This window comes from Aquarana catesbeiana, linkage group LG01 (assembly GCF_042186555.1).
Source record: "Aquarana catesbeiana isolate 2022-GZ linkage group LG01, ASM4218655v1, whole genome shotgun sequence".
NCBI lineage: Eukaryota > Metazoa > Chordata > Amphibia > Anura > Ranidae > Aquarana > Aquarana catesbeiana.
This window is the reverse complement of record NC_133324.1, coordinates 568,435,430-569,012,145: the sequence shown is the minus strand read 5'-3', so window position 1 is coordinate 569,012,145 and position 576,716 is coordinate 568,435,430. Positions and strand designations below refer to the sequence as shown.

General features: G+C 43.5%; 5 protein-coding genes and 1 pseudogene across 7 annotated transcripts; 3 read left to right on the top strand and 3 right to left on the bottom strand.

The window, feature by feature from the left end:
- Positions 1–11,256: 11,256 nt before the first annotated feature.
- On the bottom strand, positions 11,257–22,977 carry LOC141127195 (uncharacterized; annotated as a pseudogene).
- Positions 22,978–27,778: 4,801 nt separating this feature from the next.
- On the top strand, positions 27,779–82,313 carry LOC141106374 (uncharacterized). Its single transcript, XM_073597146.1, has 5 exons — positions 27,779–27,881; positions 58,088–58,134; positions 61,254–61,715; positions 76,456–76,589; positions 81,817–82,313. Exons 1-5 carry the CDS (start codon positions 27,860–27,862, stop codon positions 81,947–81,949), a joined length of 798 nt encoding a protein of 265 aa, XP_073453247.1. The 5' UTR covers positions 27,779–27,859; the 3' UTR covers positions 81,950–82,313.
- A 41,558-nt stretch (positions 82,314–123,871) lies between these two features.
- On the bottom strand, positions 123,872–152,434 carry CNN2 (calponin 2). Its single transcript, XM_073597228.1, has 7 exons — positions 152,140–152,434; positions 140,190–140,311; positions 137,856–137,922; positions 132,732–132,869; positions 128,779–128,895; positions 127,074–127,220; positions 123,872–125,932 (listed from the first exon to the last, which is right to left on the bottom strand). The coding sequence occupies exons 1-7, from the start codon at positions 152,356–152,358 to the stop codon at positions 125,681–125,683; spliced, it is 1,062 nt and encodes a 353-aa protein (XP_073453329.1). The 5' UTR covers positions 152,359–152,434; the 3' UTR covers positions 123,872–125,680.
- Positions 152,435–292,356: 139,922 nt separating this feature from the next.
- ARHGAP45 (Rho GTPase activating protein 45) lies at positions 292,357–460,208 on the top strand. The gene is given in 24 exon segments (XM_073597180.1): positions 292,357–292,792; positions 312,025–312,328; positions 402,221–402,364; positions 402,489–402,573; positions 402,687–402,759; positions 402,888–402,960; positions 403,054–403,191; positions 404,902–404,966; positions 407,962–408,072; positions 408,206–408,286; positions 414,735–414,902; positions 416,518–416,655; positions 416,856–417,046; positions 419,181–419,284; positions 421,518–421,598; positions 437,029–437,106; positions 440,623–440,792; positions 441,871–442,059; positions 442,162–442,299; positions 442,391–442,614; positions 443,592–443,814; positions 444,025–444,121; positions 459,334–459,600; positions 459,603–460,208. Coding segments are annotated over 24 exon segments (3,303 nt in total). The 5' UTR covers positions 292,357–292,708; the 3' UTR covers positions 459,680–460,208.
- Positions 460,204–492,920, bottom strand: POLR2E (RNA polymerase II, I and III subunit E). Its single transcript, XM_073597220.1, has 7 exons — positions 492,767–492,920; positions 483,406–483,580; positions 475,680–475,795; positions 473,760–473,840; positions 467,928–467,986; positions 463,805–463,883; positions 460,204–460,635 (listed from the first exon to the last, which is right to left on the bottom strand). The coding sequence occupies exons 1-7, from the start codon at positions 492,821–492,823 to the stop codon at positions 460,570–460,572; spliced, it is 633 nt and encodes a 210-aa protein (XP_073453321.1). The 5' UTR covers positions 492,824–492,920; the 3' UTR covers positions 460,204–460,569.
- LOC141106419 (THAP domain-containing protein 5-like) lies at positions 492,874–554,842 on the top strand. 3 transcript variants are annotated; one of them, XM_073597200.1, is made up of 8 exons: positions 492,878–493,070; positions 496,994–497,084; positions 509,371–509,659; positions 525,195–525,347; positions 529,649–529,728; positions 531,292–531,532; positions 542,564–542,661; positions 553,096–554,842. In XM_073597200.1, the coding sequence occupies exons 2-8, from the start codon at positions 497,014–497,016 to the stop codon at positions 553,550–553,552; spliced, it is 1,389 nt and encodes a 462-aa protein (XP_073453301.1). In that variant the 5' UTR covers positions 492,878–493,070; positions 496,994–497,013; the 3' UTR covers positions 553,553–554,842. The 3 variants fall into 3 exon arrangements, with proteins under 3 accessions (XP_073453310.1, XP_073453301.1, XP_073453293.1); XM_073597192.1 differs by having other exon boundaries at positions 525,195–525,359; XM_073597209.1 differs by lacking the exon at positions 531,292–531,532 and having other exon boundaries at positions 492,874–493,070; positions 525,195–525,359; positions 553,096–553,234.
- The last annotated feature ends 21,874 nt before the right edge of the window (positions 554,843–576,716 follow it).

Sequence of the window (576,716 nt, the reverse complement as noted above, 5' to 3'; positions counted from 1 at the left end):
TGAAGAGTTGAAGCTGTTATAGCTGCAAAGAGTGGGCCAACTCAATATTAAACCCTATGGACTAAGACTGGGATGCCATTAAAGTTCATGTACGTGTAAAGGCAGGCGTCCTAATACTTTTGGCAATATAGTGTGTGTGTGTATGTATCAGTATCTCACAAAAGTGAGTAGACCCCATACATTTTTGTAAATATTTTATTATATCTTTTCATGTGACAACACTGAAGAAATTACACTTTGCTACAATGTAAAGTAGTGAGTGTACAGCTTGTATAATGCCCTGTACACACGATAGGATTTTCCGACAACAAAATCCATGTTTTTTTTCCGATGGATGTTGGCTCAAACTTGTCTTGCATACACACGGTCACACAAAGTTGGTTGTACTCCTCACCTGGTTGCTGCCACACACGCTTGACACCATCTGAACCAAATAAGCTTATCTTGGTCTCATCAGACCACAGGATATGGTTCCAGTAATCTATGTCCTTAGTCTGCTTGTCTTCAGTAAACTGTTTGCGGGCTTTCTTGTGCATCATCTTTAGAAGAGGCTTCCTTCTGGGACGACAGCCATGCAGACCAATTTGATGCAGTGTGCGGAGTATGGTCTGATGAACTTGTGTCTTTTTTCAACCTCACCTACTATGTATATATATATATATATATATATATATATATATATATATATATATATATATATTAGGGATGCACCCATACCGATACCGGTATCGGTATTGGCACGGTATCGGTATTGGCATTTTCGGGGGTATCGGTACTCGTGAAAATTCGCCGATACCAGAAACCGATGCCGGAAGTGACGTCAGCTTGGGCGGAGCTCGGGAACCGGATAAGATTGCGGCCTCTCCACACGGCCGTGAGTCCTGTTTCCCTCATGACAGACATGTGTTTTGCTGCTGCTGCGCCTGCTACATGGCTGCCCCACATGGCGAGCGTCCTCCTTACACCATGTCCCCTCATGATGGCCGGTGAGTGCTCTTCTCTATTTCTAACTGTTGCTTGCTTTCTTCATATGTGTCCCGCGGCCGGTGATTGCTGTACACTGCTTACATCATCATTTGCCAAACATGGCGGATGGCCTGTGTTATAGTTAAGTTAGTTTTGTCCCACATTGTCTCTCTCTCTTGCCTAACATGGCAGCCGGCCTGTGTTACACTTAAGTTAGTTTGTCCCACATTGTCTCTCTCTTGCCTAACATGGCGGCCGGCCTGTGTTATACTTAAGTTAGTTTGTGCCACATTGTCTCTCTCTTGCCTAATATGGCGGCCGGCCTGTGTTATACTTAATTTGTCCCACATTGTCTCTCTCTCTCTTGCCTAACATAATGTCCACTGTCCAGCATGTGTTTGTGTGTGTTACATAACTTAGTGTCTCACATTGTCTCTGTTGCCTAACATGTCCATCATGGCGGCAAATGACTGCTGCTGTTACATAAATCATCATTGTCTCTTGCCTAACATTTTCCTGCATGTGCCTTTCTGAGACCATCCTCTGCTTTTTGTATTGTAGAGATACCGATCGTTGTACCCGACAGATGGATGTCATCATCCCCGCTGGTTTACTTGGCCATGCCAAGATGCTGGATGCAGCAGGAACAAACAACAAGCACCAGTGAGAGCAGCTTAATTGTTCTAAAAAGTAGTAGGTGTCGTCATGTGTGAAAAAATCAGAAAACAAAACATTTGGGCTCAAAATTTTTTCCCCATTTTCCTCATTTTTTCCCCCTTAAGGTGGAGAGACTTACTTATTTCTGGCTTTAAGTGCAATGCAAACGGATACCACTGCCAGCAAAATGTCAGCTGTCTGGAAGTTTTTTAAAATCGATGAAACCAACAAACGCATTGCAGACTGCAAACTTTGTTCTGCCAAAATATCCAGAGGAGGTTCAAAAGTTAGTTCTTATAATACCAGTAATCTCATAAAACACCTCAAAATGAAACACAAGACTGAGCATGGTGAATTTACAGCTGTCACTAGCTCTTGCACTCAGTAGCTGACACTGCAGCAAACCCTTGCCAGACGTGAAAAATTTTCCATGGATAACCCAAGGGCTAAAAAAATTTCTGAAGTAGTTACCCCATTTATGGTTCTTGATGATCAGCCACTAACAATAGTTGACAATGTGGGTTTTCGGTGACTTATGAATCTTTTGGAGCCAAAGTACGAAATTCCCAGCCACCGTCATGTCACAGATGTCATGTTGCCACAATTACACAACACAGTTAAAAAACACATTACCAACATGCTACAGGAGGACATAAAGGCTATCAGTTTCACCATGGACATTTGGAGCAGTAGTGTGAGTCCATGTCTGTAATTAGCAAACTGCACAGTGGATTGATGCCAATTTCACTCTGCACCAAGTCATGCTGCACGCAAAGAAATTTCAAGGCTGTCACACAGGCCAAGCTATAAGAAGTATGCTAGAAGAAATGCTTGACACTTGGGCTATTCCCAAAAGTTTTGTCCATGTGGTAGTCCGTGATAATGGCAGAAATATGATAAAAGGTGTACAAGATGCTGGTCTTCAGAGTCTTTCATGTGTGGCACATACACTGCAGCTGGCTGTCTCAGAGGGGCTTTTATCACAGCGCAGCTTTACGGAGGCTGTGGGAGTTGGGCGCAAAATAGTTGGGCACTTTAAACATTCAAACCTGGCATATTCTCGGCTGCAAGATATTCAGATCCAGCTTGGTCAACCCATTAAAAGACTTCAACAAGATGTTCAGACTCGCTGGAACAGCACTTTTTACATGCTGCAGTCTCTGATAGAGCAAAAACGGGCCATTGGAGTATATATGTCAGACAGGGCCGTCTTTAATATTGATTGGACCCTGGGCAAACATTTTCTTGGGCCCCCTCTTCCATGCAATTTCGCTCTCCACAAGCTTTGAGACATACAATAAATAGCAGCTAGACTCAAAATCAGTTTACTGAATCAGATCAGGCAGCGACTGCGATTGGTTGCCAGAGGTTACAGTGTATCGTTACCGCTCACTGACTGGCTGCTAGAATTTACAGCACACATTATGGCTTACTGTTATTTTCTAGAGGTTACAGCATATGACTTCTGCTTGTTGATTGGTTGCTAGAGATTACTGTACATCAGGGGTCTTCAAACTACGGCCCTCCAGTTGTTCAGGAACTACAATTCCCATCATGCCTAGTCATGTCTGTGAATGTCAGAGTTTTACAATGCCTCATGGGATGTGTAGTTCCGCAACAGCTGGAGAGCCGTAGTTTGAAGATTCCTGCTGTACATCAATACTGCTCACTGACTGATTGCTAGAGGTTACTGAACATCTATGCCACTCACTAATTGGTTGTTAGAGGTTACTGCACATTATTACTGCTCACTGATTGGTTGCAGGAGGTTAGTGCACAGCATTACTGCTCACTGATTAGTTGCTAAAGGTTACAGCACATCATCTCCTCACTGCCTGCCTGCGTATTCACATGCACCAAAATTCAGGGTGCTGTGGCACCATCTTATTTTAAAAAAGGGTTCCACCTCCAATTTGCTTACTTTTGCAGAACAGGCTGATGTTAGGCTTAATGACCACAGCTGTAGGCAGGACTTTCAAGCATGCTCCTTTACCTCCCCAGTGGGCAGCATTCAGCAGAAGTGATGATGGATGTGACCTCAGGGGGACATGATATACATATGAATGCCACCTCTATTTACATATCAATGCTGCAGTTCATGACTATTTACATAAAGCTGGGCAGCAGCAGAAGTTTACACTGAGATATCGGGACACAGCACGGGACTAAAATTTTAAGGGATAAGGGAATTTAAACTGGGATAGTTGGCAAGTATGAGGCAGCTGCTTTGGGCCCCACAACAATGATGGGGCCCAGGGCAGCTGCCCCTTTTGCCCTGCCTTAAAAACGGTCCTGATGTCAGAACATGAGCTGCCTGCAACGATCACTGCAAATCAGTGGAATCTCATAGAGAAGATGATCAACATCTTGGCTCCCTTTGAAGAGTTGACTCGGCATGTGAGTTGTTCAGATTCTTTTGCCTTGGATGTAATTCCTGCAGTGACTGTGCTACAGCGATTATTATCTAAAGAAGTGGATGAGGACCATGGTAGCTAGCACTTTTTTTTTACTATTTAAAAAATGTTTAAAAAATAGTGTTAGTTTTGAGGTACTGTTCAGTTGCTCCTCCTCAGCCCTAACATTATTTAACTGTATTGCACTTGGATTGGTTGATGTGATGACGTGAATGTGATGTTTGTTTTATAAGTGGCGTCATCAACAATGATGATATTTCATGTTCTGTGTGACATTTGAGCTTTTCATTTTCAAGGCATAATGCCTGTACAATGCAGCTAAAAGCATTTGCTCCTCAAGGAGTTTGAGCTTTTTTCCTGCCTGTTAACACCTCCCCTCCATGTCAGCCCATTGCACACTAGTTTTAGGAGTTTAGTGGCAGGAAAGTTTACAGACAGAAAAAAAATCCAAAGGTTTCCATTCCCAATTTCTTTGGATTTTTTTTTCTGCCTGCTGCCTGTAAGCTGCCCTGCCACTAAACTTCTGAAACCGCATAGTGTTCCTTGGCCATTCTCCTCATGCTTAAACATTGTGAACTTGCAATGTACATGTCATTGATGACATTGACATTATTTTTTATATAACATGTTCTGTACAATTTGCACTTTAACAGCTTTGTGACCAGCAAATAAACATGTTTTCTTTCATAATCTTTTGACTGTGTTTCAATTCCTCATATTATGGTGAAAATGTGTAATTTTTCATTATTTTTTTTTTTAAAATGGTCACATGACCAAAATCAGGTATCGGCGAGTATATGATATCAAGTATCGGTACTCGTACTCGGTGTCAAAAAAGTGGCATTGGCGCATCCCTAATATATATATATATATATATATATATATATATGTATATGTCTGAGCACTGACAGGCTGACCCCCCACCCCTTCAACCTCTGCAGCAATGCTGGCAGTACTCATATGTCTATTTCCCAAAGACAACCTCTGGATATGATGTTGAGCACGTACTTTGGTCGACCATGGCGAGGTCTGTTCTGAGTGGAACCTGTCCTGTTAAACCGCTGTATGGTCTTGGCCACTGTGCTGCAACTCAGTTTCAGGGTCTTGCCAATCTTCTTATAGCCTAGGCCTTCTTTATATAGAGCAAAATCCTCAGAGAGTTCTTTGCCATGAGGTGCCATGTTGAACTTCAGTATGGCCAGTATGAGAGAGTGAGAGCGATAAAACCAAATTGAACACACCTGCTCCCCATTCACACCTGAGATCTTGTAACACTAATGAGTCACATGGCACCGGGGAGGAAAAATGGCTAATTGGGCCCAATTTGGACATTTTCACTTAGGGGTGTACTCACTTTTGATGCCAGCGGTTTAAACATTAATGGCTGTGTGTTGAGTTATTTTGAGGGGACAGCAAATTTACACTGTTATACAAGCTGTACACTCACTACTTTACATTGTAGCAAAGTGTCATTTCTTCAGTGTTGTCACATGAAAAGATATAATAAAATATTTACAAAAATGTGAGGGGTGTACTCACTTTTGTGAGATACTGTATATATTAGTATATATACTTATTTTTTTAAATATTGGGCTGACCCTATCTTTGACATCTTAACAGTTTAATTTATGTTGTATGTTGTCACGATCCATACTGTCTAAATATTTACAAAAATGGGAGGGTGTACTCAATTCTGTGAGATACTGTATATATACACACACACACTTTGCAGGGTTATCAGTATAGAGTACATTGTGAAATATTGCCCTCACTGATGTTCACAGCGCTAGCTCACATGTGTGGTACAATTGCTGTTTACATATGCGTGCAGAACCCATGCTCATAATGCTTGTATTTTTTAAAGTTATTTTGATTTTTTTTTTTACTTTTTATTAAACTCTGGTTTCTTTACACTTTTTTTTTTCATTTAACTTTTTTTTATCTCAAAGAAGTTTATTTGAAAACAAATCAAAGAAAAACTTTACAGCTCACAATTAAACAACAGTGCCTGTCATACATTCCAATTACAATCACAGACGTATATTAACACGGTGAACTTAACAACAAATACCACCTCACATTGTGTAATTCAGGCAGTTCCTCCCCAGGTACCAATTATATGCATATCATCTCAGTAACCTGGTCTCTACTAAGCAGAGGTGTTCGCCCCCCTCCAAGGGTACCCCCGTTCCTCCCTACAATACTTTTTACTTCAACAGTCTATCCAGTATGAGATCTACAGGGAAGAGGCCTAGGATATCCAGCCAGGGTGCCCATAGTTTGTTGAACTTTCCCGGGCGCCCCCTATGTTGGAAGATGTATTTCTCTAACCGTATAGTGTCTCCCATCTGAGCAATCCATTCCTTAGACGTTGGAAGGTGGTTGAACCTCCAACATTGAAGGATCAGCTTGCGAGCTTGAAACAGGGCCCTGGCTGTGGCCTGTTTGGAGTTGTCATCCATAGGGATGTCATCCATATCCCCAATATACATGGTTTCGGGTCTATTGGTATAGTAGCCTGAAAGACTCTGCTAATGGTGGACAAAACTCCTGTCCAGAACAAATAAAGCTTGGGGCACCGCCATAGCAGATGTATTAGATCCCCGTGGTCTCTCAGGCACCTGGGGCAATTAGAGTCTGGTCTCACTCCCATCCTGAATAATCTATCGGGTGTATAATGTACTCTTATGCCGCGTACAGATGATCGGAATTTCCGACAACCAAACCATGGATTTATTTCCGACAGATGTGGGCTCAAACTTGTCTTGCACACACACGGTTGCAGAAATGTTGTCAAAAATTCCGAACGTCGAGAACGCGGTGATGTACAACACGAGAAAAATGAAGTTCAATATCCAGCTCTTCTGCTTGATTCCCAGCATGCGTGGACTTTTGTGCGTCAGAATTGTGTACACACGTTCGTAATTTATGACAACGGATTTTGTTGTCGGAAAATTTGAGATCCAGCTCTCAAACATCTGTTGTCGGAAATTCCGACAGCAAATGTCCGATGGAGCCTACACATGGTCGGAACTTCCGACAACAAGCTCACATTGAACATTTGTTGTCGGAAATTCTGATCGTGTGTACGCGGCATGAGTCTTATGTATAGCTGGGACAGGCGTTGAGCCATATTCAGGGAGCAAATTTGTACCGCCTGGAGTGCCTCCTCCCATTGTTCCTCCTCAAATGTTCCTACATCTCTTTCCCATTTGCCCGACGCTCCTAGGGAGAACCCTTCCAGGTAGATATGGAGAATCATGGAGTAGCATCTGGAAATAAAGCCCTTAAACTGGGACACCTCAGCCATATAACGGAATATCGGGGTCGGAGAGAAAACCCACGGGACCCCACCGGTTGCAGCTGCATATAATAGAAAAACATTGATTGCAGGTGGCAAAATTGCTCCCTCAACGCAGGGAAATGAATCAGTCTTCCTGCGGTAAAAATATGTCGCGAGTGCGTGACCCCGTGTCTTCTCCATCGAGCCCTGCAATCCAATGATTGCAGCTCCTCATAATGTCCATTGGCCCATATCGGGCTGTACCCGGTAAAACCCTCCACCTCTTGTAGCTGCCTAAGCATGTTCCATATTTTTTGCATAAGGACGTATGTCGGGAATCGTTTATTAGATTTAGCATATGCCAAGGCTTCCATACCCGTGGGAATGTCGTCAGATCTGGTGGCATAGCACATAAGGGCTCTTATGGGTTCAGAATGTAAGTACCCGTCCCCTGTTCCCCAGTCCTCAGGCATGGCCCGGGCAATATGCTGCGCATGAGCCGCTAAGTAATAGATCCAAGGGATAGGGAGTGCAAGACCCCCCGCCTCCTTGGACTTCTGTAATTGTTCTAGTTTTATCTGTGGGGGTTTGTCTAGCCATATAAAGACCCTAAAGATGGAGTTAATGATTCAGAACATTTTAAGAGGGATCACCACCGGTGTGTTATGTAGAATATAGAGGAGCTAGGGCATAAAAATAATTTTTATTAGATTAACCCTCCCTACTAGGGACATCTTAAGGCGGGACCAAATTTTGGCTCTATCACGGATCCTATTTAATAGCGGGGACAGATTGAGGGAGATAAACTCACGCAGTTCTGAAGTGATCTGGACTCCTAAGTACTTGAAGCAGGTAGTTACCGGCACCCTGTGAATCGCTTGCACCCTGCTATCCAGATTTACATCCAGCAGCAAGAGTGAGGATTTGGTCCAGTTAATTACAAGTCCTGAATAGATCCCAAACCATTTAATCACTGCCATGGCTTCTTTCAGGGACTCAGCTGTGTCTCCCAGAAGTAGCATGGTGTCGTCCGCGTACAGCATTAGCTTCTCATGGATCTCTCCATATTGGAATCCTCAGATTCCCTGGTTGGCTCTAATCAAGGCTGCCACGGGCTCGATGGTGAAGAGGAGCGGGGACAGTGGGCATCCCAGGCGAGTGCCCCTATGTAAGTGGAATGGCAAAGAGATGTGTCCCGCCTCTCTAAAGACCACCCATGGTGAGCAGTACAGCAGTTTTACCCAGGGTAAAAACCCCTCGCCAAAGCCAAATTTGCCTATGACAGCCTAGAGGCACCTCCATTCTATCCTGTGAAAGGCCTTATGGGCATCCAATGACCGCAGGGCCCTATCCCCCACGTTATATGACTGTGTCTGGAGATTTAGGAAAAGTCTGCGGAGGTTTATGGCCGTGGATTTTTTGGGCATAAATCCTGACTGGTCCAAGTGGATGATGGAGAAAATAACCTTATTAAGCCGTAGGGCCAAAACCTTGGCCAGGATTTTAACATCGCTTTGCAAGAGCAATATTGGTCTGTACGAGCCCAGATCTAATGGGTCTTTACCCATTTTAGGTCTTTACACATTTTAGAATAAGGACAATGTTGGCTCTAGTCATGGAGTCAGGCAGGCATTGACATTCCCTAGCTGAGTTAAGGACCTTTAGTAAACAAGGTAGGATAAGTCCTCCGTATTGTTTGAATACTTCCATTGGGAGGCCGTCGTCCCCGGGGGCTATCAAATTGGGGAAGAGGCTAAGCGCCTCCTGTAGTTCCTCCAGTTTAATAGGGGAATCTAGGAGCGCCCTCTGAGTGACCAGGTAGCTCAAGTCCCCCCGTAGATAATCCTGCAGGTCATCGGTCGAATAGTGTAACTCGCCCGGGACCTGTACAGATTGGAATAGAACTTCACCAGTTCCTGCATAATGTGAGCAGGGGTGCTCACTAGCCCCCCCCCCGGTGTGTAAGGCTCCAATAGATGGGGAGGTCTGGGAAGCCTTCACTATTATATTACAGGGGGCTCGTTTGCTCTCCCTCCTCATAAAAAGCCAGTTTATTAAAAAATCTCTTCCTGTCTGCCGCTGCCCCAGTGATCCGGTCGACCGCCTCCTGAGCAGCCATCCACGCCTCCCTGGCTACATCAGAGGGGTTGGCAATAAATTCTGCCTCCAACCGGCTCACCATCTGTTCTGCCTGGTCCTTTAGAGCATTTGTTTTAGATTTAATACCTGTAACCTCAGTAATCAAAATACCTCTGAGAAATGCTTTAAACGTCTCCCAGGTTAACCTCAAATCAGGATGATCCTCGTGGCGCAGCCAGAACCCAGAGATTTCAGCCGTTATCCGTTCATGGGAGGGGAATAAGTTTAGCGAAAATGCGTTAAATTTCCACGTCGCTCTAGGCAGGGCCGTGGCAGGTTTGGTGATTAGGGAGACCAGCAGGGGGGAATGATCTGACACTCCTATCACCAGATACCTAATATCCTCCAGTAAGTGTGTCGTTTTGGGGTGTGCACAAACAAAGGTCAATTCTCGATAGCGAGAGATGTGTTTTGGAAAAACAGGAGAATTGCTTCTGCTGTGGGTTACGGCTTCGCCACAGGTCAGTCCATCCTACCTCCTCCGTGAATTTCCGTAGTGCTGTTCGGGCTTTTGTGCGGGAAGTCACTTGCTTATCCAAAACTGGATCCTTATAGAAGTTCAAATCCCCCACGATTATAAAGGGTATATCAGGGTTGCGCAGCTGATACATCAGCAGTGTCCTCAATACCTCTGAGTTAAAAGGGGGTGGTACATATAAGGCAGCAAGTATACACTTCAGTTGATAGATTTTACACAGCAATATCACATACCTCCCCTCATCATCTATCAATTTATCCAACATTTGAAAATCCACAGCGCGATGTACCATTACACTCACTCCCCTGGAATAAGAGGTATGAGTGGAATGGTATGCCCATCCCACCCATGAGAAGTTTAAACATGACACCGTCTCCGGCACAAGATGGGTCTCTTGAAGAGCATACATAGCGGGGGAATATTTTTTCATGGTACATTTGAGGGGGCTCTGAACTCCCCTAATATTCCATGAAAGCAGAGGGACAGCAGAGGGACAGTAGTCATTTATCTGCATATATATGGGTAATGAAGGGTAAGGCATCTCATGCACCCAAGGCGCCTTAGGATGTGCATAGTCTTGGTGCGCTAAATGTAACAAATGCAAAGTACCCGAGTTGTACCTGAGATAACACATGCTGGTATGGTGGTGGGATTCAACCACGTCACAGTCCTTTGTGCGTGTGTGCATGTTCTTTCTTGAGCTGGAATCATGACAGTAACATTTTAAAATAAGAAGCGAGACTGTTAAACAAATGGCAAAGGCACCCCCTTTTCTGTGTGGGGAATGGTGAAGCCTCCGTCCTGCAAGAGGTGACCCTACAAACCAGTAGGGAAAAGGGTGGGGGTTGCAGATGTAAAAAGAAAAAAATTGGCTAAGAATAAGGGGAAAAATATGCTCATTGGCATCTAGCCACGAGGATGCTTCGACCGCCGTCTCAAAAAAGTATGACTGACCTCCCGCTGTGATCCAGAGTTTCACCAGGAACAGCATAGTGTAGGTGACTCTAAGCAGAGTAGTCAGGATTAAATTGAATATTACGTAGTTCCCTTGCATGGCGAAGCACAATTTCTTTATTTTTATAATTGAGCAGCCTGGCTATCATGGTGCACGGCGGGTGTCCCGGTGGAAGGGGCCTGGGTGGTACTCTGTGTACAGCGGGGTGAACCCCTCCTTCCCAAACACCTGGAGGAGCCAATGCTCAACAAATTCTGTGGGGTCTCTATCTTTCGTCTTCTCCGGGAGCCCCACTATGCGAATGTTGTTGCATCTCGAACGATTTTCAATATCGTCGGATTTAAGTTCGTTTGCCCTGGCAATTCTAGCTGTTTGTGTGTCTTCTTAGGAGTGCCATCTGTTTGTCTTCCAGCTCATTGATGCGGCCTTCTGCCGCTGTAGTGCACTCTCTTGTTTTCTGCAGGTCATGTCGAAAGAACCCCAGGGTGTGCACCGATGCTGTGCATTTGTGCACCGCTCTCAGTATCTCGGCCAGGGTGGGTTGATCAGCATCTTCCCCCTCTTCCTCATCCTCCATGTCAGGGAAGGGCTGACTAGTGGGAGCTGAAGGGCCCTGTACAGGTGGCTTATCCTCCAGCTGGGAATGAAATACAGCTGGGGTATTTAGCATGTCCTCCCTGCTCCCCTGTGCCGCCAAGCCCGTCAGTTTTTGGGCATAATACAGCATATCCCTTGGGGGATCTTTTCCTGTCCCTCTGGGGGTCTTTGGGGGCTTACCCGTGTCCTTCAGCTTCTCCATGCCTCCTGCGCACTGGGAGAGAGGAGCCGCGGCGCCATGTTGGAATTCCGGCAGCCCCGTCTCCGTCTGTTTTTGGGTCATCATGGCCCCATCATGTATATATACATACGGCGGTCAGCAAGTGGTCAATAACAACTCCCCCCCCCCCGTGCATCAACTTTGAGTTGGTCTTAGTTACCACCAATTTGCTTATCTGTGAACTGGTGGTAATTCTTTCACAATCTGTTGCAGCCAGGGCTGGTCCTACCACTAGGCAAACTAGGCGGCCACCTAGGGCGCTCTGCTGCCTAGGGCGCCCTGCCGCTGGTTTCCCTACTCTCTGTCTCCGTGCTATGTAAGTTTTCAGTGCTGTATTATAAATACCTCTGTAATAAATGTTATAACCTCTAGTGGCTGCTGCTGGGATAAAGCGTGCACATCTAGGGGGATGCAGGGGATCATGCAGCCGCTCTATAGTGTCATTATAGAGGCGCAGCACTGGAGGACATGTCCTGATGGAACGGAAGCAAACATCCCCTGCGCGCCTCTATGATCAGTGCTCTCTACTGCAGCCGCATGCTTCCTCTAGCACCGGCTTCTGTCACACTGATGCTCGGGCAAAGGGGGTGATTCAGGGGTGGAGCCGGGGGGGGGGGGGCATCAAAATTAGGTTTTGCCTGGGGTGCCAAAAATCCTTGCACCAGACCTGGTTGCAGCCACAGTGACAGATCCTAAAAATGGTGGTAGTAAGAACTACCTGAATCTCCTGAAAGTGCTGGGAATTGTACCCAAAGTGATGCAAAGCTTTCATGAATTAGTTGCAGGCCATGTTAAAGGGTTCATACCACCAAAAAAGTAATGTTACTGCTTTATTTAATTCCCCCAAATATGTTTTTGGTGAAAAGTATTATTTGGATACACTATGTAACCTCAGAGGATAATTTAGGGTCTGCCTTGTGAGTGAAAGATTTGAATGCCTGTTATCATCAACAATGTTCTTGACTGTGAAGAAATTTCCTATTGTGCCATCATCAAACTTTGTATAATAGGTGGTTATAGCAATACCACGTTTACAGTATAGAAAGATACATGTTCCTTCATTTGAGGCAGAATATAAATATTGGTGCTTTGGAATTGGAGTTTAGCTAAGGATTCAGTTTCATGTTTTTCACTGGCAACTACATATTTTATTTTATGATTTCATACAGCTAAGCTAAAGGTTGCAGCAGTACTATCAGAGATGAGAAGTGACGGAGTATCTTGACCTTATAATTTAGGAAGTTGTAGAGCTATTCATCCCGTGAAACTGCATGTACATTTGTTCTGTGAGAATAAGGGGAAAATCTAATATTATTAGGCTGTTTTCTCTCTAAGTCAAATGTCATTCAACCAAACAGAATCGAGTAAACCAAGAAAATACACCATTATGGCCACTAGATGAAGTCAACAATCCTAGTAAATAAGTATTTATTTCCCTTTCATCAATCTAGTGTCCATAATTCAATATTTTCCCGGTTAACTCTATTCTGTATGAATGAATAACATTCAACTTGAAGAGAAAATACAGATTTTGCCAGCATTTGCACAGAACCAATGTACATGCAGTTTTGCAGGGCTAATAGCTCTGCAAATTTTAATTTTTGTGTTTTTAATGTATATTTTTAATCCATTTTGTAGAGATTTTTTTTATGGATTAGGTATTTATGTATATATTTAATGTTTATACTTATTGTCTGTCTATACATTATTGTGTGTAATAATAGGGGTCTTATTGGAGGGCCTCTATTCATTTTAGGGTTCTGACTACACTCAGCTGAGCCAAGATAAAAGTGATTCTTTTGACAGATTTAAGTCACACATTCAGTAAACTCGGGTTACCGCTTGCAACCTGTTTTTCCTGCAATTAATTCCGGGTAAAACAAAAATGCAGTGGTGCCCCACACTGCAAGGGTTACATGTTCTTTAATGTTGGATTTCTAGTAGGCGATTATTGCCAGCAGCTATATCTGCAAGCAATAATAATTGGGGTTGATTTACTAAAACTGGAGCATGCAAAATCTGGTGCAGCTCTGCATAGAAACCAGTTTTTTTTGTCAAAGCTCAATTGAACAAGCTGAAGATAGAAGCTGATTGGCAACCATGCAGACCTTCACCAGGTTTTCCACTCTGCAGTTTTAGTAAATGCACCTTGTGTTCTCCCAGCAGGGACGGCTCCTCGCCAGGAGAAGACCATAGCTCAGCGGAAGAAATTCCTCCATCAAACACTTGCAGAAAATTGAGCAATTTTCTTTTCTGTAACCCATGATTGGAGGGGATTTTCCCCCAGAGCCCGCTGTCACTATTTGAAAATACTGCAGCCATGTGGGCCTCTGTTTCCTGTAAATTACTTGAACTACAAGTACTGTCAGGCTTTGTGGCTGATGGCTTGTAGTTCTGAATGGACTGCGAGGTTGTTGATGAGCGGCCTCATAGTTCATTCACAGGCCCTGAAAAGCTGCAGGGCTTCTCTGCAGGAGTCTGCCATTGCACCCGATCCACTGATGACAAGTGCAATGCTTTCCAGGCTCCTTAGTTAAAAAAAAAATAAATGCACATTTCTTTCCTTCAAAAATATGTGTATTTATTATTTTTTTTCCCAAAAGGGGAACTTATCCTTTAAAGTGAATGTCAAGTCAAAGCCTTTTTTCCTAGTTTTGGATGAAGTGGGGAAGAATTAGTACTCCTATCAGGGGCTCTGTTAGAGAGATATCCTCTCATTTCCAGTTCTTCTGACAAAGATTTCACCAGATGCATGCTGCAAATTATATTTCTAATTCGATCTCATTTGGGTAGAAAGGAATCATTACACATACCGCATAGACCAGATCTCCATAGGCGATGACACCGACACCACTGCGTCGGCTCCGCATCTGGGTTGTAGACTTCTGCTGTAAACAAGGATTCCTCACCAGTGAATCCGCCACATATATAGATCTGTACAAACATAATAAAAGTTATATTAAATGGCATTGGGGTGGGGGAAACGCATAGGTGTGAAAAGACCATAACAGTACAGCAATACACCAGAAGCCTGATATAGCTCAAAGGCAGGTGAGAAACCCCAGTGTGTTACTTACTTCCAGTGCTGCTTACCTAAAGTGGTTTGAAGGCAGAGGTTTTTTTTTTACCTTACTACTTTCTATGCGGTAAGGTAAAAAACCTTCTGCATGCAGCTCCCCCCCCCCCCCAAATACATACCTGAGCCTAAACCCGATCTAGCGATGTGCACGAGAGCCGAGGCTCTCTGAGCTCTCTCCTTCCTCATTGGCTCAGATACAGCGGAGGGAGTGGGAGGCGGGGCCGAGCCCTGCTCTGTGTGTTCATATACTCAGGAGCGAGCACACATGACTGCCCCCATAGCCAGTGGCTTGCTATGGGGGCACTCAATGGGGGGGAGCCAGGAGTGCCAGTAGGGGACCGGAAAACAGGGGGATTGGGGCTGATCTGTGCAAAACCATTGCTCAGAGCAGGTAAGTATAACAGGTTTGTTATTTTTTTTTTTTTTTTAAACTGTACCTTTACAATCACTTTAAAAGAAGCCTGGACAATACCCAGTACTCTGCTTATGCTTGTCTGTTTTGTGCATAATAATTGTATAAACAAAGGAATTACAAAAAAATACCCATTCTTTCTTCACTGCTTAGCAGGTCCCTGACCTAGAAGAAGAAACACCCTCTGACCCCCATGTCATTGCTGAGTCTTGTAGTGGCCCAGTGGTAAGGGGATGGAAACACTTCATACTACAGCGCACAAAGGAATCCGACGCTCACAGAAGTGTTGAATGCTGAAGAAAGCAACAGAGGCTGCAGCTCTAGAATGTAGGTGTGTGTAAGACCATTTGGTTTTTAAGTGGGTGTCTATATCTTACCTTGCCATTGGGGGTGGTGGCTTTTGCATCACTTCTTATTTCATTCATTGGAGCTATAAGATCCCATTGATTGGTTTCTGGGTCGTAACATTCTGCAGATTTCAGGCAAATGTGGCCATCAAACCCGTCCATGGCGTAGAGCCGGTTTTCCAGGACTGCCGTGCTGACATAGCATGGCTTATGATTCATTGGAGCCACTTGTTGCCAGATCTTCTTGACTGGGTCAAACCGTCTTACGCTATTAAAGAAATCCATGCCATTAAACCCTCCAACCAGGTACACATAGTCATTTAGGTATGCCGTTCCATGATAGGCCCTGGGGCTTTCCATATCATAGGTAATGTCAACCCAGCGGTCGACCCTGCAGTCGTAGGACTCCATGGCGTTGGTAGGGCCATTAGAGCTCCAGCCACCAACGGCGAGTAGAATTGCACTTGGCAGGCGTGGCCTTGTCAATGGGTTCATGAAATCTGACCTGGAGGATCCATTTGCGTTTAAGTCATACTTTGTTTTCAGCACACTGGTGACAATATTCATACATTCTTTGTTGTCCTTTACATGGATGTTGGTTATCACGTTGTTCATCAAATACTTGGTGTTTATCAAGGCCAATCGAACCTGGGGAAGAAGAGAAAAAGGGGTTTTATTTTGTAGAGGTCAACAAAACTCAATAGACAAAACTCATCAAGGTATAACAATCCAATACAATTTTGGCACTACATAAGCTGTGAAGTATACAATTTCCTTATCTAAAGAATATTGATAAGGAAGCAGACTTTACTCAGTGGTGTTAAAAATCCCATTTATAATTCAACAGTACCAGAGGAGTGCTTCATTGGAGGGGTGGTGGTAAGTAGACATGTGCACTGCTGAAAAATGTGTTCGTTTTCGTCTTCATTTCTTTTGTTTATTTTTTTTTTCGTTTTTCGGGTCATTTGTTATGATCGCAATTCGTAAATTCGTACATTCGCTCATTCATACATTCGTAAATTCATACATTTGTACATTCGTAAATTCATACATTTGTAAATTTGTACATTCGTACATTAGTAAATTCGTACATTCGTACATTAGTAAATTCGTACATTCGTACATTAGAAAATTTGTATATTCATAAATTCATACATTTGTAAATTAGAACATTTGTAAATTTGAAATTTGAAAATCCAAAAACCCGAAAATTTGAAAATCTGAAATAGTAACTAACTATTAATTTGTAGGTATTGTAATTTCCTTTCAAATTTGGCTGTTAGTGAACGTAACAAATACGAATTTATCCGAAGTTACGAATTATCCGAAATAACTAATGCTGCATCTAAACAAATGGAACGGAACAAATTAATAATAATAATAAAAAGTTTTTATTATCATTATTGTTATTTATTATTATTAATTCATTATGTTCCATTCGTTTGGATACGGCATTCGTTATTTCGGATCATTTGTAACTTCAAATAAATTTGTATGTGTTACGTTCACTAACAGCCAAATTTTAAAGGAAATTACAATACCTATAATTTAATAGTTACTAGTAATAGTAAAATAGTAATTATTATTTCAGATTTCCGAATTTCCGATTTTACAAATTTACAAATTCACTAATTTACTAATGTACTTATTTACGAATGTACTCATTTACGAATATACGAATGTACGAATTTACGAATTTACAAATTTTATAATTTACGAATATTCAGAAACATTTGTTAAACGGGTTTTCGTTAATTTGGATATTTCCGAATTAACGAATTTGTCAAAATTTGTTAAAAAACAAATTCGGAGAAAAACGAATTGCACATGTCTAGTGGTAAGATTCAGTGACACGAGGTTCCACTAGGCCGCTGCAGTATATGATGATCAAAGGTAGTCTGTTCGAGACTGGAGCAATGGAGACACCCTGAAAAGGAGGCCTATTCGTCCATGCTCCTCCAGGACCTCTACCTACATCTGCACCTTTGCTTTTCCTAACCAGTGGAGCTCTCTCACTACTTTACTGCCTCATTGCGAGTGGGGAAAATGATCACCGTCCTCCCCAAGATGGCCACCCGGAGACCAATATAGAAGCATTTCCTCCCCACTGGACCCCCGCTAACAAGAACTACCTCAGTTACACTATCAGGTTGGAGGATGTGCTGCAGCCTGCCCCTGCCTACATACTGGTTGGAGTTAGCATAAATCCAGGGAATGTTGGCTATGGTCAGGGAGCCTATAGGGAAACAAACATGATCTAGCCATAAATGGGTTGGGATAGCAAACACTCTCAGATATTGAAAGGTACCTTAAGACTGTTCAGTTTAAAGAGGAGGTTCACTCTGGAAAAAAATAAATAAAAGTCAGCAGCTATAAATCCTGTAGCTGCTGACTTTTAATAAAAGTACACTAACCTGTCCAGGGATCCAGCGCCGGCATACTAACTGTGGGCAGCTGGCTTTGCTGATTTCAGCTTCACAGCTGGCTGCCCTCTGTGCATGCGTGAACCTCGCTACACTTTGTGAATGGTCCTGCAGTCTTCTGGGACCTGTGACGTGTCCCAGAAGACTGCATGGATGGAGGGAGAGGAGAACTTCAACTCAGATCGCCTAGAAGATTTGAGCGGGTACCTGTCAAAACTAGGTACCCACTCCCCTCCCCCCCACCAAAATTAGGTGCCAAATGTGGCAACGCGTGTCGATCCCCCTGAAGTAGATACGTCATCCCTGCATCGACACGCGTTGGGGAGGGGTCAGGACGGCACAACAGGCAGCTTGTAAGCTGAGGAGGACGCTCGTATCATCCCGATACCATTTTGGTATATAGCTGTACATGCTTATCATAGAATGGTGCATTGACGCACCTGATCTGTGTGAGTACCCCTGAAGGGGATTTTGCTTTATTTAATAAATTGTTTAAAACTTTATTGCACTATCGAGTTTTCCTATTTTATATATCCCGGATGGATATGCTGAGGAGCCCAGGAGCCTGACACTATTAAAGAGCCCAGAGGTGGTTCACATGCGTGCTTTGACTTAGCTTAATTGCAAAGTCGCACGCTCTAAGGTGAGCGTTCACTACCTAAGGGGGGCACCTGAGTAATGACACCCTAGCACGTTTTGGATCACATACCAATTTGTTTTTGAAAATAACACGGACTATATTATCACGTTATCTGTGACGCAGCTGGATGCTCTTCATATGCACATGAGCGCCTTGTCATATGACCTGAACCAAACATTTTGCTTGTATTGCTTTTCTCAGCACGGTCATCAATGACGTTTTTGGACACTTTATAACTGCACAGGAGCACTTTGCTGTATTATCTGTATATGCCTTCGGTATTTTAAACACAGTTATGCACCAAGCACTTTTAAATTGAGTTTACCATTATATGTTATATGCATTTATTTTAATTATTTACTCATATAAGTATTTAATCTATTTATTACTCATTTGATTGAATGATTATTTTGGAAGTAATATACACATTTTTTAGTGTATACTACAACTAATATCACTTTTTAGCGCAGCGTATGTAATTTATTCTTTTGTCTTTGCACGATATATGTGACGTGTTTAACTCTAGCAGCTTTTATCTAGCATCTAGGCAGTGGTGGCTTGCAGGATTTCTCCCATTTTTGTTTACAAGAATTCACGTTACACTGCTGTTTTTCAAATAAAGTTTTTAATCATTCAATATGTGTTTTTTTTTTTGTTTTGGATTTGCAGTAACACAAATGCTACACGTAGGTCTGTAGTTGAAGGTAGCCCAGGTAAAGTGAATGTTGTATGCGCAAACTGCTGGCGCTATATAAATCCTGCATAATAATATTAATAATAATAATGTCAAGCAACAACTTTTTGCTGCACAGTAAAGCCTTCTTAGATCAGAAGATTTTCACAAGTCTCATTCAATCACATCTCCCAAAAATAAGAGGATAACTCCTCATTTCAGGACAGCAAGCAGAACCATGCAAATAATTGCCTTTCAGAAAACTGGCCAGATGCACATCCAGAACCAGTGTGCAAATATGGGTCAATATTATAGAGCCATTTATTCCAAACTGCATACAGCTTTTTTTCTGAGTCCACTGTTCACAAAGACAAAACAACAAAGTGAACCAAAAAACTGCATATGAGCACAACACACAGAAAGTGCACTGGGGTGGATCAAATGGTCCCCACCCGAAGAGGAAAGATCCCACCCTTAACCCCCCCTCCCCCCTTCGTGGAGTGCATGACTCCTGATAAGGGTGAGGCACACTCAGGTCCACCTAACCAAAAGATCCGGCAGACCCCTCTCCCTGTGATCAGCCGAAGCCAACCAATGAGTTGTGGGTGGGGGCTCTCCTGAAGAACCCCCAAGGCTAGGGAGGAATGAACCTAAATGCAACTAGGGAAACATTCCGAACCCCCACATTACCCAGTGGGCAGTTGATTTGGCTTGTTTACCATGGAGAAGATCCCATCAGGGCCCACATCATACCAGCAGGGATACTATATAGCCAGCCAATCTGCTTGATGGCAGGATACCCCTACTGGACATAAGATAAGAACACATTTTTTTTTAAACACCCAAGTGTACACAAAAGTGCACTGAAGGGTGTGTCTCTTGTCCACCCACCCACCTGAAAGGAGTAAGACCGTTCCTGCCCCCCCACCGAGGAGCAAGCTCCTGACAGGGGCAGGGCCTGCAAATCTTTTAAAGCCCCTATATGTCATCTGTTTAGAGTTACACAGAAGCACTGGGGCTAAAATAATTCCTCTAATTTTTTTTATAAAATTCTCCTTAAAGTGGGCGTGGCAGGGGTGTGTGTCCTATGCCTACATACTTTTGCCACTAGGTCTCCCTTGTTCCCATCTCAAAAAGTTGGAAGGTATACTAAAGTACACACACTCCAGAGCGCTATAGCAGCTGGGAGTGTGTAAAAAACCATGACTGCAGCTCTAAAAATCCGAATCCCCATCAAGTGGCTGGGGACTCTGATTTTACCGCCCCCCTCCCCCCACATTTTGGCGCCCTAAGGTGGTTGCATAAGCCGCCTTATGGTAGCGCCAGCCCTGCTTGGAAACCAACAAGACTGTATACAGTAGCCATACAATTTGGGTTGAGAAGGAACTAAAGCAATCAAAAAACCCTCCAACTGAATCATTGCACGGCACAGTAGCTATTCACATGTCTCATTCTATCACATATCCCAAAAATAAAATAATGATTTCTCATTTCAGGACAAGGAGGCGGAGCCATGCAAATCATTGCTTTGCACCCCATTGGCCAGATGCGCCATACACCAGCTGTTCTGGACATGCAGCTGGCCAATGGGCCATAAAGCAGCGATTTTCATGGCTCTTTGCAGAATTGTATGTTTTCGGCTCTATAAGCTATAATGGGAGCGCTTAACACGTGTTTTTGTTTGTTTATCAGGCGCTATCAGTTAAAAATCTATGGGGCCAAAAATGTGTGATTTTGCTCCTATACGGCAAATTGTAAAAAAGTGTACAAACATGCAAAATTTTTGTGCTCTATAAATCCTGTATAATACTTTATATTTTTTTTATTTTTTAAGAAGTAAAAGTTTTACAGTCTCCAGTTTAAAACTACCCGCTCAGGGGAACGTAAATCCTGTATAATATTAATAATAAATGACATGGCTATGCTCACACTCAGGTTTGAATAGGGGCAAGACTGAGCCCATATTGCATAAATATTTGAACGTGGTGCTTTTGCAATCATTTGGCCAGCCTCTGTAGTACCTCTTGTAAGCCACAAGATGTCAGTCTTCTGGGTTCAATAATCCCCAGTGTCACTCAGCCCGGTCTCTGTGCTTGGAGAGCGATGAAAACATAAACACATCGCCACATATATATGACCAGACGGATCAAGGCACACTTCTATGAGGCTGCATATTTGCATACGGCCATCGGGAAGGGGTAATAAAATGTATCAAAAAAAGTTCATTTATTCATTTTTTGCATTTAAGCCCGCAGGGTGTTGCATTCACAATCAGTGCATTATGGGTGCAATGAATAGACTCCTGCATTGCTTATCCCCATGTCCAGAAAAAAAGTGTAGCCGGCAACTCCAGATTCCCACAGAATATCTTTATTGCTACATGAATGTCAAGATTAAAAACAGCTAAAGCGTTTCGGCATACAACCTTGTTTAGCCCCAGCCCCAGGACCGTACAGAAGTGTGGTCCTTCTGATAGAGTTGGAAGATGGCACTTGTGTATGTGATACTTTTTTTTTGCTTTTTTTAAATTTGAAATCAATTTTTTATTAATATTTTCATATTAATAGGGCAGAGAAAGGAAGAAGTCAAGAAAAAAGGAAGTATATAATATTATTAATAATAAATCACATGGCTATGATAACACTCAGGTTTGGGGGCAAGATTGATGCATGACCCATTTGAACATAGTGCAATCATTCGGCCAGCCTCTGCAGTACCTCTTGTAAGCCACAAGATGTCAGTCTTCTGGGCTGAATAATCCCCAGTGTCACTCGACCTAGAAGACTGAGGAAAGACATTGAGGAAAGAGACTTTTGTAGCATAATATAACCACTAATGCAAACAGCAATCCTAAACACAGATCGAAGTGCAGCCCCAAAATGTTATACCATTGCATGGCATTGATAAAAACTGTCATTGGAAAGTTGTACTAATCTATTCGGTTATTTTTGGATGAAAGGCTGATTAAAAAGCTGGGATAAGACTTAGGAACGCAATCCTGAGGAGCATCGTAGAGGAGGAACATACAAAGCAATGCATAATATTTCACCAAGCCTTCAGCTCCAGTCTGGGAGTGTTGAATGCAGATCCTACATTGCTATTCACCTTTATTGGCCAGAAAAGTCTCTAATTTTCCCTCTGATTTAGCTTCACTTAGTTGCTGGGGCCTAATCCTCCCTGACCTAATGACTAGGCCATGCCCAACAGGCATTGAAGTAAACTGTCTCTGTGACCAGTGGAGGCCAACTGTCACCAGACAGGGGAAGGCGATGGGAGGCCATTACAATATGGAGGTCAATTCTCATTGAGTGCTAATGTTGGCTGCAGTTCTTGGACAAGGTTATAGCAGATTGATTAGAACTAAATGGGTCTAAGTTTTGTACCAGTAATGATTTATCTACACTTACCTAAAATAAAGGCTGCCTACAGAGAGAATGATCTTATGGGCTTTGAACTCGACATCATCCACCTTTATGGTAACATCACAAAATTCGTCCTCCAGCCGCAGCTCATCGAATGTGGCCCAGGCCATTCTTCTAATTGTCTGTTCCAGGATGTCAGTATTGAGACAGGCTGATAGAGCCCCAAAATCCCAATCCATGGCCAGCCCTGGAGGTCCTGCTGTGCCCGTCCGTGACATGTCTCTGTCTCTACCGAACTGACAGTTGGCTGTACTGCTGAGGTTACCTGACATTTCAAAACTGACCAATCAGAAGCCACTTTACTACTCTAAGTTATATTATAAAGTTTTGATATCTGGCCATTACAGACAATGCTATTGGTTGTCCTTTGTATTGATATCAAGTCATTACCCATATACAGTACATCTGTCGCTATAAAGCAGTATTAAACCCAAAAGCAAACATTTATTATATTGCCGCTTTCCAATTCTTAGGTTTTCGTTCCTTTGTTTTCATCAGGTGATCCAGCCAGTAAGTCTGTTGTTTTACCAAAAGGTCAATCTGTCCTGCAGATGTAGCAGTTAGAGGGATGAGACATACCATTTAACACTGACAGAGATGTTTACAATAATCCGCTTTTATTTATTCATGTAAAACCTTTATCCCAAAAGGAACAAACCTGTTTGTTGTAACTGATTATAAAGTATTAGCTGGCGTTCAGCTTCGATTTGTTAGAGTATTTAAATCTGCTAGTCCATCTAACACTCCCCTCCCACCAGATTGACAATGCTGCTGCCAAAAGGTGCTCCCTGTGCTCCTTCATCCAGAGTGGGGGGCACTATAATACAGGAGGTGTGTTACTGGCCAGATCACCAGGTGAAAACAGGTCACCTTAAGGAGTAACTTAACTTTCTTAGTCTGGGTGATCTTTGTACATATATATATATATATATATATATATATATTAGGCATGTGCAATTCGTTTCGTTACAAATTCGTTTTTTAACGAATTTCGACAAATTCGTTAATTCGGGAATATCCGAATTAACAAAAACCCGTTTAACAAATTTTTTCTGAATATTCGTAAATTTGATAAAATTGGACATTCATAAATTCGGGCATTCGTACATTTGTACATTCGCAATTTACGAATGTACATTCGTACATACATACATTAGTAAATTAGTGAATTCGTAAATTTGTAAATTCGAAAATTCGGAAATGTGAAATAATAGTTAACTAATAATAATTTAACTATTAGTAATTACTAGTAACTTTTAAATTATAGGTATTGTAATTTCCTTTAAAATTTGGCTGTTAGTGAACGTAACACATACAAATTTATCCGAAGTTATGAATGATCCGAAAAAACGGAATGGAACGCAATGAATTAATAACAATAAATAACAATAATAATAATAACGTTTTATTATTATTATTTATTATTAATTTGTTCCGTTCCATTTGTTTAGATGCGGCATTAGTTTCGGATAATTCGTAACTTCGGATAAAGGCGGCTGGCATTCCGCAACTGTGGGGGGAGGCGCCACTTCTAATTTTGACTGTCCTATCATCCTGGACCACAAACCTTCCTCACTGTGCTATATGTTTTCTGCTGCACCATTGGCATGGTTATATCTTCTTAGTCCTCTTCATCAAATTATCAGAAATTTATCAGAAATCAGAAATTATCAGAAATCAGAAAGTAGAACTATAGGCAACACTTTTTTTTTTTCTATTTTGGATAGAGTAAGGGAGGATTATAACCCCTGTCAGTTTATTTTTTACTATCCCGGTGTCCCATTGCAGTGATTTCCCCTCACTTCCTGCCCCCTAGCCAAACAGGAAGTGAGAGGAAATCTATGCAAATTAAGGGAATCCATTGCCCCCCCCCCCCCAGGCCCTCAGAACTAGTGTCCCCACTCGAAAAATTTCAGGGTGGGCTTAAACAGCAAGGGGTGTGGCCTTGCCAGGAAGGAGTGGGTCATATTTAAATTAGGTGGATGCATGAGTTTAGTCAGGCCTAGGGCAGCACAAAACCTAAATACACTACTGCATAAGACTACAGTGATGGGCACGGTGAGGCTGCAGTGATGGGCACAGTGAGGCTACAATGATGGGCACTGTAAGGCTGCAATGATGGGCAGTGAGGCTGCATTGATGGGCAGTGATGCCGGCAGCCTCTGTGTTGTCCGTGCCGCACTGCATCCTGAAAATTTACCAGTAGCTGCTGCATTTCCTACCCTAGGCTTATACTTGAGTCAATGAGTTTTCCCAGTTTTTTTGTGGTAAAATTAGGTGCCTCGGCTTACAGTGGGGACGGAAAGTATTCACACCCCCTTAAATTTTTCACTCTTTGTTATATTGCAGCCATTTGCTAAAATCATTTAAGTTCATTTTTTTCCTCATTAATGTACACACAGCACCCCATATTGACAGAAAAACACAGAATTGTTGACATTTTTGCAGATTTATTAAAAAAAGAAAAACTGAAATATCACATGGTCCTAAGTATTCAGACCCTTTGCTGTGACACTCATAAATTTAACCACTTCAATACCTGTGTATAGACATATGACGTCCACAGATGGGATCTCCCATCCTGGGTGGACGTCATATGATGGCCTCGGGTTCCCGGCCGTCTAAGGGGCACGAGCGCGCACCCGCCGCGTTGCTCGGGACCGGGCCGGACCGTGGATCTGTGTGTGTAAACACACAGATCCACGTCCTGTCAGGTGAGAGGAGAGTGATCTGTATTCCCAGTACAGCGGAACACTGATCGGTCTCCTCCCCTTGTACGTCCCCACCCCCTACAGTTAGAAGCATTCCCTAGGAAACACATTTAACCCCTTGTGTCCCCCAGTGGTTAACCCCTTCACTGCCTGTCACATTTACACAGCAATCCATGCAATTTTATAGGATTGATCGCTGTATAAATGTGAATGGTCCCAAAAATGTGTCAAAAGTGTCCGATGTGTCCGCCATAATGTCGAAGTCATGAAAAAAAAACGCTATCGCCGCTATTACTAGTAAAAAAAATTAATAAATAATTTTTTTTTAAAAATGCCATAAATCTATCCCGTATTTTGTAGACGCTATAACTTTTGCGCAAACCAATCAATATACGCTTATTGCGATTTTGTTTACCAAAAATATGTAGAAGAATATGTATCGGCCGAAACTGAGGAAAAAATTTGTTTTTTTTTTTTAAAAATTGGGATATTTATTATAGCAAAAAGTAAAAAATATTGTGTTTTTTTCAAAATTGTCGCTCTTCTTTTGTTTATAACGCAAAAAATAAAAACCGCAGAGGTGATCAAATACCACCAAAAGAAAGCTCTATTTGTGGGAAAAAAAGGACGTCAATTTTGTTTGGGTACAATGTCGCACGACCGCGCAATTGTCGTTTAAAGTGCGACAGCGCTGAAAACTAAAAATTGGTCTGGGAAGGAAGGGGGTGAAAATGCCCTGTATTGAACCGGTTAACTCAGGTGCTGTCCATTTCTTCTGATCATACTTGAGATGGTTCTACACCTTCATTTGAGTCCAGCTGTGTTTAATTTTACTGATTGGACTTGATTTGGAAAGCCACACACCTGTCTACATAAGACCTTACAACTCACAGTGCTTGTCAGAGCAAATGAGAATCATGAGGTCAAAGGAACTGCCTGAAGAGCTCAGAGACAGAATTGTGGCAAGGCACAGGTCTGGCCAAGGTTACAAAAAAATTTCTGCTGCACTTAAGGTTCCTAAGAGAACAGTGGCCTCCATAATCCTTAAATGGAAGACGTTTGGGATGACCAGAACCCTTCCTAGAGCTGACCGTCTGGCCAAATGAGCTATCGGGGGGAGAAGAGCCTTGGTGAGAGAGGTAAAGAAGAACCCAAAGATCACTGTGGCTGAGCTCCAGAGATGCAGTCGGGAGATGGGAGAAAGTTGTAGAAAGTCAACCATCACTGCAGCCCTCCACCAGTCGGGACTTTATGGCAGAGTGGCCCGACGGAAGCCTCTCCTCAGTGCAAGACACATGAAAGCCCGCATGGAGTTTGCTAAAAAAACACCTGAAGGACTCCAAGATGGTGAGAAATAAGATTCTCTGGTCTGATGAGACCAAGATAGAACTTTTTGGCATTAATTCTAAGCGGTATGTGTGGAGAAAACCAGGCATTGCTCATCACCTGTCCAATACAGTCCCAACAGTGAAGCATGGTGGTGGCAGCATCATGCTGTGGGGGTGTTTTTCAGCTGCAGGGACAGGATGACTGGTTGTAATCGAGGGAAAGATGAATGCGGCCAAGTTCAGGGATATCCTGGATGAAAACCTTCTCCAGAGTGCTCAGGACCTCAGACTGGGAAGAAGGTTTCCAACAAGACAATGACCCTAAGCACACAGCTAAAATAACGAAGGAGTGGCTTCACAACAACTCCATGACTGTTCTTGAATGGCCCAGCGAGAGCCCTGACTTAAACCCAATTGAGCATCTCTGGAGAGACCTAAAAATGGCTGTCCACCAACGTTTACCATCCAACCTGACAGAACTGGAGATGATCTGCAAGGAGGAATGGCAGAGGATCCCCAAATCCAGGTGTGAAAAACTTGTTGCATCTTTTCCAAAAAGACTCATGGCTGTATTAGATCAAAAGGGTGCTTCTACTAAATACTGAGCAAAGGGTCTGAATACTTAGGACCATGTGATATTTCAGTTTTTCTTTTTTAATAAATCTGCAAAAATGTCAACAATTCTGTGTTTTTCTGTCAATATGGGGTGCTGTGTGTACATTAATGAGGGAAAAAAATTAACTTAAATGATTTTAGCAAATGGCTGCAATATAACAGAGTGAAAAATTTAAGGGGGTCTGAATACTTTCCATCCCCACTGTATATTCGGGTCGGCTTATACTCGAGTATATATGGTAAGTATTTCATAATGAGCTAGTATGCGATGTATACTAGCTCATTATGCCTTTGTCTTACAGAGTGTTATTTTTTTATGGGTTTACAACCACTTTAAGGAGGTAAATAAAAGGAGCTATATCATGTCTCCGTCATTTATTTGTTCTGCTCTGTTTGAGTTGCTTGGTGCTTGCTCACCTACTGTAACAGAAGGACGCTGACAGCCAAGAGATCACCTGCTAAAGGTGAGGAGTGCTGAGCATGTTCAGCTAGAGGACTACATGAAAGCTTCTGGAAAAATCAGTAAGTAATTTGGGTAAAAATGTACTAATTATTGAAGCAGACTATACAAACATGTATTACTCTGGGAATGTAAGCAATGATATCTAACATTGTGATCTATATACTGGACATACAGGTATATCAGTTTCAATAGCCTGGCAGAAAGGTATTTAGCACTATGATGAAAAATTGAGCACATTTTACTGGGAAATAAGCAATCAACAAAATGTTGTATAAGACGTTACTTCTTCAGTTAAGAAAAAAATCACCCAGTAGCTTTTGACTCTTCACTAGTATGATAAACAGTACTCTCCCTCTACGTCTGTCTCATCTTCTTCATTAATATGTGCATAGGCGTGCGCAGGGGGTGTGATAGATGCACTACGTACAGTGCTGATTCTCCCTACGCCCGAGCTTCCCCCGTGTTGGCCCCCATGCCCTGCAGTGCTGCTGGCTTCCCTCCTCCCCCCCCCGCTGCTGCAGGGGATGTATCAGGATGGAGAGTGAGGAGAGGAGCAAGTAAATGTCATTTACCAGCGCCCTCCTTTTCCAAATGAGCATAGTGAATACACTCACTCACTGTGTTCATATATAACTGAAGCATAGTAAACTGTGTTTACTGTGCTTCCGTTTGTGACTGAACAGGAAGCTGCTCAGCAAAGAGCACTTCCCATTCATTCACTGTCCAGTGCAGCTGAGGCTGAAGAGAAAGGTGTGTGTGAGTTTTGGGGTGCACACCCCTAGTGTTAACCCCTTCCCCGCCAGTCTCATTTATACGGGGATCAGTGCATTTTATTAGCACTGATCACTGAATTGGTGTCACTGGTCCCCAAAAAATGTCACTTAGGGTCAGATTTGTCCGCGGCAATGTCGTAGTCCCACAAAAAAATTGCAGATTGCCGCCATTACCAGTAAAAAAAAAAATAAAAATAAAAGCCCCTAAATCTATCCCATAGTTTGTAGACGCTAGAACTTTTGCGCAAATCAATCAATATACGCTTAATGGGATCTTCTTTTACCAAAAATATGTAACAGAATACATATTAGCCTAAATTTATAAAGAAATGCGTTTTTTCACATTTTTTAGGATGTGTTTTATAGCAGGAAGTAAAAAATAATGTTTTTTTTTTTTTTTTTTTTTTCAAAATTGTCGTGTTTTTTATTTTTTTGTTTATAGCGCAAAAAATAAAAACCACTGAGGTGATCAAATACCACCAAAAGAAAGCTCTATTTGTGGTAAAAAAAAAGGACATCAATTTTATTTGGGTACAGCGTTGCACGACTCCGCGATTGTCAGTTAAAGCGACTCAGTGCCATATCGCAAAAAAATGGCCTGGCCAGGAAGTGGGTAAAACCTTCCGGGGCTGCAGTGGTTAAGCATCACATGCAGCCTTTGTTTAGTATAATTATTACCGTACCTTTTTATATTATTATGAATATTATTTTTGATATTTGGATTTGTGGTTTGAGAATTCTGAAATAACGTTTGTCTTTCCCAGGTAATCAGAAGTACAAAGCGTCTTACCATTAACAGATATGTATTCATAGGAGTGTTACATTTACATAATATTATAGAGGATTGGTTAGCTTTCAGCTACGGAAATTGTTACATATCGAATTTATCGGAGTATAACACGCACCCCAAGTTTAGGAGGGAATTTTAAGGAAAAAAACTTTTTAAGGAAAAAAACTTACATTTAAATGCCCATCAATGCAGCCTTGTCAGTGTCCATCTGCATGCTTGTCCAGTGTCATTTGCAGCCTTGCCAGTGTCCACCTGCAGCCTTGTCAGTGTCATTTGCAGCCTTATCAGTGTCCACCTGCAGCCTTGTCAGTGTCCATCTGCAGCCTTGTCAGTGTCCATCTGCAGCCTTGTCAGTGACATTTGCAGCCTTGCCCAGGCTGCAGTTAAACTGCAGTGACTTGTCAGTGTCACTGCAGTTTGAAAATGGCACCACCGGCACCGAGATACATAGAGCCGGCTCTTCTTGGCTCCTCTCATAGTCCTGCCCAGGCTGGGCGTGACTGTGAGCGGAGCCGAGCGCCGCCCATATACATACATAGCCAAGTGTACTCAGCTAGGCTCGGCTAGCTCCGCTCACAGTCACGCCCAGTCCCTGTGTTATGTCCATCATAGGGAGTGACTGTGAGCGGAGCTAGCCGAACTTAGCCGAGTACACTCGGCTAGCTATGTATATCGGCGGCTGGCTCGCTCCGCTCACAAACAGCGGGGGGGGATTGGCGGGGATCGGCGTATAACACCCACTCACGATTTTCCCCTGATTTTAAGGGGAAAAAAGTGCGTGTTATACGCCGATAAATACGGTAATTACATTGGTCTTGCTTAGAGTAATGTAACTATGCATATAACTAAGGATGAGCTCAGGCGTGTTCGCACACCCCACGTGCAGAGCCCACAAGAAAGTCAGCACGGTACTGCGCTAATCACAGGCAGTGAGACATTGTCCCAATGTGCGGCTGCAGAGATTGGGAAATGTCTCACTGCTTGTGATTAGCGCAGCGTCGTGCCGACTTCCTGGCGGCTCTGCACGTGGAGTGTGCGAACACGCCTGAGCTCATCCTTACATATAACATACCTGTGGGATTCCTCTAGAAGCTGGAGTAGACAGTTACATAGTTACATAGTTACATAGTAGGCGAGGTTGAAAAAAGACACAAGTCCATCAAGTCCAACCTATGTGTGATTATGTGTCAGTATTACATTGTATATCCCCGTATGTTACGGTCATTCAGGTGCTTATCTAATAGTTTCTTGAAGCTATCGATGCTCCCCGCTGAGACCACCGCCTTGCCGCTCTTACAGTAAAGAACCTTCTACTTAGTTTAAGGTTAAACCTCTTTTCTTCTAATTTTAATGAGTGGCCACGAGTCTTGTTAAACTCTCTTCTGCGAAAACGATTTATTTTTATTGTGGGGTCACCAGTATGGTATTTGTATATTGAAATCATATCCCCTCTCAAGCATCTCTTCTCCAGAGAGAATAAGTTCAGTGCTCACAACCTTTCCTCACAACTAAGATCCTCCAGACCCTTTATTAGCTTTGTTGCCCTTCTTTGTACTCACTCCATTTCCAGTACATCCTTCCTGAGGACTGGTGCCCAAAACTGGACAGCATACTCTAGGTGCAGCTGGACCAGAGTCTTGTAGAGTGGGAGAATTATCGTTTTATCTCTGGAGTTGATCCCTTTTTTAATGCATGCCAATATTCTGTATGCTTTGTTAGCAGCAGCTTGGCATTGCATGTCATTGCTGAGCCTATCATCTACTAGGACCCCCATGTCCTTTTCCATCCTAGATTCCCCCAGAGGTTCTCCCCCCAGGGTATAGATTGCATTCATATTTTTGCCACCCAAATGCATTATTTTACGTTTTTCAACATTGAACCTTATCTGCCATGTAGTCGCCCACCCCATTAATTTGTTCAGATCTTTTTGCAAGGTTTCCACATTCTGCTGAGAAGTTATTGCCTTGCTTAGCTTAGTATCGTCTGCAAATACAGAGATTGAACTGTTTATCACATCCTCCAGGTCGTTTATGAACAAATTAAATAGGATTGGTCCCAGCACAGAACCCTGGGGAACCCCACTACCCACCCCTGACCATTCCGAGTACTCCCCATTTATCACCACCCTCTGGACTCGCCCTTGTAGCCAGTTTTCAATCCATGTACTCACCCTATGGTCCATGCCAACAGGCCTTATTTTGTACAGTAAACGTTTATGGGGAACTGTGTCAAATGCTTTTTCAAAATCCAGATACACCACGTCTACGGGCCTTCCTTTATCTAGATGGCAACTCACCTCCTCATAGAAGGTTAGTAGATTGGTTTGGCAAGAACGATTCTTCATGAATCCATGCTGATTACTGCTAATGATACCGTTCTCATTACTAAAATCTTGTATATAGTCCCTTATCATCCCCTCCAAGAGTTTACATACTATTGATGTTAGGCTAACTGGTCTGTAATTCCCAGGGATGTATTTTGGGCCCTTTTTAAATATTGGTGCTACATTGGCTTTTTTCCAATCAGCTGGTACCATTCCAGTCAGTAGACTGTCTGTAAAAATTAGGAACAACAGTCTGGCAATCACTTGACTGAATTCCCTAAGTACCCTCGGATGCAAGCCATCTGGTCCCGGTGATTTATTAATGTTAAGTTTGGAGGTGCTTCCTGTGTTGTGTCATAAGGATAAACACTGCAGTTTTGGTTACTGAAGCCCCCCGATTCACTCGTGAACACTGAGGAGAAGAATAAATTCAATACCTTCGCCATCTCCACATCCTTTGTAACCAGATGTCCTTCCTCATTCTTTATGGGGCCAATATGGTCTGTCCTCCTTTTTTACTGTTTACATACTTAAAGAATTTCTTGGGATTTTTTTTGCTCTCCTCCGCTATGTGTCTTTCATGTTCTATCTTAGCCATCCTAATTGCACCCTTACATTTCTTGTTGCATTCTCTATAAAGTCTGAATGCTGAGGATGATCCCTCAACCTTGTATTTTTTGAAGGCCTTCTCCTTTGCTTTTATATGCATTTTTACATTGGAGTTAAGCCATCCAGGACTTTTGTTCGCTCTTTTAAATTTATTACCCAATGGGATACATTGGCTAATGCCCTTATTTAATATACTCTTAAAGCAAACCCATCTCTCCTCCGTATTCTTTGTTCCTAATATTTTATCCCAATCTATGCCTTTTAGCAACGTTTGTAGTTTAGGGAAGTTGGCTCTTTTTCTAATTCAGTGTCTTTGTATTTCCTTTATGTTTCCTATTTGTGTGATTTATACTGAAACTAATTGACCTGTGATCACTGTTACCTAAATTGCCCCGTATTTCCACATCCGTGATCAGGTCTGTATTGTTGGTAATCAGTAGATCCAGTAATGTTTTATTTCTAGTTGGTGCGCGGTTCCCTCCGCCCAGTTTATGTCTGGATAATTAAAATCCCCCATTATGATAAAACTTCCCATCCTTGCTGCTAATCCAAATTGTGATAGGAGATCTGTCTCCACTTCCTCCCTCAGGTTAGGGGGCCTATAGCATACTCCCAGTATTATTTTCCCATTAGCTTCATCCCTTTGGAGCTCTACCCATAAGGATTCCACCTCCTCCCTAGCTCCCTCAGTGATGTCATCTCTCACATTCACTTGTACATTATTCTTGATATATAGACATACCCCTCCCCCTTTTTTACCCTCTCTATCCTTACGGTAAAGGGTATACCCTTGAATGTTTGCCAGCCAATAATGAGAGCTGTTGAACCAGGTCTCTGAAATTCCCACAAAATCCAAATCCTCCTCATACAACAGTATCTCTAGTTCACCCATCTTGTCCGCCATGCTCCTGGCATTGGTGAACATGCCACATAGTTTAGACAAATCGCATATTGTCCTCGTATTGGGTGTTTCGAGATTGCAACTAGGACTTGCTACTATACTTACCTTGTGTTTTTGTGCTTTGGTCAACCTACCACTAATGCCCCCAATACTACCCTCTGGAATATCTTCCACGCTGACTATCTCTACCTCTGGACCCTCCCCCCCATCGCCTAGTTTAAAAACCCCTCTAACTTTTTGGCCATCTTCATTCCCAGCAGATCTGCACCCTCCTCATTTAGGTGCAGTCCATCCCTTCTATAGTACTGGTTATCGACTGAGAAGTCGGCCCAGTCCTCCAGGAACCCAAACCCCTCCTTACTACACCAGCTCTTCAGCCACTTGTTTACTTCCCTAATTTCCCTCTGCCTTTCTGGTGTGGCTCAATGTACTGGTAGTATTCCTGAGAATACTACCTTGGAGGTCCTTTTCCTCAATTTAGCTCCTAAGTCCCTAAAATCGTTCTTTAGGACACTCCATCTGCCTCTGACTTTGTCATTGGTGCCAACGTGCACCATGACAGCCGGGTCTTCCCCAGCCCCTCCCAGTAATCTGTCCACAAGATCCGTGATGTGCCGAACCCGAGCGCCCGGTAGACAACATCTACAACTGTTCGGCGCTTCAGGTCTTGGTTACAGATTGCCCTCTCTGTCCTTCTAAGAATTGAGTCCCCTACCACCAGAATCTGTCTTTCCTTTCCCTTCGCTGCCCCCCCCCCCACTCTCACTGGAGGAGTTCTTCCCCCGGCAGCTAGGGTAGTCCCTCAGCTCCAGCAGTGCTGGTCCCTGACTGGTTTCACCAATGTCACTCCATGGAGCGTACTTATTGGGATGCTCCAGTCCTGGATCGGCCTCCCTGGCACTTCCCCCTCTACCCATCCTGACTGTCACCCATCTACTCTTTGCTAGTGCCTGCACCTCTTTGTCTCCACCCGCCTCTGTGCTGGCCCCTGCCGGGAACCTGCCATGTACGTTCCTGGCTCTCCTTTAGTATGGAGGGACTTCTCAGTGCTCACAGTTGCTTCCCCAGATTCAGAACCTGGGCTTCCAGAGAAAGAATGTGCTTACATTTTGCTCAGCAGTATTCGCCCTCGATCGGATGATCAAGGAACGCATACATGCAGCAAGATGTACAAAGAGTCGCCTCTCCACACCCGCATCGTACCTATTAAATTTAGTGAGGATCAGGGATTATACCCTGTCCAAATTACCTAACAGCTAGCTTCCTGGCACTGATACTCAAGACAATACACAGGTACACAACAAGACAATACACAGGTATTCACAGACCTACGTGCACTCGCAGAACAGTTGCAGACCTACGTGTACTTACAGTACTACTGCAGTGGTCTCTACTAGATTTCAGGTCCTGAGCAGCTAGCCTGATGCATTCTGAACATAAGAGGCGCAGTGATTGGGCAAGGTGGAGCAGTGGGGGCAGTGATTTCACCCTTCTACCTCATCTGAACAGAGAATGCTTTGCAATTTTTAAGAAAAAGCAAAGCATTCCCCGAATAGAGTCCACCCAGCAACCAACCGCCCATGTTCACAATGCAGCAGGCCAGCTGTTTGGCACAGGACCCTGATACTAGTGGAGATCACTGCAGTAGCATTGTATACTACAGTCATTTCCAGCTTCTAGGAAGATCCCACAGGTATGGTATATCCATAGATGCATTAATTAAAGCTGGACCAATATAATTATTTAATAATATCCATGTCAGGAATTTTTCTTTAACTATGCAATACATACTGCCTGGTACAGTGTGTTCTTGAATACAGCACAATCACCCTTCATACCCTGCCCTGCCCTAGGTGGGAGGCTGAGGAGCAAGAGTTGTCCTCATCACCTCTTCTCAACCTTTTTTCAGTTGTGGCACCCTTTATGCATAACCTAGCGGCACTCCAATATAAAATGTAAAAAAAATGTTAGTTATTAACCACTTCAATATAGAGCACTGTTACCCCCTTCCTGCCCAGACCAATTTTCAACTTTCAGCAGTGTGGCACTTTGAATGACAATTGCGCGGTCATGCAACACTATACCCAAACTGAATTTCTATAATTTTGCTCACACAAATAGAGCTTTCTTTTGGTGGTATTTAATCACCACTGTTTTTTTGTTATTTTGCTAAATAAATGAAAAAAGACCAACATTTTTGAAAAAAAATGGTTTTCTTAGTTTCTGTTATAAAATTTAGCAAAAAAATAATCTTTCTTCATAAATTTAGGCCAAAATGTATTCTGCTACATTTCTTTTGTGAAAATAACCCAAATCATTGTTTATTATTTAGTCTGTAGGAAAGTTAGAGTCCACAAACTATGGTAAATATCTGAAAATTGATCGATCCTGATGTACTGATGGCTTATCTCATTTCTTGAGCCCAAAAATGTCAGGACAGTACAGATATCCCCCCAAATGACCCCTATTTAGAAAGTAAACAGTCCAAGGTATTTGGACAGGTGGGAACCAGTTAATGGGAAACCTAAGGCTGGGATGACACACAGCAGGAACGTGCCATGAACATAAAAAAAAAACACAATCGGGCTTCGAGGGTCGTAGCTTGGTGACCTGGGGTCACAGAGACCTCAAATTTGGGGGATAGGTAGCTGAAGTCCTACCCCACCACTGGTCAAAGGGGCTCCTGCCACCTATAGTTCTGGAGATACGGGGCTTCTTGTGCAGCCTGTCAGAAGCTACATACAGAGCGGCCAGTTTAAATACAAGCTGGTACATTCTGTTTGCAGCAGACTTAGAGGATGAGCTCACAGTGCCTCTCACTTCTTGTCAGAAACACTGAGCTTAATGAACAGCTTGGAGCCTTGGACCAATGGTACAGCACCATTGGAACAAGCTGTCCAATAAAAATGCTGCAGTGGAGGCTGTCCTCTCACTGCAGTGTCATAGAAGGGGGCATGTGTCTAAAAGACACATGCCCCCTTCCAGCCCAGCCCTCTTAACTAGAAGGAAAAAGCATGGGTTTATGGGTATAAGATTTACCCATAATCCCATGTTTCTCTCACACAGTTAACAGGGAGAATGAGAATCTGCTACCTGTTGAAAAGGTACTGTTTTAAACAAGCTAAATCATATATTATTATGCTATATGTTTTGACATAATCATTTATTATTTATCTATTTACTGTGAAATTACTGGTTTGAAGTTATAACGTCAAACATCAGTAATTTGTCCGTTAAGCCACCTGCTTGAGTACAGTTTTTGAAAATATAGTAAATTACCTTAAACCCAGGCCAATTCTGACACTTCTCTCCTACATGTAAAAATCATAATCTTTTTGCTAGAAAATTACTTAGAACCCCCAAATATTATATATATTTTTTAGCAGACATCCTAGGGAATAAAATGGTGGTTGTTGCAACTTTTTATGCTACGTGGTATTTGCGCAGCAATTTTTCAAACACTTTTATTTGGAAAAATCTTTCATGAATATAAAAAAAAATACTAATGTTAGCCCAATTTTTTTATATAATGTGAAGGATGAAGTTACAGCAAGTAAATAGATACCTAACATGTCACGCTTTAAAATGGCACACATTCGTGGAATGGCGCCAAACTACAGTACTTAAAAATCTCCATAGGCGACGCTTTAAATTTTTTTACAGGTTACATGTTTAACCTCCCGCTGAACAGCAGGGTGCCGATGCTCGTGGCTGACGGTCGCGATGACCGTCGGCCACGAGCAATCATGAACAGGACATTCAGAACAAGGACGAGTGTGTGTAAACAAGGGATCTCAAACTGGCGGCCCTCCAGCTGTTGCAGAACTGCAAGTCCCATGAGGCATTGCAAGACTGACAGTTACAAGCATAACTCCCACAGACAGAGGAATGATGAGACTTGTAGTTCTGCAACAGCTGGAGGGCCGCCAGTTTGAGACCCCTGGTGTAAACACACACTTCCCAGTTCTGACAAGAGTGACAGATCGTGTGTTCCTATTAGCTAGGAACCATGATCCGTCACTTCTTCTTTCTCCTCCTTCAGTCAGTCCCCTCCCCCTTCAGTTAGAATCACCTCCCAGGGAACACAGTTAACCCCTAGATCGCCCCCTAGTGTTAACCCTTTCACTACCAGTGACATTTTTACAGTAATCAATGTATTTTTATATCACTGATCGCTGTATTTTTTTTTTTTTTCAAATATGAATTTTATTCAACTCCAAACAGGGGCGAGCACCCCACATAACAATCATGAGTGTGTACATTACCATGGCAACACAGATTATGCAAAGGGTAAATACATTTGGAGTAGTTAACATTTCATATGCTAATCTGTAAAACGGTGCCCAGTGATTAACTCCGACTGGGGTCACACTCACGTAGATCAAAGCCCGCTTGGGTATCTTAATGTCGGGGCTTTCCCCCCCTACCCTTCCCACCTTACAAAAGAAGGGGGAAACAAGAGCTTTATTGAGGTGGGGACAGGTAGGGATGTAAGGAGTATGTTAGGGGGGAGGGAGGTGTGGGGGGGTTAGAAAGGAGAAGACGAGAAGAAGAGAAGACAAGGCGGCAACCGATTTCTGTGGATTTTCTGACCGCTGTATTAATGCCAATGGTCCCAAAAATGTGTCAAAATTGCCGGATGTGTCTGCCATAATGTCGCAGTCATGATAAAAATCGCAGATCGCCGCCATTACTAGTAAAAAAAAAATAATAATAAAAATGCTATAAATCTATCCCCTATTTTGTAGATGCTATAACTTTTGCGCAAACCAATCAATATATGCTTATTGCGATTTTTTTTACCAAAAATATGTAAAAGAATACATATCGGCCTAAATTGAGAAAAAAATTAGCTTTTTAAAAAAAAAAAATGGGGATATTTATTATAGCAAAAACTACAAAATAATGCTTTTTTTTCAAAATTGTCGCTCTTTTTTTTGTTTATAGTGTAAAAAATAAAAACTGCAGAGGCGATCAAATACCACCAAAAGACAGCTCTATTTGTGTGAAAAAAAGGACGTCAATTTTGTTTGGGTGCAACGTTGCACGACCGTGCAATTGTCAGTTAAAGCGTCGCAGTGCCAAATCACAAAAAGTGCTCTGGTCAGGAAGGTGGTAAATTCTTCCGGGGCTGAGGTGGTTAAAATTACGGAGGAGGTCTAGTGCTAGAATTATTGCTCTCGCTCTAACATTCACAGCTTATGTAACCTGTGTGGATCTGGCTCTGATACTAGCCAGTGCCTCACCAGCCACTGACCTCATCGCACATCCCTGACACACACAACCGCCTTAATGAAATGAACTTCACATCAGAGATTCCCCTTAAAATCAGAGCCTCCTTTAAACATCAGAGCTCTACCTTTTGGCTCCAGCAGTGAGCTGGGGGTGGAGGAGGTCTGGAGGAGGCAGATTTCCATTCTCTCCTGCCCTGGGTGGCCCTGCATGCTGCTGGGGGTGGCCCTGCATGCTACCTGCCCTGGATCAGCTTAATGCGTTGCCATGGAAGGCCAGCCACTAACACCATGGCAATGAACAATGCCGTGTTTACAGCCCTAAAACCGCGTTGTTATCTTCCTGCAGGCTGGCCTGCCCAGACCATGGCAACTCATGGAGCTAATTCAGGGTAAACAGGGTCCTGTGCTGGGTCAGAAATATTCAGAAGGCTGAAAGTTGAACTCATTTTAGCTTTGACTATGTACATCTGAGTATCTCCACAGGAGGTCAACCCAGGTTCAGAGATGCCATAAGGCAGAGCTAGATAATTGGAGCCCATAGGCAATTTTATGTGCCCTAAGCAACATCTCTCAAATAAAATCACATCCTTTAGGCTGGCTTTACATCTGTGCTTTTGTATTGCACCCTAATGCACCTTGCAAACAGACTCTATCACATATAGGAAACATCTTTGTGTTGTGAAATGATGTACTGGAAAAAGAGGCACGTGTCATTTTGTTGTGTGTGATGTGGTGCAATGGCAGCCCATTCAATGTTCGTGCATGAAGTAACAATCATTAACATGCATGTGAAAATGAAACACAACACACTGAGGAGGTATGAACGTGTGATTAAAAAATTATTGTTTTGTTTATTTATTATTTATTACAGGTGTTTATATAGCAACAACAATTTTATGCAGCGCTTTGCATATATATTGTACATTCACATCAGTCCCTACCCTCAAGGAGATACAATCTAAAGTCCCTAACTCACATTCATGCATACTGTACACATACTAGGGCCAATTTAGGCTGGAGCCAATCAACCTACAAACATGTCTTTGGAGTGTAGAAGGAAACAAGACTACCCGGAGAAAACCTACGCAGGCACAGGTAGAACATGTCAACTCCAGGCAGGCAGTACCATGGTTAGGATTCAAACCGACAACCTTCTTATATTATTGGCATTAATGGTCTTGAATATTGTGGCAATATGTGATATTACTATATTTCTACTGATGGTGTAAAACGTGTGGCTATGAACTATACAGGTAAAAGATGCCTTCCATGTTACCATCTAAAAACACAGGCCTACTGTGCCATCAAAGGACCATGCTTACAGTGAGATCTGGAGTTCTTGGAAAATCAGTGCTTTTAAGCAAGTGGATGGGAATTCTGGAAAGTGCTCTACACAAAGTACAGATGCCATGGTTGTGCGGAAGAGCAATTTTATAAAAGTATAGCTGAGGAATAACATACTTCTTCTAGAACTAGAGGGTGTGGGTTAGGAGGAGCTGCCTTGAATATTTATGAGTAATCAGTCAATCCCCCTTAGTGGGCTGGCAGGGGACTAAGTTCACCTCATAAATAGACATGGGCCATGCCAGCGGGGCAGCCAGATAGAGGAAGGAGATGCAGTGTTAAGGAGGCTGTCGGTGGCCCTGAGGGGTGCCCCCTAGTCTGGGGGGGGGTGTCCTTTCCTTGGGCCTAGGCTCAGGTGCTGGAAGGATCCTGCCAAGAAAAACAAAGGGGAGGAGGTCCTCCTGTAGGCATATGAGCAAGAGAGGACAGAGTGAGTAGTCAACACTGTGGGGACTAACAAAGGGGGGTGACTGCCACATGTAGCCAGTTTCCCTTGAAGACAGCGGTATACTTAAGTCAAGTGGGCATCCCATAACCCTCCCATCCCTATCCAAGTTGTTAACCCCCTAATAAAGAACAAAAACAAAACTCTAGACTGTTTTCTGACTCTGAGTGCCTGTGAAGATGGCTGTGTAGAAGTGAGGGATCCCTGTTCATCTGCAGCACCTACGTGGGGTGTGCTCCATATCCAAAAAACGTTTTGCCTTTAGTTAAAGTTTAAGGTTTGGTATTGCCGCTTTAACCTGTTGCTCCAGACCAGGGGTCTCTAAATCATTTAGTACAAGGGCCATGTTGTATATTTTACAAATATATGGGGGCCAAGAAAAATCAGGTATACAAACTAATGAGTCCTCCTAAAATCAGAGTGGCCCCTTTCATCAGGGTCCCCAATAGTCACCCATTTACATCAGATCTCCATCAGAGTCCTCCTTACCTCAGAGTCCCCATCAGAGTGCCCCCTTACATCAAGGTCCCCGATAGAGTCTCCGCTACACTAGGGTCCTGATTAGAGTCCTCCTTGCCAACTTAATGCTTTGTGACTGTAGCAGCAGGGTGGGAGCTGGGAGGTGGAGCAAGTCTGGGTGAAGTTTCTAGCAGTCCTAGCAACCAACTATGGGGATAATGACAATACAGTAGGGGGAATCTGTGCTAGAGAATGAATTCTCTGCTGACCTGAATTCTCAATCTGTGCACATTGAGGATACAGCACTGACCATAGCTGCAGGCCAGCTAAATTCTTGTAGCAGGTCAAATGTGGCCCCCAAGCTATAGTTTGGAGACCCATATTCTCCATACTGGCTCATAAGTGCCATTATGGTATGCCAGTACCTACAGTATGTTAGCAGAGAGCATAATTTAATTGGATAACTGCATATACTGTATCTATATCGCAGTCATAACTGTATTTTTAACAAGATCTGTAAAATCTTGATTAATAAACTGATAGCAAAACCAGTTTAATAGCATGTACACTTGGACCTCAATTCTTGAATGAGGTCATCTGGACTGCTCATGTGGCTGCTGAGTCATATTTTATTATAGATATCTCTTTTTTATGCGTGCTTCTACTGTAAGTTGAGAATGTGTCCAGACTAAGAAAAATTGTTTGGTTTGTATTACTGTAAGATTAATTGTGTGAGCAAATGACAGTTGTGGCTTCAATACATATACATGCTACTTCTTAGAAACCATCCATACAAAGGTATCAGATAGCAGTAATAATTGGCATTCATGTAATGTCATTCATGTAAGACAGCAAGCAGACGGGGCTCAGCTTTTTCATGCCTAATCCAACCTTTAGAAGCTGAAGGATGAAAACTGTACTATGGGGACCCCACAACCACCAGCCAACCACTTCTAAAAGTAAACTGTAATGTCTCTCAAAAACAAGCAAAAACCCCAGCTTTCTTCAGCAAAGTAAAAGGAAAACAGTGCAGAATCCTGGTATAAATAAGACAACACAATGATTCACTGCAAGTATACCAGTCACACACCAGGGTTTAGAGTTTCCATCGGCTTTGGGGTACTGCAAAGGCCACGGGAGCGCAGCAAGCAAACTATCCACACTATCTCACAGCTGTGAACTACTCCACTCCACCTCACCAACAGGTGCTGACTCCTTCCTGCTCTTTTTCAGACCTTCTTTGCAAGCGGGTTAACCCTTTTGGGACCTAAGTCCCTGTAATCAGGGTTCAAGGCTTTCCCACCAAAAGTCTTTCTGAGCTTTCTAATTCAGGGTTCCAAATGAGGACTTACCAATCCTGAAAGCACTGTAAATCAGTCCTCTCCAAACAGAATACCCCTCACCTTGCATGGGTGAGAACCCCTGAGTACTCAAAAATGTGTTAACATCGTCCCTCTTAAAAGGGTCACAACCCAAATAGTAGGGACATGTATCTTCCATTCAGGACCAATTCCTGGTGTCCTGTACAATACCCATATGGTTATTCAGTAAGGAGTCAGAAAGATTAACGATGATATGCACCTTGTGGTGCCTGCTCTTAGGCAGAACTTTTACTTCTAACCATTTCTCGTCTAGCCTATAGTAATATCGGGAGTGTTACTATCCTGGGTGGACATCATAATTTAAAAAAAGTCACAAAATAAAACAAATTGGTAAAAAACAATAAAACAATGAAAATAAAAAAACTACTGACACCAGTTTCGGAACTACCAGGGTCACAAGGGTTGCATTTGCGACTGGGCTCTGGAATTCTGCCACCGTGGAGGGGCACCAAGATGTCAGGAAGGTGGCCTGCTGTGGGACCGTAATAAAGGGTCCCATGATGGGAATATAGGGCCCCGGGATCAGGGGGGCCCTTCATGGTTTCTTGCGCCGGGGCCCTGAAGGTTCTAGTTACGCCTTTGGCACAGGTTATTTTAAAGGGCCAAAGTGCCAAAAAACATTCCTTGTTTTTTTGTTGAATTCTCCCCAATATCTGCAATCTGAAAGTCCCTGCGGCTGAACAGGTGAAACCTGGTATAGCACGTAGTCTATCAGTAGCGTAGCCTTGGTATAGTCATGTACCTAATTTACTGTGACATCACAGCTGCTATTATAATGGGACTGTGTTTTTTAGGGATGTGAATGACTGGTAACTGAATTTTACTTTTTTTGGGAACAGACTATGAGTGTTGCTACAACTGACTACATTTTAATTCTTCTTTGCAAAAGAAACTTTTCAAGATGAACGTTTCTAGTTTTGCAACATTTGTGCCATGTCATTACGTTCATCAATTAGCTACATAACATGATTAAAAAATAACACACAATTGTTTGTGCACCTTTTCCTTTCGTGCTATGAAAACAAGGCATTCTGTTTAATTAAAACACTTCTTCCTCCCACACACCAAATACACTTGGCTAGAGTCCATGGTCAGCACTCTAGAGAAAATCAGACTACCTAAGTGATGTATTACTTAACCTAAATGACCAAGAGAGACTATTGTTTCCCTAAGGTGTTATGTATTCATGTCCATTCAATAGTAGTTGGCAGTAAACAACTTTTAGCCATGAATAGAAAATCTAAATAGTTACACATTAGTTGTATTTGCCTTCAGTGTAGCAAACAAAGCCATGTAGGCCAATAGAATCTTTTTTAAATAGCTTCCATATATTGAACTAGTCGTTTAAACATAGGTGTATACCGACCGGTAGAGCAGTGTTTCTGACATTCAGTGGGCCTTATGCAAAGGATAACTTTAGGTTGGGTTCACACTTTTGCGAATTGGATGTGGGTTTAGCTTCTCCAAAAAATCGTCCCTTCTGCCTACCCCTGCATAGCAAATAATATACTGGGCTAAAGCAAGATGCATCTGATGCCCCATGTATAAACTGTAAGCCCTTAGCAATATTTTCCTTTTTTTCTCAGTGTTAAATGCTTTATGTTGACCAGCTTTAGGTTACCCAGCAAACTGGATGCGGGGAAACCCACATCCAGGTCGCATGTGTCCAGCTTTCAATGGAGTCGGTTCACACAGCTCCGGGGCGGCCGCAGTCCACACTGGAAAGGGGTCCTGTGCGTTTTTGGCTCCATTTTAAGTCCTAATTTAGGCAAAAGTTTGCCCCTGAAATGGAGAACAGGGATGCACCGGACCCCCTGCTGTGAACACGGCCTTAGAGTTTATAAATAAGGACTGCTGGATAACCTAAAGCTGGTCAACATAAAGCATTTAACACTGATAAAAAAAGGAAAATATTGCTAAGGGCTTACAGTTTATACATGGGGCATCAGATGCATCTTGCTTTAGCCCAGTATATTATTTGCTATGCAGGGCTGGGACAAAGGGTGGGCAGAAGGGACGGCTGCCCTGGGCACTGGGGTATCATGTGAGGTGCGGGGTGCCACAAGGAGATAGGGGAGGAGGGATTTTGTTGTAAGGGTGAATTTGGGGGGCTGCAAGGGGTATTGTTCTAGGAGGGGAAATATTGGGGGGGTGCTAAGAGTGGTGGTTTAGGGGGATTTGTGCTGGGAGGGGGGTGTGGGAAGAATATTTGTGCTATTTGGGGGGAATTGAGGGGAATTTGTGCTGGGAGGGGGAGATTTGAAGTGGGGGAGATTATGTGTACTAGGAGGAGGGGGAGAGGATTTGTATTAAGAAGGGTGACTTTTTTGGGGGGGCGGGGGGCATAGGTTTGTGCTGAGATGGGGGATTTCAACAGGGGGGAAGATTTGTACTGGGAGGAGGTGGAATTTATGCTTAGGGGGTAAGTATGCAGATTAGTGCTCAATGTTTTTTGTGGGGAGTCACATAATGCTTATACATCTGGGGGGGGCACAATTTGGCATGTTCGCCCTGGACTCTAGATGACCTTGTCCCGGCACTGATGCTATGTAATGATATTTGCAAAAGTACATCTCTTTATATTTATGACCAATGGGGCTTTTAATGTGAAGGTGGCACTGGTTACTAGTCCTCTTCACTTTGGTCGACATAATGAGACAACTGTGTGTAGTTTGGGGGACCTGTGCATCCACTTAAAGACTCAGCCTTTTCTGACAGTTGTTTACATTTAACCACTTCCCGCCCATAGGACATCATATGACGTCCTGGACTTTGAGTAGAGATGTCTGTATGATGCCTGCAGCTACAGGCATCATCCAGATATCTTTTTTTTCAGCTTGTGATTCACCCACATGTAAAAGCCATCTTAGCGGCTATTTAGCCATTTAGCCTGCTCTTACAGATGGCGGAAGAGGATGTCTCTCCCTCCACTGTCCTCCGTTGCTTCTCCAGGCTCATCTGTGTGATCAGGGAGCCAGAGAATGAATTCACTTCCTTTACCATGAAGCTGGCCATGGACCAGACGGTCCCCGGCCATCTCTATGTCCCTCAGGGCCCCGGAAGCAAAGTTGTGACATCACTTCCTGCATATTACACAGCCCTGCCCACAGCTCTGGACACCCTGCACATTACATAGCCCCACTCCCCACAGCTCTGGACCCCCTGCATATTACACAGCCCCCCTACAGTTATGGACACCCATTACATTACATAGCCCCCCCCCACAGCTCTGGACCCCCTGCACATTACACAGCCCCCCTACGGCTCTGGACCCCCTGCACATTACACAGCCCCCCCGCCGAAAGCTCTGGACCCCCTGCACATTACACAGCCCCCCACATCTCTGGATCCCCTGCACATTACACGGCCCCCACAGCTCTGGACCCCCTGCACATTACACAGCCCCCCCACAGCTCTGGACCCCCTGCACATTACACAGCCCCCCCACAGCTCTGGACCCCCTGCACATTACACAGCCCCCCATAGATCTGGACCCCCTGCACATTACACAGCCCCCCCACCCAAAGCTCTGGACCCCCTGCACCTTACACAGCCCCCCACAGCTCTGTCCCTGCATGTTGCATAGCTCTGCCTGTTTCTACCTTACTGTGCACTTTCGTATTCACAAGATAATGACTGCTTGCTAGGACCACCTAGCAAACAAGCACCTGCTAGCTGACTTAGAAAGTTAACTCCTCCAACATTTCCCGTCCTCTATTCAGCGCTGCCCCACTGTCCTTCTCCCTTTTCCTCCCCTGCTGTACAAGAAAGAGAGACAGTGTTTTCTTTCTACTGTTCCGGCAGACGGTCCTGCATGTCAGCTGGGTAGTGGTACAGTCCGCACCCGGCCTGGGCACCCCCGCACCCTGTCACAGCTGGGCTCTCCCTGCGCTGTCAGCCTATCACATCGCCGCTGAGCTGCCATGCCCACCCCGCTGTCACTGTCTCATACGGGGGAGGACGGGGGCACCGCCACCGCCTGACACCCCCCCCCAGTGTGTAGCGGACCACCCCCCGTTAGTACGCCACTGTGTGTATGTAAACACACAAATCCCGGTTCTATCAGGGGAGGAGACAGATCGTCTGCTCCTAAAGATTAAGAACAGCGATCTGTCTCCTCCTCCAGTGAGTCCCACCCCCCCCCCCCACAGTTAGAAACACCTAGCAGGGAACACATTTAACCCCTTGATCGCCCCTAGTGTTAACCCCTTTCCTGCCAGTGACATTTACACAGTAATCGGTGCATTTTTATAGCACTGATCACTGTATGAATGTCAATGGTCCCAAAAAAGTATCAAAAGTGTCCGATCTGTTCTGTTCAATGTCGCAGTCCCGATAAAAATCGCTGATCGGCCCCATTACTAGTAAAAAATAAATAAATAATAAAAATGCTATAAATCTATCCCCTATTTTGTAGATGCTATAACTTTTGCCCAAACCAATCACCATATGCTTTTTGTGATTTTTTTTTTTTTTTTTTAACAAAAATATGTAGAAGAATATATATCGGCCTAAACTGATGAATGAATTTGTTTACAAAAAAAATTGGGATATTTATTATAGCAAAAAGTAAAAAAAATATATTTGTTTATAGCACAAATAATAAAAACCGCAGAGGTGATCAAATACCACCAAAAGAAAGCTCTTTTGGTACAGCGCGGCACGGCCTCGCAATTGTCAGTTAAAGCGCCGCAGTGCGCAAAAAATGGCCTGGTCATTAAGGGGGCAAATCCTTCCTGGGCTGAAGTGGTTAAACTCTAACCATGCAGTGGCACACTTTTAAATATACCATATGTCTTATTGTGTGTGTTTGTGTATAATAATAATTAAATGACTAATTGTATGCCAGCCTGTAATTGTTTCACATATGTTCAGCTTAAAGTATAAAGCCAAACCTTTTTTTTTTTTTGATAATCGGATCATTTTGGATAGAGTAGAGAATGGATAACACCTTTGTCACATTCTAATGCTTCACCCTTCACTCGATCAAAAACAAAAATGTAAAAGTTACTTGGTTGCTAATTAAGGCAAACATGTTTGCTAGCCTAACATAAAATTACTCTTTTAATGAAACAACTTAACATTTATTGTATTGCTTCTATCCTGTAGACGGGCATATAACTCTTTTCCAAGAAATGAAGAAAGAGAATGATAATAAAAGGAAGCCGGAGCCTCAGAAATTAGACCATCTATTACTTTCTGGCATCAGTGCCCATACAGGCCAGTCCCTTTTTCTAGCATTACTAGTCTACAATTTACTAGTATATGTACAGTAAAAATGTTTATTTACTCTTTGTTTAAGATATTGTGGGCCAGTTGCAGAATTGTAGGGTTGTCATTAAAAAAACACACTGAATTAAAAACTGAATTAAAAAAAAATATTTCTAAACCCAAAACAAAGATGTCATATATTGCAGCTTACCAGTCCTTAGATGTGGTGGCTTCATTAGTTTTGTTTTTTTCAGGCATTTTTTCTTCTACCTTCGTCTGGTGTCCCTCCTAGTAACACAAGGAAAAACAAGTGTACAAGTGCTACAACCTCCCCACATAACAGCTCCACCCGATGCTCAGACCTCAGGGCTGCCAACACCTCCAAAGTACCAGAATAAGAACTAACGTCCAAAACGCGAAGACTGTTTTTACAGGGTTGTACTTGTTTTTTCAATAAAGGAATACTATTTTTTGGATGTCATCCTGAGTGCTGACCATCTCTTTCCTTCTACTAGTATAACACTTCCTGTTCTAGGGTGACAACGTTCACTTACACCACTATATCTTTGGGGAAGCAGCATTGTCACCCTAGGCTTTTATCCTGATTTGGACTAAAAAAACCTTTTATCTTCATCTTCATTTCAAGGGGGGTGCCAAGGATTTTAAGTTTACAGAAGATAGCATGGAAGACTTGTAACATTGTTTCAGTTTTCAGTTCAGTTTCCATGAAGTCACAAGAACACTGCATTTCTGGCAAGATCAGCAGGTATTTTCTATAATAACCAAGGTATTTTCTATACTTGCAGAAAATGTACTTAGCCCAAAAAATGTATGCAGCCACCAAATCTAAGGAATGGTAAGCTACAAAATATGACATTTTTGTTCTTTGGCTAAGATATGTAACTAGTTCATAAACGAGTAACTAGATTCATTTTTTCAGGTTAAGCACTATTTCTTAAGAGGACTGTAAAGTGGGTTTGTACATATTGTCTTTATATTAAATATGAAAAAATATTGTTTATGCAGTAGGTGGCCTTATCAACTCCTTTTTACATGCTTTCTCTTATAAGTAAATATGAATTATTGCATATTAATACTGTGTATTTGTTTAGCCATTAGGAGGAGTTGTTAACTCAGATCCTTTTCACACGTCTTCTTTGCAGTCCGTTGAAAACAGCAAAAAGCTAACACTTCAGGACAAGGAGCCTTTTTTTTTAAACAAGTGACTTTTTTAGTTCTGAAAAAAATGTGAAATACAAAAAAGAAAGTGAAATACAGTCACATGGCTAAAAATAAACATCCTTATACTTGTATAAAGTTTTATTAAATTTGCATATTATGGCCAGAACTGAATAGCTCAGGCTGAAATTTACAGGCAAAGGAATGATCATCATAATGACTCATCCCTTATTGAATGGCTTAGTCTGAAGCCTCAGTGGGCCAAACCAAGCTTCAAAGCAGGCTGTTTTTGCAGCGGGGTCCCTTTAGCCTAATTCATTGGGAATAATTTTTCTTATCCATTTGTAAAATGAGATACAGTATATGCAGTGAGGTGCTGGCTGGCAGGATTGTGGATGGTTTGTCACCTAGGTTTCTCACCTACACATAATGAGAGGCTCCCAAATTTGTTTGTTATGGATAAAGCAAACCTTTATGCTTTTTTTGTTAAATTCTGGTATAGGTCCCAGAGTCTGGAGACTTTGTAGAGCTTTGAAAGGTATAAAGCCTTTATCCCTAGGCCCCCTTGTTACCTGTTAGCCAGACCTCATTAATTATTTCAGGTGACCTTTTTATAGCTGACCTCAGCCCTTCAACTTACTGATGCTGGAGGTTCTCTCTCTCATACTCTCTGTTGTGAGAGCCTGATGCTAGATGAAAAGCTGATTGCTGACAGAATGCTAAAAGGGTACATACAGTATGCTGCCTGTATGTTTGGGGAGCCTATTAGGGGATAACCTGTTAGTCAAGAACTGACAACGGCTCAGACTTGCAGTTGTTTTGTTTGTTTTATGCTATGGACTTGCTGTACAAGTGTTTGTTTAGTCTTGCTAAATAAAAGTGCAGAGAAAACCTGCTTGGATTGTTTCAGGTGTTCCTGTCTCTCTTGCAACTATTTGTTGAACCTGTACCCCTTACAAAGAGACAGGCACCTATTATTAAATAAGATGTAAGAGTTTAAAAAATATCTTATGTTGGCAAGTGGTTTACCAGAATGGGTAATCAGGTGAATGATCAGACAGACATCAGTTTACTAAACAGGTGCAAAATTAGAAGCAAAAATGCAAAACAGGTTCAAGATGGCACAAAACATGCATATAGTGCATTAAGAATAGGAACAGCCAAACATAAATATGAAAGCTGCACAAACATGGACTCTTCTGTGGTCTTTGTGACTCAATCAGGGCAACATGGCTGCATAGCATAGTCTCTATATCTATAGGACTCTTGTCACAGTGTAGGGCCCTGCCACTGTGCAAAAGTAGGCACAAATGATACAGTGTTCTCACAAATGCAGAGTGAGGAGCTCTAGAGTATCTGAACTGAGTGGATAGAGTTGATCTTACAACTTTCTCCAGATTTTGGTATCCCCAGACTGGATTCTGGAGTTCAGACTCATCAGAGAATATGGAGAGGGACAATGCCCCCAGCCTGGTGTCCAGGTCTTATAGGAGACTGACAAGATGTGTGTGTGTGTGCGTGCAGATGTGCAAACCCTTTATATTCAAAGACTTGGCCATAGCTCATTGCTCCATTAAGGGGACAGGTGTGCTCCACCCAAAAGGCCAGGGTGTGGGCCAATGCAGCTGGTGGTTGCAACTAAAGAGAGTGAGGCCTGCATCTGAGCATAATGAGCAAATGGATGCTCAGCTATAATGCTAACAAGCAAGAGACTAGCTAGTCCAGCAGCTGACTGTTACCCATCAGGTCGCATAGGAGGGACAGCAGCAAGTGAACCCTTCTCTATGGCAGTAGACACAGGGGCTGTTAGATAGGCAGATCATGGCACAGGAGTCAACTACCTCAACAGTCTGTGCAGAGCATATTACAGACGTTGCTCTTGGAGGATGATGTTGAAGCCTACATCAGCATCTCACTGAATGTGAGCTACCAAGGATATCATAAGCTCAAAGGAGAAATCCTTTGAGAACCCAAGAGCATGTTCTCCTGGAAATATGACCCTGTAAAACCTGCGGGGACCCAGAAGTAGGATTTGTTCCACCTTTCAAGCGAGTGTTTGCAACCTGAGGTGCTGAAGCCTGCTCAGTTGATGGATTTAGTGGTCTGTGATGTTACATCAAAGATTTGCGATCTCAAAGAGTCGAGATATAGTACCACATTTGGCCTACAGACCCTCAGTGTGTGGATGCGTTGATATCCCTTGTGGAGCAGCATACTGCTACTGAGGATTCTCTCCAAGATCTGCCTTCCAAGCTTGTAATCCTTGGAAACAGGAAAGCATCAACTTGAGTAAGACTATTCATTTTTAGTAAAGGGTTAAATTGTCCCTTAAGGGGGAAATGGGAGGGGGGCTAAGACACCCAAGGGTGTCATATATGAATGGACTCCCATTCATGTCATATTAGGTGTTGGCACTGCCAAGGACTGGGACATGTGGCTGCCAATTGCCCCATATTAAATGAGTCTATGGAATGCGACTTGGGGAGGCGTTCATCGCTATTTGCAAGCCTGTTCTTGCAACACACTTAGGAATTGAGACTGAAAGGCAAATATGTCTTATTATCATAGAAGAACCATGCTTGTCTGGTGGATCCTGCCAAGCTTGGCTCAAACTAAATGAGAGTATGCATGGTAATGCTAAAGACTGCCTTACTGTGGAGGTCACAGCGTAGATGCCAAATTGAAATGTAAGCATGTCATGAGTATGTTTAGGAGCTTGCTACAATGTAATAGTGAGCTATGATTTTTTCAGAACTGTGGGGGAAAAACAGGATGACAGTTCTGAAAGTGTGTCTGCTCAGGCCTTGCTCTGCTTCCATTCCATCCACACTATGAATGGTGGGAAACCGGAAGCGACATCGCGTCTCCAAGGAAAGCACCACCCATGTCCTACGGCGGTGCCAATAGAAATCCAACAAGAAAAATGACCAAAAAGGGAGTGTTGCGATGCATTGCTTTCCGCCACAAGCACTCACAAAAGCAGCCAAATGAAGCGTCTCACCTGAAATCATGTGATTGCATAGACATCATGCTTCCCATAGTGTACTGTGTCCGGCGCCCATACACAGTGCACTTAAAGGACCCTTTTTTTTTTTTTTAAAGAAACTTTTTTTTTGGTGACTAGCTTTGGGGCCCCCTATGGATGGGCCGCCACTGTTGGGGAGTCAGAAGACTCAATGCCAGTTAGAAAGGTCTGTGGCCACTGGTCAGGTAAAATTTTGTAACCACACATTTGGCGTGATCTCAAATTGGCTGCCTGAGCACAATAGCCAACAGCAGAGATTCCTCTATCCACACTGTTAACCACTTCAATACAGGGCACTTATACACCTTCCTGACCAGACCAATTTTCAGCTTTCAGCGCTGTCGCACTTTGAATGACAATTGCGCGGTCATGCTACACTGTACCCAAACTAAACTTTTGTCATTTTGTTCCCACAAATAGAGCTTTCTTTTGGTGGTATTTGATCACCCTGGGATTTTTATTTTCTGCTAAATAAATAAAAAAGACTGAAAATTTTGAAAAAAAACAGTTTTTTTGTTTCTGTTACAAAACTTTGTAAATAAGTAAGTTTTCTCCTTTACTGATGGGCACTGATGGGGCTGCACTGACGGGCACTGATAAGGTGGCACTGATGGGCATCGATGAGGTGGCACTGATGATGGGCACTAATAAGCAGCACTGATGGGGTACTGATAGGTGGCACTGATATGCAGCACTGATGGCTACACATAGGCGGCACAGATGGGCACTGATAAGAGGAACGGATGGGCATGGATGGGCACTGATAGGTGGCACTGATGTACACTAATGGATGGTACTGATGGGCATCACTGATTGGCAGGCATCCATTGAGGGCACTGATTGGCAGGCATTGTGGGCACTGATTGGCATCATTGTGGGCACTGATTGTTATCCCTGGTGGCCATGGGTGGCATACCTGGTGGTCACAAGTGGTGGGCATCCCTGGTGGCGTCCCTGGTGGTCCAGTGTGGGCATCCTTGGGGGGCTGCGTTGATAATCAATCAACACAGACCCCCCCCTGTCAGAGGAGCAGCCGATCAGCTCTCCTCTACTCGCGTCTGTCAGACGCGAGCGAGGAAAAGCCGATCAACGGCTCTTCCTGTTTACACTGTGATCAGCCGTGATTGGACACAGCTGATCACGTGGTAAAGAGTCTCTGTCAGAAACTCTTTACCTAGATCAGTGTTGTGGTGTGTCAGACTGATTACCGTGATGCGCGCCCCCGGCGGCTTGATATCATGGCGACATCATATGACGTCCGATCTAAGGCAGTGAAACTGATCAAATCACCAGTGCAAAATAATGGAAAGCCTGAAAACATGACCTGTTGGGGTGCCTTGAGAACTGGATTTGAGAAACACTGCAGTAAGCTATGCTTATGACAAGAACAATTTGCAGAATAGGCAGTTTGCACGTCTGGCCTTTACCTCTATCCTTTCTTATTAACAATGTGGTCATTTTTACCCACAGACTTGTCTGCTCGCTGTATTTTTTTGTTGCATTTCACATCATTTCTGTAAACACAAGAGACTATAGTAAAAATCCCAGAAAGTGAACATGTGAGATGTTTTTATTGCCATAATTGGCAGCAACAACCACTCTGCGGTCTGTCAGTGAAATCACTTCCCCTTTATAGGGTTTTGTTTAACAACAAATGAACCTCCTGTCCATGTCTATATTATTATCATTATTATTATTAATAATAATATTCAGGATTTATATAGTGCCAACAGTTTGCACAGCACTTTACAAAATAAAGGCAGTACAGTTACAATACAATTCAGTACAGGAGCAATCAGTGGGCCCTGCTTGTTAGTGCTTACAATTTAAGATATGTATACGTATATATGTATGTTGCAGTCATTGGGTGGCCAAGGAGTTCACTTTTAATCATCCATGTACATGGGATTTTCCATGTGATTATTACATGGACAGGCTCAACATCCTGCTTTGTAGTACTACACAGTGATTGTTCTGTAATGGTAAGCTTTAATGGCAAGTATAGCTATGTCATGTATTAAAAATAGGTGCCTATACTGTTAAGAATACAGTAATACATTGTCTCACCCTGCTCTGCACTTGCCCAGTTGCTTTCTATTTTTAAGCACTACTGAATCTGTAGAGGCCGATCTGCTGACATGGTGCTGCACACATGATCAGTTATGACACCAGCCATTTGATGGTTTGACAGTTTGGTTGAGGAAACAAGCAGATGTGACAGTTAGCAATTCCAACATTACAGGAATATAACTGTATTTTGAAACTGTTAAATCAATGGGTTTAGTTCCGCTTTATGATTTACTTCTACTCAGGGGCTCTGGGTTTCAGCAAAATGGCAACCTCCAGCAAGAAGGAAGCAAGAGCAATGCTGGAGGCAATTTACAGCACACACTAATTTTGGTAGTATAATTTTTATGTGGAATGTATGTTCCTTGCTGAGAACATTATTTTTTATCAAGTTGTTATGGGTAAAGTTCTGCTTTAACCCGCTTTAAATGAAGTCTTAAGACTGCTATACATGGCTTAAATTCAGGTCAGTCCATGCTGAATAGGCTGAGACTCAAGCTATGAGTGCTCCTGTCGATGTCAGTTATGGCGAGGTGCATTGGGTGGAGCGACGTGCTAATGTCGCTGCTCTTCGTGGATTCCAAAGGGACAGGCGTTTTTGGTGGAGATGGCCAGCTTGAGATTTTCCCATGCGTGTTTATGCAAACTTGATGCAAGTGCATTACATTTGAGATATATTGAAAGTTTATGGTTTTACACTGTGGCAAGCCTTTATCTTTTTTGGGGGAACGTCTATGAGCATGAATATTTGGAGGACATCCGTAAAGGCTTCCTGCTATGATTGAGCTGCAATAGTCGCTGTGCCTGTGATCCTTGAAGTTGATAGATGGTGGGACTACCACATATATATCTCCTTACAAAAACAAGGACTGGGTGTTGGCCACATGCGAGATAGACCTCCCGTGACAGGGGGTCCACACTAGCTGGTGAGCAGGCATTTCATACGGTGGAGCTGTAACTTCATTTGGGGTGTGGGACAGTGTCATTATCACTAAAAGGACTCTTTGGACTTCTGTATACTTTTTATCAGGATTTGCACTGTTGGAGTAATACTCAACTTCGATCATCTAATATTTCATACTGGGACTTTTATTTTAACTAAATTGTTTATTTTTCACGAATTGGTTTGTTTTATTTTTGTATTATGTTATTTTCACAATTGTTCATTTGTGGTTTAGCCCAACGTTATCTATAACTGCATATTGAGACTGTATATATCTTACAGCATAGTTGCTGTTTTTTTTTTATGTTTTAGGAATATATAGTGCAGTTATCCTTCCTGGTTTATGATTCATAAAAACGATGCATTCTCTGTAACTTTTATATATATATATATATATATATATATATATATATATATATATATATATATATATATATATATATATATATATATATTATATTATCTTAACAGCTTATTTCAGTTGTCATAGCAATAAACATGTTCGCACATTGATTTGGAAAGGAGTTCACCTCCGATTTGCAAAAACTCTGAAAATCAAGTGATCACCAAGTCTCAGGCCTCTAGTGTTGCTCCTGCAGTGGGTTTGGAGGACAAAGATTGAGGGATGTTTACTTAGGCTCGATTCACATCTATGCATGTTGCTTTTGAGCGTTTTTGGAGTTTTTTTGTGATGCTTGCCACGTTCTTACAGCGTTTTTGCAGTGTTTTTGTTTTTTTTACAGTTTTTTTTAGACTGTATACAGTCTGAAAAAAAAAAAAAAGCCAAAAACGCTTTAAAAACGCTGCACTTGCGTTTTTGATGCTGGTCCATTGAATTCTATTACATGCAAAATGCTGCATTTTGCATGAAAAAAAGTCCCTGACCCTTTCCAAAAAGGCATTGATGTGAACATGTTCCATAGGATCCCATGTTAAAAAATTCCCATGCATTTCTGCAAAATGCAAAATGCATCAAAAAAACGCTAGTGTGAATGGAGCTTAAGGCTCCATTCACACTAGCGCGTTTTTTGATGCATTTTGCAGAAATGCATGGGAATTTTTTAACATGGGATCCTATGGAACATGTTCACATCAATGCCTTTTTGTTTCTCTGCATTTTTGGAAAGGGTCAGGGACTTTTTTTCATGCAAAATGCAGCGTTTTGCATGTAATAGAATTCAATGGACAAGCATCAAAAACGCAAGTGCACCGTTATTGCAGCGTTTTTGCAGCGTTTTTTATGCGTTTTTGCCGTTTTTTTTTTTGAAATTTTTTTTTTAGACTGTAAAAAAAAACTGTAAAAAAAAAAAAAAAACGCAAAACGCAAATCGCGGCAAAATCGCGGCAAAAACGCGGCAAAAACGCTGCTCAAAAACGTGGCAAGCATGAAAAAAAAACCTCCAAAAACGCCCAAAAGCAACATGCATAGGTGTGAATCCAGCCTAAGGCTCCATTCACACTAGCGCGTTTTTTGATGCATTTTGCATTTTGCAGAAATGCACGGGAATTTTTTAACATGGGTTCCTATGGAACATGTTCACATCAATGCTTTTTTGTATCTCTGCGTTTTTGGAAAGGGTCGGGGACTTTTTTTCATGCAAAAAGCAGCGTTTTGCATGTAATGGATTTCAATGGTCAAGCATCAAAAACGCAAGTGCACCGTTTTTGCAGCGTTTTTGCAGCGTTTTTGGTGCGTTTTTGGTGCGTTTTTGCCGGTTTTTTTTTTAAATTTTTTTAAAAAATTTTTTTAGACTGTAAAAAAAAACTGTACGCACCAAAAACGCTGCAAAAACGCTGCAAAAACGGTGCACTTGCGTTTTTGAGCGTTTTTGGAGGTTTTTTTTCATGCTTGCCACGTTTTTGAGCAGCGTTTTTGCGGCGTTTTTGCCGCGATTTGCGTTTTGCGGTTTTTTTTTTTTTTTTTTTTTTACAGTCTAAAAAAATTTTTTAAAAAAATTTAAAAAAAAACCCGGCAAAAACGCATCAATAACGCATCAAAAACGCTGTAAAAACGCTGCAAAAACGGTGCACATGCGTTTTTGATGCTTGTGCATTGAATTGTATTACATGCAAAACGCTGCATTTTGCATGAAAAAAAGTCCCTGACCCTTTCCAAAAATGCAGAGAAACAAAAAGGCATTGATGTGAACATGTTCCATAGGAACCCATTGTAAAAAAGTCCCGTGCATTTCTGCAAAATGCATCAAAAAACGCGCTAGTGTGAATGGAGCCTGAGGCTAGGTTTCCACTAGTGCGTCCCCAAAGTCGCGCGATTTTGCCGCAATTTTTTACCGCGATTTTACCGCGACTTTTTACCGCGATTTGAAGCAATGCCTGTATCTATAGACCTCAAGTCGCATCAAAGTGGGACCAAAGTAGTGCAGGGACTACTTTGAAGTCGCTGCGACTTGAAGTCGCACAGATATGAACGGTACTCATTGGAAATCATGGGAAACAATTTGTCATGCGACTTTTCAGTCCCAAGTCGCATGAAAAGTCGCACTAGTGGAAACAGAGCCTGAGGCTCGATTCACACCTATGCATGTTGCTTTTGAGCGTTTTTGGAGGTTTTTTTTTCATGCTTGGCACGTTTTTGAGCAGCGTTTTTGTAGCGTTTTTGCCGCGTTTTTGCCGCGATTTGCGTTTTGCGTTTTTTTTTTTTTTTTTACAGTCTTAAAAAAAAAAAAAAACGGCAAAAACGCTGCAAAAACGCTGCAAAAATGGTGCACTTGCGTTTTTGATGCTTGTCCATTGAAATCCATTACATGCAAAACGCTGCTTTTTGCATGAAAAAAAGTCCCCGACCCTTTCCAAAAACGCAGAGATACAAAAAAGCATTGATGTGAACATGTTCCATAGGAACCCATGTTAAAAAAAATTCCCATGCATTTCTGCAAAATGCAAAATGCATCAAAAAACGCGCTAGTGTGAATGGAGCCTAAGGCTCAGATAACCCGCCTAAGGCTCCATTCACACCTATGCATGTTGCTTTTGAGCGTTTTTGGAGGTTTTTTTTCATGCTTGCCACGTTTTTGAGCAGCGTTTTTGCGGCGTTTTTGCGGCGTTTTTGCCGCGATTTGCGTTTTGCGTTTTTTTTTTTTTTTTTTACAGTTTTTTTTTACAGTCTAAAAAAAATTTTTAAAAAAATTTAAAAAAAAAACGGCAAAAACGCATCAATAACGCATCAAAAACGCTGTAAAAACGCTGCAAAAACGGTGCACATGCGTTTTTGATGCTTGTCCATTGAATTGTATTACATGCAAAACGCTGCATTTTGCATGAAAAAAAGTTCCTGACCCTTTCCAAAAATGCAGAGAAACAAAAAGGCATTGATGTGAACATGTTCCATAGGAACCCATGTTAAAAAATTCCCATGCATTTCTGCAAAATGCATCAAAAAACGCGCTAGTGTGAATGGAGCCTCAGGGAGTGAATTAGGTTTGGAATAGAAGCAATGAGTATGTAAGGTACATCCTAAGTTGGAAAATAAATATGTGGATATTTATTTTGCTATTCTTGGATCCTAAAAGTTACTGAGAAAAACAACATTGTAATCTTTGACCCTTTGTTTTATATTTAGATGTCATCCAGTCAAAAACCAACATAGACTCGGACAGGCAACCTAAGGTAAGCATTAATAAGGCTGACACATGCCAAGAGATTTAATTAACCAAGCAAAGGTTAATTAACGTGGTCAGAGACTTCAGAGAACAGTTGAACTATGCCTGCATTTGAAGATTGTTTTACAGCTTCCTGCAAATATGTATTTTTATGCCTATGGAGCAGAGAGAAGGAAACACAATCAGACAATCAGAATTTGGTTTTAAACTGGGGAAAACAGCAAATGGCTGAACAAAGTACCCAAACAAAGCTTTTTTCCTGAGAAGCCTATTTTCTGTCTTCTTAACAGATGGCATGAATCAGATGTATTATCTTTTTGCCACAGCACTATTACGGGTTAATTAAAGTAGTTGTATTGGTTGAACTCTGTAAACATGGTTACAGGCCAACCTAACAGAATAATTCTTTTGGTAACAGGCCAGCCTAACAGAAAAATGCCCATTACATGTAGTACCTTAAAGTGATTGTAAGAGTTTTTTTTTTTTTTTTTTTTTAAATAACATATCCTACTTATCTCCACTGTACAGCTTGTTTTGCACAGAGTGGCTCCGAACTTGCTCTTCTGGGGTCCCCCGGCAGCTCTCTCGGCTCCTCCCCGCATCAGATAACCCCCTAGGAGAAGCGTTCTCCCCTGAGGGGGTTACCTTGTGTGCGCACTCCCGAGTCCAGCATTCGGTGTCCATAGCTGCCGAATGTATGACTTGGGCCCGCCCCCCGGCGTCCGCGTCATTGGATTTGATTGACAGCAGCAGGAGCCAATAGCTGCTCTGCTATAAATCTATTCAATCAAGAGCCGAGAACCCCGGCCAGAGAGACAGCGTGTCCCCGCCGGGTGAAGTTCCAGGGCTCAGGTTAAGTAAAACGGGGGGCTGGGGGTCGGTCACTGTCAGGTTTTTTTTCACCTTAATGCACAGGATGCATTAAGGAGAAAAAACACAAAGGTTTATAGCCCCTTTAAGTGCACAAAGCAGTTATGTGTTAAGTGTAGTCTAAAATACACCATAGTTAGTTATGTTGCCTGTTTCATAGTCATTAACGGCTCATACACACTATAAGAAAATCGGGCGAACATTTTCGTCCGAGGAACAATCGGTCCGAGGAACAATCGTACGATTTGTGTGGACACAAATTTCAACAGCCGGTTCCAACCTTTGGAACAAAGATTGTCGAAGGTACAAACTCTAAAATTTTTCTCGTACAGGAACAGAGCGAAGGATTTTAGTTTAATGTGTACAGTTTACGAACGATTTTCGTACAAGAAAAATCTGAAAAGAAAGATTGCGCATGATGAGAAACAAAAAACAAAAAAAAAAGCCTTTGTCGTATGAAAATTTTCATACATTATTTTCTTCCTCTCTTGTGACTTGCTGTGAAACAATGAGGAAAATACATTCTCCTGATTTTCTTATAGTGTGCACCCCACTTTAGGCTGGATTGTCACCATTCAATGCATGTTTTTAAGCATTTTATTGTGGATTTTTAAAATACACTAATGTGCATTTTCAGTGTGTTTTTATGTACTGCCATTGTCATCAATACGCCCTTTAAAAATGCACAGATGGGAATGAACCCCTAATAAAAATATCTGTAAAATGAGGACTTGGACTTTTGAATACACTACCATGTTATTTATTTTCTATTGCAACTGACACATTTTCTCAGTTAGGGTTGCACTTGTTATCCACAAGATCCACATGAGTAGAAGCAATAGCACTTATTAGAGAATCTGATCTGTTTTCATAAATAAAGTGAATGCTTTGCTGGTGGTGCCACATCCCAGAAGTAGCCTTCAGAGGTTGTAAAAAATATGGCTAGTAGAATGCATTCATCTTATCAGAGGTTGTAAAAATAGGGCTAGTTATCTTATGTAAGCTGAATTAAACATTGTCAAAATAGTCTATGCCAGTGTAGGACCAGAAAAGTTATTGAACATTTTGACTTTAAAGAGGTTGTAAACCTCTGAAAAAATTTCCACAATTAAAACGAACCTGCAAGACAAAGGCATAATGAGCTAGTATGCATCGCATACTAGCTCATTATGAAATACTTTAAAACAAAGCTGTTGCAGTCCCCGCACACCACTGTCACGGCCAACATCTTTCTCGGAGCTTCTTCTGGGTCTGCGGGCTCTGGCGCTGCAATTGGCTGGAGCTGTGATGACGTCACTCCCGCGCATGTATGCAGGAGCCCCTGTTCACAGCAGGGGCTCGGAAGGAACGGCACACGTGGGCCATTCATTCAGAGCGCATGCGCCAGTAATGTCACTGGCTGCATGCACTGGAAATATCTCCTAAACTGTACAGGTTTAGGAGAGATTTTCAATACCTATACAGTAGGTAAGGCTTATTATAGGCTTACATATAGGTAAAAGTTTGTAGAGGAAGTTTACTACCTCTTTAAGAAACTTTGTGTGCAGACTAATATTATTATGCCAGGACTGCTTTTCATACCAGTTCTTGCAATGGATTTCTTAATATTGGCATTAGTGTGATCTATTATTTTTGTAGCCCTATATTGATAACTATGGGATCTATTTATAAATGTTTTCGCACATGATTCACACAACCTTCATCCAGGATTCATGTGTTTTCAAGTAAAAATATATTTGTCACTTTTGACCCTTATCTCTCTTTCCCCTTCCACAAAATCAATGCATTTACATTTTTTTAAATGCCTACTTTTTGTGTAATATATCCTTTTGTTACACATGACATCATCAGCTGTTTCTCGAACATGTATATTTCCTGAGCTCCAGGGGGAGGATCTGTGCAGGCACTGCATCATGGAAGTGCTCCAATGTGGTCATCCTCCCACATGACGGTATCCTTCCACACATTGCAATAAGAGGATGTGGGCAGGTCCCAAACAGAAACCATGCAGTTGTACCTGTCCATAGTAACACATCATCACCCACCACAGTACACAGGTTATGTGATGGGGAACGCTTTTTCATTATAGAGAAAATGGTGGCACCTGGTTGAAAAAACAGTAACAAAAAATAACAAATCAGCCATAAGGGGCATATTTCGGAGAGGGGGAGGCTGAAGTTTTGCTGTAAATTCAATCAGAAGAATGTGTGAATCTTTGAACATTTATAAATGAACTCCTATGTGTTTTCTCTACAGAAAAAGAATTTCAGATACCCACACAAGACACACCTCGAACCAGCCCTTGATCAGCCTATACAGGAGCGACCCATTATTCGGCAAATAACAATAGATCTTCGACCTATCCTGGGGCAGGTTATTGATGATTGTGAAGTGGATAATGAAGACACACCAGAAGTTTTAAAACAAGTGAACAAAAGAAGTGAGGCACATACAGATATCCCATCTCCCTTGCAGAGGAATTCAGGAGCAATCTGCATTTCTCTCCCTTCAGTGTCAATCTGTAAAAGCTGTGAAACGTCCAGACCTTCACAAACTGTTCAGCGCGCAGTAAGTTTGGTGGCAGTAACGGACGAAGGCACACTTACTTGTGACCCAGTACAAAAATCTAGGAACTCTTCCCCTGCTTTCTTCCCCAAAGTAATATTAAACCAAATTCCTCCTCAGAAGACCTCTAAGGAGCAAAGGCCATTAAGTAAAGTAAGTACTGATGTTTGCAAGTAGTTTACTGAATGCAGAGCTACACAGTTCAGTCTTTCTTCAAATATAATAAACAGTACCAACTCACAAAACTAACTTACAGTCAATTAAAGTGATCCTGTGCCCAGACTATGCAAATAGAAATACAGTGCCTTGAAAATGTATTCATACCCCTTGAAATTTTCCACATTTTGTCATGTTACAACCAAAAACCTAAATGTATTTTATTGGGATTTTATGTCATAGACCAACACAAAGTGGCTCATAATTGTGAAGTGGAAGGAAAATGATAAATGGTTTTCAATTTTTTTTACAAATAAATATCTGAAAAGTGTGGCGTGTACCACCTTTCATTTGTGGAGTGCACAACTAATGGCCCTGAGCTGTGGATCTCTGCAGCTCCTCCAGAGTTACCATGGGCCTCTTGGCTGCTTCTCTGATTTATGCTGCTTCTTGGCTGCTTCTATGATTAACCAGTTGCCGACCGCCGCACGACTATATACGTCGGCAGAATGGCACGGGCAGGCAAAAGGACTTACAGGTACGTCCTTGCCTGCCCGCGGGTGGGGGGTCCGGACCCCCCCCCGGTGCCAGCGGCGGTCGGATCGAGGTCAGGGTCGATCGAAGGTGAGGGGGAGGCCACTCATTCGTGGCTCCCCCCTCGCGATCGCTCCTGGCCAATGACAAGCTTCCTCGGCTTCTGTGAATGTAAACAGAAGCGGAGGAAGTGATGTCATCTCTCCTCAAGCCGGTCTTTTTGATCCGGCGCCGAGGAGAGAAGACATCCAAGTAAGTGCACCAACACTACACTAACAGTAGAACACGCAGGCACACTTGTCACCCCCCTGTCACCCCCCAGTCACCCCCTGATCACCCCCCTGTACCCCCACACATACTGACACCAATAGCAGGTTTTTTTTTTTTTCTGATTATTGCATTGGTGTCAGTTTGTGTCAGTTACAAGTGTTAGGGCAGTTAGGTTAGCCCCCTTTAGGTCTAGGGTACCCCCCCTTAGGTCCAGGGTACCCCCCTAACCCCCCCTAATAAAGTTTTAACCCCGTGATCACCCCCCGTCGCCAGTGTCACTAAGCGATCGTTTTTCTGATCGCTGTATTAGTGACACAGGTGACGCTAGTTAGGGAGGTAAGTATATAGGTTCGCCGTCAGTGTTTTTTATAGCGACAGGGACCCCCATATACTACCTTCTAAAGGTTTTAACCCCTTGATTGCCCCCTAGTTAACCCTTTCACCAGTGATCACCATATAATTGTTACGGGTGACGCTGGTTAGTTGGTTTGTTTTTTGTAGTTTTTTATAGTTTATTATAGTTTATTATAGTTTTAGGGCACCCACCGTTTATTACCTTATAAAGGTTTAACCCCCTAATTGCCCGGCGGTGATATAAGTTAAGTTTTTAGGGTCAGATAAGGTCTGCGTCGCCCCAGGCAGCGTCAGGTTAGCGCCAGTACCGCTAACACCCACGCACGCAGCATACACCTCCCTTAGTGCTATAGTATCTGAACGGATCGATATCTGATCCGATCAGATCTATACTCCCCAGCAGTTTAGGGTCCCCCAAAAAAACGCAGTGTTAGCGGGATCAGCCCAGATACCTGCTAGCACCTGCGTTTTGCTCCTCGGCCCAGCCCAGCCCAGCCCACCCAAGTGCAGTATCGATCGATAACTGTCACAAAACACTAAGCACACATAACTGCAGCGTTCGCAGAGTCAGGCCTGATCCCTGCGATCGCTAACAGTTTTTTGGTAGCGTTTTGAATCAGTCGCTGACAGTCAGGAGCTTTTTTGCCTGTGAGTCTCACTAGTGTACCCCTAAATTTAGAGCCCAAAATGGCAAATCGAAGGTACACTAGTGAAGAGGCCTACACGTTTATGAGCATGACAGATAGTGAAGAGGAAGTCACTCATCTGTCAAGTTCAGGCTCAGAATACGATCCTGTAGAGGACAGCGGCTCCATGACAGATAGCTCTGACGACGGAGTTGTGGTCCCTGCTAGGGTCAGGCGTACCAGACCCCGAACTTCTTCTTCTGTCCTTGAAGTGCAAGAACCGCAGGTCCCTCGTATGGAGCAGAGCAGTACTAGTGCCGCTATTCCTTCTGGTGAACTGGCAAGCACCAGCGGCCTAGTACACCCTGGTTGTACATCCAGCACTGCAGTATCACGTGGTGACGTGGCGAGTCCCATAAGTGCAGTTCAAGCTGGTGAGGTGGCAAGCACTAGTAGGGTCCCGCTGCCACCAAGAAGACGAACACAGGCCCGTCGTGCCCATAGTGCCCTTCCTGCTGCATTCGCCAATCCGAATTGGGTACCCACCACTTCTGCAGCACCCGTATTGCCCCCATTCACTGGCCAACCCGGAATTCAGGTGGAAACAGTTGATTTTACGCCACTGGATTTTTATTCACTGTTTTTCACCGAAGATCTCTATAGATCTATTGTGGACCAAAGCAATTTATACGCTGGTCAACACATCGCCACTATTCCCCAGTCCTCCCTTGCCAGAGATTGGAGACCAATTACGGTCTCCGAATTTAAGATCTTTCTGGGCCTTTCCCTCAACATGGGCATAACCAAAAAGAGTGAGTTGCGGTCATATTGGTCCACTGACCCAATTCACCATATGCCCGTGTTCTCTGCCTCCATGACCAGGGCACGATACGAGCAGATTTTGCGGTTCATGCACTTCAACGACAATGAACTCTGTCGTCCTCGTGGAGACCCTGAATACGATCGGCTCTACAAAATTCGGCCCCTCGTAAACCACTTCAACCAACGTTTTGCAGACTTGTTTACTCCCCATCAAGTTGTCTGCGTTGATGAGTCCCTGATTAAATTTTCTGGCCGCTTGTCATTCAAACAGTACCTTCCCAGCAAGCGTGCCAGATACGGGGTCAAGATGTATAAGCTCTGTGACAGGGCCACAGGCTATACATGTAGATTTATGGTTTACGAGGGCAAAGATAGTCACGTAGAGCCGACAAACTGCCCTGACTACATAGGAAGCGCTGGCAAGATAGTGTGGGACTTGGTGTCACCCTTATTCGGAAAGGGGTACCACTTGTACGTGGACAATTATTACACGAGCGTGCCACTTTTTAGTCACTTGTTTGATCATCAGATTGGAGCATGTGGCACCGTGCGACCTAATCGCCGGGGCTTTCCTCAGCGGCTTGTAGATTCCCATCTTAGGCTGGGGGAGAGAGCCTGCTTGCAGTGTAATAACTTGCTCGCTATGAAGTGGAGGGACAATAAGAATGTTTTCGTTCTTACCTCCCTTCATGCAGACACGACGACCCAAATTACTACGGCGACTGGTGTTGTGGAGAAACCCCTCTGTGTCCACGAATATAACCAAAATATGGGAGGGGTGGACCTCAACGACCAGTTGTTGGCGCTGTACCTAATTGCCCGTAAGGCCAGACGCTGGTACAAAAAAGTGTCTGTATACTTATTTCAATTGGCTTTGCTGAACGCTCATGTGCTATACAGAGCTTCAGGACGGACTGGATCCTTCCTTAAATTCCAGGAAGAGATCGTCAGAGCCCTTCTGTTTCCAGACGGTGCTCCACCTCACCTTCCCCAACCAAATGCAGTAGGCCGGCTGCATGAGAGGCATTTTCCTTATGCCATCCCGAGTACCTCTACCCAACGAGCCCCCCAAAGAAAATGTCGTGTCTGCAGCAAGCGCGGATTTAGGCGTGACACCCGGTATTATTGTCCCTCCTGTCCTGGCAATCCTGGTCTTTGCATTGGTGAATGTTTTGAACGCTACCATACACTAGTTGAGTTTTAGCGTAGGGTACAGCACTGCACAGACTAGGACACACTTTCACAGGGTCTCCCAAGATGCCATCGCATTTTGAGAGACCCAAACCTGGAACCGTTACAATTTTAAAAGTTACAGTTATAAAAAAAAAATGTAAAAAAAAAAAAAAATACACAAAAAAAATATAAAATAAAAAAAACAAAAATAGTTGTCGTTTTATTGTTCTCTCTCTCTCTATTTTCTCTCTATTGTTCTGCTCTTTTTACTGTATTCTATTCTGCAATGTTTTATTGTTATGTTTTATCATGTTTGCTTTTCAGGTATGTAATTTTTTTATAGTTTAATGTGTTTTAACCATTTTTTTGTTTTCAGGTACGCCATTCAGCTGCAGTGCGGATTTATTTATCTTGACAGCAACAGCGTTTGCTCCCACGATACATAAAGCCGTGACTCCAGCGCTGTCGGAGGTGATTTCACCACCACAGTTACATACTTCAGCATATATGCCGAAGCGTGGGGGCAGCAGTGGGTGGAGGAGCGATTTGCTCCTGCCTTTTGTGGGAGGATGCCCCCATGCTTCGGCATCGGCATATATATATTTTAGGTAGGCACAGGTTGCGTTAAATGTTTTATTTTTTACTATGTTTTTTTTTTTGTATTTGCTTTGCAGGTATGGTATTACTGTTATACTGTAATGTTACTTTGTTTTTTGTTAACCATCATTTGCTTAGCAGGTACGCCATTCAGTTGCAGCGCGGATTTATTTATCTTGACAGCAACAGCGTTTGCTCCCACGATACATAAAGCCGTGACTCCAGCGCTGTCGGAGGTGATTTCACCACCACAGTTACATACTTCAGCATATATGCCGAAGCGTGGGGGCAGCAGTGGGTGGAGGAGCGATTTGCTCCTGCCTTTTGTGGGAGGATGCCCCCATGCTTCGGCATATATATATTTTAGGTAGGCACAGGTTGCGTTAAATGTTTTATTTTTTACTATGTTTTTTTTTTTGTATTTGCTTTTCAGGTATGGTAAGTATTACTGTTATACTGTAATGTTACTTTGTTTACCATCATTTGCTTAGCAGGTACGCCATTCAGTTGCAGCGCGGATTTATTTATCTTGACAGCAACAGCGTTTGCTCCCATGATACATAAAGCCGTGACTCCAGCGCTGTCGGAGGTGATTTCACCACCACAGTTACATACTTCAGCATATATGCCGAAGCGTGGGGGCAGCAGTGGGTGGAGGAGCGATTTGCTCCTGCCTTTTGTGGGAGGATGCCTCCATGCTTCGGCATATATAAAACGGTGCATGTATGCCCATCATTAGAAGTGGGTGGATGAAGGGAGGTATTCTAATGGTGGGCATACCCTCCGATCAAGATCTTTTTTTCGTTCAGCCCACAGGCTGCATGAAAAAAAAGTTTACAATGTATGCCCAACAAGGACCAGCAATGTACTGGTATGTTGCTGGACTTTGAGTGGTTATACCAGAATGATGCCTGCAGGTTTAGGTATCATCTTGGTATCATTCTTTTCAGCCAGCGGTTGGCTTTCATGTAAAAGCAATCCTAGTGGCTAATTAGCCTCTAGACTGCTTTTACAAGCAGTGGGAGGGAATGCCCCCCCCCCCACCGTCTTCCATGTTTTTCTCTGGCTCTCCTGTCCCAACAGGGAACCTGAGAATGCAGCCGGTGATTCAGCCAGCTGACCATAGAGCTGATCAGAGACCAGAATGGCTCCAAACATCTCTATGGCCTAAGAAACTGGAAGCTACGAGCATTTCATGACTTAGATTTCGCCGGATGTAAACAGCGCCATTGGGAAATTGGGAAAGCATTTTATCACACCGCTCTTGGTGTGGTCAGATGCTTTGAGGGCAGAGGAGAGATCTAGGGTCTAATAGACCCCAATTTTTTCAAAAAAGAGTACCTGTCACTACCTATTGCTATCATAGGGGATAATTACATTCCCTGAGATAACAATAAAAATGATTAAAAAAAAAAAAAATGAAAGGAACAGTTTAAAAATAAGATAAAAAAGCAAAAAAATAATAAGGGAAAAAAAAAAAAAAAAAAAAAAAAAAAGCACCCCTGCCCCCCCCTGCTCTCGCACAAAGGCGAACGCAAGCGTCGGTCTGGCGTCAAATGTAAACAGCAATTGCACCATGCATGTGAGGTATCACCGCGAAGGTCAGATCGAGGGCAGTAATTTTAGCAGTAGACCTCCTCTGTAAATCTAAAGTGGTAACCTGTAAAGGCTTTTAAAGACTTTTAAAAATGTATTTAGTTTGTCGCCACTGCACGTTTGTGCGCAATTTTAAAGCATGTCATGTTTGGTATCCATGTACTCGGCCTAAGATCATCTTTTTTATTTCATCAAACATTTGGGCAATATAGTGTGTTTTAGTGCATTAAAATGTTAAAAAGTGTGTTTTTTCCCCAAAAAATGCGTTTGAAAAATCGCTGCGCAAATACTGTGTGAAAAAAAAAATGAAACACCCACTATTTTAATCTGTAGGGCATTTGCTTTAAAAAAAATATATAATGTTTGGGGGTTCAAAGTAATTTTCTTGCAAAAAAAAATAATTTTTTCATGTAAACAAAAAGTGTCAGAAAGGGCTTTGTCTTCAAGTGGTTAGAAGAGTGGGTGATGTGTGACATAAGCTTCTAAATGTTGTGCATAAAATGCCAGGACAGTTCAAAACCCCCCCAAATGACCCCATTTTGGAAAGTAGACACCCCAAGCTATTTGCTGAGAGGCATGTTGAGTCCATGGAATATTTTATATTGTGACACAAGTTGCGGGAAAAAGACAAATTTTTTTTTTTTTTTTTTTTCACAAAGTTGTCACTAAATGATATATTGCTCAAACATGCCATGGGAATATGTGAAATTACACCCCAAAATACATTCTATTGCTTCTCCTGAATACGGGGATACCCCATGTGTGAGACTTTTTGGGAGCCTAGCCGCGTACGGGACCCCGAAAACCAAGCACCGCCTTCAGGCTTTCTAAGGGCGTAAATTTTTGATTTCACTCTTCACTGCCTATCACAGTTTCGGAGGCCATGGAATGCCCAGATGGCACAAACCCCCCCCAAATGACCCCATTTTGGAAAATAGACACCCAAAGCTATTTGCTGAGAGGTATAGTGAGTATTTTGCAGACCTCACTTTTTGTCACAAACTTTTGAAAATTGAAAAAAGAAAAAAAAATATGTTTTTCTTGTCTTTCTTCATTTTCAAAAACAAATGAGAGCTGCAAAATACTCACCATGGCTCTCAGCAAATAGCTTGGGGTGTCTACTTTCCAAAATGGGGTCATTTTGGGGGGTTTTGTGCTATCTTGGCATTTTATGGCCTTCGAAACTGTGATGGGTAGTGAGAAGTGAAATCAAAAATTAACGCCCTTAGAAATCCTGAAGGCGGTGATTGGATTTCGGGGCCCCGTATGAAGCTAGGCTCCCAAAAAGTGCCACTCATGTGGTATCCCCATACTCAGGAGAAGCAGCAGAATGTATTTTGGGGTGTAATTCCACATATGCCCATGGCCTGTGTGGGCAATATATCATTTAGTGACAACTTTGTGCAAAAAAAAAAAAAAAATTGTCACTTTCCCGCAACTTGTGTCAAAATATAAAATATTCCATGGACTCAACATGCCTCTCAGCAAATAGCTTGGGGTGTCTACTTTCCAAAATGGGGTCATTTGGGGGGGTTTTGTGCCATCTTGGCATTTTATGGCCTTCAAAACTGTGATAGGTAGTGAGGAGTGAAATCAAAAATTTATGCCCTTAGAAATCCTGAAGGCGGTGCTTGGTTTTCGGGGCCCCGTACACGGCTAGGCTCCCAAAAAGTCCCACACATGTGGTATCCCCGTACTCAGGAGAAGCAGCAGAATGTATTTTGGGGTGTAATTCCACATATGCCCATGGCATGTTTGAGCAATATATCATTTAGTGACAACTTTGTGCAAAAAAAAAAAAAAATTGTCACTTTCCCGCAACTTGTGTCAAAAAATAAAATATTCCATGGACTCAACATGCCTCTCAGCAAATAGCTTGGGGTGTCTACTTTCCAAAATGGGGTCATTTGGGGGGGTTTTGTGCCATCTTGGCATTTTATGGCCTTCAAAACTGTGATAGGTAGTGAGGAGTGAAATCAAAAATTTATGCCCTTTGAAATCCTGAAGGCGGTGCTTGGTTTTCGGGGCCCTGTACGCGGCTAGGCTCCCAAAAAGTCCCACACATGTGGTATCCCCATACTCAAGAGAAGCAGCTGAATGTATTTTGGGGTGCAATTCCACATATGCCCATGGCATGTTTGAGCAATATATCATTTAGTGACAACTTTGTGCAAAAAAAAAAAAAAATTGTCACTTTCCCGCAACTTGTGTCAAAAAATAAAATATTCCATGGACTCAACATGCCTCTCAGCAAATAGCTTGGGGTGTCTACTTTCCAAAATGGGGTCATTTGGGGGGGTTTTGTGCCATCTTGGCATTTTATGGCCTTCAAAACTGTGATAGGTAGTGAGGAGTGAAATCAAAAATTTATGCCCTTTGAAATCCTGAAGGCGGTGCTTGGTTTTCGGGGGCCCCGTACGCGGCTAGGCTCCCAAAAAGTCCCACACATGTGGTATCCCCATACTCAAGAGAAGCAGCTGAATGTATTTTGGGGTGCAATTCCACATATGCCCATGGCATGTTTGAGCAATATATCATTTAGTGACAACTTTGTGCAAAAAAAAAAAAAAATTGTCACTTTCCCGCAACTTGTGTCAAAAAATAAAATATTCCATGGACTCAACATGCCTCTCAGCAAATAGCTTGGGGTGTCTACTTTCCAAAATGGGGTCATTTGGGGGGGTTTTGTGCCATCTTGGCATTTTATGGCCTTCAAAACTGTGATAGGTAGTGAGGAGTGAAATCAAAAATTTATGCCCTTTGAAATCCTGAAGGCGGTGCTTGGTTTTCGGGGCCCCGTACGCGGCTAGGCTCCCAAAAAGTCCCACACATGTGGTATCCCCATACTCAGGAGAAGCAGCTGAATGTATTTTGGGGTGCAATTCCACATATGCCCATGGCTTGTGTGAGCAATATATCATTTAGTGACAACTTTTTGTAATTTTTTTTTTATTTATTTATTTATTTTTTTTTTGTCATTATTCAATCACTTGGGACAAAAAAAATAAATATTCAATGAGTTCAACATGCCTCTCAGCAATTTCCTTGGGGTGTCTACTTTCCAAAATGGGGTCATTTGGGGGGTTTTGTACTGCCCTGCCATTTTAGCACCTCATGAAATGACATAGGCAGTCATAAACTAAAAGCTGTGTAAATTCCAGAAAATGTACCCTAGTTTGTAGACGCTATAACTTTTGCGCAAACCAATAAATATACGCTTATTGACATTTTTTTTACCAAAGACATGTGGCCGAATACATTTTGGCCTAAATGTATGACTAAAATTGAGTTTATTGGATTTTTTTTATAACAAAAAGTAGAAAATATCATTTTTTTTCAAAATTTTCGGTCTTTTTCCGTTTATAGCGCAAAAAATAAAAACAGCAGAGGTGATCAAATACCATCAAAAGAAAGCTCTATTTGTGGGAAGAAAAGGACGCAAATTTCGTTTGGTTACAGCATTGCATGACCGCGCAATTAGCAGTTAAAGCGACGCAGTGCCAAATTGTAAAAAGTGCTCTGGTCAAGAAGGGGGTAAATCCTTCCGGGGCTGAAGTGGTTAATCTTTCCATTTTCAGATGATGGATTGAACAGTGCTCTGTGGGATGTTCAAAGCTTGGAATATTTTTTTATAACCTAATCCTGCTTTAAACTTCTCCACAACTTTATCCCTGACCTGTCTGGAGTGTTCCTTCATGATGCTGTTTGTTCACTAAGCTTCACAGAACAGCTGTATTTATACTGAGATTAAATTACATACCGGTGGACTCTATTTACTAATTAAGTGACTTCTGAAAGCAAATGGTTCAACTAATTTTAGTTAGAGGTATCAGAGTAAAGGGGGCTGAATACAAATGCACGCCACACTTTTCAGATATTTATTTGGAAAAAAATTTGGAAAACCATTTATTATTTTCATTCCACTTCACAATAATGTGCCACTTTGTGTTGGGCTATCACATAAAATCCCAATAAAATACATTTACATTTTTGGTTGTAATATGACAAAATGTGGAAAATTTCAAGAGGTATGAATACTTTTTCAATGCACTGTATGTATATATTCTGAACAAGCATTAAAGCCACTTTAAACAAGGTTTTATTCACCCATGTAGCTATAGGAATTGTGGAGAAATGTATGTTCACCTAGTGAAACAGAGGCGCAGAAATCACAACTTCTTTCATCTTTAATTTTAGGGGACAACACCATCTTTGCAGCTACTAGCCCCCTAATTAAAACACACGGCTGCTACAGCAGAGGTAAACTTGCCTTTCCTTCAAAGATCCCTGTCCCTCGTCGGCATCTTCTTTTAGGTGCCGGTCTTTGGCTGTCTTCATTGGCTGGTGCATCATAACATGTGCATGCACAAGAGTTAGTCTTCCTAACAGGGACTGTGTCAGCGATGTAAGCTGAGTTGCACATGCACAGCTCATTTTACATTATTTTCATTATTATTATACAGGATTTATATAGCGCCAACCTTTATTTACCCATGGCAACTACCTCCTCTTCCTTGTCTTGCTGAAGTGTAACTTCATACCCCTTGGTGCTTTTACAGACCCTGGTTGTTTTGATAAGCCACAACCCAGCATGCACCTTTTCGAACAACTTCATACCAGGCTTGATGCGGTTAATATAACTTTACTGTTGAACCTCAACATAACAGCTTAACAGGCAAGAGTCTTTTTACTAACTAACCCTAACTGTGGCTGCCCCAGCATACCTGCATAAGAAAAGTCCATAAATGGTAAGTCCAGAATGACAGTAGTGTATAACAAAGGTGTCCTGACAAGTCAGTGTTCCTTGTGTCAGACCGCAAGTCCCAGCAGCCCTCTTCTTCTCTCCTGCTCTCTCCCTCTCTTGCCTCATGGGAATCTGGACCGCTTTCCCTTTTAGAAACACACAGGATGGGAGGCTGGACCCCTCAAAAAGTCTGCAAACTTAGCTCGGGGAAAGCAGTAAAAGCATTAACCCCTTCCCCCTGGCTAGGCCAGCCAAAACTTACTAACTTACAGTAGGCAACTTGCCTACACATCGGTGAAAGTGGAAGTTTTCTGCCCTAAGCAAATTGCAAAGCAGGATGGAGGCAACAAACTAAGGCTAGATTTTTGATTATGGGCAAAGCACCATGAAAGTAAATTTAACTCAATATAGACAAGTATGAACAGCAGTTATAATAAGGGTCGGTTCACACTGGGGCAACACGACTTCAGCGCGACTTTGTACCGCGACTTCAATGCGGCTTCAGCGCGACTTCAGCGCGACTTCAGCAAATTACAAGGCGACTTGAAGTCGCCTCCATGACAGGTGACTTCGGCTGTGGCCAATCACAGGGCAATCAGCTCTCTGGGAGGGAGGGGGGGAGGGAGGGGTTTTCCCTGCAAAGTCGCTTGACTTTACAGAGAGATCCGACTTGGAGGCGACTTCCATTGATTTCTATGGTACAGGTCGCCTACCAAGTTGGATCAAAGTAGTACAGGGAGTACGCTCTGAAGTCGGAGCGACTTCAGTAGTGTCTATTAAGACGCTAGCGTTCACTCCCATTGAATCTATTTCTGGGGCGACTTGGGGCGACTTGAGGGCGTACAAGTCGGATCCCAAGTCGCCCCAGTGTGAACCGACCCTAATGCCGCGTACACACGGTCGGACTTTTCGTCTACAAAAGTCCGACAGCCTGTCCGACAGACTTCCGGCGGACTTTCGGCGGACTTGCAGCAGACTTTCTAACGAACGGACTTGCCTACACACGACCACACAAAAGTCCGACGGATTCGTACGTGATGACGTACACCGGACTAAAATAAGGAAGTTCATAGCCAGTAGCCAATAGCTGCCCTAGCATGGGTTTTTGTCCGTCGGACTAGCACACAGACGAGCGGACTTCGGGGTCCGTCGTACTTACGACGTAAAGATTTGAAGCATGCTTCAAATCTAAAGTCCGTCGGATTTTAGGCTAAAAAAGTCCGTTGAAAGTCCGGAGAAGCCCACACACGATCGGATTACCAGCCAGCTTTAGTCCGTCAGCGTCCGTTGGACTTTTGTAGACGAAAAGTCCGACCGTGTGTACGCGGCATAAGGCTTAGCAAGGCAGATGTCACTAATAGTCATGCACAGTAGATTGGAGTTTGAAAAATGAATGGAGTCAGTGGTTACCAAAGGTAATAGAAAGGCAGAGGTCACTTTCAGTCATGTAAAGTAGCTTAGTGTTTCATAAATGCCAGAGAACTCTGCAAGCAGGCACATATGTATATTTTATTATAGAAGTGACATTGCAGTGAAATTCACATTGCAAGCAGCTAGAGAGGCCAGTAATAAATTGTTTGAAAGTGAAAGTAAACTGCCTCAGAAAATGCTAAATTTTGGCCCCCCAGGAGCTTTTTAATAGTATGTACAAGTATGGACAGCACATTTGCACATTAGGGTGCACTTTCCTTACGATATGAGACCCATGTTTAAAGTTGCCATCAATATATCTTAATGTGAGTGAGTGTTTTTTAATACATTTTTAATAAAGAATACTGCACAGTGGTCGTCTTTTAAAAAAAAAATGCTTATATTCTGGGATGAATAATACGGAGTGCCGTATTATAAGGATATAATATTGGTTTATAATTTTAAAGTAGCTCTAAAGCCGCAAGGCTTTTTTACCATAATGCATTCTGTGCGTTATAGTAAAAAACCTTCTCTGCTGCAGGATCCCCCAAGCCCTCCTTATTCTTACCTAAGCCCGATCTGATCCAGCGACCTGCATGAGAGAAGCGGGCAGATTGTGTCTCCCTCTTCATTAGGCAGATTTATAGCAATTCTATAAATTGGAGCGGGGGGAGGGGTGGGTTTGAGTCTGTTTGTGTCACAGCAGCGGGGCTCGGGAGTGAGCATGCCAGGTGCACGGGCAGGGAACCCGGAGAGAGGAGGTTCGGAGCCGCTCTGTACAGGTAAGTATAGAGATGTTTGTTATTTTAAAAAAAATCCTTTACAATCGCTCTAAATGTTTAGCGCAGCACCCTTTTTTTATTTAAGTTTTATTACACTGATGACCCTATAGATAAGAGAAGGGTACATGCGTAAGCAGATTGCCTACTGTATGTGTATTTAGCAATCGGCTGCCCAGGTCAGGGGAAAGGGGTTAATATTTTTGCCACTTGGAGAAATGCATGGGAACTTGCGCTAAAGACTTGCTGGGACCTATGGTCCACTATGGTTTCCTGATTCATCAGAAGAAACCTGGAACATGGACATTTCTGTTAGAGCACCGCCAAGCTTGTACTTTCCTCTAAGAGTCTCCTCTTGTACTGGTAACCTGGGGCAGCCACAGTTAGGTTCAGTTAGGAAAAAGAGGATACTGCATGTTATACATGTCCTGTCAAAAGTTGTTTCAACTGCTCAAAGCCTGGTCTGAAGTTACTAGAGTGCATGTGGGGTCCTGGCGTCTCTCTAAGGAACCAGGGTCTGAAATAGTACATTGGCGTCTGTGGATATCACTGCAATGCAAAGTTAGCCTATGAGTCTAAGAGGAGAAGAAGTTGCTGTGGGTAACCACATAGGACAAAGAAAACAGGTGTTGGTGTGGTATCTGGTTAGGTGACGGGTCCTCTGGTAGCAAGGGGGCTTGGTGTACTGACACCCTCCCTAGATGTCTGTCCTCGTCGGTCCTTATTGGCAGAACAGCGTTATGGAGATCTTTGGCCTGGTCACTAAGTACACTAAGTACATAAGGCAAGAGTTAAGTGAGAGCACGTATGAGAATCCACGCTATGTGCTAGGCGGGACACTATTCTGTTACTGGGAGTGAGGTAACAGAAGTACTGGTGGAATGGGTATAGCCTCCATGCCCCTCCTAATACAACACATACGCCTGAACAAGTGTGTAGAACAAGGAACAACATCTTCTGGAGGGACTCTGCATACAACTCTACACACAAGTAGCTCATCTCTGAGTTGGGGGACTGCCTTAAAGCTTGATTCTTCACATGACTGTGGGCCCTGTCTGGTCCCCGGCATTGATGAACACACCTTTGGGCAAGGTGTTACCCCTGTGCTAGCATGACTGGCCTCCGGATCCTTAACAGAAGTTTGAGCTTTCCCTTGGCCCTCTAATTACAATGTTTCTTTTGCCATGGTTATCCCTTCTACAGAGGTTTTCTCTCACTTCCTGTCCTGGTAACAATATCATGATAAAGTAAGGGAAAATCTTCTGAATAGGTTCACAGACAACAAAAAAAGAGCCGACAAGTTTTTTTTTCCCATTCCCTTCTCTATCGAAAACATTAAAATAATGGACTCGAGATTAAAGTTTACAAAAAATGAAAAGGTGAACTAACACACTACACCCTCCTCACAGTGGATGCTTGGTTTCACTGCCCATGCAGCCTGTGAAGCGGTCCAGGATTTGAATATTGCGGTCTTCCTCCCCTTTTTTGCTTAGGGTCTCTGGTTGAATCAGAACGTTTCTAATTGGTGAAAACAGTTACATGCCAGTGCTGACCAATCAGAATCCCTCTGAACTGTACCGGCATCCCTAAGGAAGAAAGAAAAAAAGACCAGGGCTTTCAGGGGTTTTCAGATTCCATGACCGCTGACGTAAACGCAGAGGGACCTGGGGTGTAAAATGGTAAACGTACAATCTAGCTATAAGATTTGATCTGTCACATCACAAAATCAGGGTGGATGTACTACTCAGTTGTTGATCAGACAGAACAAATATGAGACAAAATCCGTGTGGCCATCTTAAGTGACGTGTGTGTTCTTTTTTTCAACCCTTTAGATTAATGCATCTTGGCAAGGTGTGGAGAAACTGCAACTTCCAATGTCTGAACTGGTGAGGTTGGTGAAGGAGAGGACAGACAGTGGGCATCACACACTAATTGCCCGAGTGCTCTGTTCACTGAGAGAAAAAGAGTGAGTTTTCAGCATATGCTACTTACATGCTTACATTAAACATGCTTTATTATTTGGGTATGAATATTTGAGAAAATAATTTACTTTTGTTAGCTCTTTAAACATTAGTGTTACCATATGTGAAAACAGCATTACCATTAGCAGAAAATCAGCAGATTCAGAGATATTGGTAGCTGAATGTACAATGACTTTTTATGTGACAGACAACCATCATTGCTTTGCCCCTCCCATCTTGCAATACCAAGGTCAACTCTTACAGGAAAAGCCAAGGTATACTATATAGCCATAGGTTTGTGGATATCTGACCATAACACCTGCACTAATTTGCCAAAAGTTTGTAGACACTCTTAAAAAACAGGGGTCTCCAAACTTTCTAAACAAAGGGCCCGTTTACTGTCCTTCAGACTTTAGGGGGTTGGGCTGTGGCCATTGGGAGTAGAAAAGCCCCAGAATCAGTGGGAATAGACTCTGTCTCAGACTTAAGTAAGAGGAGGAACAGTACCCTTCATTGGTATTAGTGATAAGAATAGTGCCACAACGTTGATGTCAGTGTGAGGAATAATGCCCCATTGCTGGTGTTAGTGGGAGGAATAATGCAACATTACTGTTGTCAGTGGGAAGAATAGTGCCCTGCTGTTTGTGTCAGTAAAATGAATGATGCCTCTGAGTGGGAGGAATAGTGCCTCATATCAGTGGGAAGAACAGTGCCCCAAGGGACAGATAAAGGCAAACAAAGGACTGCATCAAGCCTGTGGGTTGCAGTTTGGAGATTATGGTTCTAAAATAAGGATATGCAATTAGCGGACCTCCAGCTGTTGCAGAACTACAAGTCCCATGAGGCACAGCAAGACTCTGACAGCCACAAGCATGACACCCAGAGGCAGAGCATGATTAGACTAGTAGTTTTGCAACCGCTGGAGGTCCGCTTATTGCATATCCCTGTTCTAAAAGATTGAGTTCAGGTGCCTGCAGTGAAGGTTACTGTTGCACACCAGTTCTTTTCATCCAATATACTGTAAGTACCTGACCTCACAAATCCTCTTTGGCTGAATGGACACGAATTACCACAGACAATCCAATGTGGAAAGCTTCCCCAGAGGAAAGGAGACAGCTAGAGCTGCCATGGAGGGGGGAGGGGGCACATCCATATTAACACCCATTGCTTTAGAATGAGATATCCAACAAGCATAGGTGTCCACAGAACTTTTTTCCGGGGGGGGGGCATCATTTTAAAGTCACCCATGCTCCTCCCCTTTTCGACAATGTCATGAAGGGAGGGGCTTATTCATCATATAAAGCGCAAGCATGTAAAGCTTTGAGAAACCTGATGCAAAAGCTTAATAGAAGGATCAAGCTGCCATTGTCTGATTAGCAAGTCCGCCGCTAAACATGCCTTCGTAAATTATCTCATGAAATGACACTGTTAAATATTTTATGCAGAATTAAGTTCCAAAAATAAATATTAACAACAACTTTAACAATATTAACATAAAGCATATCAGTGCCCATCAGTGCGGCCTATTAGTGCCCATCAGTGCAGCCTCATCAGTGCCCATCAATGTAGCCGTACAGTGCCCATTAGTATAGCCTATCAGTGCCCATCAGTGCAGCCTCATCAGCGGCCCTTGGTGCAGCCCCATCAGTGCAGCTTATCAGTTCCGCCTCATCAGTGCCCATCAGTGTAGCCTAACATTGCCCGTCAGTGCAGCCTATCATTGCCCATCAGTGCAGCATATCAGCACCCATCAATGGCCATCAGTGCAGCATATCATTGCCCATCAGTGCAGCATATCATTGCCCATCAGTGCAGCATATCATTGCCCATCAGTGCAGTGTATCATTGCCCATACGTGCAGCATATCAGTATCCATCAATGCAGCCTATCATTGCCCATATGTGTAGCCTCATCAGTGCCCAGCAATGCATCAGGGAGGAATCAGGAGGATCTGCTGGCCGGATGACACAGAGCGGGGATCTCCCAATGAGACGCAGCTTGTATATCAATAGCCGCCGCTGTCAAATGAAGTCCCACCACCCAGACCGGCTACTCCAATAGACAGCACACTGCTCCAATGCTGGTCCAGGAGGTGGGACTTTGACAACAGCCGGCTATTCATATACAAGCTGCGTCACAGCGGGAGATCCCCACTCTGTGTCATTCGGCTGCCCGATCCTTCTGACAGTTTTCTGGCTGATCGCTTCTGGCAGAAGTGGTGCAGCCTTTTGTACAGGACATCAGAGTGACCGCACCACTTCTGCCAGAAGGGATCAGCAAGGAAACTGTCAGCCCAGTCCGCCCCTGCTCCACACTCGCCCTCTGCTAATTTCCACTCGCTGAATGTGAGCAGAAGTTTTGAGGGCTGTGTGTGTGGACAAATTCCTCCAGGGGGGGCACTTGCCCCCCCCCCCATGCGGACGCCCATGCCAACAAGTCCATATAAGTATAATGGTTATCAATCTTTTAGCCATATATTAAAACGCTGTCAATTTCAGGAGGTGTTCACTGAATGTAACCTCTGCCTGAGTATTTTTCACCAAATGCCCAGTTTGCATTGTCCAAGTTTATGATAGGTTTGCCCTAGTAGCCCCATCCAGAGACAACCTATACTTTATAGGCAGCTTCAATAATGGCTAGGGGGCATGTTCAAATATACATTATACATATTAGCACAGCAATTCAAAGATAAGCTATTAGTAACTGTACTAGTTACTGGCTAGAATAGAAAAAAAAATTCAGGTTAAGTTTCAAAAGTCTGATACCAGGTCAGATTAAAGTGCTTATCCTGTTTGCGTTAAAAATGCATTTAATAATATATTAAAGAGCAAGTAAAGCCTCTGAAAAAAAAATACACCCTGCAAGACAAAGGCTTAATGAGCTAGTATGCATGGCATACTAGCTCATTATAAATTACTTACCTGGGATCGAAGCCCCGGCATCGGCCCTCATTCGCCTCCTCTGACACTACCATTTATCCCGGAGTGACTTCCGGGTATCGCAGCTCCGGCGCTGTGACTGGCCGGAGCCTCGATGATGTCACTCCCGCGCATGCGCGCTGGTGCCACCACTAATGGCATGATCGCCTTTAGAAACGGCATGCTCAGCGCGCCCGCGCCCGATGTCTGTGGTGCATGCGCCGTAGACATCGGTGCCGCTATTTCTGCAAATATCTCCTAAACCTTTTAGGTTTGGGAGATATTTCTTGCACTTACTGGTAAGCCTTAATCTAGGTTTACCTGTAGGTTAAAGTGATTGCAATAGGTCTACAATCACTTTAATGATTACAGAGCTGCAATAATTTGTGTCTTTTATGTCTGCCTAGAGTTTCGGTTTTATAAGCAACATAACTGAATCAAGACTTTACTTAACCTAAAGCTAGCCATAAATAAATCCAAATTTTGATTCATGTGTGTCCATGCCTGTTAGATAAACTTTTGTCGAATGGGCTTATTTTTCTCAATCAGCCTACTGAAGTTGATGACCAGTAAATTCTGACAGCAGAGGGTCCCGCTGTCATAATGCAATGGGGGTTATTTACGAAAGGCAAATCCGCTTTGCACTACAAGTGCAAAGTGCACTTGAAATTGCACTGAAAGTGCACTTGGAAGTGCAGTTGCTGTAAATCTGAGGGGTAAATCTGAAATGAGGGGAAGCTCTGCTGATTTTATTATCCAATCATGTGCAAGCTAAAATGCTGTTTTTTTATTTTCCTTGCATGTCCCCCTCAGATCTACAGCGACTGCACTTCCAAGTGCACTTTAAGTGCAATTTTAAGTGCACTTTGCACTTGTAGTTTGCACTTGTAGTGCAAAGTGGATTTGCCTTTAGTAAATAACCCCCAATGTCCCAAAAGAGATCCATCTTGCTTGTGTAGATGGAGGTATCCTTTTGTTTTTGTTTTCCTTCAGCCCTTCGGAGGAACAAAATAACAAATTATCTATGGCTAGCTTTACACACAACCTAACTCTTAAAATGAAACTATAACACATTATATGAGGCCTTATTGTTTACAAATTCTTTTTATTTTAGGAAAGTTACCTTAGAAAAAAGTTAGAGTATGAAGGCTTTTTTTTTATTGCAGAAGAAACATATTATGGGGTTGAATTACTAAAGGCAAATAGAGGGTGCACTTTGGAAGTGCATTTGCACTAATTTTCCCCAGAGCTTAGTGAATGAGGTTCTTTACAAAGTGAAGCTTCACCACATTCACTAAGTTCTGGGAAATATGACTGCAACTGCACAGTCTATTTGCCTTTAGTAAATCAACAACTATTTTTTTCTGCAGTAGAAGCTTATTACTTTCAAGTTACAAAATTTCTTTAGAATATACTTTACACTGAGCTGTGCATACACAGCTTTGTGTACATTCTCGGCATGGCTTTGTGTGGGAATAAATTAACATCTGTTAGCAAGTGCTAGATCTCCCCTGTCCTGCTATACAAGATGGCCAAAGATGACGAATCAGGTGGAAGACCAGGCAAAGATGCCAGGGAGAGGGCTTGCGTAGTTGCATTGCTAGAGGGGAAGAAAATATAGGTGCATTTAGTTCCACTTTAACTATCACCTGAGCTGCCTGTCCAACTCTCACCTCTGCCCATGCCAAATTTTTTTAGTTCAAGACAAAATTTCAGCAACTAATACTCTTGCTGTGATAAATTGTACCTTGCAGAAATTTACTTTGAAACATGGAACAATTTGCCTATTCTATAGCCCAATGTTTCTTAACTCCTAGTCCTCAAGTACCCCAACAGGTCATGTTTTCAGGATTTCCCTCAGATAAATCAGCTGTGGTAATTACTAAGGCAGAGAAACTGATCAAATCACCTGTGCAAAATAATGGAAGGCCTGAAAACATGACCTGTTGGGGGTACTTGAGGACTGGAGTTGAGAAACATTGCTATAGGCCAGTGGTTCTCAACTCCAGTCCTCAGGACCCACCAACAGGCCAGATTTTAAGTATTACCTTGGGGAGATGCAGACTAGAATACTGCAATCACTGAGCAGCAAATGATATCATCTGTGATGTATTTCAGTTATCTTGCAAACCTGGCCTGTTAGTGGGTCCTGAGGACAGGAGTTGAGAACCACTGCTATAGGCAATCTAGGTAAACAAATTTATAGTTATAGTTTATACATCTTGTCTGAGATGTACCTCTGAAAAAATATTTGGGATTAACTTTGTAATATTTTTTTTTTTTTGTATTTTTTTTTATTGAAATCATGTTACAGGGAGAAACCCATTCATCAAGGTGCACAGGATGTCAGACTGCTAGGAAGCATGCAAGAAGAGACGTCACATAAAACACCCTATATAACATGTGCTGTTGGGGGTACCAGACTAACATGGATGAAAAGAAGATGATGGATCACTGTAAAAGATACAAAACCTGAGACTTTTAGTCCATTTCAGACAGTAACTATTCCCACATAATCTCTGCTTCCCTTCTTTGCATGATTGTAAGTCAAAACCTGCCCTATATGATTTTCTTCTCAATGAGGATACATTACCAGGAGGATAATGTCCCTTGATCTGTGTTCCCTGTGTTCCCTTTATAAACACAGTAACGTTAAGAGGAAATGATTCCCTGAGACTTGATTGGGCGTTTGAGTTCAGGTCAGGATGTGACATCTTCTCATAGAGCAGGAATCTCTGCTGGGATTATGAGTGAGTCCATAAACATTTGCTTAACCATAAATACGTAGAAAATTAAAGGGATTTTGACGGTGCAAGCAAACTATACATAGAGAAAGACATTTTTTTTCTAAAAAAGACAATTTATTATTTCAGCCATTAAAAAAAGAACATATAAATTGTACATAGTATCAAAAGGTTTTTTACAATACTAAAAACATGGTGGTCAGATGGGATAGGAGGAGGGTGTATTATGGTTTAACAGATGATATTTATTGCATACTAGCCCGACATGTTTCGCATTGTCGCTTTTTCAAGGGATATGCAAACTGGTGGTGCCAGCGTCGGTAGGATGGAACCCATGTCCCAGCAGTGTGAGTGACTGCTTCATTTACCAGCAATTGAAGTATTCCCTGTAACTACAATTTCAATCGAAATTGATGACTACCTCCACCCTTTGGGTATAGTTCTGATCAATCAACTGACTCCATCCTTCTGTTCCCTGTGGTTGCAATTCTTGGCCTCATTGCTGCCCCCGGTTTGGGTCTGTACGCGCTGGGTTTGACGAGGTTTTGTTGGGTCAATTTAGGGAATCATTAAGAGTGTCGGATGATATCACCACCAGTTTGCATATCCCTTGAAAAAGCGACAATGCGAAACATGTCGGGCTAGTATGCAATAAATATCATCTGTTAAACCATAATACACACTCCTATCCCATCTGACCACCATGTTTTTAGTATTGTAAAAAACCTTTTGATACTATGTACAATTTATATGTTCTTTTTTTAATGGCTGAAATAATAAATTGTCTTTTTTAGAAAAAAATTTTCTTTCTCTATGTATAGTTTGCTTGCACCGTCAAAATCCCTTTAATTTTCTACGTATTTATAATTTTGCTCAGGGATGTGGTGCCTACCATTGAGGGTGTTTTTCCCATATTCGGAACCAAAACCATAAATACATTTGCTTAACCACTTCAGCCTCGGAAGATTTGGCTGCTCAATGACCAGGCCATTTTTTGTGATTCAGCACTGCGTCGCTTTAACTGACAATTGCGCGGTCGTGCGACACTGTACCCAAACAAAATGTATGTCCTTTTTTCCCCACAAATAGATCTTTCTTTTGGTGGTATTTGATCACCTCTGTGTTTTTTATTTTTTGCATAATAAACAAAAGAAGAGCGACAATTTAAAAAAAACACAATATCTTTTACTTTTTGCTATAATAAATATCGCATTTTTTTTTAAACTATTTTTTTCCTCAGTTTAGGCCGATATGTATTCTTCTACAAATTTTTGGTAAAAAAAAAAAAAAAAAAAAATCGCAACAAGCGAATATTGATTGGTTTGCGCAAAATTTATAGCGCCTACAAAATAGGGGATAGATTTATGGCATTTTTATTATTATTTTTTTAACTAGTAATGGCGGCGATCAGCGATTTTTATCGGGACTGCGATATTGCGGCGGACACATCGGACACTTTTGACACATTTTAGGGACCATTGACAATTATACAGTGATCAGTGTTATAAAAATGCACTGATTACTGTGTAAATGTCATTGGTAGTGAAGGGGTTAACACTAGGGGGCGCTCAAAAAATTTGTTCGAACACCCAAACACCGTTAAAGTCTATGGGACACAAACATGAATAATCAAAAGTGCTAATTTTAAAGGCTTATATGCAAGTTATTGTCAGAAAAAGTGTTTGGGGACCTATTAATGAACTGCCGGTCCGACAATACACATAAAAGTTCATTGATAAAAACGGCATGGGAATTCCCCACAGGGGAACCCCGGCCAAAATAAAAAAAAAAAAAAAATGCGTGGGGTCCCCCTCAAAATTTATACCAGACCCTTCAGGTCTGGTATGGATTTTAAGGGGAACCCAAAATTTTTTTAAAAAATGGCGTGGGGTACCCCCAAAAATCCATACCAGACCCTTATCCGAGCACGCAACCTGGCAGGCTGCAGGAAAAGAGGGGGGGGGACGAGAGAGCGCCCCCCCTCCTGAACCGTACCAGGCCACATGCCCTCAACATTGGGAGGGTGCTTTGGGGGTAGCCCTCCAAAACACCTTGTCCCCATGTTGATGGGGACAAGGGCCTCATCCCCACAACCCTTGCCCAGTGGTTGTGGGGGTCTGCAGGCGGGGGGGCTTATCGGAATCTGGAAGCCCCCTTTAACAAGGGGACCTCCAGATCCCAGCCCTCCCCCCTGTGTGAAATGGTAAGGGGGTACAAAAGTACCCCTACCATTTCACAAAAAAAATTTCAAAAATGTTAAAAATGACAAGAGACAGTTTTTGACAATTCCTTTATTTAAATGCTTCTTCTTTCTTCTATCTTCTTTCTTCTGTCTTCTATCTTCCTTCGGTTTCTTCCTTCATCTTCTTCTTCTTCTGGTTCTTCTTGTTCTTCTGGTTCTTCATCCGATCTTCTCACCCGGCATCTTCCTCAGCAGCGCCTTCTTCACTTCTTTCCTCGGGCTGCTCCGCATCCACGATTGGATGGGAGGCTCCCGCTGTGTGACGCTTCTCCTCTTCTGACGGTTCTTAAATAAAGGAGGGCGGGTGACCCCGCCCCCCTCTGACGCACGGGGACTTCCCTGTGGCATTCCCCGTGACACCACCGGGCAAGGGTTGTGGGGATGAGGCCCTTGTCCCCATCAACATGGGGATAAGGTGTTTTGGGGGGCTACCCCCAAAGCACCCTGCCAATGTTGAGGGCATGTGGCCTGGTACGGTTCAGGAGGGGGGCGCTCTCTCATCCCCCCCTCTTTTCCTGCGGCTTGCCAGGTTGCATGCTCAGATAAGGGTCTGGTATGGATTTTTGGGGGTACCCCACGCATTTTTTTTTTAAATTTTGGCCGGGGTTCCCCTTAATATCCATACCAGACCTGAAGGGCCTGGTGTGGAATTTAGGGGGACCCCCACGTCATTTTTTTTTTTTAATTTTGGTTCGGGGTTCCCCTGTGGGGAATTCCCATGCCGTTTTTATCAATGAACTTTTATGTGTATTGTCGGACCGGCAATTCATTAACAGCCGCGAGTAGTTTTAAATGACTTTTTTCCTTTGAAATGTCATTTTGCTGTCAGACTGTTCTAAACAAGGGAAACATGCACCCCTTTACAGGCATACTATAGACACCCCCCAGGTACGAAATTTAACGGGATATTACACTTTTATTGTTTGACTTTAAGCATTATTAAAGTCACTGCTCCCGAAAAAAACGACCGTTTTTTAAAACTTTTTTTTGCATTGATCCATGTCCCCTGGGGCAGGACCCAGGTCCCCAAACACTTTTTAAACCAATACCATGCATATAAGCCTTTAAAATGAGCACTTTTGATTTCTCCCATAGACTTTTAAAGGGTGTTCGGTGGCTTTCGAATTTGCCGCGAACACCCCAAATTGTTCGCTGTTCGGCGAACTGGCGAACAGCCGATGTTCGAGTCGAACATGAGTTCGACTCGAACTCGAAGCTCATCCCTACTCAAGGGGTTAACTGTGTTCCCTCACTGTGTTTTAACTGTGGGGGGGATGGGACTGACTAAGAGAGATGACAGATCGGTGTTCATAATCAGTATGAACACACGATCAGTCTCTTCTCCCCTGAGAGAACCAGGATCTGTGTGTTTACATACACAGATCCCGGTTCTCGCTCTGTCACGAGCAATCGCGGGTGCCTGGCGGTCATCGCGCCCACCGACACTCGCATTGACTCCGGCAGCGAGCCGATGACGTAACGTTGTTTTGCCCAGGGGAGCCAACCTGCCGCAGTAAAACTGCGGCGGCTGGTCCGAAAGCGGTTAAAAGCACATTGAGTAATGTAAATTCTTTATTAAAAAAAAAACTATTAATTTCTAAACAAATGTACATATGTAATATTTTTGCAGTTTAAAGATTTGGTCCATTTAGCACTGATATTTTAATTTTAGGGATACCAAATTTACAAGTGAGTGCTGCAGGGGCAAACCCCAGCCCTTATCAAAAACATTTACCAGCCACTTTATTAGGTACACCTTGCTAGTACCAGATTGGACCCCCTTTTGCCTTCAAGACTGCCTTAATTCTTCATGGCATAGATTTGACAAGGTGTTGGAAACATCTCACTGAGATTTTGGTCCACATTGACATAATAGCATCACACAATTGCTGCAGATTTGTTGGCTGCACATCCATGATGCAAATCTCCCATTCCACCACATCCCTAAAGTTCTCTATTGGATTGAGATCAGGTGACCTAGGAGGCCATGGGCGTAAAGTGAACTCATTGTCATGTTCAAGAAACCAGTTTGAGATGATTTGAGCTTTGTGACATGGTGCATTATCCTGCTGGAAGTAGCCATCAGAAGATGGGTACACTGTATTCCTAAAGGGATGGACATGGTCAGCCATAATACTCAGGTAGACCGTGGTGTTTAAACGATGCTCAGTTGGTACTAAGGGGCCCAAAGTGTGCCAAGAAAATATCCCCCACACCATTACACCACCAGCCTGAACCATTGATACAAGGCAGGATGGATCCATGCTTTCATGTTGTTTATGCCAAATTCTGACCCTACCATCTGAATGTCGCAGCTGAATTCGAGATTCGAGACCAGGCAACGTTCTTTCAGTCTATTGTCCAATTTTGATGAGCCTGTGTAAATTGCAGCCTGTTTCCTGTTGTTAGCTGACAGGAGGGGCACCTGGTGTGGTCTTCTGCTGCTGTAGCTCATCTGCTTCAAGGTTTGATGTGTTGTGCGTTCAGAGATGGTATTCTGCATACCTTGGTTGTAACGAGTGGTTATTTGAGTTACTGTTGCCTTTCTATTATCTCAAAGCAGTCTGCCTATTCTCCTCTGACCTCAACAAGGCATTTTCGTCCACACACCTGCCGCTCACTATATATTTTCTCTTTTTCAGCCCATTCTCTGTCAACCCATGAGATGGTTGTGGGTGAAAATCCCAGTAGATCAGCAGTTTTTGAAATACTCAGACCAGCCTGTCTGGCATCAACAACCATGCCACGTTCAAAGTCACTTAAATCCTCTTTCTTCCCCATTTCGATGCTCGGTTTGAACTTCAGCAAGTCTTCTTTACCACATTTAGATGCCTAAATGCATTGAGTTGCTGCCATGTGATTGGCTGATTAGCAATTTGTGTTACCAAGCAATTGAACAGTTGTACCTAATAAAGTGGACGATGAGTGTATGTGTCACAATGGGAAACAGATCTTGGTGCACCTATAGAGAAAGAAGACAGAACAACTCTGGAATATTACCATGCTCTGCACCTTTGTCTTTGCAGTAAGAGCAAACTACAGACTGGATATGTGGTGGCGCATGGAACCCTCTAGACCAGTGATGGCGACCCTTGGCACCCCAGATGTTTTGGAACTACATTTCCCATGATGCTCAACTACACTGCAGAGTGCAAGAGCATCATGGGAAATGTAGTTCCAAAACATCTGGGGTGCCAAGGTTCGCCATCACTGCTCTAGACTTTTAGAATGCATCCCCAATGCCCCGGAATCATGCTTCGAAGGATGTATCTCAAGATGCACTCTACTACATATTTGGTGGGGTTTCCCCAAAATAAAGTAGTACTGGGCCACTGTGTATCATCTACAGTAGTATATACAGTTTTGGGAGGGCCATCCAAAAAGACCCTAAAGAGGCCCTTTTCAATCTGAAACCTACTAACTGCACTAACAGACAATTCTGGCTACTGACTTATATGTTTACATCAGCTAAACAGGTTCTAAGCATGGGGGTCAGTTACTTCCACTATAGTGCAGGCCAAGCAAAAGATTGTATGGTATCTGCTAAATTAAAAATAAGCAGCCATCTTAAATTACTCTGTACAAAAATTCAAAAGAAAATATGAGAATCATGAATTCCAAACGACCTCCCTGACAACTTTGACCTTTCTTTACTAACAATCTGATTGACAATAACGTCAACATATAGAGCCATGTGCTTTTCTTTTCTTTCTCAGAATGTACAATTCTCCCTGCTCTTTCACTTCTCTTTTCTCTCTGGAATTAGGGTTAACTCTTTCTTTAAGGCTCGGTTCACATTTGAGCCACATGCGGCTCACAGCCGGGGTCCGGTGCGTCCTGGTTCACCGTTTCAGGTCCAATTTCAGCCCGAATTTTGGGCTGAATTCGGACCTGAAACTGACCAAAAGAAGCACACTGACCCGCTGCGGAGATTTGTGAAGAGACTCCATAGAGAGCTGGTTAAAATCTCCTGCGTTTGCAAATTGGATGTAAGGATCCCGCAGCCAATTTGCAATGTTGTGAACCCAGCCTTAAAGTCATAACATACCACACTTAATAGCTTTTGGTTTAATGAAAATTCATGAGGTCCAGTTATGCTTCAAGCCCACCCTTAGGTATGTAGTAATGATAAACGTACTCATGAGAGACTGGCACATCTGCCAACTCAATCTGGGTATTACCCTGAGCTGTACCTGCACTAGCTCTAATTCTCCTTGGCCATAGAAGGTGATGTTTTATAATTACTTCAATAGCCTCCCTATTCAGCACAAGTGGTGTCCCTTGAACCAATGCAATTGTTAAATGATTTTGTAATCTACAGCTGTTTAAAATGTTTTGTAAATTTTCAATAAAAATTTGTTGAAAAAAAAAAATCAGTAATGTCACTGGGGTCCCTGTTCCTCTTCACAGAAATAAGTAGATCGAATTAAAATTTCTAACCCACCTGCTAGCAATTCTGTTGCCCTTTAGCCTACTGACATGTTTAGTCTTTCTTCACAGGGAAAGTATAAATGTAAGGGGAAGTATGACAGGGTCATTTCTTTTCTTGTGTATATCCTACATGTAAGAAACCTGTTGGTGATTCCAGCTACCAGAGTCTACCCATAATTACAATAATATGATTTTTGTACTCGCCTTAAAATCCTCTTCTCTGAGTTTATATAGGGAGACAAGATTTGAAAATAATTTGGAGACTAGCAATGCCTTATTTTGTAACTGCTGATGACAAGATCATACACTAAGAGAGGTGAGGACTGTGTCCTTCAATAATCTCTGGGAAAAGCATTTCATGGTGATTAAAAAAAGATTCTATTTTCTTTTTCATTTATTGAGGGACACATGATTCAGAGACATTACAGATGTCCAAAGGCAGTCCACTTGAGAGCAACACAGCAAAAAAGAACTGAAAAACTGGAGCCTGCCCTGAAGGATCTTATGCCCAAAGCTGGCATCAGATGGGGCTGAACATTCACCTGGCAAAACTTAGGGAACGTGTAAACAGAGGACCAGGTGACAGCCATGCAAATCTGGGAAACAGTTGCCTGGTGCTGAAAAATCCCAGGATATCACAGATCTAGTAGAATGGGCTTTGACAGTAGGCGGAACCCAATCCTTAAAACCATAGGCTAACAATAATCTATCTGAACCACCCAGAAATGGTGGAGGAAGTCAGTTTCCTTTATTGGGGAACATCTGGCACTAGGGTTGCCACCTTTTCTTTAAGTCAAACCCCAACACTTTAGCGGCACACAGCTAAAAAAAATGTATAGTAACTATACATATATCTTGCTATTAAATAACATTTCAGAGTAAGGGGGGACTCTGCAGACTCTGATGTAAAGGAGAACACTGGGGACTAACATGAGGGATGCTCTGGGAACCCTGATTTAAGGGGGAACACTGAGAACTCTGATGTACAGAGAGGCCTCTGATGTAAAGCGGAATTCTGATGTAAGGGGTGCTCTGAGAACCCTGATTTACCTTAGTGTACTCACTCAGAGGCAGGAGAGAGAAGGGGGGAGAGACTTCAATCACAGACAGGGATGGATGGTGAGCTCACTCACCCTTTGGCAGTCAGCACCTCTCATCCAGATGTATCTGAGGCTGCTGGACTTCAAATTTCTGGCCCCCACATTCCTTTTCTGAGGCACAGCACTGGGGATTGGAGTGTGGGCAGACAAAGAGGGGTAGGGATAGGAGGAAGAGGTGCAGGTCAAGCCCTCTCTCCTCTCCCATCTGTGTGTGTGTTTGGGGGGGATGGGGGGAGTTAGTGCTGGCTTTGGGTAGTGTGAAAGAGAGTGTAAAAGACACTCTCAGCTTAGACAACTGCAGCCAGCAACCCTGCTGGGAAGCCATAGTTCAATCTGAGTCATGTGTCCGAGTTTCAGGCAGTCTGAAACCCGGACGCATGATTCCAAACCTGAACTGTCCGGGTGAATCCCTGACAGGTGGCAACCCTATCTGGCACACCAAAGAAAAAAAGTCTATGTTTCTAATGAAAGCATTGGCTGCAAGGCACAAACTTTATCTAGATATGAAGGGAAAGCTCCTTCTGATGTACTGGAGTTGGACAGAGCGATGGCAGGTCAGTCTCCTGCATGGGGTGAATGGTTGAAACCACCTTAAAGCGGTATTATACCCAAAACCAGAAATGTAAAATTGCAGCTTACCAATCATTAGATGTAGTGGCTCTATTAGTTTTTTTTAGCCTTTCTACCTCTGTATTCACCTGGAGATCTGACATTAACACACCTCCTGTGTTGGAGTGCCCCCACTCTCGATGAATGAGCACAGAAGACAGCAGCATGGTCTGTCTCGAGAGGAGGGTAGTGTTGCATGTACTAGCAGATTTAGATACACTAACAAATTGAAGCCAAAATGTATCTAATACCAGCCAAACATGGTTTAAAATTAGCCGGTTCAGCAGCGACAGGCCGAATTTCGATCCATGTATGGGCAGGCTGGTTGTACACAAGTCGATCTATCCATTGATTTGTTTACAACTAGCCTGTTGGAAAATTCTCTCTCTTAGACATGTGCCTCACAGAGGTGATGGCAACGGAAAAGGCAACCTTTTGAGTAGGTGTAGAAAGCTGAATATCTCTAATAGGTTCAAAGGGCTTTTTTTAAGCACTGAAAGAACCAAATTCTAATTCCATGGAGTGACTGGTGAACGTACAAGGGAAGTTATATGTAGACGCACCCTGTACAAAAGTCTTATGCCGCGTACACACAAGTGGAATTTCCTTCAGAAAAAACTTGGATGGTTTTTCCGACGGAATTCCGCTCAAGCTTGCCTTGCATACACACGGTCACACAAAAGTTCTCTGAACATTCGACCGTCAAGAACGCGGTGACGCACAACACTACGACGAGCCGAGAAAATGAAGTTCAATGCTTCCGAGCATGTGTCGATTGTTTCTGAGCCTGTTTGATTTTTTTGCGCGTCTGAATTGCATACAGATGAACGCATTTTCGGATAGGAACTTTTTCCGACCGAAAAATAGAGAACCTGCTCACAATCTTTTGCTGGCTGGAATTCCCCCAGCAAAAGTCCGATGGAGCATACACACGGTCGCATTTTCCGACCAAAACCTCTCATCGGACTTTTGATTTCCGATCGTGTGTACAGGCATTAATCAAAGAATGGGAGGCTAGCCGTCTCTGCAACTGGAATTGCAGAGACTAGCCCCTTAATGGTACCCAGGGCCAAATGCTAGGACAGACCTAATTGTAAAAATGTCAGGATACACCCTCAGAATAATATCTGGGATTAAAGTTTCTTCTTCTTTTCAAGCAAAGTATGTGTTTCATGTGCGATGGTTGACTTTATGAAATGTAGATTTTCTAGCTTTATCATTGCAGGAATCACTAATTCAGGGAGGCCTCTATCCCTCTAAACCTGGGCTTAGACAGCAATGCTGGTAAAGGCAGCAACTGTGAAGCATGGCAAACCTGTCCTTGGGATAGAAAATCTTAAAAAGGGCCCATAGAGCATCTGTCAGGAGTCTGATCATGTTGTACCAAATACAAAATCCACCTGGGCCACCCTGAAGCTTTGATGATCACTGGCGTGTTTTAATCCCGCAGAACAGACAAGAAAGTAGTTTCAGAGGAGGATAAGCATAGATTAAGATGTACTGATCCCATGGAGCCACCTAAACATCCATTTCTTCCAACAGAGGATCTCTGCACCTGAAGACAAACCTGTCCAGTTTGTTGTGAATCCTGAAAGTCCACGTCTTGCACCCCCCACCTGTGACACAGGCTCTGAAATATCTCTGGCTGTAGAACCCATTCCCCCACATCCTGGCACTGGCAGCTGAGGTAGTCTGCCTGCCATTTGTCTATGCTTGGAATATATGCAGCAGACAAGGCTCAAACATGAAGTGCTGCCCTGAAGAGAATCCTTTCTATCTCTTTTGTCATGCAAGAATTCTGGTTCCTGCCTGATGGTTGATGTACGCCACTGTTGTGTTTTCCCATAACAGAAACGTGTTTACAATGTGACTAATGCAACAAGCATAAAAAAGATGTGCGTGCTAACCCATTTTTAATTTGCTCTGGTCCGGTCATGTCGTCCTGAAGCTCCGGGTCAGGATGCACCCAATAACAGCTGAGAATTCGAGAAGCCGCAATGTCACCAATAGACCCCCTTGGCCCAGCCAATGTTGCCATTCCCTACCCTGCAGAAGCTGTTTTTTCACCCGGTAATCCACAACACCCTTCCCGTCAATTCTTGGATACACTCATTTGGATCTTGGATATAAGGAGCCATGGTTGTCACACCAGGCTGAATTTCAAACATATCTTCGGTTCATTTCCATTACATGGTTGTTGATGGAAATAGTACAGTAGCTTACACAAAATAAAAGTGACTGCACTGCATCTCTGGCAAGATCAGCAAGTATTTTCTGTGTATGCTGAAATTGTTCCTAGCCCAAATTAAAAATAAAGCAGTCACCACATCCAAGGACTGGTAATCTACAGCATATACATTTTTTTTTGGATCTAGATACATTTTAAGCAATGTGTAAATGAAAACCATATGCAGGACATTATGCATATGAATGTTATATACTAGCTACGAATAGCTTAAAACTGAACACCAGGAAAAACAAAAATCCTCCTTTGCAGTGTGGCTGCCCCTGCTCTGCAAAGGTTAAATGCTCATTTAGTTCTAGAGTACCAGAAAAAGCAATTTTAGTTACCTGATCCCCTGCCGCTAAGCACACAGAGATTTCCCCTTTCCCAGGAGATAGATTATTCATTGTCACTGTAAAGGCCTAACGCATGATTAGAAGGGATTTGCTGGGGCATCAGAACAATGGCACAGTATAGCCCCAGGGGCATTTGGGAGGTCAGTACAGTTTATTGCTGCCATCCTGCTGGGATCAAAGGGTTATAATATATCTCACCATGATTGTCCAAAAGACTCAAGGTACCTGAGCAGAACCAAGAACAATCTTAAATCTTTAGGACCTTTTAAACAAGCTTTTCCCTCAAAGCCATTATTTACTGGGAGTGGTTAAAGAGGAAGTAAACCCTGGTGGGTTTTTCTTCCATGCAAAGTAAAAGGCAAAATGTGCTAGTATGCATCGCACGTTATGTGACACTTACCTGCAAACAAAGCCCGCGTCGTCCCGCTACAGGCCGCATCCATCTTTGCCCGTCTTCCCATCGGGGCCACGGACTCCAGCTCTGTCACTGGCCACATGACGTCACTCCTGCGCATGTGCACAGGAGCCACCGGTCAAGGCACATTCGCCTGAGGAAATGGCACGGGCGGCCGTTCCTTCAGAGCGCATGCACTGATGACATCATCGGCGCAGTAAACAGTAAGTATCTCCTGAACAGCGCACGTTTAGGAGATATTTACAGTACTTATAGGTAAGTCTTACCTATAGGTACAACTTCCCCATGGAGGTTTGCAACCTCTTTAGCCTCTGTTCACACTATAGCAATGTGGGAACCAGCGCAAATCCAGTGCGGGTTCCCGCATTGCATCTCTCTCGCAGGCAGTTCACACTGCTCTCTGCGAACCGCTGCGAGTGTCAATACAATGTTAATGACACCCCCAGATCGGTTCACAGATTGCAGTGCAAACTGTGGATTCAGAAAGGAATCAGATCGCATGGGTGAGAACACCCATGCGATCCGATTCCAGTGCAGGGAAAAAAAGTCCCTGCACCTTTTTTGTGCGAATCCAATTCAAGTTCAGCCTGTATGGCTGAACTCGCATTGCACAGACATTGCATGTGATCGGCACAGCAATGCGGGTGCGAATCACATGCGAGGTCTGTGTTCGCATATGTGTGAACCCGAGCTTAAAAAGTATTTCCACTTTTATAGTCAAATTTCAGAAAACCCCATTATACTGTACAGTATGTTTCTGCACTACCATTTACATAGGATACCTCAAAATGAATTTCTCAAAAGAAAGTCTATCATGGCTGACTGCAGTCTATTCCAAAGAAAAGGTATAAGACATATTGGGGTTGATTTACTAAAACAAGTGCAAAATCTGGTGCAGCTCTTAATAGAAACTAATTATCTTATAGGTTTTTTTTTTTTGCCAAAGCTTAATTGAACAAACTGAAGCTAGAAGTTGATTGGCTACCATGCACAGCTGCACCAGAGTTTGCACTCTCCAGTTTTAGTGAATCAACGCCATTTAGCCTCATTAATATACAAGCCCAAGTATTAAAGTAGGAGCTTTTTAATAGTAAAAATGCATGTAAGGGGCCGTACACATGGGCCGAATATCAGGCAGCATCAGCCGGTATAACAGAAACCGACCAACATTCAGCCCATGTGTACGCCATTCGGTTTGGCCGGCTTCTGTCGAAGGGGCATGACTGAATAAGATCTGCCAATGGGCACCCGATCAGTGCTCTCAGGCAATAGCTGAGAGAGATGACCGGTGTGTTCTTAAGCTGGGGGGGGGTAGTCCCCCCTATTAGTGCACAATAGCTCAGCGGGGGAGATCACTGTACTAACATTGGATAATTAGTACAGCGTCTCCTTCTGAGCGCTTCAGGTTTTTTTTTGTTCAGCTCACTGGGTTGAACGTGAAAAGAAAAAACAATAGTGTGTACTAGGCTTTAGATTCCCGTTCAGACATTAGCAAAGGAAGGCAAATCTGAGTCCCATATAATGAGACACACCCCATTCCACAGTGTGTGTTGACGCTTTGTACATATCCAAAATGAATAGATCAAAACCGACCTCAATAAGTATGAGTCTTGTGGAAGCTACTCCCTTCTTTTTTATGTCTTATGTTGACTAATGGCAAATCACTGTGCCCAGAAAACTGTTAAAAACAAATTGCTGCCGCCAGGTATTGTATTTAAGCAACTGTAAAACCCGTGGCTGGTTGAAAACCCAAACAGCCCATCATTTTCCAATCAGCAGGAATCATCGCTAATTCAAGCCATGTATGGCTAGCCTAAAGTTGATCCAAAGCCAAAAATGCTTACCTCTCCACAAGGGTTTGTGGGGTCTCTTGTCAGCATCTTCGGTTTTATTCGGCCTGAGCAGGACAACGCATACACAGGAGTTCATTGATCTCGGCATGCAGACACCCTGCCAAGGCTGTACCCCGAGCTGTGCATCTTGTTCATACTGCAGCAGCATTGTCAACTTGCAGAACAGGGTAGTCTAATGCCGCGTACACACGAGATCAGTTCGACGGACCTAGAAATGAAACATGTTTCAAATCTTTCCGACAGACTCGAGTCCGGTCGAAAAGTCCGGTCGTACGTCATTACGTACGAATCCGTCGGACTTTGGTTGATCGTGTGTAGGCAAGTCCGTTCATTCGGAAAGTCCATCGTAAAGTCCGTAGAAAAGTCCGCCGGACCAAGTCTGCCGTAACATCCGCTCGTGTGTACGCTGCATAAGGCTACTTTCACACTGGGGCGCGGGTGCGTTGATGGTAAAGCACCGCTAGTTGTAATGCCGATTTAGCTAGCAGGGCGCTTTTAACCCCCGTTAGCGGCCAAAGGGTTAAAAGCGCCCGTGTTGCGGCGCTTCAGCAGCGCTGCCCATTTATTTCAATGGGCAGGGGTAGTTTAGGAGCTGCTCCCGCACCGCCCCAAAGATGCTGCTTGCAGGACTTTTTTTCCCCATCCTGCAAGCACACTGTCCCAGTGTGAAAGCACTCGGGCTTTCACACTGGTGAGGCACGAGTGGCGCTTTTCAGGCTTATTTTTAGTGTGAAAGGGGTCTAAAGCAGCCCAAAAATGATGCAGTTTTTTTTTTTGTTCAACCAACGTGTTGAATGAAAAAGCTGAACCGATTCTCCCACCTGCACACTTGAGGAGGGTGGGGGTAATCACTTCCACTTAGAGATTATGTTCTGACAGCGGCAAACTTCCTTGTCGTCAGAATACACTGATCAGTGCTGCCAGCTATAGCCAGTGATCAAATGCCATTTCTCAGACAGGCTTATTGTAAAGAAGTCGATTAGTAGATCGACTTCTGTACAACCACTGTCCCCATACTTGGATCAAAATTTGGCCGGGGCCTGTTGAACCAGATGAATTGAAATCCATGAATGGCCAGCTTTAAATGGACATTTACTTAATGATTGCCTTTAAAGCGGGGGTCCACCTATCTATCGTTTTTTTTTTTTTGGAGCTCATTCACAAACTTTTCTTCTCATGATTATCTACTCACATGTTCTGTGTAATAAGTCCGCCTGTGTCCGATTTCGTTGTAAAGAATAACTTATAAAATTCACTGAAGGCGGTTTCCATCTTCATTGTGGGCATTTGAAGCCCACAAGCATGTATTTCCTGGATGCAGTGAATGCTGTGCTCCCAGAATTCACCAAGATGTTGTGATGACGCTGTTGCACAATGCATGCTGGGAAGCCTGAGACTAGCTCCCAGGGGACTGTGGGAGGTCTGGGAGAGGCTAGAAACACGCCTACTCCCATGGGAGGAAAACCAGGAAGTGCTAAGAAGATTAGAAAAAAAAAAGGTAATTACGGCGATTTAAATTTTTTTACACAGCATGTCAGCATCTAGGCAAGGAAGAGAATGCATAGAGATAATGTTCAAAATTTGGGTGGAACCCGCTTTAAAGACAAATAAATTTAAACTCAACTATAGCTAAAACTCTGTAAGCACAAAACACAAATAACCATTGGTCATACTCTTAAACAATGTGCGTCTGCCATGTAGAAATATAAATGTTCTCCAGCTCCTTCTCCTCTCTATCCAGTCTTGGGAAATGCTGCCTTTGTACATTTGTACATTGTACGATCTTATCGATATCTTCTCGATAGAAATACACTATATCGTCAAAAGTATTGGGACGCCTGCCATTACACGCATGAACTTTAATGGCATCAGAGTCTTAGTCCGTAGAGTTAAATATTGAGTTGGCCCACCCTTTGCAGCTATAACAGCTTCAACTCTTCTGGGAAGGCTGTCCACAAGGTTTAGGAGTGTGTCTATGGGAATGTTTGACCATTCTTCCAGAAGCGCATTGTGAGGTCAGGGACAGGTGTTGGATGAGAAGGCCTGGCTCTCAGTCTCCACTCTAATTCATACCAAAGGTGTTCTAGCGGGTTGAGATCAGGACTCTGTGCAGGCCAGTCAAGTTTCTCCACCCCAAACTCGCTCATCCATGTCTTTATGAATCTTGCTTTGTGCACTGGTCCAAAACATTTGGTGGAGGGGGGATTATAGTGTAGGGTTGTTTTCTAGGGGTTGGGCTTGGCTCCTTAGTTCCAGTGAAGGGAACTCCTAAGGTGTCAGCATAACAAGACATTTTGGACTATTTCATGCCCCCAACTTTTTGGGAACAGTTTGGGGATGGCACCTTCCTGTTCCAACATAACTGTACAAAGCAAGGTCCATAAAGACATGGATGAGCGAGTTTGGGGTAGAGGAACTTGACTGACCTGCACATAGTCCTAACCTCAACCTGATAGAACACCTTTGGGATGAATTAGAGTGGAGACTGCGAGCCAGGCCTTCTCATCCAACATCCGTGCCTGACCTCACAAATGCACTTTTGGAAGAATGGTCAAACGTTGCCATAAACACACTCCTAAACCACAAAAAAGTATTGTGGAAAAGAAAATGTCTAACAAATTAAATTGTAAAAAAATATTATAAAAAAAGTGCAAGGCCTCATTTAGATTTGGGGGAGGGGCGGCAGCAAAAAATTTACAGTTAAGACACATATCTAAGAGCTCGTTCACACCATCTGCAGAGCCTGTAGATCTCTGCAAGAAACACAGAAAACAATTGTTTCCTATGTGTCTTGTTCACACCAAAATGCAGGTGTGATGTCCCGTGCGGAGCGGTACATATAGCTCCTAACTGTCCCTGATTTCGAGGGACTGACCCTGATTTGGAGCAATGTCCCTCTGCCCTCCTCATTTTGTCTGATCTATATAGTTGTATATAAAATGCACAATGATTGCCCAGCCGAGAGAGAAAAAGGCGAATGGTAATGTTATGCTAATATAGTGCCACATCTAGTATTGTAGAAAAGAAAGAAAAGAGTTTCCCCTAAGTGGACTTTAAAAGCACGTTATAGTATCTAATGGAGGAGTATACTAAGTATTAATAGTAGAAAAGGTTTATTACTGATTAAACAACATTATTAAAAATACATAGAAATGCAACAATGTTTGTCCAAACAATGTCAACTATTGTCACCGTGCTAAAAAGCATATAGAATATCCTCCTTACACCCTGCCCAGCCCCCCACTTTCCTACCCAGAGCCCCTTGGAAACTTAATGCCTTTTGGCTCAAACTATTTACCTCACAGGAGTGGATGCATCCATCATCAGGTTGGCAGCTAGGTGGTGCAGTGCAGAGCTTTTTTGGAGTGTCAGATGCTGTAACAGCATGGTGTGAGAGGGAGTGAGAACAGTGGACTGGAGACCCCCCCCCTGTGACCGAGAGCAGCAGCGGGTGACCCGGGGACTGAGAGCAGCGACAGGAGCGGGACATTGTGGTGGTGGAGTGGGAGTAACTGGAGACAGCATCACCCCACAGATGCTGACAGAGGAGGCGGGAGTAAATCTAGCGGGACCAGGAGGTAGAAGGCGGCAGGTATGTGAAACTGCAGAGCGGACAGAGAGTGCGTCAGACAGACCAGGGAAGCGATGGGACTGAAATTCACTGACTGTGTGGGGGCGTGGCCAAGAGCGGCATGTGAGTAGACGTGTTTCACAGAGCTCCCTGACAATATCCTGCACAGATACGCAATTCCGTCCAGAACCGACACCGGACCGGACAGCAGAAGCACCGGAACCAGTGTGCACCCAAATGGACCCCTGCACAACAGTATGCTGATGAGCAAACCGTTTTTAGGAGGACAGCATGCACCCTGAAGCCCAAAATGGCGCCGCGGCCTCCCAGAAAGGACGAGGGGACAAGCCAAGAGCAGATGGTAAGACTCAACCTAAAACCCCCCTAAGCACCAGGGTAAAGAGGCTCCCAGGGACATGGTATATTAAACCCAGAAGCTGAATGGGGTGCTCTTGCAGTCTCCTGAGGAGGATCTGGAAGCTACCCCAGCTATATTCAATGCTGCAGGGGAAGGGACAGCCTCTATGCTGAGCCTTGCACACAGCACAGACCAGCCATCCCCAGAGCAGGAGGAGGATGAGGAAACTGAACAACCCACACTGGCTGATATACTTAGAGCTGTGCATAAATGCACAGCATCTGTGAATACACTGCAAGAACAATTTGGGGGATTGAAAGAGGAGTTGGGACTGATCCGCCATGACTTTCAAAAGCTCAGAGAGCGCACCACAGCAGTGGAGGGCCGCGTCAGTGACGTAGAGGATAAATTGGCGCCATTGATCAGAGAAGTCCAAATAACTACACGCATAGCCAGAGCCAGTGAACTTAAAGGGGAGGACATCAAAACCCGTCAGGAGGAGCAATGTCCGCATAGTGGGACTCCCAGAGAAGACAGAAGGTAGAAAGACCCCACTGACTTTTTTGAAAAATGGATGATTGAGGTATTTGGCAAGGAGGCATTTACCCCCTTCTATTCTGTGGAGCGGACTCACAGGGTCCCACTCAGACCACTACCACCCGGACACCCCCCCTCACCCTCCGAGCCAAACTCTTTAATCATAATAAGGAGATAATTCTACGACTGGCTAGAGAACGCCGCAACACACAGCACAATGGGCGTAGAGTCTCCTTCTATCCCAACTTCTCAGCAGAAGTCCAGTGTAGCACGGCTAAGTTCGTGGAAGTCAAGAGAAGACTTCAGTGCCTACAGGCCAATTACGCCATGCTATACCCTGCCAGGCCAGGCCAAAATTTTTGGATCGGCTGTGGAAGCCTCAAACTGGCTGGATACTAATGAACATTTGCTTTGCCAGGGTGGACGCCATGCAGAGGAAGCAGACTGATACTGAAATAGGGGGCAATTACTATAAAAGAAACCCTGTTGGTTGAAGCAACTAGAAATAAGTGCACTGTTCTGCCACAAGTTTGAACTGCGTCCGGGAGATGTATATCCTGAAGGAGTCGAGAGCAAGTAATCTTCATGCGAATAAGGGACAATTGGATTACAATGTTTTTCATAAGTTGCCAGCCCCTAGCTGCCTGTTTGCGCAGAGGTCAGGCGGAGTGCCCCATTGGGCCCACAAGTTTGAGTTATCTCAGTTCATATTCATACTGTTTCTATTTTCATCTACTATATTATGTCACACCCTCTCAGGATTGGGGAGTCACCGAGTATACAGAATTGAAGAAACCACAGCGGGTGGTGTCCCGCCCCCCTATGGCTATAGGAGCTACCCCTTGTTTTTTGAAAATGCTGTCATGACGGTGCTGATTGATAAGTTGCCCTCACATGCTTATGGATGCAACAAGGACACTGACATTGCCTATCCTAAAAGGTCATATTTCTGGCCACCCTATGTGTCTCACCGAATGCCTTTTGTACCCGGGCACTCAGTGCCCCTTGCACATCTCATCATGTTTGGCATGGAATTGCCAGCCCCATGCGACGCTGCCCTCAAGCCAGTGCCCTGGGGTACCAGTTTTCATACAAAGACCCATGATGAGCACAGTACATGTTGTGTCCTGGAATATTAGAGGCATAAATGACCCTGTGAAACGCACAATGGTGTCCACAGCGCTTCAAAAGCATCTCCCAGCGCTGTGTGCCCTGCAGGAGACACACTTGGCACCAGAAACTCTGGCATGTTTAAATTTTGCATGGGTGGGGTGGGCCTATCACTCAACGCACACCTCCTACTCAAGGGGGGTAAGTGTGCTAATACACCGCTCACTGGACTTCCAGTTGTTAGATAAAAAAATTGAGGGGTGGTATGTTTTCCTATTGTGTAGAATTTTCCAGCTGACCTGTGTACTAGCAATAGTGTATATTCCTCCTCCGTTTAATTCTGAGGTATTACGTGATTTAGTAATGTACCAGTTGCGCAGCTCTGATATCCCCTTCCTGTTGTTGGGCCTCAAGGGTGTACTGGATCCTATGATAGACAAACATCCCCCCCTTGTGGGGACCAGGGTCACCCGAGGTCCACATTAAAAACCTTCATAGAGAAGGGGGGTTGGCTGGATCCCTGGCGCCTCCGCAACCCAACACAGAAGCAGTTTTCATGTTTCTCAAAGACCCACTTATCCCTCTCCCAAGTTGACCTATGCCTATGTACACCGTTGACCTCCCCAATCATTGAAGATATTCAATATCTGATTAGGAGTATCTCAGACCACTCCCCCATTCTGGTGCACTTAAATTCCAAGACGGCCAATACAAAACAATAATTTCCAGGGCCCCATGGAAATTAAATGCTTTTTGGTTGAACCTGTTCAGCTCACATGACAGAATTTCTACTGAAATCTCTGATTATTGGAAGAGACATGCTGAATACCCAAATGCCAGTAGTGTCTGGGATACTTTCAAGGCCTTTTTGAGGGGTGTTTTTGTGACAGAGGTTAATACAATTAAAAAAAACACGAATACCCAGAGGGACCAGGCTGCTCGGCTGGTTAGAAGGCTGGAGGCGGAATACATAGCTGACTCATCAGAAGGAGCTAGGGAGGCTTGGACAGCGGCCCAAGACGCAGTGAACCGCATAGATATGTCCTCTGCAGGTAGGAAGTGTTTTTTTTATCAAATTGGCCTTTTACGAGGAAGGGGAGCAGACAGGGAGGCTGTTAGCAAAAATAGTCAAATCAAACCAGACTGCCCCGTCTATAGGGGCTCTACACAATAAAGAGGGCAAGTTGGTGAACACCCCGACTGACATAATGAAGGAGCTAGTGAGATTCTATTCTGATCTCTACAGTTCCAAACAAACCTACTCCCAGGGGGAATTACAGGATTACTTACAGGAGACTGAATTACCCTGCTTAACCGACACACAGAGACAGAGACTAGAGGAACCAATCACCATGGAAGAGAATTAGACAGCGGTTAACTCCTTTCCCAACTTAAAGGCCTCAGGGGATGACGGTATCCCGGTCGAGGCATATAAACAATATAGTGACACCATACTACCACACCAGCTGAAAACACTGAATGCACCTAGAGACGGACAGACCCTTCCAGACTCAATGACGCAAGCAAGTATAGTACTACTGCTTAAACCAGACAAGGACCCTCTAGACCCGGGCTCTTACAGACCGATTTTGTTGGCAAATGGACATAAAAATCTTAGCTAAGGTGCTGGCATTGCGGTTAAACAAGGAGATAGCATCCATTATCCATCCTGACTAATCAGGCTTCATACCAGAGCGATCCACAGCTATTAATCTACGCCGTCTATTTGTGAATATACAGTCCTGGTGGATAATGCAGGGATAGAGCACTGTTGTCTTTAGATGCCCATAAGGCATTTGATAGTGTCGAATGACAGCTTCTATGGGCCACAATGCAAAAATTTGGATTCGGCCCTGTGTTTCTGTCATGGGTGCAGTTACTCTACTCCTCACCTAAAGCAGCGATTAGGGAGGCGGGACACGTATCATCTGCCTTTCCCCTACATAGGGGTACCCGACAGGGATGCCCTCTGTCTCCTCTCTTGTCATAGCCATAGAGCTCCTGGCGGCTCTGATCCGCTCTAATTCTTTAAATACAGGATTTAAATATGGTCAGAAAAATTATGCTTTATGCGGATGACACTATGCTGTTAGTGGGAGATATGGAGGGCTCCCTGAAGGAAGCCATGATGATTATAAAAAAAATTGGAGAGTTTTCAGGCCTAGTAATCAATTGGTCAAAATTGTCAATCATGCCACTAGACTCTGCCTCTGACACTCTGGGTCCCACAATACAGAACATTCCCATTACCCTTAAAATGTAAATACTTAGGCGTGTACATTACCCCGCAGCCAAGAAACTACGTCTCGCTTAATATATGTCTATTATTGAGCCGCATCAAGGAAAAAAATTAAAGTATGATCCAAACTAAAAATGTCAATGGTAGGCAGAGTAAATTTAACAAAAATGTTTTTTTATGCCACAGCTCCTATATATGCTTCATAGTACACCCATGGTGGTGACCCTTAGAATACTCCATATCATTAACTCCATGTTCAGATCATTTCTTTGGCTCGATAGACCCCCGAGGATTAAATTGGAACAACTCCAAAAGCCCAAAGGTGAATGGTGGGCTAGCTTTACCCAACCCTTGGCTATACTGTATAGCAGACCAGCTCCAACACATCACCAGGGTGATCCCCAGGGAGAATAATGGGGAGGGGAATAGAGGAGACCCAACGATGGCCTTGCTCACACAGGTCATGAGTACACAGAACTTCGCTGCAGGACTGGAGGCACTGGCATTTACCAAATCTAATAAACTGTTCCCCACGTATGTATTAATGCAGAAAATAAATCTGGAACAAAAGTTAGACAGCTTCAGGGGGTCAGTGGCTTCACTGGCTACAGCCCAATTTGGGACAACCGATACTATGAGGAGTTATGCCCCGTACACACGGTCGGACTTTGTTCGGACATTCCGACAACAAAATCCTAGGATTTTTTCCGACGGATGTTGGCTCAAACTTGTTTTGCCTACACACGGTCGCACAAAGTTGTCGGAATTTCCGATCGACAACCACGCGGTCACGTACACCACGTACGATGAGACTAGAAAAGGCCGGTTCAGAACCAAGCGCGGCACCCTTTGGGCTCCTTTTGCTAATCTCGTGTTAGTAAAAGTTTGGTGAGAGACGATTCGCGCTTTTTCAGACTCGTGGCTTTCAGATTGTTTTCTGCCGTTCAGTTTGTGCTTGTGGGTTTGTATTTGCTCTTCAGTGCGTGCAGTCAGTTCGTATCGGAGTTTTCTGTGCGATCTTGTCCGCTCGTTGCTGTTTTTCAGGTTGCTCTTCACAGGCCTTGCTGTTCTTCAGTGCGTTCTGTTACTTCGTTATGAGCAGCCGACCGTTTTCTAGCCATGTTTCGTATGCGTACTCCTCGTACAGTTCGTGCTGTGCGGGGGCTTGGTGTTGGGGTCCTGACCTTGACACAAGTCCAGTCCATGAACAGGGTGGGGAGGAGTTCATGGACCAAGAATTGGTTGCTTCAGCGTGACCAGTTCTGTCATATGCCTTTGCTCCGTGAGAATAATCCTGATGATTTCAGGAACTTTCTCAGGATGACGGACCCCGTGTTTCACCGTTTGTTGGCTTCGCTGACCCCCTATATCAGCAGGCAGGATACCTGCATGAGGCAAGACATCACTCCGGAGCAGAGGTTGGTCGCTACCCTGCGGTATTTGGCCACAGGGAGAAGCCTGCAGGACCTCAAGTTCTCGACAGGCATCTCCCCCCAGGCTCTTCTTTGTGGACATTTACTGCTTGTGTTTGTTTGAGCTGACCCTGACAGAAATGTGTGGAGTCCAGAAAATGTCGTGATTGTGTAACCTTATACAAAGCACTGTTGGCTGTTATTTACTAAATGCAAAGACACTTTTCACTACAAGTGCACTTGCAACTGCACTGAAACTGCACTTGTAGTGCAAAGTGGATTTCCCCTTAGGAAATTACCCGCATTTTCTCATAAAACAACAATTACATCACCCCAAAAGTGTTGTAGTGTTGAGACAATAATCCACACATTCTTGATGAGCAATCTTTTTAATACCTGCACAATCACATGTGCATTTACCAAAGGTTTTTCTGACAAACCAACATGTTTGTTGTATAACAATTTTTGTGGTGTCATTATCCAAAATCAAAATGTGCATTTTATAGAAAACAGGCCTGTGTAAAACCAACAAGAAAGACACAAATCTTGATCTTACAAAGTTCACATTTGGTAGAACTTGAAGGCAATATCAGACATGAGTATTTAGGAACTGTGTTTGATATTGCGTTCAGATGGGGGGAAATCACCCCTGGAAAAGCCAAATTTGGAAGATGCACACAAATTTCCCAATGTCAACATGTGCTAGCTGCCATCACGGGGGATCAAGGGACGTGTTTTGGGGGAGAAAGCCCTTCCTCACCGCTACTTTATAATTGAGGAAGGGGTTGCACCCCCAAAACGCTGTGTGCATCCTCCAAATTTGGCTTTGTGCAAAATCACAAAAACATTTCGCACATTGTAGCAGACAAAAGAAGAAAGTGATTTGGAGGGGCTTTAAACTCGCCCCAAAACATCAATGATGTTTTTATATTTGGGAATAACATCATTGATGTTTTGCTTGATGATTTCCAATTGTAAATTACACCCCATGATCTCCCCGATCACGATCTGGGCACTTTCTGATGTGAAAGGATCTTCATCCACAACCTCACGATCACCTAAAAAGAGAAGAAACCCAAAATAAATTAGGTCTAAAAAAAATGCCGCCATCCATCTCTTATCTGAGCCTGTGGTCGCAGACACTCACCTGTTGTGGTGACTAGTTCCACCACGTCTTCTTCCTCCTGCTCATCTTGTGTTGGGGGGATTTCCCCTTCTTCCAGAGGGGGGGGTCTCTGTTCTCCTGGGATGAGGGGTGTCCTCCGAGTCTTTTCTCCCCTATGTAAAACAAAAATGGTATAATTAGCACACAGATATTTGATGGCAGAACTATAAAGATGAAACATTGCTTGAAAGTGGGGTACAATTGTCTATTTTAGCAGAGTTCCAAGATGTAGCTTTTTTTGTGTCCCTTGTCAAGCTGCAATACTTTACCTGTTTGGTACAAGCTTCACAGATGGAGACCCCCCTATAGCATACACTGGAGCACCTGTGTGGCCCCCTAATAAAAATGGTGTTCTTGTGTCCCACACTAGTGCTCCAGTGTCCAGATGTGAAAACAGCTGCTCAGTGTCCTCTCCTTACACACAATCTAGTTTGCATTTCATTCTAGTAACAAAGCCATCTACACAACCCAATTCTTTGAAGACAAGTATAGGGCCTCAAAATGGTGGCCAAATGCATATGGGCTAAACAATGGTATTTTATAGTCCGAAAAAAAAATGTGTGATCCGAACGAATAATGTGCCCATGAACATGAAAGTTGCCATTTTAAACTGTACAACAGTTCCTAAAAGCACATGGAGCAGCACGAACGTAATAAACACAAGAACAATAGGAACACAGCACAACTACTTACTTTTTTGCAGCACTCTCCGGATCTTTCTGTACTGCTCATGTTCTCGTAATTTCAGGTCCGACCACCGCTTCCTGAGCTGATCTTTCGATCGTCGTACCCCGAATTTCCGGTGCAGACTCCTGACCACTTTCGCCATGATCTTGGCCTTTCGGACATTGTGGTTGGGGTAAGGCCCATACTTTCCATCATAGTCGGCCTTCTTCAGGATGTCCACCATCTCCAACATCTCCCCAAAGGACATATTTGAGTCCTTCAATCTCCTTCTGCATCGGGACGTTTCAGGCTCCGGCCTTTCCTCCCCCTCCTCCTCGTTGCTGTACTTAGCACGATCCTGCTGTCTATCCGCCATGTGCTCTTCCTCCACTGCGCCGAACGAAAAGGGGCGGGGAATAGAATAGAAAGAACGTCAGGGGCGGGCGGAGTTATACGCATGCGCAGTGTGTATAAATCGTAACGCGCGCGTCTTACGTAGATCTGTGAGCGGAGGAAGGAGCATCGGAGACGCCGATCGTGCTAACGAAGGTAGGATCTAAACTTGGGCCTATACTGCTTCGAAATTGAAGCCTATATTGTAACAAGATTAGGGGAGTTTGGCCTGACATTAGGGTTTGTCTTGTGTTGTGTCTTGCAGAGAAAATGGATGGGTTCAACGACCACAATTTCCTGCCCCTGTTTATTGACAAGTACAGAGAGCTGCCCTGTCTGTGGCAGGTGAGACACCCCCACTATAACCACAAACAGAAGAGGCAGACAGCGCTGGAGAAACTGCTGGAGTTGGTGAAGCCGGTGGTCCCCACAGCAACCATCCCCTATTTGAAAGCTAAAATTGGTGGCCTGAGGAGCACTTATCTTAGGGAGCGCAAGAAGGTCACAGATTCCCAGAGATCCGGAGCTGCAGCAGATGACGTTTATGTCCCCAGGCTGTGGTACTATGAGAGACTGCGATTTCTGTCAGACCACACTGAAGTCAGGGAATCCCTCTCCACTCTTCCTTCCACTCTTCCTTCCATACCAGCTGAGGCTTCTGATGTCCAACCTGGGCCTTCCAGCCAGGAAGAAGTGGAGGAGCCCAGCTTGAGTCAGGTATAGCATTCTTCTACAGATTTCTGGTCAATAAATAAATGATGTTTACTAGATGTTATTATTGATCACTAATTGCTGATTGAAAAAAGTGTTTTACATATCAATAGACAGTAGTGGGCACCCAAAATTGGGGCAAGAATGCAAAATGCTGGGCTCAGAAGGATAGTCTGTTATATTTGTTAACATTGAATTTGCAGCAGTCAGGAGGTGAAAATTGTGTGTGATTGATGAAAACAATACTAAAACTATGTCCCTTTTTCATACACAGGAAGACCTCAGCCAGGAGGAGGCTGTGGAATGTGGCAGTCAGGAGGAGGCGGGGATTATTAGTGTCAGCCAGGAGGAGGCGGGGATTAGTGGCAGCCAGGAGGAGGCGGGGCTAAGTGTCAGCCAAGAGAAGCCAGGGACCAGTCGCAGCCTGACTGAGTCTCAGGTCCCTCCCCTCCGCCTGCCATATAAAAGGGCCAGGAAGGCCACTCCCAGTCCTGTGCAGGATTCAGCGTACAGGCTGATCCAGGAGGCTTCGGCGTCCCTCAGAGCCTTCCCCAGTCCTGAAGAGGCCTTTGCCTGCATGGCTGCCACCAAATTGCAGGGCATGCAGGAGGGCCAACGCAAGATTTCTGAGGACCTGATTTATAAAGTCCTACGTAAGGGGGAGAGTGGGGAACTGACACACAAGACGGATGTCATGGAGAGGGACGATCCTCCTCCTCCTCCTCCTCCTCCTCCTCCTCCTGCTGCCACAACTCCACCACCACAGCCAAAGCCTGTAAGGAAGCGTGGAAGGAAGACCAAAGAGTGATGACCCTGGGTTCAGTCTGGTCTGACAGAAGATGCAGTCTCTTGTATGACCACAGCCTGGGGACACAGATGTCATCTGCTGCTTTCCGGATCTCTGGGACTTCTGGACCAGACTGCCCTCCCTTAGATAAGGACTCCTCAGGCCACCAATTTTGCTTTTAAATAATTGATGTCTGCCCTTGGAGTCCAAGGCTTCGCCCACTTCTGCAGTTTCTCCAGCGTTGCCTCCCTCTTTGTTTATAGTTGTGACCCCTTAATAAAATATTTTTCTGTAAATTCTACTCTCCTGTGTGTGTTTTCATCCAAAAAGGACAGTTTGTTGGTGACGATTCAGGTACATTTCTAAAGTACAATGTGAAATTAACAAGGGACAACAACACCAAACAATCTCCTACAGATTAAATAGAACATATCAATGGTGTTGTGGGAACTTGTCACAAAAAACACACAAACATTTTCGGGAGTACAAATCAAAATCACCAAAAAAAAAAAAAAATAAAAAGAGAAACACAAAAAAAGATTCTACATTAAAGTAAAAAAAAAAAAAAAAAAAAATATGTTGTCAGATGTGAGAAATCAAAATATATTGAGGGAATCCCGATAAATAGTAACGAAAAAACTTTGTGAGAAGTGTGTGTGAATATGAGCATCAAAACGACTTAATTCTTGTCACATTATAAAGAGGAAGAGAGTGCGCTGTATTAAACCATTTTGAACATTGCAGCGTGACGAAAGTGCTTTATCCATTACGAACGCTAAGTTTACCAGAACGAGCTGTCCCGTGTCGGAATTTCTTCTGAGCATGCGTGGCACTTTGTGCGTCGGAACAGGCCACACACGGTCGGAATTGACGCGATCGGATTTTGTTGTCGGAAAATTTTATCTCCTGCTGTCCAACTTTGTGTGTCGGAAAATCCGATGGAAAATGTCCGATGGCGCCCACACACGGTCGGAATTTCCGACAACACGCTCCGATCGGACATTGTCCATCGGAAAATCCGACCGTGTGTACGGGGCATTACAGTCCTTTGGTGTCACACACTTGGTACATATCATCGCAAACGGGAAAATTAGTTCCTTTCCAGAACTACAGGCTAAATTTGGGCTGCCCCAAGCCATGTGTTTCTCCTATTTACAGCTGCATCACGCGGTGAGAACACAGGCAGGCGGTGAACTGTGGATACGGTCTCCTGCCCCTGTCTTCCACTGCATGGTGGAAGTGTCCCATATCAAGGGCTTCATTTCTAGATATTACTCCATGCTTATATCCATACATCAAGGCAATTTCCCAACTAAAGTAGTGACCCAGTGGGAGGGAGATGTGGGTACATTTGGAGAGGACCAATTGGAGGAGGTGCTACACACAATACAGCAGTGCTCTCTCAACACGGCGCAACGCCTGTCCCAGCTCTTTATAGTCATGCGAGTACATTTTACATCTGCTAGACTATATAGGATGGGACAGAGAGAGGATGCAGATTGCCCCCGCTGCAACAGAAACCATGGGGACCTGATTCACCTATTATGGCGATGCCCAAAACGGCACCTCTACTGGAGGGGTGTTGTAGCGACCATTAACCGAGCATTTCAGGTTAACGTTCCCTTAGGCCCCAAACAGTGCATCTTAGGCATATTGGACAACCACATTACAGAGGACAATCCCAAGCAGGCTATCACGAGGGCTCTCTTCCAAACTAATTCTCAGATACTGGAAGGCAACTGAGCCTCCCATACTAAACAAATGGGTAACCCAAATGGGGGTAACACTACGGTTAGAAAAATACATTTTCCAACACAGAGGCCGTCCGGGAAAATTCGATCTGGTATGGTCCCCTTGGCTGAATACACCTGGCTTGGCTCCAGTAGACCTTATACTATACAAAATCCTCAGTTAAAGGCAAAAAGGCAACAGTGGTGCAATGTGGAGTGGGAGGAGAGGGACCCATGGAGAGGGGAAAATATTATAAGTACAATGTTTGTAGGGAACAGAATGAAGAGGGTTGATGAGGGGCTCCATGTGATATAATAATAAGCAGGGCTTTTTTTCAGCGGGAACGTGGGGGAACGCAGTTCCGGCACCTTCACCACTGAATGTATGTAATGGCAAGGAGTGCTGGATTGTGCTACAGTGTCTATTGATGCTGGCTGCTGATGGATCTATTGTTGCTGGAGGGGATCTATTTCTGCAGAAGGGTCGATTGCTGCTGGGGAGGTCTATTGTTGCTGGTGAGGGATCTATTGTTGCTGGGGTGGGTCTTATGTTGCTGGGGGATCATTTGTCGCTGGGAGGGATCTACTGTTGAGGGAGCAGTCTATTATAGGTGGCTGCTAGAGGGTCTATTGTTGCTAGGTGGTATTTTGTTGTAGGTGGTCCATTGTTGCGGGGGGGGGGGGAATCTATTGTTGCTGGTGGGTCTATTGTTGTTGGCTGTGGGGGGTCTAATTTACTGCTCTTCTTGTTATAACAAATTCCATACAAATTACTTAGTACCACAAATGGTTCTGTATTCTCTAAAAGGGGCAGTGCTGGGCGGTAGGTAGGGGGTGGAACCAAGGACTGGCGCTCAGAGGTAGGTAGGGGCAAAGACAATGGGTAACTCCCAAAAGGGGGAGTTCCTGCACCTATTTTCTGAGAAAAAAAAGCCCTGATGATAAGTAATGTTGAACTAGTACGAATGTAAATACAACTTCACAAGACTGCAAGTGTCAGATTACAAGGGGCGGCTGTGCAGAGCGACACAAATAATAAAAAAACGGTGGATAGTGTATGTGAGTACCTGTGTGAGTAGCTGCGAGTACCTGTGTATGCGAGTACCTGTGTAAGTGAGTACCTGCGAGTACCTGTGTATGTGAGTACCTGTGTCTGAGTAGTAGTGTCAGGAAGCTAGTTAGTTAATTGGACAGAGCATAAATTCCCAATCCCCATTAGTGGGTACGATGACCGGGGGGTATGGAGATGCGACTCGGTGTACATCTTGGGGCATGTATGTGCTCCTTGATCATCCGATCGAGGGCGGATACTGCTGTGCAAAATGTAAGCACGTTGTTTCCCTGGAACCCCAGGTCCTGAATCTAGGGAAGCAACTGTCAACACTAAGACTCTCCATGCTTGGGAGAGTTGGGATTGTACCCGCACAGAAGCAGGTGGAGACAAAGAGGTGCAAGCACCAGAGTAGATGGGTGATAGCCAGGCAGGGTTGAGGGGAAAGAGTAAGGGAGGCCGATCCTGGGCTGGAACATCCCAATAAGTACGCCCCGTTGTGCGATACTGAGGAAACCAGTCAGGGACCAGCATTTCTGGAGCAGAGTGAGCTGCCAGGGGAATAACTCCTCCAGTGGGGGTGGGGGTCAAGCCAAGGGAAAGGAAAGACAGATTCTGGAGGTAGGGGACTCAATTCTCAGAAGGACAGAGAGGGCAATCTGTCACAAAGACTTGAAGCGCCAAACTGTATGTTGTCTACTGGGCACTCGGCTTCACATCACGGATCTGGTGGACAGATTACTGGGAGGGGCTAGGGAAGGCCTGGCTGTCATGGTGCACTTTGGCACCAATGAAAAAGTTGAAAAAGATTTTTGTGACATAGGAGCTAAATTAAGGATTAGGACCTCCAAGTTAGTATTCTCAGAAATACTACTGGTACCACCACACCACCACACCAGAGAGGCAACGGGAGATTAGGTTAGTAAACAAGTGGCTGAGGAGCTGGTGTATAAAGGAAGGGTTCGGGTTCCTGGAGAACTGGGCCAATTTCTCAGTCAGTTACCAGCTCTTTATCAGGGACGGACTGCACATCGGCTGGGAGAGAAGATGGCTGACAAGTTAGAGGGGCTTTTAAACTAGACTACCAGGGGGGGGGGGGGGTTTGTATGTAAAGATAGCCACCGTGGAACAAATTTCAAAGGATAGTATTGGGGGCATTAGTGGTAGGTTGACTAAAGCACCTAAACCTGAGGTAAGTATAGTAACAAGTTCTATTTGCAACCCCATAACAACCAATAAGGAGATAGTATGCCTCCGGACAAAACTAAGTGGCTTGTTCACTAATGCCAGGAATCTGGCAGATAAGATGGGAGAACTAGAGCTGCTATTGTAAGAGGAGGATTTAGATTTTGTGGGAATTTCAGACTTGGTTCAACAGCTCTCATGGATTGGCTGGCAACCATTCAAGGGTATTCCCCATATCGCAGAGATAGGGAGGGTAAAAATGGGGAGGGGTATGCCTGTATATCAAAAATGATGTACAAGTGAATGAGAGGGACATCATCACTAATGGAGCAAGGGAGGAGGTGGAATCATTATGGGTAGAGCTACAAAATGGAGGAAACCAAGGGGAAAGTAATACTGGGAGTATTCTATAAACAGCAATCACAGGTCAATTAGTTTCAGTATAAATCGAACAAATAGTAAACAAGGGGAATACAAAGACACTGAATTTCAAAAGAGCCAACTTCCATAAACTACACTCCTTGCTAGAAGATATTAAATGGGATAAAATCCTAGGAACAAAAGAACATGGAGAAAAAAATGGGAATACTTGAAGAGCATATTAAAATAAGGGTATTAGCCTGTGCATCCCAATGGGAAATACATTTAAAAGAACTAATAAAAGTCCTGGGTGGCTTAACTCCAACGTAAAAATGCATATAAAAGCAAAGGAGAAGGCCATCAAAAAAATATAAGGCAGAGGGGTCATCATCAGCATTCCAACTTTACAAAGTATGCAATAAGAAATGTAAGGGTGCAGGGCGTGGCTTGAACATGGCAGAGTAAGACGCTCATCACTAGAGCTCCCGACCCACATAGCACGGCTCATATGCCCCTCTCTTTGCCTGTTTTCTCCCTGCTATGAGGTATCGCAAACGCAGGAAGACAAGGGGATTGTCCAGGGCGCTACCGGCTGCTCCGATTAGCCGCTTCTTCCAGACCTCAGCCAGGCCGGTCCAGTCCGCACTTCCAGGGGAGACACGTGGTGATCGAGGGCCCGCGGCCTCACCTACCCTTCACATGGCGGCCTCTCAATCTCATCCCCCGGAGCCTAGCTCACTGGCAGGAATGCCGGCTCTTCTGGATCCCTCATTCGACCTGACAAGCAGCCCGAGGTTCTCCACATGGCCATCCCAAGATGATGCAGACATCAGTGTCCTGCTCCGAGCCCTTCCCACAAAAGGCAGACATGGAGGTGTTGGTGCGGCGTGTTGAGGAGCAGCACCGCCGAGACTTCCAGCAGCTCAGTGGCCTCGATGACGGAATGTCCCAGGGAGAATTGGCGGCGAGTGCCCTAGAACTCCGTGTCACTCAGCTTGAGCACGACCACTCGACTTATCAAGATCAGCTGGTGGAGGTGCAGCTACATGCCAAGGACCCAGAGAGCCGGAGCCGCCGCAACAATTTGCGGCTCCGGGGCTGCCGGAGGCGACGGGGCCGGAAAACCTGTTAGCTACAGTCGTGGCAATCTTCCACTCCCTGCTTGACTCTAACGGGGTACACTCGGTCCCAAACCCTCAGATCAAGATCATCCCCAGGACATTATATGCCATCTCCACAGCAACGGCTAGAGGGAGCAGATTCTTCGTGTGGCAAAAGGGCCCGACTGATTTTAACGGAGCAGCTATCTCCACCTTTCTGGATATGTCCAGGGCCACCCTACAGCGGAGAGCGATGCTGCAGCCCCTGCTGGAGAAGTTGCGCCACACAGAGTTACCTTACCGCTGGGGATTTCCACACCATCTTACTGTTCGGAAAGGCAGCTCTTCCTACACGCTGTGACGCAGTGCAGACCTACCGGACCCGTTTGCTTTTTTGGGGATGGAATCTTTCCCATTATCTGACTGGTTGCGCCCACTAACTGGTAGGGATCCTTGTGCAATGAATCGGGTCCCCAGGCCCGGGCTGCCTCGCTGTTCATCCAGACGCTGACAGGGAGATCACACGCTGGTCCCGGCACAAGATTCAGAAATGTGACTCTTGGGGCACGCTGCATTGCTCGTAAGTTTAACGCTTACTGCGCAGACTACAAATTGACCTGGCTGCAGGGGTTGGCTTGGTGACTATGCTCGGACTTGAATGTCCTCGGGGTTGGGAGGGGGTGACTCTTGATCCGGAAGCCTGTTGCCCCCCTTCCCCCTGGTTATGTGGCCATTTGACACTTTGGCTCAGGGGAGTCTCACTTAATCTTATCCCCTGGACGGAAGGTGATGATCCTACACCCTGAGTGCCGGTTGGGTCTGGGCCGATAGCACACGCTAACCACTATCCACCCTGCTATGCTCTGAACTGCCTATGAGCCACTTCTAGACTGGAACTCTATGGTACCAGGTCCTCAGGGGGTTTTTCCCACTCATGTTGGGGGCCCCTTGTGTTTGGGGGGGGTGTCTCAGCTGGGGGGGGGCTGAGCCATGTTTATGTTGTTGGATGTGCTCCCCTCACCCTCCTGGTCTCTCGGGTTGGCTCCTCTACCGGCCCTTGGATCCCCCCCCCCAATACCCCCTACCCCTCTCCATACCCCGCCTCCCCCCACTCTGTCCCCCCTTCCCAGTTACTCAGGGGTTGGTCCATCCGGCCCTCCCACCGTGATGTTTTATATAGTTGGGGTGTTTTTTTTTTGTTTTTCTCTCTCACTCATTAATGTTAAGTTCTGTAGCTATGGTCTCGTCATTTGGTGGGGCTGCATCTCCTGCAGTGGTCGGACTCCTCTACTGGGTCCACCTGCGGTCCAGCGGGGAACTGTAGCATTGGAGGCCTCCCCGCTGCTGTGCTCTGAGCGCTTAGACTACGCTTGCAGGCCATGCCACATCATGCACCTGGACGGCTGTTTGGGGGCACCGGTGTCTGCGTCGCTTGGCATATTAGCCACTAATTTAGATTTTGTCACTAGAGAATCTATTATAGGCTGGGTCGGGATAGGGAGCCTCTGACTCCTGCTGTGAATGACTGCTTCTCTCACATAGGGTCAGCACTCTGCTGGTGACTCCTTTGTTGTTTGAGTTACCTGGGTGCTCTGAGACTGTCTTTCCTACGCCTTTTGTCGTAGTAGTTTTTCCTGACTTCTGTTTGGTTCCTTCTTTGCATTTTCATTCTCTTTTTCATCCGCTGTTCTTCCTTCTCCAACCTGTGTGTGCTTCCTCCAGTCCCTGACATGACCGCAGGTAAACCAGAGCCCATCTGTCTAGTTACTATCGATGTGAAGGGGTTGAATGCCCCAGCGAAGCGCTCTGTAGGGCTTACCAACCTGAAACATATGAAAGTGCATGTCTGCGTCCTCCAGGAGACACACTTTCGTGCTGATAAAATACCGAAATAGTTTTTTCCCCAGCGGTGTACCACAGGTGCTCGCCAGACTCTAAATCAAAAGGTGTGGCATTTCGGCTCAAAATACTCACGCCATGGTCGGTTAGACCAGAGAAGTGACACAGAGGGGCAAGCTCTCTTTGTGAAGGGGACCCTGGGTAGCTCTATGGTCACTCTGCTGAACCTTTATCTCCCAAACACAAACCAGATTGACTTTTTGGAACCGATTTTAACTAAATTGGGTGACTTTGCGGAGGGCATGGTGATCCTGGGGGGCGACGTGAACTTTACCATGGACCCAATCCTGGATGTCTCTCGCTGTTCCTCTCGGCTCTCCTATGCAGTGCTGAAACGCATAAAGGAAAAAAAAAACTTTTATGCTTTCCACCTCATGGATGTTTTGAGGATACTCCATCCGAACCAGAGGAACTATACCTTCTACTCGTACCCTCACGATTTCTACACCAGAATCGGCCTTTTCCTGTTACCCCAGTCCCTGTTGTCTAGTGTTACATCCGCATTCATTGGCACTATCACATTTTCGGACCATGCTCCAGCGTGTGTTGACATAGATTTGTTGCCTCCCGACCCTAGACAGTGGATGTGGAGGGCTCAATGACCCCCTGCTCCAAATTCCTGAGGCGGTGGAAGGGGTATCCAGGGAGCTGCGACAGTTCTTCTTTTCTAATGTGCGTCAGGACTGTGCCCCAATGATGGTTTGGGAGGCACACAAAGCTTATGCCAAGGAAATTCTGATTAAGATACGGTCCTGAATTAAAAAGATGCCTTGAAAACATTGGTACTGTGCGTTTTTTTCTGCACAGAAATATGCAACATGTATGCATTTTTCTGCAGAGAAAGATACACAAATGACACCAACATTGTGGTGTGAACAGCACAGAGAAATCAATTGTTCTTTTTATGTATTTGCAGAGACCTGTGTTAGGAAAATACATGTCTCCTGATGTGGACAAGACCAAAGTATTCTATGCAGGTCAAATCTGCACAATTTTCCATCAATCTCATCAATTATGCATGTATGTTGTGAACAAAGCCCAACTGTTCACGTTCGTGAAAGTCTGCTGTCTTATTTATGGAACACAATATTTGGGAGTTTTGTTCAAGTTCAGCAAGACCTCAATCACAGCATATGTGCAAAAAATTTGACTTGCATAGACATTCTCAAGAATGTCGCCAAGGGTATGTCGCCAGTAAAAAGGTTGAGAAACACTGCATTAGACTCTGCAAGGGAGCCATGGATGTCGGCTTAGGATTCACTGGATTGCCCGAGATCCTCCACTGCAGAACATAACATTTTTTTTTTTTTTTTTACAAAACTAGCATTTTATGAGGAAGGGTGGAAGACGGGTCACCTACTGGCCAAAATTGCTCAATCCCAACAACAATCACCCGCTATCGGGGCCATTCGCTCATCCAGTGGACAGATAGTCAACAGCCCAGAACAAATTATTTCTGAACTAGCATTTTTTATGGATCTCTATTGGTCCCGAGATGGCTATTCGGATGATGACAGACAAATATCTTTCAGATATCTCCTTGCCTTCTTTATAGTTAAGCAACAGCTAGATGCCCCCTTTAACACTGGATGAATCGCAGAAGGTGGTCTGTTCTTTTCCCACATGCAAAGCTGCAGGGGAGGATGGCCTCCCTATGGAAGTTTACACCCAATATAGTGAGCAGATGTTGTTTAGGTTGCTTGAGGTTTTCAATGCCTCGTATAAAGAGGGTTGCCTTTCTGCTTTAATGACAAGAGCGAATGTGATATTACTACTTAAGCTTGGAAAGGATCCGGTTGACCCAGGTTCCTATAGACCACTCTCTCTCCTTCAGAGCGATTTTAAGATCCTGACCAAGGTCTTGGTGCTTCAGGTCAAAGGGATCATCTCCTCCATCATACATCCAGACCAGGCCAGCTTTATGCTGCAAAAATCTATAGCCACGAATCTTAGACGGCTTTTTCTTAACATGCAGATGCTGGCAGACAACGGGGGTCACAGGGCTCTTTTGTGCCTCAACGCTAATAAAGTGTTCAACAGCATTAGTTGGCGATATCTGTGGGCATTACTATTCAAATTTGGCTTTGGGGCTCGATTTATAGCTTGGGTCAAATTGTTGTTTGAATCCCCGCAAGCAACCACTAGAATTTCTGATAGGATGTTGCAGGGGAACTAGGCAGGGATGTCCCCCGTCCTTTGCAATTGCAATAGAGCCATTGGTGGCTCTGGCATGTGCCTGCCCACAGATCAACGGGTTCAAGTTTGGTGTATTGCATGAGAAGATCATGCTATACGCTGATGACATGATGCTTTTCTTGGGACACACCAATGCCTCGTTGACTGGAGTCATGTCCATAATTTCTGACTTTGGGCACTTTTCGGGCCTGACAATAAACTGGTCCAAGTCATCTTTGAGGGTGCTAGATGAGGACAAGGAGTGAGTATGCCCAATTCATGTCCCATTTCAATAGTCTCCTCTTTTAGATACTTAGGTGTCCAGATATCACCCAGGATTACAGATTATTGGCAACTCAATGTTTATTCCTTATTTTTCTGATTTAGGGATAAGATTAATAATCTTAAATTGTCACTGACAGGAAAAAAATCAATCTAATAAAAATGATTCTAATGCCACAGCTATTATATTTCCTTCACCTTTAGTGATTCATTTGAAGATGTTTAGAGTTGTCAATACCCTTTTTAGATTTTTACTGTGGAATACCCCCCCAAGGCTTAAACTGGAACAACTGCAATACCCTAAAGATGGCACAGGATTGGCAGTACTATCTTGCAGCACCCAGTTGGCTCCATGTCCCACAATCTGGTAAGCTCATCGGCACGCCTAATGCTTATTGGCACCAGAAAAAAAAAATGTTCCAATGGGACTGGAGGCGCAGAGGTTTCATAAGTCAGACACCTACTCTTATGCTAATTCAAAAAATATGAAACAAGGGCAAACAGTTGCAGGGGGTGATAGGATTCACTGAGTATAGTCCACTTTGGGGCAACCACTCCTATTTATGACTGGCTAAGTTACAGCAGGGGCCTAGGTGGAACGCCTTTGGTGCAACTCTTCTGTCCTTCCTTGAACTACAAAACAGGTTTAACCTACCCACCACTATGCTCTATTCCCATCTTCAGTTACGCCATGCTGTTTGCATGCAGGGTGATGTAGGAGAATGGGTTATGTCTTCTACTTCTATGTCTTTTAGGAGTAGCTCAAAAAGTAGTATCTCAGTTATATATTGTACTTAAGAGTACATTTACACCCAAAAAAAGCTTCATAGGATGGGTAGACTGGCAAACCCCTGGGGCCCTTATCCCTCTCCTCAGCGATTCCCAAAGCTCCAATGTTACTAGAGCACGGTACATGCAATGCTCAATCAGGTGTTTCAGACGAGTGCACCTTTAGATCCAATCTGCTGTGTATTGGGTGTTCTAGAGGAGGAGATCCCAGAGATAGTTAGGATTGCATTCTCCCAGGCTAGAAAGCTCATCTTAAATGGGATGGAAATCATCATCACTGCCCACAGTTACGTCATGGATAACACAGATGGGAAATACTCTTGGGGGAGCCTGGGTAGGTTTGAAAGGATATGGTCCCCATGGCTTGACATGCCAGGACTGTGCCCTAAGGATTTGGTAATGCCTAGAATTCTACAATGCCCTACAAGGTGATTTTTGCTCTGTTGGGTATACTTCATGCCAAGTGAGTTGTGCAGCCGAGTAGGGGTCAGTGTAGCTTCATGGAATATGCTTATGTTCCAGTGATAAATGCAGTATATAAATGTATTCATCCAAAACTGAAATGTTTTTACATTGGAAGTTGCATATATAGCAAAATACATAAAAACTGCAAAGCTTTTATCGTTGTACGGCATTAAAAAGGAGGACCAATAGGTCCAAGCATCATGATATACATGTACTTACAAACCAGTTTAAAACATCATTTTGAACTAGCGCTTAAAGTGCCAACAATAGTTGTACAGAAAGTGACATAAGATAGGGTGAGTGCATTCAGCCAAAAAAAAAAAAAAAACATTAAGATGTCAACAGCACAAGTGATACCCATACAGCCACCAAACTACAACAGCCCAAAAAGCTGGAAAACTCATGGTGAAATAGAGAGCACAAGGGGCAGTGGGGGACACACAATTAAATCCTTGTAAGCAGACAGGGAAAAGGCTTGTCAAAATAGCATTGAGGAAGTAGTGTGCTGTGTTTAGTCTAGACAATGGATGCTGTGGAACATCCAAGCTAAATGGTAAACCTGGGATTGGGATATTACATTTGTGGGCAATTTAAGGTTTTAGATGTGCAACAGTAGTGCAAACCTAGTTAATTTGTAATGACAGTCCGGCAAAAGGCTCCCATAAACGTATTTACTGTGCTCCCACCCAGGGACATTTTCAGACTGCTGTGGCACCATTTATTGAAACTATCCTTTGTTAGATTTTACACTATACCACCATTTTCTTATGGTGGCTCTTCCCAACTTACGCTAAAACAAATAGCTTGTGTATATCCCAGATCTGAATTATGAAGCGTGGACGGACATCTGGGACACCCCTTTAACTGGTTCCCAACCATCTTTTTCTGAGGCAGAATGGCACCCCTGCACAAAACCTTGTACGGGGTTGCCTTTAAAAGCCGCCAGAGGACGGGCAGGCACGCACCCAATGTGCACAGGTGGCACTCGCCAAGCGAGACCCAGCACAGTGATTTGTGTATAAACATACAAATCCCTGTTCTGTCAGGGGAGAGGAGACATCATTGTTCCTACTCGGTAGGAACAAATGATATGTCTCCTCCCCAGTCAGTCCTATTCCCCACCCCCCCAGTTAGAACACACTGAGAGAACACATTTAACCCCTTAATTGCCCCCTAGTGTTAACCCCTTCCCTGTCATGTCAATGGTCCCAAAAACCAAAAGAAAGCACTATTTGTGTGTGTGTGTGGGGGGGGGGGGGGGGTGAGTGAGTGTTTGGGTACAGCGTCGCATGATCGCGCAATTGTCAGTTAAATCGACACAGTGCCAAATTATAAAAAGTGCTCTGGTCAGGAAGGGGGTAAAATCTTCCAGGACTGAAGTGGTTAAACAACCAGTATCCATTAGAGATAAACCTATTCAATTCAAAATTGTACACCCCACGTAGGCTTCACAGGCTGAATCCTGACATCTCCCCAACCTGCTGGAGATGTAATCTGACAAAAAAAAAAAAAAAAAGGGGTGGGGGGGTGTTTTCTTCCATATCTTCTGGACTTTCCCTGTTCTAGCACCTTATTGTGTGACAATTGTCAGCATCTCAACTTCCACTCACCCCCCTCTCCGAAAATGAGTTTTTCCACCACCTAGTATTTGGGGCAGTTATTTTGATTGAATATATCACACCCCTATACTGCTTCCCACTGGGATAGTATACAACTGCATCTGATATTTCAACTTACAGTGGCTTGCGAAAGTATTCGGCCCCCTTGAACTTTTCAACCTTTTGCCACATTTCAGGCTTCAAACATAAAGATATAAAATTTTAATTTTTTGTGAAGAATCACCAACAAGTGGGACACAATTGTGAAGTGGAACAAAATCTATTGGATATTTTAAACTTTTTTAGCAATTAAAAAACTGAAAAGTGGTGCGTGCAAAATTATTCGGCCCCTTTACTTTCAGTGCAGCAAACTCACTCCAGAAATTCAGCGAGGATCTCTGAATGATCCAATGTTGTCCTAAATGACTGATGGTGATAAATCGAATCCACCTTTGTGTATTCAAATCTCTGTATAAATGCACCTGCTCTGTGATAGTCTCAGGGTTCTGTTGAAAGCGCAGAGAGCATCATGAAGACCAAGGAACACACCAGGCAGGTCCGTAATACTGTTATTGGAGAAGTTTAAAGCCGGATTTGGACACAAAAAGATTTCCCAAGCTTTAAACATCCCAAGGAGCACTGTGCAAGCGATCTTTTTGAAATTGAAGGAGTATCAGACCACTGCAAATCTACCAAGACCTGGCTGTCCCTCTAAACTTTCAGCTCAGACAAGGAGAAGACTGATCAGAGATGCAGCCAAGAGGCCCATGATCACTCTGGATGAACTGCAGAGAACTACAGCTGAGGTGGGAGAGTCTGTCCATAGGACAACAATCAGTCGTACACTGCACAAATCTGGCCTTTATGGAAGAGTGGCAAGAAGAAAGCCATTTCTCAAAGATATCCATAAAAAGTCTTGTCTAAAGTTTGCCACAAGCCACCTGGGAGACACACCAAACATGTGGAAGAAGGTGCTCTGGTCCAGTGAAACCAAAATCGAACTTTTTGGCCACAATGCAAAACGATATGTTTGGCGTAAAAGCAACACAGCTCATCACACTCAACACACCATCCCCACTGTCAAACATGGTGGTGGCAGCATCATGGTTTGGGCCTGCTTTTCTTCAGCAGGGACAGGGAAGATGGTTAAAATTGAGGGGAAGATGGATGCCGCCACATACAGGACCATTCTGGATGAAAACCTGTTGGAGTCTGCAAAAGACCTGAAACTGGGACGGAGATTTATCTTCCAACAAGACAATGATCCCAAACATACAGCAAAATCTACAAAGGAATGGTTCACAAATAATCGTATCCAGGTGTTAGAATGGCCAAGTCAAAGTCCAGACCTGAATCCAATCGAGAATCTGTGGAAAGAGCTGAAAACTGCTGTTGACAAACGCTCTCCATCCAACCTCACTGAGCTCGAGCTGTTTTGCAAGGAAGAATGGGCAAGAATTTCAGTCTCTCGATGTGCAAAACTGATAGACACATACCCCAAGCAACTTGCAGCTGTAATCGCAGCAAAAGGTGGCTCTACAAAGTATTAACGCAAGGGGGCCGAATAATTTTGCACGCCCCACTTTTCATTTTTTTATTAGTTAAAAAAGTTTCAAAAATCAAAAAGATTTCGTCCCACTTCACAATTGTGTCCCACTTGTTGGTGATTCTTCACAAAAAATAAAAATTTTATATCTTTATGTTTGAAGCCTGAAATGTGGCAAAAGGTTGAAAAGTTTAAGGGGGCCGAATACTTTCGCAAGCCACTGTACTTTGATTAAATTTACTGATAGATTAAACCATACCAATAGGACAATGTGGACAGAGGTTCCAATGGATAATAATCATAATGGCCTTTTGTATCAACATAAACCGGTCTATGAATTGGCCTTGACCAAATTAAACAGCCTCATTATTCCTCCTCCTCCCCCTTATGGCACAACTACTGCATGAACTCATAGCCCATAGATTTGAGCCTCTAAAAGATATTTGTGCCACCTCTATACTTCAAACGGTCTTAAACCCTTTCAGTTATTGAAAGAGGAATTTTCAATCCCAAATTTAATGTTCTTCAGATACCTATAATTGAGACATGCCCTGCGAACTCAGTTTTCTAATACTCTCCCAGTGCCCAGATAGAAATCAATTGTGCTACAAATTTGAAAAATGACTTGCTAAGCTTTTGCTAGACTTGCCAGGCTTCACAAGTTTGTTGCACAATTGCACCAAGTCTGCATTGCATGACTCAAGGTCAACTTTCTTTGCAACAGTTTGCTGCAAGTTCTGGTTCAGTTATGTTGTGCAATAAGTCATCCCACCACAAGGGTCACTGTGGCTGAATTTTCATGCTGTAGACTCACCACGCAAATTTGTTACAAACATGAACTTGACACCCCCCACCATTAACACTTTAAACATTCAGGGAAAGCTATAAATCACCACCATGCTCATTTATAGTATGTGTAATGTAATGATACCCTTTCTCAAAGGCCTAGTGTCTTGTAAGTTTAACCTCTTATGCTCATACGCAATGCGCTGACATATGTACATACTTATTGCTATGGATAGATGTCGATTTCTCTCACCTCTTTATGAACAAGCCAGATTGTTCAGGTTTTGTATTTTTTTTCTCCCCACACTGTAAACCTTGTATTCATTTTTTCAATAAAGAATCATTTTAATGAATAAATAAAAACATTTAAACAAAAGGGAGCTCTCAAATTGATGATTGTTCTACTCACTTGATGTTGCAATCATATGACCCACTTACATACAAGACTTCCATCAGACTCAAAAAATGACAAACATGCCATCCAGTCACATCCTTTATTAGATAAATAATCATAAAAAAACAAAAACAAAATTCACATATCGTCTCAGGGTTAAGATCCTGAGTTGCCATATTAGAACATTCTATTGCAGCATGATCTAGGTAATGCATGCAGTTTAAAGAACTGTGGGGGCCAATTCATAAAATACAGAATGAAAAAATAATGGTTTTGCCCCTATTTAGCAATGTTTGTCTTCAAGTTGTATCATGTACATGGCACAGCTCCAACCCTACACTGAGTAATATATATATGGGCCGATTAGAAAATAAACTTAAAACAGTACATTAGCTAAAAAAGTAACACAAATATATATGAGACAGACAGTAAAAACCCTTGTTAGTATATGCAGGATCATCACCCTGGAAACAGTCACATTAATCATATCTGGTGGTAGTTTTTAGCATCTACATTATGTTAACATTTAAGTTACTATCAAAAACTACAGTATATAGTCTTCAATAAAATGGAATGCAATAGTTCTACCTTATATATTGCTATGCACAATGGTCCCTCCTACCTGTAGGATAAGCTTTATCCTACAAAAATAAAATCTCCTTGTAACAGATAAAAATGTCTGAAGCAGTCTTACTTTCATTCATAAGAAAATAGGTGGTGTTCTTTGGTCCTTGACAAAATATATTTAAAAAAAATATAATAAAAAAGTCACTACTACAGTCTTTCCCTGTTATACATGCTCAATATACAACTCAAAAGTTTGATGGACCCATGACAATGCTAGAAGGCAGTATGTAAATGGACCTCAGCGTTCAATTACATCAGGCTACCTTTAATCCGTCTTGTTTAGGCTTGAAAAAATATAAAGTCCAATTCAGTCTCTTTCCAGACCTGGAAAGACCGGAGATAGGCAGGTGTAAACGGACACAAGTTCATTTACATCCACCTCTCCATAGAGCTTCTGATCAGATCTGCCTGAAAACTGACAGGCGGACATGATCAGAAAGCCTGTGTGAAAGGGGCCCTAGGCTGCATTCACATGTGAAAGGGGCCTTAGGCTGCATTCACACCTGAGCGTTTTTCAGTTTGTAAAAACACACACAAAAAAAACCCCGAAAAAAATGCCCAACAAGCAAAATTTCATTCATTTTAATGGCCCGTTCACATCTGAGCTTTTTGATAGCACCCGAAGCTCAAAAAAGTACATGAGCCTCTTTTTGGGCAGGTTACAGGAATTTTTCTGCTTTTTACATTGGTGACCTTTTGACCTGTGCAAAATTGCAGCAAAAAAAGTGCAACTTTTTGCCTGAAAAAAGAAAACGCTCAGGTGTGAATGCAGCCTTAGGGATCAACCAATCCAGCAGAAAAAAAAAACTTTTCTTAGATCGTCAGGTGTGCACACATACCTCTTGATAGCCACAAATCTCCATTTTCTGAAATCATCAAGATAGGGCACAAGTCTCATCACTGTGGGTGCCCTGAGTGGACATCAACAGATTAGCTACACTGGAAAGGAGCATAGTTTTAGCTCCCATAGGACACCTTTGAGGTTAGAGAATTCACTATTTTGTGATCTTTTCAAAAGGAGGTATGGCAAATACTATCTCCCCTGAGAACTTTAAGGCACTTACTAGGTCATAAGCATACCTCTGTACATATGGCAGTATTATATACTTTCATCTTCAGAACCTTTTGTTAATACTTAAAAATATCATTTTTAAAAGCAAAAAAAATATTTAAATACAGAAAATATGAAAGTCTACATTTTTGGGGAGGGATGAAGGCAGCTTGGACTGATATGGAATGAAAATTGTATTGTGCAGCATGCGCACCATCTAAAAGTCCTGTTCATGAATGTAATTGTACCGTTGCTGTTCATCACCCTCATTATGCGGTAGGTCATCAGGATTGCCCTTAGGGCAATATTTAGGATCATAGATCTGCCGGCCCAAACCAAAACTTTGGCCACTTTGATTGGCCCCTTGGTTATATCCCATCTGTAGCGACATGGTAGAGTTATCACACTTCTCAGTACCCGTTTTGGTATCATAGATGTGTCGTCGTGTTCCTGGAGCAGTCATACCCACCTGGAACAGTGCAAAATAATGTGAACAGTGGTTAGCACAAACACACACACCTTTAAGTGTTTTATTCTGGAAAAGAGACGCATACCTTTTCCAATGCTAGAAAACAGTTTAAAAGGGAATTCATAGCACAGGTATATAAGGATCAAAACCTATATTCTTTTTATTTTTACAGCGCAAGCATTTTACAAGGCACTGCAGACTGTCATCATATATACCAACTGCTGTAAGTAGTGTAGACCTATGAAACAATACAAATACATTCCACATGTACAAACTACAATATAAAAGTGAATTGGTTAGCTTTGTTATGAGTAATTTTAGGACAATGCTTTTTTCTTATGTTGCAACAAATGTTAATTGTTGGCAGCAACCACACTGAAGCAGATTCAAAACATGGGTTCCTCATGGAAAACTGCTACCTTCCATCAGCTCCAAATATCCAAATCAATATTCACATCAAAAATTTGATGTGCAGCAAATAAGTATGGTATGAATAAATCCTCCTACACCAGAGAACATTCATTCTTGGACCTAGAGCCGCCACCTGTTTAACTCTGTAGATGTGTGACCAAATTTGGACTTTCAGCCAGCATTTATCCCTGCTTTGTCTTAAAGTCCACTAATATATGATCCCCTAGCAAATATGAAAAACAGCCAAATCTTTGCTTCATTTTTCCAACAAACTTCACACTACTGTGACCTGAAAGTCATGTGACTTACAGTACGACTTTGTTAGGCGACTTCAGTATGACTTTGAAGCAGGGGGGTTACACCGCAGGGAATGCCTGGTTATCTTCCTGTAATGTTGGATCCAAATCACATCAATATTAGATGAGGATCCGACTTGGAGGAGACTTCCATTAAAGTCTATGGGAACAAGTCGGACAGAAGTCGCCGTGTAGCACAGGACCCTTTTCTAAAGTCAGAGCGACTTCAGTATTGCTAATTTAAGACAGATCTTATTGACTAACATGGGATTTCACATGTCGTGTGACTTGGGGTCTCACAAGTCGGAACCCAAATTGCGGCAGTGTGAACTGAGACTTAGATTACATTACTTGTGAACAAATGTTTAACTGATCTACTCAGTGGGACAGTTTCAAATAAAGATCTGAAGCTGATTTTTTGTACTTCTGCTCACCTGACTGGCTCCTTTGTTGGTTCCCATCTGAAGACTAATAGTGGAATGATCCATAGGTGGCAAGATATTATGCTTTGGGTCATAGAGGTGCCTTCTTGTCCCATATGCAGTCATGCCAGACTGGCTGGCACATTTATTTGTCCCCATCTACACAAGGACAAAAAACAAGTTACAAAGAAGTTTGATTATAATATAATCCAGCCTTAACATCTGTGATGTATATTTCTAATAAGCTTCCCCTGAAAGAGCACAGATCCAAATGTAAAAAGACAGGACTGGTTCTATAAAAGCCAGTTGATTTATGCTGCTCTGGGTCTGTTAACTTCAGATATAGAACAGAAGAGATTCAAGCAGTAAAGACATAGCTCCTCATAGCAAGTAAAGTTATCACCCCAATACACAGGACCCAACTTGAATTTGGCCATAGAATTGACAGACATGCAGGTTTAGGGCAAATGCATTCGGAGTGCCTTGTACACTTCACACTGCCAAGAGTACCAATTTATTTCAATGGAGAAGCAAAGAGGTAAATTGTAAAGAGAAACACGCTGTCAGTACTGTTTTTTAAAGGATAGTAGAAACTGGACAAGGTTAGCAATAGAAAATTTATATACTTGCTTGTCTAGCATTAACTCCTATAAAATGTCACTGGCACTCAGTTTAATGCCCTTTAATGTGAAATAATTTAGCCAAAATGGAGTATGAGATGCCCAAGCTTAGCTTGCAATGACTGGGTTTGGCATAGGGAGAACCATGCTTCAACAGCAGTTAAAAAAAAATAATGCTATCTCTATATATCCACTGTGCAGCTCGTTTTGCAGTGTTGCCCCCGGTGGGTCCTTCCTGCATCAGATAACCCCCTAGGAGAAGCGCTCTCCCGGGAACTGATAGCTGCGCTGCCATCAATCTATCCAATCAAGAGCCGGGACCCCGTGGAGAGAGAGGGACAGCGCAGTCTCACCAAGGGAAATAAGGGACCCAGGTAAGTAAAATGGGGGGGGGGGGGGGGGGGGGGTGCTGGTCACTGCCAGGTGTTGTTGCATCTTAATGCATCCTATGCATTAAAGGTGTAAAAAAAAAAAAAAAAAAAAAGAAAGAAAGGGGGGGGGTTTACAACCCCTTTAAAGTAGAATTTCAGGATAACCCTAATTACTCCTAAAACTGTCCATTCCCTCATATGTTTACTAACCCGCATTAGGAAAGATATGTATACGTATACTATTTTGAAGACAATCTGGTCTGGCTATGTGATCTCCCGTGGCAGCCGCAAGAAAAGGAGATAGCGCACTGACAACAGCTAGTCTGGATCAGTGATGTCACCTATAGTACTTCAATGGCCCATCTGTTGTCAACGCTTCCTCCTCTCCCCTGCAGCGGTGCTGGCTGACAGGGGTAAGAGATCACATGACTGAACTGGAGCAGCCTGAAAATAGGTCATCTTTCTTAGACATATTAGTAAACATTGGTGTTAGGAGGGAGGGGACAGTTTTAAATGTACTTCGGGTTACACCGGAATTCAAATTTAAGGCCTGAAGTATTCTGCCTGGCCCACCCACTTCCTGCAAAGAAAAAAAAAAAACAAACAAAACAAAAAAAATTCTAAGGCATCATTTGTGTAGTAACCTGTTTTGTTTTTTTTAAATGACTTTTCACCAGTATTAGCTTAAATTTCCACCCCAACCTCAACACCTCCAAACATCCTTACCTGAAGTCCTATAACACACTGCCCTGCCTTCTTTGTATTGTCATCAAAGTTTCTTTGCTGCTTCTCAGCATATTTCACCCCAATATCCACATCACTCTGAAGACCTCTCGTCTTTGCCTGAAAACAGAACAAATATAGAAAACAGTTTAAACGAGATGAAGGATTCAGAAATGCTCAAAGGCAAGCAATACTATACCCGTGTTTCTCCACTTTTTTTCAATCAAGGAACCCCATTCTAATATGTAAAAAAAAACTAAAAACAAATTTTATATAATGCAGCAACACCCACACATGTGGGATACTCAACATTAGAGAGGATTCCCCCCCCCCCCCCCCAACACACCCCTTTGCACACTATTGACTAGTATTCCAAGGTTTCAATTCTCCCTCATTCAGCTAATGTGACCCCAGCGCTGACGGAAAGGTGCAGGGGAGAGGCAAATAAGGATACTGTGCAGGCACTGGAAGCCCTCCATATCAACTGACACCACTGGTTGTTAGCATAATGGCGGCTAGAACGTTGCAATGGTACACAATGAAAACCTGTGGATTTTTGTAACTAAAAAGGCAGGCTTGATCCACCCGCTGGCTTTTATTCATTTAGATGACACCCCTGAAGGTTGAAAATGGCCGCTTTATCCTTTCACCCTAGTTTTTAAAGAAGCAAAAATGTTACTGTGTGCTGTTGGGATGATCCTGTTGCTTCCATAGGTCAGCTCACACAGAGGGAGCATTATTGTAAGGGCTAGTTTTAAAGGGTCAAAAAGAAAAAAAACAGACAGAATCTAGTAATTTAGGACAAACTGATATTCCCAGGTTTCTCTAAGGGGGTTTGATAGGTGTTACCTTGCATTCACTGTACATTTTGAGTTTAATTTTTGATGAATAAAAGTAAAAATGCTTTAACCGTAAACTGGCGTTTAAATTTATCAAGCTGTGGGCAGTTCCCAGAGAATACACCAAACAGTAGCATTATTTAAAAGTGAATACACATCTTAGAACCGCAGACTAAATGAACAAGTTAAAAAAAAAAACACTAGCCACAGAAAAAAAAAAAAACAAAACCCACCACACTTCATTACTGACTTATTACTCTTCATTCAGTGTTAATGTAGTCGACTAAATGAATACTATTTTAGTAGGCTAAAATATGACGAAAACAATTGAGATGACTAAAATACGACTAAAACTAAAAGCCATTTTAGTCAAAAGACTAAAATGAGACAAACTACAATGCCATTTTACTCCTAAGACTAAAATTAACATTGTCTCCATTACACGATATAATGCATAAGGATTGACAATTAATAAAAGAAAAAAAAAAAATCCATCTGTTAAAGCTGAACTCCAACAAAATTGTGTTTGTTTAAAAGAGCAGCTGATCAGGATTCTGATGCTTTTCCCCAGGTAAAAAAAAAAAAAAAAAAAAAAAAAAAAAAAACCACACGAAAAACAGTTGACAAATACTGTGTGAATTTCATAAATTCTCAAATATTGAGCTCATCTCCAACCTCCTAAAGTATATGTGAACCCTTACCTTATAAAACCCATTAACAGTTTAAACTAGAAATGCAAAAATTTCGGAAAAAAAAAAAAAAAAAAAAAAAAAAAAAAAAAAAACACACAAAAACAAAAAACCACACACATTATTTTACAGTCTGCAGCTTCCAGTTTTTCCTTACCTCCCAACATGTATTCCCCTGCCCCTTGCACACTTAGGCCTCATGCACAGGAGACGCTGTTAAACGCGTGTTTAGAGGCAGTTTGAAAAAAGTGTCCAATGCCCCTGAACCCATTCAATGTTATCCTATGTGTCCATGTACACAGTCTAGTTTTTTGGCGTTTAGGCAGTGGTGTTTAACCTCGTTTTTCCAGAAGAAAAAAAAGGGTTAAGACGCAAAAAAATTTTCACGTTTCAGACGCCCATCCGGCGTTTAGCCTCGTTTTTAAAGGAACGTTTTACGACCCAACTTTGGGGCCCCATATCTCAGGGCCACTTGGCGCTAGGAACCCCAAATTTGGTGTGCTAACACAGCGGAACACTAACATATGCAAATTTGGGCTTCCTAGCACAAAGTGGCCTTGAGATATGGGGCCCCAAAGTTGGGTCACAAAATGTCACTCTGCTGCAGAAGTGCTTGACATTTTGCGACTCGACTTTGGGGCCCCGTATCTCGGGGCCACTTGGTGCTAGGAACCCCAAATTGGGATATGTTGTAGTGCTAGTTCCACTTGGGGTTCCTAGCACCAAGTGGCCCAAAGTTGGGTCGCAAAATGTCATTCTCTACTCTGCAGACGCTTCTAGATGCAAACGTGGTAAAACGCAGCTAAACGCGGCATGCAAACGCGGCAAAACAGGCGTTTCTAAATGCCGGTTTCAGCTTTTAAAAACATGTGTTCGGCAGAGTTTGCACCGGCGTCTCGTGTGCATGAGGCCTAAAGGTGTACACTGCTGCTGGTAAACGGACTATCAGAGGCAGTTGGCTGCTTTTTCAGCTGCCCATGAACTCATCCAATGTTATCTTATGTGTACATGTACACAGGTTCGTTTAATGTCGTTTTTTAGGCAGTTGCATTTAGAGGCTTTTTTTTTTTTTTGCCTTCAAAGAAAAGAGAAACTTGTAATTGCTTGCAATGCTTCACAGACCACTTATATACCCCTAATGAGCCCATGATCCAAGCCGCCACTAGCATTGCTGTACATACATTTTGAAAAAATATCCTACAGACATGCGCCGTGCAATCAATGGATGAGTCCAGTAGCGACAAACTCTGATCCTCGAATGCAATTTCCCGACGTCTTTCCAGCCTCATCAACAGCAACGTTAGGAGCATTTCCTCACATATGCTCAAGTACACTGCTGCTCTCAGCTGCTGCTACTCACAGAATAGCTGAAATAGGTAAATACTTTGTGCTTTGGGAGGGTCTTATGATGTTATCTTAACTAAACGCTCCTAGATGCAAACGCGCTTAAACGCGGCATGCAAACACGGCTAAACGAGCGTAATTAAACGCCTGTTTCAAGATGTCAAAAAAATAGTTTAGAAGAGGTTGCCTCAGCGTCCTGTGTACATTAGGCCCAAGGCTGCATTCACACTTCATATTCCTGCTGCAGCTGTGAGTGTCTAGATGCAGCCACTGGCCCTGTTCACTATAAACGACAGGTCGCCATCTGCAGATCCAGCTGTGAATAGCTGCGTCTGCCGGTGACCTAGCCACATACAGACAGCAAGAATCTGAAGATTCCCATCACCACAATTCATACCGGCCTTAATCACCGGTGTGAATGTAGCCCACTGGCAACACCCCAACAATATTCTGAAATGCTTTGAATATGATTTGACTAACAGGGTACTTTACCCTTACTCATTTTAAAACTGGATTAAAACACACACCACACTACATGACAAAGAGAAGGTTTCACCTTCTATGAATCAGTGCCATTATTACCTTTTATATTAAAGCAGTAGTAAACCCTAAACCAAAAAATGTAATATTGCAGCTTACCAATTAGACTTGGTGGCTGCATTAGTTTTTTTTTTTTAATAAACACCCACACACCTGTTCTGTGCAGTGGTTTTGGCTCTCTGCATCCATAAAGACAGAGCATGACTCAGCCGCCCACCTCACTGCTTGCGATTGACAGCAGCAGTATCCAATGGCTCCTGCATCTCAATCAGGAGGGAGAGACCCGGGTCTCGTGCACGTCGCTGGATCGAGCTTAGGCAAAGTATTGGGAGGGGAGTTGGTAAGCAGCACACTGAAGGTTTTTTTTTTTTTTTTTTTTTTTTGCAGGTTTGGATATATGTACATTGGCATGTATATTTCCCCTGTATACCATTTCTATTTTATCTGAAACATTACAGCACTAGATAATATGAAAAAGAAAAAAAAAAAAAAAACACCACACAACAACAAACATTCATTTTATGCAATCACAATAGGAATATACCATTCCAGCTAGGGCCAGCAAAGAAACTTGTACTTGGGTCATATTGCCATTCTCAAACAGGTCATTTGCTTCAAACAGATCTACAGACTTCATCCCATAACTAGACATGGCTCTGATAAAGTTTGAGAGATTTTCCAGCTGTGGGACAGAAAATGAATCAGTATTTGGTGCAAGAATCACATACAGCATATTACTTCTAAACATATTCCACACATTTTTTCAGCATTGGGATAAAGATCTTGTCATGCATTCCCAGTTCACATAAATGGTAACCCGCCCTTTTGAATTGTTGTAAAATGTAAAATAGTTTCAGAAAATTTGCAAAAAAAAAAAAAAAAAAAAAAAAAAAAAAAAAAAAAAAAGGGAAGAAGTACATACAGAGCAGCCCACAATGCATCTGCAAAGGACTACAAATTTTGCAGGAACAGTACTCCCTTTTCAAGCAATATACCTCATTACCACCAAACTAGTGGGGAAGGTTGAGATCACAGCTGTAAAAATATCTTTAGTACTTGCTCAGAGTACTTATGACAGAATGTCACAGGGGCATCAGTTCAGTCACATTTTTTGTAAAGAAAAAAAAAATCCTAAAAATCCTAATACAGATTCAGGTGTCAGTTTACACCACTACCTGCAGATGTAAAAGGGCCCTAAGGATTCCATGTTTTACAATCTATTGTCTGCATTTAGTACATAATGTATTCAATTGTGAATCACGTGCATGCTGACCTGCAGAAAACCAAGTTAAAAGGTGTCTAGCTTTCTGGAAGTTTTGTTCTGACCACTTACTGCTGACATTCATTGACATCACAGGTTTGCATCATTCAGCTTGAATTTATTGCACCTCTTGTTGCTACATGCCTACAGTATATATTCTAAAGGCATATTTGTATGAAAAGCAGAACACCATCTGCAAATAAACATTTTTCAATTGAAAAAAATTTCCATTAAATCATAGTTTACTCTTAAAAGAAATGTGGGTTTTTGCCTGTGAATTGCTAACTGCCAGTAAGGTTAAAGTGTTACTAAACCCACAACCGTAAAATCAGTCTGTATATGCAGTAAAGCATGCTTTTACTCACTGTGGAACCAAAGGGGTTAAACCTCTGCATTGTGTAAAAAGGCAGGTTGATCCTGGCTACCCTGATCCTCCCACTGTCCCCTGATAAAACAGTCTATGAAGTCAGGCTGCAAATGCTCAGCTTGGTGTGTATTGCTAGAGAGGTTTTTCTCTTCTTGAGAGTGCATGTGTGATCACACAGGGCCAATTAGCACTGCCCAGACAGAGGGTCAGGGGTCTTGTAGTCTCATAGGACAGTCAGAAAACTCCTACAAGCTTTAACCAGTGCTTGGCTGGACACTGATAGAAAAATCACAAGACTGCTCTAACTGCTGATGAGAAAAAAGAATTTTTTTTTTTCCATGCTCAACTGTAAAATCCTTTGAATACATCACGGGAGACACAGTTAGGCAAATATTCATTACCTACTGGGTTATACTTAATCTCCAGGTGAATGGACAGTGGTAGATCAAAAGGTCTTTAGACAGGAAGTGATCCCCTATATAAACCCTCCCATACAGGAAGTACTTCAGTTATGTAGCAGGCATTGAATCAAAGAGGGGAGGGACCTCAGTGTCCCATGATGTATTCAAAGAAAATCATTTTACAGGTATGACGAAAAAAAAAAATCCTAATTTTCTTTATTATACATCACGGGACAGTTAGGCTAATATTCATTACCTGCTGGGGCGTCCCAGAGCAATAGCCTTGAGGGGGGAGACACCCTGCCAAACAATAGCCATCAGACCTTATACAGCAGCCGCTGCGGCCAAAAGCCAAATCCTCGGCTGCGCGAACATCCACTTGATAAATCTGTGAATGTATGCACTGAAGGCCAGGTAGCAGCCTTACAAATCTGAGCCACAGATACCTGATGGCGAAAACCCTAGGATGTTCCTGCATTCCTGGTAGAAAAGGCTCCTCCCTTCAGGGTGAGAGCTCAAAGTTTCAGACCATAGGCCTAAACGACCACCTAGTGGACCCAATGGGTAATGGAAGCTGCCTGCCCCTTCTTGGGTCTTTTTTTTTTTCTCTTTTCTTCTTTACCAGGAGTCTGATCTAGACAGATAAACTGACTGCTTGCACTACATCTAAGGAGTGCAGCAGATTTTCCTTCCGCCGAACAAGGCTGAGAGAAAAAAAAAAACAAAAAAAAAAAAAAACACATAGGCAAAAACCAATGTCCTGATTCAAATGAAAGGCTGACACCAGCTCAGGTAAAAAGGATAGAATAGGTCGTAACACAACCCTGTCGTGGTGAAGGATCAAATTTAGTTCCCTGCACAAAAAGGGCCGCCAACTCCGACACCCTTCTAGTTGAGGTGATAGCCATCAGAAAGGAGTCTTTGCGAGGCCCGGGTACCATTTATCTTAGCATATAAGCTAGTTTCAAATGGATCCAATCCCTTGAGTCAAGAGAGCTCAAACAAAACATGCCTTTCCACTTTGCAGACACCGGTAAAAAAACTGAAGTACTTCCTATATTGGAGGGGTTGTATAGGGGGATCACTTCCTGTCTAAAGACCTTTGGTCTACCAATGTCCATTCACCGGGAGACCAAGTATAACCCAGAAGGTAATGATTAGCCTAACTGTGTCCTGTGATGTAGGATAAAGAAAAAAGGCTGTTAGCAGTTTAGATTTATTAAAACTATTGCATTTCCATGTTCTGTGTACTTTAGTGTTAAACCCAGGAAACCTGCATTTGCTAGATCTGGTCTCCCACAGTACACAACATGGAAATGCAATTTTTTAGTAAATAGAAACTGATAAATAGCTTTTCTCATCAGCAGTTAGAGCAGTCTATCTTCTATCAGTATCTGGTTAAAATTTGTAGGAGGAGTTTTCATTCTTCCATGATTGTCCTATGAGGCTGCAGGACCCCTGACCCTCTGTCTGAACAGTGCTGACAGACCCTGTGCTAATCACATGCACTCTCCAAAACAAAAACAAAAAAAAAAAAATATACCACACACTAAAATGAGCAAGTTTAGGCTCTGTTCCATCAGCAGATAGATTGGGGACAGTGGAAGAAGGGGAGGTTAAGAGGACAGAATCAAACAGCCTTTACACAATGCAGAGTATAAACCCCTTAGGTTCCAGAGTATAATAAGCATGCTTTACTGCATATATAAACTGATTTTACTGTTGTGGGTTGAGTAACCCATTAAAGTGGAACTTTAGTCAGAAAATGAAGTACCGATAGATCACTTCGGGCTGGCCCCTTTTGCAGGTATAGGTTTTATTACTACATGGGATTTATATAGCGCCAACAGTTTATGCAGAGCTTTACAGCATTAGGGTAGATAGTACAATTACAACTTTAATACAGTAGGAGTAAGAGGGCCCAATCTAAGAGGGAGCATGAAGAGATACAAAAAAGGTAATACCCGTTGAAATGGGCTAATATGTAAAACTTTTTTTTTTTTTTTTTTTTTAAAAGTGCCTATAAAGTTTAAAATCCAGTAATACTGTCTCATCCTGCTCTATTTTTATGCACTGCCTAATTTGTGGAGGCCGCTGACAGTCTAAAGGATTTAATACTGTACTGCTCAGGGGGTCCATGCTGCACAGGGATCCTGGGAGCCTCCAGCAGGAAGAAACAGCAAATGCTGAAGGCAATTTACAGCACACATCAATTTTGGTAGCATATAGTTACATAGTAGGTGAGGTGGGGGGGCAGGGGAAACAAACAAGTCCAACCTATGTGTGATTATATGTCAGTATTACATTGTATATCCCTGTATGTTGTGGTCATTCAGGTGCTTATCTAATTTTTTTTAATTTTTTTTTTAAACTATCGATTCTCCCCGCTGAGACCACTGCCTGTGGAAGGTAATTCCACATCCTTGCCACTCTTACAGTAAAGAACCCTCTACGTAGTTTAAGGTTAAACCTCTTAGCTTCTAATTTTAATAAGTGGCCACATGTTTTGTTAAACTCCCTTCCGCGAAAAAGTTTAATCCCAATTGTGGGGTCACCAGTATGGTATTTATAAATAGAAATCATATCCCCTCTCAAGCATCTTCTCCAGAGAGAATAAGTTCAGTGCTCGTAACCTTTCCTCATAACTATTATCCTCCAGACCCTTTATTAGCTTTGTTGCCCTTCTTTGTACTCGCTCCATTTCCAGTACATCCTTCCTGAGGACTGGTGCCCAGAACTGGACAGCATACTCTAGGTGCGGCCGGACCAAAGTCTTGTAGAGCGGGAGAATTATCGTTTTATCTCTGGAGTTGATCCCTTTTTAATCCATGCCAATATTCTGTTAGCAGCAGCTTGGCATCGCTGAGCCTATCTACTAGGACCCCCAGGTCCTTTTCCATCCTAGATTCCCCCAGGAGGTTCTCCCCCTAATGTATAGATTGCATTCATATTTTTGCCACGCAAATGCATTATTTTACATTTTTTCTACATTAAACCTCATTTGCATTGTAGTTGCCCACCCCATTAATTGGTCCAAATCTTTTTGCAAGGTTTCCACATCCTGCGGAGAAGTTATTGCCCTACTTAACATTGTCCACAAATACAGAGATTTAACAGTTTACCCCATCCTCCAGGTCGTTCATGAACAAAATAAATAGGATTAGTCCCAGCACAGAACCCTGGGAGACCCCACTACCACCCCTGACCATTCCAAGTATTCCCCATTTATCACCGCCCTCTGAACTCGCTCTTGTAGCCAGTTTTCAATCCATGTGCCAACGGACCTTATTTTGTACAGTAAACGTTTAAGGGGAACTGTGTCAAATGCTTTTGCAAAATCCAGATACACCACATCTACGGTCTTCCTTTATCTAGATGGCAGCTCACCTCCTCATAGAAGGTTAATAGATTGGTTTGGCAAGAACGATTCTTCCTGAAACCATGCCGATTACTGCTAATGATACTACATACATACTATATATCTATACACTTGCATATTTATCAATGTATGTTCCTTGCTAAAGAACATTATTTCCATCAAGTGGTCATTGGTAAAGTTCCACTTTAAGGACACTGATTTCTAAGTACAGTCATGGCTATTAACTTTTTTTTTCTTGACACTTCAGATTACTTCCTTACCTGATGCCAGTTTTGTTTGGAAACATTGATTTTTGGAATGGAGTTTGGACTTAACTTGTTCATGAGTCTAAGATGGAAAAGTGAAAAACGAATTAGTATGGAAAGCTAGCTCCAGGACAATAGTTTAACTCCAAAATTTGGACACACACCTCAATGCTTTTAATTGCACACTTACATGTATTTTCATGATTTAAATGGAAATGCATATGTACCACTAAGTAACCGAGTTTCACCTTTCAATAAGCTGAAATGACACCTGGAATCTGGTTGGCTGTTGCAGGCAACAGCTCAACTGGTTTGAGCTTATATTCACAACCCCCAGTGCCGATTTCCTAACACTGCTGCTACCTACATGGTTGTATAAAGTGTGCAAAGCTCTTCACATCTCAGTTTACAGTAAGAGGGTAAAGTGCATATCAACCAAGCTTTTTTTTCCCCATAAAGGAACAAAGGGGGAAGCAGGCGATTCTGTTTCAAGAGGTTCTAATATACATCACGATGAGAGAACAGATTTCTAGAACCATTTCAAATTTGCTTTAGATGAGAGGCATTCATTTGATCCCCTACAAAAAAGGAACTACTACTTAACCAGCCTTCAGAAGCAGACATTTAAAGCTGCCATGGACTGTCGACAGGGAGCCACCAATAAAAAAATGGCAGCGTGTTCACCTCCCGTATACTGGCGTAAAGCGGCCTCTATACAGAGGGACTGTTTGATTGGGACAGCAAGAGGAACGATATGAAAAACTTTAAACAGGAGAATAACTCAATCTCCTAGGACAGAATTCATAGATTTTGCCCTGGTGGGGTTTTTTTTTTTTAATTAATATAAGATAGTTGATATGTGGCAGCAGTTTCTGTAAACAACTGGCAAAAAAGTGTTAAAGACTACAATCTTTTGAAAAACTAGCATGTAACACTGCAACCCATGGCATCTTGTATTTTTAATTGTATTAAAATATCTTTCCATTTCAATCTGGAGGAGCCACGTTCATTTCTTAAAAATGGTCCTAAAAATGAATGTAACATAGCAATCTGGAGGCGGTCTAAACACTGCTCATATATGAATGCCAACACATGTATCCTTGCTTGTGTGATTGGCAAGCAGCGATCGGGAGCTTTCCGCTGGCTGTTGGCAACTGTGCTGGGAGCGTGCTCTCGGCACAGCTGTTCTTTTGCAATATTACACGCAAATACGCGGCCTCGACACCAAGGCCCACTCGCGAAGAGGCCACATATTTACGTGTTGTTGGCGCCAAGAGATTAAAAAATACATTTTATGGAAAATTAGCATTACACTTTAAATGCTGCCCACAGAAATTCAGCCACCCAATCTGAATTTTTTGATGATTGACACAGCTTTATGGGTCAGGCATGAATGCTCAGGCAAACTAAGTATAATGATCCTATATGCATCAGCAAACAAGGGTGCCTGACAGTGGACGTTCATCCTTGCACATCAGATCGCCCCATTTAATCTAAAGGCATCCTACCTATAGATGCTGAACAGTATAGATAATTTGCACTGCAAAAAGGGTGCTAAGCTACTTACAGGACCAAGGGAGCCCATGAACAACCCAATGTTTGCAAGTAGCGTGCCCCTTTCCAATACAGTTTCAAAACAATGTAGGGTTCCCCAAGTCCTAACAAACACTTCTGATTATCAACAGAACTCACTCATCTCATACAACAATGTCCAACTTGCTGAAAAAGCTCTGCAAATAGAAGAGTTCATTGCCTTTCCTTTGGAGGAAGGGGGAACACGCATTTTTTTTCAGTGCAAGTCTAGTCATAGAAAAGATAGTGGGGAGACCTGCCTGCGCAAGGACAACAGATGTTTTAGTGCCCATCACTTTTAGTGCCAGTTCACACTTGTGCGATGTCAGACATCGCATGAGATTTGCACCGCACTGCAGATCACATGCGATGCGAATATATGTATGGCTGAATTTGCATTCGGGCCAAAATCGTGCAGGACTTGTTCACACCCATACGATTCCTGTCCAAATTCACAGTTCTCACTGCGATATGCGAACAGATCTGGGGGTGTCATTAACTTTGCATTGACACCCGCATAGGGCAGTGTGAACTGCCTGCCAGTTCTATGCAATGCTGGAACCGGCACTGTAATCAAGCTGGTTCCCGCATTACGCTGGTGTGTACCGGCACATCTGTTTTATAAAACCAACCACACACCCCCCCTCCAAAGCCATCTTCCAATTTTCATGCAACATTTTGTAAAAGTAACATGGAAAGTCCTAGAGTAAAATAGTGCATTACTGAGATTTAAAAAAAAAAAAAAATTTCTATTAATGTAAAACTTAAAATACTTACTCACACAAGATGACACCATCCTTTAATCCCTTCTGGAAGTCTGGACCAATGGACATTCCAGTGACCTCTTCCATCCATATTTTAAGCTCAGCCTCCTTTTGAGGATCATATTTCTGAGCCAACTAGGAAATAAGAGAAAATTGTAACTTTAGTTTGCATAGACTAGGTAAAGTAAGACACCAAAAACTGCCTGTACCTGCCTTCCCCATGTTACCCCACTGACCAGGTCTGCTGCTAGAGCCTTCAAAATTTCCAGTGTAAAATATTTAACTTTTACAAAGGAGCCAGCCATGAGAGAAAGTGCTTTAAGTTGGCAACTAGCAACTTGGACACCCATAGCAGTAATTTGGAATAAGGTCAAATGTACCCCATTATACAGAAGTATCGTTTTATGGCAGCAGTGGGGAAGAATGCAGAAGATAGGCACAGGCAGCTACTTGTGAACAGAGAACCTGATACTTTCCCTAGAATGAGCCAAATGCAGGTTTAACCATTTCAATACTGGACACTTTCAACCCCTTCCTGTCCAGGCCAATTTTTCAGCTTTCAGTGCCGTCGCACTTTGAATGACAACTTCAGCTGTCAACAGGGGAGACCCACTGACAACTCAAAAGAACAGAGCCTGAAAGTATCAGTTTCAGGTATCTGTGCATTTGCACGAGTACCGATACTTGTGCAAATACCGAGGTATTGGCACCGATACTAGTATCGGTGCAACCATACTGATAACCAAGTTTGTTTACATGTGACCAGTTGTGATTGGACACAGCTGATCACATGTAAAGAGCTGCTGTGATTGGCCCTTTACCGTAATCAGAGCAGACCATGGACGTCTTCCCAGAAATGGATGACCACACTGTAGCAGTCTTGGCTATAGCACAGTCGGGAAGCGGTTAAAGGTTAGGTTCATTTTTTAAACATGTTACCCCCATAATTGGGGGTAACATGTTTACGCAGATCATCCCCTCCCCTCTGATAGTGGGCTGGGGTTCCTTTTTTTTTTTTTTAGAAAAGGTGAAATAATCCTTTAAAGAAGCTTTGCTACAAAGTTTTGAAGTGACCCATAAAGTGTAGAAGATTGCAACATCGTACCCCACCTATACAGGTGGCATGGATAATAGAACTGTGTGTTCAGCAAACAATCTGATAAAGGAAAAAAAAAAAAAAAAAAAACCACACACACACCACACACTGTATAGTTCTCAATACACATGATCCTCCCCGTTTTCTTCACAGATATGAGCACAGAGAAAGACAAAACCAACCAATATAGAAACAAAGCCCCCACCCTGACATACAGTGCATTTGCATACCTGAGTTATTTTGGATTGTAATACTCCTCTCTGGGGTGGTGAAAGTGAGTAATTAGCTCTTGGCGATGTTGTGTTATTCATACAGGGTGTGGAACCTACTGCAGTGTCATTGCACTAAATCACAAAACAGCCTTACTTCAACCCAGTTTTATATTATGAAATCAACGACTTGATCTTAGCAGTATAGACATGCCAAGAATAATAAAAAGAAAGAGGTCATATGAGCTTTTACATAGAGAAAGGGATGGTAAAAGAATGCCAATGAACGATGTGCAACAAGCAAAGTTTTAAAGCCCAGATCAAGTACACAGGTAAAAGAAAAGTATCTAATGACAACATTTACATTCTTGTGTAAAAAAAGCTGGAAGGTAATTGCAACTCCTGACCATCCAACCTAGGTAGAAACCAAGCTCAAGCAAATCTAGCAAAGGTGTGATAACGCACAGAACGGCGTGTTTATAAAAACAAAGCGGACCTTCAGTCATTTTTTCATCTTTTTATCTAGTAAATCTTCTGCCCTTGTAGTTTTAACTTTAGAGTAAAACATTTTTTTTTCTGCCAGTATATACCTTATACAGCCCACTTCCTGTTTCTTGTCTGGTAAAAAGCCTAGGCTTATGATCTGCTGACATCCCAAAGATTAACGCTGCATTCACACTTCAGCGTTTTGAATCGCAGGCAGAATCTGCACGCGATTTTAAAGCGACGGTGTGAATGACAAATCGCAGGACTCCATTGGAGATACCAATCATTTGAATGGCACCTGCACCTTAACTGCGATAAGTCAGGCTGCAATCACAGCAACCCACATCGCCCAAAAGTAGCTCCTGAACTTTTTTGCCCGACATGCTTTACGCGATGCGTGTTGCCACAATTGCAGCGCGATTTGTCACACAACAATTGCACCAGACCTGCACTGCAATTTCAGGTGTCATTTAAATGAATGGCATCTCAAATGGGAGTCCCGCGATTTGTCATTCACACATCAGCGCTTTGAAACCGTGGGCAGAATCGCTGCAAATCTGCCCGCGATTCAAAACGCTGAAGTGTGAATGCAGCCTTACTGCTGCTCAGGGGCTTCAGAAAAATTGCAGCCTCCAGAAAGAAGAAACAGGAACAATGCTTGAAGCAGTTTACAGCACACACTAAATTTGATAGCATAATTTATTAAATGTGGAGTGCAGGTTTCATGCTAAAGACTTTTTTTTTTTTTAATCATCAAGTTATGGGTAATGTTCCACTTTAAATAAGGGTGTGCTCACACTAGGAGTTTCTATACTGTGCCTGAGCAGGTTTCCAGTTCACTTGTGTGATTGCTCCATGCTCAGGCATGATTCAGTCTGCTCTACACAGTCCAGTTGGACTCAGGCATGGTATACATCTGTGTGAGGCAGAGAGGATGACATAAGCAAGTTCAGGCCCAGAACAATGCAAGTGCAAGCCAGCGAGGGAGTGGGGACAAGGTTAAAGTACCCGTAAAATTACAATTGCACACTTAGACACAACCAAACTGAGTAGGACTTTAAATCTACCACTGATGACCTCATTAATAAACCAGGCCCTGTGTGTTAGTTTCTGTGTGCCAATATAGTTTCATAGGCATCCTGGCAGATTTATTCTGTAGGTCAATATTAAATCCTGTGAAGAACATATATGTATCCCTGTGCCCAAGGTGAAGCTTTACCCAACAACAAAGAGTGAAAACAAGAAGCTTAATGCAACATTTCTTATCTGTCAAAGCATTTAGCTGGTTCAGAAAGGTGTTCTCCTTCAGAGAATTCCATACATCCCAACCTTGATACCACCCTGTACTTGACAAGTACATTTCACAAGGTATAACAGGAACAAAGGAGAGAAAAAAAAAACCCACACCTAGCGGTATGATCCTTTAAGCCACCCATACACATTTGACCACCATCTATATTAACTATTCGAGCCAAACATTTATTTATCTAAGCAAGAAAGATTGTTCTAGTCTCTAATGTAAATACAATGTAGGTGCACAGAAAAGGAGAGCGCAGCAACATTTTATTGCGAACACTAAGGACGAATTGCTCCACAGTGGCTCCAAAGGGTAAAGGCAAAATTTGGTTTGGTTTTGGAAAGAGTGGAGAGGAATAAGAACATTGTCAGTTTTCACTGCTGTCTGTACCCCCATTAGAGAGATTCACTCCATCTATTTTTCCCTGTTTACCATCTCTGAATGTGAAAAAAAAAAAAAAAAAAAAAAAAAAAAAAATAATAATCCCAAATTTTGGGTTGACACAAAAACAGTATTAGATGGAAAATCTTCCAACGGGTAGAAATTAGTTCTGGTGACACCCTGGGATTCCTTCTCACCTCTGTTTTGACTATGGGACAGGAAATGAAAGGAAATCTCCCCAATGAGGTGCAGATAAAAAAGAAAAATATAAAACCCTTCCTCACTCTATCAAAAATGAAATAAAGTTCTACCTACAATTAGAGGTCATTGGGGACTACTTTAAAAACATGTAAATAGTCAAATATCCATAGCCTGGCCACAGTTCTAGAGGTTCTAGACTACTACTGCTTCTAAACATGCTAGTTGCCTGGCTGTCTGATATCAATTCTTTGAGTTAGAATTCTTGATCTGCATACAGAAGTATGGAATAATCCATTTTTCAGAAGACAGACATCAGAAAGTTTGTGGCAGAATGACCAATATTTTAAGCTCGTTCAAGCACTGCATGAAACAAGAACAGTTGTAAACGTTTGGTCTCTTGCTATGGATGCTTCTCTTTCCTACACTTTTATAAGTAGGACAGTCCAATAGTATTAGTTCGAGACTTTACATGATAACAAGTTATGCTCAAAAATTGGGGGCATAAAAGTGATAGAAATAATTTTAAAAAATGATCAGTCTGTATGAGGATATTCTTAAACAAGGGTCAAGTATCCTGAGGAAGGTTTGTGTGGTCCTAATGATTTAAAAATTATAGGAAATACAGGGTAGAGCACTTTTACACAAGTAACATGTGGATTGAAAAACCTGATCAGGTTAAGCTGGCCATACACTGATTATGTGGTTCAGCTGGAACTGGCCAAATTTTGATCAGTATGTGTCCGTTTCTGCTCGACAGAAGTCTGATAGACTTCTGGCAGACATGCTGGAAAACTTGTCGATCCGCAGCTGTAGCCAATGATCAGTGTATACGGACAGGTCCCACCGCATTTGTGAACGCTGAAAAAAAAAAACAGTATATGGCCAACTTAACCCTTACTTTCCTGCAGACTGAGCATGAAACACATTTGCCATACATTGCTTGCACTGGCAAATTAAAGTTTACCTTTTGGAACATGTTACACATTCAACTCCAATCTCGATACCTTCCTCCATATGATAGCGGGCACAGATCATCTCCCTGCACCACTGTCACAATTCAAAAATTGTGGCTGTGTATGGCTCCGCCCACACAGCCACATAATTCATTCACAGTTTCCTGTGAATGAACTACAGGTACCATCAGTCACTGCAACAGGAAGCTTGCAGTTTTACATGAATTGCAAGGTTGCCAAGCTTCAACCTTGTAGTTCATTTACAAGGCTTGCAGCTTTAAAACTGACGGCATGTATAGAGGTACAGGCTGAAAACGGCAGTGCTTGTCTGAAGGATCCTGACATTGCACCCCTGATCACGGGTGCAATACTTTCCAAGCTCCTGCAGGAAAAAAATAAAAAAAATGAATGCACTTTTTTTTCCCCTACAAAAATATTTATTATTTTTTCTAAAAAGAATGAACTTATCCTTTAAAATGAGCTCCTCAAACATGTAACCCAACTGCAATGCACAAAATTAGGTCAAAAGAGTTCTCCTTGGGCTATGATCTTCAGAAAATGAACAGTCATTTTGCCTTCTGAGTAGCTAGCTTCAGACCACAGCCTTTCATTCAGGAAGCAATCCAACCGCTAAAAAAAGAACAAAATCTCTCATTCAAATAGCATAAAAGCTGTAAATGGAGCATTGACTTTTTGTTCCTGTAGGAACAAGGTGGAAAAAAAAAAAAAAAAAATCTATTTTTTGTTTCCACAAGTTTTGTATTGCAACCATCTGTGCAGGAAACGCTGTTCAGTTTTAAATACAGCATAGATCACAGAAGTTCTGGACCCTGCATAAAAGGGGGGGAAAAAAAAAAAAAAAAAAAAAAAAAAAAGACTCATTTATCGCCTCTAGTCAAGGCAAAAATAACCACCGTCTAGTTGCCGATACATCTCTGCTATTTAGTTCCCTCAACTACTGCTCCACTGAGTCAGAATATAGACATGTTTACCATGGCTTAAAACTGCTGATCCCTATGGTCCCAGGATCCAGAATAAAAAAAAAAAAAAAAGCAAACGACCAATGTATGTGTACATAAAGGACTAAATGTAAAGAAACATACAAGAAGGAAGGAAACTGTCTCTGCTAGAGTTTTATGTACCTTCTGAGAAGGGGACCTCCTGTCATTGTAAAATAAACGGAAGCGTACTATGCCGCAACCAGAATGCATGTGGAAATTACTTTTGCAGAAAGCAAGATGTATTGTTTGGTTTTACTAAGAAGTTTAACAGTATACACGAATACAATTTAAACCCCAACTCATTCATATGTTAAATTTTACTGTCCAACCCAATATTAAAATATATTAACGTAGAAAGATATACTTGGTTGGTTGCATTTTCTAGAAGTTGAGTTGTGTGTTGTAAAAGACTACTCCACTTGAAAAAAGTAAAGATGTTCAAGACTTCATGGAGGATGCATCATCATAGTAATGTTTATGACATCTTGTTACCTACCCAGTGGCAGACATTGCCTTTTGGCCCCTTATTCAACTACATAAGGGGGGGGGGGAGAGTGTTTTCACCCAAAATGCGAGAAGCTAGCAGGTGTTTTGCCATGCACAAACATGTGACAAATGCAGCAAAATGCTTCTAGGTTGATTTACTAAAATTGGGGAATACAAACTCTGATGCAGCTGTACATGGTTTAGCCACGTTTTTCATTTTTACAGCTTGTTTTTACTGCTCCTGAAAGCACAGGCTGTGTTTTTCTACTGTCCCTAAACACTTATGCCTCCAAACACCGACAGTTTACGTGTGCATGGACACAGACCAACATGGTGGGGCTTTTAGGTAAGCTTTGGCAAAAGACCCGGAAGCTGGTTTCTATGCAGACTTGCACCAGATTTTGCAATCTCCAGTCTTAGTAAATCAACACCTTCATGAGCTACTATTCTGAGTTTGTCAAGCGTTGGTCAGCCCATTGAAATTGGGCGTCACGCAAAACGATGCGTGTTCCTGCTATACTAGGTATGAATGGGGCTTTAAAGGGTTTTTATTGCTATCTGGCTGAGAGGATCACCCTCCTAAGCTGTACAGGTGACAGAAAGTTATTGGAAATCTGAAAGTTCAGTTGTCACAGGAAAAGGAGGCGAAGGTCAAGCTTCTACTGGGGTCACCCGTGCTGGTGACAACTAAAGCTGGTTTCTAATAGGATAGGCCAAGATTTGCTTATTGGGTGGCTGTCGGCGGGATCACCTGTTTTGGCCCACGGGCTAAGGCTGGCTATAGATGGAGTGAATTTCTTTCTTGCAACCACAGTGGAACCATTCCTGCTGGGAGAACACAGTAATTATGGTCAGTGGCAATAACAGCCGCTGGAAATAACCGCATGTAAAATCCGGCAGCCTGGTTGTACCCAAGTTGATCGTACATTCAGCCTGCCCATACACTGTGTGAATCTAGGCCTGCCGAGATTCAAACTGCCTATGACAGCAAATGGGGGGGGGGGGGGGGGAGGAAAAAAAAAAAAAACAGACACCACATGCAACATACTTGGTACACTCCCAATAAAGTCTATGGGGCTAAAAATACCCAATTCTGCCAATTTAAAAAAAAAAAAAAAAAAAATGTGAACAGGAGTCATTTAAAACCGGATTCTTGATGTTGAGGGCTACTGGTTGACAAACCGTTTAGGTATGATTACATGATCTATGTATGCCTTTAGGGCTTGTTCACACTGCAGTCCCCACATTCAGTTCCACACACATTTACATGCATTTGTGGTATGAGGCATCATCTTTTTTAGGCTAGGTTTAGATGTGCGCCAGACCTGGTCACCCCTCTGAAAAGCAATCCACAGTGGATCTTTTTCAGAGGCATTTGACAGCCAGCGAGAAAGATATGCTGCTTCCTCCCTGCCTGTTTTAAACCTGTAAATACTGCACCACTGCTTGCATTACACATGGTTACAGCATGGTAGTGGCACCATTCACTTGTATTGGTTGCGTTTGGTGGCAACATTACCCAATGAACGCGAATGGTGTATAATTTTTGCTGGGGCTGCAAACCATTGCATTATACAACCCTGTATGGCTTAAAGGGGGGTATCCCCAATTGAAGGTGTAAAAAAGAGCCCTTGAGGCTTGTTCAAACCATCATAGGTGACCTGCATAATGCAAGTTTTCTATGTGCCCTATTCATACCACAACGCTGATGTGATGCGCAATGTGGAAAATTGCAGCTTGTCTATTTTACTGCACTGGATGGGCCATGTGTCACCAGACTGCTGTGCAGTAACATGAATGAACATACATGAAATAAGTTAGAAAAATATAAAGAGAACAGTGTGATGCACTGAAACATGCATCACAGCTCTCTGCCAGAGCTGCCACTTCATTAGTCTGCACAGTAAAATGCTGCGTTTTCCTGGGCAGGCTAGAATGAATGATGTCTCACTTGCATTTATGGTACGTTTAGGTGTGAAAAACACAGCATGCTGTAAGGCACATGAAACACCACATTGGTGTAAACTAAGCTTATTGTATTACATAAATTTTTGCATATGCGTTCGCAATGCGTTTACAAAACATTCATACTGTATCTAAATACCACACATTACAAATCAAAAATCGTACAAGCTCCTTTAGATCTACCATGTAGTACAAGAGCCTTGCATACTGGAATTAAAGACCTGGGCATAAAACTTTACTCATCTAATTACACGGTGGGGTTGATTTACTAAAACTGGAGAGTGCAAAATCTGGCGCAGCTCTTCACAGAAACCAATCAGCTTTCAGGGTTTTTTGGCAAAGTTTAATTGAACAAGATGAAGTTAGAAGCTGACAGGCTACCATGCACAGCTGCACCAGATTCTGAGTGCAGCAGTTTTAATAAATCAACCGCTTCTTTTAGTGCAAAACTTCCTGTGTAAAGCCTAGTACACAGGCTGAATGTCAGGTGACATTGGCCATTTCAATAAAAACGGGCCGACATTCAGCTGGTGTGTATGGCAGCCGGTCCGAACGAGCATTCTGAAAAATCAGCAGCTGTCCAGCTCCCGATCAGCGATCTCAGCCAATGGATTGCTAGTACAGTGGCTCCGACTGGAGCAGTCACTTTTTTTCCGTTCAACCTGGAGGGTTGAATGAAAAAACTCTGATGGTGTGTACTAGGCTTTGTAACCAAATACTTGCATAAAATTGTCCTTTCCCCACCCTCCAAAACCTGCATCTGGCATACATGTAGCCATACTTCAGTGTGAATGTCGCAAATGCAGATCTGTAAATAAGTGCTTGGAAAGCATTTTTTTTTTTTTTTTTACAGCTGTGTAAATGAAGCCTAATTGGATAATGCAGCTAGGCCTTTGCATTAGGAGTTTACACAGATCTAAAGTTGATTGTACAGAGATTGCAGCATGTATAGGGAGCCTAAAACCTGATACACTATCAGTAACCCAGTGGGCTAAACGGAAAAAGACTGAGCAGTTCACTGTACTAACTGTGCGATGTTAGTACAGTAATTTCCCAGCTGAGCTATAGGGGATTGACCCCACCACCGGCAGCCAACGTTGTTTTTTCTAGCATACCCCTTCGATAGAAGTCAGACATTCGGTCGTCCTCTGTCAGACAGGCTGCCATACACACGGGCCAAATGTTGCCCAGCTCAACAGACCTGTGTGTACCAGGCTTTAGCTCCAGTCATGCTAAAGCTTTTTTGTTTGGTGTGACAGCATAGGGCAGGCTGCTGTACACGTGTCAAGAGGCGCTCCCGCACCCTTTGGGGCTGCAAGCGGTTTCCAGACACATTTCAGGGTGCCGCTACCAATTAGGCCTCATACCCACTTAAACTCAGAACGCTGCTTTTACAGGCGTCTGAGCTTGCTAACCTATGTGTCCATGCACACATAGGAGTTTAGAGGCAGAAAATAAAAAAAAAAAAAAAAAAAAAAAAAACACCACACTGGAGCTGCATGATTAATCGTTAATCGAGATTGCGATCTCTCCCCCCCCCCCCCCCCCCCCGGCAATCTAAAAGCATTTTCCCAATTCTATGTAGAGTTCATAGACAGTCGACAGCTGTCAAAAAAAAATTAAAAAACCACCACACACACAGGCAGTCTGCCAAGTTTCACAACATTTCTCAGCTGCTGGGCTAACTATAAACATTGTAAGGTTTTGCTCTTTAAATCAAAAGGAATGAACTTCGATCTGTAAATGAGGGAAGTTTAACTACTTAAAGAGCCCTTGCACACTGGGGCGGCGGTAAAACGCAGCTATTATTAGCGGCGTTTTACCGTCGGTATGCGGCCGCTAGCGGGGCGGTTTTACCCCCCGCTAGCGGCCGAGAAAGGGTTAAATATCACCGCAAAGCGCCTCTGCAGAGGCGCTTTGCCGGCGGTATAGCCGCACTGTCCCATTGATTTCAATGGGCAGGAGCGGTAAAGGAGCGGTATGCACACCGCTCCTTCACTGCTCCGAAGATGCTGCTAGCAGGACTTTTTTTACCATCCTGCCAGTGCATCGCTCCAGTGTGCAAGCCCTCGGGGCTTGCACACTGGAATGAAAGTAGCGGCACTTTCGGGGCGGTTTGCAGGCGCTATTATTAGCGCAATAGCGCCTGCAAACCGCCCCAGTGTGTAAGGGCTGAAAGACTAAACCTTCTTCGGACACTTGCTGGTTTCAAGTTAGGCCCCTTTCACATGTGTGGATCCGTTTTCAGACATCCACCTGCTCAGCGGGGGATCGCTCTGTTGATCCCCGCTGAGCTGGCGGATGACCAGTCTGTGTCCGGTCACTGTGCAGGCATGGACCTGTCAGATCTCCGCTCTCCTCTATGGGGGGGGGGGAATATAAAAAAAAAAAAAAAAAAAACCCACACGGATGAAAAAAAAAAACAGACCGCCTATCTGTTTTCATCCGAGACAGACGGATGTAAAATAGGGTTTCCATCCGTCTGGATTTAGCGGAGCGGATGTCAGCGGACATGTCACTGCTGACATCCGTCGCTCCATAGAGATGTATGGAGCGTCCGTTCAAGTCCGCCTGAAAAAAAGCTGACAGGCGGATCGGAACAGTCTACACGTGTGAAAGGGCCTTAGTCATTTTTTGCTAGAAAATTACTTAGAACCCTCAAACATTATATTCTTTTTAGCAGAGACCCTAGAGAATAAAATGGCGGTGGTTGCAATATTTTATGTCACACTGTATTTGCGCAGCGGTCTTTCAAATGCAATTTTTTGGGGAAACCCCCCCCCTAAAAAAAAAGACACTTTAATGAATTAAAAAAAACTAAAACCATAAAGTTAGCCCAATTTTTTTGTATAATGTGAAAGATAATGTTACGCCGCAAGAATTGTGATCTTTATGCTAAGCAAAAAAAAAAAAAAAAATCCATAATTCTCATTTTTCTCAGAATCGTGCAGCACTACACCACACTTGTGTGGTGTAAGATTTTTTGAAGAAAAAAAAAAAAAAAAAAAAAAACTACCACACACACACAGTTAGGCTGCATTTACACCCGGGCATTTTGAAACACGGGAAGATTTGCCGCGATTTCAAAACAGCCAGGTGTGAATCACAAATATATTAGATGCCATTCGTTTGAATGGCACCTGAAAACTCGGTGTGGTACTGCCGCGATAAATCGCGCTGCAATCTCCTGAAGCTTGTCAACCAAAATAAAAGTTCAGGAGCTTCTTTTGAGTCAACACGTCTCACGCAATTGCAGCACGATTTATCGCACTGCAGAACCAAACCACATTTTTTTTTTTGTTTTTTTTTTTTGGTGCCATTCAAATAAACGGTATCTGAAATGTTCGTTGTGAGATTTGTCATTCGCACCTTAGCAAACCGTGGCAAGTCTGCCTGTGATTCAAAATACCCAGGTGTGAACATGGCCTTGGGCACGTTCCCATGTCAACGCATTTTAAATGCAGAATTCCGGTCAATAGAACGTATTAACACCATAATATGCGCACGCGGAAAAAAAAAAAAAAAAAAAAAAAAAAAAATTAAAGCAGCTTTTTACCGCATTTTTTTGCTTCTAAACTCCTATAGAAGGAAAATAGATAATAATAATAATAATAATAATAATAATTTTACTAGAATAGTGTGTGGGACGCCTTAACAGCAGCACAAGTCTCACACTTTTGTGTACCCCCAGAACACACAGGGCCTAAAGGAGCCACCAATGGAAGTCAATAGAGAAGTGATGAGTAGGTGTTGTCACACGTATACACAGCACCCTGTATAGTCCCCTCCTCACATGCACCCTGTATCTCCATATTCCTATGAGAAGAATTAGTAACATGAGGAAAGAACGTTAGAGGCCCCTCAGCACCCTACACACCATCACCTTACCCTGTTCCTAACTTCTGCAGACAGTCCATAGGACGGCCCCTTGTTAAACTGACTGCTCATGCTGCCCCGTTCTAGAAGAAGGCCTTCGGATGGATAACAAGCACGCCGCTCCTCTCTCCAAATCTCTCCGTCTGCCCGTCTCCCCTTCTGTTTGTCTGAGTCAGTTTCCTCTGATTGAGTCAGTGTCTGCGTCCCGGGCCCCACCCACTCCTCCGCCATTGGCTGACAATAAAAATCCCCATATATGGGCAAAGAGCGCCGAATTCCTCAGGATGGGTCTGACCCGCCAGTCCCAAAATGTGAGTGAATTCCGTGTAAGCATCCGGGGTACGGCCAGGTAGGGCACGGTGTGCAGGGGGACGCGCCCACTGCGCAGGTACCGGCCACACCCAGTACAGGGCGCGGTTCTCTCACATGAGGGTGGGCTGCTCGTCCCGCTGTTTAACGTTATTCTTTATTAATGGCCCTGATTTCTTTTTTTTAATAAGATTTTTTTTTACACCCAACTTTATTTAGTGAAATGAAGTTCACAGACACAACTTTCACCAAATACCTCAGCCCGTCATTCCTCTTCGAATTTCCCTTTCTAGACCTCCTTTCACACTGAAGCAGTTTTCAGGCGTTTTAGCACTAGAACTAGCACCTGAAAACCGCCTCATTCTTTGTGCTTGCGGGACGTTAGAAAAAGACCTGCAAGCAGCATGTTTGTGGCGGTTTGGGAGCACTGTATTTAGCGCTCCCAAAATGCCCCTGCCCATTGCAATGAATGGGCAGTGCTTCGGAATCACCGCAACACTGGAATTTTTAACCCCTTCTTTGGGGTTAAAAGCGCCCCGCTTATGGTTGCCACCTCATCCCTTTAAACCTGAACACATATTAATTACACAGGTGCTGTGGCTGATTAAGGTGGTAATTAAACTCACTTGGTGCCTTATCTGCATTTAATTAGCCTCAGAACCTGTGTAATTCAAAGGTGTTCGGGTTTAACCACTTGACATCCGCGCTATGGCCGAATGACGGCCACAGCGCGGACCTACATTCCCGGGAGGCCGTCATATGACGGCCTCCCCTGTGCACGCTCCCTGCGCGCGCCCTGCAGGGCGCGCGCCGGGCGCGGTGTGATCACCGAGTCACTGAGACTCGGCTGATCACCGATCTGAGTAAGGGGCCGGTCCCGGCCCCTTACCATGTGATCAGCTGTCAGCCAATGACAGCTGATCACATGATGTAAACAGGAAGATCGGTAATCGGTTTTTTTTTTACTCGCGCTGACAGCGCGAGTAAAGAAAAAAGCCGATCACCGGCTCAGATGCCAGGGACATCAGTCCCAAAGTAAGAGCACAAAACATTCTCATCAGTGCCACCCAAAAGTGCCACCTAACAGTGCCACCTAACAGTGCCCACAGTGCCACCTAACAGTGCCCACAGTGCCACCTATCAATGCCAACAAGTGCCACCTATCAATGCTCACAAGTGCCACCTACCAATGCCCACCTGTAGTGCCAATCAGTGCCACCTGTCAGTGCTGCCCATCACTGCCACCCATCAGTGCCCATCACTGCCACCCATCAGTGCCCATCACTGCCACCTATCAGTGCCCATCACTGCCGCCTCATCAACGTACATCAATGAAGGAGAAAAATTACCCGTTAAAATTTTTTTATAACAAAATATAAAAAAAAAAAATTTTTTTTTTAAAAAAAATTCAGGTTTTTAAATTTTTTTAACAAAAAGTAAAAACCGCAGAGGTGATCAAATACCACTAAAAGAAAGCTCTATTTGTGGGAAAAAAATGATAAAAATTTCATTTGGGTACAGCGTTGTATGACCGCGCAATTGTCATTCAAAATGCGTTAGCGCTGAAAGCTAAAAATTGGTCTGGATAGGAGGGGGGTTTAAGTGCTCGGTAAGCAAGTGGTTAAAGGGATGAGGTGGCAACTCTAGCCCCGCTAGTGACTGAAAAGCGCCGCCTAAAGCGGAGTTCCACCCAAAAACTTCCGCTTTTCGGAATCCCCCCCCCCCTCACATTTGACACCTTTCAGGGGGGAGCAGATACCTGTCTAATCGAGGTATTTGCTTCCACTTCCAGGCATAAATAGCCGCAGTATCCGTGGATATCTATGCTTTATCCGGCGCCTCCTCCATCCCCCCGCTGTCTCTCGGGAGAGACACAGGTCCCAGAAGACAGCAGGGACCAGTGGAATCGCGCGGTGCGAGTCGCGCATGCCCAGTAGGGAACCAGGCTGTGAAGCCGCAAGGCTTCACTTCCTGATTCCCTTACCTAAGATGGCGGCGCCTCCACCCGAGAGCCGAGGGACAGATCGGCTTCGGGTGCCGACATCGCGGGCACCCTGGACAGGTAAGTGTCCATATTTTAAAAGTCAGCAGCTGCAGTATTTGTAGCTGCTGACTTTAAAAAAAAAAAAAAAAAAAGAAAGAAAATTGTCGGAACTCCGCTTTAAACAGCGGTAAAGCGCAGCTAAAACGAACAGCGCTTTACCGCTAACAGCCAGCACTTTCAGTGTGAAAGCAGCCTTAGTGTAGAACACTTTGTAAAGCCCATGTTGATAGCTGCGTGTTCTGGGAATGCACTTGTGATGCCATTAATTGGTAATGGCACCCCAAACATGGCGTTTTTGTTGCACTCAGGGCTGCCAACTGTCAGTAAATTCACTTCTTGTGGTGGAAATTTGTGATTTTTATATCTGTCCGTGAATGTCCAGGCTGCATGTCATTCGCAGACACATGTAAAAATCACAAATTTCCACAAATTGAAAATTTACTTAGAGTTGACAACCCTGGTTGCGCTACAAAAAAGCACACAAAGCTTGCCTCCTGAAAAGCCGCAGGAGCTTCTCTGGAGCATTTGTCATGTATAGGGCAGCCCATTCAAGTGAAAGTTGCCGCCTCATCCCTTTAACCACTTCAGCCCCAGAAGAATTTACCCCCTTTCTGACCAGGCCATTTTTTGCGATACGGCACTGTGTCGCTTTAACTGACAATTGCACGGTCGTGGGACGTTGTACGCAAATAAAATTGATGTCCTTTTTTCCCACAAATAGAACTTTTGGTGGTATTTGATCACCTCTGCGGTTTTTATTTTTTACGCTATAAACAAAAAAAAACTAACAATTTTGAAAAAAAAAAAAATATATATATTTTTTACTAACTGCTATAATAAATATCCCCCCAAAAATGTAAAAGAATGTATTCATCAATTTAGGCCAATATGTATTCTGCTACATATTTTTGGTAAAAAAAAAATCCTAATAAGCGTATTATGATTGGTTTGCGCAAAAGTTATAGCGTTTACAAAATAGGGGATATATTTATGGCATTTTTATTATTATTTTTTTTTTACTAGTAATGGCGGTGATCAGCGATTTTTAGCTGGACTGCGACATGGCGGACACATAGGACACTTTTGACACTTTTTTGGGACCAGTGACATTTATACAGCAGTCAGTGATGATGTCACTCCTGTGCATGCGCGCGGGAGCTGCCGGTCACGGCACAGGCCGTGAAGAAACAGCACAGGCAGCCGTTCCTTCAGAGCGCATGCACCGATGACGTCATCTGTGGCGTATACAGTAAATATCTCGTAAACAGCGCACATTTAGGAGATATTTACAGTACCTATAGGTAGAGCTGCACAATTAGACGTTAAGAATCGAGAACGCAATTTTTCCCCCCTCTCGGTGTTAACAAAGCATTTTCCCGATTCTATGCAGAGTTCTCTGCTCAAGCCGACAGCTGTCAAACCCCCCCCCCAAAAAACAGGCAGTCTGCCAAGTTTCACACCATTCAGCTTAACTATAAATATTGTAACGTTTTGTTCTTTAGATCAAAGGAATGAACTTCGGTCTGTAAATTAGGTCAGTTTAACCATTTAGACCCCTTTCACACTGGGGCCACCGAGCGTTAGTGCTAAAGCCCCACCTCGTTTTAGCGGCGCTTTTCGGCTGCTAGCGGGGCGTTTCTAACCTCCCCGATAGCGGCTGAAGAAGGTGTTAAAAGCGCCCGTGTTGCAGCGCTTCTAAAGCGCTGCACATTCATTTCAATGGGCAGGGCGTTTTGGTATCGCTAAATACAGCGCTCCCAAACCCCCCCCAAAGATGCTGCTTGCAGGACTTTTCTTAACGTCCCGCAAGCGCACCGCCCCAGTGTGAAAAGTCACACCAAAATGAATGGGAGGCAGCTTTCAGGCATTATTTAGAGGCTAAAACACCTGAAAATCGCCTCAGTGTGAAAGGGTTCTTAAAGACTAAACCTTTTTCGGACACTTGTTGGTTTTAAGTTAAAATCATTATTTTTTGCTAGAAATTTATTAGAACCCCCAAACATTTGAGATAGATAGATAGAGAGATATATATATATATATATATATATATATATATATATATATATATATATATATATATATATATATATATATAATATTATATATTTTTTAGCAGAGACACAGTTTAAAGGATGCCTGAGCTCATCACTTCTCAGAAGCCATGACTGAGCGCTCCCAGATCCAGCCCGCAGCGCCAGATCAGAGGTCGACTAGAGATAAATTCAGGCGATTCCCAAGCTCTTCTATACTTCTAAAGAGTATAAATAATATAGTTAGCGGGGCAGACTTCCGATCATTTGACCACTGTCAGAGCCAATCACAGTGGACACATGATCAGTAAGCCACTTCAACTCCCTTCATTAAAGCAAAATTAAACCCATGAATGTGCTGGGAATGTAACTGTCACATTTGCTGCTGCTCTCAGGCTAACCACTTCCCCGACTTCATATGAAGTGGCTATACTGGGATGATGCCTGCAGGTACAGGCATCATCCCAGTATGTTTCTTTACAGCGGGTGATTCCCTGTCCTGTAAAAGCCATCCTATCAGCTTATTATCCACTGGATGGCTTTTACAGGCAGTGGGAGAGGACAACCCCCCCCCCCCCTGCCGCTCCCCACCGGCTCCTCTGGAGTCTCCCATGTAATTGGAGAGCTCAGGATCCAATCCGGCGGCAGGTTACCACAGAGCCAGCTGTGTTTTTTTCTCCCTCTTATTCTCTTCTTTCTTCAGGTCAGCTACTCATTGCTCTTAGTCGTATTCGTCCATTGGATTGCATTTGTTGTATTTTTATATCATTTATCCAACAGGTCTGTGACACATCCCGAGCTCCAGTTTTCCCTTTTTTATTTTTATTTTTTTTCACTTTTTCCGTCCCCCCTTCTATTTCTTATACATTTTTTCTATGTTTTATTCATTTCTATTGCCTTTTCCTTTCAGTTTTATTTGTATTGTTTATTTTTATTATTTTCATTACTTTATTATTAAATATTTCTACATATTTCTTCACATTTTTCATTTTTCACGGCATATTTTTATTTATTTATTAATTTTATTATTATTTTATTTTTTTATTTCATTTTATTTATTCCTTTATTTATATTATATTTTTTCATATATATATATATATATATATATATATATATATATATATATATATATATATATTATTTTCTTTCATTTTATTTTTTTATTTATGTTTATTTCATTTTACATCCTGGTTTGTTCTTCTTCACCATTCCCCTTCCCTTATTTCTCCTCCCCATTCCTTCACCCTTCTTACTTTCCACTTTCACTATTGTTTTTTATTTGCATATGTAATTTATTCCATTTCCATTCAAGATTTTTTTCATATACATTTTATATATTTTTCTATTTTTTTGCAGTTTTTTGAAAATTTTTTGTGTAATGTACTCTCAGTACAACCCGATACATGTGATAACGTGTCTTGGTAGGGCTTTATTTCGCTTTTATCTCGTTTTTATCTCGCTTGAGATCATGTTCTAGCCGATCCGGTTCATGGCTAAGAATATTCCTCTCAACCTGACCTGTTATAGTCACCTTGACAACAGGTAACGGCACTGTGTGCTACTCTCCCTATAGATGGGCCTTGGGAAAATGGCCGCTGGGCACCCACTAACACAGCAGCGGGCTTCGGGACGCTGCCACAGACAAACAACAGGAGACGAGCTTGGCGCTCGTGGTTACTATGCACTTCAGCGTTGTTTAAATGTAAGTCGACTGGACGTTTTTTATCTAATAAATATATCTTTTATATGGGATCACGCTATGTGCGTTTCTTTTCCCCTTATACGTTTTACCGTCACTCTACCCGATGAGCACTGAGGAGTGAGGCACGGGGACAGATTCCAGATTGGTGATACTCCTGGAGGCATACGAGCTCGGCGCTCGTGGATTGATGCCCACACTCACTTTATTAAAGTGAGTGCAACCTCCCCTCTTGTGTGTCTTGCCCCTCTCCACTGTGGTCGTCGCAGAGTCATATTACATGCTGTTTATTTTTTATTTCTATATTCCGCTTGGCATTGTCACCACTGTTATTACCTGCTTACATGGAACTTCTACATCTGCTGGCCACTTGCAACACAAGCTGTATGCCTTACAGCTGTAAGGTAAGCGTCTTGCAAACACGGAGGTGCCCTCACTGAAGATCCCCCTCCCTTCACGATTGGAACTGTTTTGTGTGTTATTTTAGTCACGATTTTTTTGATTTGGTGACGGGACTGCCATTTATTTATCCTCAGGGACTTGTCACTTGCAGCCCATCATTATTGTTTTTTTTGCTAGTGCGCTACTAGCCCATACCCATTTTGGACTTATCTCATAGTCATTTTGATTGTTATCCACTCACTTTTGTATTGTGCCATTGTTATTTTCATTTGTATGCTCCTATTTGTGTCAGCATTTTTATCCATTTATAAGGTTTTGTTTTATTTAAGTAGTCATTTCTACTGGATTCACTGTTCCACTATTACCTTTATATATTACGCATTGCCTGCCTATAATTTAATACTCATTTTTGTGTTGACCAGCAATTTTGTACTGTGTTTTCACTATGTTTTTAGCATCTAGAGCGCATTAGTGCATTTGGCTCATTTTTTCAGCCCACTTTGTCACATTGGTCATTTCTGTAGCCCCTCCCCCACCCCTCTTCCCCCACTGTCCCTTTAACACAGCGCAACCACCATCTTTTCTTATTTAGCCTATAAGAGCCACGATGTCGTCACTCCCGTGCATGCGCGCAGGAGACTTCTGTCCAGCAACCTGCAGAGTTTTCCAGGCTGTCAGCCGAGAATCCCCTGTGCGCATGCTCCGCTGCAGTCAGCGGCTCATTGCGAGGGGAATATCTCCTAAACCGTACAGGTTTAGATGATATTTTTTTTTACCTGCAGGTAAGCCTTATTATAGGCTTACCTGTAGGTAAAAGTTTAAAAAAAAAGGTATACAACCGCTTTAAGTATGGGGGTGACTAGGGCTGGGAAAAAAATCGATTGAAATCTTGAATCGAGTTGAGAGGTCAAATCGATTCAAAATTTAAGCAAATCGATTTTTTTAGATTTTTTTTTTCCACCGCGCCGGTCCCGAGGCGCTGCGGGCATGAGTTTTTAGGCGAGGCCGCGGCTTCGGCCTAGTCCGCGGCTACGGCCGGACGCCACGGACTAGGCCGAAGCCGCGGCCTCGCCTAAAAACTCATGCCCGCAGCGCCTCCGGACCGGCGCTGACACCGCGCCAGGCCTGAAGAGCTTCGGGCACGGAGTTTTTAGGCGAGGCTGCGGCTTCGGCCTAGTCCGCGGCATCCGGCCGTAGCCGCGGACTAGGCCGAAGCCGCGGCCTCGCCTAAAAGCTCATGCCCGCAGCGCCTCAGGACCAGCGCGGTTTCCAAAAAAAAAAAAAAACTCGATTCAAATCGTGAATCGAGTTTTTTTAAGAGAATCGAAGATTTTTTTTTTAAAGAAAATCTCCCAGCCCTAGGGGTGACTAATGCATATTTTAGAGAGTTGGGGAAGATGCCAGTAAAGAGGGAGAGATTGAAGATGTGATGTTGTGTTAGAGAGTGTTATGATGATTTTTACATGTAGGAGACAAATGCCAGAATTGGCCTGGGCTGGAAGTGGTTAAAGTAACTAAAGGTAAAACTTTTTATCTTGTATTTTTCATATTGGACAGAGAGGAGAGGGATTAGAACACCTGTCGGGTTTTTATTGCTGTCTGTGACTTCATTAGGGAGATGTAACCTCTCTATCAGTCCTGTTTACAATTATCACTGAGAGTAAGGCCTGGTTCACACTGGTGCGGTGCACGAACCGCAAGTGATTCAGACAGGAATTGCACCGCATTCCTGTTCAAATCACATGCGATTTTGCAACAGTGTAATTTGAGCCATTCATTTTGTATGGCTCAAATTTCACTGCATCCGCACCAAAATCGCGCAGGACCCTTTTTTGCCGCACCAGAATCGGATCACATGGGTGTTCACACCCATGTGATCTGATTCTGCAAGTTGCACTGCATTTTGCGAACCGATTTTGGGGTGTTGTTAACATACACACCCGCAGCAGTTTGCATGGATGGGTGCGATTTGGATTCGGTGCAGGAAACGCACAGAAATCACTGAGAATTCCGCACTGCACCAGTGTGAACTGTGAAATGGGCCTTAAAGTGAGAGGAAATCAAATTTTGGGTTGCCATCAACAGAGTAGGAATAGAGGGGAAATCTTCCAACTAGGAAACTAAACAGGGATTCCCTCACATTGGAGGAACTTCCTCTCACTTCCAGTTTTGGCTATTGGACCAGAAGTAAAGGAAAATCTCTCCAATAGGACAGATATTGCAAAAGACCTGTCAGGGGTCACAAACCTCCCTTGCTCTTTCTGAAATGGGAAAAAAACATTTTGCTTTTAGTTCTGCTGTGCTGACATCTTCAAATATCCCATGCATGAATGGATAGACTAGAGGTCTCTGCCAGGTATTTTGGACCTGGCAGAGATCTCCAGCATGTCTACATGTGCACATGATATTCCCACGCATGTGCACATATGCAATTGATATCTGGGACCTTGTAGAGACCAACAACATGTGTGTGCATGTGTGGGAATCCCCATGCATGTTAAGTAATGTTGAAGGTCACAATAATCGATAGCAGCATTATGTTTGCACATGAGCAGAAACTTTCAGCAAACATGCACTCCTCAGTAAACCACTGCTTCTGTGTACCACTGTTAAAATTTACCTTTACTTCCCCAGCAAAGTGAAGGGAATTTCCACATAGCAGTCCTTAGAAGAAGTGCCGTACTATAATATTTCCCCTAACCTCTTGTTCTAAGGATCACGCTAACATTTTGGATAAACAGGCAAAACATTTTTGTATACATTTGTATACATGGGCGTCTGCAGGACTTTTTTCAGGGGGGGGGGGGGGGGGGGGGCATTATTTTAAGGTCACCCATGCTCCGCCCCTTTTCAACAATGTCATTATCATGGTCAGAGACTGCAGACATAGTACAGGAGATGGTCAGAGACTTTAGACATAGTACACATACACCAGATACATTACACCCCCATACACCCAGATACATTACACCCCCATACACCCAGATACAGTACACCCCCATACACCCAGATACAGTACACCCCCATACACCCAGATACAGTACACCCCCATACACCCAGATACATTACACCCCCATACACCCAGATACAGTACACCCCCATACACCCAGATACATTACACCCCCATGCACCCAGATACAGTACACCCCCATACACCCAGATACAGTACACCCCCATACACCCAGATACAGTACACCCCCATACACCAAGATACAGAACACTATACCCCCATACACCCAGATACATTACACCCTCATACAAACAGATACAGTACATTATACCCCCCATACACCCAGATACATTACACCCCCATACACCCAGATACAGTACACCCCCATACACCCAGATACAGTACACCCCCATACACCCAGATACAGTACATTATACCCCCCATACACCCAGATACATTACACCCCAATACACCCAGATACATTACACCCCAATACACCCAGATACAGTACACTATACCCCCATACACCCAGATACATTACACCCTCATACACACAGATAAAGTACATTATACCCCCCATACACCCAGATACATTACACCCCCCATACACCCAGATACAGTACACCCCCATACACCCAGATACAGTACACCCCCATACACATAGATACAGTACACCCCCATACACATAGATACAGTACACCCCCATACACATAGATACAGTACACTCCCATACACTCCATACATACAGATACAGTACATTATACCCCCATACACCTAGATACATTACACCCCCATACACCCAGATACAGTACATTATACCCCATACACACAGATATATTACACCCGCATACACCCAGATACATTACACCCCCATACACCCAGATACAGTACATTATACCCCATACACACAGATACATTACACCCCCATACACACAGATACAGTACATTATACCCCCATACACACAGATACATTACACCCCCATACACATAGATACCCTGGGAGATGCAGCGCGGTGCCCCCGATTGATATGCGTACTTGTCTATAGGTAGCGCCGGCCCTGCCGGGAGGGGGGCACTTGACACCCCTTGCCCCTACCTGCGGACGCCCATGTTTGTATAGATATAAAAAAAAATTATGAATACCTTTTTTTCCCTTTTGTATCAGTGATCACATTCCCTCTGTTCTCAGCTGCATAAGAGCTGGAGGGAGGAGAAAGAGCACTGCACTGATCTTCCCAGCAAATGGTTGTGCAGGAGTGGAGGGTGTCAGGGCAAGTCTTATCATTGGAGGAGAGGACACCAGGCAGAAAAAAAAAAAAAAAAGAGTATTTCATTCATGAAGGACATTATTAGTGGTGAGCCACCTAGGGTACGTGTCAAGACTGCCCAAATCAGCCAGCATTTCTCCCCACCAGTGCCAGATTAATAAATAGGCAGAGTAGGCACCGGCCTATGGGTCGCATGTCATTTAAGTGCCCCGTGACAATGCATTAAAATAATACTGATTGATCTTGAAAGAAAATTACAATGAAGCTTTTTTAAATTTTTTACAGAAGATAGAAAAAATTAATCAACTCAAAGAAACAATACTGTATTAACCGCTTCAGCCCCAGAACACTGTACCCAAACAAAATTGACGTCCTTTTATTCCCACAAATAGGGCTTTCTTTTGGTGGTATTTGATCACCTCTGTGTTTTTTATTTTTTGTGCTATAAACAAAAGAAGAGCGACAATTTTGAAAAAAAACACATTGGGGGTTATTTACGAAAGGCAACTCCACTTTGCACTACAAGTGCACTGCAAGTGCACTTGGAAGTGCAGTGGTTGTAAATCTGAGGGGTAGATCTGAAATGAGGGGAAGCTCTGCTGATTTTATCATCCAATCATGTGCAAGCTAAAATGCTGATTTTTATTCTCCTTGCATGTCCCCCTCGGATTTACAGCGACTGCACTTGTAGTGCAAAGTGGATTTGCCTTTCGTAAATAACCCCCCTTATCTTTTACTTTTTGCTATAATAAATATCCCACATTTTTTATCAAAAAAATCAGTTTAGGCGGATATGTATTCTTCTACATAATTTTGGAGAAAAAAATAAGTGTGTATTGATTGGTTTGCGCAAAAGTTATAGCATCTACAAAATAGGGGATAGATTTATGGCATTTTTATTATTTTTTTTTTTTTTTTTTACTAGTAATGGCGGTGATCTGCGATTTTTATCGGGACTGCGACATGATGGCGGACACATGGGACACTTTTGACACATTTTTGAAACCACTGACAATTATACAGCAATCAGTGCTATAAAAATGCACTAATTACTGTATAAATGTCACTTTCATAGAAGGGGTTAACACTGGGGGGCGATCAAGGGGTTAACTGTGTTCCCTATGTGTATTTCTAACTATGGGGGGATGGGACTGTCTAGGAGGAGAGAGAGATCGGTGTCCATACATAGTATAAACGCACGATCTGTCTCCTCTCCCCTCAAAGAACCTGGATCTGTGTGTTTGCACACATAGATCCCGGTTCTCGCTCTGCCACGAGCGATCGCAGGAGCCCGGCGGTCATCACGCCTGCCGGGCACAAGCTAAGGGCATGTGCACGCCCCTAGTGGCCAAAAGTCGAAGCGACGTAAGGACCGTCGTTTCGCCCAGCTGTGCCATTCTGCTACAGTAAAACTGCGGCGGCAGGTCGGCAATCGGTTAATGTAATGTACCCAATAACAAATTAAAGGAGAAGTTCAGTTTTTGGAAAAAAAAAAATATATAAATGCACATTTTTTGCAGGTTTTTTTTTTTTTGGGAGCCTTAAACCATTGCACCAGCGATCAGCAGATCTTCTGCAGATCTGCCAGTGTATCTGCTTGCCCATACATCCTGAACGGGCAAGCAGATACAATCTGACAGGAGGCATGGATGCTCCACAGCGCCGTGGTACCTCATTGAAAACCACAAGCCGACCCCGCAAAGGGAGAAGAACCCCGCTAGCTGCCATAGTGGGAATCAGGAAGGTACAGGGGCCGGTCTGTGTCTGTTGTACAGTAGTAATGGTCAGCTCCATCTAGCGGGCGATGCACACTTCTTAGTTCAATATTATCCCACTAAAGCATGCGCACGTGAAACCTCCAGAAACCCGTGAGGGGGCCCCAGTGTTTTGACTGCCTAGGGGCCTCCACAGAGGGTAATCTGGCACTGCTCCCCATCGTACTGCCTGTCAGGTCAATAAAATGCAGAGCCAAGGAATCCCCTTGCTTGCAGGGCTGCATCTGAGCTCCAGTGAGTTCAGGGAAGACGGTTGTTATGTTCAGGGGTAGATTTGTGCAGGGAGGGTGGATTTAGGGGGAACATAAAAATTTGTGCTGGTAGGGGAGATTTAGGGGGGACAAGAAGATACTGTATGTGCTGGGGGGGGGGGTAGCAGATGGGGGATATCTCTTTGGGGAGAATCTTGGCTTGCAGGGGGAATTTGGGCTTTAGAGGGACAGAATTCACTCAGAGGGGGAGCATGCAGGAATTTATTGGGAGGGGGGATTTTTGCTAAGAGGGGAAAGTGAAGGAGAGTATAGCTTGCAGGGGTACTTTTGCACTCCCTTGACCCTTGCACTCTCTGTTTATGTACCATTGACCCCTAAATGAGTTATGTATTCCTGACCCCAGAATTCTGTGTGTTACATACCGCTGATCCCTGTACTCTGTGCATTATGCACTCCTGATCCTTGTACTCTGTGTGGTACAAATTCCTGACATATGCACTCTGTATATTACATACTCCTGACCCCTTAACTCTGTGCATTACATACTCCTTACACCTGGACTCTGTGTATTACTCTCTGTGTGTCACACACTCCTGACCACTGGAATCTGTGCATTGCATACTCATGAACCTGCACTTTATGTGTTATGTGCCGTTGACCCTTACACACTGTGCATTATGTACTCCTGAAGTCTGTACATCACACACTTCTAACCCCTGCACAATCTGCATCTCACACCCCTAACTCCTGCACTCTGTGTGATCACTGAACTCTGTGCATTATATATCCCTGCACTGGGTGTGTTGTATACTCATGACCCCTGCACTTTTCACACTTTACACTTCTGATCCCTGCACTCTAAAAAAAATTATGTACTCTTGACCCTTGGACTCTGTGTGTGTTACACATTTCTGGCTTATGCACTCTGTGTATTATGTACTTCTGACTCCTTAACTCTGTGCATTACATACTCAAAAAAATCCCTGAACTTTGTACATTACTTACCCTTGCACTCCTGAACACTGAGTTACATATTTGTGAAACTGCACTTTGTGTGTTATGTCCCTTTGGCCCCTGCCCCAGGGCCGTCTTTAAGGAAGGGCATACGGGTTAGCTGTCCTGGGCCCCATCTATTGTTGTGGGGTCCAAAGCAGATACCTCAACTATCCCAGTTTAAATTCTCTTGTCCCTTGAAGTTTTAGTCCTGTGTTGTGTCCCAATATCTCAGTGTGAAGTTCTGTTACTAATGCTGCCCAGCTCTGCCCTATTGGCATGTACAGATGACTCACCTGCAGAACCCTGTGTTTATTTGTAAATAACCTGCATTTATATGTAAATAGCGTCAGCATTAATATGTAAATAGCCATGGATCGGCGGCATTGATTTGTAAATAGAAGCGGCATTCATATGTATATCATGCCCCCCTGAGGTCATATCAACCATCACTTCTGCTGAATGCTACCCACTGGGGAGGTAAAGGGGCATGCTGGAATGTCCTACCTACAACTGTGGTCATTAAGCCTAACATTACCCTATTCTGCACAGGTAAGCAAATTGGAGGTGGAACCCTTTTTCAAAATAACATAGTGCCACAGCACCGTGAACTTTGGTGCATGTGAATACACACATCTCAGCAGATGCGTGAGGGTGTAATTAACAATTAATGGCACTGCGGTGTATCTACTAAAGGGCAGCACATTCCTGTGGTTTCAGGAAAGAGATTTTGCATGCATTCCCGACACACACAAATGTGAACACAGGTTAAATGTCTCAGTTACATTGGTGGTTAGTGTAAATCTTCTCATTACATTGGGGCTTGCTGTAAAACCTTTCATTTACACTATTGGCCAGTGTGACGGTCTCCCTTACATTGGTGGTTACTGTGAATGCTCCTATTACATTAGTGGTCAGTGTAAATCCCCATTACATGGGGGTCCAGTGTATAAACTCCTCTTTATATTGGTAATCAGTAAAAAAAATAAAAAAATAAATCCAAACTTGTATTTGTGGTCAGTTTTAAATCACCCCTACATTGGTGGTCCACGTAGAAGCCCCCTTTAAATTGGTGGTGAGTGTAAATCCTCCTTACATTTGTGGCCAGTGTAAAAATTTCCCTTTATTGGTTGTTGATGTAAAATCCCCCATTATATTGGTTGTCAGTGTAAATTCTTCATTATATTGGTGATCAGTGTACATTTGCCTTTACATTGGTGATAAGTGCAGAATTGCCCTTACACTGGGGATCAGTGTAAATCCCCTCTAACATTGGTAATCGGTGTAGAAGTGTCACCTTGCATTGGTGGTCAGTACAAATCTCCTCGATAATGGTTGTCAGTGTAAATTACCCCTTACATGGAGGTCATGTATATACTCCCTTCCACTAGTGGTTGGTATAAATGCTCATATTACATTGGTGTCAGTGTAGAAATCCTTCTTTATATTGGTGGGTGATGTAAAATCCCCCGGGTTCATGTGGTCAGTGCCAATTCCCCCTCACATTGGTGGTCAGTGTAAGTCCCCCCCCCACATTGGTGGTCATTGTAAATTCCATTACGTTGGTGGTCAGTGTAGGATCCCCCACTATATCCTCACCAAAGATTTCCTGCTTTGCTCTACATTATTCAGAATTTGCCACAGTATCCTGCCTCCTAACTAATCCCATCCCCCACCAATGCCACTGATCCCATCAACCCCCCAGCATTGTCACTGATCACCCCCCCCCCCCACCCCAGCATTGCCACTGTTCCCAGGAGTCCTAGGATCCCTAGGAGTTTTCTGTCCATTGATAGAACCTCACAACACTCCAGTCCATGGTGTGCAGTCAGTGAGGAGATGATGTGCTGTAACCTTTAGCAACCAATCAGTGAGCAGTAATGATGTGCGCTAACCTCTTGCAACCAATCACTGAGCGATCAGTGAGTGGTAATGATACACTTATCTCTGGCAACCAATCACAATCGCTGCCTGATCTGATTCAGTAAACTTATTTTGAGTCTAGCTATTATTTATTGTATAACTCAGAGCAGGTGGAGAGCGAAAATGCATATGGGGGGGGGGGCCAAGAAAATGTTTGCCCAGGGTCCAATCAATATTAACCAGTTACCAACCGGCCCATAGCCAAATGATGGCTGCAGGGCGGTTGGATAACTCTGGGAGCACGTACTATGACGTGATCCCGGAAAACCGCTCCCGTGCACCCCCCGGGGCGCGCACATGGGTACATCCGTGACCCTCTGGACCCGGCGCATCAAGGATCACGGTAAACGGCCGCTGATCACGGCCATTTACCATGTGATCGCGATCACATGTAAACAAACCGGCGTCATCTCATGAGGCCGGTTCCTCTCTCCCCTCCCAGTACCGATTGCTACAGAGGGGGAGGGATCGGATGGCAGCAGCGCTGTGGGCTGGATGTGTAGTGCCCACAGCGCTGCTCTGTGACATGTGCAGTCACATCCAGCCATCCATGCTCAGCCATCCCTCCATGCTCAGCAATACCCTGCAATGCCCTGCAATAATCTGCAATGCCCCGCAATACTCTGCAATGCCCCGCAATACTCTGCAATGCCCCGCAATACCCAGTCATGCTCAGCCATGCTCAGCCATGCTCGGCTGTACTCGGCTGTACTCGGCCTCTGTATGTGGCCAGACTGTGGAAGTCTCACACATGTGGTATCGCCGTACTCAGGAGGAGTAGGAGAATCTATTTTGGGGTGTCATTTTTGGTATGTACATGCTATGTGTTAGAAATATTGTATAAATGGACAACTTTGTGTTAAAAAAAAAAAATGCGTTTTAACCACTTGCCGCCCGCCAGCCGTCATACGACATCCTTGACTTTGTGCGGGGATAGCTGAATGATGCCTGCAGCTACAGGCATCATTCAGATATCAGCTTTTTCAGCCGGTGATTCCCTACATCATAAGAGTGATCATAGAGGCTGTTCCGCTGCTTGATCGTTCTTACGGGAGGTGAGAGGGGACGCTCCCGCCGCCCTCAGGTGCTTCTACCGACTCACCGCTACGATCGAAGCCAGGATTAATTTTTTGTTTTGTTTTGTTTTGATTTTAGGCTTCCCACCCTAGAGGTGAGATGTGGGGTCTTATTGACCCCATATCTCACTGTAAAGAGGACCTGTCATGCCATATTCCTATTACAAGGATGTTTACATTCCTTGTAATAGGAATAAAAGTGATCAAAAAATTTATTTTTTGGACAAAAGCGTCAAACTAAATTAAATAAAGTAAAATGAACAATTAAAAAAAAAAAATTTTCTTTTTTCCCACGTCCCCGTATGCAGAAGCGAACGCATACGCAAGTCCCGCCCACATATGAAAATGGTGTTTAAACCACACATGTGAGGTATCGCTGCGATCGGTACAGAGAGAGCAATAATTTTGGCCCTAGACCTCCTCTGTAACTCAAAACATGTAACCAGTAAAAATTTCAAAGCGTGGTCTATGGGGATTTTTAAGTAGCGAAGTTTGGTGCCATTCCACGAGCGTGTGCAATTTTGAAGGGTGACATGTTAGGTATCTATTTACTCGGCATAACTTCATCTTTAACATTATGCAAAAACATTGGGCTAACTTTACTGTTTTGTATTTTTTTTTTAAGCACAAAACTGTTTTTTTTCCCCAAAAAAAGCGTTCGAAAAATTGATGCACAAATACCGTGCGAGATAAAAAGTTGCAACGACCGCCATTGTATTCTCTAGGGTCTTTGCTAAAAAAAACATATATAATGTTTTGGGGTTCTATGTAATTTTCTAGCAAATAAATGATGAATATTACATGTAGGAGAGAAATGTCAGAATTGGCCTGGGCACTCCAGAACGCCTGAAGGTGCTCCGTGCATGTTGGGCCTCTGTATGTGGCCACGCTGTGTAAAAGTCTCACACATGTGGTATCACCATACTCAGGAGTAATAGCAGAATGTGTTTTGGGGTGTAATTTGTGGTATGCATATACTGTGTGTGAGAAATAACCTGCTTATATGACAATTTTGTGAAAAAAAAAAAAAATCTTGAATTTGCAAGTGGGAATTGTGGCAATTGTGGGAAAAAACGACAACTTCAAAAAACTCACCATGCATCTTTCTAAATACCTTGGAATGTCTTCTTTCCAAAAAGGGGTCATTTGGGGGGTATTTGTACTTTTCTGGCATGTTAGGGTCTCAAGAACTTAGACAGGCCGTCAGTACTTCAGGTGTGATCAATTTTCAGATATTGGCACCATAGCTTTTGGACTCTAAAACTTTCACAAAGACCAAATAATATACACTGATTTGGGTTATTTTTACCAAAAATATGTAGCGGTATAAATTTTGGCCAAAATATATGAAGAAAAATTACTAATTTGCAAAATTTTATAACAGAAACGAAGAAAAATGCATTTTTTTTTACAGAATTTTCTGTCTTTTTTTCTTTTATAGCGCAAAAAAATAAAGAACCCAGCGGTGATTAAATACCACCAAAAGAAAGCTCTATTTGTGTGAAAAAAAGGACAAAAACTTCATATAGGTATAGTGTTACATGACTGAGTAATTGTCATTCAAAATGTGAGAGCACCGAAAACTGAAAATTGGTCTGGTTATTAAGGGGGTTTAAGTGCCCAGTGGTCAAGTGGTTAAAGATGGCCCTGCCCTCTATGCATTCATTATACACTAGTGATCCCTGTACTCTGTATATTACTTACCCCTGCACCCTGTGTGTTACACACTCATGGCCACAGATCTCTATGCGTTACGTACCTATAACATCTGCATTCTATGCGTTACGTACCTATGACACCTGACACACCCCTGACCCCATGTACTATATGGTACATTACATGCTTCTGACCAAAGTGTTCATTGTCCCAACAGTTCCTGGTTGCTAAGCAGTACCTGACTGTTTTAATTAAGTTCTTCTCTAAGGTAGGTTAAAGTGTTAGCTTCTGTCAATTTGCACAGTGCAGTAAAATATATGTGGATTTGGATTTTTAGAAATGATATTGCTGAGGTTTGTACATGCCTGTGAGGCTGTTACTTGTGGCACAGCAATTTAAACACATTTTATGGGTGCAAGAACTGTTGGCATATGTGTGTGGTGCCTACAGCAAGTAGTTTCAGGTTTTATTTAACCATGTGCCTTTAAGACTCTCCCACTGTTAATGCAATTTGGCCACAGCCACTGTTTGCTTCATCGTGCACTTTGCATTTTTACCTTGCCCCCGGGTGCCCCAGGTCTTTTAGAACACCAGCAACACCCCTGGCATCCATTAAAAAAAACATTAGGCCAGCTACACATCTTTGTGTTGCGTTAACATCCGCACTACCATAACGCACAAAGCACGTGTTTGGGTCTTCTGGTTCCATGCATTTTGATTTGCTTGAAAGCAATTCTTCAACCTAGAAACAAAACAAAAAAAACTCAGCAGCTACAAACACTGTAGCTGCTGACTTTTAATAATAGGAGAACTACCTGTCCAGGGATTCAGCATGTTCCTTACCTGAGCCGGTGTTCTGCCGAGAAAGTTCCGCTCGGCTAATAAGTTCCCCCCCTCTACTACGCAGGCGCTGCGCCTGCGCAGTAGGATCCGGCGGAAATAGCCGAAGCGAAATAGCTGAAAATCAGCTGTACACGGCGCCTGTAAGAGGGCCCCTCGCAGGCTCCCTTCGCTCGCCACGCTTCGGGCACGGCCTCGCTTCGCTCGGCTCTTTTAGATTCCCCCTCTAGGTCCACTTGGATGGTAGGGAAGGAACCTGGACCCAGAGCGCAGGCGCCGTGTACAGCTGATTGTCGATCTTGAGCTTCGGCTATCTCCGGCGGCTATTAGTAGTTCGTACTGCGCAGGCGCTGCGCCTGCGCAGTACAGGGGGGAACTTATCCGCCGAAGGAACTTATTCGGCAAGACACCGGCTCTTCACCCATCTTCTGGGACCTGTGGCTTTGATTCATGCCATTCATTGTCTAAAATTGTGTTGCTAGCTATGATTGGTATCAATGATCACATGGTACAGACAGGGCCAATCACAGCCCATCTGTACCATGTGATTAGCTGTGGCCAATAACAGTTTATCACAACAATACACACTGAATGAATCAATTTAATTCAGTAAAAATGGTTGCTTATGAATAAGAATGAGCTCCGGCGTGTTCACATGCTGAACGTGCCGAGCCCGCCAGGAAGTCGGTACGGCACAGTGCTAATCACAATCAGTGAGACATTTCCCGATGTGCGGCTGCAGCGATCGGGAAATGTCTCCCTACCTGTGATCCTGTGATTAGTGCTGCGCCGTGCCGACTTCCTGGCGGGCTCGGCACATTCAGCATGCGAACACACCGGAGCTCATCCTTACTTATGAACCCTCTACCACTGCCGCCGATTAGGTTACTCCCCTAGTACTTGACGGCCTCCCGTGAGGATCCAAGTGGTCAGCCCTCTACAGCATGCGGATTCATGCGAGTTGGTTCGGGGCAGGTTTAGCCTTGGAGCATGAGCCATACTAGCCAATTTGATGTTGGTCGCCTATGGTTTTTGTAGAATATTTGTCATCCATATGTACCATGATACCTACCTGTGACTCCTGCGTGGGACTTTTCTTTGGTGCTGGAGCCAGGTGTTGGCTGTGCTAATGTACATTATGTTGTTTGTGTGTTGTTGCCAGAAAAATAAAAAAGATTAAGGCCCGGTTCACACTTGTGCGATGCCAGACATTGCATGTAATTCGCAGCGCACTGCTGTTCACATTACATGCAATGTCTGTGCGGTGCGACATCAGCCATACAGATAGTATGGCTGATATCACACTGCATTCGGTCCAAACACGCACAGGACCCTTTTTTCTGTTCGGACCAGAATCGGATCGCATGTGTGTTCACACATACGATCCGATTCATGTCCGAACTGTCAGTTCGCAGTGCGATATGCAAGCTGAACTGGGGGTGTCGTTAACAATGTATTGACACTCCCCAGCGATTCCCATATGGCAGTGTGAACTGATATATATATATATATATATATATATATATATATATATATATATATATTTATGGTCGGAGCCCTCCGTCCTGACAGATATGAAACACATAAACACGTCACAAGACTAACAACATAAATAGACCTGAAGTGTGCCCTGGCCTGCTGTATGGTAAACCCAGATCTGCTGGGCGGTATGCCAGAGAAGGGCGCATACCTTAAGAAAGTAATGGATATTTCTGTAGAGAAATTGTTTGAAGAGAAGTACCTTGAGAAGGGGAATGGGTGGGTGGGTACCGCGCACTGGAACCGACACTGACCACCGTGGATAGTCTGGTTATATATGCTCCAGGCTCCTCCCATAATTTCAGGCCGGTAAACCGGCCTTCCTATTTATGGTCGGAGCCCTCCGTCCTGACAGATATGAAACACATAAACACGTCACAAGACTAACAACATAAATAGACCTGAAGTGTGCCCTGGCCTGCTGTATGGTAAACCCAGATCTGCTGGGCGGTATGCCAGAGAAGGGCGCAAAAAGACTTGGTTTAGGGAGGTAATGTTTTATTTAAGTTTATGGTCATCTTACAGAGCGAGCTTACAAAAGGCTTGTGACGTTTCTACTTGTGGATTGGGAATGTAGCGAGCAAAGCAGGTGGATTTCCACCTTCCCATTTTCCTGATCACGTGGTCCGGGACTCCGTTTCGTGAGGCTGCTGATGCTGCTCCAATGCGGAAAGAATGTCCAGAATAACGGTTGGGGTCAAGGCCTAAGTTGCGCAGAAGGATCCTGACGTGAGTAGTGAACTGGTTGGTACTAAGCGGGCTGATCGGGAACGGCAGCAACGGGCTGTTCTGCGAGGGATCAGGTAAATGGGCTAATAGACGATCTAGGATGGCTACGGGGCACCAGGCGTTGTGCGTTCTGAAGAGCTTGATGTCAACCCCTGGACCGGACTGTTGTGTTTTGGACACCTCGAGGTGTATTGTGAAGTGGCTGTGGTGACGCGTGAGATGGCGTCTGCATAAGGCCCTATGACTGGTGTTGCTGACTGTGAATTCGCTGGGTCGTAGAAAGCCATAAAATGCCAGGTAGATGGCTGCTTGGACGACCAAGCTGGGCAAAAAACCGAAAGGTGAGCGTGAGAGTATAGTGGACATGTCTCGAAACATGGCACTGGTGACTGGTAAGCGTTTACCGCTAACTTGGGGTTTCTGCTTGTGGATGCCTCGGAGGATGGCTTTGACCGCATGAGTAGCGAACAAAGATGGTTTGTTAGGATCTAGTAAAGAGGTGAAATGCTGGATGCCAGCTAGGTAGAGTCTAATAGTGTTGTAGGATAACTTCAGCTGAGTATGGCAGTATGAAATGAAGGCCAGGATATGATGGAGATCTCCTGGTATAGCCCCGGGGTTAGCCGCTAGAAACCTGTGATAGCTTTTCCAGGCAGCATGGTAGCCTTTCAGGGTATTGTGAGATAGTGACTGGTTAATCAGACTAGTGGCGTCATGAAGATGTCGCTTTAATCCAGGGTTAGTTGTGACCAATGTGGGATAGCAGACATGGTCGGGTCGGCTCCAGGTTCCTGCGAAAAGAAGGTTGTGAAGTTAAAACGAGATAGCGCGTCGGCCGAAGTGTTGCATTTACCGGGGATATGAACGCAGAGGACATTAAATTGGTGCTGTAGTGAGAGTTGCACCAGCCGGCGTAGGAAGGACATGATGGCCAAGGACTTGGAGCGACCTTTGTTTATAATAGAGGCTGTGGCTAGATTATCTGTGGAAAATGTCACTGTTTGTCCTACCCAGTTGTTGCCCCAGACGTGGGCTGCTGCAACAATGGGGTAGATCTCGAACATCGAGGAGGATTGACTGAACCCGGGGATTGAGAGTATTTCTGGCGGCCATGGTGCTGCAAACCAGTGGTGGCCAAAAATAGCTGCAAAACCTGTGGAGGCTGCGGCGTCCGTGATTATTTGAGGTGAAGTGGGAGACGCTGATGGGATAAACATCGAAATGCCGTTCCAGTTTGTCAGAAAATCGTCCCACATGGCTAGGTCAGCTACGGCTGCCTTGTCTAGTTTAAATATTAGGTCAGGGTCTTGTACCTGGGAAAGGAACACCAGGAGACGTGAGACGAAGGATCGCCCTTGAGGGATGATCCTTATGGCAAAGTTCAGCATGCCAAGGAGGGATTGTAGTTGCTTTTTTGTGCAGCCTTGCGTATTACTAAATGTGTGGATGACTGTCCTGATGCGGGTCAATTTGTCGGGAGGCAGGCTAGCTTGCATGGTGTGAGTGTTGAGTATGATACCCAAGAAGGTGACGATCTGTGCCGGGCCTTCTACTTTCTTATCCGCTAGAGGTACGTTAAGATTATGAAAGATTGTTCTAAGGCTGTTTAGATCAACTGGGGGCTCGTTGGGTTTCTCTATGAGTAGGAAGTCGTCTAAGTAGTGGATCACTTTCTGACAGGACGCATGTTGTGAGAGAATCCAGGAAAGGGACTGAGCGAAAGTGTCGAATAGCCACGGGCTGCTTTTGGAGCCGAACGTTAACTTGGTGGCGAAATAGTATAGGCCTTTCCATTTGATTCCGTGCCATCGCCATAGGCACGGATCAATTGGCAACAATTTGAATGCGTCCGAGATGTCTGCTTTAGACAACCAGGCGCCTGCTCCTGCGAGAATGATAGATTGAATAGCTGAGTCTACCGTTGAATATCTAAGTGAAAACTCTTCTGAAGGTATTAGGGAATTTAAACTGGGTATGTGGGAACAATGAGGCGCGGACAAATCATAAACTAAACGGAGTTTATTTGAAAACTTGCCCTTCACAAGGCCGATAGGGCTGACTCTCCATACAGAAAAAGGTGATTGTGTAAAGGGGCCGATTATGTATCCCCGGTCTAGTTCTGTTTGCAGCAGGGTGGTGATGGTTTCCTCGTCGGTAGCGGCTGAAAGCAGGTTTTTGCATTCGTGAGTTGTGTTTGGGAGTATGATAAGTCCGGTGTGAAAGCCTGTCGTGAATCCCCGGATGAGAAAGGCTGCCAGTGAAGGTGTTGGGTGTGAGGTGAGGTAAAACGCGAGCCATCCGACGTGCACTCGGCTTAGTCATTCGGGTTTAGGTTGTTTCATAGCGCAAGCGTACCTGGGGTGGGCTTTGTGGCATGTGAGACAGACATGAAGTAGTTTGCAGTGGGGGAAGTTACAACCCCCAAAGTTGAAGTTATTGCATATGGCTGCTCCCCCTAGTGCCTGGACGGGTCGTCCTAATCTGTCTGCCTGAGCCGGCTGAGTAAACGCCGTTGAGTAATGAGTGACGCTGGGAAAGAGGGGAGGGTTGGGGGGGCGTCTGCCACCTGACTCGGAGCACCAGTTGGCCGTATGGGTGGACGACTGGCAGTTAGTACAGAGTGGGGAACGTAGGCCAGCGAAATGGCGACAGAACAACTCTGTATCAATGGTACTCCAGTTGGTTTTTACCTGAAACTGGGAAAGTCTGGCTGCTGCTTTTGCTGAAAATGACCTGTGATAGTCATAAAAGGAGCACCCTCCATATTTATAACCTAGATCTACTATTGCGTGTAGGTATAGGTCCAGCTCCTCTCTCCTGTTGGGGTTGACCGTGCATAGCACGTCTCTGAACATGCCAAATGCTAGTACAAACTCCGCAATATTGAGTTTGCGGGTAAGCCTATGGTCTTTGGCCTTTAGGACGACGGAAACGTCTCCCCACGAATAGGACTTGTTTTCGGCTGGGTCGTGTACTGCGATGAGGAGGGATGCTAAGTTAATGTCCTTCCCATCCATGATGTCCTTCCTGATGCCTGCTGGGACGAGATGTGCGGGGAGGACGTAGGTATAGATGTCGGGCGTACCTGTAAGGAGAGGCATGGGGGTGGCGGTGGTTACTGTAGATGGTGAGGGTGCAGCTTGATGTACCTCCAGGGTTCCCACTCTTGTCTGGACATCGGTGACTGTTGCCGATAGTGTGGTCACCAAGGAGTGCAGCTGAGTGATTGCTGATGAGATTGACTGTAGTGATGCCTGGGTGCCCGATTGGGCTGCCGCTGGCGGAGAAAACAGCAACCTGAAAAGCTCAGCTTTCCTAGCAGTCGCAGGGAAGGGTATTTCCCTGCGTCGTAGTTCCGCTGTAAGCTTGGGGATGGTCCAAGCTCTGAGAGACTGTAAGTCGTCGTTTGCTGAGTCTGCCCCAGGTGACGACGGGGTGGAGGCGAGGTCCTCGCTGCCGGCCTGCGACATGGTGTCCGCTAAGATAGGGGGGAAAATGCGTATGTTCTTTAGACAAGTTTACAAAACAAAAAAAAAAAAAAAAAAAAAAGGTAGGAGGGGATAGATTTTTTTTTTTTTTTTTTTGAATTACGCACCTGCCTTGAAGCCCTAGTAGTGGAGTTTTAGTTTTTTGGGGTCGAGACTTGGGTCGACCGGGAAGCTGAGGAAGATACTGTCCATGCCTGTTGCAGGATGGATCAACTGAAGAACTCTACTGACCTGAAAAAGGGGGAAGGGGTGGAAAAATCGATAAGTAGCCGTATTGCTACGGGAGATGAATGGCTGTATGAAGCCATTTCGTAAATATTTGCGGTGATTATAAAGTGAAAGAGTTTTTTGTTTTTTTTTTTTTCTTTTTGGAGAGATTTGATTATGTAGGAAAACCGTGCGCAGCATTGGTAAAAATAGGTGGTGTGAGTTGTGTGTTTTATGGTATTTGTTGTGAGAGACCCGAATCGTAGAGCCGGTGCTACGACTGGACTCGGATTGGATGGTGGGGTTTGTGGTGCCGAGGATCCTGAATCATTTGAGCCGGTATGCGACTGGACTGGGATCGGTCAGTGAAAGTTGGGTTGGCGAGAATCCGAATCGTTTGTGCCGGTGCTACGAGTGGATTCGGAATGGGCGGTGGGGTTTTGTTGTGCCGGGGGTCTCGGATCATTGAGCCGGTATGCGACTGGGCTGGGATCGGTTGGATGAAAGAAGCACACTGTTGGTGAGTGCTTGTGTATGCTGAAGATCCGAATCACTGGGCCGCTGTAGCGACTGGACTCGGATCGGTCGGATGAAAGAAGCACACTGTTGGTGAGTGCTTGTGTCTGCTAAAGATTTGAAGCATTGAGCCGCTTTTGCGACTGGACTCAGATCGGTCGGGTGAAAGAAGCACACTGTTGGTGAGTGCTTGTATGCTGAAGATCCGAATCGTAGAGCCGCTGTTTGCGACTGGACTTGGATCGATGGGATGAAAGAAGCACACTGTTGGTGAGTGCTTGTGTATGCTAAAGATTTGAAGCATTGAGCCGCTTTTGCGACTGGACTCAGATCGGTCGGATGAAAGAAGCACACTGTTGGTGAGTGCTTGTATGCTGCAGATCCGAATCGTAGAGCCGCTGTTTGCGACTGGACTCGGACCGGTGGGATGAAAGAAACACACTGTTGGTGAGTGCTTGTATGCTGCAGATCCGAATCGTAGAGCCGCTGTTTGCGACTGGACTCGGATCGGTGGGATGAAAGAAGCACACTGTTGGTGAGTGCTTGTGTATGCTAAAGATTTGAAGCATTGAGCCGCTTTTGCGACTGGACTCAGATGGGTCGGATGAAAGAAGCACACTGTTGGTGAGTGCTTGTATGCTGAAGATCCGAATCGTTTGTGCCGCTGTTGCGACTGGACTTGGCCGTTCAGATGAAAGTAGCATACTGTTGGTGAGTGCTTGTGTATGTTAAAGAAGCATATAGTGGGTGAGTACTTGTGTGTGCTAAAGAAGCGTATTGTGGATGAGTACTTGTGTATGCTAAGAAGCAATTTGTGGGTGAGTACTAGTGTAGTCTAAAGATCTGAATCATTAAGCCGCTGTTGCAGGAGGACTCAGATCGGTCAAAATAAAGAAGCATGTTGTAAGCGAATGCCTGTGTGGCTGAAGATCCGAATCATTAAGCCGCTGTTGCAGCTGGACTCAGATCGGTCGAATAAAGAAGCATATTGAAAGTGAATGCCTGTGTGTGCTTGTGCAGGTGTAGTGTCAGTTTTAGATGACAGTGGGGGTTTTGTAAAAGGTGTATGGTTTAGTAGCGGGGGGGGGGGGGGATGACGTGTGGTACAAGGTCTCGGGACTTGTGGACGGCTTGTCCCGTGCGTCAGGTAAGGTAACAATGCGTTCTATAAAGGTAACAACACCTCCTACCTGCGCCGGTGTAACGATCGAAAGTCGGGGACTGCGAACGGGGAACTGCGACGCTGGAACTGGAGCGTAGGAACTTGCTAACATGTGGTGGTTTCCTCAAAAGTCGGCCTGGTGACGTAGGTACCGCGCACTGGAACCGACACTGACCACCGTGGATAGTCTGGTTATATATGCTCCAGGCTCCTCCCATAATTTCAGGCCGGTAAACCGGCCTTCATATATATATATATATATATATATATATATATATATATATATATATATATATATATATATATATAATTTTTTTTTTAACATACTGTCACCAGTCAGTGTCCCTGATCACCGACACACCAGTTATATGATGACGCTGTACTGCACTGGTGACAAAAATAATTTGTGAAAAAAAAGATTTAATTGCTTAATTTCCTAAAAATTTGTGACAAAAAAATTACAACTTCAAAAAACTCGCCATACCTCTTAGTTGGACTGTCTACTTTCCAAAAAGGGGTAATTTAGGGGGTATTAGTACTGTCCTGGCATTTTCGGGTCTCAAGAAATAAGATAGGCCGTCGGTACATCAGGATTAATCAATTTTCAGATATATGAGAAAAGAGGTCAATAAACCACAGTGCAAACAAACTCAAATACTAAAACCTAATACACAGTACTAGTGCACAACAATGAAAATAAGTGAACAATAATAAATACAAATATTAATTAAAAAATTACCAAGCATGTGGCCAGTGAAAGTGCAACGGGGGCAAATAAACAGAAAGTTCTAATTGCAGATATGCTGCTGTTCATAAAAAAAGCCAAAGTACTGAAGTGCTCTAATATCCACACAGGTAATCTGTGCTCCACCCCACCCCCCAAGTGGTTTGACTCACCAGATGAGATGGACCCCTCAGGCAGTACTGCGTGTCGGTCAAACAGGCTTAAACTGGTGAGCAGGGTGTTGAGACGCCAAATCCAAGGTGTAGTTCTTCCTGCGATGTTATACTCTAACAGAAAGGGAGTCCACATAGTGCAGTATGTCTTGATTTATTCAGTAAAACACTTGTTTACAAAGTTCCATAGTAAAACAAAGGATAAAACATCAAGAGGGGTCCATTTGTTACAGGAAGCAGCTGAGTTCTCTCACAACCTCGCCTGCATTCCACCTTCCATCGGACGTGATGTCACTGGGGTGCCAGAGTCAGTACTGATACGTTTCGCCTCTCCCACAGGGCGTTATCAAATACAGAGACTCACGGCATCACAGCTGAATATATAGACCATGACGTCATTCACCCCCCCCCCCCCGGGTGTACTCAGCCTCAAGGTACACCCAAGCAAGGAAACTTTCTCTTTCCCCTCATTAGCATAGTGACATTCTCTTTAGAGCCATGGACATGCGCGGACCCAACCCCCTCACATGAGCGGGGGCTCTAAAGAGGATGTCACTATGTTAATGAGGGGAAAGAGGACATTTCCTTGCTTGGGTGTACCTTGAGGCTGAGTACACCCTGGGGGGGGGGAAATTACATCATGGTCTATATATTCAGCTGTGATGCTGTGAGTCTCTGTCTTTGATAACACCCTGTGGGAGGGGTGAAACGCGTCAGTACTGACTGGCACCCCAGTGATATCACATCCGATGAGCGGTGGAATGCAGATGGTGAATGGACCGCTCTTGATGTTTTATCCTTTGTTTTACTATGGAACTTTGTAAACAAGTGTTTTACTGAATAAATCAAGACATACTGTACTATGTGGACTACCTTTCTGTTAGAGTATAACATCGCAGGAAGAACTACACCTTGGATTTGGCGTTTCATCACCTTGCTCACCAGTTTAACTGCTTCCCGACCAGCCACCGCAGTTATACTGTGGTAGGTTGGCTCCCCTGGGCGGGCCATCGCAGCTGTACTTCGGCCGCTTTAAGACCACTAGGGGCGGGATGACTGAGCCGATGTGATCGCTCCTCACAGAGACAGAACGAAGTTCTGTCAATATAAATAGACAGATCTCCTTTATGTCAGGGGTGAGGAGACTGATCAGTTGTTCTTAATGCTTAGGAACAACAATTGGTCTCCTCCCCCAGGCAGTCCCATCCCCCTACAGTTCGAAACACTCCCTAGGACACACATTTAACCCCTTCATCGCCCTGTAGTGTTAACCCCTTCCCTGCCGATTACATTTATACAGTAATCAGTGGCTATTTTTAGCTCTGATCGCTGTATAAGTGTCAATGGTCCCAAAAAAGTGTCAAAAGTGCCCGATCTGTCCGCCGCAATGTCGCAGTTCCGATAAAAATCGCAGATCACCGCCATTACTAGTAAAAAAAAAAAAGAATAATAAATATGCCATAAATCTATCCCCTTTTTTGTAGACGATATAACTTTTGCGCAAACCAATCAATATACGCTTATTGCGATTTTTTTTTTACCAAAAATATGAAGAAGATAACATATTGGCCTAAACTGAGGAAGAACATCTTCATGGCAGCATACACTTTGGGTTGTGACTCCGCCCCCACAACCTGATAGGACCACATAGCTATAAATTGACGAGAAGGCACCCGCCCCAGTATTCTCTGTATGTATAAATCACCTCAGAAGGGTGGGCAGTTGTATGCTGCCATGAAGATGCGACAGGAAAGGAAAATTACAGAAAGGTGAGTATACAATTTTCCATTTTCCTGTCGCATCATGGCAGCATACACTTTGGGGAATAACTCGCCAAACTGGGTGGGAATGTAAAATAAGTTTATTAACAAGGAATAGAAGAGTTGGCCTGGATAACGGCTTTCCCGAAATCCACTGTTGATAGGCGCGCAGCGTCCACCTTATAATGGGATATAAAGGTGTTTTTGGAAGACCAGGTGGCCGCTCTACAAATGGTTTCCGCCAAGACACTACAGTAGGCTGCCCACGAAGTAGCCACTGCCCTGGTAGAGTGCGCCCTCAAGCCCTCCGGAATCTGTAAGGTGCTCAGCTAGTAGGCCTTCTTGATAGTCTTTACCAGCCATGGGGCGGTACGGGCTGACGCCGACTGGCCTCTTTTAAAGCCGTGTGGGATGATTAGGAGGTTTTCCGATTTCCTAAAAGGCTTGGTTGCCCATAGATATTGCAAAATGTTGCCCTTGACATCCAGTGGATGAGGGTCGCCCTGATCCGTGACAAGGGCCGGAAGATCGATCTCCTGATTAAAGTGGAAGGAAGAGGAAACTTTCGGGATAAAGCGATCCGAAGATTTCAAGACTAGTCTGTCCGGGTAGATGATCAGGTATGGCTCTTTGGCTAGCAGGGCTTGCATCTCTGAGACTGTCTTTGCTGATGTTATGGCAATTAAAAAGGAGACTTTTAGCATCAGGTCCCAGAGGGAGATGCTTTCGAGCAGGAAGAAAGGCTCTTTAGATAAGGCTTCCAAGACAATTGAGAGGTCCCAGACCGGGAATGAAGGCTTCCTGGGGGGCTTAGTTTTAGGCAGGCCTTTTGAAACTGTATAACAAGGGGGTTGTCAGCCCACTTGACTCCTGTCAAGGTGGAAATGGCTGACACTTGCACCTTTAGGGTGCTGGACCCAAGACCTTTCTCCAGGCCTGATTGGAGGAACTCCAGAACTTGTAACACTGATGGAGAAGATGAGTCCCAACCTTGCTCATGTGCGAAGGCAACAAACTTTTCCCAGATCCTCCTGTAGGTGTTGTTGGTAGGCTTTCTAGCCTAGAGTAATGTATCTACTACCTTCTGGGAACAGCCTTGGTCTAGGAATCTAGTAATCTCAGCCTCCAGGCCGTTAGATGTAACTTCTCCGGGTTTGGGTGAAGTAGCTGGTCCTGAGACAGTAAGTCTGCCGATACCGGGAGAGGAAGTGGGTCTGCCGTGTTCTATAGGAGGGTAGTGAACCATGGCCTCCTCGGCCAAAAGGGAATCACAGCCACCACCAGTGCTGCAGAATGTTTGAGCCTCAGAAGGAACCTCGCTATGAGGGGAGTCGGTGGAAAGATGTAGCCGAGGCGAAAGTTCCAGGGGTGTTGGAGACAATCCGTTCCCTCCACTGACAAAAATCTCTGTCACTTTGTGTTGGCTGGTGTCGCTGCAAGGTCTATGTCCGGAGGGCCCCAGGTCTGAGATATGAGGGTGAACGCTTGGGGACTCAGAGACCACTCGTTGTTGGAAATAAAGCTTCTGCTGAGTGAATCGGCTAGGAGATTCTTAACGCCCCGAATGCAAGCCACCCTCAGATCCAGGAGGTTCAGTTGTGCCCATTGCATCACCGGGCGGACCTCCTGCATCATGGAGATGCTACTGGTGCCCCCCTGCCTGTTGATGTAGGCTACTGCCATTCTGTTGCCCATTTTTAGGAGAACTTGTTTCTCCCTCAAATGAGGGCTGAAGGCCAAGAGGGCCTGAAAGGTTGCCTTCATTTCCAGCACGTTTGAGACAGAGTCCTCGGTCCTGAAAGGCCAGCGGCCTTGAGCCGCGTAATGTTGATAATGCGCCCCCCAACCCTCCAGGCTGGCATCTGAAGTGACTACTTCTTGATAGGGGTGACTATTTGTTTGCATCTCCTGAGGTTGCAAGGCCGCATCCACCACTGTAGTGATAGCCTGACCTCCTCCGAGATATAAATCGGTTGGGACATAGACAAACTGTCCCACTGGCGCAAAAAGGAGGTTTGAAGGGGTCTCGAATTCCATTGCGCCCACCGGACCATTGGGATGGTTGCTGACAGAGAGCCTAGAAGACTGAGGCATGCTCTGGCTGGTAAGGATGCTGCTGAGATTGACTTTTTCACTCTCTAGATCAATGGAGGTATCTTCTCCAGTGGCAGTTCTACTGTATTTGCTCGGGTATCCAGTTCGGCCCCTAGGAAGACCATCCTTTGGGTGGGCTGGATGTTGCTCTTTTCCCAATGTATTAGCCAACCCAAGCTCTGTAGCATGGAAACTAGGATTTCCCAGTGTTGTACAAGGGACTCCTGGCTGTTTGAGAGAAGGAGGATGTCGTCCAGGTAGTGGTGGACCCTTAGACCTTTTTCTCTCAAGGAGGCTATCACTGGCAATAAGACCTTCGTAAACATTCTGGGGGCAGTCGAGATCCCGAACGGGAGACTTTGAAATTGGAAGTGGCCATGATTTACTGAGAATCGCAGAAATCTTTGAAAAGCAGTAAGAATCGGGATATGCAGGTAGGCGTCCTGGAGGTCTATGGAAAGCATCCAGTCTCCCAGATTTATGGTTTGGAGGATTGACTGCAGGCTATCCATTTTGAATGACTCTACCCGGATGGATCGGTTGAGATTCTTTAGATCTAGAACCGGGCGCAGATCCCCTGATTTTTTCTTAACCAGGAATAGTGGGGAATAAAACCCATTGCCTCTCTGTGCTGGGGGAACCTCCACTATCGCCCGCTTTTGGAGAAGGTCCTGAATGTAATTGATTAGCGACATCTTTTTTTCCTGAGATGGAGGAAGATGGGTTAGGCAAAACTGATCCTTTGGGGGTCAACTTTTGAATGACCACCTGTGCCCGAATCGAACGGTGGCCACCGTCCAAGGGTCCTTTACAATTTCCGCCCAGACCAGTCTGAATTTTGAGAGTCTGGCTCCCACCACTGCTGGCTGGACAGACGCACCTTCAAAAGGATTTTTGGTCACTGGAAGCGGGAGTCTTGGGCTTCTGAAATTTCATGAAGGACGTCTGAGGATTTTTCCAGCTCCTTCTGTATTCCTTCCCAGGTCTGTAATCTTTTGCGTCTCTGTACCTCTCCGGGAGATTCCGTTTAAAGGGAGGAGGTCTCTCTTGCTTTGGTCTTTTATCCGAAGCGATAAGTCCGGACTTACCGCTAGTCACCTTTGAGATGGCTGAGTCCAACTTTGCCCCAAAGAGGTTCTCCTCATCAAACAGGATTCGGCACCAGTTGGATTTGGAGGCGGGATCCCCTGCCCAGGGCTTTAGCCATAGTGCCCTTCTGGCCATTACAGAGGCCAGCATAGCCTTAGATGCAGACCTGATTGCATCAACAGAGGCCTCTGCCACAAAGTCCCCGCAAGGCTTAGTTCTTGCAGGGCTTTTATTATCCTCTCCTGGTCTGCGCCCTCCGATATGAGTTTTTCGGTGTTTGCGGACCAGCTGGAAATAGCTCTACCCACTGCTGCAAGCGCTACAGCCGGTCTGCAAGCGTCTCCTGCCGATAGGTAGGCCCTTTTAGGGTCTGTGTCAATCTTCCTATCGAGCACGTCCCTGAACGTTAATGCGTCCTCTATAGGGAGTGTAACGTGCCTGGCTAGGCGCATCAAGGATGCGTCCACCACAGGGGGGGGGGAAACCAGGGGGGTTACTTTAGGCTCCTTGAGCGGGTACAGCTTGGCAAGTCTATTATTTAGACTGGATTTTTTCTCAGGTCTTTGCCATTCCTCTTTGATTAGCTCGTCCAGCTCCTCAATGAATGGGAAAGACTCTGGGTCTCTCTTAAGATTCGGGAAATATTTCCTTTGTTTTTGCAGGACCTCTTGGGGTTCCTCCAAGTTTATTGCCTCCTTGACTGACTTGACAAAAGGCTCTATTAGAGAGAATTAGAAAACCACACAAAAATGGGACTTTGAGGGCCCATAGATAGTAATACTATGAAAAAGTAGAAATTGTATTCTAAATTTTATTGACTTAAAATTACAAGGTTATACATTATACTCTAAAAGCAATACATCATACATGTAACAGCAATGTTGCGAACATATCAAGTGGATATTTCCTTGCCTGTACCATCTCTAACCCTATACATAACATGTACAGTCTAACATTTGATTATAGAGAGGAGAGAAACCTTCCCCAATACGTAGACGTTGTGACTGTAGAGGCGTAGATGGGTTTGGATTGCAGGTCTGATAGTTCACTTGTTGATGTTCTTTATGTGTTTATGAACTCGCACTCAACATGTTTTGCGTTATACAACGCTTCCTCAGGAGCTAGAGGTAGTTCTGTTAAATATACATATAAAAAAGGAAGATCTTTAACAGTATGACTATACATATTGTATATCCAACAAAATAAATCTTTACAATATGTATAATCTAAACTGGTGATCCCAGGAGGTCCCCCATAAAGGAAAAACGGTCTCCCGGGTGCCAGTGGTACAACCCAGTGATTGGGGAGGCTATTCAAACTACGCAACCGATACCCACTTCGCTATGTGGAACAGTTTGAGAAAAAAAAAAATAATAAACTAATGTAGTATACGTATATCCTCAGGGGTTGAGGATATTGAGGGGTTGAACTAGGAATCCCCTTCTTGCATATCTATTAGAGAGAAGTTGAAGCCAGCCGATGCTTCCAATCCCTCGTTATCAGACAGGGAGTCCTGCTCTCTTGATGTACTAGCAGGAGCGGGAGAGGCACTATGGGTTGAAAACTCTGTCTCCGGAATCAAAGCCTGTGGAACTGAAACTCGAGCGGATTCTCTGGTATCCGGATCCTTTTCTTTGGTGGCCTCCTCGAGGCACCTGCGACAGGCCAGTTTGTCTGGGAGGGCAACCACACTGCATATCCAGCAGGCGTTTCCAGAGGGACGGGAGTGGCGCGCTGGAGACCGGGGTCTGCGCGAAGGTGATCTTCTATGGTGGGAGCGGCTGTGTCATGAATAAGATCTGGACCGGCTCCTTCTGCGACTCCCCCTGTGGCCCGAGCGACTTCTCCTGCGATTTGAGCGGCTCCGTCTGTGTCCGGAGCGGCTTCTTCTGTGTGAGGTCTCTCTGTGTCTTGAACCAGACGTTCTTGAGGACCTGATAGGGCTGACCAATTTAGGCAGCGTTAGTAGTATCCTGCTCTCTTTTTCAGTCTTCACTACTTACCATGTCTTCCCCCCCTTACCTATTAGGCTGACGGTGATCTGCTGGGGCAGCGGCCTCCATAGTGAAGGAGTGGTGGAACCTGTAGTTACAGAAAGATTGAGACATGCAGGAAATAGCAGGCAGGAAGAGGAGTTAGACAGAGGATAGCCACTTACCTCTGTAGGGAGATTTTAAATAGTAAAATCAATTTCTTGGCAAAAATACAGCAGAGGCAGTGAAAAACTGTCCCTGGGGCTTTTTAAATTTGGCGCCATGACCGCCGAGCGCTCGTGCATGCGCAGTAGCGCCGCGCGACACTCGGGGCCATCTTGGAACCTGGCACAGGCAGAGAATGCCCTGCCACTGCGCACTGCGCATGCGCGAAAGCACCGAGGACACTCGGCGCACATAGGGAACCCTGCTGAGGGACAACAGAGCACAGGAGCACTGGAAGAAAGGTGAAGGAAAGGGGGGAGACCGCTGCACATAACTAAGCCTGTTTAAGGCTTATATTACGGCCAGTAAGGAAAAAAATGCCCCTGAGATCACCAGAGTGGGACTCCTTCCATTTAGCTCATTTAGAGGCTGTACAGGAAAGGACTTCCACCCAGGAGAGGCTAGAACCTGGCTGGGGCGAAGCGGTAAGGGGATGCTGATCCGTGCGGTCCTGACAGGTGAGGAAATATAAGAGAATACTGGGGCGGGTGCCTTCTCGTCAATTTATAGCTATGTGGTCCTTTCAGGGTGTGGGAGCGGAGTCACAACCCAAAGTGTATGCTGCCATGATGCGACAGGAAACACATATTGACTGTTGTCACGAACAGCAGCAACAAGCTTATTATCATTTCAATTTAGCGTGAGTGAATTATTGTTTTACTTTTTAAATTTTCAGATATATATACCATAGTTTGTGGACTCTATAACTTTCCTATAGACTAAATAATAAACACTAATTTTGGTTATTTTCACCAAAGAAATGTAGCAGAATACAGATTGGCCTAAATTTATGAAGAAAGATAATTTATTTGCAAAATTTTATAACAGAAACAAAGAAAAACATATTTTTTTTTTATCAAAATTTTTGGTTTGTTTTAGTTTATTTAGCAAAAAATAGAAAGCCAAGTGGTGAATAAATACAAACAAAAGAAAGCTCTATTTGTGTGAAAAAAAATATTAAAATGTCATATTTTACAGTGTTGCATAACCGCAATCGTCAAAGTGCGAGTGTGCTAAAAGCTGAAAATTGGTCTGGAGTGAAAGTGAGTGAAAATGCCCAGTATTGAAGTGATTAATATATATTATTTACATCAAGGCTCAAAATGTCAAGTCCTGAGCTATTAGCCAGCGTTACTCTCCACCAGTTGCCCCACCCAACCCCTACCCTGCCCCGCCCCTAATTCCGCCCTGAAACTAAATTATCTCATGAAATGACACTTAAATGTTTTATGCAGAATTAAGTTACAAAATAAATATTAACAACAACTTTATCAGTGCCCATCGGTGCAGCCTCACCAGTGCCCATCAGCACAGCATCACCTGTGCTCTTCAATGCAGCCTCACCTGTGCCCATCAATGCCGCTTTACCGGTGGCCATCAATGCAGCCTCACCTGTTCCCATCAGTGCAGCCTCACCTGTTCCTATCAATGGAGCCTCACCAATGCCCATCAGTGCAGACTCACCTGTGCCCATCAATGCAGCCTCACCTGTGCCCATCAATGCAGCCTCACCTGTGCCCATCAGTGCAACCTCACCTGTGCCCATCAATACAGCCTCACCTGTGCCCATCAATGCAGCCTTACCTGTGCTCATCAATGCAGCCTCACCTGTGCCCATCAGTGCAGTCTCACCTGTGCCCATCACTGCAGCTTCACCTGTGTCTATCAATGCAGCCTCACCTGTGCCCATCAATGCCACTTCACCAGTGCCCATCAATGCAGCCGTACCTGTGCCCATCAATGCAGCTTCACCTGTGCCCATCAATGCCACTTCACCAGTACCCATCAATGCCGCTTCACCAGTGCTCATCAATGCCGCTTCACCAGTGTCCATCAATGCAGCCTCACCTGTTCCCATCAATGCAGCCTCACCTGTGCCCATCAATGTCACTTCACCTGTGCCCATCAATGCCGCTTCACCTGTGCCCATCAATGCAGCCTCACCAGTGTCCATCAATGCCACTTCACCAGTACCCATCAGTGCAGCCTCACCTGTGCCCATCAGTGTCGCTTGACAATGCCCATCAGTGCTGCTTCACCAGTGCAGGGGAAGAGAGAGGAAGAGGAGACCTGCCTGGATCATCACAGAGCGAAGAATGTCGCTGTAGCACCTTTCATTTGAATTTTCCAGTGTTCCCGGCGCTCGCAGTCACACACAGTCCTGCCTCCTGGCCCGGGTACTTTGATATACAGAACACCGGTCCAATGACAGGACATGTGACATCTATCAAAGGAGCCAGGCCAGGAGGCAGGACTGTGTGTGACTGTGAGCGCCGGGAAGACTGGGCAATTCAAATGAAAGCTGTTACAGCTACAGTCCCTGCTCTGTGATGATCTGGCCGGCTCTCCTTCTCCTCTCTCTTCCTCTGGGCGATCGCTGTGAGAATGGCTCCCATTCAAGCCCACCTGCCAGCGGCGCTCCCCCCCCTCTCCGAGGCAGCCCATGCTCGCTGTCAGGAATCGCCAGTAATACCTTCATGCCCTGTCTGTCTGCTTACCTCTGGTCTGTGTATCAGCCTCAGGGCCTGCACTCTCACACCTGCATGGTTAAGTAATCTTCCTTCAGTGTGGCTCCACCCTAGCCTCTACAGGATACACTATTAAACACAGTGCTGTCCAAGCCTGCCTTGCCCGAGCAATATTGTGTATTTGGCTTTCTGTGTGCTTCTTACCATTTGTCCTACATCTGTTTCTGTTTACCGATCTTGGCTTGTTCTGTGACTATCTCTGCCTACTTGTTACCCCGACCTTTAGTGTGTTTTGTCTATCCTTGTCTGCTAGTTGCCCCGACCTTTGGCTTATCTCCTGACTATCCCTTGTTGTCCTGGACTGCTGCTTCCTCTCTATCCTCCAGTAGCCTACCGTGATCGTGAGCTGGGAGACCCTGGGGGACGTGACCTTGAGCCAGTTGCAGCGCAGTCCATCCTCACCACTAGAGGCTTTGGTGAACACCTGTTGGCTCATAGACTCCGTGCCCTGGGGAATATTATGCTCTAGCTCCCAGTGGGATCCGTGTTGGTGCTCCAGTGGACCTACTTTCCTGAACCACCCAGAGTTCCATCCGCAGCAGTCAGCCATAGGGTTCACTACCTTAGCGGTGCACTCCTGACCCAATGGTGTGCATCTGTCACCTGGCCTCAGGTGGTCTGACAGTTTGTTCGGGCCATGGACCCGGCTGATGTGCCGCTACCTTTGATCAGCTGCAGGGCGTAGTCTGCAGACTCGAGACACAGGAGTCTAATCAGACCCAAGTCATGCAATTCCTCAGTTGGCACAGATTTCCTCTTGCGCCAACGTGCCATTGGTGCATGCGTAGTAAGCCCTGGACTCTTACAGAGCCCCCACGAAAGAGGTGGCCCCTGAACGCCTGTCCGGGATGAAGCTCGCTGAAAGAACCACCAGAGAAGATCTGAAGCATGGATATGCGACTCGGGTTCCCAGGAATTCTCTTCAGGGCCGTAACCCCTCCACTGTACCAGAAATTGGCGTCCGCGGCCCCTTCTATGGCAGTCCAGGATGGCCTCCACCTTGCACTCTTCAATTCCTTTAATCATAGAGGGAGACGGAGGAGGGGCCCCACGTTTCCCAAAGGGGTTCGGGGCCACGGGCTTCAGGAGGGAGGCATGGAAGACAGGGTGGATCCAGTAAGTTGAGGGCAGTTTGAGTTTGTAAACAACAGGGTTGAATTAGGACAGGACAGGGAAGGGCCCAATGAACTTAGGGCCCAGTTTCTTGGAGGGACAGGCCAACTTCAAATGCCTGGTAGACAGCCAAACCTTGTCTCCCGGTTGAAGATCCAGGTCCCCCCCGCCACCTTCGATCATAGATGGTCTTGTAATCCAGCTGTGCCTTGGCCATGGTATTCTTTAGGAGCTCTAAGTTGTTGTGTAGAAACTCCACTCTGTTCCAGACAGCCGGGACCGAAGCGGAAGCGTGTAGGACAGGAGAAAAAGAAGGGTGGTACCCCAGGTTGGCGTAGAATGGTGATTTATATATATATATATATATATATACAACTAAAGTGCAGCGCTAAAGTCCCCAGTGTGGACTAGGAACATGAATGAAACATGTGTGTATCTGTGCAAAATTCAGAAACAAAAAATATGAAAAGTAAACGTTCTTAAATTAACACAGTGAAAAATAAACCAAAATGTCTCAAGTGAAAATGTGGTATAATATGGGACCAGAGTCCATAAACATGGGATTAATGGTGGTCTTCTCAAAAAGGAAGGCACTGGAACACTGGACGGTGAGTTGATACTCAGATGTAAGGCAACCACAGTTAACACGCAACAAACATTATCAAAGAAAAGATTGGGTACTCTTACCGGATCCTGTAGGACATATCTGCCGTATAGAAGTACGTCTGTTTAGGCATAAGGGGGTGACTTCCCGTAATATCCACCCAGATGGTATCCCGTGGATCGTGATCACCGATGAGAGGTGGTTATTCTGGGTGGAAGTTGGTCCGCTGTCACGCCCACTCTCCAGTTCCGGAACGGAAGGGTCAAGAGGAACTATTTGAAGATGGAACCATGGAGGAAAAGAAGAAAAGGACTCCACATGGGGTAAGTCAAAAATGGGAAGTTTTAATGAAAAAAACCTTACAGGATAAAAAGTGATCACAAGCAAGTAAAATGGCAATGTGGGAAGCTGATACGCCATCCCTACGCGTTTCGACTGCAAAGTCTTCAACAGGATGCAGTTTGCCTTGAGGGTAGGCCACCAAAAGGTTTTCAAAAGCAGATGGGTGGTTTTGGTCACCCCAAAATGCCCTGCTAACTTGTTGTCATGGCAGAGTTTGAGCACAGGAACTCTCAGTTGAAGGGGCACAAACACAGCATGGTCATGGAAGAAAAGTCCATCCTTTTCTTGCAGAGGTTCTCCAGAGGGCAGTTGGTGTAGAGAGGAGGCCAGTTTAATCCTGGACAAGAGGTCATCCGTAAGTAGGAAGAAATTATAGGCAGGGAGTATTGCGTCCAGTTATCTGATGTGGGATACATGCAGGATAGAGCATCAGGTTTACAATTTTGGAGCCCGGACGGTACGTGATATGCATTTGAAATCGGGTGAAGAAGAGAGCCCATCTGGCTTATCTAGGTCTGAGACGTTTAGCTGTATGGAGGTATTCCAAATTGCTATGATCAGTGAAGATAAGTATAGGGTGCGAGGCTCCTTCCAATAGATATCGCCATTCTTCCAGGGCCAGTTTAATAGCAAGGAGTTCCCGGTCCCCTTCATCATAGTTCCTTTCGGCTGAGGACAACTTCTTGGAAAAGAAGGCAACATAATGCAACATGGCTGTGGTTTTGTGACGCTGAGAAAGGACTGCCCCAACCGCAATCTCTGAAGCATCGACCTCCAACATGTAAGGCAGGGCTGGGTCGTGATGACGAAGGACCGGGGCAGAGGTGAATTGCTTCGAAAGCCATTTGTGCTGAGGGGGACCACAGAAAACGGATGTTTTTCTTGGTGAGTTGTTTGATAGGTCAAATTATTGACGAGAAGCCTTTGATGAATCTTCTGTAAAAATTGGCGAATCCCACTGCAGTTACCTTCTGGGGGTCCATGGATATGCCATAAGTCTAAATAATGAGGCCAAGACTCACTAGGAGAGGGGGGAGGAGCTGATGACCAAGATGGCCGCTCCGTAAGATCGTGAGGCTGGCATGCTGCAGACGCAGGAGGTTCGTTTGGACAGTGGACATATCTAACCTCACAATATTGCCTGCTTCTCTTGATATCCCGATTACCTTACCTTCGTCCGGAGTGTGTGGAGGCGGCTGGCGATGATTGGGAGGATCGTGGGGGATCAAGCCTGTGGGGTGCCGTGGATCGTAGCCGAGGACGGAGCCAGGAGACAGCGAGCGTGTCCAGGCGGGAGCTTCTGTGTGTCGGCGAAAGCAGACAGCAGAGGCCGCTCGCTTTAGGATACGCCCTCCGGCGGTGACCTCATGAACGAACAGCAGTGATCAGGAGGATCCCGGAGAACTCTGAGGCCAATATTAAAAGACCGAAGGGAAAGCCACCTAGACAAAATATTATACAGCGTTCAGGACAACTCCGGAGAAACAGGTACGATTATGGAAGGACTTTGAAGATCATAATGTATCAACACATTTGAAAATGATCCTATAAACAGCCCAAGTTAATGAGAGTTAATGCTCAAGCTGTGTTATCTAAAATATATCTAACTTATCGTAGATTTGATAATTATTTGAAGGACTTTGAGGACTTTATAAAAACAGGTTTCTGGTATAGGGTGAAGATTCAGCACATTATAACCTACAGAAGGGCCTTGTAGTGAGTTAAAGAAAGAGACGGGCTTTGATAATAGCCGCAAACCCACCAGCCACTTGGTGAAAGGGAATGAGAGGTGGAAAGGGGAGGAAAGTGAGAAGGAAAGAAAGGGAGAAGAGGGGAGAAGAAGAAAGGAAATAATGAGGCCAAGGAATTGTATGGTATCTTTCTCAAACCCACATTTTTCAAGCTTGGCGTAGAGATTATGGGCTCTGTCACGTACCTGATGGCAAGCCTGACGTGTAGAGGAAGGCCTCCCGTACAACTCCGGCTCAAGGGCCGCTGGTAGTGGAACAGCTGGCGCTGGAGCACGGCGGAGTAAGAGTGCCTATGGAAGTCCCGAAGTCTGAGCAGGAAGTTGCCGGAACACACAGGTGGACGGCTGGACTTGACTGGAAGCAGACAGGAGAGTCTCTGGATCACTGGCAGGTCTCGGCAGCAGAGAGACAGATCAGATGACTCGGCTGGCAGGAACGTGGTCAGGTCACAGACAATTAGGCAACGGCTAGGCAGATCAGGTACAACAGCAGGCAGGAGAGAAGTCAGGTCACAGGCAGGTTCGGCAGCAGGTAGGCAGATCAGGTACAAACAGCAGGCAGGAGAGAGGTCAGGTCACAGGCAGGTTCGGCAGCAGGTAGGCAGATCAGTGTACAAACAGCAGGCAGGAGAGAGGTCAGGTCACAGGCAGATTCGGCAGCAGGTAGGCAGATCAGGTACAAACAGCAGGCAGGAGAGAAGTCAGGTAGCAGGCCGGAACGATGATCGGAAGTCAACACAGGTAGCAAGAATTCAGGTACACGCTGTAGACCAAGCAGCAACCAGCCAGTACTAAGTCTGTGTTTAAATAGGCCGTCTGGCGCCAGTTCTGATGACAGGCGTGCGCGTGCGTGCGCGCACGCGCGAACGCGCATTCGTTGATGCGCCCGTAGTTGTCCTGTGAATCCCTTGCCGGCGCCTGCGCACAAGTGTATGCTTGCGAGCATTAGCTGTATCCTGCGGATGACTTCCCTGACAGGCTCGGAGGCAGAAAACAACTTTTTGCATGTGGATGTGATGTGCCTCGAGGGAAGGTGAAAAAACAAGGATGTCATCTAAGTACACTACCATAAAGAGGTCAAGAAAATCCCGAAAGATGTCGTTCACCAAGTGTTGGAAAGTTGCTGGGGCGTTACACAGCCCAAATGGCATGACCAGATGCTCAAAATGGCCAAACCTAGTACGAAAGGCAGTTTTCCATTCATCGCCCTCTCTTATCCATTTTAAATTGTAGGCCCTCCGTAGGTCCAATTTTGAGAAGACCTTGGCGGTGAAGAACCTCTGAATGAGCTCAGGGACTAGAGGCAATGGGTATCGATTCTTGATTGTGATACTGTTCTCTGTAGTCGATACATGGTCTTAAAGAATGGTCCTTGTTTTCCACAAAGAAGAGTCCAGTGCCAGCAGGAGAGGTAGAGGGTCAGATGAACCCTTTCCTAAGATTGTCATCAATGTATTTTCGGAGGACTTTAAATTCAGGCTCAGAGAGTGGGTAGATACTCCGAAATGGTATTGTAGAACCAGGAAGAAGCTTAATGGGGCAATCATACGGCCGGTGAGGCGGTAGGGATTCAGCCCCCTTCTTGTTGAAGACATCGAGGAAGTCTCTGTACACCTGGGGGAGAAGAGTGTTGTCATCTGTGGAAAGGGGTTGAACCGTCAAACAGGCTCGTTGTGGAAAACGGTGTAAGCAATGGGGTGAGCAGAAAGACACAACTTCAGTGGACCAATCAATCTGTGGCTGGATTATTCTGTCAGGAGAGCCACGTACCTGAGGTGAGACCGAAGTAGTGGGGAGGCCTCCCTTGCACCACGGGTCCTTGAAGCCTCTGGAGATGGAGACAGAGACTTGGTGGACACCGAGTGGCACGGGTGCCAGCAGTGTGGAGCACCGTGTTAGCCTTAGTCCAAGATCTGAGCCGAGGTCCAGTCCAGTTTGGCAACAAAGTATAAAAGAGTTAATCAGAAGAAGAATGGTCGAGATCCAAGCCGGGGTCGGTTCCAATCTGGCAGCTAAGTACAAAAGGGGCAAAGAAGTAGAATGGTCAAGGTACAAATCCAAGGTCAATGGCAAGCAGCAAACAAGAGTAGTCAAATAGGTTTCCAGGTCACAACAAGTTCAGACAGATCACACACTAGCACAGGAACAAGGGGGGACTGAAGATAATCCAGCAATTTGGCAGTTTCTGGGCTGGGCTTATATAGGGAAGTTTGAGGTCATTTCCTGTGCGCCTCCTGGGCATTTTCGTGCCTTTTTCCATCAGGCTGAGGTAATTTCCTGTGCGCCTCTTGGGTATTTTCCCACCTTTTTCCAACAGGTTGACTTCACTTCCTGTACGCCCCCTGGGCATTTTCCTGCCTTTTTCCATCAGTTTTTCTGCGCAGGTGCGGGTTGCCGCAGTGAGGCGTCTTTGGCGCATGCTCAGTTGGCACAGATTTCCTCTTGAGGCAACGCGCCATTGGTGCATGCGTAGTAAGCCCTGGACTCTTACATTGCGCCTTCGTATGGATCCTGGAAAGGTCTCGGTCATTACCAACTGGCCTCTTCCTGCAAGCCTCAAGGCCACACAGCGCTTTCTTGGGTTCACTAATTATTACAGGCCGTTCATTAGGAATTACTCTTCCAATCGCTGCGTCTATTATCACCTTGACCAAGAAGGGTGCAAATGCGAAGGAGTGGCTCCCTGAAGCTGTCTCTGTGTTTCATGACTTGAAACAGGCCTTTGTTTCTGGACCTTTGTTGATGTGACCTAACCCTGGGGATCGATTTTTTTATTGAAGTGGATGCTTCCTCGACTGGGGCGCTTTTTTCTCCCCAAAAAATTCTCAGGCAGAGAAAAAATTATGCTATTGGTGATTGGGAACCTCTTGCGATGAATTTGGCATTGAAGGAGTGGATTCCCCGCACTCCATAACAATTTTCACAGACCATAAAAATCTGCAGTACTTAAAGAATATGTATTGGATGGTGTAGCGCTAATAGGAACTGTATTATAGTCCAGCATGAACTTTCAGTGCATTGAATAGATTATGAATCAACTCCACTTAAAAGTCCATAATAACAACAGTAGTAAATCTTACAAAATCCACTTGTGATGACACCGCCACCATCACCCAAACACTCTGCCTCTTACCTTCAGGTTGATTAAACAAGCCTAGGTATTTCTCAATATCCGCTCCTCAGCAGCATGGGGATAGAACTGCAGCTCCTTCAGATAGATAAAAGCAAGCCTAGATGCCTTTCAATGTCAGCTCCACAACCGCATGGGAATAAATGTAACAGCTCCTCTGCCACATGTAATACCCAATGGAGAGAGAAAACACTTCATAGTGCAGACATCCTAGTCATATTTTATTGATAAGTTTAAAAAATGGTTGCACTCACATTTCAGTAAGGTATAATAGGCAAACAAAGGAAATGTCCAGTGTTTCCAACCAGCAAAATGGCCGCTGCGTCCCAGCACACAAGTCACGTCACGTGTCACGGCTCCTTCCTACGCGTTTCATCATCACTGACGCCCCTGACAATGATGGCGCCTCCTGGCCTATATAAACCTGCTGCTGAGATCCTTGAGTTGCTGGATTATCGTCAGGTCCCCTGTGTTCCTTGTGCTCCTGTATTTTGATCTTGGACTTCCCGTTACCGACCCAGCTTCCACTACCCACTTATCCTGTCTTTCCAGTTTGACCCCTTGCTTGTATCCTGACCTGCCTCTGCCTGCTCCACTACTTGATCCCGGCTTGGCTCACCGACTCTGCTTCTGTCTGTCTTACCAATTACCGACCCCGGCTTCTTCCAGTATTACTGCCTGAATCCCAAACCTGCAATTGACCGATCTTGCTGTGTATGACCACTGACCTGGCTTCTGATACTTCTTCTGGATCACCCAATCATCTGCCGCTGCTGGCTCTCCACAGGCATGCCTGTCATACAGAGAATCTCGCTTGTTCCAGTGGCACCACAGGGATCAAGCCTTCAACCACGGCCACTGGCAAACCGTGCTTCTCTGGGCACTGCATTCCCTGTTTCACCTTCAGGGTTGCACTGCACTCATCCGTAAGGGGAGCCCTCTCAGCACCTGGGCTTTCAACTGGACTCCTGACAGCATAATCCAGCCACAATGTCAGAGGCAAACGGAGGTGCTTCTAGAGCTGCACGATTCTGGCCAAAATAAGAATCACGTTTTTTTTGCTTAGAAAGTGTATTTTTTTTCCCAAAAAAATTGCATTTGAAAGACTGCTGCGCAAATACAGTGTGACATAAAATATTGCAACAACCACCATTTTATTCTCTAGGGTCTCTGCTAAAAAAAAATATATGTATATAATGTTTGGGGTTTCTAAGTGATTTTCTAGCAAAAAAAAATACTTTTACTTGAAACCAACAAATGTCAGAAAAAGTTTTAGTGTTTAAATGGTTAAACTTCCCTCATTTACACAGCAAAGTGTATTTCTTTGATCTAAAGGACAAATAGTTTTTTTTGGGTTTTTTTTTTAGTTTTTTTTTCTTTTGACGGCTGACGGCTTCAGCAGAGAAGGAATCGGGAAAATACTTTGTCAAGATCGCAAGGGGGAAAAAATTGCGTTAACGATTAATCGTGCAGCTCTAGGTGCTTCCCCTATAGAGGCTCCGTGCCAACAGGTCACTGCTCTCACCCAGGCCGTACAGAGACTACAGGAAGGTTACTTCCAGCTGGAATGTCGCCTACAACATTCGTCAGTGACACCAGCATCCACAGATCATGATCCTTCCGCTGGCAGCTCTGCTTCCACAACTTAAACCCCAGAAACGCACCACTTCTACATGTACCGTGTTGGTTCCTCCACCAAAGCCATGGGTGCTGACTCCCGAGCGATTTTCCGGAGATCGGAAAAAATTTAGAGCCTTCAAAAATGCCTGCCTGCTGTATTTGGCTTTGCAGCCAAGAACTTTCTCTATAGAGACGGTTAAAGGCAGAATCATTATTTCCTTGCTCTTTGATGAACCCCAGGCTTGGGCCCACAATTTGTTGGAACAGAAGAGTCCTATCATTAATGCAGTAGACTCATTTTTTTTAAGCCAGGTGGCGACCGTGTAAGCCATTCTCCATACTTTACAGCAGGGTCGGCGCCCAGTGGAGGACTACACTGTTGAGTTCCGCAAATGGTCTGCCAACACAGGGTGGAACGAAGCAGCCCTAAGGTACCAATTTCGGTTGGGACTATCCAAAGCACTCAAAGACGAGTTGGCCAGAGTGCAGACTCCTGCCTCACTAGAGGGTATCATTCAATTGACTGTACAACTTGGCAGACGCCTGTGGGAATGTCGGTCTGTCTGATTCCAAACTTTTAGACCCACCTGGATGATGCCCCAGGTTTCCGCTTCATCAGCATCGGTGCCTTCTACTGCAACTATGCCTGAGACTGAACCCATGCAAACTGGCTTGGTCCGTCCTGCTTTAACCCCTGATGAATGACTTAGTTTCCGACAGGCCAACCTATGCCTCTATTGTGGTGGAACCGGACATTTCATTTGCAACTGCCCCATAAGACCCAGTAAGTCCTCCTCGTGTATCCCTGTATACTTCCAAGTCTCTGGATCTTTCTCATCTCATCTTGTCCTCCCTATCTCGTTGCAAGTGGTGGAATAGGAGGTCTGGCTTCTGGTCATAATTTACTCTGGGGCATGTAGCTGCTTCATGGACCTAACTTTGGCAAAGAAACTCGGCATTCACCTTTACCGTAAAGAGCATACCTTGAAAGTACATCTAGCCAATTGCTCCATGCCCAGTTCAGGGCTCCTCACACATGAGACTGTACCCATCGTTACTTCTACTGACTCTGGCTACCAGGAACATTTACGCTTTGATGTTTTATGTTCACCCATGTTCCCGGTCATCTTGGGAACCCCATGGCTGCAGGCGCATAACCCACAGATCAATTGGGGCAAGAAAGAAGTTCTCTTCACCTCTCCTTACTGTCTGCAGCACTGTTTTGTTCCTGAATCCAGAAATTCCACAAGCTGCCTTACTATCTAACCAATGACTAACAATCATCCGGACATACCATCTGTTTATCAGGAATCCCTGGATGTTTTCAACAAGAAAGGGGCCGATGTCCTCCCACCTCACCGGCCTTATGATTGCCCAATTGAGCTGCTTCCAGGTTCTGAGATTCCCTTTGGCCACATATTTCCACTTTCCGAGATGGAGCTTGAGACATTAAAGCAATAAATTAAGGAAAATCTAGAAAAAGGGTTCAGTTGCCCTTCCTCCTCTCCTGCTGGTGAGGGCATATTCTTTGTTGAAAAAAAAGATAAAACACTAAGACCATGTGTGGACTACAGGGAGCTTAATAAAATTATCTAATAAATGAGAAATAGTCAAGCATAAAAGGTTGATACCTCCCCCCTAGCGCTCATGAAATCACAAAATGATGTTTCAAAACAACATAAGCAGCCACTATAACAATAAATCGATAATCACAAAAATATGCCACAGAAAAACTATAACATTAGCAGCGCTAAACAATCACATGAAAGGATTGAAATGATAATGTCCAATTTAAAAATTTCGCGAATAATGGATTGTCCATCAGAAAAGTTCATAGGGGTTAAATCCAGCTGATAACCGTCACCACACCGCGTGTGCAACAATCCCCTAAGGTAATGAACTTACTAGACAACCATAGGTATTACGCTTGTGTTTTAAACAATTTCTGTCAGCAGGCACTGCGTCTCTCCATCTAGGTATTGGTCACAGCAAGCAAAAGAAAAAAGTGCACATAGCGTAATCCAATAAAATGTATTATTGATAAAATTATCTCCCTTACAATTGCGCATGTCAGAGAAGGACTTTTTCTACCCTTGCTCGCCATGCTCCTGCGCACACACGTGCGCGGCCCGATGGTGCGGCGTGTGCACAACAGCTTGCGTGTGCGCGCAGTAGCTCGTGAGTGTGCACGGTAGCGCATGCGTTGTGCGTAATGGCGCACGCCAGGGCGCACGCTATGGCGGGGCTATTTCAGACGGCTCTGGTGCCCAGGAGGGTTGCTGATTTGTCGTCAGCTTCCTGTTTGTGCCTGTTTCCAGTTTGCTATACCTGACTACGCTGCTGCTCTCCTTGATCTGACCCTCGGCTTGCTTAATGGACTTTGCTTGATCTGCCTACCAGTGTTTGACCCTCAGCCTGCCTAACGAACTTTGCTTGAAATGTATACTAGTGTTTGACCCTCGGCCTGCCTAACGGACTTGCTTACCTGCCTTACCCGGAATTGACCTCTGGCCTGTTTCACAGACTTGTTAACTTCCTCTGGTACCCTATTCCTCTGTCCTGCACCAGACCCTCAGCCAGTTCCTGAACCTCAGCTAATTCTCCATACAGCTCTTCAGTCTTTCCAAGGAACTCACCCCTGCTGGTGGCCTGTGCCTCCGTGTGCCACCTGTTCCCTGTATCACTTACGGGGGACGGGGTGCGCGTGGTAGCAAGGGCGAGCCGCTCTCGGCATCTCGGCCTGAGTAAGTACTACCCGTGACAGTACAAACCAGCCAGATGTCAGACGCCGACAGAGCGCGCTCTCCTCTGGAGATCTTGTGCCAGCAGGTCTCAGCTCTTACTGATACCCTCCAAAAGCTTCAAGAAGGATATACTTAGATTGATTCAGCAACTCACGGGACCACCTTTATCTGCAGCCGCAGCTCCCGCACCTACCAGTGGGGTCTCCTCCTCTCAGGCTACCACTAACCCTACTGTAGTAATGGCGCTCCCGGAGCCTAGGGTCCCCACACCTGAGCGCTTTGCAGGAGATCGCAAGAAGTACAGGGCTTTTAAAAACGCCTGTTCCCTCTATTTAGACCTTCAGCCCAGGACTTTTTCTTCAGAAATTGTAAAAGTGGGTTTTGTGATCTCCCTTCTGGCTAAGGAACCCCAAGCTTGGGCCCACAGCCTGATGGAACAAAGGAGCCCTGTTCTGAACTCAATCGATTCTTCTTTTGAGAGTATGTCTCAACTCTATCATGACCCGCAGCGCACGGCCACAGCTGAAGCAACCTTGCATAGCTGTCACAAGGAAGAAGACCAATAGAGGTCTATACGGTGGAATTCCGTAAGTGGGCAGCTGATACTGGCTGGAATGAGCCTGCCCTAAAATACCACTACCGTCAAGGCCTGTCTGAGGTCCTTAAGGATGAATTAGCCAGGATGGAAACCCCAGCTTCTCTAGAGGAGTTGATCCAATCAGCCACCAAGCTGGGTAGGCGCTTGCGTGAGCGACGTTTAGAGCATTTCCAGGGGTCATGTCCGGCTTGGACATCATCCAGGCCAATTCCGACCCATGTACCATCTCCGGCTGCAGTCACCTCTTCAGCTCCTGAGGTTGAGCATATGCAGCTAGGTTTGGTCCGTGCTCCTCTGATCCCTGAGGAAAGGCAACGCAGACGCCAATCCAACCTGTGCTTATACTGCGGGGGTACCGGACATTTTCTACGCAGCTGTCCAGTAAGGCCTAGTAAGTCCTACCCACAAAACTCTGTGAACTATCAAGCCAGTGATGTGTCTAAGACTTACGTTATTCTGTTTGTCTCCTTACAGCTAATGGGAGGGGAAACTCGCCTGCCCGCTATAATTGACTCTGGAGCTTGAAGCTGTTTCCTAGATGTTACCCTGGCTCACAGTCTACATATCCCTCTTCAAACCAAGGCACGGAGTCTCTAAATACATCTGCCTGACGGGTCTCTTCCCCACTCTGGACCCATCACCCGGGAGACCCAACCCATTTTTGCTACCACGGACTCTGGCCATCAGGAGTTCCTGCGATTAGATCTCATCCATTCTCCAGTCTTTCCTATTATACTAGGTCTGCCCTGGCTCCAGACGCACGACCCTCAGATAAACTGGAGTACAAAGGAAGTATCTTTCTCGTCTCAATACTGCTCCCAGCACTGCCTCTCCCCAGCTCCTAGTGTCTGCTCAACCATCACAACCACGCCTGACAACCTGCAACATGTTCCTTCTGTATACCTTGGGATCCAGGATGTGTTTGATAAACAAAAGGCCGACTGCTTACCACCACATCGGCCGTATGACTGCCCTATCGACCTCCTGCCCGGCTCGGAAGTTCAGTTCGGTCGCATCTTTCCACTATAAGAAACTGAGCTAAAAGCCCTCAAGCAGTACATTGATGAAAACCTTGAAAAAGGCTTCATCTGCCCCTCTTCACTAGCCGGAACTGGTATCTTTTTTGTGGGAAAAAAAGATGGGTCCCTTAGGCCGTGTGTGGACTACAGACAACTTAATAACATAACTATCAAGAACAGATACCCGTTGCCACTCATTCCAGAGTTATTCCAACGGTTCCGATCGGCCCGAATCTTCAAGTTGGATCTCAGGGGTGCTTATAATCTCATCAGGATTCGAGCTGGGGATGAGTGGAAAACTGTCTTTAGGTGCAGGTTCGGACATTTTGAATACCTGGTGATGCAGTTTGGGCTCTGCAATGCCCCGGCCACCTTTCAACATCTGGTGAACGACATTTTTCAGGAATACCTTGACAACTTCTTAGTCGTCTACCTGGACGACATTCTCATTTTCTCCGCCACCATTAAACTGCACCGAGGGCATGTTAAAAAGGTTCTCACCATACTCAGGCAGCATAAGTTATACCTCAAAGCCGAGAAATGTGAGTTCGAGAAGTCTGTTGTGCAATTCCTGGGATTCATTATTTCTACCAACGGGGTCGCAATGGACCCACAAAAGGTCAAAGCAATTCAGGAATGGCCAGCCCCATTGGATAAGAAGGGGGTGCAACGATTTATAGGGTTTGCCAACTTCTATAGGAGATTTATTGTTGGATTTTTTTCTATTGTGGCACCCATTACTCAGTTGACATGCCAACACAGCCATTTTCAATGGTCTCAAGAAGCACAGGAAGCCTTTACCAAGCTAAAAGCTTTATTCACCTCCACACCAATTTTACGACACCCTGATCCAACCCTACCATTTGTATTGAAAGTGGACGCGTCAGAGACCGCTACGGGGGCCATTCTCTGCCAGAGACATGGACACAAGGCCATTCTACATCCTATAGCCTTTGCATCCTGGAAGCTCAGCCCGCCAGAACTAAATTACGATGTAGGTGATAGGGAGCTGCTGGCCATCAAGTTCGCCCTAGAAGAATGGAGGTACTTATTGGAAGGTGCACCCCATCCGGTTATGATCTTTATCAATCATAAAAATTTAGAATACCTCAGGACAGCAAAACACTTGAAGCCCAGACAAGTCCGCTGGGCTCTCTTTTTCTCTAGATTTAATTTTCACATATCCTATAGACCAGGTTCAGAAAATGGAAAGGTAGACGCACTTTCTTGGATGTTCTCTGCAGATCCCCAAATGGCTGAACCCAGTACTATCCTCTCTTCACAAAACTTCCTTGGACTCACCCAAGCGGACTTAATAACTTCCATCAGGTCCTCATCCAGTCACTGCTCCGACTCAGAAATACATACCTTAGAGAAACATGATGATCTGCTCTGGGCCCGGGGAAAAAGTTTTGTACCACATGAAACACGGCCTTTGGCTCTCAAGACTTTTCATGATCATAAATTGGCAGGTCACTTCAGAACAAGAAAGACTGCTGAGCTGATCTCCCGTTCTTTCTGGTGGCCAGGGTGGAGACGAGATTGTAAGGATTATGTCTCTTCCTGCCCCCTTTGCCAGCGTAACAAGGGTCAAAACATCAAATCCTGGGGTCTACTCAAACCCTTGCCCATCCCGGAGCGACCATGGGCAGAAGCGTCCATGGATTTCATTGTGGACTTACCTGCCTCAGAAAGGTTCATCACCAATGGTTCACCGCTCACTTTTTGCCCATGATGGGCACCCCTTCTGACTCTGATACAGCCAATATTTTTCTTAAGGAAATAATCAGACTCCATGGTGTGCCTAAAAGTATCGTGATAGATAGGGGCGTTCAATTTACTTCCAAGTTTTGGAAAGAGCTCTGCCAAACGTTGGACATTAAGATTTGCCTCTCCTCAGCGTATCATCCCCAGAGCAACGGCCAGACGGAGAGGACAGATCAAACCTTGGAGCAGTACCTCCGTTGCTTCTGTTCTGGCTCTCAAGATGAGTGGGCGACTCTCCTCCCGTATGCCGAGTTCACTTACAGTAACTCTATCCATTCAGCCACTAATCAAACACCCTTCTGGGCAAACTTTGGTTTCCACCCCACCTTCCTCTCTAACAACATCCCTGAAATGTCCTTTCCTGCCGTTCAAGACTGGATAACTTCCATACAGTCCAACTTTCAAAAGATTCAGGATACTTTACAGAAAACTCAGGATAGCTATAAGAGACAGTATGACCAAGGGAGAAAGGAGAACCCAATCTTCAATGTTGGCGAGGAGGTCTGGTTGTCAACTACAAATCTTAAGCTACCCCTGCCCTCACCGAAGCTTGGACCAAGGTTAATTGGGCCCTTTCAAATTAAGAGTATGATCAACCCTGTGGCATTTGAGCTGGCATTACCGAACTCTTATAGAATACACCCAGTTTTTCACGCATCCTTGCTTAAACCTGTTGTGTCCGGCTATTTTTTCCCGGGAGAAGGGAACTTCCTCCCCCACCAGTCAAAGTAGACGGGGAGAACGAGTTCAAAGTGGAGTCCATTTTGAATTGCAGAAAGAGGGGCAGGCAACTTCAGTACCTAATCCAATGGAAAGGATACCGTCCTGAGGACAATTCCTGGGAGCCCGCTAGGAATCTGCATGCCCCACGGTTAATTCAAGCCTTAAACCGGGAACATCCAGAACTAATGTCCAGTTTGGGCGTCCAGTGTCCGCCCCTAGGGGGGGCACTGTCAGAGAAGGATTTTTACTACCCTTGCTCGCCATGCTCCTGCGCAGCAGATTGGCGCTCCGGCGCACACACGTGAGCGGCCCGATGGTGCGGCGCGTGCGTGTGCACAACAGCTCGCATGTGCGCGCAGTAGCTCGCGAGTGTGCACGGTTGCGCATGCGTTGTGTGTAATGGCGCACGCCGGGGCGCACGCTATGGCGGGGCTATTTCAGACGGCTCTGGTGCCCAGACGGGTTGCTGGTTTGTCGTCAGCTTCCTGTTTGTGCCTGTTTCTAGTTTTCTATACCTGACTACCTGCTGTGACCCGGACTGTTCCTGACTACGCTGCTGCTCTCCTTGATCTGACCCTCGGCTTGCTTAATGGACTTTGCTTGATCTGCCTACCAGTGTTTGACCCTCAGCCTGCCTAACGGACTTTGCTTGAACTGCCTACTAGTGTTTGACCCTCGGCCTGCCTAACGGACTTGCTTACCTGCCTTACCCGGATTTGACCTCTGGCCTGTTTCATGGACTTGTTTACTTCCTCTGGTGCCCGATTCCTCTGTCCTGCACCAGACCCTCAGCCAGTTCCTGAACCTCAGCTAATCCTCCATACAGCTCTTCAGCCTTTCCAAGGAACTCACTCCTGCTGGTAGCCCATGCCTCCGCGTGCCACCTGTTCCCTGTATCACCTTCAGGAGACGGGGTGCGCGTGGTCACAAGGGCGAGCCGCTCTCGGTATCTCGGCCTCGATAAGTACTACCCGTGACAGCGCACCTACAATGTTTAAAATACAAAAAGGCATTTAACAGGCATAAATACTTTCAAATCTCTCATCTCTAACATATGTCCACCTCTCACCGCTCAGCTGATTTCTCATAAAGCAGTGTTCCCGGGCTGGGTAAACAGATAGTTCGATGGTGTAGGATGCTGCGTGGTCACACACTGACGTGTTTCGCCATCACTTCGTCAGAGAGCATGGCCACACAGCGCAGCTCCCATCCTTTTATACACCTACTGTCACGGTACTACTTACAGTGAGCCCACAGGTGAGCAGGTGACATGGGATCCACCAGGGCGTGGAGTCTAAGGGCCAGCTGGTATTCTGCCAGGGACCCCCTCACGAGGGTTTGGGCTTAGCTGCTTGCTGACCCCAGGTCACGACCCCTGGGTTCACCCTGCTCGCTAGGGAAGTACCAGGAGACACTGTCAGACAAGGATGGATTGATGAAGCAAAGGAGAGCCAGATAGCGAGCCAAGGTCAGGGCAGACTGCAGACAACGTAATCAGAACAAGCCAAATCGGTACACAAAGGATCAGTTCACGAGAGGTCAGGTTAAGGCAAGTTACACGAAGGGAGCTCAGAAACAAATGTTGCTCAAGCAACCAGAACTGGTCTGAGAGGGATTTAAATAGAGAAGCACATGAGGGGCTGGACAGGAAGTAGCAGGAAGGAATCATATATTAAGCAACAGGTGAAGCCGGCGACACCCATAGCTGCAGAGTGCAGTAGAGCTGAACACAAGCTAGTGGAACAGGTGCCAGCCGGCCTACAGCAGTAAAGGTGAGACACAGATCAGCTCCGCAGCTGATATGTGACACCTACGAGCGCCAGGGTATTAACCCTGCATGCGCTCGTTCCTACTGATCTGATGCGTAGGATCCGCTGCATCCCATCCAGAGGGCTTATGCATCCTTATGTGAACCTACGAGCGCCAGGGTATTACCCCTGCATGCGCTCGTTCTTACTGATCTGATGCGCAGCATTCGCCGCATCACATCCAGAAAGCTTATGCAATCTAACAACACTATAATGTCAATCCAGCAGTGCGTGGTAAACCAACAATCCCTGGGTGACGAAATATACACCCATCATAGACTGCGGGTAGGTATGCTAAGCTCCCACCATATGTATTTATATTCGATCGGTGAAATCACACTTGTTTTCAACCCATTGTTCCATGCATGGTGACACTATAAAGAGACACTAATCGATGATGAGACTGAGTATTAAAATTCAAGTCATTCCGTTCATTCCACTGTCAATCTTGTGCTCACTGTAGCCCTAGTATTATTTTTATTCAACACATATATAATATTCATCTTAGATTCCAATATACAGTCTGTTAAAATCATATTAGACATTACTTAATCAGTCTGATACATGAAATTCACATTTTTAAAAGGGACTTTCATCCCATACATATATTGCAACAACATCATTGCATAAGAATATCTAAAATTATGTGATCAATCTCAAAAACCTTTTACAAATATAAAAAAAATATATAAAAATGATAAAATTTGATTAGAAAGTCCCATTATAAAAATCGAAATTCAATAATTACTGATAAAACAATTTAACCACTTGCAGACCAGCCGCCACAGTTGTACTGCGGCAGAATGGCACGGCTGGGCGAAACGATGTTATGTAACGTCGCTTCGCCCTGTGGCCAGTAGAGCACAGGGCGGTACCACTGGGTAGGTACAGAATCAACTTTAATATTATTTATTGAGGAGCTCAATTAGAATAATAATAGTATTAAATTAGAATATCAATGGAGCAGGGTATCAATAAATTATTTAGATGTTACAGTAATGCTAATTAATCGCTAACTGGTCACAAAAGGTTTTTTTAAACCGATGGACCGGAATAGCTATTTACCTATTCATAGTGGCCACCACCCTATATCACTAAAAAACATACCAAAGGGGCGATTCACAAGAATTAGGAGAAACTGCTCAAGTGACGATGATTACCTATTACAAGCACAAATAATAAAAAAGAGATTTGTAGAAAAGGGCTATAAACCAGCAGTTTTGGATAATGCTATTGATTAAATAAATCAAATCCCACTAAGTAGATGCCTTATGGACAAAGTAAAACAAATAGACATGAAGCATGAATTAGTGGGTACCATGCACAAAATAAAGAAGTCATAATGATTTTTAGGAAATATTGGTCAGTATTGAGTACGGATAAAATCCTGATGAAAGTCATTCCGGAGTATCCATTATTCATCTATAGAAAAGGGCAATCGTTTGGTGATAAAGTTGTCAAAAAAATATTGGACTCACCAATTAGACCTTCTATGTTTTGGGACAGGCCCGGATTCTATGCATGTCGCAGATGTATATCATGCTGACAAGTAAATACATGAATAAGGTTTAATGGAGTTCCGATCCACTGCCAATTCTAAAGTGTTTAAAATAAAAGATTTCATTTTGTGCAATTCGACTTATGTTGTATATGCGCTCCAGTGCCCATGCGGCCTGATGTACATCGGTCGCACTAAACGCACTTTGGGTAAGCGTGTATCGGAGCACATAAACAACATTAAGATCGGTTTTAAAGATCACAGTGTATCTATGCACTTTTTGGGGAGTGGAAAAAATGTACCCAGAATGGAGAGGGAGCAATAGGGTAAGAGATCTATCAAAGTGCAAGACCAAATGGATTTATTTAACTGACACTCTATGTCCCAAGGGAATGAATGGTGAGTTGGATTTAAATTGTTTTATCAGTAATTATTGAATTTCGATTGATTTTATAATCAAATTTTATAATTTTTATATATTTTTTTTATATATGTAAAAGTTTTTTTGTGATTGATCACACATTTTAGATATTCTTATGCTATGATGTTGTTGTGATATATGTATGGGATGAAAGTCTCTTTTAAAAATGTGAATTTGATGTATCAGACTCATTAAGTAATGTCTAATATGATTTTAACATATATTGGAATCTAAGTTGAATATTATGTATATGTTGAATCAAAATAATAACAGGGCTATGGTGAGCACAAGATTGATGATGGAATGAACTGTGACTTGAATTTTAATACTCAGTCTCATCATCGATTAGTGTCTCTTTATAGTGTCACCATACATGGAACGATCGGTTGAAAACAAGTGCGATTTCACTGATCGAATATAAATACATATAGTGGGAGCTTAGCATACCTACCCGCAGTCTATGATGGGTGTATATTTCATCACCCAGGTATTGTGGGTTTACCACGCACTGCTGGATTGACAATATAGTGTTGTGTTAGATTGCATAAGCTTTTTGGATGTGATGTGGCGGATGCTGCGCAGCAGATCAGTAGGAATGAGCGCATGCAGGGGTAATACCCTGGTGCTCGTAGATGCATATAAGGATGGAAGCTGCACTGTGTGGCCACGCCCTCTGACGAAGTGATGACGAAACGCGTCAGAGCGTGACCACGCAGTATCCTACACAGTTGGACTATCTGTTTACCCAGCCCGGGAACACCAATTTATGAGAAATCAGCTGAGCAGTGAGAGGTGGACATATGATAGAGACGAGAGATTTGAAAGTTTTTATGCCTGTTACATGCCTTTTTGTATTTTAAATATTGTAAGTGCGCATTTCTAAGGGGGATAATTTTATCATTAATACATTTTACTGGATTATTCTATGTGCAATTTTTTCTTTTGCTTGCTGTGAGCAATACCTAGATGGAGAGACGCAGTGCCTGCTGACAGAGATTGTTTAAAACACAAGCGTAATACCTATGGTTGTCTGGTAAGTACATTACTTTAGGGGATTGTTGCACACGCGGTGTGGTGACGGTATTCAGCTAGATTTAACCCCGTATGAACTTTTCTGATGGACAATCCATTATTCACAAAATTTTTAAATTGGACATTATTATATCAATCCTTTCATGTGATTGTTTAGTGCTGCTAAGCTTAATAAAATTACCATAAAATATTGCTACCCACTTTCACTTGTTCCTGAACTCTTCCAAAGATTTTGTAGGGCTCAGATTTTCACCAAACTAGATCTGCGAGGTGCCTACAACCATGTCCGCATTCGAGAGGAGGACGAATAGAAAACATCGCTCCGGACATGGTTTGGACACTTTGAGTATCTAGTACCAGGAACTGTTGGCTATAAAAACTGCTCTAGAAGAATGGAGATATCTTTTAGAAGGGGCCACCCATCCTATAATGATCTTTACAGCGCTTAAGACCCCGCCAAGCTTGATGGGCCTTGTTCTTTTCCAGGTTTAATTTCCACATCACCTATCGCCCGGGGTCCAAGAATGGGAAGGTCGACGCATTATCTCGAATGTTTCCCGATACTCCTGTGGAAACGATGCCCAGTACAATTCTGTCAGCACAGAACTTCGTATTAATTCAACCTGATCTAAGAGCTTCAATTGAACAGGCGTCAGTTCAGTGTATGGAGCCAGAGGCATCTTCACTAAAAGTCAAGAGGGATTCCTATGGCACCAGGACAAGATCTTTGTTCCTCAGCAAGCCAGACTTCAGGTCCTGAAAATCTTCCATGATCATAAACTTACTGGGCACTTTGGAGTACAGAAAACGTCCAAACTCATCCAATGATCCTTATGGTGGCCCACCTTGAAACTTGACTGTAAAATTTATATTAACTCCTGCACTACCTGCCAGCGAAATAAGGGGTCTAACACTAGATCTTGGGGCTTGTTAAGACCACTACCCATTCTGGAGCTACCTTGGCAGAAGATATCAATGGATTTTATAGTGGACTTGCCCCCCTCAGATAGATTCACGACCATCTTAGTAGTTGTGGATCGATTTTACAAGATGGCACACTTTTTGTCTATGATAGGCACACCCTCCGCCATGGACACTGCAAATATGTCCATAAAGGAAATAGCACGGTCTACCAAACGATATAATCTCGGATAGAGGGGTACAATTTACTTCCATATTTTGGAGAAACCTTTGCAAGATTTTAGACATTGAAGTGTGCCTATCCTCTGCGTATCATCCACAAAGTAAGGGCCAAACAGAAAGAACGAATCAAACTCTAGAACAGTACCTACGATGCTTCTGCTCCTTTTCTCAAGATGGCTGGATTTCCTTCCTCCCGTGTGAGGAGTTTGCATACAATAACTCAATGCATGCTGCAACCAATCAATCACTGTTCTGGGCCAACTATGGGTTCCATCCCTCATTTTTACCCAACACGATTCCCGAAGCCTCAGTCCCGGCTGTCCAGGATAGAATAACCTTCATCCACACAAACTACCAAGTACTCCGCAAAGCCGTGCTAAAAGCCCAGCAAGACTACAAGAAGCAATATAAGAGGAGAAGAGCGGATCCTATCATTAAAGCCAGAGACAAGGTATGGCTTTGGTTCTACTAACCTCAAACTTTCTTGTCCTTCCAGGAAATTTGGGCCAAGATTTATTGGTCCATTTGAAGTCAAGAGGGAGATTAGGATTAACCCGGTGGCATTTGAACTTGCACTACCCGACTCATACAAGATTCACGCAGAGTTCCACGTCTCTGCTCAAACCAGCTGTACCCAGCCTATTTCCTGGTAGAGAAGAATCACCCCCACCTCCAGTGTTGGTCGGGAATGAAATGGAATTTGAAGTTGAAGCCATCGTGGACTGCCGGAGGAGAGGTAGGCAAAATCAATTACTTATTAAATGGAAGGGGTATTCAGCAGAAGAGAATTCATGGGAACCTGCAAGCAATATACATGCTCCTAGGCTTCTACAGCTATTTTGCAATAGGTATCCTGAAAGATGGGCTCGTTTGGGTATCCGGAGGCTGCCCCTTGGGGGGGGGCACTGTCAGGGAAATGGCCAAAGAACTGGCAATCTTGCCAACACCCATCATGGCCGCATCAGGCGTGCTCCTGTGCGTATTGGCTTACGCAGATGCATGGCTGCCCGAACAGGAGTATGTAGATGAGCGATGCGCTAACAGGCGTACGCAAATACGCAACAGAGCTAATGAGCGTACGCAGATATGCGATGGCGCCTCCTGGCCTATCTAAACCTATTCTGATCTTGGACTTCCCATTACTGACCCAGCTTCCTCTACCCACTTATCCTGTCTTCCCGGTTTGACCCCTAGCTTGTATCCTGACCTGCCTCTGCCTGCTCCACTACTTGATCCCGGCTTGGCTCACCGACTCTGCTTCTGCTTGTCTTAACAATTTCCAACCCCGGCTTGTTCCAGTATTACTGCCTAAATCCCTAACCTGCTATTGACCGATCTTGATGTGTATGATACCTGGCCTGGCTTCTGACAATCCTTCTGGATCACCCAACCGCATGCCGCTGCTGGCTCTCCACAGGCACGCCTGCCATACAGAGCATCTCGCTTGTTCCAGTCGCCCCCACAGTGATCAAGCCTTCAACCATGGCCATTGGCAAACTGTGCTTCTCTGGCACTGCATTCCTTGTTTCACCTTCAGGGTTGCACTGCACTCAGCCGCTGCCCTCTCAGCACCTTGGCCTCCAACTGCACTCCTGACCGCCTTTTGCAAATCCCTCCACTTTACCTTGGATTTTACCTCTTCTTACCATCCTCAATCCAATGGTCAGACTGAGAGGGTTAATTAGGAGTTATGCCGTGTACACACGAGCGGACTTTACGGCAGACTTTGTCCGGCGGACTTTTCGACGGACTTTACGACGGACTTTCCGAGTGAACGGACTTGCCTACACACGATCAACCAAAGTCCAACGGATTCGTACATGATGACGTACGACTGGACTAAAACAAGGAAGTTCATAACCAGTAGCCAATAGCTGCCCTAGCGTCGGTTTTTGTCCGTCGGACTAGCATACAGACGAGCGGACTTTTCAACCGGACTCGAGTCCGTCGGAAAGATTTGAAACATGTTTCATTTCTAGGTCCGTCGAACTTTTGGGGAAAAAAAGTCTGCTGGAGCCCACACACGATCGAATTGTCCGACGGACTCCGGTCCGCCGGACCAAGTATGCCGTAAAGTCCGATCCTGTGTACGCGGCATAAGAGGTCTTTCTCTGTACCTTGGTTTTGGCTCATCACGATGATTGGGCATCACTACTCCCGTAGGCAGAGTTCTCTCACAATAATCATCTTAACGTCAGTTCTCAGAAGACACCCTTTGTCACAGTTTATGGAAGACATCCTCAGCTCCCTCTTCCTATATGACCTGTTCTCCCGACATCCCAGCTTTGGCTAGCATTCAGGAATCATTCGATTCCATGTGGGTTGACGTTCATGATTCCCTCCAGACAGCTGCCAACAAATTCAAGGGTTTTGCTGACCACCGCAGGCGTAAGCCGCCTCCTCTACAGCCAGGAGATAAAGTCTGGCTTTCCACCAGAAACATCAGACTCCGGGTTCCTTCTCTGAAATTTGCCCCGAGATTCATTGCTCCTTACAATATAATTTCAAAGCTGAATCCTCTTTGTTTTAAACTCCAGATCCCTAACAGCCTCAGGATCTCAAGCTCCTTTCATGTATCCCTTCTGAAACCTTTAGTCCTCAATAAGTTCTCCTGTCCTCTCCCTACCTTGACTCCAGTCTATGAGGATGATCAGGAGTATGAGGTTAGTCAAATTTTGGATTCTCGCTTCTGCAAAGGTGTTCTTAAATATCTTGTGAATTGGAAAGGTTTTGATCCTGAGGAGAGGTCTTGGATTCCTGCATCTGAAATCTTCGCACCTCGTCTTCTGAGGAAGTTCCATTTGAAGTTCTCCTCCAAGCCTGGTGCCAAGGTGGGGAGGGGGAGGCCTCGTAAGAGGGGGGGTACTGTCATGAATAGCCAGGAATACCTTCATGACCTGTCTGTCTGCTTACCTCTGGTCTGTGTATCAGCCTTAGGGCCTGCACACTCACACCTGCATGGTTAAGTAATCTTTCCTCAGTGTGGCTCCACCCTAGCCCCTACAGGATACACTATTTAACACTGTGCTGTCCAGACCTGCCTTGCACGAGCAATATTGTGTGTTTGGCTTTCTGTGTGCTTCTTGCCGTGTGCTTTAAGTCTGTTTCTGTTTACTGATCTTGGCTTGTTCTGTGACGATCCCTGCCTGCTTGTTACCCCGACCTTTGGTGTGTTCTTTGTCTATCCTTGTCTGCTAGTTGCCCCGATCTTTGGCTTATCTCCTGACTATCCCTTGTTGTCCTGAACTGCTGCTTCCTCTCTATCCTCCAGTAGCCCACCATTAGCATGTGCTGGGAGACCCTGGGGGCCGTGACCTAGAGCCAGTTGCAGCGCAGTCCATCCTCACCACTAGAGGCTCTGGTGAACACCTGCTGGCTCTTAGACTCTGTGCCCTGGGGAATCTTATGCTCTAGCTCCCAGTGGGATCCATGTTGGAGCTCCAGTGGACCGGCTTTCCTGAACCACCCAGACTATAAAAATTTTCTACTTTTTGTTATTAAAAAAATCCAATAAACCCAATTTTAGTTATACATTTAGGCCAAAATGTATTCAGCCACATGTCTTGGGTAAAAAAAAAAATTCAATATGTGTATATTTATTGGTTTGCGCATAAGTTATCCGCGATCCGCCCTTATGTCCACCCCTACCCCTATGCTTCGGCATATATGCTCTTTTTATAACTGTGGTGGTGAAATCACCTCCTACAGCGCTGGAGTCACAGATTTACGCATCGTGAAACCAAACCCTGTTGCTGTCAAAATAATAAATCCATACTGCAGTTGAATGGTGTACCTGCAAAGCAAATAATGGTTAACAATAGAACAAAGTAACATTACAGTATAACAGTAGGACATACCTGCAAAGCAAACACAATAAAACACAGGCACTTTTCAGAAGTCCTCTGTGGAACCTTTACCCAAAGAACACCCCAAAGAAAATGTGGTGTCTACAAAAAATGTGGATATAGGCGTCACGCCCGCTATTATTGTCACACCCGCTATTATTGTCCTTCCTTACCAACCTGGTCTTTACATCGGTGATTGTTTCTGTCGCTACCATACACTAGTTGAGTATTAGCATAGGGTACAGCACGGCACAGTCCTAAGACACACTTACACAGGGTCTCGATAGATGTTAGATGGCTATCGCATTTTGAGAGACCCTAACCTGGAATGTTCAAAGTTATAAAAAAATTGTAAAAAAAAAGAAAAGAAAAAACATAAAAAATAAAAAAATTTAAATAAATAAGCCAAAAATAGTTGTTGTTTTATTGTTTATTGTTCTTCTCTCGCTATTGTTCTCTCTCTATTGTTCTGCTCTGTTTTACTGTATTTTATGCTTCACTGTAATGTTTTATTGTTAGAAAACGGAATTTGGAATTCGGAACATGGAATTTGGAATTTGAAATTTGGAATACGGAACTCGGAACATGGAACTTGGAATTTGACATTAGGAACATGGAATTTGGAATTTGGAGCACGGAACTTGGAATTTGAAATTTGGAACACGGAATTTGGAATAGGGAATTTAGAACACGGAATTTGGAATTTGGAACATGGAATTTGGAATTCAAAACACGGAATTTGGAATTCTGAGCACGGAATTTGGAATACGGAATTTGGAACACAGAATTTGGAATTTGGAACACAGAATTTGGAATACAGAATTTGGTACATGGATTTTGGAAGTTGGAACTTGGAATTTGGAAGTTGGAACTTGGAATATGGAATTCAGAACACGGAATTTGGAAATCGGAACTTGGAATTTGAAATTCGGAAAATGGAACTTGGGATTTGAATTTCGGAAAATTCAGAATACGGAATTTGAAATTCGGAATAAGGAATTCAGAACACGGAACTCAGAATCTGGAATTTGGAACACGGAATTTGGAATTCAGAACAAGATTTTGGAATTCAGAACACGGAATTTGGAACTCGGAACAAGCCATTTGGAGCACGGAATTTGGAATTCGGAACACGGAATTTGGAATTCGGAACCTGGAATTTGGAATTCTGAACACAGAACTCGGAACTTGGAATTTGGAACTCGGAATTTGGAACACGAAATTTGGAATTCGGAATCTGGAATTTGGAATTCTGAACACAGAACTCGGAACATGGAATTTGGACCTCGGAACACAGAATTTGGAATTCGGACCACAGAACTCGGAATTTGAAATTCGGAACTTGGAATATGGAATTTGGAAGTTTGAATTTGGAACTTGGAAATTGGAACTCAGAACTTGGAATTCGGAACACTAAATTTGGAATTCGGAACACGAAATTTGGAATTCGGAACACGGAATTCAGAGCACACAGAACTCGGAATTTGGAACTCGGAATTTAGAACACAGAATTTGGAATTGGGAACACGGAATTCAGAGCACAGAATATGGAACGCAGGACTCGGAATTTGAAAATCGGAATATGGAACTTGGAATTTGGAACACGGAATATGGAATTCGGAATACGGAACTTGGAATTTGGAAGTTTGAATTTGGAACTTGGAAATTGGAACTCAGAACTTGGAATTCGGAACATTAAATTTGGAATTCGGAACACGAAATTTGGAATTCGGAACACGAAATTTGGAATTCGGAACCCGGAATTTGGAACGCAGAACTCGGAATTTGGAACTCGGAATTTAGAACACGGAATTTAGAATTGGGAACACGGAATTCAGAGCACAGAATATGGAACGCAGAACTCGGAATTTGGAATTCGGAACATGTAATCTGGAATTCGGAACACGGAATTTGGAATTCGGAACACGGAACTCGGAATTTGAAATTCGAAACTTGGAATATGGAATTTGGAAGTTCCAATTTGGAACTTGAAAATTGGAACTCAGAACTTGGAATTCGGAACACAAAATTTGGAATTCGGAACACGGAATTTGGAAATAGGAACACGGAATTCAGAACACGGAATATGGAACGCAGAACTCGGTAATTTGGAATTCGGAATACGGAGCTTGGAATTTGGAACACGGAATTTGGAATTCGGAACACGGAATTTGGAATTCGGAACACGGAATTTGGAATTCGGAACACAGAATTTGGAATTCAGAACAAGATTTTGGAATTCGGAACACGGAATTTGGAATTCAGAACAAGATTTTGGAATTCAGAACACGGAATTTGGAACTCAGAACAAGACATTTGGAACATGAAATTTGGAATTCAGAACACGGAATTTGGAATTCGGAAACTGGAGTTTGGAATTCTGAACACAGAACTTGGAACTCGGAATTTGGAACACAGAATTTGGAATTCGGAACCTGGGATTTGGAATTCTGAACACAGAACTCGGAACTTGGAATTTGGTACTCGGAACTTGGAATTAGGAATTCGGAACACAGAATTTGGTATTCGGAACATGGAATTTGGAATTCGGAACACGGAACTCGGAATTTGAAATTCGGAACTTGGAATATGGAATTTGGAAGTTCGAATTTGGAACTTGGAAATTGGAACTCAGAACTTGGAGTTCAGAACACGAAATTTGGAATTCAGAACACGGAATTTGGAACGCAGAACTCGGAATTTGGAACTTGGAATTCGGAACACAGAATTTGGAATTCAGAACAAGATTTTGGAGTTCAGAACACGGAATTTGGAACTCGGAACAAGACATTTGGAACACAGGATTTGGAATTCGGAACACGGAATTTGGAATTCGAAACCTGGAATTTGGAATTCTGGTCACAGAATTCGGAACTCGGAATTTGGAACACGGAATTTGGAATTCGGAACCTGGAATTTGGAATTCTGAACACAGAACTCGGAACATGGAATTTGGAACTCGGAACACAGAATTTGGAATTCGGAACACAGAATTTGGAATTCGGAACACGGAACTCGGAACTCGGAATTTGAAATTCGGAACTTGGAATATGGAATTTGGAAGTTTGAAATTGGAACTTGGAATTCGGAACACTAAATTTGGAATTCGGAACCTGGAATATGGAACGCAGAACTCAGAATTTGGAACTCGGAATTTAGAACACGGAATTTGGAATTGGGAACACGGAATTCAGAGCACAGAGTATGGAACGCAGGACTTGGAATTCAGAATACGGAACTTGGAATTTGGAACACGGAATACGGAACTTGAAATTTGGAACATGGAATTTGGAATTCGGAATACGGAACTTGGAATTCGGAACACAAAATTTGAAATTCGGAACACGGAATTTGGAATTCGGAACACAGCATTTGGAATTCAGAACAAGATTTTGGAATCCAGAACACGGAATTTGGAACTCGGAACAAGACATTTGGAACACAAAATTTGGAATTCAGAACACGGAATTTGGAATTCGGAACCTGGAATTTAGAATTCTAAACTCGGAACTTGGAATTTGGAACTCGGAATTTGGAACACAGAATTTGGAATTCGGAACCTGGGATTTGGAATTCTGAACACAGAACTCGGAACTTGGAATTTGGTACTCGGAACTTGGAATTTGGTACTTGGAACTTGGAATTCAGAACATGAAATTTGGAACTCGGAACTTGGAATTTGGAACACGGAATTTGGAATTCGGAACACGGAACTCAGAATTTGAAATTCGGAATATGGAATTTGGAAGTTCGAATTTGGAACTTGGAAATTGGAACTCAGAACTTGGAATTCAGAACACGAAATTTGGAATTCGGAACACAGAATTTGGAACGCAGAACTCGGAATTTGGAACTCGGAATTTGGAACACAGAATTTGGAATTGGGAACACAGAATTCAGAACACAGAATATAGAACGCAGAACTCAGAATTTGGAATTCGGAACACGGAATTTGGAATTCGGAATACGGAACTTGGAATTTGGAACACGGAATTTGGAATTCGGAACACGGAATTTGGAATTCGGAACACAAAACTCGGAATTTGAAATTCGGAACTTGGACTATGGAATTTGGAAGTTCAAATTTGGAACTTGGAAATTGGAACTCAAAACTTGGAATTCGGAACACTAAATTTGGAATTCGGAACATGAAATTTGGAATTCAGAAACCCGGAATTTGGAACGCAGAACTTGGAATTTGGAACTCGGAATTTGGAACATGGAATTTGGAATTGGGAACACGGAATTCAGAACATGGACTATAGAACGCAGGACTCGGAATTCGGAATATGGAACTTGGAACATGGAATTTGGAATTCGGAACACGGAATTTGGAATTCGGAACACAGAATTTGGAATTCAGAACAAGATTTTGGAATTCAGAACACGGAATTTGGAACTCGGAACAAGACATTTGGAACATGGAATTTGGAATTCGGAACCTGGAATTTGGAATTCGGAACACAGAACTCGGAACTTGGAATTTGGAACTCGGAATTTGGAACTTGGAATTTGGAATTCGGAACTTGGAATTTGGAATTCTGAACACAGAACTTGGAATTTGGTACTCGGAACTTGGAATTTGGAATTCGGAACATGAAATTTGGAACTCGGAACTTGGAATTTGGAACTCGGAACATGGAATTTGGAATTCAGAACTCGGAATTTGAAATTCGGAACTTGGAATATGGACTTTGGAGGTTCGAATTTGGAACTTGAAAATTGGAACCCAGAACTTGGAATTCAGAACATGAAATTTGGAATTCGGAACACGGAATTTGGAACGCAGAACTTGGAATTTGGAACTCGGAATTTGGAATTGGGAACACTGAATTCAGAACACGGAATATGGAACGCAGAACTCGGAATTTGGAATTCGGAACATGGAATTTGGACTACGAAACTTGGAATTCGGAAAACACGGAATTTGGAACACGGAATTTGGAATTCGGAACACGGAACTCGGAATTTGAAATTTGGAACTTGGAATATGTAATTTGGAAGTTCCAATTTGGAACTTGGAAATTGGAACTCAGAACTTGGAATTTGGAACACTAAATTTGGAATTCGGAACACGAAATTTGGAATTTGGAACACAGAATTTGGAATTGGGAACACAGAATTCAGAACACGGAATATGGAACGTAGAACTCGGAATTTGGAATACGGAGCTTGGAATTTGGAACACGGAATTTGGAATTCAGAACACGGAATTTGGAATTCGGAACACAGAATTTGGAATTCAGAACAAGATTTTGGAATTCAGAACACGGAATTTGGAACTCGGAAAAAGACATTTGGAACACGAAATTTGGAATTCAGAACACGGAATTTGGAATTCGGAACCTGGAATTTGGAATTCTGAACACAGAACTCGGAACTCGGAATTTGGAACACGGAATTTGGAATTATGAACACAGAACTCGGAACTTGGAATTTGGTACTCGGAATTTGGAATTTGGAACACAGAATTTGGAATTCGGAACATGAAATTTGGAACTCAGAACTTAGAATTTGGAACACGGAATTTGGAATTCGGAATTTGGAATTCGGAACATGGAATTTGGAATTCGGAACACGGAACTCGGAATTTGAAATTCGGAACTTGGAATATGGAATTTGGAGGTTCGAATTTGGAACTTGGAAATTGGAACCCAGAACTTGGAATTCAGAACACAAAATTTGGAATTTGGAACACAGAATTTTGAACACAGAACTCGGAATTTGGAACTCGGAATTTGGAATTGGGAACACGGAATTCAGAACACGGAATATGGAACGCAGAACTCGGAATTTGGAATTCGGAACATGTAATCTGGAATTCGGAACACGGAATTTGGAATTCGGAACACGGAACTCGGAATTTGAAATTCGAAACTTGGAATATGGAATTTGGAAGTTCCAATTTGGAACTTGAAAATTGGAACTCAGAACTTGGAATTCGGAACACGAAATTTGGAATTCGGAACACAAAATTTGGAATTCGGAACACGGAATTTGGAAATAGGAACACGGAATTCAGAACACGGAATATGGAACGCAGAACTCGGTAATTTGGAATTCGGAATACGGAGCTTGGAATTTGGAACACGGAATTTGGAATTCGGAACACGGAATTTGGAATTCGGAACACGGAATTTGGAATTCGGAACACAGAATTTGGAATTCAGAACAAGATTTTGGAATTCAGAACACGGAATTTGGAATTCAGAACAAGATTTTGGAATTCAGAACACGGAATTTGGGACTCGGAACAAGACATTTGGAACACGGAACTTGGAATTTGGCATCTGGAACACGGAACATGGCATTCAGAGCACGGAATTTGGAATTTGGAACATGGACTACGAAATTCAGAACACGTTATTTGGAATTCGTAGCATGGAATTTGGAATTCGAAACACAGAATTTGGAATTCTGAACATGGAATTTTGGATTCGGAACAGGGAATTTGGAATTTGAAACACAGAACTTGAAATTCGGAACACAGAGTTTGGAAGTTTGAATTTGGAACTTGGAAGTTTGAATTTGGAACTTGGAAATTGGAACTTGAAATTCTGAACACTAAATTTTAAATTTGTTTTTTCAGGGCCTGTCCTAAAGACATAGGACAAAGAAAAATCATTTTTCTTATGGTAGGACCTAACACTGCTGGTGTGAACAAGCCCTAAAATGTATGCAAACCCAAATATTAAAGTTCCCTCTTTGCTTTGTACATATAGTTGCATAACATAAAGTTTTTTATACTGGTGCGAGTAAATGTTTTACAAAAGACTGTTGATCCTGTGAGTTTCTGCTCTCTCTTTGAGCTCTTTTTTTAATAAGGTAACAACAAGCTCCCAATTCTGTGGAATGCTGGTCACCTTGTGCTTTCATCCAATCCATGGCGATCAATGCCCCTTTTAATCTAACCACTTCAGCCCCAGAAGGATTTGCCCCCTTAATGACCAAGCCATTTTTTGCGATTTGGCACTGCGCCACTTTAGCTGACAATTGTGCTGTTGTGCGACGCTGTACCCAAACAAAATTGACGTCCTTTTTTTCCCACAAATAGAGCTTTCTTTTGGTGATATTTGATCACCTCTGCGGTTTTTATTTTTTGCGCTATAAACAAAGAGTGCCAATTTGGAAAAAAAAAAAAATATATATTTTTTTTTACTTTTTGCTATAATACATATCCAAAAAAACCCACAAATGTATTTATCCGTTTAGGCCGATATATATTCTTCTACATATTTTTGGTAAAAAAAAATCCCAATAGGTGTATATTGATTGGTTTGCACAAAAGTTATCACGTCTACAAACTATGGAATAGATTTAGGGACTTTTATTGTTTTTTATTGTTTTTACTTGTAATGGTGGTGATCTGTGATTTTTAGCAGGACTGTGACATTGCGACTGACAAATCTGACCCCAAATGACACTTTTTGGGGACCAGTGAAATTATTACATTGATCAGTGCTATAAAAATGCACTGATCAATGTAAAAATTATACTGGCGGGAAAGGGGTTACTGTGGAGGTGATCAAGGGGTTAACTGTGTTTCCTAGGTGTGCGCTAACTGTAGGGGGGATGGGCTGCCTGGGACATGACAGAGATTACTGTTCCAGATCACTGGGAACAGTAGATCTCTGACATGTCCCCTGTCAGAACGGGGATTCGCCTTGTTTACAAAGGCAGCTCCCTGTTCTGCCTCTGTACTAGGCGATCGCGGGTCATCGGCGGACATCGAGTCCACTCGACCCACGGGCACACTCCAACTGCACCTGCGCGAGCCGACGTACAACTACTGCAATTTGCGCAGGAGAGCCAACCTGTTTGCCATATAATGACGGCGGCTGGTCGGCACGCAGGTAAACAAAAGTCTCAGGTATTTTTTTTTAAAATAACAAACATGTTATACTTACCGCCTCTGTGCAGTTGGTTTTGCACAGAGCAGCCCAGATGCTCCTCTTCTTGGGTCCCTCTTTGGTGCTCCTGGCCAGATCCTCCTTTTCTCATGTCCCTCTTCAGTGCTCCTGGCCAGATCCTCCTCTTCTTGGGTCCCTCTTTGGTGCTCCTGGCCAGATCCTCCTCTTCTGGGGTCCCTCTTTGGTGCTCCTGGCCCCTCCCTCCTGTTGAGTGCCCCCACAGCAAGCAGCTTGCTATGGGGGCACCCAAGCTGAGCCACAGCTCTCTGTCTCCATTCAGACATGGAGCCGTGGCCCGGCCATTGACAGCAGCCAGAGCCAATGGCGCTTCGCTGATGTCGCATCCAATAAGGAGGGAGAGTCCCGTGCGGCATCGTGCAACATCGCTGGGTCTAGATGAGGATCTGGATCTCCCCAGTCTTCCTCCCCCTCTCTGTCCATGTCCAGTTAACACTCAGGGACAACTATTGGGAGTTGGCTGACAAGTTGGATAAACTGATGGGGTTTTTGCTCACAAGTTTGTGATGCTTCTGTTTTAACCCCTTCCTGCCCAGTCCCAGCATCCCTTTTGGGACTTGTTCATATGTGCTTTGGTCTCTGAAAAGTGATTTGCAGTCAGATCACTCTTCAGAGAGCTTTTGGCAGCCAGTGAGGAAGCATTGTATCACCTCCTCACCCCCTGGTTTAACCCCTACAACCCAGCGAACTGCAACCACGTGCATTGCAACCAGTCGTGGGGTGCTTGCAAAGCAACCCCAATCATTTTAATTGGTCACCTTCAGCAGGTGCTGTGCCCACAGAAAGCAACAGAGGGTATAATTCTGGCAACAGCCATGAAACAAAGGCACTTTTCTCTTGTCTGTAAATGTCCATGGATATACATGTATGTTGGGTTTGGGATGCACACCCTAAGGCCCCTTTCACACTGGGGCGGTAGGGGGCGTCGGCGGTAAAACAGCGCTATATTTAGCGCTGTTTTACCGCGGTATTCGGCCGCTAGCGGTGCGGTTTTAACCCCCCACTGGCGGCTGAAAAAGGGTTAAAACCCCTCGTATAGCGCGGCTATAGCCGCAGTATTACCGCGGTATAGCCACGCTGTCCCATTGATTTCAATGGGCAGGAGCGGTTTAGGAGCGGTGAATACACCGCTCCTTCACCGCTTCAAAGAAGCGGCTGCCAGCGCACCGCTTCAGTGTGAAAGCCCTCGGCTTTCACACTGAACAAACAGCGGAGGCTGTTTAGGGGCGGTTTGCAGGCGCTATTTTTAGCGCAATAACGCCTGCAAACCGCCCCAGTTTGAAAGGGGTCTAACTATTTTGGCTATTTTAGGGCTATGTTTGGAATTGTTTTTGTGTGCTTTTAGGGTTAGCTTTTTTTGGGTGCTTTTAGCGTTGTTTTTTTAAACATGTTTTAGCTGGCTCTGACAATTATAATTATTCTTACAACATTGTTATAAGCTTAGATTTAAGAATGAAAACTTTTTTTTCACACTGAAATCAATTCTGAATAGCTCTTCATGCAGCTTGTAGCTAAGGATTCTGCACCTACAGTGTATCCCCTAAGAAGCCACATCATGCTGTAATTGTACCCTCCAGTGGTTGTATGTATGTAGTACAGGGGATGAAATTTTATGAGACAGCATTGCTAAGAATCCTAGAGAGGCAATGCAGATAACTCCCAGAAAGCAGTGAAAGAGATTATGTGACAAACTCTAACCTTCTGCGGCTCCATAATAGTACTGTGACAAAATAAACCCTGCCCTTACAACTTCTTAATTGTTGGTCCATTTAAAGTGAAAATCTGTGTCATTTACAGTGATAAATATCTTGCAGATCTGTGCAAATCTGCCACTGTTAGCTGCCCATTATAACACTCATAGAGGTGCTGGATTGCATGCTAGCAGTACAATAATGTTTAGCATTATATATAATAGTATAAACTGAGCACCAGTAACAAATTAGAAGATGCTCATAGGGTTGATATGGAAATCAGGCTTGCTTAACAGAAAAGCAAGTAAACAGAAACCTCCACAGCTTTCAAATACCCACAGTTCACTAACCGTCAGTACCAATATTTTTAATGTTATTTGGACTTTGTAATGCCGCGTACACACGATTGGAATTTCCGACAACAAAACCGTGGATTTTTTTCCAAAGGATGTTGGCTCAAACTTGTCTTGCATACACACAGTCACACAAGTGTTGCCGGAAATTCCGAACGTAAGAACGCGGTGACGTACAAGACGTACGACGAGCCAAGAAAAAGGAAATTCAATAGCCAGTGCGGCTCCTGCTTGATTCCGAGCATGCGTGAGCTTTTGTGCAACGGACTTGTGTACACACGATCTGACTTTCTGACAACAAGTGAAGTTGGCGGAAAATTTGAGAACCTGCTCTCAAACATTTGTGTGTAGAAATTCTGACAGCAAATGTTCGATGGAGCATACACACAGTCGGATTTTCCGACAAAAAGCTCACATCGAACATTTCCCGTCGAAAATTCCAATCGTGTGTACGTGGCATAAGTGCTTTTGTATACCAAAACACTAAATAAGGAGTGTTCCACATAAATTCCTTCAGTATCCAGGCAATGGTTCCCACTGCTCTCAGCCAAGCCTGTGTGTGCAGGGAGAGGGGAGAAGAGCTGCAGCAAACATGCACAGCACTGGATAGAGATCAGCTTCAGGTAAATATTTAGGGGGGTGGCGGGGGAGCTACTATTAAAAGTTTATTTTCACCTTTATGCAGAGAATGCATTAAGGTAAAAAAAACTTTTACTTTTACAACCACTTTAAAGCTCTAGGATATGTTTACCAAGACTTACAACATTATAAAATTAGCTAGATTATGATCATACTTACCAAATGTGAATCAAAACCAGGGCCGAAACTAAGGGGGGGGGGGGGTGCAGGGGGACACCTGCCCCGGGCGCTGCACTGAGAGGGGCGCCGCCCACTGGCAGAATTAGTGAAAGGGGCATCTGTCATCTCAGCCCTGGGAGGGAGGAGGAGAGAATCGGGAGGAAGTGCGGATTGCATGCCAGTAGTCTTGCGAGTTTGCTGTTTGTCCCCTGGATGTTTTCATGTCAGGCTCCATCCCCGGGAAGAGTTTGCCTCCCTTGCTGAAACTCAGAGGCTGTTAAAGCCAACAGCTCCTTTCCCCTTCCCCCCTCTTCACCTCGCTTGCAGTGAGAGCTCTGCATGGAGGACACAGCTGCTGGGGAGAGGGGCGGGCATCTTTTCCTGCCAGAGAGAGAGGCACTGCATGGAAGGAAGAGCCCAGGTGGCTGCTGTCTGGGGCACACAGTGCAGAAGAATCCGACGTAGTCACAGACATCTAAAGGTCTGATTTTTAATGAAAAGCTTTTTGTTTTCTTGTCAACCTTAAGTGAAGGTTGCAAACATCCATGTCATAGTTGCCAACATTGTAAAAATATTTTTAGGGACACTTTTTTGGTTGTAGGCGGAGTCACATTATAATTGGGGGGCATGCATTTGTGGGCGTGAAATAGTTGAAATAAAAAATGCGCTGTGCCGAAAAATGGGCGTGGTTTATGTGGAAAAGTGGGCATGGCTTAAATGGCCGTGGCTCAAAGGGGGTGTGGGTAGAGTCTGAGATGAATGAGGGATGGAGAGGGAAAGGGGGGGACAGGGAGGGGGGACATGGATGGAGGGACAGCAGCCCCAGATCCTACACCACAATAGCAATATGTGTATTCCAGAGTTTAACAATCAGCAGATAAAGATACTCCAAACACCTGGTGTTAGCGCTTCAATCATCCTGGCGCCATGATTGTTATGGTGTCAGGATGATTGAAGCGCATTATTTCTATTATTACATTGTAATATAAAATGAAATCATTCAACTCACCATAATGCAGAATTGGTGGGAGCCCTGAGCGTGTCACCTGCCACGTTGCCTGCCACCTGATGCCATCAGGTGTCCCCAGCAGAGCCCCTCCTTACATCAGGTGCCCCATCAGCAGGGCCTTCCTCACATCTGTGTCCCCATCAGAAGAGTCCTCCTTACATCTGTGTCCCCATCAGTCATCCTTACATGTCGTGGTGTCCCCATCAGTCCTCCTTACATCTGTGTCCCCATCAGTCCTCCTTACATCTGTGTCCCCATCAGTCCTCCTTACATTTGTGTCCCCATCAGTCCTCCTTACATGTCGTGGTGTCCCCATCAGTCCTCTTTACATCTGTGTCCCCATCAGTCCTCCTTACATGTCGTGGTGTCCCCATCAGTCCTCCTTACATCTGTGTCCCCATCAGTCCTCCTTACATCTGTGTCCCCATCAGTCCTCCTTACATGTCATCTGTGTCCCCATCATTCCTCCTTACATGTCGTGGTGTCCCCATCAGTCCTCCTTACATGTTGTGGTGTCCCCATCAGTCCTCCTTACATCTGTGTCCCCATCAGTCCTCCTTACATGTCATGGTGTCCCCATCAGTCCTCCTTACATCTGTGTCCCCATCAGTCCTCCTTACATGTCGTGGTGTCCCCATCTGTCCTCCTTACATGCCCGTGGTGTCCCCATCAGTCCTCCTTACATCTGTGTCCCCATCAGTCCTCCTTACTTCTGGTGCCCCTCTGTGACATCCAGACTAAACGGCCTCCCCGTGACATCCAGACTGGCCCCCCCCCTGTGACATCCAGACTATATGGCCCCCCGTGACATCCAGACTATACGGCCCTCCCTGTGACATCCAGACTGACCCCCCTGTGACATCCAGACTGACCCCCCATGACATACAGACTATACAGCCCCCCCGTGACATCCAAACTATACGGCCCCCCTGTGACATCCAGACTATACAGCTCCCCCCTGTGACATCCAGACTACACGCCCCCCTTGTGACATCCAGACTGGCCCCCCCGTGACATCCAGACTATACAGCCCTTCCTGTGACAGCCAGACTATACGGCCCCCCCATGACATCCAGACTGGCCCCCCCGTAAAATCCAGACTATACAGCCCCCCCTGTGACATTCAGACTATACAGCCCCCCCGTGACATCCAGACTGCCCCCCTGTGACATCCAGACTGCCCCCCCGTGACATCCAGACTATACAGCCCCCCCGCGACATCCAGACTATACAGCCCCCCCGTGACATCCAGACTATATGGCTCCCCCTGTGACATCCAGACTATACGGCCCTCCCTGTGACATCCAGACTATACAGCCCCCCGTGACATCCAGACTGCCCCCCCCTGTGACATCCAGACTATACAGCCCCCCTCTGTGACATCCAGGCTAGACGGCCCTAAAGTTGGTCAAGCGGAGCCGCTTGGTTACAATAAAGATTGAGCTGCGGCGCGGCCTATCCCCGCCCCTTTCCATAACAGATCACAGAGACTGGCAGCAGGGCAGAGGGGTGGGCGGCGCCACAGCTCAATCTCTATTGTAGCCATCTGGCCAGCCTACTTCTACGGTCTTCTTGAAAATGGCGGCCTCCGCCGGCTGCTACTATCATCATAATATGTATAAAGACATGAAAGGTTGCTAAAGTGACCACATGGACTGTAAATGTGCTTTTATATGTATTTATTGGTAATATGAACTTGTAGATATTTATTTGGATTTATTAATATAGTTTATAATAATGAATCCATATAGCCACATGTTCATATTACCAATAAATAAATATAAAAGCACATTCACAGTGCATATGGTCACTTTAGTAACTTTCCATTTCTTCATACACGTTATGATGATATCTCCAATAGCAACCTAATGTCCTAATGACAATAATAATAGATACATGTAGTAGCATGCACTGAATCCCTGGTGGTTGCCCCAGGTGCCTTGTACTGTGATCACTGACACCACAGCAGCATCTTACCCAGCCGCTTGTCACCTGTCTCCTTCCACATGGGGTGGAATCCGCTTTGCTGAGGAGGAGATTTTTCCGCTGATCCCCTGCTGGACGGAGCAAAGCGGGCAGATAGCAGGTCCGTGTCTGCTCAGTTTATGCAGAGTGGACATGGACACAGCCTGCTCTGCTCTATGGGCAGCTGGGAGTAAACAGACCAACTGTCCAATTACATCCAACTGCCCTCCGATCCCATCTCCCCAAATGGAGGGGGACAAGTCCCCCTTCATTTTTTTTTTTTTTTATGAGGACTGGATTGGAGATGGACACAAGTTTATTTACACCCACCTGTCCATAGGGGTGAATTAAGGCTCCAGTCCAGTCCACCTGAAAAACTGACAGGCAGACCTGATCAGACTCTTTGTGTGAAAGGGTGGTTGTAAACCCTCCCTCCTGACTTTTAACTATAGGTAAGCCTAGAATAAGGCTTACCTATAGGTAGTGGAAATATCTCCTAAGCGTGCGCCGTTTAGGAGATATTTCACTTGTAGTGCGCCGATGATGTAATCGTGTGCCGTTTCTTCCCCAGCGTGTGTCGTTACTGATGACTCCTGCGCCCATGTGTGGGAGTGACGTCACGCGGCTCCAGCCAGTCACAAACCTGAAGTCCGCGACCCCCAGAAGGAAGAGGGGCGAAGATGGATGCAGCCTGCACAGGGGACAGCGATGGATTCGTTTGCAGGTAAGTGTCACATAATGGGCTAGTATGCGATGCATACTAGCCCATTATGCTTTTAATTTGCAGGCTTTGAAGGGAGCAAAAGAGGAAGTAAAACCCATCAGGGTTTACTTCCTCTTTAAGGCCCGTACACACTATTAGATTTTCTGCAGATTTTTGTTTTCTGGTTTACCAAAACCATATAATATGAGGTCAAACCTTAAGAGTTTCAATTTGTATGCAATCAGGCAGGCCCTTGCTCTACATGGTTTTGGTAAATCTGAAGACAAAAATCTGCAGAAAATGTAATAGTGTGTATGGGGCCTAAGGCTCAGCTTACACTGGTGCGATGCGGGAACCAGCGAGGTTCTAGCACGAGTTCCCACATTGCATCTCACTCACAGACAGTTCACTGCTCCCCCAAATCAGTTTGCAGATCGCAGTGCAAACTTTGAAATTGGACAGGAATTAGATCCCATGGGTGTGAACACCCATGCGATCCCATTCCAATGCGGACCTAAAAAGAGTTTTGGTCCATTTTGGTCCGAATGCGATGCAAATTAAGCATACAAACGGTATGGATGAATTTGCATCGCACAGACATCGCATGTAATCTGCACAGCAATGCAGTGCAAATCACATGTGATGTCTGTGTTTGCACCAGTGTGAACCCAGCCTTAAACAGTAAATTTCAGAGCCAAGGAAAGCTATACCCATAGCTGCCAAGTGTCCCAGATCTGCCGGGGGCAGAGGCGTATCTAAGGTATGGCAGCCATGGCAAGTGCCATGGGCGCCATACGGGGGGGCGTCAAAAAAGCCGCCCCCCGCACAAAAAATAAAGTCCCACCCGTCCTCTCGCAGCCGCCTCCCGCTCTAATCTTGTCCCCGGCGGCACGACCGGCCTGCTGGAGCGCGGCGCTGGCACAGCAAATGAGCAAGTGAGGAAGTCAGGAGTGAAGCCAGCGACAGGCGCCCCCCATGACAGCCGATGAGTTGGTCTGGGCACAGAGCGAGCGCCCGGGACGTCTACGTTGAGATACAGTAACTGGGGGAGGTGGAGCCTAATGCTCCGCCTACCCTCCTCTGCGCAGCTGCTTCAGCTTCTCTTCTGGTGGGTCTCTCAGGCTGGGTCTGTGTGACGTGCTGACACACGAACATGGAGGCTGGAGACCAGGAGAAGAGAGAGACGTCGGAGAGAAGAAAAACAATTGGAACCCCCCCCCCCCCCCCCCAGGCAGCAGCAGCAGCAGGTACTAGTACTGTACAGCACTTGTCAACACGATATTGATCATCATGTGCATGTGTACAGTGTACCAGTAACCAGCACCAACTGCAAAGCAAGCAATCTAGTGCTCAAACAATTTGGATTAAATAAATATGCTTAGCCATAGATATCATAAAGTGTAAAAAAGTGATTTGTGTTAGTAGTACCTGCTGTTGCACAAATCACTTTATTACACTTTATTTATGATAGCTATGGCTAAGCATATTTATTTAATCCATATTGAGCACTATATTTGATTGGCTACTTGCTTCTGCTTGGGCCTGGCACACACACACAATCGCACATGATGATGACTTAGACCCCTTTCACACTGAGCCGCCCCGGGTGCTTTACCGTTGTTTTAGCAGCGCTATTCGGCCACAAACGGGGCTGTTTTAACCCCCCGTTGGCAGGCCAAAAAGAGGGTAAATCCACCCGCAAAATGCCGCTGCAGCAGCGCTTTGCCGGCGGTATGGCGGCGCTGCCCCATTGTTTTCAATGGGCAGGAGCAGTGGAGGAGCGGTGATGTTACTGTATTTTTGGGTGCTGGTTAGGCCGCGTTTATGGGTGCTGATGTTACTGTATTTTTGGGTGCTGGTTAGGCTGCATTTATGGGTGCTGATGTTACTGTATTTTTGGGTGCTGGTTAGGCTGCATTTATGGGTGCTGATGTTACTGTATTTTTGGGTGCTGGTTAGGCCGCATTTATGGGTGCTGATGTTACTGTATTTTTGGGTGTTGGTTAGGCAGCATTTATGGGTGCTGATGTTACTGTATTTTTGGGTGCTGGTTAGGCAGCATTTATGGGTGCTGATGTTACTGTATTTTTGGGTGCTGGTAAGGCTGCATTTATGGGTGCTGATGTTACTGTATTTTTGGGTGCTGGTTAGGCCGCATTTATGGGTGCTGATTTTACTGTTTTTATGGGTGCTGATGTTACAGCATTTATGGGTGCTGATGTTACAGCATTTATGGGTGCTGATGTTACTGCATTTATGGGTGCTGGTGAGGCCACATTTATGGGTGGATTTTTGGGTGCTGGTAAGGCCGCATTTATGGGTGCTGATGTTACTATATTTATGGGTACTGATGTTACTGCATTTATGGGTGCTGGTGAGGCTGCATTTATGGGTGCTGATGTTACTGTATTTATGGGTGCTGATGTTACTGCATTTATGGGTGCTGGTAAGGCCGCATTTATGGGTGCTGAGGTTACTGTATTTATGGGTGCTGATGTTACTGCATTTATGGGTGCTGGTAAGGCCGCATTTATGGGTTCATTTTTGGGTGCTGGTTAGGCCGCATTTATGGGTGCTGATGTTACTGCATTTATGGGTGCTAATGTTACTGTATTTATGGGTGCTGATGTTACTGCATTTATGGGTGCTGATGCTACTGCATTTATGGGTACTGATGTTACTGTATTTATGGGTGCTGATGTTACTGCATTTGTGGGTGCTGATGTTACTGTATTTATGGGTGCTGATTTTACTGCATTTATGGGTGCTAATGTTACTGTATTTATGGGTGCTGATGTTACTGCATTTATGGATGCTGATGTTACTGCATTTATGGGTGCTGATGTTACTGCATTTATGGGTGCTGATGTTACTGTATTAATGGGTGCTGATGTTACTATACTAATGGGTGCTGATGTTACTGCATTTATGGGTGCTGATGTTACTGTATTTATGGGTGCTGATTTTACTGTATTTATAGGTGCTGGTGAGGCCACATTTATGGGTGGATTTTTGGGTGCTGGTAAGGCCGCATTTATGGGTGCTGATGTTACTATATTTATGGGTACTGATGTTACTGCATTTATGGGTGCTGGTGAGGCTGCATTTATGGGTGCTGATGTTACTGTATTTATGGGTGCTGATGTTACTGCATTTATGGGTGCTGGTAAGGCCGCATTTATGGGTGCTGAGGTTACTGTATTTATGGGTGCTGATGTTACTGCATTTATGGGTGCTGGTAAGGCCGCATTTATGGGTTCATTTTTGGGTGCTGGTTAGGCCGCATTTATGGGTGCTGATGTTACTGCATTTATGGGTGCTAATGTTACTGTATTTATGGGTGCTGATGTTACTGCATTTATGGGTGCTGATGCTACTGCATTTATGGGTACTGATGTTACTGTATTTATGGGTGCTGATGTTACTGCATTTGTGGGTGCTGATGTTACTGTATTTATGGGTGCTGATTTTACTGCATTTATGGGTGCTAATGTTACTGTATTTATGGGTGCTGATGTTACTGCATTTATGGATGCTGATGTTACTGCATTTATGGGTGCTGATGTTACTGCATTTATGGGTGCTGATGTTACTGTATTAATGGGTGCTGATGTTACTATACTAATGGGTGCTGATGTTACTGCATTTATGGGTGCTGATGTTACTGTATTTATGGGTGCTGATTTTACTGTATTTATAGGTGCTGATGTAACGCACTGCGTCCCTCTCTGTCTGTCTCCAGTGTCCCTCGATTGTGTGTTAGTGTGTGTCATTGTTTTTGTATAAGTTACTGTGTGCACCAATGTATTTTAATGTGTGTGAGTGTGCCAGTGGGTTGTCATCATCAGTGATTTTTGTATCAGTGTGTGCCCGCGGGCCATTTGAGTGTATGGGTCATTGTCAGTGAAAGTGTATGTCTTTGAGTATAATAATTATGTGTGTGTATGTGTGTGTGTGTGTGTGTATATATATATATCTATATATATATATAGATATATATAGATATATATATATCTATATATATATATATATATATATATATATATAGATATATATATATCTATATATATATATATATATATATATATATATAGATATATATATCTATATATATAGATATATATATCTATATATATATATATAGATATATATATCTATATATATATATATATATATATATATAGATCTATATATATATATATATATATATATATATCTATATATATATATATATATATATATATAGATATATATATATATATATCTATATATATATATATATATAGATATATATATATATATATCTATATATATATAGATATATCTATATATATATAGATATATATATATATATATATATATATAATAGATATAGATATAGATATATATAATTTGTGTATGTATGTATGTATGTGTGTTCTTCTTTAAAATGGCTAAAGAAAAAATTGGAGAGCCCAGCGACAAAATTGGAGAGCACCAGGCCTGACAGCCCACTTCTATCAATCTTCAGGTGTATGGCAAAACCATGAAACCTTTCTTGATGAAGAAGAAGGAAAGTGGAGCTGAAGGACGGAAGAGACAAAAGTTGGAGGCAGAGGAAGCCAAGAAGTCAAGTAAGTTCTTCATGTTCTTCTTTGAAAAGCCTGGAACAAGTTGTTTGACACCTTCCATGGAGTCCCCTGCACCTGCTACAAGTTTATTAGAATCTGAAGGTGGATCAAGTACAAATGCATCACAAGCCGAGGAGGAAGTCAAGTCAGATAAATCTGAGTATGAAGAGATTAGAAGTGAGGAGGGCAGAGAGAACTTGAACATGACAGGAGGGGAAGACGATGGTGGCGGCGATGCTGTGTTTATTGATGAGAATGAACCCGGCGATGCTGAACCTGGTGAATTGGATGGTGTTGAAGAGCCTCAAACTGTCTTACCAGAAGTTATTGAACAGCATGACATTGGACTTCTGAAGTTCGACAAGAAATCTGGAAAAGCAATTCTGCCTGACGCATTGAGAACGAAAATAATAAAGCTGGGTTCAAAGTGTTTCCAGAACATTGAGGGGCCTTTCCTACCAACAAATAACCGCTCAATGAACAAAACTTGGTTCAAGAGGAAATTGGGAAATGGTCGTGGTGAGGAAGTGTCTCGCTCTTGGCTGGTCTATTCCCCTTTTAAAAAGTCTGCATTTTGTATCTGTTGTCTTCTCTATTCCCGGTCAGACCATCAATCCTCATTGGAGCAGGAAAGTGGATTCCTCCAATGGAAAGCACCTGAAAGGATTAGTGTTCATGAAAATGCTAAGAACCATCGGGAGTGCTTTACACAGTGGAAAGGAATGGAAAGAAATTTAGCTGAAAACAGAGGAGTTATTGACGTGGAACTTCAGTCACAGATTGAGAAGGAAAAGCAGAAGTGGCGTGATATCTTGAGGAGAATCCTTCATTGCATAAAATTCCTTGCGACTCAGAACCTGGCTTTGCGAGGACATAGGGAGTCACTTCAGCTGGATGATGACTCCAATGTGGGAAATTTCCTTGGCCTACTGAAACTACTGGCCATCTTTGACCCTGTCATGAAAGAACACCTCAGTCATGTGGAAAGTCATCCTGGATCCACGTCTTATCTTTCACCAGGTGTTCAGAATGAATTCATTCACATGATGGCATCTACTGTTCGCCAGAATTTACTGAGAAGCATTCGTAAGGCCAAGTACTATGGTCTCATGTTTGACTCAACTCCTGATAAAGGCACACCGTGAGCAGATGTCAGAAGTAGTGAGGTACATGGAAGTTGATTTTGAGAGGAAAACGGCCCGTGTTAAAGAGTCCTTCCTTGGATTTAAAAAGATAAGCCAGAAGGATGCTGAGAGCTTAGTTGAAGACATCTTGAAACAGCTAGAGAAGGACGGAATGGAGCTACAAGATTGTCGGTCACAGTGCTATGACAATGCTGCCGTGATGGCTGGACACAAAAGTGGTGTTCATCATAGAATAAGTGAAAAAAACAACCTGGCAGTGTTTGTGAATTGCAACAATCACTCTCTCAACTTGGTGGGTGTACATGCAGCCAAGCAGGATACAGTGATGGTCACGTTTTTGGCACCATCGAAGCTCTCTATGTGTTCTTCTCTCGTTCAACACAGCGCTGGGAAAAACTCAAAAATGCTGTGCCTATGGTTCTTAAGTCAGAGTCCGAAACAAGGTGGAGTGCAAAGACAGAAGCAGTGAAGCCCATCAACAACTACTTTGAGCAGATAGTTCAAGTTCTCCAGGACATGACAGACAATGAAAACGAGACCAGTGAGACAAGAAGTGATGCAAGACAGCTGTATAACCGCATGTTGAGTTACGATTTTCTGACTTTGCTAGGATTTTGGAACAAAGTGCTCATTCGCATTGACCGTATTCAAAAGAGGCTGCAGGATCCTAGCATGAACTTCCACGATGCTGCCCTGGATTTGAAAGCCCTCCGAGATCATTTTGATGATGACAGAGAAGTGTTAGTCAGTGAGTCACTCAAAGAAGGATTCAGTCTCTGTCAAGAAGTTGAAAGACGTCAGAGACAAAGGAAACTAATGCCTGGTGAGAACTCAAGAGATGCTGGGTTATCAGCCAAGGAGGAGATGGAAAGAATCATGAAGGGAACACTCGACCGTCTTCACAGAGAAATGGATGAAAGGTTCACCCGTTTGGATGACACTGACGCCAAGTTTGGGTTCCTTCTCGATGTCGAGGGACTGTTACGGCGCCTACAATAATGACCTAAAAAAGAAGTGTGAACATTTGGGCGAATTCTACAGCTCTGATGTTGATGCACAGCAGCTATATGAAGAAATTTTGGATTGCAGAATGTTGCTATTAAGTCGGGCCAACATGAGAATATCAAGACCTAAAGAGCTTCTTGAATTTATTGTTCAATATGGAGATGAGAGTGTCTTCCCCAATCTTCGCATTGCTATTCAGATAATGCTAACTATTGCAGTTTCCATCACCAACTGTGAGAGATCATTTAGCAAGTTAAAACTAATACTTTCGTATTTGAGAGCCTCCATGGGTCAAGACAGACTCTGTGATCTTGCTCTGCTGAGTGTAGAAAGAGAAGAAACAGAAAAAACTGACTTTGAGCACATCATAGACCAGTTTGCATCAGTGAAAGCAAGGGAGGTGCAGTTGTAATTTTTATGTAGTGCCAATCCATAATTTGTTAATTGGAGGATAAAAAAGTTTGACTTGTAGTTTTGATAGCTGTTTTTTTTGTTAAGGTTATCTGAAAGATAGGTTTCAAATGTTTTGACAGGGGCACAGTTTCAGTTCTTGCCATAGGCGCCATTTTCACTAGATACGCTTCTGGCCGGGGGGTCCCATTTTCAAGACATCGGTCATGCAGCTGCTTTGTCCTGATCTACTTGCATGTCCCAGAATCCAAGCCGTGGCAATAGCTGCAGTACCATACATCCCTGGGCAATTTAAAAAATAATTCCAGCCATAGGCTATATTATACGTAGTTACATTGTTCCAGCTTGGACCAATGTAACTATGTGTGTACTATACCTGACTGATGCCCCTTAAGCTGCAGAGAAAGGAACTGGGGAATCTGTCCTCAATCCCTTTCTGCTCTCAAAAGTGAGGAATCAGAGGTCTTTTTAGACCCCTGATATTGCACCAAAGCTACCCAAAAGGGCTTCTAAAAAAATTATAAAAAAGAATATTGTAAAAAAAAGAATAAAATTGTAAAAAGATCATTAAAAATAAATAATTTAAAAACTGACACTGTCCACTGCCCTACTATTTCCAACCTCTGCCCTACTAACACCATCATGTTCGGGAATGGAGGGGGGGGGGTGTAGGCCTCTTACACAAATTGCTTGAACATAGTGGAGCAAAAAATATACAGAAAACAGCATGTAACTTACAAAACAGCTAAAAGTGTGCAGTGGTCTACAGTATGTAATACTCAGCACAATGTGGAGAATACAGTGGTTCAGATTATGTATAATGCAGAATGGTGTACAGAACATAGAGAACATAGTTCATAGCCTTAAACCAAGAGACAAGGCAAAAAAGATAATGGTCAGGAGGAGAAAAAATGCCCTGGCATCAGTGGTCAATGTTTTTTTTGTTAAGGTTATCTGAAAGATAGGTTTCAAATGTTTTGACAGGGGCACAGTTTCAGTTCTTGCCATAGGCGCCATTTGCACTAGATACGCTTCTGGCCGGGGGGTCCCATTTTCAAGACATCGGTCATGCAGCTGCTTTGTCCTGATCTACTTGCATGTCCCAGAATCCAAGCCGTGGCAATAGCTGCAGTACCATACATCCCTGGGCAATTTAAAAAATAATTCCAGCCATAGGCTATATTATACGTAGTTACATTGTTCCAGCTTGGACCAATGTAACTATGTGTGTACTATACCTGACTGATGCCCCTTAAGCTGCAGAGAAAGGAACTGGGGAATCTGTCCTCAATCCCTTTCTGCTCTCAAAAGTGAGGAATCAGAGGTCTTTTTAGACCCCTGATATTGCACCAAAGCTACCCAAAAGGGCTTCTAAAAAAATTATAAAAAAGAATATTGTAAAAAAAAGAATAAAATTGTAAAAAGATCATTAAAAATAAATAATTTAAAAACTGACACTGTCCACTGCCCTACTATTTCCAACCTCTGCCCTACTAACACCATCATGTTCGGGAATGGAGGGGGGGGGGGGTGTAGGCCTCTTACACAAATTGCTTGAACATAGTGGAGCAAAAAATATACAGAAAACAGCATGTAACTTACAAAACAGCTAAAAGTGTGCAGTGGTCTACAGTATGTAATACTCAGCACAATGTGGAGAATACAGTGGTTCAGATTATGTATAATGCAGAATGGTGTACAGAACATAGAGAACATAGTTCATAGCCTTAAACCAAGAGACAAGGCAAAAAAGATAATGGTCAGGAGGAGAAAAAAATGCCCTGGCATCAGTGGTCAATGGAAGGAAAAGTGGCCTGGAGTCTGTGTGAAGAATAAATACCTGAGCATCAGTGATCAGTGGGAGTAAACCATGCCCTGGTGTAAGTAGGAAAAAATGTCTCAAGAACACATTTACATCATTGGTCAGTGGGAAAAAACAATACCACTGCAGCAGGTTTGGTGTTACTATGGGGGTCTGGAAGGGTTGGTGAGGTGTTGGAGGCACCATGCACCACACAAATTGTCATACGTCTTCTCAGAGTGGGCACAAAGCATTCCAACATAGAGCTTCTGGTTCCTGCAGGACAACCACATAGGATCCACAGCACTTGAAATATTCTGTTTGGTGCAGCTTCCAGCTATGGGCTTTGTGTCTTAAAGGTTAATACAATCACACAACCATTGGTGGCTTTCCTAGTGAACCTCAACAGTGTTCAATCTCCAATATAAAGGAACAGTTCTTGTAAGAGTTGCATATTATTCCCCCCTCTTTTTCTTTTAATTCTATATTTAAGGATAAATTCACCTATTTAAAAATAATAATAAATGGACATCTTTTTGCAGGTAACAGAAAGGTGCATTCATTATTTTTTTTATTGTGAGTCTGGAAAGTTTTGCACCCACGATCACCATCATGGGTGCAATGCAGGGCTCTTGCAGACTCTGTGTGTAAGCTGTCTGGGCGTACATCGTACGGCCAAGCAGTTACACGCTAACAGGAAGTATCAATGAACTACCAATGTTCTCAACAGTGCCGTGGTAGTTCATTGAGAACTACAAGCCGACTGCTGCAAAAGATGCCAGACCTTGTAGTTTTCCATTCACAGAACTCTGTGAATGAATGACACGGCCACCAAGCCAAAATGTAACATGTTACAAAAGGTGAACTTATCCTTTAAGGTATGCAACAAGACAATATAGTATGCCATGACAGTCTGTTCTCAATGATGACCATCAACAGAAATATATTAAATATGTACAAACAAGGGGTCAAAAGACAGTATTAAAAGCAATAGACTAAGTTCTTTCACAATAACACATAAACTCCACGGGGAGTATATTCTGCATTGTGGTGGAAGTCATATAACAGAACATGACAGACGTACACACCGAGAAGATGGTGCAGACTGGTAGACACATAACTACTATGAGGTGGGGGGGGGGGGTAAATAGAAACCTTATATGGTGTAGGGCAATGGAAGGTGGGGAGCATCGGTGGGGTCGAGGGCTCAAGAAGTTTGTTTCCCATAGAGGAGAAATTTCAGTTTAAGAGTAGGTCAAATATTCATCTAAGAAATAGAACAAATCCCAATATAGCCAACGTGTGTTGTGTCCCTTCGTCTTGTCCCTGAGGGCAGCGGTCACTCTGAAAACCATTGCAACACAGTAGGTGGGGATTGTTGTTTCCACATGCTGGGGATGCATGCCCTGGCGGCATTCAGAAGATATTTCAACAATGACTTACGGTATGTCTTACTGGACATGGGAGTTAAGCTAAGGAGCACTGCAGCTAGGTTGTCAAAACAAGAAATGTCCGAAAGTTTGTAAATGATCTGCAGGACCTGTTGCCAAAAAGGGTGGAGCTTTGGACAGTCACAGAAGATATGGAGTAATGTGCTAGCCTGGGAGCCACAAGGTTATATGTGGTCTAGGAGTATCCAATTCTTTTGGTCCTCCGAGAACGTAGTGTTGAGGGCTCTTTGCCATTTGTGTAAATATGGAGGATCGTACTGGGATGTAACTTGAAATAAGACACAGTAAGAAGAGGAGAGAAATTTCTGTAAGGGCTCATCTCCCAGACAAAGATCTTCAAATGAAGTAGGCTGTCTGCAGAAACAGGTATGGTCTGGGAGGGACCAGAGGAATTGACAGTTGCAAAATCTTCCACCTGCCTAGAACAGTTAATTGGCCCATACAGGGGTTGAGTGGCCCATACAGGACCGATGGACGGACCCATCCTGAAGGACCAACAAAGGCAGAAGCTCTAATTAGGTTCTGGTCTGGCTGCAGCTGAAAGGCTTTATCAGTGATACACAGAGCAAAGTCTGAGTGCCAAAAATAGGCGTCAGGGCTAGAGGAAGCCAGATGTCTTGGCTATCCTACAGTACCTACGGAGTTCAAGTAAAGTGGGTTTGATCAAGGGATTTGGAGACGAGAGTCAGGAGTATCTAACCCCTTTCCACTGAAGACCGGCTAAGAGGGCTGGTACAGCTTCCGGGGATACTCATAATTTGTGAGAGGAGTGTCTGTATGAGTCGACCACTCTAGTCATGTGAACCGCCGTACAGTATAAGGCGGGGTCAGAAAGACCAACCGTCCTCCTGAGCTTGGGTTGTTATAGGAGTGTGCGTTTAAGACAGAAGCTTTTCCAAAGCGTACAAAAGAATCATCCCTGAGGTATCTTAACTGGCAAAGTCTGCAAAAGATACAGGTGACGCGGCATGATATTCACTTTGAGAGCGTTGCCTCCACCAAACCAAGAGATAGTCAGCGCTTTCCATTTCTCCAAGTCCACAGAGAAGATACTTAATAAAGGTTGGAAGTTGTATTAAAAAATTAAGTGAAGATTAGAAGGTATTTTGGTTCCCAGGTATTGGATGGCTTGAGAGGCCCAACGAAAAGGGAAGTTGCTACTGAGGTGAGCAAGGGAGTGAAGCATTAGAGAAATGTTGAGGGCCTCTGATTTTTATAGATTGACTTTAACCACTTACGGACCGCCCGGTGTTGTTATACGTCAGCTGTTTGAAGAGGTCTACAGTTGTTATGGCAGCAGATGGCTGCCATAAACCCAGTATCCTCTTCTTCAGCGGGCAGTCCACTTTCAGATAAAGGTGGTCTCAGCGGCGGATTTGCAGCGAGATCACTTTTATCGGGGGTGGGAGAGGCCCCCCCTCCCGCCGCGCTCCGGTGGTCTCCACCACTTACCGGTGCTGCTGGTAGCGGCGGAGACTATCAGGTCCTCTCTCCTGTTTGGCTGGCTGCCGAGTGAGGGGAAGATGGCCCCCACTTGGCCCCATAGCATTGACTGGCGGAAGCGACGTCAAACTTCACTTCCGCCCAATGCTCTTAAAGAAGAATTTTTTTTTATTATTGCATTTTAGTGTAAATATGACATCTGAGGTCTTTTTGACCCCAGATCTCAAATTTAAAAGGCCCTGTCATGCTGCTTTTTTTTTCTATTACAAGCTATGTTTACATTCCTTGTAATAGGAGAAAAAGTGAACCAACATTTTTTTTTTTTTTTTTTACAGGACAGTGTCAAAATAAAAAATTGAAAGTAAAATAAAATTTTAAAAAATTGAAAGCGCCCTGTCCCGTCGAGCTCGTGCAGAAGCAAACGCATAAGTGAGCATATGAAAACGGTGGGTAAACCACACATGTGAGGTATCGCCGCAATCGTTAGAGCGAGAGCAATAATTCTAGCCCTTCTCTGTAACTCAACAAACCTTCCAACACCAAGAGAATAAAGGTGTTTTTGGTTACCACACCCCGATTGGTTAAAAGAAGAAGAACCCCCTTGGAAAATGGGACTTTAAAAGTGACCAATACACCAAATATGCTCAAAAATTATATTTATTATAAATGTAAACATTTGTTAAAATTGTTACAGTGGACATAGAAAACATGATAATATATGAAAGATAAACAATTGATGCATATACAGACATTCAGTTACATCTCTGATGAACCCGACATTTCTGGCTACATGCCTTTCTTCAGAGGTTATGTTACAAACAGAGCTCAAATGTCTATTGAAAAAACATATATATATTTAAAAAGACAATAAACATAGGTTGAAAGAAACAACACTTCCGGCAAATATTGATAGAAATACCGATTGAATCAATTGTTTGTGTGAAGAGTAAAAAGGGGAAGAGAGACCTAGAGGGCCCCCCAAAAAACAGAGAGACTGGGCAGACAGATCTTGAAGGCTAGACACCCCACAAGCATGGTATGTATTGCAACAAAGGTCCAAAGCGATGACCCCAAAAACACCAGAACTGACATGATCTAGGTAAGTATAGGGATAACATAATAATAATGACTGATATGTCTCCTGATTATACCACATAGATATACATTGCTGTTTGGGTATAGGAAAAAGGAGGGGCGGATATACACACCTAAAAGATCGAAGTTCATCACATATCCAAAGATATCCCCATGGAAAAGGTCTCACAAAGTATCAGGGAAGGGAATATATAATGAAGTGGTTCAACTCACCATAATGCAGAATCAGTGGGAGCCCTGGGCGTGTCACCAGATGCAGCTTTTTAACTTGCCACTAGATGTGGATTGTCACTTGCCATGTCGCCTGCCACCAGATGTGGATTGTCAATTGCCACATCACCTGCCATCATTTGCAGATTGCCACTTCACCTGCCACCATTTGCAGATTATCACTTGCCACATCACCTGCCACCATTTGCAGATTGTCACTTGCCACGTCAGCTGCCATCATTTGCAGACTGTCACTTGCCACGTCACCTGCCACCATTAGCAGATTGTCACTTGCCACGTCACCTGCCACTAGATGTGGGTTGTCACTTGACAACTGATGTGGATTGTCACTTGCCATGCCAGCCAGTGCCACCAAATGTGCATTGTCGCTGCATTGGTGGCAGGCTGGCAGCACTGGTCCATTTAGTGAGGACAGGAGAGCGGAGATACGGGGCGGGCAGTGAGAGATGATGTAATCTCTCTGCTCCCAGCCGCACCTCCGACATTGAAGAGGCCCACGCTGTGAGGGCGGAAGAGCACAGATGTGTGGCAGGCAGTGAGAGATGATGTCGTCTCTCTGCTCCCCGCCGCACATCGCTCCCACATTGAAGTGGCCAGGCTGTGAGAGCGGAAGAGTGGTGACGTGGAGCGGGCTGAGAGAGATGATGTCATCCCTGCTCGTCCGCCCGCTCGTCTCTCTCCTCCACCTCTAATGCAGCCCGCCTGCCGCAGCCGCGACCCTGCGGCAAGAGATTTGGGGCTATGGGCTCCAGATTCGGGGCTACAGCCTCGATAGCCACCCCCTGGCGACGCCTATGCCTTCAACATCAACATTGTGAAACCTAGTTGCCTAAAATATATAAAATCTCTTAGCTTTAAAGTGTTAGTAAAGCCCCATTATTTACTTGTACTTACAGGTAAGCCTAAAATAAGGTACGTAGGCAACGTGCACCATTTAGGAGATATTTACTATACTAGCAGTCAGTGACGTCATGGCGCATGCGCACTACGCTCTTAATGGACGGGGTGCCGTCCAGTGAGAGAGCCGTGCCGCGGCCGTGACTTCCCCGGAGACCAGGTGAAGATGGAAGTCCTGTCAGCAGTGATAGCGTAAAAAAGAACAGAAGAGGCATCTCCAGGTTAGAGCCAGTTGCATTTAATATATTACAGAAGCATAAATCCACTTACATATAAGAAAAGAGACTTCCAGCACATGTCCTCTTTAGTGTGGTGTCCGTCCAGCGCTGTTTTGCCTGATTACAGCTTGTCCATGTGAAGGGGAGTCCTGTCCAGCATGATTTCCGGATGATCTAGGAGAGCTGGGACTGAGGCTTGGCTCTGGTCAGTGGTGGAACGCAGGCGTCGAGCGCAGTGAAGTCACAGGCAGTTGCGACGACGTTTCGGAGCATGCGCTCTGTATAGACAAACAGGCGCGCTCCTTTTTCAAGCATAGGGTACATAGGCTGTGAACAGCCTTATATGTGCATAGATTTGCTGCCATCTAGTGGATGCAGTAAAGAACGTCCACTGACATACTGTACAATAGCAGCAAATTCTGAAATAATATAACAAAATAGGAGGAAAGATGGAAATATGGAAACTAGGGCAAATGGGAGGGGAGGGGGGCCAGTAAAAATATATGGATAGATATACACAATTTTTATAAATAAAATGCTAACATTAATACAATCATGTATAGACAATACATATTTAAAATATATTATGGATCATTAATTAATTGTGGTGTCACCATTGCATGAGATAAATAAATAGGGTATAATAAAACTCTATGTGTATCTGATTAGAAAATGGTAAATTAATTGACCAAGAAACTTACTACAATTAAGGATTAATAGGTTAAGAATTAATATAAATGTGGCGAAAAAGGGTTGTGAGGTATCAGTAATTAAAAATGTCATGTAAGAAATTATTTCATGCACATATATATAAAACATATACACACATATATATTGGGTAAGAATACTAATAGATCAAATGGGAGGGGAGGGGGGGCCAGTAAAAATATATGGATAGATATACACAAATTTTATTTAAAAAATGCTAACATTAATACAACCATGTATAGACAATACGTATTTAAAATATATTATGGATCATTAATTAATTGTGGTGTCACCATTGCATGAGATAAATAAATAGGGTATAATAAAATTCTATGTGCATCTGATCAGAAAATGGTAAATTAATTGACCAAGAAACTTACTACAATTAAGGATTAATAGGTTAAGAATTAATATAAATGTGGCGAAAAAGGGTTGTGAGGTATCAGTAGTTAAAAATGTCATGTAAGAAATTATTTCATGCATATATATATAAAACATATACACACATATATATTGGGTAAGAATACTAATAGATCTGGGATAAAATGTCCGGGTTGGAAATGTAAAAACAAGAAGAAAGAGGGGAAGGGGCCGATAAAAAGGGAGGGCCATGTCTTTTTTGTGTGGGGACCAAAGACATGTTTGACTATTAGTAAATAAGCATAAACATGTATATATGAATGAACTGGCTATATCAATCTAGAATATACTGATAAAAATACAATTGATTAGTATATATAACTTACTAGGATGTATGGTATCTAACTCAACATGTGAGGGAATGTACAGGTTAAGAAGAAAAAAATATATATAATGAATACAATGAAGCCCTGCTTGGGTGTTCAACACCCCAAGACAAGGGCAAACAAATAGGGGAGGGAAGGGACTAGGGGGGAGGGGGAAAAGGTAATAAGTGAACTATATCACATTTATCCAGAGGATAGACATATACCTCAAGTAGTATGGAGACTAAGTGAAAGGGAAAAGATTAATTGATTAAACATAAGAGAATTATGGCCTAATTACAGTACACAATATGTGGGTTTACTTACTAATAATCAATACGCCCACCACCCCAAGGATTATATTATTATGATAATCATCAAGACAAGAATAATACCTAGGATAAAAGAAAAAAGAACAAAATTCAAATTATTGTTATAAAATCGTAGACATCTCTAATGCCTCGTTCATACCCCCAGGTGACAAGGCATCAAGGGAGTAGATCCAGAATATTTCATGTTCACACAGCCTGAAAAACCTCTCTGCCTCAGACAGATTTTTTGGCATTTGTTCCACTACCCATACCTTTAGGCCATCAGTGGAGCCTTTGTGACATTTGGATAAATGACGAGGAACGTTATGTTTGTCTTTACCTTCCTCAATCTTTCTGCGGTGCTCCCCAAACCTCTGTCGGAGTGTGCGAGTGGTACAACCTACATAGATTTGGTGACAGGGGCAACAAAGGCAATAAACTACAAAATCAGATGAACAATTGTAAAATTCATTGATATTAAGTTTTTCCTTTGGTGGTGAATTGTTTCTGACCATGTTGCACAAAACTGCATGTTTTGCATAGGGATTTTTTGCATTGAAACATACCAAACAGTGGGAGTAGGCATATATATGTGGTATAGACTGAGTAGGGCAGGGTTTTAGCTTGCTGGGGGCAATTTTATTTTTTATATTGGGTGCTCTTCTGTATGTAACTTTGGGGATGTTGGGCAGTAAGGTTTTTAAATGGAGATCTTCTAATAGTATGGGCCAATGTTTCTTTAGAATTGATTCCATTTTTTTGTGATCATAATGGAATCTAGTAGTGAACCGAACTGATTGATCAAAAACTCCTTTGTCTCTCTGGAGTGGTGTATCTTGTGTATAGTATGTGTAGGCCTCTTGAATCAACGATTCCGGATATCCTTTTTCTCTGAGTTTTTTACTGAGTACATTGCTTTGTTCTGTAAAGTCAGTGATATTGGTACAATTACGCCTAAGTTGGCAAAATTGTCCTTTAGGGATATTATTTTTCCACTTATGATAATGGCAGCATGGATTACATCCCCAACGTGGTACAACTCTAAATCAAGAAAAGCCAATTTTTCTGCATCTGAAACATGGGTAAAACTCAGGCCATGTGGATTATCATTACAGTGGTTGATAAAATCTTGGATGGCTTGGGTAGATCCATTCCAGATAATGACAATATCATCTATATATCTGCTGTAATGAATAAGATGTTTGGAATAGGGATTGTTGTGCCATATGTACTTATGCTCCCATAAGCCTATTAACAGATTGGCATACGAGGGAGCAAAGTTGGCTCCCATGACAGTGCCTTAGACTTGCACATAATATTGTTCCTCAAAAACAAAATAATTGTGCAAAAGGCAAAATTCTGTACATTCTAAAATAAATGAGGCTTGTCTATTATTCATGTATTGATCCTGGAACAGAAAATGAACCAAGGCTGCTAGTCCAAATGCATGTGGAATTGATGTATATAGTGAACTTACATCTAGCGACATCCATATATAGTCGCTGTTCCAGGAATAGGGTTTAAGTTGTTCAAGCAAATGAGTGCCATCTCTAATATAGGATTGTATACCTTGGGCCAAAGGCTGAATATAATAATCTATATATTCCAGCTCTCCTAGATCATCCAGAAATCCTGCTGGACAGGACTCCCCTTCACATGGACAAGCTGTAATCAGGCAAAACAGAGCTGGACGGACGCCACACTAAAGAGGACATGTGCTGGAAGTCTCTTTTCTTATATGTAAGTGAATTTATGCACCTGTAATCAGGGCTGTAGATAATTTTTTTTCCTAGGGGGGGTTCAGCCACGAGTACCCAGTTACCTACAGAGTGAAGGGTTCAGGGTGTGCGATGTACAGAATTCAAGGTGTGCTACGTACAGAGTGCAGAGTTCAGGGCGCATTACGTACAGAGTGAAGGGTTCAGGGTGTGCTACGTGCAGAGTTCAGGGTGCACTATGCACAGAGTGCATGGTTCAGGAGTGTGCTACATACAGTGTTCAGGGTGCACTATGCACAGAGTGCATGGTTAAGGAGTGTGCTACATACAGAGTGAAGGGTTCAGAGTGTGCTATGTACAGAGTCCAGGGTTCAGGGTGTGCTATGTACAGAGTTCAGGGTTCAGGAGTGTGCTACATACAGAGTGAAGGGTTGAGGGTGTGCTATGTACAGAGTCCAGGTTTCAGGGTGTGCTATGTACAGAGTCCAGGGTTCAGGGTGTGCTAGGTACAGAGTCCAGGGTTCATGGTGTGCTGTGTACAGAGTCCAGGGTTCAGGGTGTGCTATTTACAGAGTCCATGGTTCAGGCTGTGCTATGTACAGAGTCCAGGGTTAAGGGTGTGCTATGTAAAGAGTCCAGGGTTCAGGGTGTGCTATGTACAGAGTCCAGGGTTAAGGGTGTGCTATGTACAGAGTCCAGGGTTCAGGGTGTGCTATGTACAGAGTCCAGGGTTTAGGGTGTGCTATGTACAGAGTCCAGGGTGTGCTATGTACAGAGTCCAGGGTTCAGGGTGTGCTATATACAGAGTCCAGGGTGTGCTGTGTACAGAGTCCAGGGTTCAGGGTGTGCTATGTACAGAGTCCAGGGTTCAGGGCATGCTATGTACAGAATTCAGGGTGTGCTACGTACAGAGTGCAGAGTATAGAGCGCATTACGTACAGAGTGAAGGGTTCAGGGTGTGCTACGTGCAGAGTTCAGGGTGCACTATGCACAGAATGCATGGTTCAGGAGTGTGCTACATACAGAGTTCCGGGTGCACTATGCACAAAGTGCATGGTTCAGGACTGTGCTACATACAGAGTGAAGGGTTCAGAGTGTGCTATGTACAGAGTCCAGGGTTCAGGGTGTGCTATGTACAGAGTTTAGAGTTCAGGAGTGTGCTACGTACAGAGTTTAGAGTTCAGGAGTGTGCTACATACAGAGTGAAGGGTTCAGGGTGTGCTATGTACAGAGTCCAGGGTTCAGGGTGTGCTATGTACAGAGTCCAGGGTTCGTGGTGTGCTATGTACAGAGTCCAGGGTTCAGGGTGTGCTATTTACAGAGTCCAGGATTCAGGGTGTGCTATGTACAGAGTCCAGGGTTAAGGGTGTGCTATATACAGAGTCCAGGGTTCAGGGTGTGCTATGTACAGAGTCCAGGGTTTAGGGTGTGCTATGTACAGAGTCCAGGGTTTATGGTGTGCTATGTACAGAGTCCAGGGTTTAGGGTATGCTACGTACAGAGTCCAGGGTTTAGGGTGTGCTATGTACAGAGTCCAGGGTGTGCTACTTACAGAGTCCAGGGTTCAGGGTGTGCTATGTACAGAGTCCAGGGTTTAGGGTGTGCTGTGTACAGAGTCCAGGGTTCAGGGTGTGCTATGTACAGAGTTCAGGGTGTGCTATGTACAGAGTCCAGGGTTCAGGGTGTGCTATGTACAGATTCCAGGGTTCAGGGTGTGTTATGTACAGAGTCCAGGGTTCAGGGTGTGCTATGTACAGAGTCCAGGGTTCAGGGTGTGCTATGTACAGAGTCCAGGGTTCAGGGTGTGCTATGTACAGAGTTTAGAGTGTGCTATGTACAGAGTCCAGGTTGTGCTACGTACAGAGCCTAGGGTTTAGGGTGTGCTATGTACAGAGTCCAGGGTTCAGGGTGTGCTATGTACAGAGTCCAGGGTTCAGGGTGTGCTATGTACAGAATTCAGGGTGTGCCTCGTACAGAGTGCAGAGTTCAGGGCGCATTACGTACAGAGTGAAGGGTTCAGGGTGTGCTACGTGCTGAGTTCAGGGTCCACTATGCACAGAATGCATGGCTCAGGAGTGTGCTGCATACAGAGTTCAGGGTGCACTATGCACAGAGTGCATGGTTCAGGACTGTGCTACATACAGAGTGAAGGGTTCAGAGTGTGCTATGTACAGAGTCCAGGGTTCAGGGTGTGCTATGTACAGAGTTCAGAGTTCAGGAGTGTGCTACATACAGAGTAAAGGGTTCAGGGTGTGCTATGTACAGAGTCCAGGGTTCAGGGTGTGCTATGTACAGAGTCCAGGGTTCAGGGTGTGCTATGTACAGAGTCCAGGGTTCAGGGTGTGCTAGGTACAGAGTCCAGGGTTCATGGTGTGCTATGTACAGAGTCCAGGGTTCAGGGTGTGCTATTTACAGAGTCCAGGATTCAGGGTGTGCTATGTACAGAGTCCAGGGCTAAGGGTGTGCTATATACAGAGTCCAGGGTTCAGGGTGTGCTATGTACAGAGTCCAGGGTTTAGGGTGTGTGTTATGTACAGAGTCCAGGGTTTAGGGTGTGCTATGTACAGAGTCCAGGGTTTAGGGTGTGCTATGTACAGAGTCCAGGGTTTAGGGCGTGCTATGTACAGAGTCCAGGGTGTGCTACCTACAGAGTCCAGGGTTCAGGGTGTGCTATGTACAGAGTCCAGGGTTTAGGGTGTGCTGTGTACAGAGTCCAGGGTTCAGGGTGTGCTATGTACAGAGTCCAGGGTTCAGGATGTGCTATGTACAGAGTTCAGGGTGTGCTTATTTACAGAGTCCAGGGTTCAGGGTGTACTATGTACAGATTCCAGGGTTCAGGGTGTGCTATGTACAGAGTCCAGGGTTCAGGGTGTGCTATGTACAGAGTCCAGGGTTCAGGGTGTGCTATGTACAGAGTTCAGAGTGTGCTATGTACAGAGTCCAAGGTGTGCTATGTACAGAGCCTAGGGTTTAGGGTGTGCTATGTACAGAGTCCAGGGTTCAGGGTGTGCTATGTACAGAGTTCAGGGTGTGCTATGTACAGAGTCCAGGGTGTGCTATGTACAGAGTCCAGGGTTTAGGGTGTGCTATGTACAGAGTCCAGGGTTTAGGGTGTGCTATATACAGAGTCCAGGGTGTGCTATGTACAGAGTCCAGGGTTTAGGATGTGCTATGTACAGAGTCCAGGGTGTGCTATGTAAAGAGTCCAGGGTTCAGGGTGTGCTATGTACAGAGTCCAGGGTTCAGGGTGTGCTATGTACAGAGTTTAGAGTGTGCTATGTACAGAGTCCAGGTTGTGCTACGTACAGAGCCTAGGGTTTAGGGTGTGCTATGTACAGAGTCCAGGGTTCAGGGTGTGCTATGTACAGAGTCCAGGGTTCAGGGTGTGCTATGTACAGAATTCAGGGTGTGCTACGTACAGAGTGCAGAGTTCAGGGCGCATTACATACAGAGTGAAGGGTTCAGGGTGTGCTACGTGCTGAGTTCAGGGTCCACTATGCACAGAATGCATGGCTCAGGAGTGTGCTGCATACAGAGTTCAGGGTGCACTATGCACAGAGTGCATGGTTCAGGACTGTGCTACATACAGAGTGAAGGGTTCAGAGTGTGCTATGTACAGAGTCCAGGGTTCAGGGTGTGCTATGTACAGAGTTCAGAGTTCAGGAGTGTGCTACATACAGAGTAAAGGGTTCAGGGTGTGCTATGTACAGAGTCCAGGGTTCAGGGTGTGCTATGTACAGAGTCCAGGGTTCAGGGTGTGCTATGTACAGAGTTCAGGGTTCAGGGTGTGCTAGGTACAGAGTCCAGGGTTCATGGTGTGCTATGTACAGAGTCCAGGGTTCAGGGTGTGCTATTTACAGAGTCCAGGATTCAGGGTGTGCTATGTACAGAGTCCAGGGCTAAGGGTGTGCTATATACAGAGTCCAGGGTTCAGGGTGTGCTATGTACAGAGTCCAGGGTTTAGGGTGTGTGTTATGTACAGAGTGCAGGGTTTAGGGTGTGCTATGTACAGAGTCCAGGGTTTAGGGTGTGCTATGTACAGAGTCCAGGGTTTAGGGCGTGCTATGTACAGAGTCCAGGGTGTGCTACCTACAGAGTCCAGGGTTCAGGGTGTGCTATGTACAGAGTCCAGGGTTTAGGGTGTGCTGTGTACAGAGTCCAGGGTTTAGGGTGTGCTATGTACAGAGTCCAGGATTCAGGGTGTGCTATGTACAGAGTTCAGGGTGTGCTTATTTACAGAGTCCAGGGTTCAGGGTGTACTATGTACAGATTCCAGGGTTCAGGGTGTGCTATGTACAGAGTCCAGGGTTCAGGGTGTGCTATGTACAGAGTCCAGGGTTCAGGGTGTGCTATGTACAGAGTTCAGAGTGTGCTATGTACAGAGTCCAAGGTGTGCTATGTACAGAACCTAGGGTTTAGGGTGTGCTATGTACAGAGTCCAGGGTTCAGGGTGTGCTATGTACAGAGTTCAGGGTGTGCTATGTACAGAGTCCAGGGTGTGCTATGTACAGAGTCCAGGGTTTAGGGTGTGCTATGTACAGAGTCCAGGGTTTAGGGTGTGCTATGTACAGAGTCCAGGGTGTGCTATGTACAGAGTCCAGGGTTTAGGATGTGCTATGTACAGAGTCCAGGGTGTGCTATGTACAGGGTCCAGGGTTCAGGGTGTGCTATGTACACTATGCTGAGAGGAGGAGTTTCCAGAGGCAGAGTCAGAACTGGAATCACCACTTGAAAGGTGCCATGGGATATGTAGTCTTTAGAAATGTAAAATAAACAGCAGAGGAGAAGCTGCATAGCAACATGAAAGGAGATTTTTCAAGTAAGATTATATTGGATTATCAAAAATAAAGATTATTTGAACTGATGTTCTAAAACAAAAGTGTTTGTTGTAATTATAGAAATAATTTAACCACTTCCTTACCATGCTATAACCGTAAGATGGCTACAGTGGGGCTTTCTTATTCTTGGAGGGAGTCCATGGACGTCCTCCCAGAACCACGCCTCTTGCACGCCCCCTGTTGCATGCATCTGGCACACTCTGTGATCACTGTGTCCTACAGATACAGCTGATCACAGATCATGGTAAATGGCCAATCACAGCGGCCCTTTAACATGTGATCAGCTGTGTCCAATCACAGCTGATCACAATGTAAACAGAGTTGCTGGTTATCTGCGCTCCTTTACTCACGCGCTGTCACAATGTGAAGAGAGGAGAGTCGGTAACCGGCAATCCTGGCAGGGGACACTTACACAGATAATCAGGGCATTCATAATCAGTGCAGCCCCATCAGTGCCAATTAGTGCCCATCAGTGCTGCCTATGAGTGCCCATCAGTGCAGCCTCATCAGCGCACATCTGTGAAGGAGAAAAATTACTTATTTGCAAAATTTTATAACAGAAACGAAAACTTTTTTTTTTCAAAATTTTCTGTCTTTTTTTTGTTTGTTTAGCAAAAAATAAAAGATCCAGTGGTGATTAAAACCACCAAAAGAAATTTCATATGAGTACAGTGTTGCATGACCATGACCACGCAATTATCATCCAAAGTGCTGAAAGCTGAAAATTGGTCTGGTCAGGAATCGGGTATACAGTAAGTGCCCAGTAAGCAAGTGGTTAAACAAAGGGTGCTTTACAGTGTAATTCCATTTATTAAAAATCACTCAATAAAGATCATACAGATAAACTCCTCCTTTCCAGGTAGCATTCGTGATTGCTGGAAATATGTGACTCTTCCACTCAACGCTGTTTGTCAAAGCTGACTTTATGAAGAGTTCTTCAGAAGGTGAGTGTTGACAAATCGCATTGCGCAAAAGGGTGTTGTCATCACATTACATTGCAATTTATTTTAATGGGCCTGAACTCTCATGTACTCAAATTGTAGCATGTTAAAACAAATGCACTGCAGGGACTTGGGGTGGATTATTTGACTTTTGTCCATTTTACCAGAATCCTGAGTTACGTTTTGTTCTATTTTAGGATATAAGACAAATATGAACAGGTCTTTTCATATTTTAAGCCCCCAGTTTTCCCCTTGCACGTTTACTCCAGTCATATACCCTAGACTAGGATGAGTGTGTATGTGTGTGTGTTATTTTTGTGGCCAAGTTTTAGTTGCTCCAGACAGAGTAAAGTGCATACATCTCTTCCTGTTCTGCTAGACCGTTGTCATTTATTTCCGGTTTCTGCACTCTAGCTTTTGCAAACAGAGCTAAAATAGTTCACAAAGATCAAAGAATATCGGCCTTCCTGCTGGCTGAATGAGTTAGAGCTGTGTATTTGTGCTGTGCTGCCTGTCATAGGATAGAACAACTAAAAAAAGTCATTTCCGCAACCCACGAAAATGAAATGTGGGTTAATCCACAGCTTAGACTAGACACACTAGTGTGAGCCTAGCCACATATACTGTTTCAGGCTAGGTTTACACTACTGCGTGTAAGGAATATGCACAAAAATGAGCACTTTCCCAACTTGCACAGAATTGTGCTGCCCGTTAGGAGACATGTGGCAGTGCTATTAATTGTTAATGGCACCCTCACGCTTCTCCTAATGCTCGCACCAAACTGCATGGTGCGGCAGCATTTTTGGAAAAAAATCAGGGATGTCTTTTCCATGTTTCTTGCGCGTAGGGCTGACCCAACACATGATGTGTGGAGTGCGCAGAAACGCATGCATGCTCAGTTAGAACCTGTAGGTGGGAACCAAGCCCAAATAATTCTAGTGCTTGTGCTTTGAGAAAAGGACAGAAGTTGTAAACAATCTTTTAGAACTTTGTGGACTATTTATTAAGATGTTGTTAATCATTTGCCATCCGCCCGCGGTACATTTACTCCGTGCGGCTGGGACGGGCAGGCTGGGTCATGTACATGTACGCCATCCAGCCTGTTCTTGGCTAGGGGCACGAAACATGCTGCTCCAGCTCCCGCTGTGTCCACCAGACCACAGAAGGTGGCTGGGGGATCAGGTGGTCGCTATGCAATCACATGATCACAATGTCAACAAAGCTGTTATGAATTGATTTCATTCATAACAGCTATGTTTCCTGCAGAGTGGTGCTGTGATTGGTCCACAGCTATCAAATGATACCAGGGCCAATCACAGCACCCTGTACCATGTAATTAGCTGTAGCCAATCACAGATCACTAGTAATCACAGCTCTCATGAATGCAACACATTCATGACAGTTAAAAACATTGTTTTCAATAATCATCATTGTAACAGCAATCCAACTGTGTAAAAAAAAAAAATCCCTGATCTCCACCCAGAGTAGTACAGTGTTACTATGGTGACACCGAACTACTCTGATGAGAGTATGTAAAAAAAAATCTCTAATACAGGAGGTGTGTTACTTCAAAAAACTTGCTGTGCCTCTTACTCAATGCCTTATGCCCCGTACACACGGTCGGATTTTCCGATGGACAATGTCCGATCGGAGCGTGTTGTCGGAAATTCCGACCGTGTGTGGGCGCCATCGGACATTTTCCATCGGATTTTCCGACACACAAAGTTGGACAGCAGGAGATAAAATTTTCCGACAACAAAATCCGATCGCGTCAATTCCGACCGTGTGTGGCCTGTTCCGACGCACAAAGTGCCACGCATGCTCAGAAGAAATTCCAAGACGGGACAGCTCGTTCTGGTAAACTTAGCGTTCGCAATGGATACAGCACTTTCGTCACGCTGCAATGTAAAAAATGGTTTAATACAGCGCACTCTCTTCTTCTTTATAATGTGACAAGAATTAAGTAGTTTTGCTGCTCATATTCACACACACTTCTCACAAACTTTTATTTGTGTTTTTTTAGTGGGATTCCCTCAATATATTGTTATTAGTTGTCACATCTGACAGTTTTATATTTTTTATGTTTTTTTTATTTTGTTTTTAAGCCTTTTTTTTTCTTTAATGTTTGGATTTTTTCCAAGGCTGATCTTTGTTCAATGTTATTTTTATTTTTACTCCAGAATATTTTTGTGTGTGTTTTGTGTGGCAAGTTACCCCAACACCATTGATATCTTTTATTATTTAATCTCAAGGAGATTGTTTGTTGTTGGTGTCCCTTGTTCATTTCACATTGTATATTAGAAATGTACCTGAATCCTCACAAACAAACTGTCCTTTTTGAAGTAAAACACATAGGAGAGTATAATTCAAAACAAAAATCCTTTATTAAGGGATCAGAACCAAACAAAGAGGAAGGCAACACTGGATCAACAAGAGAAATTAGCGAAGCCTGGGACCCCCACGGCAGACATCAATTCTTAAACATCAAAACTGGTGGCCTGAGGAGTCCATATGTAAGGGAGGGCAGTCTGGTCCGGGATTCACAGAGACTTGGATAGCAGCAGATGACATCTGTGTCCCCAGGCTGTGGTACCACAAGAGGCTGCATTTTTTGGCCGACCAGACTGGATCCAGGGTCCTCACTGTCTGGTCTTCCTTTCACACTTCCTTCCGGGCTGTGGCTGTGCAGTTGGAGATGTGGCAGGAGGAGGAGTAGGACCTGGAGGAGGAGGAGGACTGGGGGGACCTGGAGGAGGACTGGGAGGACCTGGAGGAGGACTGGGAGGACCTGGAGGAGAGGGAGGAGGAGGAGGACCATCCCAAAGCTGTGTGTGAGGTGTAATTTGGCCCCTCATACCTTTCTCCAGAGCCTCTGATATGAGGGCCTCACACATGGCTTTTTGGCCCTCCTCCATCCTCTGCATTTTATATGCTATGAAGGCAGCAATATTCTCCTGCCTGGTGTGGGGTGCTCCCAGGACCTCTGTAGCCCTCCAAAAGAATCTGATAGCCGCCTCCTCTAGGGCACTCGTCCTACTGCCACTTTCTCTTTTCGGGGGGGTGGAGGGACCTGCAGATCAGCCAGCCGGCTCGGCCCGGCCACCTCCTGGCTGAGACTTCCCTGTGTATGAAAAAGAGACATAGTTGTAATGTTTTGCATCATCAATCACAATCCTAAATTAGTACTCCAAACTAACATCTAGTTAACATCATTGATTGGACAAGCAGAAATATTTAGAGGAATGCTATACCTGGCTCAATCTGGGCTCCTCCACATGCGGCCTGGAAGGCCCAGGTTGGGCGTCAGAAGCCTCAGCCAGGGGGGAAGGAAGTGTGGAAGGAAGACTGGAGAGGGATGACCTGGGTTCAGTCTGACCTGCCAGAAAGTGCAGCCTGTCATAGTACAACATCCTGGGGACATAGATGTCATCTGCTGCTCCGGATCTCTGTGAATCCAGGACTTTCTTGCGCTCCCTCAGATATGTGCTCCTCAGGCCACCAATGAAAATCTTTAAATAAGTGATGTCTGCCGTGGGGATCACCTGCTTCACAATTTCACACAATTGCTCCAGTGCTGCCTTCCTCTTTGTTTGGTTCTTGAAATGGGGGTGGGTAATCTCCCACAGACAGGGCAGCTCACTTAGCATATCAATGAATAGTGACATGAAGTCAGTATCTCTCATTAAGATATCCATGTTCACTGCAAGACACAACACAAGACAAAGCCTAATGTCAGACAAAACTCTCCTAATCTTGTTACAATATAGGCCTCAATCTAGAAGCAGTATAGGCACAAGTTTGTCTCTTACCTTCGTTCTTACGATCGGCGCGTCCAATGCTCCTTCCTCCGCTCACAGATCGTACGTAATACGCACGCGTGTTACGCTTTATACACACTGCGCATGCGTGTAACTCTGCCCGCCCCTGACGTTCTTTCTAGTGTATTCCCCGCCCCTTTTCGTTCGGCGCAGTGGGTGAAGAGCATGATGGCAGAGTTACAGCAGGTGCGGGCTAATTATAGCAACGAGGAGGAGGAGGAGGAAAGGCCGGATCCAGGCACGTCCCGATCCAGAAGGAGACGTTTTAAGGCCACAAATATGTCGTTTGGGGAGATGTTGGAGATGGTACACATCATGAGGAAGTCCGACTATGACGGAAAATATGGGCCTTACCCCAACCCCAACATCCGAAAGGCAAAAATCATTGGTAAAGTGGTCAGGAGTCTAGAGCGGAATTTCGGGGTACGAAGGTCTAAAGATCAGCTCAGGAAGCGGTGGTCGGACCTGAAGTTGAGAGAGCCAGAGCAGTACCGAAAGATCCGGAGAGTGCTGCAAAAAAGTAAGTAGTTGTGCTGTGTTCCTATTCTTTCTGTCTTTATTACGTTCGTTCTGCTCCATATGCTTTTATTAATTGTAACGTTTAAAAGGGCAACTTTAATGTTCATGGGCCCATTATTCGTTCGTATCAAACATTTTTATTTCGGCCTCTAGAACACCATTGTTTAGGCCATATGCATTTTCACACATTTTTTGGGGCCTACTTGGATGACAAAGATTTGTTTGTGTAGATGGGTTTGTTACTAGAATGAAATGACAACTAGATTGTGTGTAAAGAGAGGACACTGAGCAGCTGTTTTCACATCTGGACACTGGAGCACTAGTGTGGGACACAAGAACACCATTTTTATTAGGGGGGGCACACAAGTGCTCCAGTGTATACTATAGGGGGGGCTACATCTGTGAAGCTTGTACCAAACAGGTAAAGTATTGCAGCTTGACAAAGGGCAATAAAAAAAAATATACATCTTGGAACTCGGCTAAAATAGACAATTGTACCCCACTTCCAAGCAATGTTTCCTATTTCTAGTTCTGCCCTCAAATATCTGTGTGCTAATTATACCATTTTTGTTTTACATAGGGGAGAAAAGACTCGGAGGACACCCCTCATCCGAGGAGACCACAGACCCCCCACCTATGGAAGAAGGTGAAATACCCCCAAATGAAGAAGAAGAGCAGGAGGAAGAAGAAGACGTGGTGGAGATTGGCACCACAACAGGTGAGTGTCTGCGACCACAGGCTCAGGTAAAAGAGATGGATGTTGGCAGATTTTTGAGACCTTTTTTTTGTTCTTTATCTCTTTTTAGGTGATCGTGATGTGAGGGATCCTGAACGCTTTACTTCAGAAAGTGCCCAGATACTTATCGGGGAGATCATGGGGTGTAATCTCCAATTGCAAAACATCCAGAACCAAATCAGTGATGTTATTAAAAAAAATAATAACATCATTGATGTTTTGGGGCGAATTTAAACCCCACAAAATCACCTGTTTTATTAATGTGGTCCAATCTTCCAAAAATGTTTAAAATGTTTAGAAAAGCGAAATTTGGAGGATGCACACAGTGTGCCAACATGTGCTATCTGCCATCACGGGAGATCAATGGACGCGTTTTGGGGGTGCAACACCTTCCTCAATTATAAAGTCGCATTGAGGAAGGGCTTTCTCCCCCAAAACACGTCCCTTGATCCCCCCTGATGGCAGATAGCACATGTTGCCATTCGTAAATTGGTGTGCATTTTCCAAATTTGGCTTTTCCAGGGGTGATTTCCCCCCATCTGAACGCTAGATCAAACCCAGTTCCTAAATACTGATGTCTGATCTAGCCTTCAGGTTTTACCTAATGTGAACTTTGTAAGTTCAAGTTTTTTGGCTTTCTTGTTGGTTTTACACAGGCCTGTTTTATCTGAAATGGATATTTTGATTTTTCATAATGCTACTGCAAACATTGTTATACAACAAACATGTTGGTTTGTTTTAAAAACCTTTGGTAAATGCACATGTGATTGTGCAGCTATAAAAAAGTGCCTTACTCAAGAATGTGTGGATTATTGTCTCAACACTACCACACTTTTGGGGTGATGTAATTGTTGTTTTATGCACAAATGGGGGTTATTTCCTAAGGGCAAATCCTCTTTGCACTACAAGTGCAGGTTCAGTGCAGTTGCAAGTGCACTTGTAGTGAAATGTGTTTTTGCATTTAGGAAGTACCAGCCAACACTGTTTTTTATAAGGTTACCCAATCACGACATTTTCTGCACTCAACACATTTCTGTCAGGGTCAGCTAAAACAAACACAAGCAGTAAATGTCCACCAAGAATTTCTTTTGGTTGTTTTTTATTTGAAAAAGGTGTCACAGATTGTCTGGCATATTGATAGCCCCCCTACCCGCAAAGAACTCCAGGTATCGTAACCGGACATCACGGGCATTCAGGGAGGGCAAGCCAGGACGGCCGCTTTCAAGTGCCGTCATTGTTGATGTATTTGGGATTCCGGCCTCAGGCCCAACTGAGCCAGCATAGTTGGCTGAATGTTTTTGTAGAAAATTATGGAGAACACAGCAGGCAAGTATTATATGGTTCAGTTTATACTCCGCCATATGGATGGGTGTCATAAATAATCGGAACCGGCTGGCCAGGATTCCAAATGTGTTCTCCACCACTCTTCGGGCTCTGGCCAGCCGGTAATTAAAAACCCTCTGTTCCGGGGTGAGGGTCCTCATCGGGAATGGCCGCATCAGGTGGTCCCCCAGCGCAAATGCTTCATCAGCAGCGAACACAAATGGGAGACCTTCAACATTGTCCTCTGGAGGTGGCAAGTCCAAGCTGCCATTCTGGAGACGCCTGTAGAACTCCGTCTGGGCGATGACTCCACCATCGGACATCCGGCCATTCTTCCCCACGTCCACATACAAGAAGTCGTAATTAGCCGACACCACCGCCAACATCACTATACTATTAAACCCCTTGTAATTATAATAGTACGACCCCGAGTTGGGTGGTGGGACGATGTGGACGTGTTTCCCATCAATTGCCCCTCCGCAGTTAGGAAAGTCCCACCGCTGGGCAAAGTGGGAGGCCACAGTCTGCCATTCCTGTGGCGTGGAAGGAAACTGTTGAGGAAAAAACAATAAACATTACTATTTTTTCACAGAAACATGGCAAGCAGATTAGACACAAACATTATGGGTCAACCTCCAGATAGCATTTATTAAGGGGAATTTAACAACAACAAAGTATAAGGTACACCTATCATATTCCCCCTTCCCCCCTCTCATGGGCCATTTCTAACATTATGGGGGGGGGGGGACTCTTGGACAGGTAACCCTCTTCACTTCATTGAGAGATGAATGCCTAAATACAGGGTATTACTTGGAACAGCCCCTCCTTAGTTACACTATTGGCAGCCCACTGGACAGGTAAGAAGTGTCATAATACAAAGATATAAATACACACTGTACACATTTGAGCACATTTGGACATTCTGCTATTACCTATCAAGATCATAATAGGATACAAGAACTTTAAACAGTACCATTGGAAAGTATACAGGCAGGCCCTTGCACTACATGCTTTGGGGAATTCATCCATAAATCTGAGCACTAAAGAGGTGGGTATAGTGTGTATGGGTTTGGCAAAGTCAGCAGATAGATGATTGAAGATAGAGAATTGGGATCAGCTGACTTAGCAGTTGGGGGAGGGAGGGTTACAAAAAATTTGGGGACACCACAAAAAAAAGCCTCTGCCACTCTGCCTGAATTTAAATCAAAAATAACATTTCCAAACATTTTAGGGGGTGTTTGGGGTAAAGCACTACTATGGAGCTGATAAAATACATTGTTAAGTGACTACATGAGGTGAATATAGGGCAGGAGACACCATGCTGGAGAGGTTATTGAAGGGCAAATATGTATGAAGGACCTAAAATAATAATTACATAAAAATCCAGCATGCATGAGAACAAAGGGGACATTCACAGCATATTACGATCATGGTAATTATGGAATGAGGGAAGAAATACAATATATTATCAAACATTCAATACAATAAAATGTGATATAAAAGGATAAAAATCTTACCTTCATATACTCCTTCTGCAGGACCTGTATGATGGCAGAACAGGTCTCTGGGATAATGATACCCAGAGCCTGGGGGGAGATGCCTGTCGAGAACTTCAAGTCCTGCAGACTTCTCCCTGTGGCCAAATACCGCAAGGTAGCGACCAGCCTCTGCTCCGGAGTGATGGCTTGCCTCATGCAGGTATCCTGCCTGCTGATATAGGGGGTCAGCGAAGCCAACAAACGGTGAAACACGGGGTCCGTCATCCGGAGAAAGTTCCTGAAATCATCAGGATTATTCTCACGGATCTCACGGAGCAAAGGCATATGACAGAACTGGTCACGCTGAAGCAACCAATTCTTGGTCCATGAACTCCTCCCTACCCTGTTCATGGACTGGACTTGTGTCAAGGTCAGGACCCCAACACCAAGCCCCCGCACAGCACGAACTCTACGAGGAGTACGCATACGAAACATGGCTAGAAAACGGTCGGCTGCTCAGAACGAAGTAACAGAACGCACTGAAGAACAGCAGGGCCTGTGAAGAGCGACCTGAAAAACAGCAACGAGCGGACAAGATCGCACAGAAAACTCCAATACGAACTGACTGCACGCACTGAAGAGCAGATACAAACCCACAAGCACAAACTGAACGTCAGAAAACGATCTGAAAGCCACGAGTCTGAAAAAGCGCGAATCGTCTCTCACCAAACTTTTACTAACACGAGATTAGCAAAAGGAGCCCAAAGGGTGCCGCGCTTGGTTCTGAACTGGCCTTTTCTAGTCTCGTCGTACGTGCTTGACGTCACCGCGTTGTTGGCAATCGGAAATTCCGACAACTTTGTGCGACCGTGTGTAGGCAAAACAAGTTTGAGCCAACATCCGTCAGAAAAAATCCGAGGATTTTGTTGTCGGAATGTCCGAACAAAGTCCGACCGTGTGTACGGGGCATTAGACTGTCTACTTTCCAAAGAGAGGTCATTTGGGGGGTATTTGTACTGTCCTGCCATTTTTAGGGCCACATGAAAATGAGTTAGGCCGTCAGTAAATTGGGAATGATCAATTTTCAAACTTTCACACAAACCAATTAATACACATTTGGTTGGATTTTTTTTTTTTACCAAAGACATGTAGCACAATACACTTTGGCCTAAATTTATGAAAAAAAAATATTTTATTTGATATGTTTCATAACAGAAAGTAGAAATTTTTTTTTTTAATTTACGGTCTTTTTTTGTTTACATAACAAAGAAAAAAACCCCCAGTGGTGATCAAATACCACCAAAAGAAAGCTCTACTTGTGTGAAAATGTGTTTATAAAATTGGTCTGATGCTGCATCTGTCCCCCAGTGCCTCTGCACCGAGAACCGAGCGATCAAACACCGTTGATCAGCTCGGTTCTCACAGCTCCCCGAGCAGAGAACTGCTGCCTGTCAGTCACCGCTCTCTGCTCTGCCCCCTCCTCACTCACTGGAGTGCTGGGCTGTGGAGAGGCGGGGAGCGGCCGGTTCAGCCTCTCAGCGGCTTGCTGAGAGGCTAAGCCGGGTGTCAGTCCAGGCTTCCATTGTCGTGATGACGCGGACTGATTTCTGTGATGTCAGCAGAGAGCGGGATGAAGTTCGGGTCACAGGAGTGCAAAACGAATTGCACTCCTGTGATCCATAGGAGAAGTACAGCCAATTGGGCTTTGGCTATACTTCTCCTTTAAGTGAGTGACAACAGGAACTGTGACGTCTGTCTCCTCTTGCTCTTCATTCAACTTCTTTTAATGCCCTACATTACTTCTGTGAATTGTTTGGACTGTGTTTGTGTCCAGATTGTCAGTACTTATCCTGATCACTGGCTTGGTATCTCTGCTAGTCATTACTTTTCTTCCTGTCTGGAACTTAACTCTTTTTAAAGAGTAATTCAACTTTTGTTGAAAAAAAAAAACATTTCTCACTGGGTGATCTATGTACATTGCAGAGATTTTTCCAAACTTTGTTGCAGATTCCTACCTTTTGTTATTCTGAAGGAAAAGCTGTTTGTCTGTGTCCATGTGCAAAGGGAATCTGTATGGGAGTGATTTTATAATTATCAATCAGCTGCTGAACTTGCAGGGCTCTAACAAGGAAAGTGGCAAAGTCTGCATCCCTTTAAGGCTTAATGTACATGGGACGTTTTTCAACCTCCCCTGAACGATTTAACTTGACAGATAGTGACCGACATTTAAAAACGTCAGTTTTTGACGCGTTTACATGCCGCATTTAGCCACGTTTGCGTTTTTTTCCCTCCAAATAGTTAAAAAAGGCCTGTAAACGAAATGCGGCTAAAAGCGAGTTACCACATTTACACGCGTTTACAAGCTGATACAGGCGTTTGGTGTTTCAAATGCCTCTGAACATCCGTTCTGAACGCATTTTTTTGCTTTCCAAAAAATGCTTCTAAACTCAACTGCCTAGAAACGACTATAAACGACCCTATGTACTGATAAGATAACAGAGGAGAGTTCAGGAGCAGCTGAAAAAAATGCCCAACTGCTCCTAAACGTCTGTTTACCAGCAGCAGTGAAAATTAAGCCTCATGCCCCATACACACGATCCGAAATCGAACAACAGATCGTCCGACTTTTTTCACTTACTGGTCGCAAGTAGGAATTGAAAAGGCTACTAAAGTCACAAAAATTCTCATACGACAGAAAAAAAATCGTAAGTGATGTCATGTGTTGTAGCGTATCTGTATTGTATTTTCGGACGAACACTGTACTGACTAAATGAAAATCATACGATCTGGTATCGCACGAGGAACATTTTCGTGCTTGTCCAATCAAATAATATCGGATGAACTGCCGTGATCGGCTCTCAAAAGCTCTGTACTAACGATCCGATTATCATATGATCGTGCTGAAAGCGGTATTTTTCAGATCGTGTGTACGGGCCATTACACTTGCTTTCCCTTTCACAGTATCTCACCAAAAATGACATTTTTGTTGCAAGAGATTCTTAAAATATGACTTGTATTTTTGTGCAGACTTCTGGGAAAACCAGTTAACCAATCACACAAGGAGGAAATGTCATTTCAGAAAAGCAGTGTATAGGGTATAAGAGGGAGCATTTTATGCAGGGGAGCAGTAAGAAGGGAATGAAGGATGTACAGGAGAAAAGTGTGGGTGGTATGACGGCAGATAGTATGTGCAGGAGAGAAGTGAGAAGGGCATGATGGTGGGCAATATGTACAGGAGTGCAAAGGGTTTAATATTGGGCAGCATGTACAGGAAATAAGGACAAAGGGTATGATAGCAAGCAGAATGTGCAGGAGAGAAGTACAGAGGGTATGAGTTTTGCCAGTATGTACAAGGAAGGAAAGCGAAGAGGATGACAGTGGGTATCATGTACAGGAGAGAAGTGTAAAGGGTATGACAGCGAGTACTATATGTAGGGTAAAAGCATGTGTGATGTATCAGGGGTCATTTGGTAGGGGAAAGGATGGGCTATATACCCTGTGTGTTCCCTCAGTGTGGTTCTATTTTCCCCCCTCAGGCTGCAATTTCACAACGCTCTGGTAAAATGACAAATCGCACAAAGTGAATTTCAAATCCTATTCATTTTAATGCCACCTAAAATTGCGGTGCGATTCCACCATGATTGTCACGTGATAACTCGCGCTGCAATCACGGCAAACCGCATCGTGTGAAGCTTGTTGCCCAAAAGTAGCTCCTGAACTTTTTTTTGGCCGACAAGTTTCAGGCGATGCAGTTTGCCATAATTGCATCTCAATTTATCATGCAACAATCATGGCAGAGCCGCACCACGTTTTTAGGTGCCATCAAAATGAATGGCATCTGAAATTCGTGTTGTGCGATTTGTCATTTTACCAGAGCGTTTTGAAATCGCGATACCAAACGCCGAGGTGTGAATGCAGCCTCATTGTGGTCCCCTCATTGTGACACTTGTTTTGCAGTGGCTGTCCAGCAGGTGGTAGCAGTGACTCCGTCAGTGTTGGAAAGTAATTACCTAAAGTTCACCAGTAGGGATGAGCTAAGGTTCAGGCCAAACTCAGTTCACCCTGAACACACAGGAAACTGTCACATGATAGCAGGCTGCTGGCCCAGTCAGCTGCAGCTGTGGCATTTCCTGCCCCGAAGCTGTATGTAAAGAAAACTAATGCAGCCACCACATCTAATGACTAGTAAGCTGCAATATATTACATTTTCTGGTTTTGGGTTAAATACGGCTTTAAAGCAGTAATAAACCCAAAATCAAACATTTATTATACCAATTTATTGCAACTTACCAATTCTTATGCCCTGTATACACGGGTGGACTTTTCGGCAACAAAGGTCCGACAGTCTTTCTGACAGACTTTCGACGGCTATGAGTAAGCACTCAGCTCCGAGTGCGAAACGCATCAGCTGATCCTGTACTTTCTGCATGATGGTCTTGTATTTTTGATGATCCCATCTTTACAATAAAGACAAGTTTTCAACTTTATCCAGTGTGCGGCATCCAGATCTTCTTGTTCAAAGCCTCGTTAGACTTTCGACGGACTTTTGACGGACTGTCGACAGACTTTCTAACGAATGGACTTGCCTACACACGATCACACCAAAGTCCGACGGATTCGTACGTGATGACGTACACCGGACTAAAATAAGGAAGTTGATAGCCAGTAGCCAATAGCTGCCCTAGCACCAGTTTTCGTCCGTCAGACTACCATACAGACGAGCGGATTTTTCGACCGGACTCGAGTCCGTCGGACAAATTTGAAACATGTTCCAAATCTAAAGTCCATCACATTTTCGACTGAAAAAGTCCGCTGCAGGTCCGATGGAGCCCACACGCGGTCGGATTGTCTCTTGGATTCGGTTCGTCGGACCAGTCCGGTCGAAAAGTCTGCTCGTGTGTACGCGGCATAAGATGTAATGCATTTGTTTCCTATTTTAGGCTTTCTTTCTTTTCATCTGGTGATCCAGCCGGCAAGTTGTTTGTTTTTCACACCAGAAAGTTTCCAGCAGAATGTATCGGTTTAAATGGATGAGACAAATGACTTTACACTGACAGGGGTGAATAAAATGATCAGCTTTTATTTATTTATGCAAAACCTGTATCCCAAAAGAAAAAAAAAAACTGCTGTAACTGATTATAAAGTGTGAGCTTTGACATCAATTTGTCAGTGTATCTAAATCTGCTAATATATTTAACTCTCCCCTCCCCCAGAATGACAATGCTGCTGTCTGCTGTGCCTCCTGTGCTCCTTCATCCAGAGTGGGGCCCTCTAATACAGGAGGTGTGTGATACTGGCCAGATCACCAAGTGAAAACAGAAAACTGAAGCAGCCACCACATAGAATGACCGGTAAGCTACAATATACTACATTTTTGGTTTTGGGTTAATACCGCTTTAAAATGTTCCTATATTTGAAAATACTTTCATGTGTGTTAGCCTGCCCTGAGTGTAGTATATCATAGAGTCATCTGTAGCCCAGAGAAAAGCTACTGCTCTGAAACGTTTGCACAATAGTATGCTAATGAACTTCTGTCCGCAATCTGGATTTTCTAGATATGGCTTTAATTAGTGAAACACAGCATAACAAGAAAACACCAGAAGCCCAACCTTCAGGACCCAAGACATATAATAGCTAGCAGTCTGCAACCTGCACAGTCAAAGGACTGTCAGTCATCCTGTGGGGGGAAACCCACAACAGTTTTTTCAGTTTTACAAAAATACAGCTAGCACAATAGCAACAAGACTTCCTAATTTAAAGTGCTACGTAGATTGATGGTGCTATATAAGTACTTGTAATAATAATAATGTGCTTAATGGGAAAAGGTACCCAAGTCTTGGTGAACCTGCAATCGTTGTAATGTTTTTTGATACAGCGTTTGATTTTATTACTGTTGTTAAATTAACATATTACAAGAGGAACACAATTGGGATCTATTTATGAAAGTGTTCTGTGTTAAAGTTCCCTTTAGAAAAGAAAAGTCAGCAGTGGCAAATGCTGCAAAGCTGCACCTCTTCTGTGTCTTCATAAATTAGTCCATAAGTGTCCACGTAATCATCATTGTGCTTTTAGTTGTTCAGTGGGCACATTTGGTTGTCTGTTCTCTGTGCTGTGAAAATTAAAAACATTTAAGTCTGTTTTTCTGCATATAATGTTATGAGTTTGTTACAGTACTGACAAATTAAATGATTAAACATTTCAGTGTGGCACACAGAAGCAAGGCCTAGTTTTTTCATAGCAACCTGCTGGCAGTCCTTTCTTGATCTGATCAAAACAAGATCAGTAGATGATCACAGAAAATAACTCTAAAGCCTCGTACACATGATCCGATTGTTGGACAACAAAGCGTCAGACTTTTGTCCGAAGGGCGTGTGCCAGGAACTTGTCTTGCACGAATGTAGTGATGTACTAGCCGTACTACGAGGAAAGAGGAAGTTCAAATGTCAGGCGCCACCCTTTGGGCTCCTTCTGCTATTTTTGTGTTAGTAGAAGTTTGGTGAGTGTTGATTTGCGCTTTTCAGTTCGTGGGCGTTTCTGAACGGCCGTTCGTCAACCAGCCATGTTGTGGAATCGGAGGAGAGAACGTGCTATTATTGGCCTTGGAGTTATTGCTTTCACCCAAGTCCAGTCCAGGAACAGGAGGAGGAGGAGTTCTTGGACCAAAAATTGGTTGCTTAATCGTGACTAATTATGTCATATGCCTTTGCTGCGGGAGCTCCAGGAGAATAATCTGGATGATTTTCGGAATTATCTCCGGATGACGGACCCCTGCTTTCACCAACTCTTGGCATTGTTGACCCCCTACATTAAGAAGCAGGACACATGCATGAGGCTTGCCATTACTCCTGAGCAAAGGCTCATAGCCACCTTGCGGTGTTTGGCGACTGGGAGAAGTCCCCAGGACCTCAAGTTTACCACTGGGATCTCCCTCCAGGCTCTGGGACTCATTATTCCAGAGGCCTGTTCAGCCATTATTCAAGTCCTGCAGAAGGACTATATTTGGGTAAGTTTTTTTCCTTTAACATCACATTCTATGTATTTAATGTTTGCTAATATATTGTATTAATTTCTTGATTCCATAATTAACATTATTGTAATATGCTGTAAATGTTCTCTTTGTCCTCATGCATGCTGTAAGCTTTTCCTGCACCTTTTTTGGCATATTTTCCTTCACTAACCTCCCCAGTATGCTATCCTGGGCCCATGCACACCTAGCCTAGTAACTTAACAATGTTATTTGACAGCTACATTTTTGTGCTTACCCTAAACACCCCCTAAAAAGTGTCCAAATGTTATTGTTGTGCTCCAATTCAGGCAGATGCTAAGTCAACAGATACAAATACTCTATCTGCTGACTTTGCAAAACCCATACGCACTATCCCTCTTTTGTGGTCATATTTCTGGATCAATTCACCAAAGCATGTAGTAAAAGGGCCTGCCTGATTACCTTCAAATTGTAACGTAGAAAGTTTTTGTCTCCTATTATCTTGATAGGTTATTTCTGAATGTCAAAATGTGCTGCTGCAATTTGGACAGCGTGTATCCATATTTTTTCATTATGACACTTTTTACCTGTCCACTGGGCTGCCAATAGTGTAAGTAGGGAGGGGCTGGCCAAAGTATCACACATTATTTATGCAACCAGCTCTCATGGAAGTGGAGAGGGTTACCTGTCCAAAACATCTACCCATTACCCCCCCCCCCCCCCCACCACCACCACCACCATAACATTTTTAGAATGGGCCACCAGAGGAGGTGAGGAATCAGATAAGTTGACCATACACTTAATTATTTAAGTTTTATACTTATATTGGCCAAGCATGTTTGTGTCAAATCTGCTTGCAATGTTATGTGCAGAAGTAGTAATTTCTTTTTCCTTTTTTTAATCCAGTTTCCTTCCAACCCAAAGTAATGGCAGGATGTTGCAGCCCAGTTCCATCATCAGTGGGATTTTCCCAATTGTAGTGGTGCTATTGATGGAAAACATGTCCAGATTGTCCCACCACCCAACTCTGGCTCATATTATTTCAATTATAAGGGCTTTTGCAGCATAGTCCTGCTAGGTGTAGTGTCTGCCACATATGATTTCTTGTTTCTTGATGTTGGGAAGAACGGCCGCAACTCTGATGGAGGAGTCATTATGCAAACAGAGTTCTACAAGCCACTCCAGAATGGCACCTTAAACTTGCCACCTGCTGAGGAGGATGTTGAAGGCCTCAATTTTGTTTTTGTTGCAGATGAGGCCTTTGCTCTGGGGGAACATCTTATGAAGCCGTTTCCTATGAGGAACCTCACCCCAGAGCAGAAAATATTTAATTACAGGGTCTCTCGTGCCAGGAGGGTGGTTGAAAATACCTTTTCCAGTCAGTTCAGGCTGTTTTTAACAGCAATTAACCTGGCACTATACAAAATCAACCATGTCGTATTGTGCTACTGTATACTCCATATTTTTTTACGGAGGAATGCTAGAAGCTACCTTGCCTCAGTGCCAACTGATGTGGACCCTGCAGTGGCAGGCCCAGCTGAAGAGGCTGCAGCTTGGCCGTCTGTGGGCGTGATGACGGCTCTAGAAACTGGCCATGCTGGATTGCCCTCCCAAAATGCCAGAGACATACGTCAAAAATACCTTGATTATTTTGTGGGTAGAGGGGCAGTGTCTTGGCAGCAAATTGGAGATGATCCTGAATAATATTTTTATTTGATCATAAACTCATATTTCATTTGAACTACTATTGTCTGTGTTTCTTATCTGTATAATATGTTCTCAAATGGACTTTATTTTGGCCACTTGCTACAATAGTGCAAACGTACCTTATTTGCTACATGTGGTGACAATCTCTTCATCAGCTAACTATTATGGTGTGCTGTGGGTCTGCTACACACACACACAATGTTTTTGTTCTTAATGGATCTAATGCATGAATTTCAAAAACATTATGGCTTTCAACTCCTTTAATTTTTTAAAGGCCAAAAATTTGCCGGAGTTGGCCACATTTAAGAGCACGTTGTCACTGTAACAACAACTTAAATACACTGGTATTGAGCATTGAAATAATAAGCCACACATTGTTTAGTAAAAAACATTTTACTCAAAGCACATTCACATGTGCGTTTTAAGGTTTTAAAACAAACCAACATCTTGGTGTTTAACATGTATGTTTGCCATTATTTTGCCTTTTTTGTGGCTAAACAGGCATGTTCGAAAACATAAGATACACATCCCCAACTCAGGAACTTACAAAGTTTGATTTTGGTAAAGTGAAGGCCAAATGAGACATTAGTATCCCAAGACTGTGTGGTTGTTGCTTTCCTCAGATGGGGTGATCTCACCCGTCTCAAACCCAAAATTTGAAGCCATATACACGTAGAGGCCGAACTATTAAATATCCCTTATGATCCCCTGCCAAAAATGTGTGTAGTTCCAAACATGTTATTTTAGAAACCCCCAAAAGTCAGTGTGTCAACATGTTCTATCTCCCATCACGGGGTATCAATGGATGCGTTTTGAGGGTGCAACCCCTTCCTCATAACTAAAGTAGGTCAGAGGAAGGGGTTGCACCCCCGAAACACGTCCATTGATACCCCATGATGGGAGCTAGCATATACTGACACACGGTGTGTTTTGGTGCTTTAGAAAACTAGATGTAGGGAAAGACACACATTTTAGGCATGGGATCATGAGGGAAATAAGAATGTTAAGGCACAATTTGTGGGCAGCTTCAAATTTTGACTTTGCTATTCTTAAAAACACAGAAAGATTACAATTCACATTACTTAGGGCAGTGTTTCCCAACTCTCCTTCTCAAGATGCAAACCCAGGTCAGGTTTTCCATATTTGTTGAATTTGGCACAGGTGATGTTGTCATTTTCAGTGTTAGTAATTCACACATTTGTTTTTAGACAGAGGAAAATACAGAAAACAGGACCTGGTGGTGCACCTAGAGGAGTGGAGTGGAGAAACACTGAGTTCGGACACTAAACTTTCTCATTTAAAAGTCTGAAAAACATGGTAAATATTAAAAGTGCAAACAGCAGCCAACAAATGGAACAAGAAACTTCTGACCAGGCAAGAGGAAATTAGAATTTGGCAAGCATGTCTAAGTTACTAGTCAAATTCAGGAAATACCTGCCCAGTCTATTGTTGCTTGCAACCTGCCTGCCGTTCAGACACCTACACTACTAGGAATGTACACACTGCAACTACTCAGTAATCTTGGCCCTGGTGCCTGGGTCTCCAAAACTCGGGTACCTAGCAAAACTGACAGCTCCTTCCACCTCTTCCTTCTCCATACTAATGTTAAGGCACTACATACTTTGCTAATGTGTGGAGTGGGTGTTTTGCTTGTTCAGCTAAACACTCCAGTTGTACGCACATTTGAAGCCAGATTCCAAGAATACTTACTTGTGCAAACAAGAAGCTCCCAAATACTTTCTTCCTCTTCAGGGTCGCTTTGCGTCAGGGGATTTGACGTCCACAACGGACAGGTCTGTGCTGGGTTCAGGAGTCAGATCCCATGCCTCCAAACCAACATCCTGGATGAGCTGACCACACTCACTTTCCTCAAAAAGGAAACCATACACCATTCATTAAGCCAGCCCTAGTCCCATCTGTTTCTAGCATCCATTTTGCTACATTAGTTGACCAACCTTGCACTTGGTCTGATGACAATGTTTGCTCCTGACTAGTGGACTCCACCATGCTGCACTGTGTTTTTTTTTACAGTGAAAAATGCATAGAAAAGGGAAGGCGATGTCATTTTACAGAGGGCAAACACTGGACAAGTGCCAACATTGAAAAAGTCCCGCAGTTGCCTCCGCACCCCTCTAGTCTCCTATGGGATAGGGGATATATGATGATCATTCTAGCAGGCGTGACTCTGTATAACTATGATCCCCGGGGCCTCTCCTCTACCCATGTCTACACTGGCAAGGCCGCATTAATGGGCACTGATGAGCCAGGCAGCAACCAGAAAGTGTTCTTTACCCCTTAAGTTCTGCCCTAAGCCCATGGCCTTTGGCCCACCTAGAATCTCCCCTGTCGGTGGCTAAATGAGTGTGTTTGAAGTTGTCATTTACGTTTTGGGTGGGAAGATGTAAAAACAGTTTGCTGCGCTTAGGGTTGATCACAATAAAGTAAACATGCAGAACACACAAAAAAATAACAAAGTCCCATTAGGTGATGAAACAAAGTGCTCGTGCTTAAATTGACATATCCTGTGCAATGGTGTTCAGACTGGGTGACCCACATAGATGTACACTCACCGTGAATGTTGACAAACTATCACCAGTATGGTCGTTTAGGCATGTGGGGATACCCCTAGGGGGTCTGTTGAAATGACATCTCATGCATGAATGCACCTCATAAGTATGAATGGAAATGACAAAGGAGAACATTCATTGTGCAAGATGGCCTTGTTGCCTCCCCTGTTGGGGCCCGAGCGAGGGTAGCCTCCCTTCGTTCCTTCTGGTGGCTTGGCTGTTGCCTCATTCTTTGGTGCCTCCCTGTTCAAAGAAGAAAAAAAAATAGGTACAAAAATAAAGAAATGTCAACAAACAGAACAAAATAAGAATGTTCATATCTGCTTTCTATTTTACTTCATCTTTAAAATAACAATTCAGACAAAGATTATAGAAAACATTATATATAATTCTTGCGAGCTACTTGGAAAAAGCACATATACAGACAGCTAATTTACACATATACATATTGTTAGATACAAATATTGCTTACTTTTTTGATAATCTTATGTATGGACTCCATCTGGTCTTGCTTACGGTGTTTGAGATCATACCATTGTTTTCTGATTTGGTTCTTTGTTCGTTGCACCGAAAATTCGCCCTGCAAAACGGCGATGACCTTATCCAAAATGCTGTCCTTTTGGCTGTTGGGCCTTTTGTAAATGCGCAGCTTTCAGTCGTAGTCGACTGTCACAAGCAGAAGAGAGATGGTTGCGCCCCAGCGTCATGACGCACTAAGAGCGGAGTTTGACGCATGCGCAGTGTATATAAAGCCAGAACTCACGGTCGATGGAACGCCCGTAGGAACGATCTTGGAGGGAAGTTGGAGGGAAGGACGTTCACTCGCAAACGCAAGAAAGGAGCCATAAAACGAAAAGACAATTTGAATTTGGGGCATAGGTGGTTAGTGGCCTATACTGCTTAGATTGAGGCCTATATTGGGACCAGCTTATGAGTTAAGCCAGACATTATGGTTTGTCTTGTGATCTGTCTTGCAGGCATTATACCATTTATCATGGTGGAAATTTACAGCGCCTGATTTTTTGCCACAATTAATCGACCTGTACTGGGAGCTGCCCTGTCTCTGGAAGGTCAAGTGTCGAGATTACTCCAATAAAATCTTGAGGAAGGCAGCGTTGGAGAAACTGCTCGAGTTGGTGAAGCCTTTTTACCCCAGGGCAGATATAAACTATGTCAAGAACAAAATTTCCAACCTGAGGAGTACTTTTAAAAGGTCATGGACTCCAAGAGAACTGGAGCAGCAACTGGTGACCGATATGTCCCCAGGCTGTGGTATTACCACAGTCTGCGGTTTTTGATCAACCAGACAAAACCCAAGCCATTGCTGTCTACGCTCCCTTCGACATCTGCTGAGGCCACAGCTCCAGAGGTCCACACAGGTCCTGCTACACAGGATGAAGATGTGGAGGAGCCCAGCTTGACCCAGGTATAGCATTGTTGAACATATTTGTATCCAAAAATACAATGATGATAACAAGACTTTATTGTTCAAATATTTCTGCCTTAACAAAGTGGTTTCCATATCAATAGACAGTAGTGCCCAAAAATGATTTGAACAAGAATGAAAAATGATGGGGTCAGAATGATAGTCTTTGCTATTTGTCCACATTCAATTTGCAACAGTGAGGAGATCAAAATTGTGTGTGATTGATGACCAAACCCTTAAAAAAAATCTAATTATGTCCCATTTTCATACACAAGAAAGTGTCAGTCAGGAGGAGCCTGTGGCCAGCAGCCAGATGGAGTCCCAGATCCCTCCCCTACTCCCTCCTGCTAAAAGGGCCGGTGTCTTGTCGAGAAAGTTCCCTCTGCGGATAAGTTCCCCCCCTACTGCGCAGGCGCAGCGCCCGCGCACTACGGACTACTGTCAGCCGCCGGAGATAGCCGAAGCTCAAACGCTTCAATCAGCTGTACACAGCGCTTGCGCCCTAGGTCCAGGTTCCTTCCCCACCATCCAAGTGGACCTAGAGGGGGAATCTAAAAGAGCCGAGTGAAGCGAGGCCGTGCCCGAAGCGTTGCGAGCGAAGTGAGCCCGCGAGGGGCCCTCTTACAGGCGCCGTGTACAGCTGATTTTCAGCTATTCCGCTTCGGCTGTTTCCGCCGGATCCTACTGCACAGGCGCAGCGCCTGCACAGTAGAGGGGGGAACTTAGCCGCCGAGCGGAACTTTCTCGGCAGAACACCGGGAAAAGCAGGAGACGAGGCCACAGCTTCCTTCCTTAGCCAGGCCACTACTGCCATCCGTACTGACTCAGATGAGTGCTATAGATTTGGCGTGGTGACAGCCAATAGGTTAAGGGGGATGGCCGGTAACTAGGGATGAGCTTCGAGTTCGAGTCGAACTCATGCTCGACTCGAACATTGGCTGTTCACAAGTTCGCCGAGCAGCGAACAATTTGGGGTCTTCGCGATAAATTCGAATGCTGCGGAACACCCTTTAAAAGTCTATGGGAGAAATCAAAAGTGCTAATTTTAAAGGCTTATATGCAAGTTATTGTCATAAAAAGTGTTTGGGGATCTGGGTCCTGCCCCAGGGTACATGGATCAATGCAAAAAAAAGTTTTAAAAACGGCCGTTTTTTCAGGAGCAGTGATTTTAATAATGCTTAAAGTCAAACAATAAAAGTGTAATATCCCTTTAAATTTCGTAGCTGGGGGGTGTCTATAGTATGCCTGTAAAGGGGTGCATGTTTCCCGTGTTTAGAACAGTCTGACAGCAAAATGACATTTCAAAGGAAAAAAGTCATTTAAAACTACTCGCGGCTATTGCATTGCCGGTCCGACAATACACATAGAAGTTCATTGATAAAAACGGCATGGGAATTCCCCACAGGGAAACCCCGAACCAAAATTAAAAAAAAAAAATGACGTGGGGGTCCCCCTAAATTCCATACCAGGCCCTTCAGGTCTGGTATGGATATTAAGGGGAACCCTGGTCAAAATTAAAAAAAAAAAATGACGTGGGGGTCCCCCTAAATTCCATACCAGACCCTTCAGGTCTGGTATGGATTTTAAGGGGAACCCCGCACCAAAATAAAAAAAAAAAACGGCGTGGGTCCCCCCAAAAATCCATACCAGACCCTTATCCGAGCATGCAACCTGGCAGGCCGCAGGAAAAGAGGGGGGATCAGAGAGTGCCCCCCCCTCCTGAACTGTACCAGGCCACATGCCCTCAACATTGGGAGGGTTCTTTGGGGTAGCCCCCCAAAACACCTTGTCCCCATGTTGATGAGGACAAGGGCCTCATCCCCACAAACCTGGCCGGTGGTTGTGGGGGTCTGCGGGCGGGGGGCTTATCGGAATCTGGAAGCCCCCTTTAACGAGGGGACCCCCAGATCCTGCCCCCCCGTGTGAAATGGTAAGGGGGTGCTTGTACCCCTACCATTTCACTAAAAAACTGTCAAAAATGTTAAAAATGACAAGAGACAGTTTTTGACAATTCCTTTATTTAAATGCTTCTTCTTTCTTCTTTCTTCTATCTTCCTTCATCTTCTTCTTCTTCTTCTGGTTCTTCTGGCTCTTCTGGTTCTTCCTCCGGCGTTCTCATCCAGCATCTCCTCCACGGCGTCTTCTATCTTCTTCTCCTCGGGCCGCTCCGCACCCATGGCATGGGGGGAGGCTCCTGCTCTTCTCTTCATCTTCTTCTCTTCTTCTTCATCTTCTCTTCTTCATTTTCTTCTCCGGGCCGCTCCGCATCCATGCTGGCATGGAGGGAGGCTCCCGCTGTGTGACGGCGTCTCCTCTTCTGACGGTTCTTAAATAACGGAGGGCGGGGCCACCCGGTGACTCCGCCCCCCTCTGACACACGGGACATGACGGGACTTCCCTGTGGCATTCCCCGTGACGTCACAGGGAAGTCCCGTCAAGTCACAGTGCGTCAGAGGGGGGGCGGGGTCACCGGGTGGCCCCCCCGTTATTTGAGAACCGTCAGAAGAGGAGACGCCGTCACACTGCGGGAGCTTCCCTCCATGCCAGCATGGATGCGGAGCGGCCCGGAGAAGAAAATGAAGAAGAGAAGAAGAAGAAGAAGAAGATGAAGAAGAGAAGAAGATGAAGAGAAGAGCGGGAGCCTCCCCCCATGCCATGGGTGCGGAGCGGCCCGAGGAGAAGAAGATAGAAGACGCCGCAGAGGAGATGCTGGACGAGAATGCCGGAGGAAGAACCAGAAGAGCCAGAAGAACAAGAAGATGAAGGAAGAAAGAAGAAAGAAGAAGCATTTAACTAAAGGAATTGTCGAAAAATGTCTCTTGTCATTTTTAACATTTTTGACAGTTTTTTAGTGAAATGGTAGGGGTCCCTTACCATTTCACACAGGGGGGTGCGGGATCTGGGGGTCCCCTTGTTAAAGGGGGCTTCCAGATTCCGAAAAGCCCCCGGCCCGCAGACCCCCACAACCACCGGCCAGGGTTGTGGGGATGAGGCCCTTGTCCTCATCAACATGGGGACAAGGTGTTTTGGGGGGCTACCCCAAAGCACCCTCCCAATGTTGAGGGCATGTGGCCTGGTACGGTTCAGGAGGGGGGGCGCTCTCTCGTCCCCCCCTCTTTTCCTGCGGCCTGCCAGGTTGCGTGCTCGGATAAGGGTCTGGTATGGATCTTTGGGGGGACCCCACGCCGTTTTTTTTTGGCGCGGGGTTCCTCTTAAAATCAGGTCTGGTATGGAATTTAGGGGGACCCCCACGTCTTTTTTTTTTTTGGTTCGGGGTTCCCTTGTGGGGAATTCCCATGCCGTTTTTATCAATGAACTTCTATGTGTATTGTCAGACCGGGGTTCCCCTTAATATCCATACTAGACCTGAAGGGCCTGGTATGGAATTTAGGGGGACCCCCACGTCATTTTTTTTTTTTTAATTTTGGTTCGGGGTTTCTCTGTGGGGAATTCCCATGCCGTTTTTATCAATGAACTTCTATGTGTATTGTCGGACCGGCAATGCAATAGCCGCGAGTAGTTTTAAATGACTTTTTTCCTTTGAAATGTCATTTTGCTGTCAGACTGTTCTAAACACGGGAAACATGCACCCCTTTACAGGCATACTATAGACACCCCCCAGCTACGAAATTTAAAGGGATATTACACTTTTATTGTTTGACTTTAAGCATTATTAAAATCACTGCTCCTGAAAAAACGTCCGTTTTTAAAAGTTTTTTTTGCATTGATCCATGTGCCCTGGGGCAGGACCCAGGTCCCCAAACACTTTTTATGACAATAACTTGCATGTAAGCCTTTAAAATTAGCACTTTTGATTATTCATGTTCGTGTCCCATAGACTTTAACGGTGTTCGCACAAACTTTTTTCCTGTTCGCATGTTCTAGTGCGAACCGAACAGGGGGGTGTTCGGCTCATCCCTACCGGTGACCACAGGAGAAGGTGCGAGGAGCTCATCCTGCAGCTTCTCAACAGGGGGGCGACGGGCAAGATCCTTGCCACCACCCACCTATGTGATTTTGTGGGCCCACATACACAACCTCCACAGCCAAGCCACCCACCACAGCCACCCCACCCACCACAGCAAACCCACCCACCACAGCAGCATGGGGGTCAATGGCAATACCAGCCCCAAGACCCCCAACAAGGCCGCATGTTTGGGGATTTTTACCCCTTCCACACTTACTAATTATTATTTTATCCTTTGGTTGAATAATGATTTGATTTGTTATATTTTCTATATTCTTGAATGTATAGAATGCACTTTTTGGTTAAGTTCTATTGGCAGATAGCATGTCTAATTTTATTTGTTTTCTTTTTTAATGCACAATCAAAAAATTGTGTTGAATAATACTTGGGTATGTGTTTTACTTCAAATGACCGTTTGGGAGTAGGCCAGTACATTTTCAAAAATACAATGTAAAATTAACAAGGGACACCAACATAGTTGTATCTTTGAGATTAAAAACTACAGGATAATAGTGCTGTGGTAACTTGGCCAAAAAACAAAAACAAAAAAACAAGCATAATAATATTATTCTTGGTATCACTATAAACAAAAGAATTTTCACATACGTTTGCTATAACTCCATCAGTATCACCAGCAAAGCAGCTTTATTATTAAATATCCCATTAAAGAAGAAGAGAATGTGCGCTGCATTTCGACAATTCATAATTTGCCGCGTCACGAATGTTAAATCTCCATTACGAACGCTAGTTTACAAGACCCGCATGCTTCCGAGGACTTGTGTACACACGATACGGAAATCTGACAACAGATCATTGAAAATTTACTAGCCTGCCATCCAACATTTGTTGGCGGAAAGTTGGACAACAGTTGTCTGAAGGAGCGTACTAACGGTCGGATTTTAGGCAATCGTCTGTCTTCACACAATTCCCTGCCGAAAATCCGATCGTGTGTACGAGGCTTTAGGCTCTGTTCACATTTTGCATAGCGAGATCCCACACTCCCACCAGCAGTTTTATGTTGGCAATTTTCCCACGATTCATTGTGTCATGCCTAGGGTGGCCCATTCACTTGAATTCACACGATAGAGAAGTTCAGGGACCAAATTTTGTCCCCGAGCCAGGCCTGTTTTGACATTTTGCCACGTTTCTTGCATGACAATCAAAGCAAAACTACACTGCATTTGCCATTAAGGATAAATGGCACCCACACATGTGTCACATGTTTTGCCATGATTTTAGTGCGATTTGCAATTGCGGCATTCTGCCTGCATTTCCATATCACCCAGTGTGAACAGGTCCTCGCAATATGATGTCATTAGGTGGGTAAGTGACCTTAATAAATAATGGAAGATTGTTGACATATATAATAATAAATAAATAATAAATATACGTATTGTAATTTTCCATTTCAGGGAACTCACCATGTGAGCACTGATGGGTTGGGTTCCACCCCTTGAAACCCCAAGACAGCCCCTATTTACTATAGCATAAAGTAGAACTATGGGCAAAACTTTTTTTTTTTTTTTTTTTCATTTTGGATAGATGGAGGGTCATAACCCCTGTCAGTTTATTTTTGCCATTGTGTCCTATTGGGGAGATTTCCCTTCACTTCCTGTCACATTGCCAAAACAGAAAGTGAGAGAAAATATCTGCAAATTAAGGGAATTCCTTGGGGACACCCAGGTCACCCGAACTAGTGTCCCCATTGGAAGATTTCCCCTTCTATTACTTTTCTGGGAACAACCCAAAATTTTAGATTTTCTTTTACTTTCACTTGTAATGATAATGATAAACCAGACAAATAGAGAAGGTGAATCTCCCTAACGGGGAAGCAGAGAGCAATCAAAACTGACAGGTGTTCTAATCCATGTCCACCCTATCCAAAAATAAAAAAAGTTTTGCCTTTGGTTGTACTTTAAAGTGGATGTAAACCCGAAAAAAAAATTAATTAAGGCTTGCACCTTGTACAGTATAGGATTTCATGTCATCTGTGCCCAGTCTTGCCACAAAGAGTTAATCCAGCTCTGAGCAGTCCTCTTATCTTTTTTCAGTGAGATAAAAACAGACAGAGAAATAGGAATCACTTTCTCCCCCTTGCTGTGAGTGGCAGGTGATTTACATATATCATACAAAAGCCTAATGCCGCGTACACACGGTCGGACTTTTCGTCTACAAAAGTCCAACGGACGCTGACGGACTAAAGCTGGCTGGTAATCCGATCGTGTGTGGGCTTCTCCGGACTTTCAACTGACTTTTTCAGCCTCAAATCCGACGGACTTTAGATTTGAAACATGCTTCAAATCTTTCAGACGGACTCGAGTCCGGTCGAAAAATCCGCTCGTCTGTATGCTAGTCTGACGGACAAAAACCCACGCTAGGGCAGCTATTGGCTACTGGCTATCAACTTCCTTATTTTAGTCCGGTGTACGTCATCACGTAAGAATTCGATGGACTTTTGTGTGATCGTGTGTAGGCAAGTCTGTTCGTTAGAAAGTCCGCCGCAAGTCCGTCGAAAGTCCGTCGAAAATCTGTCGGACAGGCTGTCGGACTTTTGTAGCTGAAAAGTCCGACCGTGTGTACGCGGCATAAGAGAGACATTCTGTGTACTTCAGATCCCCTCCTCCTTTCTTCACCAGCTCTCACAGGATTGGCTGCTCCACACCTCAGCATGATTGGGCATGTTGAAGTCATGTGGTGACTTTTCTGGGTTTTGACTGGATGTTAGTGATCAAAGCAGAAGTTCAGTGTAAGAAATACACAGGAGAAAATGCATATTGACAAGGGGCGTTGTAGAGGTGGGCGGGGAGTCTACTGACATCACAACTCCACCCACCGAGCTCCAGACAACAGACCCACCCACAGAATATGCAGTTTTTCGGGTCTCATGACAGACAGAGGGGAGACATTTGACAGTTAAGGATACATGCAGGAGGCATGTATATCCTTATAGATACCCAATATGGCAGTAGTTTAGAAAGGATGAGAGTGGGCTTACATCCACTTTAAAGGAAAAAGACAGGTATGAATATTATTACATTGGTCCAGCTTGCACAATATAACTATGCATATATATACCATGTAATTGTTGTACACTATATCCATTTTCTGTCATTTATAATAGTTCTGTCGGCAGATGGTTTCTCAAAGGCTTAACCACTTGACCTCCGGAAAGTTTTATCCCCTTCATGACCAAGCCATTTTTTGCTATTTACTGGCAATTGCGTGGTCATGCAGCACTGTATGCAAATTAAATTTATATAATCTTTTTCACACAAATAGAGCTTTTATTTGGTGGTATTTGATCATCACTGGGTTTTTTTTAATATATAAACGAAAAAAGACCAAAAATTTTGAACAACCCCCCCCCCCCGGTATATCCTGATGGCCTATCTCATTTCTTGAAGCCCTTAAAATGCCAGGACAGTACAAATACTTCCCAAATGATCCCTTTTTGGACAGTAAACAGCCTGAGGTATTTAGTAAGAGGCATGGATAGTTTTTGAAGTTGTATTTTTTTTGTCACAAGTTTTTGGAAAATGAAGAGGTTAAATAAAATGTTTTTTTTTCACAATTTTCTTTACATACTCCTTCATATGGCTGGTGTGGTGGTGATCAGGGATACTGACTGGTGATAGTAGGTAAAAAAGAAAAGTAAAAAATTAAATAATTTTATATTACATTTTTTTAAACATTTTTTTCTTTTTTTACAATTTTTTTTGTACATCCTGTCATCAGAGTAGTTTAGTGTCACCATGAGATGGGGGGCTGATCAGGGATTTTATTTTATTTTTATTTTTTGTTACACTGTTATTGCTTATACAGTGATGATCAATGTATAAGCAATAGTTTTAGCTGTCATGAATGGGTTAACATTCATGAACAGCTTGCTTATGCCAGGTACCATGTGACCACTGTGGGCCAAATCACAAACATAAGCAGGCTATTTGTTTACATTGTTATCATGACCAATCATATCGTTCACATGATACTCGGTACCTGGTTATCAATAAGTGTAATCTGCTGTCCGGTGGACACAGCGCGCCCCTAATCCAAAACAGGCTGGATGACGTACAGGTCATAAGCGGTTAATTAGTGCTCATTTTTGAGTAGGGGTAACATCCAGGATATTTAAGTATTAAATATTGTATTAATACAAATAAAAATAAAGGTTCAAATTAATTATATATATTGTCAGGGGTTCACTCCAAGTGTAGAGCTTTAAGGACACTGCCATTCACTTCTCTTTAGTTTAACCTCTTGCCGACCGCGCTATAGCCGAATGACGGCTGCAGCGCGGTCGGATAACTCTAGGAGGGCGTACTATGACGTCCTCCCAGAATCCCGCTCTCACGCGCCCCCTGGGGTGCGCACCCGGGAACATCCATGACCGCCGGCTCCAGAGAACCAGGCGCATCACGGATCACGGAAAACGGACGCTGGTAGCAGCCGTTTACCACGTGATCGCTCCGTCAAATGACGGAGCGATCATTTATAAACAAACCGGCGTCACGTCCGGTTGCTCTCTCCCCTCTCTGTACAGATCGGTACAGTGAGAGGGGAGAGGGGAGAGATCAGTGGCAGCAGCGCTGTGGGCCCACAGCGCTGATATGTGCCCATTCCAGCCACCCATCCATCCATACCCAGCCATCCATGCTCTGCATACCAATCCATACTCAGCATAGTCATCCATCCATCCATGCTCACCCATCCATACTCAGCATACTAATCCATCCATCCATGCTCAGCCATCCATACTCAGCATACTCAGCCATCCATGCTCAGCATACCAATCCATACTCAGCATACTCATCCGTCCATCCATGCTCACCCATCCATGCTCAGCATACTCATCCATCCATCCATGCTCAGCTATCCATACTCAGTATACTCAGCCATCCATGCTCAGCATACCCATCCACACTCAGCATACTCATCTATCCATCCTCATCCATACTCAGCATACTCATCCATCCATCCATGCTCACCCATCCATACTTATCCATCCATCCCTACTCATCCATACTCAGCATACTCATCCATCCATGCTCAGCCATCCATACTGAGCATACTCATCCATACTAAGCATACTCATCCATCCATCCATGCTCAGCCATCCATACTCAGCATACTCATCCATCCATCCTTGCTAAGCCATCCATACTCAGCATACTCATCCATCCATCCATGCTCAGCCATACATACTCAGCATACTCATCCTTCCATCTTCAGCAATACTCATCCATCCATCCATGCTCAGCCATCCCATCCACCCCCATCCATAATTAGCCATACCCATCCATACTCAGCCATACCCAGCCATACCCAGCCATACTCAGCCGTACCCAGCCATCCCAGCCATACTCAGCTGTACCCAGCCATACTCAGCCGTACCCAGCCATACTCAGCCGTACCCAGCCATACTCAGTCGTACTCAGTCGTACCCAGCCATACTCAGCTGTACCCAGCCATCCCATCTATACCCAGCCATACTCAGCTGTACCCGGCCATACTCAGCCATACTCATTCATGCTCAGCCATCCCCATCCATGACTCATACATCCCCATTCATGCTCATCCATGCCACATCAGTTATCATCCATGCCACATCCATGCCACTACAGTGCCTCACAAAAGTGTAATAGGTAATCAAATTAGATTTGAAACTTATATCCCTAGAACACCTGATGGTGCTCCCTACATTTTGGGCCTCTGTATGTGGCCAGGCTGTAGAAAAATCTCACACATGTGGTATCGCTGTACTCAGGAGTAGGAGAATCTATTTTGGGGTGTAATTTTTGGTATGTACATGCTATGTGTTAGAAACATTGTGCAAATGGACAACATTGTGTAAAAAAAAATGCGTTTTCATTTTCTTTACACATTTTCCAAAAACTTGTAGAAAAAAATGACATGTTCAAAAGACTCATTATGCCTCATAGATTATACATTGGGGTGTTTTCTTTCCAAAATGGGGTCATTTTTGGGGCGTTTCCATTGACCTGGTTCTCCAGGGCCTTCAAAATTGTAAGAGGCAGTCAAGAAATTATATGTGTAATTTATGCTCCAAGAACATCTGATGGCGCTCCATGCATGTTGGGCCTCTGTATGTGGCCACAGTGTGTAAAAGTCTCACACATGTGGTATTGCCATACTCAGGAGGAATATTAGAATGTGTTTTGGGGTGTAATTTGTGCTATGCATATGCTGTGTGTGAGAAATAACCTGCTAATATAACAATTTTGTGGAAAAAAAAAAAAAAGAAAAAAAAATCTTCATTTTGCAAAGAATTGTAGGAAAAAATTACAACTTCAAAAAACTCACCATGCCTCTTACTAAATACCTTGGAATGTCTACTTTCCAAAAGGGGGTCATTTGGGGGGTATTTGTACTTTCCTGGCTTGTTTCTCAAGAATGAGGCTGTCAGTACTTCAGGTGTGATCAATTTTCAAAGATTGGCACCATAGGTTGTACACTCTATAACTTTCATAAAGACCAAATAATATACACCAATTTGGGTTATTTTTACCAAAGATATGTAGCGGTATAAATTTTGGCCAATATATATGAAGAAAAATTACTAATTTGCAAAATTTTATAACAGAAACGAAGAAAAATACATTTTTTTACAGAATTTTCTGCCTTTTTTCTTTTATAGCGCAAAAAAAAAAAAAAAACAGCGGTGATTAAATACCACCAAAAGAAAGCTCTATTTGTGTGAAAAAAAAAGAACACAAATTTCATATAGGTACAGTATTGCATGACTGAGTAATTGTCATTCAAAATGTCAGAGCATCGAAAGCTGAAAATTGGTCTGGTTAGGAAGGGGGTTTAAGTGCCCAGTGGGTAAGTGGGCTGGTTTTGCCCATTTTTATTCAATAGAAAGTTCAACAAATACAGTAGATTCCCTCACAGGGGTATTCAGCATTCCAGTTCTGCTACAGAAATAAACATTCAGCCCGCTTGGCTAGTAACTGCAGCTCTCCTGCTCAGGCCTTATGCTTCAGGCCTTGGTCTGTCTCCCACAGACCGGACACTCCGTGCTTATCGCTAGCAGCTTCGTGCTGCACTGGATGCCACCTCCTGTCTAGGTGGAGCGCTCCTGACTCCTGGGCTAGACTTGTCTGCAGAGTGGAGCTGTCTTTAACTTGGAGCCTAGAGCCTTGGTCTGATCATTACTTAAAGCCCAGAACACAGCTGACTCATTAGTGAACTAGCTGTTTACTAGACCTGGACCCTGGCAGGGTACCACCCTGCTACAATATATATATATATATTTGAAGCCAAGAAAATCTATGGGTTGTGTCCAAGATGGGAGATATATTTGTCCCAGGTTTATGCTGTACACTGATTGCTTTTGGGTTTCTGCTGAGTAGTGAGCTTGTTTGGGCTCAAAGAGGGTTAACGAGCCCAGGTGTAACAGATGAAGCACTCAGGGCTCTATAAAACTCACAGGTTGTTTCAACAAGGGGCTCCACCCTGGAACCAGATTCTAGCGTAGGACTGGGGGAGCAGCGTTGTCTGAGTGGTGAGAGTTAGGCCTCATTCACACGAGGCGGACTCCGCTTCCACTGAGTCCGCTGGCTCAGCGGGAGATCTCTCCGTTGATCTCCGCTGAGACGGCGGATGACAGGTCCCTCTCTGCTCACTGAGTGGGGAGGGGCTTGTCAGGCACCGCTGCTGCCTATGGAGGGATCGGATGAAAAGGGACAGCATGTCCGTTTTCATCAGATCTCAACCGATCCCATCCGCCAGCGACGGATCCGGACGTAGGGCCATCTGTCTGCTTTTTGCGGATCAGACCGGGTCGGATGTCAGCGGACATGTCTCCGCTGACATCCGTCGCTCCATAGGCTAACATGGAGCGCCCGATCAGGTCCGCCGTCAAAACTGACAGGCGGACCTGAGCGGTCCGATCGTGTGAAAGGGGCCTAAGGCCCCATACACACTATTAGATTTTCTGCAGATTTTTGTCTTTAGATTTACCAAAACCATGTAGTGCAAGGGCCTGCCTGATTGCATACAAATTGAAACTCTTAAGGTTTGACCTCATATTATCCCTTTCATGACTAAGCCTATTTTTGAAATTTGGTGTTTACAAGTTAAAATCCGTATTTTTTGCTAGAAAATTACTTAGAACCCCCAAACATTATATATATTTTTTTAGCAGAGAATCTAGAGAATAAAATGGCGATTGTTGCAATATTTTTTATCACACGGTATTTGTGCAGCGGTGTTTTAAACGCAAATTTTTGGAAAAGTGACACTTTCATGAATTTTAAAAAATCCAAACAGTAAAGTTACCCCAATTTTTTTGTATAATGTGAAAGATGATGTTACGCCGAGTAAATAGATACCAAACATGTCACCCTTTATAATTGCACGCACTCGTGGAATGGCGACGAACTACGGTACCTTTGAATTTCCATAGGCGACGATTTAAAAATTTTTTACGGTTACCAGGTTTGAGCTACAGAGGAGGTCTAGGGCTAGAATTATTGCTCTCGCTCTGACGATCGCGGCGATACCTCACATGTGTGGTTTGAACACCGTTTACATATGCGGGCGCGACTTCCGTATGCGTTTTCTTCGCTGCGCGAGCTCGCGGGGACAGGGGCACTTTAAAATTTTTTTTTTTTTTTTTTATTTATTTTATTTATTTCTGTACTTTATAAATTGTGTTTAAAATTTTTTTTTTTTACTTTTATTGCTGTCACAAGCAATGTAAACATCCCTTGTGACAGTAATAGGTGGTGACAGGTACTCTTTATGGAGGGATGGGGGGTCTAAAAGACCCCCCATCCCTCCTTTACACTTCAAAGTATTCAGATCGCCGAAAACGGCGATTCTGAATACTGTGTACTTTTTTAAATTCGGCGCCATTGGCAGCCGAGTAAACGGGAAGTGACGTCATGACGTCGCTTCCGCGTTTACAACAAGAAGGCTGGAACAAAGCCGCTCGCAGCTTCGTTCCAGTCCGCCCCCAGCCGCCGAAGGCAGCCGAACGGACACCGGGCCTCCCGATCGCACGGGAGGCCCGGTAACAGCGGCGGGAGGCGGCGGGAGGGGGGGGATGTCCCCTCCCGCTCCTCCGGTATAACAACCGAGCGGCTTTTAGCCGCATCGGTTGTTATACACGGGTAGCCGATCGCCCGCTGTAAACAACGGTACCGGGATGATGCCTGCAGCTGCGGGCATCATCCCGGTATAACCCCGGAAAGCATATCTGCGTACGGTCGGCGGGAAGGGGTTAAATGGTTTTGGTAAATCTGAAAACAAAAACTTGAAAATCTAATAGTGTGTATGGAGTCTTAAGCCTTATACACACGGTCAGATTATTGGACGAATTTTCGTCAGTTTTTTGTTTGCTGCAAGTCTCAAATCGAAAGTGAAGAGGGTACTCACCATCAGAAAATTTTCTGATGACAGAATTCAACGTCAGAAGTAACGTAATGTGTTGAATTGTTTTGTATGTGTTCTTTCATTTCTGAGCATGCCTAGTCTGGCTCTTCAGATTTTTTTTTTCTCAGAAAACCATACTAATGAAAAGAAAATCGGACGTTGTGGTCACATCAATCAAAAGTTTTCAATCCTGCACATCCAGTTTTTGTCTGCCGAAAATTCGTAATCGGCTGTCAAAAGCAGCATACTAACGATCTGAAAATTGGCAGATCGTTCATCGGACTAAGTTTATCTTCAGATTTTCTGATCGTGTGTACGGGCCTTAAGTCTGTATGACTAAGCCTAGGTTCGATGCGGGAACCAGCGTGATTACAGTGTCGGTTCCCACATTGCATCTCTCCCGCAGGCAGTTCACACTGCCCTCTGCGAACCACTGCAGGTGTCAATACATTGTTAATGACACCCCCAGATCCGTTCACAGATCGCAGTGCGAACTGTGAACTCACACAGGAATTAGATCGCATGGGTGAGAACACTCATGCGATCCGATTCTAGTGCGGGGAAAAAAAAGTCCCTGCACTATTTTCGTGCGAATCCAATGCGAGTTTAGCCATACAACTGTATGGCTGAACTTCCACTGCACAGACATTGCATGTGATTGCTACCTGTGGTGCGGGTGCAAATCACATGCGATGTCTGAGATCGCACATATGTGAACCTAGGCTAAAAGACTGTCTTCCTGTGTGTCTGAGAAAGTGGCGGTGCGTCCATAAAGGGCGCAGGAGCGCCGCCCCCTCTCTCCTGTCACCTCTCTCTTACCATAGATAGATTCATGCATTACATGAATCTATCTATGGTCGCCACTGCCGCCCCCTATTCAGGTGTCTGGCCCCTTGTCGGGCGCCGGGCACCTGAATTACAGCGGCAGGGGTTTTTTTTTTTTTGGAAGCGCCAGATTAGAGCCGTGGGCTCTAATAGGTGTCCTGATTAGAGCCGTGGGCTCTAATAGGCTTACAAAAATGGTAAACAGCGGGTGCAATGCTGTGCATTAGCTGTTTACTCAGTGTTGTGTTAGGAACACTGACCCACCTCTCAGCCAATCAGGTGCTTGGGTCTGGTTACCTGTCACCTGATTAGCTGAAACAGCTGGCGCTGTGATTGGATGCCCAATAGAGAGGAGCGTGGATGTGGAGGACGCTGTGAGACAGGTAAGTCCTGACTCCCGGGCGATGCACACTGGCAGCATTTGATGGGGCACAGTAGCGGCAATTGATGGGCACACTGGGAGCAATTGATGGGCACACTGGCAGCAATTGATGGGGCACAGTAGCGGCAATTGATGGGCACAGTGGCTGCAATTGATGGGCACACTGGCAGCAATTGATGGGCACAGTGGCTGCAATTGATGGGTTTTTTTTTAAGTTTGTTTGTGCCCCCCAAAAATTTTGAGCACCAGCCGCCACTGGTCAGAGAGGTTTTTGGGCAGCGGTAGGCTGTTCCAGACCAGGTAGATAGGTTCCTGTTTTTTGCAGTTAGACGCCCAAAGTGGCAAGGGTTTATTGCACTTGTAACCACAGACTTGAAAAAAAAAAACCACTGTTTTGTTTTCACAAAGATCTGCTGTCTGTCCGTGCCTACTTCCTGCACACCCTGCTACTGAGCTAATCCCTTACATATTGTATGTGTGTGTAAAATCTACATAAAAAAAGAATGCATCAATTTTCAAATCTAATAAACCCATATTTTATTCACAATAAAAAATAGAAAACCTATCAAATGTTTAAAAGTACTTTTTTAAGAAACAAATACGAAAATTTTTAAATTGATGGTAGCAACACATCTCAGAAGTCTGCCATGTTTACCACGGTGTAACATCCCCTCTGCTTTTAACTACACTATTGTCTGGGAACTGAGGAGACTAGTTGCTGGAGTTTTGGGAGAGGAATGTTGTACCATTCTTCTCCCATTCTGAAGTGGTCTTCACTAGCCTCCGAGTCTTGTGTTGAGTGGCTGCCCTGTTTCTTTGTGAACACAGGTGGTCTCCAGATACAGGCACTTTTTAGAGATCGCTTTGCATTTTCTCAATGTATGCAAAGTGTTCTCTGATTGGACGAGGTGAAGAAGCTCTGCACTGCCTGTCAGCTGTGGCTGCCTTGGTTCCCCCTATTTTCTTCTCGGGAGCTCCTTCTTTTTCTTGCACTACATGGGGACAAAGTACTCTGGAAGGCAAGTCTTTTGCTTGCCTATGTCACTTTTTATTGACTGTCATCTGTGACTGTCTGCCATGTCTTCCCTTTGGAACTGACCCCTCTTCTCTTTCCTCACAGGACGATCCCTCTGAGGAAATTCATCCCTACATTTCCTCCTGGCTGGGTGGTTATTTACCTTTTTATTGAGGACTACTGCCCTCAGGGAATGAGTCCCACATTCCTTTCCTGAGCACATTCTCTCAAAGTTGATCTAACTTTGAGAGAATCCTAGAATGTTCACGTGTTGCAGGACCATCGCCTGTTTCTCGGTTCACGGTTTCAAACATTTTTTGACAGGTGGCTGTTTGAGCCTCTGCTGATTTATTCTTCAGCTGCAAGTTGCTTCTGCTGTCAACAACCTGTTTCGTGTTGCTATTTTGTTGCCCACCTCAAGATATTGCTCGAGGATGTCCCATATTGAAAGAATCAATTCCTGTGTCCTGTACTGTACCTTTAAGTTAATAGGAATTTTGAAGTACCTGTAAATTCAATATCTTGGAGTACAGTAAAGGACAATGGTACAATACAGGATCCTTTTTCCCTGTGAGGTCCTTACTGATTGCTAAGAAAAACCAGAGCCTCATAGTGTGGACGGGGTTATATGGGTACACTGGGGGCGGTCCAGCAAAGCTTTTTGCCAGTATTCAATCACCTGAAGGTAGCCACATATAACCCGCAATCTAAGAATTAATTCCCTTGTGCTGTATACAAGACATGGAATTTACAGAGGTACATCAAAATTCCTATTTTTTTCACTGCCTTGTGCTACAAAGCAAAATATCATCTCACTCCAGGATTTCCCTATTTTTCAAGTTCCTGAGTTTGGAGGTGTGATAATTATTCCTTCGAGGGTTGTCATTCATTTGTGTCTGCAGAGGTCGCAGAGTGCCTACAAACAATAATTTTCCAGTTTTAATGGGCTCTCAAGAACTACCCATATGTGCTCAGACACGTAAGAATAATAAGGATTTGGCTTATATTTTGAGAACTCACCATGGTTTGTTTTCATGTCCACTTAATGCACTGCTATCTATCTATCTATCTATCTATCTATCTATCTATCTATCTATCTATCTATCTATCTATCTATCTATCTATCTATCTATCTATCTATCTATATTATACACAGTATCCCACAAAAGTGAGTACACCCCTCACATTTTTAAAAATATTTTATTATATCTTTTCATGTGACGACACTGAAGAAATGACACTTTGCTACAATGTAAAGTAGTGAGTTTACAGCTTGTATAACAGTGTAAATTTACTGTCCGCTCAAAATAACTCAACACACAGCCATTAATGTCTAAACCACTTGCAACAAAAGTGAGTACACCCCTAAGTGAAAATGTCCAAATTGGGCCCAATTAGCCATTTTCCCTCCCTGGTGTCATGTGACTCATTAGTGTTACAAGGTCTCAGGGGTGAATGGGGAGCAGGTGTGTTAAATTTGGTGTTATCGCTCTCACTCTCTCATACTGATGACTGGGAGTTCAACATGGAACCTCATGGCAAAGAACTCTCTGAGGATCTGAAAAAAAGAATTGTTGATCTACATGAAGATGGCCTAGGCTATAAGAAGATTGCCAAGACCCTGAAACTGAGCTGCAGCATGGTGGCCAAGACCATACAGGACAGGTTCCACTCAGAACAGGCCTCGCCATGGTCGACCAAAGAAATTGAGTGCATGTGCTCAGCGTCATATCCAGAGGTTGTCTTTGGGAAATTAATGTATGAGTGCTGCCAGCATTGCTGCAGAGGTTGAAAGGGTGGGGGGCAGACTGTCAGTGCTCAGACCATATGCCGCACACTGCATTAAATTGGTCTGCATGGCTATTGTCCCAGAAGGAAGTCTCTTCTAAAGATGATGCACAAGAAAGCCCACAAACAGTTTGCTGAAGACAAGCAGACTAAGGACATGGATTACTGGAACCATGTCCTGTGGTCTGATGAGATAAACTTATGTGGTTCAGATGGTGTCAAGCGTGTGTGGTGGCAAGCAGGTGAGGAGTACAAAGACAAGTGTCTCTTGCCTACAGTCAAGCATGGTGGTGGGAGTTTCATCGTCTGGGGCTGCATGAGTGCTGCTGGCATTGGGGAGCTACAGTTCATTGAGGGAAACATGAATGCCAACATGTACTGTGACATACTGAACTAGAACATGATCCCCTCCCTTCGGAGACTAGGCCGTGGGGCAGTATTCCAACATTATAATGGCCCCAAACACACCTCCAAGACGAACACTGCCTTGCTAAAGGAGCTAAGCATAAAGATGATGGACTGGCCAAGCATGTCTCCAGACCTAAACCTTATTGAGCATATGTGGGGCATCCTCAAATGGAAGGTGGAGGAGCGCAAGGTTTCTAACATCCACCAGCTACGTGATGTCGCCATGGAGGAGTGGAAGAGGACTTCAGTGGCAACCTGTGAAGCTCTGGTGAACTCCATGCCCAAGAGGGTTAAGGCAGTGCTGGAAAATAATGGTTGCCACACAAAATATTGACACTTTGGGCCCAATTTGGACATTTTCACTTTTGTTGCCAGCGGTTTAGACATTAATGGCTGTGTGTTGAGTTATTTTGAGGGGACAGCAAATTTACACTGTTATACAAGCTGTAAATTCACTACTTTACATTGTAGCAAAGTGTCATTTCTTCAGTGTTGTCAAATGAAAAGATATAATAAAATATTTACAAAAATGTGAGTGGCGTACTCACTTTTGTGAGATACTGTATATATATATATATATATATATATATATATATTTATTTATTTATCTTTGATATGGCTGGATTTTTACTTTCCATCATTACTAAAACTATTACAACTTTATAGAAAACTAAAACTTCTGTAAACATAGAATAGAAAAAACATATATATATATGAGTTGCACGTGCTGCACACCCCGAAACGTTTGTATAATGGAAAGATTCCCTCATGGGGTTTTTTAGCAGCCAAGAAATTCAAGGGTTATTAATTAAACATTCTTTATTTATCAAAAGGCAATTATATAAGAGTTGTAAAAAACCGAGCTCTGGCATTTACATGAAAAAGGCAAAACCATCAATCATAATGGAACTACGTATTGTATGAAATCCTAATAAAATTTGCGTTTTACTGCAAAAGCAGAAGACCACTTTTGCAGTAAAACGCAAATTTTATTAGGATTTCATACAATATGTAGTTCCATTATGATTGATGGTTTTTCCATTTTCATGTAAATGTCAGAGCTCAGTTTTTTACAACTCTTATGTAATTGCTAAATTGCCTTTTGATAAATAATTTTTAATTAATAACCTTTGAATTTCTTGGCTGCTAAAAAAACCCCATGAGGGAATCTTTCCATTATACATACTTCTGTAAACTAAGATTATTTTTCATATGCCTACTTCATTAGCCACCGAAATGCTTCATTTGCTTCCTTTATGTTGTGTGTATTTCATCTGTATAATTTCTTTACCTTATACAGCCTCTCCCTATAACTTCCTCTATTGTTCCCCTCAAACACACATACATAAAGTCTTTACACACTGACATATGACATGCACACAAAGCTTTGGGAGGGGACAGGATGCTGCTGTGGCCTCGGCACTTAAAGGGTTAACGCCCTTTACCTCTTCCTGTCTGTGTCAGTTTTGGGAGAGTAATCGTCCAATGAGGAAACATCTTAACATCACATGGCATCTGACAGTAGTAGTGCTGGGCATACAGCACCAACTTTCTGAGTACCCCTAAGAATCTGCCCCCCCTCCCCCCAGGTGGGGTAGCAGGGGTGAGCGAAACCTCAAATCCTATAAGGTACATAGAGGCGGTGGTACCATAAGTAAAAAAAAAACAAAAAAAAAAAAGGCAGAAAAGATATATACTCAGGATGTTTTCAAGGAAGAAGCGGGAGCTGATGAAAACCCCGTCCTTATCAAAGAAGAGCAGAACAGGAAGCCCAGCACCACAGAGCGTGAGTTTCCCTGTACTGTACATTATAGAACAAAGTTATATTAGCTTAACACTAGAGTAGTTTAAAAAAAAAAAGTGTTTAACTCTGTCCAACATTTTGTATATTATATGCACAGTATATTTATATGATGTATACGTGTGTGTGTGTGTATATATGTGTGTGTATAGAGATAGATATCTATCTATCTATCTATATATATATATATATATATATATATATAGATAGATAGATATATCTATCTATATATATATCTATATTTATATCTATACACACAAGGATTCTTCATAAATTTTCTGCACTTTTTTTTTTTTCCAACTCTATTAAATATGAATGAAAAGTGTGGAAACTTTTTGAAGACCCCCTCGAGTATATATGTATTTATGTATAGTGCTTCATATTGGAAAAACATCCCTTATAATGAGGCTTCTTGTTTCTTTTTAATTATTTTGTGTTTGCTTATTTTTAATGTGAATTTGAGTAATCAGATAACAAAGTGTCTTCTGATACATAATATAACCCATTGCGCCTTGAATTATTTTGTATAAAAGGTAAATATGCACTATGTCACTATCAGTATAATGTGTCATGTACCTCACTGTAAAAAGAAGACAAAATATCAAAGTTTGAGAAAAAAAACTCAAGACTGTAGGAAAAAATAAATAAATGAGAGAATCACTGAAAGATAAATAAAATATGCTCTTTTAAGGGGGTCATAATGCTACTCTGTGTTTGCTAAACACTTGGCATCATAGCTCTACATCTGCTCAGATAGTTTTGTTCTTGCCGAACTTCCTCAAACGGCTACATTTTTTGCATATGAGGAAGCACTTTTAGCTCACTTGTCTAGGTAAAAAACAAAGTACCCTTCAACTGAAGAAAATAACATTATAAAACCTCTGCCTGTCAAATGTTGCAACAGAAAATTGTGCAATCAACAAAAAAAGCTTAACAGATGTATGAAAAGTCAGAATGCTTCACTGAACTAAAAGCAAAGTGAGCTTTACACTTTTAACTGTCATGGAAAGCAAAGGTCTAGGTGCCTGGGGGCACATTCCCTGGTTCTCCTGCTGGTTGTGTGGCCTGGATGTTAGGCCTATGACCATCTTTATTATATTTTCTCACTAATAAGCTATGCTATACCCACCATGCATCTGTACCTCCCAGTGTTCTACATTCCATGGAAAGGTCTCTTCTCAGGACTCTACTGATTGAACTCTGCAGAGTGTAACTTCAGCTCTCCGCCCCCTTATTTTTGAATTTTCAGACTTATTTTTGAATTCTCAGACAAGCTTTAAAAATCAGCACTGGCCATGATCTGACGTTCGCAGTGACACCTCACATGTGTGGGACAATCGCAGTTTGCGTGCTTTCGGGACCGACGCATGCGTTCGTCTTTGCGCGCTAGCACGGGGGGGCGGGGGGTCTTTCATTTTTTTTAATTATTATTATTCATTTACGTTATTTTTTATTTTTACACTGTTGTTTTCATTTTTTTTATCACTTTTATTGCTGTCACAAGGAATGTAAACATTCCTGTGACAGCAATAGGCAAGTGACAGGTACTCTTTATGGAGGGATCTGGGGTCTATAAGACCCCAAATCCCTTCTTTGCACTTGAAAGCTTTCAAAACGCCAAGATAAGCATTTTTGAATACTTTTTTTTTTAAAACTGGCGCCTTTAAGATTTCAATAAACCGGAAGTAATGTCGTGACATCGCTTCAATGCTACTACATCCAAGACCCGATAAAAGCCGATCCCGGCTTTCTTTGGGTCTCCGGCCAGCCGGCGGATGTGCCAGTCGGTCGCTGGGGTCTCCCGGTTTGCCGGGAGAGCCTGGGTGAGTGGTAGGAGGGGGAATGTCCCCTCCCGCTGCATGTAACCACAACTGAGCGACTCCATAGCCGCTCCGGTTGCTGTTACATGATTGCCGACCGTCGGCTAAACAATGATACAACCACTTGAAGCCAAATCATGTACAGGTATGATTTGGTGGGAAGTGGTTAAAGGGATGTAGAGAAGAGATTGCTGCAGATAAACAGATACAACTTATGTAGGGGGATTTGTTTCTCCTCTTTGTATATCACTGGATATTTGTAAGGGTTTACAAACTATAATGGTGTGGGTCAATTTTGTTTTTAATGTACAAGTATCACTCAATATTCTCCTGTTATCAGCATACTGCTTGCACTTCAGCACACCTGATCGGCCCTTTGTGCTGCTTCTCCCTCCCCCTCAATATGTTCTGCTGCACAAGGACTGCAAAAAGGTGATACCAAGTCAGAATCAGGTCCGCAAACTTTTTGCATTAAAAACATGTAATGGTGTATTAAGAAATGCAGAGCAGCATTAAAATAGAGCTAAAGGTGTTTCTTTCATTTTGGATAGCGTAAGAGAGGGTTATAGCCTAGTCAGTTTTTTTGCCACCTGTATCCCATTGAGCCCTTTGAGAAGATTTCCTTTCTTTTCCTGTCCCATAGCCAAAGGAGGAAGTGAGAGGAAATTCCTCGAAAGTGAGGGAATCCCAGTGTGTCACCAGGGTCACCAGAACTATATTGTCCCCATTGGAGGATTCCCGTTTTATCACTGTTCTGGTGTCAACCCAAAAATTAGGATTCTCTTTCACTTTTTTTTTTTTTTTTGGGGGGGGCAGCAAACAACCCCCCCCCCCGGTCATCCAGCCCTGCACTCCACACTTACCCAATCTAGGTCACGGGTGTGCAGCGCTGCTACGGCGGGCGGCAGCTTCCAGTGCATCTCCTCCTCCTCTGCATCACGGTGGCTTCTGCCATGCGTCTCCTTCCTCCTCCTCCTAGGCATCCAATAGGATCACCTGTCCATTCAGCCAATCGGTGACGGGTCTCAAGGCCTGCTTCCGGTTTGGCCAGGAGGAGGATCAGTGTGACATTAGCGAATATTCATTCGCTGTTGTCACATTTTCAAAATATAGGCAGTGCAGCACCTGCACCTGGCAGGGTCTTACAGTGAAGATCCCTGAAAGGGAAGAAAGTAGTTATGTAACCAGGTGGGCCACACTCATGTGTGCTAAAAGTATGGTTGTCCTTGAAGGAAACAAATGTATACTATTTATAACATTTCTTTTATTCACTGTCTGGTTTTAGGTCTTATACACGCAGGTGAGTTAAATTACTGAAACTGGTGCACTTATAATCTGGTTCAGCTGTGCATGGTAACCAATCAGCTTCTAACTTCAACTTGTTTATTAAGCCTTGATAATAAGTCTACTTTCACACTTGGGCAATGGGGGCTTCGGCGGTAAAGCGCCGCTATTTCTAGCAGCGGTTTACCACAGTTTTTGTGACCCTTTTCAGCCGCTAGCAGGGTGCTTTTAACCCCCACTAACAAGCGAAAAAGGGTTAACAGCGGCTGCAAAGTGGTCACTTCAGCGGTGCTGCCTATTGATTTCAATGGGCAGGGGCGCTAAAGGAGCAGTGTATACACCACTCCTACAGTGCCTCAAAGATGCGGCTTGCAGGACTTTTTTTGGCGTCCTGCCAGCGCACCGCTCTTTACAGGCGCTATTTTTAGCACTATATTGCCTGTAAAGTGCCTCAGTGTGAAAGCAGCCTAAAACCTGGAAGTTGATTGGTTTCTGTGCAGAGCTGCACCAGATTTTGCACTCTCCGGTTTTAGTAAATCAACCCAGGGTGTTTGTAGTGTAAAAACCCCTCTAAACGCCAGAACACCTGGCAGGAAAATTATGCTTATGTAGCACTTTGGTGTTTAGGCAAGGTTGCTAGTAAATTTAGTTTGCCAGGCGGTAGTTGCCCTGGTTAATTGTTAGTAGATCCACTGATTCCTCTCCTTTTTTTTTCAATCAAGCAATTTTTGATACATTTTCCATAACACAACAATAATACACACAAAACTTTTCACAAAAATAACACCCCGCCCCCGCTCCCCCCCCCTCCCCCAAATACACCTCCCAAAAAAGAAAAATTCCATATTTGCGCTTACCAGTCTACGCTTCAATCTTTATTCAAGATCCTTCATCTCACTAATGCTCCTTAGTGGAGTTGCGTACTTATTACCTTTATTATATCATTGTTGGTTTTCCTCAGTTTCATTAGTTTGTTCAAACAGATTGGAAACTAGCCATCAATGCCATATTTTTAGAAATTTCTTAAGGCTCCTCCTATGCTCCTCCTATGTTTATGTCAATTCCTTTCGTCTTAGATTAAGGTTAACCACCCAAATCCATTGATTTATTGTTGGCGGATATTTTGATATCCATTTTTGTAATATAGTAATTCTTAGCCACATCACTTGCATCCCAACTGGGAGGGTATCTTCTGGTATAATCCCTAGCAATGCTATTTTTGGATCAGAGTGAACCTGTGTGGAACTTAAGGAGTTTAAAGTATCAAATACACCCTCCCAGTAGCGATGCAGTTTACAATATATGTATAAGTGTACCTGTATCAGCAGCTCACCTTGGACAATTTGGTGTAACTTCTTTACCCCAAGAGTATAGTTTTAAAGGGGTATAGTGGGCTCTATGGAGAATAAATAGCTGAGTTAGACACTGTGAAGAGGATAAGGCTACCTCAAATAGATTCTTCAGAGCTTGTTTCCACTCCTCGTCATTAAGTGTCTCTAATTGACTGATTCCTCTCTAGTTCTGGACTTGCTGCACCTTCTCTCTTCTGTCGCTAGGTGGCGTTATGCTGGTGACATTAGATAGGCAAGGGCTTAGCAAGGTCAGGTTATGAATGGATGGGGTGTCTCAGCCAATTGGCTGGGGTTTCTTTAGTCCCTTGGCCTGCTGGGAGAGCCAATTTATTTGGGTGGAGTCAGGTGATCGTGGTTCTGTGCCACCCGGACGGCTGTTATGCTGCCCCGGGCTGCTAGGCCGGAAGCCTGAGGCCTATCCCGGAAACATCTGGCTGCTAGGCTGTCTGAGGGCCTATCCAGAAGCAGGAGAAGCAGCGCAGGGTTGGGACTGCAGGATTGGAGTCCAATTGAGAGTAATATTTCCGCCGAACAGGGAACCAGTTGTGGTCAGAGGTTGGGGGGACCATCCACCTTGTTACCGGAGACCACTGTGAGTAAGTTGGAGTCAGTACCAGAGCAGTCTTCTCACCAGCCGGGGACAGTGAAAAAGTGGGAAAACTTCAGCAAGTGCCAAGCCAGGGATCCTGCGGGACAGCAGAGGTGACGCTTAAGGAGCATCAGTGAGTGCCAAGCCAGGGACCTAGCGAATCAGCAGGGGTGACACTGGAGAAGTATCTGTGAGTGCCAAGCCAGGGACCCATCGGGGAAGCAGGGGTGAGACTTGAGAAAGATACTGAATTATGGAAGAGCTCATGTGATCCAGTGGCGATTGGGTCTGAGAGTCTAGTGAGAGAGACTGGGAGCTCAGAGAGTGAAGATCTACAGTGAGAGACTGTAGAGTGCGAGGAAAACTATTCGTGTTACCAATAGTTAAATACAACTACCGTTAGTGAATGTTACAAGATTTTTTGCCATAGGAGACAGCGGTCTTACCTCTACAGAAGTGGTGTCCGGCTGGATGCCTTCCACTGTATAGCTGTCTACCTATAGAAGTCTCTGAGTCTCGGAGTCTGCCAATTGTCATTGCATCTACTTAAGGGTGCCCTGGCCCTAACCCTCTCTTCCACAGTTCTTGTTCAAGAGACAATAAATCTCTTTGCATTCAAAAAGTGTCTGGCGCCCATCACTTCAGCTTGCATTACACCCACCATGCCTTGTAACCCACTCTACAGAGAAGGATGTCAGCTCTCCCTGACTCTGGAGGTCACCATGCAACACTTGAAAAAAACCTGCTGAAAGCTGCCTAGTGCACCCGCGTTTAGGCGCATCTAGCATTTGAGGTTTATGCATTCTATTGACCAGAATATTAATTTATTCTGGTCTTTGGCATGCATTAACTCTCAAATGCTAGACGTGTCTAACGTTTATGTTTGTTTAGGCGTGTCCTGCATTTTTTTGCTCTTCAGCTCCTTTCCTGAATGCGCCTTGTGGTGGGTTTTTATTTCAGCCCTCCTCTTCTAATACAGCCTGTAAATGCCTATGTGTGCATGGGCACATAGGCTTACATAGAGGTGCTTTTACAGGCTTCAAAAAAAAAATGCTCAACGCCTGTAAAAGTAGCGCTTTTTAAGCTCCTGTGTGCATGAGCCCTTACAGTAATAAATTGTCACAAAGGTGTGCAGGAAACATGCTAGTTACAATACATCTAAATTTCTACATTTATTCTTCCCTTTAGTCTAATCAAAGTGATTGTAGCAGCTTCTAGCCTTCTATTAAGTATTTGGTTATATGCCAGATTCTGACATAGGTAATTTTGGCTACAGACTGCTCATATGTCTGCCTGCTGTCTAAACAGTACATTCCATCCCTCTATCAAAGCACTCTCTGTCCCAAGTCCTAAAGATACAAAACAGCAGCTCTGTAGGTGTCAATATATGTGGGAACCTGAACCTTCACAAAGAAACAGATCAGACTCTACAACAATCGTCTGTCCACTCAACAAGTATATCCTCTTTAATGCATGCCGAGTGATCCTCCTATTACTGCCTATGGGGCAGTAATCGACAATATGCTAATATAAATTCTTCCTATCCGGTGAAATTGCACTACAGAAAATGCCATGTGAATGGGTGAAAGTGGTGGCACTGTTAAATCAGATGGGTAATGTGAAGTACAATATGGCCGATCACTTGCATCTTTCGTTGCATGAGCAATTACATGTGAGCGGCCATGATTAGCTGCAGTAGCCAGCAGCCTCCCATTGGCTTCAGGGGGGCTGCTTCCTGCAGCTAGTCACAGCTACCCCCGCTGGGGTTCTTAAATCTAGTCAAAGTGCTGGTGCATTCACAAGTGTGAATGTGCCTTAAAACTTCAGTGTGCAGTTCCCCCTCAGCCCTCTCTAAAACTTACCTAAGCCCGATCTCGATCCAGCGATGTGCATGAGAGCTGAGAATCTCCCAGGTCTCTCCATCATTGGCTGAGATGCAGCAGCAGGAGCAATTGGCTCCCACTGCTCTTAATCACAGCCAGTGAGGAGGGAGAGGGGGGCGGGGCTGAGCCACATTATCTGTGACTTACGGACACAGAAAGCGGGGCTCGGGACTGAGCAAGCATGAGTACCCTCATAGCAAAAGGCTTGCTATGGGGGCACTTGGCAGGGAGAGGGGCCCAGAGTGTCAGCGGGGGACCTGAGAAGAGGAGGAACAGGGCTGCTTAGAGCAGGTAAGTATGACATGTTTGTTATTAAAAGAAAATTACCTTTACAAACACTTTAAGCAAAGTAGCAGCTATGCAGTCCCCTTTCTTGCCCACCCATCCCTTCAATTGACATAATAGTCCTGGTTCACACTGATGCAGTGCGGAAAACGCCATTCCTGTGCATTTTCCGCACAGCAGTCGCACTGTGTTCTGTGATCTGCTGTGGGTATCAATGCAAAGTCAGTGACACCCCAAAAGCAGGTCACAAATGCAGTGTGTTTGCCTGAACCGGATTGCATGGGTATAAACACCCATGCGATCCGGTTCCAGTGCGAATAAAAAAAAAAAAAGCTGCCTGCACCTTCTTGATGCAGATGCGGTGAGATTTGAGCCATCAAAATGAACGGGCTCAAATTGCATTGCACAGAATCACATGTCCTTTGCACAGGAATGTGGTGTGACCCCTATGCAATTCACATGCGCTACACAGTGTGGATTATATTAGGCACAGAGAAGCCATCCTAGTTGTGTTGTCTGTACAGCCATGGCCTCTATATCATAAACCTATTGCCTACAAGTGCATCCTCCCTTGAAAAGTGATAGACAGGTACAGCTTAGGTCCCCCTATTCCTTACCTTTGATTGATAGGCCCCATGCACACTGGATGTTATAAAAACACCAGTAACGTTAGCTGTAGAAAGCTGTAGAATGATTTTTGCAGTGGTTTTCAGAGTTTTTACATCTGAAAAATTATCCTTCAAACTCACTAGTTCTGGGTTTTTTTCCAACCAGAAAATGCCCCTGTCAGAAAACGCTGATAAAAGCCTACGTGTGTATGGACACATAGGAGATCATGTTGGGGAGTTTACTGGCTGCAGAAAAAAACGTCTAAAGCCAAAAACAGCAGCTGTAAAAGCGTCCAGAGATTTCCTCCATCATATTTTTTTCTGCTGTTAAATGTCCTCGGGTTCAAAGATGTCATCAGATTACTTTCTCTGAAGTCCGGTAGTCCTGGATTCACCCCAGCCTATTGGACAGTGAAAGTAGGAGCAGCACAGTGATGAGCTCGTCGCTATGTCACTTTCCAGCCCTGCTTCACAGGAACTGCAAGAGGCAGACAACGGGTTCAATTCAGATACTTACACTGCTTGCATTAAAAATATACACAGGGCTGTGTTCATTTATGTATTTTATATCCTACTTTAGTTCCCCTTTAAGGTGCACAGAAATATCCAGGATGGGGAAAATGGTGCATTTGTGATTTTACTTCTATATTGATTTAGTTATTTTACAGATATATGAAAACATCAAAAAAGTGCTCCTCAGTCTGAATAGAAGGATATAGGGTCTTTCAAATATTCTATATAGCTATGAATAGAGGCCCATCGTTCTCAAACACTGCTGGAATTATAATTGTACAAAGGGACTCAATCTGCCACGGACAAGTTTCAACATGGGTTCAATATTCCTATATACAAAGGGAAGAGGGTAGGTAGGTAGGGATCATTCTATACTGCCTCATAAGAGAGGTTAGAACAACAATCTGTTTTTTTTCTTTCCATACATTTTTTATTTAAAGAAGTTTTAGTACAAGCACACCAGTGCACAACATAGTGCAAGTCCTTTTAAAACAGTTGATTCATGTATCCATACATCGATAAAACTTGAATGGATGTTGCAAAAAAGGTTGGTATGTACAAATAAATTTAGTAAAGAGACACTGAACTCTGGTAAAAAAAAAATGTGTTTAAGTATGTGTTCTTAAATTTAAAAAGAACCTTTCTATTGCTCCCAGCCTCCTCCAAATTTCCAAATTCCATTTTTTTGTTGCTGTGATCCAACTTCCTGTAAGAGGGTATCTATCTTCATTCTCCATGGTCCTGCTGTATGCAGGAATGTAGCCACCCTCTCTTGCTCGCTCCTGAGATGGACTATGGACTTTGGCAGGCATCACTAAATGGAAGACTGCGGTCTGGATCTGAACCGAGTTACTGTCCCATCCGAACTGCCGTGGTCCTCCACCGCTGTCCTTCTTACCGCAGAGCAGAGAGCAAGGGGCAGGACAGCTCTGGATGGAGGGCAGAAGCTGGCCGATTTACCCTTTCAAGTTAACCAACAGGTAATATTGATTGGTAGGGCACAGGGCAGTCCTAGCAATTAATCACTAGGTTGTTAAAATAAAAAGCTCCCAACCTCCATCCAGAGCTGTCCTGCCTCTTGCTCTTTACTCTTTGTACCCATATAAGTTAGGAGAGTTAAAGGGGGCAAAGGACATGGCTGGGGAGGGGTGTTGTGTGAAGGGGGCACAGGACGTGGCTGTGGGGGGTGATGTGATTAGGGAGATTGGGGAGAGAAAGACACCACTGTGGAGGGGGGGTGATGTGAAATGGGACCAGTTGACACCGCTGCGGGGGATAATGTGAAGGGGGCAGAGGACACCACTGTGGGGGGTCTGATGTGAAAGGGGGCTAGAGGACACTGCTTTCTGGGGGGGGTGATGTGAAAGGGGGCCAGAGGACACTGCTGTGGGAGGTGACGTGAAGGGAGGCCAGGGAACATCGCTGTGGGGGGTTATGTGAAGGGGGGCAGAAAACACTGCTGTGGGAGGGTCATGTAAAAGGGGCCACATGACACTGCTGTGGGGGGGTAACATGAAAGGGGGCCAGAGGACAGCGCTGTGGGGGGAGGGGTGATGTGAAGGGGGGCAGAGGACACTGCTGTGGGGGCTGATGTGAACAGGGGCAGAGGACACTGCTGTAGGGGGGGTTGATGTGAAAGGGGGCAAGAGGACACCGCATGACACCTGCTTGACCCCTGTCTCAGTGCATGTTGGCATTCATGGTTCCCTCAATGAACTGTAGCTCCCCAGTGCCGGTAGCACTCATGCAGCCCCAGACCATGACAATCCCACCACCATACTTGGCTGTAGGCAAGACACACACTCACCTGGTTTCCGCCACACACGCTTGACACCATCAGAACCAAATAAGTTTATCTTGGTCTCATCAGACCACAGGACATGGTTCCAGTTATCCATGTTCTTAGTCTGTTTGTCTTCAGTAAACTGTTTGCGGGCTTTCTTGTGCATCATCTTTAGAAGGGGCTTCCTTCTGGGAGGACAGCCATGAAGACCAATTTTATGCAGTGTGCGGCGTATGGTCTGAGCACTGACAGGCTCACCCCCCACCCCTTCAACCTCTGCAGCAATGCTGGCAGCACTCATATGTCGATTTCCCAAAGACAATCTCTGAATATGACGCTGAGCATGTGCACTCAACTTCTTTGGTCGACCATGGTAAGACCTGCCCTGAGTGGAATCTGTTCTGTTAAACCGCTGTATGGTCTTGGCCACTGTGCTGCAGCTCAGTTTCAGGGTCTTGGCAATCTTCTTATAGCTTAGGCCATTTTTATGTAGAGCAACAATTGTTTTTTTCAGATCCTCAGAGAGTTCTTTGCCATGAGGTGCCATGTTGAACTTCCAGTGACCAGTATGAGAGAGTGAGAGCGATAACACAAAATTTAACACACCTGCGCCCCATTTACACCTGAGACCTTGTAACACTAATGAGTCACATGACACCGGGGAGGGAAAATAGCTAATTGTGCCCAATTTGGACATTTTCACTTAGGGGTGTACTCACTTTTGTTGCCAGCGGTTTAGACATTAAAGGCTGTGTGTTGAGTTATTTTGAGGGGACAGCAAATTTACACTGTTATACAAGCTGTACACTCACTACTTTACATTGTAGCAAAGTGTCATTTCTTCAGTGTTGTCACATGAAAAGATATAATAAAATATTTACAAAAATGTGAGGGATGTACTCACTTTTGTGAGATACTGTATATATTTACAGTATATTAACCACTTCAATACAGGGTACTTATACAACTTTCTGCCCAGACCAATTTTCAGCATTCAGCGCTGTCGCATTTTGAATGACAATTGCGCGGTCATGCTACACTGTACCCAAACTAAATTTTTATAATTTTGTTCCCATAGAGCTTTCTTTTGGTGGTATTTGATCACCTCCTGGGATTTTAATTTTCTGCTAAACAAATAAAAAAAGACCGAAAATTTAGAAAATAAAACGTTGTTTTTTTGTTTCTTTTATAAAACTTTGTAAATAATCACATTTTCTCCTTCACTGATGGGCACTGATGGGGCTTCATTGACGGTCACTGATAAGGCGGCACTGATGGGCACCAATGAGGTGGCATTGATGAGGTGGCACTGATGAGGTGGCACTGATGGGCACTAATATGCGGCACTGATATGCAGCACTGATGGGCACACATAGGTGACACTGATAGGCGGCACTGATGGGCACTGAAAGGCGGCACTAATGGATGGTACTGATGGGCATCACTGATTGGCAGGCATTATTGTTTGGCACTAGCATCCATTGTGGGCACTGATTGGCATCCCTGGTGGCCATGGGTGGCATAACTGGTGGTGACTAGTGGTGGGCATCTCTGATGGTCCTGGTGGCGTCCCTGGTGGTCCAGTGTGGGCATCCTTTGGGGGCTGCACTGATAATCAATCAGCACAGACCCCCCCCGTCAGAAGAGCAGCCAATCGGCTCTCCTCTACTCGCGTCTGACAGATAAACGGCTTTTCCTGTTTTACACTGTGATCAGTCATGTTTGGACACGGCTGATCACGTGGTAAAGAGTCTCCGTCAGAGACTCTTTACCTAGATCGGAGTTGCGGTGTGTCAGAGTGACACGTCACAACAACGATCGCCGCAATGCTATTATATGACATCCGGTCAGAATAACACAACCACTTTGCCAACGTCATTTTGCTATATGGCGGGTGTCAAGTGGTTAAAGTGTATCAATTTCTAAAAAATTGTGTTTGAAAAACTGCTGCGCAAATACAGCGTGGCATAAAATATTGCAAGGACCACCATTTTATTCTCTAGGGCAGTGTTTCTCAACTCCAGTCCTCAAGGCGCCCCAACAGGTCATGTTTTCAGGGTTTCCCTCAGATGAAACGGCTGTGGTAATTACTAAGGCAATGAAACTGATCAAATCACCTGTGCAAAATAGTGGAAATCCTGAAAACATGACCTGTTGGTGCGCCTTGAGGACTGGAGTTGTGAAACACTGCTCTAGGGTCTCTACTAAGAAAAAATATGTAATGTTTGTTCTGAGTAATTTTCTAGCAAAAAAAATTGCAGAATTTTACTTATAACCAAAAAGTGCCAGAAAAGGCTTGGTCCTTAACAACTTCAGCCCCAGAAGGATTTACCCCCTTCCTGACCAGAGCACTTTTTACAATTTGGCTTTGCGCTGCATTAACTGGTAATTGCGCGGTCATGGAATGCTGTACCCAAACGAAATTTGCGTCCTTTTTTTTCCCACAAATAGAGCTTTCTTTTGGTGGTATTTGATCACCTCTGTGGTTTTTATTTTTTGCAATATAAACGAAAAAAATTAAAATTTTGAAAAAAAATGATATTTTCTACTTTTTGCTATAAAAAAATACAATAAACTCAATTTTCGTCATACATTTAGGCCAAAAAGCATTCAGTCACATGTCTCGGGTAAAAAAAAAATTCAATAAGTGTATATTTATTGGTTTGAGCAAAAGTTATAGCGTTTACAAACTAGGGTACATTTCTGGAATTTACACAGCTTTTAGTTTACGACTGCCTATGTCATTTCTTAAGGTGCTAAAATGGCAGGTCAGTACAATACTCCCCAACTGACCCCATTTTGGAAAGTAGACACCCCAAGGAATTTGCTGAGAGGCTTGTTGAGCACATTGAATATTTTATTTTTTGGCACAAGTGATTAAAAAATGACAAAAAAAAAAAAAAATGATATATTGCTCAAACATGCCAGCGGCATATGTGAAGTTACACCCCAAAAAACATTCTGCTGCTTCTCCTGAGTGCGGAAATACCACATGTGTGAGACTTTTTGGGAGCCTAGCCGTGTACAGGACCCCGAAAACCAAATCTAAGGGCGTAAAATGGTGATTTCACTTCCTCACTACCTATCACAGTTTCGGAGGCTATGAAATGTCCAGATAGCACAAAACCCCATCAAATGACCCCATTTTCGAAAGAAGACACTTCAAGCTATTTGCTGAGAGGCATGTTGAGTCCATGGAATATTTTATATTTTCAAACAAGTTTCGAGAAAATAATTTTTTTTACAAAGTTGTCATTAAATGATATATTATTTAAACAAGGCATGGTTATATGTGGAATTACATCACAAAATACATTCTGCTGCTTCTCCTGAGTACAGGGATACCACATGTGTGGGACTTTTTGGCAGTCTAACCGCGTACAGGACCCCGAAAACCACCTTCAGGCTTTCTAAGGGCATACGTTTTTGATTTCACTCCTCACTGCCTATCACAGTTTTGGAGGCCATGAAATGCCAAGATAGCAAAAAACCCCCCTAAATGACCCCATTTTGGAAAAAAGACACCCAAGCTATTTGCTGAGAGGTATGTTGAGTATTTTGCAGATTTCGCTTTTTGTCACAAAGTTTTGAAAAAATAAAAAATAAAATACATTTTCCTTTTCTTTCTTCATTTTCCAAAACAAATGAGAGCTGCAAAATACTCACCATGCTTCTTGGGAAATACCTTGAGATGTCTACTTTCCAAAATGGGGTAATTTGGGGGGGGGGGGGGGAGGGTTTGTGCTATCTTGACATTTCAGGGTCTCCAAAACTGTGTTGGTAGTGAGAAGTGAAATCACCATTTTACGCCATTAGAAAGCCTGAAGGCTGTGCTTGGTTTTCGGGGTCCTGCACGTGGCTAGGCTCCCAAAAAGTCCTACACATTTGGTATCACCGTATTCAGGAGAAGCAGCTAAATGTATTTTGGGATGTAATTTCACATATGCCCATGGCATGTTTAAGCAAAATATCATTTAGTGACTTTGTAAAAAAAAAAAAAAAAAGTTATTGTCATTTTCCCGAAACGTGTGGCAAAATATAAAATATTCCATGGACTCAACATGCCTATCAGCAAATAGCTTGGGGTGTCTACTTTCCAAAAAGGGGTCATTGGGGGGGGGGTTGACCTGTCCTGGTATTTTATGCACAATATTAGAAGCTTATGCCATACATCACCCACTCTTCTAACCACTTGAAGACAAAGCCCTTTCTGACACTTTTTGTTTACATGGGAAAATATTTTTGCTAGAAAATTACTCTGAACCCTCAAACATTATATATTTTTTAAAGCAAAGGCCCTACAGATTAAAATGGTGGGTGTTGCAAAAAAAAAATTCACACAGTATTTGTGATTTTAAACGCAATTTAAAAAAAAAAAAAAAACACTTTTTTGAATATTAATGCACTAAAATACACTATATTGCCCAAATGTTTGATAACATATAAAAGATGATCTTATGCCGAGTACATAGATACCAAACAGGTGACAAACTACATACATCTTTAACAGCCTTTACAGGTTACCACTTTAGATTTACAAAGGAGGTCTACTTCTAAAATTACTGCCCCCGATCTGATGTTCATGGTGATACCTCACATGCATGGTGCAATTGCTGTTTACATATGAAACAAGACCGACGCTTGCATTCGCCTTTGCGTGCGAGCATGGGGGGGGCGGGGGGTGCTTTTTTTTTAAATTATTTATTTTGCTTGGGTGTTCCGCGGATTTCGAATTTGCCACGAACACCCCAAATTGTTTGCTCATCCCTACTCGTAGGTTCCGGTTTCTTAGGCCATAGAGATGATTGGAGCCGTTCTAAACTTCAATCAGCTCTATGGTCAGCTGGCAGAGCCACCGGCTGCATTATCAGGTTTCCCGGTGGGACAGGAGAGCCCGAGAAAACCAAGTAGGGCGACGGGAGGGGGGGTGACGTTCCCTCCCACTGCTTGTAAAAGCAGTCTAGGGGCAATTAAGCCACTATGATTGCTTTTACATGAAAGCCGACCGCTGGCTGAAAAGAACGATACCAAGATGATACCTAAACCTGCAGGCATCATTCTGATATAACCACTCAAAGTCAAGCAACATACCAGTACGTTACTGGTCCTCGTTGGGCATATATTGTAATGCTCTTTTTTTTTTCATGCAGCCTGTGGGCTGAACGAAAAAAAAGATATTGATCGGTGGGTATGCCCACCATTAGAATACCGTCCTGCATCCACTCACTTCTAATGATGGGCATACATGCACCATTTTTTTTTTAACTGTGGTGGTGAAATCATCTCCTACAGTGTTGGAGTCGCTGATTTACGTATCGTGAGAGCAAATGCTGTTGCTGTCAAGATAAATAAATCAGTGCTGCAGCTGAATGGTGTACCTGAAACGCAAACAATGATAACAATAAAACATCAACTCAATAAAACCACAACAATCTGTGCCAAAAAAAGAGTAAAAAATATATGCCGAAGCATGGGGGCAATCCGCCCCTAATGTTAGGGGCAAATCGCCCCTCCACCCCTGCCCCCATACTTCGGCATATATGCTGTTTTTTTTTTTTTTTTTTTTTTTTAACTGTGATGGTGAAATCACCTCCTACATAGCTGAAGTCGCTGATTTACGTATCGTGAGAGCAAACGCTGTTGCTGTCAAGATAAATAAATCAGTGCTGCAGCTGACTGGCATACCTGAAAAGAAAATAATGGTTAACAATAAAACACAGCAAACAGTAAAGTAAAAAAGAATTACATACCTGAAAACGCAAACATGATAAACCATAGTAAACATAGTAAAAGAGCAGAACGATAGAGAACAATAGAGAGAGAATAGAGAGAGAACAATAAAACAACAACTATTTTTGGCTTTTTTATTTTATTTAATTTTTTTTACACTTTTATTTGTAACTGTAACTGTAACGGTTCCAGGTTCGGGTCTCTCAAAATGCGATGGCATCCTTGGAGACCCTGTGAAAGTGTACCCTAGACTGTGCCGTGCTGTACCCTACGCTAATACTCCACTAGTGTGTGGTAGCGTTCGAAACATTCACCAATGCAAAGACCAGGATGGTCAGGACAGGAGGGACACGCCTATATCCGCGCTTGCTACAGACACAACATCTTCTTTGGGGTGATCGTTGGGTAGGGGTACCAGGGAGGACAGACGGAAAATGCCTCTCATGCAGCCGGCTCACTGCATGTGCATTGGGAAGGTGGGGCACAGCACCGTCTGGAAACAGAAGGGCTGTGACGATCTCTTCCTGGAATTTAAGGAAGGATCCAGTTCGTCCTGATGCTTTTTATAGCATATAAGCGTTCAGCAGAGCCAATTGGAATAAGTATACAGACACTTTTTTATACCAGCGTCTGGCCTTATGGGGAATTAAGTACAGCGCCATCAACTGGTCGTTGAGGTCCACCCCTCCCATATTAAGCTTGTATTCATGGACACAGAGGAGTTACTCCACAACACCAGTTGCCGTAGGAATTTGGACTGTAGTATCTGCGTGAAGGGAGGAAAGAACGAAAACATTCCATGAATCCCTCCACTTCACTGTGAGCAAATTATTACTTCTCAAGCAGGCTCTCTCCCCCAGCCTATGACGGGAATTTACAAGCCGCTGGGGTAAGCCCCGGCGATTAGATCGCACGGTGCCACATGCACCAATTCCATGATCAAACAAGTGACTAAAAAGTGGCACGCTTGTGTAATAATTGTCCATGTACAAGTGGTACCCCTTTCCGAATACAGGGGACACCAAGTCCCACACAATCTTACCAGTGCTCCCTATGTAGTTTGGGCAGTTCTCAGGCTCCACGTGACTATCTTTTCCCTCGTAAACCATAAAACTATATGTATAGCCTGTTGCCGATCATATTCAGGGTCAACCCGAGGACAACAGAGTTCACTGTCATTAAAATGCATGAACCGCAAGAGCTGCTCGTATCTAGCACTGGTCAGTGGACCAATATGACCGCAACTCACTTTTTTTAGTTATGCCCATAAAGAAGGAAAGGCCCAGAAAGGTCTTAAATTCGGAGACCGTGATAGGTCTCCAGTCTCTGGCAAGGGTCAACTGGGGATTAGCGGCAATGAATTGACCAGCATACAAATTGCTTTGGCCACAATAGATCTATAGAGATCTTCCATGAAAAACAGCAAATAAAAATCAAGTAATGTAAAATCAACTGCTTCCACCTGAATTCCGGGTTGGCCAGAGGGAAGTACGGGTGCTACAGAAGTGGTGGGCTCCCAATTAGGATTGGTAAATGCAGCAGGAAGGGCACTATGGGCTCGACGGGCCTGTGTTTGTCTTCTTGGTGGCTGCGGGACACTACTTGTGCTAGCCACCGCACCAGCTTGAACTGCACTTATGGGACTCGCCACGTCACCAAGTGATACTGCAGTGCTGGATGTACGACAAGGGTATACTAGGCCGCTGGTGCTTGCCAGTTCACCAGAAGGATGAGCGGCACTAGTACTGGCTCTCTGCTCCATACGAGAGCCATGCGGTTCTTGCACCTCAACAGAAGAAGAACGGGGTCGGGTACGCCTGACCTTAACAGGGACCACTGCTCCGTCATCAGAGCTATCTGTCAAGGTGCCGCTGCTGTCTACTGGATTGTATTCTGAGCCTGAATCTGACAGAGGGGTGATGTCCTCTTCACTCTCATCTGTTATGCTCAGAAACGTGTAGGCCTCTTCACTAGTGTACCTTCGATTGGACATTGTGGCCTTTAAATTTACTGGTACAACTAGTGAAACTCACAGAAAAAAAGAGCACCTGATTGTCAGCAGGGATCAGGCCTGTCTCTGCGAACGCTGTAGTTATGTGTTTTGTGTTTTGTAAGTGACAGTAATTGATTGATACTGCACTTGGGTGGGCTGGGCAAAGGGGCTAAATGCAGGTGCTAGCAGGTATCTGGGCTGATCCCGCTAACGCTGCATTTTTGGGAGCCCTAAACTACTGGGGATGCTAGTATAGATCTGATCAGGTCGAAGATATAGATCCATTCAGACACTATACTACTAAGGGAGGTGTATGGTGCGTGCATGGGTGTTAGCGCTACAGGCACTAATCTGACACTGCCTGGGGCGACGCAGACATTAAACTGACGCCAAAACCTAACTGATGTCACCCGCCGGGTGATCAGGGGGTTAAACCTTTATTAAGTAATATACAGCGGGTACCCTGACGCTATAAAAATCTAACTAACTAGTGTCACTAGTGACACTAATACGGAGATCACTGGTGACATGGGGTGAAAGGGTTAACTAGAGGGCAATCAGGGGGTTAAAACCTGTATTAGGTAATATATGGGGGTACCTGACACTATAAAAACATGACGGTGAAACTAATCAACTAACTGGCTAACTAGCGTCACCCGTGACACTAATATGGCGATCAGAAAAAAGATCTATTAGTGACACTGAGACAGGGGGTGAAAGGGTTAACTGGGGGGGATCAAGTGGTTAAACCTTTATAAGGGGGGTTTAGGGGGGTACCCTAGACATACCTGGGTCTACTACTAATTGCCCTAACACTGATTACAGTCACAAATGACACCAATGCAGTGATCAGTGAAAAATCTGACAACTACAATTGATGACACAGTGACAGGGAGTGAAGGAGTTACAAGTGTGCCTATGTGTACTGTGTCAGTGTAGTGTTGGTGCAACTCAATGTAAGACATTCCTCTCTCCTCTCTCTGGAATGGAAAAGAATTCCAGAGAGGAAGATGGCATCACTTCCCCTGCCTGTGTTTACACTTACAGGCAGGGGAAGCATTTTCATTGGCCAGAACCGATCAGCAGGTCCAGGCCAGAAATCATTGGCCTGCACCTGAAGACTGATCGGTTCTGCAACGGATCCAATCGCGCAGGCCTGTGGGCGCAAGCGACGTACGGGTATGTGGTTTTGCGCACCCGTGCCACTTTGCCGACGTATATTGGCGTCAGCCGGTCGGCAAGTGGTTAAGTGGTTAAAAGAACCCCTTTCGGTAAAATAGAATTGTGACATACACCAAAGTCGTCCTTAGCACTTTATATGTAATTTTCAGCTCTCAAATATTAATTAAAATTCATCTTGCTTTTCTGTATTTTTAGGAGTCACCTCGTAAAGATCCAAATGAACCATTTGCTGAAGTTACCTCTAACCCACCACCCAACAGTAGTCCTGTTTCTACTGGGACATTGAAGAGGCCTACAAGTTTAAGTCGCCATGCCAGTGCTGCAGGAATCCCTTTAACAGCTTCCAGAGTCAAGGCCGTCAAACCATCTGGTGTACCAAGTCCTCCTGAAAGTGGAGAGGGATTCTTTATTGATGTGGAGGACATTTCACAGCTTCTTGGAGATGTAGCAAGATTTGCAGAGCGTCTGGAAAAACTAAGGGATGTGGTACTAACAGATGGTATGTATATTTTAAAGAGCAGATGAACAAGAAAATAAATATTACATAGATTCATGGGTGTATAAAGCGTGAATTTTAGGAGAATGTGTTACTTTAGAGCCTACTCATGGAGGGTAGGCTAGTTAAGGACTGGGAAGAAAGGCAATGGGATAAATGCTACTATTAAAAGTCAGGTTTTCAAGTCAAGATCTTAAACAGGATAAGCAAATATTACTTATATGCAAGAGACATGCTTACTTGAATATTGGTGTGTTTGGTGTATTTTTTCTAGATCTGTGCAGTTGTCCAGTTTGCCTCTTTTCAGGATCTTCCTGCATTAAGATTGGTCACTGCTTCTCTCTCTTTGTGCAGGGTGACTGGACTTGTTTCTGCCCTCTTTTAGTTTTCTGCAGACAGGCTGTAGTGGGTAAGTCTTTCTGGGTTCCACTCATAGCTACACTCTCTGCACGGGCTATGTACTGCCTGGAGTTCAACTTTGAGTAATTTGGGCCCTACATTTTTTTGTGCCATTCCTATAGAACTTGGAAACATGGTAATGTGAGGTGGTGTTTTTATGATATCTAGCTTAGAGTATAACTATGGCCAAAACAACAAAATAGCATGCAGTATATGATACCGTAACTTTTCTTACCTGGTGACCTGGCCAGTTAATCTGTTGTTTTTCAATTCCCAAGCTATCCAGCAAATAACATTTAACACTGACAGGGATGCTCACCATGATCAGCTTTTTTCATTTTGGTAAAACATAAGCTGGCCATGGATGGTTTGCATCTCAGCCAGTTCAGCAGGAAAAGGCCAAGATTCGATCTATGTATGGGCAGGCTGATTGTACCCAAGTTGATCAATCAATCAACTTGGGTACAACCAGCCTGTCTAATTTTACATGTGATTATTGCTAGCAGCTGTTAAAGCCACTATATAATATAATCAATAATCACAATACAATAATCGCTGTGTTCTCCCGGCGGGTGGGGACAGGGCTTTCTCTACCACTCCCCCTGAGAGAACACAATAACTCCACGGAAGGGATTCCCCCATCAACACTGACTGTATTAATGGGGGAATCAAGCTATTTTCATGGGTTGCAGGAAAGAAAACTACTCCGTCTGTTAAAGCCACTAGCAATAATCACTGTGTTCTCCTGGCAGGTGGGGACGGAGCTTTCTCTGACACCCCCCCTCGGGAGAACACAATGGCTCCACAGAAGGGATTTCAGCATCAACACTGACTGTATTAATGGGGGAATCAATACATTTTCTTGGGTTGCAGGAAAGAAAACTACCTTGTCTATAGCCATCTTTATGTAAAGCCTTTATCCCAAACGGAAAAAAAAAACGATATAAATACCTGTAGTAAATAATAAATGAATAAATCAGGACCATGCGATTTTCCCCCCACCTGAAAACGCTCTGCACTGTCAGATTTGTGGGGGTGCCATTAAGAATCAATAAATCGATCAACTTGGGTATAACCAGACTGTCAGATTTTACATGCGATTATTGCTAGCAACTGATAAAACCACTAGCAATAATCACTGTGTTCTCCCGGCGGGTGGGGACATGGGCTTTCTCTGCCACTCCTCCCCTGGGAAAACACAATGGCTTCACGGAAGGGATTCCCCCATCAACACTGACTGTGTTAATGGGGAATTGAGCAATTTTCTTGGGTTGCAGGTAAGAAAACCACTCCATCTATGGCTGTCTTTAGGTAAAGCCTTTATCCCAAAAGAAAAAAAAAAAAAAAAAGGTATAAATACCTGTAATAAAAAATAAATAAATAAATCCGCAGCATGCGATTTCCCACACTCTGCACTTTCAGTTAAAGGGGAAGTCCACCCTAACACTAAAATCTTTACATCTACAGGCATCCACTATCTAAGACTAACCTCTCTAATACTGTAAAGAAGAAATCACTATACATATCTTTTTTAAAGCTGCTCCGGCCGGTCCCATGTCAGCGGCAGCTTTGCTGTAGAGGCGGGTGCAGAGGAGGCAGCCGAAAACGGAAGCCCCATAGTGACTCTATGGATGACGTTACTTCCAATTCATTTCACAGCTGTTGGCAGCTGTGTCCTCCATAGAGCTTCTGCCGCTGGAGACCGGACTGGAGTGGCTTCAAAAAAGGTATGTATACTGATTTCTTCTTTACAGGGCTAGATAGGTTAGAGTTAGATTGTGGATGCCTGTAGATGTAAAGATTTTAGTGTTAGGGTGGATTTCCCCTTTAAGTTGGAGATTGGAATGGCCAAAACTGTCTGTTTTTTCATCTGTGTTCCACTGGGGAGATTTAGCTTAACTTCCTGTCCTATAGACTCCACAGGAAGTGAGAGGAGGCCTTTGCAATGTGTGAGAAATCAGTAGAACTAGTGGAAGATTTCCCTTCTGCTTCTGTTCTGGTGAAAAGTCGTCACTTTGGATTTTCCCTCATTTTGAGTTCTGATGACAGTGGTCACCAGAGCATATAGAAGAGGGTAAATCTTCCCTGCAGGGACACAGACAGGCTGTCTGAGACAGCAGTAAAAATCTAGCAGAGGTTCTAGGCCTTCCCCATTCTATCAAAGAAAAAGAAAAATTTATTTAGATACACCCAAAATGAAATTATAGGCAAACTAAAAAAATGGCATTTATCAGTATGTCAGTAGCAATACTACAGCAGTTTTTTGTTGAACTGAGTCCCTCTAATAGCTCTTTCATATGGGGAGCAGTGCTTGCCGCCTCGATCTGCGGTGCACCGCTTTTCACAGGGCAGTATAGCAGTAGCTGCCAGGCATTCAGAACGTGATCTTGACACCTCCTGAACGTCTACGTTTTTTTTTTTTTTTAATCCCAAGCTATTGGGATAAAGATGATTTTTTATTAAGCTACTTCACCACAACCACAAGCCAAATGATGCCGACTGTCAAACTCTGCAGAGTCAGTAATGTTGCGGATGCAAAGCAAAGATTCACGCCCCTGTCATGTGTACAGCCCTGTCCAACTGTAATGTAGTGGGCCGTATACATAGCTCCTAACTGTCCCTGGTTTCAAGGGACTGTCCTTGATATGGAACAAAGTCCCCCTGTCCCTCCTTCCTCATGAGTCCCTCACTTTGGTCTGATCTATAGAGTTGTATATAAAATGCACTATTTGTCTTTCAAAAAGTGTTTCCCAGTGCTAAACCTTTCATCCAAATTCTGAATTGCTGCATTTGTAAATTTCAAAAGCCAGTATAAAGGAATAGCAGTGGTAAAAAAGCACTTGTGGGTTTAACTAATCATTTTTTGTTTAATTTTCCTTTAGGCCTGGTTCACACCTATGCCTTTTTTAGTGCGTTTTCAGTTTTGCAGAAACACACTACAGTCCATTTAACATGGTTTCCTATGGATGGATTTAGTTCACATCTGTGCATTTTATGGAAAAGGGCCAATGACTTTTTTCTGGTTTTTAGTTCCATAGACTTCAATGGATCAGAAGCGTGTATTGAAAAATGCAAAATGTACCTGCAATATGCAAACTGCAACCTGTATAGGTGTGAATCAGGACTTAGGGGGAGTGGCAGGGGGCATGTTTAATACATACATACTTTTGCTTATAGGTGTCCCTCATTCCCATCTCAAAAAGTTGGAAGGTATGCATATAACATACTATAGGCAGGGCTTTTTTTCTCAAACAATAGGTGCTGGAACTTAACCACAGCCCCACAAAACCCCTCCCCTACACACACCCTCCAAATCATATCAAATAGTGGGTGTGTTCAGTCAAATTTCACGAAAACAGTAGGAGGGTCTTAAAGGGGCATTAAATACCAGGATTGCATTACATACAGAGTGCAGAGCTGTCACTTGTAAACACAGAAATTAGACTGTTTACAAGTGATTGTAGTGAGCAGGCATCAAAGGGTCTGAGCCAGAGGTGGTGGAACTGAGTTCCACCAAGTTCCCCCTGAAAAAAAGCCCTGACTATAGACCACAGTAGACCGCCTCTTTATAAAGCCATGGGTTGCAGGAAAGAAAATTGCTTAAATCCTTCCCGCGGAGCCATAACAGCCGCTAGTGATAATCACATGTAAAATCCGGCAGGCTGGTTTTACCCACGTTGATCGATCAACTTGTGGTTCGCATCTCAGCTGGTTCAGCAGGAACTGTCTATGGACAGCTTTAACATCTAGCATTGTTCCATGCTATCTCTGTGGACCTCTAAACCAGTGGCGTCACTATGGGGTCCGGGGCAGGGGGGTGCGGACCCCACCCAGATGACACCCACCAGAGGGGTGACAACAGGGCTTTTTTCCGCACCTCTGGCTCTGGCCCTGTGCTTTCTGCTCAGTACTGTCACTTCTAAACACAGAAGCCAGGCATCTGTATTTGGAAGTGACAGCACTCCTGCCCGGGCCGCTGCACTGAACCTTCCCTGGGCGCAGCTGGTGTACTAATGCTGGGCATGTACAGTGTAACAATTCCTGGCACCCGCAGCATCTCTCGCCGCCGCCTGTCACATAAAGCCAGGGAAGCTTCTGCAAGACTCCTCCTCGGCTCTGATGTGTCTTATGACAGGTCATGAGGAGGAGCCTGGGAGGAGGGGCATCTCCCGCACTGCATTGAGCCACGCTGTATCTGAGATCTGTGTTTGGAGGGGAGATTTGGGGGGAGAAATTAAAAGCATTTAGTGTGATAATTGCACAGGAAGGGGGATGGGGGTCTTTGTTGGGAGGGGGAAGACAGCCCTGTCAAGAATGGCAATTTGGGAGTGGAACTCTGCACCCTGTACCTAGCACCCACCTGAACTCTGCACCCTGTACCCAGCACCCACCTGAACGATGCACCTAGCACCCACCTGAACTCTGCACTCTGTACCTAGCACCCACCTGAACGCTGCACCCTGCACCTAGCACCCACCTGAACGCTGCACCCTGTACCTAACACCCACCTGAACTCTGCACCCTGTACCTAGCACCCACCTGAGCTCTGCACCCTGGACCTAGCACCCACCTGAACCATGCACCCTATACCTAGCACCCACCTGAACTCTGCACCCACCCGAACTCCGCACCCTGTACCTAGCACCCACCTGAACCCTGCACTCTCTATGTAGCACCCACCTGAACTCTGCACCCTGCACCTACCACCCACCTGAACTCCGCACCCTGTACCTAGCACCCTCCAGAACCATGCACACTGTATGTAGCACCCTCCAGAACCCTGCACCCTATTCCAGCACCCTCCTGAACACTGCACTCTCCTGAACTCTGCACCCTCTTTAACCCTGCACCCTGTACCTAGCACTCTCCAGAATCTTGCACTCTGCATGTTGCACCCTCCTGGTATTTAATGCCCCATTAGGACCCTCCCACACTGCTGTGGCACGCTCAACCCCCTACCCCCCTACTCCGGGGAAAGATGTGGGGCGTGGTTGAGTTCCTGCACCTATTCTCTGAGAAAAATGCCCCAGGTGACACTATCAAGTAGCAGTGTGGCAGGCTGGGGCGCGATGCACTAGCCTGCTCAGTGCCCTACTGCCTGTCCAGCTGTCACTCCGCAGTCGGGATCACCAGCTGAAGATAAAGGGGAATAAAGCCTAAGTAAATAAAAACTTGTGCAGCCACCACATCAAAAGACTGCTAATTTGCAACAGATTATATTTTTGTTTGTAGCAGAATCTCTAACCTCTTCAAGTCTAATGAGAACCTTTGAGGCCACAGACCGTTGACATCCTTCAATATGTAGTGGGTTGTGAGGCATAGTGGGTGCAAAGACACTTCTTGGATGCAAAAGAGGTTTTATTTCTTTTAACAGTCCTTTTATATTTTGCAAGGGAAAGAGGGTTAGGGCCAGACCAAAGTAGTTGGAATTTCCATAGGCAGACTCCGAGGCTTCAATAGGAGGACAGCCATACAGGGAAAGGCCCAGCAAGGTGCCACTTCTGCACATGCAGGTTTTTGCTGTCTCCTATGGCTACAGTACTTAAATCAGAGTTCCAGGTTTTTTTCATTAATTAAAAGTCAGCAGCTACAAAAAGTATAGCTCCTGAGCTTTAAAAAACAGACACAAACCTGTCCCATGGTCCAACAATGCAGCCGCACAGAGCCTTGAAATCCCTGTGTGTTTTCTTCAGAATAACAAAAGATGACTTAAGATGATCCTTTTTTATCTTTCACGGGCTAATTTTCCTGGATGCATAACCACCCTCATGGAGAAAACTCCTCATTACTAAAGCCTGGATGACTCCAGATCTCCATCACTGAGAATTTCTAAGGCTCTTCTTCCATTGCTGGTGGCAATACAAGCACATCTGACTCATAGCACATCTGACTCATAGAACGTATGTTCTTTTGGGTCCACATTTTCTGGTAAGCCTGCAATTCACTCTGGTGGTGGTATTATCACATATTGCCTTCCATCTACCTTATTGGCTATTCACAAAGGTGAACAGGATCGCCCCATTTGAGTATGGACTGCGAATAACCACTATATATAAGTGTTTTTTGGAGACCATTAGAGACTTTATTATTTCATTATATTTTTCACTGTATTTGTCATATGTATAATTTTCACAGTTTGTTTATTACGCCCATTTGCCTGCCTGTGCCATTCTGCCGACGTATATGTGTGTGCGGTGGTCAGCAAGTGGTTAACCCCTTCCCTGCCAGTGACATTTACACAGTAATCAGTGCATTTTTATATCATTGATCGCTGTATAAATGCCAATGGTCCCAAAATAGTGTCAAAAGTGTCCGATCTGTCTGCCGCAATGTCGCCATCACGATAAAAATACTAATAAAAAAAAATTAATAATAAAAATGCCATAAATCTATCCCCTATTTTGTAGACGCAATAACCTTTGTGCAAACCAATCAATATACGCTTATTGCGATTTATTTTTTTTTTACCAAAAATATGTAGAAGAATACATAATAAACTGAGAAAGTAATTTGTTTTTTTATATATATTTTTTGGGATATTTATTATAGCAAAAAGTAAAAAAGATTGCTTTTTTTGTTTATAGCGCAAAAAATAAAAACCGTGGAGGTGATCAAATACCACCAAAAGAAAGCTCTATTTGTGGGAAAAAAAGGACATTAATTTTGTTAGGGTACAACGTCGCACGACTGCGCAATTGTCAGTTAAAGCGACGCAGTGCCGTTATCGCAAAAAAGGGCCTGGTCAGGAAGGGGGTATATCCTTCCGGGGCTGCAGTGGTTAAAGCACTCTGAATGCTAATCAAAGCCCCTGTCCTGTTCACACGTTGTTTGCTTTGCTTTAAAAATTATGCCCCATGTTGCTTTCTTGATTCTTCAAAGCATCTACAAAGCCTCCATAGAAGTCTATGACAACGCTCGCTTACAGCACCTGAAGTTTTTGAGGGGCTTTTATTCAGCGTTCGCTTTGTTTTGGAGGTATTGCAGGTATGAGATATCCCAGGGTGCACTGGGAAACCAACAAGCGAACTGGAAAGACGTTAGCAGTCACTTCCAGGTTCATGTGTATATATTCTGGAAGTGTCTGGTTACATCACATCCGGTGTGCAACGTGGAGCAGCAGGAATGTGAGCATGGGTCTGGACTGGAGCAGAGCAAATGACAGACAGCACACGTGCTGTGCAGCATGGGAACACTATAGCAGAAGGTGAGCAGGGACCGGATAGAAAGGACTGAGCAGCAGAGGATCAGCAGAGCTGGGGGACTGGAGCAGGAGAAACTGGCAGATGTCACATGTAGTGAGCAGCATGGGAGCTATATAGCAGGAGGTGAGCAGGGATTGAAACAATCACCCATCCAGAGTATCAGCAGAGCTGCGGGTTACTACTGAGTGGTGGATCCACAGAACTGGTGATTACTACTGAGATGGGGATCATCAAAGCTGGGGGTACTACTAAGTGGGGCATCAGCATAGCTGGGGATGCTACTGAATGCACGTTCTAATAAGCTGGGGATCCACTGGACAGGGGTACTAATGAGCTGGAGGTCTGTTAAGTGGGGGTACTACTGAGCCAGGGTTCTTCTGCACCCCTTTTATTTCCAATAATTTTTATTCAGTTTTTTGACAGTACAGATTAAAGACCTCGGCATTATTGCAATACGGTGTACAGTTTTTATAGTCCGTCTAACATATAGTATAGGTATGGACAATTAACCTGTTACTATCTCTAGGCCATTTAACAATGACTCTATTAAAAAACGTTGCCTTATCTGGGTTGTCTACGTTGATTTATAGCAGACTATACGGTGGATCTTCTGCACCCCTTTTAAACAAATAGAAAATCAACACACACACAGGGCATTAAAGCTTTGAAAAAGCATCACAGACGCATTGCTGTAGCATCACAGAAGCATACCTCCCAACCATCCCGGATTCTGCGGGACCATCCCGAGATTTCTGGTAAGTCCCACGGTCCCCGTGGATCTGGGCTGGAGTCCCGGAACACACTGCCGGAACAGGTATCGGTACTGTGCTCCACTCAGTTGTGGCATCCTTAATGGGAGCAATGTATGATCTCACACACTTGCACCCTGTGAGAACTCCTAACAGCACCAGCACCTAACAACCACCAGTGTGCAGCTCTACTATGTCTCCAAACTCCACCCCCCCCCGACTTTGGCTCCCCCTTACCATCCCCAGGCCACTCCCGTGCAGTTTAGTAACACAGGCTCCCACCCAGTGATGTATGGAGACTGCTACCGGCGGGTGATGTCAGAGACACCTCCCGCCCCAGGCTTCTCCCGGGTGGGTGAAGCGGGGACACCGCTCTCGCCCAAACTGCCCCCGGCGGGTGAAGCGGGGACACCGCTCCCACCCCAGGCTGCTCCCTGCTCCCGGCGGGTGAAGCGGAGACACCGCTCCCACCCCAGGCTGCTCCCTGCTCCCGACGGGTGATGACGGGGACATCGATCCCGCCCCAGGCTGGTCCCTGCTCCCGGCGGGTGATGTCGGAGACACCGCTTCCACCCCAGGCTGCTCCCGGCGGGTGAAGTGGAGACACCGCTCCCACCCCAGGCTGCTCCCTGCTCCCGGCGGGTGATGTCGGGGACACCGCTCCCGCCCCAGGCTGCTCCCTGCTCCCGGCGGGTGATGTCGGAGACACCGCTCCCGCCCCAGGCTGCTCCCGGCGGGTGATGTCGGAGACACCGCTCCCGCCCCAGGCTGCTCCCTGCTCCCGGCAGGTGATGTCGGGGACACCGCTCCCGCCCCAGGCTACTCCCTGCTCCTGGCGGGTGATGTCGGGGACACCGCTCCCGCCCCAGGCTGCTCCCGGCGGGTAATGTCGGGGACACCGCTCCCGCCCCAGGCTGCTCCCGGCGGGTAATGTCGGGGACACCGCTCCCACCCCAGGCTGCTCCCTGCTCCCGACAGGTGAAGCGGGGACCCCGCTCCTGCCCCCGGCTGCATCCAGCGGGTGATGTAGGAGGACACTGCCAAGTTGCCTTCCTCCTGTCATAATTCCCAGGTGCCACTTTATCATTACAAAGCACAGGTGTTAGTTAAGTGTCATATTGCCCACGTACCCCAGGTCCCCCTCTCTTATCACACTAGGTCCAGGTCTCCCTCTCCTTTCACACTTCCAGCTCCCCCTGTCTGATCACACTTCCAGGTCCCCTTTTTCTATTACACTTTCAGGTCTCCCTCTCCTATCACACTTCCAGGTCCCCCTCTCCTATCACCCCCTCTCCTATGAATGACAATAAAATTGTTATTATAACTGTCAAATCTACCACTATGGGTCATATTTTTAAAAACTGTAATGTGAAATGAGGGGGACTTCTGATGTGAAAAGGTGTTCTCATGTGAAAGGGACTCATAATTTGAAAAGGGGACTTCTGGTGTGATGGGAGGACTCTGATATAAAGGGGGACTAAGTATACTTAATATTGGAAACAAAGTATTCCTCAGCCACTAACTGTATCTGTGTGTATATAGCAGGATTATTTTTCGTGTAGGTTTATGCAAGCTAGTTTATCAACTATAGACTGTGTACAGCATAGGCGTGTGCACAGGGTGTGCCGGGTGTGCCTGGGCACACCCTAATCACCCTGTGCGGCTTCCCTCCTCTCCCAATGAATGCTGCAGGGTATCATTTCAGATTGGAGAGAGGGGAAGGGGTCAGTAAATATATCAATTACCGACCCCTTCTTTTTCTAAATAAACAGAATGAGTGATCAATCACTCACTGTGCTCATTCATAACTGCAGAATAGTAAACTCTGTTTACTATGCTTCAGTGTGTGAGTGACCAGGAAGTCGCTCAGCACAGAGCACTTTCCATTCATTCACTGTCCGGTGCAGCTAAGCCTACAGAGAAAGGGACTGAGGAATCTCTGTCCTCAGTCTCTTTCTCTGTCTCAAAAGTGAGAGGTTTGAGCTTTGTAGTGCACACCCTAATGCAATAGGCTGCGCACACCTATGGTGTACAGTGTATTCCATATGTGGGCTTAAACTCTGTTTAACCATGCTCTTTTAAGCCATCTCAATATTCTGCGTATTTTAGCCACACCCATTTTCACTGCAGTGCGATCTTCTTCATCCCTAAGTGTCCCTCATTCTCAAGTTCCAAAGTTGGGAGGTATGCAGAAGCATAAACAACACATACAAAAAGCATGTTGAAGCAGTAGGCACTTTAATGTGTGTTTAAAGTGGAGGTCCGCCGACCAATCATTTTTTTTTTAACCATGCAGACACAGACATATTAACAATGTTACACTCACTTGTTCGGTGAACTATGTCCCCCCATGTCCATTTTCGAATGAAAAAGATAGTTTAAAAAATTGTGCAGGGCCGGTTCCATCTTGCTTGTGGGCATGTGAAGCCCACAAGCATTTACTTCCTGGATGCGGTGAATGCTGAGCTACCAGCATTCACCGCTCGTTCCTGCGCATGCTCAGTGTTAACAGTGTTAAACACTGAAGTTGCCATCACAACGGGCGGCGTTCGCACTGACTCCTGGGAATGATGAAACTTAGCTCCTAGGAGACAGTGCGCCACCCTCCCAGAATACAGTGCGCCGCCCTCCCAGAATACAGTGTGCCGCCCTCCCAGAATACAGTGCGCCACCAGGGATACACGCCTACTCCCACGGGGCTCCTAAACAGGAAGTTCAACTATAAAGATTGATTGCAAGGTAAATAAACAGCCAGTTTTTTTTTTTGTTTTTTTTTTTCATTTTGACATCTGTACAATGGCAGGAAGGGATTGATATAAACTTTACTATATGTGTGAACCTCCGCTTTAAGTCGAAGCAAGTGTATATGAGCCCTTAAAGAGGCAATCCTTGCCATGCAGCTCAAAAGAATGCTTGCTTTAAAGAATACCCCTTTAATTTTTTATATATATATATATAAAATAAAAAGTCTACACACCCCTGGTAAAATGTCAGGTTTCTGTGATGTAAAATAAAATGAGACAAAGATAAATAATTTCAGAACCTTTTCCACCTTTAATGTGACCTATAAACTGTACAACTCAACTGAAAAACAAACTGAAATCTTTTTTTAGGGGGGGGGAGTAAAAATAAGAAACTAAACTAATGTGGTTGCATAAGTGTGCACACAATCACATTTAGCTTAGGTTCAGACTAGTGTTATGCGGGAACCAGCGCGATTCCAGCACCGTTTCCCGCATCGCTTCTCTCCTGCAGGCAGTTCACCGCTGCGAGTGTTAATACAATGTTAATGACACTCCCAGAACAGTGCACAGATCGCAGTGTGAACTGTGGATTCGTTCAGGAATCAGTTCGCATTAGTGAGAACACCCACGTGATCCGATTCCAGTGCGGGGAAAAACAAGTCCTTGCACCTTTTTCTGTGCGAATCCAATGCGAGTTCAGCCATACAACGGTATGGCTGAACTCACATTGCTTAGACATCGCATGTGATCGGCACCTGCGGTGCGGGTGCAAATCACATGTGATGTCTGAGATCGCACTAGTCTGAACCTAGGCTCAAACTCCTGTTAAATAGGAGTCAGCACACATCATCATTTAGCTTACCTCAATTCCGGGCCAATTCTGGCATTTCTCATATACATGTAAAAATCTACTTTTTTTTAACTAGAAAATTACTTAGAACCCCCAAACATTATATATTTTTTTAAGCAAAGACTCTAGAGAATAAAATGGCAGTCATTCAAATATTTTTTTGTCACACAGTATTTGGGCAGTGGTCTTTCAAACGCAATCTTTTTGAAAAAAATACACTTTAATGAGTTAAAAAAAAAAACAAAACCATACAGTAAGCCCAATTTTATGGGGATAATGTGAAAGATGATGTTATGCCGAGTAAATAGATACCTAAGATGTCCTGCTTTAAAATTGCTTGCGCTCATGGAATGGCGACAAATTACAGTAATTGAAATTATCCATAGGTGACGCTTTAAAAGCCTTTGCAGGTTACCAGTTTAGTTACAGAGGAGGTCTGGTGCTAGAATTATTGCTCACATGTGTATTGCGATCGCTGTTTACACATGCGTGCAGGACCGATGTGTGCCTTCGACGCTGTGTGTGAGCATAGGGTGACAGGGGCGCTTTAAAAAAAAAAAAAAATTCTTTATAATTTTATTTTATTTATTTTTGCAGTGGTTTTTTTAAAAAAAAAAAGTTTTTGATCACTTTTATTGCATTGTTACATAGTTCGTAGTTGAATAAAGACAACCAGTGCCGGGACAAGGTCATCCAGTGCCCAGGGCAAAGATTCCAAACGGCGCCCCCTCCACCCCCCCCCCCCCCCCCAACTCCTCTGTCTCCCGGTGGAGTAGCAGGTGGGGTGGGGTAAATAGCAATGCGTGCAGCACGTCTTACCAAAACATATGTAACATATGAGTTTAGCAGCAGTACACATTCTATCCTGCAAATAAATATTGGACAGTCATTTAGAAAGAAATTCCCCAGCATCAGTGTAAGGAAAAAATGCCCTTGCATTGGTGGGGTCACTGGAATGAAAAATGTTGTGTGAGCCGCCTCGTACGCACGAAAGGATTTTTGGCAGGGGATTGTGTGATGACAGACTGTTGGCCTAAAATCCGACCGTTAGTACGCTCCATCAGACAATTGTTGTCCAACTTTCCGCCAACAAATGTTGGATGGCAGGCTAGTAAATTTTCAGCGGACAACAGTCTGTTGTCAGATTTTACTATCGTGTGTACACAAGTCCGTCACACAAAAGTCCAAAGTACAAACACGCATGCTCGGAATCAATGCTCACTAAACCTGACATTAGCAGAAGGTGCCCAAAGGGTGGCGTTCAAGAGCTGAAATTCCACTTAGTACATCACTACGTTCGTGTTTGTTGGCCGACAATTGTGTACCGTTTGTATGCAAGACAAGTTCCTGGCACACGCTCTTCGTACAAAAGTCTGACGCTTTGTTGGCCAACAATCTGATCGTGTTTACGAGGCTTTAGAGTTTCAAATTGTATGCAATCGGGCAGGCCCTTGCACTAGATCAGTGGTTCTCAACTTCTGTCCTCAGGACCCACTAACAGGCCAGATTTTAAGTATTAACTTGGGGAGATGCAGACTAGAATACTGCAATTACTGAGCAGCAAATGATCTTACCTGTGATATATTTCAGTTATTTTGCAAACCTGGCCTGTTAGTGGGTCCTGAGGACAGGAGTTGAGAACCACTGCACTACATGGTTTTGGTAAATCTGAAGACATAAATCTGCAGAAAGTGTCTATGGGGCTTTAGGACTGATTTGGTGGTGGTTTGAAGAGGGAGAGGAGCTGGGAAGGTGGGGGCTCTGTGGGTGCATTTATCTAGGGGGTCCTGTGTCGCTCTGAAGGAGTAAGGCTTTGTTATACTCCTGCTCATGGCTATATACAGTAGCTGATAAAAGTGAGTACACCCTTCACATTTTTGGAAATATTTTATTATATCTTTTCATGTGACAATACCAAAGAAATTATACTTTGCTACAATGTAAAGTAGTGAGTGTACAGCTTGTATAACAGTGTAAATTTGCTGTCCCCTCAAAAGAACTTAACACACAGCCATTTATGTCTAAATCACTTAGGGGTGTACTCACTTTTGTTGCCAGCAGTTTAGACAGGGTCCTCAGAGATCCCATTTACAGCAGGGTCCACAAAGATCTTCCTTACAGCTGGGTCCTCAGAGATCCCCCATACAGCAGGGTCCCCAGAGATCAAATTTTCTGTCCCCAGTTATTTTGACACTGTTATACAAGCTGTACACTCACTACTTTACATTGTAGCAAAGTTTCATTTCTTCAGTGTTGTCACATGAAAAGATATAATAAAATATTTACAAAAATGTGAGAGGTGTACTCACTTTTGTGAGATACTGTACATGCCAAGGCAAAACTAAAACAGCATATCACTTTTGATGAGCCTTGCCTGCACTAGACATGATTAATGCAGTTCTATGGACCCGAGCCACTGCTGTGCACATGATTTCATCATGGTAGTACAGCAGTACTGCCCCCTTTCATTCGGGTCCCCAGAGTTCCCCCTTACATCAGAGTCCCCTCCTTTCATTAGGGTCCCCAAAGTCCCCCCCGTACATCGGGGTCCCTAGAGTCCCCACTTCTTACATCAGGGTCCCCAGAGTCATCTCTCACATCAGGTCCCCTACTTTAGAGTTCCCTCCTTTTATTAGGGTCCCCAAAGTCCTCCCTTTACATCATGGTCTCCAGAGTTCCCCCTTACATCAGAGCCCCCCTTTCATTAGGGTCCCCAAAGTTCCCCTTCTTACCTCAGGGACCCCAGAGTCTCCCCCTGACAATAGGGTTACCAGATTCCCCCCTCCTTAAATCAGGAAAGTCCCCAGTGATCCCCCATACAGCAGAGTCCCCAGAGATCCCCCTTACAGCAGGGTCCCCAGAGATCCCCCTTACAGCAGGGTCCCCAGAGATCCCCCTTACAGCAGGGTTTGGTCCCCGGTGATCCCCCTTACAGCAGGGTCCCCAGTGACCTCTCTTACAGCAGGGTCCCCAGAGATCCCCCATACAGCAGGGTCCCCAGAGATTCTCCATACAGTAGGGTCCCCAGAGATCCCCCTTACAGCAGGGTCCCCAGAGATCCCCCTTACAGCAGGGTCCCCAGAGATCCCCCTTACAGCAGGGTCCCCAGAGATCCCCCTTACAGCAGGGTCCCCAGTGATCCCCCTTACAACAGGGTCCCCAGTGATCTCCCTTACAGCGGGGATCCCCCATACAGTAGGGTCCCCAGAGATCCCCCATACAGTAGGGTCCCCAGAGATCCCCCATACAGTAGGGTCCCCAGAGATTTCATTTACAGCAGGGTCCCCAGAGATCTCCCATACTGTAGGGTCCCCAGAGATTTCATTTACAGCAGGGTCCCCAAAGATACCCCATACAGCATGGTCCCCAGAGATCAGCTATACAGCAGGGTCCCCAGAGACCCCCCTTACAGCAGGGTCCCCAGAGATCCTACTTACATTATGGTCCAATTCTTCTTTGTGGAGCTACAGGACATACACAAGGAAACTGGGGCACTGAGACCAGGCAGAAATTTGCATTCTTCTCCCACTCTGAAGGCCAGGGCTTGGGGGCGGGGCAAGCACCAGATTGGTTGATGAGACGCCAGAGGTCCTACCAACCAGCCACAAGCACTGACAGGGTGGGCAGTAGTGGGGGAAGGTGGATGCTGACAGCCAGCAAATTTTCACAGACATGGGCACTGCCGCACTGTTGATCGTGGAGGATCGTGGGCGCAGCAGATACTGAACAGGCATTTGCAAACGGAATCCAATGGTAGCAGAGGCGGTGTCTGAACTGTGACAGTGGAGATTTGGTGAAGCTTGCAATCTGGTGCCCCCTCTCCAGCCTCAAAAGACTTCGCCCAGGGCAATTCCCCCTCCCGCCCCTGCCTTGTACCGGCTCCCTGAAGACAACAGTCCATCCAGTTCAACCTGTGTGTGTGTGTGTGTGTAAAACATGTAAACATCCCTTTTGATGGCAATAACAGAGACAGGTACTCTTTATGGAGAGATGGCGTCTATTAGACCCCCCATCTCTCCTTTAGGCTCCAATGCAGCAGATCAGACACAGATCAGTCTGATCAGCTGCTTCACTGGCCCCATAGCAACAAAGAAATGGAAAAACAAGGCGCCGGACCTGGAAAAGACAACATCGTTGATGCTTGCCGGTTCTGACGTCACACAGTGGGTGGAACAGCTTCAGTTCATCTCACTGTGAGGCCGGAGATGGATGCCGCCGGTCGCATCGCTTCGGGCTTCCCAACTCAGTAATGGCGGCAGGAGGGGGGTGGTACCTCCTTCCGTCCTTTGTAAAAGTATTCCAGCAGCTGCCCAGCTGCACTGGACTAGTTTTACCTGAAAAAGAAACGCCTGGGCTAAAAAATGACACTGGGATCATGGTTGTAACCTCAACCATGATCCAGGTATAACTATCTCCCTCCCAGGTGTATATATACAGAGTGGCTTGGTAGGGAGGTGGTTAAAGTGCCTCTGATTAACCCCAATTAAAAGTTCAACTGTTCTAGTAGGTCTTTCCTGATATTTTCTTAGTTGCATCCTACAGCAAAAGTCATGGTCTGCAGAGAGCTTCCAAAGCATCAGAGGGATCTCATTGTTAAAAGGTATCAGTCAGGAGAAGGGTACAAAAGAATTTCCAAGGCATTAGATATACCATGGAACACAGTGAAGACAGTCATCATCAAGTGGAGAAAATATAGCACATTACCAAGAACTGGACGTCCCTCCAAAATCGATGAAAAGACAAGAAGGAAACTGGTCACGGAGGCTGACAAGAGGCCTACAGCAACATTAAATAAGCTGCAGGAATATCTGGCAAGTACTGGCTGTGTGGTACATGTGACAACAATCTCCCGTATTCTTCATATGTCTGGGCTATGGGGTAGAGCGATAAGATGGAAGCCTTTTCTTACGAAGAAAAACATCCAAGCCCGACTAAATTTTGCAAAAACACATCTGAAGTCTCCCAAAAGCATGTGGGAAAATGTGTTATGGTCTGATGAAACCAAGGTTGAACATTTTGGCCATAAATTCCAAAAGATATGTTTGGCGCAAAAAAAACAACACTGCGCATCACCAAAAGAACACCATACCCACAGTGAAGCATAGTGGTGGCAGCATCATGCTTTGGGGCTGTTTTTCTTCAGCTGGAACAGGGGCCTTAATGAGGTAGAGGGAAATATGAACAGTTACAAAAAACAGTCAATATTGGCACAAAACCTTCAGGCGTCTGCTAGAAAGCCGAACATGAAGAGGAACTTCATCTTTCAGCATGACAACAACCATAGCTCCCAACTGTCCCTGATTTTGAGGGACTGTCCCTGATTTGGAGCAATGTCCCTCATTCCTCCTCATGTGTCCCTCATTTGGTCTTATCTATATAGATGTAGATAAAATGCACTTTTTAAGTATCAAAAAGTGTTTTCCAGCACTAAACCTTTCATCTGAATTCTAAATTGCTGCATTTGTAAATTCCAAAAGCCAATATAAAGGAATAGTAGTGGTAAAAAAAGCACTTGTGGGTTTAACCAATCTTGTTTTTTTGTACAATTCTCCTTTAACTGGGCGTGGCAAGGGGTGTGTCCTATGCCTGCATACTTTTGCTGATAGGTGTCCCTCATTCCCATCTCAAAAATTTGGGAGGTATGCAACAACCCAAAGCATACATCCAAATCAACAAAGGAATGGCTGCACCAGAAGAAAAAAAAGTTTTGCCCAGCCAGAGCCCAGACCTGAATCAGATTGAAAATCTGTGGGGTGATCTGAAGAGGGCTGTGCACAGGAGATGCCCTCCCAATCTGACAGATTTGGAGTGTTTTTGCAAAGAAGAGTGGGCAAATATTGCCAAATCAAGATGTGCCATGCTGGTAGACTCATACCCAAAAAGACTGAGTGCTGTAATAAGATCAAAAGTTGATTCAATAAAGTATTAGTTTAAGGGTGTTCACACTTATGCAAACATATTAATTACATTTTTTATTTTTACTTCCCTCCACCTAAAAGATTTCAGTTTGTTTTTCACCGCACTGGAATCGGATCGCATGGGTGTTCTCACTAATGCGATCCGATTCCTGAACGAATCCACAGTTCGCACTGCGATCTGTGCACTGTTCTGGGAGTGTCATTAACATTGTATTGACACTCGCAGCGATGAACTGCCTGCGGGAGAGAAGCGATGCGGGAGCTGGTGCTGGAATGGCGCTGGTCCCCGCATCGCACTAGTCTGAACCAAGGCTAAATGTGTGCAGACTTATGCAACCACATTAGTTTAGTTTCTTATTTTTACTCCCCCCCACCCTAAAAGATTTCAGTTTGTTTTTGCAGTTGAGTTGTACAGTTTATAGGTCACATTAAAGGTGGAAAAAGTTCTGAAATTATTTATCTTTGTCTCATTTTTTTACGTCACAGAAACCTGACATTTTAACAAAGGTGTGTAGACTTTTTATATCTACTGACTGTGTGTGTGTATGTATGTATGTATTTATGTATGTGTGTGTATATATATATATATATATATATATATATATATATATATGCTCTTTCATAGACATCCCTGGAAACTACAATGTTAGATAACCTATATAATAAAAACAAATGTTATTTCTTTTGAAAGGAAAATGAGTTGTGCATTTTGTAAGTACAAAGTTTTATTGTACCCTCTCCAATATTTTTAAGAGTTAAAACAAAAACACTTTCAGGGGTTTACTAAAGTGAAGTGACTCTGTGTTGCTTTAGGCACTCAGTCATGTGCAAGTGTTCCTATTTTGCTACAGATGATTGCTTTGAAATGAACCTTAGCTTTTCTGGGTTGGAAGCTGTTGCCAGTGACAATATTAGGCAGATCATGCATGCACAGCTATGCACAGCTAATGGTTCACTAATGTTTATGGAACAAACCCCTATGCTTTTCTCAAAAGTTCTATGCAGTTGTCATAATTATTAGTTAAATTATACTTGAAAAACGCTTAACCTGTTTTTGCTAGTATCATATTGAAGCTCAGTAATTCTCCACTCTCTGTAATATTTTAATCAATATTGCATTAACAAGAAGGTTTATTGCATCCTTAAAATCAAAGTATTTATTATTATACAGAATTTATAAAGTGCCAACAGTTTTGGCGTAGCACTTTACAAAATAAAGGGAGGCATTAAAGGGGTTACACACTATAAGAAAATCAGGCGAACAATTCCGTATTCAGACAGATTGTTCGATCTGCACCCAGTTTATACACAACTTCCGACATCCGATTCCAACCCAAACGAAAATTTTTGAAGGGACAAACCACAAAATTTTTCTTGTACGTGAACAGAACTAACAATTTTCGTTTAATGTGTACTGTTTTCCTATGGTTTTCAAACGAGAAAAATCAGATACAAAAGACTGCGCATGATCAGAAACAATAAACAAAAAACAACACAAAAAAAAAAGCATTTGTCGTATGAGAATTTTTGTACAATTAGTACAATCCTCGGTTTCGACCTGCTGTGAAACATTGAGGAAAACCGGGCGATGGGTCGCCTGATTTTCTTATAGTATGTACTGGGTTTTACAGTTACAGGCAGTTCCAGAGTTACAAACAAGATGTTAGTTGTATGTTAGTTGAAACAGGTACATTTTTTAAGTGTAACTCCAGCCAAAAAATAATCATTTTTTTGGATAGCATAGGAAGTGTTAACACCCCTATAAAGTTTGTTTTGCTGTCTGTGCCCCTGTTCACTTTCGGTCCCTGTGACAAATAGAATGTGAAAATGTTGGGTTGTTGTGGAAACAAGGATTGGTGATAAAGATTCAGTGGAGAAACCTTTTTCCCATGGAAACTCTTATGCCGCGTACACACGACCGGACTTTCCGACAGAAAAGGTCAGACTGAATCATTTAATCGGATATTCCGATCGTGTGTGGGCTTCAGCTGACTTTTTTTTTTTTTAATTCTGACGGACCTAGAAATAGAACAGGTTTTAAATCTTTCTGACGGAATCAGTTCCTATCAGGAAAACCGTTCGTCTGTATGCTATTCCGACGGACCAAAAACAATGTAAGGACAGCTGTTGGCTACTGGCTATTGATCTTCCTTTTCTAGTCCTGCCGTACGTCATCACGTTCTAAACAAATGGACTTTGATGTGATCATGTGTAGGCAAGTCCGTTTCAGTGGAACTCCATCGGAAAGACCGTCAGAGTTTATTCTGACGGAAAGTCCGGTCGTGTGTATGCGGCATTACAGGAGTGAATTTCCCTTCCTAAGGGTAGATTTCTTCTCACTTCCTGTTGTCTTCCTCCATTTGCAAGTATGAGTCGTATGTACAGTAAGTCGGATGTTTGTAACACGGGAACTGGCTGTACAATACCATGCAAGACAAGAGGATTAGGAGTGCCCTGCTTGTGGGAGGGTACAGGCTAAAAGGAATTGATAAATGATACAAAAGGTAGTAACTGTTGGGGGAATGTGTTGATTAAAGTTCAGTTTTTAATCAGAGTAGGCTTCCTTGAAGAGATGAGTTTTCTGGCCCTAGTTCCCACTATAAATCACCCTGGAACCCATTCATTTTGAATGAGCTCAAATTGCACCAAACTGGTGCATTCACCAATTTTAGAAATGCACTGCAACTGGATCGCATGATCATTTTGTACCATGGGATCTGGTGCAAGCAAACGCACTGCGTTTGGGGTGTCATTAATACTGCACTGACACCCGCTGCAGATTACAAGGATGGTGCAATTTGAATGTGGTGCGGGAAATGCGCACGGATCATAGGTGTCCAGCACCACGTTCTAGTGTAAACCGGGGCTAAAAGTGGACAGATTGGGAAATAGCTGGAGAGATTGGGGGTAGGGAGTCTCTATACCAAGGGAGAGGCTCTAAAGAAGTTAAGTTGGTAAGATGGGTGAATCTGGTAGCAGCATTCCTGATAGACTTAATGGAGCATAGACTGTGTTAATGTAGGCAAACAAGGACGGAGTTGCAAAAGTCAAGACAAGTGATAACAAGGAAGTCAATAAGTATCTCGGTGGTGTTATTGGTTAAGAAGGGGCATATTTTGGATATGTTATAAGGGTGAGGCAGCATGATTTGGGCAGTGATTGGATATGGAATCTAAAGGAAAGGCCAGAGTCCAGGATAACACCTAGTACTTTGACATGAGAGGAGATACTGATAGTTGTATGGAAAAGTCAGGGGGAGGGGGCATGGGGGAAAAAAAAAATTATGAGTTGAGGTTTGGAAAGATTGAGTTTTAGAGAGTGGTGTGACATCCATAATGATATGTCAGTTAGTAATGTGTGAGGAGATGAAAGATGTAATTGGAGGAGTATAGAGATAGATTTGGGTGTCGTCAGCATAGCGGTGGTTTTGGAAGCCTTGGGAGTCAATCGATTAAGGGGGAAGGGGGGATAGAGAATAGAAGGGATCCGAAGGACAGAGGCGGCCTTTAGACCCCTACGGAAAGAAGAAGAGGCGCAGATGGAGTTGTCGGTGACACTGAAGAAGCACTTAGGTAGGAGAACCAAGTAAGAGCAGAGTCTTGGAGGTGGAGGTGGCGGTGGTCAACTATATCAAAGCCTGAAAATGTAACAGTGATAAGCTCAATGGAGCTGTTGTGAACAGGCCCTTACTATGTTTGGGAATTTGTGCAGTTTCTTCAGGCTCGGTTCACACTATTGCGAATTGGATGCGGCTTTCTCCGCATCCAATTCGAATGTCAGGAGATTGTGACCAGCTCTCAATGGAGCCCATTCACACAGCTTCGGGACAGCTGCGGAGCGAATTGCACAGGAGTCCTGTGTGTCTGCTGGTCCCTTTCAGGTGCGAATTCAGCCAAAAATTCGGACCAAAATCGGACCTGAAACGGTGAACAGGGACGCTCCGCACGGCAGTGTGAACCCAGCCTAAGATTTTTGTTAGAATATTTTAGAATTTTCTTTTTTTTTTTTTTTTCAATAAAGTGGGAGAGTTCTGTAGATCATTTTCTGTTTTCAAAATCACACAGAATTGCAGAAAAGGGCAGGGGATTGCACTCTGCACCCTTTTCCCCCATCTCCAAACACACCACATAAATAATAAACACGATACTTTAATATTGCCATAAATTTATTGGCACCTTTATTGGTTTACACAAAATAATAATTCTCATAATAACATTATAATTCTAACTCAAATCAAATTATCCTTCTCAAAATTGCTTACCCTTGATGATTCAAGCAAATTATATTTAATTAACTTTATAATACCAGTCCCCCTTATATGTAAAGTGACATACCACATCAAGAGCATGCAACGGGAGGGGGCGTGGGAATCTTTCCTTTAACCGGACCTTCAGCCTGTCGGCGACATTTTGGAATAGTGGGCTCTTCCTTTTATAATGAGCCCCACTGCTTCCAGAAAATTCTCTCCACGCTCATTGGCTCCTTCTCACCTGCCCCAGGTGTGCAGGAGGGCCAAAACTCCCCTAATGAATCTGCCATAATTTGCCTCTGTCAATCAGCTAACACCTGGGGGGAAAGCAGAGGCAAACCCATGCAGGTGTGCCCGATAATTGTGCCCTCCTGTTACATTCTTTTGCTAATCACGGTTCCCCATTCAAAAGACAGAAAAAAAAATTAGCTACTGCAATCACTGCAAAAAGGCCAATTTAAACCATTGCGTAGCTGTTACTAATCACAGGATTTTGCCAAATTGTGAAAACATCTGCATGGCTGATCAGCAAACTTTACACTGAAAATGACAGGACTCTGGAAGTTGTGTTATGTGTGTAGAGACTGAAAAGTGCCTATAAAGCTCAGTGCTCAGTTATTTTACTTTTGTGTGCTGCCTGCTACTATGCGATCTGAAATATGTCATCAGACCACATGCATACACAATATATAGACGATCTAGAACAGAGCGGTGTGACTGTGTAAGGTGAAGAGTCAGACTGAGATGGGCAGGTTTGTTGTTTGGAGGTGGAGGGGAGGGGGGCAGCTTCCTGAGGAAGACAGATTCTCATCTGACTTGTTTCCTGTTTACTCAATTTCCAACTGACTGAGGAGTGGAGCAATGCTTGCAGGGTTGTTGCTAGGCTCTGGTATTGGGTAATAGTTTTGTGGTTTTTCTAGGACAGAGAGAGTTAATTTGGGTGCTATGCTCACCAGGATCACATGCAATGGCATGATGATATCAACAATGTAGATATGTCATCTTTGGAATGGGTGTGATTCTCTCTTTTTCAGCAACATACTTGAAAGCCTTTGCAATTACCATTTCCTGGGTTCCTTGCCAGTGTAATGGTGAAATTAGATAAATTGTGCTTAATCGTATTTGTGTTGTGTTGTGTTGGTTTTGTAGAACGGAAACGATTGTCTGCCGAATATTTTTAACAATAAAGAACCGTATACTTTCATGGCATTCAAAGATCAGCTTTGATTTGCCTAACTACCTACATTTTTAAAAATTCAGTGTATGCCCGGGTCCTTATGTGTTTAGAGTGATTTGTCATATCTATATTTATAATAATTGTCTAAAATACCTGTTGATTCTGCCAGAAACGCTGATAACTTCCTGTGCTCTCTGCCCCTGCTGAATTTTTATCAGTTACAGGACTACAGAAGCCCTCCCCCTATTTTATGGAGATGAGGAAAGGAGAAGGTGTTTTAGTCCAGTCCTAGGGCAACAACACTTCTCTATAGAGGCAGTCTAGTGTAGGGGTCTCCAAACTTTTTAAACAGAGGGCCAGTTTACTGTCCTTCTGGCTTTAGGGGGGGCAGACTGTGGCCAGTGGAAGTAGAAACATCCCTGGCATCATTGTCAGTAAATGTTCCATCATTGATTTTAGAAGGAGAACTGTGCCCCATTATGGGTGTCAGTGGAAAGAATAGTGCTTCATTATTGATGTAATTTAAAGGGATAATGCCCCATTGATGGTGTCAGTTGGAGAAATAAGGGGAGATTTACTAAAGCTGGAGCTTGCAAAATCTGGTGCAGTTCTGCATAGAAACCAGCTTTCAGGTTTTATTGCCAAAGCTTAATTGAACGAGCTGAAGTTAGATGCTGATTGACTACAATGCACATCTACACAAGATTCTTTGTGCACCAGTTTTAGTAAATCTCCCTCATTGTGTCTCATCGATAATGTCAGTTGGAGGAATAGAGCCCCATTGATGGTGTCAGTAGGAGGAACAGAGCCCCATTGATGGTGTCAGTGGGAGGAATGGAGCCCCATTGATGGTGTCAGTGGGAGGAACGGAGCCCCATTGATGGTGTCAATGGGAGGAACGGAGCCCCATTGATGGTGTCAGTGGGAGGAACGGAGCCCCATTGATGGTGTCAGTGGGAGGAACGGAGCCCCGTTGATGGTGTCAGTGGGAGGAACGGAGCCCCGTTGATGGTGTCAGTGGGAGGAACGGAGCCCCTTGATGGTGTCAGTGGGAGGAACGGAGCCCCATTGATGATGTCAGTGGGAGGAACGGAGCCCCATTGATGGTGTCAGTGGGAGGAACGGAGCCCCATTGATGGTGTCAGTCAGAGGAATAGAGCCACATTGATGGTGTCAGTGAGAGGAATAGAGCCCCATTGATGGTGTCAGTGGGAGGAATAGAGTCCCATTGATGGTGTCATGGGAGGAATAGAGCCCCATTGATGGTGTCAGTGAGAGGAATAGAGCCCCATTGATGGTGTCAATGGGAGGAATAGAGCCCCATTGATGGTGTCAGTGGGAGGAATAGAGCCCCAATGATGGTGTCAGTGGGAAGAATAGAGCACCATTGATGGTGTCAGTCAGAGGAATAGAGCCCCATTGATGGTGTCAGTGGGAGGAATAGAGCCCCATTGATGGTGTCAGTGGGAGGAATAGAGCCCCATTGATGGTGTCATGGGAGGAATAGAGCCCCATTGATGGTGTCAGTGGGAGGAATGGTGCCCCATCATTGGTGTCAGTGAGAGGAATGGTGCCCCATCATTGGTGTCAGTTGGAGGAATAGAGCCACATTGAGGGTGTCAGTGAGAGGAATGGTGCCCCATCATTGGTGTCTGTTGAAAGAATAGTGTACCAAGGGCCAGATAAAAGGCAAGCAAAGAGCCACATCTGGCCCCCCGGGCCACAGTTTGGAGACCACTGGTGAGTGAGTATTTTCACCCTAGAAGAGGAAAGGGGAAGGTGTTTTAGTCCTGTCCTAGGGCAACAACACTGCTTATCTATAGATACAGTGCAGTGAGTATTGTCACCCTAAGACAGGAATGGTGTTACTGGCAGGATCACCAGATGAAAAAAGATAACTAAAGGAGCCAACACATCTAAGGATTGGTAAGCCACAATAAATGAATTTTTTCCTTTTAGGTACAGTAAATGTTACCTTTTTATTGTAGCGCTCGGATTGTTAGATTCTAATATTTTCTACCTTTCTGATAAGTGCAAGTGCAGCACAGGCAGGAAGTTATCAGCTCACAAAGTTTCTGGCAGGATGTTCTCTTATTGAACAGATATAACAAAAAACTTGGGGATGTATTTAAAAACAGTTTGCATAACATTTCGCTCTGTGTAAGTGCATGCACTTTTGTTCTTTGCAAATAGGCAAACAAAAGAAAACCAATGTTATTGGGCTTATTCCTGTCCTGCGTCAATGTTTTTCATTGATATAGAACAAATAATACAGCATTTGGCTGTATAGTGTTATGTATTATAGAAATTACCTATTATACTTAGCACCTTCTAGTGGTCAATGTGATATTTTCAGTTTTAAATCAATGAAAAACATTGACATAACATGACATAACAAACATTGAACACAGGTAATAGACTAATAGCATTTGGAGGGGTTTTCCCCCATTTGCACAGAACTAATGTACATGCACTTTCACTGGGCAAATTGCTAGGCAAATGGTTTATTAATACACCCCAGGTATATTTAACAGACTAAAATGGAGCAGAAAAGAGAATTTCATTGTTAGGGTTTACAAGTACTTTAAAGTGTATCTAAAGCCAACATTTTTAGAACTCCTCCCAGGTTTTTTTTTTTTTTTTTCTGTCTATGTCACTGTTATGCCCCATACACACGGTCAGACTTTCTGACGGAATATGTGCGATCGGAGCTTGTTGACGGAAATTCCGACCGTGTGTGGGCTCCATCTGACTTTTTCCATCGGAATTTCCGACACACAAAGTTTGAGAGCAGGATATAAAATTTTCCGACAACAAAATCCGATCCTTTAAATTCCGATCGTGTGTGGACAAATCCGACACAAAAAGTGCCACGCATGCTCAGAATAGATTAAGAGATGAAAGCTATTGGCTATTGCCCCATTTATAGTCTTGATGTACTTCTTTTACGTCACTGCGTTCAAAACGATCGGATTTTCCGACAACTTTGTGCGACCGCGTGTATGCAAGACAAGTTTGAGCCAACATCTGTCGGAAAAAATCCGATGGATTTTGTTGTCGCAATGTCCATTCAATGTCCGATCGTGTGTACAGGGCATTAGGGAGATGTCATTTCTTTTTGTCCTGGTGATCACTGACTCCAAGACCGAAAGTGAAGAAAAATTCAAAATTTGGAGTTGCTTCTGGAAAGGATTTAGAAGGGAAATATTCCAATGAGGATGCTTGTTTTGGTGATAACTGTTAAGATAAAAATTCCCTCACTTTGGACATTTCCTCTGACTTTCCTCTGTATACAGGTCATGAAGAAAAAGCTCCCTAACAAGACAATGATAGCTGTTTTAACTTTTGCATGCTCTAAAATTAAAAAAAAGGTTTTGATTTTAGATATTTTAACTCCCTAAAACCCAACCCTAACCTAATTCCTCAACAGTTAAACGGAAGCTACTAACCCTCTTGAAACTCTTCTGTTGCATATACTTCCCTTGTCTTGAGATCCAGTGCTAGGATCATTATCCCCATATCCTCACTGTGCTGATCTTGGCTAAGATCAAGTGTAGTATCTGTTCTTATCAGTGTCCAGTAGGGGTGCTATGCCGTCATTCTGGCCTGACTGGGGGGCTGGAATGGCTGGCTGTATAGTATCCCTGCTGGCAGTGGCGGCTGGTGCTCAAAATATTTGGGGGGGGGGGGCGCAAACAAACTGAAAAATTCAATAAAATAATGAAAAAAAACATCAAATGCAGGCTCACTGTGCCCATCAATTGTAGCCTTGCTGTGCCCATCACTTGTAGCCTCACTTTGCCCATCAATTACAGCCACTGTGCCCATCAATTGTAGCCTCACTATGCCCATCAATTACAGCCACTGTGCCCATCAATTGTAGCCTAACTGTGCCCATCAATTGTAGCCTCACTGTGCCCATCAATTGTAGCCTCACTGTGCCCGTCAATGGCAGTCTCACTGTGCCCGTCAAATGCAGTCTCACTGTGCCCGTCAAATGCAGTCTCACTGTGCCCGTCAAATGCAGCCTCACTGTGCCCGTCAAATGCAGCCTCACTGTGCCCGTCAAATGCAGCCTCACTGTGCCCGTTAATTGCAGTCTCACTGTGCCCGTCAAATGCAGCCTCACTGTGCCCGTCAAATGCAGCCTCACTGTGCCCGTCAAATGCAGCCTCACTGTGCCCGTCAAATGCAGCCTCACCATACCTGTCAAATGCAGCATCACTGTGCCCATTATGAGGGGTTCCCACCATCCCTGTGCTGAGTTCTCGGGTCTGTACACCTGTGCCCATTAATTGCAGCCTCACTGTGCCCGTCAATTGCAGCCTCACTGTGCCCATCAATTGCAGCCTCACGGTACCCATCAATTGCAGCCTCACGGTACCCATCAATTGCAGCCTCACGGTACCCATCAATTGCAGCCTCACTGTGCCCTTCAATTGCAGCCTGACTGTGCCCATCAGAAAGCAGCTGCTGTGCCCCTCATTCTGCATCACTGTGCCCATCAGTCTCACTGTCACTTTGCCCATCAATCAGCTTCACTGTGCCCATCAGTCTATCTGTCATTACTAGATGACACTAAGCAGAAATGGGATTTCCTCAAATACTGAACACTCTCAAAACAATAGAATTGTATTGCAGACTACCATGGATGAAACTTCTGTTTATACATATTGAACTGTGCAAAATTTAAAAGATCATAAAGAAACATAGACCCAATTGTCCCCAAGAAAGATATGAATGCATAAACAATGTGGTGCTTACTCGTTTAGTGTACACAAATGGAATATTCACAGAGAGCTAAAATTACTATTATCTACTCAAATCATAAATATACAACAATATACTGTAAATTCATAAAAAAAGTAAATAAATACATTTCAGTTAATTAGGTTCTCCACTCCTGCCACCGCTCTGTCAGTCTCCACTCCTTTCCCCAATATGCCCCAGTGACAATGAATCATGCAAATAAAGGTCTTCCATAGTGTAAACCAGTAAAATGCTTTTATGTAATTTAAACCTCACAACTGGGAAATGCACATTTAAAACAGTAGCGTTGGGATACAGCGATCATCTCACCACAAACTTCCGGTTTTGGCCACGACCAGAAGTGACGTTACCTGGCTCCATCCGACGCGTTGCGTCACAGCACACGTGACTTTCTCAGGGGTTTTTTCTTGTGGGTTTATGAATGTGAATCTAATTTTAATTAAAATAAAAACAAGCGTATTACTGGATTACACTATAGAAGACCTGATAGAGCAGTGCCAAAAGTGGAGAACTGCATGAGGATTTCTCATATAAGCGCATTGGACCTGTATGAAAATATATGTCTATATTTATTGGTGGAACACGGGATCTGCGAGCACAGTGAGGTAGTGTGAATATTCTAGGATCTTGCATTGTTGCACAGATTTACAGATGCTAGATATTGAATTTGAAATTTTAAACATGTTCTGTCTAAATGGACATTCATGGACAGCACTGTAGTGATTAATATGAAATGCACTGATAGCACTAGGATTGTGGTATCACTTTCCACTGTTTAATAGTGTATTTGTTAGTGTTGCATTATTTATCACTTGTTCTTTATGTAAAGCACTGAAATTGTGTATTTTAATCCCAGTAACACACAGCACTAGGAGTGCACTTTACTACATAGTATTATTTGTAGCACTTTTTATTTGCACTTTAACTAATGAATTGATATTTGTTTACTTTTTATGAACTTACAGTGTATTGTTGTATGTTTATTTATGATTTGGGTAGATAATAGTAATTTTACCTCTATGAGAATAATATTTCGCTTGTGTACACTAAGCTATCAGTTTAGTTATACAAGTTATTATTATTAGCTTAGCGCCACACTGTCTACGCATTTTATATCTGAATTTATGTGGAGACGCATGTGATTAATGTGAGCAGCTAACTGATAACTGATTAATCATACACCCGACTCTAATTCTACAAAATCCCCGACTTTGTGCAAGTGCAAAGCCTCGTACACACAGTTTGATTGTTGGACGACCGAGCGTCTGATTTTTTTCAAAAGCGCGTGTGCAGTGTGTGTGATTTTTGTCTAGCATACTATCTATCCGCAAATTGTCCTTTGACAAACATGTCAGTGACGTACTATGAGAGTATAAAGAGGAAGTTCATTTCTCAAACGCCACCCTTTAGGCCCCTTCTGCTAATTTCATGTTAGTAGAAGTTTGGTGAGCGTTGATTCGCGATTTTCAGATTGTACAAAACAAAAGCCTTTTAAAATACGTTTGGCATAACTACATGCAAGCAGCTTCATTATTATCCCATTAAAGAAGATGAGAATTTCAACATTTCATCAATTAGTAGTAGTTTACAAGACCAAACTCTTCCCAGTCGTTCCTTGATTCTGAGCATGCGTGTTTGTACTTTCGACTTTTGTGTGACGGATTTGTGTATTGACTATCGAAAAATCAGACGTTAAACCGCCGTTTGCCAAAAATTTACTAGCGTGTCATCCAACATTTGTTGTCCGAAAATTGGACATACTAACAGTAAACATTTCTGACAACAGCCTGTCAAAACGTACCGTGTGTACGAGGCTTAAAAGTTAATGCTTGAAAGCAAAGGGTGGTCACACCAAATATTGATTTGATTTCAATTTTCTTCTGTTCTCTCAATTTGCATATTGATAAAAAAAAAAAAAAAATTATATATATGAAAAAGAAAAAGTGAAAAATAACTGCGCATCAAGGGAAATAATAATAATAATAATATGTGCTGCAGAGTCCTATATGTGACACAAACACACAAACGTAAGATTAGAAAATTGATGACTCGCGCTTAAACAAACTACAATGTGTATAATCTGAAAAATATTCCCAACCTCATTGAGAACAAAATAAAAGAAAACATATAAGCATATAGTGATATATGACAAAAACAGGTGCAGGGTTTGAAAAGTGATCCAACCTCCCCTTAAGCAAATATGGAAAAAATATATATAATGATATATCAAAACATTAGTACAAAAAACATGAACGTGAAAAGCTGCAATATATGATGCAAGCAAATGAATAAATTAAAAATAATGAAAAAGAAGTCCATATATAAGAACACCCAAAAGTGATGTAACAATCCAAGATTGGCCGATTTGTATGAAATCCCAGGTGTATGGGTCCACCACCATAGATAAAGTGCCTGGCCGCTTACCAGAACACCATGACCCCCCGTTACAGAGGGTCTAAATGGGCTGTGAAATCCTGCTACTCCGGACCGCCAGGGAGTCAAGATGAAAGCTGGAATGGGACATCAGGAACTGTGGTGCAGATGGATAGATCCACAGGGAAAAAAAGGCTCAGCCCTCAGAGGAGTAATATCATCATAAAGGGAAAACAAAAGAGGGCTCCGATAGTGTAAAATCAGATGATATTTATTTAAAAGTATAGTAAACACTCACATATAAATTAGGAAAAACATCCTCTGAAGAAAGACAGTCTGTGGCACCGGCCGGATGCAGGGCCGGATTTGCCAAAAGGCCACCGAGGCCAGGCCTCGGGGCGGCAGTGGTGTAGGGGCGGCGCCGCTCCTGCAGCGACTTCGCGGCCGCCCCCCCTTTCGTGCTGCCCATTAAAGTCTGTTATGGGCACCAGTGCCCATAGAAAAGATGGCCGCGCCCGCGAGCCGACCACGCAACTGCGCATGCGCCGTTCCGAAGCCGGCCGGGCTCGGGAAAGCTCGTAAGCGCTCGGCCGGGCGGCACATGCGCAGTAGCGTGATTGCGCCGCCCGGCGCCATTTTTTAAAAAATCGAGAGTAGCTAGCAATGTTCCGCCCTCCTCCTTCTGATGGCAGGCAGCATGGCAAGGGACATCCCAATCTGGTGGCAAGTGACATCCCCATCTGGTGGCAGGCATAGTGGCAAGTGACATCCCCATCTGGTGGCAGGCAGCATGGCAAGGGACATCCCCATCTGGTGGCAGGCAGCGTGGCAAGGGACATCCCCATCTGGTGGCAGGCAGTGTGGCAAGGGACATCCCCATCTGATGGCAGGCAGCGTGGCAAGGGACATCCCCATCTGGTGGCAGGCAGCGTGGCAAGTGACATCCCCATCTGGTGGCAGGCATGGTGGCAAGTGACATCTCCATCTGGTGGCAGGCAGCGTGGCAAGTGACATCCCCATCTGGTGGCAGGCAGCATGGCAAGTGACATCCCCATCTGGTGGCAGGCAGCATGGCAAGTGACATCCCCATCTGGTTACAGGCAGCGTGGCAAGTGACATCCCCATCTGGTGGCAGGCAGCGTGGCAAGTGACATCCCCATCTGGTGGCAGGCAGCGTGGCAAGTGACATCCCCATCTGGTGGCAGGCAGCGTGGCAAGTGACATCCCCATCTGGTGGCAGGCAGCGTGGCAAGTGACATCCCCATCTGGTGGCAGGCATAGTGGCAAGTGACATCTCCATCTGGTGGCAGGCATAGTGGCAAGTGACATCCCCATCTGGTGGCAGGCATGGTGGCAAGTGACAAGAGATGGTGGCAAGTGACACGCTCAGGGCTCCCAATGATTCTGCATTATGGTGAGTTGAACTATTTCAGTTTATATTACAATGTAATGATAGAAATAATGTGTTTCAATTAACCTGACACCATAACAACCATGGTGGCGGGGATGATTGAAGCACTAACACCAGCCATTGCCTTGAAAATTTTCCTGCGAAAAATCCTTACCCCTTGCGCACTTACCCTGAAGTATTTTTAGTCTGTACAATTAAAGCCAGTTATTTTCAGTGTTCTCGTGTATGGAGTTATGTTTTTAATTGATCTATTGTAGAAGTCTTCGATAAAGGACATGGTGTGTGTGTGTGTGTGTGGGGGGGGGGGGGCAGCATTGAAGGACCCGGCCTTGGGGCGGCAAAGGGAGTAAATCCGGGCCTGGCCGGATGTTCACAGACAGCCCGTCCTGCTGGAGTTACAAGGACAGTGGGAGGTGACGCGATGACACCGCTCAGCCCTACGCTGCGTTTCACAAGAGAATTGCGTCTTCCAGGGGCCTGTTTTTTATTTTTTGTTGTTATTTTTTGGGCCTGCTTTTTATTTTCCTTGCATGTCCCCCTCAGATCTCCAGCGACTGCACTTCCAAGTGCACTTGTAGTGCAAAGTGGATTTAGCTTTAGTAAATCAACCCCCTATGTGTTATACTTGATGGCTTCACAGACCATCATTTTAGAAGCAGTCAGTGCATTGAAATCATTTATCACCAGCGCTTTTTTTCAGGGGGAACTTGGTGGAACTCAGTTCCACCACCTCTGGCTCAGACCCTTTGGTGCCTGCTCACCACAATAACTTGTAAACACAGATGTCTGGTTTTTGTGTTTACAAGTGACAGCTCTGCACTCTGTATGTAATGCAATCCTGGTATTTAATGCCCCCTTAAGACCTTCCTACTGTTTTCGTGAAATTTGACTGAACACACCCACTATTTGATATGATTTGGAGGGTGTGTGTAGGGGGAGGGGTTTTGTAGGGCCGTGGTTAAAGTGGAGTTCCACCCACTTTTACAAATCTTCAGCATCCCTCACTAAACTGTGCACTGTAAACGAATTGGATATATTTTTATTTTTTTTCTCAGCACCTACTGTATATCTGCTGTATTCATTTTTCACTTCCTCCTCCCTGGCCGCGGCCCATCGCATCATTTCCTGTTTGCAATGCCTTCTGGGAAGGGGCGGCAACTTCCTCTGACACTGACGTTGCTATGGAAACCTGACCTGAAACCTATTACACTGCTTGTGCTGCACTGAGCATGTGCGAGATCTGCAAGGATGAGGTCCAGGAAGAAATACGGTCTGGCTTCACATGCCCACACTTAAGATGGCCATGGCCTGCTGGAAGTTTATAAAATAACAAACTACTGCTATAAACTAACAAAACGGACCTTAGTTTACAGACTAACTTTACTAGAATACATTAAGCTTGTGTATTATAGGGGTATTTTTATTTAAAATGTATAATTTCGGCCGGAACACCACTTTAAGTTCCAGCACCTTGTTTGAGAAAAAAAGTCCTGTTTATCACTATACATATATCTTTGGCATGCAATTGTTCAATTCACATGTGCCTGTGACTAGTGAGGACCTTATTGTTTTGCATTTAAAGTGGAACTTCAAATAAAAATTAAACATTTGCTAAAAAGTGTTTTACTGCAGAAGAGACATATGTTTTCTTTGCAATAAAGGATTCTTACTTTTATCGGCGGCGGGAGAGGGGCACCCCCCCTCCCGCCAGGATCCGGTGCCGTCCGCCGCTTACCGGAGCCGTCGGCAGCAGCAGGGGCGATCGGGTCAGTTCCCTAGCTGTGCATGAAGCCGAGTGAGGGGAAGATGGCCCTCACCCGTCTCCATGACACTGCAGGGCGGAAGCGACGTCAAAACGTCACTTCCGCCCATAGCTCTTAAAGGGCCATTTTTTTTTTTTTTAAATTACATTTTTTTTTTATTGTATTTTAGTGTAAATATGAGATCTGAGGTCTTTTTGACCCCAGATCTCATATTTAAGAGGTCCTGTCATGCTTTTTTTTCTATTACAAGGGATGTTTACATTCCTTGTAATAGGAATAAAAGTGACACAATTTTTTTTTTTAAAACAGTGTAAAAATAAAAGGTAAAATAAATAAGAAAAAAACAAATTTTAAATGTGCCCCGTCCCGCCGAGCTTGCGTGCAGAAGCTAACGCATACTTGAGTAGCGTCCACATATGAAAACAGTGTTCAAAGCACACATGTGAGGTATCGCCGCGATTGGTAGCGCGAGAGCAATAATTCTAGCCCTAGACTTCCTCTGTAACGCAAAACATGCAACCGGTAGAATTTTTTTACATACAACTTTACTGTTGTCTTATTTTTTTATTAAAAAAAGTGCGCTTGTAAGACCGCTGCGCAAATACGGTGTGACAGAAAGTATTGCAATGACCGCCATTTTTTTCTCTAGGGTGTTAGAAAAAAAAGTATAATGTTTGGGGGTTCTAAGTCATTTTCTAGCAAAAAGTGGTTAAAATCATCCTGTGTGCATAAGGCCTTAGGATGAACAAACTCCTGTGCGTGTATGCAGCAGCAAATCAAAATGGCTAAAGATTTTGAATTTGAAAGAAGACCAGACGAAGATGTCGACACAAGAGAGGGAAAGGAGTATAGTTCTACTCTAATGCCCCGTACACACGCTCGGACATTAATCGGACATTCCGACAACAAAATCCATGGATGTTGGCTCAAACTTGTTTTGCATACACGCGGTCGCACAAAGTTTTTGGAATTTCCGATCGTTCTAAACGCGGTGACGTAAAACACGTACGTCAGGACTATAAACGGGGCAGTAGCCAATAGCTTTCGTCTCTTAATTTATTCTGAGCATGTGTGGCACTTTGTGCGTCGGATTTGTGTACACACGATCGGAATTTCCGACAACGGATTTTGTTGTTGGAAAATTTATAGCAAGCTCTCAAACTTTGTGTGTCGCAAATTCCTATGGAAAAAGTCAGATGGAGCCCACACACGGTCGGATTTTCCGACAACACGCACCGATCAAACATTTTCCGTCGGAAAATCCGACCGCGTGTACGGGGCATAATTCCCTGTGGTGCTTTGGTTTCAGAGATCACCAATGCATTAAAACACAAAGCTAGTGTCCTTCTTCAAGGAAACAGTGCTAAGTAGTGAGCACCTAAGCCTAAGAGCACTAGGGTAGTTGGTTCGAATCCCAATCATTGCACTACCTGCACGGAGTTTGCATGTTCTCCCTGTGCTTGTGTGGGTTTCCTCCGGGTACTCCAGTTTCCTCCCACACTCCAAAGTCATGCTAGTAGGTTAATTGGCTCCTGTCTAAATTGGCCCTAGTTTGTAATGTATGAATGTGAATTAGGGACCTTAGATTGTAATCTCCTTGAGGGTAGGGACTGATGTGAATGTACAATATATATGTAAAGTGCTGCGTAAATTGACAGCGCTATATACGTACCTGTAATAAATGAAATAAACACAGTAATATTTCCGGAAGGAACACTGTCAACAATGGCGCCAGACTTGGCTGAGGAAAAATAAGTTCACATTTATTAAAGAATGTAACTTATTCAATGATAATTTCTTCTCAGTGTGACCATATTAAACAGCTGAAGATAAAACAAATTATATAAACATTACGAAAAATGTGCAATTTCTGTTTCTGCAATTCTAGTACATTATGCAAATGCTTAATGCTAGAATTATCATTAGACGGTAAACCTATTAGCGTGTGGCAAAGGAATTTTTAAAGGTAGCAGGTAAATTGCAGTGATTCTAGATGAGAATTGTATTTTGCCTGTCACCTACGGCCAATGAAGACAGATGGTTTGTGGGTTTGAAAGGTATGCAACCAATGTAGTGCCTTTTACCTCCTAGAGAACAGGAAGGTGCCTTACTGTGTTATCCAGCTGCATCGCACAGCTTGTCTTGGCGTGTCACTTATGTTTATTTGTACAAGTGTGCTAAGGTAAAATAATCCTCACAGTGATGTTCTGTCCACATAGACTAAACATTTTGATGTAGGAGTTTTACTCTACAGCCCTGTACATATCACTAAAATTTAAGTGCATGTCGGCACAAATGTGCTGCTTGAGGCTCCATGCACACTAGTGTTTTTTTTTAAGCTAATAAAACGCTGCAAAAACGACAGGATAAAAAAAAACCACTGGTGATAGCTTTTTGTAGTAGCGTTTTAGCAGCGTTTAAGAGCATTAGCATTTTATTGACATTTTTGCAGTAAAAGGAAGAACAAAAGCTAAAAAAAACGCTATTAAGAGCGTTTCTGTTGGAAAACACTCCAAGAAACTCTACAAAAACTATTTTTTTTTTTCTGCTACTAGAAGCTGAAGCTCAAAAAAAAAATGGCTGACTGCCTTTTTGGTTTCATCAATTTGAGTTATTTTTAAAATGATTGCAGTGTTATGTATGTGTCACCAACCTATCCTATTTATAAAATATATTGAACAACATTACCTATGTTAGCCATGGACTTTGCAGTAATCGCCGTGTAATTGTGTATTATTATTATTATACAGGATTTATATATTGCCAACAGTTTGCGCAGCGCTTTACAACATGAGGGCAGACAGTACACTTACAATACTAATCAATACAGGAGGGATCAGAGGGCCCTGCTCGTCAGAGCTTACAATCTAGAAATGTGTATTAATTATTAACTTAAAATGACACTAAGGGTTCCTTTTTTTGTTTTTTTTGTCATGTGAACAAGGTAGGGTTTTTTGGCGGGATTTTTGGGGGTGCCAGAGGAAAAGAAGTAATTTCAATACTCCACAATAAGTATAAAAATAACAACATTTTTTGTTACATACAGGACATAGTTAAAAAGAACTTTTTAGGATATAAGTTATGTGCACACGTACAAGGATACATAGAGTTCTAAACGGTTGATAAAATTTGATCACTCAGCAGTAGCATTGGAGTGATTGTCCCGAAATGTTTCGCCACTTTGGGCTCATCATGGGATGTTTTAGACACAATTATTCCCTGTACACACGGTCGGATTTTCCAATGGAAAATGTGTGATAGGACCTTGTTGTCGGAAATTCCAACCGTGTGTAGGCTCCATCACACATTTTCCATAGGAATTTCCGACACACAAAGTTTGAGAGCTTGCTATAAAATTTTCCGACAACAAAATCCGTTGTCGGAAATTCCGATCGTGTGTACACAAATCCAACGCACAAAGTGCCACGCATGCTCAGAATAAATTAAGAAACTAAAGCTATTGGCTACTGCCCCGTTTATAGTCCCGTTGTACGTGTTTTACGGCACCACGTTCAGAACGATCGGATTTTCCGACAACTTTGTGTGACCGTGTGTATGCAAGACAAGTTTGAGCCAACATCCGTCAGAAAACATCCATGGATTTTGTTGTCGGAATGTCCGACCGTGTGTACAGGGCATTAGATGTAGCACTGCATAGAACGGAACAAGTCAAAATTAAAAACATTACATTAACTTTAGATACAGTACAAAACAGTTATAAAAAATAAGAATAATGATGGTACGGTAGAGTAGGCTGTCAAATACTATGGCCATCGTCAATCGCTCACCCATATGATGATCTCTGTCCTGCGACTCAGTGTCAAATCAGAAAAAACTGTCACCGGGTAGTGCACATAAGAAAGTGCCGAATGGGGCCTAAAAAAGTTGTTCGGCTGAGATCTAGCCGACAAGATAAGGCAAAAATCAGTGAACATGAATGATCCTATGTGAAAAGGTAGCTCAATTATAGAGACAAAAATTAGAGTACGGGGGGTGGGGAAAAGGGGAGAAAGGGCAGGGGGGGAAGGAAAGGGGGGGGGGAGAAGGGAGGGGGGTGAGAAGGTGAAGGTGCTGGGTAAAGGGATGAGACGTTGTGGATAATGGGGAATAAGATGGTTGACATCTGAAAAGCAGAAGGGGACCATGGACAAGTGTGGTTAATGATAGTATGCAAGTAAAGAGTGATAATATGCCGGAGAAGAACGTAACTTACACCGATAAAAGCAATAATTGGGAAGGAGCCAAGGGGGCTTAGACTACAGACTGAGGTCTGTAGAAAGGAATATATGGAGGATAACTGTAAACATATCATACTTACCTCCACTGTGCAGCTCGTTTTGCACAAAGTGGCCCCTGAACACCGTCTTCTGGGGTTCCTCGGTGGCTCTCTCAGCTCCTCCCCACATCAGATAACCCCCTGGGAGAAGCGCTCTCCCGGGGGGTTACCTTGTGGGCACGCTCCCAAGTCCAGCATTCGGCATCCATAGAGGCCAAATGCAGGACTCGGCCCCGCCCCCCCCCGGCCCTCGCATCATTGGATTTGATTGACAGCAGCGGGAGCCAATGACTTCGCTGCTATCAATCTATCCAATCAACAGCCGAGAACCCCGGGCAGAGAGACAGCGCGTCCCCGTGGGACAAGTTCGAGGGGTCAGGTAAGTAAAACGGGAGGGCTGGGGGGCCGGACACTGACAGGTGTTTTTTCACCTTAATGCATAGGATGCATTATGGTGAAAAAACACGAACCTTTACAACCCCTTTAATGTGTATTAACACTTTCACCTAGCAGCACTAGAGTAATTGGTTTGAATCCCAACCATGACACTAATGCCGCGTACACATGAACGGACTTTTCGACAGACTAGGTTCCGACAGTCTTTTCGACGGACTTTGCAGCGTACGTCCGCTGGACTTTCAAACGAATGGACTTGGACACACACGATCACACCAAAGTTTGACGGATTTGAACGTGATGACGTACGACTGGACTAAAATAAGGAAGTTGATAGCCAGTACCCAATAGCTGCCCTAGCGTCGGTTTTAGTCCATCAGACTAGCATACAGACAAGCGGATTTTTTGACCGGACTCGAGTCCGTCGGAAAGATTTGAAACATGTTTTATTTCTAGGTCCGTCGGACTTTTGGGGGAAAAAAAAGTCCGCTGGAGCCCACACGCGATCGAATTGTCCGCCGGAGTCCGGTCCGCCGGAGCAAGTCTGCCAGAAAGCCTAAGGGCATAAGGGCTTGATTTACTAAAAGCAAATCAGCTGTGCACTACAAGTGCAGTCGCTGTAGATCTGAGGAGGACATGCAAGGAAAATAAATTGATTGAATGATAGAATACGGCAGAGCTTCCCCTCATTTCAGATCTTCCCCTCAGATCTACAGCAACTGCACTTCCAAGTGCACAGTATATTTGCCTTTAGTAAATCAACCTCCCAGGCCAGCCATACAATATGGGCAGGCTGAATGTACCAAGTTTGTCGATCGATCAATCAACTTGGGTACAACCAGCCTGCCGGATTCTCTTGCGGTTATCGCTAGTGGCTGCTATAGACGCTAGTAATAATCACTGTCTTCTCCCAGCGGCAACAGCCTTCTCCAACCCGCTCCCACCTCCAGGAGAAGACAATGGCCTGGCAGGAGGGTTTCCTGCATCAACACTGTCTGTGTGGATGGGGGGATCGATCTCAAATCTTTCCTGCAACCAAAGAATTTTGCTATGTGTATGATCAGCCTAACTGGCTGGAGTCTGCGTGGGTTTCCTCCCAAAGACATGTTGGTAGATTAACTGGCTATAGTATGTACTGTATGAATGTTAGGGACCTTAGATTGTAAGCTCCTTGATAACAGGGACTCATGTGAATGTAGAATAGTATGTGTAAAGAGCACCCAGGGTTTCAGGGTCTTGGCAATGTTCTTATAGCCTATGCCATCTTTATGTAGAGCAACAATTCTTGTTTTCAGATCCTCAGAGAGTTCTTTGCCATGAGGTGCCATGTTGAACTTCCAGTGACCAGTATGAGAGAGTGAGAGGGATAACACCAAATATAACACACCTGCTCCCCATTCACACCTGAGACCTTGTAATACTAACAAGTCACATGACACCAGGGAGGGAAAATGGCTAATTGGGCCCAATTTCGACATTTTTACTATTTCACTAGACATTAACCACTTACCCACTGGGCACTTAAACCCCCTTCCTAACCAGACCAATTTTCAGTTTTCGCATTTGAATGACAATTACTCAGTCATGCAACACTGTACCTATATGAAATTTTTGTCCTTTTTTTCACACAAATAGAGCTTTCTTTTGGTGGTATTTAACCGCCTGCCGACCGCCGGCCGTCAATTGACGGCCAGGCGGCGCAGCTCTCGTTGCGGGCGGACGTCATATGACGTCCTCGCTTTCTTAGGCCACCCGGTGTGCGTGCCCGGCGGCCACGATGTCCGCCGGGCACCCGCGATTACCGGTAACACAGCAAGACCGTGGATCTGTGTGTGTAAACACACAGATCCACGGTCCTGTCAGAGGAGAGGAGACCGATGGTGTGTTCCCAGTACAGAGGAACACCGATCGGTCTCCTCCCCTAGTGAGTCCCCGCCCCCTACAGTTAGAATCACTCCCCTAGCAACACAGTTAACCCCTCGATCACCACCCAGTGTTAACCCCTTCACTGCCTGTCACATTTATACAGTAATCAATGCATTTTTATAGCAAGGATCGCTGTATAAATGTGAATGGTCCCAAATATGTGTCAAAAGTGTCCGATGTGTCCGCCGCAATATCGCAGTCACAATAAAAATCGCAGATCGCCGCCATTACTAGTAAAAAAATTTAAAAAAATAAAAAATGTTATAAAACTATCCCCTATTTTGTAGACACTATAACTTTTGCGCAAACCAATCTATATACGCTTATTGCGATTTTTTTTTTACCAAAAATATGTACAAGAATACATATTGGCCTAAACTAAAAAAAAATTTGTTTTAAAGAAAAAAAAATTGGATATTTATTATCGCAAAAGGTAAAAATTATTGTTTTTTTTTTAAACTTGTCACTCTTCTTTTGTTTATAGCGCAAAAAATAAAAACCGCAGAGGTGATCAAATACCACTAAAAGAAAGCTCTATTTGTGGGGAAAAAATGATAACAATTTCATTTGGGTCGAGTGTTGTATGACCGCGAAATTGTCATTCAAAGTGCGACAGCGCTGAAAGCTGAAAAATGGCTTGGGCAGGAAGGGGGCGAAAATGCACTGTATTGAGGTGGTTAATCACCACTGGGTTTTTTATTTTTTGCGCTATGAAAGAAAAATTCTGTAAAAAATGCATTTTTCTTCGTTTCTGTTATAAAATTTTGCAAATTAGTAATTTTTCTTCATATATCTTTGGGCAAAATTTATACCGCTACATATCTTTGGTAAAAATAACCCAAATCGGTGTATATTATTTGGTCTTTGTGAAAGTTATAGAGTCCACAAGCTATGATGCCTCTGAAAATTGATCACACCTGAAGTACTGACGGCCTATCTCATTTCTTGAGACCCTAACAAGCCAGGAAAGTACAAATACCCCCCAAATGACCCCTTTTTGGAAAGTAGACATTCCAAGGTGTTTAGTAAGAGGCATGGTGAGTTTTTTGAAGTTGTAATTTTTTTCCAACAATTCTTTGAAAATCAAGATTTTTTTTCCTTTTTTTTTTTTTTTCCTTCACAAAATTGTTACATTAGCAGGTTATTTCTCACACACAGCATATGCATAGCACAAATTACACCCCAAAACACATTCTACTACTCCACCTGAGTATGGCGATACCACATGTGTGAGACTTTTACACACCGTTGCCACATACAGAGGCCCAACATGCAGGGAGTGCCATCAGGCGTTTTTGGAGCATAAATTACACATATAATTTCTTGACTACCTCTTACAATTTTGAAGGCCCAGGAGAACCACGACAATGGAAATGCCCCAAAAATGACCCCATTTTGAAAAGAAAACAACCCAATGTATAATCTATGAGGCATAATGAGTCCTTTGAATGTGTTATTTTTTTCTACAAGTTTTTGGAAAATGGGTAAAGAAAATGAAAACAAATTTTTTATAAAAAAACAACGTTGTCCATTTACACAATGTTTCTAACACATAGCATGTACATAGCAAAAATTACACCCCAAAATAGATTCTCCTTCTCCTCCCGAGTACGGTGATACCACATATGTGAGACTTTTCCTCAGCGTGGCCACATACAGAGGACCAACATGCTGGGAGCACCATCAGGGGAATGGGGATGGATGAGCCATGGATGGGGATGGCTGGGCATGAATGAGTATGTATAATGTAGAGAGTGCAGCGCTGGACATGTGAAGTGAATAATGAAATTTGATAAACCAATTATTAAAATGGTGAAGAAGGTTATTCAAAGACAATATATCAAAATAGTGACACAATCATACGTGTTAATTATATAAAGTGTTTCTTAGAACGTGAACATATAAACTAAAATGAGTGAGAAAAAATTCTGTATATAAAAACTTATGAAGGCACATAAAAGTCCAAAACAGTGTGTTTGATGCAATGTAGATTTCAGGGATACATCTTCAATATTCAATGTTGCCCACCACCGAATAGATGAATAAAAGGCTTACCAGAAAGCCTGTGACCACCCTTATTCAGGGGGGTCAAAACAGGCTTAGCAGATATGGGGAAACCGCCACAGGGGTACTCCAGGGGACACCGATGGACCGATGCATCAGGACTCCTTGTCAGATAGCTGACCAGCCGACAACCACTGTAGATGTTCTCCCAAATCCTGTCCTGGGGCAAACTTGAAATATTGCTGCTATACTGGAATAGCACTCAGCCACCATCAACCCAACAAGGAGCACATTGTTGGGTTGATGGTGGCTGAGTGCTATTCCAGTATGACAGCAATATTTCAAGTTTGCCCCATGAGAGGACAGGATTTGGGAGAACATCTACAGTGGTTGTCGGCTGGTCGGCTATCTGACAAGGAGTCCTGACGCATCGGTCCATCGGTGTCCCCTGGAGTACCCCTGTGGCGGTTTCCCCATATCTGCTAAGCCTGTTTTGACCCCCCTGAATAAGGGCGGTCACAGGCTTTCTGGTAAGCCTTTTATTCATCTATTCGGTGGTGGGCAACATTGAATATTGAAGATGTATCCCTGAAATCTACATTGCATCAAACACACTGTTTTGGACTTTTATGTGCCTTCATAAGTTTTTATATACGGAATTTTTTCTCACTCATTTTAGTTTATATGTTCACGTTCTAAGAAACACTTTATATAATTAACACGTATGATTGTGTCACTATTTTGATATATTGTCTTTGAATAACCTTCTTCACCATTTTAATATTTGGTTTATCAAATTTCATTATTCACCTAACATGTCCAGCGCTGCACTCTCTACATTATATTTTGGTTTTTTGTGCCCTTATATCGGGGTTATAGTGCATAGCAGCAGGAATTTTTCTCATTTTTTCACAATTTTTTATGCACCTAGCGCAATTTCTTTTCCTTTAACTTATGAATGAGTATGGCCGGGTACGGCTGAGTACATATGGGTATGGCTGAGTATGGCTGGGTATAGATGGGATGACTGAGTACGGCTGGGTACGGCTGAGTATGGCTGGGTATTGCTAGGTATGGCTGAGTATGGATGAGTATGGCTAATTATGGATGGGGGTGGATGGGATGGCTGAGCATGGATGGATGAGTATTGCTGAGGATGGATGGATGGATGGCTGAGCATGGATGGATGAAAATTGCTGAGGATGGATGGATGGCTGAGCATGGATGGATGGATGAGGATGGATGAGTATGCTGAGTATGGAAGAGGATGAATGGATGAGTATGGATGGGTGAGCATGGATGGATGGATGGATGAGTATGTATGACGGTGGATGGATGAGTATGCTGGGTATGTATGAGGATGGGTGGATGAGTATGTATGAGGATGGGTGGATGAGTATGCTGAATATGGATGGGTATGCTGAGCATGGATGGATGGCTGAGTATGCTGAGCATGGATGGATGGATGAGTATGCTGAGTATGGATGGGTATGCTGAATATGGATGAGTATGCTGAGTATGGATGGCTGAGCATGGATGAGTATGCTGAGTATGGATGGGTATGATGAGTATGCTGAGTATGGATGAATGGCTGAGCATGGATGGATGGATGAGTATGCTGAGTATGGATGGGTATGCTGAGCATGGATGGATGGATGGCTGGAATGGACACATATCAGCGCTGTGGGCACTACACAATCCAGCCCACAGCGCTGCTGCCACTGATCTCTCCCCTTGCACTGTACCAATAGGTATGGGGAGGGGAGAGAGGAACCGAATGTGACACCGGTTTGTTTACAAGTGATTGCTCCGTCATTTGACGGAGCGATCACGTGGTAAACAGCTGCTATCAGCGCCCGTTTACCGTAATCCGTGATGCGCTGGGGTCACGGATGTTCCCGGGTGCGCGCAAGAGTGGGATTCTGGGAGGACATCATAGTAAGCCCTCCCAGAGTTATCCGACTGCGCTGCAGCCGTCATTCGGCTATAGCGCGGTCGGCAAGCGGTTAATGGCTGTGTGAGAGGACAGCAAATTTACACTGTTATACAAGCTGTACACTCACTACTTTACATTGTAGTAAAGTGTCATTTCTTCAGTGTTGTCACATGAAAAGATATAATAAAATATTTACAGAAATGTGAGGGGTGTCTCACTTTTGTGAGCTACTGTAAGCACTTGTAATAAATAAATAATTAAGAGCAGTTACTTCTATTTTTGCCATATTGTCTTGAACTAAAAGTTTCAAGAAAGCAAAATATACATCTGGGCATGACATTTGCCAGATATAGTAATACTTAAGTTAATACTGAAATTAGTGATATGTAAATTCAGCTATAACTATTATCTACTACCTGACTGTAAATATTTCTGCCAGTTTTTTTTAGATTAGTCTTATTTCAGGCAGTAGTTCTATATTGTCTGAAACTAACTACAGATCATATCTATTCATCTTCTTGATCTATTTTCTGCTGCTAGATAAATTCATACTCATTTATGTCATTTACAAGAATTTGTTTTCTTCAAGAAAATGAACCAAGCAAACCAAAACAATGCAAATTTTTTAAATGCAAATATGCAACAACAGTTGTCATTTAGGGCTTCTGAGCAGGATATTTATTGGAAAAAAGAGAGAATTTATTGGAGAAAAGAGACACGGCAATAAATGGCCTTAAAATAAAAAAAAAATGACTAAAATAATTCAACGATAATGATATATCCTTCCCATAATCCAAGCTAAAACTTATAAAAAAAAATCCCTGAAAAGTACGTACAGGTTCAGTAAAATAGTTTATTGTTATACACATTGCTGAGTCTTTAGGTACATTTGTAGAAATGGGATGGTGAAGCTGTAAAGGTTTATATGCTGCGCTTTACATGATTTTCGTTTTGAATCTCACCTCATTCAGTTTCGAGCTTTGCCTTTTGGTATGATAGTTGTGGTCCCAACAGACAAGTAATAGTAGATTCGGGTATGCAGCCAACGCCCTGTTTTATTTATAGGCTGAAAGGTGATACCTTGCCCAGGGGAAAATTGAAGCCCTTTGTCAGGCTTGTGTGCCTGTGGAAATCATAGTTTCTGTGTACAAAGGACCACGAGGCATCCTAGCATTTGGGTTGCATGAACATGCATGTTTATGGCTACCAAAGACGAAAGGGAGAGTAAAGCTGGCCATAGATGGGTAGAATTTTGAAAAAATTTTTTAGGTAGACCATAGATGGTGCGATATTCTTCCCTGCCACCAGCGATTGCAGAAAATAAAATCTAGATTCCTCCATCAACACAGTCAGTCTTGATGGGGCAATCCCTCCTGCAGAGCCATTGTGTTCGCCTAGCAGAGGGTGGGGTTAGCCATCTCTGCTGGGAGAACACAGTGATTATTGCTAGCAAAAATCAATAACAAAGGTAGGGTGAAGTGGGACTTTGTATGTACCCCTGTAGGGTTTAAATGAAGGTTAAATTAAATGTTAAAAAATAAATAAATACATTAAACCACAGAGTAAAAATAGTTAAACTTTATTTTCCATATATCAATGGTTAAATAAGGAAATTTTACAATTAATAACAGGTTAAAATCACAGTTACTGTTATTTGGACCAGGACGTGCTGATCCTGACAGAAAGGACTAAAACAGATGGCCTGTGCGTTTTCCGGGGAAGCCCCGCTTCGTCAGGGCCTTAAAGTAGCATGAATTTGATACAAATATTATAATGACCTATGAATTAAATATTGACAAGGTTATAGGTGGGTATCAATAAATGCTTAAATCATTATAAGAGCATAGAATTTAGAAAATGTATGAGGCATTCACAAATGCCCAAATAACATTACAGTGTAATATAGCATAAAACCTGACAAATTAACCACTTCAATACAGGGCACTTTCGCACCTTCCTGCCCAGGCCAATTTTCAGCTTTCAGCGCTGTCACTTTTTAAATGACAATTGCGCGGTCATCCATCACTGTACCCAAACTAAATTTTTATATTTTTCTTCCCACAAACAGAGATTTTCTTTTGGTGGTATTTGATCACCTCTGTGGTTTTTATTTTTTGCTATACGAATAAAAAGAAAATTTTGGGGAAAAAAAAGTTTTTCTTTGTTTATGTTATAAAATTTTGTAAATAAGTAAGTTTTCTCCTTCACTGATGGGCACTGATGAGGCGGCATCGATGAGGCAGCACGGATGGGCACTGATGGGCAGCACTGATATGTGGCACTGATGGGCATTGATAAGCGGCACTGATGGGCACTCATAGGTGGCACTGGTGAGCACTGATGGACGACACTGATGGGCACTGAAAGGCTGCACTGATGGGTACTTATGGGTGGCACTGATAGATGGCACTGCTGGGCACTGATAGGCGGCACTGATGGGCACTGATGGCTGGCACTGATAGATTTAACTGATAGGCATCACTGGTGGCACTGGCAGGTATTTTTCTTTGCCAGCTTTTTTTGATTGGCAGCTGCCTGGGCACTGATTGGCATTTCCCTGGTGGTCTAGGGCGGCAAATGGTTAAAGTTGCATTCTATTTGTTTGATGTCCAACAATAAGTCAAGAAACCAAGAACGAAGCAAAGGAAAAAATAGACCAATTAATGCCTATAGCTCAAAATTATATTAATGTATTGTTTTTTCACCTGTATGATGCCGATGATACAGTCAGTCCAATGGGGAAGGAGCCTGGGGAGCCTGTGGGGATGACCTCCGCATCCTCACTGGGAAAGCAGAGCAGACTCCTATGTAATGGTGATCATAATATTGATGTTTGTAATGATGGTGTAGCACACAGAAAAAGAGAGAAAAGGGAAAAGAAAGAAAGAAAGAAGAAGAGGTAGGCAGAAAAGGAAAAGGAAAGAGAAGGGGAACAGGAAAGAGAAGGGGAACAGGAAAAGGAAAAGAAAAAAAATAATAAATCGATAAAAAAATAAAGAAAAAGGAAGAGAAAAAGAAAAATGTATGTTGTGTATTCCTAGAGATGGATAGATAAAGAGGTGTATGTGGGTGAAAGTAGTATGGAGGGTGGGAGAGGAGAGGGGGAATTTGTAGCTATTATAAGGTCTTACCTTGCGCCAACAGTGGCTAGCAGCTATGGCTAGCCACTGGCAATAATAGCATGCCAAAGATCCAACATGCTGGTTCTACCCAAGTTGATCGACTTGGGTACATTCAGCCTTCTTATAGATGGTTTGAATCTTGGTCCCTGCTGAACAGGCTGAGATTCAAACCATCTATGGTCAGTCTTAGGAAAATTTGTACTAAAATTTTCATAACTTTTTTTAGAACATTGAAATGTCGTTTGAAAGATTTCATTTGTTTTTGACATTTGATTTTGGAATGAATGGACTTCACAAAACAAAAAACACATACACTGTTAGAAATCTGTTAGAAATCTGTTCCCTTCCATCCTGCGCCTTCAAATTTTCTCATCAAAAACATTGATTTGACCCACTAATTAATAGAAAAACAAACTTTCTTAGAACATTCTTTTCCTAAGAATTTTCTTTCGAAATACTACTCATCTATGGTCAGCTTAGGGACCATTCCCAGCATCAGCTTAGGAAACACTATAGCTATCATCAGGGAAAAAAACAACATAGCTAGCCCCAGTTGCTTTTGAGATCAGCCAGGAATATCTGTATAGGTCTGCTGGTTTGGGTAGACATTGTGTTCACCGCCTTGGCAGGGCCATCTTATAGAGCGGGCACCCCTGGGCACTGCCGGGGGCCCCAAGTGCTCATGGGGCCCTATCAGGGCCAGCTCTGTTCTAGAGGGGATGCAGTACGGAGGTTGGGTAGTATGGTAACTGCACTGCACGCAAGTTACTTTACTGTAGCGTCGCTATGGGGTTGCGGCGGGGGGGGGGTCTGGTAAGATGGCCATTATCCATTACTGTTCCTAGGGGCTGAACTATTAGGAAGTGCCTAACCTGCTATCCTCTAGGCCTTATTGACCTCCGGCCCAAAAATAGGGGGGGTGACACCATTTTTACCGCATCAAGTGACACCAACCGTAGTGACGCCACTGCTTTAGTCTTAGTAGCAGGGCTGACTGAACGGGTACTGGCAGCACTTTCTGCTTGCCATCTCCAAGCTGTCACCTCTGTTTATTGCCGAATGCCTGTCTCGGCAGCTCCACCTCCACTTGCCCCCTCCTTCTGAGTCTCTAAATGAAGAAGACTGTCACTCTGAAAAGCAATTCATACATGGATTGCTTTTCAGAGGCATTTGACAGGTGGTGAAGAGGTGTTATGTTGCTTCCTCACCACATTTTAACCATCTAAATCGAGGATCGGCAACCCATTGACCGCAATCTACCCATCAATTACGGCGAGGTGATGGGTAGATCGGCAATTCTGCCTTACCGACCCCCAGACCGCTCCTCCCACATTGCAGAGCAGCTCATGGAAGGAACTACCCTGTATGCTGCACTGATCCAGCCCGGCCCTTCTATCAGGTCCATCCCAGGTGCTTGTGTGTGACATTACATGGGATGGATGAGAGAGGAGGGCTGACCAGGATCAGAGCACCAGGAGAAAGAAGAATCATGTATCGTCGGCAGTTCCCTTCTCTGCACGTGAGGAAAAATTCTGCTATCCTGTGAGCCCCTGTACACACATATCATTGCTCTACTAACTAACCTCATCCTCTGCCCTACTAACTGTCACCATCCACAACCTTACTAACTATCACCATCCACGGCCTTACTAACTGACACCACCCACAGCCCTACTTATTGACACCATCCACTGCCCTTCTAACTGTCACCATCCACAGCCCTACTAAGTGTCACCATCCACAGCCTTACTAACTGACACCATCTACAGCCTTACTAGCTGTCACCATCCATAGCCTTACTAACTGTCACCATCCACTGCCTTACTAACTGACACATCCACAGCCTTACTAACTGACACCATCCACAGCCTTACTAACTGTCACTATTCACAGCCCTACTTACTGACACCATCCACAGCTCTACTAACTGTCACCATCCACAGCCTTACTAACTGACACCATCTACAGCCTTACTAACTGACACCATCTACAGCCTTACTAACTGACACCACCCTCAGTAATAATGATAGAAAAGAGAGAAAGCGCGCACCAGCCTAGTGCATTATCCTTGATAAATGTATTAGTTAAAACCAAGATTAAAGTCTACTCACAAAGGTAGGAGAAAAAATCGCATTGTATACAGGCACAGAAGCGATTGGTCCAATGGTAGCAGTTTTTCCAGGTCCTAGGAAGACTGTCCGCATCTCCTGCCTGCCATTGGATGCGTACACTTCTGAATATACGTATGGCTTCTGACTAAAACTAAAATCAAAACTAAAACTAAAATTAAAACTAAAAGTTAAATTTAACTCAAAATAAAATTAAAATATAAATACACTATTGTCATACAATAATGAAGCCAAGGCCCATCCTTCTCGTAGGACCGCCCACCAACTAAGGGAGGGGTTTCAGCACCAATCTGAAGAGTGCTTTTCAGATGGACACATGTATAAAGACTAACAGGAGACTAGCACCACTAAAGCTCTGATGAAGAAGGGACACCTTTGAAACGCGTTAGCCAGCAGCAGTCCGTACGTCCTCTTCCTAGGACCTGGAAAAACTGCTACCATTGGACCAATCGCTCCTGTGCCTGTATACAATGCGATTTTTTTCTCCTACCTTTGTGAGTAGACTTTAATCTTGGTTTTAGCTAATAAATTTATCAAGGATAATGCACTAGGCTGGTGCGCTCTTTCCCTCTTTTCTATCATTATTACTAGGATAATCCCATCCTGAAGAGCAGCAAGGCCGAAACCCATAGTCCTTCTTGAAACCTTGGGATCATTTAGCCAATACACCTGTGCGCAAGAGTATTTTGACACCACCCACAGCCTTACTAACTGACACCACCCACAGCCTTACTAACTGACACCACCCACAGCCTTACTAACTGACACCATCCACAGCCTTACTAACTGACACCATCCACAGCCTTACTAACTGACACCATCCAGAGCCCTACTGTCACCGTCCACAGCCCTACTAACTGTCACCATCCACAGCCTTACTAACTGACACATCCACAGCCTTACTAACTGTCACTATTCACAGCCCTACTTACTGAAACCATCCACAGCCCTACTGACACCATACTCTGTCCTACTAACTGACACCATCCACTGCCCTACTGAATGGCACTGTCCACTGCCCTACTGACACCGTCCACTGCTCTTTTGACCCCTATAATCCTGTCCTACAAACTGCTGATTCCTGTACTCTGCCCTACCTACTACTGGCCTCTTTACACTGCTCTACCTTTTACTGACCTCTATAAACTGCCCTACCTGTTACTGACATCTAAACACCACCCTACCTATTACTGACCTCTATACACCACCCTACATATTACTCACCTCTACACACCGCCCTACCTATTACTGAGCTCTATACACCATCCTATCTATTACTGACCTCTATACACTACCCTACCTATTACTGACCTCTATACACTGCCCTACCTATAACTGACCACTATACACCACCCTACATATTACTGACCTCTACACACCGCCCTACCTACTACTGACCTCTATACACTACCCTATCTATTACGGACCTCTACACACCGCCCTACCTATTACAGACCTCTACACACCGCCCTACCTATTACTGACCTGTACATTCCGCCCTACCTATTACTGACCTCTACACACCGCCCACTATTCACAGCCTTACTGACACCATCTACAGTCCTACTAACTGCCACCATACTCTGTACTACTAACTGACACCATCCACTGCCCTAATGAATCCGTCCACTGCTCTTTTGACCCCTATAATCCTGTCCTAAAAACTGCTGATTCCTGTACTCTGCCCTACCTACTACTGGCCTCTTTACACTGTCCTAACTTTTACTGACCTCTACACACTGCCCTACCTGTTACTGACCTCTACACACTACCCTACCTATTACTGACCTCTATACACTGGCTTATCTATTTCTGACCTCTATACACCATCCTACCTTTTACTGTCCTCTATACACTGCCCTGCAATTAGGTCTGAAACTAGTTGCTCACTGTAGTCAACTTTTAAGGTAGGCTAAGTTTAATTTTTTACAACGACAATAGTTTTATTATAATTTTCAGGTAGATCTTCACCTCTCAAAGGTTGCCTACCCCTGCTCTAAAATCACCCCCGGTTATGGGGAATTTGCAGCGCAGACCCTTTTATTTATATGGGTTGCGTTTGGTGGGCAGTAGTACAGGCTTGTGGGGGCCCCAGTGCATTACTTTGCCCAGGGGAACATGATGCTATTAAGATGGCCCTGCGCCTTGGATCAGATAACAATCATCTCATGTCTACCAATAACTTTACAGGATGTCCACAAACACGGAAGGTTTGTTTAGGCTTGGTTAACATAAATACGAATTGGTTTCATTTTGAACTGCTTCAGATTCACATGACATGTGAAAAGAACTGGCCTACTATGGAGCTGGTTCACATACACTATATTACCAAAAGTTTTCGGACATGAGTCTTTAAACGCAAATTAACTTTAATGGCATCCCAGTCCACATCAGTGTCTGACCTCACAAATACTTCTGGAAGTATGGTCAAACATTCCCATAGACACACTCCTAAACCTTGTGGAAAGCCTTCCTAGAAGAGTGTAAGCTGTTATATATGCAAAGGGTGGGCGTCCCAATACTTTTGGTAATATAGGGTATGTCTGGGTCAGCCGAAGTCCATTTTTAAAAAGAGCCCTGTACATTTTTCTGTTCAGATCAGGTGCAATTTCAAGTAAAAATTCGCTCTTGAATCACACCTGAACTGGTGAACGAAACCGTACCTGACTCCTTTTAAAAAATTGCACTGAAACCACGGCCGGACATACTGTATGTGAACCGAGCCTTAAGGTTAAAGAAAAACCTTCTTGCTTTTAAGCCACATTAAGATGATTGTAGCCATATTAGTACACTTGCAACAACACAGTTGACTACACTCTGCCAATTTTTTTTTTTGCACTAATGCCGCGTACACATGGTCGGACTTTACGGCAGACTTTGCCCGGCGGACTTTTCGACGTACTTTACGACGGACTTTCTGAATGAACGGACTTGCCTACACACAATCCACCAAAGTCTGTCGAATTTGTACGTGATGACGTACGACCGGACTAAAACAAGGAAGTTCATAGCCAGTAGCCAATAGCTGCCCTAGCGTGGCTTTTTGTCCGTCGAACTAGCATACAGACGAGCGGACTTTTCGACCGGACTCGATTTCGACGGATTAATTTAAAACATGTTTCAAATCTAAGTCCGTCCAACTTTTGAGAAAACAAAGTCCGCTGGAGCCCACACATGATCGAATTGTCTGACGAAATCCAGTCCGCCGGGCAAAGTCTGCCGTAAAGTCCGCTCGTGCGTATGCGGCATAACAGTTACACTTTCAGGACAAGCTTTCGGCGGTATATGAGCAAATCTCATTTCACTCTAAAGCCTGAGACACACTAGCAGTTTTTTTTCATTCAACCCAGCAGGCTGAACGAAAACGGCTGAACAAAAAAAACTGAAGAGCTGAAGGAGGAGATCCTGTACTAATAATATGATGTTAGTACAGTGATCTTCCCCGCTGAGCTATTGTGTTCTGACATGGGGCAGACCTCCTGCCAGAACACACCTGTCAGCATTCGTAGCTGTTGGCTGAGAACGCTAATCGGATGCCGATCGGTAGAACTTTTTCGGTCATACTCCTTCAACAGAAGTCGGACATTCAGCCGGCTGCTGTTGGACCGGCTGCCGTACACTTGGGCCAATGGCCGAGATTTGCCTTCTGTGTACAGGACTTAAGGATAAAAATTAGAGCCTGTTATAACCCACTATTTTTTGTATCAATCTGCAGAGATGTAATCAATCCTCACACACCTGTCCAGTTATCAGTCAGACATCCGCAGTTGCATATGCAGTAAGTAGACTTAAAGGGAAGAGACACTCTGGATTTTCCAGTCTTTCTTGAGGTGGATTGCACTTGGGGCCCTGTAAGACAACACAGAACTTGGAGCCTTGTGTAGCACGGCCCTCTTGGGGACTGCTTGGATTTACCTGCTCATCTGCATCGCCATGACCCTGTGAACATTCCAACCCACCTGACACTCTCTGGGTTCAGACATCCTTGCAACACCTTTGAGTAATAAGACAGCACTCAATATGTTTATATTCTGTTAACGTTTATTGGAATGCTTCAGATAAGATATAGTTGTACAAGAGGAGTAATAGTTCAAATGAGCTTTGGATAACAGCACCAGCTCAGTAGAATGATTCCCCCAGTAAAACAGTCAAGACAGTTGTCAACAACAGCATACTATATATACATATGTACAGTGGAATATCACATGAACATAACCTGAAAGGATAAGCAAACTTAAGCATAGATTCTGACAATACTTCTAGAAAGAAAAGCCCAGGCCGGCCTGTTCAACCTTTTTCCTAATGAGAGATGAAGCTGAACAAGGATGGTATAAGGGCCCTTTAAGTAGCAATGACAGAATGTCCCCGTTGCAGATCTGATAGTCTTCGCTGGCAATCGGAGCTCATTAACTGTATCCAATAAGGTGTAGTAAAAGAGTGGTAGTATATCTTGTGCTTACTGCAGCTAAAGATGCCTATGTGTAGTGTTCGAATAGAAGTGCAGTGAAGTGTTCCTAAAGTAAAGCTGTATGTACAGTGTCCCAGTAAAACAACCAAGGAAAGACTTGCAAAGGTGGGCAATTGCCCTCTCACCAATGACCAGGCCAATCAAGCGCCTTCCAGACAGCGACTCCTGAATAGACGTCCTGACTGCGGACCCGCTTGTGATGATCACCCGAATCTGGAACACAAAGAGTGGGTTGCTGTATGGTCAAGTTGATGCTGGTCAGATGTCCGATAAACAGCAGGCAGCGCTGAACCCCTTCTCAGTCGGGCAGGAATGTTGTACACCCACGTGGTAGGCTGCGATCTCACTCTCCCTGCATGGAGAGATCCATCACACACGAGGCCCGGGAAGAAGAGAGACTGGGGCGGGTCTCTGGTTTCTTTTATAGACCTTCCCAGCAATCTCCCTGATGGTAGCAAAGATCCCTGGGATATGTGGTCCAGGCGTATAGCCATTCAGGGGAATAGCTATCTAGTGGAACTACTAATCCCACAATCCCTTTGGTTGGGGTCACAAATATGATGTCAGTTTAGTAACACCAGGCACTAGAGGGATAATATAATATACAGATAGGGCAGGGAATAACTGTTCGTTGCAATTGTAGTCCATATTACTACATCTGTAAGACAACACAGAACTTGGAGCCCTGTAAGGCAACACAGAACACACTGCCACTATCTATATACTCAGGCCAACATCCAACTTACAGCAAATCAAAACAGGTAGTTATTTGCAAAATCAATCTTAGGGAGACAACTATTCAGTCTCAGGTTGCTTAAGCAGACAAGTGGCCACTCAATAAGAAGAAGCAGTTCATGCTAAGTTCACCTTTGTTCATTTTTTTTTTCTATAAATTCTGACTCCCCTATGTACCAATAAGGCATTATTGTACTTTGCAAAAATATCAACCTTTTCCAGTAATTCTACACAGGCTTACCTCACTCTCTTCATAGCTGTTTAAAAACACTGCTTGATTACTTCTGCCTTACTTCCTGGACAGACTTTAACCACTTGCCGACCGGGCCATAGCCGAAAGACGGCTACAGCGCGGTTGGCTTATTCTGCGTGGGACGTCCTCCCAGAATGTTGCTCTCGTGCGCCCCCTGGGGCGCGCTCCTGCAAACATCGGTGACCGCCAGGTTCGGAAGACCCGGCGCATCATGGATCGCGGTAAATGGCCGCTTGTAGTGGCCGTTTGCCACGTGATCGCTCCGTCAAATGACAGAGTGATCACTTGTAAACAAACCGGCGTCATGTCATGACGCCGGTTCCTCCCTTCCCTCTCTGTACCGATCTGTACAGTGCGGGGGGAGAGGTCGTTAATAGCAGCACTGTGGGCTGGATCTGTAGTGCCCACAGCGCTGCTCTGTGCCCATACTGTGCAATACTCTGCAATAATGTGCAATACTCTGCCAATACTGTGCAATACTCTGCCAATACTGTGCAATATTGTGCAATACCCTGCAATACTCTGCAATACCTGCTCTGCCAATACTCTGCCAATACTCGCCAATACTATGCCAATACTCTGCAATAAATTTTAACAGAAACAAAGATTTTTTTTTTTTTACCAAATTTTCTGTCTTTTTTGATTTATAGTAAGGCAGAAGTAATCCAGCAGGATTTTTCAAATAGCTATGAAAAGAGTGAGGCAATCCTTTGTAGAATTAATGGAAAGCCATTTTATTTTTGCAAAATAAGTACATTAATGCTATATTGGTACATAGGGGAGCTGGAATTTAGAAAAAAAAAGGTGAACTTAGCCTTTACTGCATAAGGGCTTCTTTACTGCTAGAGCGTTAAGGATGTTGAACTCCTTTTCACAGTTGGTGGTGTCAACAGGGAGTGTTGATAATTTCAAAAACTTTTAGATAGGCACCTTAGCAAACGAAGTATACAAGGATAAGGGAAATGATAGTGACATAAGCAAACACACATATACACACAGATTTAGCTGGATGGACTGGTGTCTTTCTCCAATCTTACCAACTATGTAACTATGAATGTATCAATGTATACTATGTATGGGACTTATAAAACAGTATAACATACAGGGAAAGATAGGATAATTTTGAATTCAATCAATAATAACATTTCACTATGGTGATCAAAGCATAAAACATAGTATATGTGGCGCATTCATTTACAGCAGCCATTGTAGAGTGTACATGGTCTGTTCGGCTTGTCTTCATTAAAAAAATCCACTAACATAATTCTACCATGTAGCTTATCCTGGTCTATTAAAATCCATAAAAAAGTATAATAGCACACCTCTTTAATGCTGCCAAAAGTCTCATTCCAACCTTATGGAAAGAAGCCTTATCCACCAACCCTTGATGACTGGATTTACAACGTCACCGTGGTGCTTCACTCAGAAAAATCAATATGATATTTTTTTTTTTTTTTTCTTGCTATATGTGCAATATAGATACACCAGCAGAATGAAAGACACTTAAAATCTCCACAATCGCCTTTGACCAATGCACAAAATTCAAGCGCATAACCTTTGAGTGTTTTCTATGATAGAATCTCTCCCTTCCTCTAATAGCCATGGTCAGCATGCATATTTCTGATCTAGCGAGCCCACTGTTTAATAATTACCCTACCTTCCAAATTCCTCCCCAACTTTATAAGTGTATGATCCCAAACTTTATGGTTTTGACAACCAAAATATTATGCTTAACAGCACTGATTAAGACCCCTCTCTTTCCCTTCATTCACAGACTTTTTTTTATTCTATTATTTTTGGTTAACAAAATCCAATCACATGCAGTTTAGGCTGTAAAACTACTATACAGACTTTTAGCTACTACATTACAAGCAATAGACCCTATTATAGTAATAACCTAGAACTGAAGTTTGTACAACTGAAAGTATTGTGCTCTTGTGCACTGGGAGTACTAAACCAAATTCCTTGGTGTTATGGTAACATTATAAAAAAAAAAAAATATATATATATATATATATATATATATATATATATATATATATATATATTGTCCCATTGCGGAGATCTTACTTCACTTCCTGTCCTATATCCAAACAGGAAGTGAGAGGAACTTCCTACCCATTAAAAGAGAAGTATGGGAAAAAAAGTTCTCCCCACTGCTCTAAGCAGACAGCCCGTAACTGTTAGTCCCCGCCTCTCTACTCTGCCCCCCCCCCCCACGCTCACTGGAGCGCTGGGCTGTGGAGGGAGTGGGAACATCTGGATCAGGCTCTCAACGGATCACTGGGAGGCTGAGTCAGCTGCCGGTTTCTGGGTGGATCCTGACTATAAATTCTGAATCTTTCCCGAGCCTGGACTGACTCTGTGAACTCAGCTGATGGCTGAAAATGAGTCACAAACTGCACTCCTGTGATCCATAAGAGAAGTACAGCCAAAATAGCTTTGACTATACTTCTTTTTTTAGGGAATCCCTTGGGGACCCCCAGGTCACCAGAACTAGTGTCCCTATTGGAAGATTCCCCTTCTATTACCTTTCTGGGGACAACCAAAAATGTAGGATTTTCTTTTACTTACACTGTCAATGGTAATGGTAAACAGGACAAATAGAGAGGGTGAATCTCCCAAAGGCTTAATGTACACTGAACTATTCAACTTGACAGATAGTAACCGACCTTTAAAAACGTTAATTTTGCCTTGTTTACATGCCATGTTTAGCCATGTTTGCATTTAGAAGCATTTTTTTTCAAATAGTCAAGAATGTATCGTCATTAAAAACTCCCGTAAACGAAACACAGCTAAACGCGAGTTACTGCGTTTACAAGCTGTTACAGGCATTTGGCGTTTTAAATGCCTTTGAACATCCGTCCTGAACGCTTTTTTTGCCTTCCAAAAAATGCTTCTAAACTCATGTGCCTAGAAAATAAGATAAAATAGAGGAGAGTTCAGGGGTAGCTTCCAGCCAGAGTGTACATGAAGCCTAACGGGGGCACAGACAGCAATAAAAACTAACAAGTTATCTAATTCCTCTCCACTCCATCTAAAACTAAAATAAAAAAAGTTTTACCTTTTGTAGCAAGGTCTCGTCTGATGAGAACCTCTAAGGCCAGGGATAGCTGATATCCGTCTGTATGTAGTGGGTTGTGAGGCACAGTGGGTAAAAGTCATTGGGCGCCAGACAATTCTTGGATGTAAAAGAGGTTTTATTTCTCTTAACAGTCCTTTTTGTATTTTTGGGGGAAAGCGGGTTAGGGCCAGGACACACTTAGATAGTTGCAAACTCAAGTAGCAGACTCCGAGACTTCAATAGGAGGACAACCATGTAGGGAAAGGCCCCAGCAAGAAGCCACATCTGCACGTGCAGGAATGCTGTCTCTTATGGCACCGTCCCCGGTTGATGAGAATGCTGCTTCTGTTACTCACTGTGGTCCGTAAGGCGGATAGTCCCTTACTGCCGACAGTTTCCCCTCTACCTCCGACCACAACAGGTTCTGAACCGTCACTTTTGTTTGGACTGCAAGCCGCAGTCCCAACCCTGCGCTGCTCTCCTGCTTCTGGATAGGCCCTCAGACAGCCTAGCAGCCAGATGTTCCCTGGATAGGCCCAATCTCCGGCCTAGCAGCCCGGATAATACAACACACGTCCACCCAGACAGCCGCTAAGGTGGCACTGAACATAGGTCACCTGACTCCACCCGAATATATAGGTTCTCCCAGCAGGCCAAGGGATTCAAGAAAACCCCTGCCCATTGGCTGAGATATCCCACATACCCATAACCTGACCTTGGATTGCCCTTCTCATATCTAGTACCACCAAGTACCCAGCCACCTAGTGGTAGAAGAGAAAAGTGCAACAACGCCAAAATTAGGGAGAAATCAATAGATCTCTATCAATCAACCAGGATGACTACCCTGCCTAAACTACAGGGTGCTACACTTTAGTTGTACTTTAATGAAAGCATAAACAATGAATGTGTGTATTCCTGATATGTAAATTTATATAGACCCATCATTTCAATATTGCCTTTTCTTTTAACTTGTTGCAATTTAGAAGTATTTGATGAACATTAATATGTGCATATTAACTGTGTTACACTGGGTCAATGTGTTTTTGTTCTCAGGTGTGTATTGCATTCTCAAACAAGTCTATGGAAATGCAAAAACTACTTGAACCAGGTCAAATGTACCTGTCAGTTAATTCGGATGATCTCAGAGACACTTCAAGCTGTTTTCAAACTGATGCCATCAACACAAGTCCAAGCCTGTTGGCACTTAAACTGGCCATTGACATTAGGTAAAGGTTGGCCATGCATTTCCCTTAGGATGTCTTAGCCAGTTTCTTCCCTAAATAGAAGTGTCAGTGGAGGATCAAGAGACTGACATATATGTGTATGAACATGTTTAGTATAGACAGAATGATTGGCCTAGACATATTTTTGCTTGAAGGCAAGAAGATAACCTGTAATTTTCAGAAGTCACATATTTAGATTTCAGCATATGTTGACGTGCAAAAACTGAAGTTTCAAAATCTCACTTATGTTCATATTCAAAAGTTGACATGCCACAGTAGCAGTATCGACATTGTTATTGCCAGTATTGCCCCTTTGAATGAAATACATTCAGGAAATAGAAAAATCCAATAAAAAAAAAAAAAAAACTAAAGTATCCTAGTAACACCAACTGCCTAGGCTCCATTCACACTTGTATGACTCCAAAGTCCCGCCAACTTTGGAGTGCAACCTTGGTGCAACTTTGGATGGGTGCAACTTGGATATGTCTTTGGCCAGTGATAATGGACAACTGTTGCACAATTGTTGCATTGTATAACATTCAGGTATGACTTTCATGCACCTTTTGAGGGTTAACATTGAAGTCTATGGCCCTCAAGGTGCATAAAAGTTGGACCAAAGTAGTGCATGAACTACTCTGAAGTTGCTGCAACTTTAAGTTGCACATATATGAATGGTTATCATTGGAAAACATGAGGAACGACTTGTAATGCAACTTTGATGTCCAAAGTTGCATCACAAGTCCCACAAGTGTGAATGGAGCCTGAACCTTTCTCCATACTCTCTGCTAAGCAATCAAACTACTATCATACATACAGTATGCTGTACCTTTTTTTTCCAATTATACATTGAAAACCAATAACCCATTTTCTTTGTTTTAAATGGCATTTATGATGTCATTACTGTGAGTCATGTACACTGCGCTCTGCACTCACTGGCTGCCTTGAGAAGAGGGAGGGGTGCTCCTCTTATCCGTTAAGTCTCTCTCATATTAAAGCATAATTCGGTGGCAAGCTACCTGTGCTGTGATTAGCCCTGTCCACCACTGCATACAAGCATGCATGTTTATAATAAAATCTGCTTGAAGAAAAATCATTGGGTAGTCAAAGCATGTATCTCCACAAATGTATAATGCTTATGGCTAATTTTTAAATGGACTCTGTAGCCAGACCATTCATATCAGTCTTTGCGTAAGATTATATGTGCATTTAAAGTACGACTAAATGTAAAACTTTTTTTTTTTTTTTTAGTTTTGGACATAGTAGAGATGGATTAGAACCCCCGTCAGGTTTTTTTTCCCGTTGGGGAGATTCACCCTCTCTATTATTGTTTACCATTATGATTGAAAGTGAAAGTAATGCTGCGTACACACAACCGGTTTAGCCGTCGGAATAAACTCCGAAGGTTTCTCCGACGGAATTTCATTCAAGCGGTCTTGCCTACACACGGTCAACCCAAAGTCCGACCGTCCAGAACGCGGTGATGTACAACATTTACGATGGGACTAGAAAAAGGAAGTTCAATAGCCAGTAGCCAATAGCTTCCGCCTCGTACTTGCTTCACAGCATGTGTCGTTTTTGGTCCAACGGAACAGAATACAGGCAATCGGTTTACCCGATAGGAATTGGTTCCGTCGGAAATATTTAGAACATGTTCCATTTCTAGGTCCGTCAGAATTTTCGAAAGGAGAAGTTTGATGCAGCCTACACACGATCGGAATAAACGATAAAAAGCTTCCGTCTGATTTTTTCTGTAGGACATTCCGCTCATGTGTACAGGGCATAAAAGAAAATCCCAAATTTTGGGTTGTCCCCAGAAAAGTAACAGAGGGGAAATCTTCCAATCAGGACACTAGTTCAGCTGACCTGGTGGTCCGCAAGAAATTCCCTTAATTTGCATGGATTTCCTCTCACTTCCTGGTTTGGCTATGAGACAGGAAGTGAAGGGAAATCTCCCCAATGGGACACAGATAGTGAAAAATTAAACTGACAGGGGTTATGACCCTCTATTACTCTATCCAAAATGAAGAAAAAAGTGGAGAAGACAGCAATAAAAACTGGAGGTGTTCTCATCCTTCTACACTTTATCCAAAACGCAAAATGCATTTCACGATCAGCAAATCTCTGAGGCGAGGGAAATCTGTGCATGACAGAAGGAGGAGGAGGGGCTGGCCTGGCAAACAAGTCTGCGGTGTCCTCCGGCTCTCGTTGGGCACCTGCACTGCAGCTCCTGTGAGCTTAAATTTTGCACGGGAGCCGGAATGGATGCAGCCGACTCGGGGGGGAGGGGGGCGGTACTCTGGCTGGGGAGGACACTGGACTGAGCGGTGCTGCATGGGGCAGGAGAGAGGGACCTGGAGGAGCCAGCCAAGCGCACGGGTGGGGAATGCAAGATTAAAGAGCAGACAGTGCAGTAGAGCAGAGAGCTCTGCTGTCCACCCCCAGAGGTGGCTCTTTAATTAGGCGGCCACGAGGCAAGGCGACCGCCTAATTAAAAAGCCACCTCCGCCGCCCCTCTCAAATCGCCGCCTGGGTCCAATGGATCCATCGGGACCCATGGTAGGGCTGAACCTGCATGCATCTAATTCACATGTAAAAGCCACCCATGTGTAGACATCCAAAAGCCCTGAAGACTGCTGCTGGGTGCCACCATCATGGATGTTATGTCAGCAGCCACTCAAGTCACACTTTATAGCAGTGGTTCTTAAATGATTTTCACTTTGGTGCAACATCTAATTCTCTGAGTTAAGGATGAGCTCCGGCGTGTTCGCACAGCCCACGTGCAGAGCCCGCCAGGAAGTCGGCACTGCGCTGCGCTAATCACAGGCACTGAGACAATGTCCCAATGCGCGTCTGCAGAGATCGGGAAATGTTTCACTGCCTGTGATTACCGCAGCGCCGTGCCGACTTCCTGGCGGGCTCTGCACGTGGGCTGTGCGAACACGCCGGAGCTCATCCTTAGTCAGAATACATCGATTATTGGCTGCAGCTGATCAAGGAAAAAGTTTCAAACAATTGATTTTGTTGAGCAGGGATGGCCACACATTGAGCAAAATTAAGCAGGGAATTGCGGTCAACGTATGGCCAGCTTTAGATTGTAAGCTCCTAGAGGGCAGGAGCTAATGTGTATGTACAATCTGTAAAAGCCCTGTGTAAATTGTTGCAGCTGTAATAAATAAATACATTTAAAAAATATTTTTGGGCAAAAAAAATCTAGTGAGCAATTCAAATAATTGATTTTGTCTGTAATTTAACACACATTTAACACACAAAAATACATCACAAACAGGTGCACTTAAAACATTTAATTTGTGTATACAGGCTCTCCTCACTTAACAACCAGGTTCCGTTCCAACGACCAGGTTGTTAAACAAATTGGTTGTTAAACGAGGAGCCACAAGAAATCAATATTTTAAGCATTCTTAGCTACTGTACTGTATTGTGAAAAAAAAGTCTAAACACAAAACTTCAGCTCAAGAACATTGGTTTAATTTGAATAAGTAAAGAACACAAACTAAAATACTGTACTGTACAATACAATAATGTATAGCGGGTCGTTAGGGTGGGGAGAGCTAGTCGTAAGTCCAAGTGGTCGTTAAACAGGTAAGTCGTTAAACGAGGAGTATCTGTATGCAGCCTGTCTGTGTCAGCACTGTAGCTGCAGTGAGAATATTGAAGGAATCTTTTATCATCAATGATGGCTGCTGGCACTGAAGACGTTTAATCAAATAAGAAGCAGATGTCTTTCTTGTTTTCAGTCCTAGTCTAAAATTACCTCAGGCTGCACAGAGGCTAAATGTAAACCATACAATTTTTACGCTGGCCTAGCTCTGTGATGACACTGAAAAAATAAGAGGACAGAAGTTATATTTGTAACGTTGTTTGGTGTCTCTAGATCTATTTAGGGAAAAAATAGGGATGGAGGCAATTTGACGTATCCACCATAGGCCTCATTTAAAGTCCCAGCTTCCTCTTCTATTTCTTAATTACTAAATTCATGTATTTTAGAGAACTATTATTGCACTTTCTTGGAGAGCCCGTATAAGTAGGGTCTTGTATTGTTACTTTCACTCAGCTTCTGGTAGGTCTCACTTCATGGCCTGTGGCTTTACACTACTATGAACTCTTCTCCTAATAAGCCCCTTGGAATTTTTTAACCCTCAGTAGATTGTATCCTGTATTTATACAGCTTGCCCGTGTGTTTCTCCTCCTCCATTCCCAAATCAGACTGCAGCCCCCAGGGTGAGGGGGGAGGTGAAGGAGAGTGAGAAACAATGTAGAGGGGTTGAAAGAGGACATAATGAATTAGTTTGGCTCATTCAAGGAAAGGACCTTTTCGCACATATTTGTGGAGTCCCAGAACAAATCAGTACTACAGTCTAGTCAATAAACTGAATTTAACCTGGGATATTGGATAGTATTTTTATCTGCAGTTTAGGCAGGAGGATTGCCATTTAAGTTTGGGCAGAAGATCTGCAGTTTAAGGGGCAGGTGGTGCCCTGAAGTTATGTAGGAAAGTTCCTCACCCTGTACTGAGATGTGCTTATGCTCCAAAATCCATTCTATACTTCAGGAATCAAGAAATGGGGACTCTACTATACATCTACTTGAAGAAGGTAAGTGCGTAAAGCTGAGATGGGGCTGTGCAGTCTGCAGGTACAATAGTTTAATATAGGATCTGTTCTTCATTTTGTGCATTGTTGATGAGGAGGCGGCAATGTTCTGAAACAAATTTATAATGTCTTATTTTAATATCATTTTAAGTTTGTTTTACTATAGTTGCATTGTTCAGTATGGATCTTTTTCGAAGATTGATTACCTCAAAAACCCCTCTCAGCTAGAGTTGCCACCTCATCCCTTTAAACCCGAACACCTTTGAATTACACAGGTTCTGAGGCTAATTAAATGCAGATAAGGCACCAAGTGAGTTTAATTACCACCTTAATCAGCCACAGACCCTGTGTAATTAATATGTGTTCGGGTTTAAAGGGATGAGGTGGCAACCATACTCTGAGTCCTTCCACGACCACCCAGTGAATGCCCTGTAGATTTTATTTATGTCAGGAGCTAATAAAAAGTACTGAATCAGCAAGGGTCCTGTGATCTATGGGAGGGGGCTTGGTCATTAGCGATAATTACGGTAATCAGGCAGCACTGTTGTGTGACTACTGCTAATATTTATTTAAGGTTTAGAAGCTATGCAGTATCTACCCAAAACTAAAGTCTGACAAAGCATCTTGCTAACAAGCAAATTACAAAAAAAAAAAACATAGCAGCAGTTTATATGAAAAGCCTTCAACTGTGGCCGTACACATTGTAATATGCTTAAAAAAATCTCTTTAATGGTGGACACACATATCAAAATAATCAATCAATCATTTAATTCAACTCATCTGTTTCAAATTATTTAAAAATCGAAAACTAGGGAAGCTCCTTTTGATCAGTATGGTGAACTCTTGATTGATTTCAACTGTTAAGTCCTCCCAAGGCAGAATGTGGCAATCACCTCTAATCAATCAGATTGTAAGCTCGCAAGAGCAAGGTCCACTTGCATTGAATTGTATTGTTGCCGTACTGTCTCCCTTTTATATTGTAAAGCACTGTGCAAACTGTTGGTGCTATATAAATCCTGTATTATGATAATAATAAAATGTGTCTGTCAGAGAACTGATCGTAATACATAATGATTAAATGGTTGCTTTTAACAGATCGTTTTGATTTATAACTGCTAGATGGTATTTCAGCAAAGTGTAGACCTATACGGTCTATGATGCATCATTAAGCCTAGGTTCACCCTGATGTGGAGAACCTCTTGTGATCTGGACAGGAATCGCACCGCATTCCAGTTCAAATCACATGTGATTCTTTGCAGAGTGATTTGAGATTTTGTATGAATCAAACTGCACCGCATCTGCATGAAAAAGGTACATGCACCTTTTTTTATGCCTCACTGGAATCAGATTGCAAGGGAGTTCACACCCGTGTGACCCAATTCTGCCAATCGCACTGCGTTTTGCAAACCGTTTTTGGGGTGTCATTAACATTGACACCTGCAGCAGGTTCGCATGAATGGAGTGGAATTGTGATGCGCAGTGGGCAACGCACAAGAATCACTGCAAATCCCACTCTGCCTCAGTGTGAACCTAGGCCCAGTGTTGTAATAGATGGCCATTTGCTTGTTTGGGAATGCTTGTATCTAGATAAATGACAAATTGCCAAGTGAATGGTTAGATTTAGCAACAACTATATCACTTGAACAGAATGTTTGGATAAACCCTCATACTACATAGTAGTTGGTAAATTAAAATGAGAATGTGAAATGGTTGTCAGATCAGTTTGCAATATGTGTGACAAGCTTGGCTGCTCTGTTCAATCTATACAAGGAATGTAATTGATTCACACATTGCTTGTGTGAGTCTGGGAGTGCATGTGTTATCTCCTGGGCTAAAACTAACATGTGCAAGCTCTGGAAGTACTTGTTAATCCTTTAAGATTTTCCCACATCTTGGAACTTCCTGTGACCAATTAGAGATTATACCCTTTCCCTGTAGATAAGGGAGAAAGTCATTCACTGTGTGTGCACTGAAGACAATTGCAAGTCATATCATGGAGATGTGTGCTGGGCCATGGTGATACCTAGTCCAAATGTGTACTGGAGGATCTTTTGTTTGATTTCTTATGAGAGACTCTTGTTTATCACTGGAAATAAGTGGTTTTAAAGGATATTAATTTTTTTGCCTAAAATAAAAACCTGTTATATTTAACCAGCTTTGTGCAATGGTTTTGCACAGAGCAGCCTAGTTTCTCCTCTTCTGAGGCCCCCCCACCCCACAGACGCTCTCTGCTTCTTCTCCTCTGTGTCTACCCCCACAGTAAGCTGCTTGCTATGGGGGCAGACATGCGGGTTTGCTCCCAAGCCAGGCTGTATACATTCACAAATGCAATGCAGTTCGGCCCTGCCCCCCGCTCTCTGCTCACAGGACTTGATTAAAAGCAGCAGGAGCCAATGGCTCCCGGTGCTGTCTCGGTGTCCTGTGAATGCAAGGAGAGAGCCACTACCTACAGGCACAGTACTAGATCAAGTGAGGAAGTATTTGGGGGCAATGCATTAAAGGCTAGGTAAACTTTTTCTTTTCTAAATTCTAGCTTCCCTATGTACCAATATACCATTAATGTACCTCTGTCATACAAAAGAAAAAGCTTTCTCTATATTCTAGAGTAGGATGTCCCCCCTATAGATAACTTCTCCATTACTTCCTGCTATTCGTCCTTAGGCTCCATGCACACTGGGCAGGCTTAAAAAAAATGACAGTTCCCTTGGCAGAAAAATCACTCATATAGAGTGTTTTTGTACACGGTTTAGGAGAGTTTCGCTTTTTTATTCTGCCAGAAAGCTCAAATCAAAAATGCAAACCAGAAGGTTTTTTTCCTGCCTCTAATCGTCCTAATGTGCATGGGCACATAGGATAACAGTGAGCTGCTTCTATACACACAAAACTCGTGTAGAAGCAGCGATTTTTAAGCCAGTGTGCATGGACCCTATGGCTCCTTTCACACAGGCTTGTCCGTTTGGACGGACTCCGCTTGCCCAGTGGGGAATTAATCCACTGAGCAGGTATATGACAGGTCCATCCCCATTTGCTATGCTGAGACAGACCTGTTAGTGTCCTGCTCTCCTTTATAGGGAGATCATATGAAAACAGACTGTTTACACACACAAATCCTCGTGCTGGCGCTCGTGCACGCGATTGCGCGTGCCCTCTGGCCACGCGCAGTGGGTCCCCCACCCTGCACCAGTGCCTCCGTTGGCGTGCACGCGTCCTCTAGTGGCTGAAAGCGGGTAGGACGTACCCATATGGGATTTCGCCCAGGAGTGCTATGGTGTGGCCGTATATTTGTGTGACATGGTCAGCAAGTGGTTAATATCAATACCAGACCTGAAGGGCCTGATAATGGACGGGGGGGGAGACCCACGCCTTTTTTTTTCAATGATTTTTTTTATGTATAGTGCCGGGATCCGACAATACATTATAGCTGTGAGCAATTTTAAATGATTTTTTTTTCCTTTAGAAATGTCATTTTGCTGCGATACTGTTATAAACATGGGGAAGAGGCGCTACCTTACAGGCAGGCTAAGGATACCCCCCAGGCACGATATTTAAAGGAATATTTAATTTTTATTGTTTCACTTAAAGCATTATTAAAATTGCTGCTCCTGAAAAAACGGCCGTTTTAAAAACTTTTTTTCATTGATACATGTCCCCTGGGGCAGGACCCGGGTCCCCATACACTTTTTATGGCAATAACTTGTATATAAGCCTTTAAAATGAACACTTTTGATTTTTCACATTCATGTCCCATAGACTTTAACGGTGTTCGCACAAATTTTTTGTCTGTTCGCATGTTCTGGTGCAAACCAAACTGGGGGTGTTTGGCTCATCCCTATTGGATACAGAGTTATTTGGGTAGATGGTGTGTCCTATGATATAATTTTGATAAATCTAAAGGAGAATATGCAATCAGGTTGTATAGTGTATGGCCACTTTTTTCACCAAAAATTAATGGCACCTCAAACGCAGAAGCAAACAAACATTTTGTTGACTTCAAAGATGTGCAACAAACATGTGGTAAAAAATGTGCAAGCCACAACGCACCGAAATGCCACATGAGCTACTTTGCTGCGTTTCACACACGTAGGGCAGCCTTTTGAAGTCAATAAGTTTCCCTATGTTACATAGTAACATAGTCAGTAAGGCTGAAAAAAGATACCAGTCCATCCAGTTCAACCTGTGTGGGTGTGTATAAATGTGTTTATTTCAATAGTAAAACGTATAACCCTGTATGTTGTGATCATTAAGATGCCCATCTAATAGTTTTTTTGAAACTATTGATGCTCCCTGCTGATGTCACTACTTGTGGAAGAGCATTCCACATCCTTACTACTCTGACAATAAAGAACCCTTTTACGGTGATTACGGTTAAACCACTTCTCTTTCAATTTCAGTGAATGGCCACGTGCCTTTTTAAACACCTTTTCACTAAAACATTTTTTCCTTCTGCTAGGGTCACCAGTAAGATATTTGTGGATCACTATCATATCCCCTCTCAGGCGCCTCCTCTCCAGAGAGAAGAGATTCAATGCTTGTAGTCTTTCCCAATAGCTGAGGTCCTCCAGTCCCTTTATTAATTTAGTTGCCCTTCTCTGAACTCTTTCCAGTTCCAGCACATCCTTCCTGAGGAATGGTGCCTAGAACTGGACGGCATACTCAAGATGCAGCCGGACCAGAGTCTTGTAGAGTGAGAGAATTATCGTTTTATCTCTGGAGTTTATCCCCTTTTTAATGCATGCCAATATTCTGTTGGCTTTGCTTGCATTGCATACCATTGCTGAGCCCATCATCAATTAGGACCCCCAAGTCTTTTTCCATTCTAGATTCCCCCTAGCGAGTAACTGTGCTTTCGTATTTTTGGCACCCAAATGCATCGCTTTACATTTTTCAGCATTAAACCTCATTTGCCATGTAGTTGCCCACCCCATTATTTATTTTTTTTAGGTCTCCCTGTAAGGTTTCCACATCCAGCGCAGAAGTTATTGCCCTGATTAGCTTAGTATCATCCGCAAATACTGAGATTGAGTTATTTATCCTATGTGTGTTGCGAGAAAAAACACACCAAAAAACATGCGCTCCCACTACGCTTGGTAAATGTGGCCTGAAAGTGAAATTGTGTGTACACCCTCCCCTTCCCTGCTGGACCTGGATTACAAGAACATTGATAACTGTATTTCTCCCTCCCATGTACTTGTATAAAGCTGGTCATACACTATTCAATCTGATTGTTCAGTCTCTGTACAATTTCCTTTAGATTTAACAGAACTATGTAATAAGGTAGATTCTCCGAACAATTGTAGCAAGGTCTCTGGCTTTGTCCAGTCTAATGAGAAATTTCCAGGCCAAAGGTAGATGACATCCTTCTTTATGTGGTGGGTTGTGAGGCATGGTGGGTGCAAGGTGGACAAAGCTATTGGGCGCCAGAAACTTCTTGGATGTAAAGAGATTTTCATTTCTCTTAACAGTCCTTTTTTGTATTTTTGGGGGAAAGAGGGTTAGGGCCAGGACACCCTTAGATAGTTGCAAATTCAATTGGCAGACTCTGAGACTGCAATAAGAGAACAGCCGTGCAGGGAAAGGCCCCAGCAAGAAGCCACATCTGCACTTGCAGAATTGCTGTCTCCTATGGCAACAGTCTTTAACAGTTCCTAACTCAAATGTAACAGTCCTTTCAGCTTCACTACAATTGCCTCTTGTAGTTCTTCAACACTGAGCTCCCGGTCTCTCACTAGACTCGCTGATTCTGAATCCCCTAAACTCCTCAAGTTTGCGGTGGTATCCCCTCAAGCGTCACCCACGCTTCCCTGCTGGATCCATAGCTTGGCACTCCAGATACTCCTCAAGCTTCACCCCTGCTAACCGGTGAGGTCCCTGGCTTGACTCAAAAGGCTGCTCTGCAAGCATCTCCTCCTCGGGTTGGGTCCCTGACTTAATCACCGCCTGAAGTTTCCCGATTCTCCACCGTGGCCTTTCAGTGAGAATATGGTCCCGGTACTTGCTTTAGTTACTCACTGTAGTCCCTGGTAAAGGTGATTGGTCCCTTTGTGGCGACAGCTTCCCTTCCACCTCCGAACACAACAGGTTCTCCGGCCGGCAGAACTGTCACTTTTGGTTGGACTGCAAGCCGCAATCCCAACCCTGCGCTGCCCTCTTACTTCTGGATAGGCCCTCACACAGCCTGGCAGCCAGATGCCCCCGGGATAGGCCTAATCTCTGGCCGAGCAGCCCGGGGCGTACGACACATGTCCACCCAGACAGCCGTTCAGGTGGCACAGAACATAGATCACCTGACCTATATACTGTAGGTTCTCCCAGCAGGCCAAGGGATTCAAGAAAACCCCTGCCCATTGGCTGAGATGCCATATACTCATAACCTGGCCTTGGGTTGCCCTTCTCATATCTAGTACCACCAAGTACCCGGCCACCTAATGGTAGAAGAGAAAAGTGCAACAAGGCCAAACTCAGGGAGAAATCAATAGATCTCTATCAATCAACCAAGATAACTATTCCTGGCAAGTAAATTTGTGAGGAGCTCCCTGACTAAACCCCAGGGTGCTACACAATCTATTCAATTTCATATCATATAAGGCAGGCACTTAAGGCTGTACGGTGTATGGCAACCTTTAAGACTTAGGAAAGTGAGTGGAAATAAAAAAGAGGAGGTATATTAATGATGGAGGCGTGATCCACAGAGGGGAAAAAAACACCCCAGTTTGTGATGCAGGAGGGTATTGCATGATGGGATATGACGGTTCCTGGAAGGTCCAAATGATAGTACAGGAAGTGAAGGACTTATGCCCCGTACACACGGTCGGATTTTCCGATGGAAAATGTCCGATCGGAGCGTGTTGTCGGAAATTCCGACCGTGTGTGGGCTCCATTGGACATTTTCCATCGGATTTTCCGACACACAAAGTTGGAGAGCAGGAGATAAAATTTTCCGACAACAAAATCCGTTGTCGGAAATTCCGATCGTGTGTACACAAATCCGACGGACAAAGTGCCACGCATGCTCAGAATAAATAAAGAGATGAAAGCTATTGGCCACTGCCCCGTTTATAGTCCTGACGTACGTGTTTTACGTCACCGCGTTTAGAACGATCGGATTTTCCGACAACTTTGTGTGACCGTGTGTATGCAAGACAAGTTTGAGCCAACATCCGTCGGAAAAAATCCTAGGATTTTGTTGTCGGAATGTCCGAACAAAGTCCGACCGTGTGTACGGGGCATTAGAATGCATTTGAAGCTGCCAAGGACTAGGTAAGTAAGAGATAAGCACATTGAGATGGCTTGGGCAGAAATTACTTTGGAAAAGACTTCTATTTATTATAAAGACTGAAATTCTTGCCTGAAAAGGTGAACTTCGCCTTTAAGGTAAAAAATGTTTATGATTTTAGAACTACTTTAGGTTTATCATAAACATCAGAGAGCAGATGTGCAGAACAATCTGAGCCTCCATTTGTCACCTGTGCGTACATGTTTATGGCTATGAAGCTGGAAGGAGAAACCTTTAAACTCCCCTTTCCCCACAAGATTGGTATGTCTCCTTGTGCCCCTAAAAGTGAAATTGTCTCATATCTATGACTATCTTCTATCTCTATATTAAAATTTTCTTTATGTTCTTGGTATTTTGAAGTGATGCCGTGAAGTTTTTACTGTGGTTGCTGTTCTAGAGGTTTGAGAAACTGCCAAGCCTGTCTATTTAGTATCTGTGATGTCTCAGGATGTGGAAAACAGTGTATTCACTTGATTGCTAATAATAAAATATACTTCTTCTTTAACAGAATGTGTATGTGAGAGAGTGTGAATTTATAGCACTGTGTAATAATGAGTGATAATGGAAGATAACTGAACTATCACTAATTGGCCACCCCTTGTCACCAAGCAGTGTGAGATATTGGTATGTACTATCATTCCCATAGATTAAAGCGAACCTTCACCCTCTTCCACATGTTCCTTCCATCCCACCCCTCCTCCCATCCTGCAGAAGTATCGGGCAGTTTTTTTGTTTACCTATCTCTTGAAAAAATGTCCGGCCCCGCCTCCCTATGCATGTCATTCACCTTAGGCGAATGACTTACACACTGCCCGCTGGAATATGCATGTCACATATTCTAGGAGGCATAGTCTTTCATTCAAGGAAAGGAGGAGGGGGCAGGCCTATTGGCACATCATCAAGAGGCCCGCACGCTGAGCCCAGAAGAGCTGACAAGCCTCTTGCTGATGTCAGAGAGGACATGGCTCCACAGGACAAAGCGGTGGCAGGGCATGGGAGGATTTCATCGGGACAACAATGGATCCACTGGATGGGCAAGCATCTGAAATATGCAGAAACCACGTTCAGGTAGTCTTGCTTTAAAGCTTTAAGCTTTAATGGAGGCAGTCATGGGTAGATTTCCCTTAGGCGGCTGTGGGCATGTAGCTATGGCAACAAGAATAGTAGGGTAAGGGGGTTCTATACTTAAAGCGGTGTCCTGCCCAAAAAATAAATAAAAGCCAGCAACTACACATACTGCAGCTGCTGGCTTTTACCAATAGGACACTTACCTGCCCTAGAGTTCAGCGATGTCGGCACCGCAGCTGATGTTTCCATCAGCTGTCGGGTGCTGCTGCCGCAATTGCAGGTAAGGGTACCCGGCAGTGTAGCCTTATGGCTTCACCTCGGGAACCCTACTGTGCATGCGCGAGGCCCTGCTCCTCTCTCCTTCCTCACACGGCGACAGGGAGAGGAGGAGGGAGCCCTGGGGTGATGTCACGCACCACGGCCCGGACTCCCGGAAGTGGGAACAGGATACCTGTCAAAGACAGGTATCCTGTCCCCCCCGAAAGGTGCCAATTGTCACACCGGAGGGCGAGAGGAGACAAATGAGCGGAAGTTCCACTTTTGGGTGGAACTCCACTTTAAGTATAACATTAACATTTTGTTTTGTTTCTTCCTTTCTTTTTTTGGCACAATAAAAGTATGCACATCTCACACCCGATGGGATGCTTCGCATTTGCACACTGACCACAGGGGGTTGCTTGCTTGCCACTGCCCCATTCATAGAACGCCTTATATTTTTTAATGAATACAGACTGTCCTCTGATTGGAAGAGGTGGAGATTGTGACATCTCTACCCCCTCCTTATCCAATCAGCAAATACCCTGTATTAAATAGAAAAAAAACTAGGCATTCTATGAATGGCGGTAGTGCAGAGAGAGCTTTCCCCAGTGGTGAGTGAGCAGGTCACAGCCCAGAAGGCCCAGAAGATCGCAGCTATCACTGTAGTAGTGAAGACTAGTGGCAAAGTCGCTTATCAGAAATCAGTCATAAACCTGTAAAGTGTATATCAAGCCAAAACTTGCGATTTGGATACCAGTATGAAAGTGTAAAACCCCTGCCAGGCTGTGACAAGTGACTGGATGCCCCTAAATACCCCAACAAGACTTAGGAAAGTGAGTGGAAATAAAAAAGCCCAACAAGTGACTGGATGCCCCTGAATACCCCAACAAGTGACTGCATCTGATTGGATGCCCCTGAATACCCCAAAATTATCTGAATCTGATTGGATGCCCCCTGAATACCCCCAACAGTGACTGCATCTGATTGAATGCCCCCTGAATTCCCCACAAGCTATTAGGTATAAGATATGCATACTTGCATTGTGCAAAGCTGGACCAATGCAAGCATGCAATAAATATCATTCCAGGAGTTCAGCTTTACATTTCAAGGAACCATCTACTCCTATTCTGCAAGTTGTCGGTTGATAGACAATACAGTGTGATAGTAGTTAAGCATAAAAAGCAGAATTAAAAAGAAACAGTCACCAAGCTAGGTGTACACAAACATGAGTCCTTAACAGTCACGATAATGTGATATTGAAAGTGCTTGTGCTCAATAAAAATCTGTGTTGCAAGGTTCTCAGACTTGGTGCCCCACATAGATGTACACTCACCCCTATGAGCTGACCAACTATCTAGTATGGTCCTTCAAGCCTGTGGGGAGACCCATGGCTGGCGTATCTTGCAGTAGATTACTTCATATAAGAGGATAGGAATAACAGAAAATAATCCTCATTGCACAATGCCGTTGAAAATTTATTAGTAAAAACGATTTAAAGTTACACTCACATGCGTTGGTGACTAAACATCCTGGAACCTGGCGTGTATAGCAGGTGATTTATTTTTGGAAATTGGGCCACAAATTGTAGTGTACCGCTGGCCGGTAATGCCTTGACGCGTTTCAGCCAATCAATGGGCCGTCAGGAAGCTCTAATTCCATCATTTTGGATAAGGGCATTTATACCCTTACATTGAATATCGTGATTTGTAATTTAGTGCTTATGAAAGCCACCTAGTGGACACAGATCACGGTAAGTGGTCAATAAAATTTTTAAGTGTGATAGTGTTATTTAATATTAGGAGAGGCCATCTTGTGGCCATGAGTGAGAATAAAATTTAATTAAATTGGGTGTTTATGAAAGCCACCTAGTGGACATGAGGATCACAGTACGTGGTCAATACCATTTTAAATGTGATAAAGCATATTGGTAATTAATTATATTTAATATAAATAATATTAAAAAAAACTGGTGTGGGGTCCCCCCCCCAAATCCATACCAGACCCTTACCCAAGCATGCAGCCCTGCAGGTCAAGAAAGGCCACCCCCCCGACCATACCAGGCCACATGCCCTCAGCATGGGGGGGTGGGTGCTTTGGGGCAGGGGAGGCCCTGCGCCCCCCCACCCCAAAGCACCTTGTCCCCATGTTGAAGAGGACAAGGGCCCCTTCCCGACAACCCTGGCCATTGGTTGTCGGGGTCTGCGGGCGGGGGGCTTATCGGAAAATCTGGAAGCCAGGTTTTTCATAAAGTAATTTTATTAAAGCAGCTCCGGCGTCTCTTCTCCTTCCAATTTTCTTCTCCCTCCGGGAGAAGTCTTCATTCTCCACCCACAAACCCCGACAACCAATGGCCAGGGTTGTCGGGAAGAGGCCCTTGTCCCCATCAAGCACCCCCCCATGTTGAGGGGATGTGTCCTGGTATAGTCCAGGGGGGGTCGCTACCTACCTACCTACCTTGCCCCCTTTCTTGGCATGCGAAGGGTTTGGTATGCTCTTGGGTAGAACCCCACTCCATTTTTTTTTTTAAATTTTGACGAGGGGTTCTCCTTCAAGATCCCTCAGCGCACAAGCTGCACCGCAAGTTGGATCATCATGATCTGACTTGTGGTGCGACTGCAAATCAATGGGCTCTCTGGGGAACCATTGATTTTAACATAATAGGGGAAAAAAACCCGCTTGACGAGGCTTAACGCGGCGTTAAGCCATGTTTAGCAGCTTTTACCAGAGTCAGACGTTTTTACAGCTCTAACCCCGATCCTCAGAATGTGCTGGCCGTGGGGTTTTTTTTGCAGCTCAAAAACACCTATGCCACTTATAGCTCCTAAGAGCCTGTGTGTGCATGTGGCCATAGAATAACGTGAAAAGGCGTTTTTAAGCTGACGCTCCTAAAAAAAAAAAAAAAAAAAAAAAAAAGTCTGTAATAACGTCCCGTGTGCATGGGGTAAAAAGCTTTCCTCTACCTGAAAGGCAAATAGATTTGCACACCCGTACAATAGTCTGTTTACTGAAAAATCCAAGTGGGCAATAAATAGCCACTTCTTCTGCTGGAGTATCTACTGTATTCCAGTAATGTCTGTAGATTTTCATTTATTTTTTTTCTCATTTACTTGTGTTGAAACAAAGTAAATATTATTGCTATAGAACAGTGTATATCCTTCTAAATTATAAAATATTATGCACTTTATCAGCCATACGAACTGCCTTTCTGTGCTCAGAATGAAACCTTGCATGTTTTTCGGTTTTAGTTTTTGTGTATTCTCTTTTTTTTTTTCTTCTTCTTCTTGCAGCACACAAGTTTTTTTTTTTGTTTTGTTTTGTTTTTTCAAGCCTGCAGTGCACAAAATGAAAAGTCCAAAAATTAACCAAAAAAGTGTATGTGAAAACACACAAAAAAGTGCACTTAGGGTTTGTCATGGCCCTTTCCCAAAGAGATCCTTCTCTGACCACCAGCGGAGCAAGACTCCTGATGGATACAAGGCACACTTAGGTCTACCTAGCCAAAAGGCCCAGTGGACCCAGCTTTTTATGGTCAGCCAACATTAACCAAGGAGTACTAGGAGAGGAGCTCTCCCGAAGAGAGACCCCAAAGGCGAGGTAGGAAGGAACTTTTGGGCCACACATCTTACCCCTAGACTTCAGGGTAGGTCTGAAAACCCACATCCTACAATCCAAGTGAAAAAGCGTACATATAAGTGCAAAGTGACGTGTGCAGTACACTGGGTTATGTTATATAACAGTGAGAAAAAGCATCCCAGTTTTTATACGACAACTTCTGATTGTGAGAATATCTTAAAGCAGGGGTGTACAACATGCGGCCCAACATAAAGCTTACTTTAGAAAAATGTAGAATTTTTTTAAAAATATGTTTACACATTTAGCGAACGCATGCGGCCGAAGACCATTTTCTCAGTGTCTCTTTTACTGGACTTTTAGAAGTGTTTATCTTTTCAAAGAAAAATCTCCCACTCTTCCTAATCACGTCTTATTCATGTCATCAGTTTTTGGCAGCACCTATATTTGTGGGCAACTATTTTCAAGGATGAAAAAAGGTCAAAATTAGAACCGAAATGTCTAATGAGCACCTTGAGAATTCATTAAGAATTGCTACTACATCCATCGAATCAGATATTGATGTGTTAGTTTATCAAAAACAGCGTCAAATATTGCACTCGTTTTATGTTACCCTCTTTTACTTTTATAATGAAAAATATTACAAAAAAAATTAAGTTTTATTACACAGATACAGTGCCTTGAAAAAGTATTTATACCCCTTGAAATTTTACACATTTTTGTCATATTACAACCAAAAACGAACAGGCATACCCCACTTTTAAGTACTCAATGGGACAAGAGCATGTATGTAAAACAAAAATGTACTTAAAGTGAAGCAGTACCTTTTTTCACTTCTCAAGGCATGTAAATACACTATCTCTATGGGAAATCTTGGTCAGCTTGACATGGCACTGCTCCCAGATTTTAACATTTAACATTGGCGTCTATGGGAAATCTTGGTCAAATTTGATATGGCACTGCTCCAGAACCATAAGTGACAGGGACACCAAACTTGGGGACCCAGGATTACGACATGGTAGATTAACTAGGCAAGTTGGCTGCATATGTTGTAGTCCTGGGTCCCCTCTCAGTGCTCCCCAAGTTTGGTGTTCCTGTCACTTATGGTTCGGGAGCAGTGCCATGTCAAGCTGACCAAAATTTCTTATAGACGCCAATGTTAAAAACCGGGAGCAGTGCCATGTCAAGCTGACCATTATTTCCTGTAGACGCCAATATGTCCATACTCGTGAGGGTATGTAATGTGGGGTATGCCTGTAAATGTGGCACATAATTGTGAAGTGAAAGGAAAAATGATAAATGGTTTTCAAAATTTTTTACAAATAAATATCTGAAAAGTGTGGCATGGATTTGTATTCAGTCCCCCTGAGTCAATACTTTGTAGAATCACCTTTCGCTGCAATTACAGCTGCAAGTCTTTTTGGGTAGGTCTCTACCAGCTTTGCACATCTAGAGTGAAATTTTGGCCCATTCTTCTTTGCAAAATAGCTCAAGCTCTGTCAGATTGGATGGAGAGCGTCTGTGAACAGCAATTTTCAAGTCTTGCCACAGAATCTCAATTGGATTTAGGTCTGGACTTTGACTGGGACATTCTAACACATGAATATGCTTTGATCTAAACCATTCCATTGTAACTCTGGCTGTATGTTTAGGGTCATTGTCTTGCTGGAACCTTTGCCCTAGTCTCAATTCTTTTGCAGACTCCAACAGGTTTTCTTCTAAGATTGCCCTGTATTTGGCCCCATCCATCTTCCCATCAACTCTGACCAGCTTCCCTGTCTCTGCTAAAGAAAAGCATCCCCACAACATGATGCTGCCACCACCATGTTTCATGATGGGGATGGTGTGTTCAAGGTGATGTGTAGTGTTAGTTTTCCACCACACAAAGCATTTTGTTTTTAGGCCAAAAAGATGAGACCAAAAAATGTTGGTCTCATGTAACCAGAGCACCTTCTTCCACATTTATTGTGTCCCCCACATGGTTTCTCCCAAACTGTAAACAGGACTTCTTAGGGCTTTCTTTCAACAATGGCTTTCTTCTTGCCACTCTTCCATAAAGGCCAGATTTGTGTAGTGCATAATTAATAGTTGTCCTGTGGACAGATTCTCCCACCAGAACTGTGGATCTTTGCAGCTCCTCCAGAGTTACCAATTACTCTTGGCTGCTTCTCTGATTAATGCTCTCCTTGCCTGGCCTGTCAGTTTAGGTGGACGGACATGTCTTGGTAGGTTTTCAGTTGTGCCATACTCTTTACATTTTTGGATGATGGATTGAACAGTGCTCTGTGAGATGTTCAAAGCTTGGAAAATTTTTTATAACCTAACCCTGCTTTAAACTTCCCCACAACTTTATTCCTGACCTGTCTGGTGTGTTCCTTGGCATTCATGATGCTGTTTGTTCACTAAGGTTCTCTAACAAACCTCTGAAGGCTTCACAGAACTGCTGTATTTATACTGAGATTAAATTACACACAGGTGGATTCTATTTACCAATTAGGTGACTTCTGAAGGCAATTGGTTCCACTAGATTTTAGTTAGGAGTATCAGAGTAAAGGGGGCTGAATACAAATGCACGCCACACTTTTCAGATATGCATTTGTAAAAAATGTTAAACTATTTATCATTTTCCTTCCACTTCACAATTATGTACCACTTTGTGTTGGTCTATCACATAAAACCCCAATAAAATACATTTACGTTTTTGGTTGTAACATGACAAAATGTGGAGAATTACAAGGGGTATTAATACTTTTTGAAGGCACTGTAGGTCCATTATAATATGAGTGATCGTTACCTTATGATCTGCCTGACTTTTTCTGCTCATCAGCTATCCTTTTTCAAAGATTTTATTCAGATTTTTTCAAATAATGTACAAATTAAATTCATTGAATAGTACAGTAAGTGTACAATATCTAATAGTTTATACAAATTAAAAAAAAATGTTTTCAAAATTTGCAAGTAAAATAATATACTGTAACATGGAAATCTAATGGATATATTTTAAATAGGTTTTCAAACTCTGTTTAAGAAAAGTACCCTTAAATGTACATGAAGTCTAATAAGCTTTTGTAAACAAATGAGGATGAGTTTGTCATCCTAAGGCCTCATGGACAATTTTGGACACCTGTTTTTGGCTTAAGATGTTTTTTTCTACAGTCAATAAAATCTCCAGCATGATGTCCCTGCGCACATAGGCTGTTATCAACTGTTTTTGGCTGGGGAATTTTTTGACTGTAAAAAAACCCCAAACCAAAGGGTTCTAAGAGGCGTTTTTCAGCTGTAAAAATGCTCTAACGTCAAAAAATGCCTATAAACGCTCAAACCTGGCTCACCAGCGTTTTTTACTGTTTTTGATCCATTGAAAAAAAAAAAAACGCTATTGCAAAAACTTTGAAAAACTCACTGCAAAACTACTGGAGTTTTTATAACGTTATTATAATGTCCAGTGTGCATGAGGCCTAATATTTTAGGTGAATATTATAATAGGTCCAACAGAGACCTCATGGGGCCAAAATAAAAAAAGGAAAGAGAGACAAAAGATAAGAAAAGAAAGAAAAATGTTAAAGATATAAGGTATCTTGTGCCGACTTTTCTATTTTTTGAAGTAATTTTTCAAATGGAAACAGTTCTAGAACCATCAATATTATATTTAGTCCATGGATCCCAGGATTTCTCAAATAATTGAACCTTATTTAATATGGCTGAAAGATGGTTATTAATCATAATCCAGGACAATTTAGTTTTTAGGATGTCAAGGGGTAGGGTTGTTGTTTTTTCCAAGATCTGGCTATAGTGATTTTTGCTGCTATAAATATATAATTTATCAATCTTCTGAAGTGTTTAGGGATCTTTTCCATTTGGCTGTAAAGCAGTGCTTGTTTCGGGGATTTGTTTAAAATAATATTAGTGAGAGAAGAAATAAGATCAAACTTTATTCCAAAAACGTTTTTACTGTGGGGCATAGCCACCACATGTGGAACATTGTTCCCTCATGTCCACAATCTCTAAAACATAATGGAGAAGCTCCTGTGACATAAGAAGCTAACCTTTTCGGGACCAGATACCATCTTAGCAAAACTTTGAAGTTCACTTCCATGATAGAAGTGTTGATCAGGAATCTTGAGGCATTATGAGCTAACGTGTATCAATCTTTCAGTTCTAGAGTTTCATTAAAATCCCTCTCCCAACGTTCCATATAACCTAACTTATCAATCTATCCAATCAGGAGATGAGTCACCAACTAGAGCTGGTGTGCTTGTCCCCGGGGAGTAGAAAACCGGGTTCAGGTAAGTAAAACGGGGGCACTGGGGGGCTGCAGCACTAAGGTGAAAAACCACCAGGGTTTACAACCCCTTTAAGTAAGTCATCAGATAGGGTTTTTTTATTTTTTTTATATAATGGAGGATAATTTTTTTGAATGTAGAGTGTGTAATAAAAATACCCAAATATGGGAGAGCTTCCAGGTTGCTATTGGAAGACATATGTCGGTTGAAGACTTTGAACTGTATGGTAATCTAATAATAAGTTTAAGGCTTGAGATTTGGAATGATTTATAGTGAGGCCAGATATCTGAGAGAGAGGACGTATTATCTGTAGAAGATTAGGGATGGAAGTAGTAGGAGAAGATAGCATCAATAGGCACATCAGCTATCCTTATTTTTAGTGTATTTTATGTGTGGCCCAAGACCATTCCTCTTCTTTTAACGTGGCCCAGGAAGGTCAAAAGGTTGGACATCCCTGCCCTAAAGGGTTAATTCACTTTGACTAAAGAAAAATAACGCCCTTGCTATAGGTGTAGGCCATTTAGATAGTTCATTAAGCCTGACTGGAATACTCCTAGCACGTTGCTAGGACAGTGCTAAGTAAGACCTACAAGTTGTTACTCCCCTCCACCATTACAGGAGTAAACTCTTACTCTGATTTAAACCCCCTTACATGCTCTTTCTCTCCTCTGATGCAGTAGCTCTGAGCTCAGTGTTTTGAGAGCTCACTCCTGTGATGGTGAAGGTGAACAGTAAGGACTAAGCCTTGCTTAGCAACGTCCTGGGAGTATTCCAGTCAGGCTTCATGAGTTATGTTAATTACCTACACCAATATCAAGGGCATTATTCAACTTTTAGTCAAAGCTGCACAGTTTGTTTTTATCTATAGATGCCCCTTATCTGCATAGGCAGTTTTTGGTAAAGGTGAACTAACCCTAAGGCCCCTTTCACACGATTGGACCGTTCAGGTCCGCCTGTCAGTTTTGACGGCGGACCTGAACGGGCGCTCCATGTTAGCCTATGGAGCAACGGATGTCAGCGGAGACATGTCCGCTGACATCCGACCCCGTCCAATCCGCTAAAAGCAGACGGATGGCCCTACGTCCAGATCCGTCGCTGGCGGATCGATCGGGTGAGATCTGACAAAAACGGACATGCTGCCCGTTTTCATCCGATCCCTTTATAGGCAGCAGCAGCGCCTGACAAGCCCCTCCCCGCTTAGTGAGCAGAGAGGGACCTGTCATCCGCCGGCTCAGCGGAGATCAACGGACTGATCTCCCGCTGAGCCGGCAGACCGAGGCGGGCTCCGTGGAAACGGAGTCCGCCTCATGTGAATGAGGCCTTAAATTGCTGTCTGGGCTTCTTAAAGGGCCTAGGGTAAATGTTGTTGTAAATTTTAGCTTTCAGGTTGTATTATATGCATGGTTTGAGTTCTATTGTTTGCAGAGGGAGAGACTCCCTCCAGGGTATTGAATAAAGGTTGTTATGTGCAGTTCATTTTCCCCACTGTAATGGACAGAAGGGAATAAAGCATTAATTAAATCACTGTACATGCACCACAATTCTGCATTTACCTACAAAAATTACGGTGGGTTCTGGCAGTATGCTGGTCAATGGAGGACAGATAGATTTTTGTCTGTCCTCAGAGGTGTTCCAGTCCATTGCCCCCCCCCCCCAACAGGAATCATGGTTAGAAATAAAATGGATATTAATTGTCTATCGTACTAATATATATTTTTGTATATATTATTTATATTTTTAATTTACATTTTCTATGCTATTTACCTGTTACACTGATCTTCTTGATTGAATATTAATGGTGACCACGTGATCACTAAGCACAATGATGAGTTACTGATCTTTTTTCCAGGATATAGGGCTGCAAGGTGCAGCTTGACTCTGAAACATTGGGGTTGATCTACTAAAACTGGAGAGTACAAACTCTGGTTCTGCACTGCATAGAAACCAATCAGCTTCTAGGTTTTTCCTTTTTTTTTTTGTCAAGCTGAAGTTAAAAGCTGATTGGCTACCATGCACTGCTGCATCAGATTTTGTACTCTCCAGTTTTAGTAAATCAACCCCAGTGTGTCTTCAATAATACAAAGCAAAAACTCTTGCTCATAAGTGTGTAAGCCCGACAGTTCAAAGTTCAAGATGGACGGAAGCTTTCAGCCTTGCTGCATTCAAGGATAGGGATATCCTAACAATCAGACAAAAAACAGAAAAGAGAGGGCGCACCAGCCTTGTGCATTATCAGCGGGCACGTAGGAAGTGATACAGAGCTTTCACTTCCGCCCCCTGGACCGCATATCATTATAACGAATATGGCGTGTGTTCCAACCGCCGCCCATAGTCCTACAGCACTGTTTAGGTAAGATCTCCTTACATTTACACATTTTGGGGTGGAAGTTATTCGTCCCCAAAAGATGACAAATGTAGATGGGCCCTGGTTTTTTGGTTGTTCCCTATGACATCCTTTATATGCTGGCTATAGTGCAGACTTATTTATATGTATAGAGAGAAAAAGATTGGACTTTGGACTTTATTGGCACAATAATCACTGTAGTTGATATAATTAAAAAATGCAATTTATTAAAGAATGTTTAAAAATATAAAAAGACAAAAACAGAAATCAGTTCATGGCCATGCATTTACAATAGATACACTCCATACATAGCTCTGTGTTTGTAGAAATCAATTAGACAATAATTAGAATAATCAGTTTACATATGATTATAATATATTGGAGGAAGAGCTATGCAGAGATAGTAATCAATGAATGGAATTCGCTCAACATGTTGCACGCCAAAGCGCTTCTTCAGGAGCACAGAACAGATTACTAAAATACATACAATGAATAAAATGAAATAAAGAAAGCTAAACAGATCTATATAATTAATTACATATTAGGTATTACTGCCACTAGGGCCCAACAGGTGGTACTTGTACATAATCGGGGTAATATTCAAATACCATGGGGACGTATGTAACATGATAGTGATAATGGTTTATATGTAAGACTAATTAAGTCTATTTAGTTTAAGAAGGGATTGTGACTGCTGAAGAGAGAGAGAAGATAGGGGGGAGAGCGAAGGAAAAGAAAGGTAAGGGGAAGGGGAGGGGGACAGAGAGGGGGAGAAAAAGGGAGGGAGACAGGGGTGGGGGAACAAGAGGGGAAGGGGGAGGGGAAAGGGAAGGAAGGGGGAAGGGACAGGGAAGGGAGACAGGGGGAGGAAGGGAAGGGAAAGTTGGGAAAGGGACAAGAAAGGAAGGGAGAGTGGAGGAAAAAAAGCTTAGGAAAAAAGGGAGAAAATTAGGGAAAGAGAAGGGCAAGGAAAGGAAGGGGAGTGGAGGGATAGAAGGTTTAATGGGTAGGCTTATTTATATTTTCTGATGGCTACTGCTATTTTTATTTTTACATTTAATTTTATTCATTTATTTTTTTTTTTTATTTTTGTATTTGTATTTTTTCTCTATTCCTATTTTGTTCATGCTGGTGGCCGCACCTATGGGACTTTGACATTTGAGCTCGTCCGGCGGTTCTATGTGCCGCACCACACTTTATACTCACCTTCACCCCTGCTATCATGGCACACCCATGTCTTGTGCACTTGTGCCCCCCATACATCTCTGTTTGATTGTATATGTGTACACAAATGGTTTCTATGGTGCTGTGTCAGGGTCCACCTCTAGACCGCCCATCTTATGGGAGTGGCACCTGAGTCAACCTGGTTTGTGCTTCCTTGATGAGCACATATATTTAAGTAGCCGTAAGAGATGTACACTGTTAGGCTCTGAAGAAGAAGGTGCTACCTTCGAAACGCGTCAGCCAGCAGCTGTCTGCGCGCCTTGTCCTTAGGTCTGGAGACTGCAGCCGGTGGACTTATCACCAACACCATTTATGCGTGATTTTCATCTACCCTTGTGAGTAGTAGTTTTTATGTGTTCTTTTGTAATAAACTTTTTTACAGATAATTCACAAGGCCAGTGTGCCCTTTCTTTTCTGTTTTTTGTCTTTAATAATGTAAGCCTTCCTACATTAGCAAATTCTCTGTTTTGGAGTGATCATCATGACTAAGCATGGTGGTCACCTGATCTGAAACCCGTCTGCATGATTACTGATCATGAGATCTTGATTACCCATACTTTCCTGCAGTGCTCACAGATGTTTGTAGCCATCTGAACCCACAGTGGCTTGCATAATACCATTGTAGAGTGAATATTGAGCAGAATTATACAATAACAATAATTATTAAGGAACAATAATGTACAACTTGTGGAAAGGGGGAAAAAAGTCATATTGCTCTAAAAATTTAGAAAACCTAAAATAAATCAAATGATCTCAGATACAAAGCAAAAATGATGTAAAAGGAAAGGTAAAACAAATAGCTGTACACTGTAGAGAATGTAACACGGTGGAGAAGTTGCTAATGTAAAAAAGGAGCCATCAGCTATTCTTAAACCCAGAACAGCTGCCTCTTCTGTTACACTAAAGCTGACCATAGATGGGTAGATTTTTGAATGCAAATTATTAGGGAAAGAATGTTCTAGGAAATTTTGCAAATTTTTCTAATTAGTAGGTCAAATCAATGTTTGTTTTTGACCACAGTGATGATAAATTTCGAAGGCCCCGGATGGAAAAATATTTTCTCGCACAAATTTATTTCTAACAGAGTATGTGGTTTTCATTCGGTAAATTCCATTCATTCCAAAATGAAATGTTAAAAGCAAACCAAATCTTTAGAACGGCATTCAAATGTTCTAAATACAAAGTTTCTGAAGACTTTTCCTAAGAATTCTTGTTAGAAATTCTATCCATCCAGCTTTAGTCCAGGGACCAAGACCCTTAACACAGAGTGCAGAAACTTTGATCTAAAGTAGACAAACTAAAGGGTGCACTTTAGAGTATCATTGGCTCTTGCACAATTAAGCTTAACAGAAACCAGAGTTGTTTATAATTTCAAGCCTTGCTTGTGATATTTGAGCTGATATTCTACTGCAAAAGAACAAGTAGGTGGGACTCTCATTATCACACAAGGAGATTTTCTAATTTTCCCATCACATGGTTTAGAGTAGGGAAGGGTAATTTTGTGAACCACTGTCATCTTTGTGGCAAGGATCGCAGCAAGTCCTAATGCTCCTTTTGAGCCATGGAAACACAGGAAAGATCTACTTGGTCTTCATTCAGTAGAACAGCTTTACCCTTCTGTGGCTACCCTTACACTCAACTAGCAAATTCAATGAGTAAGGATCCATTCACACTGGGCTTAAAAAAACATCTGTTCTCTTGGCAGTAAAAAATGCTCATAGCTCATATATAGCATTTTTTGTACAACGTTTTGATGAGTTTAGGAGAGTTTTAAGTTTTTTTCTGCCAGTAAGCTCCAATCAGAATCGTGAACCAGAAGTGTTTTTTTTTTTTTTCTGCCTCTAAACGTTGAGCTCAAAATATGCCTGTAATTGTCCTAATGTGTATGGACATATAGGACAACGTTGAGTAGCTTCTACAGGTGGAACACAAAACTCATGTAGAAGCAACGTTTTTTAAGCCAGTGTGCATGGAGCTTAAGGCATGTCATAGATTATTCAATCTTCTTTCCTGCAACCTCGGGTTGCGAAAGAAAATCACTCAATTCCCCCATCAACACAGATTTGATGGAGGAATCCCTTCCGCAGGGCTATTGTATTCTGCCGGCGGGAGCCTTCCCTGCCGACAGAACACAATGATTACTGCTAGCAGCTATAGCCTCTGAACCAGCCGAGTTTCGATCCATCTATGGCCGGCTTAAAAAAGGCACCAAGTATGTTCTGAAGCTCTCAGTTCAATATAGTACTTAAAAAACCTATTGCTGTAACTTTGAATACATTTACAGGTGTTTAGAGGCAGGAAAAAACATCACTTGCATGTTCAACATAGGAGTGTTTGGGCAAAAATAACATGCAAATGCACCTAAACACACCTAAACGTGCATTAACGCTAGGCGCATTAAATTAATCGTGCCAGATGTGAGAACATGCATGCATTTTTTTTTCTTCTGCTTTTCTAATGCAGTGTGCATGGAGCCTTATGTATGGGTCATTGCTCATAAAGAGATTAATTTGAGATTCTCAATATGTCAGTCTCCAAGATGTTCTGTTTATACCATTTGGCTTTTGAATATAATCACTAAACACACTAATCTATATGTTTTAGTAGCTATCTAAGGCAGCCCATAGACCCAACTACAGGTTGCAGGAAAGAAATTTGCACGATTCCCCCCATCAACACAGACAGTGTTGACAGGGGAATACCTCCTGCCGAGCAATTGTCTTCTCCCAGTGGGGGTGGGCAGGGGAAGCCGTCTCCGCCAGAAGACAGTGATTATCGCTAGCGGCTATAGCAGCCGCTTGTGATAATCGGAAGTGAATGCGGAAGGCTGGTTGACCCAAGTTGATTGCTCCATCAACTTGGTACATTCAGCCTGCCCATTAATGTTTTGAATCTAAGCTGGTTCCTGCTGAACCAGCCGAGTTTCGAACCGTCTATAGCCGGGCTAAACATAGAATTGTGATATCTCCAGAAAATCTGGCGGGCTGTTTTTTGTTACCTAGAACCCATAGGCATGAGATTACTATCAGGCAGTCCAGCCTGCTACAGTTGTATTGTGAGTCAATATATGTGTGACCAACCTGCACCTTGTGCTGAAAGTGCATTTCAGGGGTCTCTACCCATTGCATAAACCAATATGAGTGTGGCTGTGTTTGGACTGATTAATTCCAAGTAGACAATCATTTGTAGATCAGATCTTCACTTCTATCTGCTAGCTCATAGATGTAAAATGTAAGCATTTGAAATGTTACAGCACGATTTGAAAAAATCTGCAAGCCACAATTTTGTACACAAAAACAACAAGCAATATAAGTGTGATTCATTTTTATGTATTTAGTTTAAAGGAGTAACTTAAAGTGGTAGTAAAGTTCTGGTAGTAAACCACTAAAAGGTATCCCTGTGAAGGTTTGAGTCATCGTTTACTAGTACATTATGACAGACTTCCCTAGAAATGAAGTCCTCTAGAGCTGCACTCTTAATGCTCCCTGGCATTTCCATCTTCACCCGGTCCTTCCTGGTTTGGAATCTTCAGCCACTTGAATGACAAGGCAGTGGCGACGTCACTCCCGCACATGTGCGTGGGAGTCACATCGCTACGCCATGCAGAGCGTACCATAAATACGGTCTGAGCTGCACATGTGTGGCTCAGATCACATTACACGCTGACAGGCAGGGGGGATGTTTATTACAGAAGAGACCTCTAGGCTATCTTCTGTTATAAAAGCCCTGCCTGCCTGTCAGTGGATTTTGATACTTTTGGCTGATTCAGCAGGAGTTCAGTCCATGTATGGCCGGTGCACTCTGGGTACCCCTTGAGAAAGTCACGTGATCTGTGAAGAAACGTGTCGGGCGGAGCTTGTGACATCATCACGCACCACCAAGAAGGAGACTGGAACCTTTATGGTGGTTTACAGCTGAGCACATATGGACATCTAAGTGTTTTTATGGGGTTTCTGCACCCCTGATGTACTCACATTGCCTGAGTGCACCGGAGGTTGTGCACATTAAAATGTGAGTGTTGTTTTTCCTTTTTAATAAACATCAAGTTTTTAAAACCATAAGCACAATATGAGTTCCTTCCTATCCACATGTGATTATCAGGATTACCATGGTCTGAGGTGTGTGAGAGCCCAAGGAGCACCTGAGCAGCTGTCATCCATAGGATTTGTACCCCTGAGGGGAAGGTATGACTAGACCCAATTTGGAGTCTTATGGGGAGGTGAGCACATAATTTGACTGGTGGAGGGCACGTGTCACTTTGAAGATTATCCATCTAGTCACTGAAGGACTTTATTAATGCCACATAATAGATTTGGCATGTTCACTTTGAATGGACTGATTTATTTGTTTTTTATTTTTATTTGCACTATTATCACTAGGTGGTCACTTTCACTGTAATAAATTGTACATTTTGTTCTCTTTCATTTTGTATTTTAGCAAGTTCTTTGCATTTATAGGAGGGTCTCACCATTATTGCTGTTATTTAACCACTTCAGCCCCGGAAGATTTGGCTGCTCAATGACCAGGCCATTTTTTTTGCGATTCGGCACTGCGACGCTTTAACTGACAATTGCGCGGTTGTGCAACGCTGTACCCAAACAAAATTGACGTCCTTTTTATCCCACAAATAGAGCTTTCTTTTGGTGGTATTTGATTGCCTCTGCGTTTTTTTTTTTTTTGCGCTATAAACAAAAGAAGAGCGACAATTTTGAAAAAAAAACATAATATCTTTTTGCTATAATAAATATCCCACATTATTTATCAAAAAAAAATTTTTTTTCCTCAGTTTAGGCCGATATGTATTCTTCTACATATTTTTGGTAAAAAAAAAAAAAAAAAAAAAAACCGTATATTGATTGGTTTGCGCAAAAGTTATAGCGTCTACAAAAAAAGGGATAGACACTTTTGACACATTTTTGAAACCATTGAGAGATATACAGCGATCAGTGCTATAAAAATGCATTGATTACTGTGTATTTTAAATGTCACTGGCAGGGAAGGGGCTAACACTAAGGGGCGATCAAGGGGTTAACTGTGTTCCATATGTGTGTTTCTAACTGTGGGGGATGGGACTGTCTAGGAGGAGAGAGAGAGAGATTGGTGTTCATACGTAGTATGAACACACGATCAGTCTCCTCTCCCCTGAAAGAACTGATGGGCACTCGCATCGGTGTCGGGCACACGCTGCGGGCGCACGTGCACCGCCAGAGGCGCGTGCCCGACACCCAAGTGGCCAGTAGGCGAAGCGACGTAAGGTAACGTCGTTTTGCCCAGCCGTGCCATTCTGCCACAGTAAAGCTGCGGTGGCTGGTCGGCAAGCTGTTAAGGAGTATATTGCTATCCTGCAAGTGCCACTGAGTGGCACTGTCAACATTGATTTTGAACTTTTTATGATATATTTTGAAAAATAGGTAGCGCTTCACAGTTTTTATTATTTATATTTTTTCATGGTTTATGAGGGAACACTGTTTGTGTTAAGCGGCAACCTAAAAATATTTACAGTAGACACGTACACTATCTTAAATAATTTCTTTAGTAATTTTTCATAGTAGCGCAGAAGTTTATTATTAATTTATTTTTTTAAAATTGTTTTAAGCTGTAATATATTACATTTGTGTTTTTGGGTTTAATACCAGTTAAACAGTAATGGGTACAATTTAAACTCCAAACATATATTTTCCTGCATGGAAATGGCAAGCCATGAAATAAAGGGACATGTCGTTCCACAGTAGTTAATCCTACATTTAATTCCGAAGTAAGTTATGCTATTTTCTACCATATTTAAGTAACCTCGGCAGAGAGTTTTGTAAGTTCTCCCTATAGTTCATATTTATGCTCCTTTTTAATTTAATCTCTGGTTTACCCAAAGGATCAAGCTATGACCACACAATGGAAAAAGAAAAAAACAAAAAACGTTACAATAAATAATGTCTTGTTGGTGGTCCTTACCTGCAGCCCTTGACTTTCATTTAGGGATAGAGACCAACAAATCCCAATAATTCCTACTAATTACATTTAGTGATGTTCTGTAAAGTAATAGATGTTTTTATAAAAGTAGCATTAGTTCTATAAGCCTGTTTATGGGCATATATTATCCTTTTTTTCTTTTTCTTTTTTTTTACCTACAGAGGTAAAGGAGACCCGGCGTCCACTGGCTCATGAGTGCCTTGGGGAAGCACTAAGACTCCTTCGCCAAGTAATCAACAAATATCCTCTTCTCAACACTGTAGAGACTCTGACCGCAGCTGGTACCCTCATCTCCAAAGTTAAAGGTCTGAATTAATCCAGTTTCTAGAATCCATTATATATTTAGCGATTAAACCTGTTTTGGTACATTTTTAAGTATCTTATATATGTTATGTCTCATTAGTTATTTCTCTCTTTTATATAACACAGGTTTCCACTATGAAGCAAGCATTGAAAATGAGAAGCGTGACTTTGAGAAGGCCTTGGAGAGCATGGCTGTGTGCTTTAGCAGCACGTGAGTTGTAGGGTTGTTGAAAAGGGTACAGGGAAAAAATATTTTTGGACTTCCAGTAGTGAAGATTGATAACTAATGCCATTGTTTGTACCTTTTTGTTATTACTTTTCCAGAATCTCAGAATTCCTTATGGGAGAAGTGGACAGTAGCACCTTATTATCTTTACCACCTGGGGATCAGAGCCAGGTAAGACCTGGTTGTAGTTTTCCTATCCTATCATATTTGGTATTACCTATGCAATTTTTCTTTTTCATATTTCTAGCCTTTATAATTCTAGTCCAGTATTTGATTTTTAATCTTTTACCTCAAAACAGTCCATGGAGAGCTTATATGGTAGTCTTTCTGGAACCGAGAGTACACTGGCCAATGCAGAATATGTTGATGCAGGTGAGCAAAGTTTTAACTTGGATGAATACAGTGAAGCTAAAAGTTAAATTGAGAATAACTGTGCCACGATATATTGATGTTGTTTGATCACAGGGAACCCTTTGGGTGATGATGTGGACATTATCCTACAGAAGAGTGAAGGAGGTGTACGAGCAGCTTTTTTCTATGCAAAAAAACTTGCAAAATACATGAAAGATCTGACCAGTTATATTGAGAAGAGAACATTATTGGGTAGGCTGGGGGACGAGGGATTACTTTTATAATAATGTGTATTTTTCTCTGTCTCATTCTAGAAATATACCTTCTTCATACATTTTTACATCTTATATCAGATTTAAAAGTGTTACATTGTTACATAGTTAATCTGGTTGAAAAAAGTCCATCCATTTCAACCAACAGAGAAGAAAAAAAAGAAAACACGCACTCAAATAGATACACACTATCCAATATCGACAGTTGATCCAAAGGAAGGCAACTAAAATAGAAAACCTTCATATGCACTATCCAATACCCACAGTTGATCCAGAGGAAGGCAAAAAAAAACCAATAAAGCATGATCCAATTTGCTCTGGGGGGGGGGGGGGATCCTTCCTGATCCCCCAAGAGGCATTCAGACATTCCTTGGATCAACTTTACCTATAAATATTAGTATCCAGTTATATTATTATATTATGTACAGGAAAGAATCCAGGCCTTTCTTAAAACAATATACTGAGCTGGCCAGAACCAGCTCTTCCGAGGTGTCTATTCCACATTTTCACAGCTCTTACTGTGAAGAAACCTTTCCATATTTGGAGTTTAAATATTTTTTTACCTCCAGACATAGAGTGCCCCTTTTTTGTCCTCTGTGATGACCTTAAAGTGAATAACTCAACACCAAGTTCACTATATGGACCACCTATGTATTTATACATGTTGATCATATCCCCCTTAAAGTGGTTGTAAACTCTTACAGACCACTTTTTGCTACAGGTAAGCCTATAATAAGGCTTACCTGTAGCTACCCAAGATATCTCCTAAACCTGCACGGTTTAGGAGATATCCCCTGTATTTGCATGTGCCGACATTATCGGCACATGCGCACTGAAGCAAACGGCACATATGTGCTGTTTGCTTCAGTGAGTGTGCCGTTACCAGCGGCTCCCACGCGCATGCACGGGAGTGGCGTCATTGCGGCTCCAGCCAATCACAGCGCCGGAGCCGCAATACCCGGAAGTAATGTCGCTGGCCGGTGCTGTGTATGGGTACTGCAACGAGGGCTCTGATCTCAGGTGAGTATTACATAATGAGCTAGTATGCTATGCAGGTGTTAGTTTTTTTTTTTTTTTAAAGTGGGTTTACAACCACTTTAATGTCCTCTTCTCAACTGAGAATAAACTCTGTTCAGCTAATCTTTCCTCATAGCTGAGCTCTTCCATGCCTCTTATCAGTTTGATTGCCCTTCTCTGCACTTTGTCCAGTTCCTCGATTATCCTTTTTGTAAACTGGTGCCCAAAACTGAACTGCATATTCCAGATGAGGCCTTACTAATGATTTGTACAGGAGCAAATTGATATCTCTCTCTCTCTTTCTCTCAGCCATTTATACCACTCTTAATACAAAGAATTTTGCTTGCTTTGGAAACCGCAGCTTGGCATTGCGTGCCATTATTAAGCTTATGATCCTTCTCCACCATTGATTCCCCCAGTTGTATTGCCCCCTAGTATATATGCATGCATATTCTTAGCCCCCAAGTGCATAACTTTACATTTATCAACATTAAACCTTATTTGTCAATGCCTGTAAAAATCCCATTATGTTAGTTTGCACACTCTCCTACATCGTACACCCTACATTTCCTCATGTTTCCTTGATCATGTTTCCTTGATTTGCACACAGTGTTTGTGTGCTATATGCTGTGTCATTACAAGACTAACTGTTTTGTGTTCCCATTCCCAACAGAGATGGAATATGCTAAGGGACTTCAGAAACTGGTTAACACCACCAAAGGTGTCATAACACAAGAGGTAAGAGAATAACGGTGATGAGAAGTACTTAAATAATTAGGTTTATGGGTTCATTACCACATACACAATATACGTACAGTGAGGGAAAAAACTATTTGATCCCCTGCTGATTTTGTACGTTTGCCCACTGACAAAGGAATGATCGGTCTATAATTTTAATGGTAGGATTATTTTAACTGTGAGAGACAGAATAACAAAAATCCAGAAAAACGCTTTTAAAAAAAGTTATGAATTGATTTGCATTTTAATGAGTGAAATAAGTATTTAATCCCCTATCAGTCAGCAAGATTCCTGGCTCCTAGGTGTCTTCTATACAGGTAAGGAGCTGAGATTAGGAACACTCTCTTAAAGAGAGTGCTCCTAATCTCAGCTTGTTGCCTGTATAAAAGACACCTGTCCACAGAATCAGATTCCAATGTCTCCACCATGGCCAAGACCAAAGAGCTGTCCAAGGATGTCAGGGACAAGACTGTAGACCTACACAAGGCTGGAATGGGCTACAAGACCATCCCGAAGCAGCTTGGTGAGAGGATGACAACAGTTAAGTGCGATTTATTCGCAAATGGAAGAAACACAAAATAACTGTCAATCTATCTCGGTCTGGGGCTCCATGCAAGATCTCGCCTTGTGGAGTTTCAATGACCATGAGAATGGTGAGGAATCAACCCAGAACTACACGTAAGAATCTTGTCAATGATCTTAAGGCAGCTGGGACCATAGTCCCCCAAGAAAACAATTGGTGAAGCATTATGCCATGAAGGACTGAAATCCTACAGCGCCCACAAGGTCCCCCTGTTCAAGAAAGCACAAGTACAGGCCCGTCTGAAGTTTGCTAATGAACATCTGAATGATTCAGAGGAGAACTGGGTGAAAGTGTTGTGGTCAGATCAGACCGGAATCAAGCTCTTTGGCATCAACTCAACTCGCCATGTTTGGAGGAGGAGGAATGCTGCCTATGACCCCAGGAACACAATCCCCACTGTCAAAAATGGAGGTGGAAACATTATGCTTTGGGGGTGTTTTTCTGCTAAGGAGACAGGACAACTTCACTGCATCCAAGGGACGATGGAAAGGGCCATGTACTGTCAAATATTGGAGTAGAACCTCCTTCCCTCAGCCAGGGCATTGAAAATGGGTCATGAATGGGTATTCCAGCATGACAATGACCCAAAACACACGGCCAAGGCATTGGACCTTAAGTCCATAGAAAATATGTGGAGGGAGCTGAGGGCTCAAGTTACCAAACATCAGCCTGGAAACCTTAAAGTGATTGTAAAGCTTAGTTTTTAAAAAAAAAAAATAACAAACATGTTATAGTTATCTTCTCTGTGCAAGGGTTTTGCACAGAGTTACCTCGATCCTCCTGTCCTGGGGTCCCCCCATGGCACTCCTGGCTCCTCCTCTTCTCGAGTGCCCCAACGGAGAGCCGCATTCCATGCGTCCATTGACACAGACAGCATGACTTAGCCCAGCCCCCCGGCTCCCGTGTCACTGGATTTGATTGACAGCAGCGGGAGCCAATGGCTCCTGCTGCTATCAATCTATCCAATGAGGACCCGAGACAACCGCTGGAGCTGCTGTGCTCGTCCCCATTGCTGGAACGATCGGGTTGAGATAAGAAAAAGGGGGGGAGGGTCTGGGGGGATGCTGCAGCACAGAAGGTTTTTCACCTAAATGCAGAGAATGCATAGAACCCCTTTAATGACTTGGAGAGGATCTGCAAAGAGGGACAAAATCCCTCCTGAGATGTGTGCAAACCTGGTGGCCAACTACAAGAAACATCTGACCTCTGTGATTGCCAACTAGGGTTTCTCCACCAACTACTAAGTCATGTTTTGCAAAGGGTTGAAATACTTCTTTCACTCATTAAAATGCAAATCGATTTATAACTTTTGAAATGCGTTTTTCTGGATATTTTTGTTTGGTATTCTGTCTCTCACGGTTATAATAAACCTACCATTAAAATTATAGACTGATCATTTCTTTGTCAGTGGGCAAAGGTACAAAATCCGCAGGGGATCAAATACTTTTTTCCCTCACTGTAGCAGTCATGTCCAATTGTTACACCAGCAAGGGACAAAATTCTGTTGTTTTTTCTTTTTTGGGGCTGAATATTCACATATGATGAATTTCAACACTCTTTGCATTGTCAAAATTAGCTGGATGCTGAACAGTGCACTTTGGAGAGCGATCTATCCATCAACGCCTTCTTCTTTTTTTTTTTTTTTTTTAATTCCTTTATTTCTCAATTGCGGCACACTCTAAAGTGAACTGTTCATTCTTTAGAGTTTCTGACATGGAAAGACCACAGGGAAAGCCAGCTGTGAAATTGGGGTTAAAGGTCCAGATGAGGGCCGGCAAGGTGTGTAATATCAGGTCGTAATCAGTATTGACAGACAAAAAAAAAGGGGGGGGGGTCAAGAGAACAGAGGAGCAAAGAGAGAGGAGGGGTAGGAGGAGGTAAATGCACCACAGAAATGTGGGGATCACCCTCCTTCTGCCTGAAATATCTCAATTGAAAAATCCAAGGAGTCGGGCAGAAAATTGTCCTGCCACATACCCTACATTTTCAGAATTTTTTCCTGTCATAGATCAGTTTCTTATACAGAAGCATTTTATTAATCTCCAATTTCCATTGTTGTAGGTTGGGTAACCCCAGCTTGGATCCACACCTTTCCCACCTCTGTCTTAGCAGTAAATCATACCTTATGCAAAAAGGTGCTCAGATTTAATTGTAAAGATTCAAGAAGACCCAGCAGGCACCGCCAAGAGTGTATTTGTATTGGGGGAACCCATTACCCCATGTGGTTATCATTTGCTTATGTGGGCAGGACTAGAGCAAAAATAAGCCTATGATAATTTGTCCAATGACCTATAGGTTATTCAGTCCGTTATCTTTAGAATTATCAGAGCAAAGTCAACATGTTAATTATTAGTGTGAGATCTAATTTACCTTGCTCTCTGATTTAAATCCTTTCATTTCTTTCATTCTTAGCCGTGTATGCCTTTCCAGTCCATCTATTCAGTAGCTTTGGAGCAGGACCAAGACCATGCACATGGAGTCCTCCACACATCTTTAACCCTTCAGCAGCAGACATATTTGCAGGTATAAGATCAAACTATTAGCTGCATTGTTTTCTAAATGTGTGTTATTGTAAGGCTCAGTAATAAATAATAGCACCACTGCATGACAATATTACTTTTTTCTTTGTAATGTATATGTTTCATTCTTTCTGAAGCCAGTGAGTATGCGACGCTTGGAACACGAGAAACGCAGAAAAGAGTTGAAGGAGCAATGGCAGCGAGCTGAGCGCAAACTGGTAAGATTTAACACTGCACATTTTCTCTGTAATTAACTCCAAAGCTATGTTAATTTGGTCATATTATTCATCTCTAATGCACGCATACTCCACCACTGCAGAGTCTGTACTGCCCCCAGCACCTTCATCAACCATCTCACGTCTAATTTATGTGTTCCTTCCAAAATGTAAGCCTACAAAAAGTCAGATAACATATTGCTAGTTTTTATATAGTCATAGAACCTTATAGTATACACAATAGTATTCTTGGAACTATGAGAAATCCATGAACATTTCTAAACGTGCCTACAAGCTTTAAATGAACAATGGTTCCTACAAACGATAATGTCACAAGCAGGCATGTTTACTCCAAGTGGCTGTTTATGTTTGTATGTGGAGAGGGAAAAGCTTTGCAGGCACTGGTTGTCTATAATAGTAAATAGTAATTATCCTGGATGAAGGATTGTTTCTCCAAGCAAGCCTGAGGTAGAGGAAGGTAAAGATATATGGATAGATAGATATATTATGTATATAATATATTTATATTATATATACACACAGTCAGGTCCATAAATATTGGAACATTGACACAATTCTAATCTTTTTGGCTCTATACACCACCACAATGGATTTGAAATGAAACAAACAAGATGTGCGTTGACTGCAGACTTTCAGCTTTAATTTGAGGGTATTTACATGCAAATCAGGTGAACGGTGTAGGAATTACTACAGTTTTGTATATGTGCCTCCCACTTTTTAAGGGACCAAAAGTAATGGGACAATTGGCTGCTCAACTGTTCCATGGCCGGGTGTGTGTTATTCCCTCATTATCCCATTTACAAGGAGCAGATAAAAGGTCTAGAGTTAATTTCAAGTGTGCTATTTGCATTTGGAATCTGTTGCTGTCAACTCTCAATATGAGATCCAAAGAGCTGTCACTATCAGTGAAGCAAGCCATCATTAAGCTGAAAAAACAAAACAAACCCATCAGAGAGAAAGCAAAAACATTAGGTGTGGCCAAATCAACTATTTGGAACATCCTTAAAAAGAAAGAACGCATCGGTGAGCTCAGCAACACCAAAAGACCTGGAAGACCACGGAAAAACATCTGTGGTGGATGACCGAAGAATTCTTTCCCTGGTGAAGAAAACACCCTTCACAACAGTTGGCCAGATCAAGAACACTCTCCAGGAGGTAGGTGTATGTGTCTCAAAGTCAACAATCAATAGAAGACTTCACCAGAGTGACTACAGAGGGTTCACCACAAGATGTAAACCATTGGTGAGCCTCAAAAACAGGAAGGCCAGATTAGAGTTTGCCAAACAACATCTAAAAAGCCTTCACAGTTCTGGAACAACATCCTGTGGACAGATGAGACCAAGATCAACTTGTACCAGAGTAATGGGAAGAGAAGAGTATGGAGAAGGAAAGGAACTGCTCATGATTCAAAGCATACCACCTCATCAGTGAAGCATGGTGGTGGTAGTGTCATGGCGTGGGCATGTATGGCTGCCAATGGAACCGGTTCTCTTGTATTTATTGATGATGTGACTGCTGACAAAAGCAGCAGGATGAATTCTGAAGTGTTACGGGCAATATTATCTGCTCATATTCAGCAAAATGCTTCAGAACTCATTGGACGGCGTTTCACAGTGTAGACGGACAATGACCCGAAGCATACTGCGAAAGCAACCAAAGTTTTTTTAAGGGAAAGAAGTGGAATGTTATGCAATGGCCAAGTCAATCACCTGACCTGAATCCGATTTGAGCATGCATTTCACTTGCTGAAGACAAAACTAAAGGGAAAATGCCCCAAGTACAAGCAGGAACTGAAGACAGTTGCAGTAGAGGCCTGGCAGAGCATCACCAGGGATGAAACCCAGCGTCTGGTGATGTCTATGCGTTCCAGACTTCAGGCTGTAATTGACTGCAAAGGATTTGCAACCAAGTATTAAAAAGTGAAAGTTTGATGGATGATTGTTAATCCTGTCCCATTACTTTTGGTCCCTTAAAAAGTGGGAGGCACATATACAAACTGTTGTAATTCCTGCACCGTTCAACTGATTTGGATGTAAATACCTTCAATTTAAAGCTGAAAGTCTGCAGTTAAAGTACATCCTGTTCGTTTCATTTCAAATCCATTGTGGTGGTGTATAGAGCCAAAAAGATTACAATTGTGTCGATGTCCCAATATTTATGGACCTGACTGTATATTCATTCCCCTTTCTGATTGATTAAACAGCTGGATCAGCCAAAAGTTCTCTTGGGAAAAGAGAACATGGGATCACGGGCTACATAACCCCCCTCCCCCCCAAGCACTACGCACCCCAGCGAATAAACATTAATACAACAGTATGGCTTTAGTAATGGCCGCGGCACTTTATTGGTATGAATGTAAAGATAACCATTTCATATTTTATTTTAATCAATTTAAACACACAAAATACTGAAAATTCCTAATAAAGGAAAAATCCCTTCTCAGTCTTAGGACTCGAGCAGATAATACAACTTGAAAACTGTGAAGTCCCCCCCCGATTCAGGGGTGACAGACCACATAAATGTGCCAGTGACAGGGAGGGGGGTGGGGGAGCAAAGTCCAGTGCCCAGGCAGCAGCAAGAAGCACTGGCTGCTGCTGCCTTATATAGGGTCCAGGTGGGTTCCAGAACCTTCCAGCCGGTCACCTGCCTTCTCACCTTTACCAGGGGTCTTAACTCCCGCTTCATTGCAAACATCAAATCAAGTGATTTCAGATGACCAATATCATTACCTCCTGCATGAATTACAGTTATTGAAGGTGGAGGCCAGTGTACACTAAGCTGAGACAACTGAAAAGATAACTGACATTATTAGACTTATTAAGGGGTACCAATTTTGACACTTGAAGTACAGCAAAAAAGGCCAGACAAAAAGCCACTTGAAAAAGAAATGCCTTAAATTGATCATGGCACACTTGACCGGTAGACAAGCAAAGCTGTTTGAGCATTTCAATGGAGATGGGTCTATGCTTGTTAGGGACAAAAGTGCTCTTTCTTAAACCTTTCAAGGCTTGCTTGACCGAAAAGAATACATTCAATGGAGGTGAGCTATGAAGTTTGAAAAAGAGACATTCCAGCCAAAACCTTAGTTATGTGGCTGTGGGACAGATGGTCATGCATTAAAACGCATAAAAAAGACAAAACAGCACCCTCCGAGTGTTGGTAACAATTAAAATTGAAAGTTCTACAGAAGGCTAACCATCTATTCCAAGCAGCCGAATAGTCCAACCATGTGTGAGGGGAGAGAGAATTCCTAATCACCGTGGATAAGGCATCTATATCAAATTCCACAAGTGGGCTGGACACACACATCCCTCGCTATCTGCTTGAGGAAAAAGCTGCCGGAAACGTGAAATCTGCAAACGGGAGAAAGCATAAGCAATTATATTTGGTTTCCCGGGATTGTGCTGAGCTTTTACCCATATGTTATGTTTTAAACACGTAAAACGAAATACCGAATAAGCTTAATGACAGAGAGGGACTTAAACGATAAACAATTTATGTCAAAAAGCACTCCTTTATCAGTTTGAACAATTGTTAGCGAAATGAGCACTCCAAAGCTCAAAAGCCGCAACAATAGGAAAAAATTCTAACAAAACAATGTTCTTGGTAGCATTCCGAGCAATCCAAGAATCAGGCCCAGAATCACAAGTCTTCCTTCAGGTCTGCAGACAAATGGATGTGGGAAAAAGGCAATTTAAGCCTGACCGTCGCCAGAGACAGGTGACGGGAGAAGATACGACCCACTGGCATACCCTAGACGCAAAGGCTAGAAGACCAAGCAGGGATTGAAGATCCCTCAACAACACTTTGCGCCTTCGAAGCATGACTGAAATGGACGATTTCAATCTAACAATCTTGTCTGCAGGCAGCCTGAACTCCATGGCTAAGGAGTTAATTGTTATGCCTAGAAATTCAAGAGAAACGGATGGAAGAATGGTCTTTTCAACTGCCAAGGGGATGCCAAAAAATGCAGAGATACTAGAAAAGAGCTGCAAAAGATAAAAGCAAAGAGGGGAACCTCCCGGACCAATAAAGAGGAAGTCGTCAAGGTAATGTACAATGCTGTCAAACCCGGACTGAAGACACCACCCATTGTAGAATGGTTGCAAAGGATTCAAAATAAGTGCATGATAAGGAACAACCCATAGGAAGACACATATCGAAAAAATAAAGATCATCAAAACAGAAACCAAGCGAGTTAAAATATAATGGGGAAATCGGCAACAATCTAAACGCGGATTTAATATCCGTCTAAGCCAGCAGAGCGCTTTGCCCAAGGCGCCGGACAACCTGAACCGCATCCTCAAAGGTTGAATTAGAAACCAAAGAGATAGAAGTGTCTATATCATCATTGAAGGAGCTGCCTACGGGGAAAGACAAGTGGTGTATTAATCTGAAAGAATTGGGTTCCTTTTTGAGCACGATGCCCAGAGGGGAGTCTCGGAAATTATCAAAAGGCGGAGAAAGGAAGGGGCCAGCCACCCGCCCTTCCCTAAGAAACTGGCCCTCCCCTTGTCTGGGTAAATTGAGAGCCAATGGAGCATGTTTTCCAGCCTCACTGGAGTGCAGGCTCTTGGAAAAAATATCCCTCTGTGAGCTATTGGGACTGGATTTTTTGAAGCACCTAGCCAAGGGGTGAGAGCCAGAACAAAAAGAGCATTCATGTTTATAACGGCAAGAACTACCCCACTTACACTGTCTCATTAAAAGTGTAGCAGTACCCTTTCTTGTAAGGGGATTGGGGGCCAGGAGCTGAAGGTGATTGCTTGGGAGGAAAAGATTCTTGAGGAACAATCAAGTTCAGCCAAAGGCCAACGTCCTTCATGCCCCACTGCAAGCTAGAGTAAACCGCTAATTTTTGACAAAAGGATTCGTCATAAACGAACCAACCCAGACCCCCAAAATTTTTATATGCCTCAAGGATGATTTCCAAATGCTGAAATAGGCTGCTACAGCGGTCAGGGAATTATTCCCCCACGATACTAGAAAAAATGCAAAAAGCCTGAAGCCAATTAAAAAATTACCTGGCAATAGGCCTTCGCTTATCATCCTCAGCTTTATCTTCAGATTTTCTATCAGCACGCAGAATTTCCTTAGAAGAGGGAAGTAATAATAACATATCAATGAATTCCCCCTTCCATATTTTTTCCTTTATAGAAACAGGTAAATGAAAACCAAGGGGGGACAATGCACAGGGCAGAACTTCCCTAACAGTCGTTTCAGGATCAGCATGTTTAAATAAATCAACTGACAGAGAAATGTCAGGTAAGCATTGTGTGACAGGTGCTGGAACTGAAAAGTTAACATTAGGAGACCACACATTAGCAGGTGAAAGAACAGGAGGAGAAGAAGAGGAATGCTGGGACATTACAGCCTCAGCTATTTTAGAAAAAGAGGATACCAGAGAATCCAACAGAGGAAAAGAACCAACAGAATTAAAATGAGGCAAACACGCTTGCAATAAAAGCACAGCGGGGGTTAAATTACCTTGCTGTTGTATAGCTGGTGCAGCCGTCAATTCGTGTTGCAGTGGGTGCCTGGATGGCCGCTCAGTGGGTTGCCCAACAACAGGGGCAGGAGGTGGAGGCGCAGCTTGACTGGGCTGAGCTGAACGCCACCTATGACTCCCCCTAAGGCCGGGCCTCTTCGGTGACGAGGAGAGAGCTCGCTAGAGCCTGCCAGAGCTCCACAATGCTGGCGGAGCAGCAATGCCTCCTTCATGCTGACACCGGGACTCCTCTTCGGGTGCCACGGCTGCTGGCCGTTCCGCTGTGCGACTGTGCCTGGGTCTGATGGTGAGTGGTGTATGGTCATCATGGTGCTGGACCTCCAGACGGCTGCTGGAAGCTCCCTGGGACTCGGCCGTGACTTCTCCCTCATCTTCAAGCCGCTCTTATTCCGCATCCCCCATTGGCAAGGCAGCAGCGGATCCATTCCTCTCCTCCGGCACTCTCCGCTCGCTCCAGGAGTTCCCTTAGAAGAGTCTTCATGGCGGGCCCGCAGGAGCAAAGCCCACTGCCCAGCCAGCAGCAAGAACCACCGGCTGCTGCTGTCTTATATAGGGTCCAGGTGGGTTCCAGAACCTTCCAGTCGGTCACCTGCTTCACCTGGACCAGTCAGAGATCGCCTTGTCCCAGGTAACCTGTAAATTTAAAGGGGTAGCGACACCAGAAACACATATGCAATACAAATGACATTATTTTTATACATTTATTAATAAAACAGAATATTACTAGGGGAAGGAGAGGGGAGGGGGGTGGCCGCAAACCCACGTGCATGGGCACAAATGAATTGCGCCCTTTTATACCATTCTCTGGTAAACATAGAGCCAAATTACTACTGCACCTGCTATAATCCCTCTCTGTATAGCACATTGAACTGCCATGACTTATTCCTTTATATAACTTCATATTCTTTCCTTTTCTGTCAGATGGAGGCAGAAGTCAACCTCAAAAAAGCAAAGCAGATATATATGCAACGTAGTGAAGAGCATGAAAAAGCACAGTATTATGCAGCACGTGCTGAAGAGGAGCAAAGTCACAGCGGTGCCAAATCGGTTGACAAAAAAAGGAGAGCAGAGGAAGAAGCTAAAAACAGAGTAAGACTAGTGAAAGGGCAGGAAAACAAATGCAGCACATTATCTGGATTACATCTTATACCTTACAGAGCTGGGTTAGGCAGACCATACACGGTTTGAATCTCGACCGATTCAGCAGGAACTGGACAAGATTCTAACTGTATATGGGCAGGCTGAATGTACCAAGTTGATCGATCAACTTGGGTACAACTGGCATGCTGGGTTTGACCTGCGATTATCGCTAGCAGCTGCTATAGCCGCTAGCAAAAATCACGGTCTTCTCTAGGCGGGGATGTTTTCTCCCCTGCCAGGAGAAAACAATGGCCCGGAAGGACGGATTCCTGCATCAACACTGGGGAATCAAGCGATTTTCTTTCCTGCAACCACGGGTTGCAGAAAAGAAATTGGCTCCGTCTATGGCCAGCCTTAAAGTGGATGTAAACCCGATTCATGAAATTTGAGCTGGGCATATCTGTCCGCAGTGTTTTCTTATCTCTCTTCAAAGCACTTAGTCTCATAGCTCTGCCCTGCCCAGTTCCTCTGTTTTAAACCTGATAACTTTTGACAAGCTCTCTGGAGATAGACCTGTGTGGGAGGAGGAGATTAGCAGCCAGCTAAACAATTCACAGGCACGCTCGCATGTATGGGGAGGGGGATGTGTGCCTTTCCTCCAATCAGCTTTCTCACAGTGTCTAGCAATGATCTCCTCCTACAGATGAATGAGGAAGTGAAAAATCTAACAGGACATGCACTTTCTAAACAGTAGGTAAAGCAGAAGACAGCAGATATACATGTAAAACTTATATAGGGAGATTTGTTTCATCTCTGTGTATCATCTGAGGTTGTTCACTTCACTGGGTATAGGAGAGGGTTTACATCTACTTTAATGTGCAAACACTGTAAATTTTTATTATATTAATATGAATTGCTTATTACACATATTTTTCCTACCATTCATTGTGGGTCAAGGTAGATTTCTGGGATTTTAGCTTGCCATAAAGAAGTTAGAATCTACCAACTTCATAGCAGTAGCCCTTTAGGCCCCTTTCACACTGGGGCAGTTTGCAGGTGCTATTGCGCTAAAAATAGCGCCTGCAAACCAACCCAAAACAGCCGCTGCTGTCTCTCCAGTGTGAAAGCCCCGAGGGCTTTCACACTGGAGCGGTGCGCTAGCTGGACGGGAAAAGTCCTGCTAGCAGCATCTTCGGAGCAGTGAAGAGGTGGTGTATACACCGCTCCTTCACCACTCCTGCCCATTGAAATCAATGAGAAAGCGCGGCTATACCGCCGGCAAAGTGCCTCTGCAGAGGTGCTTTGTGGTGGTTTTTAACCCTTTCTTGGCCAATAACATGGGGTAAAACCGCCCCACTAGCGGCTGAATACCGACGGTAATGCGCCGCTAACAATAGCAGCATTTTACCGCCGTCCCCGCTCCAGTGTGAAAGGGGCTGGGAAAAATGAAACCTCCCAAATGGGAGAACAACAAAAGATTGGAAGAAGAATATAACTAGCTATCTTAAATACAGTAGTCTAGCTGCTCCTTCAGAGCTAGCTTTAAATGTATCCTATTTGCCGGGTCCCTCTGCAGTATCATTCCAGATCCAATCTTATCTTTTGCACATTTCTCTTATTACAGGCAGAAGAAGCAATGGCCACTTACCGGACATGCATTGCAGACGCCAAGACACAGAAGCAGGAGCTGGAAGATGTGAAAGTGAATGTTCTTCGTCAGCTACAAGAGCTCATCAAACAGACAGACCAGATCCTACGTTCGGTACAAGAAAGATGTTTACTCATATGATGGTCTTTCTGTTTAGCTCTAACGTTACTAGCTGTTTCACTTCTCCTCAATTTATCTTCAACACACTTTTACTTCTAATTAAATATTCTCCTTCAATTGTCAGTATTATTATCTAGTCCCTTTTTACCCCTATCCATTTTCCCTCACACAGTGACTTCCTTGCTTCTCTCTAGGCCACTATATCCTACTATCAAAGCATGCACAAGGAGACAGCGCCCCTGCCTGTTGGATTCCAAACGCTGTGTGAAAGCAGTAAGCTCTATGACCTGGGACAACAATATGCATCATATGTCCGACAACTTGGATCTGATGCGGAGAGAGAAACATCCTATGACTTCCAGCCATACACACCACAAATAACATTGTATGAATTGTTAATTAATTCTTTATTGTTTTGCAGAATAGTCCTCAATATCCACAAAAGGAAGAAGGAAAATTTTCTGAAAAAAAGGCTCAATTGTTATATAAAGTGGAGTCTGAATAGATCTTTTCAGTTGGTTTTCATCAATGATTAAATCCAGATAAATAGCTAAAATTGAAAAAAGCCAAAAGTATTCGCCATTGCACACTTCTTCCATGCTCCATTACAACTCTGGATGCTGCATCTCCACAACCCGTCTAATTCAGTGTTTGCATCCCATCATCCGAAAAAAATAACTTTATTGTTCAAGTTATCACTCTTTATGCCTGGGTCCCTCCCTCTGACACATTTCAATCAGGAATAAGCTTGAGCATACAATTATTTATAGGAAATAATCAAAAAAAAATTAAAAAGAATATCTAAAGAAAATGAAACCAGTTAAAACACAACACAGTTTCCCACCTCAATATAGATGCCAAATAAATGTATACAAATATATTAAAAATGTTTGAAAGACTAATTAAGTCTATGGGTGGAACCCCTTCATCATTCACAGTGAGTAAAAAAGTAAACCTTATCTTGGTCCACAAGACCTGATTCATCAGTAAAAAAAGTTAATATGCGCCCCTGCTAACATTGAATGTACAACTAGATGTTTTTATAGTCCCACTAAGGTCTTAAAAATTGAGCAGCAATTTATAAATAAGATTTCAGGCATTCTACAAGGGATCCTATTATGTACTAGATCCAGTGGACCAAGATAATGTTTACTATTTTTATTCACCTTGAATGGGGAAAGGGCTCAATTCAGGGACTTAGCTTTTTAAAGCGGAGTTCCACCCAAAAGTGGAACTTCCACTCATTTGTCTCCTCTCCCCCTCTGGTGCCCCAATTGGGACCTTTCAGGGGGGAGGAAAGAAAAGGATACCTGTCTTTGCAGGTATCCTATTCCCACTTCCGAAGGTCCACGCCGCGGCCCATGACGTCACCGTGGGGCTCCCTCCTCCTCCCCCTGTCACCGGGCCAGTAGGAGAGAGGAGCGGAGCCTCGCACATGTGCAGTAGGGTTACCAGCGTGAAGCCGTAAGGCTACACTGCCGGGTTTCCTTACCTGCAATGGCGGTGGCAGCACGCGACAGCTGATGGAAACCGCAGCTGCAGGGCCGACATCGCTGGATTCCAGGACAGGCAAGTGTCCTATTATTAAAAGCCAGCAGCTGCAGTATGTGTAGCTGCTGGCTTTTTTTTTTTTTTTTGGGCAGACCTCGGCTTTAAGTTTTTATTACATCTGTTTACTCATTTCTTTTGCATAAATCTTGTAGTCTTGATATGCAATTCTAGTATGGTTTGATTTTCTTTATGCTAGGTTCACATCTACGCGTTCCCTGCCCGGCCACAGCAGCCCATGCATTTGAGTGGGCTGTTGCACCTGCAGAAAATGTCCCTCAAAACTGCAGTCACAGGGAAACCACATGGTGCTTTGAGGCTTCATGCACCTGAAAGCACGCTTTTGCCTGTGAGTGGGGGAATGCATACGATTTACATGCATTTCCGCAAAACTGTGAACCTCGCCTGAATGTTCTTTTGTTTGATTCTAATTTGGTTTCCAGTTTTTCTGGATTTAAACTTTGTTGGAATCTACTGAACAGGTCACTTTTAGACTCATTTATAAAAGTGAAGCTTTAGGCTTCATTCGGATGGCACTGACACCCGTTCTGCTTGTTGTTGCATTTGCATCCCCCCCAGGCTGCATGTGGGCAGCCTATAGAGGTGCATACAGATGCAGCAGCAGCACAGACACAGCTAATGGTCAAAATTTGACATGCAGGAGGGAGCGGATGCACAGATCCGAGCGCACGTTGTCTGCTGTTGAATCTGTGTACCCGCTCCTACCCGTATGTCAAATTCTGAGTCCATGTAGCCACTGCATCTGTATCCACCTCTATAGTAGGAGTAGATGCAGAAGCAATAACAAAGGGAAGACGGATGCCAGCTTACTTTTGAATAAAGCCTTACTTAGTGGCCCTTCCTTTTGTTTCCTTGTTTGTTTTTAGGTTGCTTGGGCTTAGTTTGTTGTTTTTTAGGTTTTATAGAAATTTATTAGTAAATATCAGTACCAATAGGAATTTTTTTTCTAGGTCCCCATACATTCGGGCTAGAAAGTCAAGTCTATCATCCCAGGATTTTCCTTCTACAGAAAATAAGGAACCTACAGCAGAGGAGAAAGTTGTGGAGAGAAGAGGTATGATATGAAGAGACAGGAGCAAGCACACAGTAGGATTATATGTAAAATGAAAATTGTAAACCTTATTTTAGTGCTTGGTAGCGACAGTAATGTAGATTGTGCTTATCTAAAGGTATTCATATACAAGAAATTAGTGTTACAAAATCCAGTGATTGTCATAGAGTCTGTAAGTAGAAAATAAGATGATCATTCTAAAGAACAGTGGATTGGACAGCCTGGACGTTTCTTCCTGATCCTTACTGTTACCACTTAGTTATGATGCTGGCCTCCTTCATAGATATACTGTGTATAGAGTAATGTCCCTGGATAGCTTTGGAGAGAGGCAGTTGTGTTTTTTAAGTGGCAGTGTGACATTTCACCAGTCCTACAGATTCTGAGAGTCCCCAAGTTTGAGACATCAGCTGCTTTCTACATGGATGACTCATGGCTTTCCTGGAATACATATTCTCCTAATGTAGTCTAATCTGTTCTGTGTTGTACAGTTTATACTTTGTAAGATTTGATTATTTTGTTAACATTGTATGTCTGGCTTATAGCCTACCAAAACACTTTTACTAATATCCTGCTTTTCGCCACCTATCCATCAACCTGCCATTTGACATTCTCATTATTGCTATCCTGTTTTCCTGCAGAATAAAGAGAGCATTGGAATGGCCAAAGTAGGTTGTTCTGCTTGTGATTGATTGGTAATGGCCAGTGGTAAGAACTGTCAGGTTTCTGTTGCTGTTTGACTCCACTGGGGAGGATTTTCTTCACTATTTATCCCTGCCTATTGAGGCACAGACCGCAATAAAAAGCCCCATAGACATTCTTACCTTCCCATAACAAAAATTTCCTCTCACTTCTTGTCCCATTGACCTCCTGTTATAGTGACAGAAAGTGCAAAATGCAAAAGCTCCAACGGGGACCTAGAAAGCAATAAAAACCTGACACAGGTTCTACACCATCCTTGCTTTAAAAACATTTTAGCTATATGGTGGGTAGCTTACTCAGACCAAGCATGAACTGATGCAAAATAAGCAAATATTGACTTATTAACCACTTCCAACCCAAGATCATCATATGACGTCCTGGACTTTAAGTGGGGATATCTGAATGATGCCTGCAGCTACAGGCATCATTCAGATATCATCTTTTTCTGACGGCGATTCTGTGCACCGTAAGAACAATTATAGTGGCAGTTCAGCTCCTTGATCGTCCTTACAGGCAGCTGACCCCCCCCCCCGCCTCCCTCCGGTGCTTCTCTGGGCTTGCCAGTATGATTGGCGAGCCGGAGAAGGAATCGGTCGACGCCGGAACTTGACCATAGAGATTTCTGGTGACCAGTTGGTCCCCAGTCATCTCTATAACCCTCGGAGGCCCGGGCGTGACGGCATGACGTCAAGTCGGAGCCGGTGGATGTAAACACAGCTGGGGACTCGGCTGGAAAGGTGAAGACAGTTCATTTTTTTTTTTTATCTAGGTCTTTCCAGCCTGGAAGAGAGATGTGGGGTCTTATAGCCCCCACATCTCACCATAAAGAGGACCTGTCATGCACTATTCCTATTACAAGGGATGTTTACATTCCTTGTAATAGGAATAAAAGTGATCAAAATTTTTTTTTGTAAAGAGAGGCACAGAAGTAAACGTATATGTAAGTCACGCCCACATATGTAAACGGTGTTCAAATCACACATGTGAGGTATCACTGCGTGCATTAGAGCAAGAGTAGACAGAACTCCTCTGTAACTCAAAACTGGTAACCTGTAAAAAATTTAAAGCGTCGCCTATGGAGATTTTTAAGTACCAAAGTATGCGCAATTTTGAAGCGTGACATGCTAGGTATCTATTTACTCGGTCTTTTACATTATACAAAAAAATTGGGCTATCTATACTGTTTTTTGTTTGTTTGTTTTTTTAATTCATGAAAGATTCCTGTGCAAATACTGTGCGACGTAAAAAGTTGCAACGATTGCCATTTTATTACCTAGAGTCTCTGCTAAAAAAATATATAATTTTTGGGGGTTCTGAGTAATTTTCTAGCAAAAAAATGATGATTTTTACATGTAGGAGAGGAGTGCCAGAATAAGCCTGGTATGGAAGTGGTTAAGCACTAATGGAGGAATAAAGATAACAGCACCAGGCTGTGTACGCTGAAAAAAACGTCAGCAATGGCAGTTCCCATACTTGTATCATGATCGGTTCCTTTTATTTCAAGCTAAAATACTATTGGCCTTCATTCTGTTTGCAGGTGGTAGGGGCCATCAGGTACATAAATCATGGCCAAGTGCTCTGCCTGAGGGAGATGCAGCTGAGAGAAAGGAAGCAGAAGGTATATTAACCCTAATGAAGTTGAGTTTATTGCATGTTCTGGAAGAGTCAAGCAGCTATATATGTGTAAACACGTATTCAGTGTGTTTAGACAGGAGTTTGACAGGTTCCTTAGCTCTCATGCATAGGAACTTTTCAACAGGGCCATGGATAGCACCAATAGTAATGAACTAGTATTAGTTGCTGACACATGGATGCAGTGTAAACCTGACTATATGCATTACAATCTGAGTATTGAATCTCCTTCAAATTGCCAGGAATTGTGTAGTTCAAGATATGCCTGACTGAATACAAATTTAATTGACGGATATAAAGTTTTGGGTAATATAAAGAAGACATTTTTTTGGTTCATTGTGGGACATCAGATTCAGAGACAGATGGGCTTTACAAACACCTACAGCAGGATTTGGACACTGGCAAACCAAAAAACATCAGCTTGCTAAAACCCTTCACTCCCAGCATGCCACAGTTTTTTTTTTTTTTTTTTGCTAGTGTCCATTTTTACTAGTAATTTTTCCTCCTTTTTAATTTGTTTTTCTTCAATCAAGTCTTGATATAGACTTTGCTTGAAGTAGCCTCCTTTGTACAGCTATCTGGATTCGGATATCCTCAGTAAAATATATGTTTTTGAAAAGGCTTGTGCTATGTGTAGAGAAACTTTACCAATACTGTGCACACCCTAACTAAAATAGAACTAAATATACATGTGATCTCCTTCTTTGTCTATGCTTATCCAGAACTGCTGCTATCACTCATATAGTATACTCACACACTACCACAATAGAGTTTGATAATAGAGAAATGGTGTGCTTTTCCTTTAAATATAACCTAAGTAAATCAAACCATGAACCCGTTGTGTTAAGCACTTAAAGTCCTGAGTTGCAGTTACACCTAAACAATGCAGTGCAATGCTTAACCCAATGTATGCAGAACTAAAGCAAACTAAATAAAATGTATATCCAGTTCATGTGATATGCCCAAAGGACACTCCAAAAAAAGTGAGTCCTTCAGCTGGTGTTCATGTGTCAATACTTCCAATATTCAAACAATGCGAGAGGTCATTGGGTGACACATCTTCAATAAAAACACTCAAGGGGTTGTGCTCCAATCCCCCGTGCTGCCACTTCACCTCTAAGTGCAACGCCTGCTCATCTTGATAGTGCAATGTTTTTCAACTCCAGTCCTCAAGTACCCCCAACAGGTCATGTTTTCAGGATTTCCCTCAGATGAAACGGCTGTGGTAATTTTTAAGGCAGTGAAACTGATCAAATCATCTTTGCAAAATAATGGAAAGCATGAAAACATGACCTGTTGGGGGTACTTGAGGACTGGAGTTGAGAAACATTGTGATAGTGGACCTACACATAATAGGTCATTTGCACTTTGGTAAGTGATCTGTGCGATTCCACCTTCAACTTTTTGCAGCTACTTCCCATGTGTGGTCCCTTTTTAAGGGAACTGTCCTCGCTAACTCTAGTTGTTTTTTTGCTCAAGGAGAGGGGAGAATTCTCATAGCGTAACCCATACTGTAATTAGAAAGCTTTTATTGCATTAAATATACACTCACATGAAATAAAATGCATAGAGCAGTATTCTGACCAAAAACCTGGAGAACCAAAAAAGTAAACACGTAAAGATGAAACCTATTTATGTTAAAATTAAGATTTATTAAAAGATTGTTGTTATCATTAACCTCAAATGTGTTCATGTATTAAAGGATAAGTTCACCTTTTAGGAAAAAATAAGAAATGCATATTTTTTTTTTTTGCAAGTAAAGAAGATCACTGGTACCACGCAGGCATCCTTCAGATCTGTCAGTATATCTGTGTACCCGTACATCCCGTTCGGGCAGGCAGATACACTGTAGGAACAAATCAATGCACTACAAGCCGATCAACCACAAAGGATGCCGGGGCTTGTAGTTCATTCACACACAGAGCTTTGTGAATGAATGAGGTGTCCATTTCTGCTGCCACAGGGAGAGAGGGCAGCGGCTGCAGCACTGGGAACATGTTACATGTTCCACCCTAAAAAACATGTAACATGTTCCCAAAGGTGAACTTTATTCCTCCATATAATCAGACCTTTTGGATACAACCTAAACAACACAAAACACTGCAAAAACCTCCATATAATAAAATTAAGACTATACTCCCTCTTGTGGCAGAATTGCTAATTGCACTTGGCAAACTTAATCGGAAATAAAGTAATTAACATCAAATTCTATATTGTGTCCTTTTGGGGTAAAGTGTCTCCATTTAAAAAATCCTCTTAGATTCACATTGGCTTAGTTTAATAATTTAATGAATTCCTCGCCAGTGAGGTTTAAATGTTTCTATACCCCAGAATGTGAGTAGAGCTGGATTTTTTTTCATGGAATTGGGCAAAGTGTTTAGATATACTGTGTTTCTTTTTGTCCTTTATAAATGTTCAGGCTATGTTCTCCTATGCACTTCCATAATAGCATTTTTGTTCAACCTATATATTGTAAATTACATGGATACTGAAGAGCATATACAGATTGTTAGGCTGTACTTCTGTGGATCACAGAAGTGCAGTTTGTTCTGCACTCCTGTGATCCTTTTTCAGCAGACAGCGGGCTGAAGCCAGTCCGGGCTTGGGAAAGTTTGTGACTATACGAGCGGGATCCACCTACATGCCTAGAACGGCACCCGGCTCAGCCTCTCAGTGTTCCTGCCCCCTCCACAGCACAGCGCTCCATTAAGCATGGGGGGGATGTAGAGTAGAGAGCCGTTGACTGATAGGCACCAGCTCTCTGCTCAGGGAGCCCTGACAACTGAGCGATCGGCGGTGTTTGATTGCTCGGTTCTCAGTCTTAGAGCCGTAGAGCGGGGGGGGGGGGGACCACCTAAGTAAGTATGATTCCCAAAAAAAAACATTCCCATAAGTCTCTTTTAAAATCTGTGTAACCATTTTCTTGACGACTTCTATACAGCCCTTATCGTGTACTGCTGAGTTGATTTGTTTTATACAAATATCATTGGGTTTAGTCATCATATATTTCTTTATGTTAAGTTTTCTGGTATACTTCTGTATATCAATGTATGCTTCAAATTTATTTAAAGCTTTCTTAGGTGCATATTTCAAGCCTTTATCTAGGACCCTCAATTCATCTTTGGTCAAATCCACCCCACTGATGTTGAGGACTCCTTCTCCTAGTATTCTCTTATTACTTGGTGTCTTGTATCCGGCTCCACATCCCTCTGTGGTAATTGGATTCTAACCTCTCTCTCTGGGTTATGCCGGCCATACACTATATGAAAAATCGGCCGAACCCATTTTCGAAAAACGAACATTCGGCCGCGAGAGCAAACGATAGTGCCAACATGTAATGACCGATAAAATCGTTCAGTGGACATAAATTAAACCATTTTTTGTTCATTTTTTTTACATATACCTAGTGCTAACAGTTTTAACGGAAAACACATTAACCTTTCAATTTATCGTTCGTTTGACAGAAAATTTCCAAACTTGTCCTTCGTTTTTTCAGCTCAAAACCGTCCCCAACGATTATCGATTTTGTGCCCATTAACTGGCTGAAAAATGAACAAACTGGCCAAATGACTGAATTTAGGCTGATTTTTAATATAGTGTATGGCCAGCATTAGTCTCTGCTGATAGAGGACTATGTTCCTGTAATTTCATTTTCCGTTTATACACCTGTTCGGTCTTAAAATCATTAATATCTCTTAAATACTTTTTCCTCTTTCTATAACCTCTTGGTCTTTTTGCTCCAAGACTCTGCTCAATTGCTTAGTGAGTGTTATGCCGCGTACACACGGTCAGACTTTTCGGCTACAAAAGTCCGACAGCCCGTCCGACAAACTTTCGACTGACTTTTGGCGGACTTGCGGCGGACTTTCTAATGAATGGACTTGCCCACATACGATCACACAAAAGTCCGATGGATTCGTACGTGATGACGTACACCGGACTAAAATAAGGAAGTTGATAGCCAGTAGCCAATAGCTGCCCTATTTTTGCCGGTTTTTGTCCGGACTTTTGTAGCCGAAAAGTCTGACCGTGTGTATGCCCCATTAGGAATTCTGGTAATTCTTTCAGGGGTGTCAGTTTTTCTTTATAATCTGCAATTTGTTGTTCGATTTTCTTCATAATCCTTTGCCCCTTTTTAATGGGAAATTTCAACACCTCTATACCTTTTCCATTCAAAACTTGATACCACTCATCAATTGACTCCTTATCTTTTATTGATAGATACATCCCATCTCAATCTTCTCAGTATTATACCATCTTTTATGTATTTCTATTTGAGCTTCAGGCACTAGGCTCTGCCAGTGTGACGCTTTTCAGACATCTGTGTAGTGTGTTAGTTGGCTGCAGTGCTCATTCGGCCGGCTTCTGATGAAAGGGCATGACTAAAAAAGGTCTGACGATCAGCACCCGATCGGCGCTCTCAGTCAATGGCTAAGACCGCTGTCCGGCGTGTTCTGGTGGGGGATGGGGGCAGTCCACCTGTCAGAACACAATAGCTCATTGAGGAAGTTTGCTGTACTAACATCAGATTGTTAGTACATCCGCTTCTCCTGAGCTCCTGTACTAAAAAAAAAAACTGTTATGCCCTGTACAGACGATAGGATTTTCTGACAACAAAATCCACGTTTTTTTTCCCGACGGATGTTGGCTCAAACTTGTCTTGCATATACACGGTCACACAAATCTTGTCGGAAATTCAGAACGTCAAGAACGTGGTGACGTACAACACGTATGACGAGCCGAGAAAAATTAAGTTCAGTAGCCAGTACGGCTCTTCTGCTTGATTCCGAGCATGTGTGGAACTTTGTGCATCGGAACTGTGTACACACGGATTTTGTTGTCGGAAAATTTGAGATCCAGATCTCAAATTTTGTGTGTCGGAAATTCCAATGGAAAATTTCCGATGGAGCCTACACACGATTGGAATTTCTGACAACAAGCTCCCATAGAACATTTTCCGTCGGAAAATCCTATCGTGTGTATGGGGCATTAGTGTGTACCAGGCTTAAAGCGTTTGTTACCCCAGGATTTCATAATTTCATATTCCTGAAATATGCCTGCTGTACCATGTACTTGTATGGAACAGTATCCTGTTCTATTTATATCGCTTCCTTTTGTGTGAAATCCCCAGTGTTCCTGTAAGTCCTTCTGCTTTCCTATTAGAAACTGACCACACTAAGCAGGAGAACATTCCGTGGTCAGTTCTCTAGCAATACTGGGAACTCAGCCTGTTCTTCAATGATCAGACTTGTCCTGATGCCCCCCCCGCACAGCCATTCACCGGAGAGTTCAGTGTGCTGGTGGTTCTCCTCCCCCCGGCTCTTATGCAGCAGGACAGAGATTATGTGATCACTTGTAAAGAAAAAAGGGGAAAAAAAGATATTTAATTTTATTTTTTTTTATGTCGCTACGCAAATGTTTTGCCTTTCATTTCAGTTTTAAACTGAATGGGTTTTTTTACAAGGTGATCATTTACAATCACTTCAAACTTCCATTCCAATCGCCTGGGCAGTCAGAGTGGAAGTGGGAGCTGATACCTGTCAGAAATAGGTATGTCATTCAGTATTGTGTAGTGCATGTACTGGTCCGTCCCAAACATTCAGCATGAGGTAGCACTTCTGCGCCACTGCACCTTTTAGCAAGATATGTGTAGCTTCACCTCTAAAAGGGCTTGACCCTGACAACCTGCAATACTTCAGACCCTAAATGCTGAAGTTACATAGGATTCTATGGGCCAAATTGTAATTTTGATTGCTGACTCTGACTTCAAAGGCCATAAGTATAATGCCGCGTACACACGAGCGGACTTCTCGTCTGCCTGAACTCCGAAGGACTTTTCCACGGAGTTCCGACGGAGTTGCGATGGAGTTCCAACAAAACGGACTTGCCTACACATGATCACACCAAAGTCCGATCGTTTCAAACATGATGACGTACGACCGGACTAGAATAAGGAAGTTCATAGCCAGTAGCCAATAGCTGCCCTTGCGTCCTTTTTTGTCCGTCGGACTAGCATACAGGTGAACGGATTTTTCGATCGGAGTCAAGTCCGTCGGAAAGATTTGAAACATTTTCTATTTCCTTCTGAATTTTTGACAGAAAAGGTCCGATGAAGCCCACACACGTTCGGAATGTCCGACGGAATCGTTCCGTCTGACCTTTTCTGCCGGACAGTCCGCTTGTGTGTACGTGGCATTAGCCTTCCCCTGTAGAATGATTATCTGACCTGCCTGCAGCCTTTGAGGCTTCCACTGAGGGAGCTTTATCTGATGAAGAGTCTCACTAATCTTTGCATTACTGGGAAGCTCCTGATTAAACTGTTTACACCACCCAAATGTATTGCATTTCAGTACCTGTTTGGAGGCCTTTATTGGGAAGCAGGCTGTTCCCTCAATTGATCCAACAGTGTCCAATTCTTTTTGCAAAGAACTGCAGAAACTGCTGGTGCTATATAAATCCTTTATAAAAATAATAGAGGATGTGCCAGTATTTAAGGATCCCATAGCTAAATATTTGGAGACCCTCTCCAAAACGTTTGCGATAACTTGCAATATCTTTTAGTGCCGTTCTAGGTGTTTCTAGTGACAGACAAGTCTGGTGTCTCACAGTATTAAATGGATGCGGGCTGTTAAGTGTTTAATCCAGGCAGCATTGGAGCATATGGAAACAAGAAGCCACCAACTCAGCTGGTGGAGACAGATGTGAACAGCCTCAGTCTGTTCCTCCTAAGCTATGCCCCCAATGAGCTAGCAGGGTGCGGCATCTCTCCAAAATGTTGTTTTCATCTGTAGGCCCTGCATTGCAGCCTGTCATGGCTGTGATATTAGCCTGTCAAACATTAGGTGAATAGACCAAACTCAAGCAAGGGATTTAGCTTTACTCCACACCAATTCTCTATTTGTGAAGCAATTAGAATGCCTGCTGACAGCTCTGCACTCTTTTTTACTCTTTGGCGGTGGTGTGCAGCTCCAAAACTTTACTAAATAGTGTTTGGAAAGAATGGATCCTGGAGGAGTGACTTTTGTCACTCTTTTGTCAATAACAGATCCAGCTATGGATTTGAAGAAATCCTTTCAATCTCTTGGAAGGTCAACACAATGCACACCGGCCTGATAGGCTTAGGAGTCCTAGACTCCTTGTTGGTGCAGGGACTTGGACAACAGAGGAATCCTGTCCCCCAATTATCATTGTGGAGCTCCTGAGTTATTTGGTTTTCCCTATAACGCTGAACATTACAATTGCAGAGTCTTCCAAACAGGATCCAGTCAAACAATGCCACGATAGTGGCGTACATCAACTAACAACATCAACTAACAACAAGCCAAGTAGAAAGGACTGGGCAGAACATTGCCTTCCAGCCTTGTTTGCCATTCACGTTCCAGGTATAGACAATTGGTGGACAGACTACAGGCAGCTGGCAGTGCCTGGACCCCAGAGAAATGTTTCCTACACCTAGACCTGTTCCAGAACCCTCTTATTGGCTCACACAGCTTACTATGCAAGCTTATTGGGTTTCATCCTTTCCTATCAAGGCATAATATTTCCATGAGTGCTTATTTGGCTTTTTGGCATCAGACAACTGTTTTCCAGATTTGTAAGGCTGCCACCTGGCCTTCTGTTCCCATATTCTCTAGGTTTTACCAGGTTGATATTTAGACCTTATCAGATGCCATCTTGGGGCATAAGGTCCTTCACGCAGCATCTTGAACCTCAAGCAGTTCCCATTTCTTTGTGTTGCTATAAATGAGCCTGTTAGTGTTTTGTTTGTTATTTTGCCAACCCCTTAGCTTTTGGATGTCCCAATTGTCACTGAATCTCGAGTCCCTCAATGAACAAGATTGAAAACCAGAAATCTGTACTCGCTGTATAATCCTTTTATTGAAGTTCATTGAGGGACACACCTGAGGTTTGCTGGGAGTGAGAAAGTTGTTCCAGGCTGGTCACTGTTTTTTGTTTGCCAGTGTCCAAATCCTCCTGTAGAGGGCAGTTTAACCCAATTGTCTCTAAATCATATTTTTATGGTGTGTACAAAAATCCAGTCTTTTCAGAGATTGGTCAATCAAACTTTAACATGCGTTTCCAGCCTAAGGCTACCTTTTACACATATAGCGCTTACCCTTGAAGGAGCTGCTTTATGTGTTGGGTCCCCTGTTCCTGGGCTCAGCTTTACAGACAACAAAGTGTCTAAGTGTAGTGTGGCTTTGGTTAGCAGCCTCTCGCCCACTCCTGTGTCAGCAAGTGACCGCTGTCTGCAGTGTCCTTCACCCTTGGTCAGGCAGTGAGCTCCATCAAAATCTTTGGCTCACTCCAATGTCCCCAGATGTCTGGGGCAGTGCCTCTCTCCTTATCAGACGCAAATGTGAGCCGGCTTCTAGCAGCTAAAGGTGCATTCAATCTTCTAATACAGCCTCCACAATTCTCCTGAGCCCAGAAAAAGCAGAAGGGAACCACCTACCTCTTTCCCCATAGCTTTGCGGGATCTGCAGTTTTCTCCTCCCAGCTCACCAAGCTAGCTCAGTCTGTCAGAAGTACACCTCCCACAATCCTTGTAATTCATATCCTGTGTGCCTCCCTATTGGGTAGAGGGTGGGGTCAACACTAGCATTACATGGCTCTACAATAAGAGTCCCCTTCTATAGATGTGCCTTTTTAAAGGTCTCCTGTGCTCCCAGTGCTGCAGACTGGGCTACACACACAAGACAGTGTTCATTAGACATGAGAAAAATGTTTCCGATAATCAGTCTCACCAAAAACAATAAAAATCTTAGCTGTGAAGGAAAAAAATATTGTTTGCTAAATTCGAATTCAATGGACAATGTCATCCTATCAACAGGGTGGGTGGGAGGAGCTTCAGATCGGGACAGAGAGTGGGAGTGATTTCATATTAACAAGTGGGTAATCACCCTCTAGTTAACATAGGTTGGGCAGCTGTCCAGGACTGCAGCTTCTCCTGCCCCCTGCCCTGCTGATAGGCTGACATCGTTTGGGAGAGAACACACAGGCTAACTGCCTCTGACCTGCCAAAGGAGGAACTGTGAAAGGGAGGCAGAGATTGAAAAGGAGGGTTGCATGACTGCAAGGGGCACTGCGATGGGGGGCTGTGATTGCTAGGGGCATTGTAATGTAAAGGGGAACAGTGATATAAAGTGGACTGCACTGTAAATGTGCACTGTAATCATTACAGTGCCCTTTTACAGTGAAGTCCCTTTTATCTCACTGTGCCCCTTTAAATTGTAGTCCCTTTTAACATCACAGTTCCCTATTACAGTGCAGTTTCCTTAAAATTAATCTAAGGGGGACTGCACTCAAATCATTACAGTGCCCCTTTACAATGCAGTCCCCATTATATCACAGTGCCAAAGTTGGGAACCATTGATCTAAAGCATCTTGAGTCATCTGTTTTATTGCTCCTACTGACAGCTGTTCTTTTTATATTATTTATAGTTACAGTTTTAAATACACCTGTAATGTACACAGCAGTAACAAAGATGCTGTACTGCTGCTGGTTTTTGCCCCTGTTACATTGCTGTATGCCTTCCGGATCCACTACTGGAGCCCTGTGTAACAAAACGCAGTGCTTTGTCACACTGAGTATACATGCACACTGATAAAATGAAAGCACACACCAGGGGGTGGTTTAATTTTACCAGCTGCTGCACAGGTATGATTTACAGTGGGGACGGAAAGTATTCAGACCCCCTTAAATTTTTCACTCTTTGTTATATTGCAGCCATTTGCTAAAATCATTTAAGTTCATTTTTTTCCTCATTAATGTACACACAGCACCCCATATTGACAGAAAAACACAGAATTGTTGACATTTTTGCAGATTTATTAAAAAAGAAAAACTGAAATATCACATGGTCCTAAGTATTCAGACCCTTTGCTGTGACACTCATATATTTAACTCAGGTGCTGTCCATTTCTGCTGGTCATCCTTGAGATGGTTCTACACCTTCATTTGAACCCAGCTGTGTTTGATTATACTTATTGGAATTGATTAGGAAAGCCACACACCTGTCTATATAAGACCTTACAACTCACAGTGCATGTCAGAGCAAATGAGAATTATGAGGTCAAAGGAACTGCCTGAAGAGCTCAGAGACAGAATTGTGGCAAGGCACAGATCTGGCCAAGGTTACAAAAAATTTCTGCTGCACTTAAGGTTCCTAAGAGCACAGTGGCCTCCATAATCCTTAAATGGAAGACATTTGGGATGACCAGAACCATTCCTAGAGCTGGCTGTCCAGCCAAACTGAGCTATCGGGGGGAGAAGAGCCTTGGTGAGAGAGGTAAAGAAGAACCCAAAGATCACTGTGGCTGAGCTCAAGAGATGCAATCGGAAGATGGGAAAAAGTTGTAGAAAGTCAACCATCACTGCAGCTCCCCACCAGTCGGGGCTTTATGGCATAGTGGCCAAACGGAAGCCTCTCCTCAGTGCAAGACACATGAAAGCTTGCTTGGAAAAAAACACCTGAAGGACTCCAAGATGGTGAGAAATAAGATTCTCTGGTCTGATGAGACCAAGATAGAACTTTTTAGCCTTAATTCTAAGCGGTATGTGTGGAGAAAACCAGCCACTGCTCATCACCTGTCCAATACAGTCCCAACAGTGAAGCAGGGTGGTGGCAGCCTCATGTTGTGGGGGTGTTTTTCAGCTGCAGGGACAGGACTGGTTGCAGTTGAGGGAAAGATGAATGCGGCCAAGTACAGGGATATCCTGGATAAAAATCTTCTCCAGAGTGCTCAGGACCTCAGACTGGGCCAAAGGTTTACCTTCCAACAAGACAATGACCCTAAGCACATAGCTAAAATAATGAAGGACTGGCTTCACAACAACTCCGTGACTGTTCTTGAATGGCCCAGCCAGAGCCCTGACTTAAACCCATTTGAGCATCTTTGGAGAGACCTAAAAATGGCTGTCCACCAACGTTTGCCATCCAACCTGACAGAACTGGAGAGGATCTGCAAGGAGGAATGGCAGAGGATCCCCAAATCCAGGTGTGAAAAACTTGTTGTATCTTTCTCAAAAAGACTCATGGCTGTATTAGATCAAAAGGGTGCTTCTACTAAATACTGAGCAAAGGGTCTGAATACTTAGGACCATGTGATATTTCAGTTTTTCTTTTTTAATACATCTGCAAAAATGTCAACAATTCTGTGTTTTTCTGTCAATATGGCTGCAATATAACAAAGAGTGAAAAATTTAAGGGGGTCTGAATACTTTCCGTCCCCACTGTATATCCAGCATGGATGTGTGTGTATATGTATATGTGTATATATATATATATATATATATATATATATATATATATATATATATATAAATACACCCCTCACATTTTTGTAAATATTTTATTATATCTTTTCATGTGACAACACTGAAGAAATTACACTTTGCTACAATGTAAAGTAGTGAGTGTACAGCTTGTATAACAGTGTAAAATTGTTGTCCCCTCAATATAACTCAACACACAGCCATTAATGTCCAAACCGCTGGCAACAAAAGTGAGTACACCCCTAAGTGAAAATGTCCAAATTGGGCCCAATTTGGCATTTTCCCTCCCCGGTGTCATGTGACTTGTTAGTGTTACAAGGTCTCCGGTGTGAATCGGGAGCAGGTGTGTTAAATTTGGTGTTATCGCTCTCACTCTCTCATACTGGTCAATGGAAGTTCAACATGGCACCTCATGGCAAAGAACTCTCTGAGGATCTGAAAAAAAGAATTGTTACTGTACATAAAGATGGCCTAGGTTATAAGAAGATTGCCAAGACCCTGAAACTGAGCTGCAGCACGATGGCCAAGACTATACAGTGATTTAACAGGACAAGTTCCACTCAGAACAGGCCTCGCCATGGGCAACCAAAGGAGTTGAGTGCATGTGCTCAGCTTCATATCCAGTGGTTGTCTTTGGGAAATAGATGTATGAGTGCTGCCAGCATTGCTGCAGAGGTTGAAGGGATGAAGGGTTGGCCTGTCGGTGCTCAGACCATATGCCGCACACTGCATCAAATTGGTCTGCATGGCTGTTGTCCCAGAAGGAAGCCTCTTCTAAAGATGACGCACAAGAAAGACCGCAAACAGTTTGCTGATTCCGGATTACTGGAACCATGTCCTGTGGTCTGATGAGACCAAGATAAACTTATTTGGTTCAGATGGTGTCAAGCGTGTGTGACGGCAACCAGGTGAGGAGTACAAAGACAAGTGTGTCTTGCCTACAGTCAAGCATAATGGTGGGAGTGTCATGGTCTGGGGCTGCATGAGTGCTGCCGGGACTGGGGAGCTACAGTTCATTGAGTGTACCATGAATGCCAATATGTACTGTGACATACTGAAGCAGAGCATGAGCCCCTCCCTTCGGAGACTGGGCCACAGGGCAGTATTTCAACACAACGACCCCAAACACACCTTCAAGATGACCACTGCCTTGCTAAGGAAGCTAAAGGTAAAGGTGATGGACTGGCCAAGCATGTCTCCAGACCTAAACCCTATTGAGCATCTGTGGGGCATCCTCAAACGGAAGGTGGGGGAGCGCAAGGTCTCTAACACCCACCAGCTCTGTGATGTCGTCATGGAGTAGTGAAAGAGGACTCCAGTGGCAACCTGTGAACCTCTGGTGAAGAGGGTTAAGGCAGTGCTGGAAAATAATGGTGGCCACACAAAATATTTAACACTTTGGGCCCAATTTGTACATTTTCACTAAGGGGTGTACTCACTTTTGTTGGCAGCGGTTTAGACATTAATGGCTGTGTGTTGAGTTATTTTGAGGGGACAGCAAATTTACACTGTTATACAAGCTGTACACTCACTACTTTACATTGTAGCAAAGTGTCATTTCTTCAGTGTTGTCAAATGAAAAGATATGATAAAATATTTACAAAAATGTGAGGGGTGTACTCACTTTTGTGAGATTCTGTATATACATACATATACACTTCTAGACATGTGCAGAAGGAAAAAATTTGTTTAGTTTCAATTAGTTATTTACATAAATTAGTTTAGTTACATTAGTTTAATTCGTTTTTGGAATTCATTCAGCTTATTCAAATTCAGATCGATTTGAAAAGTTTTCAAATTCGAATCGTATTCAAATCGTTTTCCAGTTTTCAAAGAGAGTAAAATGTAATAGAAAAAAATTGAATAGAAAAGAATATAACAGAAAATAAAAGAATAGACTATAATAGAGTAAAACAGAACAAAATAGGGTAGAAAATAAAAGAATAGAATGGAATAAAATAGAATATAAAGAAATAGAATAAAAAGAATAGAATTAAATAGATCATAACCATCTTCTGAAATTCGAATAGAATATAAAAGAATAGAATTAAAAAACAATAGAAAAGAAAGAATATAACCATTTTCCAAAATTAAAATAGAATCAATTTGAATTTGAATAGAATAGAAAAGAAAATAATAGAATAGAAAATAACATAATAGAATGAATATAACCATATTCCTATTCAAATCTATTCTTTTCTATTCTATTCAAATTCGAATTGATTGTATTTGAATTTTGGAAAATGGTTATATTCTTTCTATTCTTTAGTTTTTTTAATTGTATTCTTTTTCTATTTGTTTGTTCTATTCTATTATTTTATTTTCTATTCTGTTCTTTTCTATTCGAATTCCGGGAGATGGTTATATTCTTTTCTTTTCTATTCTGTTGGGTTTTTTTTTCTATACTATTCTGTTATTTTCTATTCTATTCTTTTCTATTCTATTCAAAATGATTCTATTTGAAATTTGGGAAATGGTTATATTTTTTCTATTCTTTTATATTCTATTTTTTTATTCTTTTCTTTTCTATTCTATTATAAGCTATTCTATTCTTTTCTAAAGTATTTGAAAACATTCCGAATACGAATTTCGCCCAAATTATTTTCGTTATTTAAGAACGAAACAAACCGTACATGTCTACACACTTCCTTACCTTTCAGAATGATGAGATTGGTGCCTGAGAAAGCTATTGCCAGGCCGAGGCACTGAAGCAAGAGGGCAGTAACCAAATCTAACCCTATGCAAGCACAGACTTTTTTATGAATGAAATGTAATTTGGCTTTAGTAGTGAATCTGGGAAGTAGATGGGGGTCTGACAGTAGATGGCTATGGGGTTGATTTACTAAAGGCAAATCCACTCTGCACTACAAGTGTACTGTAAGTGCACTTGTAAGTGCAGTCGCTGTAGATCTGAGGGGAAGCTCTGCTGATTTTATCATCCAATCATGTGCAAGCAAAAATGCTGATTTTTATTTTCCTTGCATGTCCCCCCTCAGATCTACAGCAAGTGCACTACTTGTAGTACAAAGTGGATTTGCCTTACCTTACCCCTATGTCTGTTACTTTGCCTGCCATCTTTACTTTAACCGCTTCCCGACCAGCTGCCGCAGTTATACTGTGGCAGGTTGGCTCCCATAGGCGAGCTGTCGTAGCTGTATGTCAGCTCTTTAAGGCGCTGTAGCAGGCGCGCGGCGTTGGCGGTGAGCGCGCATGCCTGCAGCGTGCCCCCCCAGAGCAGATGCGGGTGCCGGCGGGCACGACGAAAGCCGGGCACCCGCGATCGCTCGTGACAGAGTGAGAACCGGGATCTGTGTGTGCAAACACACAAATCCCGGTTCTGTCAGGAGAGAGAAGGGAGAGTGTGTGTTCCTACTAAGTAGGAACAACGATCTCTCTCCTCCTCTAGTCAGTCACATTCCCCCCACAGTTAGAACACACCTAGGGAACACAGTTAACCCCTTGATCACCCCCTAGTGTTAACCCCTTTTCTGCCAGTGACATTTATACAGTTTTCAGTGGTTATTTTTTAGCTCTGATCGCTGTATAAATGTAAATGGTCCCAAAAAAGTATCAAATGTGTCCATCGCAATGTTGCAGATAACCGCCATTACTAGTAGAAAAATGAAATAAAATAATAAATCTATCCCCTATTTTGTAGACGATATAACTTTTGTGCAAACCAATCACTATACGCTTATTGCGATTTTTTAATTTTTTTTCCCAAAAATATGTAGAACAATACATATCGGCCTAAACTGATGAACAAATTCTTTTTTTTTTTTTTTTTTTTTTTTTTAAATTTTGAATATTTATTATAGCAAAAAGTACAAAATATTGTGTTATTTGTTTTTCAAAATTGTCACTTTTTTTTGTTTATAGCGCAAAAAATAAAAACCGTAGAGGTGATCAAATACCACCAAAAGAAAGCTCTATTTGTGGGGAAAAAAGGACATGTAAATTTTGTTTGGGTACAATGTTGCACGACCAAGCAATTGTCAGTTAAAGCGACGCAGTGCCGTATCGCAAAAAATGGCCTGGTCAGGAAGGGGGTAAATCCTTCCAGGGCTGAAGTGATTAATAAATAAAGGACATGTAAATATAACATTTCTAAAATGTTAACTTTCGTATCATCCAACAGATTTCCCAGAAAAGCTAATACAGCCTCCTACCCCCACTGAAGACACTGAAAATAAAAGACTGACATCACTAGAACAAGGTATATATGGTTTATATATATATGGTATATACACGGATCAGCCATAACGTTAGGATCATTGACAGGTAAAATGGATAACCTTGATTATCTTGTTACCACGGCATCTACTGTAAGCCTAGGTTTACACTTGTGCGATGTGGGAACCAGCGCAATTACAGCCAATACACCCCCAGATCGGCTCACAGATCGCAGTGCGAACTGTGAACCCGCACAGGAATCGGATCGCATAGGTGAGAACACCCGTGCTATCCGATTTCAGTGCGGGACAAAAGTCCCTGCACCATTTCCATGCAAATCCAATGTGAGTTCAACTATAAAACTGTATGGCTGAACTCTCTGAACTGTATGGCTGAACTCACTGAACTCATATTGCACAGACATTGCATGCGATCGACAACCGCAGTGCTGGTGCAAATCACGTGCGCTGTCTGTGTTCGCACTAGTCTGAATTTGGGCTAAAATTCAATGGGATATACTAGGCGGCAAGTAAACATGTTGTCTGTAAAGTTGATGTTTAGCAGAAAAAATGTGCATAGCAGTTTGTTGTGCATGGAGCTGTGTAGCCGCAGACCGGTCAGGGTGCCCATGCTGACAGAAGCACCTGAGCATGTGGCCATCAGAACTGGAACGCAGAGCAACGTCAGAGCTGCTTTGGCAGCAGAAAAAGAGCTATTTTGGCAGCAAAAGGGGGACCTACCCAATATTAGGTGGGTAACGTTATGGCTAATCATAATAAGCATAATGTGTATGGCTGATCAGTGTATGCTATACTGTCATGTATTGTACATTGCTTCACAAATACTGCTGTATCTGTGTGTTTTATGCAATTAAATAAGATTAGGGCTCTATGTCGTTGCACAACATGGCTTTTTATCGCTTAATTTTTAACATTTTTTTTTCTCACAACTTTAAAGCCAGTTTAAATGAGTGAGAACTTGCACAGGTCCAGCGACCAGTTATGTTCTTTTGTCATTTGTCCTTAGCTGCTCCTATATCTACCAAAATTTGATTGCAGCAGAACACAACAACTAGCCCTCAGAATTTACCACAGTAGGATATATATATCTATCCTTTTCCAGCTTTCCTTACTTTGTCTAAACCTGGCACATTAGTCAAAGCCAATCTGACATATGACTGTTATAATGCACAGCTTGTATGACCCATATCTGACAAGGGTTCAGCTTAAATAATGCATTTTTCCCTCTGCTTCTTTAAGTAGCACTGCAACAAACTCAAATCTGATCTTGACCACTTCTTAATTGTGTGTCTGTTTAGTCCTCATTCACACAGGCGTACTAAACCAACAACAGTAAAATCAGTCTGTATATGCAGTAAAGCATGCTTGTTATACTCACTGTGGAACCTAAGGGGTTAATCCTCTGCACTGTGTAAAAAGGCTGTTTGATCCTGTCTTCTCTGATCCTCCACTTCTTTCACAGTCCCCAATCCATCTCCTGATAGTACAGAGCCTTGGGGGCATTTGGGTGAGTGCATGTGATCGGCACAGGGACAATCAGCACTGTCCAGACAAAGGGTCAGGAGTTATGCAGGCTTATAGGACAGTCAGAGGAGAATGAAAACTCCTCCTACAAGCTTTAACCAGTGCTTGACTGGACACTGATAGAAGTCACAAGACTGCTATATACTGCTGATGAGAAAAGGTATTTAGCAGTTAGATTTTCTAAAATAATTGCATTTCCATGTTCTGTGTACTATTGGAGACCAGATATAGTGAATGCAGGGTCCTGGGTTTAGTACACTTTAAGCGTACACCTGTGCAAGGGCCGTGTTTGCCCAAATAGAGATGTACAGGTGTTCTGTGCATCACTGTGTGGGCAGTCCTATACATGTCAATTGGGACACAGTAGCTGCACGGTCACAGCCGCTGCACCCAATATGACATCCATGTGGCTGTGGGTGCAGGTTCCCGAATGCAGACAATGTGAGTTTGGGGACAGGCACCCGCAAGCACTTGCACCCTCATGGACGACAATTTGGAGCAGGGGCAGCCGCTTCGTCTCAATTGACATAATTTGGATTGCCTGCACAGGGATGCATGGAACACCTGCGCATCCCTGCCTAGGCTAATATGGCCCTCGCATGGGTGTACGCTTAGGTACGCCCATGTAAATGAGACCTCAATGACATTATGGGGGTTATTTACGAAAGGCAACTCCACTTTGCACTGCAAGTGCCCTTGGAAGTGCAGTCGCTCTAAATCTAAGGGGTAGATCTGAAATGAGTGGAAGCTCTGCTGATTTTATCATCCAATTATGTGCAAGCTAAAATGCTGTTTTTTATTTTCCTTGCATGTCCCCCTCGGATCTACAGCGACTGCACTTCCAAGTGCACTTGCAGTGCAAAGTGGATTTGCCTTTAGTAAATAACCCCCTATGTCTCATCTTCAAAGATAAATCTGCTGCATTTGGCTGCTCAGAATTACAGATGCAGGGATCACAAATATATAGTACAGTTGTTGTATAGACGTTGCTCAGTGTAAGGCAGCCTGCTTTACATGTCTTTAATTTGCTTGATGAATGCCTCCTAGGGGTCAGGCAGTTGTCAGGCACAGATTTCAGGTGACCCCTGACTCCCTGACACAAGCTGGAGAGTCAGGATCAGAAGATGTAAAGAAAGCTAAAAAAAGGGGTCAGAGATTGCAGTGTTGTACTAATGTAAGCGAGAATATTCAGATTCTTGTATACAGTCCATGGCTAGTCTTCTTCTTTTATCTCTTTTTTTGAAAGGAACAGTGTCAGTGGTTGTTTAACCACTTCCTTCCCGGCGTATTGTGAAATGATGTCCGCAGATGGGATCTCCCATCGGGGGCGGGCGTCATATGAAGTTCTCCGCTTCCCGCCGGTATAGGGGGGCGCGCACACCTGCCGCATCACTGAGGAGCCAATGCGCGTGCCCGGCAGGCTGCAGTGTCCGCCGGGCACCCGCAATCACTCCTGACAGAGCAGGAGCGTGGATGTGTGTGTGTGTGTGTGTAAAGGCTCCTTTTGAACAGAAAAGGTACAGGCTCCATGTCTGCTGTTCTGAGCCAAGATTCAATAAGTCATCAGCTGCAAACGCTTTAAGGGTGCGTTCACACTTGCAAATGCCCCCAAGGGGCGATTAGATGCAAAAAAAACCCAGCAGGGGTTTCCCCGCATTTACCTGCAAAAGGCAGCCCTATTGAAAGTAATGGGAGGCTGCCAACTCCCGCAGCTAATCATGCCCATTCATTCGCATGTAATTGCTCAGGCAGTGATCACATGCATGTAATCTGCCCTGGACACAGACTGCCTGCGTCTAGGGCTGATCACTTGCCATGTGGACTGGCTCTTACTCAAAATGAAACATGGTTGCAAAAACAGTGTCATTACTTCAAAGGTTATATACAGGTATAAAAAGCATTTGTTTAGAACATTTGGTTATCTTAATGAAGTTTGTAGCCAATAGGCCAAAATGTTGAAACAATATAAATAACTATAATTTTGCTTTTTTCTGCTTTCTTTTGTTTTAATAAAGGTATTAATGGGATCCCTGCTGCTTTGGAAGTGCCCGTGCACACTGGGCCATTTCGTAATGTTGGCTTATCTCGGGCTGCTCGAACACACAAGCTGCGCAAGTTGCGAACGCCAAGCAAATGTCGGGAGTGTAACAGTTATGTATACTTCCAGGGAGCTGAGTGTGAGGAGGTGAGCTTAGGAATAACACTTCAAATATGTCTATTTAAAAGAGAAGTATGGGTTTGGGGGATTTTCCTCCATTATACTTACGTCGGTGGATGCAGCATCGGTCCCCTGGCACCTCTGCACTGATAACCGAGTGATCGACTATCGCCGATGGCTCGGTTCTCACAGCTCCTCGAACAGAGAGCTGCTGACTATCAATCAGCAGCTCTCCGGATCGCTGAGCTGTGGAGGGGGCGGAGCTGCCGTCTCAGGCTGTCAGAGGCTCACTGAGAGTTCCTGGTTGATCCGGACTCCCATTGGCGGGATGACGCGGTGCCTGGACTGACATTGGTGATGTCAGCAGTGATGGACTTCAGTCTGCACTCTGCTGAAAACAGGTCACAGGAGTGCAAAGCTAATGGCACTCCTGTGACCCATAGGAGAAGCCCAACGAGCTTTGGCTGGTCTTCTCCTTTTAAAGTAGAAAGGGAATATCTGTGAGCTTTACAGGACTTATTATGAGTACAGAAAAGTGTGTATTTCTAATTTTACAGGTAACAAACACCATTGGAAGATACAGTTGATGACTGTTCTAGCCATGGTACACGTTAAACTAGGCCCAACTTCGTGACTTTTGTTTTTGGTGATTAAAATTCAGAATGACATAAGATGGCATTACATATTATAGTTGCTAAATAGGGCAAGTATACCAACTAATCATGCTGTTCTCAATATCTATTTCCTGTTTACTCTTTGTATGGAATAAAACCTTTTACCCATGCTTGCCAATGTACAGATCATTCTGTTGTTGCCTGTTGGTTGGTATCTGTGTCACCCAGTGGACCTTTCAGATCTGACAAGTAAATGTATTGGTTTTCTAAAGGCTGGCCTGCGGGGCAGATCTGCAAGTTTATGCTCTTCTTTAATGCTAGTATGAAGCTATGTTTTAAGTTTCTTTACAAACACCATATTTGAGTGGTTTGGGATTTGAGAGCAACTCATGGCATCTTATATATTTCATATAACTCCTAAATTGTATTTACTGTATAGAACACATCTACTCTGCTATGTGCTCTTCATTTTATTGTTTCTATTTCCTTAGTGCTTCCTTGCTTGTCACAAGAAATGTCTGGAAACTCTGGCTATCCAGTGTGGACACAAGAAATTACAGGGTCGGCTTCTTCTGTTTGGCAGAAACTTCTCAGAGGCAGCACAAAGGTCTCCAGATGGAGTGTCTTTTCTTATCCACAAGTGTGTCTCTGAGATAGAAACACGTGCGCTAACCATGAAGGTGACACCTGTGTTTTTTTTTAATGTTCTGAACGCTATAACAAATTGTGTTTGGTTTTAGCTGAATTTTTGTAGTGCTTATCCTGCTGTGCTTGTTCTGCAGGGTATATACCGAGTGAATGGGGTAAAGACTCGTGTGGAGAAGCTGTGCCAAGCTTTTGAAAATGGCAAGGAGCTAGTTGAACTTTCTCAGGCATCCCCTCATGATTTGAGTAATGTTCTTAAACTTTATCTCCGACAGGTAAGATACAGCACAGATATGAAGTTAAGGTTTTCTGTGTGCACCTCCATTATTTCGTATTAGTAACACTTAGCATTTTACGGTTATTTAGCTACCTGAGCCTCTAATGCCATTCCGGCTGTACAATGGCCTTATGGGTCTAGCAAAGGAAAGCCTACGAGGCTCCGAGACAGGTAAGCCATCCCGGCTGGAGAACAAAGGACCAGATACCGAACCAGAGGTACAAGCCATGGTGGAAAAACTTAAGGGGCTGCTTATGGAGTTGCCTCATGAAAACAAAGTCACGCTGGAGTATTTGATAAAGCATCTGTGCAGGTATGTTGGCTTTTGGGGACCAGTGATAGTTATGCATGAACTCTTTTAGTCATAAAGATTATAAATACCAAATTGACTGGTGTTAATCTACTACACATGAACCAAAATAGACAACACTTTCTTGTGATGATGGCACACTTGTCTCTAAGGCTACTTTCACACTGAGGCGCTTTACAGGCGCTACAGCGCTAAAAATGGCGCCTGCATAGCGCCTATAAAGCGCCTCTCCTGTCTCTCCAGTGTGAAAGCACTCGGGCGGTGCGCTTGCAGGACGATAAAAAAAGTCCTGTAAGCCGCATCCTTGCAGTGCTGTAGGAGTGCTGTATACACCGCTCCTAAAGCGCCCCGCCCATTGAAAAAATGGGAAAGCGCCACTGCAGCAGCGCTTTGTGGGTGGGTTTAACCTTTTTTCGGTCGCTAGTGGGGGTTAAAACCGCCCCGATAGTGGCCGAATAGCGCCACTAAAGCAGCGCTAAAAATAGCGCCGCTTTACCGCCGACGCTGGCCCCAGTCTGAAAGTAGCCTTAGGGTACTTTCACACTGGGGTGGTTACACTGGAGAGGCATGAGAGGCGCTTTCCAGGCACTTTTTTTAGCGTTAAAAACGCCTGAAAAGCGCCCCAGTGTGAAAGGGGGTCTAAAAGAGAATATATGAATTCATGCATAAAGTACAGGTGCTCTGCACGGGCAAAGCACAGTTTTTCTTTATAGTAACCCTGTAATGTGAGAAGTGTGCGGGATGCCATTACTGGCCTACTTCTAAAAATGCTAGTTGCCTGGCTGGCAGTACTTTTACATCACAGATGCCGAACAAGCAAGCTGTTGACAGAATTCCTTAAATATATACTTTCTTCTGACTCAGAGCTAAAACAGTAATGGAATTAGTATTTTAAAGGAAAGTTCAGCAATAGCAGCCTCTATTACTGTATTCTAAAAATTACACTTTTAATACCAACATATGATCATTTTTCCATGTAGAGTTTCAGAGCTTGAACAACAGAACAAGATGAGCCCAAGCAATATAGGTATCGTTTTTGGGCCTGCATTGATGCGACCACGTCCCACAGATGCCACTGTATCTCTATCATCTCTTGTGGATTATCCTCATCAAGCACGAATTATTGAGGCACTCATTGTCTTCTATGATGAAATCTTTGAGGAGCCACCCTTAGATCCAGACAGGGTGTCAAAAAACAGTGATGTAAGTAATATACTATATTTACGTACCTTCAGGCTGGGTTCACGCTATTGCAAATTGGATGTGGGTTCTCCGCATCCAATTCACAATAGCAGGAGATTTTGACCAGCTCTCTATGGAGCCAGTTCATATATTGCAGCAGAAGGTTTGGTGCGTTTTGCACAAAATCAAATATTTCACAACTGTTGTCTTACCACCACATGTTCTTTGAAGGAAACATCATCACAAGGAGCTGTCCCCAGGCTTCAAGTCACTACTGAAGAAGAAGAGACCAGTGTGACCACGGAGTACCGAAGTGCAACATTCAGAGGTGAGCTAAGGCACACATATAAACAATTATAGAGAGTGCTTTTATTCACTTTACGTTGTCTGGATATGGTGGTCATAAGCTGGATCTTGCCATCTATCAAAATTTCTTAGAGCTCTTGATCATGCAATAGAAAGGTTTATATACAGTGGATATAAAAAGTCTACACACCTGTTAAAATGTGAGGTTTCTGTGATGTAAAAAAAAAAAGAGACAAAGATAAATCATTTCAGAACTTTTTCCACCTTGAATGTGACCTATAAGCTGTACAACTCAGTTGAACAACAAACGTAAATCTTTTAGGTGGAGGGCAGTAAAAGTAAAAAAATTAAAATAATATGTTTGCATAAGTGTGCAGACCCTTAACCACTTAAAGGGTTTGTGAACCCATTTGTCGAAGTCAGTGGTTCTCAACCTTTCGAATGCCGTGACCCCTTGATAAAATTTCCCAAGTTGTGGGGACCCCTAACAGTAAAATTATTTTCGTAGAGTGGGTAGTCAGCACCCAAGGCAAGACAAGTAATTTGCACCCCTAACCCATGGACATTTATCGCTCCCTGAGTCCCTTCCACTCGTACAGTATTAAAACCTCTTATGGTACATTTTAGGATGTACCACTCTTTCTCTTTGTTCTCCTTTCTTTCCCTTTTATCCCTCTCTATCCTAGTTTCTTGTTCTTTTTCCCCCATCCCTCTCTCTAGCCCTCTTTCTTGTTCATTCTCTTATTCTTTCTCTCCCTTTTTCTTGGTTCCTCCCCCTCTTTTCCTCTCCCTTCCATGTATTCTCTATTTTTATTCCTTGGTGGGGGGGTGGGGGAATGAGATGAGTGTGGCAGTGCTGGGCAGAGTTCTGATCAGACAACTTAAGTGCTCTTGATCAAGGTCATCTGCTGATCTGAGAACTGTAGTGGGGACTTTTAATGGCAACTCTAATCACAGGTAGTGTTACTCACTTTGACTCCGGCTTCACTATGTCTCCAGCTCTGTGGTGTCTCGCGGCAGTGACACCTATGCCAAAATCAGGAGATAATCTCCTCCAGCCCCTCCCACTTCACATTCCTCACCAGTCAGCTGACCTTTAGTCTCTGCCCCCCACCCATGCCGTAAACTGAATGGGTGTTTGCGAAGAGGCGAGTGGGCAACCGCGGGCTCCAGGAACAGCCCAGCTGGGCAGCCACAGGCTCCAGAGACAGCCCTGCTGGGCGGCCGCAAAAAGGCTGGGAGAGTGGCGCGGGCTTCAGGAACAGCCCAGGATTCGGTGACCCCTAGCAAATGGTCATTTGACCCCCGAGGGGGTCCCGCCCCCCAGGTTGAGAACCACTGGTCTAAGTCTATGCCAGCCCCTCTATTAGAGGCTGGCATACCACACTGTGTAAAGCATTTTAAAAATCGATTAGTGTAAATACCGTTTTTCAGCTGTCTTCAGGCCGGTCACGTGACGCGCGACCGCTTTCCAGCTCCAATGGATTGCTTCTGCGGGAGGGGACGTGATCTCGCTTTGACGTCAGCCTGGGAGATCACGTGGCCGCTCAGCTCTGCCCGCAGAAGCCCTGTCTCGTATCTGTAAAGCGGCTGCGAGTCAGGTGACCGGCCTTTATAAATTTTATTTAATTTATTTTTCTTTAATTTTATTTTTTTTAATGCTGTCCCTTTTTAAAAAAAAAAAAATCTGATTACTTTTATTGCTGTCACAAGGAATGTAAACATCCCTTGTGACAGTAATAGGCAGTGACAGGTACTCTTTATGGAGGGATCGGGGGCCTAAAAGACCCCAATTCCCCCCTTTGCACTTAAAAGGATTCAGAGCGCCAAAATCAGCTTTTCTGAATACTATAATTTTTTTTTTTAAACGGAGCCACTGGCAGCCAAGTAAACTGGAAGTGACGTTGCTTCCGGGATTTTACATCGGAGATCCGATCAAAGCCGATTCCGGCTTCGTTTGGGGTCTCAGCCTAGTCAGCCGACACGCAGGATGGTGGTTCGTGTCTTCCGGGGAGACGGGACACCTGGGAAGAGCGGCAGAAGGTGGCGGGAGGGGGACATCCCGCTGCCTGGGGTAACGGCCGAGTGGCTGCCGAGTCGGGTCAACCGTTATCACCAGATAGCCGACCGCTCCCTCTGAAAAACAGTACCAGGGTATAGCCTGCAGCTGAAGGCTATATCGCAGTACATCTACTTCCTCCTACCCACGTACAGCTACGGTGGTTTGCGGGAAGTGGTTAAACCAATACTGTTGAAGCACCATTTGATTTTATTACAGCACTTAGTCTTTTTGGGTATGAGTCTATCTGCATGGCTCATGTTGACTTGGCAATATGTGCCCACTCTTTTTTTATTTTTTATAACAGCTTACATGTAAAATCCTTTTCTTGGAGTACATCACGGGACACAGAGCCACAGTAATAACTGTATGGGTTATATGGCACCTTCAGGTGATAGACATTGGCACACCCTTAACAGGAAGTTCAATTCCCCCTATAACCCCTCCTCTTACCAGGAGTACCTCAGTTTTGTAGCAAAGCAATACACGTGTAACCAGAGAGAGGGGAGGGAAGGGGTGTACTCCAAGAAAATTATTTTACAGGTAAGCTGTTATAAAAATCCTATTTTCTTTATCGTACATCACGGGACACAGAGTCACAGTAATAACTGTATGGGATGTCCCAGAGCAATGCCATCTGAGGGGAGGGGACATAAACAAAAGTAGGGTGTAATTAGACCTGAGGACCTATACTGCTGCCTGCAGCACACTGTGCCCAAAGACGATGTCCTCATACCTTCTTACATCCACCTGATAGAATCTGGTGAATGTATGGACTGCAGACCAGGTTGCGGCCTTGCAGATTTGAGCCATGGAGGCTTGGCAATGCACTGGCCACGAAGCACTAACAGCCCTGGTGGAGTGCGCTTTGATTTGAAAAGGTGGAACCTTCCTCTTTAAGCCAAAAGCTTGAATAATTACTTGCCGAATCCATTTGGTAATAGTGGATTTCGATGCTGCCTGTCCTTTCCTAGGACCTTAAGGCAACACGAACAAAACATGTGTTTTCCAAATCTGAGCAGTCGGCTTCAAATAGATTTTGACTGCTCTCACTACATCCAAAGAATGTAGTGACTTTTCTTCCTTAGAACATGGTTCTGGAAAAAATGAAGATACAACAATATCCTGGTTTAGGTGAAAACCTGAAACCACCTTTGGCAGAAAGCTAGGATGAGGACGCAATACTACTCTATCCTTGTGAACGATTAAATATAGCTCTTTACAAGAAAGAGCCGCCAACTCTGATACCCTTCTTGCAGAAGAAATGGCTACCAGAAAAACTAGCTTCCTTGTCAAAAGGACCAAAGGAATATGTCGTATCGGCTCAAAAGGCTGTTTCTGTAATGCCGACAGAACTAAATTCAAGTCCCAAGGGTTCAGGGGTGCTCTAACCGGTGGATTAAGCCGCGTTACCCCCTGTATAAACCTTCAGACCAAAGAATGCGAAGCAAGCGGACATTGAAACAATACTGATAAGGCTGAGAGCTGGCACTTGATAGTACTCAAGGCCAGTTTCATTTCAAGCCCCATTTGCAGAAAGGCGAGAATTCTACCTCTGACATACTTCCTAGGATGCCAACCCCTGGATTCACACAAGGAAACATATGCCTTCCAGACTCTATAATAAATGACTCTGGCAGCTGGCTTCCTTGCATTAATCAAGGTAGGTATCACTGAGCTTGAAAGCCCACGATTCTTCAGAGTGTGGGTTTCAATAGCCAAACCGTTTAATTTAGCATTTGTAAAGTAGGATGGAACACTGGTCCCTGTGATAGCAGGTCTGGACATGGTGGTAGGGGCCATAGGGCCCCTACCACTATCTTTACTATTTCTGCATACCAAGATCTTCTGGGCCACAAGAACTACTGACTTCCTTTCCCGTTTGATCCTGCAAAGAAGTCGAGGTAGCAGCAGAATAGGAGGGTATGCATAAATCAGTGAGAGCTGATCCCACGGGGTCACCAACGCATAAGTTGTCGACTTGGTTGTTGAACCTGGACGCAAACAGATCTACATCTGGGATATCTTTGGCATATAGTCAGGAAGAAGTTGGGGTGAAGGGACCATTCCCCTGGGAACAACTGCTGGCGACTTAAGTAGTCTGCCTGCCAGTTCTCTACCCCTGGAATGAAGATTGCCGATATGCACGGCACATGTGCCCAGGTTAGGATATGGTTTACCTCTCCCTGGGCTGCCTGACTTCTAGTGCCGCCTTGGTGATTGATATAAGCCACTGCTGTGGCATGGTCGGATTGAATCCTGACAGGAGAGTTCTGCAACCTGAATGTCCAGGCCCTTAGGGCTAGACGCGCTGCCCGAATCTCTAGAATGTTGATGGGCAAGGTCCTTTCAGTTCTGGACCATCTCCCCTGGACAGACGCTTCTTTCAGGACTGCTCCCCAAACTGAAAGGCTGGCATCTGTTGTTACCACCTTCCAGGTAACCGGTAAGAAGGATATCCCCTTCTGCAGATTCTCGGATATCCTCCACCAACTGCGGCTCTGGCGCACTTTTGACGGCAAACACATCGGAAAATCTAGTGCTTGAATCTTCTTGTTCCAGACCGATAAGATACTGTTTTGCAACAGTCTCAAATTAAACTGAGCATAGGGAACTGCTTCGAATGAAGCCACCATCTTCCCCAACAACCTCATACAAAGGTGAATGGAAGGACCCTTCTTTCCCCTGACCACCTGAACCAGCTCCTTTATGGCGTTGATCTTTGCCTGGGGTAAAAACACCTTCTTCTGGGCTGTTTCTATGACCAGACCCAAGTACTCTAATCTCCTTACTGGCTTTAAAGAAGATTTCTCTAGGTTGAGGACCCAACCTAGGTATTCCAGGTAGTTGACTGTGGTGACCATGCTTTGGTCCAAGCAGAATACCGTCCGGTCTATTAAAAGCAGGTCGTCCAGGTATGCTATTATTATTATACCTTGAGTCCTTAATCTGGCCAGAGGAAGGGCCAGAAGTTTTGTAAACACCCGAGGTGCAGTAGCTAGACCGAAAGGCAAGGCTACAAAGTGCGTTTCAAAGTAGAAAAACTTCATTTTCAGATACTTCTGGTGAGCGGGGAAAATAGGGACATGCAGGTATGCATCCTTGATGTTGATTGATGCCAGAAGTTCTCCTCCTTGTAGGATGGAGACTACTGATCAGATTGCTTCCATGCGAAAAGAGCGAATTTTCAGAAACCGGTTTAGATCTTTGAGATCTAGAATGGGTCTGACATCCCCATTTGGTTTTGGTACTGTGAAAAAGTTTGAATAAATCCCAAACCCCTGCTCTTCCATGGGGACCACCATGATCATTTTTTGCAACAAAAGTCAGTCTAATGCTAGAAAGAGAGACTTCTTTTTCTCTGGATCTTTGGGGATACTTGATACTTGAGAAAACGAGGAGACAAGAATTCTCGGAACTCTAGTTTGTAACCTAGGGCTATTGTGGAGACCACCCATCTGTCCCGAAATTCTTCCTGCCAGACCTTTGAGAACTGCAGAAGTCTTCCCCCCGCTCGAGCGAGCAGGGGTGCCCCTTCATAAAGAGGCTTTGGCGTCCTGTCTTGTGGGTTTCCTCCCCCAGGACTTCTTTTGTCCCTGGGGTTGACCCTGAGGTTTACCTCGTGAACCTGATGGTGGAGGCTGTTGCGACTGCATGGAGACTCATGCCCCTGGCACTGGAGAAAGATCCCGTTTGAATGAGGGACGTTTACTCTTTTTCTTAACTGGCAAAAGGGTACTTTTCCCACTTGATATTTTTTGGATATATTTGTCCAAATCCTCCCCAAACAGCTTTTTACCACGGAAAGGAAAACCAGCCAGCAGCTTTTTGCATGGCGCTTTGGCTGACCAACTTTTTAACCATAATGCCCCATACACACGATCAGAAATTCCGTCAGAAAAAACTTCAATGGTTTTTCCGATGGAATTCCACTCAAGCTTGCCTTGCATACACCCGGTCACACAAAAGTTCTCTGAACCTTCGACCGTCAAGAACGCGGTGACGTACAACACTACGACGAGCCAAGAAAATGAAGTTCAATGCTTCCGAGCATGTGTCGAATTGTTTCCGAGCATGCGTGATTTTTTGCCTGTCCAAATTTCATACAGACTAACGCATTTTCGGATAGGAACTTTTTCCGACTGAAAAATAGAGAACCTGCTCTCAATCTTTTGCTGGCTGGAATTCTGCCAGCAAAAGTCTGATGGAGCATACACACGGTCGGAATTTCTGACCAAAAGATCACATCCGACTTTTTCTGGCGGAATTTCTGATCATGTATACGGGACATCAGATTCTACGCATATGTACCAACCCAAGCGTAAGGCGAGAGGTTTGAAGAATAGAATCTGATTGCGTCAATTGCAAAACACAAAGCTGCTGGCAGCTCAGCTAACTCCTGGGCCTGCTGTTCAGGGAACACCTTGAGCACCTGTTTCAAATGGTCTCTCAAGGACTGACATACCCCAATTTCCGCCACTGCAGGTTGAGCCGCTGAACCTGCCAAGTAGAAAATGTTTAACAGGAATTCCAATTTTTTATCAGTTGGATCCCTAAGCATTTGTGCATTGTCAACTGGACAAGTCAAATTTTTATTCACAGAGGATATAGCAGCGTCAATTGCTTGTATACTCCACATCTTAGTAAATTTTTCCTCCATAGGATAAAGTGTTGAAAGCTTTTTAGGAGGGAAAAAGTGCTTTTCTGGGTGATCCCACTCAGAATACATAAGCTTTTCTAGTAACGAATGGACAGGAAAGGCACGCAAGGCTTGAGGAGGCTTTAATGAACCCAAACAGGAAGTGGGCTCTTCAACCGACTCCGTTAAGGGTAGCTTAAATGTGGAGTGGACCATTTAAGTAACAGAATGCACCAGCAACTTCTCAGCATGTGAATCTGAAAAGGGTCCTTCCCTACTTGATCCCTCGGAAGAGGAATCATCAGCCTCTTCCCTCTCCCACTGTTCCTCTGTTTGAGGATCCTGGGTGGTAGAAGGGGACCTAATGCGTTTTCTTCCACTCTATGAATATGTGATTAAAGCCACTAATCTTTCCTCCAATCCACTCATAGCTGAGGAGAAAACCTGCTCAGTTATATAGACAGGGGCTGAAGTGTCGGAAGCAATTGCAGCCCCTGACGACCCGATGGCTCACTCTGACCAGCCTCCCTAGATCTTTCAGGGGGGGATTGTTTTGCATAGGGAGGGTCCTTAGGGCCTGTGGGCGACCCCTTTTGTGCCCTTGGTTTTTGTGGCTATTGTACCACCCCCCCCTGGTTATAGTGCTGAGCACAAACGCAGAGGTACTACCAAAAAAATTCACCCACTGCTGAGCAATAGTCCAGCAACTGCCGCTGCTATTAAGCTCAGCCTGATGCTTAAGTAAATGTGCCTGGGAAAGCCTGTGTCACCCACACTCACATGCCACCCGTCCGCTCTATGTCCCTCTTTCAGCTGTATGCACCTGAAAAAAGGTGCATTCTATAGCTATACAGCCCGCGTTGTGGACGCTAAAGCACGCCAACGCCGCTAAGCCCCGCCCCCTTCCTCCAACCACTCACCGCATACCCCCTCATCTTTTTCTAAATAGATTGTTTTCCCACGCGAACGGGCTCCGATCCTGACCTGATCACATGGAGGAGGACTGGGGTGGAGGAGAGGAGAGCTGCCGATGGGAACCGCACACCGTCGACTGACGCCATGCTCCCTCTGCCTGGGGTAAAGCTATCCAGGTGGGGGGACATTCCTAGGAGGAAAAAAAACCCTTTTCCCACATCTTTACCTGGAGCTTGGGCCGGAGGAAGCGTACAGCTTATTACATAGAGCGAGACTGACAAGCATGGAACAGGTACGTGCTCTTGACAGCCCCCGGTGGTGACTATAGGCATGACAACATTTACTTAAAGCGGTAGTAAACCCGCTGTCTTTTTTTTTTTTACCTACACCTGTAAGGGAAAAGGCATAATGAGCTAGTATGCACCGCATACTAGCTCATTATGAAATACTTACTTTAGAACGAGGCACCGGCATCTCACCCTGTCCATGCCGAGGGAGCTGACATTTCCCCTTGGCGTGCCTTCCGGGTACCGCGGCTCCGGCGCTGTGAGTGGCCGGAGCCGTGATGTCATCACGCGCGGGAGACTTTTTTTACGGCAAAGTCCGGCGGCTGCCGGGCTTTCAGCCAAGAATCTCCTGTGTGCATGCGCCGCTGCAGTCAGCGGCTCATTGCGAGGGGAATATCTCCCTAAACCGTTCAGGTTTAGGAGATATTTTTTTTACCTACAAGTAAGCCTTATTATAGGCTTACCTGTAGGTAAAAGTAAAAAAAAAAAAAGGTATACAACCGCTTTAAAGGAGAAAACGCACAAGAATTAGAAAAAATCCTTAGGAATCTCCCTTACCTTATCCAGTTGCAGGGTTCTGTGATAACAGACCCAATCTTCACTACTCACGGTGGGCTCCATTAAAAAACCTTCAGGCACTGGGGCCCCCTTTTTATAGGGGGGGGGCCACAGCCCTGGGCCTGTAAAGCACCCCGCCAGAAATATGGCTGAAAAAAACAAATACTGGATCCCGGGGTCCAGCTCTCTAAAAAGAGAAGCGTTACAGGCAAAACCTTGTTTCTTCGGACACAAGGCCCAGGTACCATTCAATTTGGCCTGGAAAAGACACTTTGAATGGATCCGGTTGCATAGCTTGCCCCAGCAAGGAATATTCCAGCGGAGCTCAGCACAGCACATCTTTACTCGTGACCAACACCTAAGACACTGGCGAAAAAACTGAGGTACTCCCGGTAAGGGGAGGGGTTATATGCGGAATTGAACTTCCTGGTTAGGGTGTGCCAGTGTCCATCACCTGAGGGTGCCATATAACCCATACAGTTATTACTGTGGCTCTGTGTCCCGTGATGCACGATAAAGAAACACTCCAAATCTGTCAGATTGCGAGGGCATCTCCTGTGCCCTCCTGAGCCCTCTTCAGATCAGCTCACAGATTTTAAATCTGATTCAGGTCTGGGCTCTGGTTGGGACATTCCAAAACTTTAATCTTCTTCTGGTGAAGCCATTCCTTTGTTGATTCGGATGTATGCTTTGGGTAGTTGTCATGCTGAAAGATGAAGTTCATATTTATGTTCAGCTTTCTAGCAGAAGCCTGAAGGTTTTGTGCCAATATTGACTGGTATTTGGAACTGTTCATAATTCCCTCTACCTTGACTAAGACCCCTGTTCCAGGTGAAAAAAAACAGCCCCAAAGCATGATGCTGCCACCACCATGCTTCACTATGGGTATGGTGTTCTTTTGGTGAAGTACAGTGTTGTTTTTGCGCCAAACATATCTTTTGGAATTATGGCCAAAAAGGTCAACCTTGGTTTCATCAGACCATAACACATTTTCCCACATGCTTTTGGGAGACTTCAGTTGTGTTTTTGCAAAATTTAGCCGGACTTGGATGTTTTTCTTTGTAAGAAAAGGCTTCCGTCTTGCCACTCTACCCCAAAGCTCAGACATATGAAGAATACGGGAGATTGTTGTCACATGTACCACATGGCCAGTACTTGCCAGATATTCCTGCAGCTCCTTTAATGTTGCTGTAGGCCTCTTGGCAGCCTTCCTGACCAGTTTGCTTCTCGTCTTTTCATCAATTTTGGAGGGACGTCCAGTTCTTGGTAATTGCACTGTTGTGTCATATTTTCTCCACTTGATGATGACTGTCTTCACTGTGTTCCATGGTATATCTAATGCCTTGCAAATTCTTTTGTACCCTTCTCCTGACTGATACCTTTTAACAATGAGATCCCTCTGATGCTTTGGAAGCCCTCTGTGGACCATGGCTTTTGCTTTAGGATTCGACTAAGAAAATGTCAGGAAAGATCTACTAGAACAACTGAACTTTATTTGGGGTTAATTAGAGGCACTTTAAATGATGGCAGGTGTGTACTGACTCCTATTTACCATGAGTTTGAATGTGATTGCTTAATTCTGAACAGAGCTACATCCCCAGTTAGAAGACGGTGTGCACACTTATGCAACCACATTATTCATTTTTTATTTTTACTTTCCCTCCCTGAAAGATTTCAGCTTGTTTTTCAATCGAGTTGTACAGTTTATAGGTCACAATAAAGGTGGAAAAGGTTCTGAAATGATTTATCTTTGTGTCATTTTTTTTTTTTACATCACAGAAACCTGACATTTTAACAGGGGTGTGTAGACTTTTTATAGCCACTATATACAGTATTTATTTATGCCATGAATCACATATATATTTAAAGGATAAATTTACCTTTTGGAACATGTAACATGTTACAGCTGCAGGTCATTTCACCTCTTCCCCACATCTCCAGGAACAGCGAGCGGGTGGGCATCTTCTCCGAGTGCATGTTGTCACTCTTTGAAACTAGCATGGCGTTGCGGGGCTCTGCCCAGCTACATTATTCATTCATTCCGTGAATAGGAAACTACAAGTCCTGACAGCCATTGCTGCTGTCGGCTTGTAGTTTTCAATGAACTACCATGGCACTGCTGAGAGTTGTGGTAGTTCATTCTCTCTTCCTGTCGGTGTGCATCTGTCTGCCTGTACGAGCAGACAGATCTGCAGTTCTGCATGGTACCAGTGATGTGCTGATTTTGGGTGCATTACTTTAGGCTCGGTTCACACTGGAACCAGCTGCAGATCGCACAAGAGCACAGTGCGTCCCTGTTCACCGTTTCAGGGATGAATCTATGCCTGAATTTGGCCCTGAAACTGAGCCAAAGACGCACAGGAGCGCTGTGCATCCCTGTTCCCCATTTCAGGACCAAATCTATGCCTGAATTCGGCCCTAAAACGGAGCCAAAAATGCACAGCGTTTCTGTGCAGTGTGCTCCGCAGCCGCAACGGAGATATGTGAACCAGCTCCATAGTCACATTCTCCTGCTATGCGAATTGGATGCGGAGAAATTTGCATAGGTGTGAACCCAGCCTATCAGGCTCCCAACTAAAGTGTACCAGTATATCACTTTAAACCATGCTGGCACCAGACGCACACACTGGCTACGAGTGCACACTCACCAACAGGATGACGCCCCACTCTAAGTGTTTCATAGTGATGATGCCTTCAGGGATGGATTACACAGGATTTTTATTGCATTGGACAATTTATAGAATGATTTATTTTTTTTTAATCTTTTATTGCATGGGACACTTTGAAGAATATAGACACATTGCATTAATTTTTACACAAGATTTTCACAAATTTATTGTATTAATTGTATTGCAGTCTTTAATTCATTTGAAAGGAATGAATTGTTGCACACATTTATTGTGGCATATATAGTTATATAGACTATGTTGATTTATTTTACAGTTGCTTTGGTTGTAGTGCATTTACAAATCCACAGTCGTTTGGTGGTAGTGTTGGTTTTCATTGCACTGAATACTGGGCATGGCTTAAAAGAAAAGTTCAGTATTTTTTTATATATATATATATATATATATATATATATATATATATATATATATATATAATTTTTTTTTTTTTTAAGATTCACCTAGGTCCAATGCTGCATCTGTTCCCTGCTGGCTCCAAGACTGAAAAATCGAGCAAACACTGCTGATCGCTCGGTTTTCAGAGCAGAGAGCTGGTGACTGTCATTCATTGCTGTCAGAGCCAGATGCCGGTCCAGGTTGTGGGTGGATCCGGACCATATTGTCACAATCTTGCCCCAGCCTGGACCGGCTGTGCGACATCAGCCGACAGAACGGAGTGTAGCTGCTGTGTTAAGGTGGGGATCTTGAAAAACAGGGTCATGTCGGTTGTTCATTGCCCTAGTCTAGTTAGCTGCAGTTTGACATACTGAAATTGCATCGAGAACTGGTTGCAGGGCTGGGCCTGCAAGAGTAAAAAGCGCCTTTAAAAGCATCTCAAACTTTCGACCTGCAGAATCTTTGGAAAAAAGAAACATCTCCAATATAGTCAGCAAGATCTTTAATACTTACACAGCAGGATCAACTACCAGACATGTGCAATTCCTTTCGTTCCGAATTCCCTTTGTCAATGAAATTCAACAAATTAGTTCATTCGGAAATATTCAAATTAACGAAAATCCATTTAACAAGATTTTTCCAAAATAAGAACGAAAATCTGAAATAACTAACAATTATTACTAACTAATAAATTATAAGTAATTTCCTTTCAAATGTGTCCTTTAGTGAACGTAATGAATACAAATTTATCCGAAATAGCTAATGCGCATCTAAACGAATGGAACAGAACGAATAAATAATAATAAAACTTTAAGTTTTTTTTTTTCGGATTTTCGTTTTTGAATTTACAAATTTTCTCGAAATAACAAATTTCGATCATAACAAATTATACTAAAAAAAAAAAAAAACAAAAAGAACAAATAAAACTAACACCTTTTTTGGCAGTGCACATGTCTATCTAGGAATTGACTGTTTCTTTGTGAACTTTTGTTCCAGTGGATAGTTTGGCAGAAGTAAAAATCCTGTTTGGAGTGATGCCGTTGTCATAGACTGTACATTCTTTTTGTTCAATGTCTTAAAAGATTTTGAGTACAAAGAGTCCTGCACAAGGGGCATGGCAGGACAAGGGCAAATCAAGCTTTACAATCGCAAGCTTCTTGGGACAGCAGCATGGAGCCTTTCCATGTTAAAAAGCCCTTTGAGCTTCCTGTCTCTATGTCCTTCTCATTCCCTTCTGTCTGCCTGGTTTATGGCAGGCATATCAGGACCCAACTCATGTACTGTAGAGAGATGAGAGCAGGCAAAGAGATGTGGTGTTTTTGAGCCCTGTGTAAAGATGGCTTTAATAAGAAACTGACATTGATGTAGAAAACTCTCTGCTTTTGTCAAGTAGGCTGCTTGTTGCATGCCTGAAATAAAGCTAAAATTGGATGTAGAGATCAGTGTTAGAGCTGGTTCTTGCTCCAGTGCAAAGGGCACAATGTTATTGAGAATCATGCAGGTCTTCGGCAAAATGTCCACCTGTGGTTTCCTTTTTGCCTGGTCTCTGCTAGGGATGAGCTTGATGTTCACTGAACAGCGAATATTATGTGTCATTTATTGGAAATTAGAGCGCCGCGGAACACCCCATATCACAGTGCAGTGATGTCTGATTGTACCTGACCTGCATGCTTTGGCCAGTCACAGCATGCTCTGCTGTGAGAGCCATAATTGGCCAAAGGCAGGGTGCCTTTGGCCAATCATGGCTCAGGGGGACCAAGTCAACGCCCTACACTATATAAGGCTGCTTACATAGCGGCCGTGTATAGTATGTGACTGTGGACAGAGATAGATTGAGCTAGATTAGGCAGACTAATTATATATATATATATATATATATATATATATATATATATAATGTGTGTCTATATCTATAGATAGATATCTCTCTATCTAGCACATATACATACACACTGCATTTAGTGTAGACTCTATATTCAGTCAGTGTATTATCTATATAACACAGCGTATTGAGGTGGTTAAGGGGAACCCCCACACCAAAAAGTAACAAAATGGTGTGGGGGTCCCCCCAATTCCATACCAGACCCTTATCCGAGCAAGCAGCCGTGGCAAGCAAGGAAAAGGGGAGGGGACGAGAACGCCACCACCCCCCCAAACCATACCAGGCCGCTTGCCCTCAAAATGGGAAGGGTGCTTTGGGGTCCCCCCCCCAAAGTACCTTGTCCCCATGTTGGAGACAAAGGCCTCATTCCCACAACCCTTGCCCAGTGGTTGTGGGGGTCTGCGGGTGGGAGACTTATCGGAATCTGGAAGCCCCATTTACCCCCAAATCCCAGCCCCCCCCCCCCCCCCATGTGAATGGGTATGGGGTACCCATTCGCCAAAAAGTGTCAAAGTAAAAACGACAGGAAACAATTTTATTGCCCTTTTTATTTAAAAATAAATAAATAAATAAAAAAATCGTCAAATAGTCTGTCTTTTTTACTTTGAGACTTTTTGGTGAATGGGATCTGGTGGTCCAGATTACGATAGGACCCCCACAACCACCAGGCAAGGGTTGTGGGGACAAGACCCTTGTCACCAACATGGGGACAAGCCCAAAGCACCCTCCCCATGTTGAGGGCAAGTGACCTGGTACGGTTCAGGAGGGGGAGGGCTCGCTCGTCCCCCCCCCCCCCCCTCTTTCCTGGCCTGCCATGACTGCTTGCTTGGATAAGGGTCTGGTATGGATTTTTTTAATTTTGGCATGGAGTTCCCTTTAATATTCAGACCTGAAGAGCTTGGTATGGACTGGGGGGACCCCATTTTTTTCATCTATATTACTGGGAGCCGACAATACATTACAGCCACAAGCAGTTAAATTACATTTTTTCCTTTAGCAATGTCATTTTGCTACGGTACATTAAAATGTCTGCGAAAGATGCGCCACTTTACAGGCAGACTAAAAAGGAACCCCCAAGGCACTATATTTAAAGGGAATATTTAATTTTTAATGTTTCACTTTAAGCATTTTTAAAAAACACTGCTCCTGAAAAAACGGGCAGTTTTAAAAACTTTTTGCATTGATCCATGTCCCCTGGGGCAGGACCCGGTCCCCAAACATTTTTTATGACAATAACTTGCATATAAGCCTTTAAAATTAACACTTGATTTTTTACGTTTGTGTCCCATAGACTAACTGTGTTTGCACAAATTTTTTGTCTGTTTGCGGGGTGGGGGCGAGTGTTCGGCTCATCCCTAGCTTTGTGTGAGGTATTCTCCCGTTTGTTACTAGGGTGTGGAATATAGAGTAAGCATGTAGATGGTCAAATGCTTTACTTAATCTCCCCAGATTGAGTGTAAAATCAAGGATACATTGACATACCAAAGTAAATACCATAAATGTTGCACATTCACTACCAAGATCATGCATTGCCTCTGATAATTCAGCCGTATAGGACACACCAAGGGAGTAGTTTTCCTGCCTTAAAGCTGAGCTTCTGTCTTTTATATAATGCTAGTTGCCTGGCTACTACTAAATGTTAAACTTTAGTACCTTCTAAGTTGCTGACTTCAAATCAGAATTAAGGCAGTGTTGTGACTTCACTCTGACTTTCCTGCTCAGCCTACTTGTGTGCCAGACAGAGAAGCATGTTGCACTTGCAGACGGACCGCAATGGCAGCCTCCAATTTATCAGTGCAGACTTTAATTAATGACCTTTATTTTTGTTTCAGAGTCAGTTGGATCTGTGGATTCAGACACTGAATCAGATGGTGGCGAAGACTTGCCCAGGCAATGGGAAACCATGGCCGCCTGTGGTCAGCTTTCAAAAGAAGCCATTGAAACTGGCACAGATGACATCCCCTACATTGGAACAGATGTACAGTCTGAATCAGAAGAAGACAATTCTAAAACTCAGGATCTAGCAGGAAGCAACACAAATCAGTCTAACAATGTGCGATTAACCACTCAACTTATGAGGAGCCCTTTGCATTGCCAGCATAACTTCCTGTTATCCGTTTGTTACAAGGAAGATCCACACTGAGCTCTTCATCTGGCCGCTATCCTCAGTTTGTATAGGGCATTGAAACCTCCCATGTGCGTTTTACAATCCAGTTACCTAAATTAGCTATGTTTTAGCTAGGTTTTTTGGATGCAGCCTTTTCACCTCTACCGGTATTCTAGTTCCAGGGAAGTGGCCTAGTGAATTAGAATTAAATTCACTGTCACAGAAAATGTATGCAGCTTAAGTCAAGGACTAACTACTTTGTTTGCAACAGAACTCCCTTAAAGTCTAAACAGCCATGCTATTTTAACATTGGATAGAATGGAGAAGGGATGAAGCCTTTTGGCTGGAGTTGGGCTTGATGCATAAAGGGCACTTTTTTTTTTTTTTTTTAGAAGCAGCTTTCAGCTATGTGTGTACAGAATCCACATGAACCTGTAACCTCACCATAAATGGTACAAGAGAACAGACATCAGATCTGCATCAGTGGTCATGCAGAGACTTTTAAGAGATTGTGCATATAATTATAAAAAGCTTGTGTGTCTGATAAATGTATTAGCTTGAAAATAAGGGTCACTTTTCTAATAAAAAACAAAACTCGTATTTGCTTTCCATTTAATGGGTACTAGGCATGAAAACCACTTTATAAAAGCTAAATACATGTCACCTGCCCCATTTACAGAAAGAAATAACGTTAAATACAAAATTATACTCCTAATTTTGTTGTTCCGTCAGAGTATGTAATATTTATTTTTCCCAATATAAAAAAATAGAGGGGCCTGCTAAATGACAGTGCTTCTGTAAGTTGCTCAGTTAAGTGTCAAGAGTTTATCTCACACTTTTCATGAATCTGAGTATGTTCTTGGAGTCTCTTCTGGCTAGCTCTGATTTGCCTCCATCTTCAAATACTGCACTTCTCCTTTTAAAAGGTTTCTTGTTTTCCCAGGGCAAAAAAAAACACACCTCACTGGACTAATCGGTATGTAATGTAACGACCAGCAGTCTCACTAGGACGAATAATCTTTACCACCTGTGGAAGAACAAGCAAAAGAATTTAAGCGTACAACATAGAAGTACCACACAATATGAAGTTTGGTGAAAAAACAGCAACTTGTAATGAGATTTTCCAGATTTTATAGGTCAGTTTACCCAACTGCTGCCAGGCATTAAAAGGTTTTCAACAAGCTAGCATTGCTGCAGCTTGCATAACCATTTGCCATCCGGGCCAATTCTGATACGTTGCTCTGATAAGTTGTAAAGATCAACTTTTTTGCTAGAAAGTTGCATAATTTTATGCCACATGGTATTTGCACAGTAGTTTTTCAAATGCGATTTTTTTTTTTTTTTTTTTTGGGGGTGGGGGTGGGGGGGGGGGGGGGCACACACTAAAGTTAGCCCAATTTTTTGGTATAATGTGAAAGATGTTACACCGCGTAAATAGATACTGAATATATCATGCTTTAAAACTGTCTGCTCGTAGAATGGCAGCAAACCACAGTGCTAAAAATTCTCCATAGGCAACGCTTTGAACACCTTTACAGGTTATCAGTTTAGAGTTGCACAGGAGGTCTGGTGCAAGAATTATTGCTCTCGTTCTGACATTCATGACAATATCTCACTTGTGTGGTGTGATTAAAGTAATTACAGTACAGGAGGAGTCAGTACAATTGTGTAAGACTAAAGATAAGGGTGGAGTTCATTTTCTCTGTTAAAGATAAGGGTGGAGTTCAACCTAAACCCCTTTGCTGCCACTCAAAAATCTGATCACTCCCACAATCGCCAGAAAGTACATTCCTGACCAGCTTTAGGTTTGGGATAGAATAGAGGATTTTTTTTTTTGTTGGTTTTCATTTGGAAAGACATCCCTTAACCACTTTAAGACCAGGCACATTCTGACACTTTGTTTACATTTAAAAATCTATTTTTTTGCTAGAAGATGGCTTAGAACTCCTAAACAACATTAGGGGTTCAATTTGTTTTTTTGGGGGAAAAAAAATATACCTTAACTACTTCCTCCTGGGTGGACATCATATAACATCCTAGACTTTGAGTGCATATATCTGGATGATGCCTACAGCTACAGGCATCATCCAGATGTGTTTTTTTCAGTCAGCGATTCCCTGTGTTGTAAAAGCCATCCTAACAGCTGATTAGCTGCTGTATTGCCTTTACAGGCAGGAGGGGACATCCCCCACTCTCCGATGCATCTCCAGTGCAATTGGCGAGTCAGAGATCCAATGGCGCTGCCGGTTTACTATAGAGCTGGCTGTTGACCAGATGGTCCCCGGCCATCTGACACGGAGGGGCCGGAAGCGACGTTACTTCAGACTCCAGCAGATGTATTACAAAGGATGTTTGCATTCCTTTTAATAGGAATAAAAAAAAAAAAAAAAAAAATGAGGATTAAAGGCGGCAAAGTGTAAAATAAAATAATGGTTATCTATTTACTTGGCGTAACATCTTATATTCTACCAAAAAAAAAAATTGGGTTATATAGTGTGCTTTTTTTGCATCTAAATTCATTAAATTGTATTTTTTTTTTTTTTTTTTTTTAAATTGCATTTAAAACATTGCTGCGCAAATACTGTGTCCCACATAAAAATTGCAACAACCGCCATGATATTCTCTAGGGTCTCGGCTATATAATAAAAAAAAAAAGTCCTCCTCTACAGAGATTTGAAATAACTCGACGAGAGGTTTGATCCTGGCTTGATAGCTCAGAAATCCAAGCTTTGGAGTCAGGGAAGGTCTTTTCAGTTTTCTAAAGAGCCTCACAATAGATGTCAGTCTGTTGGGCTAGGAAGAAGTCCTGAGCATCCAATTGGTGCAGGGACTCAGACATCAGAAGAATCTGGTCACCGGATCAACATCCTGGAGCTTTCTGCTATTTGGGAATCTCTGGACCATCCTGCTGGATGTACCGGGGAATGCCACGGCAGTGGCATACATTAATGAAGGGGGAAACAATTACCTTGCCACAGCAAGGGTGGTAGATTAAATCCTGCCCTAGATAGATTTTCATGTTCCAGACTTGTCGGCTACCAGTATTTACATACCAGGCATAGACAACTGGTAGACAGACTTCCTCAGCTGGCAACATCTGCCCCCTACAACCCAGAAGTGTTCCAAGATCCGAGTCAACAGGAAGTAATCTAAATATCCCACAATGGGAATGCCCCAAGAACACAGAATGGATAGTACTTGGGCCAATACCTTGGGGAACCACTCAGGCTGAAGCTGACTAGCTGGGGAACAGGACTACAAAAGGTGGACCTCCTGGACTCAAGGTTCAAAACAAACCAGGCAGGTTGGTCTCCAGGTAAAGGTATCCTCTATAGTAAAAGCAGTGGATACGCTGGTGACTCTGTGGGATCAGTACACCCTGATCTATTTTTTTTCCATTCCCTGAAAGGTCTTCCTCCTGTCTGCAGGGCAGAGATTTAGAGAATTCTGGTGGTCCTCTTTCTGTATCCCACAGTGGGCATAGAAAATGTAAAATTGCATTACATTTATTTTCTAAGCTGACATATAAAGCTAGATGGTCCTACATATTAAGACAAATTTTTAGGTCATAGTCACACCAATAAACCACATGTGTACATGAAGTGTTGTACTAATGCTTCATGCACACTGGGCGTTTAGCCCCGATGCAGGAGGCCCCGGCGTTTAGCTGTAGCTGGAGGGCACAGATGCACCGTTGAGCTCCACAGCTAGCAGTCTAACAAACTTAATGAGAGTGTGAAAGCTGCTGTGGCTGGACAGAACTGGGCAGTGCACCTAGCAGTATGTATGCTTAGGGCAATTGTGGAACCACAAGCAGTAATAGTTTCGAGCATTCATTCCTGGGCACATAATATCCAATGCAGAAATACCGCTTAGCCTCAGCAGCTAACTGTGTGGCTACTCTTCTCTCCCCCACGAACAACTACCTACTTTCAAATGAGTCTGGATTTACGCTGCACAGTGCAAAACTATGCACAATACTGTTACTGTGAATTGATACACTGCAAGTTACATACGCTGCCAAGGTATATCGGGGAAAAAATTAACAGTGTGCTGGGTACGTTGCTGGATTGCCAGAGTAATAACTTGGTCATTGCTGCAACAATGAATGAGAATATATATATATTTTACTTTAATAGTCAATATTGCTGACTTGATTAATCGTTCAAACTTCCTTACATAAACACAGAACCTACCTGGCCTCTCTTTAAACCAAAATATCTTGCCACTGGGTCTCCCGCCTGAATTCGAGGGAGTTGGGATTCTCGTAATTTACTGAATAGATAGTTAAGGTAGTACAGAAACAAGGCAACAAAGATTATTTTCCAAGCTTAAAGTGAACAATACTGCATCTGAGCACTACAAACCAAAAACAGCATTTAATTTATTTTTAATATTCAAAGCAACCCCCATCCCCCTATGTCTCCATGCTTTATTTTGTTGAGAAATCACTTTGAAAAACCCCCTAGCACTTCTGTCTGTGGCCATCTTTAAAAAGGGCAGATGATTTGTGTAGCATTTACTTCCTGGAATCCATCTGCCCTTAGCTCAAGCAAGCAGGAGGGTGTGGTTAGTTGAGAAAACCCCTCCTGAAGACTCATGGGGTGTATGATATAATTTGCCTAGGCCTGGAAACCAGGAAGTAACTGAAGAGATGCAAGAAAAAGATTTAAAACAAGTAAATAGGATATACTTTTCTATTTACTAATGCTAGCAGCATAAAGATTTAAAATAGTCAATGTTGATTGAGAGAGTGAAGTTCCACTTTAAAGTGTCTAAAGGCACAGTTTTAGATGGGTCGGTGGGGGGGGGGTTAAACCCTCTGTTCTCTATTTGTCCTGGTGGCCACTGTTACAAAGGCTGAAGCCATGATAAAATCTAAAATTTAGTTTTAACTAGAAGTGGATTAAAGTGGGTAATCGTTCAACAGAGACACTTCTGCAGATAACTAAGACGGAATTTCCTTTAATTTGATCTCATCTCACTGTTGTGTCTGGATACAGGAAGTAAAGGGAATTCCAGTGGAACACATACAGCAAAGAAAACAAAAAGTGTTGGTGTTAGGCTCGGTTCACACTAGCGCAATGCAGAAACCAGCGCGATTCCAGTGCTGGTTCCCGCATCACATAGAACTCACAGATGGTTCACATTGCCCTATGCAAACCGTTGCGGGTTTCAACAGAAAGTTAATAACACCCCCAGATCGGTTCGCATATCACAGTGCGAACTGTCAAATGGTGCAGGAATCGGATTACATGGGTGTTAACACTCATGCGAGCCGATTCCAGTAGAGGCCGAAAAAAAGGATCCTCTACCATTTTGGTGTGAATACGATGCAAATTCAGCCATACAATATGTATGGTTGAATTTGCATCGCACAGACCTCGCATGTGATCTGCACAGCAGTGCGGTGTGAATCACATGTGATGTCTAACATCGCACAATTGTGAACCCAGCCTTAGATGTATAAATACCACTTAAAGTGGAACTAAAAAAAAACCACGAACATGCAGGCTTATAGCAGAAGAGACATGCAATGTCTCTTCTGCAATAAAATCAACTTGCCTGCCGATTTTGCAGTATTCTGCAGAATGTACAGGGAATAATGCATGCATACAACTTTCCAGTGGTGCTTCAGAGCTACAAGTGCCTTGTTGTGCAATTGAATAACTGAATACAAGGCCCTTACATCTAAGGTAACACATGGAAACCTCAAAATTGCACTGCCCTAATTAGACCCGACAAACTTAAGCCAAGTGATTGAGGGGGAAAAAAAAAAAGGTTTACCCATTTTCCCCTCAAATTTAGAACCTTAAGAGACAGGGCTTGTCCTTACGGAGGGTTTTACAGAAGGGATAAAGGACCAGTAAAAATGGGTGGAAAAAATGTTTGTCACTTTTTTTGTAATTACAATTAAGGTCACATGATATGAGCTCAGCTGTCACATTTCTCTGTCCGATCTTTATCCAAAATCATACAGCGGGTAAAATAAGTATTGAACACGTCACCATTTTTTCTAGGCAAATATATTTCTAAAGGTGCTATTGACATGAAATGTACACATGTCGGTAACAACTCATGCAATCCATACAAAGAACCCAAAACAATTAAGTTCAGAAATTAAGTTATGTGTAAAAAAATTGAATGACACCGGGAAAAGCATTGAACACGCTAACTGAAATGTATTTATTACGTCATACAAAATCCTTTGTTGGTAATGACAGCTTCAAGACGCCTCCTGTATGGAGAAACTAGTCTCATGCATTGCTCAGGTGTGATTTTGGCCCATTCTCCCACAAACACAAATCTTGAAGGTTCCATGGGCCTCTTCTATGAACTTTGATCTTTAGTTCTTCTTTCCATAGATTTTCTATTGGATTCAAGTCAGGTGATTGATTGGGCCATTCTAGCAGTTTTATTTTCCTTTCTTTGAAACCAATTGAGAGTTTCCTTGGCTTTGTGTTTGGGATCAGTCTTGCTGAAATGTCCACCCTTGTTTCATCTTCATCATCCTGGTAGATGGCAGGAGATTTTTATCAAGAATGCCTTGGTAAATTTTTGCATTCATCTTTCCTTCAATGACATGAAGTTTGCCAGTACCATATGTTGAAAAACAGCCCCACACCATGATGTTCCCACCTCCAAACTTGATTGTTGTTATGGAGTTTTTGGGGTGATATGCAGTGCAATTTGACCTCCAAACATGGTGTGTATTATGGCATCCAAAGAGTTCAATTGTGGTCTAATCTGACCAGACTATATTCTCCCAGTATTTCACAGGCTTGTCTAAATGTTGTGCAGCAAACTTTATACAAGCTTCAACAGTTGAGTGCATTACTTAGTTTTCTTTGAAACAATTGTACCTGCTAATTCCAGGTCTTTCTGAAGTTCTCCACAAGTGGTCCTTGGCTCTTGGACAACTCTTCTGATAATTATTTTCACTCTTCTTGTGATGAGCACCGTGGCCAGCTTATGGCAAAATTATGTTCTTTCCACTTCCGGATTATGGCCCCAACAGTGCTCACTGGAACGTTCAGAAGTACTTCTGTAACCAATGCCATCAGAATGTTTTGCAACAATAAGGTTGCAAAGGTCTTGAGAGAGCTCTTTGCTTTTATCCATCATGAGAGGTTTGTGTGACACCTTGGTAATGAGACACAGTTTTATAGGCCATCAATTGAGAATGAACCAGCTGGTATTATTTTGCACTACAAGAAAAACAGAAATGAAAGGCGCGCACAGTTAGTGCATTACCAAAGATAATTTAATAAGGAATTTTGTTATAAAAGTGGGTACTCACAAAATGTAACTGACAAAAGGCCATAAAAACAGTGCATGGGCATGCACAGAACACGGGCTAAAGCTAATGCATTTTGGGGGCGCACCCCCTTCCTCAGAGATAGGCTAGAAATGGGGTGCACCCCCGAAACACGTTAGCTGTACCCAGTGTTCTGTACATGTCCATGTACTGTTTTTATGGCCTTTTGTAAGTACCCACTTTTATATAAAATCTCCTTATTATGAAATAATCTTTGGTAATGCACTAGGTGTGCGCACCTTCCATATCTGTTTTTCTTGTAGTACCTTTCGGATTACCCCATCTGAGGAAGGCAGCATCCACCCAGTTTTGGATACCATATATACCTTTCACACCACCATTTTATCTAACATCTGTTACTCCACACCTTGGAAGACCTATTAGCGATAGAAGCGACTGTTTTTTTATTATTTTGCACTGACAAGGGGCAGGATTGCTTTCTAATTACTGATAGATTTCGGCTGGTGTCTTGGCTTTCCATGCCTTTTTGCACCTCCCTTTCTTCACACGTTAAATACTTTCTCCCTGCATTATTCTATTTTTTTACACAACTTCAATTCTGAACTTGCTTGTTTTGGTTACTTTGTATGTATGTATTGCATGGGTTGTTACCGACGTGGTGAAAATTTCATGTCAATAGCACCTTTAGAAATTGATTTACCTAGAAAAAATGGTGATGTGTTCAATACTTCTTTTACCTGCTGTATATTGCCAAGTTGTTGAGGGGAATTATTGCCAAGTTGTTGTCCAAAACCACTGCCAATGCCCATTATCAGCAATTCTTAATACAAGGTTTATTTTTTTCTTAGCGACTGCATTGTAATTCTTTCACAAGTGGTTAAACAAGACTTTACTTCACTAGAAAATTGAAAATATTGTATATACGCAAAGCCAACCTTTGCTTACCAAAGGTTATGGATTGAATTATGAATTTGAGAGAACATGCGAATGTTTGTCAGACTGATCAGTTATCTACAAAAAGGTACACCACAAAAGGATACTATCTTGCCAGTAGTTCTGTCACTTCATCTTTGGTCATCACCACGTGTTCAGGTACCAGCTAGTAAAAGGGAAAAAAAAAAAAAAAAAAAAAAAAAAAAAGAATAAGTCAAGACAATCATGATAGGTTATAAAGCTTGCCAAGTATTGCCGGTATTCTGATCAGAGGAAAGAAAAAAAAAAAAAAAAAAATTACAAATCTTCTGCCGTGTGATAATTAAGGCTCATGCACTCAAACATACTAAAATATACCTGTCAAAGCTGGAGCAAGGTCCTAGATAAAATGCTCTCTGTAAACTGTACACACACACACAAGTAAACAATTCTGTAACTTTACATGTGCACAGTGCAAATGTGTCACTTAACAGATTTTACTGTAAGAACAAAAATGCCATTTTATTTGTAAATAATTAACAATTTTTTTTTTTTTTTCAATTCAACCCAGTGAGAAAAAAAAAAAAAAAAAAAAAAAAAACTGGAGCCCACGAGGAGATCCTGTACTATGCAATGTTAATTCAGAGAACTTCCTGCTCAGCTATTGAGTTTCAACGTGGGACTGCCCTGCGAACGCTGATTGGATGCCGATCGGCTGTTTTTCCAGCTTGTCCGTTCAATAGAAGCCAGATTTTTCAGCCAGCTTCTCTTGGACAGGCTTTTGTACACATGGGTCGAATGTCTGCCAGTTTCTGTTGAACTGGCCAATATTCGTCCTACTTGTACCAGGCTTAATGGACAGAGGACTCAGGTACTCAGAGGCCAACTGAGGGGTGGACCACAGAAATAAAAACACTAACTGGCCCACATGATAAAAGTGCTGCCCAAAAGACTTTACACCCGAAGTGGACATAAGATGAGGTCTGAACATTAGCCTGGCATGACACCATCCACTGCCCTACTGCTTTACTGACACCATCCCTCTGCCATACTGTCTTACACTGTCAGGCGAAGTTTATATGTTTACAGTGACATTTGTTTTGCTATATTTTTCTAAGCCTTTTCAACATTTTCCTTACTGTTTAGTTAAAGTGTTACTAAATCCAGAACCTGCATTCACTATATCTGGTCTCCCACAGTACACAGAACATGGAAATACAATTATTTATCATTTACATATCGTTTATATGTAAACCTTTTCTCATCATTTGTTTGGGCAGCACAGTGGTGTAGTGGATAGCACTCTCACCTAGCAGTAAAAAGGGTCGCTGGTTCAAATCCCAACCACCATACTACCTGCCTGGAGTTTGCATGTTCTCCCTGTGCCTGAGTGGGTTTCCTCCGGGTACTCCGGTTTCCTCCCACACTCTAAAGACATGCTGGTAGGTTAATTGGCTTCTGTTCAAAAATTGGCCCTAGTATATGAATGTGAGTTAGGGACCTTGGATTGTGGGCTCCTTGAGGGTAGGGACCATTGTGGGTGTGCGATGTATGTGTGGAGTGCTGCGTGAATTGGCAACGCTATATGGGTACCTTAAATAAATAGGGATTGATTGTAGATACACACTCACTCAGGTTGAACTGGATGGACTGGTGTCTTTATTCAACCTTACTAACTATGTATCAGCAGTATACAGCAGTCTTGTGACTTCTATCAGTGCCTGGATAAAGCTTGTAGAAGGAGTTTTTATTCTACTGTCATATGAGGCTGCAGGACCCCTGACTGTCTGGACAGTGTCGATTGGCCCTGTACTGATCACATGCACCCTTCCAAGAAAACAAAAAACAAAAAAAAAAAAAACCTCTAGCAATACACACCAAACTGAGCATGTGCAGAGAGACGCTAAAGGCTCTGTCTTATCAGGATTGGGGACAGTGGAAGAAGGGGAGGATCCGATAAGACAGGATCAAAGAGACCTTTTACATAATGGAGGATTAACCCCTTAGGTTCCACAAAGAGTATAACAAGCATGCTTTACTGCATATACAGGCCGATTTTACAATTGTGGGTTAAGTGACACTTTAAGCCTTGAATTGGAGATGTATGTCAAAAGGTGGACAGTTTCCCAAAAATCTTTTGAATTACCCTCTTATGTTAATAAGGATATGAAATAACTCTTTAGGCTCTTGGAGAATATTGGCTAGCGGAGGAAAACGCAGGTGGTATTGGGAAGGGGGCCAAGTTGGCTTCTGCTGCTGTCAATCACAGCCAGTGAGGGGGGTGATGGGTGGGGTCAAGCCGCGCTGTGTGCATCAATGGACACAGAGCGGGGGCTCATGAGCAAGCACACACGAGTGCCCCCATAGCAAACAGTTTGCTATGGGGGTGCAGATCCAGGAGCGTCAGCAGGGGACCCAAGAAAGATTGAGGCCACATTGTGCAAAACCATTGCACAGAGCAGCTATGTAGGACATGTTTGTTATTTTACATTCACTTTTAGTTAATTTGGCTAAAATTTGAAAAAAAATGCACAACCGCTACGGCAGGTCGCAAAGCCCCCTAGTGAAAACAAGGATTTGGAAACCGTATCAATATGATCTCTTTACCCTAGTGCAGGGGTAGGCAACCTTTTGAGCACAGTGTGCCAAAAAATGTTTTCAAAGAAATTGAGAGTGCCGATTCTATAATAAAAAATGTCAACTTCACACTCAATCACGAAAAGGATTTTTTTTTATAAGTAAATGCTGTAAACTACTTTAGTAGTGAGAAATTTACATCCTGCACTCTCACGCCTCAGATCAGCCCCAATTCCTGCACCTTCACACCTCAAAATCAATGTCCTCCCTGCAAATCTGTTTCACCACTGTGTTCCCTCTGACACCTCTGCCCCCCCCCCCCCCCCACCACTGCACCCCCCCTGCCCCACCGCTGTAACCACCCCCTTGCACACCTCTGCCCCACCGCTGTAACCACCCCCTTGCACACCTCTGCCCCACCGCTGTAAACCGCCCCCCCTGCACATCTGCCCCACCGCTGTAAACCGCCCCCCCCTGCACATCTGCCCCACCGCTGTAAACCGCCCCCCCTTGCACATCTGCCCCACCGCTGTAAACCGCCCCCCCTTGCACATCTGCCCCACCGCTGTAAACCCCCCCCTTGCACATCTGCCCCACCGCTGTAAACCGCCCCCCCCCCGCCCCACCGCTGTAAACCTCTCCCCCGCTGCACATCTGCCCCACCGCTGTAAACCCCCCCTTGCACATCTGCCCCACCGCTGTAACCCCCCCCTGCACATCTGCCCCACCACTGTAAACCCCGCCCCTGCACATCTGCCCCACCACTGTAAACCCCCCCTTGCACATCTGCCCCACCACTGTAAACCCCCCCCCCCCCGCTCATCTGCCCCACCGCTGTAAACCCCCCCCCCTTGCACATCTGCCCCACCGCTGTAAACCCCCCCCTTGCACATCTGCCCCACCGCTGTAAACCCCCCCCTGCACATCTGCCCCACCGCTGTAAACCCCCCCTTGCACATCTGCCCCACCACTGTAAACCCCCCCCTTGCACATCTGCCCCACCGCTGTAAACCACCCCCCCTTGCACATCTGCCCCACCACTGTAACCCCCCCTGCACATCTACCCCACCACTGTAACCACCCCGGCACATTTGCCCCAACACTGTAACCACCCCGGCACATTTGCCCCAACACTGTAACCACCCCGGCACATTTGCCCCAACACTGTAACCACCCCGGCACATTTGCCCCAACACTGTAACCCCCCTGGCACATTTGCCCCAACACTGTAACCCCCCTGGCACATTTGCCCCAACACTGTAACCCCCCGGCACATTTGCCCCAACACTGTAACCCCCCTGGCACATTTGCCCCACCACTGTAACCCCCCTGGCACATCTGCCCCACCACTGTAACCCCCCTGCACATCTGCCCCACCACTGTAACCATCTTCTCATCTGTAATAACACTGAACTCATCTGCACTACAACTGTACCTCCAGCACATCTGTCCCGCCTCTGTTCCCACTGCTCTACCTCCCTGCTTTTCTGCCCCAACAATGAACCCCCCTGCTCATCTGGCCCAACACTGAACCTCCCATGCTGATCTGGCCCAACACTGTACCCCCCTGCTCTTCTGTCCCACTGCTGAACCCCCTTCTCATCTCTTCCACCACTAACTCCCTGCACATCTGCCCCACCGCTGTACCCTCCCTTCTCTTCTGTTGCCCTTCAGAACCCTCCTGCTCATCTGCTCCACAGCTGTACCCTCTTCTCATCTATGATATGCAGAGTGGTGAAAGGAAGCACAGATGAGACACATCTACCTGTCCTGGCACTCATTCTGCTGACCTCTCACATCCATCCCACGTGCTTGTGTGATGTCACATACAAGCATCTGGAATGGATGCGCAATGAGCTCAGGTCAGGGGCATTTTCTGAAAGCAGTGGGCCTGTGTGTAGGATCATAAGTTGGGACCCCGCAGCTGAGAAAAAGTGATTGGATGTGATTTTCATTGCGCTGAATATACTGGCTGTGGCTTAAAGGGACACAGAGTGCAGGGGTTCAGTAGTAAGTGATGCAAAGGTTCAGGAATAAATTCAACAAAGTTCTTAGAAGCTCAACAGTAATTCCACAAACTGTCACCCAATTGTGGTTCTCAATCACAGTGAAATCCCTTCTTTCTGAGATTGGTAGTGGCAACCAAGCGAGTCATTTTCCTCCAGATGGTGGGCGGGGCTAGCAGGACTGCGACTGGCTTTAGCAGTGGCCAGGACAGTCCTCCTCCTGGAAACAGGGACCACCCCCCCAGCAGAACTGCACCCAATCTCTTCCCCATCACGAAAGCTGACAATCGCAGCTACAGCAAAGTTAGAGAACGAATGTTTCCCATCTTTTACAATGTGTGGGGCACAGAGCTCCCCCGCCCTGTGCAGGCACGGCGTGGGAAATTCTGAAATTGGAATACATTAGTGTCCCACTGACACTTCCCTGCCCTGCTGTGCTGATGGGGAGGAAGCCGAGTGCCGGCTAAAGAGGCTTTGCGTTCTGCTTGCGGCACCAGTGCCGGGGGCTGCCTACCCCTGCCCTAGTGTATCTTCCATAGGTATGGTCATTTTATAAAATGGATATCACTGGATTCACAGCGGGAACATATGACTTCTTGATAAAGGCCTTCCAAATGAGTATTGCTCTATAAAATGTCTGCAAGGCATGTCATTGCTCTGTGCTCAGAACACACCTCTCTCCCAAATTACCAATGCTGCTGTGCAAAGGTACACCTGTGCTTCTTCACCCAGAGTGGGAGCACGCTGAAAACAGGAGGTGTTACTGACCAGATCAGCACGTGAAAACAGAGGGGGAAAAAAAAAAGCCTGAGAAAAAGAAATGCAGCCACCACATCTAACAATTTGTAAGCTGCAATATATTACATTTTTGATTTTGGGATTTAATACCACTTTAAGTCAGCAGCTACAAATACCGTAGCTCCTGTCATCAAAAATCAGATACTAACCATTGTCTCGAGTCCAGCGCTGTTTTCCTGCAGCCAGTGGTTCTTACTGCTGCAGGTGACTGCCATCTTGGATGCAAAAGTTGGCTGTAGCCTCCTGAGGAACCACAGCCAACCTCCCACTGGGCATGCACAAGCTCCTTCGTCACCTTGTGACTGCTCCTGCAGTCTTGGTGAGGACTGTACAAGTGGGAGCAGGTACTGACAAAAACCTGTAACTCCATTCCAGGCTAGGTGCAGGTACTGACATTTTAATTCCTTAAAGCCAAATTTTACTCAAACTAAATTAGGAACAGAAGAATTAAACCAAACTCCTTTCATCCAAGCATGTTTAAAAAAAAAAAAAAAAAAAAAAAAAAAAACCACAAAGAACGAAGTGTTATTCTACATGCACATGGATAGGATTAGGCATGAACAGTATTGTGCAACTCACCTCATGTTCTGTGATGTTAATCAGAAGCTCCTGCTGCAGAAACTGTTCCAGGATGTACTTGGGAGCCATATCCACCAGTGACTAGAAAATAGCATGAATCAAATTGCCTTAAATAATTTTTATTACCAAATCTCAAAGATTATTTAAAACAAAGCAGACCTTAACCACTTGTTGACCAGCCGCCGCAGTTAGCATGCGGCAGGTTGGTTTGGCTGCGCAAATCGCTGTAGGTGTAAGTCGGGCTTGTACACAGCGATCTGTGGGCGCTTCCATTGGCCAGCGGGGGGAGCCAAGGAGCGGGTCCGGCAGACTATGTTCGTCGGCCACCTGCGATCGTTCCCTCGCAGTGACAGAACGGGGAACTGCCTGTGTAAACAAGGCAAATCTCTGTTCTGACAGGGGAGATCACACAGATGGAAGACGGATCTGTATATTGTCCCAGTGGGCCCTTCCCCTCCACACAGTTAGGGGGAATTCAGCTATCAAACACCAGCTGATGGGATCTGGGCAGCCGCTACGTGTATGTGGCCCCGCCCACTTTAAGCATAATCATTGGCTGGCCTTGGATTGCTGCAGGGCCCCGCCCACCCATCATCACGCTGAATTCTGACAGCTGGTCTCTCTGCATTGTTACATATAGTGTAACGTGAAACTGACAAATCGGCTCAATGTGAAACCTGCCTGTGCCAACCAGTCCCACCTGCCAGTGCCAACCAAATGCCACCTGCAAAAAAAAAATAATTGGCTTAAAATATCGGCCGCCACGATTTCTAAATATCGGCATCGGCCAGAGAAAAACCCATTATCGGTCGACCTCTAATTTTTTAGCACTTATTACTGTAGTAATGTCACTGGTTCCCAAAAAAAGTGTCAAAAATGTCAGTTAGGTGTCCACTGCAATGTTCGCCGCCATTACTAGTAAAACATAAATAAGCCATAAATCTATCCCCTATTTTGTAGACGCAGTAACTTTTTTCGCAAACCAATCAATATATGCTTATTGGGATTTTTTTTTTACCAAAAATACGTAGCAGAATACAAATTGACCTAAATTGATGAATAAATTAGTTTTTTCTACATTTTTTTTGGAAATGTTTTATAGCGGAAAGTAAAAAAATTATTTTTTCTTCAAAACTGTCGCTCTTTTTGTTTATAGCGTAAAAAATTTAAAAAATGCAGGGGTGATCAAATATCAAAAGAAAGCTCAATTTGTGGGGGAAAAAAAAAAAAAATTTTTGTTTGGGTACAGCGTTGCACGACCATCAGTTAAAGCAACGCAGTAACGTATCGCAAAAAATGACCTGGTCATCAAGGGGGGTAAATCCTTCTGAAGTGGTTAAAGTAGTTGTAAACCCTTATAGACCACTTTTTACTACAGGCAAGCCTATAATATGGCTTACCTGTAGCTACCCCGGTTATCTCCTAAACCTACACGGTTTAGAAGATATCCCCTGTATCAGCATGTGCCAACATCATTGGCACATGCGCACTGAAGCAACGGTACGTTAGTGCCGTTGCTTCAGCTAGTGTGCAGTTACTGGCGGGAGGGACACTATCGCGGCTCCGGCCAATCACAGCGCTGGAGGCCGCGATACCGGGAAATAACTCCGGGAGCGATGTCGCCGGCTGGAGCGGTTTACGGAGAATTCGATCTAAGGTGAGCATTTCATAATGAGCTAGCATACTAGCTCATTATGCCTTAGTCTTGCAGGGTTTTTTTTTTTTTTTTTTTAATTACGGGTTCACAACTATATATATATATATATATATATATATATATATATATATATATATATATATATATATATATATATATATATACACATACATATACATATACATACACACACACATACATATATACATATATATACACACATACACACACACTTCACTATGCTCCTACCAAAAGACAGTTACCTGCTTGGCAGATGGGGTCATTCCTTGCTGTACAACTATGATAGCTCGGGTGATATTTTCCTCCTGCATCCGCTGACAGTACATTTTTATAGTCTTTATGCCAACCTTTGGCTCCTCTGAAAACAAAATATTCACAATATAATTATAGGAAATATATAGCCATTTACATTTTTAGGATATACAGTTTAGATAATGTGTCTGTTCATTTATCCTTAGGTAGACATACACCACTGGGAGAACGGGCAGAGAAAGGGGGTGGAGTTGCTGATCAAGGAGGACAGAGGAAACAGAATGATGGCTGAACGAGGGAGAAGCCATGGAACACTGGGAAAGTTAGAGAAGTAGGAAGCCATAGAAAGAAAGAAAGAGGAGGGAGGCAGAGCATGAGCTAATCAAGTATCAGGGAGGTCAAGTGAGGGCAGAAGAAAAAGAAAAAAAAAGAAAAAAAAAAAAAAAAAAAGTAGGCTTTGAGCTGATCAAGGAAGAGGAAAACGAAAAGTAGAGGTAAAATGGATTGGGAAGAGAGGGAGAAGCCAGTGTGAACCAATTATGGCCAGAGCACAGAGGAAACTGTGTGTGGTCGGATCATGGACCCTTTGGAGAAGTTTGGAGGTTAAAATGGACCGAAGCATAGGTTAGGAGGCAGACAGGAAGATCATCGTGGCTGGTGGAGCTAGCAGGTAAGCTTGATTTTGGACAGGGGAGAAATAAGGCAAAGTAATGCTTGGCATACACACCTCTCTGGGCTGAATGAAAGAAATCTACCAAATTCCTCCATCCATGCTAAAGTGTTTATTCACCAATGCCAGAAGTCTGCCAAGCAAAACAGGCAAGTTGGAAGCTTTGGTGCACAGAGAACTATGATTTAATTGGTATTGCTAAATCTTGGCTTAATTTTTCACATGACTGGGCTATTATTCCTGGCTATGCTCTCTTTCAGAAAGACAGGGTAAAACAGAGGGGTGGTGGTGTCTGTCTCTATGCAAGAAGTGATCTCAAAGATGGTGTGAAAGAGGACCTAGCTGATGGACAGTGTGATGAGGCTGAAGCATTACGGGTTGAACTGCACATAGGTGTGCGTTTATAAAAGGTAATCATTGAAGTTTGTTTTAGGCCACCCAGTGTTAAAGAGGAGGTGGAGACTCAGCTCCTTGCACAGATTGAAAGGGCTGGGGCAGTGATAATAATGGGGGATTTTAACTACCCGGAAACTGACTGGAGTAATGGCACTGCAGGAACAGTCAAAGGGCAAAAATTATAAACCTATTGCAATTTTATGGTACAGTTCATAGAGACCCCGACTAGGAATGCTCTGCTGGACCTGGTAATTTCAAACTATGCAGAGCTCATTACTAATGTTCATATAAAAGAAGATCTGGGTAACAGTGACCATAACATTATTTCATTTAATGTAAGCAACAAGCTCATACTGGAAAAATAAAACACTTTAAGTCTTTCTTACCCAAAAAAAACAAAACAGATCTTGTTCCCTTAAAGCATGAATAACAGCACAGTGTAATGCTGTGTAATTTGGCCCCTATCACCTAAAAAAAAAAAAAAACTGGCTGATCCTGTCTGGTTCTGCCCTCCCCCTGTAAATGAACCACGGTTTATCATGGCTGCTGAGCCCTGACGCTGTGGTCAGTTTACGTACCTCCGTCATTCTCAGCCTTGCTTTCTCCCCTCCACTCCTTGCCTGTCAGCTCTGTCCACTCCCAAGCCCTCCCCTCCTGCTATTATAACTACACTATAAACATACAATCCCCTCTGTAAAAAAACATTGTGTCCAGGTGTCTGTGTTATATAAAAAAGATGCCAATCTCTATCTTAGAGCGTCTCCCGGTGCTCACGCAACTCCTAGGCTCTCTCTCCTTCCCGTCTGACGTCAGTGAGAGTGCTCGGCCACTCCCACAATAGCCGTCACCTGGGGAGAGGAGAGAGCTGAGGAGCCACGTGACTCCTGGGAGACGCTCCAATATAAAGCTAGAGATCGGCCTTTTTTTTATATAACACAGACACTGGGACACAATGTTATTTTACAGAGGGGATTGTATGTTTATATTGTTGTGAGTTAACAACCACTTTAACTTAAATAGAGCAAATTTTCCAAGGATGAGGGCTTCTCCGCAAGACTTAGACTGGGAGGGCATATTGGCATCGATGAACACAGAACAGAAATGGAAATTCTTCAAAAAGACTACATGAACTCACGGCAAAGTACATTCCCATGGGTAAGAAGTTAAAAAGACTAAAAATAAAACCTGTGTGGCTCACGGCCAAAGTAAAAAAAAAAAAAAAAAAAAAAAAAAAAAAGCTATAAAATAAGAAATGAGTCTTTAAAAAAAATAAAATGAAGGAACACTATCATTGTTTAAATATTACAAAAAATAGAACAGCATTTGTGAAAAGGAAATCAAGGAAGCAAAAATTCAAAACGAACGACAGATTGCGAAAGATAGTAGGACCAACCCCAAAACATTCTTCAAATATATTAATAGTAAAAAAGGTTAGGTCTGAGCATATGGGCCCTTTACAAAATAATCCTGAGTGGGGACAAAGAGAAGGCATATTTATTAAATACCTTTCTTCAGTTCTGTGTATACAAAAGGAAAATAAGGGAACTCATGTCCATAATGGGGATGGTATTGACAGTTTGACACAGCCCCAAAAGTGACATGATCTAGAAAGATTTAGACAGATGAAGGTGGATAAAGCACCTGGACCAGATGGCATCCACCCACAGGGCTTAAAAGAATTAAGCTCTGTCATTTCAAAGCCATTGTTTCTAATTTTTAGGACTCTTTAAATGACTGGCATAGTACTACTAGATTGGCATAAGGCCAATGTGATGCCTATATTTAAAAAGGCATCAAAAGTCTTTACCAAGTAACTACAGACCTGTTCGTTTAACTTCTACAACAGACAGCATAGATTCACAAAAGACAGAAGTTCTCAGACAAATCTGATTAGTTTTTAGGACGAGGCAAGTAAAACCTTGGACAGAGGGGTGGCACATGTAAAGTCTACAGGGTTGGAAAGATCAGTTTGTAAATGGATAGAAAACTGGCTAAAAGACCAAATCCAGAGGGTAGTGGTTAATGATTCTTACTCTGACTGTTCTAAGGTTAATCAGTGGTATACCCCAAGGTTCAGTATTGGGATCATTACCTTTTATATATTTATAAATTATATAGGGTCTGGGATTAAAAGTACCATTTCAGTCTTTGCAGATGACACCAAGCTAAGGTGGAATATCGTCCTCACAGGATGTCTCCAACTTACAAGCCGACTTCAATGCATTGTTTAATTGGGCAACTATGTGGCAGATGAGGTTTAATGATTTAAAGTTATGCACTTGTGGGCTAAGAATTTGCATGTATCATACATACTAAGGGTGAGTACAACTGGGGGAATCGATGGTGGAGAAGGACCTGGGTGTTCTGGTCGATCAGAAGCTTAATAATAGCATGCAAGGCAAAGCTGCGATTTCCAAAAGCGAGCAAAATCCTCTCGTTTTGAGAGGCATGGACTCCAGCGAGAGAGAGATAATTTTGCCTGTGTACAAACCATTAGTAAGACCTCATCTGGAATATGCAGTTCAGTTTTGGGCACCAGTTTCAAAAAGGATAAATCGGGGAACTGGAGAAAGTGCAGAGAAGAGCAACCAAACTGATAAGAGGCATGGAGGAGCTCAGCTATGAGGAAAGATTAGAGGAACTGAATTTATTCACTCTTGAGAAGGAGATTAAGGGGGGGGTACGATAAACATGTATAGATACATAAGTGGTCCATAGAGTGAAGTTGGTGTTGAGTTATTCTCTTTAAGGTCATCACAGAGGACAAAGGGGGGAATTCTTTACACCTAGAGGAAAAGAGGTTTAAAATTGCCAAATACAGAAAGGTTTCTTCACAGTAAGAGCTGTAAAATTGTGAAATATACTTCCTTGAGAGCTGGTTCTGGCCAGCTCAGTAGATTGCTTTAAAAAAGGCCTGGATTGTTTCGGGAATGTGCATAATATAACTGGATACTAACATTTATAGGGGGGGGGGGGGAGCAATAAATCAGGAAGGAATTTTTTGCCCTGCTGGAGCAAATTGGATCATGCTTTGCTGGGGTTTTTTGCCTTCCTCTGGATCAACCGTGGGTATAGGATTGTGTATGTAGGATTTACCCTTTTATTGGTTAAGCTAGAAGGACTTGTGTCTTTTCTCAAGCAGACTAACAAAGTAACTATGCTAAACAGTGCAGATGAACAAAGTTACTCTGCTGGCTCCTGCAGCTCTAAGAATACTGCTTATAAATGAATTGTTCGGTCGACAAATTTTTCATGTGGCTGCTTCAACAAAAGTCAATCCAGTCTTGTCAAGCCAGGTTGTGCCGACAGGGCCACCAAGAGCTTGAATTTTGGGCGATTCAGCTTGAATAGGTTGAAATTCAAGCCATCTAAGGCAGCCTTTAGAATTCTGTGTTGCTTAGTGGTGGAAGGGTGAGAGAAGTGGAGGCCAATTTTGTTCAGTCATAAAACATAAGGGGTTAGGGGAGATGAACCAAGCCAAAAGTCAAAAGGCATTTTTCCCCTGGAGTTCCACTTTAACCACTTCAGCCCCAGAAGGTTTTACCCCCTTCCTGACCAGAGCACTTTTTGAAAGGAAGGAGCGACAATTTTGAAAAAAAAGCAATATTTTTTACTTTATGCTATAATATATATCCCCAAAAAATATATTAAAAAAAAAAAAAAAAAAAATTTTCCTCATTTTAGGCTGATATTTATTCTTCTACATTTTTTCCCCCCCAAAAAATAATTGCAATAAAAATATATTGATTGGTTTGCGCAAAAGTAATAGCATCTACAAAATAGGGGATAGATTTATGGCATTTTTAATTATTATTTTTTTATTATTAGTAATGGCAGTGATCTGTGATTTTTATCATGACTATAACATTATGGCGGACACATCAGACACTTTTGACACTATTTTGGGACCAGTCATTTATACAGCAATCAGTGCTATAAAAATGCACCTTGGTACAAAATGGTATTCCTGCGCTATCAGATATGGAATTGGCTATAGATGGGACAGCTGCATGCACCTAATAGGTAACACTTGGCCTAGGTAAATATTATATAGATGGATGGTGCCGCGCTAATCCTAATTAAATATGTTCCTACTATTTAGATTAAATATCCAAGTGATAAAACCCACTGTGCCGACTAAAATAAATAAATAAAAATTGAAAAATTACGTGGGTCTAAGCAATATGCAGTCTACAAGCTGAAAAAAAAAAAAAAAAAAAAAATATAAATCGATCTTGACTGACCAAAGATATAAATATTGTGATATTGTGGCAAAAAATCAGTATATTAAAGTGGCATATATTTAAAATAAATCAGTTGGCAAACTCAAACCAACAAAGTGCCTAGTGCCAACGCTGTGCAACCTAAATATCTGGATCATAAAATATCATATAAACATAGTGATATTGTGGCAAAATTCAGTGTATTAAAGTGACATATAATTAAAATAATAAGCAAACACAAACCAGCAAAGTGCCTAGTGCTAACACTGTGCAGCCTAAATATCTAAATCGTAGAGTAACTAGATACTGTGAATCAACAAATTGTCCATAGAGTGCAACGTGCAATTAAGCAAAAATAAACGTGTAAAATCCAAATTAAATACTAATAAAAATTGAATGTCCCAACAAATTGATTAAACCAAAGTAAATCACACCAGAAAGCACGTCCTTGTTAGTAAAAAAATCTTGTGACATATAGTGCTGGCATGCGCATGTAGCAGTTAAAGTGCCTGGTGACTTTAGGTTTCATGCAGCTTCGTGTGCAAAACACTCCAGTGAGCAGTGGCCCCTTACCTCATGGGAATGGGGCAACAGCATGTAACTAGTTCTTTAACCTTTTCCACCTGGCGGCTCCTACGTTTTTCTCACCGTCCTGGGGTGGGATACCCTCAGATATGGTCCAGGGGTTATTTAAAGGCAAGGATAAAGGAACCCAATAGTGTAATTCCGTATTACCGATAACCAAGTTTATTTAGACAAAAAGCAGCAAGTACTCACATTTAACAATGAATAAAAGATGTTTGTATCCGACGAGCGGCGAGCTCGTAGCTTTCCTTCAGTGTATTCAGCCTATCCTGTCCCTACGCGTGACGTCACACCACACGTGACTTCATCACACGTGAAGTCACGTGTGGTGTGACGTCACGCGTAGGGACAGGATAGGCTGAATACACTGAAGGAAAGCTACGAGCTCGCCGCTCGTCGGATACAAACATCTTTTATTCATTGTTAAATGTGAGTACTTGCTGCTTTTTGTCTAAATAAACTTGGTTATCGGTAATACGGAATTACACTATTGGGTTCCTTTATCCTTGCCTTTAAATAACCCCTGGACCATATCTGAGGGTATCCCACCCCAGGACGGTGAGAAAAACGTAGGAGCCGCCAGGTGGAAAAGGTTAAAGAACTAGTTACATGCTGTTGCCCCATTCCCATGAGGTAAGGGGCCACTGCTCACTGGAGTGTTTTGCACACGAAGCTGCATGAAACCTAAAGTCACCAGGCACTTTAACTGCTACATGCGCATGCCAGCACTATATGTCACAAGATTTTTTTACTAACAAGGACGTGCTTTCTGGTGTGATTTACTTTGGTTTAATCAATTTGTTGGGACATTCAATTTTTATTAGTATTTAATTTGGATTTTACACGTTTATTTTTGCTTAATTGCACGTTGCACTCTATGGACAATTTGTTGATTCACAGTATCTAGTTACTCTACGATTTAGATATTTAGGCTGCACAGTGTTAGCACTAGGCACTTTGCTGGTTTGTGTTTGCTTATTATTTTAATTATATGTCACTTTAATACACTGAATTTTGCCACAATATCACTATGTTTATATGATATTTTATGATCCAGATATTTAGGTTGCACAGCGTTGGCACTAGGCACTTTGTTGGTTTGAGTTTGCCAACTGATTTATTTTAAATATATGCCACTTTAATATACTGATTTTTTGCCACAATATCACAATATTTATATCTTTGGTCAGTCAAGATCGATTTATATTTTTTTTTTTTTTTTCAGCTTGTAGACTGCATATTGCTTAGACCCACGTAATTTTTCAATTTTTATTTATTTATTTTAGTCGGCACAGTGGGTTTTATCACTTGGATATTTAATCTAAATAGTAGGAACATATTTAATTAGGATTAGCGCGGCACCATCCATCTATATAATATAAAAATGCACCGATTACTGTGTAAATGACATGGGCAGGGAAGGGGTTAAACACTAAGGGGCGATCAAGGGGTTAAGTGTGTCCTACAGAGTGATTCTAACTGTGGGGGGGATGGGTTAACACTGACATGACAGCGATCACTGCTCCCGATGACAGTGAGCAGTAGATCCCTGTCATGTGACTTGGCAGAACAGGGAAATGCCTTGTTTACATAGGCATCTCCCTGTCCTGCTGCTCTGTGACACGATCGCGGGACACCGACGGACATCAAGTCCGTGGGACCGGTCACGCTGTACGCGGCGGGCGCATGCCCACTAGCCTCGCAAATTAAAGGGGACATAAAGGGTATGCCAATTTGCCCACCACTGCCATTGTGCCGACGTATATCAGCGTGAGGCGGTCGGCAAGTGGTTAAGGAATATTACCAAATGCTGTGCACATCACGTTAGACAGACTAACTTACCAGGAAAGAATACAAACATCTGATCAGTTGGATCATCATTGTGTGCGACCAACACAGTGAGATCTGTTCGCCGGGGGCGACCCTCACTGGGCTTATCACCAAACTGTGCTTTAAACTCATCCAAAGTTTGATCCAATTCATCTTGTGTCACCAAATATCCACGATCATGACATAACTGAGGGTTCCAGAGAAGAGGAGAAAAAGGAAAACAAAAAACATGGATTTGATTAGGTTAACTGTAAGAAGAAACACCATGCAACAGGTCAACGCACTATATTACATTTATAAATTTTGATATACATATGTGGCAAACTAATATTTTATCTAACTTTTTGACCCGAGAAGTCTCAAACTGTCTGGAGCTGTCAACATTTAGGCCTCATCCACACAGAGCATCTTGGAAACGCTCCTAAAAACCTTTTCTCCTGGTAGCAGTGTTTTGGCAGAAAAAACACCGGACGCTTGTAAAAGTGTCAAGCGCTTGGGTGGTAAATCTTTTTATTGGCTAGAGTAATGATTTATTCTGGCCATTGAAACGAATGCCCAAGCTCTAAACGTGCCTAGTGTTAGCAAGTGCCAAGTGTTTGTTCTGCCTAAACGTCGCTGCGCCTGGATGCACTGGCAGTGGGTTTTTTCCTGCCTCTAAAAGCTGATTGGACACATAGGGGTTTATTTACTAAAGCTGGAGTGTGCAAAATCAGTCACGTTTTTTCATTACCATCAGCTGCCAGGTCTTATTAAGCTTAATTGAACAAGCTGAGATTAGAAGCCGATTGGCTACCGTGCACAGCTTCACCAGATTCTGAGTGCATCAGTTTTGGCAAATCTACTCCATAGGCCAACATGCACGGGAGTTTAGAGGCAGGAAGAAAAAAAAAAAAAAAAGTCCGACACCCCTAGGAGAGGCTGCAAAATGTCCAATGTGCAGATAAAAGTACAGCATTTTGCACCCTGTGATGAATAATTATTTTATTTATGATTAAAACATTAAAATCATGTCACCACTAATTCAACCAACTGCATGCAATATTAGACCATTCAGCAGACAGTTAACCACTTAGGACCCTTTCACACTGGAGCGGCTTGCAGGTGCTATTGTGCTAATAATAGCGCCTGCAAACCGACCTGAAAGTGCCGCTGCTTTGTCCCCGAGGGCTTTCACACTGGAGTGGTGCGCTAGCAGGACAGGAAAAAAAGTCCTGCTAGCAGCATCTTCGGAGCGGTGAAGGAGCGGAGTATATACCGCTCCTGCCCATTGAAATCAATGGGACAGCGCGGCTATACTGCCAGCAAAGCGCCTCTGCAGAGGCGCTTTGCGGTGGTTTTTAACCCTTTCTCGGCCGCTAGCGGGGAGTAAAACCACCCTGCTAGCGGCAGAATACCAACGGTAAAGCGCCGCTTACAATAGCGGCACTTTACCGCCGACGCTGCCCCAGTGTGAAAGGGCCCTTAAGGACCAGGTCTATTTTTCAAACTTGTTTACAAGTTAAAGCGGATGTCCACACAATTTTCAAAGTTTAGCTCATTCATGTTAGAGCCCTTGCACACTGGGGTGGCGTCGGCGGTAAACCGCCGCTATTATTAGCGGCGTTTTACCGTCGGTATGCGGCCGCTAGCGGGGCAGTTTTACCCCCCGCTAGCGGCCGAGAAAGGGTTAAATACCACCGCAAAGCGCCTCTGCAGAGGCGCTTTGCCGGCGGTATAGCCGCGCCGTCCCATTGATTTCAATGGGCAGGAGCGGTAAAGGAGCGGTGTGTACACACCGCTCCTTCACCGCTCCGAAGATGCTGCTGGCAGGACTTTTTTTACCGTCCTGCCAGCGCATTGCTCCAGTGTGCAAGCCCTCAGGGCTTGCACACTGGAATACAAGCTGCGGCACTTTCGGGGCGGTTTGCAGGCGCTATTATTAGCGCAATAGCGCCTGCAAACCGCCCCAGTGTGCAAGGGCTCTTAGACAACAGCATAGAATGCAAAACAGAACTTTTTTTTTCCGGGTGTACCTGTGTATACGTGCTTTGGTCTATTTTCTCCCTGCGGCTATGGGCGGGTATTTAGCAGGTATTGTAGTAATTTCCGCCGCGCTGTCTCCTGGGAGCTAGTGTCATTGTTCCCAGGAGTCAGTGCAGAGGCCCGCCGCAAAATCTCATGGGATTTGAAAAGAAGAAGTGACGATGCAGCTACAGGCATCATTCAGGCATCTTTTAGAGCAGTTCCGCCGCTTGATCCTTCTTACAGGCGATGGGAGGGAACACCTCCAATCCTATTCTTCCGCTGGCGCTTCTCCGGGCCCTCCCGTGCCATCGGGGACCCGGAAAAAGAATCTGCAGCCGCCGGATGACGAGCATAGAGATTTACGGTGACCAGATGGTCACCAGTCATCTCGATGACCGTTGGAGGCCCGGGCGCGACATTATGACATCACGCCTGGGCCGTGGTTGTAAACAAAGCCGCGATCGCGGCAGGAAAGCATGGGATCATTATTATTTTTTTTTTTTGATCTCATGCTTTCCAGCCTATAGGAGAGATGTGGGGTCTTATAGATCCAATCTCTCTCCATAAAGAGGAAGAAAAAAAAAAAAAATTAAAGCGCCCCCGTGTGCTCGCGACAGAAGCGAATTCACATGAAAGTCCCGCCCACATTTGTAAACACCGGTCAAACCACACATGTGAGGTATCGTTGTGTGCGTTATAGCGAGAGCAACAATTCTAGTACTAGACCTCCTCTAACTCTTAACTGGTAACCTGTAAAAAATGTTAAAGGGTCGCCTATGAAGATTTTTAAGTACCAAAGTTTGGCGCCATTCCATGAGTGTGCACAATTTTAAGGCGTGACATGTTGGGTATCTATTTACTTGGCGTAACATCTTTCACATTATACAAAAAAAATTGTGCTAACTTTACCGTTTTGTTATTAATTCACAAAACTTTTTTTTCTCAAAAAAAAACAAACGCTTTTGAAAAATTGTTACGCAAATACCGTGGGACATAAAAAGTTGCAATGACCGCCATTTTATTCCCTAGGGTGTCTGCTAAAAAAATATATAAAATGTTTGGGGGTTCTGAGTAGTTTTCTAGCAAAAAAAAAAAGATGATTTTTACACGTAGGAGAGTAGAGCCAGAATAGGCCCGGTATAGAAGTGGTTAAGGACTCTCGGGTGTAAGCCATCTTCTCCTGGTGGTATATTTATGTCAAGCTTCTCTAATCCTTTCCGGACTCCAGCCTATGTTAGTCACAAGGGTAGATCCTGTGACGTGTTACTAACTATACAGTCTTGGTTGTTATACCTCTCCTTTTCCTGTGTGAAGGATGAGGAGAATAAAAGCATTTATTACAGCTGCCTTCGCCTTGTCATCTGTAACCATCTTCCCTTCCTCATTCTTTATGGGGCCTATATGTTCTGACCTCGTTTTTTTTACCGCTAATATATTTAAAACATTTTTGGGGATTTTTTACTCTCCTCTGCTATGTCTCTCATAGTCTTTTTTAGCCACCCTGATTGCGTTCTCACACTTATTGCATTCCTTGTAGTGTTGAAATGCTGACAATGACCCCTCCGCTTTGTACTTTTTAGAAGCCTTTTTTTGTCCTTAATATGACATTTTAGGTTTTGGTTCAGCCACCCAGATTTAACCTTTGTTCGTCTATATTTATTACCCCTTGGAATGCACTTGGTGATACTTATATATGTTCCTAAAGCACAACCATTTTTCCTGCGTGTTCAATGTCTCAAGGATTTTGTCCAACTTAATATCCTGTAGCATTGAGCGCAGATTAGAAAAGTTGGCTCTTTTGAAATTTAGTGTTCTTGTACTCCCCTCGTCCCGCTCTTTCCTATGTGTTATGCTGAATGTAATAATCCTGTGGTCACTAGTTGCCAAGTTGTCTCATATTTTCACATCTGCAATCAGATCTGTATCATTTGTAATTACTATATCTAGCAATACATTATTTCTAGTCGGGGAATCCACCAATTGGGACATGAAGTTGTCCTGTAAGACATTTAAGCAATGGCTGGCCTTTAATGAGTGGGCTGTCCCTTCAGCCCAGAAGGTGAATGAACCACTTTAAAATAACTTTCCGCTCTTAGGAAACCCCTGCTAAGAATGACTAGATCTACATTAGTGTGATGGTCAGTGGGAAGAATTACCCCCTTAAAGATAGCTAAAAAGGTGTCAGTGGAAACTTATCTGAGAGGCAGAAATTGCTCGAAGAACCCCTAGTAAACTCTGGAGGAACCTTCCATGAAACCCTGGTTGAGAGACCCTGGCCTAAGAGTTCAAGTACAGTACATGAGTGATGTTGTCAAACAGCTGGTTTCAAACCAAAATCACAATAAAGGCAGCGCTCAAACTCCTTTACATGCAATGCAAATGGATCTTCAAAGGACCTGCTGCATCCAAATATAAGCAAAGCAGCCTCAGAACTGTCTGACACTGCACCATTGATATAAATAGGGATTTAACAGCATGCATAGGAAAACAACATCTGTCTAAGCAAATTCTATATGATGCTGTGTGGACAGCCAGGATCTGTTTGGCCATAACTTTGGTAATCAAACTTTAACCAGATCCAGTCACCCATTACCAACTCAGAGAAATCGTGGATAGATCGATCTACAGTTGTGCTCATAAGTTTACATACCCTGGCAGAATTTATGATTTCTTGGCCATTTTTCAGAGAAAATGAATGATAACACAAAAACTTGTGGTTAGTGTTTGGCTGAAGCCATTTATTATCAATCGACTGTGTACTCTTTTTAAGTCATAACGACAACAGAAACTACCCAAATGATCCTGATCAAAAGTTTACATACCCTGGTGATTTTGGCCTGATAACATGCACGCAAGTTGACACAAAGGGGTTTGAATGGCTATTAAAGGTAACCATCCTCACCTGTGATTTGTTTGATTGTAATTAGTGTGTTTGTATAAAAGGTCAATGAGTTTCTCTCCTGACAGACCCTTGCATCTTTCATCCAGTGCTGCACTGATGTTTCTGGATTCTGAGTCATTGGGAAAGCAAAAGAATTGTCAAATGATCTGCGGGAAAAGGTAGTTGAATTGTATAAAAACAGGAAAGGGATATAAAAAGATAACCAAGGCGTTGAGAATGCCAATCAGCAGTCAAGAAGTGGAAAATAAAGGGGTTCTTTTTGAACCAAACCACGGTCAGGTAGACAAAGTAAAATTTCAGCCGCAACTGCCAGGAAAATACAGGACTCTGAAAAACATGCGGTGTGGCTGTTTCAAGATGCACAATAAGGAGGCACTTGAGGAAAGGTGGGCTGCATGGTCGAGTCGCCAGAAGAAATCCATTACTATGCAAATGCCACAAAGTATCCTGCTTACAATACGCTAAACAGCACAGAGACAAGCCTCAAACCTTCTGGCACAAAGTCATTTGGATTGAGGAGACCAAAAATTTAGCTTTTTGGCCACAACCATAAACTCTTCATTTGGAGAGGAGTCAACAAGGCCTATAATGAAAGGTAAACCATTCCTACTGTGAAACACGGAGGGGTTTTGGGGATGTGTGAGCTACAAAGGCACAGGAAATTTGGTCAAAATTGATGGCAAGATGTATGTTATCAAAAAATACTGGAGGAACATTTGCATTCATCAGCCAGGTACCTGGACATTCCAACATGACAATGATCCAAAACACAAGGCCAAGTTGACCTGTCATTGGCTACAGCAGAATAAAGTGACGGTACTGGAGTGGCCATCTCAGTCTCCTGACCTCAATATCATTGAGCCACTCTGGGGAGATCTTAAACGTGCAAGACAGTCCAAGGATTTACAAGAACTGGAGGCTTTTTGCCAAGAGGAATGGGCAGCTTTACCATCTGAGAAGATAAAGAGCCTCATCCACAAAAGACTTCAAGCGGTCATTGTTTTTAAAGGGGGCAATACATGGTATTAAGAACTGGGGTATGTAAACTTTTGATCAGGGTCATTTGAGTAGTTTCTGCTGTCATTATGATTTAAAAAGAGTAAACACAGTTGATTCATAATAAATGGCTTCAGCCAAACACTAACCATGAGTGAAAGAAAAGTTTTTGTGTTATTCATATTCTCTGAAAATGGGCAAGAAATGATCAATTCTGCCAGGGTATGTAAACTTATGAGCACAACTGTATATAAATAAAAGCAGCTATACATACACTGGGGGCAATGGATGGATGACACTGCATCCAAATTGTTCAGGAATAGCACTGATCGGGAAAGAAACAGGCTATTTACACATACTGCAGTGACTTGCATTTTACCATGTTGGATGAATGCAGGTCATCACTAAGGCCCCTTTCACACTGGGGCGGTGGGGGCGTCGGCGGTACAACAGCGCTATTTTTAGCACTGCTGTACCGTCGTTCTTGTAGCTGTATTCGGCCGCTAGCGGTGCGGTTTTAACCCCCACTGGCGGCCGAAAAAGGGTTAAAATCCCTCGTACAGCGCGGCTATAGCCGCGCTGTCCCATTGATTTCAATGGGCAGGAGCGGTTTAGGAGCGGTGAATACACCGCTCCAAAGAAGCGGTTTGCAGGACTTTTTTCACCGTCCTGCCAGCGCACTGTTTCAATGTGAAAGCCCTCGGGCTTTCACACTGAACAAACAACGGAGGCTGTTTAGGGGCGGTTTGCAGGCGGTATTTTTAGTGCAATACCGCCTGCAAACCGCCTCAGTGTAAAAGGGGCCTTAGACACACAGAAAACAAATTGTTTTCTAGGAGTCCTGTTTACACTGCAAGGCAGCCTGGAGGTGTGGTGCAGTGAGCTGCGATAAAACGTAGCCGTGCTGCATTTTACCGCAGAGCACAGGAGGCGCTACATGTCACCGTGCTGCTGTGCGGTGACATGAAGGAAGTGTCACTTTGTGCATTTCAAATAAAGTTCACGAAAAAAAAAAAAAAAGGGTACTGTGTGATGTGCATCATAACCCCCCCAACTGCCAGCTAACTGCTGCAGCCTCACGCTGAGGTTATGGGCCCCGAACTAGGAAAGAGTAGGAATAAGCTTGGGTGTGTTCAGATCCTAGACCAAGATGCCAGAAAGTTGTCACCCTCAAGGCCAATCAGCAGCAGGCAAAGCAATCCCTACCACACAGGTACACATGGGTCCCTGTACATGTGCAGCTGCTGGGTAGAAAATGCCCAAGCCACAGATGAATAGCCCAGTACCGGTGACTGTTTTCTGGTGGTCTCTCTTACATGGGCCTGGACTAGGACCTAAATACACCTGAGCTCATCCCTAACAAAGGGTACGTAAAGCCACTGATATGAGACCAGCATGCAAGCAAAAAAGCGATCGTTCGGCTGATATTCTTACTGCGTGCACCAGGCATAAGCCCTGTACACACGGGCCGAATGTCAGGAGGCATTGGCTGGTTCAATAGAAACCATCCGACATTCGACCCGTGTGTTCAGCTGGCTTCTGTCGATGGGTAATGACTGAAAAAGATCTGCCGACCGGCTCCCTATGAGCGCTCTCAGCCAATGGCTGAGAGCACTGACCAAAGTGTTCTGGCGGAGGCGCCGTCCCCCATCAGAACACAACAGCACAGCAGAGGAGATTGCTGTAGTAACATTGCATGGTTAGTACAGTGGATCTGACCTGTCAGTTTTTATTTTGTTAAGTTGACAAAAAAACAAAACAAAACAAATAACAAAACCTAGCAGTGTGCTTGAGGCTACAACTAAAGTCAAAACTTTTTTAGTCTTGGATAGAGTGGAGAGGTATTAGAACCCCTTTCAGTTTTTATCGCTGTCTGTGACCCAGTTAGGGAGACTCACCCTCTCCATTTGTCCTGTTTACCATTATCATTTAAAGCAAAAGAAAATCCCAAATTTTGGGTTGTCCCCAGAAAAGTAATAGAGGAGTAATCTTCCAATGGGATCACAAGTTCTGGTGACCTGAGGGTCCCCTAGGAATTCCCTTAAAATAGAAGTTGAGCCTAAGCTCGTTTGGCTGGGCTTGTCCTATGAGTCACACTAGTGCAATTCATTTTTTGCACTCCTGTGACCCATTTTTAGCAGAGAGTGGACTGAAGTCCGCTCTCTGCTAATGTCACAGGAAGCAGTCCAGGCACCGTCTCATCGCAACAATAAAGTCTGGATCCACCAGGTGCAAGCTGCCGAGAGCCTGAGATGGCTGCTCCCCACCCCTCACAGGTCAGCCCTCCAGTGAGCGTGGAGGAGCAGAGGAGAGCTGCTGATTGACAGGTATCAGCTCTCTGCTCGGGGATCTGAGAGAACAGAGCCATCGGTGATGTTCGATCGCTCGGTTCTCAGTGCAGAGACGGCAGCGGACAGATGCAGCATCCACCTAGGCAAGTATGAATGGGGGGAAAAAAAAAAAAAAAAACACACTAATCTTTTAATTTGCAGGAATTTCCTCACACTTCCTGTTTGGCCACGGGGCAGGTAGGGAAAGGCAATCTCCGCCACGGGGCAGGTAGGGAAAGGCAATCTCCGCCATGGGACACTGATGGGAAAAAATAAAAAATAAAAAACCTGACAGGGATTATAACCCTCCCTTAATCAAAAATAAAAGTTTTGGCTATAGTTCTACTTGAAGGCCCCGTTCACACCATAGCATAGCTGAAACAAGCATTCCTGCTGCACAATTTTAAATGTTGCATAGCGCAAGCTCATTCACTTTGTCGCACAAAAAGAAGCTCCAGCTCGTTTTGGGGCAACAAGCGTCATATAGTTCTGAAAGGCGGGATGTCAGCAGTATCGCACTGCGATTGGGGTGCCATTAAGGTATAACGTTCACGCCATAGCGTAGCTTCTGCGTGATTTTGTGGAGCAGTTTGCATGCGATTTTGGGTGTAGCATAGGGCCAGCACATTCACTCGAATGGGCTGCCCTATGTGTCGTTGTCGCACAAAAAGAAGCTCCAGCTCCTTTTGGGGCAACAGGCTTCATACAGTTTTGAAAGGCGGGAATTGCGCAGTATCGCATTGCGTTTGGGGTGCCATGAAGGGATGACGACACTCAAAACGCACATTACGCAGCGCTCAACACGAAATTTGGAATTGCAACGATTCTGCTCGTGATTCAAAACCGTGAGATGTGAACGGTGTCAGAAATTTTTGGGTCCCCCGCTATCTTTTCTATCACTGGTACAAGTAGAGAGGGTGAATCTCCTCGACAGGGACACAAACAGCAATAAAAACGTGAAAAAACGGTTTAACCAAGAGGAGAAAACGGGTTTAGCCCAAACGGTTTAACAGACTAAGTAAGGTTGAGGCGACCGGTGCCCATGTGTTTCTAGATCTTTCCTCACACACTCGTCTACTTGTCCAGCACCTCGTTAGGACAAAGAGCCCATGAGACGTCTTCTAGTCCGAACACTCCTCACCTGCATGATCGTCTTCCTGATCTTCCACAGCCGGTAAGTCTCCTCTTCGTCATCCATCTTCACAACAACACGCTACTGCTGCCTGCTACACCGGAAGGACGAAAGCGCGGCTGCCCGTGCACTTGCCTGATCATAAAAAAAGGACCCCTGTACGCTGGGCTGTCTTCTCCACTGCCTGATGCTTGTTCAGCGTTCTGAGCTTTGACTGAGGGGTGCAAATGCGATAAACATACAGCAGCAAGGAATTTCATGTACCGAACTACATAACGGGCCATTCCGCGTAATTCTTAGGTTTGGTATTAGGGTAAGTAGAACGTCAATGACGGCGGGAAATGTCGCCTGTAATGGATGCCGTCCGCCATGTTGCTGGTAGGGATGGTCACCTAAACGGATATACTTGCAGTGTTGCAGCAGATTGGGGATACCCTGACTATATAGTGTGTGTTACTAATCGGCTTTATTAGGTTAAGACTAATAAAACGGTAATATATTGCAGTTTACCGGTCCTTAGATATGGTAGCTGCATTCGTTTTCTTTATTTCAGGTTTTTCCTTTCTTTTTACCTGCTGTTTAGAGATGAGCTTGAGCATCGTCCAAATTGGAAATGCATCTGAACCCACCTGATCTATCCCGCCAGGAAGCTGTGAAGCTGACAGCCAATCATAGGTGATGAAGGCATTCCCTTACCCCACAGCCGCATACATGCAAGGGGCGTGTATACATGCAGCTGTGGGGCAGGAAATGTCTCCACCGCCTATGATCGGCTGTTGGCTTTGACAGCTTCTCAGCGGGGTAGCCCAGTCAGGTTCGGACTAGTGATGGGCTTGGATCAAGCTCGCCAGGAAGCCGTCACTGCACACCGCCAATCACAGGCCGTGAGGCATTTCCTGACCGGCAGCTGCACATACACACACTGCCAATGATTAGCGGTGTGCAATGCCAGCTTCCTGGCAGGCTCGATTAGAGTTGCCACCTCATCCCTTTAAACCCGAACACATATTAACCGCTTCAGCCCCGGAAGATTTTACCCCCTTCCTGACCAGAGCACTTTTTGCGATTTGGCACTGCGTCGTTTTAACTGACAATTGCGCGGTCGTGCGACGTGGATCCCAAACAAAATTGACGTCCTTTTTTTTTCCCCACAAATAGAGCTTTCTTTTGGTGGTATTTGATCGCCTCTGCGATTTTTATTTTTTGCGCTATAAACAAAATAAGAGCGACAATTTAGAAAAAAAACGCAATATTTTTTACATTTTGCTATAATAAATATCCCCCAAAAATATATAAAAAAATCATTTTTTTTCCTCAGTTTAGGCCGATCGTATTCTTCTACATATTTTTGGTAAAAAAAAAAAAAAAATCGCAATAAGCGTTTATTGATTGGTTTGCGCAAAAGTTATAGCGTTTACTAAATAGGGGATAGTTTTATGGCATTTTTATTAATATTTTTTTTTTTTTTCACTAGTAATGGCAGCGATCAGCAATTTTTATTGTGACTGCGACATTATGGCGGACATGTCAGACATTTCTGACACATGTTTGGGACCATTGTCATTTATACAGCGATCAGTGCGATTAAAAATGCACTGATTGCTGTGTAAATGACACTGGCAGTGAAGGGGTTAACCACTAGGGGGCAGGGAGGGGTTAAGTATGTCCTAGGGGAGTGATTCTAACTGTAGGGGGGATGGGCTGTGTGTGTGACGTCACTGATCTCTGCTCTGATGACAGGGAGCAGAGATCCAGTGACACTGTCACTAGGCAGAACGGGGAGATGCTGTTTACATCAGCATATCCCCGTTCGTCCTCTCCCTGAGGCGATCACGGGTATCCCCGTGGCGATCGAGTCAGCGGGACCCGCGACCCGACACACGGAGTCCCCATGGCACGGTGGGGAATTCAAATGGACATACCTGTAAGTCCATTTGCCCAGCCGTGCCATTCTGCCAACGTACATCAGCATGCGCCGGTCGGGAACCGGTTAATTACACAGGTTCTGTGGCTGATTAAGATGGTAATTAAACTCACTTGTTGCCGTGTCTGCATTTAATTAGCCTCAGAACCTGTGTAATTCATATGTGTTCGGGTTTAAAGGGATGAGGTGGCAACTCTAGGCTCGATCCTAACACGCCCGAGCCCATCGCTAGTTTGAACTCCTAATCTGAACCCGCCTGAGCTCACCCCCACTCATCTCACCATCAGCTATGGGGTGGGGAATGACCCTGCGTGCAGCTCATTGGAGTACAAAAAAAAAGCAGGGTTTGGGTTAGAGAAGAGCTTGGAGGATGCTGATCCCGCCAGTAACAAGTGTGCTGCCCTAGGGTAACACCTAGGGCTGCCACCTCATCCCTTTAAACCCGAACACATATAAATTACACAGATTCTGGGGCTAATTTAATGCAGATAAGGCACCAAGTGAGTTTAATTACCACCTTAATCAGCCAGAGAACCTGTGTGATTAATATGTGTTCCGGTTTAAAGGGATGAGGTGGCAACCCTAGTAACAACACTTACTCATTGTACTATCTACCAAGGGGCAGTAACTACAAACACTTCCTCGCCTCTATTACATAGTGAGAAGGTGTTTTGCAGTTCACAAACTTTGGCTGGAAATGATGAGATTGCTTCAGATTTGAGTTCAGTGCACAGAAAGTTACTGAAATCCCAGTAGGATCATCAGGTATTTTCTGTGCTTGCAGAAAATGTTGGAAAAAAATAAAACAAATTCACCCACCAATTTTACACACAGGCCTAATTCACACACAGGTACACACAGGCCTAATTCAACAGAAACCAGCCGCCATTTGACCAGTTTGTACAGTAGCCTGTCCGACAGAAACCAGCCTGACGCCCGGATCATGTCAAATGGGCATGCTGGAAAACCAACAGCCAAACGGCATCCATTCAGCGCTTGCAGCCAATGGCTGCAAGTGCTGATCAGTGTGTCCTAGCGGTGGGGGCGGTCCCTCTGTCAGAATACAATGGCACAGTGGGGGGTGGGGGGGGGGGGAATCGCTGTACTAACATTGCTTGAGTTAGTAAGTGATCTGTGAGGTATTTTTTTCATTCAGCCCGCTGAACGAATATGACACAAATATGTGAACCTAGCCTAAGGACATTTTTGCTGATAGACTTAGATATATAGATATATACTGAGATATTTAGGTGGAGTAGCCCATAGAAACCAATCTATTCCTGGTCTGACTCTGGAAGAGTGAATTCTGATTGGGTACTGTGAAGTATTATTTAAAGCTGAACTGACAAGTAAAAGTCCTCCCCTTTTGTAGGGCTGCCCCTACACTGCAAGGGTTAAATGCTTGTTTCTCTCTAGGGGACCAGGTAAAGCAGTTTTACTTACATAATCCTCTGGCACCTCTGCGCTGCTAGACTGGTCCCCGCAGCCCCCTCCTCCCCTACGCTTCGGTGATTTAAGGTCCTCTGACATCATCAAGACCAATGCAGGGAATATAGCCTTAGATGTGAGGACACCAGGGGATACTTCACAGCCAGAGCGGAGGATAAGGAAACTAAAATTGCTTTTAGCATTCCCTAGACAGTAGTGAACATTTAACCCTTACAGTGTGGAAAGACATTTAGTTTTCCAAGAGTTGGCCTTTAGAGCTGAACTCCAAGTTTTGGCACCCTCCTGTCATACATTTAGACTGGGTTCACACCAGTGTGAATTGGATGCAGGTTTCCCCGCATCTAATTCACATCTCCGGTGCGGCTCCAGTGCAAAATGCACAGGAGTCCTGTGCGATTTCTGGTCCGTTTCAGGTTCGAATTCAGCCAAAAATTCGGTCTGAAATCGGATCTGAAACGATGAACAAAGATGCACTGGACCCCTGCTATGAGCCGCTCTGTTCCTCAGTGTGAACCCAGCATAAAGGTCTAACTTGTCACCAATTTTTACTAAAAATATGCTCAATATGTAACTGCAGGTTTGTTTAAAAATGATTCTTAAAAAATGTTTATTCAATTTGCAGGCAGCTCAAGTTCTGCTCCAGATGCATCTATTTGCATCCATTTTTTTGTGTGTGATAATCTGCCTATTTTACATAGCAACTGTGGTAAGCTAAATTCTCAACTCTGCACTGCTAGATGAATGTACAAAATACACACATTTAGGAGCTTATTTTGTTCAATTTTGTAAATGTAGCTCCCCCCAATGGACAAAGCAGTGTGCCTGAAGAACAATTACATGACTTTTTCATTTTTATTTTCTAGACTATAGACTACGAACAAGTATGCCAATGACATGCGTGGCATATGGCTGCAAAAATCACTTTGTCAGAGGATGTGGTAAACAGTTTTTCAGGTAAACAGTTTAATTTCTATCAGTTTATCATACAGGTAGCTGTACAAAATCAGAACAAATCGCGCTAACAATCGCTCCATAAGAATATGATATATCATTTTGCAATTGATCAGCTTACAAATGCATCCTGATTTCATCTATTCAACAGATATGACCACTAAACACCTAGGCCTTGTTCACACAGGCGTAGTTAAGTATAAATGAAAAGAGCTCATCAAAAATCGCTCTAAATCAGTATCATCAAACCAATCACAATATAAAGTGCTGTACTAAAACAAAGTAAGAAAAATGAGGGGAATAACTGTGCTACAGTGAAATACATAAACAATAACAATTATAGCCGCAATTCATCTATGTAACACAAACACAGTGAAATTAAATAAGAAAAAAAGGGGGGTTGAATCGCGCTAAAACAGATTGGTGATCATACACATTATTACCAAACCAAATATTTAGAACTAAGTGAAGAGTTCCCCTTTAGTGTATACATAATATACAAAACACACGTCAAATGAATAATCAATCCAAAAATAAAATGTTCAAAATGATAATAAAAAGTCCATGTATAAAAAATAAATCACCCAAGTGATATGAAAGTATCTTAAAAAAGTTCCAAAAAACATAAATTCTTGCTGTGAGAAGAAAAAAGCGTGCTTGCTCCACCACCGTGAAATCAGACTGGCCGCTTACCAGAAACTCATGATCCCCCGTTACAGAGGATCAGAGAAAGCTGTTTGTTAATACTGCTTCGAACCACGACCAATGGATCAGAGACCTTATACCGAGATGGGACATCGAAGACTGCAGGGTCAGGCTAAAGATGTTCACACTGACAGGTACTCAGACATCAGCCCAATGTTAGTAGACAATAGTAGGCATGTAGTGTAGTCTGGAGTGCCGGTCGGAAGCTCACAGACAGCCCGTCCTACTGGAAACAACAGCAGCAATGGGAGGTGACGAGAACACGTCGCTCTGCCCTACGCGGTGTTTCATGATAGAGTCACATCATCCAGGGGCACAGGTGGCGCGTCTCTTCACCTCCCCTTATAGTACTAAGAGCCTGACCAAGCCTCGCTTTGAGTTCCACTCCATCGGCAGACTTGCACAAAAAATTGAAAAATCCCAAGCGCTGATTGGTGCCTCACTAAACCAAGCCTCACTGTGAATGCTGAATCATCAGCGAGCCTACCCAGGTCAGATAATCCCAAACACTGAGTGGTGTCAGGTGTGCAAGTGTGTGTACAATCACTGGAGAAAGAATTAATCATGAATTGCAATGAACCGCTGGCTGGAAGGGGGTATGAGGTCAGGTATCTGGGAACCATAGAACTCATATGGAGATAGGTACCCCAAAAAAAGCAATAAAATGTCAACAAATTACTAAAATTGTCAAGTCAACCAGTGCGATCCGTGTCACAGACAGGACATAAATTGACTTGAGCATAAGGGGACATTCTAAAGATAAAATAAACAAAGGCCACCCGGTGGCCATGTTAAAAATTGCAAAAAGATATATAAATGAAAATAGAAATAGAAAATGGAAATAAAATAAACTATAAGTAATAGAGCTGTGTATCCTTACGAACACACAGAAGTCATACCTATATTGTATAAATAAAATAAAGGCAAAAAAGCCTCAAAATAATCCTAAACAAATAGGTCCCATCTAGCAGTATGGTCCGTGTCACAGACAGGAACCGGCTCATAAAAGACATAAGGAGACATGTCAATGAAAAGCACGGTGGTCACATAGTGGCCGTGTTCAAAATGGCACAGCACTAAAGAGACATGTCAGAAAACTAATCCCAATGGATATATTGAATCAAATGGAACCCATAAACCTAATCGTGACTGTAATAGGACCATAGCCCCACAAATTCGTCTTGAGGAAAATATTGATAGAAAACATTCCAAGAATAGATCCCAAAAGACAAATAAACAATATTTAATAATAATAATATACTACTGTACTAAAACAAAAATGGTATAGATTCATAATTGTATCATAGATTCATAATTGTATAAAAAAATTCCTGTATATTATTAAGTTCATAAATGTGTATAATATAAAAAATATACAACCAAGAAACAATATAGAGGAAGCAGAGGAGGGTGTAAGAACAAAAAGAAAAAGAGAATAATAGGTCAAGGCATTTATAATTTAAGCAATATTGAATTCAAGGAGTACAAATTAAAGGTCTTGAACTTGGGACTGAAATATGCCCCTGACCAAGGGATTATTACATTTAAGGTATTTATAGATATGCAAAAATTTTGAGAAAAACTAAATATAAAGAAATATTTTGCGGAAAAAACACCTATCGTAACAATAGAAGATCCCGAATATAAAGATAATGGGTTGAATAATCAATCCACCTATAACCCCAAGAATCCTTCTAATCAATTTTGTAGAGGTGTTTAGGTCCAAGGTTCAACAGGATATCAGGAAGCTTGAAATCAAACAGCATCATAAGAATAGAGAGATGTTAAATGGTATCAAAGAATTGGAGAATATAAAACATATAGTCATAAGGCCAGCAGACAAAAGTGGGGGGGGGGGGGGTTGTGGCTTTAAATAAAGAGGATTACAATAAATAATTTGATAGACCAGTGAATAATACCACGTATAAGAAACTTTCAGATGATCCTACTAAGAAGTATAAGCCAAAACTATTAAGGCTTATAAACAAAGCAAAAAGGGCATACTAAGTTTAAAAATAAGCTGAATTTCTCGTCCCCGAGGCCCCTAAGTTACCTGTAATTTATCAATTACTGAAAATACACAAAAATAGTGAAAGACCACCAAGGAGACCTATAGTAAGTGGTGTCGATTCACTTTTTACACATATTGGGGAGTATATTGATTATTTTTTTCAGCCCCTTACTCAACAATACCCCTCATATCTGAAGGATAATAAACTTCTGATGAATATTCTAAAAGACACACCAGTGGAGGATGACACATTGTTAGTAACTGTCGATTTTGAATGGCTTTACACCAGTATTAGACAAGTAGATAGTCTGTTAGCCATTAACCACTTCAGCACCGGCCTATTGTCAAATGACGTCCACAGATGGGATCTCCCATCCTGGGTGGACGTCATATGACGGCCTCGGGTTCCCGGCCGCCTAGGGGGCGCGCGCACCCGCCGCGTTGCTTGGGACCCGGTGCGTGTGCCCGGCGGCCACAATGTCCGCCGGGCACCCACGATTGCCCGTTAACCGGGCCGGACCGTGGATCTGTGTGTGAAAACACACAGAGCCACGTCCTGTCAGCTCAGAGGAGACCGATCTGTGTTCCCAGAACGGAGGAACGCTGATCGGTCTCCTCCCCTTGTGCGTCCCCCCCCCTACAGTTAGAAGCATTCCCTAGGAAACACATTTAACCCCTCCCCGCCCCCTAGTGGTTAACCCCTTCACTGCCTGTCACATTTACACAGTAATCAATGCAATTTTATAGCATTGATCGCTGTATAAATGTGAATGGTCCCAAAAATGTGTCAAAAGTGTTCGCCATAATGTTGCAGTCACGAAAAAAAAATCGCAATCGCCGCCATTACTAGTAAAAAAAAAAAAAAAAAAATATTTTTTTTTTTAAAAATGCCATAAATCTATCCCGTATTTTATAGACGCTATAACTTTTGCGCAAACCAATCAATATACGCTTATTGCGATTTTTTTTTTTTTACCAAAAATATGTAGAAGAATACATATCGTCCGAAACTGAGGAAAAAATTTGGTTGTTTTTTTTAAAAAAAATTGGGATATTTATTATAGCAAAAAGTAAAAAATATTGTGTTTTTTTTTTTTTAAATTGTCGCTCTTCTTTTGTTTATAGCGCAAAAAATAAAAACCGCAGAGGTGATCAAATACCACCAAAAGAAAGCTCTATTTGTGGGGAAAAAAGGACGTTAATTTTGTTTGGGTACAACGTCGCACGACCGCGCAATTGTCATTCAAAGTGCAACAGCGCTGAAAACTAAAAATTGGTCTGGGAAGGAAGGGGGTGAAAATGCCCGGTATTGAACCGGTTAACACAGCACTAGATGGTAAATCAGACTTAAAACCAGCAGAAAATACATTTTTAATTAAAGCGTTGGAATTAGCGATGACTAACAACTATTTTTGGCATGGGAGATCTTACTATAATCAAATTAAAGAAGTAGCCATGGGGGCCAAATAGGCCCCCAGTGTAGCTAATATTATGTTGGATCAGTGGGAGGAAAGAGAGATCTATGGTAGAAATAAACCAGAAATGGCCTTATATAAAAGACATAGTCATCTTATGGAAAGGATCAGTAAAGGGCTTGGAAGAATTCTTGGAGGACATTCATAGTAACCAACATGGATTCGTATTTACAGCAGGTTGGAGTCATGAAATGGTAAATTTTCTTGATTTGCTCTTAAACAAGAATGAAGGAATATTAGGTACTAAAACCTTTTTCAAAGATACGGACCGCAACAGCTACATGCCTATGGGAAGCTGTCACCATCTTATTTTTTGGGAGGAATTCCCAAGTTCCAACTTATAAGGTATAAGGCGGAATTGTAGCAATATTGCAGATTTTCATCAACAATCAGAAATATTAATAGAAAGGTTTAAAGAGAAGGGTTATAAGAACTAGATGTTAACAGCGGTTAAAAATACAGTTCAAGAAATAGTTAGACACTTTTGGCCGACATAATTAGAAATACCTGTTTGATATAGCCTTTCTAACTGATTTCAATAGAGATTATAAATCAATCGAAGGTATAATTAAAAAAACACTAGCCTATACTCCTGAGAGACAAAACTTTAGACAAGCTACTTCCTGCCAAGCCAAAATCTATTTATCGAAGAGCCCACAAGCAAGCTGGCAAGTAATATATCAGATCCCCCTAGAAGAACCTGCACTTTTTTGTACCAGATTGGTTTCTTTTCTTGTAGAAGGTGTAATGCATGTAAAACGGTCAAAAATAAATTTAGGTGGGCTACTGCAATTAGGTCCAAATATACAGGCAAAGAATATAAGTTAAAAAAGTTCATCACTTGTTAGAGTGATCATGTGACATACTTATTGTGTCGTGGTATCCAGCATGTGGGTCATACCACAGGGAAATTAGGTGTTAGAATAAATGAACATATCAATAATATAAAGAAAGGCTTACCCAAACACAAAGTGTTAAACCATTACAGATTATACCATCTGTGGTAATCAAAAGATTGAACGTGATTGGAAGGGTTGTAATATAAAATCAAGTGGATTTTTGAACTGAATACTTTATGTCCAGTTGGCCTGAACCTGGACATAGATTTAAATTGTTTTATATCAATTTTTTGAATATATTTTAATAAAAACATAGCTTTTTTTTTCTGTATTGATCCAATCAAATTGGAATGCAAAACTTTTTTGGGGTTAAGTATTGAGATATACCATCCACTAACTTTTAAGTCTCCCTTTAACCACTTTCGGACCGCCTACCATAGATATACTGTGGCAGGGCGGCCACTCTGCACCAGATCACGTACCTAGTATGCAGTCTGACACTTTGGGGTCTGGGGCACCCATGCGCACCGCTCCTGCTGTGACTCTATGTCTGCCGGCATCCGCCAATTATACAGGACACAGGCAGAACAACAATCTGCCTAAGTAACAAGGCAGATTGTCGTTCTGTCAGAAGGGAAGGCATTGTTCCTCTGTTTTTGCTAAGCAGGAACATGAATCTTTGCCTTCCCCTATGATCACTGTGTTTTTTTATATATATATATATATATATATACACACACAAAACATTTTCAAATCTACTCACATGATTTACCCCTTAGCCTCATGTGTATCTATCTATCTATTGGGCTTTTTTCTCAGAAAATAGGTGCAGGAACTCCCTTCTCCTGAGTCACCCTTCGTCTCTGCCCCCTACCCACCTCTGAGCACTGTCTCTTGGCTCCAACCACTACCCACTTTCCAAAATCGTCCCTTTTTAAAGAATACAAAACCAAGTATCATTTTGTGCTACTAAGTAATTTGTATGGCATTTGATAGACCCCACCCCAGAAACAGTAGACCCTCCAGCAACAATAGATCCCCCACACAACAAAAGACCCCCCCCCCAGCAACAGTGGGCCCTCCTGCAACAAAATACCACCCCAACAACAATAGACCCCACCAGCAACAACAGATCCTCCAGCAGCCAGCAACAGTAGACCTCTCCCTCAATAGTAGATCTTTCCCAGCAACAGACCCCCTGCCAGCAACAATAGACCTGCCCAATAACAATAGACCCCCACACAAAAAAAGACTCCCAACAATGACAACAGATCCCCAGCAGCCAGCATCAATAGACCCTCCAGCACACCCCAGCAATCCTTGCCAAAAAATACATTCAGTTGTAGAGGTGCTGGAACTGCGTACCCGCTGAAAAAAAGCCCTGTGTGTGTGTGTGTATATGTGTGTGTATATATATATATATATATATATATATATATATATATATATATATATATATATATATATATATATACACACTTATTATATATATTTATATATATATAAATTATAATCTCTATCTGGTCTTCTTCTTTTTACATCCTGGGTTTTCTTAAAGTCTACCCACTTTTCCCATATAGTGTTGAATCTTTCTGCCTGACTCTCTTCTCTACTACTTAGATATTCCATTTTATAAATGTAGTCTATTCTCTCAAACCATTCTTTTTAGTGTGGGTTTTTCCGGGTCTAGCCGTTTCTTAGGCAATATTCCTTTTTGCTGTGTTCAGTAGATATGGGATCATTGTTCTCTTTATATTGTTTTTTTTGTACTATTTTTGTTCTGTAGACAAAGCATGTCCATGGATGTCTCACTGATCACTGTATTAGTGTCACTGGTCCCCAAAAAGTGTCAGTTAGGTGTCCGATTTGTCCATCGCAATAATCGCAGTCCCGCTATAAGTCGCTGATCGCCACCATTACTAGTAAAAAGAAGAAAAACATATCCCATAGTTTGCAGACGCTATAACTTTTGCACAAACCAATCAATATACACTTATTGGAAATCTTTGTACCAAAAATATGTAGCAGAATATATATTGGCCAAAATTGATGAAGAAACTTTATTTTTTTACATTTGTTTATTGGTTATGTTTTATAGCAAAATGTAAAAAATAGGGTTTTTTTTCAAAATTGTAGGTCTTTTTTTGTTTTATAGTGCAAAAAATAAAAATTGCAGAGATGATCAAATCCCACAAATAGAGCTTTCTTTTGGTGGTAAAAAAGGACAACATTTTTATTTGGGTACAGTGTAGCACGACTGCGCAATTGTCAGTTAAAGTAACGCAGTGCTGTAACGCAAAAAATAGCCTGGTTAATAGGGTTTATTGGGAAGAAATATGTGGATGGTTTTGGCATTCTCCAATACAGCCACTAGAGGTCCTCGTAGAGATGAATGGGAAGAGGGGGTTGGCATCTAAAATTTGTCATTTATTTTTTAGTCACTACATGTCCACTTTAGGTCATAGGTTCACATTAGTTATGTGGATCGGATGTCTTATCCTATTTCGACCACTAGAGGTCTCCATATGCATCCAAATATATTTTTATTTTATTTTATTATATATTATTTTAATAAATGATGATTGATAAAGTTGGTATACATAAAGTGTTAACATTGGGAGATGAATGGATAACCTTTAGGGATGGGAAGGTCCTGATTTTGATTGGATTGATTATTATGTATGGGCGGAAAATGGGGTATATAAGAGGAGGCAACGTGTCCGGTCATGTGACCCCCTGATGACGTCAGACGTCTGCTGGCGAAATGCGTAGGGTGGGACTTCCCAGTACACATCATTTCCGGCTTCTGGAATGCAGGTGGAGCGAAAACCAGCGTTCTTCAGTTCGTCATTGATGCTCGTTTTTATTGTGTACAATGAATGTACAATTGTTTTATTTTCTGCAATAAACATTTGAAATACTACACTATGAGGGAATCTTTCAAGTCTCCCCCTTGCAAATGAAGTTTATAAAGGATCGTTTAAAGACAGGAATGTCTTTTAAGATGTGTTGATTAATAATCATCCAAAAGGACATCAATGGAGGATAAATTTTAACTTCTACTTGGGGATACACTTACCTGAAGCAGTTTTGACCTTCTTTGAGAAAAGAGGTCAAATATTTCTGGTAAGTGCGGAGTGTTTTCACCCGAGAGCACTATCTTTCCATTGAAGTTGTTCCGTTAGAATTTTTGGAGTTTCTCATCACAGAATCACCATTTTGTTTTTTTGATCACAGCAAGCACCTTATTGAGAATCACAGCAAGCATCATAAGGATCTTTGTATATTAACTCATTTATGTGATTTGCACCAAGCACTTTATTGGGATTATTGTATAGCACTTTATTAGTCACCATTTATATATATATTTTATATACAGTATACATTTATGAATTTTATATTCAGGATTTTTTTTTATATATAATTAGTCTATGCCATTTTAGTTTTTAGTATAGCACTTTATATTGTGGTTGGTTTGATGATACTGATTTAGAGTGGTTTTTGATGAGCGCCGTTTGTCTTTTAATTTTGGTTTAATTATCCAGCTTTCCTTAGCTGAAAGACTTGCAGCTCTCCCTAAACGGTTTATATTATTGGGGCTCAATATTATATACAGTGGTTAAGCGTAAGTAAGTATGAGGGTCATGTTTTACCTGCACAGAATGCATAATTGTTCCACCATTTATGTCCGTTAGGATGCAGCATCAGCATGGACACAGCCGCTGCTTCCAGTTTGACAGCCATGTTGGTGCAAGTCCCCAAACACACACTGTCTGCATTTGTGGACCCTTACCTGAATGTGCTCATGCCCACCAATGTCATATTGGAAGCAGCAGTTGTGCCCATCTTTACTTCTGAGACACTCTGACTCTCTAAGATGCTCTCATCATGTTACCCAATCATGTTATTGACCTGTTGCCAATTAACTTTATTAGCTGCAAAATGTTCTTCCATGTTAGTACCACTTACTGAAGAGCAAGAAATAGAAAGGGCAGCACACACACATGAAACTGACTGTCACAGTAACACTGACAGCAGTGTGCAGCAGCACAGATGATGATGACACCTCACCAACGCGTCCCCTCCTGGGTCACAGTGACAGCCTCTCTCCACGCCAGGTGGCCCCTTCAGTCCAAACAGCACTGACAGTCCCGCTCCTGGCTGTCCTTCCTCCCATCCCGCAGACCCTCTCCTGGCCGCTCCGCTTGGCTCCCTTGCACCATGACATAACACAACATGCTCAAGCACCGCCTCTGCCTCCACCAGACTCCCCCCCCAAACCCCCCCCCCCCATCTGAGTGCCTGCTACATTGTAGCAGGCACTTGGATGGTCCCTGCCAGCTCTGGACTGGAACTGAGTGTCACAGCCATATTTTTTACTGGCAAGAAGAAAAGTGCAGTTTTTTTACTGTCTGTCAGTAAAAATACTGGCGGTTGGCAACACTGATCCACCTCTCGCATCCAGCCCACGTGCTTGTAAGTGATGTCACATACAAGCGTCTGGAATGGATGCATAATGATGAACCCAGGTCAGGGGAATTTTCTGAAAGCAGTGGACCTGTGTGCAGGATCATAAGTTGGGTCCCCTCAGCTGAGAAAAAGTGGTTGGATGTGATTTTCATTGCGCTGAATACTGGCTGTGGCCAAATAGGGACACAGAGTACAGGGGTAAGTAGTAAGTGACGCAAAGGTTCAGGAATAATTTCAACAAAGTTCCCAGAACCTCAACAGTAATTCCACAAACTGTCACCTGATTGTGGTTTTCTCAATCACAGTGAAATCCCTTCTTTCTGATATTAGTAGTGGCAACCAAGCGAGTCATCTTCCTCCAGATGGTGGACGGGGCTAGCAGGACTGTGATTGGCTTTAGCAGTGGCCAATGAAGGTACTCCTCCTCCTCCTGGAAACAGGGACCCCCCCCAAGCAGAACTGCACCCAATCTCTTCCCCATCACAAAAGCTGACGATCGCAGCTACAGCAAAGTTAGAGAATCAAACAATGTTTCCCATCTTTTACAATGTGTGGGGGCACAGTGCCTCCCCCTCAGTGCAGGTGCGGTGTGGGGAATTCTGAAATTGGAATACATTAGTGTCTCACTGACACTTCCCTGCACTGCTCTGCTGATGGGGAGGGAGTCGAGTGCCGCCAAAAGAGGCTTCATGTGCCGCTTGTGGCACCAGTGCCAGGGGTTGTCTACCCCTGCACTAAGGTGTGGCCATTGTTACTGGCAGTGACACAGAGGCATTTATTATTCCTACAGATCACTCACGTTGGGGTATTTTTTTTACTCCCACTGTGGCAGGGACATTTTCTTGCTCCGACTAATCACTGAAACTGGCAATTTTTTTTACTCCTACTGAACACTGACACCTGGGTATTTAATACCACTACGAACATCTTACACTAGGGAATTTATTATCCCTATTGACACCAGAGCATGTATTACTTTTTACTGACCATTGACAGCAGGGTATTTATTATTCCTACTAACGCCTGATGCTGGGGCTTGTTTTTCTCCAACTGACCTCAACACTTTTTACTCCTTCTAGCCATAGTTTAGCCCCAGTATGATGGACAGTGGACTGGCCCTTTGTGTAAAGGATGAGTACATTTTAAAACAATGCGCTCTTTTGCTTTCTAGCCTTCCTTCCCTGAACTAACATAGCCCCCCTCCCTCCAAAGATGCCTACTTACCTAGATCTGATGACCGCAGCCGCCACTGTTTGTTTTTATCCGGCAATGCAAGCCTTCAGTGTTGGGCTCCTGCTTTGTGTCTGAAAGCCAGAGTCTGTCTCTACTATGTGCTGCCAGCACAAGGTATTTTAACCCTTGCTGCAGCACTTGGAGGTTAAAAAAAAAAGTAAAAGAGAAGCATGTTTATTACTGTATATGCATCCTGACTGTATTTAATTTATTAATAAGGTTCAATTAGGCTTTTTTCACACGGGTGGCCAGGGGGCAGTAAAATCAGTGAAGCTGCAGTTTTACTACACCCTTATCACGCACCTAAAGCATACTAAACTGCCAGAGGGGGCTGTTCGCATACTAAAATGAATGCAGCATGTCAAGTTTAGGCGGCAAGTTGATTGACTGCCTGTCAAACTTAGTAGTTCAAGTCAATGGGGTTGTGGTGCAATTGCAATCTAAACGCACATTAGTCCTATTGAAAATTATCGTTTGTTTTTTTTTTTGTTTTTTGTTTATTTTTGTTTTTTTTGCCATTCGGGAGGCGGCAGGATTATCTCCTGAATGCCTGATCGTGGTTGTTTAGCTGCACTCTGAAAAGTGATCCCCCAGGGATCACATTTCAGAAGATGTGAAAGTGTGAACTTGGCCATAAACTTTATGTGCACCTGCAGCACATGTACTGTATATACTGTATTTGCTCTTCTATTCCTTAAAGCATAACTCCACTTTTGTTAAAAAAAAAAAAAAAAAAAAAACATTCCCCCTGGGTGATCTATATACATTGCAAGGATTATAACAACCTTTGTTGCAGATTCCTACCTCTTGCTATTCTGAAGAACTCCCTCTGGGCTGAGTTGGCCTAATGGAAGTGGTTTCATAATTAACAGTCAGCTGTGACAGCTGCAGGGCACTAATGAGGAATCTGCTGGGCCTACATCCCTTTAGACGGGTTCCTTTTGGGAGTATCTCACCAAAAATGACATTTTTGTCGCAGGGGATGCCTGAAATCTGACTTGTATCTTAGTGCAGACTTCTGGGAAAATTGGTGAGCCAATCACACAAGCAGGAAATGATGTTTCTGGGGAGTGGTCAGAACACATTCTGTGTACAGAACAATTCCAGGTAGCCATATTGCTTTGCATTTATAGAAAATTACAGCAGCTACAGATTGAGAAGGAAAGGTAATTTTTAATAACATACAATTACAATATGACTTGTATCGCAATTGTACACGTTATATTATTTTTTCTTTATTTGCTATTTTTCCCCCACAAAAGTGGAGTTACCCTTTAACGTTGTGTCAGGCCTGTTGGCTAATTACAGACATTTTGGCATGCTAAGTGGTTGAAAAGCTGAAAAAACTTCAAAATGTGGTCTGTTTACAAAGGTTTTAATCAACCCTAGATATAAAATGGTTACAGGTTCCCATTATATTAGCAAAATATATTTTAAAAAAATAGTAGGTGGTCTAAATATATTGTCAGCAAAATATCAGTTTTAAATGGACTGAACCATGAGAATAGATTATATATACATATATATTTATAACATAACTGTAAAAATTCCTACAGGTTTCCAATTAAAGATCCTGAACGGGTCTCCAAGTGGGTTATAGCAATCCGACGGAAAAATTGGAAACCCTCTGCATCCAGCAGAATCTGCAGTGATCATTTTACTGACAGAGATTACATGTTACGTCCAGGGGCCATGGTGCCGCGTCTACGGCTTGATGCTGTGCCTTCTATTTTCAATGGATTTCCAAAGCATCTCAAAGAGAGGCTAGAAAGGAAGAAGAAAAAGAAAGCTGATGAGCAAGTAGTTATAGTCTGTAATCAAATGGAGACTCAAAATGCAGATCAGGTAAGTGAGTACACTGTGAGATTATGTTTGAATTTAAATGATATTTCATATAGCATGTTGTACCATTAGGACACCCATGAACTTTTTAATGAAGCAGAGAGCAATGGAAAAGGTGTAGTTAATGGAAAGCATCTCTGTTAGTTTGCCTGCACAAAACTGCTGAGATGCTATATGTGATTGCACATCTTTGCACTTTTTGTGTATCCAAGCAACCCAGATGTGATGATTTTGGTTTTTTTTTTTGTTTTTGTTTTTTTTGTTTGTTTTTTTCAGGCACTTTTTGTCTTTAAAGTTTTATTGCAGAACAGTTTGAGGATTAGGGGTCCCAGATACTGTAGCAAATCACTTATAGACTCTCAAAGTCCAGATAAATGCCCTGCTTCACCCTGTCAGAAGTTTTATGCCGACCCAGAAAAAATGTAAACGCTTTCCCAAATTTCAGTGCATCCTCCAAGTGAGGCACCAGGCCCTTCTAAGGGACCGGCCTTCTTCCTGGCTCTCTCCAGCAAGGGGCCACCCTGGGTCTCCTCCTTGGCACAGCTTCCCCAAGACCAGGCAGGATAGCTTCAGGACCACTTCAGCATACATTAGGCCCAAAAACAGAGCTCCATCCAGCAGCATTTCTTTAGGCCTTGGCCCAGGGGAAGATAGTGAGCACATGGCCTGTCTAGGATTGCCACCTCATCCCTTTAAAACCAAACACATATGAATTACACAGGTTCTGTGACTGATTAAGGTGGTAATTAAACTCACTTAGTGCCTTATGTGCATTAAAACCTGTGTAATTCAGATATGTTTGGGTTTAAAGGGATGAGGTGGCAACCCTAGGCCTGTCCCAAATATTTATATGCTCCCCCAGCATGCACCAGTGGCATAAGCCTCCTACTGGTTTGGTGAAAGACAATTTAAATATTCATAACTTTGTTTTGTTTGTGAAATTTCATACTATGACCAGTGATACCAGTGACATCTGCTGGCAACAGTGAGAAATCACAAGCCAATGTTAAGGGAAAAACCCAGGTGAAAAACTATACAATCAGTCTGAGCTAACTACAGCTCAGCCAAAAACTAAATATTTTTGCCCATTTACCTAGAGATTTGCTCTCAGTAAATGCTATGTGTATTGCTAGAAAAATCTGTCTAAGGTTTTGCTGACACTAAGTGCAGTATCATTTGATCTCCATTACCTAGTAGCAGGACTTTTTCTCTAAAACAAGAGGTGCTGGAACTTAACCACGGCCTGGCAAAACCCCTCCCCCTACACACACCCTCGAAATCACATCAAATAGTGGGTGTGGTCAGTCAAATTTCACGAAAACAGTAGGAGGGTCTTCAAGGGGCATTAATTACCAGGATTGCATTACATACATAGTGCAGAGATGTCACTTGTAAACACAGAAACCAGACTTATGTGTTTACAAGTTATTGTGGTAAACAGGCACCAAAGGGTCTGAGCCAGAGTTCCACCAAGTTCCCCCTGAAAAAAAGCCCTGCCTAGTAGGGATCACAGAAAACCATCACTTTAATGACAGAATATATTACCATAGCCAAGGATAAATTGATGATCGTCACTGAAATATAAAAAAAGAGTAGTGAGAATAAATGGATTTTTAAAACCGCTTACCTGTAAAATCCTTTTCTTGGAGTACATCACGGGACACAGAGCACCATAGTAATGACTATCTGGGTTTATATGCTACCTTTAGGTGATTGGACACTGGCAACCAATAGTAAGAAGGTTCCTCCCATATAACCCCTCCCATACAGGAAGTACCTTAGTTTTTTTTAGCAAGCAATGAAGATCCCAGAAAAAGAGGGGAGGGACATCTGTGTCCCGTGATGTACTCCAAGAAAAGGATTTTACAGGTAAGCGGTTTTAAAAATCCATTTTTCTTTATCGCACATCACGGGACACAGAGCACCATAGTAATGACTATCTGGGATGTCCTAAAGCAATGCCTTTGAGGGGAGGGAACATACCTAAATCCCCCTTATTTTAGGCTCCAAATGATAAAGCTGCTTGCAGCACGCTCTGGCCAAAAACAGTCTCCTTTTGAGGGCTAACATCCAGTCGGTAAAACCTGGTGAATGTATGAACCGAAGACCAAGCAGCCACCTTGCAAATCTGAGCCATCGACACTTGTTGGCGCACTGCCCATGACTTACTAACTCTTCTGGTAGATTGAGCCTTGAGATATCGAGGTGGAACCTTGTGTTTCAACGCATAGACATGGATAATGACCTGATGAATCCACCTAGAGATTGTAGAACTAGCTGCTGCCTGTCCTTTCTTAGGACCCTCAGGCAGAACAAAAAAAAGAGTCAGATTTCCGAAAAGGGGCTGACATATCCAAATAAACCTTGATAGCTCTCACCACATCCAGTGAATGGAGCAATCTTTCCTCCTTAGACTTAGGGTTAGGAAAGAAGGAAGGTAAAATGATATCCTGATTCAAGTGAAAACTGGAAACCACCTTGGGTAAAAAATCCGGACAGGGCCGCATTACCACCTTGTCCTGATGAATAAACAGAAAGGGTTTCTCACAAGAAATTGCGGTCAACCCAGAGACCCCTCTTGCTGAGGTTATAGCCACCAAAAAGACTAATTTTATAGTCAGTAGGATCAAAGGAATACGCTTAATAGGCTCAAAGGGTTGACTCTGTAGAGCTGAAAGCACTAAGTTCAAGCCCCATGGGCACAAGGGCGGTTTAATTGGTGGCCTTAAATGTAGTATTCCTTTGATAAAGGTTCGTACTAAAGAATGAGACGCGATTGGCCTCTGGAAAAAAAAACGATAAGGCCGAAATTTGTCCCTTAATGGTTCCTAAGGATAAGTTTAAGTCAATTCCTGCTTGCAGAAAGGCAAGAACCCTTCCAATTGTATACTTGCGAGGGTGCCATCTTCTCTTGTTACACTATGAGATGTATGACTTCCAGACTCTATGGTAAATTTTTCTAGACACTGGCTTTCTAGCATTTATCAAAGTAGCCAGAACAGAACGGTCTCTTAGTACTTTGGTCTCAATAGCCATGCCATCAAATTCAGCGACCGTAAAGAAGGATGGTATATGGGACCTTGGGACAGCAGGTCTGGGCGGAAGACACAATGGGTCCCCTACCACCAACCTCACAATCTGTGAGTACCAAGACCTCCTTGGCCTTCGTGGGGCCACCAGAATTACCGTTTTCTGCTCCACCTTTATCCTGCATAACAGGTGCGGCAGCATCTGTATTGGAGGAAAGGCGTAAATGAGAGAATACCGATCCCAGGGAACCACCAATGCATTCGTCCCCACGGCAAGTGGATCCCTGGTTCTGGACACAAAGCTGTCCACCTTGGCATTGAACCTGGATGCCAGGAGATCCACCTCTGGCATCCCCCAACGCTGGCAAATTTGAAGGAAAACTTCAGGGTGAAGGGACCATTCCCCTGGTAACAACTGCTGACGACTTAGGTAGTCTGCCTGCCAACTGTCCACCCCCGGAATATAGACTGCCGACAGAGATGGCACGTGTCTCTCTGCCCAAGTCAATTGTTGGACTGGACTCTGATCGGAGACCCTTGCAGCCTGGCCGTCCAGTATACGAGGGCCAAGCGAGCTGCTTGAATTTCCAACAGATTGATCGACAAGGTTTTTTCTACCTGGGACCATTTTCCCTGTACGGAGGCCTCTTCCAATACTGCTCCCCAGCCGAGACGACTGGCGTCTGAAGTTACCACCTTCCAAGTTACTGGTGGAAAGGACTTCCCATTTTTTTAAGTTGCTGGTCTTTGACCACCAAGAGAGGTCCTGTTTTACCCTTGGGGATAGAGACATTGGATGATCCAAGGCTAGGACAGACTTGTCCCAAGCCTCTAGGATTGTTCTCTGGAACAACCTGGAGTGAAACTGCGCATAAGGAACTGCGCTGAAGAATGACACCATCTTCCCCAGCAGTCTCATGCACAATCAAATTGAGGGTCTTTCTACCCTCTTGACTTTCCTGACCAGCTCTACTATTGAGCTGACCTTCAAGGGGGGTAAAAACACCCTTTCCTGGGTCGTATCCAGGATCAAGCCTAGATATGTTAGGATTTGAACTGGATGAAGAGCTGATTTGTCCATATTCAGAATCCAACCTAGGCATCTCAGAACATGAACTGTAGTTGAAACGTTCTCTAATGGGGTGGAATAGGACTGGTCCTTCAACAGAAGGTCGTCCAGATATCCTATCACCGATATCTTTTGGGACCTTAGAGAAGCCAATACCGGAGCCAACACCTTTGTGAAGACTCGAGGGGCCGTAGCCAGACCGAACGGTAGTGCTACAAATTGGAAATGACACCCCTCTACTGAGAAACGTAGAAACCTTTGATGTTGGCCGAAAATCAGCACATGCAGGTATGCATCCTTGATGTCTATGGATGCTAAAAAGTCCCCTTTTCTTAGAGATGCCATTACTGAACGAACCGATTCCATCCGGAAGGTTCGCACTTTTAGAAAGGAATTGAGGGATTTGAGGTCCAGAATGGGCCTTACTTCCCCATTTAGCTTTGGCACTGTGAATAGGTTTGAATAAAACCCCTGGAACTTTTCTTTGTGCGGAACCTTGACAATCACCCCCTGCCTTTTTAGCTGTTCTAAGGCTAGGAATAGGCTTTTCTTTTTCTCTAGATCCGAAGAAACTCTTGATCTCAGAAACCGATTTGGGGGGAAAATCTCGGAACTCTATTTTGTAGCCTTGCGTTATAGTGGAAATAACCCACTTGTCCTGTACCAACCCTGCCCAAGCATCTGCGAACCACCGCAGTCTGCCCCCCACTTGTAATAGTGGGGGCGCCCCTTCACAAGGAGGACTTGGCATTGGCCTTATTTGGCTTCTGAATCCAAGTTCTTTTCTGACCTTGAGGTCTGATAAAGGCAGGTGGTTGAGGCCGTCGATACTTCTTGGGAGAAGATGCAACAGGTTGTCCCAAACAGAGGGGGACCAAAAAAGAAAAGCGGGGCTCAGGGGAAGGCACACTCAGTATGTAGTCAATATAAAATCTATATTTATTGGTACAAAATGGATATACATGGAGATATGTGCACAAGCATGATCACAAAAAGTATGATGATACTGCCCTTATATAATTGATCAAAAGTCTATTTTGATCAACTACAAAACAAACACAGACTAGGGAAACATAAAACATGTATAGGTAGACAGAAACAAGACAAATGCGTCCGGACGTCTTGGCTATTGATGTCTACACAAACCACCTGGGGAAATTGTGCAGCAATTGCTGAATACGGTTTGTGGTGCAGGCATCAATACCCCCGGGGGGAGGACGGCTCATGAATGGGGGGGTATGGGGTGGTGAAGGGAGGGCAAAGGGAAGTGGAGGGGGGGGGGGGGAAGGGGAACCTGGAGGGAGGTAATCGGCCGTAGGGTAGGATGCTGGTATGAGGTCTGTGGTCAGACTTCAATGTGTCCTGGTTAGGAAATAGGTGTTGGTCATGTGGTACAGCTATGGGATCACTGTTCCCAGGTTCCGGAGTAATAGGTTGCAGCGTGTACAGTCCCCAGTGCGGGTAGACTCTATGCAGGAAATGCTATGATAAAGTCAGTTGGTGACAGGTATAGGTAAAGGAACATGGAATATAGCCAAGTACATTACCACTTCCGGGTCCCGTTCTAAACTGCTGAGGTGCTTCCGGATGGCGGTGGCTCCAGTGTTGTGAACAAACCTCCCTGTCACCATGTACACTTCCGTGTCCTGACCTGGGTAGTTATCCGTGATTCGTGGTATATTGCTGGTATGCCACTATTTTATGGCTGTGACCATACACGCAGGTACACCTATCGTCCTACATACGGCTGCTCCAGACTTTGGAGCGGGATGCTCCCTCGATGTGTGAGCCGGCTAGCCCCCACGGGGGATGACAGCGGGCGTGACGTCCGGGCGCAGTGACGTCGACGCGTTTCACAGGACAAATGTGCGTAGCTTCATCTGGACGTATCTAGAGATTAGTCAGGCTTTCAGGACGGACACGGTGACCACTCCCACTCAAGAGGAAGAGGTAAAAATTTGGTTCAAGGAACATAAAAAATTGATTATCAAACATCTAAACAGAAAGTGGGACGTGTCCTTCCTGGAAACCTATATTACTAACAGGATAGTACCGAGAGGACTTAGAGACAAAGTTATACCTGCAGAGCATCTCCACAGCCCCAGATTTTTGGAAAAGTGGAAGGAGCTCTGTGTAGACCACGGGATATCTGTTATGAAATTAATAGTGGAGGAAGAAAAAATACAACTAGAGGAATTGGTGAAAGCAATAACAGAAAGCTCCCAAGGATTAGAACCCTATAAAGAACTAGAGGAATTCCAGAAACTTAACGAGACCCTGAAAAAAGAGGTAGAAAAGACGCAGTCTGCTTTAAAAGCAACAAAACAATCTAAGTTTAGGCGGGACCTGACAGACTGGGAGAAGGGAGACATTTTTGATCTAACCCCACGACGAAGTAGAAGCAACTCTAGAAGAAGGAATAAGAGATCACTATCACGGGGTAAAAAATCTCAGAGTGACACAGAAGAAGAAAGCGTAACTAAAACGGTAACTTTTTTAGAGAGGGAGGGGGCAGAGGGCATAGACAAGGGAAAAAACCCAGACGCGAACCCAAACCCACACAAACAACTAGCCCCCGAACCGCAGAGACAGGTATCCAGGGGGGGAGCCCGTACCAGAAGCCAACGGAAATAACTAATATTTCTATGGATGAAGAGAATAGGAATGACATGAAAATCATTAATCTCTCTAAATTTAAATTAAATAAGAGACACATTGATCTTCTACAAAAAGGGATGTCTTTTTCGCCCACTAACCAAATGGACGAATTTACAGTATTTAAAGACATCACCCTCTTTATACGTAAGGTCTTCCTGCGCTTCATCCATACCAGTAACCAGGGGTCAGTAACAGGCAACAACATAGTCGAGAACCAAGATGAGGATGTACTGGCTATCCTCAGTTCCCTCTTGGAGGAAAATGAGAGAGAGGAAGCTGAAGACACCCCCTATAAAAGACAGGCCAGACTCGATATCAAGTCTATCAAGATGCCCCCACTCAACAAAAATAGATGGCTTAGTCTATTCTTGGATATGATACAAGCGGATCTCTCCAAGATGGACTGGAGCATAAAAAATGAAGACAACCTCTCCTCGGAGGAACGTAGGGCCATTCGCGAACTGACGGCAGCCCCACAGCTGGTTATAAAAAGGAGTGACAAGGGGGGGAATGTAGTACTCCTGGACGAGAAAGATTATGAAAAAGAGGTTTTTCGCCTACTGGGCAATGATAAAACCTATAAAAAACTCTCCAGGGACCCCTTTCCCAGCCTGGTCACCAGCCTGAATAACAAATTAAAACTAGCAGCAGAGGCGGGTCTATTGACGAAACGGGAACTAAATTACCTTACCATCCATGAATATAATATACCAATATTCTATATCATCCCGAAGGTACACAAATCACTAAAAAACCCCCCGGGGAGACCTATTGTCTCAGCAATAAGGGGTCCCCTCGAGAGGATTGGTAAATATCTGGACAGCTTGTTGAAGGAGATGGTCATAGACCTGAAATCATATGTGAAGGACACAGGAGATGTCCTGAGACATATTTCCCAGATCAACACTCAGGGGGAACTCCTTCTGGTGGGGATCGACGTGGAATCCTTGTACACGTCGATCCCCCACAGATGGGGTATTAGAGCAGTCGAAACCTTCCTTGACAAACACTTCCCCAAATGTGGCCCTCAAAATGAATTCCTAGTGGACCTGCTAACCTTTGCCCTCCAAAATAACTTTTTCCAATTCCTCTCCAATTTTTATCAGCAAATTAATGGCACCTCTATGGGTGCACCCTGGGCCCCAGCATATGCCTGTCTCCACTTGGGGCTGTGGGAGGAGGATGAGGTATACGCCTCGCCGATGTACCTGAGCCATTACATACGTGGCTCAGGTACATCGACGACGTGTTTGTCATCTGGAAGGGTGACCAGGACACTCTGGCACAGTTCATCACCCATCTCAATTCCAATGATCGGAACATCAAACTGACATATACGTGGGACCGAGAAAGGATTTCCTTTCTGGACCTATTCATCAGTAGAAGGGACTCCTCCCTGGTGACCCAGACATTTCGCAAAGAGACTTCTGCGAACACACTCTTGAGAGCAGATAGCCACCACCTGCAGTGGCTTAAGGACAGTATTCCCGTGGGTCAATTCCTCCGCATAAAGCGAAACTGCTCTAGTAAGGAAGATTATAGACACGAAAGTAATGAGCTATATAAACGCTTCCGGGAACGCGGATACTCTCACAAACAACTTAGGAGGGCTAAACGTAAAGTAGCAGGACAGGACCGCCCTGCTCTTTTAGATGGAAAGCCATCAGAAAATCTACGTTGTGCCCCTCCTCCTCCCAGCGCCCCAGATCCAGTGAGAATCATCACTGAATTTGGTTCTCAATGGGACACAGTTAAAACCATTCTGGAAAAACACTGGGACATACTGACCAACACCCCTGGTATAGCCCAAATAGTGGGTCCCACTCCCAAAATGGTTGCGAGAAGAGCCAAAAACCTTGGTGATTCCTTAATTCACTCTGAACACCTTAGAAATACCAATAACTCGTGGCTATCCTGCTTCCCCAGGAGCAAGGGTATGTTCCCATGTGGTCACTGTCAGGTCTGTCCTTACGTGCATAGGACAGCAATTCTCAGTGACTCCCGAAATAAAAATAATTTCGAGATCAAAAGCCTCATCAATTGCGCTACCACCAGAGTCATATATATGCTAACATGCCCGTGCAAGAAGATATATATCGGCAAGACAAAGCGCCAATTTAGAATCCGGCTAGGAGAGCATATGAGGGAAATCCTGGAAAAGAACCCGGAGAAACCGGTAGCCAGACACTTTGCCCAATATCATCAGGGCAAACTGTCTGGCATGCAGGTGAAGGGAATCTTTGCCCTTAACCTGTCCCCCAGAAGAGGGGACTTTGACCAGATCCTACAACAGAAAGAAAAACGATGGATCTTCCGCCTAAGCTCTCTGGTTCCCTTAGGGTTAAACACAGAACTAAACTTCCAGCCATTTCTGGCAACCTAAACAAATTAGAAGACGCTATATCATGTGTGAGGACCTTTTTTTTTTTTTTTTTTTTTTTTTTTTTTTTCCCCTTTCCCCCCCCCCACCCCCCTCCCCGCTTTTCCATTTGCATATTGATATACCTTCATATACGATTCTAACTCCCCCACCAGCTCTTTTCATCTAATTAACAGGGTATATGTATTGTGTGTATCCCCTAAATATGGTCATATGACATAGTGGACTGTCTGTAATATAAATGTACGAATCCATGTCTAGATGTTTGGATCGATGTAAAAACAGACAGTACAACAACAAAAAGCTCTCTGCATGATGACCTATACTGTACCACACTTCCCATGTATATCTCCATCTTTTAAACTTGTCCGTTTAATATAACACGGAAGGAACTCTCTGCAATTATGACTGGCTAAGATTTCTATACAAGCAAGGCGGCAGACAAACAAAGAAGGATGATCTGGACAATACACAGACGAAAAGATACTCCTTCATTTTAATTTATTAGGTGGGCGTACATGAGGAAGGGACGTGAATAAGAAGGAGCCCCTGCACGTCAACCATACGTCCAGATGAAGCTACGCACATTTGTCCTGTGAAACGCGTCGACGTCACTGCGCCCGGACGTCACGCCCGCTGTCATCCCCCGTGGGGGCTAGCCGGCTCACACATCGAGGGAGCATCCCGCTCCAAAGTCTGGAGCAGCCGTATGTAGGACGATAGGTGTACCTGCGTGTATGGTCACAGCCATAAAATAGTGGCATACCAGCAATATACCACGAATCACGGATAACTACCCAGGTCAGGACACGGAAGTGTACATGGTGACAGGGAGGTTTGTTCACAACATTGGAGCCACCGCCATCCGGAAGCACCTCAGCAGTTTAGAACGGGACCCGGAAGTGGTAATGTACTTGGCTATATTCCATGTTCCTTTACCTATACCTGTCACCAACTGACTTTATCATAGCATTTCCTGCATAGAGTCTACCCGCACTGGGGACTGTACACGCTGCAACCTATTACTCCGGAACCTGGGAACAGTGATCCCATAGCTGTACCACATGACCAACACCTATTTCCTAACCAGGACACATTGAAGTCTGACCACAGACCTCATACCAGCATCCTACCCTACGGCCGATTACCTCCCTCCAGGTTCCCCTCCCCCCCTCCTCCACCCCTCCACTTCCCTTTGCCCTCCCTTCACCACCCCATACCCCCCCATTCATGAGCCGTCCTCCCCCCGGGGGTATTGATGCCTGCACCACAAACCGTATTCAGCAATTGCTGCACAATTTCCCCAGGTGGTTTGTGTAGACATCAATAGCCAAGACGTCCGGACGCATTTGTCTTGTTTCTGTCTACCTATACATGTTTTATGTTTCCCTAGTCTGTGTTTGTTTTGTAGTTGATCAAAATAGACTTTTGATCAATTATATAAGGGCAGTATCATCATACTTTTTGTGATCATGCTTGTGCACATATCTCCATGTATATCCATTTTGTACCAATAAATATAGATTTTATATTGACTACATACTGAGTGTGCCTTCCCCTGAGCCCCGCTTTTCTTTTTTGGTCCCCCTCTGTTTGGGACAACCTGTTGCATTGTTTATGGGGGTTGGAAGGCAACCATAGAGTCACGGTACTGAAGTGTTTTACATGATCAAACAAGCCTCACTACACTCCATTTTGTTTTATTTATTTTTTTTGGGAGAAGATGCGCCTGGCCCAGGAGCGTTCAGAATTTTAAAGGAAGGCTGCTTATTCCTTCTTTTCACAGGAAGCAAGGAGCTCTTACCGCCTGAGATTTTTTGGATATACTTATCCAGATCTTCTCCAAACAAACGTTCCCCATAAAAGGGAAAAGCTGCGAGTGGCATTTTGCATAGCATCTCGGCTGACCAGTTCTTTAGCCACAAAACTCTCCGCATATGTATTGAGAGTAGCGCAAAGCGAGACATCTGCTGGATTGAGTCTTTTAATGCGTCTACTGCAAAACATAAAGCGTAAGGAAGTTCTGTTACTTCATCAGAATATTCCTCCTGAACAGGGTAGGTTCCTGACCAGTCTTTTAAAACGGTCCTTCAGGGATTGACAGATCCCAATAGCCGCAACAGCTGGTTGTACTGCTGATCCGGCCACCGCAAAGGAGGCCCTTAGCAAGGATTCCAGCTTTTTATCCGCTGGATCTTTAAATCCTTGGGCATTATCCACTGGACAGGTTAAGCTTTTATTTACTGAAGAAATAGCAGCATCCACTAAAGGCGTATCCCACCTTTTTTTGAACTTTTCCTCCATCGGGTACAAAAAAGAAAACCTTTTAGGAGGTAAGTATATTCTGTCCGGATGTTCCTAATCAGCGTAAATCAACTGCTCCAATAATGGATGCACAGGAAACGCCTGAGAACCTTGCTGAGGTCGCAAGGATCCCAATGTAGAACAGGAAAGTTCTGGCCCTTGTACAGGGGGCAACTTGAAACCTGCTCTCACCATTTCGGTTAAAGACTGGATAAACAGTTTTTGGGATTGTGAAGCTGACAACGGTTCCTCAGAACCTGAGTCCCCCGCTGAGGACTCCTCTGCTTCAGCATCTTTATCCCCTATGGCCACCTCCTCAAAATCCTCTGCTCATTTAGGACCCAAATCACAGGACCCAATTGGCTAAGGGAGTCCTGGTGCTCAAGTGACTCAGCACTGGGACCAGGCTCAGGAGAGGGAGATCTATTTCGTTTCTTCCCTCCCTGTGTTACTGAGGCAATTATACCCGCTATTTTGCCTTCAAGACCAGCGAGAGCTGACTTTAAGTCATCCTTAGTAACATAAGCCGAAGCAGGGATATTGGTGGTGGCCACAACGCCTGACAAATGCAATGGCTCAGCCAGGCCAAATGCCGCAGGTCTTTCAGGGGAGACAGGTGCTGCAGTAGCCTGAGGTTGATCTCCTCCTGTTTTTGAAGGAGTCACTTTAACCCCTGGATTAGCCCTGTTCCCTACACCTCGTTTTCTGGAAGACATCGCTTACAGGTTTTTTGAGGCAATTCACTGTGCTATATGTTGTATCAAAGCCAATACTATAGCCTCCTTACAAAGTTTGCAAATGCCCGACTCACGTGCCCAGCTCTCTGTCCCACTGCGATCGTCTCCTGGCTAATCTGAGCCAACAAGAACAGCACTGACACACACACAGGCGTCTGACTTCCCTATATGTGCATGCGCCGTCACGTGACGCACGCACGCCCGGGACTTACTGCGCAAGCGCACGCCCGCGGGAAACACACGGCCGTGATGCCGCCATCGCGCGCTAGAGCGTGCACAGGAGGGAGCGGGCTGCGCACGCGCCACCTTGACGTGTGTGCTACCCGCGTGCACGCGCCCGCGAACCGTCCGCGTGGTCCCCAGCGGGAACCTTAGTCTAAGTGCACCGCTCTCTGAACCATCACAGTGGACACAAACAGACACCACAATCTGACACAATCTGCATTACATTAATTGGAAATAATGTAAAAAATGGGCCTCCAAAGGAAGCACTCACCGATCCTCGCAGCAGGGCCTGAGATAGTCCCAATCTTCCCCCATCACCGCGGGTAACGCCACTGAGGACCTTTAGGGACCGGGTCCCCTTTTGTTTAGGGTCCACACCCCTGGACCTGTAAAGCACCCTTTAGGTTTCCTTGGGCAAATAAAAGACCAGGAATACCATATCACAAGGGTCCAGCTCCATAAGAAAACATTACAGGCAAGATCCTGTTCTTGAACCAGGGCTCGGGTACCATCCACACTGGGACATTATCTGAAGAAAGAGCTTTCGCAGCCGTGACCATCACCTTCAAGACACTGACAAAAAACGAAGGTACTTCCTGTATGGGAGGGGTTATATGGGAGGAACCTTCTTACTATTGGTTGCCAGTGTCCAATCACCTAAAGGTAGCATATAAACCCAGATAGTCATTACTATGGTGCTCTGTGTCCCGTGATGTACGATAAAGAAATAAATATATTTTTTTCAAATCCTTCAATTTCCTAATACAAGATTTCTTTTTGTGACATAATAAATTGTGACATCAAAACTGAAAATCTCTGGGTGTATCAATCAGCATATACTGTTAATACAACTGTCTGACCTGGACATTTACTTATTTACTCACTTAGACCCCTTTCACACTGGAGCGTTTTGCAGGCGCTATAGCGTTAAAAATAGCGCCTGCAAACCGCCCTAAAACAGCTGCTCCATTCACTCCAGTGTGAAAGCCCGAGGGCTTTCACACTGGAGTGGTGTGCTGGCAGGACGTCAGAAAAAGTCCTGCCAGCAGCTTCTTTCGAGCGGTGAAGGAGTGGTGAACTCACCACAGCTCCCCATTGAAATCAATGGGGCTGCGATACCGGCAGCGTTTTGCGGGCAGATTTAACCCCTTTTTTCGGTCGCTAGCAGGGGTGTTAAAACCGCCCTGCTATCGGCCGAATAGCGCCGCTAAATCAACGGTAAAGCGGCGCTTTAGAACCGCTTTACCTCTGACGCCGGTGTTAAAGGGGTCTTATTTTCTTTCAAAATCAGCTTTGAAAGAAAATGTAATGTATACTACTTTATACGGCAGTACATACATAATTTCATGTATACTTTTGTTTATGAAAAGAACAGTCCACAGTTTGTAACTGGTATACTTGATAAATGACTCTTAACATTGCAATGCCTAACACCCGTTGCCAGTAGTTTTTTTTTTTTTTTTAATTAATTAATTGAACTACAGAATATACAGTGGGGACGGAAAGTATTCAGACCCCCTTAAATTTTTTCACTCTTTGTTATATTGCAGCCATTTGCTAAAATAATTTAAGTTCATTTTTTTTTCTCATTAATGTACACACAGCACCCCATATTGACAGAAAAACACAGAATTGTTGACATTTTTGCAGATTTATTAAAAGAGAAAAACTGAAATATCACATGGTCCTAAGTATTCAGACCCTTGTACTGTTTTGAAATGAGAAATTGTAAATATTAAATATAGCCATTACTTTTTTTTTTCATTACATTCGTTGCAGTGGGCAACTAATTTGCAATCCAGAGAACCCGTGTGTCACTTCCCACTCCCCTACTGCATCCTGTTTATTGACCATACAGGACAGGAAAGTTTAGACCACGGGAAGTTCCCATTGCATAAGGCCTCTTGCACACTACCACCGAAAAAAATCAGCGTTTTTAGGCATACAGGATTTTTTTAACTTCTTCTAATTGCAGCCTATTGGTTTCAATGTGCAAATGCATGCAACATAAACACAGGAAATCTTAGCCAGGAATACTAATGTTCAAACATGCGTACCTTGTGCAAGTTTCCTCTTTGTTTAGACCTACGTAGTTATGGTGGGATGTGGAATCATAACATACAGAACCTAAAATTTTAATTTGTGCACTTGCCAGGTAGTGGTATTGTGTCACTATGAAGAGGTGATATTTCTTCCTGAAAATGAACTAGGGCTGTGTTATGCTGACATTTATACACTGAAACAAATATTTAAGGGCTCATTTACACTTGCTTCGGCTTCAATACACATTAACGGCTCATTTACACTTGCTTCAAAACAAGGCTTCTGACACGCTTTGTTAAAGCTCTCTGAATGCCAGTCAAAGCTCCTGTCACTAAATAAAATGGTTAGCTTACAGTCCTGTTTACACCTTACTTTTGCTTTGCTTTGACTTTGCTTCAAAAATTATACCCCATGTAGCTTTAGTGGTGCTTCAAAACCACAGGTAAGCCTTTATTATAATCTTAGCTGTAGGTACAAGTGGAAAAACTGCGTTTACTACCACTTTAAACATTAAAGGGTCATCGGGTCATTCATTTCAACAACAATATTCTGATAAGATTATACTATAGTATGTGCATTTAACATTAACAGTGCAATGCATGTTATTTACCTGTAAAAGAGTACCTTGTGTAGACCTCCAAAAAGCCCTGAGACTGCTGCTGGGTGCCACCATTTTGGATGTAATGTCAGCAGCCCCAGCAAATTCAGAGCTGCCACTCAAGTGACATTCTATAGTATTCTTTTTTGCTCCTCCTCTTGCAGCTACATATAAGGTTACATAAGGCGGAAAGGGGAGAGCAGAGGAGATAGGTCAACACAGAGCGTAATTAGCCCCTTCCAGGGGAATAGAGGACTATGACATACAAGGAGGGAGGGGCTGTGCTAGGATATTCGGGAGTAGTCCAATTTTCTAGCAAGTTCAGAGGCATGTTGCAAGTGAGTAAGGAACCAGTTATGGAAAGCAAAAACGCTGCAAGTAAGCCTATTAAACAACTGACTGTTCTGTGCTTTTACCAGAAATTTTAGGATGGTGACAGGGTCCATTTGGACTTAGCTTGCTTTAGTTATAGAGATCTCTAACTCTGTATTATAGCCATTTCCTGACACAGAAGAGCTGATGAAGGCAAGTGGGCCCTGTGAGAATTCAGAAAGTACTACTGACAGAACTACAGAGTCCTCACTACCAGCAACAGAAATTCAGGGGACAGACGCACCTGGGAACCAAGAAAAGCAAGAAGCAGTTGTGGTAAATTCTAAGGTATAGCTGAAAGCTTTCACTGTGGTGGCTGACTTCTGTGTCTATTGTCAAGCCTAGAAATTCAGATATGCAGTAGTATTTGAGATATTTCTGTTGTTTTCAGCATCCATATGTGTCTTTAGGTGCGCAGGTGGAAGGGGTTTGTAGAGCCCTTTATTTTTCTTTTATGTGTCTTTAGCCTGGTTCACACTTGTGTGGCTCTGCAAGCCATGTTTTGCTTGGGCACAACAACCCATTCACTTGAATAGGCAGCTTTGCCTCCAGAAAATGCAAGTAAAAGGTCCCTACACCTTTTCTGAAAACATGGCCCATGCAGAAATCGCAAGTGCGGTGCGTTTTCCGAAGCGTGGAAACAGCGCTGCATTTTTCCAGTGCGTCGGGGTGCCATGAGGGTTAATGTTATACCACGCATCTCCTGAGCAGCAGCGGAGTGGTTGTGGCTGAGAACCCACTGCAACAACCACCCACCCAAGTGTGAACCTGCTCTTAATAAGACAAGCAATCTGTTATTCAAAATACCTTCCTCCGGTATTATAGTGATATGTTAACACATAACCTTTCAAAAACACGGCCATCTACTCCATTTGCAGACAGTTTATTCAGATGAAGACTTCTGAGTGAGCGTTTGTTTCACAGTCAATATAAGTGAAAATCATAGCATCTTTTGAATTTAAAGTTTTACTGAACCCACAACAGTAAAATTAATCTACGCTGTAAAGCATGCTTGTTATACTCACTGTGGAATCTAAGAGGTTAATCCTCTGCATTGTGTAAAAAGGCTGGTTGATTCGGTCTTCTTTGATCCTCCCTTTCTCCCACAGTCCCCAAACCATCTCCTGATAGAATAGAGCCTTGGGGCACTCTACACATGCTCAGTTTGGTGTGTATTGCTAGAAAGTTTTTTTTTTTTTTTTTCTTGGGAGAGTGCATGTGATCAGAACAGGGCCAATCAGCATTGTCTAGACAGAGGGTCAGGGGTCCTGCAGCCTCATAGGACACTCAGGGGAGAATGAAAACTCCTCCTACAAGCTGTAACCAGACACTGATAGGAGTCACAAGACTGCTATATACTGCTGATGAAAAAAGATATTTAGCTGTTTATATTTACTAAAACTATTGCATTTCCATGTCACGTGTACTTTGGGAGACCAGATATAGTGAATGCAGGCTCCTGGGTTTAGTAACACCTACATTTTTTTGATACAGTAATATTGCCCAAACAATAACTAGAAAACCGTTATACTGTTTGCTTATTGTGCCGCATTTCAGCCTGTATGAACTTTTCTTGGCCTGTGTGCTCTTGCTCAACTACCACTAGTCTCACATATTTCTAATACTAGCAGCACTAGGCAATGACCCACCACTTCTTCCCTAAATACCAACCTGTGCCCCACACCAGCAACATTATTACACAACCATCATCTATTTCTCCTAACGCTGTGTGTCCAGACTTTTCTCCTCCCCACACTTTGGGGATAAGTATTCACAGTACAAAGCTGTGCACAGGATCTCCCAATGCATAGCTCCCAACTGTCCCTGATTTTGAGGGACTGTCGCTGATTTGGAGCAAGGTCCCTCATTCCTCCTCATTTGTCCCTCATTTTGGTCTGATCTATATAGATGTATATAAAATGCACTTTTTATCTATCAAAAAGTGTTTCCCAGTGCTAAACCTTTCATCTGATTTTTAAATTGTTGCATTTGTAAATTCCAAAAACCAATATAAAGGAATAGAAGTGGTAAAAAAAAAGCATTTGTGGGTTTAACAAATCTTGTTTTCTTTTACAATTCTCCTTTTAGGGGGCGTGGCAAGGGGTGTGTCCTATTCCTGCATACTTTTGCTGATAGGTGTCCCTCATTCCCATCTCAAAAAGTTGGGAGGTATGCCAATATATAGTTTCCATGGTGCGTCAGGTCATCCTTCCAGCTCTGACAGGTTATGCTTTGAGACTACTCCTGTAACTGTCAGAAATAGCTGTTTGTGCTGTAGCTGTAATAAATCACCCTCAGAAATGTCTCTGGCTATAGGGTCCTATGGAGGCTGGCCTGCCTAAAGCTCAGGGCTGACAGGAGACCCGTTCTCCAGGCTGCTCGAGAAGGGTAACATTGGCAAAGCCAATGTTGTTCTGGCAACAGCCTTATTATATGACAATATTTGAGTGCCTTTTCTGCACTTGCAGCCTTAGGGCTGTTTCACATTGAGCTGCTCAGTTATGTTCAGCAGGGGATCAGTGATTGGATCCCCTGCTGAATCACAGTTAAACGGGGCAGATGTCAGTTTTTTTTACATCCATGCCCATTTAGTTTGTGTCCAGCTGACCCGTGATAGCTCTATGGGCAGCCAGATGTAAATGGGCTTGAGTCAGTTTACATCAGACTATCTCTGATCTGTCATGTTTAGGTCTGGAAAAATGTAAAGAGATACAGTTCTTCTTAATGTTTTTCTTCTGGAGCTGGACAGGCTTGTAGGTAGGCAGGTGTAAACAAGCACAAGTCTGTTTACATCAGCCTGCCTATAAAGCTACATGAAGCTGAAGGGCCCACTAGGCTGAATTCATACCTGGGCGATTCTGCCCCTGATTTCAAAATACTCTGATAAAATGAAAAATCACACAATGCGAATTTCAGATGCCATTCATTTTATTCACACCTAAAAACACGGTGCGATTCTGCCACAATTGTCACGCGATAGATTGTGCTGCAATCGCGGCAAACCGTATTGCGTAAAGCTTGTCGCACAAAAAAAAGCTCCTGAACTTTTTTGAGAGACAAGCTTCACGTGAGGCAGTTTGGCGCATTAAAATAAAGTGCATCTGAAACTTGCGTTGTGTGGTTTGTTATTTTACCTGAGCATTCTGAAATGCCCAGGTGTGAATGCAGCCTTAGACTTCTGTTGTGACAAGTGAAAATACAAATAAATTATCTTTTAGAACTAAAACTGCATTAATACAAACATTCAAGAGTTTATATTCAGGTCTTACAAAAATATTCTGGCAGTCTGGTATGGTCATTGAGCAATTTCCAAAGCGGAATCCTAAAGTCAGTGCTGTCACCACTTGCAATGTTAACTTCTTAAGCTCATGACAGGTTCTTTATATTGGCTTAATTTAATATGCCTATTTGCTGTGACAAGGTACAGCCAAGAAACTTTGGTTAACCACTTAAGCCCCGGACCATTTGGCTGGCCAAAGACCAGAGCACTTTTTGCGATTCGGCACTGCGTCGCTTTAAGTGACAATTGCACGATCGTGCAACATGGCTCCCAAACAAAATTGACGTCCTTTTTTTTTCCTCACAAATAGAGCTTTCTTTTGGTGGTATTTGATCACCTCTGCGGTTTTTATTTTTTGCACTATAAACAAAAAAATAGCGACAATTTTGATAAAAACGCATTATTTTTTGCTATAATAAATGTCCCCAAAAAATATATAAAAAAAACTTTTTTTTTCCCTCCATTTAGGCTGATGCGTATTCTTTTACATATTTTTGGTAAAACAAGTCGCAATAAGCGTTTATTGATTGGTTTGCGCAAAAGTTATAGCATCTACAAAATAGGGAATAGTTTTATGGCATTTTTATTAATAATTTTTTTTTTTTTACTAGTAATGGCGGCGATCTGCGTTTTTTTTTTTTTTGACTGCGACATTATGGCGGACAGTTCGGACACTTTTGCCGCTATTTTGTGACCATTCACATTTATACAGCGATCAGTGCGATTAAAAATGCATTGATTACTGTGTAAATGTGACCGGCAGTGAAGGGGTTAACACTAGGTGGCGCTGTGGGGGTTAAGTGTGTCCTAGGGAGTGATTCTAACTGTAGGGGGGATGGGCTACAGGTGACATGACACTGATTACTGCTCCCGATTACAGGGAGCTGTGATCAGTGTCAGTGTCTTTAGGCAGAACGGGGAAATGCTGGTTTCCCCAGCATTTCCCCTTTCTTCCTCTCCATGAGACGATCGCAGGTATCCCCGCGGACATCGAGTCCGCGGGACCTGCGATGATCGAGTCCGCGGGACCTGCGATCACACGATTACACTCACGGAGCTCACGGCGGGCGCGCGCACTTAAAAGGCCTGTCCGTGTCATTGTGTCAACTTATATCTACATGCGGCAGTCGACAAGCAGTTAGGAATGTAGTCACTGAGCAGTTTACACTCAGAATAGGGCCAGTAAGACATGCTTGCTTGTAGGCACAGGCTAATTGTCTTAGAACTTACCTATTCTATTAAAAAATAAAACGTCTATAAAAGTGATTTCTGTATTTTTTTTTTTTTCTCTGTAAAGGAGACCATGACAATGAAGACCTGTGTAGTATATGGCTGCAGTAATGCCCTATTCAAAGGATGCAATAAGAAGTTTTTCAGGTAATTGATGTAGGATTATAACATTCCAAAGTCAGGGAAAACAACCTGTCAATGTCCTCTGGTGCTAGTTAAAGGAAACCTGTACAGAGAGAAATACAGGGGCTGCCATTGCTGATCTTACTTGGCTTTCTCTAGGTTCGGGAATAATTTATTCTGATCAGAAACCTGAAGTTAAATAAAAGTTAGCATCATTTTTATCCTCCTGTTGCCTTTTTACACAATCAGGTCTTTTTGAATTTATTTTGGAGACGTGCGCAGCTTTTTTTTTTGGTAGGGTTTGCTCTCGCTTCCTCTTTCCTCACTTAGGCGAGGATGCTGTAGCCTTCAGCCCACTCATCTCACCTGCAGCCTCCTGGGGTACACGTCACACATCCCAGGAGGCTGCAGGGCAGTCACCCTGCAGCCTCCTGGGACCATACTCTGTGCTACTTCAGCAGGAGATCAAGATTATGGCACAGGGGAAAAAAAATCTGAAAAGCTTTTGGGTGCTAGGAAGACAGCACTGGACCCCATGGGCTGGTATGTACCATATGTGTTTGTTTAAAAGTCAGTAGCTATCATACTTGCAGCTGCTGAGGTGTTTTTTTTTTTTTTTGGTTGCCAGGTGAAGTTGCTCTTTAAAATCTTTTAGCATAATTTAATATGGTAAAGCAATCAGTAAAAATATGTACCTTTTTAGCACAGAATTCCCCAATATAAATAGTAGAGGACCTTTTTACAGGTTACAGTGCCTAGGCAACCTCCGTTCTTCTAGCTTCACAAGAAGTGTGATAGGCATACCCCACCCATTACTGCTTCCAGTTACTGGATTACAGGTGCAGGGTCTAGGAACATGAAGAATTCTCTAGTGATAGCTTACACTTCTACTAATGTGGCCACACAGTGCTGTATAAAGGATGACAGAGTAGGCCTAGGCAAAAGATCAGCTGCAGAATACCTACTGTAAGTGCTGTATTATTCACAACTGGCTTTTCTAGCACTGTGTAAGAGATAAGGATGTCTGAGTCTAGGTAAGCTTTAAGTCAGATGTCATGGTTTCCATACTTCCAGGTACATTTTAAAGCTGATGGATCGGTAAGAAAACCAGGCAACTGGCAGCCACCATATTTTTTCATTACCAGTTTCCTTAAAGTGTTCAACATTGGCAGCCACTATATTCTTTCATTGCTAGTTTCCATAAAGCGGAGTTCTTGCAGCATAGTCACTGCCAGTGTGAGTAATGTGTTAATTCAAGATTACCTCTATGTGTGTCATATATATATATATTTCTCTTTAGTGCACATAACTGAGAATTTTCTGAAGACTGAAAACAGAGGTTATTCTGAAGACATGCATGATAATTCTTAGTGCTAGTCTAATTCCTGCATATATTTGTTTTACCTTACTTTCTTGGTTAGCAACACATTTGTATCAGAGCACCAAAGCAACCATTTTTTTCCTTTATCTGTTCTAGTGCAGATTACAAAATTTGAACTTTTTCTATCAGACACTTACACAAAGCCTAATTCCAAGCTATAAAAAGTGGTAAAAAATTTATAGTGATTAACTGTAATTTATGTGCAGGTTTCCATTGAATGATCCAGAATGTCTGTCAAAGTGGACTGTAGCAGTTCAGTGTAAATATTGGAAACCGTCCACATCCAGCATAATCTGTAGTGATCATTTTACTGACAAAGACTACATGTCGTGTCCAAAAGCAATGGGTCCTCATTTACGAAATGATGCAGTGCCTTCTATCTTTATTAAAAATCCTAAATGGAAAAATAAAACTGGTGATGTAACAGAAGTCCAAAATGGAGATCAGGTAAGGTGTGCGGTGGTGAAATATTACATCTTGTGATTGTGTACATTGGCAGGAATTATAGCAAGACTTTTTTAGACCTTTAAAGATAAGGAGTCGAGTAGTATTTTTAGGACCTTCCCCCTAAAATTTGGTTTTGTCATGGTGGAACGTGTTTCAAAAGCCTGTGTGCAAAATTTTACATGACTTGTGAAGAGCACTGTAACATTCTTTTGACAACTGCCTTTCCTTGCGCAAGTGTCACTGCTTTAGATCTAATTATGAGAGTTCTTCAATAGAGTGTAAAGAAACCTGTCAGTAGAGAAACATGTAAGCTACCATTGCTAAGCTCTTCTTCTGATAATGCTAGTAGTCTGGCCGTAATGCTGACCCCATGCTTCAACACTTTGAATCATCAACATTAAACAAATGTTCAGATAGACTTTTGACATTTCTAGTCCACAATCTTGTTCTGGGTTAGAGAAATATTGAAACCAATGGATAAGCGATACAGCCAGACAACTTGCATTTTTAGAAAGGGGCAAGCAGCGGAGGTCCCCTATTTCTACTATGACAGGTATACCCTTATATGGCTGGAAACAAATAATGACACATAACAACTGTGTGAGGATGTATAGGGGACTGGGTCATTATATTTTTATACCCAAACTATCAGCATTAACTATAGTGCTTGATGAACATAGTGCTCTATATTAAGTGTATCTATAGTCATTTTTATTTTTAGATAGATTTGTGGCCGGCTTTTGGGTTTCGATTGTCAGGCGCTTTCAATGGCTGGGATGAGGTCACTCCCGCACATATGCGAGAGTTCAGTCAGATTCGGTGTCGCCAGATTTGTACAGTGAGCTGCGTGTGTGTGGCTCACTGTACAAGGGCAGACAGGCAGGTAAGTATCTTTAAGGCAGAAAAGACAAAGCATGTCTATTCTGCATTAAAATTCATGTCTGTTAACATTTGCCTAAAGCTCACTTAACTCATTTTTGGTAAAGTGGGGAAAAAAAGAGGGGGAATCTAAAAAAAGTGGAGATACAGACAGTAATAAAAACCTGTGAGGGGATGTAATCCTTCTCTACTTTATCAAAATACAAAAAAAAATACTTTTAAAGTGGTTAAGTCCGGTTTAAAAAAAAAATAAAGTCAGCAGCTACAAATACTGTGGTTGATTATGTACTTGTTTATATGTCAGTGTTCTAATTTCAATTTTATTACCACACTAAAAGCAGAGCAGAAAGAGGGGAACACACTGAGAAGTCAAGTGACAATGCTGTGGTAGAAATTTCAACAGAATCAATCGCTGCTGAGCTACTAGGAATTCAAAAATACGAGTTGTCTTCAGGACAGATGAAAGAGGCACTGCAGGGGGCGTGGCCGGCATGCGAACAGTATGGGCGCCTAACACACAGGCTCCTCTCATCCATCGGGGGTTGTCAGCGTCTGACGGCACTTCCGAGGCTCGATAAGACACCCGATCCCTGCTTGATCTCTGCCCCTTGCCCAGCGGCATGTCCCTGAAGAGGAAGGGGGACCGTCATCCGAGGAAACTGGCAGAATTCGTGTATCAACCGGCCGAACGGCGCCGCTAAGATGGCGCTGCGGCCAGTGTTTCGTCACATATGGCAACCCTTCACATTTGGCTACCCGCTGCGATATTTTTTTTTTTTAAAAACCCGATTCGAATCGAGTGTTTTTATTTTTTATTTTTTTTTTTTATTTTTTCTTTTATGGACACCGCGCCGGTCCTTAAGGAGCTGCGGGCAGGAGTTTTTAGGCGAGACCGCTGCTTTGGCCTAGTCCACGGCGTCCGGCCTCGCGGACTAGGCTGAAGCAGTGGCCTCACCTAAAAACTCCTGCCCACAGCTCCTCAGGACCGGCGTGGTGTCAGCGCCGGACCTGGGGAGCTGCAGGCAGGAGTTTCTAGGCGAGGCCACGGCTTCGGCCTAGTCCGTGGCGTCTGGCCTCGCGGACTAGAGCAAGAGCAAAGGGCACCTTGCCTGATCCATACTCTCAACTACAACTATTTGCGGATCTGTCGCAACACGCCCTTCAACGTCCCAGACAACTCAACACCGTAACAAAATAAAAGTTTAACTTGTCCAGTAGACAATGCTCAAATACTTAGGGATCCAACTGATAAGAAATTGGAAATCCTGTTAAACGCATTTTTTTGGCAGGTTCAGTAATTCAACTGGCAGTGGCAGCAATTAGTGTATGTCAATCCTTGAAAGACCAGTTGAAACAGGTGCTCAAGATTATCCCTGATCAGCAGGCCCAGGATTTATCCAAGCTACCAGGGGGTTTATGACAATTGACGCTATGAGAGATTCTATTCTTCAGGCCTCGCTCCTTATGCTTAGGCTGGTGCATATGTGTAGAATCCTATGGCTGAAAAATTGGTCAGCCGAAGCGCCATGCAAAAAACTCCTGGCTAGTTCTCCTTTTCGCAGTGAACGGCTGTTTGGGGATGATATGGATAAATACATCCAAAAAATTTCTAGTGGAAAAAGTACCCTTTTGCCAGTTAAGAAAAACAGTAAACTTATTTCATTTAAATGAGCTCCTTCTCCAGTGCCAGGGACATCAGCCTCCAGGCAGTCACGACGGCCTCCGCCGTCAGATTCAAGAGGTAAACCTCAGGGTCAACCCCAGGGACAAAAGAAGTCCTGGGGAAAGAAAGCTACAAGACAAAATACTAAAGCCCCCTTATGAAGGGGCGCCCCCGCTCGCTCGAGTGGGGGGAAGACATCTGCAGTTCTCAAGGGTCTGGCAGAAAGAGTGTCGAGACAGATGGGTGATTTCCTCAATAACTCTAGGGTATAAACTAGAGTTCCAAGAATTCCCGTCTCCTCGTTTTCTCAGATCAAACGTTCCCAAGGATCCAGAGAAAAAGAAGTCTCTCTTTCAAGCATTGGACCATCTTTTGTCTCAAAAAGTGATCATGGTGGTCCCCATGGAAGAGCAGGTGTTGGGGTTTTATTCAAACCTTTTCGCGGTGCCAAAACCAAATGGAGATGTCAGACCCATTCTAGATCTCAAGGATCTAAAGCGGTTCCTGAATATCCGCTCTTTTCGCATGGAGTTAATCCGATCAGTTGTCTCCATCCTACAAGGGGGAGAACTTCTGGCGTCAATCGACATCAAGGATGCATACCTCCATGTGCCTATTTTTCCCGCTCACCAGAAATATCTACGTTTTCGAGGTAGAAAATCTTAATTTTCAGTTTGTAGCTCTGCCTTTCGGTCTAGCTACTGCACCTCGGGTGTTTACAAAGGTCCTGGCCCCTCCTCTGGCCAGATTAAGGGTCCAAGGTATAACAATTATAACTTGCCTAAACGATCTGCTCTTGATAGACCATTCGGTAGCCTGCTTAGACCAAAGTATGGTCACTACAGTCAACTACCTGGAATACCTAGGTTGGATTCTCAACCTAGAGAAATCTTCCTTAAAACCATCAAGGAGATTAGAATACTTGGGTCTGATCATAGATACAGCCCAGAAAAGGATATTCTTGCCCCAGGCAAAGATCAGCTCCATAAAGGAACTGATTCAGGTGGTCAAAGCAAAGAAGAATCCTTCTATTCTGCTTTGCATGAGGTTGTTGGGAAAGATGGTGGCCTCATTCGAGGCCGTTCCTTACGCTCAGTTTCATTCGAGACTGCTGCAAAACAGTATCCTATCGGCTTGAAACAAGAAGGTCCAAGCTCTAGATTTCCCAATGGGTCTGTCTCCAAAGGTGCGCCAGAACCTCAGTTGGTGGTTTATAATGAAAAATTTGCAGAAGGGAAAATCCTTCCTACCAGTTACCTGGAAGGTGGTAACAGATGTCAGCCAGATGGGGAGCAGTCCTGGAAGAGGCGACTGTCCAAGGGAAATGGTCGAGAACAGAAAGGACCTTGCCCATCAACATTCTAGAAATTCGGGCAGCGCGCTTGGCTCTGAGGGCCTGGACATTCAGGTTGCGGAATTGTCCTATCAGGATCCAATCCGACAATGCCACAGCAGTGGCCTGTATCAATCACTAAGGGGGTACAAGAAGTTGTGCGGCCCAGAGAGAGGTGAATCATATCCTAACTTGGGCAGAAAACAATGAACCTTGCCTATTGGCAGTCTTCATTCCAGGAATAGAAAATTGACAGATGGACTACTTGAGTCGCCAGCAGTTGTTCCCGGGAGAATGGGCCCTTCACCTCTATCTTCCTGGCAATATGCCAGAAATGGGGGATCCCGGACGTAGACCTGTTTGCGTCCATGTTCAACAAGAAGATCGACAACTTTGTGTCAAGAACAAAGGATCTGCTAGCATGCGGAATGGATGCCTTGGTGGTCCCGTGGGATCAGTTTTCACTGATTTATGCATTCCCTCCTATTTTGCTGTTTCCACAACTTCTTCGCAGGATCAAGCAGGAAGGGAAGTCGGTGATTCTTGTGGCCCAGAAGATCTTGGTATTCAGAGATCATAAAGATGGCGGTAGGGGACCCATGGACCCTACCACCACGTCCGGACCTGCTCTTGCAAGGTCTGGTATTCCATCCTACCTTACAAACGCTAAATTTAACGGTTTGGCTATTGAGACCCACATTCTGAAGAAGCGTGGGCTGTCAGGTTCAGTGGTAGCTACCTTGATCAATGCAAGGAAGCCGGCCTCTAGAATCATATATTATAGAGTCTGGAAGGCATATGTTTCCAGGTGTGAATCCAGGGGTTGGCATCCCAGAAAGTATATAATAAATAAATTATAGTGCTAAAAAACACATATATATGAACAGAATTTCTCTGTAAACATAAAAATATGTCCCAATAATGACGTGTTGTCAAAAAATGGTGGTCCACAGCGAATGGGTGCAATCAATGTGAAAGTTCCTTCTGCTTCCCAAATATCAACTCCGATGTCATCAAAATGATAAGTAGATAGGGTACGCTTACCGGAACTGTTGGATTCTATTGCCGTTAGCATAGAATCAATCGAGCTGTATGCCACCAAAGCAGATGTATGAAGTGGTCAAGGACGAATGGAGCCTCTGCAAGGCCAAGATGTCATCTCTGGATCCCCAGGAGAGAGACCAAGACTGGTTCCAAGGTTGAAACTGTTTCTCAAATCCCGGAAGTATGTAGAAAAAAAGAGGGATGCCTCCACATAGTGTAAATCAGGGTTATTTATCACTAAAAAACCGCAGTCCATAAAAATGATCACGGATAAAACAGGCAGTGTACAGGGTAATAAGCCGCCCTACGCGTTTCGATCAAAAGACGCGTTTCGATCAAAAGACCTTCAACAGCCCCTGTTGAAGGTCTTTTGATCGAAATGCATAGAGCGGCTTATTACCCTGTATAGTGCCTGCTTTTTCCGTGATCACTTTTATGTACTGCGTTTTTTTAGTAATAAATAACCCTGATTTACACTATGTGGAGGCATCCCTCTTTTTTTCTACATACTTCCGGGATTTGAGAAACAGTTTCAACCTTGGAACCAGTCTTGGTCTCTCTCCTGGGGATCCAGAGATGACATCTTGGCCTTGCAGAGGCTCCATTCATCCTCGACCACTTCATACATCTGCCTTTGGTGGCATACAGCTCGAGTGATTCTATGCTAACGACAGTAGAATCCAACAGTTCCGGTAAGCGTACCCTATCTACTTATCATTTTGATGACATCTGAGTTGATATTTGGGAAGCAGAAGGAACTTTCACATTGCACCCATTCGCTGTGGACCACCATTTTTTGACAACACGTCATTATTGGGACATATTTTTATGTTTACAGAGACATTCTGTTCATATATATGTGTTTTTTAGTGCTACAATTTATTTATTATTTATTTGCATTTTGGTCACATGGTTTGTAGCAGCTTTTGTTTTATTCACTTTTTTGGGTAGCGCATTAATCATCCCCCCTTTACATTGTATCCCAGAAAGTATGTCATAGGAAGAATCCTTGCCTTTCTGCAAATGGGGTTAGAGATGAAGCTGGCCCTGAGTACTATCAAAGGCCAGGTCTTGGCCTTATCTGTGTTGTTTCAACGACCACTTACTTTGCATTCTTTGGTCCGTAGCTTTATACAGGGGGTAACACGGATTAATACAGCGGTTAGGTCACCCCTGAACCCTTGGGACTTGAATTTAGTTCTGTCGGCATTACAGAAACAGCCTTTTGAGCCGATACGACATATTCCCTTGGTCCTTTTGACAAGGCAGCTAGTTTTTCTGGTAGCCGTATCTTCTGCAAGAAGGGTATCAGAGTTGGCTGCTCTTTCTTGTAAAGAGCCATATTTGATTATTCACAAGGAAGAGTAGTATTGCTTCCTCATCCTAACTTGGTAGTGTCAGGTTTTCATCTAAAGCAGGATATTGTTCTACCTTTTTGTTTTTTCCAGAACCTTGATCTATGGAAGAAAAGTCGTTACATTCTCTTGATGTGGTGAGAGCAGTCAAAGTCTACTTGAAGGCGACTGCTCAAATTCGAAAAACTGATGTTTTGTTTGTGTTGCCTGAAGGTCCTAAAAGAGGACAGACAGCATCAAAATCTACTATTTCTAAGTGGATTCGGCAAGTAATTGTTCAAGCTTATGGTTTGAAGTGGAAGATTCCACCTTTTCAAATCAAAGCGCACTCCACCAGGGCTGTTAGTGCTTCATGGGCAGTGCATCACCAAGCCTCCATGGCTCAAATCTGCAAGGCCGCAACTTGGTCTTCAGTCCATACATATACTTGATTCTATCAGGTGGATGTAAAAAGGCATGAGGATATCGCCTTTGAGCGCAGTGTGCTGCAGGCAGCAGTATAGGTTCTCAGGTCTGATGGTGCCCTACTTTTGTTTGGGTCTCCCTCCTCTCAGATAGTATTGCTCTAGGACTTCCCACATAGTAACTACTATGGCTCTATGTCCCGAGATGTACGATAAAGAAAATAGGATTTTTATAACAGCTTACCTGTAAAATCCTTTACTTGGAGTACATCATGGGACACAGAGGTCCCTCCCCTCTTTTGATACACATATATTGCTTTGCTACAAAAACTGAGGTACTCCCAGTAATGGGAGGGGTTATATAGGGAGTGAACTTCCTGTCTTAGGGTGTGCCAGTGTCCATCACCTAAAGGTGGCTTATATACCCCCACATAGTAACTACTATGGCTCTGTGTCCCGTGATGTACTCCAAGAAAAGGATTTTACAGGTGGGCTGTTATAAAAATCCTATTTTCAAGGCCACATCCTCACGGCCATCATGGCACTATACTCCCAACCTTTGGCGTATGATTACTGCTCTTCTATGCTATCCAAAACGTTCTCCATAACCAGTGGCACAAGACAAGGGTGTCAACTCTCCCCCTTAAACTTCGATCTCATGATGGAACCCCTAGCACAAAAAATCAGATCTCAAATGGACATAACTGGATTCACCATTGGCCCAAGTGAGCATAAAATAAGTCTTTGCTGATGATGTTATACTTATGTTATCTAACGCTGGTCCCTCCCTGGCCTCAGCACAACGCATACTGTCTGCATTTGGTGAAATATCGTACTATATAGTAAACGAAACCAAGTCAATCATCCTACCTCTAGGGTTACCACGTGACTTGCAAACCACACTCCAAGGTAAATTCCCCTTCCCATGGGCCAAAGATTATATCTCCTACCTGGGGGTCTCTCTAACCAAATCAGTATCTTCTCTAGTTAAGGCTAAATTTACTCCCTTTCTCAATACCTTCCCCAAGGAGCTAAATCGGATTTCCAAAACTTTCCTCCCCTGGTCAGGTAGACTAGCAACGTTTAAAATACTATTACTACCCCAATTACTTTACCTTTTCAGGACGCTTCCCATCCCAATCCCCTTATCCTTCTTTACATCCATACAAAGTACACTTGGCAAATTTATATGGCAAGAAGGAAAAGTCAGATGTTCACGGGTCAACCTCATGAAACATAGATTGGCAGGAGGCATGGGGCTTCCAATTATTAAAGATTACTACACAGCATCCCTCCTAGCACAACTTAGAACCTGGTTCACTCCTAAATCCTCCTGCCCTTGGTATGAAATCGAATCCTTACAAGTCCCAGGCCTCTCTCCCCTACTATTAAGGCATCAGCAATGGCCTTTGCTGACCTGCTCGTACATGCCCCTAAAGGGGACTCACCCCGTCCCATTCCCTTGCCAATAGAAATACTCTCTCTAATCATCCCTAATATATCCTTGAAAACATGGCAAGACAAAGGCCTATTTTACATCTCTGATCTCTATACCGAAAATCTTCTTAAACCATTTACATCCCTGCAAAAAACATTTATAATTCCACCAACAGACTACTACAAATATCTACAAGTGACCCACTGTCTTCTCTGCCACCCCCACCTCCAAGTATCCCTACATGCCTGAGCTTGGAGATACCTATTGGGTAATGACAACCTTCTACAGGACAAAACATCTTTTAATAAACTAAAACCCTTATTACAGTGGGAAAAAGATATAGGCAAATCTTTCAGCAAATTCCAATGGTTAGCTAGTGCATCTCGAGCCACCAACATTCACGAAGCTGTGAACAAATTTATGCTGCGTTGGTACATCACCCCGGCCCAGATCCACACATTTGATATCTCCACTTTGCCCCTTTGTTGGAGAAAATGTGGGGTTACAGGAACGTTGTATCGCACCCTATGGGAATGCACCAGGGTGTCCTCCTTCTGGAGGAACATATTCCAACTACCCTCCAAAGTAGACACAACACCCTGTCCTGAACTTGCGCTTCTGGGTATAGGCCTTGACAACTTTCACCCTGGTGCCCGCAGTATTGCCTTCCATATTCTCATTGCAGCCAGACTGACAATAGTACGCAACTGGAAATCTCCAGAGGCCCCTAACAGAAGCAAGGTGATCTCCTTGGTGCACACCCATGGATCTTATGAACGCATGTTTGCTTCCTCTGAAGGACACCTCTCCTCGACTCAAACGAAATGGTCACAACGGTTAGCATGGTTTCACCAGAACTCTGTTGTATACCTTTTATGGCATTCATCAGGTTGTATAAGTAAGGTAACTATCCTCTCGTGTCAATTTGTACTCTTGTTTTCTCTGTTAAAACTCAAAAAAACTATTGAAAGTAAAAAAGAGGCACTGCAGAAAGCTTCAGTATGTACTTAAAGTGGAGCTCCATTCTAAATCCTATTCTAACTACTCCATAGAACGGTCTGTATACGTATCTATTCCCAGGACGCTCCTGTCCAGTCACCCGATCGACTCACAGTGCTGGCTTCATAGAAGAGAAGGAACAGTTGACAATGGATGCCCCATAGTACGCTTATGGGTGACGTAACCACTCGGGCATTGCAACCGTTGTCGGCGATCTCTCCTCTCCCCTGAAGCCGGCCGCTGGGGAGATTCTGTGACTAGACCAAAGCACACAAGGAATAAGTACATATACACATCTTTCCTCCACAGCAGTGGTTCTCAACCTGGGGGTCAAATGACAATTTGGTCATTTGGATTTGGGTCACCGAATCCTGGGCTGTTCCTGAAGCCTGCACTGCTCTCCCAGCCTTTTTGCGGCTTCCCAGCTGGGCTGTTCCTGAAGCCCACGGCCGCTCACTCAGCCTCTTCACCGCTGCCCATTCAGTTTACGGCATGGCTGGGGGGCAGAGACTAGAGGTCAGCTGACTGGTGAGGAATGTGAAGTGGGAGGGGCTGGAGGAGACCCTATCTCCTGATTTCGGCATAGGTGTCATTGCTGCGAGACACCACAGAGATGGAGACACAGTGAAGCCGGAGACAGTGAGTAACACTACCTGTGATTATAGTTGCCATTAAAAGTCCCCACTACAGTTTTCAGATCAGCAGATGACCTTGATCAAGAGCACCTAAGTAGGCTGATCAGAACTCCCCCCAGCACTGCCACTGATCCCAACTCCCCACCAGCACTGCCGCTCATCCCATTCTTCCACCCCCCACCAAGGAGTAAGAGAAGAAATAAAAATAGAGAATACATGGAAGGGAGAGAAAAAGAGGGGGAGGAACAAAAAAAAAGGGAGAGAAAGAACAAAAAAGACTGCTAGAGAAGGATGGGGGAAAACAAGAAATTAGGATAGAGAGACATAACAGGGAAATAAAGGAGAACAAAGAGAGTGGTACTTTCTAAAATGTGCCATAAGGGGTTTTAATACTGCACGAGTGGAAGGGACTCAGGGAGCGCTAAATGTCCGTGGGTTAGGGGCGCAAATTACTTGTCTTGCCTTGGGTGCTGACAACCCACGCTACGAAAATAATTTTACTGTTATGGGTCCCCACAACTTGGGAAATTTTATCAAGGAGTCACGGCACTAGAAAGGTTGAGAACCACTGCTCTACAGGCTAGTTAGTGTAGAACTTAGAATGGGGTTGGGAGCAGGTTTAAAATTAGGTTTAGACCAGACTTCTACTTTTAATTTATAAAATGCATGGATCCAAATTTGTGGAAATTCACTCTATTAAACATTAGCTTACTGCTGCCTATGGGGAAAGAATTATTAGTATAATATGGTAACATATCCATATTTTCAATAATAGGATAGTGCAAACTTCATGGAGGTTTTTACCTCCAGATTGATTGTCATGGCTGTAATTGAAAAACAGCAATGGCATCTGACAGGTAATGCTCTTTGTGATTTAGTGACATCTGTTCAGTTGCTACAGTATAAAGATGTTATACAGTGAGTATATGCAGAACTAAAGGAACCCAAGTCTTTCAATCATTGTTGTTGGCCAACTTGGCCCAGGATAGCAATTTTTTCCTAGCTCCCTTTTTGCAGCTTTACCATCAACACAGGAGAAAATTGCATGCAACTCTCTTTCCACAATGTCACATACTAGACAAATACTTGTAAATGATAAAAAGGGCTCAGGTTTGTGATATGGAAGCGTTTGAAATGTTTTGCATTGTGTTACAAGTGCAACAACATTCCACAGTTTGGTGTTTCATGGTCTGTGAACAACTTCTCACTACAACAATAAAGCTGTGTTATTTTATTTTAATCTTAATATAAAACACTGCAACCATGTGTCTACTTCTTTAGGTTAAACTTGGCCCTACGGAGAAAAGCCTACATACAGCCTGTGTTGTATATGGCTGCAATAATCGCTTTGTCAAAGGAAGCAAGAAGCAATTTTTCAGGTAAACATGGTGACTCCCATATTACCTAGTGTGCTTGCCTATACAGTATATAAACTTTGAGTTGGTAATTCAGTCAAAAAGTGACATGAAGTAGCATTTGCTTACACGCAACTGAAGGCCTCGCACCTTTATACCCCTTATGGACCAGAGCAATTTTTACATTTTGACTATGGGCCTGTCTTTTTTGGCATTAACATTACTTAAAATAACAAATTATATAATATATTGTTTTTACTTTAGGCCAAACGTGGTTTTATTTGGTGACAAAGTCTTGCAAAAATGACTTTATTTCTATGTAATCTTTAGAGAAAAAGAGATTATAATGTTCTAGACATAAAAGCTTCTGTTGTCTATGTGTTTTGCAGTTTTGTACTGCTTCTTCAGGACATTTGCTTGAATCAGTTCTTTGATCCCGGTGTGCCCTCCCTCAGGCCGGGTGGGGGGACCTGATGGGAGCTCAACTCTGCACAATATGTTTTAGTTTGTGTTGTATGGTGAAAAGATGGAATATATTTGTCTTACTTCTTTTGTTATGTAAACTGCTTCAAGCCAATGTCCTGAAGAAGTGGTGGGAAACCACAAAAAGTGTAGACAGAAGCTTTTATGTCTAGAACATTATATGTGACATATGTGATGTAGCATTTTTCTACTGAATTTTAATTATTTTGAGTAATAAAATGAATTTTTTTTTTTTTTTTTATGTAATATTGTGTTATTAGGCTTTTTAGAACACTGGTAAGGTATAATTTAAAGTCCCATTCTTTTCGGCTTTTTGTACAATGCCAGGTATATATAGAGATATCTACGAGTGTTAGTGTGATTTTATACAGTATTAAATTTGGCCTTCACTATTTAATATAATTGCCCTAAAAAATCTGGTGATGGGATGACCCAATGAGTGTTCCTCTTCTTTCTCTATTGGAGTCACTGTCCTCCAAACCTTTCTTTTTGTTTTTCCTTGAAGATTCCCTTTTCTTTATGTCCTATGTTATACCTTTCCACTCTGTATGCTGTTCTAGCCTGCTTAAGATTACAGCGCCTTGAAAAGGTTTTCTTCCCACTTGAAATTTTCCACATTTTGTCATGTTCAAACGTAAATGTATTTTATTGGGATTTTATGTGATAGACCAACACAAAGTGGCACATACAGGCGGTCCCCGGGTTACAAACAATATAGGGACTGTAGGCTTGTTCTTAAGTTGAATCGGCTTATGAATTGGAACAGGTACATTTTTTAAGTGTAGCTCCAGCCAAAAAATCTATTTTTAAGCTTTTTGGATAGCATAGGGAAGGGTTATCACCCCTGTAACATTTTGTTTTGCTGTCTGTGCCCCTGTTCAGAAGATTTCACCTCACTTTCTGTCCCAATGACAATTGGATTTTGAGAATTTTGGGTTATTAGGGAAACAAGGATTGGTGATAAAGCATCAGTGGAGGTACCTTTTTCCCATATTAACTCTTACAGGAGAGAATTTCCCTTCCTAGGGGTAGATTTCCTCTTACTTCCTGTTGTCTCCCTCCGTTTGTACGTAGGAGTCGTTTGTAAGTCAGATGTTTGTAACTAGGAGACAGCCTGTAATTGGGGAGTGGAAGGAAAATGGTAAATGGTTTTCAACAATTTTTACAAATAAATATCTATTCAGCCCCTTTTGCTCTGATACCCCTAGACTAAAATCTAGTGGAACCAATTGCCTTCAGAAGTCACCTAATTAGTAAGTTGAGTCCACTCATGTGTAATTTAATTTCAGTATAAATACTAGTATAAAAAAGCTGTTCTGTGAAGCCCTCAGAGGTTGTTAGAAAACCTTAGTGAACAAACAGCTTAATGAAGGCCAAGGAACACACCAGACAGGTCAGGGTTAACGTTGCAGAGAAGTTTAAAGCAGGGTTAAGTTATAAAAAAAATATCCTAAGCTTTGAACATCTCATTGACCACTGTTCAATCCATCATCCGAAATGGAATGAGTATGGCACAACTGCAAACCTATGGTAAAAAACAAGTTAATACCGCGCTAAAGTAAAAAGTAAAAGTTAGCTTCAACAAAAACCATCAAATATCTCTATGGTGCAAGTAAAATAATAAAAATAAGTTGCGCTAAATATGAAAAGATCACAAGTTAAGTGACATATGGTGCAAATAAATAAACAGTGAACGTTCAAAAATTCATAAACACAAAACGTCTACATATAAAAAAAAACTTAATAGTGAGTAATAAGAAACAAAGTTAATGAATATATAAAAAAATAATGAAAAATAAATGAAACAAAGTCCATTGAAGTAATAAAATGAATAAGAAGGAAAGAATCCGTTGAGGTACAAAGTTCCAAGTGTTATCCACCTTCACCAACAGGGGAGGAGAGGGAGGGAAGGAAAAGGAAAGGATCTCAATCTGAAGAGAAGAACCCACTCTATAAGTGGGAACCCTTACCGGAACAGATTGACTCCCTCTAGAGCAAGGTCATAAACGCAGGCAGATTAAGCCCTCTGCGGGGACTGGTAAGTATCCGATACCTCCGGGGTCCTCCAAGTATGGACTGGAGCCACTCAGCAGGGTATAGCAGGAACAGACCAACAGGCACTCCAATATGGGGGAATACACTCCGACCTGAAGCCTCCTCTGCTGCCAGGTCCAGCAATGTCTCCTCTCTACTTGGCCGTCCACCTAAACTGACAGTCCGGGCAAGGAGAGCATTAATCAGAGAAGCAGCCAAGAGGCCCATGGTAACTTTGGAGGAGCCTCAGAGATCCAAAGCCCAGGTGGGAGAATCTGTCCACAGGACAAAATCTGGCCTTTATGGAAGAGTGGCAAGAAGAAAGCCATTGTTGAAAGAAAGCCATAAGACGTCCCGTCTGCAGATTGTGAGAAGCCATGTGGAAGACACAGCAAACATTTGGAAGAAGGCACTCTGTTCAGATGAGACCAAAATTGAACTTTTTGGCCTAAAAGCAAAAGGCTATGTGTGGCGGGAAACTAACACTGCACATCATCCCAAACACACCGTCCCCAACCTGAAACATAATGGTGGCAGCATCATGTTGTGTGCTTTTCTTCAGCAGGAGCAGGGACAGAGAAGCTGGTCAGTGTTGATGGGAAGATGGATGGAGCCAAATACATGGCAATCTTAAAAGAAAACCTTTTAGTCCATGTTCACATGTGCGGTCGCGGTTCCCAGTATGGGGTCTGGTGTGTTCCTGTTCACCGGTTCAGATGTGAATCAGGTCTGAATTTTTGACTGAATTCACACCTGAACTGGACCCAAACACTCCAAGGACCCTTTTAGAATGCGGACCGTGAATTTGCACATCTGTGAACCTTAAAATCTGCAAAAGACGACACTAGGGCGGAGGTTCCCCTTTCCAGCAGGACAACTACCCTAAACATACAGCCAGAGCTACAATGGAATGGTTTGGATCAAAGCATAGACCTAAATGCAATTGAGAATCTGTGGCAAGACTTGAAAATTGCTGTTTACAGACACTCTCCATCCAATCTAACAGAGCTTGAGCGATTTTGCAAAGAAGAATGGGCAAATATTTCACTCTCTAAATGTGCAGAGCTGGTAGAGACATCCTCAAAAAGACTTGCAGAAAGTGGTTCTACAAAGTATTGACTAGGGGGGGCTGAATACAAATGCATGCCACACTTTTCAGATATTTATTTGCAAAAATATTTGAACCATTTATCATTTTCCTTCCACTTCACAATTATGAGCCACTTTGTGTTGGTCTATCAGATAAAATCCCAATAAAATACATTTGCGTTTTTGGTTGTAACATTAAAAAAAAAATCGGAAAATTTCAAGGGGTATGAATACTTTTTCAAGGCACTGTATATGTGGCCTATGCACAAGTGTTTTGTACATCATTCTGAAGATTTGTATAATCCCGATACCTGTTGTTATTGTACCATGCATTTGTTTCAATAAAGAGCAATCCTGGTTGTTAAAAAAGAAAAAAAAAATGGAAAAGTACTTTGTACTACCCAGGGACATTACAGACTATCTGCAAGTAAACTTTTACACAGTAACAGCTGCATTTAGTAATAAATAGCAATTTCAGGCTGTCAGCCAATATTAGCTGATCATAGGAGATTTCTAGGGCATATCTTGTACATTTAGGATCCTCAAATGGTTAGATTATAGTTGCGATTTATTGCAAAGATTTTGGTACCACACTTAAGCTACTAGAAATTGCCCAATTACTGGGTTGGTACATCTATTAGGTTTTTGGAGATATCAACAGGAAAATAATTTAATTAATTCCCTTCCTAAGCCTTTACCCTCTATTAAAGAACTGCACCCATTAGAGATACTGTTTTCCACACCATTGCCCCACAAAAAAGTGTATCCTACCCAACCTTATTGGGCTATCTCACCAAGTGGTAACAGGAATTATACACCCAACTTGCAGATGTTTCAAAATGTAAAGTGACAACTCCTAAGTCGTGTTTTATCATGTAGCTCTTCAGGGCTTGTTCACACTTGACTAAATTTCTAACACTTAACAAACCTTCCTATAGCTTTTGTATGGTGTTTAGTATGGGCCTCAAACTGGCATCAATATGCTTTAGTATGGGGTGTATTACAAGCGTTAGAAAAAAGGAAGGGGGGGGGGGGGGGGGGGTAAAAATACCCAGGAGAACGAAACAGATGGACTTTGTAGGCACCAATCATAAAAATCAATGTAAACTTTTATTTATACACACATTTAAAAAGAATCACATAAACGTAAACATTTTTAAAAAAACGCAGTACATTGCGGAAATTGGTATTATATGTCACTACATAAATGTATGAGAACGGATCGGGGAATAGCCCCTATACCAGAGGCTTTTTCCCCCCATCTAGTTGTGCCTTATGCTCTCTTCTACATATGAATGTTCCGGTTTTACCACAGATGTACATTGGTTATTATTACCCCCCTATTATCCCCCCCCTGGGATTCTCTAGCTCACTACCCCCCTTGAGTCTACTGGTGATATAAATCTCTTTACCAGACACGTCCCTGCATGTTATCACAGGTCACCATATGCGTGTTGAATCTTGGGCCTTTTGGGATCGCTTCCTCACGGTACTCAGTGGTTCTGATTGAGACGCACTATTGAAAAGTCTTTATGCAAAAATAATATTAATATGCTACTGTATGTCTGTTTTTTTGTTTTTTGGTGTATGTCCTTCTCTATTATTTCCCATTACAGGTAACCCAAACAAGCTCCTGAAGAAGCATTCAAATTTGGGAAACATGTAGAGCCATACCGAGCTATATCAGTTTGAGGTTATTTAATGGGAACGGAAGGGGTTTATCCCTCCCTCTGGTATAGGGGCTATTCCCCGATCCATTCTCATACATTTATGTAGTGACATATAATACCAATTTCCGCAATGTACTGCGTTTTTTAAAAAATGTTTACGTTTATGTGATTCTTTTTAAATTTGTGTATAAATAAAAGTTTACATTTATTTTTATGATTGGTGCCTACAAAGTCCATCTGTTTTGTTCTCCTGGGTATTTTTACCCCCCCCCCTCCTTTTTTCTAAGACTTAAAATAGGACGTTGGCACTGCTCTACATATGAGACCTCCACAGTCCATCCTGTGATGAGATCTAATAACCCTCCAATCTTTTATTACAAGCTTTAAAAACGCTCTGTAAACATCATATGTGCGGTTTTGAAGCGTTTGATGAGCGTTAAAGTGGTTGTAAACCCATTACAACCACTTTAACCTACAGGTAAGCCTAGATTAAGGCTTACCTGTAGGTGCAAGAAATATCTCCCAAACCTAAAAAGTTTAGGAGATTTTTGCAGAAATAGGAATAGGAGCCGTTGAAGGGCTTCAAATGCCTCCTGACAGACATGAGGCTTCAATTTTGAAGTGACGCGAGGCTAAGGCTTCATGTTTTTATAATGTGAACAGCACTATGTGCTGTCCATTATATTTTTTGCAAAGGCATTTGAGGAGTGTTTAACGCCCCTCAGACGCCTGCTTTTAATGCCAGTGTGAACCTAGCCTAAGACCGAAGAATCAAATTTTAAATTATTGTCATGCTGGTACAGAGTACCATTGTATATACAAATTTGGCCATGTCTTCCAGATATGTTGGAGGAAATGTGGACAAGTGTGGACACATTACTGGCTGTGATGTAGAATAAGATCTGTGGACCCTGCTTTTCCACTGTACATGAGCGTCTGTTTGTCTAAAGTCTCCAATCCCATTTTTCCAAAAGTAAGCCAAAGATCTTATTCCTGTACTTTTGGAAACAACCATCTATGCTGCCAATAAGGGAATAGCTATTAGGAGTACTGTAGATCGCTATTGCACTATGCACTGTTATTTCTCTTCTCTCTTTTTTTTTTTTTTTTTTAAATCTTCTTTTATGTTCTTTAAAAAGGTTCAAGACAGTTAGCACTTTGTCCTTTTAGGATGTATATGTACTATACAGACCGTGTGACTTCATAATTTTATGTTCTATGTCTTGTCGTAATAGTTGTTGTTTGCCTTTTTCTTGAACTAAATAAAAGTTTGAAATATTTTAGCATAGCCATAAAAAATATTCTAAACTAGCAATTATTAGTTGGAACACTGCAAAAAAATTTTTGTGTGCTGTAAAATTTCTGATTTTTTAAAACCCGTATCCTCAAATACAGTGTGAGTATAAAAGTTAAAGCTAAGAAGAACAGTCAACGTGCCACAAACAATATATGCTTGTTATGTAATGTGGGATAGACTTCATACTTCTATATACAAAATCTCACAAAAGTGGGTACACCCCTCACATTTTTGTAAATATTTTATTATATCTTTTCATGTGACAACACTGAAGAAATGACACTTTGCTACAATGTAAAGTAGTGAGTGTACAGCTTTGTATAACAGTGTAAATTTGCTGACCCCTCAAAATAACGCAACACATCGCCATTAATGTCTAAACTGCTGGCAACAAAAGCGAGTACACCCCTAAGTGAAATTGTCAAAATTTGTCCCAAAGCGTCAATATTTTGTGTGGCCACTATTATTTTCCAGCACTGCCTTAACCCTCTTGGGCATGGAGTTCACCAGAGCTTCACAGGTTGCCACTGGAGTCCTCTTCCACTCCTTCATGACGACATCACGGAGCTGGTGGATGTTAGAGACCTTGTGCTCCTCCACCTTCCATTTGAGGATGCCCCACAAATGCTCAATAGGGTTTAGGTCTGAGACATGCTTGGCCAGCCCATCACCTTTATCCTCAGCTTCTGAAATGAAAAGATATAATAAAATATTTACAAAAATGTGAGGGGTGTACTCACTTTTGTGAGATACTGTAGATCTTAGGGTTACACAAACATTGCTCCCATTGCATGCGATTGCAGGCCACTCCTATTCAATAGAATGAGTGGCATGCAGTGGTTGGCACTGCCTGCCGAATTTGACAGCTACATTTTTGCTGCGTTGCGATACAAAGCATTGCCACTGCAGTGTGTGTGTACACCCCTGGCCACTGCCTTTGAAGCATAAGGGGGAGCAGCTGGAAGTCTGTAAAACCACAGGAGGGGAAAAATGGAGGGGAAGGGAGAAGAAGGAATATGAGGTCCAGGCAGTGATAAAGTGACTTGTGCTCAGAAACAGGTGGTGATCCAAAAAACAAATATTGTTTTAAATAGTCCAAATTCGAAAGGCCCAGGTTATGCTGTGCCTGCAAACTTTTTCCTCTTGGTAAAACAATATTGTGAAAAACAATCTTCTTATTCCAGTGTGCTTTCGTGACTGTGCCTTTAAAACGTGCTCCTACTGTGCAAACACTCACCGGATACTGTCACCCCTGCAGGGGTATTGCGCGGTCACAGTTTGTGCCACTGTGCAGCAGTTTCTGGCTTGCCGGATCGTAGATGTAGACGTCCAATGACGAAACGCGTCGGGTGTGGCCTGACCAACGTCTTGCGTCATCTCCTAAACAGATCGTACCTAGGATTTTTGACGGTTCAAATTCAGATCTTTCATGCTATATTGACATTTTCATAATGTGAGTACCATTCTATTTATCTTTGAATAAAAGTTTGAAACCTTTTTACGCTATGGGCACCCCTTCTTTTTTATGTTAGCATAAACACGATCCGGGAAGCCAGAGACTGCTGCACAGTGGCACAAACTGTGACCGCGCAATACCCCTGCAGGGGTGATGGTATCCGGTGAGTGTTTGCACAGTAGGGGCACGTTTAAAGGCACAGTCACGAAAGCACACTGGAATAAGAAGATTGTTTTTCACAATATTGTTTTACCAAGAGGAAAAAGTTTGCAGGCACAGCATAACCTGGGCCTTTCGAATTTGGACTATTTAAAACAATATTTGTTTTTTTTGTTTTTTGGATCACCACCTGTTTCTGAGCACAAGTCACTTTATCACTGCCTGGACCTCATATTCCTTCTTCTCCCTTCCCCTCCATTCTTCCTCCACCCCCCTCCCTCTCCTTCCCCCCACCTCCCCCTCCCTCATGGACATTTTGATGAATGTATGTAACAATTGTACACTTTGCTAAGTAGTACCACTTGGTAGATGGTGAGCAGGATTAGTCAGCCACTATCTGAAGGAAATCATTCACGCAATATTTTCATGTATTTTATTACTATTATTATTTATGGTTTTGTTTTTTCGGGATAAAGTGTTTTGGGAATTCAAGTCATCCCAAAAACCTCACACTGGTCTATTAGCAGGTGATAAGCATAGAGGTATGATACCTTGCCTGACACCAGAATAGCGCCACACCCACATCTGACTTTCTTCCATCTTAGTCATAGTGCCCCTTACATCAGACGTCCCCATAACAGTGCTACCTTACATCACCTATCCTCATAACTTTTAGTGATAGGCAAGCAGAGGGGAGAGGTGGGAGGTGAAGCAGGCTGCAGATCTGGATGTAGGAAGTTCCACTTCTGTCCTCCTTTGCTGCCAGAGGTAGGGAACACATGTGACATCATTCATTTTTGAGATGTTGGCAGTCCTAACAACCAGTGACGGCAGAAGAGGGGAGCAATCTGCACTGGATGTACTGTCTTGTAACAACCACTGTAAATAAGTTTTTTTGTATCTATTTTTTTTAATTCTATTGAAGGACACATACATTCATAAACAGTCACGGTATCCTGTTGCCTAAAGGAGGTTGGTACTTTGGTAATTGTTGATAATTGTAAGCCAGCCCCTGTAGAACTCCTCTACCCAGCATTCCTCAATTTTATGAAAAGGTAAGAACAAGAGCGAAAAACACACCGAAAAGGTCGGACCTGTGTCCCTCAATGGATACAGTAAGTACAAAAAAAAGAAATGTCTTGTTCATTGAGGGGCATGGGAATAGACACCCTCTAAAACCCTCCTAAACAGGTGCGACAACATAGCTAGCTGCTAAGGATGAAATAGACAAACAACACAATGTTCCCAGGAGAACAGGTTCCCCCAAAAAATATCCTGGAAGTGAGAGATATCGCTACATAATAACCCATAAGTACAACTAAAGGACCCCTGAGACTGGTAGAGAACTAAAATGTGCCAATCATACATCTTCCTTCAGCCTGGCTGAAGGAAGAGGCAGGTTGCAAGATAGGTACCCCTGCAAGAGTAGACATGGATGAAAAGTATACTACAGCCTCAGAATTCTGCAGAAAACCAGGTGGCAACCCATCCACCTGTAGGTGTCGTCTCTGAGGCCTGACCAATGAACTCTGCAGATCCTGCCTAACCTAAAGTGCTGAACATGGTTTTAAGACTCACTTGACCCGCTTTGGTCCAGCAAAGTATCCATAGTCATAGAGCCAGGCAGAGGAATCATACTGTTGCCTGATTAAGGGCATAGCCAAGGAAAGGATCTAGGCAACCTTCTTCAAGAGGTTGCTGATCAGCCACAGGAAGAGGGCTCAACTTCAAGTGATCAGGTCCCACCAAGGCCATCAAACCTACTCTGTGCCCAACTGGGTGTACTTTCATCAGGAACCCAGTGTGTTCTGCCTGCTGACAATCCGGGGGGGGGGGGGCGCAACAAACCCTCCAGTGATTATTTCTGCCTGCTATGCAGAAGCCGAGGAGCACCCAGGTGTGCAAACCCCTCCCATCAGTGTGAAGACAGCTGGTAGCACTGCTGGTGCTGCTGTAGCAGAGAAAATTCAGTCTCTTCCCTTACTAGACAGGGCTGTGCTGTGGGACAGAGGTGTGTAAATCTCAGGACTGAATTAACAAGAAAAAAAAATCCTTTTGCATGTAGAACAGTTCTCATAGTTCTCATATATGTACTGTAAGTCATCTCTGCATGTAACTCTTTCAGTTCAGCTTTAAAATGTGCATGTGTCCTTTAACATACATTAAAAGTAGCAATCTACAACCAATAGACTGCAAAGATGGATTTTTTTTTGGGGGGGGTACCCAATTTAACAAAATTTAGAAACGAACAACATTTGTATTGTTTGCAGGTTTCCCTTGAAAAACCCAGAACAGCTGTGCAAATGGTTTCAAGCAATTCGAACTACAAAATGGAAGCCATCTGCATCAAGCAGAATCTGCAGTGACCATTTTAAGGATAAAGATTATGTTTTGCAGCCAGGGATGAAAGTTCCTCGACTTCATGCAAATGCAGTGCCTTTCGTCTGTAAAAAAAAAAGAAGTAGAAGAAACAATTTTAAGTTGGAGTTTGTGACTTCAGAGCCATTAACAGAAACTCTCAGACCTGCTGATCACACTTATTCAGCTTTACTTAATGCTGTAGACATTCCCTGTTACAAACCTGATACAATAGAACTTAAAAAGAAAGTGAAGACCTTACAACGTCAAGTACAAAGACAGAGACATACAATAAAAAAACTATCTGAAAGAATTGCACAGTTAAAGAAGAATAAAGACTTGTGTTCAATTACATCATTAGTAGTGTAGTAAATTAAAAGTAGAACTATGTGGCAAATCTTTTTTTTTTTTTTTTTCCTTTTTGGTTATAACCCCATGTCGGATTTTTTTCGCCATCTGTGCCCCATTGCAAAGATTTCTCTTCCCTTCCTGTTCCATAGCCAAACAAGAAGTAAGAAGAAATCCCACCAAATTAAGGGAATTCCTTGGGGGCCCCTCAGGTCACCAGAACTAGTGTCCCCGTTGGAAGATTCCCCCTCTATTACTTCTCTGGGGACAACACAACATTTGGGATTTGCTTTTATTTTAGGCAATAATGGTAAGCAGGACAAGTAGAGTGAGTGAATATCCTTAACGGGCCACAGACAGCGATAAAAACTGATAAGCACTTTAATCCCCCTCCACTCTATCCAAACCTAAAAAAAAAAAAAAAGGTTTTGCCTTTATACTTTAAGCCCTGGTTCACAATATAACCTGTATGTGAATTGCACAGGAACCGCACTGCATTCCTGTGGAATTCACATGTGATTCAGTGCAGTGCGATTTGAGCCCATTCATTTTCAAATCATACTGCATCTCACCAAAGAAGTGCAGCTCCCTTTTTTGGAGCCGCACCACAACCAGACTGCCTGGTCGTGATCTGCTGCAGGAAAACTGTGATGCATTTGGAATGTCAACTTTCTATTGACATGCACAGCAGATCGCAAAGTGGCTGCAATGCAGGGCAGGAAACACACAGGGATCACTGCATTTCTTGCACTGCATATGTGTGAACCTAGGCTTAAAGTCAAACTTCACCTCCTGACCCTATCAATTTTGGATATGTTTAATTTTTTGGGGAAGCGGGTACCTGGTTTTGACCGGTACCCAACTCCCACTTGCATGGGCAGTATGAAGCTGGCTGTGAAGCCCCAAGCAGTGACAACCGGCTTCCCTTAGTAAATTTGCTGGGGGGCCAGGGACCTAAAGACCAGTGAAGAACAGGCCCTGGGTTGGCGCTGGACAGTGCTGGATCCTAGGATAGGTAACTGTCCTTTTACTAAAAGACAGCAGCTACAGTATATTTTTTAATACAGCCTGAAGATCCACTTTAAAGTCCCATTTTATCATACTGTATATGTAATAGGGAAAATTTATGGAGATACATTCAAATTTTGTGCCTATTTCCTTGGCGTGCATAAAATCAACCCAGTGTCTTTCAGACAATTTTAAGGCAGTGTTTGTATCCTAATTTCACAAGTATCATGTACGCTGTTTTCTGTTTTGCTGAAGTTGGAGTTTTGTTCTAAATGAATAAAGTGCAACCTGCATTTAAAACAATGTTCAATGAACTTTCTTGAGAGTCTGCCTGGGGCTTACATTTTAGTTACAGTGTTTAGAGTAAGAGCAAACAAATTATCTATTATCCTCATGGGACCCTGTAGTTTAGTTTGTCCCAGGGCTTTTTTTCCCAGAGAATAGGCGCAGGAACTCAGCCATGCCCGTCACACTCACATACCTGCCAAATGGCATCAAATAGTGCATGCAACCCCTCCCTCCACTGCCCTCATCTTCTCCCCACTCCTTAAAAGCTCCACCATCTGTCATATTTCTTACCTGTGTTGCAATATTAAGCTGAAGCACCTATCCATCCATAGCACCTCCTAGCATACTATACTATACTACAGTCACTTGCAAGGGAGATCATGCAGTAGGAGCAGTGGTGGCTGGTGAAGTTTTAGGATGGGGGGGCGCCAGACCCTGCCCTTCCTTTTTGGCCCCTCCCACTTGGTGAAAATGGGAGTGGTTTCAGCAAAATAGTGGGCGTGGGTCTAAGGTGGTGTGGTTAGCATCTGAGATGAATGAGGGATGGAGGGAGAGAGGGATGGAGGGACAGCAGGCCCAGATGCTACACAACAATAGAAATATGTGTATTCTAGAAAGTTTAACAATCAGCAGATAAAGATATTCCAAACACCTGGTGTTAGCACTTCAATCATCCCGGCACCATGGTTGTTATGGTGTCAGGATAATTGAAGCGCATTAATTCTATTATTACATTGTAATTTAAAATGAAATCATTCAACTCACCATAATGCAGAATCAGTGGGAGCCCTGAGCGTGTCACTAGCCACGTCGCCTGCCACCAGATGCCATCAGGTGTCCCCAGCAGAGTCCATCCTTACATGCAGCCTGTGTCCCATAAAATGTAGCCTGTGTCACACAAAATGCAACCTGTGTCCCACCAAATGCAGCCTGCGTCCCACCAAATGCAGCCTGCGTCCCACCAAATGCAGCCTGCGTCCCACCAAATGCAGCCTGTGTCTCACCAAATGCAGACTGTGTCTCACCAAATGCAGCCTTGCCTGTGTCCCCCAATGCAGCCTTGCCTGTGTCCCACAATGCAGCCTTGCCCGTGTCCCACAATGCAGCCTTGCCCGTGTCCCACAATGCAGCCTTGCCCGTGTCCCACAATGCAGCCTTGCCCGTGTCCCACAATGCAGCCTTGCCCGTGTCCCACAATGCAGCCTTGCCCGTGTCCCACAATGCAGCCTTGCCCGTGTCCCACAATGCAGCCTTGCCCGTGTCCCCCAATGCAGCATTGCCTGTGTCCCACAATTGCCTGTGTCCCACAATGCAGCCTTGCCTGTGTCCCCCAATGCAGCCTTGCCTGTGTCCCCCAATGCAGCCTTGCCTGTGTCCCCCAATGCAGCATTGCCTGTGTCCCCCAATGCAGCATTGCCTGTGTCCCCCAATGCAGCCTTGCCTGTGTCCCCCAATGCAGCCTTGCCTGTGTCCCCCAAATGCAGCCTTGCCTGTGTCCCTCAAATGCAGCCTGTGTCCACCAAATGCAGCCTTGCCTGTGTCCCTCAATGCAGCCTTGCCTGTGTCCCTCAATGCAGCCTTGCCTGTGTCCCCCAATGCAGCCTTGCCTGTGTCCCCAATGCAGCCTTGCCTGTGTCCACCAAATGCAGCCTGTGTCCACCAAATGCAGCCTTGCCTGTGTCCACCAAATGCAGCCTTGCCTGTGTCCCCCAATGCAGCCTTGCCTGTGTCCCCCAATGCAGCCTTGCCTGTGTCCCCCAATGCAGCATTGCCTGTGTCCCCCAATGCAGCATTGCCTGTGTCCCCCAATGCAGCCTTGCCTGTGTCCCCCAATGCAGCCTTGCCTGTGTCCCCCAAATGCAGCCTTGCCTGTGTCCCCCAATGCAGCCTTGCCTGTGTCCCCCAATGCAGCCTTGCCTGTGTCCCCAATGCAGCCTTGCCTGTGTCCACCAAAGGCAGCCTGTGTCCACCAAATGCAGCCTTGCCTGTGTCCACCAAATGCAGCCTTGCCTGTGTCCACCAAATGCAGCCTTGCCTGTGTCCACCAAATGCAGCCTTGCCTGTGTCCCCCAATGCAGCCTTGCCTGTGTCCCCCAATGCAGCCTTGCCTGTGTCCCCAATGCAGCCTTGCCTGTGTCCCCAATGCAGCCTTGCCTGTGTCCCCAATGCAGCCTTGCCTGTGTCCCCCAATGCAGCCCTTCCTGTGTCCCTCAATGCAGCCTTGCCTGTGTCCCCCAATGCAGCATTGCACGTGTCCCCAATGCAGCCTTGCATGTGTCCCCAATGCAGCCTTGCCTGTGTCCCCAATGCAGCCTTGCCTGTGTCCCCCAATGCAGCCTTGCCTGTGTCCCCAATGCAGCCTTGCCTGTGTCCCCCAATGCAGCCTGTGCAGCCCCCCCGGGGGTAGTGTACTACTTACCTTGCCGTTGTCCTCTCTAGCGGTGTCTTCTTCATACTTCCTGTTTCCTTTCTCCCGGGCGCAATGGGAGAATGAGAACAGGAAGTGACATCAAACTGAGATGTCAATCAAACCGCCCGGTCGTAGTAACATATACTACGATCGCCGGGCGGAAGCTAATCGGCGCTTCAGAAAGCGCCGCAAGGCGGGCTCAACGCCTGCAAATGCAGCGCCACGTCTGCAATCTCGTGATTGCATAGACGTGGTGCTTCCCCTTAGTACAATGTGTCCGGCGTCGCACTGTGTCCGGCGTCCGCACACAGTGCACTAAAGGACCTTTTATTGTTTTGTTTTTTTAAAGGGCCGGTATTAAAAAAATTTTTTTTTTTTTTTTTACATTTTTTTTTTGACTTTTTTTTTTTTTTTTTGGTACTGCCTGGAGGGGGCGACGCCCATGCGCCCCCTATGGACGGGCCGCCACTGAGTAGGAGCATCAGCAACTGGTCACCAGGGAAAAAAAATGGAGACCACAGAGGGTGAAGCCTACCACCCACCCTCTCCTGCCCATGACCGAACTGAACCCTGGGCACCTGTTCTGTATCTCCCTTGTGCCTGTCCGGCACTCAGTGAGATCTGCGCAGGAGATTTGACCTGTGGGAGCTACTGGGGGATAAGCTATCACTTGTAAATGCAGAAGCTGGACTTCAGTGTTACCAAGTGATAGTAGTGAGCAGGGAGCAGAAGATCTGAGCCAGAGGTGGTGGAACTGAGTTCCCCCTAGTTCCTGCTGGAAAAAAGCCCTGGTTTGCCCAATATGTGCAAAATAAGATTGGAAAAACACATAATGATTGTTGCGCTAAGGCATTTCCAGCAGGCAAAGCTGTGTTGTCTGGGGTGGTGAGGGAATGGTTAAAAAGTCAGGCTCCTGAACATATAAAAAACGTTAGGTGATACTGCGCTACGGAATCCACAAACACAATAGACAAAAAATAGAATAGGATATAAAATAAAATATTGTGAATGGGCAAATGAATGCCCTGGTGTTCCAAAAGAGAAAATTGCTGCCTCTACAAATAACTACCACTTAAGTGGAGCACAAGATAAGTTGAGAAAGTGTAGGCATGGCGCTATTTCTCCTATGGTCTAATTAAAAAATAAATTAAAGATAAAATATACATGAAAGTGTTGAGGATTAGGACCTGGTGATATACCTCAATAAAGGTGGAAGTTGAATGATAATGGCCTGTTTTTGAGGCCATCCCATGAATGAAACCTTATACTCAGAAACAAAAGCAAAACCAAAAAGACAAAAGCAACCAAAAAAAAGGGGGGTGGTGTGTCTGCAAAATCAGAGGGGCATAGATGTGTGAACAGTGTGCAGGAATCTATATGGTGTAGAATGATGGTGTGAAATCATGTGTGGGTGTGTTGTACCTCTGTCTGTTGATCATAAAGTGTATATAAAAAAAAATGATATAAGTGCAAGACTTTAAACAAATATGACGAACTGCCATATTACAGCCTCTGGTACAATAGACCACTATTGTGTTACACCCCCCTGGTGCAATATACCACTATTGTGTTACACCCCCTGGGGTGTGAAGACCAAAAACTGTCCTGCTCAAATAAAAAAGTGTCACACCCTCTGCCTTTTGATTGCATAGTATATTAAAACATAATAGGTGCTGAACTTCAGATAGGTGTGGCTGACCACCGTGTCACACCCTCTGGTGTAAAGCCACCATCTGGTGTGTTACACCCTCTGGGGTGTGTAAACCAAACCTATTCTGTGCAGTGAGCTAAAATTATAGAGAATAGAGATTCTCTGTTCCCTATGTGTACAAAGTGATCAATGTGATTGACCCTCTGTATCAAAAACCAGAAGCAAAAAAGCAAATGTAGAAAATTAAATAAAAATAAAAAGGCATGAATGAAAATAAAGAAATACAATTAAAATGGAATATGTATATGATTAAATGTGCTTCTCTGTGTTTCACCACAATGTAAACCCAAAAGCAAAAACCAAAACAAATAATAAAAAATAATAAAAAGCTTCAACCACTAATTTAATGGCAATCAGTCCATTCAATAAATAAAGTGACTTGTGCTCAAAAAACAGTGTCCAATAGCAATCAGTCCATTCAATATATAAAGTGATTTCTGCTCAAAAACCAGTGTCCAGTGCTTCATCAAATATTGGTGCTGGTTATCCTTTCAAGTGACAGTAGTGCCAGGTGATATTATCCGTATTGATAATGTGATTGCACTCACCGGATGACATTACCCCCCCCCCCCCCCCAGGGGTGTTATGCCTTCACAGTATGAGCCACTGTGCAGCTCTCTGGAATCCTGCTGGGCAATCTGAGAAACGTTTATGCTGGCTTTCAAACGAGGTGTCACATGAAGGAGAGAGGAATGCCCATAGCGTAATATTGTTTAAAAAAGGCTTTATTATATAAAATCAAGAGATATACTTACATTTGTACAGTTCAAAACATGCAAATAACGAAACCAGAGCCGGCACTGAGTAAACAACAATCGCCACTCAGACCGGAAGTGACGCAAAGACGCTCTACGCGTTTCATCATCCAAGACGTCATCTGGAGCGTCCATCTTGCCACACCTCCCGCTTATTATAGGGTGTAGTGTACCTATGGCATCTGACATTTACCATGATGTGCCTGCTTTTATCAGTTTTCAAGTGAGTGCATTACTACTTAATTAAATATGTTACAATATTGCTGCACTTAGGTTGGCGCTGCTTGTCTGTTTTTCCTGTGCAAAATAACATGTATGCTTTACAGAAGAAAAATGATTTAGTACATACAGTAGATATAAAAATTGTGAACACTAAAGATTTGCAGCAATCCACATTGCATTTGGTCACACTATTCAATTTACCTGGTAGCACGGGGGACCACACACATATACAGTGGATATAAAAAGTCTACACACCCCTGTTAAAATGTCAGGTTTCTGTGATGTTAAAAAATGAGACAAAGATAAATTATTTCAAAACTTTTTTCACCTTTTAATGTGACCTATAAACTGTACAATTCAGTTAAACAACAAACTGAAATCTTTTGAGTGGAGGGAAGTAAAAAATAAAATAATATGGTTGCATAAGTGTGCACACCCTTAAACTAGTACTTTGTTGAAGCACCTTTTTATTTTATTACAGCACTCAGTCTTTTTGGGTATGAGTCTATCAGCATGGCACATCTTGCCCTGGCAATATTTGCCCACTCTTCTTTGCAAAAACACTCCAAATCTGTCAGATTGCGATCTCCTGTGCACAGCCCTCTTCAGATCATACCACAGATTTCCAATCGGATTCAGGTCTGGGCTCTGGCTGGGCCATTCCAAAACTTTAATCTTCTTCTGGTGAAGCCATTCCTTTGTTGGTTTTGGTGTATGCTTTGGGTTGTTGTCATGCTGGAAGATGAAGTTCCTCTTCATGTTCAGCTTTCTAGCAGAAGCCTGAAGGTTTTGTGCCAATAAATAAGGTTTTGTGCTAAATAATAATGGCAGAGTAAATAAGTGACAATATATGTATATATATATATATATGTGCATCCAAAACGCCTCAAGTGCAAAATACAAAACAATGTAAAAGGTAAATATGTGACAGCAAAAATATGGAATAATAGCAGTGAAAAAGACCAAAAAGTCCACGTGTGTGAAATGTCCAATGGTTAGGAAGCTTTCTCTTCAATCTTCAACCGAAGAAGAAAATAAACCAAAAGACAGGGAAAGACATTCAGTAGAGAAGATGGGTACTCTTACCATATCTGTTGGACGCACATACCATACGGCAGTGCGTCTAAAGGGCTTTGGGATACTGGATCCCCAATGGTGAGGTGATGCCAAGGCTGGACGATATCCCGCAGGCCGCAGACTCCAATCTACACGAGGTTGGGGGATGGTTCCAAAGGAAAATTCCGAAGCTGTCGGCCGCCAAACCGTTCCAAAGAGAGGATGGCCTAAGGATGGTCATCAATGCTCAGGCATGAGGAAACAAGAAAAAAAGGGAGCTCCGCATGGCGCAGGTCAACCAAAATAGGTTTATTGATGTAAAATACCATGTAGCATAAAAATATAAAAAGGTGATCACAAAGGTGTATAAAATGGCAATGCAGGAAGCAGGAGGCGCTTGGCCAACGCGTTTTGACTAACAAGTCTTCAACAGGGGCATATCCTAACCTCCCCACATTGCTCTTACATATAGACTGCACATCAATTACAAAATCAGAGAGGTCCGCCCCCTTCATGGCGGAATCGGAAGTGGATTCAGTGACTTGCGTCCCAAGCCTCACATATACACGTTAGTATAACAATACGATGCTACTCCCTGAATAATAATCATAAGCGTAAAGCAAAAATATTGGCACACAAATGGTATCTGGACCACAAACACAGATGTCTCTATATCTGCGTTCCAAACATCGTAACTTGAAGAAAGGGGAAGCGGCGGTAACGTCACATCACCCTGGATCTTGAGAAGCTTGCGTCCCAAGCCTCATACTAGACGTATGGAGGAAGTCATTGCGGATATGGCCGCCACATCACCTCCGTCCAAACAGCACATGATCCGCTTCTCCTCACAGAGTCATCCGGCCTAACAGCCGCCCACCAACCGCATCCAGCGTAAACCTCCATAGAGGTGACGTCTGGAGCGGTGGGCGTAACGGGGAAGGGCACATGACTGTCAAAATATCAGAATGAATGGAAAAAAATAAAGGATAAACAAGCCGACTGAAGACATAATGAACAGTTGAAAGTTGGGGGGGGGGGATTTTCAGGCAGAACCCCAAACAGACGGGCAAGTGAGTCGCACCTCTCCTCTGGGTCTCACCCGTGACACGCATCCTACGAAGACTTTTGTGGCCCCCTCTCGTTTTTGCCCTTTTCTTTGTTTCTTTTGTCTGTTCCTTCTTTCTCCCTTTCCTGGAGTTCCCATTTCATATGGGCATATTAGTGTTATTATTACGGTTACTTTTTTGGGATGTTTTATTTTATTCTTTCCCTTTAGGTCACCCGTTTCATACACACTTAGCTGCGTATGACGGTAAGTAGGATCCCGGGCACCCTTTTATTAGACATCCATGATGTGTTTGTGAGAGGTTCAATCATGCCCCTGGTGGATATGGGTGAGTGATCTTGCACCCGTTATGGGAGCATAGACACTCTTTTTCCCCGTTCCCCTTGTTTGGCCCTTTTGTTCCCTCTCCACAAGATGGCACTGTGGCGTGACCATGCACTTGTTTCAGGTGTCTGATCACGTATTACTTGCCCGTCTGTTTGGGGTTCTGCCTGAAAAATCCCCCCCCCATCTTTTTACGGTTCATTATGTCTTCGATCGGCTTGTTTATTCTTTGTTTTTTTCCATTCATTCTGATATTTTGACAGTCATGTGCCCTTCCCCGTTACGCCCACTGCTCCAGACGTCACCTCTATGGAGGTTTATGCTGGACGCGGTTGGTGGGTGGCTGTTGGGTCGAATGACTCTGTGAGGAGCAGTGGATCATGTGATGTTTGGACAAAGGTGACGTGACGGCCATATCCGCGACGACTTCCTCCATACGTCTCCATACGCAACACAAGCTTCTCAAGATCCGGCGGATGTGACGTTACCGCCGCTTCCCCTTTCTTCAGGTTATGATGTTTGGAACACAGATATAGAAACATCTGTGTTTGCGGTCCAGATACCATTTGTGTGCCAATATTTTTGCTTTACGCTTAGGATTATTATTCAGAGATTAGCATCATATTGTTATACTAATGTATATATGTGAGGCTTGGGACGCAAGTCACTGAATCCACTTCCGGTTCCGCCATGATGGGGGCGGACCTCTCTGATTTTGTAATTGATGTACAGTCTATATGTAAGAGCAATGTGGGGAAGTTAGGATATGCCCCTGTTGAAGATTTGTTAGTCGAACATGTTGGACCAGCGCCTCCTGCTTCCCACTTTGCCATTTTATATACCTTTGTGATCACTTTTTATATTTTTATGCTACATGGTATTTTACCTCAATAAACCTATTTTGGTTGACCTGCGCCATGTGGAGCCCCCTTTTTTTTTTATTTTCTCATGCCTGAGCATTGATGACCATCCTTGGACCATCCTCTCTTTGGAACGGTGTGGCAGCCGACAGCTTTGGAATCTTCCTTTGGAACCATCCCCCAACCTCATGTAGATTGGAGTCTGCGGCCTGCAAGATATCGTCCAGCCTTGGCATCACCTCACCATTGGGGATCCAGTATCCCAAAGCCCTTTAGACGCACTGCCGTATGGTATGTGCGTCCAACAGATCCGGTAAGAGTACCCATCTTCTCTGCTGAATGTCTTTCCCTGTCTTTTGGTTTATTTTCTTCTTCAGTTGAAGATTGAAGAGAAAGCTTCCTAACCATTGGACATTTCACACATGGGTTTTTTGGTCTTTTTCATTGCTATTACTCCATATTTTTGCAGTCACATATTTACCTTTTACATTGTTTTGTATTTTGCACTTGAGGTGTTTTGGATGCACATATATATATATACATATATTGTCACTTATTTACTCTGCCATTATTATTTAGCGCTACACTTGTTTTTTGTTATTTCTCATTAGACTTGGTTTGTTTGTGTGTTAGCAGCTTTTTGCTTTAAGGTTGTTTGGGATTAGCGCAGTATTTTCACCCCTTTTTTTTGTGCCAATATGGACTGGTATTTGGAACTGTTTATAATTCCCTTTTACCTTGACTAATGCCCCATACACACAATCGGAAATGCCGCCAGCAAAAGACCGATGTGAGCTTTTGGTCGGAAAATGCGACCGTGTGTATGCTCCATCGGACTTTTGCTGTCGGAATTCCAGCCAGCAAAAGATTGAGAGCAGGTCTTCTATTTTTCGGTCGGAAAAAGTTCCTATCCGAAAAAGCGATCGTCTGTTTGCAATTCGGATGCAAAAAAAATCACGCATGCTCAGAAACAATTCGATGTCGTAGTGTTGTACGTCACTGCGTTCTTGACGGTTGAAAGTTCAGAGAACTTTTGTGTGACCGTGTGTATGCAAGACAAACTTGAGCGGAATCCCAAAAAAGCCATCATATCTTTTTCCGACCAAAATCACGATCGTGTGTACGCGGCATTAGGCCCTAGTTCCAGCTGAAGAAAAACAGCCCCAAAGCATGATGCTGCCAACCCCATGCTTCATTGTGTGTATGGTGCTCTTTTGGTGATGTACAGTGTTGTTTTTGCGCCAAACATATCTTTTGGAATTGTGGCCAAAAAGTTCAACCTTGGTTTCATCAGACCATAACACATTTGCCCACATGCTTTTGGGAGACTTCAGATGTGTTTTTGCAAAATTTAGCCGGGCTTGGATGTTCTTCTTCATAGGAAAAGGCTTCCGTCTTGCCACTCTACCACATAGCCCAGACATATGAAGAATACGGGAGATTGTTGTCACATGTACCACACAGCCAGTACTTGCCAGATATTCCTGCAGCTCCTTTAATGTTGTTGTAGGCCTCTTTGCAGCCTCCCTGACCAGTTTTCTTGTCTTTTCATCAATTTTGGAGGGACGTCCAGTTCTTGGTAATGTCACTGTTGTGCCATATTTTCTCTAATTGATGACTGTTCTCACTGTGTTCCATTGTTTATCTAATGCCTTGGAAATTCTTTTGTACTCCTCTCCTGACTGATACCTTTTAACAATGAGATCCCTCTGATGCTTTGGAATCCTATTAAACATGAGTTTGAATGTGATTGCCTAATTCTGAAGACAGCTACAACCCCAGTTATAAGAGGGTGTGCACACTTATGCAACCATATTATTTTAGTTTAGTTTTAGTTTATTTTTACTTCCCCCCACATTAAAGGTGGAAAAAGTTCTGAAATGATTTATCTTTGTCTCATTTTTTTACATCACATAAACCTGACATTTTAACAGGGGTGTGTAGACTTTTTATATCCACTGTATTTCCTTTCCTTTTGCTCTCCACCAGTCAGACCAGAGAAAATCTGGTATCTCTGATAACAGAGGTGAAATACCTGAGCAAGCTAATGGTGAGGCCCAAGCACTATCACTTATAGTGAAGGGGAATTTTCTAAACACTGGGTTAGCTTCTGGCAAGTGCCGAGTTGAAACCTAAATGGCAATTCTGTGAGTAATTCAGCAGTCGATTAGGGTAATAGGTAATAGAGAGTCCCATGTAAGGAAGTTATTAACTTTTCATCCTGTACAGCAGTGGTCATCAACCCTGTCCTCAGGACCCACTAACAGGCCAGGTTTGCAAGATAACTGAAATACATCACAGATGATATCATTTGCTGCTCAGTGATTGCAGTATTCTAGTCTGTATCTCCCTAAGGTAATACATAAAACCTGGCCTGTTAGTGGGCCCTGAGGACAGGGTTGATGACCACTGCTGTACAGCACTCCTATTTGTACAATTAGGCTCACCTTTCAAAAGGATACCTATTCACATATGAACATTCACTGTGTTACAGTTACTGTCAACTGCAGCTCAGTGCAACATAAACCTATCACTGCTACACCAGCTGAGCACAATTGTTAAATAACCAACTTTTACCAAAACACTTGAATTTTTTAGCGCATATTTAATTCCTTAAAACTGAAGCAACCATAACAAAATCATAATGGCATGTCACTGATACACAGTTGTCTCTTGCTTTGATTGCTAGGTAAAGTATCCAACATGGTGCTTTGAAAAATGATCTATCATCCCTGAGAACCCACAAATGGCTCACAGGCCACGTGGTTTACTGGCTCTGTTTGTGGGGCCCCTGTCCTGGGCAGGGTCCACCACCTGTTGGACACTTTGCAAAGTGGCAGCAGAATGATAGGTGCCGGGATACTCTAGGGACTCCTGCACCCAGAGACAAAAGAAAAAGTGGCTGCACACCACCACGGAGCTGTAGCGTTGTCACCATAGCCAGAAAGTAGAACAGGACCCAATGTTGACGCGTTTCACGTGCACGTCTCCTACTTAATCATTACAATGATTAAGCACGAGATGTCTGTGTGAAACGCGTCAACATTGGGTCCTGTTCTACTTTCTGGCTATAGTGACAATAAAGGAACTTATTTGCTACAGCTCCGTGGTGGTGTGCAGTCAGTTTTCCCTTTGCCTTTAGAGTATGTCGTGGTGAGATGGGGCGGGCACCCACACTGGATTGCTACTTTATACTCACCTGAGCGGTATACACACCCTACCTGGACTCCTGCTCCCAGCACTAAAATAAAGCCAGTAGTGTTGGGAGCGGTGATCTCGTGTTGTGTCACACGTAGCCCATCCCCCCTACACATCCCTAGGACACACTTAACCCCTGCAGCGCCCCCTACTGGTTAACCCCTTCACTGCCCATCACATTTACACAGTAATCTGTGCATTTTTAATCGCACTGATAGCTGTATAGATGTGAATGGTCCCAAAGTAGCACCAAAAGTGCCCGATCTGTCCGCCATAATGTCTCAGTCACGATAAAAATCGCAGATCGCCGCCATCACTAGTAAAATAAAAATTATTAATAAAAATGCCATAAAACTATCCCCTATTTTGTAGACGCTATAACTTTTGCGCAAACCAATCAATAAACGCTTATTTCGATTTTCTTTTTTACCAAAAATATGTAAAAGAATACGTATCGGCCTAAACCGAGGGAAAAAAATGTTTTTTTATATATTTTTTGGGGATATTTATTATAGCAAAAAGTAAAAAATATTGTGTTTTTTTCAAAATTGTCGCTCTTTTTTTTGTTTAGAGCGCAAAAAATAAAAACCGCAGAGGTGATCAAATACCACCAAAAGAAAGCTCTATTTGTGGGAAAAAAGGACATCAATTTTGTTTGGGAGCCACATCACACGACCGCGCAATTATCAGTTAAAGCGACGCAGTGTCGAATCGCAAAAAACGCTCTGGTCTTTGGCCAGCCAAAGTGGTTAAATAGGCCATTAAATTTGACACAATAAACTTCAACACACCAAAACAAGCTGCTAAACACACACATGCACACACACACGCGAGTAAGTAACATACAAAACAGCATATAGAGTGCAGCAGTCAGGATGAACCCTCTGTATACATCAGAGTCCCCCCTTACATCACAATCCCCAGCATTTCCCTATTGGTCAGGGTTCCCCAATTTCCTCCCTACATAAGAGTCCCCAGTGTTCCCCTTACACCAGAGTGCCCCCCTTACATAAGAGTTCCCCTTTAAGTACACATAATTCCTCTTTTCAGTCCCCCCCTTCAATCTTGGGTGCAGGAAAGGACAAGCCTAAACTCTCTACTACTTGGAAATAGAGAAGCTTTAGTGAATGTCTGGAGGTATGGAGAAATATGGTAGGTGCTGACATCTTACACTGTCAGCTATTTTCTATCTGTTATTTTTTTGTTAGCTTGCATGTTTGCTTTAATCATATCTTAACAAACATATGCAGCAAGTTACATTGTCATAAAGTAACAGAAAAGCTGTCTGCTTGTATTGGTGGAATCCTGAATTCTAGGATGGGTTATTGAGTCTCTACCCAATTCCTAGCCACAAAGGTGGAAGTCAGAGCAGGCCCTAAGGAAAAGCAGGAGCATCCTAAGCTTTTTTTAAGAAGTGATCCAACCTTCCTATTCATCTGATCTTTAATGACACCAGTCTTCAAAGAATTATTCTGTGACCTTTGAAACTTGTAAAAGAACATTGTTTATGCTACAATATTTAAATGACTCTTTAACATCAAAAGGAAAACAACTTTTATGTGACCAGTGAACATTTTTTTTCTTTAGGTCCTTCCACTCTTTTAGAATAATATCCCTAAGAGATTTGTGTATGGGAAAGATCCTTCTCTTATGTTTTTGCCAACCCTTATATATTTTATCCTGTGCAGAGGCTGGGAGTCCTCGATCTGCTCAGATGTATAAATAGTCAAAAGCTCATCAGCTTTCTCTACAGAAAGAAAAATATCTAGCTGCAATGACTCTGCTCACATCTTTCCGAACAAGAACCCCCCTCAGAGGAGTTGCCAACATTTTCCTCCCTTCAAGATCCAAGGCTGACAGTCTCTAATTCAAGACACAAAGGAACTAGGAACTTAGGGTCAACTTTACTCTGAGGGACAGATTTAGATGTGGAGGGCCCTAGAGCTGATAAAAGAGACCTGAAGGATTGCAAGAATGAAGTCTTCTCTTCTCTCATGGATATCACAAAATTGTTCATGCAAATGGCTGATTCCATACAAACTATAAGCATGATACATTTCTCACATAGATGTTTAATGCATAAATCAGAAAGCTTGGTTTTAGAATTTCTGCATTTAATCCTTATTCTTGCAGGCTTGTCCAGCTGGAAAAAAATAGGGTATAATAAGCCATGTTCAAAACCAAGTAACCTTAGCATACACATACATGGTGCTAAGTACTTGTTTACCTCAGGAGGCACAGCTCTGGAAGTAGAGGCAGACCCAATTTAGCCAGGCCAGGGTTTATTTAATTTCTGATACCTCCCTGTCTTGTTCCATTAGAAGAGTTCTGGAAACTCTGTTGTCTAGTGCAAAGTCTCTTGCAGCCCGGTCCCAGACAGGAATGATTTCTTCTGCTCCCTGCACAGGCTGCCTTGGGACCTAACAGTGCTCCAGTGCCCTTCAAGTGCTTTTCAAAGGCCAGGCAGAAATGCATGCCCAACGCACCAGAAGTGTATCATCACCTGGCCCCAGAAATGGGAAGATGCCATCTTGGTTTTCCCAGGCTGCCCATCCTGCAGCTGCCCACTCAGGATGGAAGAACACAGGAGAAACAGTGCCGGAATCATATTTCCCACCCTCCCCCATAGGCCATAGAAGGGACCATTGTGGCATACACAGGGTTGCCACTGCGGCACCAGGTTGCTGGAGTTCCCTTCATTGTTTAAGGAGGCTAAATCCAACTGTCATGGTCCCATGTACATTGATCCAGCACCGAGTTTTACCTCCTGTTCAAGTTGCTGGGGTTCCTACCAATCCACCCTGAACCTAGGTCAGTGATGGCAAATCTTGGCACCCCAGATGCTTTGGAACTACATTCCCATGATGCTCATGCACTCTGCAGAGTAGTTGATCATCATGGGAAATGTAGTTCCAACACATCTGGGGTGCAAAGGATCACTGACCTAGGTATTATTAAGCCTGTGCACCTGTGGCTTAGTGTTCGAGCAATGTGTCTCCACGTTAAAGCTGAACCCTCCTGTTCCTCTGGTGTTTGCTATTGCTAACTATTCCCTTATTCTGTTTGTTGTTTGATCCTGTTTTTGTTCTCAGTGTTTTCCTCTGGCTGTGCAGTATTTCCCCTTTGGTTTCTGTCCATGGATCCCTACATTTTCTGTTACTGTGTGTGTCTTCCCTCAGTATAGTCTCTGTGTGTACCCTGTGTCCTTCCAGCATGCTGTTTGGCTGCACTGTGCCCGCACGGGTGTGCTAGAGAGCCGAAAAATCCACACCTCTAGTTGCTCTGGTGAAGACCGGGTGTCTCCTTAGACCCTTCTGGCACACCTTTGTTTGCATGTGGTCACATTGCTCTTGTACCCTGCGAGGACCGGTACCCGGGTATACCTGTTTAGTTGTTGCATTGGTTGCTAGATCTTTAGTTACAATTGCAGTTGATCTTACCCTCTGATCGTGACACCAACCAGATGGTAAAGGGTACTCTCAGGTAAATCCAAGGACAACAAACACAGAAAACACTGGGGCCTGCTCAACCTGAGGGGGGGGGGGGGGGGGCGATAATCACAATCACCAGAGCTAGGGAAAACATTATGTACTCCTGGACAGTGGGAAACACAAAACAAACTTAGGATGAGGAAGTAGGAGGGGTTTTTCACCAATTTCAGGTCTGTGTATCCTGTTGAAGGCGGAACCAACCATCTCTAAAGTTGCTATCCTAGAAGTTATTGTAGGAAACAGTAACTGAGATACTGGTAGTGTTCACCATATATTGTGCATAACTGTTTTTTTTTTCTCAGAGAACAGGTACTCAGCCCCCCCCCCCTTTCTCCCCCAAATGTCTGCCCCCGCATCACACTATCCATTAGCAGATCTTTAACTGCAAAATGTAAGCACAAAAAAATCCAGCATTTTACTGTGCAGGCCAGTGTGTGAATGGCCTTTAGCCTGTAAGGTCTGGTCTTCCCCCCCTATTGCTTTCTATTGCCTAAAATAAATCCATCTGAATACACATGTAAGGCTGATTTCACACTATAAAAGGAAATACAAAAATGTTTGCCCTCTTCCTAACCCAAAATGCTACATAAATATCTTAATGATATTAAAAAAATGACAATTTTTACAACATACAGCACTACTCAAAATTAAATATATAAAAAACTCATAATTCAAACACTAGTGCATACAGCCAAAAGAAGTGCAATAAATCAAGATTTCAATAAATCCAAAAAATTGAAATAATTGCAAAAAATGCTGTGCAAATCAATAAGTGCTGGTTCACACTTGAACGTGGTGTGCCTACGATCCGTAGCAGGTGTCAGTGTAAAGTTAACGACACCCCAAACACTGATCGCATATGCAGTGCGTTTGCCCGCAGTGGATCTCATGGTACCAAAATGCGATGTGATCCGGTTGCAGTGTGCTTTTAAAAGTAGTGCACGCAATACTTTTGGTGCGATGCAGTGCAATTTCAGCCTATTCAAAGGAATAGGCTGAAAATGCACTACAATCATATTGCACAGGAATCTCATAGGAACACGTGCGTGTTGCTGTGTGATTCCTGGTGTTAACCAGCCCTAAAGGTGCATTAAATCGCTACATCATTAGTTCATCCAACAAACAATACAGTGAAAAAAAGAAATAAATAAATTGTGCAAAATCAATACGGTATATAATAAAATACTCATACGTCAATTAAACCATGCAGTGTGTAAACAAACATCTTCCACAAATATGAGAAATGTGATCGCAAGTCTTCAATGTAGTAAAGTGCCTGTGCTTCGCAACCTTAATGCACACCAGTAAGAATGAGCTCAGGCATCTTCGCACAGCCCATGTGCAGAGTCCGCCAGGAAGTCAAGACTGCGCTGCGCTAATCACAGGCAGTGAGACATTGTCCCGATGCGCGGCTGCAGAGATCGGGAAATGTCTCACCTCCTGTGATTAGCGCTGTGCCGACTTCCTGGCGGGCTCTACACGTGGGCTGTGCGAAGACGCCTGAGCTCATCCTTACACACCAGTGCTATAACTCATTTACCAGGTTTGACTGACCAATTGTTACAAAATGGTCGAACAGAACAGGATAACATTGTTTAAAAGCCGAAGAATCCCTTGGTTCCTAAGATCTTTATAACACTCTTAAAAAGGTCTCATTCACAAAAATATAAAAAAGGAAAAAGAATGGGGGTTATTTACTAAAAGCAAACCCACTTTGCACTACAAGTGCACTTGAAAGTGCACTGAAAGTGGAAGTGCAGTCGCTGTAGATCTGAGGGGGACATGCAAGGGAAATAAAAAAACAGCATTTTAGCTTGCACATGATTGGATGATAAAATCAGCAGAGCTTCCCCTCATTTCAGAGCTTCTCCTCAGATCTACAGCGATTTACAGCGACTGCACTTACAAGTGTACTTTCAGTGCACTTGTAGTGCAAAGTGGATTTGCCTTTAGTAAATCAACCCCTCTGTATCATGGTATAAAACAACTTCTTTATAAAACGGTCACATTAAAAGCAATCCAGGAGGTACTCACAAAACACAATGCTCAGCCCAGCACTAAAGATCTGATAGCTAAGACATAAATCGGCACCACAGCAGTGCGTCTTCCTGTCAGTGTGCTGATGTCGCAGTACTCAAGCCCTGCCCAAAACGTTTTGTCTATACAGACATCATCAAAAGCAATCATCAGCACAAAAAAAAAAAAAAAAGCATATGCGGCCCACCTGTCATTGCACATACATGTATGTTGCTGCTTCATATGGAAAGCCCACACCTTTCAATGTGCTGCGCTACGTCCAGCAAAGTAGCTTAGGCCTGATTCACACCTATGCAAGTTGCAGTTTGCATATTCCAGGTGCATTTTGCTTTTTTTCAATACACATTTTTGATCCATTGAAATCTATGGAACCAAAACCCAGAAAAAAGTCCTTGGCCCTTTCCATAAAATGCACAGATGTGAACATGACCCATAGGAAACCATGTTAAATGGACTGCAGTGTGTTTCTGCAAAACTGAAAACGCACAAAAACAAATGCATAGGTGTGACCCAGGCCTAATGCACCTTTTTAAACTTTGAGTGTCACGCATTTTTGTTGCATTTGTTCACATGACATACACGTCTGTTTATCATGTTTGAGGTGTCATTAACAATGAATGGAATCAAAGGCAGGACACTCATTTTTTGCACGTTTCATAAACGCATAAAAGATCACACAATTTTGACTACATTCATGAAATTCTAAAGTGTGAATGCAGGCCTGTGCAGCAAAAAAGCTCATGCTCTTTCTGCACAAAAAAAAATGAGCATTTGGCATACCATTCACAAATAGTTTAGAATGACTTTCAGTGATTTTGTGCACTCTCACACTGCTGCAGTATGAATGCAGCCTCACATATTTTGCCATGCATTTTTGCGCAAACACTAGTCAAGTTGGATCTGCCATAAAGGCTAGGTTCAAGCCTGTGATCTTGCTTCTTCATACATCTTTTGGCTCATTTTTGATGCATTGCAATGCATTCGTCATGCTTTTTTTAGCCAATGCCAAGCTATAAAAAGTTTTTTTGCATAGTGACAAGAATGTTTGTATGTAGAAGTTTAAATATAATGAGCATACATTTGTAATCAGGTGTTTCCAGAATGTGTCAAATGTTTTTTGTATATTCCTCTGGGTTTTCTTGCTATAGTACTGTTTGGTTACTTTTGAAAAATCTGTACAATTTAATGTAAGATTGTTGTACTGCTATTTGTGTTGCCCAGTTGTGAATCCTGAGGGCAAGGGTTAGCGCTGCTGGACAGGTTTTCTCATGCTTTTCAGGAAAATACTGCTCTCCTGTAGGTCAAATCATAAAAAAGGGGGCTCACTGAGTCCCTCGAGGCCTTCTGCTGTTAAAGCAGTATTAAACCCAAAAGCAAACATTTATTTGATTGCAGCTTACAAATTCTTAGATCTGATGGCTGCATTAGCTTTCTTTTAAGCCGTGTACACACGAGCGGACTTTTGACGGACTGAACTCCGAAGGACTTTTTGACGGACTTTCGACGGAGTTCCGACGCAACGGACTTGCCTACATACGATCACACCAAAGTCCAACTGATTCAAACGTGATGATGTACGTCCGGACTAGAATAAGGAAGTTGGTAGCCAGTAGCCAATAGCTGCCCTAGCGTCATTGTTTGTCCGTCAGACTAGCAGACAGACAAATGGATTTTTCAACCGGACTAGAGTCCGTCAGAAAGTTTTGAAACGTTTTATTTCGAAAGTCCGTCTGATTTTTCGACAGCAAAGGTCCGATGAAGCCCACACACGATCGAATTGTCCGGCGGATTCGTTACGTCGGACCTTTGCTGTCGAAAAGTCCGGTTGTGTGTACATGGCATTAGGCTTTCTTTCTTCTATATTTATCTGGTGATCTTGCCAGTGAGTTTGGTGTTTTTCAAAAGAACACGCTGTCATGCAGATGTATCAGTTACAGAGATGAGACAAACCATTCACCACTAACAATCATCTTTCATTTATTCATGTAAACCCTTTATCCCCAAAGGAACAAAAATTGTTTGCTGCTTGTATAACTGTAGTATGAGCTGGAGTTTGAGTTCAATGTGTTATGCCGCGTACACACGGCCGGACTTGCCAATGGGCTAAACTCCGTCTGCATTTCCGACACAAAGATTTAGAACATGTTCTATATCTGAGTCCGTCGGAAATTCCGACAGAAAAAGTCCGATGGAGCATACACACAGTTTGAATATCTGACCAAATGCTCCCATCGGACTTTTTCTGTCAGGAAGCCCGGCTGTGTGTACGCGGCATTTGTTTATTTAAATCTGCTAGCACATCTAACACTTCCCTCCCCCCAGACTGACAATGCTTTTGTCCAAAGGTACCCCTGTGCTCCTTTTTCCAGAGTGGGGGCACTCTAATACAGGAGGTGTGTTACTTGCCAGGTGAAAAGAGAGGGAAAATGCCAAAGAAAAGAAAACGAATGCAGCTAATACATCTAATGATTGGTAAGCTGCAACATAATACATTTTTGGTTTTTAGCTTAAAACCTTCCTTCATCCAGTGAGGGATGTAACCTTCACTCTGTTGCTCGACCACTCCTTGTGGGAACCCAGTCAGGGTTCCAAGGGGTATGGATCTACGTGGATTTAAAGTGGTTGTAAACCCTTACATATACCCAATGAAGTGACTGGCCTCAGGTAATACACAGAGATGAAACGAGTCCTCTTACAAAAGTTGTATCTGTTTATCTGCAGTCTTCTTTTCTGGGGAATTGGTAGGGGTGACGGCGGCTCTGGTGGTGCAGGGGTTTGATGCTTGGCCCCTTATCCAGTAAACGATTACCCACATACTGGACATGGGGTACCTAGGTACCTAGCCTGAAAGTCACAGAGGAGATGTAGTGAGACCTCAGGAGGAGAACAAGCATTGGTTTATGAAGAAGTTAGCTTCCTGTATCCTATAGTAACATGCAGATTGATGTCACTGGGAGTGAGGTGAAAGAGTTACTGGGTTGATGGAGACTGGTACAAGCCCTGCGGTATCGGCTCAGAAATGCTGCACAATTAGAGAGGTAGAGAGCGTACAAGTGTATAGTAAGGGTGATGTCCGTAGTGACAAGGACATAAGTGTAGAAGTTGAGCCACAGATTGTAAGGCCTCTTTCACATGACCGTCCCCAGGTCTCACTGTCAGTTTTTCAGCCTCCATTCACCCCTATGGACCGGGGGATGTAAACAGATTTGTGTCTGTTTACACCTGCTTGCCTCCAATCCGGTCCGCTAAAAGCAAACGGTAGGGGATCTGTTCTCCTTCGTGTAGGCGGATCAAGGGAAAGTAGGGTGTAAATGAACTGCAGGGTCTATTTATTCCCAGCCACCCATAGAGCAGAGTGGTCTCTGTCCATGTCTACTCTGCATAAACTGAGCGGAGACAGACCTGTCATCCACCACACTGTATGGGCCCCATAGAACAGAATGAGAAATGGCTTGTTTTGTGGTGCTACGCTTCAGCAAATATACAACAAATCGCACAGGTGTAAACTGACCCTAATAATGAATGGCACTGCAGGTATGAGGCAGGGACTGCAGTTCATAAACACAAGCAAAATCATTCACAAAATGCTACACTGGACGCTTGTTTGAAATGTGAATCTAATAACCCATTTGGCCCCATTCACACCTGTGCATGCTGGGAACGTGTGCAGAAATGTGTGTTTCTGTGTGTGTTCCTGAAACCGCATATCATGATTTATTTATTACAGGTACTTATATACTGTAGTGCCGTCAATTTACGCAGCGCGTGTGATCTGAGAACAGCTGGCGTTCGCTTCCTGTATTTTGTGCAGCTGGCAACCCTTAAAAAAGGGCCAAGATACATCCCTGGGAATTACAGACCAGTTAGCTCAACATCAATTGCATGCAAGCTCTTGGAGGGGATGATATGGGACTATATACAAGATTTTAGTAATGGCAACGGTATCTTTAGCAGTAATCAGCATGGATTCATGAAGAATCATTCTTGCCAAACCAATCTAATAACCTTCTATGAGGAGGTGAGCAGGGCCGGTGCTACCACGAGGCAAACTAGGCAGCCGCCTAGGCGGAATGCTGCCTAAAGTGCCCGGCCACTGGTGTTCCTGCTCTCTTCTCTCTGCAGCAAGCAACTAAGTCTCAGCATCAGCAGGCAGCCGCCGCTCAGTTCGCACATAGTGTCAGAGGTGCAGCGGCAGTGGAGGACTGTGTCTGTGTCCCGGGCCCCCAAATGAATAGTAGCAAGCAAACATTCATTGATGGACACTGGTAGGCTGCACTGATGAGCGCTGGTAGGCTGCATTTGATGGGCACTAGTAGGCTGCATTGATGGGCGATGGTTAGGTTGCATTTGATGGGTGCTGGTGAGACTGCATTTGATGGGCACTTCATTAAAAAGGTGGGGTATACATGGGCAGGGCAAAGGGGATGTAGTCAGGGGTGGAGCCGGGGGGGTAGCAAAATTACGTTTCGCCTAGGGTGTCAAAAATCCTTGCACCAGCCCTGGAGGTGAGCTGCCATCTAGATAAAGGAAGGCCCGTAGACATGGTGTATCTGGATTTTGCAAAAGCATTTGATACAGTTCCCCATAAAGGTTTACTGTACAAAGTAAGGTCCGTTGGCATGGACCATAGGGTGAGTACATGGATTGAAAACTGGCTACAAGGGCGAGTTCAGAGGGTGGTGATAAATGGGGAGTACTCGGAATGGTCAGGGGTGGGTAGTGGGGTTCCCCAGGGTTCTGTGCTGGGACCAATCCTGTT

Excerpts from the sequence above, each read along its gene's own strand:
- LOC141106374 (XM_073597146.1), top strand. The coding sequence starts at position 27,860 with ATGAAAGCTTCTGGAAAAATCA. Across the intron at positions 61,716-76,455 it reads AGCAAAGGCCATTAAGTAAA|ATTAATGCATCTTGGCAAGG; the intron begins GTAAGTACTGAT and ends TCAACCCTTTAG. Across the intron at positions 76,590-81,816 it reads TGTTCACTGAGAGAAAAAGA|GGAGAAACCCATTCATCAAG; the intron begins GTGAGTTTTCAG and ends ATCATGTTACAG.
- CNN2 (XM_073597228.1), bottom strand. The coding sequence starts at position 152,358 with ATGGCGGAGGAGTGGGTGGGGCCCGGGACGCAGACACTGACTCAATCA. Across the intron at positions 127,221-128,778 it reads AGTGTGTTATAGGACTTCAG|ATGGGGACAAATAAATGTGC; the intron begins GTAAGGATGTTT and ends GTCCTTGTGTAG. Across the intron at positions 125,933-127,073 it reads CCAACAAAGGAGCCAGTCAG|GTGGGTATGACTGCTCCAGG; the intron begins GTGAGCAGAAGT and ends GCACTGTTCCAG.
- POLR2E (XM_073597220.1), bottom strand. The coding sequence starts at position 492,823 with ATGGATGACGAAGAGGAGACTTACCGGCTGTGGAAGATCAGGAAGACG. Across the intron at positions 473,841-475,679 it reads TGACCCCATCTGCCAAGCAG|TCACTGGTGGATATGGCTCC; the intron begins GTAACTGTCTTT and ends GCTATTTTCTAG. Across the intron at positions 467,987-473,759 it reads TTAACATCACAGAACATGAG|CTGGTACCTGAACACGTGGT; the intron begins GTGAGTTGCACA and ends CCCTTTTACTAG.
- LOC141106419 (XM_073597192.1), top strand. The coding sequence starts at position 497,014 with ATGCCAATGACATGCGTGGCATATGGCTGCAAAAATCACTTTGTCAGA. Across the intron at positions 525,360-529,648 it reads CAGTTGTGGTAAATTCTAAG|GAGACCATGACAATGAAGAC; the intron begins GTATAGCTGAAA and ends TTCTCTGTAAAG. Across the intron at positions 531,533-542,563 it reads AAGTCCAAAATGGAGATCAG|GTTAAACTTGGCCCTACGGA; the intron begins GTAAGGTGTGCG and ends CTACTTCTTTAG.